This window comes from Haemaphysalis longicornis, unplaced genomic scaffold (genome assembly GCF_048455015.1).
Source record: "Haemaphysalis longicornis isolate Haplotype H1 unplaced genomic scaffold, Haemaphysalis longicornis Haplotype H1 scaffold_1, whole genome shotgun sequence".
NCBI lineage: Eukaryota > Metazoa > Arthropoda > Arachnida > Ixodida > Ixodidae > Haemaphysalis > Haemaphysalis longicornis.
The window spans coordinates 132,205,852-132,782,567 of NW_027526203.1; the positions used below are offsets into that span (position 1 = coordinate 132,205,852).

At 47.3% G+C, this 576,716-nt stretch overlaps 4 protein-coding genes, 2 long non-coding RNA genes, 1 other non-coding gene and 3 pseudogenes across 26 annotated transcripts; 7 read left to right on the plus strand and 3 right to left on the minus strand.

Annotated features, from left to right (window-relative positions):
• The first annotated feature begins 15,758 nt into the window (after positions 1-15,758).
• LOC144180205 (NEDD8-conjugating enzyme Ubc12 pseudogene) lies at positions 15,759-17,205 on the plus strand (annotated as a pseudogene).
• Positions 17,206-40,044: 22,839 nt separating this feature from the next.
• LOC144180212 (uncharacterized) lies at positions 40,045-48,281 on the plus strand. 5 transcript variants are annotated; one of them, XR_013324350.1, is made up of 6 exons: positions 40,045-40,431; positions 46,380-46,463; positions 47,174-47,281; positions 47,382-47,516; positions 47,647-47,742; positions 48,166-48,281. It is a non-coding gene; the product is annotated as an uncharacterized LOC144180212 (long non-coding RNA). The 5 variants fall into 5 exon arrangements; XR_013324348.1 differs by having other exon boundaries at positions 47,218-47,281; positions 47,842-48,281; XR_013324347.1 differs by having other exon boundaries at positions 47,218-47,281.
• A 2,277-nt stretch (positions 48,282-50,558) lies between these two features.
• On the plus strand, positions 50,559-62,872 carry LOC144165975 (uncharacterized). 2 transcript variants are annotated; one of them, XR_013321543.1, is made up of 3 exons: positions 50,559-50,884; positions 62,512-62,605; positions 62,689-62,872. It is a non-coding gene; the product is annotated as an uncharacterized LOC144165975 (long non-coding RNA). The 2 variants fall into 2 exon arrangements; XR_013321541.1 differs by lacking the exon at positions 50,559-50,884 and adding an exon at positions 62,185-62,305 and having other exon boundaries at positions 62,689-62,865.
• Positions 62,873-66,465: 3,593 nt separating this feature from the next.
• Positions 66,466-138,068, plus strand: LOC144180230 (mitoguardin-like). 10 transcript variants are annotated; one of them, XM_077708642.1, is made up of 14 exons: positions 66,466-66,734; positions 71,784-71,898; positions 72,485-72,534; positions 83,476-83,604; positions 87,801-87,877; positions 88,858-89,064; positions 92,954-93,045; positions 102,604-102,676; positions 106,437-106,580; positions 112,391-112,489; positions 116,647-116,815; positions 120,569-120,622; positions 129,306-129,422; positions 137,764-138,068. In XM_077708642.1, exons 2-14 carry the CDS (start codon positions 71,792-71,794, stop codon positions 137,796-137,798), a joined length of 1,353 nt encoding a protein of 450 aa, XP_077564768.1. In that variant the 5' UTR covers positions 66,466-66,734; positions 71,784-71,791; the 3' UTR covers positions 137,799-138,068. The 10 variants fall into 10 exon arrangements, with proteins under 10 accessions (XP_077564768.1, XP_077564774.1, XP_077564762.1 ...); XM_077708648.1 differs by having other exon boundaries at positions 116,647-116,785; XM_077708616.1 differs by having other exon boundaries at positions 66,470-66,734; positions 71,801-71,898; positions 116,647-116,781.
• An 18,320-nt stretch (positions 138,069-156,388) lies between these two features.
• On the minus strand, positions 156,389-320,390 carry Ctl2 (Choline transporter-like 2). Of its 6 annotated transcripts, none has more exons than XM_077708666.1 (20): positions 320,106-320,390; positions 235,819-235,867; positions 223,670-223,743; positions 223,345-223,423; positions 222,148-222,247; positions 217,059-217,236; positions 211,386-211,476; positions 200,745-200,759; positions 193,610-193,693; positions 191,247-191,359; positions 189,065-189,214; positions 186,332-186,431; positions 181,537-181,629; positions 175,128-175,469; positions 174,069-174,197; positions 170,708-170,777; positions 165,018-165,162; positions 164,861-164,949; positions 161,377-161,461; positions 156,389-157,818 (listed from the first exon to the last, which is right to left on the minus strand). In XM_077708666.1, exons 1-20 carry the CDS (start codon positions 320,197-320,199, stop codon positions 157,694-157,696), a joined length of 2,205 nt encoding a protein of 734 aa, XP_077564792.1. In that variant the 5' UTR covers positions 320,200-320,390; the 3' UTR covers positions 156,389-157,693. The 6 variants fall into 6 exon arrangements, with proteins under 6 accessions (XP_077564792.1, XP_077564827.1, XP_077564820.1 ...); XM_077708701.1 differs by lacking the exon at positions 320,106-320,390 and adding an exon at positions 298,784-298,954; XM_077708694.1 differs by lacking the exon at positions 320,106-320,390 and adding an exon at positions 282,046-282,161.
• LOC144174265 (uncharacterized) lies at positions 301,313-303,798 on the plus strand (annotated as a pseudogene).
• Positions 320,391-326,238: 5,848 nt separating the features above from the next.
• Positions 326,239-370,229, plus strand: Mcad (Medium-chain acyl-CoA dehydrogenase). Its single transcript, XM_077708709.1, has 12 exons — positions 326,239-326,601; positions 333,184-333,283; positions 338,799-338,896; positions 344,390-344,459; positions 346,981-347,081; positions 347,655-347,735; positions 348,003-348,133; positions 353,253-353,361; positions 354,874-354,945; positions 358,615-358,779; positions 363,496-363,744; positions 370,079-370,229. The coding sequence occupies exons 1-12, from the start codon at positions 326,578-326,580 to the stop codon at positions 370,145-370,147; spliced, it is 1,269 nt and encodes a 422-aa protein (XP_077564835.1). The 5' UTR covers positions 326,239-326,577; the 3' UTR covers positions 370,148-370,229.
• LOC144180348 (protein obstructor-E-like) lies at positions 370,218-411,131 on the minus strand. Its single transcript, XM_077708716.1, has 5 exons — positions 411,021-411,131; positions 382,644-382,871; positions 382,159-382,510; positions 381,960-382,083; positions 370,218-370,785 (listed from the first exon to the last, which is right to left on the minus strand). The coding sequence occupies exons 1-5, from the start codon at positions 411,070-411,072 to the stop codon at positions 370,606-370,608; spliced, it is 936 nt and encodes a 311-aa protein (XP_077564842.1). The 5' UTR covers positions 411,073-411,131; the 3' UTR covers positions 370,218-370,605.
• A 57,964-nt stretch (positions 411,132-469,095) lies between these two features.
• Positions 469,096-469,226, minus strand: LOC144156391 (U1 spliceosomal RNA; annotated as a pseudogene).
• An 87,511-nt stretch (positions 469,227-556,737) lies between these two features.
• Trnaa-ggc (transfer RNA alanine (anticodon GGC)) lies at positions 556,738-556,810 on the plus strand. Its single transcript has one exon. It is a non-coding gene; the product is annotated as a tRNA-Ala (tRNA).
• The last annotated feature ends 19,906 nt before the right edge of the window (positions 556,811-576,716 follow it).

The following is a 576,716-nucleotide window of genomic DNA, read 5'->3' on the forward strand; positions in this document are numbered from 1 at the left end:
GAAATTTTCCTTTCTGATGTCCAATTTCTCAGCCCTGTACATCTCTAACGACGTTTTAGCTTCCATTTTTGCTTTCAATTTATTCGTTTCTGTGTGCCTTCCCTCTTTTTTGATTACCTTGACTTAGTGTCACTAGATAGTGACACTACCTTGACTGTCTCTGGCTACCGTTCTTTCCGCATTTCATCGTTAGCCTTCTAGTCTTCATAAGCCACTGCGTGTCCATGCTTTTCTATCCCCAGTGGTTACCCACGCTTGGCCTGTCCGATATCACGCCCCGTTCACTAACATCTGCCCCTTTTGTGTGACTCCTGCGTCAGAGGCTGGCGTTGAACACTTGTTCTGTTGTGGACTTGCTCAAGTCTCAGAACCGCCCGAACACAACTCCTCCGAGGAACAGAGCTCCATCTTGGGAGACCCCTGTAGTCGACGCGCACTTCTCGGCTCGCTGAAAGTACCTTTCCCACGCTGTGCTCGGGTGGTTGGCGGTTCGCGTTACCTGAGCCGCCGGATGTATGACGCGTGATTTATCGTGTTCCACGCCTGCGCCGCCACGCCCCAGCGAAGGGGGGGGGGGGGGGGAGGGGGGTCGCCATTTTTCCTCGCTTAATAAAGGAAGTTGAGCACCAACCAGCAACCGATCGGTGTACGGTGCAGAAATGTGGAGGCTCACTGAAAGGGTTCACCTTAAACTGAGGACGACTCAGCAAGAAATAGAACGGAAGATGACAGGTGTAACATTAAGGGACAAGAACAGAGCGGAGTGGGTCAGGGAACAAACTGCTGTTAAGGACATACTAGCAGAAATTGAAAAGAATAAATGCGCATGGGCAGGGCATGTAATGCGAATGCAATTGCTAACCGTTGGTCATTAAGGGTAACAGAGTGGATTCCTAGAGAAGACAAGCGAGACAGGGGGCGGCAGAAAGTTAGATGGGCAGATGAGATCAAGAAGTTTGTGCGGATAAGTTGGTCGCGGTTAGCACGGGACCGGGATAATTGGAGATCCATTGGAGAGGCCTTTGCCCTGCAGTGGGCGTAGATAGGCTGATGAGAATGAACCGATCGGTGTGTACGCTTTTATCGTCGCTCGTCAACCGACGAGACAACGTTGTCTCGTCGGTTTACCAATTAAGGGATTACCAATTAACTTTTCACTAAAGGAAGTCGGGGCGGTGAGGGGGGAGGGTACAATAACACCATACCTTAAGAGGGACCCTAGCACCGGTATCTTGTATTTTTACGTGAAACTGGTGCAATGTTCTACCTTTAAAAAACTTCCTGTTATGACATAGGACAATCTCTCGCAATTGAAAAAAAAAAGTAGGTACCTAAAAACTTTAGCTGTCCACCTACGTGGATCCATTGCTCTCAACCTCCCCTCAAAAAATATTTTGCTCTGAGCTTCTCTAACTTGAAACGACGCCCTTCCCATATCTCCCTGCACTGTTTCGTTTAGTTGTTTTACCACGCGCTCCTATAGTGCCAAACGGCCTACCATTCTTTGGTTAACTTCAAGGCATGATTGATTTTATGCAGAGTACTGCATTCGCAAATGTGAGGTCCGGAACCATTTCTTTTTTTACATATTCATCTCACAGTCACAACTTATATCTGTTAAACCCCCACAGTGATCTATGTTTCATTATAGCTGCGTTTCGCTTTCCTTTATTCATAAGTTGCTCCTCGTGAGCTCTTAGGTAGTTGTCCCCTTCGTTTTTATTCACACTCCAAAATATCAATATTCGTTGACTCTGGGTAATTCGCCATGCTGGATTGACACTGTGCCAGTGCTAGTGAAAACCATTATTCCCGATATTTCAGGCTAAAATTTAACCCGAGGTCTGTGGCTTCCTAGCCACTAGCCGTTGCATATCGCTCTGGTTATCAGCTAAAAGAACAATGTCGTCAATACGCTGTTGTACCACTTCGCCTTGCCTGCGTTAGGTTGAACCCTAATTGACTTTCTTCCAGTTTCTTTGTGGCAGCCCTACCATGTAAAGCATAAACAGTATTGGGCTCAAAGGACATCCCTGTTTCAGTCTTCGATGGGTGTTGACTGACCTGCTGTGCACAATTCTTCCATTCCCTGTCAGGTGCACTCTATCTTCATAGACTGCTATAATGAACTCTATTAACTCGTTATCTAAGCCCCGGAGTTTCAGCACCCTCCACAGCAATTCTCTCCCGAGCAACCACGGACGTCCGCGGTACGTCGGAAAAATAACCATACATCCAATGCCCAGTTTGGACGGCCACTGTATGGATGTACATTTGGATGTAATCTGGATGTACATTTTCGGATCCATACAGTGGACATCAAACAACGGATGTTTACCATGGATATACATTTCCGTATGCCCTATGGACATCGACCCGTGGACGTACAAAGCTACTGCGATGCATCAAATAATGGCCTAATGTGAATATAAAAGCAAAAACAAAAAAGCTACTCTGCTGTTCAATTAAAAAGATTTTGTACATCGACACCCTGACTTGTATTTTTGCAAGTTTCATATATATGACTAAAATTAGGCCTAATTTTTAATTTTTCTGAAGCACGTCATTGACTCCGACGATGATCTATGTGGGAAAGGATATACAAGAATTCAGAACTGCTAACAAAACATGTGAAGCGCGTTTACCATGTACATGTATGCTTGTCTGCCGGGTAGTGCATTGGTGTTGTGCGGTGAAGTTGGGTTCTAAAGATGTAAGTGTACGACGCGATAGCGCTACATCAACTCTGCAGGGAACGTCGTCAAGCAGATTGCTGCATTTACGATCTATGATTTATTAGCACTGAATTTAAGCGAAGAGAGAAAGACTAGCAGCAAAGGCCGACGAGAGGCAGTCTCTCTATGCTTCTGTAGCTTAAGATGTGAGCGTGAAAAGTTGCAACTGCGGGGTGTTGCTGAATTCGAGCGAGAAAGTTACAGTGTGTTTCAAAGTGTTTATATATCCAAGCTCTATAGGTGTATGCAGACTGACTGCTTTTGCTTTTTTGCTGAGAGAGAGTGTGTGTGTGTGTGTGAATAGGGCTTTGCGTGGCCTGCGGAAAAGAAACAGAAACTATGCGGCACATAATGTTAGAATGCCAGGGTATCCATCCAAATCTACATGAGGGAAATATTCGGCTTCCAGAAGATATAGGATTTAAGGATAGCACAGAGGGAGTTAACTTCAAGGCTGTCGAGGCGACGAAAAGTAGATTAGAATGCTCGTGGACGAAAAGCAGAGAGGGGAATATTGTAGTACAGTTACCACCCGTAACAGGAAAAAATAAAGTATTTTGTGCCTAATAAGTTTTTTGTGCCTGCCCTAAGCAGTATTAAGCCCAGTATTAAACCAAGTATTAGTATTAAACCAAGAGTATAAAACATAGGTATATTAGTCCTTTTTGGTAAGATGACACGGCACCACCCCGCTACAAAGGGGAAACCATTAGCAATCATCATCATCATCGTCGTCGTGGTTTAGAAATTTAGCCCATCTCCCCGCGAGGGGGACTCGAGTAAATGCGTCGCATAGGGGGTGGGTGTATTGCGTTAACGTTTAGTGTTTGGGGAGTTGGTGGTAGTGAATGCGTTGTATCAGCAGCTTCTTGACGTAGTTTGAATGAGTCAAGGATATAAGGCGCGTTCGTAGCCTCCCATTCTGTGTCGGCTTTGTGGCGCAGTTGGTAGAGCACCATGTACATTGCGTTCCGCCCGCAGGGTCGAGGGATCGAAACCAGGCGCCGGATAGTATTTTTATATATATAGTGTGAATGAGTCAAGGATATAAGGCGCGTTCGTAGCCTCCCATTCTGTGTCGGCTTTGTGGCGCAGTGGGTAGAGCACCATGTACATTGTGTTCCGCCCGCAGGGTCGAGGGATCGAAACCAGGCGCCGGATAGTATTTTTTTTTATATAGTGTAGGGGGAGGGGTGCGGACAACGACGGTGCGGACTACGACTACGGACGTCAACGCGGGTGACATCGTGAGTTACTGAAATGCTCTGCATTTAAAATGGGCCTAACATCTGTAGACGAACCTGTAGGCAGACCGACCGGCTGCTCAGCGCGTCTCCCCACCCACTGCCTCGCGCGTCGTTCTCTAACCGCGGAAGCAGTTAGCACTCGCAGGGCCTTCACGCGTTTACGCGTCCACGGCCGCTTTTTGGGCGGCTGACGAGATCAGTACGTAGGGGATTTAGCAGAAACTGCCGCCGATGCGGAATCGACAGTGCTACGGCAGCTCTGCTCTTCGGTAGAGATTGACGACTACAAGCAGTGATATCCGTCCGACAGTCACATCCTCCGAGTGAAGGAGCTGGCCGAGCGGAAGTCCGCCTGCGGTGACGTCACGATCTCCCCGGATTTCTCCTCTGAAATGCTCCCTAGCTCGTGTGAATACCGCTTAAGGGGCCCTGAAAGGCATTTTGAAGGCACTAAATGAACTTGCGCAATCGTTAGGTTGGGTGGTCAGCGTCATCTGTGCCCCGTATAAAGTTTTTTTTACGCGCAGCGGAAAGCTCCCACTTTCGTTGCAAAGTTTTTTTGCCGCGTTCCCACTTTTTCCTGCGTGTTTTTGGGCTCCGCCATCTTTCTCCATGTATGCCGTCGATTCTCCCATGTGCGTCACAAAGCAGAAATCTTGCAATTGGACGGCTTTTCTCTCACTTCCGGCGAAGAGGAGCGCCGTCTGCACAGAGTACGTCGACGGTTGGTGGCGGCGCCTTTTGTTAATTAGTGCTTCCTGCAGCACGCTTAACGCTATCGTCTTCGCCCATTATTATCTTTTTTACTCTATTAACACGGCTCGCGTTAAGGCGCGTTGGCTAGGCCGGCAGGACGATAACACGACGGCGACGCCGGCTTCCGACTTGGCAGACCGCCTTTTGTCACACGACGCCGACGGCGACACGAACACGTCAGCCGATCGAAAGTCCGCATGGTGTGACTGGCTCGTATACTATAGACCGAATTAAGACGCCGACGATACCGGACGGCCGAACGGTCGACCGAGAAGCGGAAACTGCGCCCCGACAACATTCGTGCCGTAATGAAAATTCGGCTCTGTTCTGTTAGTTCCTAGAGTGTAATAAACATAGTAAGGTACATGAAGTTCATACAGCTCAACACATGCAATCCGTATTTCAGCTTACGAAGCTTCGCCCGTTCCTTTTGCCGACAATTCGCTTCCCGGAGTTGCAAACTGCGTGTGCGACCAGCAACGCGTGTAGATAATATAAGCTCAGTTAAGAGCAGAAGAGGAGTTACGGAAGGTTTATTGCGCAATAAGGCATCAATATCGACCTAAGTTTTTAGCGTAAGGCCAAAAACAAAAGCACGGCGAGCACTCTATTCCCGCAGGGCGAAATCGCAGTCTGAGCGGAAACAGTCTAGCTGATGCTGGAGATCAGCTATGAGGGGCTTTATGGAACCTTACTGCGCAACTAGCTGTTATTCAAAAATGTTCAGTAACTTCAGTTAACCAGTCAGGAATCCTTAAAATCCGATAGAGAGCATTGATGTGGCAGAAAGGGCGGGCCTCAATGTTTTAAGCAGGTTATTTCCGTGCAATATGCAGTTATACTTTGTGGGGCAGTGGACTATTATATAATGTCTCGCGCCCCACTCAAAGCGCGGGCTTAAATCCCGGGACGGTGTTGCTTTTTGGCATGGTTTGCGAATCGTATTTGCTAATTCAAAACAAAACTTCGTGGTTTAACTGTGGAACTACCCTATGAAACGGCTATGCATCGCTTAAGTCATAGGCACACTTTGCTCAATTTTAAACTGGAGCTTTGTACATAAAAAAAGCAATTTTATTTTCAGATGACGAAAAACTGATGTGTGTGTTTTGCAAAATTGTATGTATTTGTATAGAGCAAACATCTTCTCCACCCATCCACTTCGACATGGCACAAGGTAAACTTGGGTGGGAGGGGGGAATATAGGGCCACAGCCGGCCACCAAACCCTCCATATCAAATCAATCAAATCAAATCATTTATTTGCCATCATACATAGTAGATGGGAGGGCGGCGAGAAAAAAGCTGCTCACAGGCAGCTTGACCAGCCCACAGCTCCTGATTTATATATCGCAACTGGCAGCACTGAGCACGTAAAAAATGAACGAACTGCCTTTATACAGTGAAAAGGGGCCCCAGGCCATCAGGATAAAAAGCGAGGGTGGAATAATTGTTATGTACAAGCATATGTCCAGTCGAACGAAGAGGCAGGCACGCACGGCCCCGAAACTCGCACTACTCCTCTGAGACCGCTCCTAATATCTGTATACGGTGTACGTGCCTAGCAGTTGATAAACACAGCGTCGCGTAGAAGTTTCCGGGAAACTGAGGGGAGGGGGGGGATGGAATGCACGTCGAACTAAGAGCTTTGTGGGGAAGTATTCGCAAAATGATGGGGTATGCGTGGTCTGCGGGAAAGAAACAGAAACTATGCGGCACATAGTGTTAGAATGCCAGGGTATCCATCCAACTCTACATGAGGGAAATACTCGGCTTCCAGAAGCCCTAGGATTAAGGGTATCACAGAGGAAGTTAACTTCAAGGCTGTCGAGGCGATGAGAAGAAGATTAGAAAGCTGGTGGATGAAAGGCAGAGAGGGGAATGTTGCCTAGGACAGCTACTACCTGTAACCGAAAAAAATAAGTATTTTGTGCGTAATAAGTTTTTTGTGCCTGCCCTACGAGCAGCGCTAGTATTAAACGAAGAGTGTAAAACATAGGTATATTTGCTTTTTTTTGTAAAATGACACGTCATCACCCCGCTACAAAGGGGATACCAATAGCAATCATCAGCAGCAGCAGCAGCACTCTAAAATAAGTCCCTGTGCCGTACCGCGCAACCCTTCCGCCCCTTTTTGTTGCGCTTATAAATGTTTACAACCGGTGGGAATAACAGAATGGAAATATACTACAACTGCCTGTGCACGCGCGTGCATGGCGTCCCCACAACACGACCAAGCTCGACATTAACGCGAACGAGTGGCCCATTAAGCAGTATATAAACCGACGTCGGTTCGGAACGCATGTACGTGAGTGAGGGGATGAGATAAGGAGAAAAAAAAAAACATGCAAAAACAATGGCATGGGCTCGCCTTTTTTTGTTCTTCTGGAAAGCCCTGTGAAGAGTTCATCTGATGGGAGAATTAGACACTCAGGCGCAAGCAAGTACAAATGAAAAGAATAAAGAGTAAAAACACACCGATATAGTGTATTATGGCAAAAACGTGTACTAAAACAGAACAAAAAAACGCCATTTATAGGATACTACGCATACATAAGATAGAGCGTATACGAGAACAAACAAATATAAAACTTTCCATACCTTAATTAAAACAACGATAACGTTGTACTCTCACGATTGTGGTATACATACTTCATGCCATAGCACATTCAAAAACATCATAGATATAAATATAATTATGAATAATAATTACGATAACAAAGTTTAACACATATATAAAACTCAACGCACAAAATCAAAAATGCAAAATCTTACATTGCCCCCCCCCCCCCAAAAAAAAAAGACGAAAGCGAAATTATAAAATCTCTTGAAAATAATAACGAGTGAAACGTGAATAAAAATAGAACTAGTCGACCGTGCAACGCTTTGCATTTGCACTAATATGCATACCTGGCAGATTTAACAAATTTTATCCTTATAATAGCACACGTGAAGATAATTACTGGTCGAATGGCATTTTGAAAAACCAGAAAATATTCAAAAATACACACATTAAAACAATTATAATAGTGAGCTGAATAAATAAAAGATGTGGCTCTTATAGATCTACCCTCAAAAAACGAAGACGAAAATAAAAATCCCGGGAAATAACGGCTGAAACACGGATTAAAAATCATAAGAAACGAACCCCCGTCTGATGCCCCGCATTTACTTTTTTTGCACAAAAATGCTTAATCGGTGGTATTAACACACTTAATGGCAGTAATAACGCAAACGGAGATAATCGGTCGAACGGAACTAAAACACTTCACAACACAAATATACAGCAAAAAATTATGAAAGTTAATCAAGAAATTGATCTTATGTCCATGACCATGGCGGCTAATAAGAACATATATAAACTTTAGGTAAGCTAAAATAAAGACTTCCAGCCAACGCCGCCGTTCGCCTTTCTCACGCTGCAGGCTGCATGCCGACGAGCGCTCGAAGATCGGTTTGCAAGCGGCGCAGCCAGCATCCGGTGAAACATATGAATCACGTGCTTGAGGGGCTGGGATTCTGGGCTTTGTGGGCGACATATTATACGCCTCCCTAAAAAAAAAAAGGCTAAAATTAAAAAAAAAACAGCACAAAACGTTGGAAACGAGAATAAAAATCGTGAAAACAGACCAAGCGCGTACCGTCCTGCATTTGCACAACAATACTTTATTGTTATATTTGCTATTATTGCTAAATTGTTATGATCACGTGAACGAAGATACTTGATCGCGCTCAATTTCAAGAAACCAATAACAGCATTGCAAAAATATAATAACCAAAAAATTACAAAAGTTAACTTAATTACCAAATCGAACATATGCATCTTATACATCTCCCCACAGAAAGCAGGCAAAACAATTCCCGAAGGCACTTAGCTCTGCTCACGTGCTTTGAAAGCGAAAGCTTTGCGGCACTCAGCAATATCGCATTTGCAGCGTTTCTTCGCTTTCGTTTCTTTGCCGTTTGGCACGACAACCCATGGAATCCGTTTTCTGCCAGCACGAAATGATGAGGGTTCATCGCTCCCTGCTTGAGTTTCTTCGCGAAACGGGGGTTAATCTATACCTGTGACGCAGTATTTATGCCAACGGGCATACTATCGCAAAAAAAAAGAATGATGAGGGTGACCGTATGACAAGCTAATGGTTGAAATTTAGCCTCCATAGGATGTGCGTCTCTTTCTCTGCTATCGCTTCTTCGTCTAGTTCACACCTGCGACAAAGCGACGCGACGAAGAGAGAGAGAGAGACTCTTTATTACAGAGAAAGCAGAGAGGTTTGCCAGCATGAATTCGCCAACATGCTACTCTGCGGGGAAGGGAGGATGGAACAAGAAGAGTAGGAGACAAGAAGAAAAGAATAAAAATTGAAAAGAAAGGAATGAAAATTAAAAATGAAGAGTCCTGTTTAAGGGCGCTGAGTAAAAACTTGACTGTACACGCTAGGGAGATGGCTACAATGTTGTGACGAAAGCGAAAGCGAAAGCGATCGCCACCCTTGCTGTACGCGACATGCAGCGACGGCGACGACGATTTTTTGCTTTTCGTGTTATGTGTCTCGCGCTCAGAGCGAGACTATGGTCTTTAGAAATCTTTCTAGGGACCATAGCGAGACCTTGCGGGAGTTTCGGCACAACATCCGGGTGCTTTGGCAGGATATGACGTCAGGAAGTCTTGCCTCCTGCTTCCGCTTCAAAAGCGACGGCGCGACGGCGGCGAAAAAAATTGGTCGAAATCCATCGCTCTCGTCGCGCGACAAAAGCGATGGATCTCGACCAATTTTTTTCGCCGCCGTCGCGCCGTCGCTTTTGAAGCGGAAGCAGGAGGCGAGATCCATCGCTCTCGTCGCGCGACGAAAGCGATGTCAGGCGACGAAAGCGACAGAAATTTTCGTCACTTTCGCTCGCTTTCGTCGCAAGTGTGAACGGGCAAGCACACTGGGACTAGGGTTACCAATTAACTTTTCACTAAAGGAAGTCGGGCGGTGAGGGGGGAGGGTACAATAACATAGGGATCGAGCAAAATCAGTTTTCGTTATTGCCGTTTCTCTAAACAAATCCATTGTTTCGTTATTGTGGCGGCCTCTTGAAGTGGTACTTCAGCTGTCTACGTGCTGCTCGCAACACTTTCTCTTGCTGGAGAATATTACTCTTGAAAGTTGCCGCACTTCACGCGGAAGTTAAAGGAGCCATTAAGAGAAAATACAAGTTCATGTAATTTGAAAGAACTAGGATTCAGTATCTCACTCAGCTTCATTACAGCCCCGAAAGATGTTTTTTAATGAAAAAAAAAGCAAGAAGTATTTAAAAACTTTCAAATTTTGCGCAACAATGACGTGTTATGAGCAAGAATGACGTCACACGGGCCAACAATAAAACATAATTTTCAGTGCGTTAACTGCACGTTAGCATTCAAGTGATGCGGTCAAATGGAACTAGAGGCCCCATTACAGACGTCCAGTCATGTGTCGTCGCGACAGGTCAGTTAGGCGGCCGCCAATCGCACAAACAAGGTTCCGTGACGTCATAGAAAAGTTGCGGGAAATCGCCTAGGGGGTCGCTACTGCTTCACATGTTTTCTTTAACATCTCCGTTATTTGTTCGAAGATTGCGATGATATTGGTATCATTGTTATCGGGACAAAGCAGTCTTTCTAATAAACCCAACTGTATTTTGTCTTCATGGCTCCTTTAAGCTTTACCTGCAGCTCTGCCCGGACAAGCCCATGGGCTAACTTATTGTTCCGTAACATGGCGCGCCTTGTTGGGCGTGCGTTGTATCACATAAAAAAAATTCAACTGGACGGTCCGGGACGTATATTTGTCCCGACAGGGACGGCGCGGAACTCGGGGTGTTGTATGACAGTCCCGCAAAATCCGGGACGGTTGGTAACCCTAACTGGGACACGCCAGTTTAGCCCAGGCTTAGACACGTTTAGCACAGCGTTGCGGGAAAATAAAGCTGTGCTAAACAATATGAAATGGAGTCATGCGGTGCTTAAAAGTTATTTTTCGTTTATCCCTCTATCTCCGCCCGTGTCTTTTTGCGCATTTTCAAAGGCGCATGTGGCAGAATTATTATTATTACACACCTTTCCCATTGAAATGCAACTTAGAATCTTCAACTGGTTTTCAACGGGTTTTAACTGGGCACAACTTGTCCAGTTTGAAAGGCAACTGGTTCAAACTGGAAAGCAAGAAGAGGACCCCAGTGGAGACACATTATATGTGTGGTACTTCGTGGAAGCTATGCGAGAACGCCTTGAGTGAGCTCCGAATTTAATGCTGTCCGTAGGTATCAATACTCAAGGTAGCGGGAGCATTTATTTGTATGACGTATATACGTGTTCACTATTGATTGAATAAAAAATATGGTGCCGAACTACGACCAGTTTGAATGATTGATATAGCTTCAAATGTGCACATATGTATTTCGGTGCAACTTACCACATGCACTGATGGACAAATGAAACGCGAACACGAAAATATGAACCAGAACCCAGAAATAGCGCGGTTTATTTCTGTGCAAGTGAAATTGTCGTGTGGCTTTATTAGTAACAAAAACTGAAAATGTTCCTTTCCAAATATACTATCAGCGAGCCTTCGATCTCCACAATCCATATTCTTTGATTTTGCGTGTTCTGGTTCATATTCCAACTTGTTCAACTTGCAACTGAGTTATATTGAACAAATGCGCGAATTTCAAACACTGAGGCGGGACGTTATCGTAAACAAAGAAAGAAAGAAAAGAACAGGACCGAAGCAAGGCATCACGAACTTTGCACAAAATGTTTTTCACACAACGATGTGACGTCGACAAAAGGCAGCACGAGGCATTGACTATAGGTGGCACCCACCCCCTTAGATAGCCAATCTCCTTACCAGACAAGGCCACGTACGGTGCGGGCACGCAACGGTCCCCCAGGCGTGCTATTTCGCCCGCCCCAATTATTTCCTTATGGTCTTCTGGTTACCGTGTCGAGCAATGACGGCACAGCTCTCAAAGACGGGAGTGCAACCGCAATCGCGGCAATGAATGCCCAAGTGGCCCTTGGTAACCTTATGAACGTTGTAGTCGTGCTCACGCGGTCGGTCGTTCAGGCAACGGCCTGTTTGCCCGACATCCCCGCTTGGCGAAGGCGCTCCACCTTCTGCAAGAAGCTTTCTTGAATCTTGTGGGACAAGACCTTTGCAGCGCATTAGTCAAACACAGCTGTCACCCCCGGTTTTACCAAGTGAGAGTGTTCCGACGAGAAGGGTAGCGATTAGTAGCAATGGCTTACTGGCGCGTGGCTCGTAGCTCCAACTTACATGCTCACCCGTCAAAAAGAGCTTCATGTCTAAAAACCTCGATGCTACCTTCAGGCAGTTCGTGCGTCAGCTCAAAAGGTTGAAGGCAGCTCTTAAAAGTCGTTAGTACGCGTGACAGGGAAAACTTGGTTCGTCACACGCGATGCACACAATGAAATCATCCACATAGTCCAAACCTAAACTCTGATAACTTATCTGGTTTATAAAAATCTACCATCCCTTCCTGAAGAAAGCTGAGAGAAGCGCGAAAGCGATCGTGCACTAAGTAAACGCATGTACGAGCTATAGAGGTATATTATTGTACTCTTTCTTCGTGATGGATGCATGATTTGTCTTATCCAGAACCGTTCCTTTATCGCGATTTTCAATTGACCATTTTAACACAATACAACCCTGGTTTCACGCATGTAGAGTCGCCTTCGCGGGTAATTGTGATGCAATTTGTTTCGGGATACTTTTGGTAACCCAAGTGTTAGAGCCGTTTTCTGTAATCATACGCCCTCCGTAGGTGGGCAGTCTTCACTGCAGTACAAGCAATGTGGGAAAGCTAGCTTACAAGGACCAAGCTTACACCGATACCCTGAAATTCGGCTTCACCTCTAAACACAAATACATTGCTTGGAAAACTTTTTTTCCAGTAGCAATTTAAGCCGTCTTACATAAAAATATCAAGGCCCTATAGGACCTTTATATATTTTTTATGATAGCTTTTCGGCCAGCCCCACTAAAAAAGCGTATACGCTTTAATAATACCAGAGTCCTTCAATGCTTTGAAGGACTCTGATAATACTAATGCTTTTGTGAGTGGATGAAGCCAGCTAGCACCAGCAGCACGTACTGGGTTCCGAACTAATACAAGATACGTTCCAAACGGTCAACACGCCGTCGCAAAGTTTTCCGCCATCATTCGCAACACCACACAGTTCAGCACACATACACACGGCATTCCACTCGGGCCGTGACCTGGCAAATTAACATCAGGTCATGGTTCTGATTAACGAGCTCGGAAGAAAGTAAACTTATCACTAATGCAGAACACACGGCTACTAGTACTAGAGTGTACTTGAAGTACACTCTACTAGTACGAAGAATTACCCGCCGCGGTGGCTCAGTGGCTAAGGCGTTGCGCTGCTGAGCACGAGGTCGCGGGTTCGATTCCCGGCCGCGGCGGCCGCTTTTCTGATGTAGGCGAAAAGCGAAAGCGCCCGTGTACGAGGTGGTCAAAATTAATCCGGAGCCCTCCACTACGGCGCGCCTCATCGCCTGCGTTGCGTCGGCGCGTTAAACCCTACAATCACGAAGAAAAATAGCTACGTTTATGAGCCATTACGGCGATAACAGGAACACTTTAAATTTTTCCCCTGAGCGAACCGCTGCTCGGTTCGCGCTCAAACTTTACACGAATGTTGCATTTTGTGGTATAATTTTTTTTGACACCGGAAACAACGACGGTACTTACCTGTTTGTTCTGAAAATAAATAAAAACGATTTTCGCCTATGGGAAAATGGCGGCCAGTGCAAGCTGATGATGATGATCATTGTGGCCAGAAACCCTTTGTATCGGGCGGACACCGAAATGTCCAAGCCAGGTGAAAAAGTTAACAAAATACATATAAAAAGAAAAAAAACGGCTGAATGACCTTGGAACGACGGCGCCTCCTGGGATATGCAGAGCGAAACGGACGATGGGGACCGTGGCCTCCGCGATCGGCTACCGGCGGCGCGCCGCCGGCAGCCGATCTCGGAGGCCACGTGCGTGGGGATTCACGCTCCTACCAAGTTCCACGGCAGGAAGGAGCCAAATGGGGCAGCAGACTATTAGAAAATGGGAAAAGAAGGAACCAAATATGAGGTAGCAGACGATCAGAAAATAAGCAGGTGAACAAATTCAACGTTTCCTGGCAACGACGAACCGTATGAATTAGTTTGTTTTGATTGTTATCAGATATGCAATTAACTGTTTTTGATCATCGTAATTACACTAGAGACGGAGGAGATTTTTTGATCGTCCGCTACCTCGTTTGGCTCCTTCCTACCGTGAATCCCCATCGTCCGTTTCGATCTGCATACCGCAAGCATACAAATCGTTTTTATTTATGTTCAGAATAAACAGGTAAGTATGTATACCGTCAATACCGTCGTTGTTCCCGGTGTCAAACAAAATAGACCATAAAATGCGACCTTCGTGAGAAGTTTGAGCGTGAACCGAGCAGCGGTTCGCTCACGAATTTTTTTTTTAAGGGTCGTCGTAACACCCTGTACATTGGCCACTGCGCGTACTTTGCCCCTTCCCAAGCCCCCTCTGCACACTCCACTCCGTTCAAACCAACGCCGCCTGTATAAACAGTGCCTAACGCGTGAGCGAAAAATGGCCAAACAGCCACTCTCCTGTTGCTCTCTCCTACCCTTCCCCGCTCCGTAGCCTTCCAGCGTGCTTTCGTGTCCGCCAGCCAGCGCCGCTTCTCGGAAACTATGCAAAATAGTGGAAAGTTTGTTTAGCGTTCCCGAGGCGGCGCTCCTACGCCTTCTTGTTTTTCACCATGCCTGTCTGTCTTGGTCTGTCACTGATAAAACTTCCTTTGTCACGAAGCAAAATCCCTTGCGCTGCCGCAGGCTGGTGCCGGCTTTGCGCGCTTATCTACTCGGATCACAGGCCCTGAAATTTTCTGAGTGGGGCATCCCCCCTCTATCCCCTCCGCATTTAGGTATTGTTTTGACCCCCCTGTTCGCACTCCGCATCGGTACGCACTTCTAAAATTGAGGACTGTACTGTAGAAGCGCCCGGACAGCGTGGCAGGATCGCAGCTGCTTATCCTTTTGTTTCCTATAATTTTCTGAAGTTTACAAGCACGTGATATTATTGGAAAGTAATCGCAGAAGTGAGCGCCTGAACAAAAAACGTGCACGCAATTTTTTCTTCTCCAAATACTCCAGAAATAAAAATATCAGTAAAATAATGGCTGCCCCATCCGAAAATATCGTTTTCTGTTAGCTATATGTCTACCCGACAATCAGTATGTTCTTAGACTATTTCAGTCCGCCTCCGTCTTTATCTTTGGAAAAATGCAGCAAGTATGAAGCGAGCGACACGTTGAACGAGATCCCCAGTGCGCCACAGAACTAGCGCCCCGTCGCGGCTAAGATGTAAGCGAAACGGCCCTTGAAGCCCAACAGGCAAGCTGACAGACACACGTCGTAGAAGTGGGTGCAGCGTTCGCGACTCGCGAGCAGTGACGTAAGGCGAGATGTCCGCCGGCACGCGCCACATAGCGGATCAGTGCCTGAACTAAGCGTCCCTACCCTTCCCATTGAAAAGCGCGCGACGCGTCAGGCAATGTTAATACAGGCGGCGTTGTTCAAACTTCCAAGTTCAACTAGAGTGTACTAGTTCAACTAGCACACGCGGAGGCAGACAGCGACGCATGCGAGACACGCACACTACTTCGACAACTTCGACCACGCTTTGCAGACTCCAAAACCGCAACAAACAGCGCAACGCAAAAAAAAAAAAAAAAAAAAAAAAAACAGAAACTGGGCACACGACCCGGCGCTGCAATCGGGCTCGAAGTAGGGTGCCTCGATGCGCGTCCGCTCCGCTACTAGCTCGAAGAGTGCGAACAAGTTATTCGCGCTAGGAGTGCGGATAGGAACAGCCGAACGCGCGAAAGTGGCGATGACAGCGCTTTGGCGCGAACGGCAGCGGGCCGAATGAGGCGAAGAGCCGGCGGGCAGCCTCGACTCCTGTCCTAGGCGTCGTTCGCGCTGCATTGTGGGATCGGCGCTAGGCTTGTCTGCGTGGTGGTGCCTCCTTGTGCGTGCGGCGTAGCGGACCAGTGTGAGAATGATCAAGCTCTTTTCGCTCAAGCAGCAGCAGAAGGATGGCGAAGCGGCCGGCAACAAACCTACGAACCAGAAGCGTGCCTCGGCCGCCCAACTGCGTATCACGAAGGACATCAACGAGCTGAACCTGCCCAAGACCTGTCAGATGGAGTTCCCCGACCCGGACGACCTGCTCAGCTTCAAGCTGGTCATCTGCCCCGACGAGGGCTTCTACCGCAACGGACGCTTCGTGTTCAGCTTCCGCGTCAGCCCAAACTACCCGCACGAGCCGCCCAAGGTCAAGTGCGACACCATGGTGTACCACCCGAACATCGACCTGGACGGCAACGTGTGCCTGAACATTCTGCGCGAGGACTGGAAGCCCGTGCTGACGGTCAACTCTATCGTGTACGGCCTCCAGTACCTCTTCCTCGAGCCCAACCCCGAGGACCCGCTCAACAAGGAGGCCGCCGAGGTTCTGCAGAGCAACCGGCGGCTCTTCGAGCAGAACGTCAAGAAGGCGATGCTGGGCGGCTACGTCGGCTCGACGTACTTTGAACGCTGCGTGAAGTAGTTCTTCCATTTCTCCTCCCTTCGAGGGGTCTGCGGGGGGGGGGGGGGGGGGGTTGTAAAGGAAATAAATTGCGCGCGATGCTGGTGCTGACGCTGCTGCTGTCGCCGCCGCTGCTAGGTCCCGTTCGACGTGCCTCATGTTGCCCTTTCGCTGTGGATTCCTTTGTGTCGCTTGCCCCCCTGCCCCCGAGCGCCGCTTCGCGTGAGTGTGCACACGTTCGATGCCTCTCCAAGTGCCAGCGCGCATTCTCAGCCGGAGCAGCGGTCAGAATGCAGACAGTGAGACCTGGCCCCAGCCGACGGCCCCGCACGTGCCGTCGCACCCACTGACGACGCCCGCTGAAGCGGGAACAAGAGCCTACAACTGGCCCCGCTGCCCCCTTTCGGGCCCGCCGCGCCATGGGCAGGCGCGGGCCACGCTTTCCCCGTCTGGGCACGGACGACCAGAAGCGCACACCGAAGGACTGCACGAAGAGAAATTCTGCTTGACAGGGCCCCCAACAGCCGCCAAATCGCGCACTCTGCTCTGGGTTGTTCGTACTGTCGTGGCCCTTCAGAAAGCGTCGTTTGCCGTGCACAGCCTTTTGCTGTAGTTTGTGTGTTTGGCCTTCGCGTACTACGGTGCATGTCACCTTGGCAGACAAACCTTTATTTACCCTTGTCTTTTTAATAGGTTGCAGTGTTAGGAGAAAAAATGCTTTTACTTATAGCACATGTCCGTGTTTAACCCTGGGTCGAGTGAATAAAAAGAACACTGGTTGCAATTGCAGGCCTGTGTTGTTTTTCGAAACGGCCACAGCTGTAATTGTGCTACAGGGATCAGCTGTTACGGGGCGCAAAGGGTGTTTACGTTAGTCACCTTTCAAAGAACAAGAGGTTTTTCATTTGCACAACTTGGGCAGCGCAAAAGCTGTGAAGCTGCTTCACCAGCAAATGTCTGCGACTGGCCACTCCACAATGCCTTCCGGTGCAAGCCAGAAATATAACTTCCCACTGTTCACTGAAGGAGTTACCGTTAGCAAAGTCCTCGAATAGTTTGCTAATCATGAAGTGATTTGTAAACTTGATACCAGTTGTTCTGGCCAGTGCCTGCTTGTGCACGGTTTCCATTTTGCCAGGTGTAATGATGCATTTCTTAAGCTTCGTGTGGTTACGTGGAACAATTTCCACTTTACAGTGCACTGAAAAACTCTGGTGCCCAGGGCCGACCTATATAGTGGAGTGCATGGTATCTGTGTCGACTGAGCCTGGAAAAATTATTTCGGTACATACCTTCTCAAGTCACCCTATGGCTGCACCTGACATCAATGTTTCTTTTCGGCTTCTGTTGTGCCAATATGCTTTGAAGCGACTGCAAAGCAACCGAACAAAGTTGACAACGGCCAGTCATCAAACATTGCCCAAGTCCCTGCCGAGAAGATGCTTTGCTTGTACTTGAAAATGCCCACCCAGCTGGTTCAGTCTGCTGGCTTGGCTGAGGAAATGGTGGCTACAAAACGGGTCTGCGCTTGCCGCACACTGGTATCTTCTTGCAGTCTGTGAAAGATTATCCGGAAAAAAGGCCAGAGAGAAGGGTGGATGTAGCCTCTTCTTCAGTCGGTACTCAAGCTTGTCCTCCCAGCAGTGGTTGCGAGTGCCTCGGGGCTGGCGGGCTGCCGCCCAAGTGAGCAGTGGTGATGCCGTCTGAAGGATTAAACGAGTTCTCCATGCGACAAGAAGGCTCAACCTTGTTACAATCGAAGGAACGCTGAATATGACAACAGGCATATTCATGCATGCTCAGTTGTGGCCGACTGTTCACAGGAATTTCCAGCGGTTTAGCTATGCATTGCAACTCCTGTCACATGAGCTCCTTCTCGATTCACCTTCCCTGAAACATGCATCAGAGTCCTCCACCAGTAACCATGGTTTTGGGGGGCGGCTTTTCCATGCAAAAGCACCACTAGCCCACCTTTGATGGTATCGTGGAATGCATCATTTGCGAAGCCTCCTTTATTTTTCCGGTTTGTACGTCGCTGACTCAACGGTCGATATGCAACACAGAAAGGGGGCGACCCTGGTATGTGGCGGCTCCATGTTAGGTCTGACGTGCTTTTGGGCTCTCACGTCGGCACCTCTAGCTCAACGTACAATGGCATTGCTTGACGTGTTATGTGGAGCCTAATCATGAGACGCTACAAACGATGTCGCACATTTCGTCGACTGGTCAATGGGATCGTCAACTGGTGCTCACAGGAAGAAGTACTGCGACACGAGGCCTGAGCTTCAGCACAGTTGCTGCTTTTATGCCCGCCGGTTGCTCCATTTATTCATTTATTCCAGCAAAAGGTTATGGCACAGCACATACCAGCAGTGGTGTGGTGGTCTGCAGAAGACCTCGAAGTGAAGCGACGTTCCATGCCCAGATAGGTACAAGCCCGGCAATTCCTGTGCGCGCCCAGCACCATCTACTGGTTCATTAGGAACACTCCTCTTATTCTTTTGAGCAACTACAGAGAATGAGGATAAATCTTTATTTGTCGGTCATGGTGAAACGAAGTGCGAATAAGCGACGATAACCAAGAGGAACAAATACAACGGGGTGAAGCGATTCTTGGGATTCTACTCCCGTTGTATTTGTTCCTCCTGGTTGTCATCGTTTCTTCGAGCTTCGTTTCACCATGAACCCTTACCAACTCGCCCAGCTTTCTTTGTTACTTCTGTATTAGTCGCCCCACGAGAGGCATCCCTAGTGTGGGATTCCTGGGCTTCGACTGGCTGTCCTCGCTCGTGTCACCAGGTTGAGCCCAAACCCAGAAACTGCTGAAAAAGCTCCACTGTTCCGCCTCGGCAGCCTAGGGGTAGAATCGTGGGTATTGGAACAAACGCCCTGGGTTCAAGCCCCAGCAGCACAAAATTTTTTTTGGTGTAAAATATTTTTTTGGCTCAATTCTACACATTCTTTCCACACACAAGCTAGGTTGGTTGGGCATCTTTTAGGTCGCTTTAGAGGTTGAATGCGGCATATTAACATGTTTCACGAAACTTCTGCATCGTGCTGGAAGTGCCTGGCTTGTAACGGAACATCACAAAACAAAACGTGTGCGTGCCTGACAGTTGCTGCTATTAGTCCGACAAAGTAGCCACAGAAAAGCACATTTGTGTACTGGAGTGTGTTGTACAACACTTTATAAGGAGGCTGGGGCCATCAATATTTTCTCCAGAGCTGAGTAGGTTATCCAATGTCAACCACCCTTTGGAAGCCTGTGAAGGATGAGGAGGAGAAAAAACTTTATTCGACTGAAGAGCTGGTAGGTGGGTGGGGTTCTTAGTCCAGGTCTCTGTCGGTTCTACCCGCCGCCTTCGCCCTTTCGGTAAGCCATAACTGCCTATTCGAGTCACAGCTGGTAAGCTCACTCTCCCACTGCTCGTAAGTAGGACTGGAAATTGGTTTCAAGCCTGGGTTATTCTGGCACTACCAGACCATGAATGGCGTGCAGTCTCGTGGGGTGTGGGAACGTGTTTGTTTGTAGACGGCAGAAGGTCACTTCTTGTTCTTTAGACAGTGAGTCAGCTCCTGACGGGTAAGTGTGTCGGGATAGCCTGTAGTGTTGTGTTATGTTGCTGAAAGTAGTGAGAGAGTGATCTGCCCGGTCATCATCCTGTGTAGCGACTCCCGTTTTAATCCAATACCCAAAGCATCCATGTTGGCTTCTCTGGGAGTGACAGTCACAACCAGCATGCTCTGCACAAACTTGCGTGGAAATCTGATGAGGCTGAGGCTCAGATACGAGCTGCCTGCGAAGTATGCCTCCCAGCCCCTTCACTGCTACCCAGGAGGGAGCCCCACTAGCAAGCCTACACGTCTAAGCACATCTACTGCCTGAAAGGGTTTTTACTGCAGCCAAGAAAGGGCAGCGGGTGCCACACAATTTCAGCTGGAAAATTTGGTGCGCCCATTAGAAGAAAAATGATTGAAAATTCATTAAAATGGTGCCTTTAACGTGCTTCCAAGGATGAACCAAGGAGTTCTTATGGTCCTTCCAGGGTCACTAAACAATGATTGACTTTTTAGTTTAAATGCAAGATCTTGTCTTTCAGTACTTCCAAATTCTGTTTTATGAAAAAACTGTGCTTTGTCTATTTAAAAATAAATACGGCTAGCACCGTTTCCCTTCTTTATGACGCATCACATATAGTGATGAGAGACCACCTACAACGTGATTCAAGTCTGGAAGGAGCAGGAAATATAGTATGCGTGATTCCTCTGCACGATGGCAGCTTACACCAGAAATTGTCATGCAGTTGATCCTCATTAGGCATGGATGCAAGAGACACTGTTCACCCACATGGATGGCTGCCCTATCTTTCCCATTAAATTGAGCTCTTTTATAAAAGACATCGGATGTAGAAGATAGCTGGTTATAAAGGACAAGTTATCCTTAAATTTTGATAAACAATCTTGCTTGTAACAGACATTTTAACTTTAGATGTGGTGCCATTAGTAACTAACTGCAGTTGTGGAATCAAAGGGGACGACAGACACCCGCAGTCACTGTTTATTATAACTTCAGTAAACACAAAGTGGTTCAGTCAGCTGTGAAACAACGACAAAAAGCTCTGCCAATGAAAATGCAAGTTGCAGAAGTGGTAAAGCTTACCGACATGCATACAAGCACTCCCACGCGTACGGGCTTCTGTGCAAGCCAAGAATACCGGGAGCGCGCAGTGGGCTCTCGCAATCGCGTAGCTCCAATCAAGAAGCATTGCAGATGTTGAGTCCTGCAAGTGTGACGAATAGCCAGAGCACACAGTGGAAGACGCTGTGCGCTCTGGCTACTCATCAGGCTTGCGAACTCGACATACACTATTCATCTTCGCAAACAGTGAAAGAAGAGAAAGCTTGTCCTTGAATTTTGGTCAACAATCTTGCTTGTAACGGACATTTTACCTTTAGATGCAGTGCCTTTGTAAAAAACAGTGTAAAAGCTATTGTAAAAAACAATGTAAACACAGCCATGAAGCAAACAAAAATTCAGAACTATTTCATAAATTCTGGGGGCCAAACATAAATTAGAATGAATCTCTTGCAACACGCTGTAGCGTTCTTTTGAGCTCATTTTAGTCGCATGGTGCCCACACTGAACTAGGGGTTGATCAGTTAGTGAAAACACGGTTCCCTGCTGATGAGAGACCTATCATATAAGAGCCAGAAACTGCTCTCCGGTACGTGTCTCTTATAAGGGGTTCAACTGTATACTGACAGGGGGACAACAAAGGCAATCAATTCCCCACAGTGCCATGGCCCACCACCATGCAGACTGTGCGGGCTCGGTCATGGCCACCTTGTAAATATTGTAAACAGGTCGTTCATCATCCTTAACCATGGCTTGTCTCCTGCCACCTGGTAACAATATAAATAGACACTGGCATTAACAAGAGGAAACACCTTCGCATTCACCCGCATAAATATGTGGTGTGCAGTTGTACAACGCAAAACATTTGAACAAGATCGAAACTGAAACACATCTTATTACCAGTTAATACCACCAGCATTATTGAGCATAATCTTACCCCCATCTGTTGCAAGCCTCCAATTCTCGGACAGTCTGTGATTTTATGCAAGCCTTTCTTACACAGCTAACATCAATGGTACCAATGTTGGCTACATGACACCGGTTCGCAGCATGTCACCCCTTCCTTTTAAGGCAATTGCTTTATGTAGCTAGGCGAAAGAAAAATCCAGCAGTCCTGTGCACCCAGAAACCTCCCCAGGTGCAACCCTATGTGCATGTGTGAAGAAACCAGGTTGGAGAGCAGTTAGAAGAAAGGGGAGAGAGACTGGCTGGGTCTATCTCTTTCGCAGCGGAGCGCGCGTGCAGTGAGCTAGCTCTAGAGACAATGGCCGGCAGGGGCAGTGCGGGCGGCTAAGCGTCAATGCGGCAATGGCAACCACCAGCCGCACGTTACTTCCCAATGGGTAGGCCATTGTCGTATGTACGCCCGGGGAGCAGGCAGCTTGCGGTCAGCGAGCTTTTCTCCACCATGCCAATGGCCAGGCACAAGAGCACGTAGCCGAGTGCAAGCAGCAACAGTGTACCGAGGATCCTGCAGCACATTACAGCTTCGGTGCAGATTAACCATCTCCACATTACCGAGTGCGTGGGGAGCACATTTTATTTAACATGGTCCTGGCCCCTTTCCTCTCTCCCACAGACCTGTCACCCGAGATCCAGACCTGTCGCGATCGTCTCCAGCAAGCACTGACAGACTGCCAGAAATGGCCCCATGGTCAATGCTTGGGACCGCTGCTGGCTTGTGGTGTCCCCCATCGCATTGCAGCAGAATGGCAAGGCCCATCGCTGGCCATCTTCGGGGCCTAGGTTTTGAGATGTTGGAATCACAGTACTGGCTCCAATCTGCTCGGTAGAAAGCTGGACGCGTCATTCACTGCATCTCGCAGAAGTCTGGTGGGGCCTGCTGAAGGATTGACCACCTTTAGTGCACTTCGTACTGCAACCATGGCTCGGGCATCACGCTCAGCTCTAACACAGTCTGTAAGGGTTTGGCTTGTGGCAATCAACAGGGCTGCCATGCACACCATGACTGGCCTCCCTTAGATAATGCCAATACCACCGCTACACGCAGAAGTCAAATTAAACACGCTCATTCACCAACGCTAGCCTGTTGAAGTGTGTTCCAGAGGCAGCAGCTCTTGCCGTGTACATGGGCAAGCCTTCTTTCCCGCTACTAGACCCGATGGTCTAACAGCGGGTCATGACATGACAGCGGTACATGACGCATCAGAGGTTTTGACATGTCGCCTTTGAAAAAAGGCAACATGTCAAAACCTCTGACCTTCACCAGCCTCCATACTCAGAACTTGGTGTCCTTGACTGCGCTTTCGTGGATGCCAGGGCTTCACAATGGCCGCCCTAAGGCAGAGTTGCACCTACGAGCCCTCGACCAAGCGCTGCCATTCAGGACGGTCTCCAGGTGCTTGCATCGACACTGACTGCTGGAGCAACAGCAAGTGGTGTACGCCAGCCTGACTCAACTCACGTCCTGTCTGTATGTTTGCCGGGTGTGCTTCCTGCCCAGAACTTCTTACGGTGTCCACCCAGCTGGCGGACAAAGAATTTCCGCAGTGGGCTGGGAGGAGTGCACATTTTTCTCTTCCACCTCCACCCAAAAGGCAACCACGTACTGCAGCTGGGAACCTTATGCGTGTCCGCACCAAAGCCACTGAAGCGCTCGCGTAAGTCTGTTTTAACATATTGTGCTAGAATTTGCTTGGTGTAAGGAACAACCCAATAAGTTACAACGATAATTTCATTTCACCTGCTTTTGTGCTTGTGCTGCAATTGACAAAAAGATGCCGAGTCCCAAGTTTGGCCTTACAACAAGGCCATTGCTTAATAAAACTTGCTGTTGGGCGACTTGGTTCATGATTCTTTGTAAAAGAGTGCAACAAATAGACAGGACGAGTGCTCCTCGTCCTGTCCATTCTTCGTTTTCGTGTGTCTTTTTTTTATTTTTTGCACTCCTTTACAATAAAAGACCACTATTAGACTCGTGGTTTCGCAAAACCGCACACAAAATTTCGAAGCAGGGCTGAATCCCTGGGGAAGGAGACGAACGGTGATGAGGATCGAAGAAATAAGGATCCGCACCGCTAACTTCGAACGACACACGCAGGAAGTGCGTGACCGACAGTGGCTGGAGCGGTATTATATGGACGTCCCCTTAGCCTTCAACACAGCTTCCGGGCTAATTCCGGCCGGCCCTTCTCCCCTGATGAGCCTGGGGAAACATTAGTGCGTAGTAATTGATAGAACTAGTTAACGCCCCCGCCATATCGGCCTTGCAAGCGTTATAATTGTCATGACAACCACGCGAGGAGGCGCAGCGGATGGGGTCTCCGCCCAGCCACCGCCGCCTCCATTGGTCTCGCTCTCGACCGGCGCGCGCAGAAGCAGCCAGGCCAAGCCAGCGCGCCGCTTGGGCAGCAAGCAAGACGCCACTCAAATCGCTCTTGAACCCTTTATACGCGCTATGTACGCGAACACGGCGTGCGGCGAGAAACACTAATGCGCAATACAAAATAGAGTTAATTGTCATCAAGCACAGCGCACGCACGACACAAGTCCTATTCTTTGAACTGAAGTCCTGAAGTTGCTCACCTTTCGCTACCACGATGCAAAAAAACTTCTTGTTGCGATTCGCCCCTGTGTTCTTGGCGTCTCTTTTTCTACACCGTACGTAATGTCCGAGAAAGTGCACACGACAAATCTCCCTCAACATGAGACGCGCGCGTTGGCCCTGCACCAGCGGTGGCAGCGGTCGTTATCGCCTTGGAGCATCGCGCATGCGCGCCCCCGGTCGCGCCGCGCAGATAAGTTGGGTGGCGGGCGAAGACAGAAAAAGTGAGAGGAGGCCTAGCTGTTTCCCCAGGGCTGTTAAGTTTAGGCGTTTAGGAGCACAATAATAGGACCGAAATTAGCAAAGTATCGGACAGCAGCCGTGTCTGCTAGGGTAAAGCTGCAGCCCCAGACAACGCACATACATCCTAGGTAAGTGCCAGGGATGTCCCACCTGGGAGTTCGGGAACTCCCAAGGACATCCCACTTAAGTTCCAAAAACATCCCAAGTGATACAAAAAAAGACCTCGCTGGGATGTCCCAGACTAGGACTTTGCTGGGAGGTCTGACATCCCATTTAGAACAAAGAAAGGAAATTTTTGGGATGTTCCAAAAAGGTGCTCGTAGGTCCTTTTCAGTACACGTTTGATTAATGCTTGTGGTTGTAGCTCAACATTCCATTGCAATGGAGCTTTTCCTCCACTCAAGTGCACAATTAGAACTCTGCAAAACCTTGCAAAACCATTTTATTGGACGAATTTCGTACATAACAGAGATCAGTGGCAAAATCAAGCAGCACTTAAGTCTTAATGGTACACCATACACTTTTAATACCACAAACAAAAGTTCTTTATAACTTGATGCATGACTTTACTTCTGTTTCTGACAATAAATTCGACTAGCTGAAGCAGAAGTGAAATTTCACACGAAAAATTTCTAAAGGTAGCATGCTTTGCTAACTTCCACTGTTTGTACCACCATTCTTACCGATATAAAAAGAATGTGCCCTAAATTTAAATGAAAATAACTCTTTGGGCATGCTTATGAACTCTGCCTAATTTGCGTTTGCCGGCTGCGTTTGTCTCTTCTCTTTTACATCAGAAATGTGCCATGCACCTGAATAATTCATTTACAAAATAGAGTGAGCCTAATTTCTAAACAATTTATGGCATAAAAAATAAGGTCTGAAAGTGCTGTACTTTATGAAATACCAAAAGGTGAAACATGTTTCACGACACAGGAAAAGCACATTAGTGCACAGAAAGTTACTGAAAACCATTAAAAGGGCCATGCAGACAAAACACAAGTTTGGTTCATTAGAAAGATTGCCTCGATAGAAACATTTTGACACGACTTTAAAGGGGCCATGAAGACAAAATACAAGTTTGTTTTATTCGAAAGATTTTGTGTTCAATAGTGCCCCCAGTGCTTGTCCAGAAGCAAACGATGCTTTGTTCACTGCGAAATTAATCAATTTAAGCTAAAATTTTGATTTTCACGCCAAAACGTGTTCGAATGACGTTTGCAGAGATATAAGAGCAGGTCTTTCAGCTAAAGTTGGTGTACAGCGGAGACTTGTTTACTGTTAGCTGACCTAGATGGCGCCACCACACCACGGAAAGCAGTCTTATGTTTTTGGTTTGTTTGTGACCGCATTTAAACATGGCTTGTTTTTATTCATGGAGAAAATAATTTTGTGAAACATGGTGCTCACTCGACAAATATGGTCACGTAAGACACTGTCGCTTGCGTCAGTTGGCCAGTGTTGTCTGAGACAATTCCAAAGCCCCGCAGTGCTATGCATCTAAACTAAGCATAGTGCGTGCAGTACCAACAGCAGTACGCAGAGGTACTTCAACGTTTACGTGTGCTTTCCTAACTTCCACTGTTTGTCCCACCATTCTTACCGATATAAAAAGAATGTGCCCTAAATTTAAATGAAAATAGCTCTTTGGGCATGCTTATGAACTCTGCCTAATTTGCGTTTGCCGGTCTCAGCCAATCGCACAGCTCGACATATGACATCATAGGTTCTGCTGCGGTAAATGAGCTAGTGGGTCGCATGGCCATTCCCTTTTTTCCTAATTATGTAGCTTATTTGAGTGAAGTTTACGTTAAAAGTGGTGTCAACCTGATTCTACGGAGGCAATCTTTTGAAGGAACCAAACTTGACCTGTCTCCATGGCCCCTTTAAATGTAAACGTTGCTCAAATAAGCTACATAATTAGGAAAAACGGGAATTGCCATGCGACCCACTAGCTCACTTCCCACACTAGGACAAATGACACCATACGCACAGCCGTGCGATTGGCTGAGGCCAGCAAAAGCAAACGCAAGTTAGGCAGGGCTATAAGCCCTGCTTGCAGAATAAGCTATTTTCGCTTAAGTGTAATGCATATTCATTTTATAGCAGTAAGAATGGTGGGGTGAAACAATGGAAGTTACAAAAGAAGAACCAGTGCGTATTGCTGTTAACTACTGCGCACACTATGCTTGTTATAGCAGCACAGCACTGTGGCGCTTTGGGGTTGTCTCAGACGACACTGGCCGAGCGGTGTAAGTGACATTGTCTTACGTGACCCTAATTGTAGACGTACCCCATGTTTCACGAAGCAATTAGTACCTACCGTAATAAAACCAAGCCAGGTGCAAATACAGTCAAAAACAAACCAAATGTGAAGACAGCATGGTGGCGATATTTAAGAGGATTGATGGTAAGCAAGGCTCCGCAGTCCGCTGCAGGCAGGACGGCACACTTGAAATTAGCTTGAAGACCCTTCCTTGTGATGTCATGGCAGACGTCACAAAACACACGATTTGGCGGGAGAATCAAAATTTTAACTTGAACTGATTAATTTCTTGGCGAATAAAGCATCATTTGCTGCCCGACACGTGCAAAGGGCACTACAAAACCCCAAATCTTTCGAAGAAAACAAGCTTGTATTTTGTCTGCATGACCCTTTAATGTGGCAGTCACACTCTCTCAGGCCGCGCGGCCACTTTTGAACAATACGGGGCTACCGTAAGGCATCGCTTTGCACCACACACACATAAAAATCACTCAAAAGGCCAGCTGATCTAGTTCTGATTGATATAAAATACTAGTTCTAAAACCTACTGCAAATGAAAAAAAAACTTATAAAATTTTGGATCACATGTACCTACATTCGAAAAGAATTATGTAGAACTATTCAACGTAAAGGGAGGACTTCTAAGCTGTGTACTTAGAAGACATGCCAATTGGCCACATGACAAATTTGTTCTCAGCCAAATAGGTTTTCACCTGTCTGCTAAAAGGCAAATAAAAGCTAACAGAAGAAAATTGATGAACAGGTAACATTACACGGCTTAGAGCAGAAGAATAACACTTTGCACGTGTTGGCTGTATGCATATTTTCCTACCTTTAAAATGTGGCTGCATTTTTGTTACCATTTTACGCACTGAGGTCTAAATGTGGAAATATATGTGCATGCATACTTATGAGTTAGCGTTGAAAATGTGGGACCGTGTAAGGATGTATATTGCGACATTTTAACTTTGGCAATTAAAAAATTCCAAATAAATGCAGCCAAATTTTGACGGCAAAAAAATCGGTCTACAGCCAACATGTACAAAAACTATCACTGCTCTGCACTGAGTCATGTAAATATCAATTAAAAAAATTCCCTTTTTAGACTTTTTAGCAGAAATATGAAGAAATTTTAAAACCAATTGAATTCCATCATGCAGCCACTAATTGGTATGTATTATGAATGCACAGCAATCTATCCAACTTCTGTTGAATTGTTTTCTATAACTTCGAAAATACAGAGGCAAGTGAAGCAAAATAAGATTTCTCGAGTTTTAAATTTAAATTTGTCTCTCATACACTAAGATAAATAATATTGATATCACTCAAAACTAGACAGGCTGCACTTTGTAATAGTACATTAGCCATGTATGTGGTGTTGACGCACAGCAGAGACCATACAAACGTCCAAATGGAGAACCACACCCTGAAGGAGTACTGGTGCCATGCACCTTATTCTGGCATGATGCCCTGAATCCGTAGTTTTTTTACCACGTAGTAGCTTAGCACACACACACAAAAAAAACAGTTTAGATTAGTGTTAGGAAAATATACATGAGCAATCAAGAAAAAGAAAATCAGATTAAACGACTTTCATGTCATTCCTTGGCAGTCACTGCATTGGAGCTCCAAGGGTTTTCTAGTGTGCTGCAGCTCTTTCTGCAGCACGTCAGAACTGTGTTGCTGTCTTCTTATCCTTTGGAGTTCCTTGTGGCTGGGGAGGCTTTCCATGGCCCATGAAGCTGCCTGCACATAATTTATAAAACAACTTGTAATGAATTCAACAAACAGTGCAGACACCGGCTAGCTTGAACACTGCCAGTAAGTAAACACAACTCGAGCATTACCGAAGTGTACAGATAAACATTTAGCCATGGTGATTTCACACCATGGGTAAAACGGCATGCTTACGAGTACAAGCTGAGCTTCGCTGATCTGTCACAATGCCCTTCCTGATACATGCTCTCGTGATTGCGCTACAGTCAAAATAAACCTCGCGGTTAGAACTCACAACACTAAAGCAGCCCGCTGCCACGCGAAACCTTGAGGAGCTTGCGGGTTGTTTTGCGCAGAAATTTGATGTGTGATAGAAATTTTGCTATTTAGTTCTGTTTCATGGACATCACCTTTACATTCCATGATTGCCCAAACATTTCACCTGCTTCAGATGTAAATGAAACAGTTTTTCTAAATAATTTTCAGTCAAGAGATTTTGAACTGGCTCTTACAATCATGCTTGTTGGCACAACGCATCACACACATGCAAGCTACTGTAGCCATTTACCATTAAACGTTTGTCAAATGCGCCATCACATTAGTCTTCCCTGGGATCCAATGGTGCAAAGCACAATGAAAGATAACAGAGTAACAATAACAAGGACGACACTAGACACGGGAGTCGCAGTTTTCTGGTAATACCCACCAGGTTTAAAGCTGCCTGTAAAAACTGCTAACTGCATCTCTGAGTGTCTGCTTTCCGACAAGTGACTACAGGAAACTGGCAAAAAAATATATAGCTGCTTGGCAGAGCATATCGTGCAATTTGAGAAAGATTACAAAAAAATGAGTGAAAGGTTGTGTTTACCGCTCATGAAAAATTGTTAAGGCTTTTTAAGAGTAACCGCACTGTGAAGTCAGTCTTCGCAGCCCTTTAAACATGATGCACAACTACCCGCACAGTGCCCTTCTTTAAAACAGTCGTCAAAGCGGCCCAGATCTGAGTATTCAAAGCGGCCCAGATCACGTTGCCATTTGTTGCATAGTTTGCCGGAATTCTCTTTGCTGTGGAGGTTGTGTAGTCGCCAACATGCCCATCTACAAACGGCCGCAAAGTTTCAGCAGCAAGCCACATTTAGATTGCAGCACAGTCATTAGCACATACAAGGGCAGGTGATCACGCGAGCTGAGTAAATTGAGCACATCACACACTGACATGCTACTCAGTGAAAAACGTTAAACGCGTAAATTATAACGCATAAAGCCTGCGCTATGCCGCTCTATCATTTCTGAAAAAAAAAAGAAAAAAACGCAGTCAGTACCGAAGGCTGTCACTGGTCTGTCTCACGCGTTGACAAAACCCGAGACGTGGTTTTATCTAAATACATGCGAGAAATGAGTGATTTCGTTCCGGGTAGCGCGGGACTGATGATTGAGGCCTAGAACCAGGAACTAAGCTACGCGAAAAGTTTTAGTTAGTCAAACAATTGAGGCCCAACAATGTCTCTTTGTCTAGAGTTGTTCTTGCTCGGCTTTCCGGCATCTCCGGCGTTTTTTTTTATCTGTTGCAGTGATGCCCTTCTACACTAGTTGTATAATAAATTCATGTAAAATAATCAACAGCTAGAGGTACAAAACAAGCTGAGCGACGCGAAACAGTGCAGCAAGCGTTGCAACTTCTCCCGCCACCCCGGGAGAAGCCTTTCGACCGTTTCCGCATTGAGCACCCACCTTCGACCACAGAGCAAGAAATCATGCATAAAACACAAGAGGGGCATTGGAAGGGTTTAAACACTGAGTGGTACATATAAACGACTTGCAATAGTTACCTTGTGAAATGACGTTCCAGCAGCACGGGAGCACGGCGCACATTTCCATCCGCGGGTGGCCATTTTTATAAAAACTGCGATGGCTGAATCGGCTGAATCAGTTTCGTAAAAAGCTCACAGACGTCTCTAATGGTGTAGAATAACAACGAAGCTTTAAAAATGTATTGAGATATAATAAAAATAAAATAGAAATTTTAGTTTTTAACTTATAGTTTGAAATATTGTACATAAATACGAAATAAAATGGCAACAAGGCAGACCCAGAACCAAGCAGCAGGCCATCTGAGCGGGACGGTTCGACGGTTCTTTCCTTCCTTAGGAAGTTGCCGTGCTCAAAAGCAGCGTTTTCAGTTGGTTTAATCAGTGTACTAGCCTTTCTCTGAAGCACTTCCTGTAACAATCACGCGCTACCTGCGGGTACGCGAGGCATTTGCTCATGGAGGAAAGAAAAGTTTGTCTTCCTCCACGCATTTGCTTTACGGCTGTACCTCCTTCACGCGCATTACACGCGCCTATGCGTTTTATTCATCTATGCATAAAAACAAAACATTGGGCTGACCGAATCAACAAAAAGCACGCATGCGCTTCCGCATACATCCCAATCACAGCCATTCGTGGACATTTTTAGGACACTCCCAGTGCGGAAGTCCCAGGGATGCCCATAGGCTGTGCTGTTTGGGACATGGGATTTAGGGCCTTTTTTGGGATGTCCTTAGGATGTTTGGTGTTGTCTGGGGCCCTCAAATTTGCCATGGAGTTAATTGGGATCTAGATCTCAGGAAGAGCTGTCCGGTCAGCCCGCGTATTTAAACGTATTTTTGCAATGTCAAACGCCCCGAGCGGCGGTCCAAGCCGTTTCCTTCAATCTAGAGGGCGACGCGTGAAAAGCAGTTACGTTGGCATGCGTGCTCCGCCGCGGTACTGAGTTTTTACTTTGACAATCTAAAACATCGGTTGTCTTGGCAACTGCAGGCACAATAATTAAGCCGATCCATGCATCTTTCAGTTCCGGTCGGGTGATCACGCGGTCTTAATCTCGGGGCCTCACCTGGGCACTGCAGGCGTACCACTCACTCCCACTGGGAAGCGGGCAATGCGTGTGGCATTGCGAAATACAGGTGACGATAGTATAGTGAACTAGAATATATTCTAGTTCACTGTACGTAGCGATGCATGGCTAAACCTGAGCGAAGCCTGGCAGCGTTTGCCCCATGCTATTTCATCATGGCACCTCCGTTGCGCAGGGAGAACTTTCATGTGCCAAAACGCTGTGTGAAGTTTTTCCTGGGGTGTACCATGTTAACGCGTTCGATAGGGTCATATTCCACGCCAAACGTCCCAGGGAGTTCACCCTTCCATCTCCGATTACACTATAAAAATTGATGGTTCATCGCTTTCCCACACTAGTACTATTCATTCTCCCTGTTGATTTTTGTCGAGAAAATTTTTTTCTGTCTCTTCCCAAGTAGCACAGAACATTAGAATAACGTTATCTGGAAGTTGCGAAAGTTTAAATAACGTTAAATGTTACGAGGCAATGTTTATGTAACGTTTAAAAAAAACATTCAATGTTTATGTTATGTTAGAAACGTTATTTTTACGTTGAAAACAAACATGTATGTTAACGTTTTGTTCCCAACATTTATTTAACGTTTAGGAAACAACTTAAAACCAATGTTAGAAATACTAATGTTATTACAATGCTCATACTCAACATTAAAGTAATGTAAATATACAAACATTATAATAACGTTCAGGACATGTTCAGGAAACAACTTATCACCAATGTTAGAAATGGTAACGTTAATAAAATGCTCAGGACTCAACATTAAAGTAATGTACAAATCGAAACATTATAATAACGTTCAGGGCATGTTCACGGAAGAACATTAATGGGATGTAAAAATGTAAACATTATTATAATGTTAAGAAGTACCCGCAAAGCAACGTTATAGGTAACATCTTTATTGCAACATTATTACAATGTTCAAGGCATAACGTTGAAGTAATTTTAGAAATTTAACGTTATTAAAATGCTCGAGGTAATACTGTCAGGTAACATAATAAATCTGAACATAAGCATAACATTTAAGTTACAACGGCAGGGTGATGTTATGCTTGAAGCATTAGCGAAATGTTCAAACTAATTGCACAATACAACTGGCTTTTACCAAAGTCTTCAGGGGTACAGGGGGTCAAAACAAGTCCTCCCCCCGAAATTTCTCGTGAGGGAAGTGGGGAGGGGGGGGGGGGGGGTCATCCAGGACGGGTGATTCGCGCGAACGTGAATCGCACGCGCCAGATAACGCTTCCAGGCTCCAGCACGTCCCAAGAGAAAATATTTGAACTGGTTTTAGCTGGTCTCTGCTGGTTTCTGCTGGTCCCAGCTGGGCCGCTGCTGGTTTCTGCTGGTCCCAGCTGGGCCGCTGCTGGTCCCAGATTGGGTGCTGCTGGTCCCAGCTAGGCCACTGTTGGTCCCAACAGGGCTTCAGTTGGGACCAGCAAGGCTCCAGTTGGTCCCAACTGGGCTGCTATTGGGACCAGCAAGGCTTCAGTTGGGACCAGCTGGGCTGCTGTTGGGACCATAATGGCTGCATTTGGGACCAACAGTTGCTCCCAGGACTTCTTTGTACCCAGACGGTCTCTGCTAAAGGACCTACTGGAATCAGCAAATCATTAGCCGAAGGTCGTCTAGGACGTCTACAGCTCAACTTTGTGCTCTTAAAACGAATAAATATAAGCCTGGTCCCGAAACAATTGGAGAGCTGCAGTGTATGTGCCCACTTCGGTCCTTGAGTCCTGGTTTTATAGCTATTTCTAGGCATATACTCGCCGAATATTCTATTTTCTAACCAAAGAGAAAGAGAAAGAAAAACGGACCCTCGCCCACCAACAATGCAAAAATCGGCCATGCCCCAACCCACACTTATGCCCTTCATAAAGCAGCCAAGTCGGAGCGGACCTAAAAGCTGACAATTGTACAAGGAACCTGAATTTGCCGCTTCAAGGTATAAATGTGTTTTTGCCGCTGATTGTTCGTTAACGTACCGGCAGCGTTTTTTTAACAAGCCGGCCGCGAAGCCAACTTGGCCAACTGAAGCCATGCCAAGCTAGTTGTTTTCTAGCCAACATGGCGACGATTACAAAGTGCGGTGTGTGATCGTGTGTTTGCGCGGGACGAATACGGCGCCAACTGAGCATCTTGTAGCGAAATTCGACATCAAAACAGTCGGCGTCATGTCATCGAGTGTTGCCGAAGACGTTTTTTTTTGCCCACCGAACTTTTGTGAGCGTGAACACGGCCGCATGTCGCGGCGTCATGGTGTGGTACGTAGGACTCGCCGCTTCGTGTGTCTTTGTTAGAGGTCGTGTGTCCTGTGTACTAAATTCCTGATGACGACGAAAAGACGCTACCTGCATCGCTTGCTGTGCAAAGGTGAATGCCGTTCTGATATAAATTCATAATGGGAATGCTGTTCAATATCGATTGTATAAGTTGTCCAGAGGAGTTCAAGACGCCAGGAAATTAATTCGCTGTAAAAACGACAAGGGAAGTGTGCATGGCAGTTGCAACATTTGCTGGTAAATAAAATGCATCTGAATGCATCATGTGTAATGTGTACATCATGCTGTTCTAGCTGGAGGCACATGCCACTGGCGATATATATTTTGCCCACCAAGTGACTAATTCTAACTGGCAGCAGCAAGCCTGTGGGTCCCAACGGGGACCAACAGCCTGCTGGGACCAACAGCTTGCTGGTCCCAACGGGGACCAACAGCCTGCTGGTCCCAGCTGCTTGCTGGTCCCAACTGGGACCAGCAGCCTGCTGGTCCCAGCTGGGAATTTGGCCATAAACCACCTCAACGGGGACCAGCAGAAACCAGCAGAATATTTTCTCTTGGGGTACCGGTCGGTTCTTCTGGCTCCCTCTTCACCATTTTGACATATTAAAGGGGGGGGGGGGGGAGGATATTTCGGGTTATTTCCTTATTTCACATATATAGAACTTTGCATCTCGTGCCGTCGGCGTGTCGCCACCGATTCTGCTATCTTTGGCGTGTCTTCCGCGGCCAACTTCCAGCTCGTTTGAGCAGCTCTGGCGGCTCAAACCCCCTCATCCGATATAAAATCCTGGCTATGCCAATGCTTTTAAAAATCGCAGCCACATTATTTCAGTGCTTGACTGCATTTTGACGCCGCCGGAGATGTGCTGAGACAAATGTTGTAAGTGTGTATGCGTGCGTGTTTATTTTGTGTTATGAGCCCAGCCCAGCCCAGGACATGGGCAAGCCAATGTGTTGAGGAGGATAAATTACAGCGCCAATCGTGTCATCAGTTGTGGTTTTGGCCGCTGCGAGTCCGCGCGAAACATTTCTCAGGCAAGGCGGCTTTCCCCTCAGTTGCCTTTTGTTCCCTCAGAGGAATAGCTCCGTCAACAACCGGTCCCATTTATGACCAGTCCTATTGTTGCCCACCGCCGCTCCCCTCGTTTTGCAAGGCGTGTATCATGCGGGTGCGCGGTGGCGGGTGGGGGCTTGCTCTATACAACCTCCTTGGCTTGCTCCCCCTCTCAAGACCTGCAGGGGAAGTGCGTCAAAAGCCTGTTTTTTTTTCTTTTCTGTCATCTGCACCGAGCGCAAGAAAGAGCGACAGCACAGAGCAGCAGAAGGTGTTTTGCGTTATCGAGAAATACACTTGTTGCCGGGAAACAACGATTTGCAAGTCAAATGCAGGTTACTTCAAATATACACGAAAGCACGCTTTTAACTATTTTCAGTAAGCATCATATGAAGTTAAATTTATTTTAGGAATTGACTAGGAATGATTAGGAATGAATGACTAGGATGAATGAATGAATGAATGAAATATTGAATGAATGACTAGGAATGAATAGGAATAGAAAAAAATGATGAATAGGAATTGACAGTGTTATGTGTAATTTTTACATTCCTGTCACGTTTGCACCGGAAATTCTGCGCCATTGAAGCAGAAAAATTCCCCGCATTTCCCCGAGGGGAAGAATGTGAAAGTGCGAATGCACGAGTTGAATTTGCGCGGTTCGGTAATGTTCGCGAAAGAGAGATCACACACACACACACAACTACAAAGAAAGAAAGATGCATTTATTCACAGACACCTATTCGTGTTGTCGTTGTACTTGATTGCTAGAGCGGATCTCAGCTTTGAAATTTCGTGTCAGTACTCCTTTAAGCGGGTGCATTAGCCCTTCTCACGCCAGATTCCTGGCCAATCCCCCACGTGGGTATGTGCCATGTCAGCGGCCAGGCAGCGCGCGCCCATCTCCCCCCGTTGCCAAGGAAGACGAGGAGATTCCTGGCCAATCCCCCACGTGGGTATGCTATGCGGACATCGCCAATTGATTGCTAGAGCGGATCTCAGCTTTGAAATTTCGTGTCAGTACTCCTTTAAGCGGGTGCATTAGCCCTTCTCACGCCCGATTCCTGGCCAATCCCCCACGTGGGTATGTGCCATGTCAGCGGCCAGGCAGCGCGCGCCCATCTCCCCCCGTTGCCAAGGAAGACGAGGAGATTCCTGGCCAATCCCCATCTCCCCCCGTTGCCAAGGAAGACGAGGAGATTCCTGGCCAATCCCCCACGTGGGTATGCTATGCGGACATCGCCGGTGGACGCAGGTTCAGGGTCGCTTAAGAAGTGCATCGCACTTAAAACAAAAATGCGAGAGCTGCTTCTTATCAATGCGGCGATCGAATTAACACCCATTGGATGATTTGGTAGATCTGTAACGAACTCACACCTACAGTGAAAGCCAGAGTTGCCCTGCGCATGCAACGCGAGACTGCGACACCGCAGTTTCGCGTTATTTTGTTTCGCATTAGCCATATAAAGTACAACAGCATTGTTATGGTGCATCAGCCACAGAGGAAGAAGACACGAACGCCAGTGCCTAGCCTGCTCGCACGTGTGCTAAATTGTAGCCAAAACAACACGCTGGGCGCGCTCAGATCGACTCTGAGGTGTACATGTATTGAAAAGGAAGAAGCCGAAGCTCTGGCGTTCTTGATCTGCGCGGGGCCTTCTGTTCTGTAAATACGCCTTGTTGGTTGATGGATTGTAGGGTTTAACGCGCCGATGCAACGCAGGCGATGAGGCGCGCCGTAGTGAAGGGCTCCGGATTAATTTTGACCACCTGGGGATCTGTAACGTGCGCCTAAATCTCGTACGCACGGGCGTTTTTGCTTTTCGCCTCCATCGGAAAAGCGGCCGCAGCGGCCGGGAATCGAACCAGCGTCCTCGTGCCCAGCAGCACAACGCCTTAGCCACTACTGAGCCACCAAGGCGGGTGTAAATACGCCTTGTAAATACATCTTCGTTTCACGTCTTCCTCTCTGTAACATTTTGGTGGCGGTTGCTAACCATATATCCATGCTCCTGCCTTGAGCCTATCCGAGCGCGTAAGTGCTCACTATCGATGATACCCTACGCTCACGCTCGCGCTACAAACGGCTAGCCTCCTGGTTATAAGTTTAGTTGGGAAATCGACTTCATGATGTCGATGGGCGGTGGACCCTAGGTGAAATCAAGCACCGGGACCCTTGCGAAGTATCTAATCAAGCTGTACAGCCTTCCTTTGTAGCCGCATAACTGTATTTCTAGAGTGGATTTCAACTTTTAACATCTACGTATATAAACTGCACTCCGCTGTCGCTCCAATTCCTCCCCATAGCGCTGCGCTGGCGGCACGATTGCTGCCTAAATATTTTGATGTCTGCTGCTGCGGTGTTGTTAATTCACTGCAAAAGCTATAATGTTTGACAACTGTATTACCTTTGATGAAACTTCATAAAAATATTTAGGCGACGAAATTGAAACTTTGAAAACTTCCCTTTGCGGCAGACGTAATCAATTCGTCAATTTTGATGCAAGCCTAGGTTTATCCGCCGTGTAAAAGCACGCACCACGTCGAAATATAGAGTTACGCGTACAGTTAAACCTGTATGTAAAGAAGTTGATAAAAATTCAAAATTTTCGTTACATGCAGGTTTTCATTATATGCAAGTTTCGATTTAAGGCACCCGTAAATGAAGCCGAAACTAAATCAGAATACTTGACACCAGGGACAGTGAACTCTCCCTTCAAGAATTTATTTCAGAGTGAAAAAAATGCTCTATTTGCGGCTTCTGCTTTTCCACGAAGTTTTTCAGTACACGGCAGTCCAAAGAATCAAGGTCACTTATACCCCTGTATTCGCAAGCGTAACGTAACTATCAATTTTGCCTTTTGACACTCTTCGCTGCTTTAACCAGTTTCAAGGAGCAAACGTGTGCTGAAAGGGCGCCTTTTCGCGAACTTGATGCTATTTAATTGTGCACTCAAACTTTTTGAGAAGGTGCTAGCTGGGATGCTGTACCGAACGACAACGTTGATCCTACTTGCCTGCGGAGACGGCACCTGAAATTGCGAGCTTGTCTTGAAAAGACAAATCTTTTTGTTTTCTAGTAGCAGAACTCATCACCAACGAACCTACACCTCAGAAATCAGTGGAGACGCGCGAATATACTCACCGACAGTTGGGCCTAGCACCTAAGCGACACCACACTCACATTGGAAACACACGGTAGTTTGCAGCGCAGGCAATGTTCGCTAAATTAGTGCATATCTCCAGCCAATTTTTCAGAAAAAGTGCAAAAAACGATGGCTCATCAGCGTAGCGAATTCGTTATATGAAGGTGTAACTGTTGCCATGCCTTCGTTATATAGAGGTCAGGTCGAAAACGCATCGTTTTCAATGAGGCTGGCAATGGGGATTTGAAAAACTTTGTTAAATCCAGGAATTCGTCACATGGAAGTTAGTTACATCCTGGTTCAAGTGTAATTGAAATGACTCCTTTTTTCCCATTTTGTGCCTTGCAGACATTGTGCTAACTCAAAGCCCGAATTCTTCTCACAGGCAAGGGCAAGACGATTAGGAAGTATTCGAGTCCTTATAATCAGCCGAAGCGCAATGTTTAGCCTCCAATTACGCGAACTTCGTTTAAAACCTTGAGTTGCGTTTGTTGTTGAAAAGCTGCGTACCCATATTTTTCCCATCATCGTGTGCGGCGTAAGGACACGAAGCCCTCGAAAAATGGGGAGGGTGAGGGAAGAGGGGGGGGGGGGGATCGATCCTTTCAGCGCCCACTTTGTTGGCGCCTATGCCATCGAGCTAATTTGAAACGAATCATCCGATCTCAGTGTCTCCCTGTTACTGTTATGACGGGGTCTGGGACATTTCGGTGAAGCACGTTTCGGCGCACGGGCTTTCCGATGCACGGACTTCTCGGTTCAAAGGCATTTCGATGCGAAAACATTTTGAAGAACAGATATGGTTACTCGTAGTGTGCTCCTAACGTGCCACGATGGAAGAAGACAACGACGGTAGAAAACGACGACGAAGCGTTTGAGTACGCAAGCAGTGCACGTGCAGTTTTCTGGAAACAGCGGTAATAAGACAACGCCAGCGGTGCGCTAGCTGTCTCGAGCAGGTCATGTAAAATATATTTGTTGGTACTAGCCACCTACTTCGGTCTGGTTCTTGTATGCCTTATTTGCTTTGAACGTATTGTTGTATTTTGATTTTGGTAAATCATATGTCGTGAATGACTATTTACTGCACTTACTGAATTTTTTTATTATATTAATGCCGCGTTTCAAAAGTTTATCTTACGATTTGTGTCCATTGTTAGGTTTTTCTTTAACACACTTCAAGCAACACCTATTATAAAGCAGATTTATTTTACTCGTTGCGGCTTATTTCCTATTAAGTTGTGGTTCTTTGGGCAGGGTAGAGATTGCTCTAGATTCACTCAGAAAACATTTTAGGAAACATTAGAAAGAGCAGTTTCTAGCCGTAATATCCCGTAATTTGCGTAATATCCCGTGATTTACTGTGAAATGATATCCTATTATTTCTAGTCGTGAGACTATGTAATTTTCGGAGCCGTTTAACGGGGGAGGAAGAAGGGGGGAGATGGACTCCATGTGCGAAGGCATTCCTGGCGAAGGCATGCTTTATCGGCGATCAGGCGAGAAATTACGTAACCGTGTTCGCTAATAGTGCTCAAGGCTGCAGGGGTAACTCGCTTGTTTAAAGCATACATATACGAAAAAAAACAACCCTTTTTTGTAGTTATGTGACCACACAGTTATTCCGTACGCACCAGCCGGACTGGTTAAGTTGCCCACAATTCTTTTTTCATCGAAGCATGATATTTCTGACTAGTGAATCAAAACGTTTAAGTTCTAGTTTACAAAAAAAAAAATGCCACTGGTGTTTTTTACAAATTTTCTCCCTGCACCACTCGTATTTCATGTTTGGTTATGAAGCGTTAATTCCTTGATCCGGGCATCACGATCAGTCTCGTTCAAAGTCAATCTTGTTCGCGAGTCCTCTTCATTCTGTTCGTTGAGACGAGCAGGTAAGGCTGTCTTCACTTTGCGATGTAAAAGGCGAACTTCGCGGCGCTGTCCCCAAGGGCGGGTGGAGAAGTTTCCCGTCGCATTGTGCGACGTTCCTTTGTGTAGCATCCCCCCACGGCTTTTTGTTCATTCAGACAGGTTTCAGCCGCAGACTGCGGCTGCGGAAAGTTGCTTGGAGATCCACTGCCTTCTCGCCCCATATGAGAGGGAAAGAAAAAAGGGCAAGGGCTCAAGGGGTCTTTTCTCGCCACTGCCGACCCCGTGCGCACCCAGCTCCAGTCGTTACACCGGATCGTTTACCTGGAACACTGCAGTTGTAGACGTAAGTATATGCGCAAGCGCATGCTTGTTCAGTCGTAGACCTGTGCGCCGGTCAGAAATCGCCGGCGGCGGCGCGCCGGTGTTCCCACCTCCGGCGGCGGCGTGAAACGGCGCGGGGCTCCCCGGATCGGCGGCGGCGCGGCGCGGAATAGCGGGTGGTGGTGGTGGTGGTGGTGGAGGAGAGAGAGAGAGAGAGAGAGAGAGAGAGAGAGAGAGAGAGAGAGAGAGAGAGAGAGAGAGAGAGAGAGAGAGAGAGAGAGAGAGAGAGAGAGAGAGAGAGAGAGAGAGAGAGAGGATTTTGGGGAAAAGAAAATATGCAAAAACCGTGGGGGATCCGGACATGTGTAGGACAATTCGGTGCAGCACGTCTCGCTGCGGACATTTCGGTGCACGGGATGTCCCGGGCATTTCTTTAAACATTTTAGCTTTAATACTTTCGTTTCGTCAGACGATATAATTTTACGTTCGAGAGCATTAGCGCCTAAAACCCAATTTCGAAATTAAATGTTAAAAATTAACGTTGTTAATTTACTTCCCTTCTACCATTTTTATTTCAGCATTCATGTGAACAATTCTAATATTTTAATTCAAGTGTTACCGAAAGGCTTCGATTTCACTTCACCCACCGCTGCAAGATGCTGCTGCTTTTAGTCACTTCCTACCTCCCCCCTTCCCCGTCCGCCAAACCACCGCGAAAAGAAAGAAAGAAAGGAAACGAGCTAGCTTAAGCACGCGTGCATCCATTTTCATAATTCATAATTTTCTCTATCGATTTATTCCTGCAGTCGGTGTTGGTTCTACTCGAAAACTAGCCATTGATCGCACGGTGGAGTGGCTAAACGGGTGGGGGTGGGGAGGGCTAAGTGCTTAGACCAGCCCCCTTGGTAGATAGAGGGGGGTGTCACTTGTGTTTCTTCAAAGTGTAAACTGGGCATCGAAAACGTGAATACGACTGTCGCGGCTCTCGCAAAACCAGCCTATTCAAAATTTTCCCCTCTTACAATGGAAGAAAAGGAGGAATGTCTGCGGTGTCCATGATATGCGCGACTTGAAGAGTTAATTGTAGATGGGGCGACTGAAAGTAAAGAGCGATTCCTGGAGAGGGGCGCCTTCCGTGTGGCCGCGACGCGCGGAAGAATGCAGCCAACGAGCTTGTTCCTCGATGGGGGCGACAGGCGCCAACGATCCTGGTCATTGTGTCCTCAGCGGCTTTTCGGGTGGCTTTTTGTTGTGCACTACAGAGGTCGTGTGAGCTCACGCCGAATGTATCGCTTTTTCTTGCATCAATGCGGTGACTCTTTGGAGAATGTGATGGCCGCTTTGCCTGTAAGATTTCCACGGGAAATTGAACATAATAACCATAATATTATTGAAAAAGAAATCTGGGAAGGCTAAAACTTACAAACAGACGGAGGGGGAGGGGGGGGGGGCTGGGAGAATTAAAAGGAAATGAAAGTAAGCATGTAAAGCTAAAACTGAGGTTGGTTTGACCGAACAGAATTGGTGGTATTTGTACGCACAACCTGTACGCGCTTGATCAGCATTGATGAGATATAGAACCTGCAGCTGTTTTCAAAAGGCCCGTTCTTCCTCCGCGACAATATCCTAAACTTGTCCGTAAAAAAAAAAAGCTGGCGAGAACAGTGTCTCCAAATTCATTTAAACATGACAACGCAGCCTAAATAAACTTTTCATAAGATTGTCTGCATTTTTAGGGGCAACCGAATGTTTGGAAAGTTGAGGATTGTGAGAGTGTGCGTTTTATTTAGAAAAAAATACATAAAGAATGCGTTAGCCATCGAAAACATCGGCTAAATTGTCTTTGCTGATTAGCATGCCCCCCAAAAGAGCGAATATAAATAACGTCTTGTCTTAAATTAAAAAAAAAAACATGTGCAGAAGAATTTAATCAGCTGGCTGCAAAACAGGTGTTCCCTGAACTAGGTATTAAAGAAAAATACAAAAATGTTCAGTTTCTACAAATACCTGGCAAAAAATCGCGAACACGACATCAATAGTAAAAGGCAATCGCTGCCCTAGATTGTTGTCCAAAACCCATGTTAAGCGAAAATAAAAATATAACGGCTGTTTCAAGCAAACCAGCACCCGATAATACGGTCGCCGAAATGTTCGCGCAAGGAAATGCCGGGCACCGAAACGTCCGTACACCGATATGTCCGTACACCGAAATGGCCTAGACCTGGGACGACGCTGTGCGCTTCTTTGGTGGAGCTCCCACGGCTTCTAGTTCAATTTTCACCGATACTGATTAAACCTCGCAGCGTAGAGCTTCTATGACATTCCAGACACTGAGAGGCTAGCTGTGTCCGACTAAGCTACTAAACCGACGGTTCCAGGCTTCCTGCCTTCGCAATTGTTGTTTGTGTGGTTTTAATCCAACTACTTGCATTAAATTTTTTTATCGATGCTCAGCCCTACCATCCATCCATCCATCCATCCATCCATCCATCCATCCATCCATCCATCCATCCACCCACCCATCCATTCATCCATCCATCCATCAAACCGTCCGTCTGTCGACCCAATTTGGTTTGTTAGGTTTTAGCCTCCATGGCGTTAATTTCTGCCCCTATAGGAACATTAAAGCATTCCATCTCTTCCTCAACCCTTTGGCTAAAACGCAAAGGGATAAAATCAAAAGCGCAAAAAAGTTCAAATCTAACTTGAAGGGAAACACGTCGACTGGAGTATGGGACCATTTTTTCCGTTTCCGGGGTTCACCCATCACAGCCATGGTGGCTGCTTTTCAGATTGAGTGGAAAAGCGAAAATCCCATTGTGTTGAGATGTTGGCGCACGGTAAAAATCCACAGGGGATCAAAATTAATCCGAAGCCCCCCACTACAGCGCGCCTCTATAGCCCATGGGGGTTTTTTTATTACAGGTGTCAAAAAACACATGGGCTATGAGGCGCTTCGGATTAATTTTGATCCAGTGCGGACGACCAGCTTCGGTTGGTGGAAATGGCCGTCGCAGCTGGCACCACGAATGGGGTCTTGAAATGAGGACACTACTCCGCAATTTTTGTGCTGACGAAATTTATTCTCTCTCTCTCTCTCTCTCTCTCTCTCTCTCTCTCTCTCTCTCTCTCTCTCTCTCTCTCTCTCTCTCTCTCTCTCTCTCTCTCTCTCTCTCTCTCTCTCTCTCTCTCTCTTTCTCTCGTAGCTCATGTGTAGCTTCGGTGCGCTAAACCCCACAATCAATCACGTTCACGTCACGCAGCACGCGCTATTAATATACAACTTTTACGATTCAAAATCATAGCTTTCTTGCGGAGCGTGGACATTGCTCGTCGAAGCTCTGCTTGGGATAGCCTAATTCGTCTGTAAAGAACTCGCAATGAAGACAAGAGGAGTAAGAATGCATTCGTAGACAACCCTCTGAATTTCTGTAGATTTTCTTATGGTACCTTTCACCATTATTTCTGAATTCTTTTTCTCCAAATCGTCTAGTTAACTGGCCTCCAGCGAGAAAGGGCAGCATGACGTACGCTCCTCTGCCCTCTGGGACGATATTTTATCACAGTGCTCAAATACGACATTGGTTGTCTGAAGTTGTGCGGGTATTAGAATTTCCTTCCAATTTTGTGTTTCACATTCGTTTAAGTAATGCATTGCTGACGTTAATGAGTTGTGAATGCTTGTGCCAGGCTCACAGTTCCGGAGATCCTAGCTGCGCTTTCATTGACCCTTCCTGCGTACCTGGACAGTTCATTTATTGACCCACTTCCCGTGCACTCTTCCCGTAATGACGCTGCCCATTCAAGCTTGCGCGCTACTGCGGCGGTTTCTTGTGCACTGTTCCCGTGCTGATTATGGGGTTTCATATATTCTTCGATGTTAGCCGCTTGTCCCCTTGAGAGAATCGACGAGTGGTGGGAGGAGCTGGCGCACTGATTTTGGAGACTTGTGTACTTCGGTCGTTCTCTTTCATCCGCATTTATTCTTATCAGTCGCTCTGAGACCGCATCTGTTGTGTTAGTGTTTTATTTTCCTTGCAGTGTATACTTTTATCCCCGTTGGATGACGATGTTATTAATGCGCCAAGGGACGGGCCTTTATTAAGAAGGAAGGTGTTCAAACACTTTTGGTCATGTTTGTACAGTAGAAATAATAATATGGCTTGAGGGGCTGAAGTTTGCGTTCGCTCCTGTCCTCCATCCTGCTTCCCTTTGGAGAAGAAAGAAAGAGGGATATTGACACAGAGAGAGTCGGTTGGGCCTATTTAACCATGGGGGCCTGGAGTAACATGGGTGCCTGGTCATTTTAGAGTTTCTGAGAAAGCGGATAAAACAAGAAAGATGTCGTGCTTGCGTGGCAGAGGGAAAAGCTGGGGTGCTTCAAGAGGATTCCGAGTCAAGCGCGTCGAGACGGTAGGCAATCACGCATTTATCCTTTGTTAACAAGGTCGCGAGACGCATTCAAGGGGCTTGGTATGGGGCGGACGGGCCGGGAAGAAAAGGTATTCGGAGAAGGAGGAGAAGGAAAGGGACTAGAAGTCTCCCCACAAGAGCAGCAGAATGACTGATTCCAGGCTGAATGTACAAATCATCCGTTTATGCATGGTGGATCGCGATTATTTCCCGACGAACAGCACCGCTGAGAGAAGCATTTCTTGCAGAGGGAGAAAGGACAACTTCCAGCGAAGCGACGTATTTTCCTTTCATACTCCTTCGTTCTTCAGAAGAGTCGCATAATAGGCGGGGCGCGGGGCCGGCGGCGCGCCGAAAATTTTGCCCGGCGGCGGCGGCGGCGTACTCATTCCCGCGACTTCGGCGGCGGCGCAGACGGCGCGACCAAAATAGGCGGCGGCGGCGGCGTGGCGCGGCGGCGCACAGGTCTATTCAGTCGTAGCCTGTTCGATATCTTTCTCCGTGGTCTGTCCAACCGAGACTCGTTTATCGCTGGATATTCAAAACGAAGCGCCAGAGGCGGCGTTTGGGCAATGTAAGCGACATACAAGGAAGGTGTGCAGGAGCAATTCGTGAGTATTTTCTTGCTTATAGGCCCGTGCACACTTGTGACGAACAACGCGATTTCTGTCGCGGCGACAAATTGGCCGAGACCGAACGACAAAACGGATCGGCGGGCGGCAAAAGTTTCCGAAATCGCGTCTCATCGTCGCAAGTGTGAACGGGCCTTTGAACTATATAGTAGGCAGTATTGATGGAAGAATCGATGTTACGGGTACGTTGCATGGAAACGATTTTTGTTCGTTGCATGGAAACGATTTTTGCGCGCTTTGTGCAAAGCAAAGTGAATTCGGATAACTAACCTCGCCCACACTCGAATGATCTTCACTTCAGCCGGGCAAGTGAGGTAGCGGCTTGGGCACGCGAAACAAAATAATGCGCGTGTCACGTTAGTTCGCTGTGCGAAATTTTGAAAAAAAAAAAAAAGCATTACATTTGCCCCTAATTGCCTGGCGATGCGATAATTATGTTGGGAACGCCGGGGTTCCTTAACGTGAAAAAAAAAAAAAAAGGGGGGGGGGGTGCAGCCAGTGCAGCTACTTCGGAATGTAGTCGATACAAATGCAAACGAACAGGTCAGAATGCACCCCTTGGTAGCCTATTTTGCCGCTGGTTAACTTAGACGGTATGACGGTGTACCTATCGCAAAAAGTTCGTCAGACTTGTGGGATATATTGTTAAAAGCTGCAAACCTGAGCCTTTTGTCGCAGCTTTCTTCGCTGGCGAGTAAGCAACCAGACAACCTGCGTGACTATATAGCCAACTTTGTTAGAAAGGGGCACTTTGAGTGTCACAGAGGGTGGGAAAAAGTGCGCTGTTCGAGTACATGCGTTCGTTTGCGACTTACATTTTTGAAATGCATTAAAGCAGCATAGCGCGTTCTTGAGTTGTGAGAAATGCACCCCAAAAGGCTGGTAAATAGCAGCTGGTAAAGAGTCGAAGTCACTTTCATTGCAGGCTATGGTTTTCAAGATACCCTCAAACCGGGAAAGCCGCGGAGTTCATCGACGATGAGTGCCAATCCCGAGACCATAGAAACTGGTAAGTAAATATTGTGTAAATGGCTAGCGGGTTTAGCGAATCAAAATGGAAAAGCGAATTCAATCGATAACGCACAGCACAACAGGAGCTGGAATGACCAGGGCAGGTGCCACTTTCAACTAAGCCGATAAATATCCGAAGGGGGGAATTGGGGTTAATAGGTGTGAAAGGTACTTGGTCATGCTAGCGATCACCCACTCCCTCTAAAGGGAACCGTTCCGCCCAAAAGAGGTCACTCTGGATACAGAATTTTGCCTACTGCGCGTACTTTATCAGAAGTTTGGAACCAACACGCTTTCATTGGGGCCGCATTGATCATGCACAGCCGTCGTTCGCCGAAATAAAACCGACATGCTTCGAGCAAAAAGGCTAGCTCTAGTACTGTTCATCGGTGGTGCGGTTTCGAACAGCTTGAATCAAAGGCTTTTACAGCCGTGGTTCCAGGCGCTCTTCCCAACTTTTGAAAAATCCTGTAAATGCTCAGCAGTGATGAATAACAGGGTGCGTTTTATATGACGAGGTAACAACGCCGAGCGTGAAAAAACAAAAACCATGGTTAAAGTGAACGCTAACAAATTTAGTGGCTGCAATGATACGCATGGCTTTGACTGAAAAACAGAACCTTCCTGCATTCGTGCAAATAAAAAAAAAAAAGAAGAATGCCCGGGTTGTTGTAAAATGCTCAAATTCTTCCTCCTTTCTTCCCCTAGCCTGTTCCAAGCATGTATTAAACATGTCACACAACTCTTTTCAGTGCTGAGAAAGACTAGGATCGAAGTTGTTCGTTTATGAGTTCCCACTTTGGTTCCCTTTATTACGTAAGTAAACTTGCACCATTATACACATTCGTGTTTAATGGGTGTTTCTTTTGTGTGAACCATTTGTAATACCTCTGTAGCACTTTGTGTTCTTTTTTAGGTGAAAGATCTGCCGGACTGGAGGAGCAAACGTCGCTTCTACAACCAAGCGAATTTTCAGATGGGTTGTTTCGATTGAGGTAGCGGTCATCTATATACAGTTGGACAGGAAGAAAAGAAGAAAAAGGTCCGAGAGGTTAGTATCCGTTCCCGAATAGTATTTGGTGAGTGTAGAAAATTTCTGAGAGCGTATTTTGATTTGTTTTAGTAGTTCAATTTATGAACTGCTAAGCAGCCCATAACTAGTCGCGCCCTATGCTTTCCAGCTGCTGCTGGTGTGACGCAGGTCACAGTCGATAGCGGGCCACATCATTGGTGACTGGATCCACTTTGCGAATATTGGGCTTACAGGAACCCACAAGGTAAGCAATAAACTAATATTCTCAAAATTTATTAGTGCATTTATATTTAAATTATTTTCATCCTAATCTCTGCCTAATAAAAATACATGAACCATGCAGAAGACACAACACTCCGCTAGCGAGCGACTTTGACGAATAGTCACTAACCTGCATAGGTTACTGACTCAGGAGATTCAAGTTGGGAGTCAGGTGACCCAAAATTTTGTGCGCTTGCTTTCTTCTGGTCATATGGTTAGCACGAGTTGCTGCGTAGCTGCTTGTTCAGTTACTCTCCTTTTAGTGCGTGCGTGTGTGCATGTGCGTGTGTGTGCGTGTGTGCGCTCGTTAACTAAACAAATCCTTAGGCGGCGACTACTTTTTCGCGCAAAAACCGCCTACTGCCGCAGCGTACTGAAGTAGGAATTGTTTGCTTTTTCCACACAGACGCAGCCAGCCCCTGGATGGAGCCTCCTCTCCTGCACAGCAGCAGCAATGGAATGTAAATAAAAAAAATGTTGTAACCATGCAAAAATAAAATAAAATTTTATTTGAAATTTCAATTTTCCTTGTTATTTTGAAAATGCTTTAAAATATATCGTAACCGGCAAACGTGGATAACAGAAACAATGCTCCACGATACACATTCCACACGTTTGGCAAAACGTCACTGTGACATTCCTGGTCCACATTCTGAAAAGGTTTTGCAACGTTAAAAGATTGTTTCAAGCGTGTTTTCTGCAACGTTAAGTAAATGTAAATCCAACATAATTACTATGTTGTCGAAATGCTTCCTCACAGTTCCAATAACGTTTGACGAAACGTTACTGTAATGTTTTTTAGTTGTTCTTAAAATGTTTTTGTAGGGTGCTTCTGCAACGTTAGGTAAACGTAACTCCAAAAGTATTTATATGTTGTAGAAATGCTTTCTTACTGTTCGCATAACGTTTGGCGAAATGTGATGTAACGTTTTACATTGTTTTTAAACGTTTTTTGAACGTTATTAGCTTGTTCGCTGCAACGTTAGGGAAATGTAACACTAACATTAATAATATGTTGTAAAAATGTTTTGTGGACGTTTAAATAATGTTTGACAAAACATTACTGTAACGTTTTTGATAACATTAGTTAAACATTTCAAAAAAATGACATTAAGAACATTGCTCTAACGTTAGCACCAAACAAAAAAAATACGTTCTTCTAATGTTTTCGTGCTACTTGGGTTAAAGCAATTCGAAAATCGCGGCGGTGACAAAAACATATATGTATACGTTGAGAAAGGAAATTTGCAAAATGAAAATTATATACGGCGCGCAATGAAACAATTCCAGGTGATAGAAAATAAAATAAGCGCGCTTTGACAGTTCGGCTTTACAGTGAAGCAATTAAAGTGGCGTTTCTGAGCAAGTTTTTACAGCTATTGAACCTAGCTTTTCTAGAGATAATGCAGCTGCATACATTGTTTATATTGTTGACGGTATAAGTGCGTAAAAAAATATAGTAGCTGGGAAGCGGGTAGTTTTAGCGCGGTGAAGATATGAGCTTTGAAAAATCTGCTAAATTGCACGCTTATCGCGCTGTGTGGCGGATGCATGTAAAAATACAGGCTTAGGCTCATTTGAAAGGGTGTACAAAGGGCATTTATTTTAAAAAGTTTAATCGGAGTAATTTTTGTTTTAAGCGAGAAAATAATTTTTATGTTGAGAACCCACCACGGCCTCATCGGCGGGCTGTAAGTCCGCTTCACTGCAACGACGGTGCGCGGCAGCGGAGAGGTGGCCACCTCTCCGCCCACCTTTAAAGGAGCCATGAAGAGAAAATGCAAGTTGGTTTTATTCGAAAGATTTCGTGTTTTATAGTGCCCCCAGCGCTTGTCCGGATACAAACCATGCTTTATTCACTGAGAAATTAAACAATTTAAGTTAAAATTTTGATTTTCCCGCTAAATCGTTTGTCTTCGGGATCTGCAATGACATCACAGGAACCGACCGCTCAGCAGCCTAGAATACCTTCATTCACGCATCCGCCGTACAGGGTAGAGACACATATACGCTGGCGCCGCCATTTTGGGTTGCTCGCTCGCCGCCGAAGCAAGTCATTGTGTCAAAAACGCGCTAAAATTATCGCCGCAACGCGGTTTACTGAAGAAGTTTGAATCATATTGTCTGTTTCGCGTTGCTAGGTCTCGTGGGAAACGAAAAGAATAACGCGTTGAGCCCGTTGGCCCAATTGCGGCGGCACGGGACCGTTCAAAGGTTGTCTCCACCCTGTACAGCGGTGTTGGTTTGTTCCCACGTTTCTTTACGCTACCCGAACCTAGATGGCGCCACCATACCGTGGCAAGCGTTTGGTTTGTTTTTGCCCGCATTTAAACTTGGCTTGTTTTTGTTCTGGGAGAAAATATTCGTTCCCTGAAACAGTGCTCGCTCGACAAATGGGGTCACGTAAGACAGCGTTGCCTGCGTCAATCGGCCAGTGTCGTCTGAGACAACCCCAAGCCCCGTAGTGCTGTGCAGCTAAACCAAGCATGCTGTGCACAGTACGAACAGCAGAACGCATCAGTACTTCTATGTTTACATGTGCTTTCGTAACTTCCACTGTTTGTCCCATCATTCTTAGAATGGGCCCTAAATTCGCTCGTTCGTCTAGTTTGTAAGCTCTACCTAATTTGCGTCTGCTTCTGCCAGCCTCCGCCAATCGCAGAGCTTAGCTCATGTGACATCATATCCCAGGTAGCACAGAATGTCTAGAAAACGTCGTATTTATGGAGGAAACGTCAGAAAGGGATTTCAGACAGGAAAAGATGGCTTCTAGAAGTCAATCATTGCAAGGATAATATCCCTCAGACAATGACGTCTTTAAAACGTATTTCTGATGACTGCTGTTAGCAGTTCTTCCTCTAGCCTTCTTGTAGCCGGCCGTACAGTCCCGCGCTTGGGCACGCGCTGGTTTGAGAGTAATCAGGTTTGGCGCCAACGGTATGGCCTGATGTGACTCCATGGACTGGGAAAACAGTGGTTTTCCTCTCTGCCTCTACCTCCTCCGCAGCGTTCGCATGAGCTTGGGCGCGCGCTGGGTTGAAGAGTAATCATTTTGGCGCCAACCCCAACGGTCAGTTTGCGGCTGGGCGCCGATCTTCGAGCTTCTTTGTGTAGCCCTCATTTTTGTAAGTATTTGCTATTCGTGCCGTTTTCATTGGTCAGTGGTCACATATTGTTCCGCCCGTTGATACCGCCGCGCTGTGACATGATTCTGATGTATTTGTGACAGTGATTCTGAAAAAAAGCTTTATTTCCAGCCACAACCCAGACAACACACAATGTCCCCAGGACGTCCTCAAAAGGTCCAAGCGTCCTCGCTGCTTTTCAATGTCCTCAGGACATCCCCAGTACGTCAGTGCGCTTGGTGTCCTAGAAACGTTTATTTGAGGACTTTCTCAGGATTTGCTAATTTTGGTCTCTAGAAGACAATGGGAACGCTCGCTAATATAGTTTTCACGAGCAGGTACTTCACACAGATAGTGATTTGCATTCTCGTCCACATTGTACGTTTGTAACACAGGTAACAAAATAGCGCTTCTAATTTACTAGCTGGGTACAATTTCAACATTCAGAAGAATACAAACATCTTCTGCAAATTTTAAAATTAAAAATGATGCAAAAGAGAAAATGCATGCATGCGTTTTGTGCGAAACAATTTTCAGCACTTCTATTTTGCTACTGGCCACCATGCGCAAGTACTTATTTTAGTCAAGCCAAGTTGAAAGTTTGAAGACGAGCCAGTCGGCCCTGAGAAAAAAAATTCCCCGCATTTCCCCGAGGGGAAGAATGTGAAAGTGCGAATGCACGAGTTGAATTTGCGCGGTTCGGTAATGTTCGCGAAAGAGAGATCACACAAGCACACAACTACAAAGAAAGAAAGATGCATTTATTCACAGACACCTATTTGTGTTGTCGTTGTACTTGATTGCTAGAGCGCATCTCAGCTTTGAAATTTCGTGTCAGTACTCCTTTAAGCGGGTGCATTAGCCCTTCTCACGCCCGATTCTTGGCCAATCCCCCACGTGGGTATGTGCCATATCAGCGGCCAGGCAGCGCGCGCACATCTCCCCCCGTTGCCAAGGAAGACGAGGACATTCCTGGCCAATCCCCCACGTGGGTATGTACGATGTCAGCGGCCAGGCAGCGCGCGCCCATCTCCACCCCGTTGCCAAGGAAGACGAGGAGCGCGCGCACCCGCAGCTGTTGCTATGCGGACGGCGGCGGACGCTTCAGGCTCGCTTAAGAAGTGCATTCGCACTTAAAATGGCAGCCACCGTCCACGCAGCCACACACAGAGGTAAGTCACCTGTCGTGGGTGCAAATAACAAATGTGAGCGCTGTGTATAATTTTACTGGATTCGAAATGTCAGAAAGCAGTGAGCGGCAGCTCAGGCGGGTACGGAAGTGCCGCATCGATGCATTTTCTGCGTTAATTGGCAGCGCGCAAATCGACTTTGTGCCCAAGCCGTCGACATCGCAACAACGCGGGCTTTGTTTAGAAGCAACTGAATTAGATGCTAGCACACGCTCGAGTTGTAGGCGTAATCCCAGTCCGAGCAACCACCAGCAGCAAAGTTCATGACATACTGCTGTGTCTGTAATAAAGCGTCGCCACATTGAGAGTCGCATTGCGCGGCCCCTGTCCAGCGGAGATTACGAGTTGTCAAGACCACAGTTGTGTTGACGAAGAGACCACGTTGGCGTTTCGGCACAAACTGCAGGAGTGGGCGGTAAACTCTAAATCGACCCTTGCCGCGGTTACATCACTGCTTGGTGTGTTGCGCAGCCACGCGTGTTTTTCTTCACTGCCATCGTCTGCAAGAGCCCTGCTGCACACACCAAGGTCCAGTGGTACTTCGCAGCGTTCAGGGGGGAAAGTACACTCGAAAGCTTTATACAGAGTATTTCGACGATAATTGGAACACTTTAAATTTTTTTCCTGAGCGAACAACCGCTCTGTTCGCGGTCAAACTTCACACGAAGGTCGCATTTTGTGGTCTATTTTGTTTGACACCGGGAACAACGACGGTACTTACCTGTTTATCCTGAAAATAAAAACGATTTTCACCTATGGAAAAATGGCGCTGATTTGGACGTGCGAGCCCGAAAACCGGGTTTTCTGATTGTCTGCTAGCTCATTCCTAGGTGCATTTTCTGATCGTCTGCTCCACCGTTTGGCTCCTTCCTACCGTGAATCCCAAACGTGCGTTTCGCTCTGCATACTCCAGGTGGTTCCGTCGTTCCAACATCAACTTGCGCTGGCTCGCATGTCCAAATCAGCCGCCAATTTTCCATTGGCGAAAATCGTTTGTATTTATTTTCAGAATACAAAGTAAAGTTCAATAAAATTGACAGTTGGGCTAGTTGGTTTTGATTCATCGTAAGTAGCGCTAGAGATGGGACACAGAAGAGGAGAAGAGGAGGAGTAGCGCCGTCGTGTGTGTCTCCTCTTCTGTGTCCCGTCTCTAGCGCTACTTATAAAGTTAAGTACCGTCGTTTGTTCCCGGTACCAAACAAAATAGACCACAAAATGCGACCTTCGTGGCAAGTTTCAGCGCGAGCAGAGCGGCGGTTCGCTCAGGAAAAAATTTTAAAGTGTTCCAATAATCGTGGCAACACACTGTACAGTAAACACGGGAGCGCACGTCACTCAGTACACGCAGAGAAATATAGTGATGGTATGGCGAACTGTCGCAGTTCGTACATTTGGCGGATCCACCCCCTGACAACGGTTGATTGCGCTGCTGTGGTAGCTATGTTAGATACCTGGAGATGATTACAGAGAATACATGTTCCAATGAAGGGCTTTTTATCAAACGCGAGACGGCGCAAACAGATTAAAGCGTTTTCTTTTCGCTTCCTTATTGGGTGATAAAAAAATGTTATCCTCCGTGACTAACTGATGCAGCAGGCAGGCGCGCGATAAAGCGCTTTCAGGGAGTGCGTCCGCCAACCGCACAAACTGTTAGAGCACGCCATCCTCTCACCAGAGCGCTCTGCATGTATTGAGCGGCACGCGCTCCCGTGTTTACTGTAATAAAGCTTTCGACTGTACCACCACTTCGGTGTAGAAGATGTGCAAAATACTTCAGGATTGTCCAGAGCTCCCTGCAGAACTCGGCCTTTCCCCACCTGTGAATTGCGAGTATGTTGATAGACAATGACTTCATCTAACTGGCATGGAGGATGGTGTGAGGGAAAGGGCACTGTCAACACTTTAGGAAGAAATAAATAGCTTAAAATTTTAGAGAAACATTTGGAGCGTGGTCCATACATTCTGCATTGTAAGCTAATTGGGTAAAGGTAATTAAACAATGGCTACTACTCATTCAGCACACCTTGGAAGGCACTGCACCATACCCGGCAATACGTCCCCTTTAGAACTTTGAAAATATAGGCCTCCTGCGCTGCCCAGGGGGCGCTGCGAAAGCGGCTTCCAAGCAGTACTTCCGGGTAGTACAAAGCCGCGCGGGTCCCATAGGATCCCGTGTTGACAAAGCAAAATGAGCTCGACGATCCCGATTATTTTGCGACGTGGTCACCAGCTCATCCCCGACGTGTCCGGTCTATTTCAGCGATCAACTTGGCATTAGGGGAAAAAGCTTTGAAGTGCTAAACCCGTTTACAGCGCCGACGAAAGTGCCGGGACCGTGACGGCGTCTGCTACTCGCAGGTTCACCGATCCATGGTCGTACGAAGTGAAATTTTAAGTGAAATTTCTAGTTTAAACTAATACTCTAGGTGACAAAGACTTCTAAAAAACAGCCGATCAAAAAAGAAGAGTGACGCAATCGGCGATGATCACGCTTTAAAAAGCAGTGAGTCCGGCGGACCGCAGGCTCGCCTGCTGCGGTGCGCCGCTCTTTTGCGTACCTGCACACTATGCGTGCACTTTTATTAAACAGTGCTCGTTTGCGTCGCCGTTACGAATACATGGTGCAGCGTTAACTTGCCGTTTTGTTGCGTGTCTCAGTGACAAAATGCCGCGGCTGTCGGAAGCGTGAAATCTGTTTTGCGATTCCGAAATTAGTGGCCGTAAAACAAAGTGGTCGGGCGAACTAAGAGGCCGCTCGCTTTCCTTGTTTGCTCTCACTTTACTTAATTATGCTCTTGCATTATATATTCCCAGTTCGCACTTAATAGGCTAGAATGAGGGTCAGCAACGTTTTGAATTGTAGGGCCGAGTCGCATGCAGCCGACACGGCGGAGGGCTGGACGGCAAATCGGGTGGGAGGAGGAGGGGGGCTTTGAATGCAAAAAGAAAAAAAAATCAGCGAATTTCTAATAATATTTGACAATAATCTGGCGAAGTGTGAAGAAGGGGGGGGGGGGGGGCAATTCAACTGGAGGATGCCAATTCTCTGTTCTTGTCTCGCTGTCTAACTCCATTTGAAGCCATTTGAAGATTCGACGACCCCTGCACTAGAAAACCAACACAGTCAGTGATGATCGTATGTAAATATTCGGGGCCCCGCGCCGTGTATGTGGCTACATGTGTTATGTGATGTTATAGAAGTACACATCTCTGCAGGCAGCGGGCGTGGGATTTGGTGCATGTTTTGCGTCCTTTAATAGCGCTTAATTTGTTTATTTGGCGCTATTGCCCCACCTACTCGCTAGTATACATGTGCCCTGCCGTTCGTAAATCGTACGGCCTAAAACGTTACGCAAGAATCATTTAGTTTGCGAAAATACGAAACAAAATTTCCACTCGTTTCAAAGGCGGTGCCAGGCCAGCAGTGTCAGCTGAATCGGCTGCGCAATTCTTGCGCTCGCTTGCATGCTCCCGCTGAAGCAACCTTTTGCAGTTACCTCAGGATATAGGATGAGCAGCGTTCCGTGTTTATGCTACTCGTGAACTTTCCTTTGTCGACCGCACGCAAGAAGAAAAAACTGTAACTGTCGTCAAACAGTTAAACCACCCGACCTGGCGATACTGTCCCACGCCGCGACCACCGCGAAATGTCGCTCAAAAGAAAGCCGACAAATCGGCTTCTTTTAGCGGATATTATTTTGTTTGGCCTCTGCAACAACTTTAAGGGCTATTTCATACAGTATTCAGTCATTTAAACACGCCACAAAGCGCCACAACCAACTTTCACTCTGGCTTGTAATTGAAAACACATGGAGGGCGGCGAGGGTCGTCTGCTTTTGTACTACCCAGAGGCGTCGGCCGCTAGGGGCGCTGCATGTCGCCAAAACTCAACGTTTTTAGATTAGGTCAGTTGGCAAAGAGCGCGGCCTTCCAAGCACCGCGGCGCGGGCCGGTGCTGTCGCCGACCAGGCGGTGGCGCTGCGGTAGCGTTGAGATCGGTCTCGGCGCGTCGTCTGCTACTCCTTGCTTGGAAAGGCGCCGGTGAACGACCACCGCACACCGTTAATGTTCTTCTTTGACATGCGAAATCCAACTTCGCTCTACTCTTACGCTTTAGTGACAAGAGCTTTACATTTTTATCGACATTATAACGAGAAACAAGCTGTACTTAAGAAAAAAAAAAAAAGGCAAGGCAAACACTGCACAGTCCGCTTGTCTTCGGCTGCTTCCCGTTCCATTTATTTATTTTTCCATTTATTTTTCCCCAGTACGGGATCATTTCTAGCTCAATAATGTTTAAAGCATACCCGAACACGTCTTACACTTCTGAAACTGCGGGAAAGCCTACAATAGTCAGCCATCTACTTGGAATCAAGAAAAGACGCCTCGACATTTTTATTTATGCTGTGGAAGCAAATGCAGTAGGTACGTTTTGACAAGAACATATTTACAACCCCAACAAAACTGATCAAGTGAGCCGATTGGAAACCAAGTGCTGACGTGCGCGCTCACGTTCCCGCGCTCAGCAAATTCTTGGTATTTTAACTGCGGACACGAAAAATACGATTTTTTTAAACAGCTTCGCTGTTAACAAAAAAAAAATTGAACCAATTTAAAATCAATTTTTTTTATTTCTCTGACAGGCATAAATGTGGTTTCTTAAAAGAAATAAACGTTTTTTCTCGCATGAGAATGTTTGTCGTACTGCTATTCTTTTTTGTTGGTTCGTAAATCTGATGGACTATCTGTTAGGGTCACAGAAACTTTCATTTATCTTCTTGTAGTCCTCATATGCCAATTTTTTAAAGCGTTTAGTCTTCATTTATCTTCTTGTAGCCCTGATATGCCGATTTTTTTAAAGCGTTTAGCCTGGTAGCTTTTCCGCTGAGCCATCGCTTATGCTGTCTTCTGCGTTGATTTTTCCTGCACGTTTTTTTTTTTTTTTTTGCAATCTACAGATAGGCAACACTTCTCAGTTTTGACTAGTCAGATTGATTTATAAGAGGTTTAACGCGCCGACGCTTCACAGGCGATGAGGCGTGCCGTAGTGGAGGGCTCCGGATTAATTTTGACCACGTAGGGGATCTTTGACATATGCTGAAATCTCGAACACACGGGTGTTTTCGCTTTCCGCCTCTATCAGAATAGCGGCCGCCGAGGCCGGGAATCGAACCCGAGTCCTTGCGCCCAGCAGCACGGCGCCTTGGCCACCGCGCCGGGTAGGGATCTGATCTGACAGCACCGGGAATATGTTGTGCCACACACACTTCATGCCCTTTCATGGCAGTTGTTGCGGATGAAACGTCTGGAAACAGGTAACATATTTGTTCCAAGGGCTGACCTTTAAGGCAACAATGTAGCGAACAAATGTTGCTACATTCTTCTGCCTTGTCAGCTGAGGGTGAATATTCCCATTTTTATCGCTGTAGCTACACGGCGGGACCAGCAAACCTCTTGAATTAACTTCAACCGACAAGTTTTGCCCCACTACTGCACCCTTCTCAATCAGCACAATTGCACCCAGAATCTTCGAGCTTGTAGAAGCTTGTAGAAGCCTTCACACTCTACGATTGAAATGTCGGACATTTGCTGAATTCCTGCATAACTGCGAACCACAGCTCAGTTCCCAACAAGTACGTGCTGACATCGGCGCTTTCCACACCACTCGCGCCACTTACGCCAGTTTCCACGCAAAGACCCATCATTTTGGCAGGACGCAACATAGGTGGGAACCACTGTCATCCATTTATGTGGTTTTCGGCATGACTTTGACGTCTTTGGTGGCGACAGATGCTCAGGTATGTCAGGGAAAATACGCGGCGCCGCGCCGTCCCTCAGAGTCCGCCTGCCTTACGGTATCCTTACAGTTTGACAGTTCACGGCGTGTTCGTAACAGTTGACGATATCTGAAGACTCACAATGAATGTCACAAACGTATGTTTGTGGCGTAACCTTGAAGTTTTTCCGCGGAATCGCGCTTTCCCACTCCTTCAATCCGTCAGGACCCTTCGGCGATTTGAACAAATGCCGCTGCACGGACTTGGCCGCTTCCGAAGCATACCCCGAACGGCAGCCCGGCGCGCAGCACGTCATCAAACCGCACCGACACTTCAGAGATCCACTAAAATATGTATGCACGATGACAACACAGAGCTAATACGTTAATACAAACGTGACGAACAGGCGAGCGCCAACAGCACAGCGAAAACACATGGCCGGGGCGAGCTTTGCTCCCCAAACTAGATCTCAACGCAACGCCAGCGCCACCTCTCGGAATGGCGACAAAATGGTGCCGCCTCTCGAGGCGCAGTTTGCAAACTGACCTAATCTAAAAACGTTGCCAAAACTCCAGCGCAGGAGGCCTATAGCCGTGCAGCTGGGTGAGCAAATTTTTTAGCATTTTAGTCAGGTTGTCAAAGCCTGTAATAATGCAACGAAGTTGCAATGCACTCTTTTTTTTGTAGACAAGACTTTTGCCAGGTTGGCCATTTTCTGGCGACCGATGCGCCACCTGGCGAGCATTTCTGGGGGACTGCGGGGCCAACAGACGACACCGCAGTCACACTGTTGGGCCGTGCCGTGCGTGGTTATCAGACGTCCCAGCAGCATGGAAAATCGGTAAGTGTCACTCATTTGGTATGTTATCAGCGTGAGGTTTAACAGTGCTTAAAAGGGGACGTTTGAAGCGTTGGAGGGCTGTCCCCTTTGCCAATTAATTCCGTTCTCAACCCACTAAGGTGGCGTGCCCCCCTACGCGCGCTTTGTCCTGACGGGGTTGTCTGTGAGGCTACATTTCGCCGCGCCAGCAGGTCGTACACCCGACCTTTTATCACCAATTGATATTTATTTTCTTCATTCAGGGCAGGTTGCAGTCATTGCCTTTATACTTGGCAATGTACAGAGGCTATCCGTCCGGGCGTCATTATGCTGTTGTTGTCTGCACCAAGAATCCGCGTAAGTGCAAAGTGCTCATACAAGAAACGTGTGAAGTGCACCACAGCAAAAGAAGTGTCCGCATGTGGGGAGTCTATTCGCTGCACAAATTTCCTGCATCCCTCTAGTCCCACCGCGAATGGGTCGTCGTGCTGAATCGGAAAGTCTTCGAAAGTAGCAAATTTGCAAGAGTAAGTACCGTCGTACGCTGCCTTGGAAGCACTGTTTATTCACCCTCATGCTAAATACTTATGGCGCGTTTAAAGAGGTTTTGCGTTTAGCGATTTACCGAAACGACTGGGCATGCTCCGCTACCGCGACACTCCTATTTCGCTTTCGCTCGCCGTTTTGGCGTACCCGAGCTGGCAGCATAGGTGTAGGGTTGATTTTTACCACCTTTCCGTCGATGAAATGAACAGAGAATACCTCCAGAGCACAGACACGTGCGATAAGAATTTAGCATGACAGTGAATAAACAGTCCTTCCAAAGCAGCGTAGGACCGTACTTACTCTCGCAAATTTGCTAGGTTCGAACACTTTCCAATTCAGCACGACGACCCATTCACCGTGGCTCTCGAGGGATGCAGGAAATTTGTAAAGTGAATAGACTCCACACATGCAGACACTTTTATTGTGGTGCACTTAACTTGTTTTTTGTATGAGCACTTTGCGCTTATGCTGATAGTTGGTTCAGCTAACGACAGCGTAGTGACGCCCGGACAGGTAGCTGTTGTGCATTGCCAAGTGAAGGCAATGACGGCAACCTGCCCACATGAAGAAAGTAAATGTCAATTGGTGATAAAGCGTTGGGCGTTCGTCCTGCTGGCACAACGAAAGATATCCTCACAGGCAACCCCCATCAGGACAGCACGCGTAGGGTGCCTACTTGCCGCCTTAGCGGGTTGAGAACGGAATTAATGGGCAAAGCTGGCTGCTCCCCGACGCTTTGAACATTCCCCTTAAAGCACTGTTAAAGTTCACACTGTTGACATACCGAATAAGTGACACCGAGTTTCGATGTCGCTGGGACGTCTAATAACCAAGCACGGCACGGCGCAACAGCGTGACTGTGCTATTATCGTCTGCTCGCCCCGTAGTCCCCAAGAAATTCCCGGAAGCTGGCACATCGTTAGTTAAAAAAAGGCGGGGCCCAGTGCACAGAGAAAATTCTTGTGTAAATGCTTTGCTAATTTGTTGTGCTTGTATCATTTTTCTAGGTCGTTGGGGCAGTCGGACTCCAGTGACTACTAGGCTCTCCAGTGGACTCCGGTGACGATTCACAGCATGTGTCGCCTCATATTGCGCTGCGATGCATTTACTTGTGCAATAAATCACCATCACCAGCATATTTTGCATACTTGTGTCATCACGAGGAGGCTTGTGCAGTACTGGCTTTAGATTAATGCTACACATGAAGGCTGTACCCAGTGGAGATTCTGGGGGTACACAGTGACATACCTTTGCAAAGAGTCAACTGCACAAATACCTCGGGGATGGCAGTGCCAAGCCCAGGCCCCTCCTTTCTCAAACTCCCTGTGCATAACACCTAGCAACAAAAAAGCATGGCTAGAAAGTAGTCCTCAAAATGTCCTGACGTCATACAGTAGTCCTGCGAATGTACTGTAATCATCCGTGGCTTCCTTTTAAGGATGTTCTGAGGATGTGCTGAGGCCGGACAATAGCACCTTTTCAGTACCAATTGAGTATCAGAAGATGACATACTGAGGACATCATAATGTCCTCAATAGAACGTCCTCGGGACGTGCTCAGGATGTGTTTGTGTTGTCTGGGAAACGCCCGTTAAGTTGTCTTGATGTGTACAGTTTCGCGATGTTGTCAAACACGAGTGTTGTATACGTAATACCGTGGTTAGTTTTAAGCGAGAAGTATTTGGTTAAGCAGCTGCTCCTGGAATATATCGTTGGCATTGTAACATTTATTAAATGTTTTGGTTTACTTGCGCGACAACTTGTGCTGCATCTTGGCATCCTTGGTCGGAAACGCTGAGCTGCGCTTTCACCGTAATTTTTAAGAAAGCCGGCGTCAAAATTTTGCGGCATCTTTTTTGCACTAACCCAGGAGGGCCGTAAGCGAACAAGTGGGTTTGTTTCACTCCTTATGAGAGAATTCTGTCGTCCCATGCCATGACGCAGTGCCTGCCTGACAGGGCGTCGTGGGTGAACGTTTAGCCAGCCGCAGCGCCTGATATATCCGTGTTTTGATGCCGATAAAGCTCTGCAAACTGCCTCCAACACGGGTGCCTCTGCTCGAAGCGGCACTGCGATTTTACTGGCGCCTGTTTATTTATTTTTTCGCAGCAATTAATATCAACGTATTGCCGCAATTAAAATCTACGTAGGTTCAAATCGCGATCTGTTTCGGAACCGACCCGACTGTTGCCATCGCAACCTGCCGCCCCAACCAGATGATGGACGTGGTAAGCGTCGCAAGATGTTAAATCCTGGTTAGAGATAAGGCTCTTTCGGCAATGTTAAATTAAAGTAGTGCAAAAATGTCGCGCGATGGTTAGTTTTGCATATTTTAAGCAAATTTTAATATATATCAGCTTGAAACATCAATTCTTGGGAGTGGATATTCGGCCGGCAGCCGGCCTACCCGCGCGAGCGGAAGTTTGCCGGCAGTCTCCCCTTATTGGCTTGCTGCGGTCACATGATTAGTGCCGGCATGCTGTATGAGAACGTGCTTTGCCGGCAGACAGCTGGAGAGTTTTCTTTCGCAAGCTGCCGTGAAGCGAAGAGTGCCGGTCTTCCGCGCTGTAAGCTGTTTTCTGTCGGAGCTGCCTAATTATTTGCCGGCTCCTTGCCTTAGCCGCGACACATCGATGATCCGTTAGGTGAAGGGTGCATGCCTTTTGCGCTAGGATAATTATTTGCCGGCAGCTTGGTTTAACTAAAGGTCATATTCTAGGCCCTATTTTAACGCACTGTGGCGGCGCAAATAACCGAAATAAGCCACTCGGCCATGCTCTCACGGCAAATAATTATTCTGACACGAAATGCCGGCACTCCTTGCTCGCGAAGGACAACTTCCGTGACAGTACGACCACGTTGGTTATTTCGGTCATTTGCGCCGTCACAGCGCTTTTAAAATGGACCTAGAATAGGACCTTTACTTAAACCAAGCTGCCGGCAAATAATTTCCTAGCCCGAAAGGCCTGCACCCTTCACCTGACGGAAGATCGCTGTGCCGTGGCTCAGCGAAGCAGCTGGCAAATAATTAGGCAGCTCGCGACAGAAAACTCGGGCCAGAAAAACAAGCTTGTGCCACCTCGTCAGAGGTTAGTCAATAGGTAGTCAACTCCTTTTTGGGCTGTGAAGCCTGCAGTGTTGAATGAAATATGCTTGCTGCTTCAGCTTGCCCTGGTTCAACTTTTTATTATCTTATTGCAACTGCTCAGTTTAGTTAAATTTATGTAGTACGTACAATAGGCCGTAAAAAAGGGATGTTCTCTGAAATATGCGTGCGTGTACAACTCTTTTTAAGAGGCTGTGAGAGCGAATATGCAAACACGAGGAGCCACGGACGCAGAAATGAAGACAGTCATCATGATCCAGCTCAAGAATGCAAAGGCGCGAACGTAAGACCCACATTGACTAACACATAACAGGGTATTTTAAACGGATTACACACCTAGGGTTTTTATTGGGTTTTTTTATGCAGTTCATCCAGACAACCTGAACAGCTGGAGGTACGACCAGTACAGCACAGCTAATTAAGGAAAGTGCAAGAAATGGGAAAGGCGTCGTCGACAGAAAGGTCACAGAGGATTTGCCCCTCATCAGTGCAGACAAGAGGACCATTATCTGTTGTGGTTGCTGAGGGTATTTTTTTTTTCAAGCATGTATGAACCATGACTATTGATGAAATGTTTTGGCATTTAGGACAGGTTTACTACTACTGGTGATATTTACTAGTCGTGCTGCACATGGCTTTTTATTTGTTTAGAAAAATTGTGCATTGTTTTCTTTTTTTTTTCAACCATGTATGAACCATGTGTATTGAAGAAAAGCTTTGCATTTAAGATATGTTCACTCCCGCTGGTGATGCTCTGTTAGTCATGCTGCACGTGGCTTTTTATTTGGAAGAAAGTATTTAACACATTTTGTGGTACATTTTTACAATGTGATCTTTCAGATAAACGCAGTTCAATTGTTTCACTTTGCTAAGTGACTATCATTTTTTGTAGAACAAGTTGTCCTTGCATCTTATGGTTTAAGTTTAAAAACAAATGTACAAAGTTGTGGACCTGATGGTACAATTTTCTTCTATTTATATTTTTTCGTGAAAGTTTTATTTGTGCTGCATACTTGCTTTCAAATAATCATACACAACTGTACAAGTTGTGGACGTGATGGTGAGAGTTTCTTGCGTGTGCCTTTTTTGTAGTGTTTTATTTGTGCTGCATTCGTACCTCCAATATCCATAAGCAAGTTCACAGAGTTATGGACCTGATTTTACAAGTTCCTTGCATTGATTTATTTTGTTTTTGTTTTCAGAGTTCTGTTTGCCCTCCATCCTTTGTTTAAAAATAAGAAAGTGTAGAGTTCTGGACTTGTTGATACAAGTTTGTTGCATTGCTCTTATCTTGTTAAGTGTTTTATTTGGACGTTTTTATATAAGATGCTTCTGGCAGGTGGAAAGGACGCTTTCACCGCAATGTTTTCTGAATTGTAACGGTATTTTTCTCCTCAGCACATTACCCCCATTGCTTGGTCTCAATAAAATGTTTGCTCGAGCCAAATGGCTTTTAATGGCGAATGCATGCAGCAAAGCCGCTGCATTCACCCCCAGCATCACCTCCGGGGGAGGGGGGTATGGCAGGGGGGTTCATAAAGCCGTATTTCATACGTCTAAAAAGCGGCTCTAAATATCCCAAGAAAGGGATTCTTAGCATCTTTCTAAAGCCCTTTGCTAGACCAGAATTATCAGAACGTCTTCTAACCATCTAAAATGCGGATTGAAAAGTCGCATTGACAGACTTATACAGCTCTTGTAAAATCCAACTTCTAAACCGATTTTTGAGGATGTTTTAAAGATAGTAAATAAATCGTCTAGAAATAGTAATACCCGCTGGACATTAGACGCGATTTAAGACCTTTCGAAAACGTCGCGAATGCGTGATCGGATTGTCTGGGATGTTTGCAAGCCGTTTCTTTCGTCCTAAAAAATCGCGGTAGTAGAAGTATTTAAGCTCTTTTGTGCTACCTGGGATATAGGTTCTGTTGCGGGAAATGAGCTGGTGGGTCGCACGACCATTCCCCTTTTTCCTAATTATGTAGCTTATTTGAGCGAAGTTTACGTTAAATGTGGTGTCAGTATGATTCTAACGAGACAATCTTTTGAATGAACCAAACTTGTGTTTTCTCTTCATGGCTCCTTTAAAGCAGCTATCCTCAAAACGCGCGCGAACTGCGCTGCCGCCCGCGGCAGCGCAGTTTTCTGCGACTTTTTTTTCGCGGCCGACCTCCTAAGTTTTCGTCAACGCCGCAGTTTTCAAATAGCTGCAAGAATTTTCCCTCACCAAAAGTCGGCTAGGAGAATGAGTAGTGTATGAAAGCTATCATAGTGTAATCGGAGATGGTCGAGTGAACTCTGTGGGACGTTTGGCGTGGAATGAGATCTAGTGTTGAATTCTCCGCAACATAAGAAAACTGTGGTTAATATATCCTCTGTCATGGGAATCAGTAAAACACGAAATTAAAATATGCAGCGAAATGTGCAGCTGAGCATGATTGCGGGTCGGCGGCTGTCTGGTGGGTATGCTTGGCGAGCGACGTCCTGCTGGCGGGTCATTTCGGTAAAGGTGTACTGGAGTCATTTCCGTGACGGATATAACGTCAGTGCAATTCTTGGGGTATGACGGCGTAAAACACTTCCGTGTTAAAATATAAAACCTGAAAACGAACAACATGTATAACGTACTCTTTAGTACAGGTTGCTTCCCCGCAAGAAGACCCTGTGTGCAGGGGTGCACACTTTACAGGCCGCTTGCTTCGCTGTACTGGCGTCACTTCCGTGACGGGTATGACGTCAGCGAAATCTTCATGTATCCGGGAATAAAACACTTTCGTGTTAAAAGGTAGCGCGTAGAGTAGCGCGTAAAGGTAGCGCGTAGAGTAGCTTTACCCGCCGAAACAGCTTTGAGAAATGTTTCTTTCCTTCATGGCTTTGAGGACCAATTTACCCGCCTGCGTCGGAGTGGAGTGCGGAACGGCCATGGAGGAAAGAACCTTTTCTTCTTTCCTCCATGGTAACGGCTACGGTGTAACGGCTCATGTGTTTCGGGATGGTCTAGTGCTGTCCGACGTCCACCGGCGTTTCGCCCTTCGCTCTCCAGCAACGTAACCTAGTGTAACGTAAACTAACCTAACATAACGTACTTAAAAAATATGCAAAACTAAGACGTGAAAAACAAATTACGCACATCTTCACGCGAGGGAACCCTGCATGGTGTGATGCGACGCATCGGGGGGTTCAACGAAGTAGTCAAACCAAGCTTGGTCACGTCAGTGCGAGAGCGAGCGCTTGACTGAACCGCCGCGGCGCGATACCCGCTTTATATTCACAGCGATTGAAGGAGAGGAGACAACGGAGGAGAGTCGCGCATGCACGCACTTGCGCGGTACCGGAGCAGTTGTTAACGCAGCGAAGCGCGCGCCAAACAAGCGCGCCAACTGTGGTATGCTAATGAGCCGGAGTGAGAGTGTTGCACACAGCTGTTGGAGAGAAGAACGGAGGAGGGATGCGGACGGACGCCGCGACGACGACGCAGGAGGGACAAGCCCGAGAGCAAGAGATGCGTCGCATCTAAAAATAAATAAATAAAGGAGGCAAGAGCCGGGACCCCGATCTCGGTAAACGAAGACGGAACCTCGATCTACACCACACAGACACCCTGGCTTAGTCAGCCTCGTCTTCAACGTATTCGGACGGAACTCTATGGCTATGGCTGTAACTCTGAGCTGGAGTGCCGTCGGACGGTACTCTAGGCCCTGCGTTTGAATAAACAAGGATTAAAGCTGTTTTCTGCAACCATTCCATCAGCATTGTTCTGAGTCGTGCACGTGAAGCCTGCCTGCGCGTGCGGGCCCCACCCCACGTGCGTGCATAAATGGGCGACCGGTGATGTGCGCGTGCTTAGACGGGAAAGACACCGGCCAAAACGTAACTCCCGGAAGCCCTCATTAATGCAACATGAAACAACATTTCTGGAAACGAAAAATTCCCGTTCTGCTCTGATATGTCCGCGCATGCTTTATTGTGAAACCGAAACATATACGTCTGCTGTAAAAGCATCACAAAAATAAAAAAAATAAAATTACAATTGACTAAAATAAACACAAATAAAAAACAATTATTTGACATACATGTCCCAAAATAATAATATTTTAGTGTCGCGCGGAGTGTGGGGCTTCCACCAATGCGACATAAAGTTTCTTCTGTACGTAGGGCACTTTTTCAGGCGCGGTTGGCAACACTGGTTCATGGCGGCAATGCCGGCGGCGCCGGCAGAAACAGCAACGATGCCGTCTTGGACTGTGCAAGGTGACGAACCTCGCTTGCGGCCGTGCGGTCCCCGGTGACTAGCGGGGAGCCGCCAAGTTGCTGCTAATACGCACATGTCGTCGGCGGCGACCCGCACCTCGCAGAAACTTCAGCAGCCAGTGTAGCGTATCCCGCCAAAGGACTCGACGACGACCCGAAATGTGAGTGTCCTCCCCGTCGACACGGCTACCTTCTTCAGATTGTGGCTGTCTGGCTGGTGGACATCGCCGCAAACGACCCGAGAGGGTTTTGCGTGCTCATTTCCGCCGCCACAGGATACAGTGCAGGGACAAGGTCTATTTGTTGCTTCGAACCTGCCACCGGGTAGAGTTCGTTCGTTGGCTGTTGCGTACTTGGGGAACACGTTGGCCACGCTTCGTTAGCCTTTGCGCCAGCCGTACTCCAATCGACAGGCCTCCGAGTTGCGCTTGAGTGGCCTAAGAAGGGTGGTGGTGATCGTGGCCGTAACGGCCGGCCGGCCGGCCAGCTTTGGTAGTGTAGTGAAAGGCTGTGTAGTGAAAGCAAGGAGGATATCCTCCTTGGTCTAGAGTCCTAGAGTGCCGTTCGACGGTACTATAAGCAGTCCACTGTATCGACGGCCACCGGCGTTTTGTAAAGAAAAATTCCACGTCTGGCACTACATCGCTCTACCTAACGTAAAGCAAGGTAACCTAATCTAAACTACCATAAAATGACCTAAGGGACAGAAATCAATAATTTAAAACACCAAAAACCAGCCTAAGCCACAAAAATTATAGTTGAATTTAAAAGTAAAAAAACAAAAAAAAGAGACAAATGTCGGTCTCGAAACACCGACCTCGACAACTAGAAGCTATGACCCAACCTCTACACCACACCGACAGACGCCTTGGGCGGCGTTAGTGTAATCCTAAATATTCCATTGTCGTCGGACGGCCCTCTAGCCATGCCTGCAGCGCTGAGCTAGAGTGCCGTCGGACAGCACTCGAGACACTGGGGTAAGGAAAAGCAGAGGACCTGGCCTGAGCCCGCCATCCTCTTGGCCTGATCCATCACGGCCTGTAAAACAGCCAATGAACTCGCTATGCCATAAGGCAATCGGTACTGCATAAGGTACTGCACTGCTATATCTACGATACTTTTTATCGGGACTTCTTCGATACTTTTTATGAGGCACCTAATATGGTTAGGTGCCTCATGGTGCACTGGCAGATGGCTAGCCAGGGCCACGAGCCTTTGGGCAAACAGGGGAAACCAGAGGGGAGAAGCCGAGTTGGGTTGCACTTGGCTTGCAGTCTCGGACAGGCGCGAATGAAAGCAGGGCACACTGGAGCGTGTATTCCAGGGGTGTTTGCATGTCTGGCCTCATGAAAAAAACACCCTGGATAACCTCTCCAGCACTTGTGAATGAGTGCTTATGTTGTCCGCACAGGCTAGGGCTTGTGAATGAGCAAAAAATAGTGATGTCGAGGTTCTATCAAGGCCTGTGGGCTGTGCAGAGGTAGTGCGAGCACAGTTTGCTGCTCATCCGTGGACGAGAGATGTCAAGGTGTGTATGGGAAAGCTGAACACCTGAGACGCCTTGTCGAAAGGCTTTGCAATCTTGCTGCTGGAGACGCTTTCCAGTGGCTTTGATCTGTGTCCTGCGTGCTGCGCTGTTGCTCAATCATGCTGCCGTGTAGCGGGAGAGGGTGGTGAGTTCCGCTTTCTTCACCTGCAGTCCATATGCTAACGGGGACAAGCACACCTCACTGTTGCCAAGTTTAAGCTCACCCTGTGAAGGGGCCATTTTTCTGCAAGGGACGCCGGCTGTCTTGCTCAAGTTTGTTCTGTGGAATGCCTCATTCATTGGGGCGCCTCTGATAGAGCCATTTTTCTGTTCCGGACGGCGGACATCGGCATTTTTTTGCTCAGTGGGCCGTTTAAGATCTTTGCCCTAATAAGGCAGAATAGGATAACGTAGATTGACCTCATACAACTCCTCTTTAGCCAAGCACAGGGGCCTTGAGGGCGCACTGGGCTGCAATAAGCTGTGAAACGTGCCCACTCTGGCTGCAGGTCGCTCAGCTTAGGCTAAGTTGTTCATGCGGGGCTAATTTTCAAGAAAAGTTAAAGTATGTGCATTTTGTGGTCCAAAGGAGCGTCTGTGCATGTGGGGCCATGCTACTGAGGTGCAGGTTATTGAAACTGGTGTTCGGACAAGCTCATCTTGAATGACAATTACTGGCTGCAATTTTGTCTTGCTGCACGTCACTTCAACACAAAACTTTAGTGGCTGGTACATGCATGGTGAGTATTGATGCTGTCTGTAGGCTTGTGTTGAATAATTATTCGCGGCACTGTGATGAAAATGTTATGGAAGGGAATTTATGATCATAGTGAATGCACTTATTTAGATGTGGATGTTTCTGGCAATACTACGAATGCTTTATTAACACTGTAGAATCAGATGCATAAGCATGTGGGTAGCAGTGCAGCCCAGCAAATCACAGCCAGTGGTTGAATGGGAAGTACGTCGCTGAAAAGCTGAAACGACAAGGTCTAAAAATTGTACGGTTGAAGCAGGGGCAGGGCACAAATTGCAAACAGCGCAACAGATTCTAGTACGAGTGTTGGAAATCAAAGGATGACAACAAAAGCCTATAGTAGTGCGATATTTAGGCTGAGCTTCAGCTATACATACAGTAATTCATATGAAAAACTCTCTTGCACATATTTTTCTTACATATTTCTAGTCGTATACCTTGAAATTAGTCGTCCAATTTCTTATTTCTTTCTTTCTGCATCATACTTGAGCAGCACAGAAGACTGGACAAAGAACAGGGGAACACAGGATGAGTGCCGACTACTAACGGAATGTTTTATTCACACAAAAAGAACACAAAAACGCACAGGCATTGTCATGTGTTCTCCAGATAGCCGACCCCGCAACGAAGCAGCGCTATCGATGGTGGGCTCATACAAGCATGCGTGGAGATGTTTGTGAATGGCAGAGGCTTCAGCAGCTACTTCCCCTGTGTAAGAATTGTTGTGCGGCCAAATGCAGGGCTGCAGCCACACATGGAGCAGGGGGCCGACAAGTGCGAGCGAGGCGTTCCCTTAGGAAAGGGGCTCGCACAGATGGATATTGAAGTAGCACCCCATCTTCCCCACATACCGTTTACTGCACAACGGAATTAAGCTCACCGCGTTGCTTTTGCATGGAACAAACAGGTGGTGGCGCTTCCACTTACACGCACGACCCATGGATGCACCCAATACTCCTGACTTGTTATCGATTCTGTCACAAAGGTTTTGCAGCTTATTCTTAGTCAAAAAAAAAAAGAATGACAGCATTGGATTTACTCGCAATTTTCTTATTATGACGGGAGATTCCATGAACATATGGAATCACCGCCAGTCTCTTACACTTCCCTGTTTTTCATTCCACATTTTTTTCCTGATGTTTCAGGTTGCTTAAAATAAAACCCTTTGTGAGGCAGAAACGAGGGTGTCATTAGCATCCTTGAGACGTTTAACTTGACAGGCAAAGCTGGAAGCCATCACATGTTTTCATGACTATGTCAGTGCGGAGAGAAGGATGTTAACGCAATGCTGTACTTGACAATTTTAAAATGCCTCGGAAGAAAAACTGAGCACATGCTTCTTGGAGCGGCGGAGGGGCAAACTCCCAGCACACGTGCCTCTTTTGGAACGACAGGGACACGTCCAAGTTCCCGTCCACAGGCCCTTCACGAGTGAAATTAAACCCCTGTCCTCGTTCTGTGAAACATTTAAGGGTATTTATAATATTTCGTGTGAAATCACTCTTTCCTGCTGAAACAAAATAACGATCAATGTAACGGAATACCCCCATAACCATTCCTTCCTAGTCAGCTCTCAAAACCCTGTCCGTACTGCTCGGGAAAATGCCGCTGAATACCGGGGCCATACAGGACTTTATGCAAATTCCATAGCACTCTATTTCATATACCTTTCCATCTCATCTAACAGATGTCGACGACAAATAAAAACTGAGCAACTCTAGTCCACACCGATACCACACACCTGTTAACAAATGCGAATTCATCATTTTGTTCTGTTAAGCAGGTTTTAACAGGTGTCAGAAAATGAGCATGGAAAATGGAATAGAGCAAATCAACGCCAATGTTGAATGCAGTGTACTGGCTGGGTTTCTCTTTGTTGTGTTCTTTTTTTGGAATTGTATGTGGGGCAGATGGGGTGCAAGCATCAAAGCTTTTTAAAGGGAACGCCTTGATCGCAGTTGCTGGCCCACTGCTGAACGGGTGGCTGCATCTCTGAATTTGGCCACACGACCACCAAGTTTGCACACAGAGGAAATAGCTGAAGCCATTTCCATTCGCAAACATCTGCATGCACGCGTCATTGGGAGGTTGGTTACCTGAAGAACACGCTATGATGCCCATGCGCCCTTTCTTGGTGTTATTTTCTGTCTAAATTAAACATTCAGCCATCGCTCATCCTGTGTTCTTGGTCTTGTCTTGGCGCTCGACCCGCCGCGGTGGCTCAGTGGCTAAGGAGTTGTGCTACTGAGCACGAGGATGCGGGTTCGATTCCTGCCCACCGTGGCCGTTTTTCTGATGGAGGCAAAAGGCAAAAATGCCCGTGTGTTCAAGACTTCCGCACACGTTAAAAATCCCCAGGTGGTCAAGATTAATCCGGAGCCCTCCACTACAGCGCACCTCATCGCCTGCGCCGCGCCTGCGTCGTGTCGGCGCGTTTAACCCTACAATCAATCGTCTTTGGCGCTGCTCAAGTATGATTCTGACCCAAGTGGCCCAATTGTCGTATGATGTCACTTTGCTTAGTTTCAAGCTGCCGCACGTGTCAGCTATCCCCGTGCACATTTGCCGCCCGAGCAAGTGGGCTGGTAAACAGCTGGCCTCCGGGTGTTCAGTCACCTAATGATGCGGGAATGGCCGGCCACCATGCATGTGCCTGCTGGCGAGACTCTCTCCTCCGGTGCTCGGAGAGGGAGTGGATGGAAAGTGTGTGGTGCTTGGTGTTTGTATACGACACATTGTGGTGTATACTGGAGCCGAGGAGAGTGTCTCGGGAGCCAGTTAGGTGTGCGGGCAGGAAGCCAGGAGAACCTGTGCCCACGGGGTCGTCCCAGGGAGGTGAGCCGTCGTAACTCAGGGTGGGGCTGTTGGGGGTATGGGGCCTGCGGGGCTGGGGCAGCACGTGAGTGCATCTTCCCGATGTTTCAGTGCCGGTCATGCTGCAGGTGAGGCTCCGCTTCCCCATGAACCATGTGCCACGCCGGAGCAAAATTATCATCGCATCTGCGGGCATTGGCATTCTTCTTCTCGGTCTGCTCACCAGGTGAGTCCACCGCACTGCCCTTTGTTTCACCTCGCTTTTTCACCACTGCTTTGGCGTTTTGGGATGCCTTCGATGGCTCTGATCCAGATAGGCCTGGTTTGTAAGCTCTGGTGCATTTTCCTCTGCCATTGAACAGTTCTGATCCGTTGCTAACTCTGTCCGAGCTGGAAATGCCATGCCTGTTTTGCCAAATGTACGAGGGGTTACAGTAAATCATTCCAGTGGGCGGAAAGAAACATGGAAAGGGGCTGATTTTTCTCTGGACATTTGTATTTGTCTAACCTTTCACATAGCTAGACACGAAGGTACTGCGCCCTACGGTGTGTGGTACAATCATTGGCTTGCCAGGGCGCAAAGAGCACTGAAGGACCCAAATGATAGTATGTGTAGAGCAAAAAACAGTCATTGCATAGACCACAGTTTTGCTCCTTTTGAAAGAACCGCAAGGGCTTGCGTGGCTACCTATTTTGTGTGCAGAGGATGGGCAACTTTAACGTTGACGGAGCATGCAGACAGTAGTCGGATGTGCTGCTTATCCGTCCAGCAGTTTTGATGCAGCCTTTGTTTTTTGCTTATCCTTTTTCAGGTGTTTCAGGAGGCGCTTTCTTGATTTGAGAACAGCTTTTGCCAATGGCGGTGAGTCGTGCGCTGGCTCTTCCGTCTGCCTGGGGAGAGAGGGCCGAGCGACAAATGGGACTGTGTATTGCCACATGTAATTGACAGTGTAGAAGAGCATCGAGGTTCTTGTGGGTTAGGCTACAGGGCCAGGCAGGCAGTCACTTGTGAGGAGTAGCGCACAAGTTTGAATAGATTATTACCAAAAGTAATTACCTTTTTAGGGGTGCATAACGATTTTTGAAATATTTTGGCAGGTACGGAAAAGGAGTCCTCGATTTGAGTTGTGGTTACAGGTGTGTCTTGACAGCTCTCAAATACAGTGTTGGCCTTGTCAGAGGGTAGCATTGAAAGAACTCATTGCGTGTGTGCGGTATGGTCTAAAAACCTGGCCATTAGTGCAGGCACAACAGGTGCACGAATCGGTGTTACTTTGCTAACTGAAATTTGCTAAACGTGTACGACTCAGTAAAATTTGTATTTCAAGTGAGAAAACACTGAGTGAGGCAATGTTTGTGAGGCATTTTCTCTATGGCTAGCGGCAAAAGCCGCTAACAGCCATTCTGCAACTCCGTAAACTATGGTGGAACTGCTCCAGGCAGGCACACTGGAACAGCAGCAGCCTGGGACAGAGAGAAGGACGTCTCCTGCAGGCTTCTCATTTTGCTGGGTATATCCAGCAGGCATGTGCTGTTAAAAAGTGGGTGCCTTTTAATTGAAATGTACCATAGATGACATGCGAGTGTCGCACAGCCTCAGTGCACAGGGGAAACAGTTTATAAAAAATCGCCTGCCTTTCATGGAAAATCCCACATCGGCCAGGCTGCAAGATGCATGAACCACTATCTCAGGACACATGTGCCAAAATTGAACACATCTGGCTACAGTCAGAACTTAATTTAACGAAACCTGATTTAATGGAAGCCCCAATTTAGCAACGATATCCCCTCTCATATGCCCAGGGGTGAGACAGCTGCGCATATTGCGCAGTTTTGATACAGATCGGTTTTCTTGCGCCAGGCTGCTCCAAAAGCTTGAAAATTGCGTCAAACTGCTTCAAAACAGTCTGAGAGCCAAGGATTTTAATGCTCCCGTCAGTTCCAGTGGTGGAAAATGCCTACTGGCAGCATAATTTTTCACCACCCTCAAGGTGATGCTGTTTGTAAAAGTTCAATTGATTGATCATTCAATAAAAAGCCCCCTATACTGAAATAGTTTTTTCGAAAGCCACAATGTCGGGTTGCACATGTTATATTCTGTAAGTTTTTAAAGCTTTCCCATCGAAAACCATTGCAAAGTCCTGTATAAAAATATTTTTATTTACTGAGGTGACAAAACTTGTTCAAAGTTGATTAAAAAACTGCAATTTTTGGAGTGCCGTATCTCCCGAACCTATGTCCCGAACGACATTACTGGGCGCCGCCATCTTGGTGGGGTGAAGATAAACATGGCCGGCGGGTGAAGCAGTTGCTCATGGTTCACGCTAGTTCACTCTAGTTCAGGCAGAGCTATCTTCGCAGATTTCTACCGTGGTTTTGGTTATGGGGGGGGGGCTAGGTTTACATTTAGTTTCTTGATCTGTAACGGGAAGTTGCGCCACTCAAAAGACAGAGTTCATCAATAACAACGCGGTGCCCACGAATTTGCCGTGTTTCGGCCTTGAGTGTAAGGCCTTGAGTGTAAGTAAAATTTCGGACTCATTGCGGTGTTATAAAAACACTGAGTTATTGCTGCCTTTGACAGCGAGCTTGCGAGCGGCGGGAATGGGACGGTCGACACTGCAGAAGGGCGGCGCAGGCTGCATCGCCGCAAAATGTTCAAGCAGTCTCCGATAGCTTAGAGTTTTAGTATACCGGTAAGCACCACTTTAGCGCGCCCATAGCGTTAGCGGGCACGCTAACCGTTGCGTAACGACGCGCTACCCGTTTGCGATAGCGGCGCGCAAACCTTAATGCCACAGCTAAAACGCTATACTAAACTCTCTAATATGCTCGCTGGTAATAATGGTTCATCTGTCTGAAGTGTAATTTAATGCCAAAGGGAGGTGGCTAAACATACCAATGTTACTCAAATTACGATCGTAGTGAATGTGCACCTTAGGGATTGAAGTGGGAAAGCTGGTGGAGTGCGACGACTGTAATTTTGCTTTGCGCAACTTTTGCCGTGGCTCTACATTTATGCCTAAAGCCGAGTCTGGGATTACAAAATAATAATTTCGGCATTCGTATGATAATAAAAATGCCTTACGATTGCTTAGTTTTTCAATTCGATATTTTCCACGGAACTTCACGCTATCTATGCATCACAGAGCCTAAGAATTTAAAAATGCTCTGCATTTGACCGTGCCCCTCGCGAGGGGGATGTTTCATAAAATTTTATCTTTCGGCGCGAGTGTTTCTGGAACCGTCAATTCACATCCAGAACATTGTAGATCACAGAAGATTATTCTGGGCTAGCGACGTTAAGGCGAAACAGTCTGCTTATCTGAATGTGATAGCCCGTACGGCATAAAAATAAAGAACGCATGACGCGCTTTGCTTGGAACGCAGATAACACAAGCAATGGAAGTGTTTGGGCTCGTTGGTTCATACTTCAACCATTATTATTATTATTATTAGTTGGTGGTTGTTTTATCTCTGACTCAAGTAACAATGTAGACACAAAGAGTTAACGCTGGAAGAGCTCGAGCGGCATTCCTAGTACGACACCAGGTTCAGTCACGCCATGGACGAAAGCCAAGGCCAGGACGGCGCTCTTTCCTCACCTCGGCCTGGTGCGTCGGACTCGGCGGCCTCCCCGCCGGCCGTTCCCCTATCACAGCAGTCCAGCAGCACCCTTGGCACGCGAAGCAAGAGCGCTCGCCTTAAACATAATCCCGGGACGCTCGCCGCCGAGTCTGTACACAAAGCAGCCGCGTTGGCGGATTGCCTCGAAAGCGCGTCATCCCTATTTCATATTTGCCGCGCTTTCGAGGCGCTTTTTCAAAGAAAGTGCTACGAGTTGTGCTGCGCCTCTGCCAGATGGCGCCACGGGTCCCGCGACCGAGAGAAGACGCAGTGAAACATCCCCCTCGCGAGGGGCATGATCAAATGCAGAGCATTTCCGGTGGCGCACGACGTTAAGTAGTTTGCGTTACGTTAATGTTGTTGCACTTGTGGCAACTGCTGACGAGAGAGCGCTCGTCAGCAGTAATTTGAATGAGTCAACGATATAAGGCGCGTTCGTAGCGTCCAGATCTGTGTCGGCTTTGTGGCGCAGTGGGTAGAGCACCATGTACATTGCGTTCCGCCCGTAGGGTCGAGGGATAGAAACTGGGCGCCGGATAGTATTTTTTTTTATATAGTAGGGAGGGGTGCGGTGCGGACTACGGACGTCAACGCGGGTGACATCGTGAGTTACTGAAATGCTCTGCATTTAAAATGGTTTGTAAAATGTAGTGCAGTTCGTACCTTGTGATACTCTGGTAGAAAACACTTTATTGAAAGGCTGTTTCAGCGTTATGTACGTTCAAAACTGATGAAAAAGTGCACCCCCCCCCCAGAGTTGCCAAAAATTTGATTTTTTAGGCACCTAAGGTGACAATAAATGTCGTTAACTGCTCCAAATCAAGATTCTTCTGCTCCAAAATCGAGATTTCGCTGCTCCAAAAACTGCTCCCAAATCTGCTTCAGCTGTCTCACCCCTGTATGCCTATAGGGTCCGATGCTTTGACTAACTCAAAATAACAAACTTGATTTTGTGATGTATCCCGATTTAACTAACCTTTTTTTAAGAAAAGTTAAGGTGAAGAGGGTGTAATTTATGGGCTGTTATGTTGAGAATGGCCTGAAATCTATTGATTGATCGCATTGAGGCAGCTGACACTTCTCAGTTGCTTCAGGTCTGCTGACTTGGGTACGCTAGGCCCTGAAACTGCCGAAACTGCACTGGACTGCCGTGCACCATCACCAAGGTGCTGTACCTGTGATCGGGGGACGAAGTGCCCATAGGGTGTGACCACAGCAGTGCAGAAGCGAATGCAGTCACGACGAGAGTTTTGCATGCCGGAGGTATCTTGCGTGTTGTCAGAAGGAGGTAGCTGTAAAAGACGCCACTGAAGGTACCGAAGCCCTGTGGCTGAAGTGATGGATGCCCCTACAATTTGGCACAAGCTGCTTCAGCGTGGCTCTGTGCATGCGAGATTCCAAAGTTTTGTGCATTGCGGGGAAGTTCCGTGTGTGACGGTGAAGCTAACTTGTCAAACAAGTTTCAACACGTCGGAGCCTCTCCATTGTGCAGGCTCTCGGGCCGGTGAATCATGCTCGCAGTGCCTATGGGAGCCAGCAGAATGTGGCTCTAGTAAATCATGTTCCAACAAGCCTTCTACAATCGGCGGCCTTCGCCCTCCCACTGTCCGGCACACCATGCACTGGCTGACTTCTATCGCGGGAAGGAACACAGCGCACCTTTTATCGCGTAATGATCGCACTTTTTTTTTTTTAAATTGATGTAAATTTAGGGGTGCGTTTATTACATGGGGTAAATGTTTTGCAAAACATTTTTGAGGCCAGAAAACGCAAGCAAGTTGTGGGTAAAAACGTTTACGATAGTTCTCATGAACGCACTAAAAATAATCAATAAAAACAATAAAAACTCCGCACACCACTGCCAGCCGCTTTCCAAAGTGATGCAAAATGCCGTGTTTTCATGAATTACCAAACGCACGTAGTGAGGGGACAACAGTTCAACTATAGTGCCCAGAATATACCGGATATTCTAGGCACTATAGTCCAAGCAATAAGTGTCTGCCACCGTTACAGTGCGGGACATCAAAGCAGACATGGCGGCCAACTCGGCAACCTGAGCGCGTTTTTTCTTAGTATTACGGGTGTATTATCTGCATTTAGTGAGTTTCTTCCTCATCAATATTGAACGCATGCTTGCCGATATCGCTAATATCGGCAAGTCTGCCACAATAACATATCCATGTCCTCTTCGAAAGGGAAGGAAACCGAGGTACGCACGACCATCACATATTGCTGCAGCTAGTTCAGGGTGCGTTTGATGTGCGGGAAATGAAAAAAAATCAAACTTCGATGGCATACTTAAGGGGTGCGATCATTATGCGAGTAAATGCGGTGATCTCAGAGTAGTTTTAGCGGCTAATTGTCATGTATTTTGATTCCAGATGGTTTCAATAAAACAGCAGTTACAGCCGTTTTCTGTAACCGTACTTCCTGGCGGTCATGTATGGACAGCAGACGTGAAATTCGTAATGTTCACAGCTCCATTGTAATCAACTATGGCAAGTAAATGAAGTGCGGCATAATGTTAGTCATTCTTGTGGCTGTTTCTGTAAAATTTTTTTCCCCCAATGCGCCTAGATTAGGTTAGGAGCTACAGAGCATTCATCAGAATGTTGTTTTTGCTGCAAGATTCAATTTTGTCAGTGCAACTTTCTTCTGCACACTCTGATAGCCCACACAATTTTGTTGGGAACCTAGCCTGTAACTGTTCTGCTGCAGAAACATTCGCAGAGGCACTTCAGACTGTTTACATTCGGGAATGCATTTTATTTCCAGCTATGCGATCCTCAGTGTCTAATATGGTAGGTCCATCAGTTTACGTCACTTTCTATTTTGGCAATGGCCCCGTCATCAGAGGGATATGTCTGGCATATAATCTACGCGCCGTAACTGTTGCGGAGGTTTTGATTGGGGGTGGTTCTAGCTGCAGTGAGTGCTTGCCTCTTTGTACGCCTTGCAACATTTTTTTTTTTTTTTTACTAACTTCCAAGTCCCACTTTTGTAGGGGACCACAATTCACAGCTCCCGCTGAGAACTGCGCTTTGCTACTTTTCTAATTATCACACTGAAATGGCTCTTGTGCGCCTGAGTACCAGTCTATAACACAGGTGTCTAAGTTGAAGGCCACAACGCATTCTTTGGCTAGGATCAGCTGCGTTGCAGGGGATGCATGTTTGACTTGCTACGATAGGCTGCAAATTCCATTTCCCAGTACAAATGTGGCGTTTTTTTTTTTCAATTTTAGTTTCTTTGTGCCGTCTGCCATTTTTGGAACCATATCTCAGTCATGCCAACACTGGAAGCCTGATTTTTGTGCAATGGGGCATTTAATGCTTCTGCAATGATAATTTATATAAGACATGCAGCTCCTGGACTCTTCTGTGCACACGTGGTTGGTGACTTTTCAGTGCGAACAGGAGTGGCTAATGCTCAAGCAAAACATGACACTAACCCGCCGCGGTGGCTCAGTGGCTAAGGCGTTGCGCTGCTGAGCACGAGGTCGCGGGTTCGATTCCCGGCCGCGGCGGCCGCTTTTCTGATGGAGGCGAAAAGCAAAAACGCCCGTGTGTACGAGATTTCGGCGCACGATAAAGATCCCCAGGTGGTCAAAATTAATCCGGAGCCCTCCACTACGGCGCGCCTCATCGCCTGCGTTGCGTCGGCGCGTTAAACCCCACAATCAATCAATCAATCAATCAAAACATGACACTATATAAAAACTTAGAAAACTCCATAAAGTGGTGCCCCCAACAGAATTTTTCTGAAAAGCTTTTCAGCAGCCCTTTAATGCGAAAGTCTTAAATGTCTGAAATGTTCCATCGAGTGAAAAAACTTGGCGCAGCTTGCACTAGTGGTGCAAGGCTGGAGAAAGAGCAGAGCTGGCGGCCCCTCTGCCTTCGTCGGAGACCCCGCTGTTGCCCCTTCACATGGAATTCCGAACTTGCCGCTAATGGTTCCCCGGGACTGGCAGGCCCGGATCGTTTTGTCCGCAGGCTTTCACATCTCTCCCAAAGTGGAACCCGCGGCAACTGGCTTCGCAAACTCGGCGTCTGTGCTCCCCACAGGTGCAAATGCACTTGAGCTGGTGAGGAGAACAGCTTGCGAGAGATGATGTTACGAACGCTGGGCAGAGTGTTCTCGAAGGGTGAGCTGGTCGACAGCGGGCGCTTCTCACGAGGCGCACGCTCATGTGCGCTCGGGCTGAGTTTTCTGGTAACGCTCGACAGCGCAGCTAAAAGTTTAAACAGCTCTGCTGTTAAAAAGCGGCATCCTGCATTGGCAACAGAAAGATGGCTTCTTCAGAGGTGTTTCATTGCACTGGGTGTTCTGTGTCACGAGGTATTCCACAACGTGAGCTTGAACTGAAAGGCCGGCGACCAGCTTCGGTGGCCCTAATACAATAACAGCTTCTTCACAAGGCGTTCCACAACGCGAGCTTTTACGCCCACCTCTCGCTGCTATCAGAGTACCGAAAATAGAGGGAGGGTAATTCACCAATGTCGCCAATTCTCCCGCAACACGGCGGCATGATCGAGCAGCAGGGCAGCGAGTAGGACACAAATCAAAGCCACTGGAAAGTGTTGAGGCAGGTCACAAAGGGTCTCCAGTGGCAAGATTGCAAAGCCTCTCGACAATGCGAGGCGAAACAGGCATTCATGCTTTGGCACTCGCAACCCAAGAAGTGCTTGGGTGTCCTCGGATTCTTTTTAGTGAAGTTTGCGTTAAATGTAGTGAGAGCGTTGTCCCAAAGGGACGACCTTCCTTGTGTACCACACGCGTACTCTGCCTTCATAGCCCTTTTAAAGCGTAACAGACAAAGGACGTGACATGAAAGGACAAGTGAACTGTTATTGTCAAGACCTAAAAGATAGAAAAGTTCATCATGTCACTGGGCAGCATGCCCCGTTCATAGTCGCCCAGGAAGGCCAGCTCTTTTGTCCAAGCTAATGCATTCACCGCCACTGCGCTGAATCTCTGACGTGATCGCAGAGCAACGCAGTACGTGCATCAAGCAGAGGCTGGCACCTGAACTCGGGGCTTTGAATGGCCAGGTTGCCATCTGTGTCTTTCTCCACCTTGTTATCAGTTCGCAGAGACGATGGTTAAGGGGGGACGCGGCTTTCAACTTCGGAAAAATGACCAAAACATCGTTTTTTTGAAACCCACATATTCGGCTTCTATGTTTCCTATTCTGTGCGTCTGCAAAGTTTTTACGCTGAAAAGCGTCGCAAAGTGGCATAAAAAAATACTTTTGTCAGGCGCGGTGACAAACTATCAGCGCAAAAGGGCGAAAAAACGGCAATTTTCGGAGCGCTCTATCTCCGCAACGGTGCTACCGGGCGCGGCCATTTTGATATGGTTAGATCGGCCGAGCGATCGTCTTTCCGGTTCTGCTCGTCTCTTTTATCTTCGTTCATTCACAAACGCACAAACGGCAGAAAAGAAACGACGCACAAACGAAGCTAGAAATAGATGCTGAAGCGCTATTGGTCCCCGGTCGGGGCGCAGAACGACGACCCTCGTGATTGGATGTTGCGGGCGCAACGCAAAATGGCGGCCGCCTGAGCTGCGTAGCGAGTGGATTGAGTTCATTTTCGCCGCTGCGCTCGGACGAGTTTCTGTTCAATCTGTGGTGTTCAACTCGGACGTTATCGCGATGGGAATGCCAGAGGTAACGAGCCGGATTACGGGAAGTTGTGTGGCTCGAAAGGCGGAGGTCATCGAACGCTTCGTGGGGCGCGTGACTCTACCGTCGCCAGACCCCGGAGGGTGACGCGGTGTGCGCGCTTGCGATAGCGGTTCGTGAAGTGAACTTTTAGTTGGATTTGCGATGTTTACACGCTTAGTTATTGCTGTGATTTGATTGTGGGCTTGCTAGCCTTGGGAAAGAAACAGTCGACGCGTCAAACGCTGCGGCGCGCACGGCATAGCCGACGCGCATTGGAGCATCACATGACTGGGCAACCGGTTACGATTGAACGCCAGTAGTTGTAATTAATGCCTGCGACGTTAGATTTAATCTTAAAAGCGACCTGACCAGCCATATCAGGTATAATCAAAGTTCGATATGTCGCGGTAAGCGTGCGCTGCGATGCGCGCGAGCCATATCGCCTTTCTTGCGCAACGTTTCCCGTGCACTTGTAATTTTCATGCAAACTGGTTTGAGTTAGTAGTATAGGAATAAAAATATGCTCTCTGCGTTAAAAATGTACGTTACTGTGGCAGCATTTAACAGTGATTTTTTTTAGGGAAATTATTGATACCATTGCTCAGGGCATACTGGCTGTGCTGCGAGAAATATTGGATGCCTTGAATGTCAAAAGTAGTAAAAAAATATGCTCTTGCATTGAAGTTGGGAGTTATGCAGAATACTCTACCAAGCTTCAAAGTAGCTCATTTTCATCCTTGTGGTATGCAAACTTTTGGCAATGAACACCTGCACATAGTACTAAGTTGCTGTGCCAGGCAAGATAAAACATAAAAAAAGCCAAAAATGGTCAAATTTAAGTAAAAAAAATGCTTAACTTGTTGCCATGGTGACAACACTGCAAAAGGAGGTTGTCCAGTGCGATACAGCCAACCAACTAACCATACTTTGCATTGAAAGCCCATTGAAACCCATCTCCCCTCCGTTTGGTTTGCAAAGGGGGGTATGTACTCTTCACGGAGGAGCTGAAAATGATGTTTTCTGGAAAGAGAAAGGCTGTAAAAGGCACTCCAATTTCAAGGCAAGGCCTTCCAGAAGCCCCATGTTCAAAAGGACATGAAAGGCTACAACCGTGACGACTTCTGATATGTGAAACCTATGTTGCAACTTCGGAAGCCGTTTTCTCAAAACGTTTTTTTTTGCCACCTGTGTCGCTTGTACCAGGGATTTCTTCATGACCGCTGGGTCTATTTTGATTCCGTTTCTTGCATTACATTCCTTGATGAACTGTTCAGGTCGTGACACTTTTGGTTTTCCAGATTTGTTTTTTGTGATTTTTTTATTCAAATAATCGTTCACAGTTGACATGCCTGTTGCACATTAACCTCTAAAAAAATGAAAACTAAAAAACATTGTGTTGTAAAAAAAAAATTCTAAAACTGTCACGACCTCGTCCATTCATTTGGGAATGCAAAGCACTTCGAACAAGTTTTCTATCGTGTTTTATAAGCCGCTCAAGCTCGGTACAAGCGGAACAGAAAGAATATTTCATACATAAAAAAGTTTTCAAAATATTACTTTGAAATTTTTATAGTGTTATCACAGAAGCATTTCCAGTTGCTGTGCCAATTTTCATCAAAATCCACAAAGAAATAAAAAAGTTGATTTTGAAAGCCACGTCCCCCCTTAAAGCACCCACCAGCAAGGGTGTGTCGCAGGAAAGTAGACGACTCCGTCTGTACAATGGGCGCACTTGCTCGGGAAGAGCTAAAAGCAGCAATTGAGAGGGAAATTTATTCTTGTTGAATAGTGCACTCCTTTGCAAATGATTGTTCTCTGGTCTATAGCCTACCTGAACGAGACTGTTCGAGTGTTTCCAGGGATATGGATCATCCTCTTAAATGCATAGCAGTAAGCTCCTCAGATGTTGCTGGTACAAGGCTCCTTTCGACGTGCGATTTCTGTCCACAGCTGGTTTGGGAAAGGGTGGACTCTTTGCTGTCCACCGTGATGCTGGCCCTGGCTGAAAGCGTTTCATTTTTGTGCGGCGATTGTCTCGGTGGAGCCACACAAACGGGCTGGAGGGACCTTTGCAATCTAGCTAACCCTCAAGAGGCATCTTGTGGAGGAGAGAGTTACATGCGTGATGGTGGGAATGTTTTTGTTGCAGGCAATCTCGTGGATAGTTGGAAAAATAATTTATTTGCACAATTGCCAAGATGAGGATTCACGTTATCAGTGCCGTGCTACTGTTGCGTGAACTTGGCTGGAACTGTGCCAAGGCCAGCAAGCGCTGCACTTGTGGCTGCTTGGGGGGGCAAATGGTGGCAAATGGTGCAGCAAGGCACTCCTGACTGGCAGGAAGTAACAGTTGAGCTGCCAGCGTTCAGGGCTTTGGAGGTGGGGCACGAATGCTGCCAGGGTGCGGTGATGTGGCCCGGCGCACTGTCACTGGTGCTTTTGAGATGTTGCCCCATTTTCGATTGCATACACTCCGGGGTCCCTGCCTGAATGGGTGTGGGCTTGCAGAGGTGGGCCATGCGCTGCGGTGTAGCCGGTGTGGCGGTCCCCGGTGGCGAGCTCTCCAGGGTCCCACGTCCAGCCCGGTGGATGGAGTGTCGGCGGCCAATCTGGGACCACATCAGCTGGCCACCATGGGTCTGTGATGCTGCTGGACTCCTCCTCCCTGCTTGCCAGAGGCCCCCCCCCCCCGAAGGGCCCCAAAGGGCGGCAGTCTATCGAGCCTCCAAGGCCAGACGCGTATGAGGAAGGGATGTTGTGCTAATAATAAACCACTCTGGCGCTCGTGCAGTTGGGACGTTACAGCAGTCAGTCAAAGCGAGGGCCCTTGATTTGACCACCTAAATCACTCTACTATTGCATCCCACCATGTATCACAGCAGGCAGATAGTGTACTGAGCTAATTTTATAACGCTCGGTGGGCGGTGTGAGCAGTGGCGTATCAACACCACTCGGATCTTCTCATCCACAGAGAGGTCAATGGCAGTTCAGCACAATTAGTGCGCATGGGGCTGAATGTTTTTTCTCATAGTGCCTCGTCTCTTGGCGCAGTCAATGTGCCCAACAGGCCGAGGGTAGGCCCAGTGGGGGCAGGCGCATCAAGCCCTGTGATGGCACTACAAATAAAATGGGCTTCCGTGTCCAGGCTGGCGGCTCGAGCCTTAGCGGCCACTGCGGCAGGGCTTGGGTGAGGCGCTGCCCCATGCTTGTGTGTCACGCCACCAGCATGCTGTGGAACACACGGACCAACACTGGCCAAATGGTTGCCGAAAAACTGCCCGAGGAAGGAGCTAGGCCTCGTGTGCCTTCTTTTGGTGTCATCGTTTGAGTGCTTACTAGCACTGGTGCATCTGCTCACCGAGTGCCCGCTTCTCAAGTCAACTGTAGCATAATCTCAAATCAGTGGAGTAGCTATAATTTCTCTTTTGGTGTGGAGGGAATTGACAGCCCCACAATGTGCAGCATACAAAACTATGGGGGAGATGCTATTTGTGGAAAATTCCAAGAACAAACGTCGCAACTGATGCCGCATGTCTGTCCAGACCTCTGGAAGAAATACAAATCGTTCGTGGAATGCAATCGTTGGAATGCAATGAGGCCCACCAAGAATGAAGCTTGAGTTTTCTGAAGGTGCCCAACATCCTTTCAATGTGCACGAGCTTAAGGCCAGGTGATTCAACATGTTCCGTAAGTGATCAGCTGGGGAAAGTATTATTAAAGTGCTATATCAGGTTTTGAAAAGCACCAGTGGTCTCCAAAGTTGTAACATGCACACTGCCGCAGCCAGATGGGCCCATTACAGCGCAGTTCAACAAAAACTTCACGGCATGTCAATCTCCGAGAAAACTGTACGCTTGCCCTTTCCCTCTGAGGAACAGTGGGAGCTAACAGCACTGCGTGGGAAAAGACAGAATTATCATCCGTGAAGGTGCACTTGAAACAGCAATATCATTTGTTCTGGGGGACGTTCGAAGGGCAGCCCTTGTTTAGGAAAAGGGACTGTGGAGGAATGTGACTGGTTATTTCTTTTACGGCTGATCCCTGAAGGAATCCAACCTTGTGAAACCTTTTGTTTATTTAAACAGGGATGGCTTGGCAGTAAAGTTGAGTTGTCAGCAGCCTTGTTTTGCTGTCCCCTCATGGTGCCCATCAATATACAATACCAACTTGCCCAGCCTTGTATGTGTAGTTGGTGACGTTAACTTCACCACTCGTGGGTGTGCTGCATTCCGTACTTTTGTCTCTCCAGCGGGGAAGCGTGCAGGAATTCGTGTGCTGCACAGGAACTTTCTTTGAGAAGCAACTGAGAAAGGCGTTTTCTCTTGTATGGTATGTAAAGGCTTCTCTTGTAAAGGCGTGTGGTATGTTTTTGGCTGTGGAACACAAGTGAATGTACAAAATTCAGGTGTTTATTCAGACTTACATCTGAGCAAGCTTTCTACATACCTGAGTCCCAAAGAGACATGAAGACAACTTACAACGTTGCTGCATGTTCAAAGATTGCCTCGTGGAAATAGCACTCGTGCCAGGGTATAACGGGAATATCAAACCAATAAGTCACTCGTCGAGCAAAACGCGAGTGGTGACTCGGGACACAAAACCATAACTTAAAAAGTGTGCCCACTGCTGACGGCGACCACATTATCCAACTGCTGGGATAAATTTGTGGGATTGTAGCTGGAGCTCATGGTGTTGTTATTTTGCAACGGCTAACAAACAGCTACAGGGAAATCACTGAGGCAAGTCAACGTAAGGGAAAGATGAATGCTGCGAACAGGTTTATGAGCGATATTGAGACTGTGCCTTGTCTTGAGCGGTTTTTGCTAGTGCACGATATTTTTTCGAGTCAGAAGAATTACGAACAGATCGAGTTGGCTGTTCTGTTACAAGGCGCTAAAGGTTCAGCTGAGCTCAGGTAGCTCAATTCTAGTAAATTTCGTTGCTCGAAGCAAGGACAAAGTCTAGCTATGCTGTTACGCAGCATAGGGCTATAGCATGCCGAGACGCCCTGCTGTGCTCAGCCAGGACTGATGTTTCTTCGTGACAGCGCCGAATCGGTGTTCTGGCTTCCGCCCTGGGACCTTTGCCACGTAGCATGATGGTGCAGTACAAGAGGGGCGACTTTTGGGTGCCCCTATTTGAGCACGCCATTCCCAAGTGATGACGGAAACGTTTCGTGTTGAAGAAAGCTGTTGTGAGGTGTGTGTCTTTTGTATAAGGCAGAGTTCTCCTCGCGGTCTCTTTAAATATGTTTCTGATGATGAAAATGAGGTGCCATACATAGTTCTGGGGGTTAACGTTGAATGTGGACTTTGTTTTCATGGAAAGCACGTGTTTGTGGCATTTCCTGTTGAAACATTGGAAGCGAATAAGAGTAACATTCTGCCAGATTTGAAAGCCTCCTGGTTTTCCTCTCCCAGCAGAGTGCGCATGTTACAATGCAGCACAGGCGCTGCAGAGAGCTTTGTGCATGTTCCACAGTGTGAAGTGGGATCAGATCCTCTTTGAGAGATCAGATTCGTGCATGGCCTTTTTTGTGGGACATAATCCTAGGGCTGACAGAAGTAGGGCTGGCCAGATGCTCGTTCAAAGAGAGCTGCACGTCTAGGTGCCATGATTGTGCACGCATGCTAGGAAAGGCTGCTTGCTCTGAAAGGGCTGCTGGCACCAATTTTTGGGCACCGCTTCCTGTACCCCACCGCATACCGTGGCCTGTGATGTGTGGAACATACTGTAATGTGATCTTGTAATGTGATCTTGTAACATACTGTAATGTGATCTTGTAACATACTGTAATGTGATCTTCATACGTGCATGCTGGTGAGAAGCTGATAATATAGCATGGAATCGTAATAGAAGTTGCCATCAGGACTTTATTGGAAAGCGGCCATTAAAGGCCAACTGCACTCAAATTTTACCTCGGCCAAATTTACTTTGAACGTACTGCACCTACTACCAAACCAACGGGGATATGACTGGCAGCCCCGAGAAATGCCTCGTTAATTAGTTAAGGTAGCTTAAAATAACTCTGTCGCAGGCGACGATGCGCCTGGTGGCAGATTACGCTAACAGCCATGGAGCGGAAGTGACATTGCTGCCGACCTAGTGGTTTTTCCTACGGCCAGCCAGGAGAACTGGTGTAGCTCCGCTGGGCATGTGCTGGACGCGCTTCTAGGACTGCAGCGAGGGCGATGCGTTGTGCACGGGTTTGTCCCGGCTGGCCGGCCACGTGCCGCCGCTCGCTCGCCTGCTGGGCCGGCTGGAACGTCACTTCAGCCGGGCCGTAATGGCCGCGCTCTCCTCAGTTTTGCTTTCAAAATCTCTGATTTTTGATGATCGTTTGCGGTGTGGATACGCGTATTTCAGTTGTCATATTTTGCATCTTGCAGTATTTTTAGGCAGACTAAATGCAAAAAACGTTTTCGGGAAGTTGAATTTTTGAGTGCAGTTGGCCTATAAATGCCCACCGCGATAATAGGCCTAAATGCCTTCAGGTAGCCCAGCTACTCCACCCCAGCGTTTGGGCGGTTGAAGCACTGCCTTCACCAGCCTCTGCAGTGTTTTGATGTCCACACAAAACGTTGAGGTCGTGGCAAGGTTCTGTCGTGCGTGTCCTCCGGGCTGGAAGAGATGGAAATTGAAACTGATGGTTTTCATGCCGTTCTGTGTAATTATCATCCACTCGAATATTTAAATTGTTGTTTCGGGTTTGCCAGGCCATTACGCATCGATAAAAGCAGTAAAGAGGGAACATAAAAATTTGTTGTGTTGGCCAGAGCCTTTTGTGGTGGGCGAAAGGACACGAGGTCCTCATTAGCTGCTTCCCCTCGCAGGTCTGGATGCCCTGGACCAAGCGCTGAACTACTGGGAACAAGCGGTGCAACGGCTGCACGCAGGTGATACGTTGCCCGTGAGTGTCTTCCTTATCTTCTGACCCCCCAAACGTCTACTCCCTCCTGTTCTTCCGTCTGTGCAAGTTCCTTTCCCCATTCATCAAGCCTTCCATGGAGCTGTCTTATGAGTGCCTAGCAAGGCACCAAGTTTCTGCCCCATCATTGGTGCGCATCAATGCCTACCTGCTGGCACACCAAGCACGCATTGGTCGTCTCTCTAGTAGCTAAGGTTATTACTGGAGAGTGCTTCCCATGCCGCCCGTGCTGTCCCATCGTTGTCAATATAGCCAGAAGGGTGGCTTGTTGGGTGGAAAAAGCCAGCGTTGCCTCTAGCAGCGCAAAGTGGCACCTAAATTTCTATTGGTTGCAATGTTTCGCGTGGCTGTTTGCTTGCTTTATTTAGGCAGGGTACAAGTGCATCACACAAAACGTTTCAATTTTGGAGCTTCTGCCGAGGTAAACGGGGCAAAAGACTCTCGAGCTGCCTGACAAGGCCCCATCCCTGAAGTAGCACAGCGGCACCAGCACCAGCTCAGCAAAGCAGATTCAGCAACCGGTGAATGAAATTGTAACATATTGGCAATATAAACAGCAACATGGGCGAAATATATCAGCATAATTGTTGGTCATATAAGACATTGACGAGGCCCAAAAGAGGGATAGTATAACAACAGATATATATATATATAGTTCGGAAAAGGTTGACACTGCGAAATATAAGTAAAAACTGTTTTAGCAAACACAAAATTATCATTAACCGTTTTTCTGCACGTGATTGGCCGCTAAAATCAGTGTCACTCCACATTCACGGGCTGGCACGATGTTGTGTTGCTCACTGAATTTGTTGACTCGTGCAACAACGTACACCAGGCTGACGGGTGCACTCCAGCCGGAGTTGCTCTTACTGGCACACTTGAAAGATGGCTCAAGTGTCGTAACTGGAAGGTGAAAAGGGAGGAGAAAGCGGGATGACACTCTCTTGCCCCCCCCTGGGCAGGGTGGTGGCGGCCGGCTGTGCACTGACTTGGAGCTGCTGGTGTGCGAGGGGCAGTGGTTGCGGGGCCGCTGGCGCCAGCTGCTCGAGGGGGGCCCCCTCGCGCTGCCGCCCAGCAACGAGGAGGAGGCCCGCCCGCCCCGGCCCGCCTCGGCCGCGGACACCGACAGCTTCGTCTCTGCCCAGGGAAGCTCCGCCGGCGGCGACGACGTGAGTCTCCTTTGGGCTGCCCCCTGGCCCTACTGGGCTCCCAGCCTGGCTTAGCTCGAATCCCGGCCGCACTGGCTGCTTTTTCTGGTGGAGGCAGAAAGTGCCAATGCCCGAGTGCCGTTTTCGGCACACACTAAAAATCTCCTGCAGGTGGGCAAAATTAATCCCCTGGGCCCTACACTACAGTGCGCCTTACAGTAGCTTTGGCACCCCCAAAATATGACTCTTTTAGGTTAGCGCAAATCTGGGTTGTAACAGGGGTGAGACAGCTGCGCATATTGCGCAGATTTGATACAAATTTGTTTTCCTGCGCCAGGCTGCTCCAAAAGCTTGAAAATTGTAAAAATTGCGCCAAACTGCTCCAAAACACTCTGAGTGCCAATGATTTTAACGCTCCCGTCAGTTTCAATGGGGGAAAATGCTTACTGACGGCATAATTTTCCAGCATACCCAAGGTGATGCTGTTTTCAAAGGTTTAAGTGATTGATCATTCAATAAAAAAACTGCATAAAAGTGTCCCCGATATAATTTTTTCGAAAGTCACAATGTCGGGTCGCACATGTTATATTCTGTGCGTTTTTAAAGTTTTCCCATCGAAAACCATTGCAAAGTCTTGTAGAAAAAATACTCATGTGTACTGAGGCGTCAAACTACGTGTGCAAGTTGATGAAAAAACGGCAATTTTCGGAGCGCCGTATCTCAGGAACGACATTACTGGGCGCCGCCATCTTGGTGTGGTGAAGATATGAAAACGTGGCCACCGGGCGAAGCAGTTGCTTGTGGATGAGGCAGAGTGCTTTTCGCCGATTTCTACTGTGGTTTTTGTTATGGGGGTGGCTGGGTTTACATTTAGACCTTTGATCTGTTGCGGGAGTTGCGGGACTCCAAGGACGGGAGTTCATCAAAAACAACATGGCGCCCGCGAATTCGCCGTGTTTCGGCTTTGAATGTGAGGCCGATGCGTGCTTGAAGTGAAATTTGGGATCCATTGCGGTGTTATAAAACGCTGGGTTATTGCTGCCTTTGACAGTGAGCTTGTGAGCGGGGGGAATGGGACGATCGACGCTGCAGAAGTAGCGGCGCAGGCTACATCGCCGCAAAATGTTCAAGCAGTGTCCGATAGCGGGACGGGCTATTATTTAACGCTAGTAATAATGGTTCATTTATCTGAAGTGAAATTTAATGCCAAGAGGGAGACGGCTAAACATACGAACGTTACTCAAATTACGATCGTAGTGAACGTGCACCTTGGGGATTAAAATGGGAGGGCTGGTGGGGTGCGACGACTGTCACCTTGCTTTGTGCAACTTTTGCCGTGGTTCTACACTTGTGCGTAAAGCCGAGGATGGGATTACAAAAATAACAATTTCGGCATTCACATGATAATAAAAATGCCTTAGGATTACTTCGTTTTTCAATTAGATATTTTCAACGGCCCTCCATGCTATCTATGCATACAGCTTAAAAATTTAAAAATGGTTTGTAAAAAGGTAGTGCAGTTCATATCTTGTGATACTCTGGTAGAAAAAACTTTATTGAAAGGCTGTTTCAGTGTTATGTATGTTCAAAACCGATTAAAAAAGTGCACTTTTCCTCCTGCATTGCCAAAAATGTGATTTCTTTAGACTCCTAAGGTGACTATTTATTAAATGTCGTTCTTCTGCTCCAAATCAAGGTTCTTCTGCTCCAAAATCGAGATTTCGCTGCTCCAAAAACTGCTCCAAAATCTGATTCAGCTGTCTCACCCCTGTTGTAAGGAACCGTAGTTACTCGGCAGGAGAGGAAAATCATACTGCTTGCCTGAAATTAGTTTTTTTTTTGTATGGACAATGGCGTCGTTTGGACACTATTGTATGGACAATAGTGGCGGGCTCACATAAACATACATTTCATCATTTATCCAGTTGCTAAAGCAGTATTTAATTTATCAAGCCTGAAAGAAGAAAAAATACCATGTATTGTCTGCGGCAGCGGCAACAACTTCAGCAGTGACGCGACGTGATTTGACAATGTTCAAGATTTCAGTGTTGTTGTATAATGCATTTGTGTGTGTGTGTCAGTATTATTTTTTTCTTTAGACAGTTGTTCAGTACTATTGGCGATAAGCATTTGCGTCAGAATGTAGTTCTTGTGGTTTAGCCTTGGCAAGTTGCTCAAACCAGTTTTGGTTTCAGTTCTGTGCAACACGTCCATGACTTCTGCTGTTATTTGGGATCGCGCATTAGCGATACTATAGGGATCACCATGACCAGCTGTAGCCATGTTGGTTTTAGGAGCAGGCCAGGTTAACCTTTTAGCACTGCTTCTAGCGAGCAGGTATTGTTCCATGCAGCGCCAGTTGAGGAAGAGTTGAGGCATGTGGAGTGGCCAAATGCCCTCCGCACTATTGGAGATGCTCACCTGGGAGGCGCTGCTCGGGTGCCTTCGGAGTGTGCCTGCCTCCGCTTTGCAGCGCATATTTAGTCTTAAAAGGAGCGGTAGTTGGCCAATCCCCCGCTTGGGATTGGAACCAGTGCAGTGTAGTGCGCCAGACAACCTTCGGGGCTGCCTGGAATAAATATGCATAGCATGCTGTGGCCTACCTCGTCGTGTCGTACACTGCTGCTTGTTGTATCGCAGTCTTCCGAGCTGCTAATCTGCGCATTTCTTATAGGATGCTTGTGGAGTAAGCTTCCCCTTAGCCGTCACCAAGATCTGATTACCAGTGACTGCATTCCTTCAGGTGGGGAAAGCGATTGCAAGTGTGTGGTCGGACTGCAGGCCTGTGTGCTAGTTCAAAAAGTGCTTCTCGTACCTTGGTTTGACGCTTTACGATAAACGCTTCAGTTGATTTTACTTTCTTGCAACCTTAATTAACTTTGCCGACTGCTTACGTGTTGGCTTTAGATATTTTGGAAGCGTACCAGTCGCACAAGCAGATATAGCTTTCAACACCAGTGAAACAAAGTCAGCGAAGCGTCGTAATCCAATGCTATGCAGTTTGCACAAATGGTAGTCTGGAGTTATTTTAACTTCATCGACTTGACTAGGCTCAATCGCTCTGCAAAACAACAAAACGGTGCCACATTCTTCAGGCCGGAGATCTTTCCATGGATCAGTTTTCACTTCGCGATCAAATTCTGATGGCCTGTTGGCAGTTCGCTGACCTGCACAGTCAAGCCAATCTGCAAGAGTAAGTGTCATAGGAAGTTTCACAGGAAATCGGCAAGGAGGATTTAGAATGGAGAACCGCACTTTTGAGTAGAGTTTTGTACTAAATAAATTAATGTAAACGCAGCCAGTGTGGTCAAAACATGGCCAGGGGCTCCAGATTTTAATCTGCACAAGTAATCTCACAATGGTTACTAATCACTTCAGTGTCCTTTTAATATCTTCATGATTGGTTTGATGTTTGCAATAAAAGTGGTGTCATTGTATACTTGCATTTTGTCTTCATGGCTCCTTTAACTACAAAAGGGGCCAAAGTTTATTTTAGGTTCTCAAATAGCAGTGGAAGGCCTAGATTACCATCAAAAAGCAAGCTAAAATGTGTCCTAATTAGAAATAATACCAAGTAAATGGTGTCTAATTACGTGCATTATCAAATTGCTTTTCCAATCTCCCATGGCCCGGTCACTGCCGGAAGCTCCATCTTGGAACTGGAACCATCGCAGCCTTCCTCAGATAAAAAAAAGAAAAACAGAGTTCCTGTCTTTTTTTCTTGGTTTTGAATCTCTGGAAAGCAAACAAAGCATTAGACGCCAGGGACACTGCAGTGAGCATGCGAAAATGGTTCAGGGTCGATGCATGACCATAGGCGCTTGAAGTGCGTCCTTGCGCATGCATTTCCAGAGCAGCGTTTTAGGTGGGGTTGGCCGTGTCGAAGTGTGCGAATCAATGAAATTTCCAGGTGGCCGTTTTGTCCGACCTGGAAATGGATGCCCTGTACAAGGAGGCCCTGCTGCTGGTCCAGAAGGGTGGTGTCCCATGCCGGACGTACAGGTGAGCCCACTTGACGTGCCCCCACTGTGGAGAACACCGAAGTTTATGTATTTCTCACACACTGCATATGCTCCACGCAGGAGAGGGCAGTACAGTCCAAAAATCTCGTTTACATATACTGCGGTACAAAATATATTCATATTTCACAAGACGCTTGTTGTGGAAAAATACGCGACAAAAGTACAGACCAAGAACATTGGTCAAGCAATGTATACAGTTTCACCTTGGCATGTCAAGCATAGGGGAATCAGTGCATTCCAGTCGGTGAGAGAGAGAGAAATCAATTTAGTGAGCCCCAGGCTGGTTTAGGGGAGCGCTGTGGCTGCCGTTGGGAGGCCGGCAGTGATGTTGGCAGCGCGGGTGGCCAGAAGTGTCTGGACCTCTGGATCCGAGTGGCCCAGCGCTCCCTCCCAGTGTTCTTCACTAACTATGGATCTTGTGGGCAGGCCCAGATCGAGCAGATCCGCGTGGCCAGGTCCCCTCAGTGTGGGCAATTCGGTGAGGGGAATTGCGGGGGGGGGGGAATTCGGTGCAAAAGTACACGGCAGGCCGAGGAGTTTGTTTGCAGGAGTCGCCATAAGCGCTCCTGATTGTTGGTTAGCTCAGGGTGGGCAGGAGGCTATGGACAGTGAGCGAGGCACTTATGCAAAGTTATATCGTGGTACATGATTACCTGATCGCTGGCTGACCTAGCACCGCGGTAAGGGGCGAGGCTGGCACCAGCACAGATAGTAAGTCCTCGTGCTGCATTGTGTGCTGCCTCATTGCCGTCCAAACCGTTGTGTGCCAGGGTCTAGATGATGTGTACCAGGGAGGTCGGGGGATTTTGAACGACAATTTTTGATGCCACGGGCCAAGTTTTTTGGATGGCGGTTTTCGAATCCATGGTTATAATTGTGGGTGACGGCTGAGTCGTTAGTGCGAGCGCTATTGCTGCCTCCCCTGCTGCTGCTGCGTGGTGGTGCGGGTGGTTAGGGAGTTAAAGGGACACTGAAGTGAATTTGTCAAGCTCCCGTTTTTGCTTACACTGTGTAGACTGGCTCAAATTAACACACTTTCCATCGTTTATCCGGTCGATAAGGCAGTATTTATTTTATAAAGTTCGAAAGAAGAAAAACTACCATGGGCGGTCTGCGGCGGCCGCACCAACTAAAGGCTGTGACATCGGGAGGAGGTGCACCATGATTGGACCATGTCCAAGATTAGCATTCAAACAAGTTTTGGTTTCGGTTCTGTAAAACAACATGCTTGACATCCGACATTGTCATTGGATGGGCATTCTTGATATCTCAATAATCGTGATACCGCGCTTCTGCCATGTCGTCGGCGGTAAAATGCCTAGGATAAGCCTCCCAGGACGGCTTGGAATCGTAGCAATCACTAGCCGAGGCCTACTCAGTGGATGAACGCCCTCCGTACCACCGCAGACACTCAAATGCCATGCGCTTTTCCCCCATATTCGGAGCTTGCCTCACTGATGCCTGTATCTTAAAAAGTGCGTTCGCACCAGGACAAGGGTCTGCTGATTCTGTCCTGTGCCCACTGCCCGCAAGCAGTCGGTGCTTATGGCAACAGCACGCCAACAAGAACTCGCTAGCGCGTCAGTGTCAGTCTGCGCACGTTTTGCAAACTCGCCCGTGGAGCAGTGAACGTTACGGCCCAAAAAGGGGGAACTCAGTATAGAGTATCAAAAACATCGGCCGAAAATGAAAAAATCAACTTACAAAAAAAAGGAGAATGTTTCCTCGGGGATTCGAACGTGCGATTTGCAAAAGCAACATAAATTAAAGCTCCAGACCACTAGACCGCGAGCCAGCGCTGCTGGCGTGGGAAATAGGAGGTATAACCAGTTTACACTTTTATTTAGTTTTAGTATTTCAAGCAGCTTAGGTGACTATTTGTTGTATAGTGCTCGTGCAGTAAGCGTCCCCCAAATTTCCACAGTATCTCACGTCTAGCAATTGCATTTCTTAGACGGAAAAGCGTTTGCAGATGTGTGGTCGTGCTGCTGACCGCTGTGCTTGTTCACCCAGCGCAAAAAGGTGCTTTCTGCTCCCTAGTTTTGCACTGTACGGTAAAAGTTTCAGTATATTGACTTCGCTGATTCTTCTCCCACCTTCAAGTGGCCTTAGATTTTCCTACTAGCATACCAGTCAGCGAAGCGTCGCATGTGCGCAGCGATTGTGTGGAGCGGCCTGTACTTGGAGCTTGATACAGTGTACAAACTAACAAAGTAAAGAAAGGCACATTCTACCATCCACCAACGTGTCGTGGCCTAGTTTCAACTGAGCGAACGAACTGCAACGACCCGTTGGCAGCAGGTGGACTAAACGCTGTGCCGACTGACTCGATCGGAAGGTCGACGAGCCGTGCAGTAGCGCAGCCAAGGTCAAGCCAAGTCATCTCCTCCTGACGTCACACGAAAACGCCACAGAAAATGGGCGAGGATGCAGAGAGGAGGACAGCATTTTTGAATTGATTTTTCTACTAAATAAATTCGCGTAAACACACTCGGAGTGGTCGAAACATGGCCTATGGACTCGGGACTACAATTTGCGCTAGTAATCCCGGAATGTGTACAAATCACTTCAGTGTCCCTTTAACAGGGGTAGTCATTTGGGCTATTAACGACTGCAAAGGCAAAAGCGTCGAGGTCAGAGGACAGTGATGTCGACGAAGACGATGACGACGCGGGAGAATTTAACGTGCTACGACAAGCGCGCAGGTGTAACAAAGTGCATGTTCTAGTCCCAGTCCAATGCCTCTTTTTCATTCGGCTTATATTCGAAGCAAGCTTTTTTTATTTTCTTACGTTGCAATTTTTGGGGTTCGGCCTAGAATTGAGGCCTGCCTCGATTCGAGTAAATACGGTATTCGCCAGAATTCGTGTGCTGGAATGCAGTTTGTGGTGCAGGGCTTCGATTTTAGCACGCAAGTTTGTTGTGCAGGTTTGAATTGCGTCAGGAAGACTGAAGTGTTCTGCTTTCTGTTCAATTAATGCATGCTGGCAGGAAGCCTCAACCTGAGAGATTTGCTGTCTAACTGATTCCTCAAGTGAGGGCAGGACTGTTTCAGGAAGAGAATTGTCCGACAGTGCCTTATGTCTGGGAGTAGGGGGACAGTGTCCTCACACGCTTTGAGGGCTTGGTTCTCCTGGAGGAGAGCCGAATTTTCTATTCTGAGGAGGGAGATTTCAGCCCGAATCGTGTTGAGTTTGTCGAGTATGTTTGGAGAAGAGACCAGGGGAGGAGTTGGAGAGTTAGATGAGCAGTGGGCGGGAGCGACGGGGCAGCTCACCTGTGAGTAGAGATGGAAGCTTTCATGAAACGTTGAGGGGCGTGAAAGAAACAGGTTTTCTTCGTTTTTTCAGAGAAATATGAAAAATTGAAAAAAGAAGATTTCGCGCAGATCTATAAAAGGCTAGACGTAGATGCCTCATCAAACACGAAAAGTGGCCGTAGTTTCTGGCAACTACACGAATGAAAATGGCCACTGTAAAAAGAAAGCAAGAAAATAGAGTATACATAGGAACTTGTTTGGGTTGGAATTGGATCTGAACCCGAGCAGCCAGAGCCGCAGCCAAGTGTGGTACTTACAGCACTAACCCAGTACCATGCCAGGGTGGAACATGAATTATCCGGATGCATGCCACATGACAGGTGAACGTGACTGCACCGCAAACATGATGCAGTAGTGAAGAAGTCTTTGATAATTGCTGGCTTTTGTCTCTAAATCACTTATTAAGTGCCCGATAAATTTTTCCGTCAATACTGAAGAGAATATAATTGTTGCATGCTGCATCACAAAATTCTGGGAATAAGCACGAAAAAGACTACACGTAGAAAAGAACACACAGGACGGCGTGCTTTTCTAGTGTCAGCGCGCTTTTCTACATGCCGTCTTTTTCGCGTTTATTCCTAGAATATATCACCAACTCGCCCGGCTTTCTATTGTGTTAGATCGCAAAATTCCCAGCAGAGCTTCCTCTCAAAATCTGCTCACGATTTCACATTAAGGCATTGACTTCTCAAGCGCTTCCCTCACTGCAGACCGGTCGCATCGCAACGAATTTCTTCGGAGCGGCTCTATTTGTTCTTTTCAGTGTTGTCCTGGTTGAAAAAAGAGAGAGAGAGAGAGAGAGAAAACGGTGTTTCTTTATGCAGTTTTTTATTATTTATTTATTTATTCATCACAGTACCCACAGCGCCCACAATCTGAATGGCGTTATAGTGGGGTAGAAGAAGTACATGTATCATTGACGAATAAAAGCAGTAATACAGAACAAATGAAAAGAACAATTACAGCTCAGGGGACATCGCTGATGCAAACCAGTGGTAAGAACTGTTATTTTATATGAGACAACAACAACAAAAAAAGATGAGCAAAGCATAATTGTACATGCGCGAATTGAAACAAATCGGTTCTGGTGACTCAAGTAGCAAAGTAAAGAAAGGAAATGCAAATGCAGTTACACGGCTGAGGCAAAGGCATCACTCGAAGATAGCAATACACATCACGAGGCAACCTGTTCCTTCATTGATCGTCTTAGGAAAAAAAGACATCTTTAAAAGTTCAGTTCTAAATCTATACTCTTTAATCTTATGTGGGTGGTCGCGCCTTGCAGAAGTGTAATCTGGTGCTTTTATGTAGCTATCGTGATTGAGGCCAGTCTTAGAATATAGGGCGAAAATTTTAACCTGAATGTCTTTCTACGATTTTGAAGTGTATTCCAGCCTGAGTTTTTCTTTTCAACCGCTCACCTGTGGGTCTTTTATGCCTGGGAGGGGGTTCCAATGGTACGCCCGCGTGTGCACGGGTTCGCAGGTCCTGCCGATTTATCGGGCCATCGTGAAAATCCAGCCGCATTTCTAGTCTTGAGTGGTATTCAAGGGCTGTCCGGCAGAGGCAATCTGAGCGCAGGTGAAAGCTCTTTGCCACAGTTGGTATCGGCGTGGGCCAAAACTGTGTTTGGGAAGACAGAATACAGTCCAACCCACTTATAACGATACCGGTTATAACAATATATTGAATATAACAGTGAACAGTCTCGGCATCATCTACTTTGCTATATGTTATATGGTAAAATAAACTGCTTATTGCTATTGTCATTTTCCTTATTATTGGTTATAACAATTGAGCCTGACAGTATGAGCCTACATAGCATATAGTATTTGGATGTCTGTGAGAGATAATGGGTGCGTTGTGTGTGACCAGCCATGACTTTAAGCATAAAATAAGTTGCGGCATCTTAAATCTTTCCAACACTCAGAAAAAGTTGGTGCCTTCTACGTCGCCATGCCTGCTATCAGCTATCAGCTATCAGCTGGCTATCTCCTGCTATCAGCTGGCCCAGGAAATAAGTGAGGCAGGGGCACCTCTTCAACACTGTCTAGGTTAAAATAAAGCAACAGCAGGGTAAGGGCCACCATTGATTACCAATGTTAAAAAAGCAGAAAACAACGCCACTTAACTCTTTCGTTACGGCGGAAAAACGGCCGATTTTGAGTGCTTCCACGAAACTATTTCTTTCTCTTGAGCTAGTGGACACATTTAGCATTACTATGCATGGAATTGTAGCTTATAGATTGCTCTTACAAACACATAACAGCAGTTTTGTGAAAGGTACAATTACTTACAGTTTATTAGTCAAATGATCAGAAAAAAATGCACAAAAAAGTACAGTCAAAACCCGCGATAACGAAATCTCGCTGGTACGAAATTCCCGCGGCAACGAAATATTTTCGCATCCCCGGCGAACGTCCATAGACGCCCATGTATTTTATATCTCGCGGCAACGAAACGTTTTCGGAAACTGATCCCGCGTTAACGAAATTCGGTGCAAGTTTGGTCGGCATTTTACCGACCCGTTGGAGGGTAACTGTATCCAAAAAGTGCTCAAGTGCATTTTTTTTTGGACTCAAAGTGCGTAAACTTCAGCCACAGCACGTTTGCATGGCCGCCGCCATATTTGTTTACAAAAGACCGCGCAGCCGGCGGCCGTGGAGGCAGCCTCGCAGCTGCACCACCAGGGGGCGACACATGGTGACTCAAGTCGCGGCTTTGGCTTGGGCTACGCTAGCCCACTACCGCTGAACAGAGCGCGTGCGTTTGTTGTTTGTGTGTGGCGATTGGCATGTTTGCTCTCAGTAAGATGCCTTCGCCAGCTCAAAAGTGGAGGTTTTTATCGCTACGAGATAAGGCAGCCATCATCACCCAAGTCAGTGGCCCAAGGGAGGATAGCGCCGACGAGTTTGGAAACGCCCTGCGCGTGTTTCGCAACGCCTGCAACTAGCTCAACCATTTTGAAAAGCAAGGATCCCACCAGTTTTCAATGGCGCACGTGCGCAAAACAAAACAGTTACAGCTGTGACCTTTCTGGACGTCTAGAAAGCGGTGCTCACTAAGTTTTGTAAACAGTATTGGCGCAACGAGGTGCCACTCTGTCTGGCAAAGTTCGTAAACAGAAGCTGGACTCCACTTGCATGATCGAACGTACTCGGTGCCGAGGGCCACGGCGGAAAAAGTGCAGAGAAGGTGAACCCACGGAATGTTTTGGATGCGTTTGACACGATCTCGTTCTTGGGCGCGCACGACGACTAGCAATGAACCACTTGTACAGTGATAGCTGAACTGTGACGTTTTCTGCGAGGTAAGGCTCACGAAGTAATATAACCGACTTTAGGAAATAAATTTTTGGTTTGTGGCCAATTTTTCGGTCGTTTATGTTTCATTCTCGCGGCAACGAAATTCCCGCAAAAGCGAATTTTCTTGCTTTCCCCGGCGGTTTCGTTATTGCGGGTTTCGACTGTATACACGCAACGTATATAGGCGATTGTAATGAGCCTAAAAATTATTTTAGGAATTTTAAGATATACAAATTGATCCTACATTTCTTGGCTATGATTCAATATATATACCAATGCTGTACACCAAGTTTTGTATTTTTGTGGGCCTGTCAACCTAGCGGAACTGACGGCTGTGCCACTCCTCGAAGCCACTCTAGTGTAAGTCGGTCATGCATCCGAGCGCACTTTTTTGTGTTCTGACACAAAATCCTTTTCACTTTAGTGGTAAAAAAAAAAAAAAAAAAAATCCAGCGCTCTTGAGAAGTGTTGCACATCGCTCTGTAGCTGTAATCTGACACGAGTGCCAGGCTATCATGAAGGTGATAACGCGATATGACGGGGTGCATTTGGCAAGATATCCCTACCGTACGTTGTCCAGACCCTACACATCAATGTAAAGCTGCAGTCGTCAGATAGGAAGCCCGTTTTGTTTATAAATACAGCGGACGCCGTTTTCACACAACTCGCCACTACCGCGGGTTCAAATTTCACTCTTGGCGCGGTCTCTGCACGCGAAATATCAACAAAACATAATAAAATGGAAAAATGAGTTGTCAATAAATACGCCAGATGGCGTTAGTTGTCCACCAGGCGCCGTTTTTAGCTTTTGCGGGATGTTTGAAATCATCGGAACTCCGTGTCCGATGGCGTATGGCGCCGTAAGGAAAGAGTTAAGTAACATGCAATCTGCCAATCGTTAAAAAAGAAAGAAAAAGTCAAGGATTTGATGTGGGGACCTCCTCCTATGTGAAAGACTGGTCTTTCCTAGGGGCCCTGGGGAGTCGGTTGGCACACACATGGCTAAGTCTGGGTGGTCGGCCATGCAGTTACATTTCCGTTTTGCAAATATTTGGTGAAAACCACTAATTGCTTACAATAGTAACTTGTTCTGCCCAACCCTGTTGAACACTGGTTATAACCGACTTTTTTGTGGCACTTCAATATTGTTACAAGTGGGTCGGATATACAGTTAAACCTCGATATAACGAAGTCGTACTTGCGGGTGAAAATTTCGTTAAATCGAAAATTTCGTAAAATCGAGGTTTCGATTTTACAGTTACTTTAACTGAGGTTTCAAAACCTTGCCCATCGCACAGAAACAACTGCTATGTAGTTACCTCTCAACTTAAGGCGAAATTTGTACTAAAACTGGCCGCGAAAATTGTGTGAATTAAGTAAGAGCTGCAACACTTAGGCAATGGAATTCAGATAGCTGACAGTAGTTCGTGTCATCGTAAAACCGGTGCTTTTTCCGCAACACCTCATTAAATATGATAGCAGACTAGGTTTCCACTTTTTCTTTTTTTTTCATTTCGGTCACTACTAAACACCGCTGTTAGTCAATTGAACCCGTGTCCATGCCCCGTGAACTTCACCCCGGCGAGGTGCTGGTTCGTTACGACTCTTTTGGTCCGTTCAGTGGTAGGCTTAGGCACGGCGTTGAGGGGTACGGCGGGCCAACAACGGAAGGGTGCTATAAAACTTTCGAAAGACCTTTTTCATGCACAAAGGCTCTGCAGTATGGGCGCGTGATGCAACCACGACACTCGAGATAAAGCCATGATTGAGAGTTGAGCGGAGTACACGCGGACGGCTTCACTTAGTGGAGCAGCGCTTACGTGCTCCCGCTAAAGCGGAAAGCTTACATTAAATACCTTCTGGCCAAATTCGATTAAGTAATTACTTTTATGCCGGCTGAGACCTAAAGAAACCAATTTCTCCACATCGCAGATGTCTAATGAACACTTTTTGACCACGTTCGGAGAGCAATTTATTGCCACCAGCACTCGATGTTCAAGCCGTAGTGAAGAAGTCCGTAAGCAGTGCTTGGCGTTTCTTGAGCAGGGTGGGCTTTACGTGACGCTCGTATGCTGACAGCGCTAACAAGGCTTGCTCTTAAACATTCGCATGCGCCTGCGTGCCTCCGCAGAACGTCGATGGCATCCATCACTTCGGTGGCCTTTGGTTTCACTGACACTTCCTCAGGCTCTTGTTCGGAACACTTTTCTTTCTCTTGGAGTGCTCATGCTGCATATAAGACCCACCTAATGATGCACGAACAAGATATTAATGTGGCTATTAGCGAGCACAACCCAGAGCAGCAGCACCGTGAGCAAGGACTTGTAGAAAAATCACTTGAAGTAGGCTTCGGCAGCCTAAGCATAGAGGGCGCTGGCGTAGGCAACGATGGAGACGTCAAAATGGTGGCCGCACTATTAGACCGTCCATGACCACTAGCGGTTTTTGAGCAGCTTCTTTTATTGCTTTTAGCTGTTGTCAACCGCATAATTCACCGCTTTTCTTTCATTTTAGCCTTTTAAGAGTTAATGTGAGTACTGAATGTTTTCAATGTAGGCTCTGAGAGGCAAAATAAAACGTGCCTCGACCGGAATTTCATTCTTCCTTTCTCGCCATGACTTCGTTAAATCGGAAGTGCCGCACGAAATTACTTCGTAAAATCGAGATAAAAATACATGGATTTAGCAAAATTTTGATAGAAAACTTGAAAAAATTCGTTATATCGCTAATTTCGTTAAATCGAGGTTCGTTATATCGAGGTTCAACTGTATATGGTTTTGCATATGTTAAACATGTTGCGTCTTCCAAGTGACATATGGGCCGCAAACCTCGTTTAACGTTCCCCTACCTGATGCTGTTCAAGTGACAGCGTGTGGGTGCTCTAACTTGGGCCTCCTCTGTGGCCTCTTTCCAGGGTGGAGGTTGTCAGGTGCAGTTCTCGTCAAGACTATCTCGCCAAGATTCACTGCATACGGCTCGCCTTCAAGGTGGGCAAAACTTCACTTTCCCGTAACCCGTGCAGACAACTCTTCAACACATCGCACGCATCAGTGGTCATTACGGGGAATTCTAGGTCTACTTTTGTGTCTCCGCATAGTCTTCGAGTGATTAACTGCTTTTTTTCTTTTGTGCTAAGTTCACGAAGGCACATCATAGACTGAGGAACACCCTGTTCGTTCTGCAAAGGTAGTGAGTCTTCCATTGCACGATGGGCTACAGCATGCACCGCACCGTTCACGATATCGCTGCTTCGTGTCACCTGTCACCAGAAAGAATGATTGTGGGTGGTGAGGTGCCGTCGTCGAGCTTTTTTTGTCTATTGCGTCAGTTGGCTTTCGGCAGCACCACCGTAGATTTTTCCTCAAATGTGAAAGACGAAGCAGCTTGAGCTAGAGGGGCTCACGTGATGACTGGCACCGATGATGATAATCTCCACGGTGCCGCGATGATGATTATATAAAGTTTCTACAGTATCGCCTTCTCGGCAAATAAACTTCTTCAGGAGGGTTGCAAGCTGGGCTAGTTGTTACTGTTTCATAATGGCTAAAAGTGCAAAAACTGGACAAAGACACCAAAAGGGAGTGCATAAACAAGCGTAGCGCTTGTTTGTGTCCTCCCCTTTCGTGTCTTCATCCAGTTTTTGCGATGGTAGCCATCATAGAACTTCTCAACCAGTAGTTGGCGTTTGGAAACGACAGGTCACTCATCTGGCAGTGTAGCAATCGTTCAAGCTGCCGAGTGGCCTTGAAGCAGTTGCGGGGCGGGCAACTCTGTTCCACAGGCTCGCCTTACATTCTGCTTCTCCCACGATTACCACTTACCAAACTCAGAATTTGGGTCCCCAGTAGGCACGCTTCGGGAGCCTTTCAGTGTGGTGGGCAACCCCAAAGCGCTAACGAACTGGCCATCTGCATGCCAGGGGTCGTCTCATTGAAAGGTGCCTTGCGTCGTCTGGAGTACACGTATCTAATAAAAAGCAACAATTGTATTCCAGTGTCACACAGATCACGCAATCGCGCATCAATTTTTCCGCTGGCGGTGTCGATTCTCTTTCCGTCCGTTGAGCTGGGAGTGGATGTTAACCCTCATGGAAGTGGCCACGCCCCAGTCATTGCTACAATCTTGGCTGAATGCCCCAACAGTTTCATGACGTGAAAAAGGTTTAGAGAAACTGGTGCGAATTGGGTGCGGTTGAAATAAGAGTCACAGCTTTCAGACGTCTCCATAAAGCACGTAGGTATTGACGAAGCTTGTAGCATTATCACTGCTGTTACGTGGGTGAAGGCATATAAGAATAAACTTCCATCATGTCATAGTAACGTGGTAGGCTAGCGGCTTGCAGGGGAGATGCCTCCGTTCCCACGACGCAGAGCCCAGAGCTAAAGTTAACTGGTTGGCGAGCAGAGAGCAGCGATGATACAGGTAGCAGCACGCTGTCATGCTTACAACATGACTAATGGTCAGAGAAACATTCTCCGCAGAGGCCCAGGATGCACTCCCCGCTCTTCGGAAAAGAGGGCCTATTTATAGTCTCAAACGCAGCGGTCAAAATAGGCGTCGACACGTTCGAGTCAAACACACACAAGCGAAAGCACTCTCGCAGGAGCCAGAGAGGCGATGACTCAGACGCCGCCGTCGTCAACAGCCGCTGTGGCAAGCCGAAGAGGGTTCTGGCCGCACAGCATTCTCAGTGTCGCAGCTGCGTGCACAGACTTGCACGGTTCAGCGCTAAGTGGCTTTTACCTCACATCTCCAATGCTATGTGGGAAACTACTGAGGTGCGTCGTCTGCGCTGTTGAAGCCTGCATGCTGCGTCAACACACACACCATTGTTGATTCGTAACACTGCACATACCGTCGCTGCTGCTGAAAGCGCAGTTCCACAGACCTGCAATACCACACGTAATCCCAGGAGGCCGTGGTGGAATGAGGACTGTAGACCCGGCTGAGAACAATGCCTGCCTTCATTGGCTTTGAGCGTGCTAAAGCGCTGGGAGAGCACATTGGGCATGCAGCTGGACCCTTTCGGCTGGAAGTCTTTGGTAAGAGATGCACACAGGGTTCGGAACAGGATCAGAGAACTTGGAAGGGCGTCACCCCTGGGGACAACTGTCACAGAAACACCCTGAACACTTATCTGGCGCCTATAACTGCACGGAAGGTCCGCCGAAAGAGACCCGGTTAGTGACCACATTCAGGTTTTCCCTCTACGAGCTGTGCCATCCCCTGGAGTGGACCCAATGGTGGGGCAAGGAGTTGATCATGGTGTTGATACTAGAACATAAAGGGGGCCCTTTATCAGCTGATTGCTCTCACCTGAGCAAGCTGTTTGAAAAAATTAATAGAATGTTAGTTTTCTTACTAGGGTGTAGGGATATTTTTGGCAGCTGCCAGGGGACCAGGCCATGGAATCTTGTGTCAAAGATGTCTTCAAGATGCACATAGTCGAGAAAATGTTTAGATACGCGTTGAAGTTTCGCTGCACTTTCCTACTTTTGACACCAGGATAGCCAAGAAAATGTTTAGATACGTGTTGAAGTTTCGCTGCACTTTCCTACTTTTGACACCAGGGGTGGAGTTCTCAGTTGTGTACATTTCGAGTGATCCCTGACTGGCTGGTAGCTGGCGACTTAAATGTGACGCGCAACAAGCATCATTATTTTCTGTGGCGTCTCATTGGTCAGAGGCCTCGCAAGTGCAACTACGTCGTGATGGGAATCCATTTGAAATGGACAAAACTCGTAATTCTGCCCCAGTGCTAAACAGAGTGCAGATGGTTCCAAGATGGCATGCATCGTGTGAGCTAGTAAACCGTGGTAAATGACACCATCATCCGCGTACAGATGCACGTTGCAGGTTTGATCAGTTACAGTGCTGTCGGTGATTGCAAGGGAAAGGAAGGGCTGTAGAAAACACGGAGAGGCACTCCTGGTTCCAGATTGGCAGCTCTTGAGCAGAATGCACTGTGTGCATTTTCAAATAAAACCCTTTATCCCAAAAATTGCCTGGTGGTGCGAGCCAGGGGGAGCACAATATTTAAAAGTTTCCCTGAAATTTAAAAATATGCAGTCTGTTCATTTCAGTGAAGTGAGGAGACATCACATCACCACGAGATTAAACTGTGTTGTTCAAAAAGAGCCCGCCCAGATACCATGCTGACAAATGGAAAAGCAATTATTACCTTCCAAATGCCTAAATATTGCACCACAAATTTTATGCTGAACAATTTTCCCCCCACATGTCCGTACAGGATGTGGGCCTATTTGGACCCACTTTTGTGCATGGGGACCGTGTGGTGTAAGGTATAGTTGTGTGTGCTGTGTATTGGTCATTGTTCGGCCATTTTTGGCCTCTGAGGAAGTGGATGTAGGCCACCTGTGGGCCAGTGAGCAAAAGGCGGTCAGGGCATTGGCATTGATGGGATTGGGGGGAGGGGTACGTCGTGTCCACAGTGTGGGCACAAATTTGGCTTGCTAAGCTCAGCATTGGGGGGGAGGGGGGGAGGGTGCATGTTGTTGTGAACATTTGCCATTATAAATGGTAACGAACCGAGTGACAAAAGATACAGAGAACTGCCCTTTTCTAATTCACTTGAGCTGTGCCAGTGCGTGGATGCATTCGTGCTGGGCTCTGCTCGTTGCTGCTTATGATTTCTTTGCACGGTTGGGGTGCAAAGCATTGAACAGAGAGTGCGCACATTGCGGCTGTGTATCGACAAATGAAATGGTGACTTCCTCTTTGTGTGAGGCTGCTCCTGCAAGAGCGCCAGCACCGAGCCTGCTCCTGCCCTCTTGCCCCTCCCAGAGGCTGACCATGCAGCCTGCCATCCTCCAGTGGCTCATCGAGGCGGCCAACCACGTCCTGGGGGCATTTCTGCTCTGCGCGGGCAAGGTGAGTGCGTTGGCCACTTCCTTCGAGGCTGTGCGAGCGATTCTCTAGGCTTGCTTCTTGTACTGCAGCAGCAACGCCAGAAATAGTGGTTTCGCTTATGTTGATCACACCAAAATGTAGCTGATTGAATGATACTGGTGTTTGCACACACTTGCAGCTCGGGCCGGGTAAAGTGGAATAAGTCAAGTCAGAAAAAAAATGCATAGGCATGTGCAAGTACTTCTTTTCCCTTAGTAGAGAATGCTGGGCCCACTTGCTCAAACAAACTGCTTATTGGCAGTCTTATGAACAGTGTAGTGTAGGTCACGGCCTACAATAGGTCTGAAAGTTGGATTCAGGCTTCAGTTGAACCTCACAATAACAAAACTGCGGGGGAAAGCCAAAAAGTTCGCTTTTGCGAGAATTCCGTTGCCCCGAGAATAAAACAATAATAATCATCATCATCAGTCTGTCTACGCCCACTGCAGGGAAAAGGCCTCTCTCTCATAAATCTCAAGTAACTGCGACCAATTTACTTATCCCTGCAAACTTCTTGATCTCATCTGCCCACTTTCTTAGGCCCCCTGCCACGCTTGCGTTCTCTTGGGATCCACTCTGTTGCCCTAAATGACCAGCGATTATCTTGCCTTCACATTACATGCCCTGCCCACTTACATAAACGGCATGAAACATAATGCATAGGGGCTTGTACTCTTCCATTTGCGTTCTATCTTCGTTCCCCTTTTCCATCAATCCCCCAGCGGCTGGTGTAAACGTGTCGTTAAATTTATTGCACAACTCATGGATGTTTTCTTTCGGAAAGTTCTTTCTTCAGTCATCTATGCTCGCTTGTTTACAGTGTAGATATAGGTCGAGATGGAACATAGGTCAACCCCTTTACCTGGCGGCCGAGAAATTGGAAAGAAAAAAAAAAAAAAAACAGGCACATGCTATCGTTTTATTGAGGCTATAGCACTCATTTTGTCGAAGGTTACTCATTACAGCTGTCTGAAATCTTGTAAGACGACTGCCTCTGTCTGGCTGTCTCCCACCAGTAAGTCATCCTCGGTGCAGTTGGGGCACTTGCTTATGGAGCACTTCTTTGGAGCAGACCATTGAGCAGACCGTCGCGAGAGCCAGTTTGCGCGGGCAGCCAGCACCCGTCTTGGGGTTGTCGCCGGCCACAATGCTCGCGGACAAAAGTGGCCACCTTGTCCTTCAGTTACAGGTGCACAGCTCAGTGCCCACGAAATGAGGGCTTTGCGGTGTTGCACACCGAGAGCTTACACCAGTAGCATGCGCTCTTTTGGATGACATTGAACTGATGCTAGTCAGACAAGTTGCTGTTGGCTTGGGCATACTATATGACCCGGCCTTTGAAATGCTGGGGTAAACTGGCGCTAATTGCCTGAACTTTTCTTGAGTAAGAAAAAAATAGCACGCACATGCTCACTGATGGTGAGAGAAGGAACAAAAAAGAGATGGCTTGATGCAGTGGCGATGGTGACCGTGATTTGAATGGGCCCAATGGGCTGCCTGGTTGCCAGAGGACAACTAACATTACGCCAGTGACCGGTATATAGGTTGAGGAGTAACTTTTTGGCTAATTTTTTGGTAAAAAACCTCGACCTATATTCGGACTTATACGGTAACTCTTCCCATTATTAAAGTGAAGCTTTAGTGACCTCACTGATGCCATTGTGTGCCAATATGCCCTGCAGGAAAGCCAACTCTCTCTCTGACGATGATGATGATGAATGATCGTGGGTGAAGTGAAAGAAAAAAACTGGGCCATCTCCACTAACGTGAAACCTGGGGAGGGGTGAAGCATGTAGTGTATAAGTGTATGATGTGGTTTCGATGATGCGGTTTTGATGTTATGATGAAGTGTATAATGCGGTTTCGATGCCGAGTGCTCGTTGGGGGGTAGAGGTATGCAGCTTTGCTGTAAAAGTCTCGTGTCTTTGAAGCACGGAGCGTTCTAGCGTGAGGCTTTGGAAAACGAGTGTCCTGGTGTTTTAGTACCGTGACTACATGAGGCGCCGACAGCCCGAGCCCGTAAGGTGCTTTGCCCCTAAGAAACGCTTCCCGTGGCCGGAATCGAACCTGAGTCCCTCATGTTACGAAGCCGACGTCTGTCCGATTGCTGCATTTCGACATGGTTGAAGCGAACGCCAAGCAGCAGGTACCAATTCGCACTGTACACCGCAAACCCAAATGTTAGTCCTACGTAGTGCACACCCGAGAGTTGGTGTGGGTATTCTGGAAAAGTGGTGTGAACCTCCAGAAAACACATACTCGCAACGTGGGGTTAGCCAGCCAAAGAATCTATCACGAGAAAGGTCCGTGTTCAACCATCGGCGTCGTTAGATGGAGGGATGCATGTTTTTTTTTTCGTCGGCCATTTTCCGTGCTTTTTTATGGTAATTCTTATGTTTGGGAAATTCGAACAAGTTTATCTGCTTTTAGCGCGGCGTATTTTGGCTGTTACCAAATTCTGCAAAGCCTGAAACTTTTGCCTCTTTAACGTTCCTTTCCGACATCTTTGCCGTGCTTTATCGTTCAAATGGCAAAGTTACATTATTTCAATGAAATGGCTTACGATGAAATGGCTGAACAAGTCAGCATAAGTCTGTGGACTAGACTGCTCGGGGCAAGCTAGTTTGCAGTCCTAATGCAATCCCATTGAGAGCCTTATGCACCGTGTTTCTTGAAAGCGTATAGCCTAGGAAAGTCTAGACCCCAAAATAGTCTGCCAACAAGTCAATCTTCTTGGGCCTCAAACGTGCGGGCCCTGATTTTTTAGAATAATTTGGAGGCAAATAGTTTGAATAGTCGGGGGAAAAGGTAACCAGCAATGGCCACGAACACTGCAGGGAGTATTCCATTAGAGACGCACATGCAGCTGTCAATGGACTTCAGATGCCCAGGAGCCAGAGGAATGCTTTGCATCCCATGTCCTGAACAGCGGCAGGATTGCTTTAGCAGCAGCATGGTGATAGTGCTGAAGCACAGTGCCTGTTCTACATGGTGCAAATTTACCTGAGAATTTGCTGATGTGTCGCTGCTCATGTGGCAAAACAGTGTATTTTTGTTGTTGCGGCTAATTGCCGCATGGTTCAGCTACAGCGCAATGAAAACACACAAGGACAAGTAAGGGACATACGCAGCGCTGACCTCCAACAGATAGTTTATTGACACGGGAAACATTTATATACATGCAAGATATAGTGACACAACATAATAAAAGCAGACAAAATATAAATATAAGAATATAAAATATAAAGATAAACAAGATATAAAATGCAGTACACTTTATCCGCCCGCCGTTACCGTCCAGTGCCAACACATGCTTTATTTAAATTAAGTAAGCTATTTCCTTTGCGGTTTGTGAGATTGAAGGGATTGAAGTGAGAATGAAGTGATTGAGATATCTTGTTTATCTGCTGTTATCTTTGTCACCATGAAGGCATGCAGAGGATGGTTGATGAATCAAGCTAATTTTTCATTCCTTATGCTGCCCCATACAGCTGGGACCTTTTTTAGTGCTGTCGTGAAGGTCCAAGAAAATGCCATTATTTCTTGTGCATGTGGGGATAATGCAAATCATACAGCTTGTCAAAACATATATTCACACCCCCTAATTGCACATGTGGGTGAAGTCGCCACAAGCGGTGAAAGCTGCCCCCATCTAGTATCAATATGGCTAAGAGCAGCAGGATAGCTTCTTTGTGCTTGTTTTATGTCACATGAAAAGCTTGTGCAACTATTTAGGTGAACCTTTTATTTTTATCTTCAGACTAGTTACTGAAGCATGCTTCAGGAAGTGTCGGTTTCAGTTTTCCTATAAGGTTCAATGTTGGGCTAGTTGGTCGAGCATAGTTAAGGGGATGCACAGCGCAACATAAGATGAGGGATGATAAGGATGCCCAAGCACAAACTTATCAGAAATAGCTCAGGATTCACTTCGTCAAGAACTGTTTGAACAAAATCATTATTTGCTCTGCATTTGCTTCAAGAGAAAAACTCAGTCCTTGCACATGCCCATAATTTGCAGCAGCAACGACAATGCCTTGTTTGACCAAATTCGCAGGTAAATTTGCACCTTGTAGAGCGTGCAGACCTTACTGCAGTTTGTTTTTGTTAGGCTTAGATGCTTGTTGGGAGGGGGCACTGAATCTGAAATGATGGCACTTCTCTTTTGTTGTGGCCGGTTGTTTTGTTGCCTGGGCCGCTTAACACACGCCCAGTGTGGGGCACTAATAAACCTTTGTGTTTGCCCTTGTAGCAATTGCTCAGATAAGACTGACTGCAGTAGGACATCTTTGCTTAAAACAATGCACTCCTCAGTCCGGTCACCGAAGTTTTTGCCTTTCTGCACCATGAACCCTCTTTGACAAGAACGATGCCTCTCAGGCATGTGTAGGTTATGAGGAAAAGGGGTGGTATGCTGACATCCTGGCAACAAAGGATCAAGGGAAGAAGTGAACAGTACGAGTGCTGGCTCACAACTGGTTTGTTTGTTGATTGCACAAGACGTTGGCCTCTGCAAAAAAAAAAAAAAAAAAGGAGAAAGAAGCACATCATGAATCTTCTGAAAATGCTCTTACTGCTGTTTGGGCAAAGTTCATTCCACTCCCATGCCTGACCTGCACTGTAGCTGTACACAGCAGCAGCAAGGGACTGCGTTTCCAGCACCGCAGGGGTGTCATGATGGTGTGTCTCGACCAGCTCAGAGAGATGGACGTGGGAGGGCGTTGGTGGGTTTAACAAGACGCGTTTATTCTACGCACTCGAAAACGCTAACGCAAACCACACAAGAAATAAGCAGCACAAAACTGATCCAAATAAATCCCTTAATTGGTTACAACAAAAGACAATCCAAACCAATACCAAAAATCAATCACACTGTCAAAATCCAAGAGCCCCTACACTAACTAATCATCCTGTCCTAAGCACTGTCTCTACAACTAGTCCCTAGTTGTGTCCTATACGAACGTGTCCCTAATAGACTGGCCTACGCCGGTCGTTAGCGCTGACGTGTCGCACTCAGTGCGTCGCCACGACGCAGTGGTAGCCGTAGCCGTCTCGTGTTGGTGCCAGCGTTGCTGTGCGCGGTCGTTGTGTGGACGGCGTTGGAACTGTGCTTCCCGAAGTGGTTCCTCGGTGGCTACCCTCATGGTAGCCGCTGCCGCCAGAGGTACCCAGGAGGATCCCAAACGTAGCCTTGCGGGGGCCGTCCAAGCGAAGGTCGACGGGTCGTGGACGCTGGCAACAGGTGCCCGACCGTCGCCGCTGGGGCCACAGGTTGGTGGTGTCACTAGGATGCTGCAGCCAATGCGAGGGCGGTCGGCTCCAGCCCAGGCTTGGTAGGCATAGTCGGTGTCCTGGCCACATCCCTCTGGCTCGTTTCTCGAAGTTCACATGCTCCTTCCGTGTTTTGGTTCCTTGCCTCCCCTCCTTCTTCTTGTTTACATACCCTGTTGGCTGCATCGCGGCACACTCTGATCGGCTCTCTCCCTTTTCACTTCCATATTTGGTCACGATGCCGCTTGGCTGCTTCGCGGCGTTGTCGGATTGGCTCCCCATTTCACTACCATATTTGGCCATGATGACGTGGGGCTCTGTCGCAGCGTTCGTGGATTGGTCCGTTTTTGGCGTGCACTTCAAATTTCCGGTCTTTGTTCTCTTTTCGGGGGGTTTTGGTGCATCCCCTCTCAGGGGATTGGCCTTCACACATGACAAGGGGTGTGGCAGTTTTTCTCCGCCTGTTTGTTGGGGGGCCGTGGACAGGCCGCCCGTCACCTGTCCCTCCCCCTTGCTGCTTGCAGGACCCCAAGGACACGCTGCAGGCGTATCGAGAGCTGGTGGCCTACCTGCTGGACTCCAGCCACCACGAGCAGATCGCCAAGGAGCTGCGCTACAAGGGGGTCAGTGGCCGGGGGGGCACTGGCTGCAGTGCAGCTGCGGGAGGGCTCCACAAGTGGGGACTTTTGGTTCCAGTGGCTGCCGATGGAAATGAATATTGAGCCATTTCCAACGAGGTAGCTTAAGTTTGCCATCTCTGAAACACACTCCCATATGTAGCCTGAAGATAAAGAGGAAAGGCTCGTCTAAAAGGGCAGGCAAAATTTTTCTGTGGCGTGAAACACATACGGAGGCTAATCTGCTGCTCTTAGCGTTATTGATACCTAGTATCAAATTTTTACACGGAGGCAACTTGCATCTCATGTGGTGACTAACCCCAAGTGCTTCAGTTGTAGTAGTATTAGTGTGATGAGGGTATGTATTCAGACATGCTGAGGTGGACACATTTATTGTTAAAAAAGAAAAAGCATACACGGCAGTTCCATGAACGCTCACATCAGTTCTAGGGAGCAGGCTTGGGGTGTATGGAAAGCCTGAATGTTGAACCCTCACAGGCCAGTCTGATCTGCACTTGCCCGTGGGTCCCTTTTCCGGTACTGATTTTGGCACGGGAATATCCTTGCATGCGTGCATACACAAGAATTTAAAATACTGGTTCCAGCCGTAGTCATGTAACAGGAGTTCAGGCCAAAAGTGGCAAAAAAGAAGCACCACCATCCACGTGTGCCGTGATTCCGGTGTCTAGGAGTACAAAGCTGGACAAGTTTGTTCTCCCTGTGTCCTATGTAGAAGAATAAAAGGAACATTACCAGTTTGAAAAGAAGATTAGCTGTACGCATCATCTAGAGAGTGTTGATCGGGGCAGCTTGAGCAGCGCAGAAGCGTGAGGGCGGAGTTGGTCCATCGCCAAGGAGACAAAAGGCGCTCCTTGAAAACACCTTCGTGGTGAGTTTTGGCCACTTGTGCCGCACTTGACTGGTGCCTTGCCAGAGAGCCTGTCACCACTTGCAAAGAGGATGACGGGGCGCGTTAGCGGCGGTGATTGCAGGTGCTCAAACACGTGCGATGCATCTGGTACCCAACTAGTTCAAACTAATTGTCATTTCTTATTTTCAACAAAGCATAATTTCATGTATCCCAGTTCCTTCAAACAACTGTGCCTTTGCATTTCTAAACTTTGAAATCTTCGAAAATATATTTGGAAATTTTCTAATACAGTAGAATCTCGATGATACGATTCTGGGTGATACGAATTTCGGGATGATACGAATTTCTGAAAAGTCCCGGCAAAATTGCATTGTTTGCAATGGCAAAAATTTCGGCTGTTACGAACGGACCTGGGCGGCCCGGCGGATGATACGAACGAGCTGGCGAGGCGCCCGACTGCCGAACAAGCAAGTGACGGCTCTCTCTCCCCATTTGTCACTCTTCTTTCTCCAGAAACGGCCGGGCTGTTGTTTTCTGCTCGCGAAAACGCGCCCCGCACGCCCCATGCGCGCCGCGAAACCTCTCGCACGCTGCGCGCGCCGCGGCCGGCGGCGGCAACATGGCGGCGGCTTCGGCCGCGAAGTGGCACGGCCGCTTGAGCGACTGCTTCTAGCCGCTCTTTAAAATGCCGCTCAAGGCAGACACGAAGTTTCTTGTGCAGTAAAGGAGCTGATAACGTTGGCGAAAACGGTACTATAAAACACCATCGACGCCGCTAGTGAAAGCGCCCATAAAATATCTGCCGGAGTGCTAAGCCTAAACATCTCGGGCGGAGCCAGCGGGCTGTCTCGAGCGTTTCGCAAGTCGTCAGAGTCTTTTTCTGAATGAGGTAGGAGATACCGCGGGTGCGAAGTCGTCAATGCGGCCTTGAAAATACAGCGCGCGCAAAGCCAAGGCGTGCGAATCGCGTTCAAAAACGCACCATGCGGTTCACGCTTGACTGTTGCGGCGTGTAGCGAGCTTGGACACCGGGAGTGAGGAGACAAGCTCGAAGCTAGGCGAAGCGTTACGCGCTCCAGAAAGGACTGCTTTGTGACGTGGGAGTTTAAAAAAAGTAGAAAAAATCATGGATTTGTTCACGTGAAAGAAAGAAAAGAAATAAACGAAAACTTTTTTCAGCGCTCAATTTTTTGGTCTATGTTGGTTCATACGAATTTCGGATGATACGAATATTTTTCGCGGTCCCGCGAGATTCGTATCATCGAGATTCTACTGTAACGCTATTCAATTTGGAGCCGAATCGAAGATTGCATTGTTCACTTTGATATCCAAATGCTTCGAATATACGTGCTTTGTTCGAACTTGTTTTGATTCAAGATGATGAACTGTGATCATCCTTTAATGATTCTGTTCTTTGCATGGATGACATTTGTCTCCACTTGCTGCGTTCAGGCCACAATATATTGTGCATGTTTAGATTCAGACTTTTCTTCGCAGCAGCCGAGGCCAGGCTGCAGGGATGCATGTGTGAGACCCTGGCTTGTTTGTGTCGATGGAGACAGCCATGCTGCGCCCCCCTTGTGTTTGGGCAGCAGGAGAATGTTCGGTTCTTATTACATGGTCCCAAGTGCAAGTGTCTTGCTGCTGCTGCTGAGAGTTTACCAAACATCCGGTTTCGTATTCTCCTCTGACAGAGGGGTAATCCTGGGCCCCATTCGCTCCACGCTGGCGCCCTCACATCCTGTCCTAGTTTCGGTGTCCTGGTATCCTCAGCATCCTGTCTTAGTTTTGACGTACGTGTCCAATGCCCCATGGCCCACCATTAGCAGCGACGAGGAAGCATGCTCAGTCAGGCCCGCTTGTACACAGATCGTCCGTCATCCTTAACTACAATTTGTGTCCTCCCACTGCGCAACAATATCAAGCAGGGGTGGAAGTGTTGCACCATTCCGCTTTTCCTACGCCATCCTGCTCCGAAAGACAGTATTGCGCCAAAACTGCTTCAAAGCGGTGCTGCGAAATGTGCGGCAACTGTGAGGTGACGATCAACACCAGTCACATTGCGCCAGGAGCAGTAGGGACTCATTTGTTCGGCTGTCATTCATGACGGGGCACGCTCCGGAGGACTCCCTAAAGAACAGACGCTCTGAGTCACTTCTCACAATTTATCCCGGTCTCCAAGTGGCGGCGTGGTGGTATGGCCAGAGGCCTTCTTTCTTTGGCCGAAGTGTCATTCGTTACGGGCGGCTGGGAAGAATCTGGGCTGTCGCTGCCACTTTGAGCACTCTGCCGAGTCCAGCCAACCACCACAACCCTGGAAAAGCACAATTGCGCACTCCCTCAGAGGACTTACAAGGGAGGCTGGCACAGGCAATGCACGCGTTTGCAAAGTTCTTTAGGAAAGTCGAGCAGACGGGACGAGGGCTTTCTCTGCTGGGCCGCAGCAGAGAAACTCTGGCACACAATCTTGAGTAACATGTGCTATTTGATTCAGTTCTTGAATTCAAAACTCACCAACAAGTGAAGTTGATTAGGCACTCTTGGGGCTTCCCGACACGCACTTGTGTTTCGGCTTCTTCGGTGTTGAGGCTTGGCAAAAAAAAACGTGTGGGGGAACTCTGAGTGACACGAGTGGAGCGGTGCAGTCTCTTGCCTTGCAGTTTTCCTCCCAGTGGTGTCTCGCTATCATCAGTTCTTCGTATTTGTTGTTCAAGGGCTTGAAGAAAAGTGCAGTAGTGGGTGGAGGGTGGGCTTGTCTGTTGGCATCATTTGTGGTGCAGTGTCAGTGAATGGGGTTCTTGTTGAAACGCTTTGTATTGGTTCAAAATGGTCAGGGAACATACTGAAGACGAGTTAGTGCTGAACGACGGGACGCAGGATAGGAACACGGGAGACAGACACTAGGCGTCTGCTGATCTTCACTGGATGTGCGTTATGGGGTACAACAACAGCGCATGCACCAAAGAAAGACAAAAGACTCATTTTCTTTTTCTTTGGCTCCCTGTGATGTGTGCCTAGGGAAGATCAGCTGGGCATTGCCGTCTTTCAGCACCAACCACACGTCTTGAGTGTCACGCAACCAACTACTATCCCAGATTTCCGGCCTGAAGTCAAAGTTTGGGCACTTGGCAATCGCGCGGGAATTGCATGGGTCAGTGGGCGCATGCCCGGCTCAGCTCCGGCTGTGGGTGCTCAGCCTGGCATGTAAGGCCGGGCAATGTCCGGGCATTGTCCGGGCAGAGTGTTTTCTCCTGTGGCTGCCTGTGCAAGTGGGGGCTTGGCACGCTTGCAGGTGGTGTGCCCCACTCTGTACGACGTGGTGATCGACTACGTCCTCCTGGACGCGTTTGATGACCTGAGCAGCCCTCCGCAGTCTGTGGTGGCAGTCATCCAGAACCGCTGGCTCACTTCAGGCTTCAAGGAGACCGTGGGTGATGCTCCCTGTTTCGTGCACCTAGCCAGTAGGCGTGCTTGTCGTCTTCTGCCAGCTGTCACCAAGCGCAACCCGAATGTGATGCGTGGGGCTCCCAACAGCAGTGCGCCTATAGCAAAGCCTTGACCTATGCTGCGCAGGTGACAGCAATTGTTGGTGGTGCAGGGGCTGAGCCTAAGTTGCGCTGCTGCAGTTTTTAAATCGCTGACCTGTTGCTATACTCCTCTTTCGACTAATGAAAGCGTGAGCACATGGGATTTCTTTAAACGATGCTTACAGAACTCCCATCAGTGACTGCACTGCTCCATGGGATTGGTCCTTTGTTGCTTGCGACACTTCCTTCAGAGAGAGTGCCAAAAGAAAGGCACCAAGAGAGCATATTTTGCAGCATTATCTACACCTACAACACAGGTACAGTCTCAACGGAAAAAGATTGACACAAGTGATTCATGACTAGAGCGGAATGATCGTGGCAGGCGGCGCGATTGTCATTTAGCGCTCCTACAGCAACAGCGCAAGGCACATTCCATTTTCTTAAGAAGGGGTGGTCGGCGCTAAGCACTCCCACAAACTGCTTGCAACTTATGTCGTGTGTCGTTCTGATAAAAATTATTCGAACCACACCTGGTTTTAAACTCTTGCTTTCCTGTGACGTAAGCACTGCCACCCACTGCTTTTGACAGTGCGTCGTCCAGAAAATATTTGCCGGTAAGGTAGCTGGCAGCTCTGGAAAAAAAAAAAAAGAAATCATGTGCATAGGCATGTCTGTCGATAAGGAATGCACAAGCGTTTATGCAAGATGTGGGCTTTCGAATGGGCCGACAGCAGGATGGGCTGCTTTCTGCCAGCCACCCCTTCTTGGAAAATGGAACGTGCTTGCCACTCTCGCTATCGGCGCGCTTGGCAACGATTGCGCCACGTGTCGAGATTTTTCGGCTCCAGTCATGAATCACTTGTGCCAATCTTTTTCCGTTGAGACTGTACCTGTAAACAAATTTTTGCACAGATAACTCGCAGACTGCCTGCACCGTATCATGCTCTACATACGGCCCAGACTTCAACAGGGCAAAGACAGTGAACAGAAATACCAGTATATTTACTGCAGAAGCACAAGGTATTTTAATTGCAGTTCATCGCATCACACACACCAAGGAAGAACAATATTTGCAGATTCATGGGGTGTAATGAAGACTTTACAATCAAGAGAGCCAGATGAAAACATTGCCTTAAACCACCCCATGAAACTGCTATTGTTGACCCTAGACGCCCATGTGCCATGAAAACACACACACGACGACCGCTTGAGCAAATTCATTTTGGCAAGTGCTACTCCCATTCACCACCACTAGTTTTGACCGTACTGGATATACCCCAATCTTTGCTTTCAGTACAGTGGTCCCATGCACAATGTTTGCTTAATAAGCAGTTGCACACAATTACATACACTGAAATAACAAACACCAAGGAACCAAAGACACCCTGCCCTTTGGCCAAGCAGCCCGTTCACCAATAAACCACGGAGCAGCAAAAACAACAGCTCATTGCGTGGTTTAATTACATGCTTGTGTGCCAGTTTGCATTCAAGTCCCAACACTGTCTTTTGGCAAACCTGATGCCATTCAAAGCAATTGGCGTTAGCTTTTAATGACATTAGGTTTTGGTTGTTTGGGTCTACACGGTGAAATAAGTCATTTAATAATGGTTGCTGTGACAACACCAAACTCGCAGAATTGCAAGATGATATTGTAACCTAGTTCATGAAGTTCTTTTACCTTTTTAATTCAAAACAAATCAGCTGTTTAAATTAAAGGAAAGTGTGCCACGTTCCGGGAGGCATAGGCATACATCACAAGCAACAAGTAAGCAACAAATCTGTACCTTGGTAGCAGCAACCATGGGGGAGCTCATGAAGATGTTTGCCTTCTTTTCTATATAAAAACAGCAAATTGACGTACTGATAGTTTTTAAACACTAGTTTAATAAATTTTAATAATTGACGGGCCACTGCTGTTGAGGCCACTCATTTGGTTTGAAAGACAATGTGAATGTGTTCCCTGAACTCGTTCAATCACTAAATGGTGTTTGGCTTGTCGAATGTCATTTGGTACTCATGTAGCACCAAATTAATGGCATTAGCAGCTAATGTCATGCCGTTAAATTTGCCACGTCAGAGGGGTAGTATAATTTGGGAAGGCTGTAAGAAACATAGTGGCAGTTCCCCACATTCTTGAAAAATCGGAAAATTTGCCCAAAACCTTGGAATTTTCACAACTGTTGTTGCACCACCTTGGTGCCCATTACTTTTTTTTTTTTCTTTTTGTCACGTGAGCGCAGTGTCTCTCAGTGTCAACCGAGTGCAGCAGATGGAGTGCAGCGTCTGTGACCAGGGTGTCGGAACGAAATGTTTTTCGTACCATAAATAAAAGTTCTGTTTTGGCTCAGCTCCGGAACAAATAAAATAATGCTTTGTATCGGTTCATACCGGTTTGTGTCTGCGCGCAAGAAAAATAACTATCAAAAGTTAAAAAAAAATCATGAAAAAGAAGTGGTGCTCATTGATTTCTTGTAAAAAATGTCCATTAATAGCTCAACTACGCACACAAAAAATCTGCGAACACGTAAGCACTCTTTGTACTAGTAAATCACTTGGTGGCACAGCTGCAAGTGATGCTCTTAGGTTTCCACCCTGGCACCCAGAAACAATATGCCGGCAGTCCTTAACCTGGCACCCAGGTTTGATTGAGGTGGTATCATAGATTTGTGTGAAAAGCAGGACACTCTCCAGTGTTGCAACCATATTGACGTTTCGGTATTCGTACGGATCCCTTGTTCACAATGGATTGATGGCTTAGCAGCAGGCTTCTAAGTAGCGTTGAGCGCATGACGTAATATTCGTGAGTACACGTGGTTTAGAGTGCTAGATGATCTGTTGACTGTGTTGCTTGCTGTCTGATTTATAAGTGATTCGAGATTGAGCCTCGTTGCGAAATTCTTTTCCGTGGCTATGATGGGCGCGTGGTCCCAGTTTATCTTGTGGTCCATCTTCTCGGCGTGCTCTGCAAGTGTATTCGTCACGGTGTGGCCCTTGGTGACGTTGTTTTTGTGCTATTTAAGATGCCTGCAGAAATTTCCGCTTTCGCCAATGTATACCGATTCGCAGTCGGCGCATGGGATTTTGTAGACCACGCCAGGAAACGTTTCCGAGGGAGAGGATCCTTCACATTAAGCAAGTCACCCTTGAGCTTGCTTGCTGGCACATGCACGATCTGCACACCACACTTTCTGAAGACACGAGCAAGGGCTTCACTTACACCTCGAATGTACAGAACCGCAGCGTGCTTCTGTATATTTCTGCTTCTGCTTCTATATATTTTTTCCCGTTTCCAGTTTTTGTTCTGTTCCTACACGCTGTCCGTGACCTTGTATGTATGCAGGGTGGTGTAGCAGTAAGGTAGTGTCTGGAAGATTTTTTTTTTTCTGAGCTCTTTTGTTTGTGTTTGTAAAAATAGTGTATTTTTATAGTGTATCTTGAATAGTGTATTTTGTTTGATGCAAGAATGGCAGCAGCACTGACCTGCTTATTTGAAATGAAAACAATTTGGAAAATTCGGAGGTCATGATGTCAGTTTGCAAGAAGGCCGGTCATTTTGGTCTGGCCAGTCTATTTGTGAGCACCGTAAATGGGTGAGGACGTCCTCTCACAAACCGCTTCATTCAGGATTATGGGGTCATTTTGTTTCCCAGTTTCTGGTTGTCAGTGGGTGTGCCTTCTTCTGTGCAGGCCTTATCTGCAGCCATCTGGTCTCTGTTCAAGGCCAAGAGGAGCCTGCTTCCAGTGAGTGGGATTGTCGTCCTCCGATTGGAGCAGCCCTCATCGGCCCCTAGGGAGGGCTGCTCAGCTTGCAGTGGCTTTAAGGGGGGCTCTTTTCTGGCGCCCATTGAGCCGGTCACCATTCTACTTCTTGGGATCAGAAAGTTCTGCAAAAGCTGGCACATTGCATGGAGAGCTATAGGCGGTTCTTCAGCTAGGTGTAGGACGAATTCATCAAGCAGAATGGGTTCCCTTGTGTGTGCTACTTGGAAAAGAAATATGAACCCAACAACATGTTCCTGATACTGCGGTGGCTTAAAAAACAAAACAAAAGAAAAAAAAAAACACTCGTGAAGGGGTGGGAATTTGTCGGGATTTCGCTCCTGCATTCCTGACTGCATAATACAAAAATTGCGTAGTGCATTTTCATAAGCGGTGTCAGGCCACCTTTGATGTTCATGAAAAAGGACCTTGTTTTATAGGGGCCCAAAATAAAGTTCCAAAGGTTGCGATTTCATGTGCGCAATCGCTAGAGTACGTGTGCACGACGACATATACCAATGTATTACACCTCTGTGTAATGCAGGGGTCACACATACATGCAAAAAGATCATTCTTTCTTTCTTTCTTCACCTGTGAATCCTTCTTGCCATTCAAACTAGCACTGACGAAGCTGTATGGCTGTTATGCAGCCAGCACCAAAGACTGTGGTGCTGCTATTGGCGGCTTCCATCAAATGTTGCTGCCAATCACCGAGTGCGGCTTTGGGAGAAGCCGCTGGTGGTTCGAGCCGTTTGGGCAGCTCGCACAGACGGTCGCCATCTGCGTCGTTGTCTGTTCGAGCGACTGTCCGGCGAGGCGTATCTTTGTTGCACAAGCTTAGCTGAATTTGTAGATTCAGCGCTTCGTGCACAAGAAATGGGTAACGCCGAAAAACATGAAGCATTTTCTGCAGGCGAAGTGCTCCGCGTGTGATGTCTGCAGGTGTCTGCTTGCACGGTAGGTGACGTGCGCGCCTGAATCAACGATGTCGCAACAGCTAAAACTTGTCGCCACACTCCAGAACACAATTGCAAAAACAAACTTCGACATGTGGGGAAGGGGGTGATAGTGTGGTCAAAAATTGCACTAGGGATTGTTGTCCATGCAGCTTGTTATTATAAGCGTCGACCAAATAACTGCAGTGAGTCTAAACCTTTTCTTTGCGAACAATTTACTGGCCCCAGAGGGCCCTGCTTGCCGATGCAAGAAACGCCTGCGGGCCACTAGTTGTTTTGTGGAAATCTTCAAAAATTGTCATGAGCAAGCGCATTGTGCTTGGGGCCCCCCTATCTGGCCCCCAAACACTTGGTTCCTGTATTCTAAAACGAATGTGCGGACGCAAGAAGCAATGCGTAAACAGTAGTCAGCAGAGCACGCGTGTCAGCTGCCTAAAAATAAGGAAAAGGCCTGGCATATGGCCGAGTGGAGCCAGTGACTAGATGTATCTTGAACATAAGGGTTCTCTGGGTGGTCTTGCTCCCAGCTGGTGAGCTGGTAGCATTTGTAGTGCTTTGAGGTGCGAGAAAAAGGCCTTATAGCTGGCACTTTTTAGGGAACCATAACTCTGCTAACTCTCATACAGTGTTTGTGAGAGTACGCTCCTTAGATAGTACTCCAGTGATTGCACTTGTAAAATTGCAGCATTCGGAACTCTACTTGGGGCCCCTTTAATAAAAATGGAATAAGTTACATTTTAAAACGATTTTTTTCTAAAAGATAGACTTAATTGGCATGGTGGAAGCATGACAGTGTCAACTACTAATCAAGGTGTAATAGCTGCAGATGCTTTAATGGTTGCGTTTCATTATGGGCTAGGCAGTGAATCTTAATGTATGCTACCTTAATACTTCAGAATTTAGTGAGAACGAATGTTTTGTGAGCTCATCAGAATATAGCTTGCCGAGCCTTAAAGAAAACAATATTCAGAACCTTATTGTGAATGAAAACAGAGCTGCCTAATTTGGTTACTCTCATCTTGAGAAAGGGAAGAAATGCAAACCTAGGTTTTGGGAGAACGTGGAGCACCCTGTTTGGTTGTTTTGGCCTTTTTTGCGCCTTTTCAAAGACGATTCAGAAACCTAATTCTGAATTTTTGTACGCTCTATTTGTGCAAGTTCATTGGGTCTTGATGCATAGCATGCTCCCAGTGGCATTGAGAGTATTGTCGCGTAGTGAGCAACTCTGTGCTCTTGAACTGAAGTTTATTGGAGCAGACTTCTGCTCTGCAATGGACTCACTGTCTAAGCATCAAACCGTGAAGGTAGTGGTCGAACAAAGTGACGTCCACTTTCAAGAGTTGGCAAATCGAAGGCCGCCGTGTTTGGTCTGTGGGCCATTATCTTGGAGCAAAGTCCATTCTAGAAGCGCCCACTCGGGTCGAAACATTGTTTATCAAACCGAAACAGTCTTCGACATGTTTCATTCATTCCCCACGTAACGCCAGGAGGGAGAAGCCCTGCAGCATAACGCTCGTGTGTCCTGGCACTGTCAACAAAACATAAACAGTCTGTTACAGGCCAACTGCACTCAAATTTTACCTCGGCCAAATTTGCTTTGAACGTACAGTACGTACCACCTAACCGACTCGGACATGACTGGTAGCCCATGAAAAGCATTGTTAATTAGTTAGAAACGTTTAAAACAGCTCCGTCGCAGGTGACACCGCACTTGCCGGCGGATCGTGCAAACAGCCACGAAGTGGAAGTGACATTGCGGCTGGCCCTGTGCTTTTTTCTACGGCCAGCCAGGACAACCGGTCGAGCTCGGCCGGGCTGGAGGCTGGACGTGCTCTCCTAGGGCTGCGGGCCACGGCGAAGGCGAGGTGTTGCGCGCAGGTTTCCTTTGGCTGGCCGCCTGCGTGCGGCCTCTCGCTTGCCGACTGGGCCAGCTGGGATGTCGCTTCAGCTTTTCCATAATGGCCGCGCTCTTATCAATTTCGGTTTCAAAATCGAGTTTCGATGCTCGTTTGCACTACGGATGCGCATATCTCAGCTGTCATATTTTGTATCTTGCAGTCTTTTTAGGCAGTCTATACTGAAATGATGTTTTCAAGAGGTTGAAATTTTGAGTGCAGTTGGCCTTTAACAGTGTTGGGTTCGAGGCAACATTTATCAAGCAAAAATTTTCAGCGCTTTATCTGCTGTGTGGGAGTATAAGATGGGCTGTGCTCTGGTGGACGCCAAATCACAACTGAGCATGGCAGGGAGGCTGGTGGACTGCTGTCATTGGGGCTGATTCTGTGAAGGGTTCACAAGCCGTGTGTGTCTTTCTTTTTCTTTTTCTTCCCTTTCTTCCTTTCCCTTTCAGTTTTCCGTAAGTGGAAAGCTTGCCTTATTTGCATGGTCAGCACATAAGTGTTGTCCCTATGCAGCGGTGACCTCTCAAAGAGGATTTCTAAGTAAGAGTGCAGGACCATTTAAAACGTTCGACATTGAAACAAAATGCGATATCCACTTCGGTAGCATATTTTATATCTTTGAGTATTTTCCGAGTACAGTCGAGCCCACTTATAGTTATACCGTTTGTAGCAATATATCGGATGTAACGATGAACAACTATGGCACTGTCCACTTTTGCATGCGTTCAATGGTAAAATAAACTGCTTATTACAATGCTGCAGGGCCTTAATATTGGATAGAACGATTGAATCCGGTTTCAGCGTGCACCGAAAGTGCGAGGTGGTGCTGGCTTGCCTGCGCCAACGGCATGCTACGTTAACGTTCTGCATGGCTGCATGCTGCGCCTTGCATCCCTTCCGCCCCTCAAAAGACGAGTTGATTGTTGTCGATGTTGTGTGCACACCGCTTTGGGTTGGACTGAGTGCCTTCTGAACTGTCTTCGTTATTCCGCGGAAGGGGCGTCATGGCCGATGGAAACGTCGGAGTACCTTACTAAAGAGGCGATTGTTGTGTGGATACGTGCTGCGGACAGCAGTGACAGTGATGACTGACGACAGTGTTGAGCAGCCCACTCCAGTAGTGCCTTCGCAGAAGGCCAAATGCATGATACACAGGGTTCGCACAGGTCCTTGAAAACCTTGAAAACCCTTGAATTTAGAAGTGTCAATTTCAAGGCCTGGAAAGTCCTGGAATTTTTAAATGGTCCTTGAAAACCCCTGCTTTTTCCGGAGAGAATCAATGGCCCTGTCTTTTACCAAGAATTTAAAGTGTTTGTCGTGGATTTTAGGTGTTAACAAATGTAAAAAAACATTGTAACAATCAAGTTTCAGTGTATTGCGTGAAATTACAAGTTTGGTAGATTTTCATTATTACGAAGCAACATTAGGAGCAGGCACTTGTCAATCCAATCTAATCACGATACAATCCAGTGAAAGCCAGCTTCTGTTCTCTATCTTGCATCTTCCATCTAGTCTATGGACGGTTGCTCATTGCATGTTTGCTGTTCCTCATACGCTCCATCGACGTTTGCTTTTACGTGAAAATGGTGGACGTGTACATAGTTCATCCTGCCTTGAAGCAACATTTGCTCAATTTAATTTCAGCTGATACTCTTGCTGACAAAGCAGGAGATGCACGCAGCATTAACTAAGTTTTGAAAGCAATCAGTCTCAGCAAAACACCAAGAAAAAAGAAAAACCTCTAAATACCAGCCATGAAATAAAAAAATGAAGCTGGGGGAGCATTTACAAACCCGTTAGCACCTATCTAAATGTGCACTAATGTGCTTAGATATTGTGCAATAAAAAACTTTTGCATTGTGTTGGAAAAGTTATAAATAATCCCAGAAAAAACATTAGACGGGGACCTTTAAAATGTGTTTTGTGGTCCTTGAAAGTCCTTGAAAACCCTTGAATTTTTGCTTTTGAAGCCTGTACGAACCCTGGATACAGTCCCTCAGGGGTTTTGTTTTCGCCAAGGACCTTTAGCGCAGCTATGTGGAGTACCTAGGTGCTGTCAAAGAAGATGTGCGCCAGCTTCGCATGAAGCAAGCAAAGCTGACCAACTGTGGCTTCTTTTTATTTATTTTATTTTATTCGTACATACTGCATCTCTTTAAGTTCTATAGCAGGAGTGGTTGTAATACAGAGCAGCGATTAGAAGTCAACACTTCTAATAAGTCAGGATAAGTTGTAGTACGACCTTGCTATCATGCAAATGCGAGCAAGGTCTTTTTTTTTTCGCAGCCTGCTTTTAACGGTTATCGGTTATATAACAATGGAATTCCCTTGGCACTAGAATGTTGTTATAAGTGGACTAGACTACTTCGAAGTTAGAAACATGAAACCTTGAAGTTAAAGCCTTGTGTTGACAAACATAGATATGACTGCTCCATTAAGAACATGACCAAAAGGCTGTGAACTAGACTTCAAACTCTTACCCGCCGCGGTGGCTCAGTGGCTAAGGCGTTGCGCTACTGAGCGCGAGGTCGCGGGTTCGATTCCCGGCCGCGGCGGCCACTTTTCTGATGGAGGCGAAAAGCAAAAACGCCCGTGTGTACGAGATTTCGGCGCACGATAAAGATCCCCAGGTGGTCAAAATTAATCCGGAGCCCTCCACTACGGCACGCCTCATCGCCTGCGTTGCGTCGGCGCGTTAAACCCCCACAATCAATCAATCAATCGACTTCAAACTCTTACAATCACCAGAAAAACGTGCCGGTTGCCTTCCGTAATGCGCCTGCACTGACCGCTGCAAATCCAGTCCTGCTCGCATGTATATAAAATATGATGGGATGGGGTTGTGCCCTGCAGCCTTTTAGTATTTGTCAAGCTGCGAAGCATATCGAGCTTCTATAAAAGATCGATAAGCTTGTCAGATTTTGTACTTCTGTGATGCTGCGATATGTAACTGCTGACGCTGCAGTGAAGGTTGCCAACGTTGACTATGCAGTGGCCTTGGTACTGTCTTTCAGCATTACACACCCTTAGCGGAACCCATATTCAAATTTAAGAAGAAAATCCTCTCGACTGAACCTGTGATGGAATTTTTAGGCCTGCAACGTTATGGAATATTCGGAACGAAATATTAAGAATGAAATTGTTAGGAATGAAATACAGGCTTGAATGAGTGCCCTTGCGTGTCCCAATCTCAGGTTTCGTGCAGCGTTCGTGCGTGTCTGGACATTTGTAGCCAAGATGTCTACAATATTAAGCTTGTGCAGACCGAAACCTATGCACAAATTGGAAGTTGTACCACCACATCAGTAGGTGCGATTTGAGGGGGTGCTGGCAGGGTTTGTAAAGCCTGGCCTAATTTTTTTTGTGCCTTGCATGTGTGTCTCGTATGGGGTGGTGTCAAAACAGCATGCGGCAAAAGAGCACAGGGACAAAACAGCCCGTTTTGATGGAATGCTTTAAGGGGCAATTATTTGCATTTTTAATGCTCGTACCATCAAGGATTTGCAGTGACTCTGGCTAGTCAGTGAGCGAACCAGGTGAAATCAAGATAGACTGCTCCCTTTCAGATGCGGAACGATGCCAGCGACTGATTGATTGATTAATTATGAAGTTTAACGTACCGACGCTAATCAGGCGATGAGGCGCGCAGTAGTGGAGGCCTCCGGATTAATTTTGACTACTTGGGGATCCTCAACGTGCGCCGAAATTTCGAGCACGCGGCCGTTTTCGCTTTGCGCCTCCATCAGAAAAGCGGCCGCCGTGGCCGGGAATCGAACCCGCGTCCTTGGGTTTAGCAGCAGGACGCCTTAGCCACTGAGCCACCGCGGCGGATCAACGATGCCAGTGAAGACAGCCATCCTGCATAGGATCATTCTGTCTTGATCTTTACCCCTAGAGTCACTGTTAATCATTTATAGTAACCCTGCATAGTCCATGAGCAAAAGTGGTTTGGCCAGTGGGTAAAAATCAAGACAGAATGCTCTCATACAAGTCAGATGCCATGATCCAACTCTATTTAGACCGTTACCCTTGCAGCACGCTATTCTGTCGCATGCTGTTTTTACACTACTGTTTTGCCGGACGCCGTGCTATATTGTTGGTGCCATTTTGTCGCATCCTGTCTTGTCATAATACCATCCCATACACCTCGTTTCCTTCCTACAAATTAAATAAATATTTATGATTGTGACACTTGTGACTTATTGTTGTTGCTTCTTAATTAAGTGTGATGAAAATAGGATAGTAGCAAGAAGAGGATGCTGATAAAAGCAAACCTTGACTCAATTTTTGCAGTTCTCTTGTTCAGAGATACAAGTTGCAAGAAATTTAAAATCTCTAATTTTCCTCTTGGCAGTCACAAAGTGCTGTATTTACTCACGTAATGAACCCACTTTTTTTCCAGAAAATTCGGCATGAATTTGGGGGGAGGGTTCATTATGCGGGAAAAAATTGCAACAGATTTTTTAAAAGTTGAAATTCCACACAATAAAGTTGCTAAGAGAAGCGCGGCAAAGCCTTACTATTTCCGTAAAAACACCAGGGTGATTATGTAATGGAATTTTTTTTATTCTGAATATGCCAGTGGCCCCCTGCTCGCCATCTTCCTCACTGAAGTCGCTTGCGGCTTCACATCCGTAGTCGGCCCACAGCGCACAGTCTTCCGTGCCGTCAAGGCACTCCAAAACTTCTTTTCTCACACCCGAAACTTCCCTTTTTTGGGCCCAAGAAACACACGACGATCTTTGTTCACTGATCAAAAACCTTTTTTTCGACCGTAGCGTACACGCAGTGGGTCAACACTGAAATGCCGCCCAGCCGCGCGGTTTCCATGTGCATCAACGCATGCTCCACCACCTTCAGTTTAAAACCGTCTGTGCAGCTCACGTACTGGCCCATCGTACGGCGCGCACCAGGAGCACAAAAAAAGGTCTGAACACAGCTGAACAACACCACCACAGATCCTCATGGCAAAGTCACGAAACAGCAAGAGCAGGGGAGTGCGGAGTACGTTTAGTGCTTTGTTTCCACGCCGCCAAAACCAGCCGGAACGGCAAAGAGCAGGGAAGGAGTGTGGTGTGCGTTTTGCGCTTTGTTCGCACGCCACAATGTTTTTATGGCGCAAGGTTTTTGTGTTCAGCAGGTGGCGCACCGCAAGCGCGAAATTTTTAAATTGTGAGCCACACCATCACCACTCACGTCTCCGGCTAGTGTTGAGATTTCTTTTTGTTGGAATGCATTTTTAGCATTTCTGCATGTACTGTGGCGTGATATCAAGTTACTGCGATCGTCTACAGCATCAGCAACCATGCTGAGATAAAAACATATCTCCGCTGCATTTTTTATTCAAAGTGTCAAAAAAGTAAATTCTCAAGAATAAAAGTGGGGGGAGGGTTCATTATGCGAGTGGGTTCATTTTGCGAGTAAATACGGTATTTGCTGAAATAGAAACTATTTGAACGGAGTCATTATTTACCTCAAAAGTGAAAGTCGCTGTAGTACAGTTTGCTTCTGGCCATGTCATATTTGGGTCATCTTCCCTACCTAGACATTCGGCCAGCAGGAGGCACTCGCATCAATCTTGGTGTGTCAACTTATAGGGTGGCCAGAAATGCCTGCTGAGTGCAGAGTCATGTAGCCAGGGTGTGCCGCTCTTCTTGTGTACCAAGTGCCAGGGTAACACCCAGGTTGGGAAGCCGAGTAATGCTCAAGATGTTCCATAACCTAGGCTGCTGGTGGATGCTCTATCCGAAACGAAATCTTACGCCTCTGTGTGTGCACCTGTGGTTCTTACTGCACGACTCATTGCAGTTCTCACGCGGCTTCTTCACGCACTACTATGCTGTCATGGAGCAAATTGTTCCCGTCCTGGCCTGGGGCTTTCTCGGCACGGATGCAGAACTCAAGAGCATGTGCAACTACTTCAAGGTGGGTGCAGTTTGGTATCACACGAATAAAAAGCTACCGCTGTTTGGTAAATTATCTTGCTCTCTTTTATTCTCGCCTGTGGATGAAGACAAGTACCTGGCCCTTGCTTTAACTCAGTGAGCTGGCCTGTTGATGTAATAAATCACAGATTACTCTTTACCCAGCGAGTGAACGAACCTAGAAGCAGGCATCTTCTGTTCCTTCACTGAGCTTTTCTGTTCATGTTACAAACCACTGATTACCCTTTCGGTTCTTGGCTTGTGAGTGAACTTAAGAACCTTTGGCCCCTTGCTTTTTGACTATGAGCTGGTCTGTTCATGTAACAAATCACAGATTACTCTATTGCATCCCAGCTGGTGAACAAACAAGTTGACCGCTTTTGTTCCTTCTCTGAACTTTTGTGTTCATGTTACAAACCACTGATTACCCCTTTCGTTCTTGGCTTGTGAGTGAACACGAGAAGCATGCCCCTTGCTTGTTAGCTATGAGCTGGCCTGTTCATGTAAAAAATCACAGATTACTCTATTGCGTCCCAGCTAGTGAGCAAACATAAGAAGCTGGCCTCTTTTGTTCCTTCACTGAACTTTTGTGTTCATGTTATAAACCACTGATTACCCCTTTCGTTCTTGGCTTGTGAGTGAACACGAGAAGCATGCCCCTTGCTTGTTGGCTATGAGCTGGCCTGTTTATGTAACAAATCACAGATTACTCTATTGCATCCCAGCTGGTGAACAAACATAAGAAGCTGACCACTTTTGTTCCTTCACTGAACTTTTTTGTTCATGTTACAAACCACTGATTACCCCTTTCGTTCTTGGCTTGTGAGTGAACACAAGAAGCTTGCCCCTTCCTTTTTGGCTATGAGCTGGCCTGTTCATGTAACAAATCACAGATTACTCTATTGCATCCCAGCTGGTGAACAAACATAAGAAGCTGGCCGCTTTTGTTCCTTCACTGAACTTTTGTGTTCATGTTATAAACCACTGATTACCCCTTTCTCTCGGCTTGTGAGTGAACACAAGACGCTTGACCCTTGCTTTTTGACTATAAGCTGGCCTATTAACCCTTTCGCTGTCACTGACGTACCGGTACGTTTTTGCATTTCACCTCCGCAGTGTCACTGACGTACTGGTACGTTCTCTATTGTGTGTTCAAAAATTCGCACCATAGCGCAAAGGTGGTGCGCCTGGACTGTTCGCGCCATCTGTCCAATCTTTCTAGCAGCTTGTATTTTCACTCGCTAGCTCTCTGACGGTGTATTGAAGAGTACGAAGCGACCGTGCCTATCCTTCGTTGCTGGGAGGCATGGTCGCTCCGCACGCTGTACTTTGTCGGGATGAGTGACCATGCCGCACGCGTGCGATTACAGGTGCAATGGTTGATGTGCCATCCGCAACGGGTTTCTAGGTTTTTTTTTCTGTTCCTGCGCATGCTACGGCATGCCAGGTTAGCACAGCGTGCCGTCGCCTCTCCAATATACCGAAACATCACTCAATCGTGTCTTTCGCTTGCTCTGCGCACCCTCACTTGCCGCTGCCAGCAGCAAATGAGGTTGTTATATCAATGTTGTATGCCCTTTGTATCGCTATCTGCCATCATGATTTCAACGCATCACTTATGTGCGTTGTGCGGGCTGCTAAACGTGCTCCCACCATGCGTGCGGTTACTTTCGGGTGGCTGACCGCGCGGGGCCTTCGACTTCGGACAGGAGCGCTGGTTCTCCCTATTCCGATCCGAATACGAGGCTAGCTCGGATTCACATTCTGAGAGTTTCTCAGCTGAGGAAGGGGTGCCAGTTCCAGAGCGTCAGATTCTGATGTTGAAATGGTGGGGTCGTTGTCCTGGAAATGTGCATGGAAAACTGAATATGTCTGGAAGAAAGACGGTTATGTTCGGATGCTGTCATAGTCAAATAAATAACTACGCTCCTTCCTGATATACTGGAAAACAAGCCCACACTGGTTGCGTCATGGCAGGAAACGCCTGACAGTGAAAGGGTTGATAACAAATCACAGATTGCTCTACTCCATCCCAGCTACTGAATGGACATAAGAAGCTGGCCTCTTTTGTTTTGTTCTCGGCTTGTGAGTGAACACATGCTGACCCCCTTGTTTTTTGACTATGAGATGACCTGTTCATCTAACAGTTCAGATTATTCCGTCCCAGCTAGTGAATGAACACAAGAAGCTGGCCTCTTTTGTTCTTTCACTGAACTTTTGTGTTCATGTTACGAACCACTAATTACCCTTTCCGTTCTTGGCGTGTGAGTGAACACAAGAAGCTGGCCCCTTGCTTTCTGACTGGGCTGGCGTGTTCATGTAATAAATCACAGATTACTCTATTGCGCCCCAGCTAGTGAACAAACATAAGAAGCTGGCCGCTTTTGTTCCTTCACTGAACGTTTTTGTTCATGTTATATACCACTGATTACCCTTTCCGTTCTTGGCTTGTGAGTGAACACAAGAAGCTTGCCCCTTGCTTTTTGACTATGAGCTGGCCTGTTCATGTAACAAATCACAGATTACTCTATTCCTTCCCAGATAGTGAACGAACACAAGAAGCTAACCACTTTTATTCCTTCACTGAACTTTTATGTTCATGTTACAAACCACTGAATACCCCTTTTGTTCTTGGCTTGTGAGTGAACACAAGAACCTTGCTCCTTGCTTTTTGGCTATGAGCTGACCTGTTCATATAACAAATCGTGGATCACCCTATTTCGTGCCAGCTAGTGAACGAACATAAGAAGCTGGCCACTTTTGTTCCTTCACTGAACTTTTATGTTCATGTTACAAACCACTGAATACCCCTTTTGTTCTTGGTTTGTGAGTGAACACAAGAACCTTGCTCCTTGCTTTTTGGCTATGAGCTGACCTGTTCATATAACAAATCATAGATCACTCTATTTCGTGCCAGCTAGTGAACGAACATAAGAAGCTGGCCACTTTTGTTCCTTCACTGAACTTCTTTGTTCATGTTACAGGCCACTGATAACCCCTTTTGTTCTTGGCTTGTGAGCGAACACAAGAAGCTGGCCCCTTGCTTTTTGACTATGAGCTGACCTGTTCATGTAACAATACAAATTATTCCATCCCAGCTAGTGAATGAACATAAACTGGCCTCTTTTGTTCTCGGCTTGTGAGTGAACACATGCTGGCCCCTTTTTGACTGAGCTTGCTTGTAAATGTAACAAGTCACGGATTATTCTGTCCCAGCTAGCAAACGAACACAAGAAGCTGCCCTCTTTTGTTCCTTCACTGAGCTTTTGTGTTCATGTTACAAACCACTGGTTACCCTTTCCGTTCTTGGCTTGTGAGGAAACACAAGAAGCTGGCCCCTTGCTTTCTGACTGTGGGCTGGCGTGTTCATGTAATAAATCACAGTTTACTCTATTGCGTCCCAACTTTTTGTTCATGTTATATAACACTGATTACCCCTTTCTTTCTTGGATTGTGAGTGAACACAGGAACCTTGCTCCTTGCTTTTTGACTATGAGCTGACCTGTTCATATAACAAATAGATTACTCTATTCCGTTCCAGCTAGTGAACGAACATAAGCTGGCCACTTTTGTTCCTTCACTGAACTTCTGTGTTCATGTTACAAGCCACTAATACCCTTTTCGTTATTGGCTTGTGAGCGAACACAAGAAGCTGGCCCTTGACTATGAGCTGACCTGTTCATCTAACAATTCAGGTTATTCCGTCCCAGCTAGTGAATGAATAAGAAGCTGGCCTCTTGTTCCTTCACTGAACTTTTGTGTTCATGTTACAAACCACTGATTACCCCATTTGTTCTTTGCTTGTGAGTGAACACAAGCTGGCCCCTTGCTTTTTGACTATGAGCTGACCTGTTCATGTAACAATACAAATTATTCCATCCCGGCTAGTGAATGAACATAAGCTGGCCTCTTTTGTTCTCGGCTTGTGAGTGAACACATGTGTTAGATGTGTAGAAGTACGGATGGCCGAGCGGTAGGAAGTGACTACCGTGAACAGTAGGCCATCAGGCCCGTGAAAGACGTGAGAACATGCCGAGCTGTTTGCCCAGAACGAACTGTGTTTATTTTTCCCAAACCGGCCACTCGCCGCTGTGCCAGGCTTGCACGGCTGAATATAAAACTATCAGCGCCGCATGAGCTAACATTGTAACACTCCTCCCCTCTTAAGAGGGGGGTACCTATGGGGAGTGCCTATTCACTGGTTTCCTAGTCCTCGTGCCACGTCGCAACTTCGGTGTGCTAGGCTTAGGCACGACAGAGTCACTGTTCACGTGCACACCACTGTTGAGTGCAGTCCCGTCGCTGTTACTCCCAGAGAAACTATTTCCAGGTGGCTGTTCCTGATGAGGCACTTCCGGAACAGCTGGTGCATGGAGAGGTGGCGGCTCCAGCTGTGGTGGAGCTGCAGCGATAGCAGTTTCAGGAGAGGTCAGAAGTGTTGCTGTCGGCACAAGGCGCAAGTGGTCGCTGTGTCGGTTTCCCAAGGTGCCATCTTCAAAATGGACACTGGCTGATGACGGAGTGACGTCCACAACACTGGCAGGCACCCAAGGTGTACCCCTGCGGAAGTTTCGCGCATACACGTCATCACCTGGCTGCAGTGATGGGGCCTGCCAGGACCGGCATACAGCTTCTGCTTGAGTTGTTTTAGAAGTACAGATGCCTGCAGGCTTGGCCTCAGGACATCCAACGGAGTCTTGAACATTCTTCCCGTCAAAAGTTCACACGGTGGCCGACCTGTAACTTCATGTGGTGTGGTCCTGTAGTGGAATAGGAACCTGGAGATCTGTGTTTGGAAGTTCCCAGAACCAGACTTCTTGAGTTTGTTCTTTACAGTTTGTACAACTCGTTCAGCTGCACCGTTTGAGGCAGGGTGATACGGCGGTACGAGCATGCGGCGTATTCCATTTCGAGCACGGGTGAAGGCAGGACCGTTGTCGGGAACTATGACATCAGGCAGGCCATGCTGAGCGAATGCAATTCTCAAGGCAGAAATGGTAGCTTCTGCAGATGTGGAAGATACAGGAAAGACTTCTATCCACTTTGAGAACGCATCCACAATAACCAAGAACGTGTGACCTAGGAATGGTCCCCCAAAGTCAATGTGAAGTCTTGACCAGGGTCTCTGTGGAAAAGGCCATGGCATCTGCTGAACCGGCTGTGCAGCTCGATGTTGGGTCTGGCACGTGGAGCAGCTCTTCACACTGTTGGCAATGTCATTGTCAATGCCTGGCCACCAAACATGGCTCCTGGCAATCATCTTGCTCTTCTTGATACCCGGGTGGCTGGCATGAAGAATGCCAAGAACTTGGGCCTGCAATGATTTTGGAATCACGACTCTTGATCCCCAGAGTAGGCAACCCTCATGGAGACTGAGTTCTGAGCTTCTGGTATTGAAGGGGTTCCACTCTGGTCCCACTGGGAGGCTTTCTCCTTTCAGAACAGCAAGAACAACATGACCCAGAACTGGATCATTTCTTGTGGCTTGGGCCACAACACCAGGTGAAAGCAGTCGCGGATATGCCTCCTCCAGCAAGATGATGTCAGCAGGTCGTGGTAATGCAGTGGTGTCAGTTGGCAGAGGCAGTGTACTAAGAGCATCAGCGTGGCCGAGCTCTTTGCAAGGCTTGTATACAAGTTCGTACTTGTACGCAGAAAGCTTGAGAGTAGGGATGGGCGAATATTCGGTATTGTCGAATATTCGATCGAATAGCTCTCTATTCGTTATTCGCTTCGATCCGAATGCGGGTATTCGATATTTTCGAATTATTCGATGCTCCCGAATAGGCAGCTAAAAGCCAAGCTTTTCGGTCAAGCTTTCCGAGAGTTACCCCAGGCTTGGCTCAAGACCCACCGACGCGGACATTTCTATTATCAGTGCCGGCACTGCCGAGTTGTTGCCTTGCCTAGAGGTTCGACGAAGCTCTCAGCCGCCAGCACACTTAAGTTAAAAAAAAAAAGGCGGCACTGAAACGGCACCGCTCCGAACATAGCGGCACCAAGCCAGCAGACTTGTACAGGCCGCCATTTTGAATAGGCTCGCACAGCGCGGCAGTACGCCGCACCAACACCTCCTGGAGGCGTTGGCCGCACTAAGCGAGCCTATTCAAAATGGCGGCCAGCCACTTGCGCTTTGCTTGGCTACGGCCGAGGATACTAGTGGCTACAATACTTTTTTTTAGCGGAGCTTCTAGGCGGCGCTTAACTCTGCGAGTTTCTAGGCGGCGCTTAAACTTGTGAATGAGCAGCCGGCGGAAACTGCTGCACCTAGAGCATGTGGCGCAACAGTCATTTCTTCATGAAAACTTGTGAATACAGCAAAGGAAAGCTGTGTTTTAGATTTTGCAATAAATGTTCAACTGGTAATAGTTTTACACAATGCTGTGCCTACGTGAGTTCTAATTATTAGAAAAAAATGTGTACATTAGTCAGGTCACAAGTTGCTCATTTGTCTTTGTGATTTGCAATGTGTACTATTCGAACTATTCGATTCGAAATTATTCGACCAAATCACTGTTCGCTTCGAATTCGCTTCGAACCTCGAAATCTATATTCGCCCATCCCTACTTGAGAGCCCACCTGACCATGGTAATGGGCTTGTTGGCACCCAGCAGTCCAAGAAGTGGCTTGTGGTCAGTGTGTGCTTCGAATGAGATGCCCCACAAGTACTGGTGGAACCGATCCACGCCAAACACTAAAGCCAATGCCTCCTTGTCGAGTTGACTGTAGTTTTGTTCTGCTTTTGACAAGCTCCTTGAGGCAAAAGCAATGGGATGTTCCCGGCCATCAGCATCTTTATGTGCCAGGACTGCACCTATACCATAAGGCGATGCGTCGCAGCTGAGACAAACAGGCCTGGCAGGGTTGAAATGCACAAGAACTGGAGCTGATGTCACCAAGTGCTTGCAGGCAGTAAATGCATCTTGTTGTTCTTGTCCCCACTCCCACTTCTTCCCTTCGCCAAGAAGCAAGTGCAGTGGACGAAGGAGTGATGAAAGATTGGGTAAGAAGCGCCTGTAGAAGTTGACAAGTCCCAAGAAACTCTGAAGTTCCTTGACATCTTGAGGCACAGGAGCATGCAGAATGGCTGCTGCCTGCCAAGACGACAAGAAGCATTTCATACCCTGCCCCATCAGCAGTTGCTGTTTTACTACGGCCTCACTGGACATCTACTTTCGCGGAACAGGATGGCTACCATTTTCAGTCAATGGGCCCTGTATACCTGGCATTAACATTTACGTTTGCAGACACTGTTTGCTTTGTTTAATGTTAGCTGTTCCCACTGTTCTGGCTGAATATTTGCTCGTTTTGTGCAAACATAAGAGAAATGACTCAAAGTTCTGAAAACCTTCTTGAAAGTAACCAGCTCCCATTATACAACCCCTTATCACAAAAATGCGCAAAATTGTCTTCTGTGTAAGTGTAAATTTTTTGTTTTTTCATTCTAAGTGTACAACTTACAGCAAAGCTGTAGTATAGGCTGAGCATTGTACTCATTACCACTGTACCTTCGTAAGCATGGTTCATCAACAGTAGACGTTAGAGATCTTCAGGTAGTCAAAATTAATCCGGAGCCCTCCACTACGGCGCGCCTGTGTAGCGTTGGCGCGTTAAACCTCATGATCACTCAATCAATCTCTGGCAATGACGAGAGGTTGAGATCACTGTGATCTCTATGTAGCAATGTGGTGCTCACCGGCCGGGCGGCATGTTCATGCTGCCGACCACGTGATCGTACCACTTCTGTGACACAGTGAGGGTGCCAACATGGCTCTGGCTGTGATCACAAGCTGGCATGGGTAGCTGCAACTACAGCTCATTATTGTCCTGTTGGCGAAAGTAATGTTGCATGTGATGGAAAGCAGGCGATGTTGCAGGTGTAATTGCTCGAGAACTGGTTGCCCGCTGGCCCCTTCTGTATTAAATAACTTCTTGCGAAAGCTAACCGTTGGTCACAAGTATGGCGTCACTGGAACACAAAAATGGTCCCTAGTGGTCAACAGCTTGAAGAATAAACCCACATTTCTCAGGGAGGCTCCTATAAACAAAGCAAGTTGAAAAGAACCTCGGTTAACTTTCGCTTTTGGTGGGATTTGAAGCGGCAGCCTGCGGAACGCGAGACAAGCGACAAGCAGACCCGTGCGGCGAGATTGTTGGCAAAGGCTGTCGATTTGGTGGTAGCAGTCTGGCGTGCCGCGGAGCACAGTTGAGCGTGCTCTATAAACGGTGCATGGACAGCATCGATGTGAACCCAGTGTGATGTCATTGTGGTAGTCTGTGGGGTGTTTGCGAACAGCAAATGTGGCGCAAAAGGGTTGAGAACTGGGCTCCTCGTGGTGCAGGACGAGGTGGAGGCGCTGGTGTGCGACATGTTTGATGCCAGCCGCAGCCGCTACACGAGCGTGGATGACTTGGCACAGGACATCCTCCACAACAGCCAGCTGCACTACGACCGGCTGTGCCAGGCCCTCGAGGGGGCTCTGCTGCCCGACCCCCCACCCTGCTCCTGACCCACACCCATTGAAATTGCCCCCTAGCGAACAGTTAGCATATCGTGTAGGCGTTCCCAGTGGAGCACCAGGGCCCCACTGCTGTGTACGCAGTAAGTGTACAATTATGACGTAATAAAAAACTAAGAAGCTGCTTCTGATGCGTGAAGGTCTGCGCTGGACCATGCAACCTTCTTTATCTTCAGCGCCCTGCTTTAGCCTGGGTTTACTTGGAAAGGGAAAAAAATGGAACGAAATAAAAACCGCTCATTTCTTTTATTGCTGGGTGGAGAAACTTCAACAAGATGTGGCTGAAGTACACAAGATGTGGCCACGAATACTTTGCCGCTTAGCCTCAGATGACCACAATAAATAAGCTCGTATAGCCTGTCAAAACTTTGTGGGAATAAAACAAGCTGTTCAGTCGAAATGCATGCCACATGAGCTATACTACTGGCATTGTACCACTCGAGGTATGGGTTTTCTTTTAAATATCCTTCCACTGGGGTCTTGTATTGAGGCAGAGTGCGAGAGAGAATGTGGCAGCTCGGTGCCCCACTTTACAGTCAGAAAACATTTTCCTTGCACTAGGCCAGATATATGCAAGATGCCTGTCACTTTGAAACTGCAGGGGAATCGCAAATGAAAATCATGATAGTTCAGAAGGCACTATTTCACATCCTCTTGATATTGTAGACCTTGTCCAAAGTGGTGAAACGTTGATTGCAAGGAGTTTTCCATGAACCAAAAAATTGTGAATGCTCCTGACAAGCTGCTCTCATTGTGAGCCCTGAGGGGGCTCTGTACACATAGGGCTTCGAGGACTTCGAGGAATGACGCGTCTGTCAGGAAAAGGGGGAAGGGGAGAACTCTGAATAGTGGAGTGTAGGCTATAGGGGGAAAGAGCATTGCTGCGGGAGGTTCACCTCAAAATCTGCGTGCGTAAAACGATAGACCCACTGCAACACTTAGTGCTTGACTTTGCATTCTCGACAAGCTCCATCGAAAGTCCATATGGAATGTAATCAGTGGTGCCTCAAATACACGGCACTACCTTATGGCACAAAGGTGACACGCAAGACAGATCACCCAGGGTGATTTCAGGTAAGATCGAACAAAGGTCGGCTGGTCGACCTGTTCAACTTTCTTGAAAATTTTTTATGTCCTGATAATTCTGTTGCCCAGAATGACAAGGTGGGCCACTGCCGCCATCTGTCCGTCAGCGTTGACCAACTTTAGCGACATCTGTTTACTAAAGTATTTATAAGGGAGACATCTGTTTACTAAAGTATTTATAAGGGAGACTTAGTAAATTTTATGCTCAATTTATGCCTATTGTACATTTCTCTAAAGTTTTGTTGCTGATAAGGATATAAATTTTTCACAATAAAATGTCGAATTCGGCTCGGAACCCAATTTTTTTCGAACTTTGAGCCTAAATTTTACAAAAAGTACTTAAGTTACAACCTTCAAATTTTACTCGCAGGTCATTCTGAGGAGATGTGGTATCAAAAACACTGCTAATTTTGCGATAAATTATGCAGTCGTCTGCAAACATACGGATGTTAGAAGATGCATGCATTGGTAGGTCAGGAACAAAATCAAACAAAAGTGGACCTAGGATGGACCCTTAGGGACACCCGAGGTTACGGGGGTAGGGTTGGATATTTGATCATTGACAAAGGCTGATTGTGAATGGTTACTTTAAAATTCTTCAATCCATGCTAAGATATCGCAATTTAGATGTAATGCAGCTAGTTTTAGTAGTAGACATTGATGAGGGACATTGTCAAAAGCTTTTGGCCAATTTAGGAAAGTGGTGTCAGTCTGGAAGTTCAGAGTCAAGGTTTACATGCAGGTCATGAACAAACATAGCTAACTGCCTTTTACAGGGAAAACCTTTCCTGAAGCTACGCTGCACGGGATGAAAAAAATGGTTAGAATCAAGAAAGTCCATGATGGGTGTGCAGTAGGGGTGGGCGATTGATCGATTAACCTTCTGATTAATTGAGTAATGTTTGTCATTATTTTTTTAACTAGTTAATCTCATGTGAACAAACTGAAACAAGAATGCAGTGTTGAAATTGTGTGCAAGCATGACCATGTTCAAATAGCCCTCCTGACGTCACAACGGAAAAGATGCAAGTATGCTCAGAGATAGTAACCGAAAGCTTATAGCCAACACGGACAAGAAAGTGGCTACCCTTAATACAAATTTACATGATACAAACAACGGCAAAGGGCCCCTTTTGGCCGTTGTATAAACTAACTCTGTCGTAAGTAAACCACACTTAACTGCCTTGTCCTGCAATTACAGCGAATGCAGGTGTTCCCGGTTCTAGAAAAGTGAGTGACGAATGCGGTGATAAGTGTCTTGCCAGCACCAGCACCATGATGATGACCTGCTTACCTCATCTGGGATGAACAGGCCGACGAGCGCACTGATATTAATATTATAAATATTCTTACAATAATATTTTTGGTCATTTTTCTTTCTTAAACCAATGCAACCGATTAATCGATCAATTAACCGATTAATTGGATTAAAATTTTTAACTGACACCCAGTCATAGTGTGTAGACGATATGTTCAAGGATTTTGCATGATACGCCGGTTAATGAAATGGGGCGATTATTTAATGGGGAGTGTTTGTTACCCGATTTATGAACTGCAACGATTTTCCATGTTTCCAATCTGGAAGCAGCATGCCTGCTGAAACTGACTGTGAAAATAGACACAGATATGCTGCACAAATATGTTCAGTGTTTTTAGAAGCTTTGACGTAATGTCATCCACAGCAGCTGAAGACGAAAGTTCAATATTGTCTATTAGGGATAAAATGCTGGATGGAAAAAATGTAATTGCTCACATCGTACTGCCAGAGTTGGCATGAGGAATCGAAAATGAGTTCTGTTTCTAGAATAAAAACCGATACAAATGCGGCATTTAACACGTGGGCACATTGACCATTGGTTGGGTCATCACCTGAGTAATAGTGCTCATGTCCTGTGGGTTTAAGACTTTTCAGAATTTTTGGGGTTTTTTTTTAAGCATGTTTGACATGTCAGAATAAAAGAGTGAGTGTTCAGCTTCCAGATAAGCAGTTTCATTGGTTTTGTACTTATTCCATGCATCAGGAGTGTTACGGGACTTAGCTGCACGGACGAGACATTTTTTCTTGTTTTCTAATCATTTCAGTGCTTTACTGAACCAGGGTTGTCTGTTTGCCAACCAGTTGGTTTAGTATGAGTGAGTGAGAGGCAGAGAGAGAGAGAGAGAGAGAGAGTAAACATTTATTGATGAGTGTAAGTGCTGATGGGCAGGGCACTCGCCTCATAGAAGGCATCCTTATTTTGGGATACTCAGGCTGTGAATTGCCATCCAGGCCCTCTTTACCAAATCTTGCTGGTGTCCAAGGTTCGGATTGGCCAAACAAGCCCTCCTTGGAGTTAGTTTGGCACTCCCACACCTGGTGGTACAAGGTGCCGAGTGTGGGACAAATTGCAAAGGGAGGGAGGGCGGTTTGGGGATAGGAATTTGTCTGCAATCGCCGTAGAGCCTATAATGTGCCAGGACGTCTGAATACTGGAGAAGTGGGTCCGTTTTGATGGCAGCGGAGAATGTTCAGTTGCGGGTAATGGCCCGGTGTATGTACGCACACGCAGCGGCGTGAGCCACCTCATTATCGTCGATGGATTCATGCCCAGGAACCCAGATGATGCACACCTCAGGTAGCCAGCTCTGCAATTGTTTTCAGAATGTTCAGTGCTTTTGTAGTGATGTGCCCCCACTGATAACTTCTGACGTGCCGCTTGCGAGTCAGTTAGTACTGTGAAGTCCTTGCTGCTCATGGCAGCCAGAACAATCGCAACTTCCTCTGCAGCTTTGGTTGAGGTTGTGCGTACTGTCAGAGCTGTCATTTCCAGGTCACTGGCTGGTTTTCTTGGTTCATAGGTGTGCGGGGGTCTGTTAGGATGGCCGGTCGTGGGAGGAATGTGTAAGCGGTGGCCTCCTCGAATTCCTCTGGTGTCGGGTCCAAGGCCATTTGCATGTTGGGTGCAGTGTTTTGTGTCTTGTGCTTGCCAGACATGGCTCGGTGGATTTTCCATGACTTGTGAGTGCTGGTGTGCTTGTCGAAAGTTTCGCAGTATTCAAAGCACCTCAAGCGGGCGAGCTGCTTGGTGTATCGGTGGGCCCGGACAGTTTTTTTGTGCACTCGGAGGAGATCACTGCATTGCCAGCCGTTGGCCAGATAGGCCTTGTGAAGGCTCTCCTGTACAGTCCATAGGTTCAGTAAGTGCTTATCCGGGGTAAAAGATGACTCGTCTACCATCAGATGTGTAATTTCCTGTGCTGATCTAACGTGCCGTCGGGTTAGTGGGACGGTGTCATGTTCTGCAACTGCTTTCTGGAATGCATCCTAGTCTATCGAATCGGCGAGGGCATCCTGCGCAGCGTCCTGACAGACAGCTCTAGTCAGAGTGGGTAGTGATCCGAGCCCATTGGGTCCGCCCCACCTCTCCATTCAGTCTATAAGGCCCTTGTCAGCCCAGGTGAGGTCTGGGGTGGTGCCCCGTTGGTCCGCTCAGGGGCTGCAGCGTGTCGGGTAATCTGTCACTGGCCAGCGCTACTGCCTCGGTTGGTTGCTTGATCTGCAGGCCCCTGGCGTTTATTTTCTGATAACCCCGTTCCTCGTGTTGCACACTGAAGTCGCCTGCAATGAGGATGTAGTCCTCTGGGTAGTGCTGTCAGAGTTCTGTCATCCACTGGAAATTCACTCTACCCCGCAGGCCACGTCTAGAACAGCTGGGCTCAGTTTGGCCATTGTAGCTGGGATACTATGAACAGTCTGCATTTGCCAAAAGTGCAGAGGACAGCCACAACTTCCTGTATTGAGTTGCAGTAGGCTGCAGTGTCGATCTGTGCCTGTGCGATGTTCAGTCGTACGAACACTGCTGCCTGAGCCTTGATAAGCTTGTTTGGCTGCCCCGTTATGCCTAGTGTACTCAATGGTAGGCTGAAAGCACCCATTGTAGCCGGTCACGCCTGGCTCAGTCCCCCTGGTCTCCTGCAGCAGAAGTGAAGCTGGCCACCCCGTGAGGCCAAAAGCTCTGTCGCGCTCTGTCGTAGCGCGCGGCAGTTCCAGTGCCAGACGTCAGGTGGTCGCTCAGGTGGAGAGGGCAGTGGGGAATCAGTGCTGCTGTTCTTGGGCATGTTCGCTGCGACGAGGAGGAGGTCTCTCTGAAGTAGGCTGCATGGCCATCTGCATGAGTTGCTGCATTAGTCGTTCTTGGCCTTGGTGCTGTTCTAGTAGCTGGTCTTGAAAGGATTTCAGCCACGCCGGTTGTTTGGTGGTGCTCTGCCATGTTTGTGGGCTTTGGGGTTCAGGGGGATTCTGTGCTGCTGGGGTTTGGTCGGGCCGTTTGCCGGGCTGTTCTGTTGAGTCGGAGGGGTGAAAGCTGCTCAGCGCAGGTTGTTTATCCTTCCCACCGGGAGAAGGCTGTTGTCCCTCAGTCTGCGCAGGCAACTTGTGCCTGCTTTGTTTCTCACTAGTGATGCTAGCAATGAGCTTCCTCTTCCTGGCGTGCTTTTCGCTTCTGAGCATATTTTTTCTGGGTTTCCTCAACTGCTTTCTGCAGGTCGTTAATCTGCTGTTCGAGGCGCTGCATGTCTTGTTTGTAAGCCTTGCTCTCCTGCTCCATTCCACTCTGTATGCAGGTTAACTCTTCCTCGGGTGTTATGGCACTACGTGTCACCGTGCTCGCATATGTCACATCAAGTTTGGCAATGCTTGTTGGGCTGGGAGCATGGCTTGCATGGGTTTTATGGGTGTTCCTGTAGTCGTCCCCGCCTGCGTCGGGTGTCAAGGCTCCTGTGGACAGATGGATGGAATACCTTTGGGGTCATCTTCGATTATCAAATTGGAGCTGGTGTGTAGTACTGTCACATTTGTTGCCACCTTGCCTGCAACAGATGCAGTATTTGCACTCCCCGTTGGGGGAAATCACCAGGCGGGTGAGCAGATCGGCCGCAAGTACTGCACGGGATTCTCAGCCGGGCACACGCACGCCTTATGTTCAGGGTTGTGGCAGGAAGGACACAATAGCGAGCATTGTTCGCAGCACTCCACCCTTCGCGGAAAGTCCCAGTAGAATACGCTCCTAGGCGGGTGTGACAATGCAAAGCATATTAGCACCACCGTGCCCCAGGAGCCAATGGGACGGGCCGCCAGCATTTCCACACTGTCGGCGTAGAGGGCCCCCAGGAGTTTTTGCCCCTGCTCGTTTGGCCTGAAACAGTAGACGACGTCTCGCAACATTCCCTCGTTAGGTACTTTATGTGCCCGTACTAGAATTGGGCTTCTTGTTTTATGTCTTTAAATTTTACATTTTTAGCATACTATTGTGGAAATGTTGGTTAATTGTACTTTCAGTGACCCCGTTTCTCTTACTTTATGTAAATGTTTCAACCCTTTCTTTACACATTTATACTATTGTGGAAATGTTGGTTAATTGTACTTTCAGTGACCCCGTTTCTCTTACTTTATGTAAATGTTTCAACCCTTTCTTTACACATTCATACTATTGTGGAAACGTTGGTTAATTGTACTTTCAGTGACCCCGTTTCTCTTACTTTATGTAAATGTTTCAACCCTTTCTTTACACATTCATACTATTGTGGAAATGTTGGTTAATTGTACTTTCAGTGACTCCGTTTCTCTTACTTTATGTAAATGTTTCAACCCTTTCTTTACACATTCATACTATTGTGGAAATGTTGGTTAATTGTACTTTCAGTGACCCCGTTTCTCTTACTTTATGTAAATGTTTCAACCCTTTCTTTACACATTCATACTATTGTGGAAATGTTGGTTAATTGTACTTTCAGTGACCCCGTTTCTCTTACTTTATGTAAATGTGTCAACCCTTTCTTTACACATTCATACTATTGTGGAAATGTTGGTTAATTGTACTTTCAGTGACCCCGTTTCTCTTACTTTATGTAAATGTTTCAACCCTTTCTTTACACATTCATACTATTGTGGAAATGTTGGTTAATTGTACTTTCAGTGACCCCGTTTCTCTTACTTTATGTAAATGTTTCAACCCTTTCTTTACACATTCATACAGTGATTTCCCTACACCCCCCCTAGGGGGTGTGTAGACCCCCCTAGTTTTTCTGGACACCCCCCCCCCCCTTGAATCCCCAAATTTCACTCTTGTCAGTCCTATGGACCTTTTTCAGTATCGATCTGCGCATGCGCGGGCTGCCCGTCTGCTATTCTTGGCAATAGCATCGGGCAAGTGCCCGAGGTACTCGAACTAAGTGCAGTAAACACACATATAATTTACTTTCTTCATTGATTCGATGCCATTCTTTGTTTACAACCGTAATCTTTGCAGAAGCTCTTTCAGCATGTACATTTAAAATGGGCAATTTGGCGAGGCGAAGTGCTACGGAAGCTAATCCTGGCGTTTTAATAAATCGGGAGCGTACAATCGGTGCCTGATTTATAAGTGCTGCATAATTCCTGTACTACCTAAACATTGTTTCAAGAACTCAAATTTTGTCACTGGCCCTGGTAACAAGTTCGAAAATGTCCTTATACGTTGAAAAATGGCGAGAAATTAAAAAAAAAAAACTGAATACGGACCTTTCATGGTAAAAAATGAATTTCTCTAAATTTGTTTTTTTCTTAGATTGAATAGAAAGCACCGCCTCTCAGGTGTATATATATATATAGAAAATGAAAAAAAGTACGTCACGGGGATGAGCGTTTGGTTAACAGACGTCTATTATTTAACTAGCGGGATAAAAAAACAGCTTTTCTAGTTTATGAACCCCCCCCCCCCAGAGCCATTGAGACACCCCCCCTTGATTCGATGCCTGGGGAAACCCCTCCATTCATACTATTGTGGAAATGTTGGTTAATTGTACTTTCAGTGACCCCGTTTCTTTTACTTTATGTAAATGTTTCAACCCTTTCTTTACACATTCATACTATTGTGGAAATGTTGGTTAATTGTACTTTCAGTGACCCCGTTTCTCTTTATGTAAATGTTTCAACCCTTTCTTTACACATTCATACTATTGTGGAAATGTTGGTTAATTGTACTTTCAGTGACCCCGTTTTTCTTACTTTATGTAAATGTTTCAACCCTTTCTTTACACATTCATACTATTGTGGAAATGTTGGTTAATTGTACTTTCAGTGACCCCGTTTCTCTTTATGTAAATGTTTCAACCCTTTCTTTACACATTCATACTATTGTGGAAATGTTGGTTAATTGTACTTTCAGTGACCCCGTTTCTCTTACTTTATGTAAATGTTTCAACCCTTTCTTTACACATTCATACTATTGTGGAAATGTTGGTTAATTGTACTTTCAGTGACCCCGTTTCTCTTACTTTATGTGAATGTTTCAACCCTTTCTTTACACATTCATACTATTGTGGAAATGTTGGTTAATTGTACTTTCAGTGACCCCGTTTCTCTTTATGTAAATGTTTCAACCCTTTCTTTACACATTCATACTATTGTGGAAATGTTGGTTAATTGTACTTTCAGTGACCCCGTTTCTCTTACTTTATGTAAATGTTTCAACCCTTTCTTTACACATTCATACTATTGTGGAAATGTTGGTTAATTGTACTTTCAGTGACCCCGTTTCTCTTACTTTATGTAAATGTTTCAACCCTTTCTTTACACATTCATACTATTGTGGAAATGTTGGTTAATTGTACTTTCAGTGACCCCATTTCTCTTTATGTAAATGTTTCAACCCTTTCTTTACACATTCATACTATTGTGGAAATGTTTCTCTTACTTTATGTAAATGTTTCAACCCTTTCTTTACACATTCATACTATTGTGGAAATGGTTAATTGTACTTTCAGTGACCCCGTTTCTCTTACTTTATGTAAATGTTTCAACCCTTTCTTTACACATTCATACTATTGTGGAAATGTTGGTTAATTGTACTTTCAGTGACCACATTTCTCTTTATGTAAATGTTTCAACCCTTTCTTTACACATTCATACTATTGTGGAAATGTTGGTTAATTGTACTTTCAGTGAATCCGTTTCTCTTACTTTATTTAAATGTTTCAACCCTTTCTTTACACATTCATACTATTGTGGAAATGTTGGTTAATTGTACTTTCAGTGACCCCATTTCTCTTACTTTATGTAAATGTTTCAACCCTTTCTTTACACATTCATACTATTGTGGAAATGTTGGTTAATTGTACTTTCAGTGACCCCGTTTCTCTTTATGTAAATGTTTCAACCCTTCCTTTACGCATTCATACTATTGTGGAAATGTTGGTTAATTGTACTTTCAGTGACCCCGTTTCTCTTACTTTATGTAAATGTTTCAACCCTTTCTTTACACATTCATACTATTGTGGAAATGTTGGTTAATTGTACTTTCAGTGACCCCGTTTCTCTTACTTTATGTAAATGTTTCAACCCTTTCTTTACACATTCATACTATTGTGGAAATGTTGGTTAATTGTACTTTCAGTGACCCCGTTTCTCTTACTTTATGTGAATGTTTCAACCCTTTCTTTACACATTCATACTATTGTGGAAATGTTGGTTAATTGTACTTTCAGTGACCCCGTTTCTCTTTATGTAAATGTTTCAACCCTTTCTTTACACATTCATACTATTGTGGAAATGTTGGTTAATTGTACTTTCAGTGACCCCGTTTCTCTTACTTTATGTAAATGTTTCAACCCTTTCTTTACACATTCACACTATTGTGGAAATGTTGGTTAATTGTACTTTCAGTGACCCCGTTTCTCTTTATGTAAATGTTTCAACCCTTTTTTTACACATTCATACTATTGTGGAAATGTTGGTTAATTGTACTTTCAGTGACCCCATTTCTCTTACTTTATTTAAATGTTTCAACCCTTTCTTTACACATTCATACTATTGTGGAAATGTTGGTTAATTGTACTTTCAGTGACCCCATTTCTTTTACTTTATGTAAATGTTTCAACCCTTTCTTTACACATTCATACTATTGTGGAAATGTTGGTTAATTGTACTTTCAGTGACCCCGTTTCTCTTTATGTAAATGTTTCAACCCTTCCTTTACGCATTCATACTATTGTGGAAATGTTGGTTAATTGTACTTTCAGTGACCCCGTTTCTCTTACTTTATGTAAATGTTTCAACCTTTTCTTTACACATTCATACTATTGTGGAAATGTTGGTTAATTGTACTTTCAGTGACCCCGTTTCTCTTACTTTATGTAAATGTTTCAACCCTTTCTTTACACATTCATACTATTGTGGAAATGTTGGTTAATTGTACTTTCAGTGACCCCGTTTCTCTTACTTTATGTGAATGTTTCAACCCTTTCTTTACACATTCATACTATTGTGGAAATGTTGGTTAATTGTACTTTCAGTGACCCCGTTTCTCTTACTTTATGTAAATGTTTCAACCCTTTCTTTACACATTCATACTATTGTGGAAATGTTGGTTAATTGTACTTTCAGTGACCCCGTTTCTCTTTATGTAAATGTTTCAACCCTTTCTTTACACATTCATACTATTGTGGAAATGTTGGTTAATTGTACTTTCAGTGACCCCGTTTCTCTTACTTTATGTAAATGTTTCAACCCTTTCTTTACACATTCATACTATTGTGGAAATGTTGGTTAATTGTACTTTCAGTGACCCCGTTTCTCTTACTTTATTTAAATGTTTCAACCCTTTCTTTACACATTCATACTATTGTGGAAATGTTGGTTAATTGTACTTTCAGTGACCCCGTTTCTCGTTATGTAAATGTTTCAACCCTTTCTTTACACATTCATACTATTGTGGAAATGTTGGTTAATTGTACTTTCAGTGACCCCGTTTCTCTTACTTTATGTAAATGTTTCAACCCTTTCTTTACACATTCATACTATTGTGGAAACGTTGGTTAATTGTACTTTCAGTGACCCCGTTTCTCTTACTTTATGTAAATGTTTCAACCCTTTCTTTACACATTCATACTATTGTGGAAATGTTGGTTAATTGTACTTTCAGTGACTCCGTTTCTCTTACTTTATTTAAATGTTTCAACCCTTTCTTTACACATTCATACTATTGTGGAAATGTTGGTTAATTGTACTTTCAGTGACCCCGTTTCTCTTTATGTAAATGTTTCAACCCTTTCTTTACACATTCATACTATTGTGGAAATGTTGGTTAATTGTACTTTCAGTGACCCCGTTTCTCTTTATGTAAATGTTTCAACCCTTCCTTTACGCATTCATACTATTGTGGAAATGTTGGTTAATTGTACTTTCAGTGACCCCGTTTCTCTTACTTTATGTAAATGTTTCAACCCTTTCTTTACACATTCATACTATTGTGGAAATGTTGGTTAATTGTACTTTCAGTGACCCCGTTTCTCTTACTTTATGTAAATGTTTCAACCCTTTCTTTACACATTCATACTATTGTGGAAATGTTGGTTAATTGTACTTTAAATTCAGTGACCCCGTTTCTCTTACTTTATGTGAATGTTTCAACCCTTTCTTTACACATTCATACTATTGTGGAAATGTTGGTTAATTGTACTTTCAGTGACCCCGTTTCTCTTACTTTATGTAAATGTTTCAACCCTTTCTTTACACATTCATACTATTGTGGAAATGTTGGTTAATTGTACTTTCAGTGACCCCGTTTCTCTTTATGTAAATGTTTCAACCCTTTCTTTACACATTCATACTATTGTGGAAATGTTGGTTAATTGTACTTTCAGTGACCCCGTTTCTCTTACTTTATGTAAATGTTTCAACCCTTTCTTTACACATTCATACTATTGTGGAAATGTTGGTTAATTGTACTTTCAGTGACCCCGTTTCTCTTACTTTATTTAAATGTTTCAACCCTTTCTTTACACATTCATACTATTGTGGAAATGTTGGTTAATTGTACTTTCAGTGACCCCGTTTCTCTTTATGTAAATGTTTCAACCCTTTCTTTACACATTCATACTATTGTGGAAATGTTGGTTAATTGTACTTTCAGTGACCCCGTTTCTCTTACTTTATGTAAATGTTTCAACCCTTTCTTTACACATTCATACTATTGTGGAAATGTTGGTTAATTGTACTTTCAGTGACCCCGTTTCTCTTACTTTATGTGAATGTTTCAACCCTTTCTTTACACATTCATACTATTGTGGAAATGTTGGTTAATTGTACTTTCAGTGACCCCGTTTCTCTTTATGTAAATGTTTCAACCCTTTCTTTACACATTCATACTATTGTGGAAATGTTGGTTAATTGTACTTTCAGTGACCCCGTTTCTCTTACTTTATGTAAATGTTTCAACCCTTTCTTTACACATTCATACTATTGTGGAAATGTTGGTTAATTGTACTTTCAGTGACCCCGTTTCTCTTACTTTATGTAAATGTTTCAACCCTTTCTTTACACATTCATACTATTGTGGAAATGTTGGTTAATTGTACTTTCAGTGACCCCGTTTCTCTTTATGTAAATGTTTCAACCCTTTCTTTACACATTCATACTATTGTGGAAATGTTGGTTAATTGTACTTTCAGTGACCCCGTTTCTCTTACTTTATGTAAATGTTTCAACCCTTTCTTTACACATTCATACTATTGTGGAAATGGTTAATTGTACTTTCAGTGACCCCGTTTCTCTTACTTTATGTAAATGTTTCAACCCTTTCTTTACACATTCATACTATTGTGGAAATGTTGGTTAATTGTACTTTCAGTGACCCCGTTTCTCTTTATGTAAATGTTTCAACCCTTTCTTTACACATTCATACTATTGTGGAAATGTTGGTTAATTGTACTTTCAGTGACCCCGTTTCTCTTACTTTATGTGAATGTTTCAACCCTTTCTTTACACATTCATACTATTGTGGAAATGTTGGTTAATTGTACTTTCAGTGACCCCGTTTCTCTTACTTTATGTAAATGTTTCAACCCTTTCTTTACACATTCATACTATTGTGGAAATGTTGGTTAATTGTACTTTCAGTGACCCCATTTCTCTTTATGTAAATGTTTCAACCCTTTCTTTACACATTCATACTATTGTGGAAATGTTGGTTAATTGTACTTTCAGTGACCCCGTTTCTCTTACTTTATGTAAATGTTTCAACCCTTTCTTTACACATTCATACTATTGTGGAAATGTTGGTTAATTGTACTTTCAGTGACCCCGTTTCTCTTACTTTATGTGAATGTTTCAACCCTTTCTTTACACATTCATACTATTGTGGAAATGTTGGTTAATTGTACTTTCAGTGACCCCGTTTCTCTTTATGTAAATGTTTCAACCCTTTCTTTACACATTCATACTATTGTGGAAATGTTGGTTAATTGTACTTTCAGTGACCCCGTTTCTCTTACTTTATGTAAATGTTTCAACCCTTTCTTTACACATTCATACTATTGTGGAAATGTTGGTTAATTGTACTTTCAGTGACCCCGTTTCTCTTTATGTAAATGTTTCAACCCTTTCTTTACACATTCATACTATTGTGGAAATGTTGGTTAATTGTACTTTCAGTGACCCCGTTTCTCTTACTTTATGTAAATGTTTCAACCCTTTCTTTACACATTCATACTATTGTGGAAATGGTTAATTGTACTTTCAGTGACCCCGTTTCTCTTACTTTATGTAAATGTTTCAACCCTTTCTTTACACATTCATACTATTGTGGAAATGTTGGTTAATTGTACTTTCAGTGACCCCGTTTCTCTTTATGTAAATGTTTCAACCCTTTCTTTACACATTCATACTATTGTGGAAATGTTGGTTAATTGTACTTTCAGTGACCCCGTTACTCTTACTTTATTTAAATGTTTCAACCCTTTCTTTACACATTCATACTATTGTGGAAATGTTGGTTAATTGTACTTTCAGTGACCCCATTTCTCTTACTTTATGTAAATGTTTCAACCCTTTCTTTACACATTCATACTATTGTGGAAATGTTGGTTAATTGTACTTTCAGTGACTCCGTTTCTTACTTTATTGAAATGTTTCAACCCTTTCTTTACACATTCATACTATTGTGGAAATGTTGGTTAATTGTACTTTCAGTGACCCCGTTTCTCTTACTTTATGTAAATGTTTCAACCCTTTCTTTACACATTCATACTATTGTGGAAATGTTGGTTAATTGTACTTTCAGTGATTCCGTTTCTCTTACTTTATGTAAATGTTTCAACCCTTTCTTTACACATTCATACTATTGTGGAAATGTTGGTTAATTGTACTTCCAGTGACCCCGTTTCTCTTACTTTATGTAAATGTTTCAACCCTTTCTTTACACATTCATATTATTGTGGAAATGTTGGTTAATTGTACTTTCAGTGACCCCGTTTCTCTTACTTTATGTAAATGTTTCAACCCTTTCTTTACACATTCATACTATTGTGGAAATGTTGGTTAATTGTACTTTCAGTGACCCCGTTTCTCTTGATGTAAATGTTTCAACCCTTTCTTTACACATTCATACTATTGTGGAAATGTTGGTTAATTGTACTTTCACTGACCCCGTTTCTCTTACTTTATGTAAATGTTACAACCCTTTCTTTACACATTCATACTATTGTGGAAATGTTGGTTAATTGTACTTTCAGTGACCCCGTTTCTCTTACTTTATGTGAATGTTTGAACCCTTTCTTTACACATTCATACTATTGTGGAAATGTTGGTTAATTGTACTTTCAGTGACCCCGTTTCTCTTTATGTAAATGTTTCAACCCTTTCTTTACACATTCATACTATTGTGGAAATGTTGGTTAATTGTACTTTCAGTGACCCCGTTTCTCTTACTTTATGTAAATGTTTCAACCCTTTCTTTACACATTCATACTATTGTGGAAATGTTGGTTAATTGTACTTTCAGTGACCCCGTTTCTCTTACTTTATGTAAATGTTTCAACCCTTTCTTTACACATTCATACTATTGTGGAAATGTTGGTTAATTGTACTTTCAGTGACCCCATTTCTCTTTATGTAAATGTTTCAACCCTTTCTTTACACATTCATACTATTGTGGAAATGTTGGTTACCGTATTTTCCGGTGTATAAGTCGCGGTTTTTTTCTGACATTTTCGTTGGTGCGTCTTATCCACCGGTGCGACTTATGTATTGAATAAATCCGGTTCGCGGCGGCCACGCCTGGCCAGCGCACGTTGAGACACAGCTCTATGGTCTAAATGAATACGAAGCCCACCGCTATGGCGTTTCTCATAGCCCATATGTCGCTTCAGAACGTTAAACCAGAGAATTTGCAACTTTTCTGGTCAAAAACAATCATAATGGCCTGCAACAACTGCACGTCACTTTCTGCCATGCGCAGTAACTACATTTCAGAATAAATTGAAAGTAACATCAAACTGGGTTGCAAAAACAACATGCAGCTTATAAATTATTACAAAGTTACTCTGAAGGAGGTAAACGTGCTGCTAATTTTTAAAATGACAGCTTGCTGATAAGTTTCGAATTTCGGGCTGCTTCCGTTCGCGTCACTTCTGTTCGCCATGACACCTTTATTGCGCGGATTTACGACAGCACGCAAGACCCGCGCGACGTTTGGAGAGGTGGCCAAGTGGGTCTCCAACTCTAGGGACTCCATTTCTACAAAAACAGTTGTAGCCGGGTTGATAAAGGCCAGAGCAACCCGGTCCGCGAGTGGTGACGATGTTGGCGAAGAAGACATCAGTGAGTCGGAGGGCGATAGCGATACGCTGGCGGAATTCCCACTTGAAGTTGCTGAATTATTTGTTAGCGAGTCTGCGGAAGAAGGCTTCGATGGTTTTGTCTAAACACCGTCTAAGTACACGCCATCTGTGTGTATCAATAAACCATTTTTGAGAAGTTAGTTCTGGCTAGACTTTGGACGGTATATGCATGTCTAGCCCTCCTTACCGAGGGGTGCATTCACAGGCGGCGGCTGCAGCAACCTTGTACTTTCGCCGCACTTTCTAACGATCTGATTCACTATGAGTTTACCTAATTAACAAGTGCGTCTTGTATACCGGTGCGTCTTATACACCGGTGCGACTTATATACGTTTTTTTCGGAAAAACTATCATTTTGAGGGGGGTGCGACTTATACAAAGGTGCGACTTATAGACCGGAAAATACGGTAATTGTACTTTCAGTGACCCCGTTTCTCTTACTTTATGTAAATGTTTCAACCCTTTCTTTACACATTCATACTATTGTGGAAATGTTGGTTAATTGTACTTTCAGTGACCACATTTCTCTTTATGTAAATGTTTCAACCCTTTCTTTACACATTCATACTATTGTGGAAATGTTGGTTAATTGTACTTTCAGTGACCCCGTTTCTCTTACTTTATTTAAATGTTTCAACCCTTTCTTTACACATTCATACTATTGTGAAAATGTTGGTTAATTGTACTTTCAGTGACCCCATTTCTCTTACTTTATGTAAATGTTTCAACCCTTTCTTTACACATTCATACTATTGTGGAAATGTTGGTTAATTGTACTTTCAGTGACCCCGTTTCTCTTTATGTAAATGTTTCAACCCTTCCTTTACGCATTCATACTATTGTGGAAATGTTGGTTAATTGTACTTTCAGTGACCCCGTTTCTCTTACTTTATGTAAATGTTTCAACCCTTTCTTTACACATTCATACTATTGTGGAAATGTTGGTTAATTGTACTTTCAGTGACCCCGTTTCTCTTACTTTATGTAAATGTTTCAACCCTTTCTTTACACATTCATACTATTGTGGAAATGTTGGTTAATTGTACTTTCAGTGACCCCGTTTCTCTTACTTTATGTGAATGTTTCAACCCTTTCTTTACACATTCATACTATTGTGGAAATGTTGGTTAATTGTACTTTCAGTGACCCCGTTTCTCTTTATGTAAATGTTTCAACCCTTTCTTTACACATTCATACTATTGTGGAAATGTTGGTTAATTGTACTTTCAGTGACCCCGTTTCTCTTACTTTATGTAAATGTTTCAACCCTTTCTTTACACATTCATACTATTGTGGAAATGTTGGTTAATTGTACTTTCAGTGACCCCGTTTCTCTTTATGTAAATGTTTCAACCCTTTCTTTACACATTCATACTATTGTGGAAATGTTGGTTAATTGTACTTTCAGTGACCCCGTTTCTCTTACTTTATTTAAATGTTTCAACCCTTTCTTTACACATTCATACTATTGTGGAAATGTTGGTTAATTGTACTTTCAGTGACCCCATTTCTCTTACTTTATGTAAATGTTTCAACCCTTTCTTTACACATTCATACTATTGTGGAAATGTTGGTTAATTGTACTTTCAGTGACCCCGTTTCTCTTTATGTAAATGTTTCAACCCTTCCTTTACGCATTCATACTATTGTGGAAATGTTGGTTAATTGTACTTTCAGTGACCCCGTTTCTCTTACTTTATGTAAATGTTTCAACCCTTTCTTTACACATTCATACTATTGTGGAAATGTTGGTTAATTGTACTTTCAGTGACCCCGTTTCTCTTACTTTATGTAAATGTTTCAACCCTTTCTTTACACATTCATACTATTGTGGAAATGTTGGTTAATTGTACTTTCAGTGACCCCGTTTCTCTTACTTTATGTGAATGTTTCAACCCTTTCTTTACACATTCATACTATTGTGGAAATGTTGGTTAATTGTACTTTCAGTGACCCCGTTTCTCTTACTTTATGTAAATGTTTCAACCCTTTCTTTACACATTCATACTATTGTGGAAATGTTGGTTAATTGTACTTTCAGTGACCCCGTTTCTCTTTATGTAAATGTTTCAACCCTTTCTTTACACATTCATACTATTGTGGAAATGTTGGTTAATTGTACTTTCAGTGACCCCGTTTCTCTTACTTTATGTAAATGTTTCAGCCCTTTCTTTACACATTCATACTATTGTGGAAATGTTGGTTAATTGTACTTTCAGTGACCCCGTTTCTCTTACTTTATGTAAATGTTTCAACCCTTTCTTTACACATTCATACTATTGTGGAAATGTTGGTTAATTGTACTTTCAGTGACCCCGTTTCTCTTTATGTAAATGTTTCAACCCTTTCTTTACACATTCATACTATTGTGGAAATGTTGGTTAATTGTACTTTCAGTGACCCCGTTTCTCTTACTTTATGTAAATGTTTCAACCCTTTCTTTACACATTCATTGCTATCCCTTGCACATAAAAAATTCTTGGTTTACTCGTATCAGAATAAAGAGTTGGTGTTCAGTGCCCACACTGTTTTTTTGCCGATACAAACCTCCTGCTGGTTCCCACTAAAGCACCTTTGACCAACTTGTATACTGGGGAGCATGTTGAAATCAAGCACCTCATAGCCAAAAGGCACCAGGTGGCAGCTCCACTGCCCAGAGGGAGCTCTGAGAGCTGTGGACGAGGTAGCAGCCTTTGCCTTTCCTATGCAGACCATCACAGGGAGGAAGTGGGGTACCATTGGCAAACATTTATTATGCTGTGCTTCGGCAGGCACTGGCATCAGGCAGCATAGATACAATGCCACACGGAACTTGCGTCCAGAACTGGACACATGAGCGGACCAAATCGGAGCAGCTCTTGGCAAAGAAATCACAAGTTACAGCACACAGCTCACATTCCACAAGATCATACATTCACTTCCTGCAAGAACATCTGCCACCAAACCCTCGAAGGCTGCTATGGTGTGGCATTGTTTCACTGTGAAATGCTTCTCATTGGCACAAGGTTGCTTGCGAAAGAAGAACAGAGCCACTATTGCGACAACCCCCTCTGTGTCAGTGGCCACAACTTTAAATGCACTTGGCAATAAATTGCTGCACCCGAAGTAGTCCATAGTTGTAAAGCTTATTTGTGAACAGAAGGCAGTCTGTTTTTACACCAGAATTCTTTAGCTAACATGCCTTGATAGTTGCCTTAGACCCAAGGAAAGAATAACTCAAATTATGCACTAAATAATGCAGGCCAATAAATTCAGGTTTTGAAGAGTAACTTTGCCTTAAGCAGCAAGTACACCACTGACAAAAGCTCTTGTTTGAGGCTCTGGGCATGCGCAAAATCAAGTTGACCTCTGCACATTGAAAATGTGGTCTAAAAATGCAGACAAATGCAACATATTGACCACTGAAAGAACTTGAGCTTTTGAACCCTCCCAGCGGGGCTCTGTGAGGGTTTGTAAAAACGGGAGGCTTCCGTGGTTTCTATGCAATCAATTGTCGAATACTTGTCTCGTCCTCTGCTTCCCCGAGTTCAACAAGAGGTCCATTTTCCGTACAGGTTGTTCGATGGCCACATAGCACTTTGCTGCTGCTCATCACAAGAGAAGCACACTGATTCAAGACAAATGCTTCACAGTGATCCAGGTGAAAGTCACAGAAGAAGGTAAAAAAAGTACACGAATAAAAATTGTGAACGTCGCAATGTGCAAGGGGAGTCCACCAAAATCCCGAAAACACACACAACCATGCAGCACAAGACCAGCCCCAGTGCAACAGTGAAGCTTTGATCCAACCTAGTGCACTCGCCAAACATGAACAAGCGATGCAAGTACGCCGATTATTTGTTCTTCACTCGCTCACAGCTTGGTCCCAACGGAGCACACCAACCAAGTACTGAGCCGCAAAGAACGCACTCTCAAGAAGCTTGTCTTAGCGTAGATTTGCAGACGGCAAGCAATGCGGTTCCTGCAAACGGTGCCCTGATCTGACGGCATGCAGAGGCAGGCAATGTGCACTGGGTTGACACGCGAGGGGGGATCACTTGTCACTCGCTGCCCGCCCCGCGTCCTGCAGCTTGTTGTGCTTGCCCAGGATCTTCATGAGCTCCTTGGACATGTAGTACGGCTTCTCTTCCGACCCGTCGTGCCTCTCGCAGTCCTCCACTGCACACAGGGAGCCCCGAGTGAGCACAGTTTCCCCCTGGTGCACCAGGTAACCAGAACTGACTTGACAAATTTAAAGCACTGACTAGCCGGACAACCACTGAAGAGCCTCATGGGATACATCACAGAATTACGGAATACAAACACTGAGGCTGATTCGTCCACGTCTTTTTTCGCGCTGTTGCCCAGAATGACGCCATACCAACTTGCCCAGCTCACTACTCTGTTACTGAGGCTGATTTTCCTTTTGGGCCCATATGCTGCTAATACCTAGTGTGAGCACGTCAGGGATTGTTTATGTGCCAGCAAAGAACAGTGTACGAACCCAGTGTCTGCAACACAGAGATGAAAATGAACAAGCTCCTGAAATATTTATGGGTTTTGACAGCTCTCCTATTCTTTTACGGCTGTCTTGGTCACGCCAAGTTTGTTTCGGACTGCCTGATCCCATGGCCGTATGTAATTTTGGCAGCGAAGTAGCTGAGGGCCCAGAGTAAGTTCCTAGGAACATGGGTGTTTTGCAGGCTCTCCTTGGGGCTTCCACAAATTCCCCCCTCAATGCACCTCGTTGTCTAGGTTCACTGTCCTAGGGCCGGGTTATGAGGAAGTTTCGTGTCTCAATGCAGAAACCTCGACACGGGGACTAGCTGAATCTGTGACCAGCCCTAGGCGAGACAAAGCAATCGATCGGGGCACAGGCAGGCAAAGTGCACCCACCTGCCTGACAGTCCTGCATTTTGCTGTACTAGCCACAGACTTCACAATTCTAGCCCCTTTAGTTGGCCGTGCGTCAGTGACTTGTAGGCACAGCCCCTGTTGAGCCCTCCACAAGCAGTTGGGCCATGCCACGATTGCCTGCGGTGGCCTGACCTCGCTGATGCACAGCCACGAGAGCACTGTTAAAAAAAAACTTTTCCCACAGCGGCTCTTCGCAGCAGCACTTCTCACACCACCAACCCTAAGTGCCTGCTTCTGTTCGCTTCCATGCTGAAGACACTCGTTTGCTGGTGGCCTCCGACTGTTGTGCGAGTCCTAACCCAGATAGAATAGCCGTTAAAAAAAAAAAAAATACGAAGGTTTTCTCAGCTTAGGAATGCAAATAGATACTGTATCTTCGCACATTTACCTCGCCACCCCATGCAACTCCCATGCTGCCTTTAGTGAAAAAATGAAATCCCCACATATTGCCGGTGCCATTCACAGTGTAATGCAACCTTTCAATCGTCATAAAAGAGTATTGCTCAATTACATCATGTTTATTCAGACAGCGAACGTATGCGATTCAAGCTTTTTTGCACATAAAGGTACATTGTGGCAGAAAAAAATGCAGTAAAAAAACCATATTGCTGTGCCACAAGGCGACTAGCAGGTAGCTGCTAGGCTGCCAGAAACTCCCCTCTCATTTGTGCAAGCATTCCGGGGGGGGGGGCATCTGCTATCTCATCCTCTTCGACACTGCACACCAACATCCAACCTTGAAAAGGCAAACGTCTCGTGATAAAGATTGTTTGACATCACCAACTAGCTAGCAAAAAGTTCTTAAAAGACCATAAATACATCCTACCTAACCAAGCGGTGCATTGAAATTTACAATTTCTCCCCAAGAGGCGTGCTAGGCCTTCTGTTTCTGATACTATAGTACCCATAAATGAGATTGATGCTGGGCTGTCAGTCAATAACTGTGTGCTGGTTATTGCATGCTGTACAACAAAAGTGCGTGAGCTGAGGATCAAATGAGGTAAAATGATGACTTTGAAGAACTACTGGATTGGTGTAGGCACTGGTTAATGAACATTAGTTCTGACAAAACAGTTTTTATGAAAACAACAGACACGACAGCCCCTCTTATATTGCGAGAGAAATTCCTCCAAGAGAAGGGGCATAACAACTACCTGGCCATGTGGATTACTCACAGTCTTAGCTGGATAAAGTGCATCGATACTGCCCCGGCAAATGCACTCCGAAAACTCTTTTTAAGACATAGCCAAAGTCACGTAACCACCAAGAATGACACAAGGTTTTCATAGTAATACCTACTTCTTGGAGCACACTTGTGCTCCACAATAAACTACTTAAACGACAAATAATGAAGCAGTATTCAAATAAAGTGACGTGCACAGCCAAGAATTGAAAAATCAAATGCATATGGTCTCTGAACTGCAAGCGGTTTCATCTTGAAGCCAAATACCGTATTTACTCGTGCAATGACCCTTTTCTTCTTGAGAATTTACATTCTTGTCACCTTGCATGAAAAATGCAGCACGAATAGGTTTTTATTGCCATTGATGATCGCAGTAGCTTGATATCACGCCACAGTACGCGCATAAAGACTAAAAATGCATTCTAACAAAAAAAATCTCAAGAGTAGCTGGAGACGTGAGCGCGAATGCCATGGCTCACAATTTAAACATTGCACACTTGCAGAGTGCCGTCTGCTGAACCCAAAACAAACCTTCTTGTGTATAGCGCCATGAAAGCGCTGCGGCATGCAAACAAAGCACCAAACATACTCTGCACTCCTTCCCTGCTCTGTGCTGTTCCGCAACTTCGCCATTACACTCCATGGTTTTGTTCAGCTGTGTTGCGACCTTTTTATGTGCTCCTGGTGCACTCCGTACGATGGGCCAGTACATAAGCTACACAGCCGGTTTTAAACTGAAGGTGGTGGAGCATGCGCTGAAGCACATGGAAACTGCGCGGCTGGGCGGCACTTCAGTGTTGACCCAGTGTGTGTCCGCTACTGGTGAAAACAAGAGGTTTGGGCAATGAAGAGGGATCGATCGCCGTTGGTTTCGTAGGCCCAAAAAAGGGAAGTTTTCCGATGTGGGAAAAGAAGTTTTGGAGTGGCTTGACAGCACAGAAGACGCTGCGCTGTTGGCTGATGACAAATGTAACGCCGCAAACGACTTCAGTGAGGAGGACAGCTCCATGGCGAGTAGGGGGCCACTAGCATGTTGTAAATAAAAAAGATATTCCATTGCATAACTACCTACATGTTTTTAGTAGAAAGATAACGTTTCGACACCGCTTCTATTAGCACCTTCATTATATAAAATTTCAACTTTCAAAAATCAGTTGCAACCTTGAACCCTCCCGCCGAATCCATGCTGAATTTGCCGAAAAAGAAAAGGGTTCATTACGCGAGTAAATACCTACGGTACATTCCAGCAACACCCAATCGGATTGAGGACACTGTCAATGAAACCAGAACCTAGACCAGATAACATTTCCTTGAGAATTCCTGGTTTTCCCGCTCGCTAGACAGTCTGGTTGATATCTAAACACGGGAGGAAACTTCCTGCAGTGAAGTACTGCCGTATCAGTGCTACAGGACAGCAGCGAACAGCTCTCGTCATTTCTTGAAAATGTGCAATAAGGTGTGTCAGGATAGCTGGCGATGCGCAACTACGGAAAGAAACAGAGCAGTGAGCACAAAGGATGAGAAGGACACGTGTGTATCCTCTTTTCTTTCATCTCAGACTGTGCTGTTGCTTTTAATAGCTTCGCCTAGAAAAGCGTCGCCCCCTCAACAAAAGTTTGTGCCGGGAAAGGACTTACAGAAGCAGAGGAACAGGGTGTCGACCGCCATGCTGTACACGCTGAAGAAGCTGGACGCTATGATGTACGCACCCACCGAGATGGTCTGCACGGGAAAAAGGCAGGGATGTCACTCAGCAAGAACAACTCCTGCCAGCCCCATTCTCGGTGCGCTTTTACACTGGCCTCAAGCCGCTTCTCACCAAATACCTTCCAGAACGGGCCCAATAAAACTGCTACAAGGCTTAAGAAAAGAACAATCACAAAAAGACCAATAAGCAACAAGACAAAACCAGTGCCAACTTCCAACTACTAGCTTTTATTTTCTATATTCCTTTTCTCCAAATACAGCCAAAGAATGCCACCTAATATGTAAACACATCCGCGAAGAAGTTTATTTCATGCTTTGGAGAGCAGCAGCAGCAAATTGTTGTAATTACAAACCCGCCGCGGTGGCTCAGTGGCTAAGGCGTTGCGCTGCTGAGCACGAGGTCGCGGGTTCGATTCCCGGCCGCGGCGGCCGCTTTTCTGATGGAGGCGAAAAGCAAAAACGCCCGTGTGTACGAGATTTCGGCGCACGTTAAAGATCCCCAGGTGGTCAAAATTAATCCGGAGCCCTCCACTACGGCGCGCCTCATCGCCTGCGTTGCGTCGGCGCGTTAAATCCCCACAATAAATCAAATTGTAATTTCATAACAACCAGAAATGCTTACAAACATCAAAATGTCACAGCTTTTATCGGTGAATTGTTTCAGGTGTTCTGGTACTTTTGCCGTTTCAGTGTTTCTTGCTGTAAAACATTCAATATGAATGACAGCAGATGCTTTCAAAAAAACTTAAGAAAAATGAACGTCGCTCACAACAAAGGGATGCCAAAAGTCACACGGTAGTTTTATAACTTGTGCGCTAAGTCCCAAAACCTGGGCTTGCAGCTACCGGAAGTCAGAGCTAACTCCTGGAACAAAATTGTAAGACTGCGCAAATATTGAGAACTTTTAAATATCGAAGCGAATAACACAATCATTCCAAATTTCAAAAACATGCATAGCGCTCTCTGCTATTGGGATTTACCGCACTGCTCTGGTGATGTGCGGCTAAAACAGCAAGAAAGAAAGAAAGAGAGAGAGAGAGTGAGATCACAATCGTGAACTGTGCTGTTACCTCATTCCTTGCAGACTCAATGTCTTCGTAAAAACTATCTAAGTTCTCATCACTGTAGCTAGCGTTGGCACATAGGCTTGTGCTATCTTTAAAGGCTTGTGCTATCTTTAAAGGAGCCATGAAGAAGAAACAAAAGTTTGGTTCATTCAAAAGATTGCCTCGTTAGAATCATACTGACACCACTTTTAACGTAAACTTCGCTCAAATAAGCTACATAATTAGGAAAAAAGGGAATGGCCATGCGACCCACCAGCTCATTTTCCGCAACAGAACCTATGGTGTCATTCGAGCCAGCTCTGCGATTGGCGGAGGCCGGCACAAGCAGACGCAAATTAGGCAGAGCTTAGAAGCTAGCCGAATGAGCGATTTGCGCTTAAATTTAGGGCACATTCTTTAAAAAGCAATAAGAATGGTGGGACAAACAGTGGAAGTTACGAAAGCACATGTAAACATAGAAGTACTGATGCGTACTGCTGTTCGTACTGCGCGCACTATGCTTGGTTTAGCTGCACAGCACTACGGGGCTTGGGGTTGCCTTAGACGACACTGGCCAATTGACGCAAGCAACGGTGTCTTACGTGACCATATTTGTCGAGCGAGCACTGTTTCAGGGAACGATTATTTTCTCCCAGAACAAAAACAAGCCAGGTTTAAATACGGTCAAAAACAAACCAAAGGCTTGCCACGGTATGGTGGCGCCATCTAGATTCGGGTAACGTAAAGAAACACAGGAACGCAGCAGCACTGCTGTACAGGGTGGAGACACCCTTTAAACGGTCCCGTGCCGCTGCAATTGGGCCAACGTGCTCAACGCATCGTTCTTTTCGTTTCCAATGAGACCTAGCAACGCGAAACAGATAATATGATTCAAACTTCGTCAGTAAACCGCGTTGCGGCGATAATTTTAGCGCGGTTTTGACACAATGACTTGCTTTGGCGGCGAGCGAGCGACCCAAAATGGTGGCGCCAGCATATACGTGTCTCTACCCTGTACCGCAGATGCGTGAATGAAGGTACTCTCGGCTGCAGAGCGGTCGGTTCCTGTGATGTCATTGCAGACCCTGAAAACAAACAATTTAGCGGGAAAATAAAAATTTTAACTTAAATTGATTAATTTCTCAGTGAATAAAGCCGTATTTGTATCCAGACAAGCGTTGGGGGCACTATAAAACACGAAATCTTTCGAATAAAACAAACTTGCATTTTCTCTTCATGGCTCCTTTAACCAGTATCGCTCGTTTAGCTTTATCACAACGACTGCGACTCTTTGGATAATACTGAAGAACTCCTCCACGTTCCCTGCTATCTCCCTGTGGATCAAGTATCCCACCCTGCACTCTCTTTTTTTCGCGGTCCTCGGAAGCACAGAATACTCAACCCCACGAAGCCTTCTCCTGTTCTTCTAAACTCGCATAGCCTTACGGTATCCCACATAATGTCCAAGAGCTGCCCTAATGGCACAGCTAAGCTTCCCTCGCTAGACAGGGTTTTTGCGTTGAATGTTGCCAAGTTCAAGTTGCAGAGGCATGTGTGGACCCAGCTTCATCGCCGGCCCCTGCAGCCCAGTACCACACCAGGGTGGTGAGACCCTTCCCTGCCTGTGTCCCATATCCGGGATGACGTTTCCTGCTGGCAACAGCAGAGGTTAAGAAGACACGCATGCCCCCGTCCTTTGCATGCCAAGAGCCTCTCATAGTGCAACTGGACATGCTGTCCCCATCTGTTGCCAGGTGAGGAACATGTAATGTGAGAAATGGCTGCTCCTAACTGTTGCTCCGTTACCCACAAGCAACAGGTGGGCAACACACTGTTGCCAGTGAAACATATTGTATGCAAGCCCCATGTCATCAATGCTAAACAAAAACGGCCCAGTCAATGACCTCAGCTTGTGATCCGGAGGGGCTCTGTTTGGCATTTGTGGTCGTCTTCAAGGAGTTGACATTTTACTTCAATCCAGAGTGAGAAGGTTTCCCCCTCCCCCAGAAGAATGCCCAGTCTGCAGCCTTTGTTTGATGCAAGCCCATTTTCAATTTTCGGTTAGCTTTCATGACCATCAACCACGGGGAAATTCCCCTCCCTTGAAGTGGTCCTGTGCATCAAAAGACTATCTAAAGGGGGCGGTTTGGTCCCAATAGGGTGTGAAGCACTTGTTTAGAATTGCATCCTAGTTGGAAGAAACAAAATAAGTATCTCATGAGACAATAAAGACAGAGTGAATAGCACATTTATGGGAGGATTGGGGAAGCACCCCTGCAGCATCCCAAGAGAGAACGTAATCTGGGTAAGCACTGTGAACAGGTAAGGCTTCACGCGGCTGCTGAGCATGTGTTGATGGGGCACTCACCAGGACTGGTAGCATGTAGTAGTTGAGCTCTGGAAGGTGGTGGTTGAGGGCATCCACCTTCCGCGAGAACACCCAAAAGGTGGGCACGGCTGCGAGGCAACACAGTCCGTCAGGCACCACCAGGCAGGGGTGTGCCCACCCCCAGCCCTTGCCTTACCCACGAGGCCCACGATGACCAGCTTCCCGACGAAGAGCAGCAGGTCCGTGACCTTGTCCAGCACGACCACCCGCACCACATTCCGCATGAGCAACTTGAAGGCCTCCTTCGCCGAGCTACAGAAGTTCTTGCCATAAATGGCTATCTGCACGACAAAAAGACACGGTAAGAAAAGAGCTGTCCAAAATAACAAAGGTACGCTCAAACCCGACTATATTGCATCGAATTATTCTGTACAGTTAAACCTGGATATAACGAAGTTGACATGCAGGTTTTTGTTACATGCAGGTTTCGAGTTTAAGGCTCGCGTGAATGAAGCAGGAACGAAGCCAAAATGCTAGACAACAGTGAAGGTGAACTCGCCCTTCAAGGACTTATTTCGCGGTGAAAAGCTGCGTGATTTCAGCCTGCTGCTTTCCCGCGAGCTTAGACACTACATGGCACTCCGAACAAGCAAGGTCACTTACACCCATATTCACAAATGTAACTTAAGTATAAATTTTGCTTTTGACACTTTTCAGTGCCTTAACGTGTTTCAAGGACCAAACTTATTCTGAAAGGACACCTTTATCGCGAACATGATGCTCTTTTCCGCACTCAAAATTGGTGAAAGTGTGCTAGCTGGGGTACTGTACCGGCGGGTGGCAGCGTTCTTCTTTCTCGCCGGCGGAGACGGCATTTAAAATTGCGAGCATGTCTTGGAAAGTTGGAAAGGCAAAGCTTTTCATTTTGTGGCAGCAGAAATCATCACTGACAAACCAACACCACAGATAGCAGTGGAGATGCGCAACTATGTACATGCCAACAGGCAGGCCTAGCACCTAACCGGCACCGCACTCATGTGGAAACGCACGGTAGTTTGCGGTGCAGGCGAAATTCGCTAAATTAGTGCATTTTTCCAGCCGATTTTTCAGAAAAAGTGTAAAAAAAAACAATGGCTGATCAGCATAGCAAAGTCATTACACCAAGGTTTACTGCCGCAGCGCCTTTGTTAATAGAGGTTTCTTACATCCAGGTTTAACTGTATATCAAACTGGTTCTGAACACGGTATATTTACAATGAGGACATATAGAAAAAATGTAGCTTACACCAGACAAAAATAGCAGTGATTCCCGATATAACCAATGTCAGTTGCAGCATAAGTGGCCCTTTAAGGTGGCTTTCCCTTACAGCAGAAGAGAAACCCGCCAGCACACCCCAACAGTCGTTTAGCCCGGCCGCTCATGGGCGGCTCTTTCCCCTCACTCTCTCCATCGTGACCGTGCCACTGCCCCATGTATGGCAAGCCGTCAAAACACCCATACCACAAATTATCCTGGCCCGCCCGCCGTGCTTGCTCAGGCAGCCAATCACAAACAAGTTGCCTCCGTGCTTTTCCCGTTCATTGTGTTTGCACCGTTCTCACCTTGCGGCCTTTTTTCCACAGTGTAGCCCTGATGGCTAGCACTATAGTGTCACTAAATGAAGGCTTATTTAGAGGCTCTAGCTGGCATGAAGTGGCAAAATTTGCCTTTCGCCATGAAACTGACCATCACAAATGGGTAAGACAGACATCCCCACGGCACATCAGATTCCCAAGAGAACCCTCAGCATGATCTTGAAGAATAAAGCCGAAATTGTGTGTCTGCAGGGAGCTCAAAAATGACCTTCTCACAGTGGTTCCTGGGCTCGTGTTAGCATCCCAGTGGTAAACACAATGGAGATTTTCTGAATTCAATTCACTTTCCCTGCAGTCGCACTGCTGGCTCATCTGTTGGGGTATTTTTGTTATGGTTGGGCTTGGCGCTCCAGCCACAAGTACGAGGCTTTGGCGTCAGCCTTTTTGTATCTGCTATCGCAAAAACTACGCCCACGTTTATTTACAATTAAAAGAAAACTGCTAGTATCAGTTGTGTATTTACACTTTGCCACAAATAGTATGCCCATTTTCGTTTTGCGGAACAGTGTTGGCAAAGTACGGAGTGTGTTACCATATTTAGTAGTTTGGAAAATATTTCGGCCATACAAAAGTCTTGTTCAAGAATTCCTTGAACTTATGGCATGGCAGCTGAATCAAGGGCCAGACTGACAAACATACAGGCCAAAATTTTTGCCTTTGAGCAGCCCAGGAAAGACTGACTAAATATTTTGGATAAAAATGATAAAACTATTTCAAATTGAGTAAAAAAATTTTTATGTTTAGTGGGTATAGTGGGGATATTGTGGGGTTCTTGGGGGGCGATCTCTCCGCAGTAGGCCACTGCACTGGCTCCCGGCACATGGGCCGCCGTGCACCACAGAAGCCCAGCAGGATTCGTTGATATGAGGGCAATGAGAACGGTAACGTTTTCTTATTGCGGTCGATGAGCCAGTGCACAACACGGCACGACATGGCAACAAAGACGAGGGGCATGCGAATGCGGGAAGGGCGGCGAGTGAATATGGAACCGGAGCCAGCGGTGAATGCTATGATTGGTCGGTAGCGTTGCTCATAGCAACCCATGGAGTGCCATGGAGCAACGCTTGGAGCGTGTCTTGCAGTGAAGCATTCCGCTTCTCCACAGTGCAACATGCAACTGACACGCTTTTTCCGTTGTACACGCTCCCGCAAGGCGCTGTCTGTGTGCTGTGGTTTAGCTGCTCTGTTTCACTTTGTTTAGTTTAGCTCTGTCCAACTTTGAACTGCCATTTTGCACAGAATTTGCTGCGTTTTGGGTGAGGTTCATTCGCTATATCTGTGACGGCCCTTCCAAATTTCTTTGTTGAATTGGGCTTAAATTGCATTGCAAGTATACAAATTGTCACAAGAAATCAAGCAGTGTTCGTTACAGCCGGGATTTTGTTAAAGCCGGGTTCGCTATCAGTAGGCCGTACTTTATCATTCTTTCCTGAATTTGACGACTGGTCTCTGCTATAGATGCTTTTCATAGTGCTCTCTACGCTGCTGCACCATTCTACGGTTTGTTTTTCTGTTTTTTCCTCAACCTTCCTTTCTGTCGCTGTTTTATGCTGTCCTTTGTTTCTGTTCAGCCGCCAGCCGGTTCGTGTTCGTTGCTGTCTCCTCTCACTTTTCCTTTTCTATTTTTTTTTAATCCCCTGACAACACGCGCCTGCATTTGTTTTATTTTGCTAGTTTACAGAAGAGGGCACGAAGTTCATTTTTATTGCTCCTCGCTGCACATGATGTCTTGAAAACGAGTGCCACTAGCCTTTGTGATCATAGCCCTTGGTGATCAGATCAAAACAGCTGGAAGGAGGAAAACACGTGCATCTGTTTCCACCAATGACAGACGCACATTTCCTTGCTCTGGTGCCCGCTGCTTCGAGTGATGCCCTTTGCATCCTTCTCGCGCTCTTGCCACGCCTTCTTCCCGGTTGGCCCTCTCAAGCTGATACCATGCTTGCAGAACACGGCTTCTAGGCTAGCCCACAACGGCTCGGGACAATATGCAAGCAACTTTTTCTTTCGGTGATTAGGGATTTAAAAGTTAGGTGTTTGCAAATTAAGGGAGACGCAATTTAAGGTTGGCGCTCGGAAATTGCACGAGGGTGCAAGTTGCTGGGTAAGTATGGTAGTTTAAACAGGTTCTTAGCAAACATTTCGTGCCAGGCTATGTACTAGGCAATCTGTACTCACACTCTGATCATACGACACCCCGGTCATACAACGTTCTCACACAGCTCCAACAAAGTCGAACAAATCGGGGTGCTGCAAGTGAACACAATCCTGGAACTGTGTAGCCCCATCCGAAGGCCTTGGGTAAGACGTAGCCAGTGCAGCATTTCCTGGGATTTTCACAGTTATTAACTGAATAACTTTCTTATTTCTGCCCTTTTTTTTTTTAAATCTGTTTCTGCATGACATGAAGAACAGACTTAGTGCCTGAAAAGTACCCGAAAAAAATGAAAGAATAGCACAATTTTCCAATTTTCTCAAAATGTAGTAGGGATCATTCAATAACTTTGTGAATGACTAAGTTTTTGCAGCAAGGTTAACAGTGTTGTTGCTCGATGCCTCATCTTCGCCAGCTGTGCAAATACACGGCTACAAGAAAGAAAAGAAACTCCGCCTCAAAACCTCACCCCGCCCGGGTACATCGCTGCTCTACCTGAACTCTCAAGAGCTGCTGAGGCGTTCCTAAACAAGTACCCAGCCGATGCCAGTCATGCACCCACAACCGTACGCAAGTGAGATGCGCCTACCACCACACCACACTGCCCAGAATGCCGTTCCCCTACCAAAGCTGACCTGCACCATCCCATTTGGTTTTGCCCCAAATTATCTCGATATAGAAATTTCTCTCCCACCAGCAACGATCCCATGATACCCATACCGTATTTTCGTGCGTATAACCCTAATCAAAAATGTGAAAATTTCAGAGGCAAAGTAGGGGTGCGGATAATGCGCGGGGTTTATCCTTCAGTGCAGCTTCATGGCAATGTGCGTTGTGCCGTGATGCTTCCTGGCAGTAACACTGACTAAGCCTTCCATGGCAGTGATTGTGCAAAACATACAAGGACAAGGAAGAAAAAACAAGGACGAGCACACACTAACAACTGAATTTTATTGGTGAATTTTGACTTTCGCCTTGCAGTCAGTGTATTCTACTTGCTAAATATACGCTTTTTCTGTCTGCATAGTATGTGATGTGTTGTGTCAGCAGTAGCTTTGGTGCAGCCTTTCCTGTATCAAATGTGCGAGCAATACGCGAGGATTTTTTCCTTTTCCGGCGGGCTGAAAGTGGGGGTGCTGATTATATGCAGGGGCAGATTATATGCGCGAAAATACGGTAAGCCCTCATTCATGCACACCCCCACACTTCACCTAAACGCACTATCAAGTGGTGTTGCTCAAACAGTATAGGTCTGCTCCCCTCTTTCTATAGCAACAGCCCATCTTTTAATACAAGGACCCGGGTTCAATTCATCGGGTTCAATTCCTCGGGTTCAAAGGACCCGGGTTCAATTTTAGCGCGGTTTTGACACAATGACTTGCTTCAGCGGCGAGCGAGCAACCGAAAATGGCGGCGCCAGCGTATACGTGTCTCTACCCTGTACGGCGGATGCGTGAATGAAGGTACTCTAGGCTGCAGAGCGGTCGGTTCCTGTGATGTCACTTGGAACTACGAAAACGCACGATTGAGCGGGAAAATCAAAATTTTAACCTAAAGTGTTTAATTTCTCAGTGAATAAAGCACCGTTTGTATCCGGACAAGCGCTGGGGGCACTATAAAACACGAAATCTTTCGAATAAAACCAACTTGCATTTTCTCTTCATGGCTCCTTTAAACCCTATAATCAATCAATCAAGCCCATCCCTTAATCCCCTTCCCCCAACAGGCCTAGAGCCCTCCTTGGCAATACAGGCGGACCTAGGTGCGATATGACAAGCAGAACGCGAGGGACAAGGCTGCCACGAGACACCGGGGCAACCTCGCACCACCCTCTGCTTTTGCGGGAATACAGAACGATCGCTCAGCCACTATCACTCATCCCTTGGTGGTGCCAGACAGCCGTTTGGAGGCGTGCAACGTGACTGATATGCAACCATTTCGAACCGGCAGCACTGTGCGTGGCAAAAGGCCCAAAACAACAAACGTGCTCCCCTTCCAGTGCATCAAAACAGACTGGACGTCAGTGAGCACGCAGTGCACCAATTATCTGGGCCACCCCGGCACCACTGGGCGGCAGCGAAAAAGGACCAGCATACCATGATGTAGGCATTCTTGTTCAAAAACTTGAGGAACTTCTCCAGGCACCAAAAGCAGCACTTGCAGCACCTGCACAGCAAACCCAGGGGGTGTTGGATACACACACAAGCTACAATGCAGGCCCAGGTACTGACTCTGCTCATCCCTGTGTGGGAAAGTTGGTGTACATTGGGCATGACAGAAGGGACGGGAAGAGCTGACAGGGCTCTTCAATAGGCAAGCCCTCCCCGAGAGAAAACGGTAGTTGGTCCCAGCTGGTTTATGGTTAAATTCCCAGCTAGGAATTTAACCATAAACTAGCTGGGATCAGCTACCGTTTTCTTTTGGGAGACGTTAGCTGTATATCGTTTACAGGCGCCGACGTGAAAAGGCAATTTTTAGCCACCCAGAAAGGCACAAAACAATTGTGCAAACAAAAGAGAGAGCCAGTTCATCACCGGTATTTACTAATGATTCAAGTGTGTCTCCATCGTGCACGCTGGGCTAGCAGCCATGGCCACTTTAGTGCATTTCCCAACAGGCAAGCTCTGCATCCGTTAGCCACAACGACAGATAGCTGATGCAATTTTCAGCTCCAAACGAGCCTCGCAAGCCATGCGCAGCGGTTGAAAAGAGGGCCAATTCGTCGTAACGAAGTAAGAGTGGCTGACTGCGTCCCACTGTCCCACTGTTTTTTTTTTTTTTTTTTTGCATGGGCCATCACTTTCAAAGGTGAAGCAATGTTTCATGACATGTCAAGTCCTTTTCACCCACAGCGACACAACCATACGTGAAGTTGTGGAACCATTCCACATCATCAGAGGAGGTGAAGAATGTCACTGGGGCTAATGGCTACTGGGGATAACGGATACTGAGATTGCCTGTTATGGCCACGGCTGGTAGCCCAGCGTGTACAATGGAGACACTTGAATCGTCAGTAAATACCTGTGATGAACTGGCTCTCTCTTTTTGTTCCCCGATTGTTTTGTGCCTTTCTGGGCCGTTGAAAATTGCCTTTTTACGACGGTACCTGTGAGCGATATAAAGTCTGTGAGCGATATAAAGTCAACCTGTGCTTGCCTAATAGAGCCCACCTGCCCTGTAAGCTCTTCTCGTGTTTTGTCCTTTACACAGTTACCCCTGCATGGTCAGAAAGGTCGCCTGGTGTTTGTGAAGACGCCAGCAAGGCTCAGAGGTGGCACACCAGTATCAATGAGCAAAAATGTTCCCCAAGCGGGTCCTCACTTTCTCCCGTCACGAGGAGCATAGTATGTATAGACAAGCAATGCACCTTGAATGAAAGTGCCTAGCGTCACTAAATAAGCTACACTTAAAAGTACAGCCACTTCGTGCACCCAGAAACGTCTGGGGGCCATTTTGTTTCTGGCTTGCAGTGTTGCCATCTCTCCCAATGAAACTGCCGCCAGTTGGGACGGGCAGAGTGTAACCAGCCGCTCTAGCGTCCGCGCAGCGGGGGGAAAGGGAGGGGGGGAGGGAGGGAGGGAGAGAGAGAGAGAGAGAGAGAGAGAGAGAGAGAGAGAGAGAGAGAGAGAGAGAGAGAGAGAGAGAGAGAGAGAGAGAGAGAGAGAGAGAGAGAGAGAGAGAGAGAGAGAGAGAGAGAGAGAGAGAGAGAGAGAGAGAGAGAGAGAGAGAGAGAGAGAGAGAGGGGTGCCCGAAACAAAATGGCTGTGCCCATATGTAAACAAATTTCACGTGGTGCCGACCGACCAATGGAAATCCTGGCGGCACATAACAATGAGAGAAAAGAGTGCTGATACTTTAAAAGCGTTTATTTAGTGACGCTAACAGTGCCCTACTGGGCTACCATGTTGAAGAACATGTATTTCTTCATATATCCATGTATGCCACATTTTTGTTCCACTACTGTGCCATTTTAATAGTACTATTTCACTGCTCTTACCAAGCCAGCATAGTACAGTCGAGTCCACCTATAACGATACCGTTTATAACAATATATCGAATATAACGATGAACAACTATGGCACAGCCAACTTTTGTATGGATTTTATGGTAAAATAAACTGCTTATTACAATGCTCCAGCACTGTGATATCGGATATAACTCCTCATTCCGTCACAGCGTGCACCGAACAAGCGAGCTGCCGCCGACTTTCCGCACCGATCGTGCCAATAGCATGCGTCGCGATGTGCCTAGCATCCCGTCCACCCCTCAGAAAGCTAGTTGACTGTGCCACTTACGCGGAAGTGAGGGAAGGAGGGGAGCAATTTTCCTTCCAAACCCCCTCCAGGCGCTGCCGCTTTGGCCTCGTCCCCACACTTGCTCGTTCGTTCGTGTGTTCGCTTGTTACACATCATGTGCACGCCGCTTGAATTTGACTGGGTGCCTCTTTAATTAACTGCCTCCGTTTTTCCATAGACGTGGGACGTCAGGGCCGACGTTTTGGAAACGTCCGAGTGCCTCACTGAAGAGGCGATCATTGCGCGGATACGTGCTGCGGACAGCGGGGATGACGACGCGGTTGTTGCAGCCTACTCGGGTAGCGTCCTCGCAGGAGGCCCAATGCATGACACAGTCCCTCAGGGACTTCGTTTCTGCCAAGGACCCTTCACTCAGCTAGGTGAAGACACTTACAGATTCTCTTGAAAAATATGTACACAAGCTTCGCGTGCAGCAAACAAAGCTGATTGAATGTGGCATCTTTTCTGCAAATAAGTAGTAGCACAACCTTGCTTGCATGCAAATAAAATGTTTTGATACCTGTTTTTTTTTTTCCCCGCGTCCCGCTCCCAACAATTATTTGTTATAATGATGGCATTTCGTTGGCACTTGGATATTGTTATAAGTGGACTAGACTGTACAGTCATTGAAATCTTTAACTAGCTTTTGGGAGCGGCGACTTTTCATGCGTCAGTGGCATATGACGGAAGCCAAGTTGCACACAGTTGAGTTCCAAACAGGTCGGAGGCCAAGTTGCAAACAGGCCCATCATCTGCTAGGCTGTTCTTTCCTAAGAGCGTCATAAGACTGAAAATTCGCAGCTCGCGCACGCTTGGCCAACTGTACATGCACACTTAGATGTGTTAAGTACTGACCGTAAGAATTTTTTTCACAGCTATGTTTTCGAAGCTTGAAAATATGCGATTTTTACTATTCGCATACAAATTTACCAAGACACGGCTGACGAATGCCTCATCAGATGGTTGCAATTGCCCCACAGACATCTACGGTTGCTTGAGAAGTCGAAATTATTTAGTGATAGACAAAACGATGGTAACAGTCGTTACCGAAGACTTGACTTTGGTAAAGACATTTCCTTGGTGCAAAAGCAAAATGGCGAAATCCAAAGAAGCCTGCAAGCGCAGCAACTATGCCAGCAGACAAAAGCAGTGTGGCCCTCACCGCATAAGGCATCGGGTGAACTCGTTGTCGTACTTCTTGAGCTTCTCATCAATGTACTCGAGGACAATGCGGATCACACGCACAATGGTCAGGATCAGCGAGCCAAACGCCACAGAGCCCAGGTGGTAGCTGAAATGAACAAGCACACACCCAGTTGCCCATGCAGACAGACAATGGCTGCTCCCACAGGGCGTCCCAGGTGTCCAGGTGCAGGAAAACCGCTTCCCCTACCTCTCACCACTTATGCACAGACTGCTGAAATTTTACTTGTAGGCACCGCTGCAATCAACATGCTTAGTTAACCAGATGCCGTGGTCTAAGCAGGGGTCAGTTACTGTCTTAAAATGATCTTGAAATGCAGGAACTGGTGAAAGCTGCACACACCAGAACCAGCAGCACCTCCTCACTACGCTGCTGAGCACAGTGTGTGAGACAGCTGGAAGGCCTCGACACTGGTCCCCCTTGCCCCACTGGCCGCAGGACATTGCAGGAAGATTTGACACAGAAGCCCCCAGATTACGACAGAGTCCATCTGGCCAGATTCTCCCGAGCCTTTGGTGCGACATGAATGTTGTTGGGAAACTCAAGAGCTCCCTCCAGCCCACGCAAGACTGCACCGTTGAAAAGTTACGACCACAAACAAAACATGGATGACTTGATTGATTGATTGATTGATTGTAGGGTTTAACGCGCCGACGCAACGCAGGCGATGAGGCGTGCCGTAGTGGAGGGCTCTGGATTAATTTCGACCACCTGGGGATCTTTAACGTGCGCCGAAATCTTGTAAACACGGGCATTTTTGCTTTTCGCCTCCATCAGAAAAGCAGCCGCTGCGGCCGGGAATCGAACCCGCGTCCTCGTGCTCAGCAGCACAACGCCTTAGCCACTAAGCCACCGTGGCGGGTATAGATGACTTGTGGAGAGAGGCTGCAGTGTATGCCAACAAAGCTTCGATTGGGCTCTGCTTCAGCCACTCGTCCCCCAGTCACCCCACGGTGCCTGGCCCCAACGTGCTGAGCTGCACTGATCGCAGAGAAGCAGGAGGGCGGGTGCACCCACCGGACGGTGATCCAGAGGCCGTTGAGGACGGCGAAGAAGGGCACGTCCTGGGGCTTGCGGAAGGCCCAGTAGTAGGAGGCAAAGGCGGCGGCCAGGGCCACCTGGCCCAGGCCCACGATGAAGAAGGTGCCCCAGATGAGGCCGATGAAGTTGTAGATCTGCAGCCGCGACAGGTGCTGGTTGGCCACGTACTGCGTGAACTGGCACCGCAGGCCACTGATGCCCGACGCTATCGCCTGCGCGCTCCCGTTGCCGCCCTCCATGCTGCAGCTCTGCTCCATCATGGCGCTGCCCGTGACGTTCATGTACCGGAAGTCGGCCCTGCCGCTTGAGGCCAGGTAGCTGGGCACGCTTGCGTCAGGGGGCGTAACAGCGACTCAGGGGCCTCCCTCCACTCCCCACTCTCTTCCTCAGCGTGCACTATCGTTGCTCCTGTATTCCGCACCCTCTTCCCCTCCTGCTACTGTTGGTGGCACAAACGTTTGTAACAAGCTGTAACAAGCGTTTTGTTTTGTGCAGTGGCCATTGGGCAGGCGGCTCATGACTCCGGTGGAGAACGGAAAACACCAGATAGCTCCTGGAATAAGGCTTCCCATTCAGGAAAGCATGCGCTGTTTCCTGCCACAAGCACGGGTGAAAATGGCTGCCTAGCTACTCGGGAGGTCCAGCACAGCAGGTGCATGATTAGGCACATCTCGAAACTTCTGCCTTGTGTGACAAACGTAGACATCCCTCAGTCTGCGGCAAAGCGTGTGTGGGACACACCTCAGGAAACACAAGTTCACTGTAAAAGGTGCACCTGTCTTTGGGCCCCACAAGGAAGGCCCTCCAAACCTGAACTGGTAGGCGCGAGCGAGTTCTCCGCAATGCTTTCCCAGAACTTCCTTGATTTGACTGGGAGCAGCATGCACTGGATTATTAGAAGCCTTTTACACCTGCACGCACTCATGTCGCAGTCCGCTTCTGTTTGTGACACAAAATGCTCTTTGGGGAGTTTTCTCTGTGTGTTGTCCCTGTTTTTGGTTCTTGGAGGGCATGTAATCTGTAGGGATATGCGAACTTTTGAATATTTAAGCAAGTAACACGCTATTCAGTTCGGCTAGCACTATTTCAAAATTTCAAACTAATTTTCAAAGTATTTCCAAGTTAAAAAAAAAAAAAAAAACTGGCCGCGTATCTGCTCTTTTCGTTGCAAATGTCGACAAAAGGCGATCATCTTTGTTGACATTTGCCAAGTAAATGCCTCCCTTTGCTTTCCAGCTCACCTCTCATGTTGTCCCTCTTGCGTCACGGTAAACATACTAACGGTTTCTGAAAGTCAACTTCAATTTACCGCGTACCACTACTTCAGGCCGGGTGCCTCGATGCCAGCGCTGCTGTATGGCGGAGACGCGCATGAATCGAGGCGCCCTACATCAACGTTTATAGAACCACGTTTCCCTAGTCCACAAGCGTTGCAAGCAGAACGTGGAACCTATCTAGTGGAACCTTTCGCAACTATTGCCGCTTGAATTCTTAAAATGCCGCCAGAAGCTATAGTAGTGCGGGCAGGCGACAGAGTGAATTTTTTTTTTCTGCAGTAGATGCAGTATTTCATTTCGCAAAAATCAAGCATCTATGACTTTTTTTAATAAAGGAACACTGCAAATATCCCTTATGTATTGATTTGCTGCCTTATATTTGCGTAATGTCTTGTTCTTGATCAACAATGTTGACAAGTATGAACATTAACACCGGACTTCGACTTTTAGATTTGGGTGTGAGTATATAACACTATTGCGCAGCGTCCATTTCACTTTGGCCGGGTAGCTGAATCGAGCCACAGACAGACAGACAGACCAAAATTTCGGGGTTTAAGTAGCCCAAGAAAGACTATCGTCTTTAAAACATGCGCTGGCGCTCACCACTGCAGGTGACGGGCTTCCCCGCACTGCTCTGGTGACATGCGGCTAAACGGCAAGAGCAAGGAGCTGCTGGGAAGTGCCTCTCATCTCCTCAGCATTGGCCCAGCCAACACGATGCTGGGGATGGAGAAGCTTGGTGTTCCTCTTTTTGCATCCTCAATCTTCCCCAAGTTGCCGCAGTCGTGCCTCAAGCTCCCCACGTCAACATTCTCTAGATAAGAAGGCCCAGCTTTGTACTGTCATAAGCGCTAACCACATGGAGTGATTTTGCAAGCGATTTGGGAAGCGACGGGACTATCAACGAACTCCTTTTCGCCGCGGACGAAATCGCTTATCGAATCTTTCAGTTCTGGGTTGCCAGAAAAAGTCGCTCACCTCCCGGAAGTAGAGTGAACTAGAACACAGAGCGGTTCAAATGCCTATACTTTCAATACATCAAAAGTGAAGCAAAAAACGGGTAAAATCCGTTAGGGGCGCTGCGACCGCAAGACTTCCAAATGTGGCGCAGTGGTAGAATACTCGCTTGACACGCACAAGGCCGGGGTTCAATTCCCACCAGCACCATGGTGTTATACCTTTCTTTTTTTTAATTTTTTTTCTTTTATTGTCTACGAAACCTTGGGTAAATACGCTTAAGGGTCACTATATAGGCATTTAGTACTTACTTTCTGTTCGGCACGACATGCTATAGTCATACTTTGACAGTGAAATAAATGTTCATGCTTCCTTGGAACAGACAATCACGGGCAAATTTGTAGTTTGTGATTAAAGAAAAGGCAGCACCACAATTTTCTTAGCACCAAATTCATCTTATACATATTTACGCCTACCTATACACATAGAGTTTCATACAAATATTATTGTATGAAACTCGATGCATATACATGCTTTTGTTCTATGCAACGTCACATTTGCTGAATCTCCGCCTCATAAGTGCGTGTTCATGCAGCGAGTTGCTTGTCACAACCCGGCAGCGCTTTTCACCAAACGGTAAAAACCGAGGGTAGATTAGGCGAAGAAACATATATTTGGCGAACTGATGCGCTACCGATTCATATTTTAGACGAGAGGACTACTCGCTTCACGCCGGTTTTTAACATGTATGCGCTGTCTTCAAGCCACGAGGTGCAGTATCATCCATGCGATGGCTCCGCGACGCAGAAGTTCATGTAGCAGACGACGCAAGAGTTGTGGGTGGCCGCCGCATGACGGCATCGCAAGAATACAGTGATTTTCTCTTCACTTTCGCAGTATTGATAATAAAGTGCAAATATTTATGTAAATAATTATTTGCCTGCTTATATTTCTATATAAATTTATAAATATTGATTTGTTTGTTCGTTTGTTTTTAAATTATCCATGCAGAAGCTGACGTTGCCACTGACCCCCGTGTGGCGGCGAGACGATCACAAGACTTCAGGGGATTCGCCTTCCGATGCCCTGTTTTTGCTTCATTTTTGGCAGCTTGATTGAACCACTCTGTGTTCTAGTTCACTCTACCGGAAGTGGCCTCAGCGACTAGCCAATAGGAGAGCCGTAAGGGGCGCAACTTCCGGCTTTGGGAGAGATCGAGGGGAGGGGCCAACGGAGGCACAGTGCATCCTAGAAGAGTACAATGCTCTGCTTGCTGAAATACGCGTTTATTTTCCGTTTTCGTGGCAAATCCGCACATAAAAAAAACCTAGCAGCCCTGTGTACTTCGATAATCGTATTGAGCGATGTGCGGCAATATTGGGATCGCTCGTCGCGTTGCTCGCGCGATCGCTCTCATGTGTTTGCCTCGGCAAGCGATTGAGACGCGAGATTGCGGATCCCCGCCGCATCGCTCGTCGCGTCGCTCGCAAACATTGCTCCATGTGGTTACTGCTATAGTCTCCAAGTCACCACGTCTTCTAATCAAAAGATGCGCAAATTTATTTTATTATACAGTTGAACCCCTTTATAAGAGACACGTACTGGGGAGCAGTTCCAGTCTCTTATACGAGAGGTTCTCTTATTAGCAGGGAACCTTGTTTTCACTAACTGATCAACCCCTAGTTCAATGTGGGCACCATACGACTAAATTAAGCTTGAAAGAATGCTACAGCATGTTGCAAAAGGTTTATTCTAATTTATGTTTTGCCCGCAGAATTTATGAAATAGTTCTGAACCCTTGTTTGCTTCATGACTGTATTTGCACTGTTTTTATCAACAGCTTCTACCAGCTTTCTCTTTTTTCACTGTTTGCAGAAGATGAATCGTACATGTCAAGTTGACAAGGCTGATGAACAGCCAGTTTCCACAGTTTCTTGCGCTGTGTGCTCTGGCTATTCATCAGGCTTGTGAACCTGACATCTGTGATGCGTCTTGATTGGGAGCTACGCGATTGGGAAAACCCGAGCCCTTTGGCTAAACAGCACAACGCCGTAGCTTTTGAGCCACCGCGGCAGGTCAAGCACATGTTGTTGAAGTCCCCACAAGATATGAAAGCTGCCCCCATGTAAAATCTAGTATCAATACAGCTAAGAGCAGCAGGATAGCTTATGTGTACTTGTTTTAATTAAGCCACATGAAAAGTTTGCAATACCTTTTACACGAGCCTTTTATTTTTTTTTTCAGGCTAGTAACTGAAGCATGCTTCAGAAATTGTAAATATCAGTTTTCTTAATAATTAATTTTACGCCTCTTCCACCTCAGCTTCGTTATACTAATAACTGCTCAATATTCACTTCGATTCGAAAATATTCACTTCTATTTGCACTTACCTGAACGAAATCATTATTTGCTTCGAAAGCAAAAGTTTCTATTCGCACACTCCTAATAATCTGTGTTGTCATCTCGAAGGATTCAGTGTCGTTTTCATTAATTTTCACTGTGCAATTGATACTGACATCCTTTGCAGAACGCTGAGAGGACGCTCCAAGAAACAGATCTCCAGAAACAAAAGGATGTAAAGTGGAGGAACAGATTCATTATAAACGGCCACACTCTCAGTAAGAGTGCATTTTAATAGTACAAATATTATTACTATTACATATAATGAATGATAATAAATTTAAGCATTATTAATACTATCCCCACTAATTACTAAATTAGATGAAACTACAGGCGCGAGAAAATGTCACCAACCAGCCACCAAGAAACTGTGATTGAATAGGACACCAAGAAAGCAATAAAAAGCTGACATCACTAGCGCTGCAGAGCATAAGCCCGCCAGCTTGCAGCGCCCAGCAAAACTTTCATGATGACCAGAGATTTCTCAAGCATGACGATGCTTGAGAAGAGAACATGATGCACATGAAGAGAACAACTCTTAAAGGAGCACTGACACGAAAATTTTATGTTACACTTTTATTGCTTTTATCGATGCTTAATGGTCTGGCGAACCTGAAACCGCACTTCAAATACTTCAGCGCGCGATAGTTAATTACATTGAACGGCCTGAAAATCGTTTGTTTCAAATTCCCGCGCTTTCATCCCGAACGGCGCATATGGCAGCCTCCCGGTTTGACCTCACCGCTTTGTGCGGACGTCACAGGTGCCCGCTTGAGAGGGTGTTGCGCCCGCTCGCCGCTCGTGGGGCCGCGCGCGTGAAGTGACGTAACGAGTTTTTGGCGAGCGCTGCGCGTCACTTCTTTTTCCTCTCCTGGAGTGATGTCACGCTGATGTCCATTTGCTGAGTGCCGCTCCGCGCGCTGCTCCGTCGGCGCGATAAATGCGATCCAATTGAACTATGTTCTTCGCGTCGCAGGCCGCTCATATTTCAGCCAGGGTATTCTGTTGAGTGAAGGAAGCGAAGTGTGCAATAATATTAACGCCGAAAATTGGTGTCAGTGCTCCTTTAAATGCCAACTGCACTCAAAATTTTGACCTCTTGAAAACCTTATTTTCATATAGTCTGCCTAAAAATACTCCAGGATACAAAATATGACAGCTCAAATACGCGTATCTGCGGTGTAAACAGCCGTCAAACATTAGCGATTTTGAAACAGAAACTGACAAGAGCGTGGCCATTACAAGTGACATTGCAGCTGGCCCAGCCAGCGATGAAGCGGCTGCAAACGGCCGACCTGCTGGAGGCTATCCATACGCAACGTTTCCCCACGCAGCAACCCTAGGAGAAAAGCGCCCATCAGAGCTCGACCGGTTCTCGTGGCTGGCCGAAGGAAAACACACCTGGCCGGCCACATTGCCACTTCCATTTTATAGCTCTCTGCATGGTACGCTGGCGACGGCGCTATTTGAACGTTTATAACTTATTAGCAACGCATTTTATGGGGCTATCAGTTATGCCCCAGTCGATTTGGTGGCACGTACTGTTCGTTCATAGTAAATTTGGCCGGGGTGAAATCTGAGTGCAGTTGGCCTTTAACCAATCCCGCCTCTGGTGAAGTCGTGGACTTAATGTCCCACGCTTTTTCTCCAGAAAGCATGAGTGGAGGTTTTGGAGGGGGCACAGCGGCTGAAGTGCCCCCTTTGAATGTGCGTCCCCCCATGGTTCCCGGCGGGGTCTGTGCGAAGGATACACGGCCACGGAGCCCCAGAAGGCAAAGAGCAGCAGGTGCAGCAGGTACGGCAGCAGGGGGAAGAACAGCGCCGAGGGCATCAGGGCCACCGCTCTGCACACACAGGAAGGAACATGCTCTGGGCACCCTTCTCGCTCTTATGCTCCCCCCGGCCCCGCCACAGGGCTTCTCAGAATGAAAAGACACGCTCTTTGCAAGACAAAAATGAGCCTGTCAATGATGTTAGAAACTCCCGACAAGATTTGCAATTTTTCACATCACATTCCATTGACACAAGAGACGGCAGCATTTTGGCTGGTGTACCCGCAAATTTTCCTGCCGTTTTTTCGCGGGGCTACCATGGTTGCCAGACCAGGAGTGCCCTCTGTTGATTAGCTCGCATCATACATTCGCGGGTACTACAAAACGTTTTGGGGCCCGTAAAGGCCTCGGATCTGTCAGTCTGCTCTGGTCACAAACCTCTGCGCGCTCTCGCTGCGGGCTCGGGCGCAAGCCCGGGTTTGTTATTTTTTCGCTTCGTCCCCACGGGAGGTACTACAAACGTATTGGGGCCCGTAAAGGCCGCGGATCTGTCAGCCCGCTCTGGTTCAAAACCCCTGCGCGCTTGCGACTCGGGCCCGGGTTCGTTCTTTTTTTTTTTTTTTTTCGCTTCACCCCTATGGGAGGTACTACAAACGTATGGGACCCGTAAAGGCAGTCCGTAAAGGGGAGGACAGTCCTGGTCTGGCAACCATGGTAGTCCCGCGAAAAAACGGCGGGAAAATTTGCGGGTACGCCAGCCGAAATGCTACCCAAAAGACATCTATTACTCACTACCTCCGGACACTTGAGGTGTCGGCATCACGCCAGACAGTTACTGGCCTCTATCTCCCCTTCCCCCACACCCCCAACAATCACTTTCTTCTTCTTCTACTACTCACTACCTTATACTTGTGTTGAAAATGCAATAGACAGCCGCACCGTGACCGCCTTCCAAAACACAGCCGGACTAACTTGCACTCATTTTTTAGAGCTGTTAGTCTTAGAACTTTATCATGTGAAATGACCAAGCTGGGCCCCTTCACAAGTTGGGCATTTGCCTCACAGGGTCCTGTTCTCACTTAGCACCCGTGTGCGTCCACTCGCGACCAAACCTGCGGCGGTCCCCCGAGGTGCACTGGGCACTGCCATGCAACATGCACAAGGAGCAGGAACAGTTCTCATGCTGTGACCAGCGCTATCGGCACTAGTGTATGGAGAGGACCTGCCCGCTTGTTCTGCACAGATGCTTAGTGCCGTGCTCTTCGGTTATTGCTTGGCTGACAGCCACACTGCATGCAGTGCACGTGCCATGCCTCCATAAACAATGGACCCAATGCTATCTTGCTGAGCTGAGGGACGGTGCGGGGAATTTCGGTGGCGCAGGATCCTGCAGGGGCCGATGATGATTTTCCCCCACTGCTATTCTCCTGTAAAATGAGTCTTGCTTTCCAAATTTTGAATAAAATTGAGTGCGCCATTCTTTTTACTTTTATTTATGCACTCGTTGAAAAATCACCGTGGCGGGTTAATTTTGCGTATATTTTAATTTTCCATAGATAAGCCACCTTTTAGAGATGTGTTGGGAATACCCGGCTGACATTACCCCTCACTTACAAGTTAATCACCACTGCAGATTGAGGGCATCAAAGTGAGCAACAGTCCAGCGTCTGGTCTTGAACACACGTCACCAGCAGCAGAATCGGGGAAAAGGGCACACAGGATGGTCGCACACAAGGCATTTGTTTTTTCTTTGTTGACTGGTGCAAAGCTCAAGGTTTGCTTTGCGCTTACAACTATTCTGATGTAATCGGAAGAGCAGCGCACGGAGCAGGAATCATGCTGTTTTGTAGCAGCTTTGTAGCAATAAAACAAGGGTTCTGGAGCAGTGAAAAGCTATTCGGGAGAAGATTTCCAGAGCGAAACATCATTTATTTGCAATTTTTTATTTCCTGTTAAGACAAAAAACAAAAGTTCAAACAGCTCTTACTCAACTTTTGATCATACTGAACTGACCACTTTTCCAATGAGTTAGAAAATATATAATCCCATAATTAAAACATAAAAACTGACAGAGAAATAACTAAAAGAAAACTAGAGTTGATGCTCTGTGATGCTTCAAATAGCTACATTTAAATAGACTTCAGACAAATAAAAAATAAATGTTCGTGATATTACAACACCATCACAGTACTGAGAAACAACCCAGAGAAGACCAGAGATAGGCGACATGGTCCCTTTCGCACCCCAGCTGTTAAAAGTTTAACTTCATTCCACACAAAACAAGACTCTATAGACGTACAAAAAACTAAGGGAAACTTAACAAAGAAAGTGAGAAAAAAATATGCTAAGAGGAACCAATTGATAATTCGGTGCATCACATAACTAAACCTAAATAGACCCCCCGAGAAATTAAAAATAAATGTTGACGTTCTCAAAACACAAGAGAAAAACTAGCCTAGGATATGTATTACCCATTCTATTGACTAAGTAATGAGTGCTTTCATCTGTTAAAAATATCGTGCAAAATTGGAAAAATCTGCAGCCACCGAAAACAGCACAACACTTACAGCATATAAACTTTTTTTCAAAGTATGCATGATAGGGGAAAAGGGAGTTAATTTCCAGGCTATTATCTGGCATGCACACATAACTCATAAAATACAAACTCATAAAAAATTGGCATAAAAGCAAAAAAAAAATTCAAAAAAAAAATTGGCGCAGCTTGCACTTCTGGTGCAAGGCTCAAGAAACAGCGGAGCTCGGGGTAGGCCTAGCTTCTTCTGGTTTCACTAGGTTTCGCTAGGCTTTGGCGCGATACTTGGGGTTGGATCGTAGTTGTCTCGTATGTTCTCGAGCCGCGAGACAATGGTGCTTGTGCTGCGCCCAGGGGTGAGACAGCTGAATCCGATTTGGGAGCAGTTTTTGGAGCAGCGAAATCTCGATTTTGGAGCAGAAGAACCTTGATTTGGAGCAGTGAACGACATTTATTATGTCAGCTTATGTGCCTAAAAAATCAAATTTTTGGCAAATCGAGGGGGGGGGGAGTGCACTTTTTCATCGGTTTTGAACGTAAATAACACTGAAATAGCCTTTCGATAAAGTATGTTCTACCAGAGTCCTTGTATTCCTTGTACCAGAGGAAGCTCGCTGTCAAAGGCAGCAATAACAGCGTTTCATAACACCGCAATAAGTCCGAAATTTCACTTCAGGCACGCACCGCGCCTCACACTCAAGGCCGAAACATGGCAAATTCGCGGGCACCGCGTTGTTTTTGATGAACTCAGTCTTCCGAGCGGCGCAACTTCCCGTAACAGATCAAACAACTAAATGTACCCACCCCCATAACCGAAACCACGGTAGAAATCTTCAAATAGCACTCTGCCTGACCTAGAGTGAACTAGCCTGAACCACGAGTAACTGCTTCGCCCGCCGATCATGTTTTCCAATGCGGCGCCCAGTGATGTCGTTCCGGAGATATGGCGCTCCAAAAATTGCCGTTTTTTCATCAGCTTGAACAAGTTTTGTCGCCTCAGTAAACATTAGTATTTTTATATAGGACTTTGCGATGGTTTTCGATGGAAAAGCTTTAAAAATGTACAGAATATAACATGTGCACCACGACATTGTCGCTTTCGAAAAAACTTTCAGGGACAATTTTATGCGTTTTTTATTGATTGATCAATAAATTAAACTTTTACAAACACCATCACCTTAGGGGTGCTGAAAAATTATGCCGTCAGAAAGCATTTTCGCCCACTGAAACTGACGGGAGCGTTCAAATCCTTGGCTCTCATACTGTTTTGGAGCAGTTTGGCGCAATTTTTCCGATTTTCAAGCTTTTGGAGCAGCCTGGCGCAGGAAAACAACTTTGTATCAAAACTGCGCAATATGCGCAGCTGTCTCACCCCTGGCTGCGCCTCTTCTTCCTTGGGAATGACATGCTTCTTCGACCGACCTATGTTTTGCGAGAGTGTAAACGATGTGCTTGGCGCGGAGTCACGAGGCGATGTGTGTCGCCCTGTCAATGCAGTGACGTCACAGCTAGGTGAGGTTTGGCTTCACCTACGCCGCTGCATGATTGTCATGCTGGGTGCCTCGCAATAGAGGACGTTTTTTTTTTTTTTTTTTGTAGCGCCACCGGACTATGCTTGAGCTTAAGCGTCGTTGGGAGGAAGTACACGTCTTTGCTCTTCACAACAAAGAGGTCAGTTTAAAGCATTTGGTAATCAGCAAACTCTTCGGAAAGCCCATGGTGAGGCAAGTGAAAATGCTTCAAAAGCTTGTGGGCCCTTCCCGCGGACTCGGCTCCACAATAACAATGCCAAGGGACAGTTGATGTTGTTAGACATAAAGTTCGATGCGTGTCTAAGGGCCTTTGCCAGGAGCATCTTGCACTACTAAACTGAAGTGTTTAATAAATTGTTTCCATTCTGAAAAAAGATAAAAAAAGAAACTTTTTTGGCGGGGAATCGAACCCAACACCGTAGCCCCCACACTGTCTACACCCAGCGGGACGGCTGTGTTAAACAGCTCCGCTGTTAAAACAAAAACTGCCAGTGCATGCGCGTTTGATCTCTCGTGGAATAGTCCTGCAGTTCATTCCAAGCCCCTGCAAGATCTTTCCCTTAGGCTGTTGGTATTACACCCAAACTGCACACAGAACGTTTTTGTCCCGCTCCGAATCTGCGCCCCTTCTTTTGTTTCCCCGGCTGCTGCGTCCAGACCACAGGCACCCCCCATCCTTCTCCAGTGCGAAGAGGGTGAAGGCACTCACTTGCTGGCTTCCTTGATGAGGGCAATGGCAATGACGATGCGCTTGCGGAGGAACACCAGCAGCAGCAGCACGACCAGCAGGACAACGGCCGAGGCAATGCCTGCAACGGTGGCCCCCCCGCTGAGCAGCTTGCCCCCCGGGGTCCACAGGGCCCTTCTGCCCAAACTAGCAGAACAAAGAAACACAGCGCGCAGCAAAAGAGGAAAACAAAGGGGACACACGTGCAGGGGCCATCTGACACCCATGTGGCATGATTTCCCTGGAGCCTCCCGGACAAGCTGATCCCCATGCTTGACAAGCACCTCAGTGCCGGCCAAGTGTGGGACGCCCCACTTTCTCAGCATTACCTCGAGTGGAAAATGGCACTGCAATCGTGGGTAATCGGATTGGTGCTGCTGCTAGGGATTTCACTTGTCGGCTTGGAGGCATTTCTAGTCCAGCCTGCATGCGTGCTGCATTGGCAGATGGATCTGGAATGCGCGCTCAAAAGGCCTTTGCATTGGCAGCGGCAGAGCTTACTGCCCAGCAGAGCGACAGGCAGGGTCAAGGCACCGTCGTAACATACTTGCATGTCGCAAAACTACCAACCTGTGTACCCCTGAACCCGAGCAGTAGGTGGTAATGCGTCATTCGGCAGCATATACACTGTGCCAGCTGCTCAACCTTCAGCGAGTATTAAATCATGCGAGAAATGTGAGTAATTTTCGGGATAAGACACATACTTCGCTTGCTGGCTTGTGGCCACCAACAAAACATTGCCTCTGCCAACCCATGGCATAAAGCTGCAGGGTGGCAGCAACCAACAGATGGAAACAAATTGCATTATGCTCGAACGGCTGCTAAGCTGAACCCATCATTCGACAAGTTCAGTTTCATGCTAAATTTTTCAAGAAGCTCAATGCAAGCCACCGAGGCAGACATCTTCAACAAGTATTAATCAGCAGAATTGTGTAGCACTGCATTAGCCTACAGTTGCTGTTTTTTTTATCAAAAATTACATCATTTAATTGATTTATTTTTGTCAATATTCTAAAAGCAAGAAAATACTCCACTCAGAGTAGTAATAATTTCCAAATATGATATGTCTACTGAATATGGGGGGCATAAGGCATGCACGAGGCCTCAAAGTTTTTTTTTTTCCTTTTGACAGACATCACTTACTCTGAATCTTAAGAGGATTAGAGAAACATTTCCTTGTGCAGAGTGACATTGGGTAATGGCAACACTTTCCACCGCAATTTTTTGAAGAAAAGCCTCAGTCTGTGCAGCTGCAAGGCTGGCCACGACAACGTTCCACCATCTGCACACCACAAATGTTTTGGCTCCCCTCAACTATCCCACACACACGCCAGCTACCCCTTTGCCTTGTTACTGGCGAGGAAGACGTTTATTGAGGGCTTAAAAAAACAGAAGGAACCACATTTCTCAAATGTGGAGACAAAGGGTGCACATAAGAAAACGAAAACTGCGCGTACATATAACGAGGACACAAGAGACGACGACCAGACACACAGGGCGCGGTGTGTGTCTAGTCGTTTTCTCTTGTGTCCTCATTATATGCACAGTTTTCGTCTTTGTAATGTACCAACTAGCCCAAGTTTGCATTATACTGAAGTGCACATAACAAATCACTGCCAACTTTTTTCTGCTTCCACTGGTTCCTCATTCTGCTTCACCCATTTGTCTTCCTTGCGGACAGCCAGGCAACAGCCACAACTGCTCTACTTCCCCCTGTCCAGTTTTGGCAAACTTACAGTGCCCACGGCTGAAGTCGAGGCAAGGAGGTCCAGTAGGCATGCGAAGTTTTGAATCCAAGCAGTGTATTTTCCCACTCACTGACACCTCAGATGTGATGAACAGATCCCAGCCATTCTTCTCAAAGAATTGCAAGCTCTATGCCCGCTTCCGTCAGAGCCATGCCTCCTGGTAAAAGTGAGGTAATCATGGAACGCCCAACCCTGTCCAAGGAACTGCAAAATATTCCACTTAGCACCAGTGACACAACTGCCTGAACAAACCACTGCCCTTCCTAGCCAAGGTACACAGAACTTGCATAGGAGGCAAGCCATCCGCGACGCAGCTTTGCCACAACTCTACAGGCCCACCATGAGAAAGGGGAAGCTGTGCCAACGCTAAAGGCCGCTGTCCACCGGTTCTTGGCGTAATCTACACCGAATGTGGAACAGGGCTAGGCAGCAGCAGCTTGCTCGGCTGCAGGCAACCATGGGCTGGGAAACTTGCACATGGGGGGCTTTGGCACCTTTCAGCATTCCTTAACTTTTTGCACACTTTTTGCGCATCACTCACTCAACGAAGCCTTTTCCCTGACCCGCACCGATGCTTGTCTAAACATACTTTTCCAGCAGGGCCTTCTCACAAAACAAGCTCTGTGGAGTCGGACAAGGCAAGGCGCACGTCATGAGTGTGAAACCAATTCACAAGTGGGCCAAAAGTGTCAAACCCAAAGTCCCACACTTGCCGACACTAGGTGAATTTTGTGGGGCTGCCCATATGGACATTGCCTGTGCTGGAGGCTCAGGAAACCCATTTTTACATCTGGTTGGTGAAGGCCAGCAGCGCGACAGAGGGATGCCTCTCACATCAGCCCTTGATCAAGAGGATCCCACAAAAACGTGATTCGGAAAACGGAAAAATGGAATAGAGTCCACAGCGCGAGATTCCTTGCACTGGCCAGTAATGGAACGAGTGGCCCACTGAGCAAGCACCACTCACCCAGGACGAGCCAGGTGTTCTTGTTGGCCGTGTAGGCACGCAGGTTCTGGGTGAACGAGAGGGACACGTCGAATGTCTTCACCAGGTTCTCGCTGCCGCTGTCAGAGCTGCTGCGCAGCTCCACGTACTTGCTGAAGCTGTAGTACGAGCCTGCAATGGACATGGATGGGGCTCAGCCGAGGACGCTGCTCTTCAGCGCTCAGCAATGGGTGCAACAGCACATATTTTTAAAGAGCCTGCTCAAGTCGTGGGCAGTGCTTGGTGGTTTCCCCACTCTAGGAGAAGAAATGCGGCAGAGACAGGATGCAATGGCTGTTTTTGTGACTCTCCCTTTGTATTTTACTTTTGTGAGAATATATAAAAGAATGGGAAATGGTAATGAATTTCGAGATACTGCCTACTTATGTCTCTGTAACAGAACCCGAAAATTCGGATTTACTTACAATGTAGGCGGTTACAATATCAGGCAAGTAGACAAATACAAGAACTTGGGTGTAACAATCACATCGAAACTTAGCTGGACAGCACATATCGATGACATATATTCTGCTGCCTGGAGCAAATTAGGCTTTTTAAAAAACAAATTGGTTCGTCCTTCTAGTTGACTAAAACTTGGAGCGTATAAAGCAATAAAACAATAGTCCGTCCTCTTGATTACGCCAACACTGCGTGGGACCCCCATACAGTTAAAAAAAATAGAAAAAATACAACAATTGGCTGCCCGATTTTGTATGCAAAGGATTCGCCGTTGGCCTTGCGAATCTCGCACTTCTGGTTGATTGAAGGAAAACTGCACGCTTAAACTTTTTCCGCCTCTAATACTTTTCCAGATTGCACGCTCAAGATTACATAACAAAGGACACGACCAGGGCTTCACATCATAAACATGGCCGCAGCATTACACCTATATTTGCACGTACTAACATTTACAAGTATTCTGTTTTTCCAAAAACAGTTTCTGATTGGAATGCTCTGCCCCATGATTACCCTACACTTGACATGCAGAGGTAAAACTGTATACGTAACTTGTTCTTGTCACTTGGACTGAGTCTGTACTTTTGTCGCGTGTTTCTCACAAGTGTATCAGGAAATATGAATATATTTTGAACCGCAGTGCATGCAAACGGTGGTTTTTGAACTGCATTGCTTTCTCCTGCATAGACTATACTTGGTCTGCAGTATGTGAGAGAAAAATAATAACTTTATTTCACTTTGGGACACTGGCCCCCCCACGGTGACAACAGAGGTGCTTTTCCTGCCATAATACAACGGTTGAAGCAGGATGTCGACGCACAGCTGTACGTCCGTGTCACAAAACTGTCAAAATCAGCAAGCCACATTGTTATACCAAGATTCCACCCAAAAATTTCACGAGGTTGCTAGTGTGGGTGTGTTGGCTGGATGTGGCAAAGATTGGAAGCGCTAACACAACAAGGACAAGCAAGTAGGCACACACAAGGCGCTCGTGTGCGTCTGTTCACTTGCCCTTGTTGTGTTAGCGCTTCCAATCTTTGAAAAACTTCCTACCCACATGCACACACATTAACCTGTTTAAGTAGGAAAGCGAGGAGTTTGTGACGAGCAAGGGGACATTGTCCAGCACTATGCCAGGACTGGCCCCGCCTACATAGCAAAAGGTCACGTAGAGCAAGCCATGCCACGTGACTCGGGGTGGCCGAGGGTAGGGAGAGAGTCTGCACCTCCTGGGTTTCTGCATGGCTTGGCTGCAGTGTGCACGTATGCTGGCCACCCACTAAGAAGAACTGCTTGCCCTGTTCCCACACATTTCTCCTCTGAGCTCGTCACTTGTTACTTATAACAAAAAGCCCACCAAGCGGCACAGCAAACCAGCTAGCTGGGCAGGTATGAATCGACTCACAGCGTACCCTTCCAAGCTGATGCCACTTCTGTAGCCTTGCATGCCCGAAAAAGGGCACTTGGTTTTACTCACAGTTGCAGGGCAGAAAAAAGCAACTTGACTGGCAGGAAAAGAACAGCGGCAACGTCATGCGACGACTGGCTTAGTGGGCAGCAAGGCTTGCTAAACACTGCCCGCCACAGTGCGCAGCATGGCCCACCCTGTGGGCAGCTACTGGCTGGGCCTGGCCGGCCATCCACACATCTGTAGTGCTGCCACGGATAACGGGACATTTGAGCGAGGCAGCAGAAGGGAGCCACCTACCGAAGGAGAAGAGCACCAGCAGGCCGATGATGCTGAGCCAGACCATGACCGCCGCCAGCCAGCGCATCAGGGCGATCCACAGGAAGGCCACCAGCATGGCACACAGCAGGCCCCTGCCCCCAAGAGAGTGCCCTGTAGCATTCCCAGCCGCACCATGGGCCACCCCTGCGCTTGTGCTACTTGTGCACTGAATGCCTGCGGTGCCTGGATGTTACCCGGGGATGCTGAAAAGTGGAGCCCAGCACGAGTCCCAGCAAAGCCAGCTGTTTCCAGCGTGCGCCCCGCTTGGGGCCACTCCACCAGCCTGCCCCTTCCTCCCTGGATCAAGCATTGCGGGGTGGCTGATGGTCTCGCTGCCTGCTCCTCGGCTTAAGGAGCGTGTGCAGACCTGGTGTCCTGCCCAAGCTTTGTACACAGTGGACATTTGGGACCGCGGATCAAAGCTCACGTTGTCCACTCCGCCTGCCTCCGAGTGCATTCCCGGCACCTTCCGGTGAGTCAACCACACCCCCAGCGGTAGATTGCATTCTCGTGCTCTAGCTTGCTAGCCTTTCTGTAGAGCTGCAACCTCCATAAGATCAGTGCACGAGAAGCAGGAAACAAGCCCAACCCCTCAGAAAGTGCCCACCATAAATACATTTCCGCATGATACTACAGTTGAACCTGAATCTATCAAAGGCACACAAATAACTTTGTTAAATCAGGAGCTTCGTAAAATGGAGGCTTAAGGGTATTTAAATTCAATGTAGTACAGTGTAGACCACTTATAACGCAACCACTTATAACGTGGGACCAGATATAACATAAAATGCATAAGCATGCCGTTTACAACGCGGTTGCCCAAAGCACAATACCATTTATGGTGTAAATTTTTGGAGAGTCGACCAACCGGTGCAGCTTTGGCATCGCTTTAGGGTCGCAAAAAAAAAAAAAAAAAAGGAATCAGCTATTGCATGCAGCGGCGCGCCCACCCTGCTTTCCTCAAACTTAGACAAACAAAAACAAATAGGCATCCTTTAGTTTGCGTGTTCTCTTGGCACTCGCGTGATAACCACAACTGCCCTGACTCTTGGCGCACCTATGAAGATAGCAAGCACCGGAGTGCACAGTAAGTTGTTTCTATGGTAACTTGGAACGTTGTGCAGATAAGCAACCACCCTTTCTCTTTTCAAAATCTGAAGATAGTGAGCTGTGATGCCAGAGGTTTCCACTACTACCTTTTACCTTGTGCTGATAAACAACTGCCTTCAGCATCGCAAACACAAGGCTGGGTTTAAAAAAAAAGAAAATAAAGAAAAAAAAAAAAATCGGCTTGTGTTTTATTACATCTTGCCACCAGCATAAGCCGGGCTTTCCGCTCCCTGTGGCAACCGTTCTGTTAGACACTACAAAACACAGGCATGCTCCTGCGAAACACAAACATAAAGTAAGTTAACGCCACCCTCCTGTTTTGTAAGACGAAGACCGTTCAGCAGTGGCTGATGTTGAATAAAAAAAAAAAAAAAAAGGCCGTGCCTCTGTTTTAAAGAGTCCTTCGTTTGAGTGATGATAAACATAGAATGACTGAAAGGTAGGTTGTGATGTTGTAGGGCGTATGTTACGCATGTTTCATTTATAGTTCGGTACCACTTTTAGTGCCGATTTCTGCAGCCCCCGCGACATACATTATAAGCGGTCTGCACTGTAGTATGATCAATAACAAAATCTTGCAATGACCACCAAATCGGGGTGTGTGAATATCTGAAAGTGAACAATACGATATTCAATTTCCCAAGTATCAGCTGGGACCTTCCATCTGTAGTGGCCGCTAAACGCTATCGCCAAATTAGCTGTGCAAAAGTAGGGCTGGACAGCCCAAGTGCTCGGGCCCCTTCACCGAAGACGGAAGTTCCAACATACCGTATTATCGCACGTATAACCCGCATCAAAAATGCGAAAATTTCAGACGTGAAGTAGAGGTGCGGATTATATGCGAGGTATTTCCTTTGGCGCAGCTTCACCGCAATGCGCGTTGGGCCGTGACGCCCGTACAGCAGTAATAGCGACTAAGCCACTGTCAGCCCATTGACAGTGCTTATTTTTCATGGACAGCTCAACAATATACCAACCTGAAAAAATGTACGCGGCAAGTGATCTAGTTACGTAGTCAGCTAGGTAAGTTCTTTTGCATAAACAAATGTGTAATGTTGCTTGAGTAGTAAATTTGGTCCATCCTCTTATGTATAAAATATGTGGGCAATACGTGGGGATATATATTTTTTTTATTTCTCGACGGAAAGTGGGGGTGTGGGTTATATGCACGGCGGGTTATACGTGCGAAAATACGGTACGCACGACAGTGGGCCACCAGAGACAACACTCACACGAGCATGTGCGGCCATGCCGTCTTGAAGTCCTGGAAGGCCAGCTCCCCAACATCCTTGGCACTCGCGAGCCCTGCAAGAATCCTGAACACACACCGCACGCACGTCAGCCGACTGCTTGAGGCCAGCAGGTGACGCTTCCAGGCCAGCAAATGGGCAACACTCCCGGCGCACTATTTAAAAAGTCGCAGAGCACTACGTTTGTCCGCAGTACAGTTTAGTAATGTAACATTGCTGCAACATCATACAGCAATACAGTTTACACGCATTCCATTTGATCACACTCTCTTTTTGTGCAAGGATGTCACAATCCCACAATTCCCTAATGGGTGCACAATGTCTGCTTCCTTGAGCTGTGTGGGTATTAAAAATTCGAAAAAAAAAAAAAAAAGATTACGTAGACCAACACAATTTAATTGTACTTCGAAGGAAGCTCTTACACTAAAAAATTTCTGCTGACAACTGAAACATTTTTCGCAAAACATCTAGCAAGGCTTGTACAGACATTGGTATGCCTGAAAAGAGGAAAACCACAAAACAGTATTATAGAAATGCTGCTCTATGAATTCGACAGCACATGAATCCAAAAGGTAATCACAAATATTTTTTTTTTTTGCATAGCTGAACTCCCTCCTTGGGCACAGCCCAGATGCCAACTGCCCAAATAGGGTAAAAGACATCAATGAGGCACTGCCAACTAATCACAGGGTCGGAAAAAGGCAATACTATGCTGTGTAAACCCGCGTCAGGCCTATTCAGCTCATCGGTGTGGGGATCCTGGAATGCAGGCTAATGCAGAGTGAATGAGCCAAGCCCCGCTGCTTCCACGGTTGGTTCAGAAATCCTTGCCACACGAAAAATACCAGGCCGAACCCTGAAGATGACATGCACTCTGCTTCTGTCAAAGGATCATTACGACAGGAAAACAGATACGCCAATGCAAGCTACATTTAACAAGGCATGACACTGATTAGCAAAGAAGGTACCTGCCAAATTTTGACGCCACTGGGCAGCCTGTAGTACAGATTAAAATGAAATGCACCTTTCGTTTTAATCCATATAGGTTGTTGAAGTGGACTGCCAGATGATTACAGGCTCCCAACTCAACCAGCAAGTGGCTGTTTCGTCCTTTGTCCTTGTTTTCCCAAGTGCTTTGAGCACCAAGACGAACACCTACAAAGTAGCCCAACTGTCACTTTGGCCATCGTACCTAACCTTGCTGCCTACCTAGGTCAGGAATCTGCCACTCTTTTCTGTTTTATGCCAATGTACTCCTCCAAAAGTGTCAAATGACTAGAGGGCGCTGGACCCTGGATTGAGTGTTTTGCTTGCAAGGGAAAAAATAAGCGTTTGCCATAAGAAATGACTCGCAGGTTTTTTAAAGGCCCACTTGCTGTAAGAAATGACTCTCAGGTTATAAAAAAAAATGAACATTCTTCCGCACTTACTGTCGCGTCACGTTTTCTTGGTAGAGCACAACCCTAGGGGATCCCCATTTCCCTTGTAAACAAAATTGGGGCGTTTGACCCAACCCAGAACTGCACTGCTAACAACCTTGTGCAGCCATGCATGCTCCAACCCAGTGTGCAGTACAACTAAAAGGCAAACAAAACTAGGCAGTTTACTAGTGTTTGCGGGCAATGTGGAAAGTCTGGCGGGCTGAGCTTGTGTCATCATACCCTCGTGCAAAAGGACCGATAATGGGGCAACAGACTTTCGCAGACGGCGAAGTAGCTGATGCATTGATCGAGGCCTGACAGAGATCTCATGGCCGCAAGTGCAGCATGTGGCAATACGCTGGTGGGGTCGCCTCGTAAGTTGGGGTGCAGCCCTTGCTGCCCTTGCAGCCCTCGCACATGGTCGCACTTGAGAGCCAATATGTGCGGGCTCATTATGAGGTGCTCCGAGGCCTTCCCCGGGGCTCCCACTGGCAATGTGGATGTCCCGAACAAAATGTAGGGGCGCGGAGTAGTGCCAAGCAAATGAAACTGCACTCGGTCCTGATAGGCGAAACTACGGTAGCTGAAAAATGCATCATGCTCCACCATCGGTTGCAGCCTACCAGAGTGCCTAGGTGGGCGTTGTGTGGGCCACTGCGACTACTACTAGATGCCACGGCTACTCGCAACTGCGGCCGCCTCCCTGCTTTTCCCCCGCAGAGGAATCCCTGCGATCCCCTTCCTTGCTCCCGCCACACACTCGGCTCCTCAGGCATCAGCATGCATTCACCAAGTGAAGTAGCATGCTCAGGTGGCCCAAGGCAGCAGCAGCAGCAGCAGCAGCAGAGGTGCTGAAGAAGAGCGCTGCGTCGGCGCTTTCACACGGGAGTGAGCCAAAATAAAGCCGCAGCAGCAGCCTGCCACTTGGTTTCCCCCCAACCGATGTCCACCAGGTGGCTGCTGCACCGTGCAGATGCCGAAGGGCCGACACGGTAATGCTGCAGAGGTGACTGCCCCACCAGCAACTTCCACCAGGGAGGAGGAACTGCCTTTCATCATTCAATTTGTTTGCGCATCGTGAAGGCGGGAAACGCATCTTGGTCCACAAGCCCGGTACGGCGATGCATGTGCGTCACAGTAGCAGCTCTACACCTGTTCTGACGAGGTGGTGCCCCAGTGCCTATGGGAATTCAGGCACTTTGCAAGTGCCGACAGGCCTGCACAGAGCATAGCAGCGAGCACACTATGCCCACCAGTAACGCAGCCTTGTGCCGCGTGTGCACTACAACTCCTTTCAAACGAATACACGTATGGTTTTCCTTTGACTCACCCTCCCAATTTAGGATGACCCCCTCTAGATGACGTCCAGATAAGCACTTGGAAGCGTGGGCCCCCCAAGCATTTCCCTCTTAAAGCAAAGCCCTGTTAAGCAGCAGCAAAGCATGCGCGCAAGCCCCAACTGGTATACTTGCGTGTTCATTTACGCACTTCCTGAAAGGGGGAACAGGGAACACAATGCTCACACAAGGCTCCGAACGGACACATTTTTGCAAAAACTTCAAATGGCAAAACACTTGCACTGCCCGTATTAGTTGAGTCGCGCAAAGGGCGTAAATTCGAGAGATCCCTGTATAGCACCGAGCACAAAAGAATTCCCAGGAGGGGTGGCCCCAAAACCCTGGTTCTCAGGCCACAATGCCAGCACTCGTGTCAGCTCCAGTTGATGCTTGCCTGCTCACCCGCCGGTTAGCGAGGAAAAAAAGTACAGCTGAGCCGAGCTAATTCATAAGTAACCTAGTTTGTCTGCTCTACCACGGTTTGCAGTAAGTGTACTAGGTGTTTTCTGCACGCGAAAACGCAGTGTGCATACTGCGGGCACACTGAATGCGGTTGCAGACATGACCTTCATGGCGCACAGTGCAGCCAGAGGCAACAACAGGGCGCTGGCTGCAGCCGTGAAGTGATACCGGTAAGTACACCACTAGCCCGCCAGAAAAAACTCCTGGGCCTAACAGAGTTACACATGCGGGAAAATGGCTCATAATGTGGGTAACAGTTGTGCTGCAAAGTGTTATTCACACCGCTACTGAAAGCGGCTATCAGCAGCAATGGTGACCGGTGCAAGTAGCCGGGCCCTGCCCACACGATGTACTCGATTGGGGCATTGTGCTTCATAATCTACTCAAGACAGAAACCACTGCAGAGACAAAGTCACAGTTTTTCACTCCTTGGCTACACTTGTTGCACTGCTGCTACACTTGTTGCTGCTATGCTGAAAGCTTTCCTCTTCGAAACAGATGAACTGAACCTGGAGCACAGCTCAGTGTGGTTAGAGCGCCAAAAGCTCGAAAGCAAATGTGTAATGACACACTTCCCATGCCAACTCAAAAAAGGGCGTAGCGGTGTTAAAAAAGCATGACTCACAACCCCGTAGTGGAACACGACACACTTTAGGTTCATGCCACGTGTCTCTGATTTTGGGGGGAATTTTTGTCCTCTTTCCTATTCTCTCTTCCCTCTCAGCTGAACAAGAGGAGAACGCGCTTCGAACATGAACGAAAACTCAAGCACGGCTAATTTAGTGGCTCCAGCAAAAGCATTCTGCCACTGTCTGCCCACGGCCGGGCTAGTGTTGGCAAGTGTTGGCAGCGCCAACACCAACTTTTTGCAAGTCCTCTCAATCGTCTCCCCTATCTAGTGTCTACCCTCTCCCGACGCTAAGTGCTCCTTGACATGCGGCAGCACAGAAAGCCGTGGAACCCACACTGAAGGTGCGTCTTTCTTTTGCTTACGTTTTATATCAGCACTGTTGTTTTCTTTTGCTGGCTGCTATCAGTTCTGTTGAAAAGAGGACGAGGCATTACACCCAACACTTTGCATGCACATTTCTGACTCGATGGAACTGGTGGAGCCTGTCGCGGTTGGGTGATGGGCAGTTGCTCGCTGTGCCTAAGCTGCGCCCCTTAGCTCGTTCGCTACACCTGACACACAGTAGCATAGTGCTTCAATGCATGCTGCGACAGTCATGCCGCTACCGCTCATTGAAACCAACAATTCCTAATTGCAGCCATTACAAGTGGGCTCAACGGCACCTCAATTGTTTAGGGCTCACACTGGATTCAGGGGCCTCCTGCAAAAGGGTAGCAGCTACAGGGACTAGTACTGAGCAGGTCAGGGCCACTGGTTTGAAACGCGTCCCGTTATAAGCAGTGGTTTCTGCTAGGATAAGCCCACAGTGAAGTGCACAAGACAAGCACTTTTTCCCATTCACGTTCCTTGTCTCGAGCCCGTGGCCAGCTTTAACCTGACTGGGGCTCACCAGGTCATGTCTGGTGGGCCCAGGAGACCGTTCTTCCCAGGAGTTTTGTTGCATACTTGCAGTCCCTAGTTCCCTGCACTCCAAAATGCATATGGGGGCCCGGCACACTGATCACTGGTTCGTACGTGGACCAGTATGTCTGCCCGAGTATGCAGGGATACTCGTGCAGACATCAACGCCTTCTCAAAAGAGGAACTGCTGAAAAAAATCACAAATGGTTGGGCTCACGGAGAACACGTGCCACACCTGCCAAGAGCCGCACTTCCACAAATAGTGCTCTCTTTACTGGCCTCACAAGCGCATCCACATACCCCTCTGGGCTTAACTCTTTCGTTACAATGCCATAGGCCATCAGACACAGAGTTCCAATGACTGCAAACCTCGCACGAAAACTCAAAATAGCACTTTGCAGACAACTATCGCCATCTGGCGTATTTATCGGCAACTCCTCTTTCAGTTTCAGTTTCGTTTGTTACATTTCGAGAGCGGAGGCCGCGTTGAAAGCAAAATTTGCACCCAGGGTAGCTCCAAGTTGGGCGGAAGTGATGTCCACTTCAAGGCTTGCGCTTCGCAAAAGCTGTATACCGTCGCTGGGACTTTGGCAGCTGCTGCTGCAGATTTTTCTGACCCCAGCAGCAGTGATGACTCTAGCAACGACGTGGGATCATCAGATTTTAGTTCCGATTCGGCAGTTATTTGAGTAAAATGAAGTGTCACAAGGACACGCCCCCTGTTCGCCCCTAGATCCTGTACAACACCAGCCGAAAAGTATAGAGGAGAGAAGAAATGGCAAGATCTGCTACTAAAAACAAATGCACAAAGCAGAACGAACGTCTCTTGCTCTACTTGCAGTGTTTACCTTTGATTTCTGCTGGCATGCGACTGTTTCGCTGAGTGGCACAGCCGTCAAGGCCACTAGATTGACGGCCCTTCAAAAATTTAGAACATGATGTATAGGACTGATGTATATATGGAATGATAGCTGAGGAACATAGGAACAACTTGTATATTTCAGATTGCTTAAAATAATTTTCTGGTTTACTACAATCACCTATTTCGATTGTGTTTATACTTTGATTTTTTTTTCTGTTTATTTGACACCTAAACTCCGAATAATTGTATATCTCACAAAACTGCTGCCATGCATTTGAACGGGCAAACTATAAGCTATGATTTCATGTATAACACTGCTAAATGTGTCCAGTTGCTCAAGAGAAAAACTTTTTTTTTGTTGGTAGAACCCAAAATCTGTCATTTTTCCGTTGTAATGAAAGTGTCAAGAAATAAGCTGAAAAATTGCTATTCTCAAATCCAGACGAATGCCATCACCAAACACACATTTAACACCCACAGTGTTGAAGAAAAAAAAATTATCGACAGAAGCTGCTCACATCACTTGAATTGATCTCACCCAAATGACCAACCAAGATCAAATAAAGCTTCTTCTGCCCTAAATTTTGCGCATTGCTTCTCTGCGTCTGTGTGTGTGTGTGCGCGCGCATGCCGAGTGAACAAAAAGCAACTCGCCTAAAAGCAAGCATTATATTCTATTTTATTGCATTATTATTGTTATGTTATTTTATTTAGAAATACCATGCAGGCCCTCGTCTAGGGCATTGATAAGGGGCGCTAAAAAGGAGAAATACGTGCAAGTTTTACCGTGGCACACACACAAGTACTAACAGTAAGCAAAAACGGAGGGGACATGCTTACAAGTAAAGGAGAAGATCGCTTTACATATACAGATTGCTTTAGTACCATTTTTCATTAATAACTGCACTATTAATTAATCTTGCACCATTCAATAATTAGGTCAAAGTTTTTCTGCAGGGCATAATGATCATAGCATTTTTCATAGGTTGGTAGATTGTGCAGTCATGTCATCCATAGACATAAGAAAGAGCAGCGGGCTGAGGACGCTGCCTTGTGGCACCCTGTATTATTACTGTTATTACACTCTAGAATTCCATTCGGTTATATTATACAGTCGGCTGCCTACCCAGGCAGCTAACTTTGTCGCTATGTCTGCTTCCACACTTTGGGGCCGCTGTGCAAAGCTGCCTCCCACACAGTTTCCCTGCACACTGCATTCCTTAACCTACGTAGGCTCGACAAGACGGCCCAGTGGCACACACGTAAGTTGCAAGTCCACGGCAGCCACCAGAAAAATGGTTTCCACGAAACCTTTCTGCATCTACCCGAGACGAGGAACATGCAACCCTTCATGCTTGCAGCTTCACTAGGCACGCAGTTAAACATCAAAAGGAACTAACTAATCAAGTGCAGTGCAAATTACAGAGGACAAGTGCTGCTACACCCCCCCACTGGAGGGCCCTTTTTTTAGTATTTGTTTTTTGAAATAAACAAAATGACTTACAGTTCTACCGAGTTCCTGAAAACAGAAATGATTGAGAGTTAGAGTGAATCAGGGTACGTGAGCACCAAAGACTAATTACTGTCAGTTTAACACCCCCACCACCTCCCAACGAGCGAACATTGCCCTCCTTTTTACTGCTTAGACAAGTCAAAGATTCGGCGCCAAAAACTGTCATACACATATATATATATATATATCACGTGGACAAGCACTGTTTGGGAACACTGGGTGAAAAAGTGCAACAACAGCAGCCTCCTATAGTACTAGTATCAGGACATGGGAGGGGCCTTCGCACTGTACAGGCTGGACAGGATGATGGTGGTGACGATGACAACGCAACAGCGGCGAACAAAGCAAGCTTCACTGCTTGGAGCCAACATGGAGAGGCAGTCAAGCACACTGCCAGGCCCGAACGGAGTGGGATGTGCAACGGACCGAGCAGAAGTGCCCTGCTCCCAGAGGCACCACCCGGCCTCAAAACATTGGCATTGCCGAACTTCCTGCCTGCCCACTGCACCGCCTGTACACTGCAGCCTGGCCATGTCGTGCTCCACACGAGGCCAAGTGGGGCACTGGGCAAATGCAGACGCTGCTATGCTTGACAGTTGCGCTACCGAGGCGCCGGCAGGCAGAGCACAGAATGTGGACAACCCGTGTGCCTCCAGAGGCAGCCGAGAGAGCCATCGTTCCACTCGGCATGCTTGTCTGCAATGCCTCACTCCAACCTCATACGAGCAATCTCATTCCCATGCGAGTAATGGCTATGGCAAACAAATGCATCTCGTTGGAACGATACTGTCCGTCAGGTTGCTACTTTGGGCGCTGGGTTGCTCTCTTTTCCCTGTTGTAGCCACAATTGTCCCCAACTTTGTTTCTGCTAATGTGAACTCTATTTGATTTTGCCCTCAGTCTCCTGCAATCATTTCCCTTTTTTCCTCCCACTGCTAATTAAGTGTGAATCACAAGGCACATTTTTGCACACGAATTCAACGCATCAATGTGGCACACATGTTTTTGTGATGCCCACGCCGGTGATACTGCGCCACTGGCTGCGCTAGAAAAAAGACATGTGGCCTGGCTGCTTGCAACCTCTGGCAACAACTTGAGACAGGTTTCTGAGCATTCGGAACACACCTAGCAGTAGCGGTCCCAGAGATTGGTTTTGGGGGGGGGCGATTTTTTTTTTTTGGGGGGGGGGGGGGGGGGGTGAGGCGAATAAAGAATCGCTCCCCTCCTTGCGCCAATTCTGCTGAAGTGGTGATAACCATGGAGGCGTGTGCGCGTATGCGATGCAACCCGCTGGGATTTAACTTCGCGCAAGTGGAATGCTTAAAAAAACTGAAAATAATGAACTGAGGACCTCTTTGGGGGGGGGCGACCGCCCCCTTCGCCCCCCCCCCCCCCCTTGGGACCGCCACTGACACCTAGAGACATATATGCCTACCACATGGGTCCCCCTTCTCAGGGGCACTGGTCCCCAAGTGGCCTGCTCCTCCACTCTCCTCCCCCTCAGGATACCCTTCTCTCCCAACCGATGCAACATTGGGAGAGAAGGGTCTCCTCCTTAGGACTCTCCTTAGGGCTTTTCTGCTAAGGTAGGGAGCCGTGCGGGTTGGACAAAGAACTCATGTTCCCCCACTACAGGACGGACTGAATCAGTGGTCACGGACAGCTTAACGAGCTTGGGACAGCCTTTACAGTGCACATTCCACATTTTTTTTCGAACAATAAGGTGTGGTTTGTTGACATTGCCAGCCCACGGCGAGCGCATTCTTGGTACCTCCCGGTGAGTTGATCATTCTTGGTACCTCCCGGTGAGTAGATCAAACCTTCAGTGGTGTCCTTGCAATGCTGTAGTGAGAATTCCAGCTTTGGTTCTCGTGTTCTAGCTTGCTTTGGTTCTCGTGTTCTAGCTTGCTAGCCGGGTAATATAGCCTATTTATAGCCGCCACCCATACGCACCACGGCGGACATTTCACAGCCGCTTCCATAAAATGTGTGGATGACGATTGAGCAGTGCCATTTGCAGCCACATTGTCAGCTCCCTTCCCGCGTGTGTAATTTGTTTGTGCCTCGAGTTGCACTTTGGCGAGTGGTAACAAGCGGTCGCTACCTGCACCACTTCATGGCCACAGCCAACACCATGTTCTCGCCGTCGGTATCCTTGGTGCATCAGGGCACTTGTCGTGTGCGCTGCCTGTTTCCACATACAGAAAACGCTTTGTGTGGTTCGTGCTTCAGTTCAGTGCACTAGTCCACTCATCATGCATTTATGCTATCCCGTTCTGCGCCCCTTACTGACTGGAAGTTTCCTTTTGAGTCGTTCTGCCGCATATAGTTCAACTACTGCTCGCTACCCCAGATGGAGCTGAAAAGTGGGAAAAGAAGGCCCAATCCTCTTCTTCCTCAATGTCCTTGGGGTGATGCCAATTTCAACCACATCCTTTTTTTTCTCTTTCTGCTCACGCAAGAAGGCCTATCCTCAGGCTATTTAGTTCCAAAAATGAGTGCACTGCCTTAGCTGCTCTAAATACATACATATTCTCCTCGGGTTCCCCACTGTACGTTCTTTTTCTCCGCCCCCCCCCCCCCCCCCTGCAATGGCACCCCCATTTCAACAAGAACTTTCCTACTGTAGTCAGGAATGCTTCAAAAAAGTATTTCCAGGCTACCTTTACTCACAGCTGAAACAAATCAAACTGCAACTCGAATCCAATGTCAGTGCCAAAACAAGATTAAAAAAAAAAAAAAAAACTAGAGAAACACACAGACTGAATTTAACCGCCAAATATTTGCTTCAAAGGAACTTCCCGAGAAATGAATGCGAACTAAAAATGCCTCCTCATATTTTCACCTTCCATCCAGAGTTTTACGAGAAATGAAACACATAAAAAGTAACTTTCCATCAAGGCCCAAAGGCAGAGCAGCCTTTGATATTTTTAGTCAACAATAGCCATCAAATCGAATTTTAAAAATTTTCTAAATCATCCAGCACAACCATAACCTCGACATCCAAGTGCCTGGCCACAGCAGTAACCCTGGGAATGAGGAGGCCCATAGGCTCGCAAGGGAGAGAATACTCAACCACCCCTCGGAATCTTCAGCGCCTTCTTTTCCACATAACCCTTCACCTGAAGACCGCAGGAAGATACTTCAACTACAAAGCACTCAGATCAACAATTCCTGAACTTCTGCACCCGATGCCCCACAACATCCTATGAGCTGCACAAGTAATTCTTACCAAAGCAGCCCGTGCTGGCTATGCCAGGTCACAGAGGACATCTTAGCTCGCTGGGAACACTACCAACAACACAGGAACACACAACTTTTGCCATACCAGCTTCTGTTCCATCAAGATTGACCGACAATCAGCCACTTACTGTGGTCGTGTAGGGTCCTCGAAGGGATTCGCATAAGACACAAGCCCCCTAGCGTCACATCTCTACAGGACTGACCAGACCCAGAGAACGATGCTGCTTGTATGGTGGTCCTTCGTGAAGGAGACTCACCTCACCAGTAGGACATGAACATTACCGACTCCTTCCCCTCCAACAGGCCAGAGTGACATCCTTGCATATTCATTCATTCAAACTACGGTTAGGCGGAGACAGGTGCGGACGAACGAATACCCCTTGCAGTATTTTGCTGTGGTACCCGACAATCAGGGAAGCCACCCCCACCCCTCCTACCACAGGCACAAAGGAATGCATCACCAGAAGGCGGCGACTCTGAAACGGCTACTGGTGACATCATGGGCCCATGGCGTCAAGGGCCCCTCCTTATCCACAGGACCCAGCACTCGACTTGCACCTCCTTGCCGGGCCATTCTTCACTGTGCGATGGCCGGTGACATCATCGGGCTGGTGACCCGACATACCTAAGCTTACACGGGACGTCAAAGCTAAATTAGCGTTTTTTCATCACCAGCGCAGCGAGAAGTTTGGATAGTGCCGCAGACGACGCCTTATTCAAGAGAGAAGGCGCGTTATCGAAGAGAGATCGTCTACAATGTGTCAATCCCACACCTGCAACAATCTCAATGAAAGACAACGGCAGCGCAACAAAGGAGGCAACTTCCCCAGAGCAGTAATCGGAGAGCTATGCGACTTAAGCTCTCCAGTGTGCCCCGTGCTCAGACAAAAGGTTTCCCCGTTTGAGTGGTGCCAATGCCTTCTCGCCCTCGTGGTCACGTGGGCAAGCATCCGGAACGGCTTAGAGCGTAGGCGGGGCATACCGTATTTGCACCCCTGATTGCAACGTGCAGACAAGTTTAAGTAGGAAATTTCGAAAAAATAATTCGACGCTGATTCCACCGCGCAGACAGCGCATGACGTACCTGGCAGACGACATTTTATTTGACGCACGAAACTGTTGCAGCAAAAGTTTCTTGTACTTCATAAACTTGCTTACCCAAACTCCTGCTGGCATCAAAACTGGAGAAGAGAGCATTGAAAGCGTTCACCTTTTCAAGCGCCTTGATCTTCATAATTTCAGACGCGATGGGCCGTTGGTTCATTCGCAGCCCCTGTTACTAATTCCGGATGGAAGCCTTCAAGTTCTTGAAAGCATCCGTGCTCAGGGCCAGTGAGGCCTTGCACGAAAACAAGGCTCTGCTTTGTTTATGCCCTGTCCATCGAAAGATCTGTCTACTTTGCTGACAGGTAAGTAATTTAACTGCCTTCCTTAACCCTTTGAGGGTCGAATTTTTTTGAAAAAAACTTTCCCTGGTGGTCAAATTAGTTTATTGCGGATTTGGAATGTACAAAATGTCTAAAGTCTAGATTAAATGGTAAAAAAATATCAGGAACAGTATTTTAGGGTCAGCATCACTTAGAACTGAAAAATGTTCAATAGTATTTCAGAGTGTGGTATTCCTTGAAACACGGGTCTACGCACAGTGCCTTATCGCAGTCTGCACGCATAAAGTGCGTGTCCGAAAATGAGCTGCCTTCTTCCGAAGAAAGACTGTCATCCGATTCAGACTCGGTGAAAGGAGCAAACTCAGAGTTAGAAGAGTCATCGCGGTCGGTGTCATCAGAACGGGCAGTTCGTTGGGCCATATTGCCGCTTTGCCGTGCATCTGAAGAACTCGAAGGCAACTCAGTAAACGAGGAGAGCGAGAATAACTCGTGCGCGCAGGTGATAAACAAGCTAATAGCAGCGCCAATATAGATAGAAATCAACTTCCGCCGCCCCCGCAACGGAGTCTCCGAGTAGGTTACTTCTGTTCCAAGCAAGAAGGGCAAGAATACCCAGTGAGCGTGGGTAATAAACAAGATAAGTGCAGCGCCAATATAGATCGAAATCAACTTCCGCCGCTCCTGATAGCGAGCGCCGATCAAGTTTCGCGCGCCCCCGATGCGATCACGTGGCGAAACTGAAACCACGAAACGCGTTGACACGTACAGCCGCCGTAACGCGCCGAAGCCAGAGAGTTCTGTTTTTCACCGCAAGAAGGTAGCACAATCAAATTTCAAACACTTCTGGTAAGTCCCAGGAGGTGGCAGCACCTCCCAGGGAGCATGCATCGTTAATATGGCGCGAAATTTCAAACGGATGCTCGAAAACATACCCGTACGGCAAAGACCTTGCGGGACGGAAAACCGCCGCAGTACACGTACGGCAAAAACCCTTAAAGGGTTAATTCGTCTCTTTGGCCTTATATTGGTAGGGATATATTTCTTTTTCTTTTTTTGGCTCTCCAAACTGCGCCCCTGCCTTATAATCGTGACAGTTGTATAATTGAATAAATATGGCAGAACTGTGCACCCTTGATATACAAACTACGTATAGCTGTTTCGTTGCATGATATCGGCAAATGGGTAAAAAAAAAAAATGCAGTTACAGTTTCACTTGTAAACTGTTTATGCTGCCTCGTGAACTGTCACTCTTGCCAGTATTCTTGTTCAAGCTGGCTGACGTCTGCCTCACATATCCTGCAATGTGAATGACGCAAACGTGAACTTCCCGACTTGACGAGATAAAAGAGTAAAAGCTTAAATAGGAGTTCACAGCATGAACACGTTTATCGAAGAAACATTGAGTAGTCTGAAATACAAACCAACCCGTCTTTTACTCTCCAAGCGCAAAAAAAAAAGAGCGAGAAACGGTGATAAAGCACGTCGCCGAGTTCCACCATCACGCAGTTCGACTGCTTTCCTACAATAAACATTGCTGCTAAAGTTGTTTCGTCAACTGGGCACGCTCACCTATGGCTTACTGCACAAGCGTTCAACAGTAAGTTGGCAGTTAAAGCTCTGAGTAGATTACAATTTACGAAAACAAAACTGGAGTGCAGGACTACACATACAGAGCAGCGGTTTTTATGCTGATTTTTTCAGCCACGCACACTCTTTGCTTCTGTGGTCGAGTGGGCAGTAGCATCCTTGATAAACTGCACTGGTACACACCATGGCACACCGGTGCACCCTTTCATTGTCAATAAATTGCATCAGTGCACACTGTCTACCCTGAATAAACAGGGGCACACTGTCGCGAAGCAATTTTTGGTTGCCCCATCACACTGAAGTGTAATCCCAAGATGCATCGCGAATGACGTCGGGGAAGTGGCTTCCTCCGCCGTCTGCTGCAGCGACGGTGCATTGGTGCATTCGTGTGAAGACAGAAATGGCTGAATATTGCTGCTTACAGGGATGAGTTGCTCGCGAATTCATCAGGCCGCGATGCGACGGGCTCAGAACGGGCGCTAATAATGGCCAGAGATGGAAAATCAGCACATAAACATTATGTGCGATCCAGGAATATAGCTTATTAAAACAAAGGCTGCATGGCCAGCCAGCAGGAGTAATTATTGGAGCTTTGCATTCATTTTGTTTCATTGAATTACCACGCACACTCACTGCAGTGCCTAGACCTTGAAGGGCTGACATGCTTTGCCGCAGCAGAAGGGCGGAAGCACTCGCATTGTTATCCATGCTCTCGGAAGATGACAAGCAGCTCGTAGGTGGCTGTTAAGTAGAAGAGTAGAAGCGCATTGCGGCGCATGTGAGAGGGATATAGCTTGTGTGTACATATAGTATATCTTCATTGGCTTTTAACAAATGGTTCACAGTAGCACTGTCTCGTATTACGCTGTTTTATTAGCACTTGCCAACGTTTTCATGAGTTGCTCTCATAGCCCAAGAGATGGCGCTTGGGTAGAGCCGTTCAATTCATCCTCGATCAACGCTCCGTGCCGGTGCGCACCGTCGTGGAGCACTGTGCACACGCCGGTTTTTTTGGGGCAACCCCGGGGAATGTTTATCCAGGACACTATAATGTAACGGACTCCAATGCATTGCATGTGGTCCCGGTGGCCGCAAGTTCGAACCACCGGCAGGGCAACTTCAACTTTTCTTTCTTTTTTTTCTTTCTTCGTTTCTTTTTTTTTTTTTTTTTCGGCTTTGGTTTTTCTGATACGACAAGAATAAGATTCAGAAGAGAATTCGGCAAGAGCACATTAACCTTCAGAAGGAAACCAGCGTGCAAAGGGTCAGTGGGTCCGAGTTCTGCTACAATAGCTTTCAGAATTGCCCATAATGGGGATAGAAAACTGTTTATGGCAACCAATATAGTATATTCAAAACATCGGGTTTACCGCTGTACAAAATATTAATATACACGAAAAGGGTTTTACTCCCGAATTTTTTCAACATGACATCACTGCTAGCTGTGCTGCTGACCAATGGTGTCGCATGGTCACTTGAGAAGCACCTCAAAACGAGCATTTCAAAGGCGTCTCCTAAATTCCATAAGCAATGACCCCATTAGAAGCACCTCCTTTGTGCTTTCCCTTAGCTACGTCAGTCGCGCCCAACCGGTGCCACGTGGGAAAGCCTGACCTCGCTGGGGACGAAGTGGTGGTCAATCACAGGTGCTCAAAAGCAAACAGTACATCCATGCCAAACTAGTTTGAACTTGTTGTAAAGAATACATTTTCTCAGGTGCTTTTAATGGGGTATTTCTCGCTTTCAACAAGGCATAATTTCATAATGCTCAGTTCACTGAAACGACTGCGTCTTCGCATTTACGGACTTCATAATACTTTGAAAACATATTTCGAATAATGCCATTTAATTTGAAGCCGAATCGAAGTTTGCATTATTCACTCCGATATTCGGAAGTTTCAAATATTGGCACACCCCTACCTAATACAATCATCACGAATAAATACTTTTTGTGGACAATTGCTTTTCTGCCTGTATTTTCTTTTTTGCTGGAAAATGCAATTTTAAGTGCGAATGCACTTTATAAGCGACCCCAAACCTGCCACCGCCGGCGGCGCCGTCCGTCCGCAGTCCTCCTCTCTATATAAAAAAAAAAACAGCATCCGGCGCCAGGTTTCGATCCGAGGACTTTGCGGCCGCAGCGCAACGCTCTACCGACTAAGCCACGGACGCTTCGCTGATATCAGTGTTAGTAACGCGCCTTATATCTTTAACGCATTCAAACTACGTCGTCAGCGGCGTGCGTTGGCGACTCAGCGGCGTTATAGCGGCTTGATAACTGCGTGGTGTACACGTGATACTACAAACCCGATGGAAGAGATGGAAGAGAAGGCGGCGAGGCGGTGGGCTGCGGGGGCCGAGCGCAAGCGGGCCGACAACCGTGCATTCGCACTTTCACATTCTCCCCCTCGGGGAAATGCGGGGGAATTTTTTTTCTTTATCTTCACATGTATTCAGATAACGAGTGTGAGCGGTTATCAAATTTCTTTTTAATCATGGGTGAGGAGCACTGTGCCAGAGAAGATGCAATAAAACCACACTGCTGTACAGCAAGGCACGTGTGGTGAGCTGAGTAGTACTTGCTATCTCATCCCCTTCAAGGCAGCATCTGACCTCAATGACAGGACAGTGGGAGTTCAAGACTGAACCCCCAAACTCGTCTATATTTGTTCTTTTGGCAATAAGCCGGCTAGTAGGCAGGAGGTTGCAATGATGGCTATGGCAAAAGCTCGCATTGCGGTGAAGCTGCATTTCAGGGCAAGTTTTTGCACTTTGCCTGCCACCCAACTCTACTCCTAAAGGGGCCCTGAAATACCCTTCGCTGATATTCATACTATAACCAAATAAAGCAATGCATTGGCAATCACCTCCTTCACAAATTTTGTTAAAGCAATGAGTACCTGCCCAGATATTGTCAATCGAAAACTGCGCACTGTCGCCGTGGCGCATTTCCTGCTCTTTTAACCATTCTCCCCGCTGTTGACGGCACACAAGCGTTCACCCCCATGACTCTTCGCTCCTCAGAGCTGACCATTTCTCAGAGCTGACCAACCATTTCCGGTTTTGCACTCTGCTGTGACTGCACGTTGCGGTGGCACGTCAAAACGACCGTTTAAAGCGTTTAGGAATGCTTTATCAGCCGCACGGGGAGGATCATAAGCGTCTTGTTCTCTTTCATGCAGTGCACACACTGTTTCTGAAAGCTCTGTGTCACGTGTCGCCCCACCGGTGCGGAGACTTGTTCTAAGGTGTTGTGGTAATTCCTGCCAGCGGCATGACAAAAAGGCATTCTAAAGTGGCAGAGAACCCGCGTACGGAACGTGCCGGCTTGGACCACTTCATCAGTCATAGTGAACAGCCTTCGTGGGCAGGCACAGAGCAAACCAGCCGCACACAAGCAGGGTGCACGCGTGTTTTCACAAGCTGCCCCCATGTCTCATAATGGGAAGCGTGGTAATAGAGTAAAAAAGGGAAACAGACAAACAAGATAGCACGTAAGCGTGCTGCAGGAAGCGCTGATTAATCAAAGGTGCCACTGCAACTCGGTAAGCAGACGACACTTCTCTTCACCGGAAGTGCGAGAAAAAAGCCGTACAATAGCAGGACGTCTGCTTTGTGACACATATGGGACAATCGATGCAGTACATGTGTTAAAATGGCGGTGTCCAAAAACACGCAGGAAAGGGTGGGAGAGGGGTAACAAACCTTGCAACGAAAGTGTGAGCTTTTTGCTGCACGTAAAAAAGTTATACTTGGCCACCCAATCCAACAAATGAGCTTGTTCATTTAGTGTTTTTTTTTTTGGGAACCCTTTAAAGGAGCCATGAAGACAAAATAAAAGTTGGGCTTATTATAAAGACTGCTTAGTCCCCATAACAATGATATGAATATCATCCCAATCTTCGAACAAATAACGGAGATATTAAAGAAAACGTGTGAAGCAGTAGCGACCCCCTAGCCAATTTCCTGCAAGTTTTCTATGACGTCACGGAACCTTGTTTGCGCGATTGGCGGCTGCCTAAGTGACCTGTCGCGATGACACATGACTCGACGTCTGTAATGGGGCCTCTACTTTCATTTGACCGCATCACTTGAATGCTAACGTGCAGTTAACGCACTGAAAATGATGTTTTATTGTTGGGCCATATGACGTCACGCTTGCTCATAACACGTCACTGTGGCGCAAAATTTGAAAGTTGTTAAATACTTCTTGCTTTTTTTCGTTAAAAAAACATCTTTTGGGGCTGTACTGGAGCTGAGTGAGATACTGAATCCTAGTTCTTTCAAATTAAACGAAGTTGTATTTTCTCTTCATGGCTCCTTTAAGATTCGCAAGAATGCCCAAACACACTGCGATGAATTGAAGTGAGAGACACGAGGGATAAAAACACCTGCCCAGTGGCAGTACACTCACTTTGTCTTGCTGGCGAGTTTTTCAACAGAAACGTTGTTGAAGGCTGTCAAGCTTTGCTGATCTAGTTTTCCGGGAAGGCACCGTCGGGCAACTGAAATGGTGCAACAGGGAAGTTGGCCAGGGCTCTTTGGTGCACAAACCTCCCGGACTGGCATCGATTGAGGGGAGGAATTCAAGGGTATACGTGACAAGCAAGCTGGCAGAGATCAGTTGGCAGGGCATGCACCAGACCCTTGTCATGTTCCATGCTGGACGTTGCAATAGACCCCAACCCCAGTGACAGCTACCCTAAAGAATTTGGACAATGGCAGGTCAGAATGGCCCTAGAAGGTACCTTCCCACATGAACCCTTGCAAGATGCCAGCTCTCCTGGCTGCTTAAAGGGGCCATGCAGACAAAACACAACTTTGGTTCATTCGAAAAATTGCCTCGTTAGAATCATACCGACACCACTTTTAACGTAAACTTCGCTCAACTAAACTACATAATTTGGAGAAAAGGGAATGGCCATGTGACCCACTAGATCATTTCCTGCAACAGAACCTATGATGTCATACACGCCAGCTCTGCGATTGGCTGAGGCCAGCAAAAGCACATGCAAATTAGGAAGGGCTTATAAGCTTGCTGAACGAACAATTTGCGCTTACATTTCGGGAACATTCTTTTTATAGCAGTAAGAATGGTGGGGTAAACAGTGGAAGTTACGAAAGTACATGACGTACCCATGCGTACAGCTGTTGGTACTGCGCGCACTATGCTTGTTTTAGCTCCACCGCACTGCGGTGCTATGGGATTGTCTCAGAAGACACTGGCCGAATTGCGTAAGCGACGGTGTCTTACGTGACCATATTTGTAGAGCGAACACCATGCTTCACGAAAAAATTATTTTCTACCTCAACAAAAACAAGACAGGTACAAATACGCTCAAAAACCAAGCAGAGGCAGAAAATGGCCCTTTGCGGTATGGTGGTGCCATCTAGGTTGACTAACGGTAAACAAGGCTCCGCAATCAGCTGCAGAGCGGTTCCTGTGATGTCATTGCAGACGTCACAAAAACACACAATCTGGCGGGAGAATCAAAATTTTAACTTAAACTGATTAATTTCTCAGTGAATAAAGCACCGTTTACTTCCGGACAAGCACTGGGAGCACTATAAAACACGAAATCTGTTGAATAAAACAAACTTTTATTTTGTCTTCATGACTCCAAACTGAACTGAAACTGAAAAAACTGAACTTTGTCTTCATGACTCCAGTAACCCAAGGTGCTCCCCACAGTTCCTGCACGTTTCCACCCTTCTCTAGCGCTAACCCTTGTCCCACGCAGGGTGTCCAGAAGCAAGCTATTATTTTCTAGGCATGCAGAAGGCACAGATAGTACATGAGTGCCACCTATCTGAGCTGTTGGATGGCAGCTTCAACCCTCAAGGGCCTTCTGGGATATGGCTTAGCCCAACATCACCTTGGCATGTTCTGTTCTTTTCGTGAAACAAAAACTATAAATGATTGTGCGTAAACACTGACTACCGTATTTACTCGCGTAATCCTCGCACTCGCGTAATCCTCGCACCCCTAATGTGAGCCACCAAAACTTGGATTTTTTGGTTCCTCGCATAATCCTCGCACCCCCAACTTTGCAGCGGCGAAAGTTGCCCGCTCGCGAAACCCGCATGGTGCACGCGCTCTTCAACGCGCGCCCTCCCCCGCCGCCTATCCGTTCGGCGGAGAGCGCTGTGTATCCAAGGCCATCCAGGCGCCCTAACAGCCTGCATGGCTACTCCCTAACCACACGCTACTCACACTGTCCTTAAGCCGGTTTCGCGCATGTTTCGCGTGCGCGCAACTAGATGGTGTTCGCGCAGCCCGCTGTCGTGTCGTCGTGTCGCCGTCGTGGTCCCGTCGTTGAGCGGCAGCAGTCAGTGAGTCACTCGTGTCAGTGGTGGATAGCTCGCTGCCATTTTGAGAACTTTTTGATCTTTGTTTTGTGCTTGGTGCCGCTTCGCCATGGGGAAGAACGCCAGCTACATTGCCGCTTTCAAATTGAAAGCGATAGAGTACGCGATCGAACACGGCAGCCGCGCTGCAGGCAGGCACTTCGGCGTCACCGCCTTCAACGTGCGTTACTGGAGTAGGGCACGCACGTGACGCCGACGAGATAGTGCGCGCGCCAGAAAGCAAAGGCGGCAATTTCATGAACGCTGATCAACGGGAGACTGTTTACGTTGTAAATAATAAAATAAAAAGAAATAGCTGCTGTTGGCAACACTGAGCTTACATATACAAAAAACGACCGCTACATTTAGCGGGACTGGCAGAAGGCAAATTGGCAACATTGTGCACCGGATTTTTTTTTCCCCGCATAATTCTCGCACCCCTATCTTCGCATTGACTTTTCCGAAAAAAAAGTGCGAGGATTATGCGAGTAAATACGGTATTTATGATAACTTCATACAAAGGTTCAGGTGCATGGTTTCCAGTAGAAAGGATGTCATTTGCGAACTGCATGCACAGCTCAGTTTGGCCAAGCCAGCCCAGTGGCAGGGGCAGAGGCGACAGTGTCATCATTGCACGGCCACAAGACGGGCGAGCAGGGAGGCAGTGCACCACTACCATCTGCTTCCGTCCACACCCAACACGCTGGCTTACACCAAATGATAGCCGGCTGTTAACGTTGGTGCCTCGAAAAATCAAACGTATGTACCAGCGCAGTTTGTCCCTAACACACCGACAATGTGTTCACGAAATGATGGTGCACCTAGTATTTTTCTTGTGTGCAAACTTGTATTTTCTGAGGGCCGTTTCTCCGTTTGGCCGTTTCTCCAAGAAAACACTGAGCTAATGTTGATGAGAACGATAATTGTAGGGGGAGGAACACTTCAAAAGGTCGCAGGGGAAAAACAAAGAAGTGCGGAGCACCTAAGCTAACTGTTATGATGCGAGAATGTGCGAGCATCCCACTCATGCTGCTGAGGCAGTGGCATGAGTGCGAAACTCGTGCTGAAACCGCATGTTCCCTCATCCCCATCATCATTTTCCTCTTCTCCGTTATGGTCAAAGTTCCTCAATATAAACCAGTTTTGAAACTCCGCTTCAGAAGCTGAGGGGCTAGTGTATATGGCCTGGCACCTAGGAGGACAAAAACTGAACTTTGCTAAACATTTACTTAATAAATGACACTTGCTTTTCAAACCAGGAAACCTTAAATTTGGTAATGTTTACTTATGTTTTCAGTTTTCCCTTTTATGACTTACAGCAGCAGTCGCAAGCACTTGGGTGCTACTTCAGCTATCTGCCGACAGGCTGGTCAACTTGCCCTTGTTTTACCTCCAGGGGGACCAACCGGAAACCGGCCCTTTGGGAGTTTCGCAGCTGGTGTATATGGAGTAACTCTGGTTACGATGGCTCGAGAAAACCTTGTTACGCCTACATTTAGGCCCATCATCAGGTAGCCGTAACGTTGAGCCGATTGACGTGCCAATTGCAAAGCTTGTCAAGCTGCAAGTGCTGGTTGACAACGCAGGCCTCAAAGCTCGTGGCGCAAGGCCTGACACCAGGCCTGCACACGCCTCCCGCTCTGGTGCCGGCCAAATGACGCCCCATGAGAATGCCGGTCTCGCACCTCAGGGTCGCCAGTTTTGGGGCAGCCGGTTGCTTAACCTTGCGTTTCACATGGCTAAACTTCACCGCTCATGAGAAATAAGCAGACAACCCTGCCAATCACGTGGCATCCTGTGGTCATGTGCACTCAATAGCCAACCGCACATTTCTAGCCTTCAATATTGCATAGTCACGTGTAACTATAATTAGCCAAACAAATCACTCATAGAGGGAAACCGATAATGGAAAGGCAGTCTTTTTCATAAAGCAAAATTGCAGTGATCATGCACGTAGAACAAGCGCTACAGTCGTCAAAAAAAAATGTCATTTCCTAAACTTCCGATCAATTCAGATACTCAGGCGGAAATGCCTTACTGGTTTCTTATGGGTTTCACCTAGACCCAATTAGTATCTGGCCTGATCTGCATATGGTTTCATTTGGTCCCAGTTACAGGGTAACTGGTTTCAAGATTGGTCCCTGTTGCAATATGTCCTCAGGTCTGCTAGTGGTTTCATGTCGTCCCAGTGACTGCACGGATAATTGCTTTCAACTGGTCCCAGATGCCAGGTTATTGTTTTAAATTAAATTTTTAAGTCACATATGCCATGTAGCTGATTTGTACATGGGATAAAATTGTTCTAGTTGCAGCTACTGGTTCACTGTGAAATAGCCTCTCACATATTTACGCTATCCTTAATGACTGGGTTCTATCTTGCGAACTCTCCTCATATGAATAAGCAATTACATAGTTCTTGAGGAGTTCTTGGGCCCTCATTCTCAACCAACTCTAAATTTGATTGGGTAGTACTATGTCAATTAACAGACATGCTTTTTAACAAGGACAGAGAGTTTCAGTAGCGTTATACAATGATCATGCAACTTTAGCAAGCTTAAATAGTTGCATGTGAAACAAGCATTTTATGTAAGAAAAAAGCTGTTTGATTACATATTTCAATTTTAAGAGCATTGGGAAAATACTAATTAAGCCTGCTTTGTCCTGAGCAGCTCAAAATGATAATTTAAATAAAGTTCATGCAGCTAATAAAATATTTGGGTATATTATTTTGGTACCGCAGTTATATAACTTTAAGTTATTCTGGTAACTAGTTAATACTTGGCCAACGTAATAGTGCAAATTAGCACAGATGTAGGATTATCATCTTTATGAGTGTCTAGATATCGCAGGGCAGATGCCAGGGAGAAAGAAATGTTTCAATAATCTCATAACGCCACTGGCAACATTGTCCTAACGAAGTTGTTTTTGAAGTCAAGCCAAGCCAGGCTAAGCCAATTTTATAGTTAAAATGGCGGCAAAGCAAAGCACAACCATCACAACTGCGCCAAACGTCAGGCTAACTGGTAAAAAATGAGTGCAAGTTGATCCGTACCTCAGACAAGTGATTTGCATCTATAGCAATAATTCATTCATGGTCTTGCTGCATTGTGTAGTCTAGTGATAGTGGCGCTGGCTTGTTTGTAATTTTATTTTCTATGAAGACACATGAGGCTTCTTTAATGTGTTGCAAGTAGATATCGCAGATCACGTACACACTTCTCGTACGACAGGCTTGGAAGGAAACCACAAAAACTGACAATTTAAAAAACTGCAATAATGCAGCTTCTGGGAATAAGCGCGAAAAAGATGACACAGAGAAAAGAACACATAGGACGGCATGCTCCTCACCGTCCTGTGTGTTCTTTTCTATGTGTCGTCTTTCTCGCGCTTATTCCCAGAATGTATCACTTAACTTGTCCAACTTTCAATTGTGTTAAATGCAGCTTCAATGACCTGAGTGCCCTTGCACTATTCTTCTCACCACTATGGTGATGGCACACTGGCAAATGGACATGGTTGGCTGGGCTGCAAACATGTGGAACCAGTATCATCTGTGTGTCACTCAAAATGTGAGTATCGGCCAGTAGTACTGGGCGAAAGCCACAATTTCAAAGCATGATGAGGTAGCACCAAACAACGTTACACGCCCTGAAGCCTCAAGATACATAAAATGGTCGTGCGGGCTGAGCAATCAAGTAGAGCGTGTCATAAGAAGGTGCAGTTCCCCGCACGCACTGACCGCTGCTGCTCTTGAGGTAGTAGCTGGCACACTTCTGGTCAGGCCCGGTCAGATCAGCAACGGTCACCGTCTTGTTTAACGGGTCCACATGGTACTGGCAGATGAGCTTCTGCCGCACTTCCTCCTCGTTTTTGCCACTCGCCACAAAGGTCTCGTTGGGGCACTGCGACACGCACACCTGCCCGGGGGAGCAGCAACGAGCTCATGAACTGGCAGCAAAACTGGCAGAAACACTGGCGGAAGGGCACCACCCTCCCGCATGAGGCTCCAACAGTAACGGTGCCAACAGTGTGGCAGAGGAGGAGCCGTGTTGGCACTAGCTCAGGCAGAAACGGGAAGCGCCACCAGAATGAAAATGAATTGACATTACAAAACTGTTTGTCTGCCTGAGGCAACGGGAACAAACAACGGGTGAAGGGAAAATAAGACGCACCACATGAACATATAGAACTAGACTGTCCTGACTTGGCTCGTGCACTCGTGTGCATTTAGCCAATACCGGGCAGTGGTGATGGATTCTATCCAATGACAGATGGTACACAAGACAGAAGAGACAAACACAAACAGTGCAGGTGCTTGTCTCTCCTTGCTTGTGCCCCATCAGTCGCGCTGTTTTCTTCCCTCCGATCGTGTACCAAGCAGCCCAAGTTTCAAAACTTTCGAAACTCGGTTTCTTCTTTTGACAACCTGACACGCAGCACACTCGCACATTGATGATCAGGCACTGTCATCATGGTGCATACTTCCAAAATTGGTCTTTATATTTGATTTCTGTGCTCTGCTAATAATGCCTTTGTGTTTCCAAACAAAGGGGAGAAATTGCATATCTTGCAATGATAAGTTGCCTCGGGCTTGTAACAAGTCAGAGTAATTCTAGTCTATTCCCTTGCCATGCAACAGACCATACATTAGGCAGACAGAGTGGTGCCAGAATGTAACCCCAAGAGAAAATATTTGAACTGGTCTTTGCTGATTTCTCCTGGTCCCAGCTGGGATGCTGCTGGTCCCAACTGGGCTGCTATGGGTCCAAACTGGGCTTCAGTTGGGACCAGCAAGGCTTAGTGGGGACCACCAGGGCTACTGCTGGGAGTTGGTCCCAGGGTGTCTTGGTACTCAGCTGGTCTCTGCTATAATGGCCTGCTGGAACAAGCAAGTCATTAGCAGAACCCAGCTGGGACCAACTACCAACTTCCCTACACTGGCAAAAAGCATGACCCAGGAAGAGGGCACAAAAACTTGGCAGCCTCTTGTGCCATGTTTTTGCACCATTTCTAGACATACCGTTCTTGTTGCTCATATGCCAAGTAAGAGCGGGCTTTATTCGTATTGCTATAGGTGTAAAGTTGAGGTGTAGTTTATGCCGATAGCAACGCGAATAAAGCCCAGCTCTAGCTTGGCGATATGAGCAACAAGAACGGTATGCCGAAAAATAGCACAAAAACATGACACAACAGACTGCTGTATTTGTGCCCTCTTCTTGGGTCATGCTTTTTGTGCTATGCCTTATGTACTAACTCGCCCAATCGTCTGTTCTAACCAAAACAGACATTTCACCCCAACTGAAAAAATCAGCCATGCTGCAATCTACACTTTTGACTTTCATAACGCCGCCAAGTAGGAGTGCACCTAAAAGCTGTCACTTGTATAATGAACCTGAATTGCAGCTTCAAGCTATGAACCAGGTAATCTACTTTGGACCCAGTTTACATTACTATATTTAGTTTTATGTTGCTAGCAATGCTGGCAGCATCTTTTTAACAAGCCTGCCACAAAGTCAACTGAAGCCATGCCAAGCTAGTTGTTCCATTGCCAATATGGCGGGAATTAGAAAGTGTGGTGAAATATTTTCTTTCTTCCATGGGAGAAACCAAGTGTTTCCGCAAGACAAACACTGTGGAAAGTGTGCATCATGTAGCCCAACTCGACATCAAATGGGTCTGCATCATGTCATCAAGAGTTGTTGAACACTTTTTCTGCGCCCGTCTAACTTTTGAGAACGTACGGTAACTCGGCCGCATTTCGTCCGATTGTGGCGTGGCAGGACTCACCACTTCGGATGTCTTCGTTAGAGAACGTGTGTTCTCTTACGCTGTGTACTGAACGCCTGACAACAAAAGACGCTACTTTCATCGCTTGCTGTACAAAGGTAAATTCCATTTTAATGTAAATTCATAATGATAATGATATTCGATGGCCATTGTATAAGAATTTTTTCTAGGGAGTTCAAGATGCCGGAGAATTACGTCGCTGTAAAAATGTCAGGTGAAGAGTGCCATGGCTGCAACATTTGCTGGCCAATAAAATGTATTCGAGTATATCTGTGTATGACATGCTGTTGTGCTGAAGGCACTGGAAATATTGGTTTTACCCACAAAGGGCCTAATTCTAGCTGGGACCAACACAACATTCCCAGCTGGGCCTTTGGCCATAAACCAGCACAATATTTTCTCTTGGGACATTCAGGTGAGCACCACTATAACTGCAATTGGTTAACAATTGAGTGATTGATTGATTGCAGGGTTTAAAGGAGTACTGACACGAAAATTTTACGTTCCACTTTTATTGCTTTTATCGATGCTGAATGGTCTGGTGAACCCGAAACAGTACTTAAATACTTCAGCGCGCGATAATTACATTGAACGTCCTGAAAATTGTTTGTTTCAAATTCCCACGCTCTCATCCCAAAAGGCACACATGACAGAATCCCGGCATGACCTCACCGCTTTGTACGGACGTCAAAACACTGCGAAGGTCGGTGGGGCGTTGTTTCGACCGCACCGCCACCGGAGCTGAACGGCTGAGCTACCTGAAGGTGCTAGGCCTACCACTGCGGTGGAAATCCGATGACCGCTTTCAATAAAAGTCCTGATGGCGACTTCTATTGCAATTCCGGGCTATATTATCACTTCCTTTCCCGTGTGTGGAACTTTATTTTTGCCAACAGTGCCTTTCTGGACAGCGGTTATGCCTGTAGCTCAGGCTACGTGCACCCGTTCATGAATGCGCCGGCGCCCGCTCGCGTGAAGTGACGCACGAGTTTTTGACGAGCGCTGGCCGCGTCACTTCTTTTGGCTACCACGGGGTGATGTCACGCTGATGTCCATTTACTGAGTGCCGCTACACGTGCTGCTCTGTCGGCGCGATAAACGAGATCCAATTAAAGTATGTTCTTCGCATCGCAGGCCGTTCATATTTCAGCCAGGGTATTCTGTTGAGTAAAGGAAGCGAACTGGGCAAAAATATTAACGCCGAAAATTGGTGTCAGTACTCCTTTAATGCGCCGACGCAACGCAGGTGATGAGGCACGCCGTAGTTGAGGGGTCTGAATTAATTCTGACAACCTGGGGATATTTAAAGTGCGCCAAAATCTCATACACACGGGCGTTTCTGCTTTTCGCCTCCATCAGAAAAGCGGCTGCCGAGGCCGGGAATCAAACCCGCATCCTCGTGCTCAGCAGCACAACACCTCAGCCACTGAGCCACTGTGGCGGGTGCGATTGGATAACACAAATTTTCTTTCATTTACCAAAATAACTAAGCAAACTTATTTATGAAAAGGGTGAGCATTTTTTAACAATGAACTGAAAAAGAATTTATAAAATTCACTGGCTTGATTTGCAATAGGCTAAATGGTAAAATGTTCTGTTGTGAAGAACGATATTTTGTTTAGCCACTTCAATGTCTTGAATATAAGTGGGATTGCTGATTTTAAATTCCCATTCAGGGCGAGTGGGCACGGTGGTAGAGTTGGTAGCACGTGGTGCTGGTAACAGAACAGGTACATATGGTGCTGGGGCAAAGTAAATATGTGTGCAATGAAGTTATCAGGTTTTGCTACACCCGGTGGGCAGCAGTGAACCTAGTGAAGTGCTGAGGTCCTAAAATTTCCCAACCATAAAATATATGCGCACATTTCTTTACGTGTACAGGTATCTTATGCGCAACACTGCTGAGGCTATTCAATGGCTATCAATCTCAGTCCATATAAATTACTACAACTCCACATCTGATCAGTAAAGGAATTTTTTTTTTTATATCAGTAAAGGAATCCATTGGAGCCAACATGTATCCGACCAACACAACAAATACGTGGGTACTTGGCTACAAGACCAATACATACAAGTCTAGAGGAGCAATGTATATTTTTGTGGGTTTTACACACATCCAAATGGAACTTACAGATGTAGCAAAACAACAAAGTTTAAACGGAAACAAAAACAAGGAAGACAAACGCAGGACGAGCAATGAAGTTTTATAGCAAACACAAACCCTTCAAAAACAAATAATTTACACTGTCTTGCCATCACATGATCCAGAACTCGCCCAACTGTCCATCCTTCTGAAACCGATAGGTGAACTACAGAACCAATACCTATTTCCCATACAAACAATACAAACTTACCTTTGAATCTTTGCGAAGGAAGCTATCCCACATTACTCTCGAATATTCAGCTAGTACTCTATAGAAAAGCCCTCAAGTAGCTAGGGTTGCCACCTGCCCGGTTTTGGACCGGCCCGCCCGGTTTTTTAAATAGCAGGCTGGTTGCTGGTCCATACTTAAAACCGGCCGTCATTGGCCGGTTTTTTGGCCCTCGTGCCGTGATTATGTCCGTTTTGGCGTTTTATAAGCGTCAATTCAACAACTAAGACGATAAATATGTGTCGACAAGCTGTGCAAAGACACGCGAGCAGAGAAAATACGCGGGCGAGCACGCTGCCTGAGATGGAGGGGGACAAAAGGGGGGAACAACGAAATGCTGCCGCCGCAGTCAGCAATTGCGGTCACTTTTCAGTAAAGCACATACAGAGCAATAACTAAGCTCTCAATCCCTTTCAGTAGAAAGGTTTTGTTGATTCCTCTCTAAGAAAGCGCTACAATAAATGTCACTGCATATCAAAAACATGGAGTCTTTTTTTCAACACAAATTAAACATTTTATATACCACTCCCCCCCCCCAAAGTGCCGGTTTTTTTTTTCTGGGAAAGGTGGCAACCCTACAAGTAGCATGCTCCATACAAAAGTAGTTTGTGTGCAAGTATGCAAGTACATGCCAGTCACTGCCTGTAAAGCCCACTGCCACCAGCCTACCTGTGGTGTGTGGCAGATGAGTGAAGGCAGCAGGTCCCCAGGCTTGTAGGCCCTCTTGAGGCACTTGGTGATGTCAAAGAAGAACAGGAACTGCTTGTCCCTGCACAAGAGAAGGGCTGGCACAAGGGTTGCCCCTCCACAGCACAAGAAAAACAGTGCTCCCTTCCGGAGATGACAACCGAGCATCCTTAGGCATCGTCACGGTTGCTGCCTGCCCTTCTTCACAGCCGCTCACCATTACAGCTCGGCAACTGTGCCTTGCTTCAGTAGTTTCTCACGCTGGCTTTGTTCAGCAGAGCGTGACAAGAAGGTCATCGGATGAAAGGCCTCGTTCTCTTCCCTTCCCACATTTGATTGATTGATTGATTGTAGGGTTTAGGGCACCAACGCAATGCAGGCGATGAGGCACACCGTAGTGGAGGGCTCCGGATCTATTTTGACCACCTGGGGATCTTTAACGTGTGCTGAAATCTTGAACACACGGGCGTTTTTGCTTCCTGCCCCCATCATAAAAGCTGCCACCGCAGCTGGGAATCGAACCCGCGACCTCGTGCTCAGCAGCGCAACGCCTTAGCCACTGAGCCACCACAGCGGGTTTCTCTTCACAGATTTCTCGAGTGTGTCCTTATTGGTTGAGTGAACTGAATGAACAATCTGTGCTAGGCTTCTCGATTTGAAAGGCAGTCCGTCTTGGGAGGCCAATGATGTGGGAGAGTTCAGACATATAACGCCAAGAGAAAGAAAAGGTGTTTTGAAAGGTTTCAACACTCAGCAAGATATCTCTGACTGCTAGACAGACGCCACCCTTTCCTTTTGACCCACCACGGTGGCTACATCACTGTGATGCTAAGCCCAAGGACATTGTGGGTTTGATCCCGGCCACGGTGGCTGCTTTTCTGATCGAGGCGAAAAGTGAAAACACCCGTGTGCCCAGGTTTTGGCACACAGTAAAGATCCCCGGCAGGTAGTCAAAATTCATCCGGAGCCCACCACTACGGCGTGTCTCATAGCCCGGGTGTAGCTGCAGCGCATTAAACCCCGCACTCAATCAACCCTTTCCTCTTGACCAAGGTGTCGACAGACACCATCTCGTCCTTCCTTCACCCCTGGTCCCAGCTGGTCCCAAGTAAGCACAGGAGGGGCTCGAGATACGCGGGTCCCCAGGACTATCCCGCACGGTCAAAACGTGGGACTCACTCAAAAGGCGGCCGGCCACAGATGTTCCCCTCGCTGTCAGTCGGGTAGACGAGCCGCTCAGGATTGCCATACCGGTACGCTGCAGAAAAGAAAGGCACATTTCACTGGAACCCCAACTGCTTGAGGGAGAATAACACCTCCACTGCTAGGGCAGCCAGACAGTGCATGCCCGAGGGCGCTGAATACAGTGTGTCCACGGCCTCGCCATGACACAGCTTCGCAACAGTGCAAAAGGTGCCAGACTGATTATCCCCGTCTCCTGACCTGTGCGTCATGCCCCACTTAGAAGCCACGTGATGAAGCGGGAAATGGTGAGAGGGCTCACCAAAGAAGGCGACGACAGCCCATCCGGCAAGGAAGAAGATGAAGATGAACAGGCACAGGATATCTGTGCAGCTCCTGCAAAGACAGACATACTTGCACTCAGCACATGTGAACGCGCCAAGTTCACCAATTATGTGCCTCTAGAAAGAAAGAAGAAAGAAACTTTGTACTTTTTCTCAGCTAAGCTGGCTGAATGCCCCACGAAAGGACATGCAGCCTGGACGCACAAGTGGAGCGGCCGGGTGCTGCCAGCCTGTTGCCTGCACACCTTGATGTCAAACAGACCCAACAACTCTGACGAACACAACAAATACATGCTTGGGCAACAATGGTAACAACACTTTCCTTGCATCAGGGGTCACGAAGAAGCATGGACCAAGTTTTCTCACACTCACTTGAATTGAACTAAAATTCATTTCAAAAGAATGTACATGAGTGAGTACGAACACAGTAGGGGGAGCAAAGGTTAAAACCGCAGGAGAGAGATTGATGCTCATCACAGCGAGGGGTAGCACAGCTAGTGGATCAACTTCCTGTGGATCGACTACGACACAACTGCATAACAGATGCTGGTGTGAACTCAAAAAGGGCACCTAACAAAAATGTCTCAGAAGCACAGACATCACCGTTAGAGAGGTTTTGTTTGGGGAAGCACTACAACTTCCAAGGTCACTGCAGGCGTGTAGCAGACATGACGTTGAGCTCAATGACAATGCCACAGTCCCTTAAGCCACGCCCATCTGTGAAAGGGCCAAAATGCTACACGCAGTCAAGCAAGGGTGCACCGACAAGGAAACCATGCAGACTGAGCTGCTTCTAGGCACGACTGCAGCAAATGTGGCCGGCTTCTCCACACTGGCAGCCCAGCAGGCGCCCTCACGTGCGACAGCAAAACCTCTTGGAAATGAGCGAAGAAGTGCTTGGTGCCCTCCTGGTGGAGGCATCAGATAAGGCTGCAACTGGAGTTGTACTGCTGTCGTGGGGAAAAGTATCCTCAGCTGTTCAATTATGCCACTCACTGCGTCACATAATGGGGCTTTGATTTACAGTCTTGGACTCCCAGCAAGGATGTAGTCCGAGGATTTCCCATGCCATAGGGTGTGGGCTAACAAGCAAGATAACAGAGGACCCCGCCTAGCTTCGCTAGAGAAAGTTCTACCCACCGTACACTAGCCCCAGCAGAATCCGAAAACTTGCGCACGAGTTCGGGTACTCACATGCAGTAGACAGACTCCCGCCATCCAAAGTAAGGCAATTTTATTGCCTGGCTAATACAGGTTACATACCAAACAACATTAATACAGGTTACATACCAAAACTTACGCCAGTGCAATATGTGACGCAAAAAAAAAAAGTACTACTCTAGCGACTTGCCCTCTCTTCTTCAGCACAATCCTAAAAAGTTTTGGCGGACTATTGCACCTGAGCAGGATTATCATCACATTACATTACACGATGATAACCAAGCACCAGTGTCTGCTGGCGAGTGTGCAGCTCTGTTTAATAACTTTTTTTCTTCTGTGTTTACGCGTGAAGACTACTACAATGTACCATTTGTACCGGAACTGGACTGGAGCTATATGGAACCCATTACCATTACTGTTGATGGCATTTCACGTCTCATTGCTAACCTAAAGGTCTCTACATCTGCCGGTATTGATAACATCAATTCAAAAATACTGCAAAACACTTCATCAATTTCTAGTCAGATATTATGCTATTATTTGTTTAATCAATCCTTAGAGTCAGGGAACCTACCGGCCGATTGGAAGGTTGCTAAAGTCGTCCCCGTTTTTAAAAGCGGAAACAAGCACTCACCAGATAATTATCGTCCAATAGCCCTCACATGCATTTGTTGTAAGATGCTTGAACACATCATTGCGTCGCATGTTTTCAGTGATCTAGAAAGTAATAACTTTTTCTTCCCCAACAAGCATGGATTCCGGAAATACTTTTCTTGTGACACGCAATTGCTAGAATTTACTACCGACTTACACTTTAACATGGACACAAATCAGCAAACCGACTGCATTTTCCTGGACTTCTAAAAAAGCCTTCGATCGCGTAGCCCATTGTCGACTAATATCAAAATTATCAGCCCTTAAACTAGACTCACTATATTTAACTTGGATACGTAACTTCCTGTCTCTCCGTCAACAATTTACAGTAGTTAATAATTTTTCCTCCTCCCGTTGCCATGTAACTTCCGGTGTTCCTCAGGGTAGTGTTCTCGGACCCCTTATATTTTTTTATTTATATTAATGACTTACCAGGTAATATATCATCCAGAATGCGTTTATTTGCAGATGACTGTATTGTATACCGCGCCATCACTAACGCCGCTGACCACATAGCTCTTCAAAACGACCTTAACGTTATTTCCCATTGGTGTGAAATCTGGCTTATGTCCCTTAACCTGTCCAAATGCAAGTTTGTATCATTCAGTCGCAAGTGTAACACTTCCACCTTTAAATATGTCCTAAACAACTTACCTGTCTCCCAAGCTTCCTCATACAAGTATCTGGGCGTGAATCTAACTCACAATCTTTCCTGGTACCTGCATATAACTACTGTTTGTGCCAAAGCCTCCAGAACCTTGGGATACTTACGTCGTAATTTAAAACACTGCCCTACGAATGTCCGTAAACTGGCCTATTTAACGTACGTCCGTCCTCAACTTGAGTTCGCTTCATCTGTTTGGTCCCCTTATCAAAAATACCTAATCTCTATGATCAAAGCAATTCAAAACCGTGCTGCACGTTTCATCTCTCAGAAATATAGCCGTTATTTTAGTGCAACTCAAATAAAGATTGATAACTCTCTCGAACCCTTGGAAACACGTCGTGCTGTTGCCATCATTTGCTTACTTCACAAATATGTAAACTGCTCTTATCTACCCCGCCTTCCCCTAGAAGCTCCCGTGCGCATGTCTAATAGACTAAACAACCAGCGAAGTTTCAAACGCATTTACGGCCACACCCAAGCATTTAACTTATCAGCCCTGCCCACAGCCGTAACATTATGGAACGATCTTCCTAACACAATAGTTTCAATCACTGACCATACATTATTCCGCAACCAAGTATACCGGCATTACTTACCATAAAAATGTAGCTCTGTATATCTGTACATATCTGTATATGTGTACTGACTTTGTACCTAGTGCTCATGTTTTTGGCACCATTTGTTTGTTTGAGTACCTGTCGTATCCTACACCTTTGTATTAGACACCATCATTGTAACTACACTATGTTTTTCCATGCCCTTCCTCTTTAAGTTATGTTATATTACCACATTGTAATGTTTTGTACTCTGTTTGCTTCTGTTATATTTTGTGTTTTTGCTTTTCTCGCCCCCCTTACTCAATGTTCCTACGGGAACCTGTAAGGTAACGTGAATAAATAAATAAATAAATAAATGTTGTTTGCAGGGAGGCAATGGCTCCGTTCACTCGCTCAAGACTCCGATATCCGCCATCGGTAGAGAGGGGCCTCCCTTACGACTGGTCCCGACGAAATCTCCGAGAAGGTTCCCGCGGAGTCATCATTGGAGCATTGGGAGTAGCCACTCCCAAACCAGCCGATTCCTGCCGATTCACCCAGTCAGCTCCCCGGTGGAACACTTGCGCATCCCGCAGGTCAGCTCGGAGGGAAGGAGGTTTCCCCCAAGTCGGGGAGAGGGTGGCGTGAAGGAAGGCGACAAGCTAGTACTCCTTCCCTCGCACCCTCGCGCACACATTCATGGCGAGCCAGTTCGGTGCGTTACACGAGGTCACAAGAGGTCACGACTAACGTGACGCACCGGCTGCCCAAAATGGCGGCTCCCAGCTCGCCAAAACATGTGCAGACAAGGCCTAGGGAAACAAGGGATGCACGTGAAAAACGAATGCCGGATTGCTCCTTGGGGAGTGCGAGACTGATAATCGAAGAACCCCACTACATCTGCTGCCACTCAAACAGCATCCACAGGGCTGGCAGGAAATACGCTGACTTGCCAGTCATACTTCCTTCAGCCCATGTGTCCATCACGGCAGCTTCAGGCAGCTTCAACAGCCTGCAAGGGGGTGGGGGGTTCTGTGGGCGAGGCCAGCAAAATATTTTTGCCTCACTCCCCTTTTAACTCTTACCCTGGTATTCTGAGTCCTTCCTTTACCTGACCCTCCAGTGGAGGGGATCCTTGAAATCGATTTTCCCATGCATTAGCATTGCGGAAGCCTCTCCTCATCCGAGTGAAGGAAGCAAATGTAGTGGAGGAGGGACTCAGAATACGGCCCTTAGTCTCACCAACAAGCATAGCACCATCATTGGGGTGTTGCATGCGCATCTGCATCAAGAGCTTAACTCAATTGCTCCTCACAACTCGAGAGAACTCTTTCGAGAAGTTGGCCTTGAATAGAAGACTCTAGGTCACTTTCATGGTTCGCGAGTTGTTCCAGCCATTTGGAAATCTTCCGAAGGCGGTGACCCACGCAGCAGTGGTGGCTCCCGTGACAACGAATGGACTACGAGTAATCCTTATGTACCGCACACCACATGGAAGACGTGCAACAGATCAAGTACAAAAGGCAGTACAATTAATGCCACAATATGGCAGAGACGAAACCTCCTTTGGTTTTCCGGGTTGCCACCTGCCCGGTTTTGAACCGGCCCGTCCGTTTTTTTTATACAGCGGGCCGGTTGCCGGTCCACACTTAAAACAGGCCGGTATTGGTGTGTTTTTTTTTGTTTTTTTTGCCACCGTGCCGCAACTTTTTTTTTTTTGCATTTTATAAGGGGTCCGGACAGTTTATCGAACGCCGTTATATCGAACGCCATTTTATAGAAGCCGTTTTATCGAACGCTGTTTTATCGAATGCCGTTTTATCAACGGTCGTTTTATCGAAGCCGTTTTATCGAAAGTGTTTTTCCCGGCATTTTCGTGTAACAAAACTTGCAGCAGGTTTTTTTAGTTTCCTCTTCGCTATGTAATTTGCAAATCTTTCCACAGCGAGTCTATTTAACAGAATTCGTAGTCGTTATAGTTGTCTTCTTATTTCCTTCGTGCATTTTGTTTTTGTGATGAGCGAAATTTGTCTCCACAAATTTTGGTCTCCACAAATTTTGTTCGGTTCATTGCGCTGGTGGTACTACCATAACGAATCCCCTTGTATTTCTATTCCACCCTCTGATCCGAAGCATATAACGGCATTGTGGCGTACATGGACTAGAATGCCTCAATATTCTTTGTACTTTTTTGTATACACCGCTTTTGTATCTAATTTAATCTAATTATTTTGCCGCGTATGTTCTACCTAGGTAACGCACTTCTTGTGCTTGTGAGTCCAATGTCAAAAACCTAAATGGAACGCTAGGAAAAGTCTCTCCCGATTTCTGAATTACTAAATCTTAATGGGCATTGAGTTCTATTACTAAGAGGTTACCAAGCCTCGTCCTACTGTTCTTGATGCCCTGGTTAGAACTGACGAGAAAAAAGATAGTTACAAAATTAGTCGCCATACAACAGGTTGGTTCGCTTTCATCTCTCCCCCCACCCTCGTTGCACCCCAGCATGTCTGGGGTTTTTAGCCTGTACTCTTTTACCTATTTATCATAAGGCATAAAAAAACAGTTAAGAAAAAGTAGTAAACACCAAAAATAGAGAAATTGTGAAGGTCTACACAATACAGCCCCGTCGCCCGATTACCTAAAAATAAAAATGTAAAATTGAAACAATTTGAGAACGAGCAAACAAGATCTAATATTGCCCGTGCGATTATCTGAACAAAGCACACAAAAAACCAACAAAATGCACTGTCTGGTCTGGTGTGTTCCTTCAAGGTCACTAAGGAAACGTAAGGTTGGTGAATCGAAGCAGGGGTGTAAGAGCGTTGACGCAGAAGTATGGAATTATACGAAATCTTGTATTTTTATGTGAGCATGATTAACAAAACACGTAAATCGTGAAGGGATGGGCAAGATGTCCTAGGTTACGAGATTCCCTAGTGCGAAATGACCTATAACAACTTGTCCTATACTTGATGAATTCACCTATGACGAGTTGGCTGTGACGGGTTCACTTGTGACGCGTTCTGCTAGACTCCACCACCTCAGTTGGGGCCTCACTTTCACTGTCGGAACCCCCCTGGCCCTGTTCCATTCATATAGCACTCGTCTTTCCGAAGTTCTTGGCACAATATTTCTCCAGATGCAAACAATGTGATCACATGGTCCGAGTAGGAGTTGCGTGCCAACCCCGTGACTAGAAAAATCGGGGGAGGACAAGACTTTGGATCACGTAATGATGAACCATGGCACAAGGAATATATTTGGCAACACCAAACTAAATACACCGATACACATTTAGGAACATTGCGCACGGGGTTAGGGTTCCCACTATAGTGGATAATTCTGTAGTATTAACAAGGAGGACATACATGCTTGAGTATAATCAATGAAGATGCAAAAAATAAAAAAAATTCTCGTAAAGCAAAGGGGGTCCAAAACACGCGAAGGACGCGTCAACATAAATAGGCACGTTTTTGTATGTAATGTATGGCAGAGACAATGTATAATGAAGCTAACTGCAGGTTAGGTTAATGCGATGGCCAGTTAAACAAAATAAAACCCGAAAATTTTAATGAAAGCTGCAAAGCCGCCCCACTTTCGATAAAACGGACGTGGGTGGTTCGATAAAACGGCATTCAATAAAACGGCGTTCGATAAAACGGACATTTTTTCGATAAAACGGAGCTCGATAAACTGTCTGCGAACCGTTTTATAAGCGTCAATTCACCAACTACGGCGATAAATATGTGTCTACAAGCTGAGCGTGCACAGACGCGCGAGCTTAGAAAATACGCGGGAGAGCGCGCTCTGCGATGTAGGAAGACCAAGGGAAAAAACAACACAACGAAATGCCGCCACCGCGGCCACGTGGCGCCGTGGCGGTCCGGACAGTTTATTGAACACCGTTTTATCCAACGCCGTTTTATCCAACGCCGTTTTATCCAACGCCATTTTATCCAACGCCATTTTATCCAACGCCGTTTTATCGACGGACGTTTTATCGAAGCCGTTTTATCGAAAGTGTTTAACGAAAGTGTTTTCCCGGCCTTTTCGTGTAACAAAGTTTGCAGTACGTTTTTAGTTCCCTCCTCGCTATGTCATTTGCCAATCTTGTCTCCCCAGCGAGCTTATTTAACAGAATTTGTAGTCTTTGTACTAGTTGTCCTTTACAGTAAAGCCCACTTATATCGAACACGGATATATCGAATTATTGCCTATATCGAACCCTTGTATAATTCTGGTAAAAATTACACGCATATAAAACTTTTTATATCGAACGCGATTTTGCTCACAATGTATATATCGAACTCTCCCGCGCGGGATTTTTCGCTCTCCTTAGGCATGCGGCAGGCTTTCCCGCAATACATCGGCGCGCAGCGGTGGCGCGGATGTCGCTTGCGACTCCCGCGCGAGCTCGTTCGCGTCCAAACTAGAGAGGCTCTATATCCAAACCGTCCAAACCTGGTCCAAACCGGCCGTGGCAGAGTGGACCAGCTCCACGCATGCATTCCGTTGGAGCCGAAAGCGCCACATTGAGCGCTGCGGGCTGCGGTGTCACCGAACTTTCGGTGAGGTTGTGTTGACGCCAGTCTGAGTTCACTCCCTTATTGTCTTGAACGTGTTAAGTCCGCGCAACTCGCTGCGCGCACTTGCTCGGTTCGCTGGGTTCGCCTTTTTGCTTCCTCCATGGGGTTCGCTGTTATTCGCTTGTATCCATGCTTGACTCCGCTCTGTCGAAGACGCCGATGACTCCGTACCGCTCCCGAGCACCAGCGAAGCCGTCGCTGCCGTGGCCCTGCTACGGCGATACTGCAGTGTCATTGAGGGCAGCGGTCTTGTGCTTGTCGACTGTTTAGATACCGTGGAGCAAGCAGTCACCAGCAACGCGTTGCGCTCCAAGAAGCAGGCTACACTCACGCAGTTCTTCCGCCCAAATAAATTAGTTTTTTTTTTCCCCCGAGAAAGTGTCGCATCAATAGTGAACTGCAGGGTGGTAAGAGCTCAGCGTTAGCTCGTTACTTCGTCGGCAAGACTGCTCTCATATAAGTTTTTTTTAAGTGCGAATGCACATTATAAGCGACCCCAAACCATCCACCGCCGCCGGCGGCGGCGGCGGCGGCGTCCGCAGTGCTCCTCTATATTTAAAAAAGAAACAGCATCCGGCGCCAGGTTTCGATCCGAGGACTTTGCGGCCGCAGCGCGACGCTCTACCGACCAAGCCACGGACGCGACGCTGATATCAGTGTTAGTGACGCGCCTTATATCTTTAACGCATTCAAACTACGTCGTCAGCGGCGTGCGTTGGCGACTCAGCGGCGTTATAGCGGCTTGATAACTGCGTGGTGTACACGTGATACTACAAACCCGATGGAAGAGATGGAAGAGAAGGCGGCGAGGCGGTGGGCTGCGGGGGCCGAGCGCAAGCGCCGCAAGCGGGCCGACAACCGTGCATTCGCACTTTCACATTCTCCCCCTCGGGGAAATGCGGGGGAATTTTCTTTTTTCTTCACTTTCGAATTTTTGCTATATCGAGCTACTTTACAATCCTCGCGCTGTTCGATATAAGCGGACTTTACTGTATTTTCTGCGTGCTTTTCTCTGATCCGCGAATTGTGTCTCCAGAATTTTTTTTATTGTTCATTGCGCAGGTGGTACTGCCACAACGAGTGTCTTTGTGTCTCTAGTCCCCCCTCTGATCCGAAGCATATCACGGCATAGTGGCGTATAGACTGGAATGCCTCGATATGCTTCGTGCTTCTTTTGTATAAACCGCTTTTGTATCGACACACAATCTAATTATTTCACCACGTATGTTCTACATAAAGGCACTTCTTGGCGCTTGTGGGTCCAATGTCAAAAACCTAACTGGAACGCTAGCAAAAGTCTCCCGATTTCTGCATCCGTAATTCTTAATGGGCACTGAGTTGTTTCTAAGAGGTTACCAAGCCTTGTCCTACTGCTCTCGATGCCTTGTTCAGAACTAACTATAAAAAAGTTAGTTACAAAATTAGTCGCCATACAACAGGCTGGTTCGTTTTCATCTCTCCCCCCTCGTTGCACCCCAGCATATCTGGGGTTTTTCGCACATACTCTTTTGCCTTTTAATTATAAGGCATAAAAAACTGTAAGATCAAAATAGTAAACACCAAAAATAAAGAAATAGTGAAGGTCTACTCAATGCAGCGCCGTCACCCGATTATCTGGAAATAAAAATGTAAAATTGAAAAAAATGGAGAACGAGCAAACAAAATCTAATATGGCCCGTGCAATTAGTTGAATAAAATACACAAAATGCTGTCTGGTCAGGCGTCTTCCTCCAAGGCCACCAAGAAGCGTAGGGTTGGTGAATCGAAGGAGGGGAGCAAGAGTGTTGACGCATTAGTAATGTTGTATTTTTTTTATTTCAGCATGATTAACGAAAAAATAAATTGTGACTAGATGGGCAATTGTCCAGTTGTCTTAGGTTACGAGTTTCAATACTGCGAGATGACCTATGACGACTTGTCCTACCTGACGAGTTCACCTATGACGAGTTGGCTGTGACAGGTTCCCTTGTGACGAGTTCTCCTAGACTCCAACACCTCTGTTACGGCCTCACTTTCACTGTCGGAACCCCGCCTGTTCCATTCATATAGCACTAATCTTTCCGAAGTTCTTGTCACGATATTTCTCCAGGTGCAAACAATGTGAACATATCGTCCGAGTAGGAGTCGCATGCAAACCCCGTGACTAGAAAAATTGGGGGAGGACAAGTCTTAGGATCACGTAATTATGAACCATGGTGCAAGGGATATATTCGGGTTGCCACCTGACCGGTTTTGGACCGGCCCGGCCGGTTTTTGAGACAGCGGGCCGGTTGCCGGTCTGTACCGAAAACCGGCCGACGTTGGCCGGTTTTTTGGCCATCGTGCCGCGGTCATTTCTTTTCGGCCTTTTGTAAGCGTAAATACAGCAACTCCGACAACAAATATATGTGTCGACAAGCTGTGCGAAGACACGCTAGCAGAGGAAATGCGCGGCCCAGCGCGATTCCCGAGATGGAAAGGGACCAAAGGGAAGAAACTAAGATACTGAAGAGGTTCCGCGACACTCGCGCACGTGAAATCTACGAGGCGTGGCAGATCGCCCAGCGTGGCGAAGACTGCGTGAGCACCCCTTCCGTAGCTCTGTATCAGAAAGAACTTGTGTACTTGAACATGTAATTTCGAGTTATCTTGGCATAGCAGATGCGCCTGTAGTTTGTTTGTGTTTTTCTTTTTCTTTTTCACGCATGCGACGTCATTGTATTCTTCCTTTATATTTCCGCAAGCAATAAAATATTGCTCAGTTGATAGTCAGCGCTGTGTCTGTGTCTTCTTCTTCGCTGTCCTCGTTTAAAGCGCTGTTTCCCCAGTTTAAATATGAACCAACTAGCCCAAACGCAAACTTTAGTTTCATTCAACGATCCTCACCCGCGAAAAAAGTCGGCTTGAGCCGACAGAACTTCACAATGTCATGACTAAGCTCAGGAAGCAGCTGACTGACAGGAAAGATGATATGTTCTTCGGTGCCAAAGCTACTCGGGGACTCGAAATCCTTCCGGGCGGATATGTTGCAAAGCTAGACTTTGTGAATGTCCATGACAGGGCCCTTGCGTACCTTGAGAAGTGGTTTGACTTCGAGAACTCCGCGTTTAAGACGCTCGCCGAATTGAATCTGCGCAAAGGTGCGCCCGCATATATCGGTCGTGATGCACGCGGGAAAGATTTTGGATATGAACTTTGAAGGGTCAGATGACGAACTGTATAGAGCTCTGTCTTTTGAGGGATACTCTCCCCGGGCTTCTAGGATGTGATGAGAAATCAAGCTTGATCTGGCTCAAATTCTTCAAAGAGGTTAAGTGCCCCCATTTACAAAACCTGATGGAGCATGTTTTCTCTATTCCCTGGAGGAACGCGTATTTAGCGTGATGGGGAACTTGTGGACGGATGAGAGAAATCAGCCAAGCGTCCCAATGGAGCTCTGTGCGCAGCTGTGAAGACTTCATAAAGATGGCGAAAGAAAACAAGCAACTCATCCGAGCCGCTAAGTCGAATTCTAAATATACATTCAAGTTCCGCAAGTAGGAAAAGGCGAGCATATAGAATTTTACTTTTTGTCGTTCTGCGTTGTTGGCGTATTGCATAGTATTGAGCGTGTATGTATATATTGTAAGTTCTTTTGACCACGCTGTCAGTGTTTTGAACCTTAAAGAATTTCCTCATCACCTGTACATTATCATCAGTGCTAACTCTTATGACTCCTGTCATCATCATCATCCCCTGTACATAATCACCATCACCGTTTGGGGCTGTTCCTTCGGCCGAGCGCCTGTATAAACGGTCGTCCCAACCGCTCTCTCTCAATATCAATATCAAGTACATTACGTCATATGTATTGCATACTTTTTAACGTTCGTGTGGTGGTTTCAGATGCAAAAAAGAACTGTTAATAGACGAAGAACACGCAGTTACTTTCCGTGCAGAACATTCCGAACAATAACCAAAATCTGTCACGTTCAGTAAAAATGTTATGTTTATTCCTCTCTGGGAAAACGATGCCATAAATGACATGGCATGTCAAAAAACATGGCGTCTTGACTCAGGCCCACTGCAGGGCGAAGGCCTCCCCCATTGTCTTCCAACCGCTCCTGTATTGCGCCACGCGGGTCCACAGTTCTTTTCAACATTCAACTGATTCTTTTTCTTTAATTTTTTAACGCAAATTCCAATTCAAAGGCTTCTAACCCCCCCCCCCCCCCCCCCGGGCCGTTTTTTTTTTTTTTTTTTTTTTTTTTTGTCGGGGAAAGGTGGCAACCCTAGTTTTCCCTGGCACTGCTCTGGCACCAGTCGCACCTTTTTTTCCACTGGCACAGGTGTGGGCCTAGTTTTAGCATGAAATAGTGATCTTAAGACCCAGGCCAACAGTTCTTTTTTATTCACTGGGCTTTGAAAGCTTATCGAAATTTGCTGAAAGTAATCTGGCAAAAAAAAAAGAAGAAGAATGCATTCAAAGGCAGACTTCTTGAGAGCGCTGCGAAAAGGCTTCGCCAACATTCGGCACAAGCAATAAAATCGGCGCCTCTCACCTGTTCTTCAGTGGCCCTTTGAACTCGGGGTCAAACTTCCGAGGCTCCCCTGCACAAGACGAGAGCTTCTTCAAGCACGCCGCCACAGTGTACGCACAAACCACTCACAAACAGCATGGTAATGCTAAAACGCAAACACAAAGCAAAAATGCACACAGAAACCACTCATGAGCCCCAGGCGTTAACGGCGCATACCTTGCAGCTACCAAGCGGTGCTCCAACTGAATCAGAATCCTGATTTTCTAAAATCTATTTTCGTACAAACTACCGACATGGCGCTTGTTGCACAATGCACGGATTTCAGTGCTCATGTGATAAAGGTGAAAGAAACATTAAGTAGTCATGACACCTTCAGTACTTGTCCGCGATTTGTTTATCTGATAGTTAAAGATACACCAAATGTATATAAATTGCAGAACTTACGCGCAGGTGTCCTATCGCGAGTTTCTAACTGACATACAGATGAAAGAAAGGTGGATCGCAGCAATCAAGAGGGATGAGGAACAATATTTTACTGACTGCAAGGTAACGAAAGTTGGAACAATTCGTGGAGACAAGTTCAGTGTCTGCTACTGTCGTTTCCACGAATGGTTTAGAAAGTTTGAACAGTGGCAAAGTGAGCGCTTAGCAAAGCGCTCACTTTACTGCGCGCTCATAGTCCGTTCACAGCGGCCAGCCGCCGCTGCCACGGGGCAAGGGCGCATCGAATAAACACAATTACAACTCGGCGACCTAACAAGTAGGCAGTGGTAAGCCTCTCTCTAGATGGCAGCTAAGTAACCATGCACTGGCACTTTTTGCAGCTCGCGGTGCCACGTTCGCGTCGACTCAAACACGCCTGATAACCTACATACATGGAAATCCAATAACGTCCATGTCATATTTTTATAACACCAAGTAAACGTACAATTAACGCTTCTTTAATACTGCAGCGACGATTTGTAGCAATAAAAGCAGCGCAGTGTCATGAAGCGCCATTCCAGTAGCAAATTTTTGAAGCTTTTTTTTTTTTTTTTTGAAGTTCCCGGTTTCCGCTAAGAGCTCGCGCGGCCGAACGTGTTTTTTTTTTCTTTTAACACGAAAGTGTTTTCTTCCCGGATACACCAAGATTTCGCCGACGTCATATCCGTCACGGAAGTGACGCCTGTACAACGAAACAAGCGGTCTGTAAAGGGTGCGCCCCTGCACAAAGGGTCTTCTTGCAGGGAAGCAACCATTAATACGAAAGAGTACGCTATACTTAGGGTTGTTCGTTTTCTGGTTTTATATTTCAACACGAACGCGTTTTATGCCGGAGTACACCAAAAATTCACTGAAGTCATATCCGTAACGGAAATGACGCCAGCACACTAACCGAATCGACCCGCCAGCAGGACGTCGCTCGCCAAGCACACCCACAAGACAGCCGCCGACCCGCAAATTATGCTCAGCTGCAGATTTCGCTGCACATTCCACCTTCGTGTTTTACCGATTTGTATGACAGAGGAATCAACCAAAGATTTTTTTAAAGAATGGGCAACGCTTGAGAGTGGTAGGAAGAACCAACGTTGGAACCACTCACACACCCGAGGGTGCGAAGCAGCAGTATACGCCACAGCTCTTTTCACATCCTTGAAATCCGTCAGCCTCGACAGGGTGCGTCGTGATGGGGCCAAGCTTCTATTCAGAGGGGCTTGCTTGAGGAAGAGAGAGGGAGGGAATGGAGGGGGTATCGTGCATTGGAGAGATGGCTGGAGGAATCGGCTACGGCATTGCGGAAGGGAGGGCAGTGTTTGTAGCCTTGGAAGCTTCATCTGTTTTTTATTTTATCAGTACATTCCGCCAGAAGTCGGCCCATGTATAGCGGGAATTCCCTTTTTTTTCTGAAGCGAAAGAAAACACGCTCGCGCTCTCCTACATGTGCTGGTAGCAATCCTATTTTTCAACGCACACTCCAACTCAAGTTCATGTGGTTGACCACGCACGAGCTCAGAACGAACACAAGGACGAGCACCGGCTCGAAACACGAGCTTATGGTAGTTATAATTATCATCACATCTGACAAGAGGCAAATTCTGTTCACTGTCACCGCTAATGCGTCAGTGTTTTGCCACACGACTAAAGGGGCTACATAGTGCAAGCAGGTCAAACAAACACAAAAAAGGTCTTAGGTAATGGTGTCGTGTGTTTCAATCTTTATTATTATTATCATTATTCTGGGCGGCGTGTTGTGGTGTTGATACAAAAGCTAACATTGCCGCCGTCGAGGGTGTTGTGGATGAACGAGCAAGTGGCAAACAGCCGTGGAACTTGTGCTAGGCAAGGTAGTGTAGGGTATTAAGTAATTGCTACGACATATTTTACTCATTTCTTGCCTAGCCGTGGAACTTGTGCTAGGCAAGGTAGTGTAGGGTATTAAGTAATTGCTACGACATATTTTACTCCTTTCTTGCCTAAATAATTAGCGCGGGGGCAAATTCTATTTCACCTTGATTCTAGCTCTCCTCAGTAGATGGCGCCCCCAACACGTTTTCTTTCTAAAGTTCTACAGGTGATGGCTACACTATTCTCAAAACAACTACAGTGAATGCTTCAGCTTAAAAGTGACGTATTCAAGTTACTTTAAACGAATGCAAATAGATATGAGCAAGAAAATTATGAGTGATTTGCTTTGAGACTAATTCATCAGATGTCGCTACCTGCGCCTCGGCATTCAGCCGTTTTTTTTTCTTTTTATATGTATTTTGTTAACTTTTTCACCTGACTTGGACACTTCGGTGTCCGCCCGATACAAAGGGTTTCTGGCCCCAACGATCATCATCATCATCATCGGCCGGAATACGCAAACCGCAAACGGTGCGCTAAAACGTGCCCTACCGTTTTCAGCGGTAAACGGAAACTCAGGCTTCCGGTAACACGGTAAACGGTAACGCAAACACAGTAACGATATGCTAAAACTGCCTAATATGTAGCGCACAGCCTTCTTTTGTACGTTTTCGAGTCTGCTGACGTTTGCCTTGGTGTAAGGATCCCAAATAACAACGCAATATTCTAATGCTGGTCGAACTACTGATTTGTACGCAAGTAAACGAACATTAGGAGTGGAAAGTTTCAGCGCTAGTCTAAGAAAGAAAAGCTTTTTGTTCGCGGCAGCAATTACGGAATCAATGTGCTCACTGGTTATCCATAAACTGAGGTATTGAGTTACTTCCGTCAGGGTGATTGTGTTCACCCAGTAATTAAAGACAAAAGGATTTTTTTCTGGGTAATTCTCATAACTACGGTTTTCTCGAAGTTTACAGCCATCTGCCATTGTTCACACCACGTTATAACTTTTTGAAGGGCATTGTTTAGAAGAAATTCATCTGACGTGCTGCTTATTTCAGAGTAAATTACACAATCATCCGCGAAAAGTTTCATCATCAGAGGAACATTGTCAACTATATCATTAATATATACCAGAAAGAGGATGGGGCCAAGCAGTGAGCCCTGGGGAACGCCAGAGTTCACCGTTACCCTACAGGAGCTGCTGTTTTTAAAATTAACAAACTGTTCCCGGTGTGAAAGGTATGCCAAGATCCATTTATTAAGCAATTGGGTGTTCCAGAAAATTGTATCTAGTTTGAAAAGCAATTTTTTGTGTGAGACTTTATCAAAGGCTTTTGAGAAATCCATAAAAATGGCGTCTGTTTGATTGCCGTTATTAATAGATGTAGCAAAGTCATGCACTGTCCGTACCAGCTGGGTACAGGTAGAGTATCCCTTCCGGAACGTCTGTTGACAGTAGGTTAGTACACTGTGTTTCCAGAAATTCAGATATGTGGATCGTGTATGATGTGTTCTCGTAATTTGCAGCAAGTTGAGGTTGAAGAAATCGGACGGTAGTTGCTAATCATATGCTTGGATCCTGTATTATGCAGTGGCTTCACTCTGGCGGTTCTCCAGTCACTCGGCAATTGTCCCTCCTGTAGGGATCTCGAAAACAAAACATGTAACTATTTCGAAGTCCATTCTGCGTAACGCTGTAAGAACATGTTCGGGATATTGTCCTGTCCAGGCGACTTTTTTACATCAAGCTTTAAAAGCATATGAAAAAAAAAAAAAACCTTCACTTATTACCGCGTCTGACATGGGAGGAAAATTCGCTTCAAATATCTGCAGCGAACCATTGTCTTGTATAAAGACAGGTTTAAAATGTCTGTTAAATGCATTGGAAATAATAGATTCGTCGTTTACTCGTACACCTTCAATATCGAACACGTCACACACTGAAGATGTGGGACTGATTGTCTTCCAAAGCTTGTCAGGTGTTGTGGCTATAAATCTTGGGAGACTCACTATAATAGCGATTTTTATCTTCAGTCAGCTGAATTTTGAGTCTGCAGCTAATTTCAGATATTCTTTTGGCTTCTACAAGAAGTGCATTTGCGTGACTGTTGCTTTTTTAGCCTTTTTAATTGCCTCTTCAAGCGTAATGTGTCCCGAGTGGCCCAGGGATTTTTCTTTGGCTTTTTTTTTGTGATACGTGGAACAAATCGCTAAGCACATTCATTGACAATATCTTGAAATAAATTCCAAAGGCTCTGAATGTCAAGATTGTTGTGCGAAAAGTACCGTAAAAACCCGCGTATAATACGAGGTTTTTTTTCCAAATTTTACTGTGTAAAATTTGTGCCTCGTATTATATGTGGATACCAAAGTTTTCAGCCGAAAATTTGCACTTTCGGTATCAGTTTCAGCGGAGGGTGCGCCATCTTGCGGTGGCGTTAGCTGGCTGCTGCCATAGAGTTTATACTGTAAGAAACTCGATCTATGGCTGCTGCTTCTCTCAGCCGGCGCCATTTTGATTGTTTTGACCACGCGAAGGATCGGCACGTTCACCACAAGTCTATCACTGTGTCGGGTGCAGGAAGGCAGTATTCGGCTGCAATTAAAAAAGTTATTTTATGTGCCGAGACCATCAGGAATTGCGCCGCAGGACGGCAGTTCGGCGTCACCGAAGGCAGCATTCGCGGGTGGAGAAAGCAACTGGTGCTTGACTGGATAAAGTCTGTGTGGTGTCGGCGGCCTGGAGCACTGTTGGGGGTTCCCGTCTGTGCTCGTGTCGGACGCCTTTCGCTGCCACCTGGCCGACTCCGTGAAGAAGTTGTTGCGCGAACCCCGCACCGAACTCATTGTCGTTCCAGGAGGAATGACATCCCAGCTGCAACCACTAGGCGTTAGCATCAACAAGCCTTTCAAAGATTGCCCCAGGTCCTGCTACCAAGAGTGGATGAGGTCAGGAGACCCGTAAGTGACAGCTACCGGATGGCTGACGCGGGCTTCTCCAGCGGTGCTATGTGGCTGGATCGCGGATGCGTGGGCCAGCATCCCAGAGGAGCTCGTCAGTCGCTCTTTTAAAAAATGGCCATCTCGAACGCCCTTGATGGTGAGGACCACTTTCTGTGGGAAGACATTTCCGACAAGGCGACTTCAGGAGGCAGCGGCAGCGAACCTGACGATGACTGAACGGACGTGGGGAGACAGTGCCAGCGAGAACTGAGAATGACTGAACGGTAACTGCAGTGCAAATAAATGTTTTCTGTGCTCTTTACCTCGCATTATATGCGGATGAAAACTTTTTTTTCTGATTTTACTGTCCCCGATTTACAGCTCGTATTATACGCGGGTCCGTATTATACGCGGGTTTTTACGGTAATCAAAGGTAAAAGACAGCAGATCTCTGATTAATTTGTTGTCTGCACGAGAGAGTTCCGTTGTTTAGGAAAACACCTGATAGTTCCAGGAGCACAGCCTTATGATCCGATATACCCGGAACAACACTGCAAGCCGTCTTGGGAGAAATTGACCCGCTAACAAAAAAAAAAGATCAAGGATTGCCGAAGATAGAGCTACCTTGTACCCTGGTAAAGTCATCGACAATTTGCAATAAATCAAAAGTGAAGGCAATATCTAACATTTCTTCGCCAAATGAATTATTACGGGTTTTAAGCGAAAGCCTTTCCATTCAACATCAGGCAAATTGAAATCCCCTGTAAAAATAATGCGATCACCGAGCTGTACATGTTTGTCAAGGTATGTCAGCAGCTCTTCCAATACTGTCATAGTGGAGCTGGGGGATGTGTAGATACCTCCTATGATGACTTTTTTGTGCTCCCATGATACCTAGGCCTTGCAAAAAACACCTTCACCATTCGGTATATCCTGCATTCTTATGATTTTCAAGGAATTTTTATAAATCAGAGCCACCCCTCCCCCTTTACTACCCCGATCTTTCGGATATACGCTGTAGCCAGTTGGTACAAAGTCGCTATCGTACATGTCATTGTGCAACCAGGTTTCAGTTAGAACAGCGATATGTGGATCATGCGTGAGCAACAAGACCTCCAATTCAGTTATCTTACTTACAACACTTCTGCAGTTCACATTAAGAAATTTCAAGCCTTGAGGGTCGGCTTTGTACCGTCAGTTCTGCTTGTTTGCAATTCTAAACCGTGAACCGTTAAGATAATCCTAACCAAGCAATACGCTGTCGCTACTCAGTTTGTCATAGATAAGCTTTACCTTTGCACCATTCTCTTGGTCTTTTACAGCACTATTCCACAATTTCTTTCGAATTTCGCGAACTCGGAAGGAAAAGTCATCTGACAGCGATAACGGGGTGCCTTTTAGCTTGTGCGCCGTAATTAGTATTGACTCTTTCTCGGCAATCCATGAACCTTGTAATTACTGGGCGAGGCTCATTCTCTTGTTTCTTGCCTAGCCTATGGCACTGCTCAATAGTTTCGGCAGTTAACTCTAGTTTTTCTTGGAATACCTTGTCCTTTATTCTTGTTGCCATCCCTTCCCCTGTCTCTTCTTTAACTTCGCCTAAGCCATGTAAAATGAGGTTGTTTCTACGGCTCCCATTTTCCAGGTCATCTACTTTTCGAGATAGGAAAGATAATCCTTGTTCAAACACAGGTACTGACGTTTCTATTTCGCAGACTTGGTTCCCCCAACGTGTTCAACGCCAATAGCTGCTGATCAATCCGTGTACCCTTCCGGTTAAGGTAGAAATCTTACTTTTCGATTACTACTGGTTGCTGCGTATAGCTTGTACAATTTCATTTGTTTTGGCTTGACCAGCGAGGAGCGCTTCCAACATCCCCTTTTCCGTGGGACCAGGATTTGATTCAATATCGCCTCAAACTTATAACAAGCCGAATAAAATCCCGGAGAAGAAGGTACATTTCTCGGTAAAAAAAATTCAACTATTAGAAAGCGATTACAGCAGCCTCACTACGCACGTTGTAGAAATAACAGCGCAACTAATAAGATACGCAAACCAACAATGCCGAATAAAATCCCGCAGAATAAGAAGGAACATTTCAAAAAAATTAAACAATTACAAAACGATTACAACAGCCCCAAAACGCACGGTGTAGAAATAAGAGCTGTTCCTGCAATTGCACAAACCCACACACCGATGCGCGCGCACACGCGCACGTCCGGACGCACTCGCACGTAAGTGAGCCCGCGCTTCTCGCATCGTTGATAGAACAGACGAATATTAAGCACGCCGGTCAGTGCAGCAAACCTGGGCAAATCAACGCCAGGTGGAAGTGTGATGTCCGGCATAGCACACGATGAACAATGCAGGAAGGGCAGCCGACGCAGTGGCGGATCCAAATAAATGGGATAGCGGAAGCGGAACGTCCCAAGCGCCCACAAAACTAGCCCCTTCGACTGTCCTTTTGGTAACGTTCCTGCACAACGGCCTCCTAATCACCCTACCCTTCGTGTGCTTTTTACGTTCAAGTTGAACGTTTGCGGCGAAATACCGATTTTTGCGGTAGCATGCTAGATTGTTATCCCACCCAACTATATATGTTCGCCGAGTTATCTCTGCAGCGCCTGTGATGCAGTTCAACAATATTTTTTCACGTTAGCACTGTTAGCGTTTCGCGTGTGAACGTGGAAGTTGCTACGGCAGAATTCAGAATTTCTTTTTTGAAAAAATTCCCCCGCATTTCCCCGAAGGGGAGTATGAGGAAGTGCGAAGCACGGGGTGATGCTATGAGGGGGAGTTTGTTGAAGTTTGGTGGCATTTTGCCCGTTAGTTACATTAACACCCCCTCGTGATCACGTTCGGCTTAACACGCCTCGTTTGTCCCTCTGCGGAAATCTTGGTGAATTAACGTGTATGTTCGAGAGGAGGAGCGCACCGCACCGCAGCGCACCGCAGCTGCGAAGCGCCGACCGGAGTGAGAATGCAGAACTAGCGGGTTTGTAGTATCACGTGTACACCACGCAGTTATCAAGCCGCTATAACGCCGCTGAGTCGCCAACGCACGCCGCTGACGACGTAGTTTGAATGCGTTAAAGATATAAGGCGCGTTACTAACACTGATATCAACGTCGCGTCCGTGGCTTAGTCGGTAGAGCGTCGCGCTGCGGCCGCAAAGTCCGCAGATCGAAAACTGGCGCCGGATGCTGTTTTTTTTTATATAGTGTAGTGGCCTGGCTGGCGCGCCGAGAGAGGGTGTTGCGAGCTGGAGAGTAGTAAAGGGGCTTTAGGAGAGTAGGCGAGGGGGGAGGGGAGGCGCTATGCGAGCGCGACGATTCAGGCTCGCTTAAGAAGTGCATTCGCACTTATTCCTGGCCAATCTCCCACGTGGGTATGTGCCATGTCAGCGGCCAGGCAGCGCGCGCTCATCTCCCCCCGTTGCTAAGGAAGACGAAAAGCGTGCGCACCCGCAGCTGTTGCTATGCGGACGGCGGAAGGTTCGGGGTCGCTTATAAAGTGCATTCGCACTTAAAACGTGATGAGAAATCAACAAACAGAGAAGGGCACACATTCCTAAGATGCCTGATTAATTCCCTTCGATGGCATTATTAGTAAAAAAATCCATTTCTCACAACAACATGAAACGAGAAGTGGTATAAATACGTGTAACGTCTGTCACTGCCACTAGAGAATACGTGATAAGGTGCATTTGGCTGCGGGTATTACAGCTGCCACATCTCGATATGTGTGTGCTTGAGACGACAAACAAGAGACTATACCCGGTTACAACTCAAGAACGGCACCACCTCATGTAGTGTATCACTCCGCCAAAGCGCCGGACCCGTGACGTCAGTGCGCGCGCGTTTCAAAGGGGTTTGCTATGAATGCGTGATATCGTCTGCCTTGTCTCACGCAGTTGTTTGTCGTCACTGGAGTCGTTTATAAGCATATTTATTAAGTCCAAAAAATCACGGGAACGGCTTACGCCATGTTCAAAATATTCCCAGTAACGCTCTACTTGCGCCGCGCGGAGAAACATCCGGCTACGGTGATAAGGCACAGCGGCAACTTCCGGTTCTTTTAGCTGATAACATTGTTCTTTTAGCTGATAACCAAACCGATATGCAGCGGCTCACAAATATTTGCGGCCAGGAAGCCACTGACCTCGGATTAAATTTCAGTGCAGAAAAATCAGGAATAATGGTTTTCAATGACGCTACCACCGACGTAGTGTCTATCCAGCAAGGCGAATTACCTAAAGTGAAGGAATATAAATATTTGGGAGTGTGGATAAACGAAGGGGATAACTACTTAAGTACTCACGAGGAGCAACTTAAGGTTAAGGGAAAGCGAAACGCAGCTATAATGAAGCATAGAGCTCTGTGGGGGTATAACAAATATGAAGTAGTAAGAGGAATGTGGAAAGGAGTAATGGTTCCGGGTCTCACGTTTGCGAATGCTGTACTCTGCTTAAAATCAGACGTTCTATCAGGCCTTGAAGTAAACCAGAGAACGGTAGGACGTTTGGCCTTAGGCGCGCATGGAAAAACAACTAACGAAGCAGTTCAGGGGGATATGGGCTGGGCGTCGTTTGAAGTTAGAGAAGCTCAGAGTAAAATATGCTTTGAGATGAGGTTGAGGGCAATGGATCAACGAAGGTGGGCAGCTAAGGTATTTAGGTACCTATACTTGAAAAGCGTGGACACGCAGTGGTTAAGAAAGACTAGAAGGCTAACGATGAAATACGGAAAGAACAGTGGGGAATCCAAAACAGCCAAGGTAACCAAAAAAGAGGCAAGGCAGATTGAAACGAATAAATGGAGGGAAAAAATGGAAGCTAAAACGTCGTTAGAGATGTACAGGGCTGAGAAGGTGAACATCAGAAAGGAAAATTTCTACGATAATTCCCAGGGCAGTGCTTTGCTTTTTGAGGCTAGAGCAGGTTGCCTGCGAACTAAGAGTTTTGTGGGGAAGTATTCACAAAATGATGGGGTATGCGTGGTCTGCGGAAAAGAAACAGAAACTATGCGGCACATCGTGTTAGAATGTGAGGGTATCCATCCAAATCTACATGAGGGGAATATTGGGCTTTCAGAAGCCCTAGGATTTAAGGGTATCACAGAGGAAGTTAACTTCAAGGCTGTCGAGGGGACGAAAAGAAGATTAGAATGCTGGTGGACGAAAAGCAGAGAGGGGAATATTGCCTAGGACAGTTACCACCCGTAACAGGAAAAAAAAAAGTATTTTGTGCCTAATAAGCTTTTTGTGCCTGCCCTAAGCAGCGCTAGTATTGAACCAAAAGTGTAAAACATAGGTATTAGTCCTTTTTGGTCAGATGACATGTCGTCACCCCGATACAAAGGGGAAACCAATAGAAATCATCATCATCATCATCATCGGTGCCGTTCTTAAGTTGTCACCGAGTATAGAACATGAAAATGAGCTGACTGACTGATTGATTGATTGATGATTGATCGTGGGGTTTAACGCGCCGACGCAACGCAGGCGATGAGGCGCGCCGTAGTGGAGGGCTCCGGATTAATTTTGACCACCTGGGGATCTTTAACGTGCGCCGAAATCTCGTACACACGGGCGTTTTTGCTTTTCGCCTTCGCCTCCATCAGAAAAGCGGCCGCCGCGGCTGGGAATCGAACTCGCGTCCTCGTTCTCAACAGCGCAACGCCTTAGCCACTGAGCCACCACGGCGGATGAAAATGAGTTAATGCATACGGAGAAAACACTGCTACCTGAAAAATATGTAGATGTTCAAACGTTGAAAGCAAACCGTTTGCTTTTTATCGCTGAATTGGAATTCGTGGTTCGTTTCTTTTTGTTCATTTACGAAAACTCGCTGCCCTTGGTTACAGACGAATTGTCGCGCAAACATAAGCCGTTCGATTTTTCAATTCCTTCTCAAAGCAGGTAGGAATACGCGGACGCCGATTTCTTTACCGTTTGCACATTCGCAAGAGACATAAACCACAAGAAAGAAAAAAAAAACAATACAAACGCGACAAGTCATTTTTTTTTCTTGCTTCATTGATTTATTTGAACGCAATGAGAAAGGCAACTTCGGTCGATTGTATGCGCTGGCAGCCGTCACTTTCGATTTCTCTTTCAGGGGCTCAGTCTGCCTCTTGGAAAAAAATGTCAGCTGCTGGTAATCGCTCTTCCCATAGCGTTTGATGTCTTCACCCGTTCATCTATGGAGTGCGTTTTGCTAACACTACGCCGCGCCCCGACAACGGCACCAAAAGCAAAGCCAGAAGCGCAAAAATTGGGGAGGAAAAGCGGGAAGAGGTCTCTTCTGAGATCTGCTTATGGGAGAAGGGAGAGGGGAGGAAGGAGACAGGTGGGGACGAAGGCGATAGATGGACTGCTCTCAACCTAGAATCGGTGCCCGTCCTGTGCACTGTATATCCGTCACCGCTGTGGGAAGTTTTACGCCGAAATTGATCGCTAACAAGCTCGTCCAACTCTCAACTTTGTTGCACCTCTAAAACCGTCCGGGCGGGGCAGCAGGTGTCCTCCAGCAGGCTGGGGGAAAAGGGTGCACAATCTCCAGCACGGCTCATCTCGTGTCAAGCGTGTACAACGCCGGTTGCTCGACCCACGAAGGGAAAAGGCAGCCTCAAGTTCCGATGCGCATTTCGTGCCTGCCACTGTTTTATTTTCCGCTGTCACAGTGGCAGTTCCGGAGTGGCCCTTGATGGCGAATCGCGTGTTTCATGAACGGCGTTTTTTTCCCCCAAAATGAGCCAGATCCACCTAACGCAAAAATGAAAAACAAGCGGAAGCTTGTTACCGTACCTAAACGCAGCACCGTCAGAACTATTGTATATATTTTACATGTGGCAAATAAACGTTTATACTGCTACTACTACTACATGACAGCTAGGGGAAGTTTATGGCCACAAGTATAATAAAAAATTATGCCGTGAATTTGAGCAATATCAGGGTGACAAGTTTGTATTTGGCTCATATTGAATTGAAACACTCAAGTTGATGATACTGCATTCTTGTGAAAACTTTATTTAAATTTACTTTCAAGCATTGTGCGGTTGAGTTTTGGTGGAGTAGGCAAGAACAGTAGAACTATACATGGAGAGCAGGTGAGTCCTCTTGGCACTATAAGCTGCTCTTTTCGGATTATTTCCTAGGATAATTATCTTGCACGCCGCAAGGCACTAACGAGGTAAGCAAGCTATTCATTGCTCTGCCATGACTTTCCAAAACGATTCACAAGAAGGCTGCTCATATCATATTATTCCCCTTGATGAAGTGGTTCGTACTCTCAGAGCGGGGGGGGGATTCGCCAGGGCGCGTAACCGGTGGCTATTTAGTTAAGTACTAAAATGGTAAATACGGGGGTAAACAGATAAATACAACCGGAGTTATTTCTTACGAACGTTATTTTTTCACATCTGTTTCACCCCGGCGATCAGCTTCGGCTGGTTGAAAGGGCCCGCCTGGCAGCGACCGCCCAGGGACTTCAGACCCCCCAAGGAACTTCAGGACTTCAGACCCAGACCCCCCATTGCCACTACTCCAGGACGAATATAGAAATAAAGTTTATTCCTCCTCCTCCTACTCAATCTGTTCCATTTCGTTCACTTTTTTCGTTGATTTCGCCATTGACATCTGGGGACAGATCTTTCACCGATCTCATAATTACCGTCTTAAATTCATAAGCCAGCTCCGAAACAAAAAAAAAAAAAAAAAAAAAAAAAAACTTCCGGAAACACCCGCGAAACAGTCTGAACACTCAAGCCAAAAGCAAACACCCTGTTGGGCAAATGCATTTGGCTCATTTTGATCCGTGAAACAGCAGGATCTGGCTCATTCTCGATACGAACTACGATCTGCGTACGCGTTTTCAGGGCGAACTGTTTTCTAGCCACCCCTTCTTTAGTGCAACGTTGCCGTTTTTTTTTTTTGTTTTTTTTTTTTTGTCACTGCAGCTTTATCCGACTCAGTTTCGGTTTCTGGATTTGGTCATTTCGAAAAAAAAAAAAAACACCTCATATGTCCACGACTGGCTCTCACCACGCGCTTTCTTTGTCTTTTTTTTTTCTTTTTTTTTCTTTTTTTTTACTTTCCGGGTGGCGCGCGTCTAACCCTTCTCCCCTAGCATACAAGCGTGACATGTTTAGCTCACCATCGTGAACTGCGATCCCCTGCGCGTACTCGTGAGAGCTACAGCCGTTGTGCGACGTATGTTGCAGCTTATAGGGAGAGTCTTCGTACTCCACTTTTCTCGGGCCAGCAGCTGTGATGATTATGTTGGTAGCTAAATAAAAAAAAAATATCAAATCTAACGGCTCCCGCTTAGCAACCGAGCGTGGTACGCTGTTTCACCCGTCGTAAAGGCGGCACTGCGTTCTGCAAAAAAAAGTACTACAAAATGTTGACTGGCGCATGCGCCGGTTTTATTTTCCAACCAACTACACAGTGTCCGGCGAGTTATTTTTTCCGTCGTTCTTTCTGTGGTCTAAACGCTACGCCCACAATTTGGCAATGTTAGCGCGTTTGGTGCGACTGTGGAAGTTGCAACTATTTCTTTTTTAGCCTCACAGGAAAAAAAAAGTGTTCAGTTTGCGATGACAAATTCAAGGGGTCTGAGAGGAGGGCACAGAAACATATAATGTCAGAAAAAATATTCCAGACAGCAGCTCCAGGACAAATTGAATACATATTTGCAGCACATGCCACTGCTCTTGTAAAGACAAAATGTTTTCGGATTCTCTTGACTTCTATCTTGAACGTGCATGATGAGTTACGTTTGCTGCCAGGAAATAAACAAGGAAGACAAACCATCTGATACTTGCACATGTGGCATATTTTGTTGTATTTGCAGTATCATTTATGAAATAGGATTTAAAAAAAATAAATTTTGTTTTGTGCCAGAGCTTGGTTACAGCGCTGATTTTGATTCCGTGTTTTGATTTCGACTAAAATTTCCATGGCATCAATAGAGACGACAGGATTGAACAGCGCGAAAGACGAGGAAAGAAGGAATGACGCAAGGCACGTGCCGACAGCTTCAACCGCGGTTCATTGAACTACGAAACCACCTGAAATATATACACCAGACGCAGATAATTTGCACGATATCACTCTTTTCACTCATTGCGCTGGAAGTCTTGACATACGTATCTTGGAATATGTCCAACCTTCCACCCTTATAACAACGGTGAAAAACGGGAAAGTCTAGTTGATCATCAACGTCCTGTTTTATTTGTGCTAAGCGGGTGTCGAAGGCTGGCGCACTTCAGCGGGGTTTGGGAGATCGTTCTCCCAAACCGCGCTGAGGTTTGGGCAGGGAAGGCAGTGCCAAACCACATCATCAACGCACCCCCCCGTGCACGACAGCAAAGAAAATCGGTTTGCCATGGTTCAGGCAGCAACAAAAGAAGCGCCCTCGGGCATCGCAGGTGGAAGGGAGGGGACCCGGCACTTCTCTCGCGGAACCCATCTCTGTCGCTTTCTCGATGATGATGATGATGCTTAGTGGCTTCCCCTTTGTAACGGGTGGCGTTGCAGAGCGGCCTTAAGGCGCAACCACATCCAACGTTTTGGCCGCGTCTTGCAACCGTCTGCGGCGCCTGGCGCCGACGCGGAACGGGCGTTGGAGAGGGCGAGCAACCACATGAGACGCGCGAAGAGCGCTTCTCCGATCCAAGTTGCCAGACTTACTTTGGTAAAGGCAGCATCGTTCTGTTTAAGTCATTCTTAATAAACTGAAGAATAATCAAAACTTCAACAAACAGAACACGTTAAATTGATGTTCTATTAAATAAAGTGCTAAAGAGCCGCCAAATAAAGAGCCGCCATGTTGCGTGCGGAGGGGGACCGGAAATTGAGGACAGCAACATCCGGCGCAGACGCCGAAAACGGACCGAAAATCTGGGATGCGCAGACACCGGCGCTCCGAGCGCGCTGCTGTGTATTTGGTGGCGCGCGCTGAACGCGCGTCGCCGCGGACGGTCTCCAAACGCGACCAAAACGTCGCATGTGGTTGCGCCTTTAGTCGCAACGCCACTGTACAACCATCTCGCCAAAAAATACAAACAAAAAAATTAAAAAAAAATATGTCAAAATAAAAAGAAAATACTTTTACGAAATTTTTGTGCTAGTCTGACTTCTTTGTTCGCATGTCTTCCCAGATTGTTCTCTGCTCTTTTCCCACCAACATTCTAACCTTCTTTTACTAACCTCTACTGCTGTCCAATTCACTTAAACGCTAACCTTAAAGCCAACGGCCTCCGGAAGCTGGACGGCTCCCTCACTGAGGACTGGACGAGTACTTTTCCCCTCCGTTACAATATGTCGCATGGTTTCTGGCTCCTTGCCACGGTCTGTGCATAGTTCTTCCTGTACCGGCTCGCGGATAAGCGTTTTTGTCCGCAAGCGACCCGCCCGGGCTTCAAAAAGCAATGCACTCCCTTTGGTATTATCGAATAATTCTTCCCTTGTAATCTCCTGCTTCCCGTTCCTGGAGATATCTAAAGACTTCTTCGCATCAATCCTCTTTTTCCAGGTCGCTGTCTCTCAATCTTTCCCTTCATGTTTTATTGCCTTGGTTGTTTCCCCTGCACTTCCAGGTTTCATATACTTTGTCCTGAGCCTTCTGGTTCTTTTCCTCCACTGTGTGTCCACGCTTTTCATGTAAAGATACCGTAACACTTTGGCCGCCCATCTCTGATCATCCACATTTCTAAGTCGTTCTTGAAAACATTATTTGCTCTGTGCTTCTCTCACTTCGAAGGATGCCCATCCCATGTCTCCCTGCACTGCCTCATTTGTTGTTTTGCTGTGTGCTCCTAATGCCAATCGACCTACGGCCCTCTGATTTACTTCTAGCCCTGATTGAATCTCTGATTTGACACACACTACTGCGTTTGAAAAGGCGAGTGCTGGTACCATTACTCCCTTCCAGATTCCCCTCACTACTTCATATCTGTTATATCCCCACAGTGCTCTGCGCTTCATGATAGAGGCGTTTCTTCTGCCTTTCATTCTTAAATGCTCCTCACGAGTTTTTAGATACGCTTGACCTTCGTTTAACCATATTGTTACGAACAAGTGGACAATTCCCGATGTCCCACCATCGAGGACGACGAGGAAGTGGCTGACGCGCAGCCGGTGCGAGCTCGGCGATAGCCGCAATGTAAATAGTGTAGAATACATCGTCCGCATCTCATTGTTCATGTCCTTCGCCACGTAACATGTTTGGTGGAGTGCGCGGGTTTCTCCCCGTCCTGGCCGCACCATCGCCACGTCTAGGCACCGGCGGAAACATCGAGGGTACGCGGGCCGTGTCGGGCAGCCCCAGCCCCGCCGCCTTCAGCCCATGACGATGCCCCCGCCCCGTGTCCCCAGTCCATGAGAAGCCGATCAAGAACCGAGACCCGACGAGACGTGACCAGCCAAGACGTGCCACCCATACCGTGTCCCCAGCCTTCTCGTCCGGCGCGGTTCCCAGCACCCTCATCGGTTCGTCGTGGCCTTGTGGGCGTCGATGTTCGGGGACCAGTCGACATCGGAGGCCGCCATCGTCATTGGCCGTGGAAGAGACTTCAGTGTTTATACGCATCGCATCTCATCCTCACCGCACCCATCCATTCACGGTGACCGAGCACGACCGGGACGGTCTTCTTTGGCCTGGGGGTGATGTTACGAACAAGTGGACAATTCCCGATGTCCCACCATCGACGACGACGAGGAAGTGGCTGACGCGCAGCCGGTGCGAGTTCTGCGATAGCGGCAATGTAAATAGTGTAGAATACATCGTCCGCAATGTCCTTCGCCACGTAACAATTGCCCAAATATTTGTATTCCATTACCCACGGTATTGCTGCTTTTTGAACGAATACCGATTCGTTACGGGCGTTGTCATTAAAAACTAGAACTCCCGCCTTTGCTGTACTAAGCTCTAACCCCAGTTCGGTGGCTTCTTCCCCGCAGATATCTGTGAGCTGTTGCAGACACTCAGTCGTGGGTCGGTGGCGTAGCCTGCTGGCAAAATTTGAACTACTCGCAAGATGGCGGCCTTGGAACCGCAACCTTAAAGGGGCCCTGAAAGGCGTTTTGAGCACACTAAATGAAGTAGCACAATCGTTAGATTGGGTCGTCAAGGTCATCTGGGCCAAGTATTACTCTTTTACGCGCAGCGTAAAGCTCACACTTTTGTTGCAAAGTTTGTCGCTTTTTTCTCACCCTTTCCTTCGTGTTTTTGGACGCCGCCATCTTCACATGTCTACATCATCGATTCCCAGATGTTCGTCATGAGCTAGACATCCTGCTATTGGGCGGCTTTTTCACGCACTTCCGGCAAAGAGATGAGTCGTCTGCTCAGCGTCGGCTCGCCGGCTGATCTTCCAGCGGAGTGTCGGAGTGCTCGGACATTTTACGACAAACGAAACAAGTGTAAACAAACGCTTAACCGTTCGTATTGAATGCAACACGGCCATAACACGACATGGATATTCTCTTACTTGAGTACGTTCCGTAAAGAAAGCGTTGAAGCCCCGTGGCACTTCTTTCGTGCAATCGCAGAGAACGCCCTGAGCCGAATGCCCGGGTTTGACGGATACATTTTATTCCACTTCAAAACAATCCAGAGATTTCGAACGAACACAACGTCACAACATGCGTTGCAAGTCTGAACCGCTATTGACAGACGATAAGTTGCCTCCTCCTGCCCGTCGTAAATTCGGCACTCACCTCGCGCGCGGTTTGCGGGGACGAACAGCAAGACACTTAACTCTGGCGCGCAAGCCGAGAAGGCTTTTAGCCACGAACACTGCACATACCGCATGCGAGGTTGAGTCGTACGTCGCTCGAGAAAGATAATCCAGACCATGGGAAGCACTCTCCACGCGCAGAAGCACAACGTCGCATTTCATCGCGAAACAAAGGCGTCCACAACACACACACCATCGCATCCTGTAATGCCAAACGCATCTCGCACTTCCCAATGGGAGTGAGTGGTACGCCTGCAGTGCCCACATGTCGCGAGGTGGGGCCCCGAGCTGAACCGGGATCACGCAACCGTAACTGACTTCTGGGGCGGTTTGTGCCTTGTTGCCAAGGCAACCGATGTTTGAGATTGTCAAAGAAATGGCGCTCGCTCCAGCGCTAGAAAGCTCAGAGCCGCGCCGGAGCATGTTTTGCCAACGTTGCCGCTCTCCACCACGCGTCGCCCCATGCTGAACTGGTCACATGATTGAAGCGTTTTGTGCACGGGTTCTGTATCGGTTTAAAATGTCTTTTTCATACGCCGCCGGCAGGAATTACCACCACCGCAAAATAAGACCCGGCACCAGTGGGGCCACATCTGATACGCCGCTTTTTGGATAAACAGTGCGCGGTGCATGAAAGGGAACGAGCCAACGATCCTCCCCGTGCGGCTGCGAGTTCGCCGCCGATTAAAAGTCACGTGCTGCCCTGCAGCAACGCACACCGCGAAAGGACAAGGCCAGGCCGCCGCACAAATGCGGCCAGATTTTTCGTTCGCTTTTCCAGCCTTGAGCGGAGTGCGGGATTCATGGTGTCAAGAAAGCTTTCCCGTAGCAGACGGCAGTATGAGGAGCGCCATAGCGGAAGTACGTCACCGCTGAAGCGCGCAGAATCATGGGAGGGAAGGCTCTCGCGCTGTCAACAGCGAAAGGAGGAGGAAACGCGGAGCGACGATAAGGCGCGGTTTTTGATTTACGATTTCTCAGCTAATACTCATCGCTTTAACAAAATTCTTGCGGGAGGAGATTGCTAATACATTGTCTTATTTGGTTACATGTACATCCATGCATCGGCGGAAGGAAGTTCAGGACCCCTTTAAGCGGAGGGCTGTGGTGTTTTTTTTTTGTTCAAGGATTTTTAACACAGTGGTTTGTGCTATGGCGATAGCAAATTTGGTGTAACGTTATCTTTTCTTTTGTCGTGAATGCGTATTGAAGTACGTGCCGTTTCCATTAAAGCCAGTTGGAAGTCAGCGCTTGTGTGTGTCTCTTTTCTTCTGTCTGTTGTCAGTTTGCGCGCTGTGTAGCGGCAAGTACGGGTAAGCAAATTTCGAATGAGCGACAAAACCCAGCAATGCTTGCTTTACAAATCCCGTTCATCAGCAGTTCAAGCAACGTCACGAAGCGGAATAAAATGTCTAGGCCAAATTTAGGCGCTAGAATTTCAGTGGTATATGCGATGCCTTCATATCCCCGCTCTGCGCCCCCCCCCCCCCCCCTGAACTCACAGCGGCACTTCCCAAGGCCATACTTCTCCACAGGGTTCCGTTTCCCTTCCCCAGACTGGGCACCGGTGCGTCAAATGACTTTCTTGAAATGATCGACCAAGCATGCGTACGCATCCAGTAATTTGGCCAGACGCCAATACTGGGCCTCTTCGATTTTCCACTTCTGGCGCCCCACGGGCTGCCGGAGGCGTTGTTTTTCTGGGGCAGCTTCCATGGCGTCCCTTCCGGCGCGTTGCCAGATCGCCTTCGATTTCCTCGGGCCGAATAGTCCCGAGCTCCCTGCGGTCTGCCACAACCACCGGGAGCTTTTAGAGCTAAGCTGTATATGGCGAGGACCCTGGCTTCTCTTCGGAGGCGACGATTTACTCGACTCCGCCCTTTACCGCCGACGCCTCTTTCACAAGCGGTACACGCCTCTCCCCACCACAAAATGCGCAATCGGCTGACAATTATCAGCAGTTGCACTTTTATCTCGCTGAGACGGCCAGGTGTCGTTCGCTCGGAGGAGGAAGAGCGGGAGTCGAAGGAGCGTCGGTGCGCACAGAAGCGCGAAAACAAGGGAAAGCCGCTGCCGCAGATGTGCAGCCGCCGCGAGTCCCACCTCGTCAAGTAGCTCAAATCCCTCCAGGACGAAGAGAAACTTGCCCGCTTGGATCGCCGACGTGAGCCAATAACGCTAATAGATAATCTCCCTATAGCAAAACACCACCACAGCAAAACCCACCATAGCTCCCGGCTTCTTTAAAGGGACCCTGCAGCACTTACCATCGACTATTCAGAATGATTTTTAGGGTAAAGTCTATTGCCCCAGCAATCTCCTCCCGCAAGAATTATGAAAACCCGTTCACTATCACCGAAACTGCGCGCGATGAGAAATCGCGAATAACTGTTCCCTCTAAACTGCGCGCGATGAGAAATCGCGAATAATTGTTCCCTTTCAACTCGACCGCCGACAACCACGACGAAAGCTGCGCGCTCTCTCCCGCGGCGTTCTCTTCGGCGGCCTTCGATTATCACCGGTCGGGGAGTTTTCTCCTTTCCTCCGCAACGTGGAGAAGTCTATTTCCGGTCTGGCGCCACAAAACAGCAGGCATGGTTGTCTGCTCGCAAGCAAGCGCTAAGGCTGGTAGGGCGTTTTTGACGCAATCAACGTTTGCGTCAAACGTTGATTGACGCAAACTATATAAAAAAAAATACTATCCGGCGCCTGGTTTCGATCCCTCGACCCTGCGGGCGGAACGCAATGTACATGGTGCTCTACCCACTGCGCCACAAAGCCGACACATAATGGGAGGCTACGAACGCGCCTTATATCCTTGACTCATTCAAACTACGTCAAGAAGCTGCTGATACAACGCATTCACTACCACCAACTCCCCAAACACTAAACGTTAACGCAATACACCCACCCCCTAGCGACGCATTTACTCGAGTCCCCCTGGCGGGGAGATGTTTTTTTTATTGGCCGCAGGTCCGGCCCCTCTACGCCGCCCGAGCGGCGTTCGCGGGGGATGCTCGACCGTTCCAAACATTTGGCACTTTGCCGCAGCAACGAAAAAAGGTCGTTTTGCCGCACGAGCGACGCCGCATCGCGAATTCGCAGTGAAAAATCGCACCATGTAGAACGGGCTTTAGCCTGTAACGCGGGTCTGGATGCACGTTTATTTGAAGAAGTCGGTGATCTTTGCCTGATGTGTGCCACTCAACTGCTGCAAGACAACGATTCGAAGCTGTCCACGTTCTTGTGCACTGCCTCGGTGGCATTGGTGCACCTACTAAGAAAAGTGCGCATTTTAGCTACGCACTGTAAAACACCGGCGTTATGAGGAAGTTGGGACCCTCGGTGCAGCTCGGTGATGTTTTTCCGGTCCTTCACAATTGTTGGAACCGTTGATAGTGCCATCCCTACTCCTTCGCGATGTCGATATGTTTCTTCCCAGCGTCCACTTGACGAAGAATGTCGACTGTTTCTTGCAAAGAAAACTGCCTCCGTTTCTTCTGCTGCTTCTGGAGCTCATCGCACACGTAGAAACAAAAACAGCGGTATGACTAGCGTGGCGACGTAGCTGTGTAGCTGGACGATGGAACAAAGGCGGCGACAGAGGCTAGCATGGCGGCGAGACTCCCCAAGCGCAGGAGATGGCGATAGTATATTAAGGGTCCCGATTGTATAAGTCACCCGTCGCTGAGTATTTTAGATAGAGAAGTGCAACTTCTCAAGGAGAGGGGGCAGAGGATGAGGGAAAGGAGAAGAGAAACGAGAAGGGAATGGGGCGGTTCTCTTGTACATGTGCGAAGGGCACACGTGCTGGGTTGTTCAGTCTGGGGGTGGTATAAATGTGTATCCGTTTTCATAAAAACTTTCAGTTGATAGTAAGCGCCTGTGTCGTTCCCTTTCTCGTCCCTGTGATAAACTTTTGCGCTTAAGTTTCACTCATGGAGATAGTATATGTCTAGAATATACTGGCAGTATATTCTAGGCACTGTAGCGATAGAGCTAACCCGCATTTAGTGTGCTGATGATGATAGTTGTACATGCCCACCATTAGTCGTCGTTCACACCAACACGAGTAATTTCGTACACTCGGAACTGGTTATTTTGAAGTATTGTTTTATATCAGGATGATAAAATTCGATACCTTATTCTGAAATAATCGGTGTTCTGAAATTCGTAGCAGTGAAATATTTTTACATAGAAATTAATGGGGATTTGGCAGGGGGATGTTCAAAATGTTCGTTAATCTCGAAAAATCGTTAATCTGAGGTTCGTAATAACGGGATTTGACTGTAGTCGGTTCAAGTATTCCTGAAAGTGTAATCTAAGCGTCGCGCAGGTTTACTTGCACTGCTCAAACAGTGTTGCTGGGTCCCTTTAATGTTGAAGGCCCCACCACATGCACGCGCAAAATCGACGTACTCGCGTAATAACGTACGCCTGCGGCGACTTCCGCCGCTGCCTTTACGCCGAACGAGGACACCGTAGAGGGCGAGTACCCACATAGGCACCGCAACGCGCGCGTAAAGGCCCAACCACATGCAGCGTACTTTCCGCGTTTTCACGCGTCGAAGTCGTCCCGTGTCGACGCGCGTCAGCGCGCGTCGCCAAAAATGCATGGCGACGCCAGCTGACGCGCGAGCAACGCCGATGTCAACGGAAAGTGGGCGACAGCGTCCGAGTTTTTTGTCAGTCTCATGGTTTGGGGTCATTCCTTTCAGCAGAAAGCATTAATTTCTTTTTAATCTGCGGTAATCGGCTGCCTTGACCACATGGCCCTAACCAGATGGACGCGAAATCATGGACGCGAAAACGCTGTTGACGCCGTACTATAGTGCCTAGAACAGTGCCTTCTAGGCAATATAGCCGTACTCCGCCACGCAGTGTGGCTAGACGGGCTAGACTACCGCGGACTCGGCTTTGTGGCGACCAGTTCAATTACAGTTTAACTGAAATAAATCCAATAATGCTTATTCTTACAATAGTACGCATATTTAATACGGAAACAACTGAAACAGTTCTGGAGCGTTAAGAATTTAAAAGTGTTAAGAATTAGTAATTATACCCGTGCCACACGTACATGAAAAATGACATTAAGTGTTTAAGACATTAAGATAACAAATGTCATTAATTGGGCGGGCCGTGCTACACGCGAAAATGCAAAGGCATTAAATGTGTTAGGCATGATGGTGATCATGACCAAAAAGATAAATTCAATCATATTTTAGAAATCTTTAACGTAGAGAAAAACGCCTTACAAGGGTTAAAACTTTTTTTTTTTCGAAAAAAAAAATTATGAGAAATATTGTGTGTACCCGCCGCGGTGGCTTATGGCTAAGGCGTTGCGCTGCTGAGCACGAGGTCGCGGGTTCGATTCCCGGCCGCGGCGGTCGCTTTTCTGACGGAGGCGAAAAGCAAAAACACCTGTGTGCACGAGATTTCGGCGCACGTTAAAGATCCCCAGGTGGTCAAAATTAATCCGGAGCCCTCCACTACAGCGCGCCTCACCGCCTGCGTTGCGTCGGCGCGTTAAACCCTACAATCAATCAATCAGAAATATTGTTTTCTTAAAAATGGTGTGAGCCGTTCCTAAAAGTGGTTTCAGCATGGCGTCGCCGGCCAGCGGTAGCCAAATTCGAAAAATTGAACTTGAAGAGTAACGCGATGTTCTTACTTTTGCCTCTGTTCTAGTGAACTTCGTCTTCTTCAAAACTTCGCCACCAATTGTGCACAAAAAATCGTCTTATTTCGAAGTACAGCTACATTTCCGCGTCAACACTGGTGCTGAGAGTTTCGTTGGCTTCATTTGGTGCTCATCGCGTTCGAGAGTAGGCAGATTTAAGGCGTTCGCGAAGGTAAATGAGTTGTGCGGAACTCCTTAAACCTAAAATGACATTAGAGCGAATGGCATTAGATTTTTGCGTGTAGCAGCGAATTAATGGCATTAAAACTTAACGCATTAAGCATTAATGCCATTTTTCGTGTACGTGAAAATGCCCGAAGTCGATTATCGGCGGGCCCGGGCCGGGCTCGGGCTTCAATTCATAGGCACGGCCGTTAATAGGTCCGACGTGAAGTGTAGAAAACAGCATCAAAATGAATATTCTTGGTTCATTTTTGTGCGCTTCTTGCTGTTGGTTGTACGCATTGTTTTGAAAACGTGTTTTGCCAGGTCTGATGGTCACTATACTGCAATTTTAATGACATTTCTTGTACTACATCAAGATTAGATGTTGCACCAATTAAAATGTGGCTGCCGTGGCCGGGAATCAAACTCGCGTGCCAGAGAAACACCACCGCTTAGCGACCACTGCAGGTGAAGCATTTCAACGCGCGTACATACTCGTTGATTCAAATGCAGATACAAAAATTGCAACAATACCAACTTGTGGCCGAGACAAACACGTGAAGTTGCCAAGAGTCTAGCTAGCAGGTCATCAAAGGTGATGGTGTCTCTCGTAAGAATACGAGCTAATATTACGCCGATGTGGCGTGAACTGCAGACGGTGACGTGCACTTTTAAATCCTTATTTTTTGCGTTTCAGTTCATGACGTCCTTGTACAGACTAGATGCTCCGTCTGATCGCTCGGAATATAATAAACAAACTTTCTTCAGCGTCAAAGACCGGTCCTGGTCACACACGCGCGGGCCCTCCCTAGGCCAAAAATAAATTACCGGGCCGGGCCGGGCCTGGGCTTGAGATGGCAGGCCCGGGCCGGGCTCGGGCCAGGCTTACTTATGAATGCCCGGGCCCGGACCAGGCTCGGGCTCGGGCTTCGCGAAGCGGGCTCGGGCCTTAAAATCAGGCCCGTGCAGGGCCCTAGTTTAGACGCCATGGTTTCAACTGCGCAAGAAAATACACTGTATGGACGAAAGCGAAGAACGGACGAGACCACAACTGCTTTATTTCTGATTGTTTTCTTAGCCTACTATGTAGCCTGCAGGGCAATTTACCGCTCTTCGTGGGCGTCTGATATGAATGCCAGCTCCTTGGTGGACGACAGCAGCGACGGCATACGGATGCATTTTTTTCCTTCGTGTTTTGTTCGTTTCTTTTGCGTCCAAAATTTCCCCCGCCGTCTTTTTGTGGCTCCTGCACTAACACCACAATGATTCAACAAAACTAACTTGCAGCCACTTGGGTATTCACTGTCGCGACTGTGGTTGCGCACCGAAATTTGGCGACACGATAGCGCAGGTACTCCGCGTTTTTCTTCATACCTTGTAAACGACGACGCGCTATTGGCGGAGAGCGCGACCACGGGCGGCGCACCGAAGCGCGTCTCCATGACGTTGGCTTAGGGATTCTTGCATTTGTCGTCTGCTTCACTCGGGCTCGCTCCCCCTGCTGCTTCTTTGCGCTCGGTTGACTTTTCACGTACGAACCAGATCTTGCGTGTGCGTTACTTTTTGTCATAATAAAAGACTTAAAATCGCATGCACCAGCTCGAGGCGTTATTTATACCACTCCGGAAGAAACATTGCCGGCGTCGCCCCATTCCTTGCGAAGCCGGTCCTGTGCGGTGCGCGAAGAGTCTGAGCTAGGTGTCAGCTTCTGTATTCAGCAATCTTTCGAACAAAGGAAACAGCCAGCTGCTACTAACCGATAACAGCGAAAATGCAAGACGAAAACAAATTCCAGACCTTCGGGGCTGTCGACTTTGGAAGAAGGCATTACGATACGCAATAATCCTACCTAAGGAGATGGTAAAGCAGTTTGTGCAATGTTGCCGAACGCTCGAAAGTATCACATCACTCTACGTTGTCCGCATGAAAGTACGCCGAACTGCACTATGGGCCGCAAAAAATGTAGGTCAAGTTCCAAATAACCTACTGTGTGTAGAGGCGCGTTATGAGGAAAACTTTATCAATTGAGCACAATACCGATAACGTCGGTTCATACCCGCAGAGGCTGTGCTCGTATACAGGGTAGGGCAGCTTAATTAACCGCTTCATCCACAAGTAATCGCTATTTCAACCTCGTCTGATATTTGTAGGTGTAAACCAAATCGTAGAGACTTAGCAGTGACACACCCATTTTTCATTACTGCTTTTCTGTCCTTATAAACGTCAGTACGGAGAGGAGCTAGTGCTAGTCGGTTTTAATCATTTCTGCAAATGCGCCGCCACAACATGTTGCCGCCGCATATCTCTCTTTCTCTCTCTCTCTCTCACGCTAGTCACGTGTACGGTAAAAATACAGTAACGCTATGTTTGTGCTATGCTACATTTCCCACTGCCATATTCTCCCAATAATCAGGTATGCCTTATAGTAAAACTGCACTCAAGAAAAGGAGGAGAAAACAACAGTAACACCGAGCTGTTTAGTGAGCCCAGGTCATCAGTCCACGACAAGAGAGCAACAGTAATTTTCTTCAACTCATGAAACGCCATCCTGAGTATAGGCCAGGGTTTGTTCTGTACGCCTGAAGGGGTTCGAAAACAATGAAGAGCTGCTTGGACATATTCGTCGGTTTAAATTCTTGTTATACTGGAAACCGGCACGCATACTATTTATTGCGTTCGTTAGCGAGTACATCAAGCCTTCATCACCGTAGTCATGACATAACCGTTCGGGTTCAGAGTCAGCTCGTTATGATAACGATGGTTACGATAGAAATTCGGGGCACAAAAGCCGCAAGCTTCGAGTACTCTGGACAACGTTGTCTGCGCCGTTTCGCGGCAGCGTAGCACAAACCCTCTCATTGTATTTGCATGTGATGTGATCCAATGGGTGCACAGCTACCATCGTCCTACATGAGGAGAGCAGTAAAATACCAATAAGGAAGGTCGTCAGACAAGGAGACACAATCTCTCCAATGTTATTCACAGCGTGTTTACAAGAGGTATTCAGAACAATGGATTGGGAAGAGGTGGGCGCAAGGGTTAGTGGAGAACATATCAGTAACCTCAGATATGCTGATGACGCTGCCTTGCTATATAACTCGGGGGACGAATTGCAAAGCATGCTTACCGCACTGGACAAACAGAGTAGAACCGTGGGCATGAAAATTAATATGCAGAAAACCAAAGTAATGCTTCAATAGCCTTGGAAGAGCACAGCGGTTCGAGATAGGTGGCGAGGCAGTGGAAGTGGTAAGCGAATATGTATATAAGCCAAGTACTGACCCCGGATCCCAACAATAGGGCAGAGATAATTAGAAGGATAAGAATGGGCTGGAGTGCATACGGCAGGCATTCTCAGACAATGAATGGCAGCCTACCATTGTCCCTGCATAAGAAAGTGTATAACAGCTGCATCTTACGGCTACTCACCTACGGGGCAGAAACGTGGAGGCCCACTAAAAGAGTTCAACTTTAAATTCAGGATGACTCAGCGCGCAATGGAACGGAAGATGATAGGTGCGACGATAAGGGACAAGGCGAGAGCGGCGTGGGTCAGGGAACAAACGCGTGTTGAGGACATATTAGTCGTAATTGAGAATAAGAAATGGGCGTGGGCAGGGCATGTAATGCGAAGGCAAGATAACCGTTGGTCATTAAGGGTAACGGTGTGGATCCCCAGAGAAGGCAAGCGTGGCAGGGGGCGGCAAAAAGTTTGCGGGGATAAATTGGCCGCAGTTAGCACAGGACCGGGATAATTGGAGATCCATGGCAAAGGCCTTTGCCCAAAGCTGGGCGTAGAGAAGCTGATGATGATGAAACAGCACATGCTGCGGATATGCACCTTCTTGCACGCGGCCATAACGAAAGACAATTTACCGCCTCATAAGACTTTTGTGATGGTGCAGAAAAAATTAGTTCGTTGGGCACAGAAAAAACAGTATTCTGATACAAGTCAACAACAACGAAAGAAATAGAAGACATCCGTTTTAACAGCCATAACAGCGAAGCTGTTTAGCAAATCGTAATGTCCGCAGTTAAAAATACCAAGAAACTGCCGAGCGCGCGCACGTGAGCGCGGGCCTCGCGGCGAACGCACGGCAGTTAACGAAACCAAGAAAATGCTTAGCGATCGTGTGTGCGTGCCTCGCGACGGCCGGCCAGCGTCCCCTGCGCAAATTTGTCAAGGCAAGAATACCCACTTCGGGAGGTTGGCAAAGATTCGTGCGACGAGTGTGTGGCGCATCCCTGACCCTAATCTTCGTTGGCCGCTAAGTTCAGTGGCCCCACCGGGTTCGGTGGACAACATTGTGTGTGGCTGGCGAATAAACACCGCCGAGCACAGCAGCTCGCGGTCAGTCACCGTCACCACCAGCACGCTGCAGGTCGTCACTCGGCTGGAGGGTACCCCGTCCCTCCCACGTTCACGAATGCGGGCCAAATCGTGACAATTGGCAAAAAAAAAAAGAAAAACGTCTAGCGTTACAATAAAGTTCATTGTCTGTCTGTCTGTCTGTCCAGCGTTCGCCGTAATCGTGGCCACACTTGCTCGTAACGAGAAAGACACGTCATAGCGCACGCTCCTCGAAGGTGATGTCCAATGATTTTCACTTACAAAAAAAAAAAAAAATGAAGGAAACTCACACGCATAGCAACAATGATGGAGTAAAGGTCGCTGCAGCAGCGAATTAGAAGCATATCGGCTGAAATCGTGGACTTAAAGGAGTAGTGACACGAAATTTCAAAGCTGAGATAACTACGTAAAATGCTTCCTTTTTATCAGGAGATATCTCCCAGCAAGTTTCAACAGTAGCCGTTCAGATAACATATTTTAAATACATTTTAATCTCTGCCCGCACGAGAAGGCCCAGAGCGGGCCAGCATGACATCATCTGCTACTTGCCCCAAACTGCCGACGTCGCGGCTCCCGTGACGTAGCCGACGCGCTGGCTGCGGTTGGCGCGCGCCTTGCTGCTACACCGTGTGTACACGTCATGCTGCCCAGGCACGCGAGGATGAAGACCTCGGCCGGTCTGGGCGAGCGCGTGCGCTCGCTCGCGCGCGCGTCCTGACCGGCAGCAGTGCGACAAGAATGGTGACGTCGGGTGATACCTCCTGTCATGGCGGCCGCTCGGCGTTCGTTTTGTCCGAACCGAAACTGACACGAATAAACGACGCCGCAAATGATTGTTTCCGCTGCGATCGCCCGCATGTGCCATTCTATGATCAGAGGGCTGGTAGGCACCCATAGCAGCGAAAAAAACGTAACAGGAAAATTTCTTGTCAGTACTCCTTTGAACTGTCGTGATGGTCGCGAAGGTTGCGTACAGCTTCGCTACCTTCAAGTCTTACGCGTTAGTGCGAGTTTCCTTCATTTTTTCTTTATTTCCTGCTGCGAGTTCCTCATCGGCGGCTTGAATGGAGAACAACTTGTTCATCATCATCCTGCTGTGCGATACGTTCGCACGGGCCCGTTGCTTGGTGCGGATGCTGAGGAGGCGGAGAAGCAGTGAAACTTTATTTCATGATAATAATAAAAGAGAGTCGGGGACTGTGGCCCTGTTGAGTCCTTATAACACTATTGAGTTTCACAAGAGCATCTTAAAAATACTTGGGAAAGCCTACGCATATTGAATACTTATCGAGGAGCTCTGAGCGCTGAACCTCGCAAATAAGCTAGAAAGGACGAGTTACACACGATATTCTGACCGATGCTCTGAAGAAAGTTGTTCTCTCTGTCCTCGTGTGTTGCGAACTTGTGCGGTATACAGCTAGAAATTATTCGGAGGTGTGAGAAGCTGGCAAAGTACCTGGATAACTGGAAATACGATTTTTAACGCACTAAGGCACGTAAGATTGTGTACCAACACACCCAGTTTTTCACGTTAATCACTAAGGCACTTGCTTTAAGCATAGGTGTAATATTTGGTATACGTTGTCGTGAAGGAGTACTCTAGGGATTGCGCGATTGAAATGACGACCTTCGGAAGCCTGTTTAGGGCCCCTTTAAGCAGAATGGTTAACTGCCACCTGCTGTGCAGTATTCCTGAAGGGATGCCGCGGCATATTAGTCCGTAAAAGTGCGACACCGGAAACATGCCTTTGTTTGCCTCGTACCTTTCGCTACCTATGTCCATGGCCAACGCTCGTAGGTGGCCGGCTAGTAAGAATTCACGCATCTCCACGAAGTGAATCATGACGAGTGGGCGAAGCACGGGGGTCGTTCTTACCGTAAATCACCCGTGGCATTGCCCACTCGCGCATGTAATTGAGTGATAACGCGTGTGTACAGTATATACAATTCCAATTCAATCCAATTTAATTTAATCCAATCCATTTCAATCCAATCTAATCCAGTGCTTCTCGCGCATGCGCAACACTGTGTACACGGACGCCAAGGGACAAGCCACGGACAAAGCGATGTCCTAAGGTGCTTCGCCCCTAATAACGTTTTTGGTTAAATTTAGCCCTCAAAACACTATTCTGCACACCGTGCGTAAAAGACTATCCTTTCTTTCGTATGCACTTAGCTAATCCGTCATTTAAATACAATTCAAAAAGCGCGCCAGCTTTAGATATGATTGGAACGGAAACACCTTTCCCGGTGCACAGCAAACTACATATAATAGATATCGGCTGCCGCTAGTTGTAGCGGCAGCCGGTATCTATTATATGCATATAATAGATACCGGCTGCCGCTACCGGAGAATGGCAGACTACATGTAGTCTGCCATTCCAGCGGTTCTGAAATGGGTCCCAGCCCTTGGGAGTCCAGCCCGGTCGACACATTCACAGTTCTGCAGCAACCCGCCCCATGTTGTTTCGGTCGACCGTTTTCCCCGCAACCAGAGGGGTGCTTTGTACCAAGCTTCAAAGTTGGGCGAGCAGGGACAACTCTGACAGAATCAAATGGGCGCTAAAGAGGCGAAGACGAAGTAGGCACAAAATAGCTTACTTCGTCTTCGTCTCTTTAGCACCCATTTGATTATCTCCAGTAAGCATGAACCAACTAGCTCAACAAGTTTTGTTAACGACGCTGCCGCTTCCTAGTGGCCTTGCATGCAGGCCGCGGGGCAGTAAGTGCGAGTGACCGAGCCACATTCAAGGACTACACTTCCCAGAATATGCCCCAGACGCGTGAGTTGCGGTCTCTTCAGAAGCTAGCGTAAATTTCATTGCACGTAAGCATGTCGAAGCTTAAAATGAGCTGATGGAGCTCCAGGAAATCCGTTTGTAGGATTGCGCTCGGTATAACACAAAACGGACTGGAAAGAACACACACACTTGACGTAAAGGCTGCGCACTGACAACTCTCTTTTATAAATGAAGTGACACCATACAAACACGAAAGCACAGAGATGAAGGCAAAGGTTGCCGCAGTGAGCCTTTTCGGTTAGAATTGATAAATGTTCCCATTTCTCCACGAGACGCCTGCAAAGCTTCTGTTACAGTTGTCTGCAACGCGTGTGAGCATGCGTTTCTTGGGTTGCATACTCGAAAAGCAAATACCGAAAGAGCTGGAATATATGTGGCCCACCGACCGTATGCAACTGTGCTAAAGTCGCGCCTCACACTGATGAACTGCTTAAACTGAAGTGGTGTGGCACATTTTTAAGTAAAGCGACCTCCAGTCGGGGTATTTTACACATTGCAATACTTAATCAACACCCCCTCCCTGGTCCCACAGGGGTCCCCGCAACATTCACGGCTGAGCACCGTGTGTACTAGATTTCGGCGCACGCGAAAGACCCCCAGGTGGTCCAAATTATCCGGAGCCCTCCAATACGGCGCGCCTCATCGCCTGTGTAGCGTAGGCGCGTTAAACCCTACAATCAATAAATCAATGGCTGAGAACCACTGTCCTGTGCCATAAGTTGTGAAGCCATCGATCAGCGAGCGTGCCAGTGGTCCTTTCATCACCACTTCCATTGACCGATCGCCCCTAGGGTCACGTGGAACCTTAACTGCTGCAGAAAACGAAAATGCGGAACACAGACACGAATTGCAGCAACACCCGGGGCACCGCTGTACGTTGCCGATAATAGTCACAAAAAGTGGCGCCGAATTTGTGCTTCGAAGATTCATGGTTTTTCTCAGCGACTTGTTCAATTATAAAGTGTCTGAAAAGGTGGGAAGAGGGGGGGTGCAAGCGACCGCCCGTTGGAGTTGTCCTGTTCTTGCACTGTTTTTTTTTTTTTTCTTTAAGAAAGTGTTTCCCGCTCCAGGCGTTCCCTGGGTACGAACAGGCCTAGCAATTTTCTAGCAGCGACATAATAGCGCGCGAGCCTCAAAACAACACTGGAGCAAGTTCAGAAAAAAGGCATTCAGGAAACTGACTCCACCGCTATCGAACGGCGTTCGACCAAAGGGTGTTCGATTACTTGTCCTGTACCCTCACCGGCATGCCCTCGTTGCACACGCACACACACTCACACAAAAAAAACAAGAGACATTTACTTCATCACATTCCTGAAAGGCCGCAATCTGAGTGCTTCCGGCACTTGAGCGCATTCAAGAGAGAACAGCGCCCCTTCCTCCGACGAAGTACCCACTGAGAGCTCCCCACGAAGGTGGCTTTCAAGGATGAACACGAGAGATACTGCGAACGACGAAACGCGCAAACGGTGCGCGAATGCCGGCGGGAATCAACGCTCAAGCTCAATGCACAGACAGAGTCTTGGCATCGTGGGCGAACGAGCCCTGACTGGGGCATCCGCGACAGGAGCAAACCAACGTTAACGCAGACTCAGCAACTAAGCGCAGCCACCACGCGTGGAATAAGGAGCCCGTGCTGCCACCTGTGGGCAGCACGCATACTGGTCCTCCCCCGTAGCACAGCTTCTTGGCGCACAGCTGCGGCGGCTTGCACGCATCGCCGATGGACACAGCGAGCCGAGCACTGGCCCAAGTGGCCTTCACTCGCGAAGACACCACGGGGGAAGGTGCAAGTGCAGAGGACATGCTGCTCACCACCACCACGCACTACTGACCTTCGTTGAGCGGGGTGCTGGAGTCAGCTGGGGGACCGTCGCCACGCGAGTGCCCCATCTCCTTCGCCTGTCACGGCTTCTGAGACGCAGCTGGCGCCGCCGACGACGCCGCACGAACGCTCCCCGCGGCCACGCGCGCATCTGTCTTGGGCGCGCGTTCTTTTTTTACTGCCTTTGGGAGAAGATGGGGCCTGGCTGCTAACAGTGCCCGCTCCTCGAATGGAGCGAGAAAAAAAAAAAAAAAAAACTGCCATTTTTGGTCATCCGTTTCTTCCATTGCAGCCGTTCTGCCCTTGTACGCGGAGGTGGAAGGGATTTTTTTTTTTCCAATAGGCGTCCGCTACACATTATTCGACGGCCTCGGAAAGTGTTCACGTACCAAGAGGTGACTACAATCCAATAATACAGGCTTCCGGAGGAGTGCTTTCAAGTTTCAAGTGATCGCCCAATTAGGGCGGGACTCGCCTGCGAACATATCTATGGGACTCACCACTTCCATGACCCACGGGCTTAAAAACCATCGTGCACCCATGCGAAAAGTTTTACGAATACATGACAATTCTCCAAACGGCCTAGTTTGCTTATTTAGAAAAATATGTCACTTCTGCACTGAAATAAAGAAATGTAACTCCCGCTTGCTAGACAGCTACCGCCATCTCGTGAAATCTAGATAAAGAAAAATGCATTTCTTGATTACTTTCTATTTCAGTAAAGAAATGATACATTTCTAAACGAAGTAAACTAGGTCGTTGGGAACATTTTCATGGATCTGTCAAACTTTTCGTATCGGCGCACGATGCTTTTTAAGCCCGTAAGTCAAGAATTAGTAAGTCCCATAGGAATATGATCAGGTGAGTCCCCCTTAAGCCTCGAATACAACGTTGAACAACTGTGAAAATGTTTTCAGGATAAGTTACTTGACCTCATTGATCCTCATCTCCCATACAAAACAATTCCTAGTACACCCCCCACCCCACCCCCCTCGTTGCGCTGCTGAGCACGAGGACCCGGGTTCGATTCCCGGCCGCGGGGGCCGCTTTTTTGATGGAGGCGAAAAGCAAAAACGCCCCCCGTGTGTACGAGATTTCGGCGCACGTTAAAGATCCCCAGGTGGTCGAAATTAATCCGGAGCCCTCCACTACGGCGCGCCTCATCGCCTGCGTTGCGTCGGCGCGTTAAACCCCACGATCAATCAAAATCAATCAATCAGTACACCCCCCCCCCCCAAAAAAAAAAAAAACACGTGGTTCACCAGAGCTATTAAAACTCTACTGAACAAAAGAACGTCTTTTTTGCAGGTATAAATAAAGCTGACACGAATGAAATGTTCTCTGCACTCATGATGCCTTGGGAAAAGAAAAAAAGGCTGAAGATTGAAGACGCAAAAGATGCGTTTTTTTTTTAAAAGAGCATTAAATCAAATGGCAAAGAGGAATGTTCAATACTTCCAATATGAGGTCCCCGAGAAGACATCGCAAATGATATTCAGAAGGCTAATAATCATTTCAATCACTATTTTAAGTCGGTATTTTCTGCACCTATCACAGACGTCCATGTTTTGCCCGATCCCAACTACATGAAATCTCAGTGTCCTATGAAGGCGTGCGTAAACTTCTGTACAACCAAAAGCCAAACTCTGCTACTGGACCCGACCCCATCCCGTGCCAAGTCCTCAAGACATGTGCATCAGTTATTTCTGGATACCTCGTTGTTTTGTTTCCATTATCCAATAGTTCCGGTGAACTTCGTTGGAACTGGAAGACTGCCAATGTCACACCATTTCATAAAGCGGGCACCCGTAAGCATGCCCAAAATTACGGACCGATATCTCTTCCTAGTGTGCGCTGCTAAACACTGGAACGCCTGTTATACTCAACCATTTTTTACTACGTAGACAACAAACAGCATGGATTCCGTGCGGGCTTTTCTCGTGTCACCCAGCTGCTTGAATTTTCCCGATATCTTTTGTTCATTTATTGCCGGAAAACATTGCATATTAGACTAAAAAAGGGTTCGGTCTTACTTGGTTGATTGATTGATTGCAAGGTTTAACGCGCCAACGCAACGCAGGCGATGAGGCGCGCCGTAGTGGAGGGCTCCGGATTAATTTCGACCACCTGGGGATCTTTAACGTGCGCCGGAATCTCGAACGCACTGGCGTTTTTGCTTTTCGCCTCCATCAGAAAAGCGGCCGCCGCGGCAGGGAATCGAACCCGCGACCTCGTGCTCAGCAGCGGAACGCCTTAGCCACTGAGCCACCGCGGCGGGTAAGATGTCTTACTTTGGCCTTCCCGATTCCGTGCTTAACTGAACTGGGCACATAAATATTTGGGGCCTTTTTTCACCCCGATATGGGCCAAATCTACGAACCTCGAATTCGAGAGAAAAAAAAAAACGAAAGTTTGTAACCGGACCTAAATGCAAGGCTGTCAAAGCTATAAGATATGTTTTACACGTCAGCTAGGGGACGTTTATGGCCCCGAGTAATTAAAAAAAAATGTGCGATTAATTTGAGCAATTAAACTAATTCGGATTCGGTTCGTACTGAATTGAAACATTCAAGCTGGTGCGGCATTCATATGAAAACTTCATTGCAATTGACTTTCAACTATGGTACGATGGAGTTTTCAAGGAAAAGCCATTAAACATACGCAACAGCACTTCAAGAACAGTAGAGCTGTACATGAAGAACCGGTGAGCCCTCTTGGCAGCATTAGCAGCTCTTTTCGAATTCTTTCGTAGGGTAATTTTCTTGGGCGCGCCTGAAGACACTCGGGAAGTAAGCAAGCTCTTCATTGTGTGCCGTTCGGACGGTGCCAGCGGTGCCACCGCTCGTACCACCATCCCGCGTGCGTGCAATCCTTCCTTCGCGGGAACGGCCCAAGTCGACCTTGAAGCGCCCGTAACGCTGCTGGAGGCGACACGTACACGCGGGGAGCCAACAATGACCGGCCGGACCCCCCTTTGTTCCCCAACGCGCCATCCCTTCTCTCCACGCAACCCGTGGAAGGCGTCGAAACAAGCCCCCGGGGTCGCCTTCTCCACCGGGCGCCAAGCGATCCCGCCGGAGGAGGCCGCGCGCTCCTGCATACCTCTCATGTATTTTCATTAACATACATAATAAATGTTTTTACCACCACCCCCGGCATTCCGGCCCCAGAACGAAACGGGGAAGAACGCCGCACCCTGCATATTTTCCCAACACGGACCAACGAGCCCGCAACTGCAATCCAGGCTGTTTATAGCAAAAACCCCACTGTTGCTGTTTATAGCAAACAAACCCCCAACAAACAAATTCAAACCCCCGTACTATGAAAGTCTTCGCTTCCCTTTGAAGTTACTGACGTGAACACGAAAATATCAAGCAGAACACGCAAAATTGAAAAATGGTGCTCGTTGAGGTCCAATAATGGCGCGCTATTGGCATATTTCCAAAGCCACATTTCCAAACTTTGTTTTTTTATAACTAAGCAACGCGGCATTTTGACTTGCAAGTAAAGAAATCGCGCTATTTGTGTGTTTTGGTTCACATGTTCGTGTTCGCCGCGTTTCATTTGTCCCCGAGTGTACGCGCGATGAGAGCCGTCTTTGCCATACGGCTTGCAAGGCTCGCTCGAAGCCGTCGTGGGCAGTATATCTGCAGTTCAGTGCTGTGCGAGAGTGGCGAGATTGATGGCGCGTTATTCTATTCCTAATGCTACTACTACTGTCTGAAATGTGTGTGCAGGTTAGCAGAAAGCTAGGATAGGCCCACATACCTGTTTAATGCAGCGCAGGCTGCCAAGATGCCCAGCACGGGTTCGGGCGAGCCCAGCCGTAAGGCAGGGTCGGCCCTCGCCACGCGTGTGCGATCACTCCGAGAGGACGAAGCAGCACCTCAGAACTGATTTTAATGCGTGGGTTTCGGCGATACAACAGACAGTCCTGGTATAACAGTCCTAGCCTTGCGGCAGGGAGGGGTACGTACCTGCCGGCCGTACGCGTCAAGCCCCAAAGCCCGACCGCGCGGGGCAGGGGGAATCAGCAGCTGAGGGACTACGGGTGATGGATTCCGGAGATCACCGGAACACACCACCAGACTGACCGAGCAGCCTATAACAACTCAAATCACCTCCAACTGGACGCCGTGAATATGATCCCGACACAAACGTACCGTGACATCCATTAGACAGCACCGGGAAGGCCTCCACAGTCAATCACACTCCAACGTCGTACCCTCGCTCCCGACAAGACGACCCCGGAAAAAGACAAAAGATTTTTTTTTTGCATTCTTCGCCTGATCACATGACAGCAGTGAGCACATCATTCGGGGACACCCACGGTTTCGAAGCGGAAGAGACATTTTCCTCCTAGGAGCAAATTCCTTAAATGATCCTACCCTACCTCCCTAATCTCATATTCCAACCAAATATCACCCCTGTTTCAGGGTCTGACGAACTGCCCCGGGCTTTTAATTACGATAAGGGTAATAGAAAATCCGGACAGGGCACAAGAAATTGTTTCTTCCGCCAACCGAATGAGGAGGAAGACGTCCGACCCCTTGAGTAGTTTTTACGCATCCGCTGCAGCAACAGGCCGTTTGGCATCTCGCCTGTTCCGTCATTGTGACCTTACACGTACCACGTAAATCGAGATACATAGCCCGACTTGGAGGCGCGAAAGACAGCTAACATTAAGCTCGATTCCAAGATGGCGGACATGGCCCGTCTGCACCCGCAGACCACGGCGAGCCTGTGTCCGGTAACGGAGAAGGGCTGACTGCGCAGCTGATTATCCAACAAGACGAAATGGCGCCTGAATGTCAAACGCGACGAAAAGAGCCGAGATGAAAGACGATTTAAAAAAATTCGCTGTTGTATTCGGATACCCTTTTTTATTCATATGTATTTTTCTACATTCTTTTTCTCAAAATGGGTTCAACACAAAATTAAATCAAGGCGGATGGTAATTTAGCGAGCGGTATGCAGGCCTCTCTTCTGCATCAAACTCGTATAGTTCATAGAAGAGATCATGTACGAGAACAACCCAAGGCAACGCTCTCCACATGAGTGGCCCGTAGCGGAAGACACCGGTCAATTTCGGTAAAACTGTTTACCACAAACACAAACAGTGTGATATTAAAACACAAGCGCATCCTTGCAGACCGCATGATATTAAAACACAAGCACATCCTTGCAGACCGCAGAGAATCGGCGTCAAAATCTTATCACCGGCAGGCTTGGAAACCAGAAACAGCGTTGCGGGAACTTCAAGGTTACTGGAGCATTGCAGTAAGCTGCACAAGGCTGAGGTGGATGGGTGCCTGGCCGAGGAGTCTAAGTACCAGCTTGATTTGCATGTGCCCCTGCCCGAGACGAGAATTGCGCGCCGATTGCTCTACGCCGCGACAACACCTGGCACGACCGCGATACTTTGCCCCGCCACGCGATAATGGCTATTGTGCTGGATATCGCCGTCCAGGTTATACGGCCTCTCACAGTGCCACGCCCCTCTGAGAGGAACGCGCGACGTGCAATCGGAAAAAAGAACCGACAAGCTGCGCGACTCCGCCGCCGATCTTGTGCACACCTCGGAGCCCCGGACACGCCGAGTTGGGATAAGTAACGGCTTTTGCCAGGCGGCGGCGGGCAAAATGGTCCGCGTGGTACAGAATAGAGCACTGTACGGGCCCAGGCTCGAAGCCGTGGGCCTGGCCGTAAATATTTCCGACGTGAAGTGTAGGAAAGAGCATTAGAAATAATGTTCAGAGTTCCTTTCCACGCGCTTCTTGATGTAAGTTCTGCGCATTGTTTTAAACATGTTTTGCTATAGGTCTCATCGTCAATGTACTGTATTTTTTATGGCAGTTCATGTACTGCATCAACATTTTATATTTTGGGGTATAACATACCAAAGATAACGATAACAAGGAATGCCGTTGCGGAGAAGGGATTGTTTCGGACAACCTGGAGCTGTGCACCATTATCTAGGTACACGTCTGTTTTATAGATTGATTGTGAGGTTTAACGCGTCGACGCTACAGAAGCGTTGAGGCGCGCCGTAGTGGAGGGCTCCGGATTAATTCTAACCACCTGGGGATCTTTAACGTGCGCCGAAATCACGAACACACGGGCGTTTTCACTTTTCGCCTTCATAAGAAAAGCGGCCGCCGCGGGCCGGGAATCGGACCCGTGTCCTCGGGTACACGTCTGTTTTACATGTCGCCCCCGTCGAAATACTGCTGCCATGGTAGGGAATCGAACTCGCGCGTTAGACAAACAAGACCACTAAGCAACCACGGCAGGTTCAATGCACGTACATATTCGCGGACTGAAACGCGGCATAAAAATTTTCAGCATACCAACTAGTGCCCAAGACTATACAACGTGACAGCGCCAAGAATCTCGTAAAAAAGTGATGGTGTCTCTGATGCAAGCATACGAGCAATTGTTACGCCGATGTGCCGTGAACTGACGACGGTGGAAGTTTAACCATATTTTTTGCATTTCAATCCATTCAATCAATCCAGGTGCTCCGTCTGATTGCCCGCTACGAGGGCACTCGGCCAAGTATAATAAACAAATTTCCTTCAGCGTCCAAGCCCGGGCCTGGTCACGCACACACGGGCAAATGACCGGGCCCGGGCCGGACCTGGGCTTGAGACAAAGGGCCCGGCTCCGCCTCACTTATGGACACCCGGGCCGGTCCCGGGCTTCACAAAGCGGGCTCGGGCCGGGCCTTAGCATCAGGCCCGTGCAGTGCTCTAGTACAGACTCACCGGCGCGCATCTCGTGCTCTTCACGCTTGGCCATCTCTGCTTCGTAGAGGCCGCCGCCGATGCTCCCGCAATCTATCAAGTGCGAGGTCGCCGGGAACGGGCGCACGACGCGGGGGTGCGGCGGTCGCCTCTTTATCCGCCTATCTTTCGTCGGCTTTCATCGGCGGAGCGCAACTCTCGGGGCGTGCCAGATCCTACCAGCCCGCGCTGCTGCTTCCGCGTCACATTACCTTCCACACAGGAGGCCCAGAAGCGCCGAAGCAGTCTTTTTTTTTATTTATTATTATTATTTGGGAGGGGAGGGGGGGGGGGTTCAATCGCGTCTAATGACACTGTTTCAAGACCACTCTTCAAGACGTCTTCAGGAATAGTGGCATCTCGCAGGAGCCCCAAAAATCGATCAATGTGACTTTTCATTCGGCATTTTAATACAAATTGCGTTCTACCAGTGCACTCGGTTAAGGCGCTATACATGGCTAGCCCGTGAAACCATCGCAGTCCCCCTTCTTGTGACCCACTTACAGCTTTTTTAGTGCTCCCGAAGATAAGAAAATCCGATAAGTGTGCAGCCTGTGGCCGTGCTTGCGGGTCACATACAGGGCAGCTAGCCTGACGTCAGTGCAAGCCAACTATAGCACAACTGCGACCTTCTGCAGAGCTGCATTCCTCGTCTGCAAAAGACGGCTCCCTCGGTGGGCCCTCGCCGTTTTCCCACGGAAGCTAAAGGGCGCGAATCTTGCCGAATGCATTCTCAATAAAGAACGCCTTTGGAGCCAGCAAACAATGCATTCGAGATGAAATAACGTGGGCAAGTTCTCGCGCACTCGCGAACGCGAAAAGGCTTGGAAAGCAGGAAGGAACATTGCCCTTGCATTCGCATCCCATTATTGGGATGCGAATGCATCCCAACTTCCTAGTTCAATTATACCTTGTTTTTGTTGTTGTTCCTGGTGTTGATAAGTCATGCATCAATTACTGTGGTTTCCTTTGAATAAACAGTTGGAAGTTGGCGCTTGAATCTGTCATTTCTTGTCTTCGTCCACGTCTAGTTGGCGCCACGTTTTCTTTCTGAGAAAGCCGTACGGCATTCCTTTGTAGCCGTACGGATTCCGCAAGAAGGCTCCGCCAAGGAAAAGGACAAAGAAAAACAGCCCACAAAACATGCAGGCATTCCCTACATGCATAAGTTGGCGCATGGGTTAAAGAATGTTGCCAATAGGTATGATGTCAGAGCGGTTTTCTCGGCTCCGAATAAACTGAATAGTGTGTGTGGCCAAATAGATAGGTTGTTATCAAATAGTAAAAAATGCCCAAGAAAACAAAACTGCGGAGTAGAGCACAACCCCCCCTTTGTTCGTTGTGCAACGTGTGTTGTTTATTGCTTACCGTTGAATTGTGGCCACATCTACGTGGGCCAGACTGGCCGATGTTTGAATATACGCCTACAAGAGCATCGAAGTTCATTAAAGTCGAAGGATAGCTCTAACCTGGCGAAACATTGTTCTGCGTGTGGTTGTTCACCAATTTTTTGCGAGGTTTCAGTTTTGTCAAAATATCGAGACAAAACCACCAGAGAAGTTATAGAATCATTCCACATTAAAAGGTGTGGCGAAAGATGTGTCAGCGCCTCCTCCCTCACCTTGACCGACAAGGAATACTCCTATCTGTGTCACACGTTGCGGAACTAATGCTTCGGTTTACGTAGGGTTGTGGCGCTTTTATCAGGTTTTTGGGTACTATATGTTTGCAGTGTGTTTTATCTTTTCCTGCCGCATGTGCCTCGGCCGCTCTTAAGTCTTGTAATGGTTTGTATAATGGGGGAGGGGAACCCGACCACGTGTACTCTGGATGGTATATATGTGTATGTTTTTCAATAAAATAGTAGTTGCGAGTAAGCGCCGTGCTGTCTACGTCTTCTTTCGTCCCTGTTTTTGAGCGCTTTTGTTTCCACCAAGATGAGCTTTATCCAGAAATTCGATATTGGGGGGTGTCGAATTCCTCCTGGGGGGGTGCATAAATCCCTGCACAGGGTGCTCATGGTTGCGGAGTATTTATTGGGGGGTGTTAGCGCGGGTGTATAAATCTCTGGGATCCGCAAGCTGTAAAAGAACTGTTATATGGCATAAATATACGTTGTATTCTCGAATACGGTTGCAACCCGCCGCGGTGGCTCAGTGGCTAAGGCGTTCCGCTGCTGAGCACGAGGTCGCGGGTTCGATTCCCGGCCGCGGCGGCCGCTTTTCTGATGGAGGCGAAAAGCAAAAACGCCCGTGTGTACGAGATTTCGGCGCACGTTAAAGGGACCCTGCAACACTCTTTGAGCAGTGCAAGTAAACCTGCGCGACGTTTAGATTACACTGCCAGGAATACCTGAGCCAAATATTACACGTGCACGTGAAGCGGTGAGCGCGCAAATCGATGTGAAAGACGCGGAAAAACCAACCGCTCTCTCTTCAGTTGTCCTCATTATGCATGGCCTAAGGGACGTCACATAGGCCATGGCTGCCCGATCGGCTGTCACTGGTCAACTTCGCGGCTAGATGGCTAGATTCTCCCATTTCCGTCGTCGTCATCACTGTGTACGAACCTCTTCTATGCCTGAACCTGTAGGCACAGTTTTGCCGTTTCTTTTGTGTTTTGAGTGCGCGCGGAGTTCGAGTGATGAGCTCAATACTTCCCTTTCAACGGGACCACTCGACTACAAACGTTTATTGCTTCAAAAACGCCCTACCAGCCCGAGCGCACACTTGCGAGCAGGCACCCATGCCTGCTTTTTTGTGGCACCAGACCGGAAATAGGCCCCTCCGCGTTGCGGAGAAAAGGAGAAAACTACCCGGCATGCGATATATCGAAGGCCGCCGAAAAGAACGCCGCGAGCCGCCCCCCTCTCCTGGAGAGAGCGCGCAGCTTTCGTGGCGTTGTGCGAGGTCGAGTTGAGAGGGAACGATTATGCGCGATTTCTCGTCGCGCGTAGTTTCGTTAATTGTGAACGGATTTTCATAATTCTTGCGGCGGGAGATTTCTGGGACAATAGACTTTATCCCAAAATACATTACTAGTAGTCGATGGCAAGTGTTGCAGGGTCCCTTTAAAGATCCCCAGGTGGTCAAAATTAATCCGGAGCCCTCCACTACGGCGCGCCTCATCGCCTGCGTTGCGTCGGCGCGTTAAACCCTACAGTCAATCAATCGAATACGGTTGCACGGTATGGAACCTCTTCACGCAAAATCTGATAAGGTTACGAAGATATGTATTTCCAAGCAGCAATAATCGGATAAAAGATTCTCTTGGCCATGGCCTGTGCACGCATCGCGACGCGCCTTTTTTCGCGCGGCTTTTTTAGGAGACATATACTTCAACCGATCACCACTGAACAAAGGTGCTTATCTGGCGTTGCCCACGAACATTTCCCATCGGCTTGACCACACGCTCAAGATTAGAGAAATGCCCACTCGTACAACTGCTTTTATGAATTCATTTTTCCCCGCGCTATAAAAGCCTGGAACCAGCTTCCCTGGGGTATCATCCAAGTTGCGAGCGACAACGAATCCCTCGCGGCTTTGCGCAACCATCTTCAAGGATAAAATTTGTACGCTGCTCTTCCTAGCGCGCATGTCTGTTTATTTCATACTTTTTTTTTTCCTTTACACCCGAGTTTCGGCATATGATTCTGCATACGTCTGTTTTTGAATGCTGGGCGGTGTTACCTTTTTGTGCAGGCATCTGTTGTACATTTTTGTCAGTCGTTTGTTTTCCCTGCCTCTGGTTATTCCTCATTCCTCTCATTTCTTTTTTTGTTGGCGTATTTCACGTGCGAAAATGCGTTTTTACCCGCCTCCTGTAATGCCCTTTGGGCAAAATGTAGGTATATGCATAAATAAATAAATAAATAAATACTGGCGCTTTATTATTGACCAAATGTCAATACAGCAAGAAGTAATTTATGAGCATCCAGTTTACGAATTTTCAGGTTGATGATATCGGTTGAGAACTTCGAACCGGTGGTTCCACTGAAATGGCCAGCAGGTTCCTTTGCATTGTCCCGCGGGGGCTTTCCACAGATTACGTTATCCCCGTAGGATATTTTTTTACCAGGAACCTGAAATGTGACCGGCACCGCAACCGACGCCAGTGTCCTGAAAACTAGCTGTGGCGGTTCGCGGACCATCCGGTGTTTTGTGCTGAATACGCGAGTTGGCGCCACGTTACAAGTGCGCTCAAAATTGCCAAAATGGCGCCCAGGTTTCTCCCAAAGGAGAAAATCGTTTTTATTTGTTTTCTAAATAGACAGGTAAGTGCCGTTCTTGTTCTTGGTGTAAAGCAAAATGGACCACAAAATGCGACCTTCGCGTAAAGTTTGCGCGCGAACGGAGCAGAGGTTCTATGAGGGATCTTTTTTTTAAACAGTCCATTATTTATCGATATACCGCCCTGTATTCTTTACACCGAGAAAGATTATGACCTGCAGTGCATCGATGTCATCTCAGTTGCAGTGCTTCAGCACAGTGTGGCGTACTACTAGTGTGATACTAGTGTGACAACTTTGCGCAAGCTATATTTACTGCAGAGAATAGCTACATTGCCATATTACTGTTCTACATTACACTTTTACAAAACCTGTTTTCTTAAGTACAAACTTCTTCCAGTGTTCTGTTTTGGCGGTTATAACAACGTCTTATGATGAACAATACTAACATTTCCAGGGAAGATAGCCTCCCGTTCACCGTCCTTGTCTTTGATAGCTGTCCGTTCGCCGTCCTCGTCTCTGCTGCGCTAAATCTTATTTCCGTATTAAGAAGCCACTCGCTCAGCAACACGTCTAACTGAACTCCCTTCCCTGGTAAACTTATTAAAGCGCAGAGATTGTGACCAATACTCAACAATGTACACCCGGGGCCAACACACCTGCAGCGAAGCTCCGACGGCCACCTCGGCCCTCCGCTCTACGACACATCGCCACAGTTGGTCACTTCGGGGGGGGGGGGGGGAGGGGAATGGGTCGAACCTCCTGCGCGCAAATGTTGATTGCCGGTGCAGTTTATATGGAAGTGGCCTGCAAGTGGCCAACCGAAGCAGTAAAGAAAGTGCAACGTGCTTTCAACTGTCCATTTGCACCGTGAATACAAAGGGGGAAAATATAACGTGAAAAGGTGCCGCACATCAGGTACAGAGCTTGCATACGGTAGTAGCTTCCATCAGACGTGCAAGCTTTCTAATATGACGCACTCTTTGGCGCTGTGCTTCGCAATTTCTATGTGTCTTAAAACAGGGCTGCAAACTGAACCATGCGTTTGCCGCACAGGAAGAAGCCATACACACGGTGACAGCCTGAGTTCACGTGGTGAAAGTAGCGACTGGGTTTCTTCTTCGAAAGCAACTCAATTGCACGTTTATTATACAATGATAAGGACCTGCGTACCCAATTTAGATAAAATAGACGCAATATAAATAATGACACACGGCCGCACGTACAAAAGTATATAGACAAGCGTATGAGTCGACTCTTATAAGAGGAGGTCGAATTTCCGTGCACCGTGCAGGATCATGTGCGGCCAAGGTGTTACTTACAAAAGTGCCACAGCGATAAGTGGCGCTGCACGCTGCCGTACCGACAAAACGGGTGTTTTGATGCTCTGTGTTTCCAAGTAACGCATAGCTGTAGCCTTGATTTATGTGGGCATGGCTCGTAGTATTAAAAGCTGGAAAGAGAACATTTAAGCCAGTCATTTGAAGTGCCGCATCCGAAGTGCCATAAGCCCATATAAGAACAAGCTGGAATGTACTGGAAGTTCAGTTTGTCTGAGCATTTATGGCACAAGGGGAAAAAAATCCGCTTCGAACAACTCCTGTTATCCCGCGGGAAGACGGGAGGAAGTAAACTTGATTGGGCAGCTCGTTTCTAGGTGGGTGCGCCCCTTGTTAAGGTCGGCTTAATCCCGTGCGCACGAAGATGAATGATGGGTCACAGATTGGCCGGAGGTCTGAACACGGAGCGCAAGGCATGGGAAAAGAAGCCAGGTAGACGGCGCTTCTTTGTAGCTCAACAGGGCACGACGAGTGCTTTCATTCGCCCACGAGAAAGGAACTGCTCTGGTCAGGCAAAGAAGAGAGACCGCTACAGGTTAGGCAAGAAAGACTTATGCAAAACTCTGTGGTGCGAAGTTCACGCCAAAAGAAGCGACCGCCAGTCAATGCAAGCGAGCATGGAGCGCCAAGCACGCTCGCCACGCTGCACGTGCGAGAAACGAGAGTACTGCCACGAAATTGTGCTTCGCTGCTATGGGTGCCTACCGGCACACTATAATCATATAGAATGGCACATCGGACGGTCTATGGCAGCGTAAATAATTATTGACAGCCTCGTTTCTCGGTGTCACTGTGTCACTTTCGGTTTCGACAAAACGAACTCCGACAGGACAGCGCTCGTGACGGCACCGTTCTTGTCGCACCACTGCAGGTGTGGACGTGAGGGCCAGACCGGCCGTGGTATCGATCTCCACGCGCCCGGACAGTATGACGTCAGCCCCCAAAACCGTGACGTGATACACACGGCAAAGCGGCGCGCTCCAACAGAAGCTGGCGCTGTCGTTGGCCGGTTCCCCGCGCCTAAGCATACCCGAAGATGAAACACAGGGCATATTCACCGGGGTTTGCCTCGTAGACTCGCCGCATCCCTCGAGAATTTCGGCTGCCAACTCGACGAGCGTGCAAGCTGCACACAGTGGGCGTCAGAGCAGCCCCGCAGAGCAGCCCCGCAGAGCACTGCGCAGACAAGCAGCGCACGAACTGCGGCGGCTGCAAGTCGGCCAATACAGAACTTCCGCTCACGCACTTCCGCCGCGGCGGGACGTGACTTTCTCCACTTGACGACGTGACTATAGAGGCGCAGTGTTCGCTGACGCCCACACACTCGGTCGTGCCCTCCCCGGCCCGACAGCAGAGTCATCACCCTGCAGGTCATGCCGGGACAGCAGTCTGATTACATTCTCCAAGCCAGGATTTCCTGCACGCCCGCAAGACGCTCACGTACCCATGATTTGAAGCGCAACGAAAGGACAGGACGGGACTGCGGTTGTGAACCATGGCTTATCAATGAAATCAAAATACTCAACAGAAGCAGGAACAGGGATCGCTACTTTCCAGTGGTGATCTGCGCATGCGCGGGCTGCCGATCTGCCATTTTTGGCAGACGCCTCAGGCAAAATAAACAAAAGGGCGCCCCTCAGGATTCTGCTTGGGGAGCGGCTATGCTGTCTAGCGCTCGCTTGGGACCAACACATCCATCGTGCCATTACATCCAACGAGCAGAAACATCCAATTTCGTGCCGTTACATCCAACGTGCCAGCACATCCACCGTGCCATTACATCCAACGAGCAGAAACATCCAATTTTGGCCACTGCATCCAACGTGTCATTACATCCAGCGTGCCATCACATACATCGAGCAACTTCGTCCAAAGCTGTGTCATTACATCCAATTTCGGCCAGTACATCCAACGCGCCGCCACATCCAACGTTTCATTACTTCCAGCGCGTAATGCCCTGTTGCCTAACATAACTACATTTCTAGGCTTAATTCAACGTAGTCTGACTGAACTCCGCGAATGGAGTGTTTTAGCGTCGCGGGCAGCGAGCGCTACGCTACGCCTTCTCTTCCACGTGTAAGCGTTGATTGGTACGAGGAATAATTACACCCACCACTACGTTTAATCAGTCCTAATTTGGGTGCTGCCGTGAAAACGGCACGTGCTGCAGACGGTTGCTTGAGAGACTCGGGGTTTTGTAACAAACAAAACACTGAGTTTTGTTTATTACATTGAATTACAAAGCATTGGGTTTTGTAACACTTTATAGCTACAGTTCCGAACGATAATTTTTTTCTACCTGCAGTATTAAGCCATCTCATTCTCATTTATAAGTTAGGTGCTTACTTTGTTAAACCGCACGGAAGAGCGATTAGTGCGTAAGAAATGTTTTACGCAGCAATCATGTACGTCAAAGCAGTGTCCCCTAATATGAGCAACGTTGGATCGCGGCTCATTGATATATCTGAATCTCACAGTCCGTACCTTTGTGAAATAGAACTTCGCTACTCAGAAAAAATTTAAAAGAACGTCTTTGAGTAATTGAATAATCAATTCACATAACATTTACGAGAAACGCAAGCAAATGAAACATGATCGACGAACTGATTGATTAATTGTAGGGTTTAGCGCGCCGACGCAACGCAGGCGATGAGGCGCGCCGTAGTGGACGGCTCCGGATTAATTTTGACCACCTGGGGATCTTTAACGTGCGCCTAAATCTCGTACACACGGGCGTTTTTGCTTTTTGCCTCCATCAGAAAAGCAGCCGCCGCGGCCGGGAATCAAACCCGCGACCTCGTGCTCAGCAGCGCGACGCCTTAGCCACTGAGCCACCGCGGCGGGTATGATCGAGGAACTATCCTCAACAAATATTTATAGGAGAAATCGCTTGAAAAGTATGCGGATTCATAAGTAGGCGTTAAATAATCCCAAGAGCACAGATGCCGTCTTTTAAAAAATAGATCCTGGAGATCCTGTCCAAAAACAAATCAAAACAAAAGCAAAATGAAAAGACAAATTTATATGTTAATGCGCCGAAAGCTCCTTAAAACCCGTAATGTTTTTATTATGGACCGAGATTTTGGACGAAAGGGCTGCGGAATTCCGTTGGACATTCACCGTGGGGGTCAGCCACCTGTCTTCCCCGAATTCCTCTCGACGCATAGGAAGTGGGGAACGAGCGTGCATGGCGCCTGCTTGCGCGGGAGCCCGCCTAAAACTATCGCCCTTGGATCGGGCCACCGATGCCCTTTGTGTCGCTAATTACGCGCTGACGCTTCGGCTAGCCAAGGCAAAGGGGTGCCAAGGCAAAGGGGTGCCAAGGCAAAGGGGTGCCAAGGCAAAGGGGTGCCAAGGCAAAGGGGTGCCAAGGAACTACGTATTTTTTTTTTTTTTTTCCACAGAACGCGCGGAAGGGTTCAAGGGATGGTTAATGCGAGGGTGTGGATTAAAAAAAATCCTCAGAAGGATCGTTAAAAATCCTCAGGCGCCCGGAAACCGCCATGGGAGCACGTCTTGATGCGACCGGTCTTGGTAACAGCTCCATACGAACTCGTTAAAGGATGCGCGAACCGTCGTAAGCGAAGCCGCCTCCCCGCCGCAGCGCACATACCAATTAGTTTTGCCCTCCGCTCCCCCCTGTTCGTCCCCGAAGGTCAGGAGGAGGACAGGAAAGCCTTCCCCGACGCCGCGTAGAAAGCCGCCGGCTAAGCCTAAACAAAGGGTTGCGAGTCGCTAGCGTCGGCGGAGGTTACACCCCGCTCCCGCCGACGAAGGGGGACACAACAAAGCCACGAGAAGGGAAGTGGGCCATCGTCCCGACAGGGTCTATTGACGCTGCCATCATTACACCTTCCCTCTTCAGAAGGGTGAGCAACTACATCCAACGCGCCACCACATCCAGCGAGCAACTACATCCAACGAGCACCTACATCCAAAAGCATGTCAATACATCCATCGTTTTTATTTTAAATGCAGAGCATTTCAGTAACTCACGATGTCACCCGCGTTGACATCCGTAGTCCGCACCGTCGTTGTCCCTACTATAAAAAAAAATACTATCAGGCGCCCGGTTTCGATCCCTCGACCCTGCGGGCGGAACGCAATGTACATGGTGCTCTACCCACTGCGCCACAAAGCCGGCACAGAATGGGACGCTACGAACGCGCCTTATATCGTTGACTCATTCAAATTACTGCTGACGAGCGCTCTCTCGTCAGCAGTTGCCACAAGTGCAACAACATTAACGTAACGCAAACTACTTAACGTCGTGCGCCCCCGGAAATTCTCTGCATTTGATCGTGCCCCTCGCGAGGGGGATGTTTCACTGCGTCTTCTCTCGGTCGCGAGACCCGTGGCGCCATCTGGCGGAGGCGCGGCACAACTCGTAGCACTTTAAAAAGATGCGGCGCCAGCCAGCTGTGTGTGCGCGTTTCTTCGTACACGTGTGGACGCCTCCTTATCAAACTGTCCCTCTTCCGCACTTCAGCCATAGGCCGTCCTTGCCTTTTTTCTCTTTCGCCATCTCGTGGTGGGTTCGTTCGTACGGGCTCGCAAAAAAGGATTTCTAAGAAAAGGGGCAAAAACTTTGAGGCTGTCCATTCTGCGAGCACTTGCCTGCCAGTGAGGGAATAACGAAAACGAAAAAAAAAAAGAAGGGAAAGGGGGGGGGGGGGGGGGGCTTGGACCACCGCAGATGAGTCACGGTAACGTGGTACGGGTGACGGGTCGGTGTGGGAGGGACTGCAGGACCAGGTTATTTTGTTTACGAGTTCTCCGAAAGCACGACTTTCTTGGGGGCGTGCCTTACTGCCATTTTTAGTTCGCCGTGGCGGCCGCGAAGAGGACCGGTACTGGAAAAAGGTCCATTTATATCAGAAAGAGGGCAAGTGTTGGCGAGCGATTCCTCTATTGCACTGCACAATAGCGAAATGAGCTTTCTTGAAGACATGCTGCGAGCATCCCGATCGCTTTCATCACGTGCGCATTTGTTGCAGCCTTTCTTTCTCGTCCAGTCTCGATTTCTAGAGGAGTATAAGCGCACGTCTAGAGCAACAAGTTAATCGGAAGTTAGCGCCTGTCCTGTCCACTCAGTGTTCGCCGTCCGCGTTTTTCGTTGCGCTTCAAACCACGGGAACTACTCACCAACCAGCCCAGCAGGAAGTTCGACTCACGTCACGTGGCGTCTCTGCAGTCACCAAATGCCCTTAGGGGGAAACCGCTGTCAGGCTGTCCAATAGGCGGACGAATCTTGACCGGTGCTCACCGTGCTCTGCGAGTCAAATTGGCGTCTGGGGTCCGGCAACGTCACACGAGCCACCCACCCAATAAGCACTTCTCAGCTTCTCCTATGCACACGCGGCATGAGCGTTCTTGCAGAAATGCATGCTCCCCTCACTGCATCTCTCAACGTTGGCACAGTGCAAATTCGTGACACAAACCTTGTCACACTCCGATTCACATCGACCATTTCAGACGTGGAGACAACAGTCCCCCGAACGATCTGCACGGGTGAAATTAAGTTAAGTGCATTCAGCCGCTCCACGCCCTTCGTTCACAGAAATAAAGAATGAATATGAATGAATGAGTGAATGAATGAACACAGGAAAGAAACAAGCCCCCCCCCCCCGACATAGGAAGAAGAGAGGCGAGAGTAAAAGCAATTAACAAACTGTTGGAAGAAAAGAGACATGAGGGAATACTCTACACTGATGCTGACCTACCCAAATTCTCCAACTAAGCAACTATAGTAGTGACCACCAGAAACGAAATAGTGAACTGTGCATCATTGTACACCACGGAGCAAGAGGAAGCGGAAGAGGCCGCCATAGCACTGGCGCTAACGCAACCTGGTACAGCGACAATTCTCACGGACTCAATGAAAGCCTACAACAGATACAGAACAGGACGGATCTCAAACTGCAGCCAAAATCTTGACAAGAGGGAAACCCCCGGAAACAAGAATTGAACTCATTTGGGTCCCCGCGCATTCCTCGATCGAGGGCAACGAATGCGCCCATCGACAGGCCCGAGACTTAAACCTCCGGGCCACAGAGGAAACGGAAGAAGGGATGCACCCAGTAACGAAATATGCAGAAAGCCTGAAACATTACAGGGAGAACAGAAGGAGCCTTCCGCGCCCTCATCCTAAACTATTCAGGGAAGAACAATCAATATATCGACAGATACAGGCAGCCTCTTTTCCACACCCTTTACTTCTCAACCGCATGTTCCCAGTTAGATACGCAAAAGAATGTCCCCTATGCTCAAAACCAGGCACCCTAAAACACACCATCGGAGAATGCACAAAACTCAAGTCCCCTCCAATTCTTTTTGACTCCGTCAGCATAGAGTATGAGCGATGGGAGATCTTGTTGACCAGCCCTGCCCAGGAAGACCAAATTCGGCTGATCCACAGGGGCCAGGAGGCTCGGGAAGCATATGGAAACCTGTGAATAAGGAACCACTCCGACTGAGCCAAAATAGCTCCATCGCAACCCTTTTTCTAACAATAAAGCTCTCTGGCCCGAGGCCAGGGTCAAGAGTCGGAGATGGGAGTGGTGAGAACAGGGAAAGAAATGCGGTAAAATCAGTGCCGGCGTCTCTGGTGAGTGTCACAGGAAGCACCTGCTTGACACTGCTGATTTTCACAATAATTAAGAAGGACGTCGACAACACCCGAGCCAAGCAAGTCCACCAGGACTCTGGGCAATCTCATCAACCAGGCGGACGGCACGAACAACGAAAGTGTACCACTCGCAAAGGCCACCGAGCAAGTCACGCATGCCGTGCGCAGGGTCACGAAAGAGGGCGACACGGTCAGGCTTACCCAAGCGTTCGTCATTTCGCGCATAACCTTACGCTAGCTGCCGCTTGGGCAAAACGGAACTGCTCATACGCAGGTCATTGAAGGCTGATTCCACGAGAGATCGAACATGCGTGGACACGGGCACTTTTTGTTTTTGGTCATATTTTTACGAGTTACGCGCAAACAAGGAACAGCCCAAAAGTGCAATCCGTTTTTCTCGTGCGTACTTCGTGAGAAAAAAAAAACTGCAAACGTGGCGCGGATAACCTCCGGAGGCTGCAGTTTTGTTTTTTGTTTTTTTCAACTTTGGGGCTTGGCGCATGGCAAGGTGCACCGGTTCTAGCTAAAATCTGTTTGAAAACAAAGCCACAAACGAAAAACAGCTCAAAACAAATGAGGACGAAGTTCGTCCTCATCATGATTCCTGACCAGACGAACTTGCGTCGAACTCTTGACTGCAGTTCAAAGCAAACTTTGCGTTCCGTCATAAACAAACAAAAAAAAACGGAAAAAAATCGCGAAATCGGACCAAACGCTAGATTGTCGTTCACTTTGACTCCCATCTCCGTATCTGCAATAGTGACCAGCTTGTAAGTGGTATAATGTGGGCGAGACATTTCTAAACATAGTATCTGTAAAATATCGCTTGTCTACAAAACATAAGTATACGTCGAGCTTCTCAAAATTTCACAAAGAGCCACACGGTGATACCTACAGCCCCAAAGTTGTAAGCCAAAATTCTGTTGACCCACAGCTGTGGCAGCAGCCTTAGATATCGCCAAACGCGTCCGCTGAACGAGCTTCCCAGCACTCCAAACTGAAACTGTGTGAAGTGACTGCAAATTCCAGATGGCCGCCGGCCCGACTACTGCCATTAAATGACTTATTTAGTGGCTCTACGCCTTTGATTCAGTTTTTCATGATGCCATTCTGACAGCCCTGGCTGCTCTTGGTTTGGCGGAAAACTACGCTTGCATTTCAAGTTACCTACAGGGCGACAACTTTTCATGCGCAAACCGGAAGGCCCTACTTCCTACCATACAAAGGAGTACCTCAAGGAGCCGCACTGAGCCCTCTGCTATTTAACATCACTCTTATCCACCTAAAACGAGTGTACCCGCCTGGCGTACACGTCACACCCTATGCGGACATCCGCATTCGGAGTGCGACGCGATCGCGTTGCACGCAGGAGCAAAAACTAGAGAAAGTTCTCGCAAAAATATCTGCGTGCCTTTCATCCCAAGGACTCCACCTATCTTCCGAGAAAAGTGTTGCGATAACTTTTACTCGAAAGCACATGAAGCGATATATAGTTCTCGGAGGCCGTACCCTGCAGTGTGTACGAACCAAAAGATTTCTCGGAATCTTAATAGACCGAAACCTTTCCCGGGTTCCTGAAATCAAAAATGTCAGTACGAGAATAGCCGCAATGTCAAAAATCGTCGGATATTTCACTGGCAGTTGGTGGTGCAGTGACTGTAGATCCTGCAGGGTCATTCCACACCAAACGTCCGAGACAGCGGCTCGACTATACCGATTTGACTATTAAAAAAAAATCATTGTCGATCACTTCACAACACTAGTCGCTTTTGTAACCAATTTTCTGAGGAAAAAAAAAAAACTCAATGTTTTATCACCACCACATCTCACAGCAATTTGAATATCGTGTGGCTGTGACGGAAACCAAGGTTGCGAAAAAATTCGCAGAAATATTACACGCAGCGCGGTAAAAAAAAATCCAGCTGGTAGAAAAAGAAGCGCGCTTCCCTGCTACAAAACCTGCTTTGCGGGGAAGCAATGCCGCGTTTTGGGGCCATATTTAGGCATATTTTTACAGCTGTTTACAGAGACAATGCAGCTACATAGCTTGTTTGTATGCGGGGAGAAATGTGGGAGTCGGGAAAGAAGCAGTTTCGGAACACTGAGCACATTAAAGGGACACTAAAGGCGGAACGAAATTTTGTTTTAACCGAAAGATCCTACGTTTCGTAGCACTCTCAGCTTTTGTTCGACAAGCAACGATGCGTTACTTACTGGGAAATCCGTAAAGAAAGCTGGCAGTTCTCTCTCCCGCTACCGTCCCAATTTTTCGTCACGTAGACATCGCGTCACAAAGTAGGCGAGGCACCGGGGCGGTCTAGAGCGCAAACGGTTGTCGCTGGGCAACGGACCAACGGTAGCTTTGACGACACCAAGCCATGGCCGACCGTCGAGAACGTTCGCTGGCTTTCACTTTTATCATTTGTCACCGAATGAACGAGAAATGCTTTCCAGCGCTCCAGCGGTCAGTGTGCCCGGGTGTAGGTAAAAATTCTCCCGGAAAAACAGGTCCCGGAAAAAACGGTTCCAAAGCCAAGGTAGGAAAAAATGGTCCCGGAAAAATTGGTCCGGAAAAATCAGTAGCGCAAAACACTTTCGGAGACAGGACCGTCGTACGCTTTCTCGCTGGCACGAACAACCAACGCACGATCAAGTTTGCGTTCTACCTTTATGTTATATTTTTAAACTCTGGTAGCTCGTGCCTGTTGTTCGAGCTACTATCTATGCCACCCATCCTTAGGGGTACGGGATTGATAGATTATCCTACCGATTATTCGATTAGCGCATTGTTCGCGAATAAATTCTTTAACCAGATAGTCGGTAGAACTCACGTGAATCGAGTAGACCATGCATGATACCAAGTCCCCCCTAACATTGCGTAAGCATGTTTGAGGGCATGGCCTTACATAGCAACAACCCGTTCTTATAATACCACGGTTATAACCGCAACCGCATGTAGTCGAAGACAAGAGCGCCGACCTCTCTTCTTCGGGAAATGTCAACAGTTAAAGGTGCGTTCGCGCCACGTCTGAACCACGCGAGGGTCTGTTTAGCCCGCATGGACACACCCACATACGATATTGCTTTAAAATGCGGGATTGTACACGATTTTAACACATCCGTGTTGATTACGTGATAGCAACAAAACAGACTTGGAACTCGACATCTGGTATTTTTTATTCTTTCTGTAATCCACACCAACTGATAAACCAATCAATTCATCGAAAATTGCCTGCCGATTAACCTAATCAAAATTTTTAATCGAATCTCAGCCTTACAATCCGTCCATCCACCCATCCATCCATAAAACCGTAAGTCCGTCCGTCCGTCCGTCTGTCTGTCTACCCAATTTTCTTTGTTAGACGTAAGCTTCCAGAAGCGTTCATTTCTTGTCCATATATGAATATCAAAGCATCCCATCTATTTCTTAACCCTTGCGCTAAAACATCAAGGGAGAAAATCAAAACCGCAAAAAAAGTTAAGATCTTACTAACTTAAAAGGAAACACTTCGACCCGACCATTTTTTCCGGGACCATTTTTTTTTTCGGAAACATTTTTTTGTGTGTGTGTGTTTCCCGTGTTCCCGCCTACACCTGACACCCGGTCGCATCATGCCAACCACCGAAGCAGCGGAAAGCGCCGTATCAACTATCGTCTAGCCGCGGCTGCCGCCTAGGCATCGCTCAAGCGGGAGCCTTCATCTCGCGTCGCCCGGCGATCACGTCCATCTCATATTCTCTTTTCTCACGCGACGCGCCAACTTGGCGTGAAATGCACACTCGCTTCCCGCACCCGTCTCGAGAGTTTGTGGCCGAGACTCCGCGCGGCCCAAGCAACGCGGGTAGAGCCAGTAGAGCTACGCGCGCACGATTTACGGATTATTCATCAACAGCGGCTCGGAGTGAACGGAAAAGCACAATGCCCGATCGTTCGGATAACCGCCGCCGGTAAGTGCCCCAACCTTTCGTGGGCGATAAGGTTCGAACAGGGCGCGGGGACGCTTCCTGCCGGGGACACTGCTTGCAGAAGCGCGGCCGTTCATCGTGGCAAGTTACTGACTTCACTGCTTTTTTTTCCAAAACGAAAGTGAAAGCATGATGTGTGGCCTACCCTGAAACGTGAGGGAAGCAACCTGTCTTGTAATGTATAGGAGCTGTAGTCTATGTTTTTTTTTTTTTTTAAATTAGCTCAGCTCACGGAAAGGTTTGATTTACATCTATTTCACGTTCTCAACCACTTAGAAACTGTTTATTTGATGAAAACATTTTGTAGATGCTCCTCCAATGAGCTCTCGCCCGGCAGAATTATTGTGACGTCGCAAACCCGTAGTACCCAAAAACGTACGAAACGTCGTCGCCTGTTTTCACGCTTCTGGCATTTTTCTGCCTTATTTAACGTTTCCTGGTTGCGAAAATGGAGTTTTTAGATTCTGGACAACGTAATCGATAGGCACGGGCCAACTTGTTTCCACCCTTTAGTGTCCCTTTAACTTCGAAAACTTTGCAATGTTGCTCATATGTTCAAGCGCTCACTGCAGTGTGCGGCGGTCCATGTAAAAATACAGACTTGGGCTCATTTTAATGGGTGCAGAAAGGACATTCGTTTCTGAGGGCGAGAAAATCATTTTTTTTTTATTATTGAGCGGCCACCACGGCCTCAGACGGCGAGCCGCAAGTCTGCTTCACTGCACTGACAGTTTCCCCTCGGCAGGCCAAAGAGGCGGCGGCCGCGCATTTCGAGAGAAATCATATTTCGTTTGGTTTCAAGGACTTGGTTAGGGTGATTCCACGTGCATCTTCCGGCCTTCCGCGGTGCCGCAGACGAAGTGAGTCCGTCAAACCGGAAGCGACAAGGACCAAGGACAGCGCCACCTGCCAATTAGCGAGGATTGGGCATGGGACAGGGAACTGGTTACTCGCTGGGTCGCAGGTGTTGGCTGCAGACAAGAAAGAGTGATTTCAAGTTCTGCCGATTTTTCGGAAAGACAATGGAGGAGCTCACGCTGCACCACTTCATAAGCAAACAGCAAGCAGCGTATCTGAGAGACATGAAAAGCAGTCTGGACGATGATGATCTTATTCTACTTTTAGACTCCGTGGAGAAATACAGTTTCCTCATTCGAGATGCTACCTACCCTACCACTGGGTAAATGCGCGAGCTACAATACAACCGCGTTACACCCATTCGTTCAGAAGGTACGGGTCCCTCAATTCAAAATCTTACGCCGAGATTTCAGACTCTCTTGACCACGCGACAGTGGCCACGGTTCTGCAATACGCATTTTCCGCTTTCCGGGAAATTCACCCTTTTTGCGCGGTGCATCATCACTAGAGGCCGGATTTTTAGGAATTAAAGAAGACCTTTTTAGGCGCCCGAAATAGGCTGGCAAAACAACGTTTCAGGTCTCCATCGTCGCAAATAAGCGCCGCAAATCTTTTCACAAATGCAAATATTTCAAACGAAAACATGCGCGACCTGTATCTACGACAGGAAAACCAAAAAGGTTCGTAAAGCGAAGTTGTTTTTATCTCACTGATGGCGCCGTCGTAACCAAAACTCACTGCAGGGAAGCCAACTATACACAATGGGAGGGCACGTGATGATGATGATAATGATGATGAAAAACTCTTTCCGTGGTCGGATTCGAACCTGGGTCCCCCGCGTTGTGAAGCCGACGTATTTGACTTTCCCCCAGCTACTCAAACTTGTAAATGAATCGAACTCAAACTAATCAATTGCAAACGTCCACTTAATATCGCGAATGGCGTTTCAACCATCTCCTCGTTAGTTGAAAGGGGCATTGATTCCTCGACGCGTGATCTCCGGCGAGGCATTATTGGCCAGTGAGGGGGCGCAAAAGATGAACTTGAGTTCTGCAATTTTGTTCACGATGGCCCAATAACGACGCCAACAGTTGAACCGAGCCATTCCCATAAGCTGACTGCTGCACTTAATGGCGGTCCGCTGGCTGAATTCAAGAGGCGCGCACTGCTCGCATTTGCGCTCAATGGCTGCCGCTTGCTCCTGCGTATAGTATACATGCGCGAAGAAAAAAAATAACACTTGCGAGCTAGTAATAATGATGAAAAAAGCGGCTCTTTATGTCTGCCTCGAGCAATTTAATTACAACTAATAAACGATTTATAAAGAAACTAACAATCTCTTACACGGCACAACTCCAGGAATTTTCTCATGTGCAATGATATTATCCGATTTGTTCAGGCAAGACGTCCCAGCACTGCCACACATTTGAAGAGCGTTTTTCGAAATGTGTTTTAGCAGCCGAACAGATTTTTGATAGAAAAGCGTGTCCATGTCGGCAGTGCGAATTTTAAGGCGTAAGGAAATTCAGACGTGCAGTGATGTTTCCCCGTCGGCTCTGCAATATGGGAGTGATCTGCTAGCAAAGGCGTGTTCGATGCTCAACCACTGCGTTGAAAATAGAGTTCGATGTGAGTATGCTTCTAGAAACGAGGATGCGACTGCGCTTGTTTGAAGAAATCTCTTTTGAGAGCACGCGCTATCGTAGTCTAAGTATCACTGTGAAAACCCTGGAAACAACAGCAAACTACCACAATCTCCAGATTTTTCATTCAAAATTCTGCCTCTTCTCGGTGACTATGAGCGTCCCATTCCACTGCTGCTAGCGGTTGTTTTTCGGGGGGTTGGTTGAACTAGAGGACTTGGTTTAGAGTTCCGAACAGTGAATGCTAGTTGCCTGGCAGCATGAATAATTACCTCAAACTGCACTCGAAAGCGAAAGTTCAGGTTAAACAGTGCGCATATAGTGCCGATTTTAAGAATTTAGGTATCTACAGGCATTTATAGGCGTCTACCACATCAAGGCGCGGCCACACTAGCCCGAACATCGGCCAATTTGGTCGGCCAACACCGTGTCGGCGAGCTGTCGGGTCGGCGGCCATGTCACACCGCGACGACGCCGACCGTGGGCCAACCGTCTGCGTCGGCGAGAAATCGGCAGGGCGTCGGTGTCTGCGCGCTGTCGGCCGACGCGCTTGTCACACCACGCCGACGACCGCGCGACGACCCACTCTGCCGCCTGGCTTCTCCGCCGGGAATCTTTCTTTCTTTCTCTAGTCAAACTTGGAGCATCGTGCCACCGCTGCCGCGACTGAAGCCGTTCGTGCGTATTAGCGTGCGCGCTGCTTGGACAGTGTGTACTCCTCAATTTCTAGTTGGATCACGGACAAAGAAGAAAAAAGAGCCGTGCTCGCTGCTGCCGCGGCAGTAATAATACGGATGTTATGGATGAACCCCCGGCGGAAAGACCTCTGTAGCACGTAGAATATTCACATAAATTATTGCGTACGTCAGCGGAAATTTCAACTCCTCAAAAAAGAGAAGGCCTTACAGTGCAGCATCGTACCGCATTTTCGAGAAACGCGGTGCAAGAAAAGTAAAACTCATTTTTGTGGCTCCTAGAAGCCACTCGCTGTTTCGAAGGAAATTTTCCGTGACAAAGGTAGTTGCTTCTTAAAGGGACCCTGCAACACTCTTTGTGCAGTGCAAGTAAACCTGCGCGACGTTTAGATTACACTGCCAAGAACACTTGAGCCAAATATTACACGTGCACGTGAAGCGGTAAGCGCGCAAATCGCTGTGAAAGACGCGGAAAAACCAACCGCGCTCTCTTCAATTCTCCTCATTATGCACCCCTGGCATGGCCTAAACGACGTCATTTGGGCCTTGGCTGTCCTATTGGCTGTCACTGGTCAACTTCGCGGCTTATTTCTCGCATTTCCTGTGACGATCTGCCGCCGTCGGCCCTGTGTACCAACCTCTTCTATGCCCGAACCTGTACACACAGTTTTGGTGTTTATTTTGTGTTTTGAGTGCACGCGGAGTTTGAGTGACGGACTCATAGTCCCCTTTCAACGGGACCACTCGACAACAAACATTTATTGCTTCAAAAACGCCCTACCAGCCTGAGCGCGCGCTTGCGAGCAGGCAGCCATGCCTGCCTTTTTGTGGCACCGGACCGGAAATAGACCCCTCCACGTTGCTAAGAAAAGGAGAAAACTCCCCGGCCTGCGATATATCGAAGGCCACGGAAAAGAACGCCGAGAGCCGCCCCTCTCTCCGGGAGAGAGCGCGCAGTTTTTGTCGCGTTGTCCGCGGTCGAGTTGAGAGGGAATAATTCTGCCCGATTTCTCATCACGTAGTGCCGGTGATAGTGAACGGATTTTAATAATTCTTGCGGGAGGAGATTACTGGGACAATAAACTTTACCCCAAAATACAATCTCAGTAGTGGATGGTAAGTGTAGCAAGGTTCCTTTAAGATCACGCAGAAAATGATTCGCGAATCGGATACGCCAACCATGCCCCTTAAAGGGACACTGAAGTGAATTTGTCAAGCTCCCGGATTTGCTTGCACTGCGAACACCGGCCAAATTAACACACTTTTCATCGTTTATCCGGTTGATAAGTCGGTAATTATTTTATAAAGCGGGAAACTAGAAAAACTACCATGCGCAGTTTGTGGCGGCCGCACCAACTAAAGGCTGTGACGCCAGGAGGAGATGAACCTTGATTGGACGATGTCCAAGGTTACCATTCAAACAAGTTTCGGTTTCGGTTCTGCAAAACAACATGCTTGAAATCCGACGACATCGTTGGATGGGCATTCTCTGTCTCAGTAATCGTCGTACCGCGCTTCGGCCATGTTGTCGGCGGTAAAATGCCTAAGATAAGCCTCCCAGGACGGCTTGGAATCGTAGCAATCACTGGCCGAGGCCTACACAGTGGGTGATGAACGCCCTCCGCGTCACCGCAGACGCTCAAATGCCATGCGCTTTTCCCCCATATTTGCAGCTTGCCTCACTCATGCCTGTATCGTAAAAAGCGTGTTTGCACCAGGCCAAGGGTCTGCTGATTCCGGCCTGTGCCCACTGCCCGCAAACAGTCGGTGCTTATGGCAGCAGCACGCTAATGAGAACTCGCTACAGCCTGCACGTGTTCTGTGAACTAGTTCGTGGAGCAATTTGCGTTACGGCCCAAAAATGGTGAACTCAGTATAGAAAACATCGGCCGAAAAAGAAAAAGTCAACTTAAAAAAAAAGTAGCCTCGGGGATTCGAACTTATGACTTGCAAAATAACTTTCCTAGCGCTCCAGACCACTCGGCCACGGGCCAGCACCACCAGCGTTGGAAATATGATATATAATGTATAACCAGTTTACAGTTTTATTTAGTTCTAACATTTTAAGCAGCTTAGGTGACTATTTGTTGTATAGCGCTCGTGCAGTAAACGTCCCCCAAATTTCTACAATATCTCACAACTAGCAATTGCATTTCTTAGACGGAAAAGCGTTCACAGATGTGTGGTCGTGCTGCTGACCGCTGTGCTTGTTCTCCCAGCGCAAAAAAAAAAGTACTTCGTGCTCCCTAGTTTTACGCTGTGTGGTAAAAGTATCAGTTGATTTTAATTTCCTTTGTACCTATACTGACTTCGCTGACTCTTCTCCCGCCTTGAAGATTTTCCTACTAGCGTACCAGTCAGCGAAGCGTCGCATGTGCGCTTGTGCAGCGCTTGTGTGGAGCGACCTTGACTTGGAGCTAGATACAGTGTACAAACTAACAAAGTAAAGAAAGGCACATTCTTCCATTCACAAACGTGTCGTGGCTTCGTTTCAACTGAGCGAACGAACTGCGACGATCCGTCGGCGGCTGGCGGACTAAACGCGGGGCCGACTGACTCTGCCGGAAGGTCGGCGAGCCGTGCAGTAGTAGCTCAGTCAATGGTCAAGCCAAGTCATCTCCTCCTGACGTCACACGAAAACGCCACAGAAAATGAGCGAGGATACAGAGAGGAGGACAGCATTTTCGAATTGATTTTTATACTAAATAAATTCGTGTAAACGCGCTCAGAATGGTCGAAACATGGCCTATGGACTCCGGACTACAATTTGCGCTAGTAATCCCGCAATGTTTACAAACCACTTCAATGGCCCTTTAAAAAACGCTAAAAAAACTGACCCCAAGGGAATTGAACCCGCAACGTCGACCGAGTGCGCGCGACACTCTAACCCACTGCGCCACCGCACAAGTGCTACGCCGCCGCCAAAAAAACTCCCCTCCCCTCGCGGGAACCCCTGTGTAGATGCGACGCATAGGGGGTTCACGTTGCAGCGTTGGACAGCGGAGGAACGGCGCTGGAACGATGGAGCGGAGCGGCGCAGGCACCGCGTTTTATAGCGCGCATAACGGTGAGGGGACGCGCCGGCGCCAGTGCGTCTGCCGCGGCTATGACGCAACACAATCCACTTTAATTCAATCCAATCCAGCTCGCGCGGCGAGGAGAATGGGGGAGGGGCGGAAGCCGACAACAACGCCGACGACGCCGGATGCAGGGACAAGGCGAGTGAATGAGATGCAGTCCCATCTAATAGCCTGTATACTAGATGGAGGCTCATCCTTCGTGTCATACGTGTTTACTAGCTGGTTTACAGAATTCCTGGCTGGTGAATTGAAATTTCTTAAATAGCGCTTGCGCAGGAAGGTCCCCCCCCCCCTTTTTTTTTCTTCCAATAGCTTATCGCCATCAACTCCGCCGCTTCGCGAAAGCGCTCGCATAAATTGTGTGCCCGGCTGCGACTGCGATGTCGCACTGCGGGGAGAGTGCTTGCCGTACTTTGGTTGTAAGTTTTACGCTACGCTACGTAACTCTTCTTCTGCACGAAATTGACCTCATATTTTCTACAGGCGATCCGATCGCACACGCACATGCAGTTTGCAACTTCGGGGTAGCGGCGTCGCTGAAGACACGGCCGAAGCGTCGAAAGCCAAAATACGGATCGCATTAGCGCTAGTGTTGAGTTGTATGGGCTTCACTGACCTTACTGCGTTTATTACACTGCAGCAACTAACGAAATAGAGCCGCATTCATTACGGCACGAATGTTGTCGGGGCGCAGTTTTCGCTTCTCGGTTGACTTTAACCTGGCCTTCCTCGAGGAGACCAACCTCATCCAACGGCTGTAGCCCAATTACGCACTCCTTATCTCTTTCTCTGTCCCCATTTGTTCTCACCCATCCCCTTTCACTACCCTTCCCCCGGACTGGGTTGTATGCTGGTGAACTCCGGAATGAGTTCAAAATATCCCCAGTCCACTTCTTTTCCACTTTCTATATCAATAAAGCACTCACGTTTCTCGGTCGATTCCCGACGACACATCGGACGACAGGACGGGCGACCGGTTTTGTTGGCGTCTTCGGTGGGCGAGCCAGTCACACTACGCGGACTTTTCACCGGCCGACGTGTTTGTGTCGCCGTCGGCGTAGTACGCAACGCGGTCTGGCAAACTCGGCAGTTGGCCGATGGTGCGGCGACTCGTCGGTGTCGACCTAGTGTGACCACGCCTTTTGCAGCGAAAAAGGAGAGGGACCAACAAAAACCCCGACAAACCTTTACCTCCGACACATGATAACTGTAGTGTTGGCAGCGCCGATGGGCTCCCTCCCTCTCCTCATGCGTGTTTTGTTCCGTGTCCCCTCCGGCGGCAGGAGAGAAAAGAATGCTCGCCGCCAGTGGAGGTGTTTTGTTCCCTGATCGACGTCAGGAATATGCCTCCTCCCCTGACCGTCAGAAGGACGGAGCGGGGCGGAGGTCAAAGCTCCCAGGCATAGTTAGCGCATTCCGTTTGGGGAGGACGGCGACGGAATTTGCCCGGAGCAGCGGCCGAGAGCGGACGCTGGCTGACCTGCTCCCGTGGTAGCCTCTGGGCGCCAGGGCTCCACGATATTTTTCAGCCAACCGTGCGGCGGTGTGGCACCTGTTGCGTCTACGGTCCTCGACAGGTACCGTGCGGCGATACCCTTGTGACGCCCAGCGTGGTTCATTTTAATGCAGTTTTCATTGTCTTGTGCCGTCTTCAGTGCCTTCTGTGAAGTTCTAAATCGACTTTTCTCATCCTCTACCTCCTGCGTCACGGTCATCGGGTACTTTACACCCTACCCCGACTGCGAACGTAACTTTACTATAACACTAACGGACGAGGCAAATATTGAAAGATATAAAGGCAACGTACAGTCATAGTAGCGTGCCCAGCCAAGATAGGCCTCGCGCAACCTTGCCTCTTTTTCTCACTGACGACTGGGCACATACATCCGCATCAGCTTCCCTGTTCTTTGCAGTGTGCGGGGCTGCAATACCGTATGAATAGCATTCTCTAGTATGGTGTGTGCAGTGTGCGGGGCTGCCGAATGTGATTTAAGCACATTGTGGTAGCTACCGTATCCTGATTCGATGTGCGGGACTGGAGTTCTCTCGTACAAGCGCAACATGCACTGACTGTTGTCTGTCTTTTTCTTGTGCAGTGTGAAGGATGTAGTGGCATGCTGTTTCTCTCCGCTTTTGAAACTTTGCAAGATATGCTTCGACAAGCTATCCACAGGTGCCACTTTTCTGTTGACTGGTGTCAGAGTTCGTAGAGCGTTTTTCTGGACTGTGCGAAGCCACATAGTATGTGCGCTGTTTACCTTTTCTTTTCGCAGTGTGCGGAGCTGCCTTAGATGTGTCTTTTATTTGTACTGATTCTGATTTACTTTCGTCATTGATGCTTCACCAGTTCGCTATTAGCTTGCTGCCTGCGATTTCGGTAAGCGTGGAGAGTGGTTTTGTGCTGTCACTGTTTTTTTTTTTTTTCTCATCTACGAATTGGTTTGATAAAAAAATACCTTTGGGCTTTCGCTCCTTCTTATTTATTTTTTATTGGCTGTTAACCTGCCATAGTTTGGCAGGAGCGGGTTTCGTTCCCCATATTTTTTCTTGTTTTTTTTATTACGGGGAACACGGAATCAATAAAGGAATAAAGGTGCAGAGGCCAGCACATTGGCGCCGTATTTTTTCGCCCACTTTTGTCAAGCGGTGCATCAGCTGGTGTGCGTACACTCTTAGGCAGAAAGGACCAAGAGGTCGTCTTCTGGGGGGACGACTTTGCTACAATCATGCAACCCTTTGGGGACTAAATGTGGGCGGCCGGATGGTTAGTCCGCGCCCCAGTTGGTCCGTTCTGATACTCCCCAAGGACGAACTGCTGGAACGGAGCCGAACGAGAGAGAGAGAGAGAGAGAGAGAGAGAGAGAGAGAGAGAGAGAGAGAGAGAGAGAGAGAGAGAGAGAGAGAGAGAGAGAGAGAGAGAGAGAGAGAGAGAGAGAGAGAGAAACAGCCCCCGGCAGGGTACGAATCTCCGACGCCCGCAACCCAAACCCGATACACCGCCACTAGGCCGCGCGGCCAAACAGGAATTCCTGTAGGAAATATATATTAAAGTGTAAATCGTGAAGTACTTTGCACAACGCGACGTTTCATACAAGTGATCGTGCCCTCGCTTTTGCGCCTTGCTTACGCTAGCGAATATTGCTCAGCTCGAACCAAAGTACAGCCCCACAACCATGTTTTTTTTTTTTTTATCACTCCAAAGAACAAGCAACTCGTCGCGTAGATGCGACGGGAGGTTGTGAGATCGAACGACTCATTTGTGTCGGCACAAATCAGCGCCAATTAAGTATATTCTTAGAGTTCGCTACATATGGCAAGTACCCTCGGTATCGTATGTGAGAGCGGTCGTGTGCGTGTCAGAATAAGGAAATAGACTTTATCTTTCTGCATAGCGAAACCAAATTAGGCTTTGCTTAGACCGGATTCTTAAAGTTACCTTCGGAAGACGATCAGGAATGGGTAATTCAGCCGAGTCTTACAGCAGTTGCAGCATTGCCGTAGCTTTTGTACGCAAGGAATTCATGTACCCGGAGTAAAAGCTCACTTCAAGACGCTTAGGCATTTTTTTTTTAATTTGTCGTTGTTGTCATCAGCAACTGTAATGCATTTTTTCTCGTCTGCTAAACATATACATATTCATTACCCATAAGGAGCAACGTTTGCTGTTTGCACCAACACCTGCCTCATTGTTGACGCGCTTGAAATCTTCACTTTGCCTTTATTAGCTCGCGCGTAGTCTATGCAACGCAGCTTATTAACATAACGTCACAGAGAAGCGTTCGTCCACCGCGCTTTGCCGCTCGTTGCTATTACCCGCAGCTTGATTTACCCTAGGCGCTTTTCTTTGATATTTTCTCCCATGGCACCATGTAAAAGACGCACTGACCGTCATGACTTGTGCTCTGCAAATCTAAAACTGCCCCAGACATACGCGCCAAATCACAACGACGACGCCATTACAAGGGATTAACGACGCACCAAAAAGACAATGTTGCGTTTCGGCTTCCCGCTGCTCTTACTAGATCGTCAGGGACGAACATTTAGTCCGCATTTGTGCACACGGCACACACTCGGCCACAGTTACTCCACTCGAACATGAGCGGTTGCCCGCGGAAGCTAACGGCTGTATTTGCTCCCAATTTTGCTCCATTTTTGCGTGAGAGTGTACGGTACTGCTACCAGCCGCAGCCTGAGTTTGCTGGCGCCGTCTTCTGTTGGAGAACGGGTCCACACCTTAAACGCCTTAATAAGGCTTTCAGCAACGGACGCAACAAGGTCCCTTACCGATACGGTTAAGGCGGGTACCCGTGTAGAACCGGGTGTCGATCAGGGTATCGAACCCAACCGAAAACCGGAACCGACCCGGTATTTTTTGTCGGAACTGAATCCGAACCCGAACTGAAACGGAAAAAAAATAAACGTGTTCACCACGAAACGGTTCGGTTATTCGCAGTTGATACAGCCGGTTCGGCTATAAAAGGCACTCCAGAGGACTGGGCTGGCACTGGGCAGAGGCGGCATCACCACCATGTGGGTCGCATCTAATCCCTTCCTGTATTTTGTACAGGTAAGCAAACGATACGGAAAGTGCTTTCGTTCTAGCGATCCATTCTTGGTGGTGTTGCCGTGCCCACGGTTGTTCAGTTGCGGAATATGTTGCATATTGTTTGATGTGGCGTCATCTGTTAGGAGGATCCTTTTGCTAAGTGGCGATATTGAGACTAACCCCGGCCCTACTCTAGAACAAATAGCAAAGCAACTTAGTGAAATCGCAATTGACACCAAGGAGATTAAGGAAAAACGCTTGACGGATATAGACAAAAAATTATTCATTAGCCAGCTTAGAAATAAAGGTCACGTCATGCCAGCAACAGATTGCGAATCTTGAAGCAAGGATTGATGATCTTGAAAACCGAAGCAGAAGGTCCAATATCATTGTTTACGGACTACCTGAATCAGAAGAAGAGAAAAACGAGTCGCTAGAGTCCACTGTGAACAATGAGATAATAAAGGGCATTCTTGAGCTAGATCCGGTGGCTATTGAACGTATTCATAGACTGGGGCGGCCATCACCCGGCAAGGTCAGGCCCGTGATTCTCAAACTACTAGATTCAAGAGACAAGATAGATTCAAGAGACAAGACAAAAATTTTGAAACAGTGTATCAAATTAAAAGACACTGATTTTTCTATTGGGGAGGATTTCTCTGTAAGAGTTCGAAATAAGAAGAAAACTATGGCAGAGCTGTAAAACGAATCGAGATAACGGCGATAAAGCCTCGCTGGTGTACAAGCTATATATCAACAAGAAGGAATACGTTTGGGACGAAGACAAAAATGATATAGTGCCCGTTCAAAAAAACGATGCCAGAAAGCGATATACCGTAGAAACCGAACGCCGGCGGCCAAATACGCTAAGCCAAACGCCGCGACAAACATAACTGAGGAATGTAATATAGACCAGATGCCTTCTGTCACCCCTCCCTATAAAAACACAGCTAGGTTGCGTAAAAATAGCGGGAACACAAACAAACGAAAAGAACTTAGACTAGTTAACATAAACATGCGCAGTGTCACTAATAAAATAGATTCCTTGGAAAGCGTGCTCATGCAGTATGATCCCCATATTGCGGTGATAACGGAGACGTGGCTGCGAGAGGAAATTAGTGATGACGAGGTATTTCCCCCGTTACAACGTGTATCGAGAAGACCGATCTGCCAGAGGTGGGGGAGTAGCCATCCTTGTCAAACCAGAAATAGAAGCTACGATTGCAGCTGATGTTGGCATTCTTGAATGCTTGTGCGTACAGTTGTCCTGCTGGGGACATAGCTTTATCCTGTACGCATGCTACAGGCCTCCAGATGCGAACCCGGAGTACCTAACTGTGCTGAAAGAACATATGTCAAGGTTTTTTAATAGGCAAATCTTTTTGGTTGGAGACCTAAATTTGCCAAGTCTAGACTGGAAGGGGCTGACCTGTTCCCAGTTCTGTAAAAATGCTAACACTATTTTTGACATTATGCTCGCTCACGATCTAACTCAAATAGTCAGGCAACCAACACGCGTGCAAGGACATGCAAGCTCTATCCTAGATTTGGTATTCGTAAAACGTGCTTTTTCAGACATACTGTAGTCGTGGAACAGGGGCTTTCAGATCATGAACTTGTAAGCGTGTTAATTCCTCTATTTTAATGCAGTAGCCACCAAAAATCACCCATCCAGTATTTTAAAGATTATTCGAGAGCTGACGATGACCGTGTAATAGCTGTACTTGGAAGCTGTACTTGCAGAATTTAATGATGACGCTTTAAGCACGCGCGCTCTTTGGGCAAAATTCGTTGAGGCATGCCAATACTGTATGAACAACTTTATCCCTAACAAACCCAAACGAACGCACAAACGTACGTCATGGATGACTCATGAAATTGTTAAACCAAAAAGAAAAGTTAAACGGCTAAGAAAGCAGCATGCGCAGCGCACAACTTATCAAGGAGCACCAACGAATCCTTGCTGAAAAAATGCATCGCTCAAAAGAATACTCCTTTAAAACCTTAATGCCCAATTTTATAAAGAATGATCCTAGCAAGTTCTGGAATTATCTTAAATATAGGAAGAAACCCGTTTCAAAGATTGTACTTGACGGCCACATAGTTTCAAATTCTGGCGACATTGCAAATCATTTCAACACATACTTTCACAGCGTGTTTAATGTTTCCGGAGCATCTACGTCTTCTGTAGCGTCATCTCAACCATGCGAAGTCAATTTCATGTCATATGCTGGTTTGGTTTCCATGCTTGTAAACCTAAATACGAAAAAGAGTTGCGGTCCTGACAAACTACCCAATGTCTTTCTCCGACGTTATGCTGAATGCGTTGGCAAATTCCTGTTTGTAATCTTCCATACTTCCCTGTCAACAGCAACATTGCCGCGTGACTGGAAAATGGCCCGAGTGGCGCCTATCTTCAAAAAAGGCGACAGATTATCAGTACCTAAATACAGGCCAATATCTCCAACTTCCTCATGTTGTAAACTAATAGCACATTATAGCGAACCAGATTACAGAATTTCTTGAAACACACTCCATACTAACACATTTCCAGCACGGCTTTAGAAGAAAGTATTCCACCGTGACGCAGCTTGTTACCGTTACGCGTGCGTTTGCCGGCGCCCTCGATAATAACATTCAGATAGACACCATTTGTCTATACTTTTGTAAGGCCTTCGATAAAGTTCCTCATGAGAAATTAATCTACAAATTAAATAAAATAGGTCTTCCGAAGGTATTGGTCGCATGGGTAGCTGAATACCTGAGCAATCGGGTGCAGTACGTCGCCACCGAGGGTCAAAATTCGAGTATTTTGCCAGTCACGTCGGGTGTACCCCAAGGTAGTGTATTGGGGCCCTTGCTATTTTTGTGTTACATAAATGATATTGTAGATGTAACTGAGCCAGCCGTCCAGATTCGGTTGTTCGCAGACGACTGCGTTTTATTTCGTGAAATTCATAACACACATGATCAAATAGAGCTAAACAAAAATCTAGACTACATATACAAATGGTGCAACAAATGGGGTCTGATTGTAAATACAGAAAAAACAGTTTCCATGTGTATAACTCGAAAAAAATACCCCCTTCACTATGCTTATTCCCTTGGTTCATCTACAGTTAAACAGGTCAATAACTACAAATATCTAGGTGTTACGTTCACTGCTAACCTGTCTTGGAATTCACACATTGATAACATTTGTGCATCTGCTTTCAGAAAATTATGCTTCTTGAGACAAAAGCTTCGCAATTCACCACCAAATGTAAAACTTCTGTGTTATCAGTCCTACATTCGACCAAAATTAGAATACGCATGCATAGTGTGGGATCCCTACACAAAATGAAACATAGATAATTGGAAAGAATTCAGAGAAAAGCAGTTCACTTTATATATTCTAAATTTCGTCGCACGGATTCTCCATCGGAACTAATGTCAGCTAACAACATTCCACTACTTCAATCTAGAAGAAGGCAACTCCGCTTAGACTTCCTGAGTTCCTTGCTTAACCATAGATTTGCGATTGACCCTTCATTGTATTTAACGCCTTTGTCAACCAGAAATACACGACATGACCAACCAAACTCTTTAACACCATATTTTGCCAAAACAGATATATAAATTTTCCTTTTTTCCGCACACAGTGTCTGAGTGGAACTCCTTGTCAGAGCGTGACCGCCTTGCATAGTATGTATGTTTGTCGCATTGTGTATATTTGTTTATGTAGCACTGTATATATTTCCTCATTTTACTCGCTTTGTTATTTTTTGCGTTCGTGATCAATCTTAGTTCACTGTTTTGCTCGTTGTGATTCGTGATTGCCCGTCCTGCTTGGACCACGTGTTGTGGTCTGCAGTATGAAATAAATAATAAATAATGCGCGGTCAAGGCCATTCGGGGCTTTTGTCTTGCACAAACCATGAGCCTCTCAACCTCTCACGTATACCTTCCCCTTGAGATCAGTCACAACACGAGGAAAGGTACGCGCCCCAATGTTTATTTTTTTTTTTTTAGTTTTAATTCGCCAACTTTCCGAACCAACGAAGCTAGGAAAAAAAAAAGACAACTCCAGAGTTGCAGAGCGCATTGCAAAACGTCCGAATAAACAGTTTCTGTCCTCCTATACAATAGGTATTAGTGTTTTTCAGCTTGCTGATCCGCGAAATACAAAAAGAAACGCCCCGTGATATGAGGCTCGCGCGTCTTGATTGCAGTGGTGACAAACGCTTCCCTGCCGCGTGTCGCTCAGAAGGCGACAGGGAAGCAACGTACGCGTTGGCTGTGCCATTTACGCCAGCGGTGACCTTTTCTCGCTACAGTTCGTCATGGCGATAAGCAGACGCAGCGGTTATAGCTCGGGTTGCCGGAAGCAACAGGTTCGTCATCTGCCCTGTCGCTTTTTAAGCGGATGCGCACGTACGATTTTGTACGCGTCATGTTTGGGAGCACTGCAATCACGGCGCGCAAGCGGGCATGTCACGTGGTGTTTTTTTAGATGCGACGCATCTCTTGCTCTCGGGTATGTCCCTCCGTTGTCGTCGTCGTCGTCGTCGCGGCCTTGTCCGCACGCTCACTGCACATGTGCAACTCTCCTCCGTTCTTCTCTCCGACAGCTGTGCGCAACACTCTCACTCCGTCTCATTACCATAACAGTTGTGAGTGTGCGCTTCGCTGCTCTGGGTGCGTGCATGTGTGCGCACTCTCACTCCGTCTCATTATCATAACAACAGCTGCGCGTGTGCGCTCCCCTCTGGAACGAGTAGCAGTAAAAGTAATGTACATTGTTGGGCAGTCAGTACAAGTGCACCTTCGAAAAACAGCAGATCTGAAGGAGGCAAAACTGCAGAACAAGCAGAAAAGATGATCGCTGGGCGAATAAGACAGTGCGAGGTACCGGCCTGCCTTTCTGCACGTGTCATCTGCTTTATTACTGTTTCTGCTTCCAAGACAAGGTCGAGGGCTGCAGTTGCTTGCCAAGGGATTAAGTGCGCACCTTAACAGTTTTCCCTGACATATCTGTTATTTGTACCTGTAAAAAACGGAACTTGTTCACTGTACTGTCCTCAAAAACTGACCACGGAACTCACTTCCTTCGCATTGATGACGTTTGGTTGTGAAAGGCAGGGCAAAGAAAAGTATAGAGCAACATCCACGTTTTTGTGCTTCTTTTTTACTTATTCGGTTTTATTTACTTTTTGCGTAATATGTTAAAACAACGTGATTCGCCTTTTCTTTTGTGTTGTTTTCCGTGTAAACACATTTAAAAAAAACTGGCGCATTTGATGCCCCGTGTTATATCTCTGCTCAGAGGCGCAGCTTATGTTGTAGGCCGGCAGACTTATTTTAACCAGCTGGTGATATTAAACGTGGATCAGAATCTCGATACACGGACGTTCTCGATTTCCATCTACTTCAGAAAAACGGTCGTAGGGAAGGGAGATCGCGGCCACTTGTGGTCAGCAGCAAACGGTTTAGCCACTGAGCAGCTCCTGCGGTCACACTTGTCAAGTATTAACAATTTGCGGGTGTCGGACCTTTTAAACAAATTATGAAATGCAAAAAGTTTGCACACATCCGGTGTGGGCTTTCGCTGTTGCACAGTGGAGCACTCCTGCAGCCTGATCGCTCCAATAAAGTCGCAGCTAGGGAAGGGCAAAGTCGTTTTATATCCCCTGCAAGCTGCCGAGAATGACATTTCGTTTGGTCAGCTTGCACTACGCTCGCGCTTCCAGCAGCAACAGACCATTGCTACATTGGTGCTCATTCATTTCCCCAGTTGTTACATAGAGCGTGATAGTGTTCAATTGTCTGGAGGGGAAAGTGCGCGAGCGGCTACGAAGTTGATGGTACGTGACAGAAAAAAAGGCCTAAATTGCATTGTCTGTGCAATATCAACAACGAGGGTCGAACCGTTTCGGCATGAACCGGTAACAGTTATTTCTTTTTTCGATTCAGTTCCGGTTCGGGTTCAGCGTGCTCAAAAAATACCGGTTCGGGTACAGTTCCGGCAAAATATCGGTTCAGTTCCGGTTTTCGGTTCGGTTCCGGTTGGACACCCTGATATATATACACACATGCAGTGAAACCTCGTTAAACCGTACCTGACGGGGACGCGAAGTACGTACTAATCGGCACTACGGTTTATCCGAATGCATTAGGTTAAAGGGAAACCGAGTCGGGAATTCAACTTAACTCCGTATAAAAACAAACTACTGCTCATGCGGGTACGGTTTAACGAGATTGCACTGTACATACATACATACATACATACATACATACATACATACATACATACATACATACATACATACATACATACATACATACATACATACATACATACATACATACATACCCCGACGGTAGCGTAGTGGTCATCGCACCAGACGCGTATTCTGGAGGTCGTGGGTTCGGATCCTACCCAGCGGGCATTTTTTCTCCACTTTCTATCTTTCCAAATTCCTTATCTGTTTGAATGGCCTACCACATCCTCCCCTTTGCTTTCCGAGGTTTTCTTGATTGCCAACCCTTATTTCGGTCTTAATTCAACGAGCCCCTCATTTCCCATTCTGATTCGCTACACGCATAGCGAGGGCCTCTGTTTTATTGCTTTTATCGATGCTTAATGGTCTGGCGAACCTGAAACAGCACTTCAAATACTTCAGCGCGCGATAGTTAATTACGCGGCCTGAAAATCGTTTGTTTCAAATTCCCGCGCTTTCATCCCGAACGGCGCATATGACCTCACCGCTTTGTGCGGACGTCACCCGTGCCCGCATGAGAGGGTGTTGCGCCCGCTCGCCGCTCGTGGGGCCGCGCGCGTGAAGTGACGTCCCAAGTTTTTGACGAGCGCTGTCGCGTCACTTCTTTTGGCTTCACGGGGTGATGTCACGCTGATGTCCATTTGCTGAGTGCCGCTTCGTGCGCTGCTCCTTCGGCGCGATAAATGAGATCCAATCGAACTATGTTCTTCGCGTCGCAGGCAGCTCATATTTCAGCCAGGGTATTCTGTTGAGTGAAGGAAGCGAACTGTGCAATAATATTAACGCTGAAAATAGGGTCCGTGAGAGAGAGAGAGAGAGAGAGAGAGAGAGAGAGAGAGAGAGAGAGAGAGAGAGAGAGAGAGAGAGAGAGAGAGAGAGAAACTTTTATTCACTCGAGTAACGGCCCGAGGGTTTACAAGGTGAGCCACCGGGTTCTTTATAAGTGCCACCGACACAGAATACACTAATAAAGATCGAGAAACGGAGACTCCTGACAAGACCACGGGAGCTGGTCAGGACGGACGAAAAGCAGCAGCGCGTCAAGTCCCCATGACTCGCGGTCAGAGAGTCTCGTTGGGACTTCGAAGAAATCCCAACGAGATCAGATAGCAATTTGCAAATTGCCCACTGCCGAAGGCCATCACAGATAAAGGTGCGGTGTTGCCCGTGCGAATAGTTAGTGCGAAACTAAAACAAACGAAAAGCGTGATTCTCACAGCAAGTATGCAATGTCTGCACACAGCGCAGTCGACAGGCTTCTCAAACGTGTCACGAAGACGTAGACATGCCCGAAACATTTCGTGACCATGTCGTCGCAGCGAAATGTCCGTGCACAGAAACGTTCTGCACCGAAATGCCCGGAACTCCCTACGGTGCACAGAGGAAGTGGAATGCGGCCGCGAGCTGCACGCGGCAGCCAACCTAGCACGTGCCAAGCGCTTATCCGCGTCTTTTCTCCTGCGGTGGAAATACAACCACGGAATACAAACTAGCCCGAACCCACGCCCTTTTCTACGACAACCCCTCCCGGAGCTTCCCAGACGTTGGTTCGGCAGCGAAAGGCAGGCGAAAACCGGTTCCGAGGGGAACTTTGTTTCAGGTGAAAAAGCTGGCGCTACAAAGGCGATGCCGTCGAAGACGCAAGCCGCGTTTGCCCTCGTCTGCCATATTTCTGGGTGACGCCTACAATCTACATGTGCCGCACAGGCAAAACACACAGAAGCGCTTGTCCTGTCCACGCCTCGTCATCTGTTTTTTACTGCGCTTGTTTTCTGTGTGGCTATGAACCAACACGCCCAAACATTTTCCCTTCTGAAAGCAATAAACGTCTTGGTTCAACGCCTCGCCAGAGCTGAAGTTTCATCCTATACTCGGTTACAACTTAAGAACGGCACCGAAGTTGCCGCTGTGCCTCATCACCGCAGCCGGATGTCACTCCGCGCAGCACAAGTAGCGCGTTACTGGGAATATTTTGAACATGGCACGAGCCGTTTTTTGTATCTTTTTGGACCTAAAATGCTTATAAACTACTGCACCGACGGGAAACAAACTACGCGAGATAAGGCAGACGATATCACGCATTCGTGGCAGTCTCCTTTCAAAACGCGCGCGCCCGTTGACATCCGGGTACGTCGCTTAGGCGGAGTGATACCGTACCTGAGTTGGTGCCGTTCTTAACTTGTTCCCGAGTATAGCGTCAATGCGACGCAAAAAAAAAAAAAGAAAGAACGAGCTGACCAGTCCAAGTACCAGCCCCACGAGCGGAAGAACTCCCACTTGTTCTTTCGCGGTGGAATCCGTTTCAACGCCCCTGCACAAATGGCTGGTGGCGAATGCCATTCCATTTGTGGCCTGCTGCAGCTTTTGGCGAGTGGAATACTAAACCAGCGAGCGCTGGTTACGCTGCTCGCAGTGGGGCTCGTTGTCACGGCCAGAATTTCCTGAAAGCGCCAAACACACGCGACTTGCTGACTTGGCACGCTGCATTTGCTGCGGCAGTGCGGCTTCACGCGCTTCGTGCGGGCGTGTTTTCGAGGAACGCTTCGGTGCCACGCGATCCAAAGGGAGCACGGCCGCTCTTAGGGCACCTCAGTACGTACCCGCGGGGGCAAGACACCACGCGCCAGACAGTGTCGGGCCCTTTTCATCCATCTTCCCCCCCCCCCCCCCTCCCCTTAAAACCTTATAACATCCGTCCACTGTGACGGCCCGGTACGTCTACAGTGAGGGACAATTAAGGGTGGTCGGTACGGCTCTATGCTGTGTGCTACACGGGAAATCTGAGCCGAACGTTACAGTTGGCAGCGGGCTCGCTCAAACTATAGTGTACTAGAATCTCAAACGGAAGATACTCGAATACACGGTTAAAAAAAATCTTACTCAGGACCATCTCTTCGTCACGCGCGCATGCGCTGTCGGCTCGTTTTTCTTGCATCTTTCGCTGCTACGTACGGCGCTAAGGTATGCAGTTCGGCGACCGCTTCCGCCGGCGCTAATGCCCGTACGCAGACATTTCGCCGCACGCGCCGTTTGATGCCATCACTTGCTTAGGGACATAGCAAAACGTTGGATCAAATTGCACTGGCTATAATGATACATTTTTCAGTTCCGAGTTTGTTTTTTTATGCGTCGCATTCTTTGCCGAGTACCCCCACAGCCAGGACAGTAACGCCCTGCATTTCCATAAAAATGCAGATTTGGCGGAAGTAACACCTGTAATCGTTTAATAGCGTAAATGGAGATAGTTGGCCGGACAGAATTTTTAAAAACACAAAAAGGAAGAAAAATAGAATAACAAAATTTGCACACAAACGGTCTGACAAAATCAAAATTATGCATCTCATACATCTCTCCAAAAAATCGAAGAGTAAACATAAAAAGCCCGCAAAGAACGTTCGAAATTCGTATAAAAAATAGCGCAAACGGAACAACCCTGCAGTACGCTTCGGATCTTGAAAAAAAAAACATAATTAGCGAAGCAAAGGCACTTCGTCGCTATAGTGGTATAAATTTGCATTATCGGTGAAAAGAAACAAAACTTGCGAAGAATAAAGTAATCCAACGTCTTTCGTTACTCATGGCTATATTTGGCTGTAAAGAACTCTCACTCAGACAAGCGGCATAAGAAAGCTATACGCTACGCATTAGTAGACTTACTTTCTGCCGATATTTTCTTCAGCTCCTCGGCTCAACTGACTACCGGGGTTAACAAAACGTTGAAAGGCCGCCGTTCTACAAAACGCATCCAACAGTGTCACGAAATTAAGTTATTTTCACGTGTTTGCACACACAAAAAAGGCCAGTACGCTGAAGTCCCGTGAATAGAAAAAAAAAGGTAGGACGAGAAGATTGGGCACCCCGGACGCACTTGCTGTGCAGTCTGCGACGATGCTTTAAAACTGCAGGGTTGTGGTTTTGTTGCTTGCACTGTCATTTGTAGTCCTCATTTTGTTTAGGACCTTGGTGCGGCGGTCACCGGTCAGGTAATCTGCACATTCGACGATGAATGTAGCTTTCATATTGCTGCCGCTTTTAAAAATCCCTCAGCTGTGCATGCAGTGCACTTAGCAGGGACGGAGCGGTGTGAAGACACCCTGGGAATTTTCTGTGCGCTGCATCCCCCCGTGGTACTTATTCCCCACCCCTAACGATCACGGAATACGTGTAGCCCAGCTTTCCCAGTCCCGGAAGTCTGTACGCGATGCCCACACTGACCGCGAGGTCGCACTGTTTGAATTTTGAAGAAATTTCGCGCCAAGTATTATGAAAAGATTAGTGCTATGCGAACTTGACGCCTGGGTCCCCGACAGTGGATCTCCATTACCGGGCGATATTCCGCCGACGCTTTTGTGCGGTACACCCGCATCCATCGTTGTTTTCCCCTGCAGAGCAAAAAAAAAATATATTCAAAGTGGTGGGATAATCTTCCACAGGTGGAACAGAAAAAAAATTGGTCGCCATTCCGCCCTGCGAAAGTGGATGCATGGAGGACGGTATGAAATGCTTCTCGTCGTCTCGGCGGCTTTTTTTTTTTTTTTTTTTCGGTTGCACTCGGCTAGTGTCACTCGATAAGGGTACAGAGTATCGGCACTGTTTTCTCCTATTGTTCAGTGCCGCCGACATGATCATTGGTCAGTTCGCATTACGTGCCATGTTTGCACTGCGACGGTTCACGTGCGTCGCCATTTTGTTGTTCATGCGTTTTAGACGACCAACTATGATAGGCTTAGCTTGTCCTCCCTGCTCTGCGGCTGCGCGTGACTGACGTCGTTCCGAATGCGAATCAAAGATAACACGTGTAACAGCAATTCAGCAGCAGAAGTGTTTCCGAAGATCCCGTTTTTCTGCATCTTCGGTAGTGTCGCTAACAAACGGCCCGGTCGCAGTTAACGGCGACGCCGTAGATGCGGCAGTCTCGCAGCACCGATGAACGACAAAATGGCCGCCGTTGCTGACTTGCGTGCCCCAGTGGCGGTACTCTTATCTACTGACACCGCGTCCGGCTTCTCTGGCGGCCAATGCTGGGCCCTGCCTATAGGCTGACGCATGCGCTCGGCGTACTGGCCAAGAACTGCTCTATTTAGTGACACTAGTCCTGTCTAGCGTTCAAACATAATGTTTACCAGGAACACATGGCGCCCTCCTTGCAGCCTAGCGTAGCGCGGCAAGGAGGACGCAAAGCGACGGGGGTCAGAGCGCGTCGCTTTGCGCATAGCGCTACTCCTGGCACTCCCTCTGTGCTTATCAGGAACTTCCAAAGTATAGCTCCTGAAGTCGTTTCTGTTTCGATTCCGGCGTCACAGATACGCATTTGCTACTACAGTTCATTTCAACGCACAAGCTCCGTGGTTGAGTGCGTAGAGCCACGTTCACCGAGCATGCACGCATATTGGCGTCTCGCTTCATTGTTTTTAAACACAAACCAACGCTTTGACCGGAGAAGCCGGACCAGCTTAAATTATACCGTGGGCGACACCAGCTCGTTGCGATGAAGTACTGGGGCGGAATTCTCAGTTCTGTCCACTTCGTGTCCATTTCAAAGTGTCCGTTTCGAGCGAGTTCTGGGGCCGAATTCTCTAAAACGACGGGGCGTCGCTTTGAAGCGACGGGGTAGCGCTGTCGCTTCGGGCTCTTGCCCCAGTGCTTTTCTAAAGGGCTGCTCCGTCCCGAAACAGCTCAAAAGCGATGGCCCGTCGCTTCAAAGCGACGCCCGTTTTTTAGAGAATTTGGCCCCTGGTTGGCTGAAAGCAGACGACCAAATGTGACGCAGCACATCCATTGGTCAAAAGCCTCGCAAGTGCATTACGGCACGACTGAAGCGAACGCGAAATGGACATTTGCGAAGCGGACACAGAATTTACTGAGGTACTCGAACTTAAAGGAACAGTGAAGTGAACCTGACAAGTTTTTGTTTTTGTTAGCATTGCATAGTCTGGCTCAAATAAACACACTGTTCATCGTTTGTTTATCCAGTCGATAAAGCAGTAGTTTATTTATCGAGACAGACGAAACAATACCACGCGACATTTGTGGCGGCCGCAACAACTAACAGCATGTCTTGCAAGGTGATGGGACGATGTCCAAGATTGGAATTCCAACCAGTTTCGGGTTCGGCTCCGTGCAACTGTACACGCTTGGCATCCGACGTTATCGTTGGTTGGGCATTCTCGATACCTCGGGAGTCGACGGCATACCGCGCTTCCGCCACGTTAATGATGTCGGCTGTAGAACGGGTCAGATGAGCCTAGCAGCACCGCTTAGAATCGTACAGCGTTCCCTAGCCGAAGCGCACGCAGTGACCGAATTCGCCCTCCGCGCTTCGCCCTCACCTTCGGAGCTTCCCCGGCTCGTCCCTGCGTCGCAAGAGGCGTATTCGCACCATGCCGACAGTCGGCTGATTCGGCACTGCTCGCAAGCTGTCGGTGCCTATGTCAACACCACGCCAACGAGGTCTGGCCAGCGTGTCAGTGTCGGTCTGCACGCAGTCTGCCCACTCGCACGTGGAGCAATGAACGTTGCAGCGCGAAATGGTGAACCTAAATAAACAGAAATCAACTAAAAAACGCGCTATCGGGGATTCGAACTTGCTCATTGTTACGCACTACATCGAGTGTTCTGATCAGAACGCTCGCTCATAACCGCAGGGTTGTCGGGGGGTGGAAATACGAAGTGTATACCGTATAAGCTGCAGTTTATGCTTGCAAGCATTCCCAGCACCTTAGATGAGTATTTCTGGAATAAAGCTTGTGCGGCAAGTGTCCTCTAAATTCCCACGAATATCTCATCACTACCTAGCGGCTGCGTCCCTTGGGCAAGAAAAGCGACCGCAAATGTGTGGTCGTGCTGCATGCAGACTGCCGTGCCAGTTCACCCTGCGCAGAAAGTGCCTTCCATACCTTGGTTTTACGACTTGCAATTAAAGCATCGGTTGACGGCAATTCCTTATTACCTATATTAACTTTGCCGACTATGCCCGCCTTTAATTGGCCCTGGATTTTTTTACTAGCGGTCCAGCCGGACAGGCATATGCAGCTTACAGCTCCATTTAAGCGAAGTCAGCGAGGCATCGCATGTGCGCTTGTCTGGAGCTACATTGACTTGTCGGCTTTATTAATTAAGCTTGATACAGTCTGCTAACTAACATTCTTGCGAGCACAAACCTTGTCGAGGCTTAGTTTCAACTGAGCGAACAAATTGCGGCGACCCGCCGGCGGCCGGCCGAGTGACTGCCGGAGGGTCGACGAGTCGCGCAGTCAAGTCAAACCTTGCCAGAGTAAGCGTCACAGGAAATCGGTAAGAAGGATGCAGAGTACCTTGGAAACTAATTTTCTACTCGCCCAGAATGGCGGACAGTACATGGCCTAGCGACTGCAGACTTCAATTTGCGCAAGTAATCGCACAAGATGCGGGTTCGTTTCCCGGCCGCGGCGGCCGCTTTTCTGAAGGAGGCGAAAAGCAAAAACACCCGTGTGTTCGAGATTTCGGTGCACGTTAAAGATCCCCAGGTGGTCAAAATTAACCTGCAGCCCTCCACTACGGCGCGCCTCTCATCGCCTGTGTAGCGTCGGCGCGTTAAACCCTACAATCATAATCACACATACAACTCTGGCGTCTCTCTATGGGCCTATCTCCTGTCCTTGCCGAGCCGTTTTCAAACAAACATAACATGCCTTTCTCGCAAACTGGATATATATAGTACACTGAACGAGGACTTCGCGATAACATCACGACAGCCCAGCGTATACACTGGAATGCCGTGATATGCTCCGTTTATTATAGACGATTAAGGTGTTTCCTGGGTTACTTAAACGCAAAAATGTTGATCTGTCTGTCTGTTCCTCGATTCAGCCGCCCAGCCAAAACTTACAAAAATTCTTGAATTAGACGTTGATATAGGAAAAACATTTCCAAACTACTGGATCCGGTGGCAAAGTTTTGCCATTTACATTGTTTTGGCATTGTTTTGCAAACAGAAAACAGCCATATTTGAGGCAAAACATAAATACATAAGTGATATTTGGAGTGTCCTTTAAATTAAAAATACGCCTTGAAAAAAATTTCAGGACCCAAAACAAAAAACGCTCGCGCGCGACACTATCCCTCCTGGCGGAGTTCTAAGAAGTCAACTTCAATAAAGCACGGCCTCCGCGATCGGCTGCCGACGGCGCGCCGCCGGCAGCCGATCGCGGAGGCCGTGAATAAAGCTTGGTGTTGGGCTAGCTGATATCTAGACATAATGGAACAAGTAGCGCTGAACTTGACACGACGACCACAGCATTTCTTCCGTTTCGTGCGTCCTTTTTTCCTTTCATGCTGTGGTCGTCGTGTTAAGTTCGGCGCAATTGGTTCCATAATGTCTAAGAAGTCCCACAGTAACGAAAGGTTCCAGTACAGTGGAACGCGCTGAAATTGAATTCACTGGCGCCAACCCCCGCTGTGTTTATCGTGGAATGAGCGAGACGGGAGAGGAGAAGCGGTCACAGCCGCAGCACAAGCCTGGCGTCCTAGACATTTGCAGCGAAGTAAGCAGATACGAGGCCATTGTTTTTAATTACTCCACTTTAGCTTCGCTGGAATGCCGCGATACGCCCCGGTTTAGAGGGTGGACGACAGGGAGAAAGATTCGCCATAACAGTCCCAACTGCGCCATGGACAGAAGAAATAATGCGTGGAGACAATCAGAGAAACATTAAGGGCCCCGAGAAATTAAAAAAAAATACGTACTAATAATTTTGTTTATTACGAACACTCGCTGTGGAGAAACTCTGCTCATTACAGACAAATGCCGAGCACGAGGTTAACAAAGCAAAAAAAAAAAAAGAACCATTGCAAATTTTGGAACGTAAAAATCCTTGGAGAGGAGCTTTCGATAAAACGGCGTTCGATAAAACCGCGTTCTATAAAACGGCCTCCGATTCCGTTCGCTTCGGCTATAGGAAGCAGTATTCGATAAACGGGCTTCCACGAACCATTTTAAAAAATGTCACCTCATAAAACAGCTTCAGTGGAACACGTCTACAAAAAATGGTTTCCGATAAACTGCCCGGTAACAAAATTGCACCAGCATCAACGACGATTGAAAGAAGCGCGATCTTTAAAATGGTGTTCCGGGCAGTTTATTGAACACAGTTTCATCGAACGCTGTTTTATCGGCGGACATTTTATCGAAGCCCTTTTATCAAATGAGCTGCTCCCAAGCTTTTTATTTGGCCAAATTTTTAGAAGTTGTATTTTTTTTATTTAATCCGCGGTTTTATGTTTCTCGGATGAGCAAAGTTTGTTCTCCGCATTGTTTTTGCCTTTTTCATTGCGCGAATGGGACAGTTAGTGAATCTCCCAGGACGGCATTCCGGGTTATAATCTATTTATTCTTCATTATCATTGCTGATTATGTTGTCGTTTCTGTTCTACATACGTACGGCACTGCTTGACACTGGAGTTAGCAGTGTCAAAAACCCAGCTCGTCCGTTTCCTTCTACGTCCTTCAATCTTTAACGGCACGACGTTTAGTTTAGTTGCTAGGTGCAGCGTACGTAAAATTTAATTTCGGGGGCGAGCAGACGGAAAACATGATGAGTAGAAAGAAGAAAGGTGCAAAGAACGAAAGCTCTGGTTCGTCAGGGTATACTGTCTGCCATCGGAGCCGCTAAAGCTGCGTCGTAGCTTATTGCGACGGAAAAGAAATTCCGCTATTTGATGACGGACAGAGTTCGGAACCCCAATATCCACCCCCCTCCCGCGCATGCTAGCAGCCACCAAGCCTTTCCTACAACCCAAGATAACAGAGTTGGTCGCAAAGTTTGTCACCCTCGACAGACGCGAATCACGTATTTCTGGGCTTTTATTTGTTGCGAGACCACCTGTACGATTTTTTTTTTCTCCGTCATTGTGCTGTCGCCACCGTTTTCCTGAAACAACTGCGCTTCCATAGACGTAGTCAGAGGCGAAACGCCAAGTCCGGGATAACAATGGTCTCACGTCCTCGCGTCCTTTGGTTTTCTAAACTCTCCAATCTGCTCAGAGGAATCTCCAAGGCTTATCCTACCACTTTCCACAGAATGTTTTGGCGCTGAACGGGCAAAGAAATGGTTCGAGATGTACCGCACAATAGCGCCAGCTGAATAGAGTTCTGCCAGGACGCTAGCTTTGGTCATGCAGTAATGCCTAGAGCAATTCGAGACAGAGGGGAGGGCGGCTACACAACACCAGGATGTTCGTGACCTCACCATCTCTTTCGGGGCCTCATTTTCGCCGTCGGGAACTCCCGTCAATTCGCATACCACTAACCTTTTCAAGGGTGCAAACAATTTCACCACATGGTCAGGGTGGTAATCGCGTACGAACAGCGGAACAAGAAAAATTGGGGCAAGAAAAGGGTAGATGTGATCAGGAACTGCAACCAACCAAAGTACACAGATACGCACCTAAGAGACATCACGCATGGGAAAAGGGTGCTAATATAGCGGAAAATTTGGTAATATAAAGAAAACGTACATGATTGGGAGCTTGAACGTACATGCTTCCGGATTGAACACGCCAAAAATTCCGAACAAAGGGAGAACGCAACAAAAAGAATGAAAAGATATAAAGTTTTTGACATGCGCTATTAGGTTAGTGGAGCGGCCAGTTAAACAAAATAAATGACGTGACAATGAAAGCAATAACAACACAATTCCCATACGGACATTTCTTCGGTAAAACGGCGTTCGATAAACTGTTCGGGTACCTTTTTTTTTAAAACGACACTACAGTCAACGCACCGAAATGTGAACCGTTTGTGCTGCATGTTCAACAGTCAAAAACTTGCACACGGCGATTTAGGTCCTTAGTCCAAAGGAATGCTTGTAAGCTGGAGCAAATTGTCCGAAACTTATGTTGACAGGATAACACGATCGTACTAAATCAAAATTGAACAAAGAAACAGCACAGTCGTAGGTTCCGCATCGTACTTGCATTGCTAGATAACAAAAGAACGACTGCTGAAAGCAGTGGGTGTGACCGGAAGCAAAAGCAAAAGGAGAGGAGTCTGTCGACTTGGTTGCATTCCAGGGTGGTCGAAGGAAAACCGGGAGCCGTTGATGATTAGCCTGAATCGTGCTTCCCCCAAGATGACAGTGCTCGCGGAACGGCAGCGGCAACGTTTCGAGAGAAAAGCGAATTTCTTGAGGCTCCACTCAATTCAGGAGCGCCTAGAAAGCAGCCTGCTAGAAAGAAAAACAGACGCGCGGTACACAAGGCTGTCAAACGGACGAGTGATTCACTACTCGACTATTGTTCGTCTTCCCTCTCACCCACCCCGGACTGCAGTACAAGGCTTTAAAAGAGAGTCCAAGCTCGTCCGCACGCTGTCCGCAGCAACCGCACGAGCCGCATCGCCTAGCTGAGCTCGGCTCAGCGTGGTTTCACGGCACGCTTTGAAGGCAGGGGTTTGGCGCCACTCACCGTAGTCGGTCACGTCCCGGGGTGTTGGTGTTTCTCCAACTTTGGACATCTCCAAGAGCGCAGCCTGAGGGTACCCGGCACTGGTAGATGACATGCCGCGCGCGAAACGCACAACCACACTCTTTGTACGGGTCCGGTAGTTACGGCGCGCTGCGAGCGCGTTAGTTACTCCAGACCCACGCTTCCAAAACTACCCAGCAAGCGCCGCACAGCAACAACCACAGAAGCAACAACTAACAAAACCGCCCCTCAAATACCTGTATACCCGCCCAGACAAACCGACGCCAGTGAGCGTTCCTAGTGCGCATTTTCGCCGCTACTCGTGCCGCAGCGGTAGTGGTGGTACAAGCGCTGCCCGCCGTAGAGGTGCTGTCAGTACGTTTTTCCGTGTCCTAAACGCTGCAGTTGCAAAAGTTCCGGTGACTTTCCAAAAAAATAAAGTAAGAAAGAGAAGGTTAATACACAAGAGTCGTTTATTTATTAAGTATAAATTTTCAGGGGCCACAACAATGAAAAATATTTGTGTTTATAAACGTTTGCGTTCAACTATTGCATAAATACATGCATGCCGCTTGCGCTATCTGGTGCTAGGGGCGGCCTTTTTTCCTCAGCACCATGACAATTACCGATTTTTCAAAAGTTCAATATTTAAAAAATAAAGTAGGGCGCATACGCCAGGAACATTTCCTAGTGGTAGCAACGGTTGACTGCGTCAAAAAAAAAAAAAGTAAACAGTGGCAGGTAGAGCGCGGTGTGTTTATTTTCTTGAGTGACAGCGGTAGCGGTAGAGTTGGGTAGAGTCGTAGAGTGTACTAGAAGTTTTCAGAGGGGCCCGAACTGCCCTAACAGTCAGTAGTATTAACTCTATAGCCCCAACCACATGGAGCGATTTTGCGAGCGACTTGGGGCGCGACGCGACTAGCGACGAACTACTTTTCGCCGCGCACCAAGTCGCTCATCGAATCGCTCGGTTCTGGGTCGCCAGAAACAGTCGCTCGCCTCCCGGAAGTGGCCTCAGCGACTAGCCAATAGGAGAGCCCCTGCGTAAGCACGCAACCTCCGGTTTTGAAAGAGAACGGGGGGAAGATCGGAAGATTTTGCAAATCCACGCAGACGACGTTTGCGGTGCAGCGGCAAAGAAAGCTTTGCGTGGCAAAGCTTGTGTACACGCTGAAGCAGAAGCAAGAAGGCTCCCGCTCACACTGGGTGAGACCCGTGTGGGAAAAACGACGTCAAGAAAGCGAATTCTTCACAGCGTTCATGTTGGAGCCGAGAAACGAGGCGCAGAAGGAAAAGCGTGCGCTATCGCTAACCCAAACCAGTTTTAGAGATGCAACGAAGTGCAAAAAGCAAGGTAGAAAGGCGTAATACTTTTTAGTCATGTTTTTTATGACAAATGAACAAAAAAAATGTTTGCAAACATCCAGCGTACCAAGCGCGTTACTATTCGCAGTGCGGAAACATTAAAATCGCCATCCTCAGTCGCATGCTCAGTCGCTCGAGCCGTCGCTGTCATGTGGTTGCCTCGGCGAGCGACTTCGGTTCGGCGACTGCGGATCCTAGTCGCGTCGCTCGTCGCGTCGCTGGAAAAATCGCTCCATGTGGTTAGCGCTTATGGCCCGAACAAACGCTGGCCCGAACGGCGGCCCGGAGCGGTGCTCCTTTCACGCAGAAAATAGCGGCGGCGCTGTAGTCAACGACTACTGAAACCGGCGGCTGGACGCGCGCACGTCCGCGGCCAGGAAACGCTGCTGCTGTACCCGCGGAGCGCTTGAAGCTTGTTCTGAGGGACGTCCGACTGCTTAAATATACTGTAGGTGCAGTGGACAGTGGGTAGCGAAATGAGAAATAAACGCTGCGGCGCATTTTCCGTTAATTTTGCGCTTTCCGGTCACAACAACGAAAAAATTACGGTTTTTTCTTTGGTGCAGCATTCGTAGCGGATTGTAAATGAAGTAATTGCAGCGAAATTTTCGCTATTACGACCTCCCCACTAAAAATATTTTGCGTGAAATGGCCTAATATGAACGAGTTCATGATTGCTTTATGATCCTGTCCTTATTATGCTGCTAGATGGACATAATTCGTTCACAGAAATGAAATTTAAAAAATATGAGGCATGGAATGATGGCTTTTCAGAAGCATTTTGTATTGTGGTGTAATTTACGTGAGCTGTTATTATAGCTGTGAGCAGTGGCCCACTTGTGATAATTAAGGATCAGCGTGGTGTTAATGCATGCTGTCGCTTGACCCAGCTGAAAATGACACGCAAGCGAAAAATTGTTTTACCTAAAAAAGGGTTAGCTTAGCTGTTAGCCCAGTTGTACCCAAAACCTTGTTTTATTGCAACTATTCCCCCAACATTCTATTTTTCGTACAATCTTTAACCTGGTTCAGTGATTGATTGATTGATTGATTGATTGATTGATTGATTGATTCATTGATTGATTGATTGATTGATTGATTGATTGATTGATTGATTGATTGATTGATTGATTGATTGTGGGGTTTAACGCGCCGACGCTACACAGGTGATGAGCGGCGCTGTAGTGGAGGGCTCCAGGTTAATTTTTTTCGACCACCTGGGGATCTTTAAAGGAGCCATGAAGACAAAATACAAGTTGGGTTTATTAGAAAGACTGCTTAGTCCCGATAACAATGATACCAATATCAGCGCAATCTTCGAACAAATAACGGAGATATTAAAGAAAACGTGTGAAGCAGTTGCGACCCCATAGCCAATTTCCCGCAACTTTTCTATGACGTCACGGAACCTTGTTTGTGCGATTGGCGGCCGCCTAACTGACCTGTCGCGACGACACATGACTGGACGTCTGTAATGGGGCCTCTAGTTCCATTTTACCGCATCACTTGAATGCTAACGTGCAGAAATTATGTTTTATTGTTGGCCCATATGACGTCATTCTTGCTCATAACACGTCACTGTGGCGCAAAATTTGAAAGTTTTTAAATACTTCGTGCTTTTTTTCGTTAAAAAAACATCTTTTGGGGCTGTAATGAAGCTGAGTGAGATACTGAATCTTAGTTCTTTTAAATTACACGAAGTTGTATTTTCTTTTCATGGCTCCCTTAACTTGCGCCTGAAATCTCGAGCAATGGAGTTCCGCTTTTTTCCTCTATCAGAAAAGCGGTCACCGCAGCCGGGAATCTTGTGCTGACTACTATACGCGTTCTGGGGAAATTAGAATTTCGGTAAATGCGCGAGCAGGGCTTTTGTAAAAATGGTCCCGACATCAGATAATGCAGTATTATTCCAAGATTATTTCTGCGAATATATCGCCGTTTTGCTTGCTGAGAAAGAATTAGTACATAATAGTACAGGACATGCGTACAATGTACTTTGCGCCCGTATAGTTTAGAAATACAATACACAGAACTACAGTTTCTTCGGAGGCTGTGTTTTTATTCCCGCACATAAATTGATTAAAATAGTTACCGCAGGTGCAGGATGGGCTGCCTACCAAACGTAAGGGTGGTGCGGCGATAATTGGAACGCTTTAAACTGCTCTGTTCGCGCTCAAACTTCACACGGAGGTCGCATTTTGTGGTCTACTTTGTTTGACACCGGGAACAACGACGGTATTTACCTCTTTATTCTGGAAATAAATAAAAATGATTTTCGCCTATGGGAAAATGGCTTATTTGGACGTGCGACATCGCATCGCATGTATCGCATCGCATGCCGCACATCGCATGCGATGTGCGGCATCCAACATCGCATGTATACAGCAGGAGACACAGCGAGACGAAAAAGTTACGCCAGTGCAGCAGCTCATGAAGCGTCGAACTAGCGTAATTTGAATCATGCACGTGGCAATATGTAAGGAGCTGAATGCATGACGGACACTACCCAGCCGCGTTCTGGGCCACTGCCACCGGTCTCACTCTCTCGGCATCCTTTTTTTATGTATTTTTGTCACATTTTATTGTAGTTACACGGCTCGCCACTACAGCTGCAATGGAAATTCTTCTGGGAAATCTTTTCGAGCGCTAAATATCATGCATTTAGGATGCTAGATAGGCGCATGCTCACAATACTTATCTGGGCGCAAAACGCATCCTGGCCGGATGTAAAACAAATGTTAAGTTAAAATTTAGTCTACCGAAACTGCCCGATTTTACATGGTCTTCCTTGCTATTCTTTCTGAATGGGAGATCTATAGTGTAGTGGTTCGTACGCGGTACATGTGTGGGGACACCAAAGATTACTTCTCTTTTGTTTGTTTGTAATTGTAATGCGCCCAGTGCACGTGACCAGTAAATATTCCATTGCCGCGTCTAGCCTTCGTCCTGAGCACTGTGCGCTCCGTCGATCTTTTTGGCGCTGCTAAGACGTCTTCATTTCGAGAACACACACTGCGATTTTAGGCCCCCCATTTAAGCATTAATTCTGGACTCAATTGCCGTGGTGCAAAATGTTGATAGCAGAATCTATGCCGCCGCGCCGACATGCCTCAGCCGGTTCGCATAATTATGCTCGGGCTGTGCCTTCTCTGGCGTGGGACGTGGGTAGTTCGAAAGGCCACAGTCGACTGCGCGATCTCGTCTCACGCACGCTTAATTTGTACGCAGCTAGGTATCATCGGCGTACATCAGGCGGCCACAGGTCAACAATTACTCGAGAGCGATTACTTTTCTACCGCGGGTGGAAAGGCTGACTTGGTTCCCACATAATCCAAGCAACATGCTCACGTTTTCAGATAGTGCTTCTAACATTATAAACTATGCTTTATCTACGTTGTCAACCCGAGAAAATCGGGGCTTCGTCAGCTCCGTCCCACTCCCACTCATGGTCCCTGGTCCCTATGCCTGGTCCCACTTTCGGATACACGGTACGGCTGCAGCAGCAGCAGCGCCGGCTGCCCCCGCAAGAACAACAATGGTTTGTTTAGAAAACTTCTAGCATTTGAACAGCTTTGTAATTTTTAATAAAAATGAAAAAAAGGGTATTCCCTATTATATTACGCAAAATAATCACAACAGTTATTACTTATGACGTCTCGCGGAGCAGGAGCCACTGCGAGAGCTAGGAATTTGGCGCATGCCCCACGTGGGGCACGAGACGCAGTTGAAAATTTTTACCACAAGGCGAATGTCGAAAAATGGCAGCCGCAGCCCGCTGTTTGTAGAGTTCCTCGATTAGCTCCCTTGCCGAGTGCGTGTGAAATTTTGGTCGTCTGCTCGGCAGCTATCAAGCTCGCAGGCGATCGTTTATTTCGCTGTGTGATTGCGGTGGCGTAGATACACATGATCACGGAAGGCTGCGACAGCGATATCGTTTCTTCGTTACCGACCACTGACTCAAAGCCACCGGTAGCGTAGAAACGAAGGGCGAATGTCATTTCGTCCTCGACACTGAGCTCACGGTGCCGCCGGCCAAGTTCGTCTCGCAGCTCGTCGCACAGCCACCGCACAGTCCTCTTCCAGAGGCGGAATGCTCCTGCAGGCATTTCGGACGGGTCAACACTACTTATTTCCGTCCTGTTCCGCCAGCGAGCCAACAACACGGCGATGAGAAATCGTCTGCTCGGAGAAGGCGCGGCGCAGTAGCTCCGCCTTCATATCCGCTTTGCGTTGCGTCACATCCGGGTGTTTTTTTTAGCCAATCAGGGCGCGCTTGATACGGAGACTTTTGAAACTGACACAAAACGGGCAAATAAAATATGGGCTGCTTTGAGCCAGGAATTTATACACCCCTCCCCCTCCTCCCAAACACCCCGACACCTCCCTAAAAAAATCCCGCAGCCATGAGCTCCCTGTGCAGAAATTTATACCCATGTTTATACCTTTATACACCCCCACCCCAACAACCCCCCAACGCCCCTGGAGAATTTCTACGCCCCCCTCCCAAATCGAAATTCTGAGTAAACCCCTGCTTTAAGCTGCTCAGAGCAGACAAAAAAAAAAAGAAACCTTCTGCATACCGTTTCAATTGTTTTAATTCACAGCAGTGCAAGAAAGCACGGTTCCGCCATCGGCGGAACCACTTTTTTCGTCTGCTTCTGTACCTCCGCGGCGGGCAAGGAGTGCAGACAGCACCACCGGTGTATCGAATGGCGCAGTTCGCCTCACCACTGTAACGAATGGCGAAGGGCTGCACCGCCTGAAGTGGCTCACCTGGTGCAGGTGAACCGAACGGACCCCTTGAGATTTTTGTGTTGTGTGACGGAACGGCGGCCAGCGCGTGCAGCGCGCGTCTTACTACCCCTTTGCCTCTCTGATAACTTCCTGCACGGGTGAGAGCGCGCGGCGGCGTTGGGAGCTCGCCAGCTCGGCGGCGGGCGCTGTGAGGAGGCTGTGCACTGCGTAGTATCGCAGCCGCAAGTTGTCGTCGTCCTTGCGCCGCGGCCGGCGTAGCGCCAAGGACTCAGCAGCATCGCAGCCGTGACTTCCTCGTAGATCATTCCTGCAGCTGGGCGCGACGACGCTCGGGTCGGCTACTGTGACGAAGATGGCTGCTGCGAGACTTGCTAAGGTGACCATTTCACGCTCTTTGTTGCACAGGTAGAAGGTGCTCTTAGAGCTGAGCGGCATCTCGACAACGTCTGGCTAGCGTATTTGTACAGCGTCGGGTTGCCGCCGCGCTGTCCCCTGTCGTGACAAACGGGTTGCGATTGTCATGCGACTATTTGGGAAGAAAATTCTCGGCCTTGAGTGGGGGTGCGTACTACACTCCGCTCCCCTGACCCGGATGCTCGCTTTATCAACACCTGTTGATCTCATATCAGTGGTGGCACAGTTTTTCCTTTCTGTTCCGCGTTGCTAGCTCGAGAGCCGCTCGATTAGAGCCGTCACCACGAGCTTCGACCTCAAATCAGTTCTTCTCGGCCTGATCAGTGAGGTTGAAGTTCGGGTAGGCACCTCGTGACAGGTTAACCTCTGTAGGGTGAGCTGTCCCCGCTAAAGGGACTTGAAGACAACCACTTTATTCGAAAGGTTGGCCAGCTGGAAACAGCTCTTGAAGGGGTGGATTTTTAAGTAACTGGTTGCTGTGCCATAAAATCGTGTGACGTACTTCGAGGGGCAGCCGGAAACGGGCCAAAAGTACGGGTCCGCGCAGATGTAAACGGAGAAAGGGAGCGGTTAAAGTTCCTCCATATGGCCCCCGCAGGTAGAACTCTAGGAGCGTTGACTGAACTGTCGTAGCAGCTCAAATGTGGCGTTTGAGTCAAATGACATTCAGTTCAAAGGCCTTCGAGACGACCGTGTAGTGGTACACGAGCGTTTCGAAGGCCTTTGAATCGAATGTCATTTGACTCAGATGACACCTTCGAAGCTGCTACACGACGATTTTCAAAGACATTTGGTTGAAGTGACATTTGAGCCAAAGGAGCGCGACAACTGATCTTTGAAAATCTCAAAGGCCTTTGAAACGCGAATGCTTGCCCTCCCGCTTGCAGCACCGGCAGTGAAAAAAAAAAACAAAAAAACAAGCAGCCAATTTTGTGCCTGTCGTGCTCGTGTGTATAGGTTATAATCAATTTTATCGTTCACAAAGGTGTTTTTTCGTCTTATATTAAAATTTTTTTTCCAAGTTATGTGAACGAAACTGGACAACAGCGGTGACACTAAAACATGGTGTGTGAAGAATGCGTAAACTTTCAACTGCCTTTGAGAATTGTCATGTAGATTGGCAGAACTCCTGCCTGTTCAAATGACATTTTGAATTTCAAAGGTTATTTGACTCAAATGTCCTTTCAAACGCTCATGTAGCATGGGTATTATGTGGTCGATAGAAGCGATATGGTCTGCTATAGAAAACAGGTTGTTAGCAAAGAGCAGAAGTTGCATTTCACATGAGTAATGTGTGAAAAAATGAACGCAGGCCACTGACCAAATCAAAGTGAAAAATTGGTGTTTCGGGAGCACTATGGCTGCCTTGTTTGCAGGCCTGCGTTTCATCTTTTCTATTATGCTACCTGACCAGACGGTATGCAGTCCAATCATTGTATCAATGAGTAATGTTTCCAAAAGTCTAGCATATATAATTCATCTCAAGGAAAACAATTAGGTTTGAGTAAATGACGTCCTCGAGAAGCTTGCAGTAAATGCTGGTTAATGCTATTGGTCTGCAATTAAATGGCTCAGCAGATTTACCTTGCTTGGTCATAGGCACCACTTTCCCAGCATTGCGATCATCGGGTGGTACTGAGCATTCGAATGACTGTGTGAATATTTTGGGCAGAATTGTTGACAAGTAAACTCTAGTGTTTTAAAAAGAGGGGAAGTAATGCTATCAGTCCCAGGAATGGTGATACTTTCAAGTTTTGAATTAATTTCGCCATACCAACCTAATCAGTCAACATATCCACAGATGCTAATTAAAAACAGCAATGTTGCCAGGGGCATCATCAGTATACGAGGGAATAAAAACATTTCTCAAAGGCTCGGAACAATTGCAAGCTGGGGTCACATGACCTTGACTGTCACACAAGTTACCGTATTTTTGCGATTCTGAGCACCCTCCCCTGTCTTTGCGGAAGAAAAATGGAAAAACTGTTTGCGTGCGAATCTAAGCATCCATTTTTCTAAGCAACCATTGCAAGGAGGATTTCAGACGCGTGGAAGCGGGCCCGGTTTGACGTTGTGGCCAAGTCATTTTGAAGTTTTCAATTACAAACCATTTCAGTGGAACAGAAGACGACCTGCATGGGGATACTGAGAGTGGCACAACAGATTCGAATGGTAGTGAGGGTGACTGAGTGTGATACGTAAGCAGTGGGTTCACTGTTGGTACCGATTTTCCTTTTAAATCTGTGAGAAATGAAACGTTATTCGTTGAGCCCATCTTGTCGATATATGGCTGCAAAAAAAAAAAAAAAAAAAAAGGCGGGAGGTGGAGGTGGTAATTTAGGTTTTTCAAATCTAAGCACCACTTTGGGTATCGCGATCGTGGAAAGAAGGGGAAGGGGGTACTTAGAATCAAGTAAATATGGTATTACCATTGCCTGTAGAACCGTTGACCCAAAATTTATTCGGGTTAGTTTGAAAGGAACAAGGAAGGGTATTAAAAAAAGAAATGGGTGCTTTGCCTCTTTTGGGGCTTGTTTGGGCTGGAATGTACGGACCACCTTCGGGCAGTACCGTGGAAAACATGGGGCTGAAATGAGCAGATCTTGCCAGCAGTTGTAGTCAGAGGACCCGCTTAGTAGTGTGCATGTCTTTAAAGCACGGGCTCAGCAGGAGTTCCCGCGTGCATTTCCGTGTGGTACAAAGACATGGGAACAACGGAGTGCACTGCCTCCCTTATTCCCATTTCTTGTATGCGCCCTCGTCTGGCTGCCAGGTTCGGAAGCTTTGTTCGTGGGCTGGTCTTCCACAGTAGGGCTGCCATTGGATCGCATGCCTGCTCAGTGAAAGGGACGCTAAACATGTGCATGGCACAGCTGAGCAAGAGGCATCCATTGTGCTCGAGGTGCTAGATAGGATTGTCTCATTGTTATCAATGACAGCCGGCCGTGCATGCTGCCTTGCTGACGCATGTTTATTCCTGAGTGGGATGTGAAGTGGAGCATGCGGACTTTTTCCGCCCTCATGTACCTATAAAACTTGCATGAATAAAAAGCAAAGGTCTGACGTGATGGGCTTGGCAGTGCAAAACTGAATAAACATGAGGCATCACTTCGTTGAGCAGGCATTTGGTTTGGCTCATAAATCCAAATTTAGCAGCCAGATGGCGCAGTGCATGTACACGGCTTCGTTGTTCGTATTTATTCTCGACCCCCCTACACTTGCTCTCATGTTTGTTTCAGGAAACTGCTCAGATTTAAAGCAGTACGAGTCTAGGTTCAGCATTCGTGATTTGCAACACCATAAACTGTAGTGGGGGGGAAGTTAGGTGCCGCTATACATATTTCCGGGCTTTTGATGGATGCTGAAGTGTAAAAGCAAGTTGGCCTGTATCAGTCATTGAGTGTGTCATGAATACAAATCTATCACTCGCAGCAGCTGTGCGAGCGATATATCGACGCAGGGATTGCCAAGAGCGTGAAAACAGGTGTTGCTACCCTCACTCCCCAGATGGAAACGATTTGCAATCCCGGAACTGGAAATCTTTTCCAGGCAGGGCTGGAATGCAGTAGCAGCCGGGACCAGTGGCGCTGGAAACCAAAATTTCCAGGCTTATTTCCATTTGGAACTGGCACGTCTTCTGGCTGGAAAACACACCATTCCCAGCTGGAAAAATGGCCACTTCTATATGGAAATCACATTATTTCCAGCCAGAACGGTGCAGCTTTTCAGCGGGAAATTGCTTTATTCTTGCTGGTGTTACATCACTTTCTAGCCGGAAATTGCTCGTTTTCTTGCTGGATTCTGCACCACTTTCCACCCAAAAATCACTTTTTTTTAATGCTGGATTATCTGTCACTTCCCATCCAGAAATCACTTTTTTCTTTTCTAAATTTCTGCTACCAGCTGCAGTAGCGTGCATTACCGAATAGAACTTTTATGTCCACCATTCTGACCTGATTTATGAAGGAAGGACTCGTTATTTGCAGCAGATGCCAAAACACATCAGCATTTCTGAATACAAGTGTTGTTTTGTGTTTGCTTTTAAAAGGGCCCTAAAGCAGATGATGAATTTAAAACTGTATTGTCGTGGCATATAGTACAGATTTTCAGCTTTGGCACTTGTGCACCCAGCACATCAGCAGGAGAATCTCCTTCGCTGGGTCCCCGTGATCCAGGTAGCTTTTAAAAATTAAGGCATGATGACTCAAGTGATATTGTGAGCTTTACAAAAATAATCTTAAAAACAATTTCAGTTTATTTAGGTGCTTACCAGAGTTCTCAGTGCCACTTTTTTGGCATTCCATCGGCAATCTTGTGGCTTGCAAGTTTCTTGTGCCATATTCTATCACGTAGGTGTTGGCTCACAGGTACTAGAAAAAAACAGAAGTGAGAGCAAGTCCTTATAGATCGGTCCACCTGGTGAAATAATATCACGTACGACTGTCTGCTGCACTTCAATAGTTCAAGGCGGCGCACTGTTGAGGCATTAATTACGCCGCGTTTATTCACATAGATGCCTAGCCCTGGAACGTACTAAGGCCCCCCGAGAGCCACTCTCTCACTGTGCACAGGCCACCTGAATACGATACCAAATGACCCTGTCCAACTTTTGCGAGGCCCAATTCTCTATGTTTTTATGAGAGCACCACACACGGTCCTGTTTCAGTTATTCTGACTTTGTTACAAAGAGCAAGACTGCGCTAGGGGGAAGGCGTGTACATATTTCGACCCCGCCTCCCATTGCAGCAAAGCATCGCAAAAAGCGGCAGGCTCATAGATATGATCAAATCAATGCGGATGTACGCTTATCTGCTAGCAGTATCAGTGCATTTGAGGAGCACACAGTCCATTGTTGTCTTTGTTGGAGCCACATCTTTTTCTGAGTATTTCACCCTGTTATCTACGAGTGACGTGAATAATGCGGAAGTGACCCTGTCCACGACCCCTACAAACAGCACAAGCAACTCGCAAGAGCATTGCAGTGAAAAAAAATTGATCAAAAGTTTAGTGCAAAACAGGAGAACAAACACGTAACAACCACGTGCGGACCTCTGCACGTATGCCAACGGGAGTGGCAGAACGCAATTTAAGTGTGAGAAATGGTGCCGGGTAGTGTCACTAGATAAGGTAGATAGTGGCACTAGCTAGTGATACTAGGCACTAGATAGTGACACTAGCGCCTTGAACAGGTGCATGAAAATGTAGTCCGTGCACATTTAATGCAATTTTGATGAGGTTGTTGCTTCTTAGTTTGGCATCGGTGAGTTTTTAATTGTTTTACTTTCAATTCACGGATCTTTTATTTTGCTATGCATTTTAAAAACTCAAAGGGCTAGAACAGTCATTTCCAGAAAGACCTCTGCAGCCGCCTACCTTGGCTCGAAATCTTTTCCACCTGCAGCTGGAAATATTTCCAGCCTGTTCACAAACTTTCCTGTGAGAAAAAAAAATGGTGTTATGGCTGGAATTCAGTATTTCCAGCGGGAAACTGACATTCGCAGCTGGCGCTGGAAATGTGGCTGGAAATTCTCATTTACTGCTGGAATAGGCAGCCCATTTTTATCTGGGTCACTGACGGTTAGTGCTGCCATTCCACTAGAAAGAAACACATGGCCTAGCATGCAGTGCAAAAAAGTAATGGTAAACTCTGTAGACACTGCAACAGGAAAGTTTGGGCGAGTTGGGGATGCATTGGACACGACAGCACAAGCAATCACAATAAGGCAAAAGATAGAAGGACAGACAGAGCACTGTTCATCCTTCTATTTTTACCCAGATATACACATAATGCTTGGGACACGATGAGAGAGGACAAAACACGCACCATTATCCCTCGTTAGCACCCACTGGTGACACCTAAGAGGTCCAGCAAAAGGCCTTGTTAGCACAGCATTTTCAACGTCTTGAGCTCTTCAAAGACACTGACGCTACAAAAAGTCTGCAGAGTGGAAGTCTGTGTGATATCACGTGAGCAGCGTAGTGTCCCCTTGAACGCTCCATGTTCTCTTTAGGAGGTTCTGGTTGCCCTGGGCGGCTGCGAGAGTTGTGTGTGAGGTGGAGACCAAATTGTGTACGCCACGATCAGACGTGCCGGTGCACCCTGTTTATTTAACAAATGATGGTGTGCTGGTCGCTTTACTGAGACGTAGGAACAGGCCTTGGTAGTGTCAGGTAGGAAGTGGGGCTGATCTACTCGTTAGCATACCAAGGCCTGTCCGGAGGAGGACTGCTGCGGAAAGGGTGGCCTAATAAAAGGGTACTCAAGCCCGCTGCCATTGCGGATCAGCCGCTCGAGGGGGCACACTTTCACAGAGGGCTAGGCAAGACGACAGTAGGGGTCTCCCGGAAGTGGCACCCCATGGGTGTGCGCCACCTGGGTGTTTGGGCCCTCTCTGGGCCAGGGCACAGGAGGAGGAGGAGGAGGAGGGGCTCCGCTTCAGACAGGGCACGAGATTCCAGTGTTTCTCATTTGGAGGGCCCAGCTGGTGTTGTGGGGCCTCTGCCGTGGTGCCTGTTGCCATCCCCTTGCGATCGGTGCTCCCAGGCCCTGCGTGCGCTCCGGTGCGTCCAGCAGTCCTCCCGGCCCCTGTCGGCAGAGGCTGCGGCGACGGTGGCCAGGCCAAGCTCTACTGGATACTGCTTCGGTGAGCCCTTTGCTTGCGCTGCTTACGGGACTGTCCTCACCACCGATGCTTCCTCGAGCTGCGTACGGCCTTCTTGCGCCGAGGCCACGCTTGTTGTCTGCTCCTGTGGTTTTGTCAACCACAATCCCGCGACAGTCCCGTCGGTGCGGCAGCCGGTGGGTGAGAACTGTACCATGAGCTTTGCTGTGTCTCGGAATGCCCTGTTCAAGGTCAAACTTCTTCATTCAGAGCTCGCTCTAGGTCGGCAAAGGTTGCCCGCTGCAGAGATGGTCTTTGGGAATACTCTGGGTGTTGGGGCCTTTCTCGGATGAGAAATCGAAAGGGCAGGCTGCAGTTGCGACCCATTTGCCTTCATGGGGCTCCGTACAGCAGTGGCTTCCTTTCCTTGAGCCGTGGCCAGGTGTCTGGCACTCTGCGGTTTGCAAACACCTCAAGCAGGGTTCGCACAGGTCCTTGAAAACCTTGAAAACCCTTGAATTTAGAAGTGTCAATTTCAAGGCCTGGAAAATCCTGGAATTTTAAATGGTCCTTGAAAACCCTTGATTTTTCTGGAGAGAGCCAATGACCCTGTCTTTTCACAAGAATTTAAAGTGTTTGTCGTGAATTTTCGGTGTTAAAAATGTGAAGAAACATTGTAACAATCAACTTTCAGTGTATTGCATGAAATTACGAGTTTGGTGGATTGTCATTCTTACGAGGCAACATTGGGAGCAGCATTCCTCAACAGAATCCATGTCACAATACAATCCAGTGAAAGCCGGCTTCTCTTCTCTATCTTGCATATTCCATTTAGTCGGCGGACGGCCGCTAATTGCGTGTTTGCTGTGCTTCATACGCTCCATCTGCGTTTGCTTTTATGTGCAAATGGTAGACGTGTACATAGTTCATCCTGCCTTGCAGCAACACTTGCTGATTTAATTTCAGCTCATACTCTTGCTGACAAAGCAGAAGATGCAGGCAACATTATGAAGTTTTGAAATCAAACAGCCTCAGCAAAACATGAAGAAAAAAAAAAGACCTCTAAATGCCAACTGTGCAATAAAAAATAAAGCTGGGGGAGCATTCACGAACCCGTTAGCGCCTATCTAAATGTGCACTAATGTGCTTAGGAATTGGGCAATAACGAAAATTTGCATTGTGTTGAAAAAGTTATAAATAATCCCAGATAAAACATTAGATGGGGGCCTTGAAAATGTGATTTCTGGTCCTTGAAAGTCCTTGATAACCCTTGAATTTTTTGCTTATGAAGCCTGTACGAACCCTGTCAAGGACGAGAAGGCGCTGTGTCCGTTGGGAAGACCTTTTGCTGTAGGGCTCCGGGGGGTCATCTTGTCCTCTTGGTCTGTGCCCTCTTTTGAGTGTGGAAATGTGGAGGCAATCCCCCTTGAATGGCAGGTCTCACACAGCACGGCCGATTGGGCTGGTGGTGGTGTAAATACACAAATTATAAGGGTCGGCGCTTGACTTGTGCTCGTCGGTACAATAGCCCGATCGTTGCAGTGTTTGTCTGTTTGAATGGCATTTGAAATCCCAAACAGACATTTGGGATTTCAAATGCCATTTCCAGCACTCTCGCATGCAGCGTCTTTGATTGGCAATAAAAAATATAATACTTCTGTACGTAAAACAAACAAAATATTTTTGTTTGTGGAACTTTGTTCACTTTTCATTTACTTAAAATATGAAATCAACATATTTAATTTTCGTACTCTCAAAACCGGTGGGTCAGTTGCAAAAAAAAAAAATGTAAAACTATGCAAACAGCCACCACATTAGAGTCAAAACTCTTCTAATTTGATATCAATTTACTGCCTTAGACTGCTCCTAAATTTGATTGTTGTATTATTGTACGAAAACGGAATGGGGCGACTACAGCACGGAAGTGCCACTACGGAAGTGCCACTACAACACGGCGAGCAATTGTGAAAGCTTTCAAATGCCATCTAAATCGTAGTGTAGCACAGCGGATTATGAATGGCATTCGAAGCACCCCATTTGAGTCAATGACATTTGGCTCAAATGACATTCGGACCCTAGTGTAGCCGGGGTATTACACGCATTATCACGGAGTGTGCAGTAGAAGTCGGGGGCACGATGGCTAGACAGGATATTGGCAAACTTTCCCAGGACACGAAAGATCTAATTATGAAATGGCAAAGCATGACGATCTCCACCCCAGCTGACAGAATAGAACTAGCGGAGCTTTCGAAGATAATCAGGAAGCGTAAGACAGCTGACATATGGACGTATAATATGGAGAGGATCGAATATGCTGTAAAAACGGAGGCAGCCTGAAAGCAGTGAGGAGGCGTCTTGGCGTGGGGAGAAATCAGATGTATACACTTAAAGATAAGCAAGGCAATGTCATCACAAACAGGGATAAAATGGTCAAAGTAGCCGAGGAGTTCTATAGAGATCTGTACAGTAGCTGGGACATCCAGGATAATCCAGGATAATGCCGAACGAGAACTTAGTTCATAGGACAGAGACATCCGAAAAGTAACGACAGGAGATCTAAGGAAGGCTTTGAAAGAAATGAAAGGGGGCAAAGCACCTCGTGAAGATCAGATAACAGCAGACCTCTTGAAGGACGGCGGAGAAATTGTACTAGTAAAACTGGCAAACCTGTACACGCAATGATTAATGACTGTGAGTGTACCGGAAGCGTGGTAGAACGCAAACGTCGTACTGATCCATAAGAAAGGTGACATGAGGGACTTGAAAAATTACAGGCCAATCACCTTACTGTCAGTCGTCTACAAGGTACTTACCAAGGTAATCGTTAACAGAATTTCTGCAACCTTAGATTTTAGTCAACCTAAAGAACAAGCAGGGTTTCGTAGAGGCTGTTCAACAATGGACCATATTCACACGATCAATCAGGTGATAGAGAAGTGCGCGGAGTATACTGAACCCCTATATATAGCCTTCATAGGTTGATGATGGTTGACGATGGTTGACGATGAAAGCCTTTTCGGTTTTCGACAGTGGGATTGGGCCCCAACGGCCATCGGCTCGATTGTGCGCTTTTTAAATGAAGCCATTGAAAAGTGTGTTAGGTGAGAACCAGTCGACCCAATCCGCTCATTTATCGGCATGAAAACTGTTCATTTTTGTTCCTGTAACTGTATCAAGCCAAGACATTGCATTTCAGCAACATTGTAGCACTCTATCATTTATTTAAACGCTCCCTTGGAAAGCAAACAGCCCAGTACCAATGTTAAGTGAGCATGCCTCCTGCATAGAGCCCCTGGTTCAGGGGCTGAGGCTGCTGAGCCCCGGGACAGTGCGGGTTCAATCCTGGCTGCTACAGTGGCCGCTTTTCAGATGAAGGAGGCGAAAAGGCTTGTGTCGAGATTTCCGGACACATTAAAGGTCTCCTGCAGGTGGTTGAAAGTAATTCAAGGGAGCCTTTGACTACAGCACGCCTCATTGCCCTGGTGGTGCAGCTTTGGCACGTGAAACCCCCAAGTTTTCAACAAGCCATTCCCCTTCCCACCACTTTGTAAAAGGAGAGAAACAGCTGGTTCGTGCGAATGCCACATCATGAAAACAGTGAAAATTGGGGCCAATGAATATTTTTATTGAGGAATTTTGTGCGAGCCAATATGTCCTTTCTTTTTTTATTTTAGTTGGTTCAGTGACAGCATAGTGCCACAGTTATTTTTCGCCGTTGTGTATACGGAGCATGAGGCTATCGGAGGACATGCGCATCTGTATTGAAATTTTGTGTGTAGGTTTTCTTGCAGTGGTTAACCCTGAGAAGAACAAAAAACAAATGGAGGGAGACTAAGACACACCTTATTCCAAAGAGGAAGCTTTCTCATTGTACCACAAAGGTCATGTAGTGTCAATAACATGGGTTTGGATTGTTTGGGGTCAGAGTAATGTTGAGGCCACATGTTTTATGCTGCAGATATGGCGGGGAATGAAGAACTTGGTACACTTGCAGTATCTTCGCAGTCGTTGGAATCGGATCATAGTCTACAAATAAAAAGGCTAAGAAGGCGAGGAGCATAGATTCAGGTGGTTGGGCTATGCCTTCAAAGAAGTTCATTATATATTTTCTGCCACTAAAAAATAGTCTTGAATGCAATTTGAGCCCTTTGTTGTCTTAGGGGTACGGCACTCTCCAAGCCCATTTCTGAGTTAGTTTTTGGTTGCAGCACAGAAGAAAGCCACCACTTGACATTCCTGGCCACAATGAGTGCAGCAAAACCACCGGCTGTGTTGAGCAGCTCCATGAGACACAAATATCATCGCAAGAAGAGACTCTACTGGGCATCATCTTTGTTCCCTTCCCTTAAAGTAGCTGCTCACTTGTCCGTCCGCAGAAACATCGCTGTGGAACCCCGGCAGAAGTTGCACTGTGTGCACATGGCTTGCTTGGGGGAGTTTTTTTGTGTACATGTAGACTCTGCGAGAAATCTCCGTTATAGTGCAGAAGCCTACTGCTCGAACAATGGAGCCAGCAATATTCGTGCCAGTGTTGCGGCATTTGCCCAAGGGTCTTTTCACTACACTGACACTGAAAAGTGTGGTGGATTTCGCTGTGATGGAGGAAGCATTCGGGCCAGTGCTGTGAACAGAATTTCTGTACGCGAGTGATTTGTCCTTTGCAACAGCTTTACCCTAACAGATGTAAAGGGGCCCCCCTGCTCCCTCACCACTTGCTGCTGCAGCATCTGCAGTGCCCTAGTAAAGGCCGAGCTAGTGTGCAAACAGGCCCTGGCTGACAAAGCTGTGGAAGCGCCCCACTGCTTGGCAGGCTGCACATGTGCAGTGTGCCATGTGCAGCCAGCCAGGGCGCTAGCATGCATGCTGGCTAAACTGGGTGGGGTGCCCGATTAGGGCACTCCGCCAACACTCGAGGGCTGGACAATTCGGTAATTGCGGAACAGCACAAACCTGGTGGGACAAATACCACAGTACTGCATGCCAACTGGCCCAGTTCTCAACCCTTCTGTATTTTGAAGGAAGGCTGCAGAGCAAGTGGAGGAGCAGGTCTGTCAGAAATTTCGCTGCATAGTGCTCCCCAGGGAAGGTCATTGCACTGATGACCTGGTCAGCCAGGCGTGCAAGGGGTATCTCGATGCTGTTTTTTTCCGCTTAACTGATCACCACCTGGAGAGTTGCAGTTGCCAAGGCAGTCTAATCGAGAGGGTAGAGCAAAAAGAGACCCATTGCTCTTGTGCAAATGAGCTGCCTTCGCCATGCCAAGTGTGTGGAGTGAAACCGAGCCGAAAGTGGCCTGGAAGAAGCACTTCCCCACTGCGAGCCTTTGTGTGCCCCCCTGTTGGGGTGTGAGGGCTGTGCCGGCTCAGGCTGCTCTGCTGGTGTCCTGTGTAGGGACTAACCGAGAGGCACAGCAGGTGTCGCCACCATGTTAAAGAGGTGTCCTTCTGGATGTGGGAGGGTATGTGTTTGGCAAGAGAACGGGAAATAAGTACCGTCACTGTAGTGTGGCTCCTTTTCTCGTCCCCGTCTTGATTTCCCCCCTGCTGGTGTTGTGCAGAGCTGTCGGAGGAGCAGAAGGAGTACCAGAACCTGGCACGCAAGTTTGCCCGCGAGGAGGTGCTGCCCAAGGCTGCTCACCACGACCGCACGGGGGAGGTACGTTCCTGGGGGCCTGGTGGGGGCGGCAGGCAGAGGTGTCAGCTGCCTGCGGGGCTTGCCGTGTGCACACTTGGTGGGGGCTGCAAGTAGCTACAGGTAAACACTGAAGCAGGAAAAGCAGGGAGCAGGCTGCAACAGATTTTGTGGAACAAAATGCAGGTGCCAGTTTTCCCCTAAATGTCCCCAGGTGGCAAGGAACTGGGAAAAAGTCTAAATGTTCTGTCGCGGCATCACCATCCTCACCGTGGCGCTATAGTGCCTAGAATAGTGGCACCATCACTGGCTGTGCTTCATTATCATCATTATTTACCATGCTAGGGCTCGAGGCGAAAGCAGGGGGCCCCGCTGTGGCAAGACATCTGGTCCCATCTGTCTTGCCTAATGTGCACGCTCTACAGTTCGTTGTGATCAAAAGGCAAAGCAAAGAAGGATAAACTGCAGGTGTTCTTTTCTAACCACAAAATTGACTGCCCCCTCAGGGCTATTGTCACGGCCGATGGATCTTGGCTCAAGAACCTCCACATGCCCTTTCAGCCCTGAATTTTTTCTCTCTACCCAAATTTTTTTTTTCTGTATGTTTTCTTTAACAGTTGGACCGTGTAAGCTTATAAACGAAAAATTGAGCTTGTGATGCAAGTCATGAGCAATTTACAAGCATGACATCTAATGAGGTCATCAGGCAGTTCAAATTTAAAATTACAGTGGAAAAATTTTTTGCTTCCTTTTCTGCAATTTAGAAAGCACTGAGCCCACCACATACAAAAAAATAAGCTGCAAGTATTTTAATTTTTTTACAGCCATTTACAGACTTGGGTCTTTGGGGTCACCCTGACGTCAGTTTGGTCTTCACTGCAATGCCTTTTTATTTCTAGCGAAAGATGCACTGACGTATGCTGTACTTCCCAATGCAGAATTTGAGGTGGCGGTGGCAGCGAAGGCGAAGGCGATGTCCGCATAATTGAGCGAGCAAATGGGACACCCCAGGCAGAAAGCAAATGGAGGAGCAGCGTGATTCAAACGAGCAGCATAAAGGAATGGGAAAGACTTCACTTTATTATTGTTTCAGTTTTTGAATGCCTCTTCCATCTCGCGAGCAGTTAAAATTATGTCATGGCTTGGGTTTTGGCAGCATGATTAAGGTTGGTAGATGTAAAAATTCCGCATTCAAACATTCCAGGGCCCTATCAGGAAAACCGGTTTGGTTCAAGGTGTTCTAAGTGGTGCCCTTTCATTTGGGATAGAAAGCTCTCCAAAAAATTGGCTGTCTGTCCCTTTCAGTGGACACTGAAGATCCACGTGGCGCTTGTGTGGGCAGGAAAGTCCGGGAGGGGGTCCATTTCCCTGTCCACAGTATGGCTGGTGCTCATCGACAATCAAGGCCCCGCATTGTGCCCATTCGCTTTCAGTGCTTTATTTTTTTAATCTACCTTTGGGCATTGTGCTTAAATTGTCTCTGAATTTTCTCTCTAAAATTCTGCACCAATTTCTCTTGTTAGGTTGCATACACACCCTGGCGGGGGGGGGGGGGGGGGGGGGGGGAACTGTTGTGCTTTGGCATTGGCACAAAGCTGTGGAGCAGTAGAGGAAACATTCGTGTAAACGGCCTAGTGCGTACCGCGACCTGAAATGTTGAGACAAAGCTGTGCCTGTTGTGGATCGCGCCAAATAGCTTTTCCCACATTATGCGGAAACAAGTGGTCATTTTGTTTTCTCGAGGTCCATCGTGCAGTTATGCCCCACAACATTTCGAGTGGCGAGAAACGTTGAATAACGTCTGCGGAGCCCTTTAAACAGGCCCACCAAGAGGTAAACAAGGTAAATACGGGCCCTGTGCCCCTCCTGTGCTCCTCCTACTCTGTGTGGTACCCGCAGTGTGCGAGACGATGTGGGAGGGAAAGCGCCACAGACGGAGTCTTTGCTGGCGTTGTGCCCCTTTTGGACGGTCGTGGGGGCAGAGTCCTGGGTGTGCGCCCCAGGGCGGAGGGGGACGTTCCCAGAGGGGCCACGAATGCACGTGGAAGACTGCAGCGACACTCGCACCACATTTAGCACAAACTTCACTCCAGTAAGCTGTGTGTCAGAGCACGCTGATGACCACAGAGTCGGATGCAAGTTAACAGGGATGGCCATCCTGCACAACGGGCTATTTTCACTGGAAATCTAGTGCTTATTAATTTTAGAAGGAAGGGAGGCGGACACGACTAGCTCCAAACAAACGAATAAACATATACGCACTGCAAGTGGCCTCAGTGCCAGTTAACGCTGTGACACACTGCTGTTGTGCAGGGCACTGTAGGCATGTCTGAGACGACAGGCCGACGGTAACAAAGTGCACTTTGGCATTTTGGCACGGCCTCCTGGCTGCCTCAGTTCCGGTTCCTGTTGGACTGCAGCGTATGGACGCCATGTGGAGTCGGCACGTTAACTGTCCGTTTTAGGTACCTGCCTCTATTACATCATCACCATTGCTGATGTGATGAAGCATGCGCTGAAGCGGGAGAATTGACATTTCGTATGTAATAGTTCTTTAGGGACAATGGTAGGCTGCCATTCATTATCTGCCATTCATTGTCCCTAAAGGAGAAAGCGTATGATAGCTGCATCTTACCGGTACTCACCTACGGGGCAGGAACTTGGAGGCTCACAAGGGGGTTCAACTTAAATTTAGGACGACTCAGCGGGCAATGGAGTGGAAGATGATAGGTGTAACATTAAGGGACAAGAAAAGAGCGGAGTGGGTCAGGGAACAAACGCGTGTTAAGGACACATCAGTAGAAATTAAGGAGAAGAAATGGGTGTGGGCGGGGCCCGTAATGCGAAGGCAAGATAACCGTTGGTCATTAAAGGAGCCATGAAGAGAAAATGCAAGTTGGTTTTATTCGAAAGATTTCGTGTTTTATAGTGCCCCCAGCGCTTGTCCGGATACAAACGGTGCTTTATTCACTGAGAAATTAAACAATATAGGTTATAATTTTGATTTTCCCGCTCAATCGTGCGTTTTCGTGGTCCCAAATGACATCACAGGAACCGACCGCTCTGCAACCTAGAGTACCTTCATTCACGCATCCGCCGTACAGGGTAGACACACGTATACGCTGGCGCCGCCATTTTCGGTTGCTCGCTCGCCGCCGAAGCAAGTCATTGTGTCAAAACCGCGCTAAAATTATCGCCGCAACGCGGTTTACTGAAAAAGTTTGAATCATATTGTCTGTTTCGCGTTGCTAGGTCTCGTGGGAAACGAAAAGAATTACGCGTTGAGCCCGTTGGCCCAATTGCGGCGGCACGGGACCGTTCAAAGGTTGTCTCCACCCTGTACAGCGGTGTTGGTTTGTTCCCGCATTTCTTTACGTTCCGTAACCTAGATGGCGCCACCATACCGTGGCAAGCGTTTGGTTTGATTTTGCCCGCATTTAAACCTGGCTTGTTTTTGTTCTGGGAGAAAATATTCGTTCCCTGAAACAGTGTTCGCTCGACAAATGGGGTTACGTAAGACACCGTTGCTTGCGTCAATCGGCCAGTGTCGTCTGAGACAACCCCAAGCCCCGTAGTGCTGTGCAGCTAAACCAAGCATGCTGTGCGCAGTACGAACAGCAGAACGCATCAGTACTTCTATGTTTACATGTGCTTTCGTAACTTCCACTGTTTGTCCCATCATTCTTATTGCTTTGTAAAGAATGTGTCCTAAATTTAAGCGCAAATCGCTCGTTCGTCTAGTTTGTAAGCTCTACCTAATTTGCGTCTGCTTCTGCCAGCCTCCGCCAATCGCAGAGCTTAGCTCATGTGACATCATAGGTTCTGTTGCGGGAAATGAGCTGGTGGGTCGCATGACCATTCCCGTTTTTCCTAATTATGTAGCTTATTTGAGCGAAGTTTACATTAAAAGTGGTGTCAGTATGATTCTAACGAGACAATCTTTTGAATGAACCAAACTTGTGTTTTCTCTTCATGGCTCCTTTAAGGGTAACAGAGTGGATCCCTAGAGAAGGCAATCGTAGCAAGGGGCGGCAGAAAGTTAGATGGGCAGATGAGATCAAGAAGTTTGCGGGGATAAATTGGTTGCAGTTAGCACAGTACCGTGATAATGGGTGACCCATGGGAGATGCCTTTGCCCTGCAGTGGGTGTAGATAGGCTGGTGATGATGATTATGATGTAGTAGTTAAATTTCTCCCTGAACAGAGCATAGCTTGCTGCTGGACAAGCGCTGAGGGTTCTATGAAAACCCAATCTTTTGGATGAAACGAAGTTGTACCGTATTCCTGCACGTATGACCCGCATTCAAAATGCAAACATTTCTGGGGTAAAGTGGAGGTGCGGATTATTTGCGAGGTGTTTCCTTCAGCGCAGCTTCACGACAACGCGCGTTGTGCCGTGAGGCCCCTACATCAGCAGTAGCAACTAGGCCACTCTTATCCCACTGATAGTGCTCATTTTTTACACACAGCTCAACAATATAACAACCTGAGAAAAAATGTTGAGAAGTCAGCTAGAGTTTTCCACAAAGGAAAAGCACCGTTTAGGAGTAAAGTGTGTGAGTGCCACTACTCAAAAACACTGCTCCATACTATGATGATGATAGGTATGAGTGGGATCTTGCTTGAAATGGAGCGGTGACTTCCACACTGGTCCATTTTTAGATGCTTAATTTAATGTAAACTGTTTCGAACTTTTGCATTTTTGCGGTATAATAATTGTATTCTGCATTCATACAAGAATGGCAGGTGGCGACGCCTCGTGATGTTTCATTGAATAGGCCATTCAACCTCATGATGTTTTATTGAAGAGGCCATTCAAAGCACACGTCAAGTGTCTTTAGGCTGAATGCATGGCTGAAGGTCTCTATGACTTAATGCCGGCAGGCTGCATCCGTATACGCCTGATGTTGCGCTGTTTTGTAAGTGGATCGTCAAGGCATGGAAGGCGATTTCAGGTGAGGTGGTTCGCAAGAGCTTTAACAAATGCCGCTTTGCAAACAGCATGGACGGAACTGTAGATGATGCTGTGTGTGGCAGTGAGGACTGCGGCCCAAGCGATAACTCTAGCGAGAGCAGTGACAATGACTGACTGGGGCTTAGGCCGCGCAGGAAATGTAATCAGTATGCAAAATCTAGGTAAGTTTTTTTGCGTCATCAAATGTGCCATGTTGCTTTAGTAGCTTTGGTCCAGCCTTTCCTGTATAAGATATGTGGGCAAAACGCGGAGATATTTATTTTTGTTTATTTGTTTACTGAAAGTGGGAGTGCGGGTTATATGCAGGGGTGGCTTATGCGCGCGAAAATACGGTATGTTGTCTTCATGGCTGGCCCGTTAAACATCTGCAACTCTCAGTACAGGTGCGTCTTTTTCTGCGAGGCCACACCATCGCGCAGAAAGGCCCAACAGTCAGGCCGCAAGCTCTGAGACATAGCCCAGATTAGTGTGCGAAACAGTGCAGCGCAAGTGCAGTTGCGTAGCCCTGTGTGGCATGCTCTCTGTGTTTTTCCCCTGACCAGTTTCCGTGGGACATTGTGAAGAAGGCCTTTGACGTGGGCCTGATGAACCTGGGCATTCCGGTGCAGTATGGTGAGTACCCCGTTTCCCTCTCTGCTCGCTCACTGCTGGCCCTGGTGAGCCCCGGGGTCGCTTCGGAGACTGGTGGTGTCAACAGTGCCACCAGGTCTGGCATTGCACTGCAGGGAATAACTGCGCAGCTTATCACGAAGCGATCGTGATGTGCCGGATGTTGGCCAGTCTCCCTAAGTGGGTATGCTGGGCTTGACAAACGTGCGCCGGGGACGCTGGGTGATCGCCGCAAGGCACGCGCACACGAGCGCTGGGCATTTTCTTGGTTTTTTAACTGCCAGGCGGTCGCCGCGAGGCACGCGCTTACGTCGTGTGCTTGGTATTCTGTTGGTATTTTTAACTGCGGACACAAAAAATTACAATTTACTAAACAGGTTCGCTGTTAAAAACCAAATTCGCCTTTATACCATACATTCACCAAGTCTCACACAATGTGAAAGAGTGGCGCAAAAAGTGGGGGTGAAGGTGCTTTTTCAGCCCCAGGCAAACTTGCTGGCCATGTAATCCTAATGGCAGATCGCATAGTGGAACGGTAGGAGGCTCAAAAAATGTAGTTGATCTGCAGCCATACCTTGATAATAACACAGCCTAAAACATTGTTAAACTGGCACTTTCATGCAAAGGTTTGTACATTTAAGCAGTGAAAGTAATTTTACAGGTGCTTGTAGAGCGCTTGCTATTAGTTGTTGGTAACATATGAATGAAATTCCCCAAGAAAGTGCAGCTATTTGGGCAAGTAATCAGGCCCCACCTCTGCAAGGCACATGATTAACACTTTGTGTTCAGCAGATGCTAACTACACTGTGAAGATGCTAATGCACGTTCCCTTAGGTCCTCGCCCAAGTTCTGGTAGGCCTGTCTGCCTATCTCGAGTTGGCACTTGCCCCTTCACTCATGGAAACAATGAAAGGGGTGCGCTGAGCCTGGTTTTCCCACGCGTTGATAGAAATACAGTCTGCCATTTGCTGTCATTGTTTTTCACATAGAAGGACGTGTGCAAATGATGGTCTGCCAGGGCTCCTGTGTATATTTACTGTATTTTAGTTCACAAAGCCTACACAGATATGAACAGTGTTAAGGTCAAAGTTTGTATGTGGGTAACATTGGACTTTTGCCCTGAAGTGCTGAAGTTCCAACACATGCACCCAAACAGGTGCATGTGTTGGAACTCTGCTCGGTGGGAAGGCAGGTTCCTCCGTGAGAGAAGGGGACCCGTTCCCTGCTGGCAACCCTCCTGTTCGCAGGGATGACGCGCCCTGCATACGGGGGCCGAGTGGCGAGGCGCATAGAAACACAACTGGAGGAGCAGCTTGCAAGTGTGAATCTGTACGTCGCGATAGAACCGTCAGAGTAATGTGGGCGCACGGAAAGTGGAAAGGACGCGGCCAGATAACGTCGCAAGCGCTTGTCCTAGGTGAAGCTAGCAGCATCTGTCACCCCAGAATGAATTGTGGCCGCTATCGTTTCGACCATCAGGTGCCGCTACCCTCTCCTTTGCCATTGCCGCCACAAAGTATTGGTTTCTATTGTGACATCATCTGGATGCCCGCCCGGACCCGCCGCAGTAGGCCGTCTCGCCTCCTATATATGTACTCTTGCTCCGTGTGGGGGGGGTCTTGGGTGGCGCCCATTGCATTGGCCTATGGGAGTGGCCTTGGATGGTACTGGGGCTTTGCCCTAGAGTGTGCTGGCAATGCTCGAGAAGCGTTTCGCCGGCATGCGCTGTTAGGTGGACACAGCTTGGGCATGTCAAATGGAGGGCCGTCAACTGCGCCAGTCTGGTTGCGCATATTTTTCAGCTGATCATCTTGCAGTTCAAATTTCTGCTACATCTAGGGGTTTTCTGATTCTCCATTGATGCACCCTTCGGCACAACTTTCTCTGTACTGCCTGGACAAAACTTTTGTGAAGGAGAACGTTTGTTTCGCAGCTAAGGCTGAATGTGAGCGCAGAGTCTTTTCCCGTGAAACAGCTCCCAGTGTCACTGCCAGTCCTGTGGCCATTGTTTGGCGGCTATGCCGATGTGGCTCAGTGGACTTGGAGGAGCTCATTTGCGGTCAAGCCACAGCCAAGCCTGGCCAGATTGAAACCAAACTCTATGACAGTGTGTTGAGCGATGCTGTCAAGGTTTTGTGCAAGAGCAGTTTGGCATGTAAACATGGTGCTGTCAAGTGAAAAGTAGCAGCAAAAGTTTCCAGAAGATGGCAAAAGTGCTGTGGACCGTGGTGTACCTTTAGCAGATGGCGGCAATCAGGGCACGCCTGCTCCAGCAGCTGCCATGAAGTATAAGCACCCGGCAAGGACACCTGATATGCCACTGAGCGTGCGGCCACATGGCAGCAGTTTTGCTGGGCAGTGAAGCTGCACCAAGCTGGAATGAGGAGCCCAGCTCGTGGCATTTGTGGTGGCAGCAGGACGTGTGTGTGTGTGTGTGTGTGCGTGTGGGCGTTTCTTGCCCCTGGCCGGCCCCGTACGTGTGCCCCAGTGGGCGGTGCTGACGGTTCTCTTTCTCGCGGCACAGGTGGTCCCGACCTGAAAGTCTTTGAGTCGTGCCTTGTCATCGAAGAGCTAGCGCACGCCTGCTCGGGCATCTGCCTGGCCCTGACGGGCACCGAACTGGGGGTAGGTCGCTCTGCCTGCCACTGCCGCTGCTGCTGCTGCCTTGCGCCACACGGCATGCTATGGGGAGCCAATACTCGCGGGCGTCTGGGCCTCGGAAAAGGGGGGTGCATAAGTGGCATCCTGGGGACATTCCCCCTTTTTTCCATTTGTGGCTACAAAATTGGGAGCAATCCTTCACTTGTACGGCCGCTTCCGTTGAGGCACTTTCTCTGCCTGCAAGCAGCGCATGGGCACACTTGCTGACCGGGGATGCCTTTGGGTCACAGCTGTCTCGATATGACCTGCTTGGAACGGCTTGTTTGTTCACGTGCCCCTTCCAAAGGAAACAGGGCCCGCACCTTATGGGAAGCACTTCTGCTTGTGGCGTCACTGTAGCTGTCGGGATGAGATGCCCGATTCCCACTGTGCAGTGCGAAAGGTGCACTCGCCGTGCTTGGCATTCCACGGGGAGTGCGAGAAGCGGCAATTGTCCCCTGCCGACTGCTGCGCCCAGCATGGCCAGCATGGCTTGACCGCATGTGGGGGCATGCACGGAGAGAAGGGGATGCTCGAGGTGTGCCCTGGTCCTTTCAGCAAACGCCGGTCATCCTGGCGGGCAATGAGGAGCAGAAGAAGAAGTACCTCGGCCGCCTCACCGAAGAGCCGCTGCTGGCGGTGAGTGCCCCCTTCCTCTCCAAGAAGCACGCCTCTTTTCTACCACTTCCACGAGTTTTTCCTCTTTGTCTCCGCCCGAGAAGGCAGACCTGATGCCAAGTAAACTCAGCACGGCAGATGTAGCGACACTGGTTGTACATAAAATGTGCGCGGCTAGTTTTGTGCACAGCTTGCACTAAGTGTCACCTGCATTGCTGTAAGGGCTGCCTTGGTAGCCCCGCGTAGAAGTGCTGCACGTTGGCAAGCCCGTTCCCTGCTCTCGCCCAGGCGTACTGTGTCACTGAGCCCAGTGCCGGTTCGGATGTGGCCAGCATCAAGATGAAGGCCGAGAAGAAAGGTGACCAGTGGGTCCTCAACGGCCAAAAGATGTGGATCACCAACGGGGGCGTGGCCAACTGGTAGGCTCACTCTGCTTGCCTTTGCAATTGGGACGGGGGAGTGCCTTCAGTGCAGTGACCATTGGTGGCAAAGGGGGCTTGCTCGCGCTTGGCCGTCGGGAAATGTAGAACAAACAACTGGTGGGGTTTATTACCATTAAAGGGGGCCTTGCATGCAGCACGTAAAATAGAAAAGTTCATAAAAACACAGTGGGACGTGCACCCTACACCTGGTGGTGGAAGCTAACTTTGTGCCAAAATGAAGAGGTGCTGACGCACTCTCCTTCCACCCCTGGTGCCATTGGAAATGCTTCAAATACATTCAAATTGTGGCAAACATCCACATCCTAGGCCCATTTGTCACCATCTTCGCACGAGCGTTGTAACGCTGCTGTAATCTGCCATTGAGACAGCCCCACATAAGACGTGCAGCATGTGAGCGAAATCTTGTACACTATGCCCCCCTCTTGTTCTATAGGCCCTACGTGCATAGAATTTATCTTCCTCCTTGAAAGACGAGCTTTTTGTGTGTGAACTGTAGGCCCACGTGCACACCACTGACCCACTCCAAACTGGCCGCAGTAGAAATCTCGAGGTCTGCTTGGTTTGGTCCGCTAGGCTGCTCTTGGAAATGACCCAGGCGGAAATGAGGGGCACGAGGGCCATTTGGCTGCCAAGTGAAAACAGTGCGTTTCCTGATGTCACGTTGACAACTGACCAGACAACATAAATTGGGCGCTCAGTCCTTGTTTTTATCGCTTCAAAAACCAGCGAGAATGCTGAATGAGTGCTTGGGGTTGGTTGGTCACGTTCTTGCCCCCAGCACACACGTGGCCATGAAGTGGTGGTTTGGCTTTTTTGAAGATTGTGTGAAAGGAGCTCTCGGCCCTTCGACATTGTGTGCTGCAAGAATAGAGGCAGCACAAGGAGGTCACCTGTTATGTGCGCTTCCAGAAGTTGCTGTGGCTTGCAAGAAAGGCCCAATTGGCTGGACTCGTTCGTTGGGTGCCGTGGCTTCAGTGGTTCAGGTTCAACAGCCAGTCGCACTTCAGCAAATAAGCCTGCAGACGGTTGTAAAAGTGGTAGGGCAGAGAGCAGCTCTCTTGTGGGCATATTTTACCAGATGACCAACTGTTAACTTGTGGAGTCGCAAACTCGGTCAATCCACATTTGCTTTTGTACGGCTAGCATGGGGCCGCCATCAGCTCTGAGGGTCAACCAGCGGGCAGCAGATGCCAGGGGATTCCTGATCTGCAGTGCTCTTTCTACAGCAGTGCTGCCATAGAAAGAGCCTTCTGAGTGAACAAAGAATGCTTGATTGATTTGATTATAGGGTTTAACGTGTCGATGCAACGCAGGCGATGAGGCACGCCGTAGTGGAGGGCTCCGGATTAATTTTAACCACCTGGGGAACTTTTAACAAGCGCCGAAATCTCATTTACAGTGAACAAAGAATGCCTCGTTGAATACTTGAAAGAGGACTCGCTCATAGCACGACTGGTGCACGATGCTGTGTTGGCAGCAATTGGTGTGGACAAAGTAGAAATTACTGACAAGGTGGTGCAGATGGTTCAAAATTCCTACAGGCTCTTTAGAGAGGAATTGCAGAAAAAGAAACTTGAAAGTCAGGTGGAGCCAGATGTTCAGAAGAACAAGAAAAGAGTGGCCGCTGTTGTCGAAGAACTAGAAGAAAAGAAGCGAAGGCGACTTAGTAAATCGCTAACAGAAAAAAAAAAAGAATGGAATAGAAGTAGAATAGAATAGAAATAAATGGGAAAAAAAAGCAAATAGACCTGCAAAAAATATAAAACAGATGCTCTTAAAAAGTAAGAGATCTGTTCGTCGAGAATCCTTGTGCTGTGGTGAGCTCGCTTAGGGTGAACACGGGAGCGCGTGGCCGCCGGTGCTGTCGGAGCAGCATGCCGTGGGCCGCGCAAAGCATCACGCATGTGCCGTGCGTGTCGAGCCGAAATTTGCATAGAACGCGCGCGTCGCGTCACCGGAGCGTCGGCTCGTCTTCTGCAGTGTTGTGCGTCGTCTGCTCATGGTGCCTCGCTTTGAACATCGAATCCTCGATCCTTGTACGAACATGCCTAATAAAAATCACAAAGGTGCTTTTCCACCGCAAATTGAATCGAGGTTGTAGTGCCCGAGCTCACTTCAAGCTCTCAATTTATTTCTGATAAACATTAAGCGCATGCGTTCCTTTGGTTTCAGCGGCGACCTTTTAAACTGCTGTTAAAATTAGCGTCATCTTTTTAACGAGTATGCTTGAAGCGATTTTGCATTCAAGCTAATGAACGAATAACCGCTCACTCGAAAACATATCAGACGACGTTCAGACGCTCCGATGATGCGATGCGTGTGCTGAAAGCATAGCCTCGCTCGACACACACAGCGCATTCGTGAGGCTTCGCGCATCCGACGGTAGGCTGCTCTGATAGTACCGGCGGCCATGCACTCCCGTGTTCACCCTAAGTGAGCTCACCACTGTACAATGGCTGACACTCTTAACCAGCAAGAGCAGACTTGTGTTTGCATAGACTTTGTGCAATATACACACTCTAGTCAGCAACTCTAATTTGTGGTAAACGATTTATGCTCGCGCTCGGTAAATAAAACAATGCTTTATGTTCTACGCTAATGGTCTTGCATAGTATATTGCGCCACGGTGCCAAGGCCCACCATTATGGCTGCTTTGTAAATGATGTAAATAAATCACTCATCACCTTCAATCATGGTTCGTGCAATCTACTCTGCCGCTGCGTAGCAATATTGCCACCTCTGCAGTGGTCAGGGAATTTCGCCTGTAACTGTCTCAGAATTTTAAAGCAGTAATTTGCTAGGCACCCTGATCAGATTGTGTGGTGCGTTTATTTTAGCTATCGTCGGCTGGATTTATCTCGTTTACCAACTGAATAAACGCTACTGTGTATTCTGCACAGCCTGGTAGGGCCGTCTACCGTAGTGAAATGTAAGTCCGTGAAGCCGAGGGAAAAAATGTTGCACACAGAAATGTCGTTTAATAGATCACTTGTCACTGTTTTAGTTTGAATCGTGTGTCAAACAGTATTTTTTTTTCTTGTGCTCAAATAAACGCAACTCTCATTTCGGTTTGTGTCATGGTTGCCAGAATCTTTTTGGCAGTGTACTTAACTCTGGTGAGACTTTTAGATTTGTAGTGAAAGTGCTAATTTTCAAATCCAGAATTTTTGATAATTTTTTAAGAGAATTGTTCAAAAGTTGCTTATATTACTGAAAAAAAAATGTGTTAAAACATTTTGAAATATACAAAAGTTTTGTACGTTCATTAGCAATACTTTGAGAAAAAATCAAAGCCATAGCTTGATTATTTGTTTAGCTTCACGAATTTACTTGATAACGCTCCTAAACGTTGGCGAGAAAAGTTTTGTTAGATTGTTTGAGTAAACGTTTTTATTGAAAAAAAACGGTTGGGTGCAAAAATACACCAGGCACACCAAAATAAAGTTAGAAATAAGTGCTTGTGCTTTTTTAGGATGTAGTTTGTCATTCAAAGCAGTGAATCGCAAAATAACTTCGTGCAAGACAAAATGTTTGCAAGCTCCAGAAAAAATTGTCAAAGATAGAGATATACCTGAACAAAAAGAGCCTTTACTTAAGTCTTGGTTGGAGTACTTTTCTAGGTAAGAAAATTATTTCCCTTGTAGCTTGGCATTTCGTTAGGTAAAGCAGTTCCGCTGGGTGAAGCACTAAAAGACATCGTCCTTATTGTCAGCTCTGGGGTCCGAGATGTGCAGGAACACCAAGGAACAAGGTGTCCCAGGAACACCTTCCTGGCATAATTTTTGGAGGAGAAAAACCAGAAAACAAGTGTGAGCCACTTCAGTACAGTACATGCTACGTGGTACGTAGTTGTGGTATGTCTATAATTCATATGTAGAGAAGAAGGGTGGTGAACTTCAGCATCTCTATCACTTAGCTTCCTTCCATCATCCGTCAGCTTCATACTGTAGGCCAGTTTTTCTAGTGTCATGGTCTACATGTATTTATTGGCATTCAGACACCATTTCAATCACTCATTCGCGGCCGCAGCGGCTGCTTTTCTGATGGAGGCGAAAAGCAAAAACGCCCGTGTGTACGAGATTTTGGTGCACATTAAAGATCTCCAGGTGGTGAAAATTAATCCGGAGCCCTCCACTGCAGCGCGCCTCATCGCCTGCGCTGCGTCGGCACGTTAAACCCTGCAATCAATCATTTCAATCACTTGGGTAGTGAACAAAAGCTGGAGTGCATTGGTAGCTCTCGAAGCGACGCACGCCGCTTGCTAAGCTCAAGGCTGGATTGTATGCCTGGCTGCTGCCTCAGGCAAACTCCAATCTTCTTTGGCAAGACAGCAGCAAGTCTTGTTTTAAGATGTGGGAACCTATAGATTAAATGGGAATGTGTACGACATTGATACGCTGCCCAAACCAGCTACGGAGCACACAAAGCAAACCGGAAGGTGAAACTTTGCGATTAGTGGCTGGTGATGATCCAGGCTGGTTTTCATCATCATCACTCTCGTAACTTAGGTACTGATAGCTATACATTACCCACAGACTCACTGCTGCTACTAATGTCATGAAAATCTGTTGAGGATTGTGCAGAATTGCAAAATTTACTGTTCTGGAAGCCCACGTGGAGTGAGTGAGCGAGCGAGGCCACCCCCCTCGGCAACTGTGCCATCTTGCTAAAAAATGCCAACTGTACACCAAACAAAAGCGTGTTCGTGCCGCAAAGCGGCAGATGGCACCAGAAGTTTACCTATGCCCAAAGAAAATTTCAAAACGGCACTCAAAAATTTAATGAGCGGGCTTCCAATTTTCAATATGTGGTACGTAAAAAGTGAACAAAACAAACCCAGTGTGTTGCAACACCACATGTGCTCTGCAGTTGGCCTGGCCCACAGGCAGAGGTGTGTGTAGAGTGGAGCTGGCCAGGTTCTCTGATTGCCTCGCTGGCTTGGGGAGGGTCAGTTGTTCTTCATGGCTGTGTCACCTGCAGCTGTGGAGGTGTTTTAGCTCATAATGGGTTAGCTAGGCACGTTCATAGTAAATTTGACCATGGAGACTTGTTGTTGCGACCAAGTAATGCGGAAGGCCTCTCTGTGACCGTGCAGGTACTTTGTGCTGGCGCGTTCCAACCCGGACCCCAAGTGCCCCGCCTCCAAGGCCTTCACAGCGTTCATCGTGGAGCGCGACTCGCCTGGACTCACGCCGGGACGCAAGGCACGTCCATTTTCTCTAGGGTCGTCTCTTGCAGCCCAGCCTGCGTAGAGTGGCCAGAATGGCTTGGGGTGCCAAATGGCGGCTGCATTCACTTGGCCATTGCAGACTTGCCCTGGACAAATCAAGGTCTTTTTGCGCTGACAGTGTGGCACAGGTAACTCGGATTGCTCATGGGCAGCACATGGTCTCCCATGGAAGGCCCCCTATCTCTGACTACAGCATTGCTTTGCAGCCTCGCAGAAGTGTTGCGGAGATTTACGGGGCGCTGCCTGCTATCTGCATTTATGGACAAGTGGCGAAATGCAGTGCCGCACAGGTGCAGTTGTGGCTAGTCTGTGGGCAAAAAAAGTGAGCGGTTGCATTTGGTGAGGAGGCACATTTTTTTTTTTTTTATCTTCTTGGGAAGTCCCGCTGGAGTATGTTGGGGTGAACAATGCCAATAGCAATTCGCTGCTTCCTCCCATCTTTAATTTTTCTTAAACCTTTGCTATGTTGGAAGCATAGATTTGTGTGAATAAATTTTGACAACCCTGAGAAGTTTATTTGCTCGCTTGTTCCGGGCACTTTTATATTACTTTGTTTTCTGAGACTTGTCTTTTGGGTTCTCTGTCTTGTGTCTGCTTCCGGTGCTGCAATCAATTGCCACAGTTACTCTGCTGTTCTCATCCTCTTCAGTTAAGGCCACAAATGTGCTGTGAAGTGTCATTCTGTTTCTCCTCTTCGTTGCCACGTTTAGTTTCCCTTTTTTTTACTAGCTCCATTCTTTCTCCTCTCAGATGATCCTTAGTTCTGCCTGTCGCCGTTCCGGGATCACTGCTCTTGACCTTACCCAGCATCTTGCTCACTAGTGAAAAGTGGAGTTTTTTTTTTTTGGGGGGGGGGGGGGGGGTGGTTACTGTGGGGTTGTCCCATGTCCTGTTCCTCCTCTGGAGCTCTGCTGGTTACTTCTGTCCGCAAATCCCACCAGTGCTGTTCTCATCGCCCTTTATTTCTGCCCCATCAAAACCGTGTTCACCCCGCCAACAACTGGTTGAAGCAGCCAGCAGCTTCTGTCTCAAGGCTGGGCATTGCCTGGTGGCACTGCCAAGTGTGCACGCAGTTTGCCCAGACTTTTCGTAAAGATTCTTGCCCCCATTGGCCATGAAGGCCCATCATCATCATCATAATCATCATCATCACCACCACCGCCACCACCACCGCCTCGTTTGTCAACCATGCTGCCTCGGATCACCCAAGGTTGGGAAGGCCAGGCAACACAGACAAAGGGCTGAGTGTTGCGCCCTTTGTCTGTGCTGCTTCCTGTCGTGTGCTGATGTGTGGGGCCACAGACGCACACGGGGTGAAGCTGGGTGCCTTCTTGCTGGAGGAAGGAGCCTTTGGTGGTCCTGGATGAATAACATGCGAGGTCTGGTTTCGAGGGGTCCAGCGACCTTTTCCTGGCTGTGTGGCCTGCCGCCAACTGTCTTCCTCTTGTTTCCCCACATGTCCTGCACACGGTGATGGTGCCCGCAGGAGTGGAACATGGGTCAGCGAGCCTCGGACACCCGGGGCGTCACCTTTGAAGACGTCCTTGTTCCCCAAGAGGTAGCCCCACCCCCTTTCTCTTGGGCAGGCACCTTCCGACGAGGGGCGCCGATTTCTTTGCTGCCACTGATGCCTCCAACCTGTGGGAGCCTGCAGCACGGCTATGCTGGCCACTAGGGGGCCAAGCCAGCGGCTTTTATTACGGTCGGCCCGTGTTGATAATGTGTGGACCCCTTTACCTCCGGTCGTGGCTTCTTAGTGACTGGGTATCGGGCTGAGTATGGTTAGTGCATTAGTTTGGGGGCACTAATTTTTGCAAAATGCACGCGTGAAAAAAACAAACAACCCAGAGTTCCAATTCATGTCTGTTTTTAAAAGCTGGCTATATAGGACTGTTGAGCACGGTATAGCCACATGGTGATACTGAATCGTACCTAACAGTTGCCTACTGGAAGGGCTGAATGCTTCGCGTTGCGGCAGCTGAGACAGGAAATTGCATTCAGTTAATTCCTCCATACTTCATACATGTTCAAAAAACAAATAATGAGATATCGAAGCAAGCAGCACGGATATTGAGGCACAGAGGGCCGAACGTTGATGTGGGCTTTCGCAAATGTGCACCAAGATGGAACTGGCCCCGCCACAGCCAGTGGGAGGGTGAGTACTGGGGAAAAACTTCCCTGACAGGGCTCAACCAACATCCTACATGTTGCGCGTTGCGAAAGGCCGAGTACAAAACGAGCATGGTCTTGTGCAAGTTCTGTGGCTTGCTCAGGATGGGCCTTCTGTGTGCAGAGCGTTGCTTCGAAAAAGCGCCACAAATGCCAGGCCGGAGGCAAAGACGCAGCCGAGCTGCGTCTTGCCCCGAGTTTTGGAGCAGCGCCGAGAACCAGGGGGTTGCGAATACCGAATAGTAACTTTCGAATCATGTCAAATTAGAAACAAAAGCCGAATGTCGATTATCAAGTTTCTTTTACAGGCCTTGATTTTTCGTTTCTGTGCAAAAGCAGAAGCAGCTTCACATGTTGGGGCGTCGTGACGTTCTTTTTACAGCCCAAAGAACACACTTTTCAACCCACATTCACCGCAGTTCAGTCGCAGAACCACTAAGAGACGGCACTTCAGGAATCCGGAGTAGGGTTGATGCGAATTTGAAAGACGACTTGCACTCAAGCTGCTGTAGTGCAACCATAGACAACGAATACACAGCACCTCGTAACTCCGAAGCGAGCACTTTTCAGGCATGAACAGTATGATGGGAAAGCACGGCACAACCAGTCACGGACCACGATAAGGAACTTCTGTGGAAGTGCATGGGGGAGGGTGTAGCGTGAACGATACGTTGCAGAAGAAAAGCTTGCACTACAGTTGCTGTTTGTGAGCCTGCAGTTCGCTGTGTAAGGGCAGCTGGCTACGGTACCACAATCGGGGAACGCAGTGATGCACTCCTTCGGAAATCCGTGGCAAACATCAAGGATAAGTGACCGGGGGACGGCTTTCACTGACCGCTCATCGGTTCAACAAAGGGGTAATAGAATCGTAGAACTATCGTCCCATGTGGTCTGGAAAATAGACAAAAATCATGTAATAAGCATACACCAACTGCATGCAAAAAAGCCACAACCTCTTTTGTTTTTAAATTAATGGGATGCACTGTCGAAAACGAAACAAAAGCAGAGGCGATTGCTTTACCTGGAAGCTGCCCTAACTTGTAAACATCCCCGGCCGCAGAATTCAAAATGGCGGCCAGAGTCGACAGCATGCCATAACCTCCTATATAGGAGGCTACGGGCATGGAGGAAAGGTCTTATCGACGCAGTCGCAAATTACTCTGTGCTGCACCGTAAAATTTATGGCCTCTGCATGGCACGCTTGTAGAAAGCGCAATTTGGATTAAGCTTGCGGAGTATACGGGAAATGAGCAGACGGTGTAGCAGCAGTGCGTTATCTTGTGCCGACATCTCACCTTTGCAGAGCCGGGCACATCAGAAGAATCTACTACAGTCAAACCCCGCGATAACGAAATCCCACGAGTACGAAATTCCTGCGGCGATGAAGTATTTTCGGATGCCCGGCGAATCTCCATAGAAACCCATGTATTTCATGCGGCCACGAAATGTTTTTGGATCCCGCATTAACGAAGTTCACTGCAAGTCCGGTCGGCATTTTATCTACCCATTTGAGGCTAACAGTGTCAGAAAAGTGCTCAGATGCTTTTGGGGGGGGGGACTCAAATTGCGTAAACTTCTGCCTCAGCGTGCTTGTATGGCTGTGGCCATATTTGTTTACAAAAAAGATCGTGCAGCAGGCGGCCGTGGAGGCAGCCTTGCAGCGATACCACCAGGGGGCAACACAGTTTTGGTCAGGGTGGGGACTCGTGGCACGGCTTTGGCTTGGGCTACGCTAGCCAGCTACCGCTGACCAGTGCGCATGCGTTCGTTGTGTGTGTGGCGATTGCGTGTTTGCTCGCAATAATATGCCTCCACCAGCCCAAAAGCGGAAGTTTTTATCGCTACAAGATAGGGCAGCCATCATTGCCCAAACAGTGGCCCAAGTGCAGGAAGGGAGGATAGTACCAATGAGTTTGGAACCGCCTGAAGCTCGCTCTACCATTTTTAAAAGCAAGTACACGCACGTGCGCAAAACAAAACAGGGATGGCTGCAGCCTTTTTGGACATCAACAATGCAGTGCTCACTTAGTTTTGTCATGGCCGTGGTTTTGTGAACAGCATTGGAAGAACGGGGTGCCTCTCTCTAGCAGAGTTCATCAACACAAGAAGCTGGACCTCGCTTGCATGCTCGAACATGCTCGGTGCCCAGGACCGAGGAGAAAAAAAGGTGCAGAGAAAGTGAACCTGTGGGATGTTTTAGATGCATTTGACACGATTCGGTCGTTCTTAGGCACGCACGACAACTAGCAATGAACCACTTCTTGTAGTGCGAGAGCTGAGCTGGGAAGTTGCTGCAAGGTAGGGCCCGCAAAGCAACATAGCCGACTTTTGGGAATAAATTTTTGGTTTGGGGGCGATTTTCCTGTTTGTTTCATTCTCGCGGAAACTATATTCCCGCAGAAGCGAATTTTTTGGCTCTCCCCGGTGGTTTTGTTATTGCGGGGTTTGACTGTATTCAAAGAATAGTAGATGCTCGATTCGTAACTCGAAATATTCACAAAAATACTATTTGATTTGTATTCGAATGTTCGAGTACTTGCACACCCCTACCTATAACCCACTGGCGCACCCCTGCCCTTTTGCATGTTCATAACTGGCTGCAGAAAATGTGCTTAGATACGTTGTCAAGTTCCCAGGTCTTGCATGCTAGTGCTCACAGGCTGGCCTAGTTCAGTGCAGGGCAAGGCAAAAAGGGGCTTGTGGCAGACGGGGCAAGGGGCCGCAGTGCATTTTCAGTGGGAAGCCCAGCTCGCCTGCCTCATGTGCACACTGCAGCTGCTTGCTGGCCATTAACTCCCTTAACTGTAGCACCATTTTTCTGTTGAGTAGGGATGCTTCGCTTCCCCTACTTAGCGGACTTGTATTCCGAGGGAAAGTTGCCACTGGCTTCTCCGTGTTCCCCTTGTGTTGTGCTTGAGAGGAGGAAAGCTTTGCAATGCTGAGTGTGTGGACCTTTTCTGTTGGGAGGGAAAGGCAGAGTTGTTGAGGGTCGTTTGTCACGAGGTCCTTGTTGTTTTGGTGCCGAGTAGCAGGCCCTTGTCCCGGCCCGTGTTTGCAGAACGTGCTGCTGAAGGAGGGAGACGGCTTCAAGGTGGCCATGGGCACCTTTGACCGGACCCGGGCCCCCGTGGCAGCCGGGGCAACTGGGGTGGCGCAGCGGTGCCTCGATGAAGCCACCAAGTACAGCCTGGAGCGGAAGACCTTTGGTGCACCCATCTGCACGGTACGCTCTTGTCCTGGCGTCGAGTTGGCTGCCCCGAGGTGTATCACCATTATTTGCTGCAGCCATCCAAGCAGTCAAAGCATGAAACGACGAGCCCTCCCCCTTGGTGCGTTAAACATTTTAGACGGGGCTGCTGACCGAATAAACAATTGAGCATCGAAATTTGAACTGCCAAATACAGTATAGCCCACTTATAGTGAACCTGGTTATAATGAAATCCAGGCTACAACGAGCAAATCTTCGTTTTCCATTATCATTGCATACTTGCAAAGCAATTTCGGTGCACTTTTAAACAAACATTTTGAAGGGCCAGCTCGTATGTAGCAAATAAACCTCGCCCAAAATGCGCCGTGGCTGTTAAAAGTTGGGCAGAGCTAAAATAAAGAGGAAGGGAAACAGAGCTGCTCACCCACAGCACGCAGACAGTGCCTTGCGCGAGTGTGTGCAGTCATGGACAAATGAAATGCGAACCGTGGAACGCACCGCCCAAGATACTGGTGGGGCCAGTGGCCCTGGGGAACACGTGGACGTGCGCAGTTGAGATGTCGGGAGTGAGGGTGCGTGTCCCACTGCGATGTGCTGCCTCTCCCTCCTTGCATGCGTGCTTTGTCGCCACGCTGCAAGGGCGCTGAAAGCTGAACTGTTAGCGAGGCAGCACGAGATGGTAGGCAACTGCGGCCCCTGAGCGCCCGCCTCACACGAGCGCCCGCTCCCCGTCTGTGCTGGCGTCACAGCTTTGCATGCGTGGCGCAGTGACTCGAGCAAGTAACGATGACCACCAGGAGCCATGTTTAGGACAGTTGGGAGTTGATCCTGAGGCATCCCATGTGTGCCAAAAAATGAAAAAAGAAATAGAGTAGCCTGTTTGCAACAACATTATAACCCACTTTATTTAACCCTTACCGGTACGTTTTCGCATTTTCCCTCCGCAGTGTCACTGATGTACCGGTATGTTCTCCATTGTACGTTCGAAAACTCATGCCATAGCGCAAAGCGGGCGCGCTGGACTGTTCGTGCCATCTGTTGAAGATTTCTAGTAGGTCGATTTTCACTCGCTAGCTCCCTCATCAGTATATTGAAGAGTACGGAGCAACCGCGCCCACCTTTAATTGCTGGGGGGCTTGGTCGCTCCCTGCACTGTACTCTGTCGGGATGAGTGACCATGCGGCACGTGTGCGATTACGGGTGCAAGGGTTGTTGTGCCAACTGCATCGGGTTTATATGTTTTTGTTTTATTCTGTTCCCGCGTCTGCTACGGCACGCCAGGTTAGCCGAGCGTGCCGTTGCCTTTCCAATAGGCTGAAACATGGCTCAATCATGGCTTTCACTCGCTCATTTCTGTGTGTTGTGCGGGCTGCTGAAAGTGCTCCCTCCATGCGCGTGGTTACTTTTGGATGGCTGACCACGCAGGGCCTTCGGCTGCAGACAGGAGTGATGGTTCTTCGATTCCGATTCGAACACAAACCGAGCTTGGATTCGCATTCTGAGAGTTTCTCATCCGAGGAAGGGGTGTGAGTTCCACGGCGTCAGATTCTGATGTTGAATGGTGGGGCCGTCGTCTTGGAAGCATGCACGGCAAACGGAAAATATCTCGAAGAAAGGCGACCCACGCTCTTTCCTTTCGACGTGTTACGTTCCAGCCGCCATCATAGTCAAATAAATCACTATGTTCCTTCCCACATATTTCGGAAATCAAGTCGACACGGGGTGCGTCACGACCAGAAACACCCGACAGTGAATGGGTTAAGCCAGGTAGCAGCAGAGTGCCGAGGCGTACAGAAGCAATTCACATGCTTTGTGCGAACAACCACCACAACAAAAAAAGATGCGCGTTTACGACAAAACCAGAAACTGCCAATTGGCCGTAGCATTCTTGAAAACAAAATGGTACCAATTCAAATGTCATGGCAAACAGAGTTGCCCGAAAGGACGGCAGCTCTTGGACAACAAAGGCAGTGGTGTAGAGGAATGCTCTCGAAAAGGGGCACCGTAAAGTCGGTAGTCCGGAGGTGCGGCCACTGCGCTTCGATAGCTAGCCACAACGAATTGCACGAGCCACCCTGTTGCTGTCAGCAGCTTAGGACATCTTCATTGCCCCCCCCCGCACGCTTTCAATGATATTCATTTCCGCCCTCTGCGGTGGCTAGCACCATCATGCCTCGCTCGTCTAGTAGCTGTTTCACTGACTGAGCCATTTGTACGGGGCTTTTGTCATGCTGCAAATAATACAGTCCATCCGCGAATGGTCCATCGAGGGTGTAGGTATCACCACGCTTTCAATGATGCCCTGGTAAGCAGCCGTGTTGAATGGGCCCTCGATACGAACTAGCGGACCGAGGCCCTGCTTTCAAATTGTGCCCCACACGCTAACAGTGGTCTGGCCGCTACTTGAAATGTGCTGCAGGTTGCATGGCTCGATTCTGAGGAAGAAAGAAATCATAGTAGCTTAGTGCCGAAATCGTTCGAATGTTTGTTTATCTCTAGGCCATTGTTGACATGTACCAGACGCGAAAGTTCGCTGTGGGGAAGGAACTGCATTAGGCAGCTCAGTGACTGTAAATGCTTCCCCGTTATTGTTCCTATCACAATTGAGAAAAGAAACTTGGCATCTAATGTGAGTGGCAACAAAACTTCACAAACGAACATGCAAGCAGCACGCAAGTTTGTCCTGAGCTCGTTTGCCTTGTCGACCTTTTAATTCTAGTCGTAATAACCCGCCGCGGTGGCTCAGTGGCTAAGGCGTTGCGCTGCTGAGCACGAGGTCGCGGGTTCGATTCCCGGCCGCGGCGGCCGCTTTTCTGATGGAGGCGAAAAGCGAAAACGCCCGTGTGTACGAGATTTCGGCGCACGATAAAGATCCCCAGGTGGTCAAAATTAATCCGGAGCCCTCCACTACGGCGCGCCTCATCGCCTGCGTTGCGTCGGCGCGTTAAACCCCACAACCAATCAACCAAATTCTAGTCGTAATAGCGCTGTGCATTAATATTAAGTTATCTTTTTGCAAGAAAAGGAAAAAAACTTGCGTTCTTGTTGTCAAGAATGCCACGGTCAATTTGCAGTTTCTGGTTTTGTCGTTAATGCACATCTTTTTTGTTGTTGGGGTTTTTGCACGAAGCACGTGAATTGCTTCTGTACGCCTTGGCACTCAGCTGTTACCTGACATTTAAGTAAAGTGGGTTACGCTGTCGTTGCAAATGCGCTACTCTATTTCTTTTCTCGTTTTTTGGCACACATGGGATGCCTCAGGATCAACTCCCAACTGTCCTAAACATGGCTTTGTGCCTGCCCCTGGTGGTCATCGTTACTTGCTCGAGTCACTGCGCCACGCATGCAAAGCTGTGACGCCAAGCACAGACGGGGAGCGGGCGCTCGTGTGAGGCGGGCGCTCAGGGGCCGCAGTTGCCTACCATCTCGTGCTGCCTCGCTAACAGTTCAGCTTTCAGCGCCCTTGCAACGTGGCGACAAAGCAAGCATGCAAGCAGGGAGAGGCAGCATATCGCAGTGGGACACGCATCTTCGGTGGTGCGTTCCGCAGTTCGTATTTTATTTGTCTATGACTGTACAGCGGAGAAAAGCGTGCCAGTTGCCATGTTCGCACTGCGGAGAAGTGGGATGCTTCGCTGCAGGACACGCTCCAAGCATTGCTCCATGGTCCTTTATGGGTTGCTATGAGCAATGCCGTGGATCATCCACCGCGTTCACCGCTAGTTCTGGCTATAGTCACTATTCACGGCGCTCGCCACCTTTCCTGTGTTCGTGTGCCCCTCGTCTCTGTTGTTGTGTCGAGTGCTGGCTCATCGACCGCGATGAGAAAATGTTACCATTTCACTGAAGCCGTGCCCCACCCCACCATTGTGGAACGTACAAAATGTTCGAAAATAAAAAGGGGGGGGTGGGGGGCTACGTATGCAGCGCACCCATTCCAGCTGAGGCGCGCCGGAAGAAAGGGGGGCATGAAACCTAGCGTTTTAGGGGCGAAGCCCCTCATGGGCTCGGGCTGTCGGCGTCTCATGTCGTCATAGCATCATGGAGTCATCGTACTAAAACATCGGGACATTCGTTTTCCAACGCCTCGTGCTAGAACATAATGCGTACTAAAAGAATATGTCGGCACACTCGTTTTCCAACTCCTTTCTTTAGAATGTTCCATCTCCGTGGGAAAAACGTGTACTAAAAGAACACACCGGGACAATCATTTTCCAATGCCTCATGCTTCAGAGACACGAGACTTACAGCAAAGCTGTATGGAGATCGTATTTCTAGATTCACAATGCGAACGCTCTCGTGATAAGTGGAGAAAAGGAGGCGCAGTAAGTGGTGGGGAGGACGAGGTGGGGTGTCCCAGCAACGACCCATTACGAAATGCGTACGACTACAAAAGTAGTTTAATACTGAAACTGGGCATATACTTTTTATTCCTGGGAAAAATGTTTAAATTGTTACGATGGTACAAAATCTATGGGTAGCGAGCCTCTTTTTAACGTTTTTATTTTGTCTTCATTTTAACGTCCAGATAAAGCAACAAATGGGTATAATGAACTGATTTCTGTTTCTCAATGTGTTCGTTATGAGTGGGCTGGGCTGAATCGAATGGAATATCAAGTATTCACAAACGTGTGTACCACAAGTCGAAACCTTTCAGTTCCATGTGTGCACACGAAGCAGCCTTTGAGTGGGATTTCCCGCACTAATAGATGACAATGTTGCCACTTGCAGCACCAGGCAGTGCAGTTCCTGCTAGCCGACATGGCCATCGGGGTGGAGGTGTCCCGGCTGGCCTGGATGCGGGCAGCCTTCGAGTGCGACCAGGGGCGCCGCAACAGCTATTATGCCTCTATCGCCAAGGCCCTCGCCTCGGATGTCGCCAACAAGTGCGCCACCGACGCCGTCCAGATCTTTGGTGGCAATGGCTTCAATTGCGAGTACCCCGTCGAGAAGCTGATGCGAGACGCCAAGATCTACCAGGTATGCAGCATGCACGCATTTTGTGAACAGTTGGGCATCAGCTATACCTCGCCAAACTGCACCGGTCCTTTTTTCGTTGAAGTGAAAGGCTGGCCAACCTTGTACTGTCGGCTTGCTGCTGGAGGGACTTTGGAGTGTCTCTTACCTCCTTAGGTCACCATTCACTGTGCCCTTCGTAACTTGACTGCCTGCAATGGCCTTTTTTGTTCAAAGTGAAAGCTTTCGTAGTGGGTAGTGGGACCGATGACATTCTGTCAAAAAACTAATGCATTTTCCCATAGACCGGTTGGTCGACCGAAGAACTCTGATAAGATCTCCTCACACACGGCGCGTGCGTGAAACCGGGTTTCCATTGGGTCAAGACAGTGACTTGAAAACCTCGAAAAAGGAATGGTTCTAGACAAGACAATACACGCATCGATCGTGAAGAACGAGCACGATAGTATACCTTTTTCTCATAAACCACGAATCGGGGTATGCATTTAGATCGTTTGTAGGCACGTTTACTTAGTGTGCGAAGAATCGTTGCATGGGTTTATTCTTCGCTTGCGATCTGGTTCTTTGAATGTTTGACGACTGATTGGACGCACTTTTAGATTTTGTGCTTCTCTTTACTTTCTTTTTCTTCTGTATCCACGAAATAAGAATGATACAGTTTTCTAGCTCTATGCTCCTGTGGCTCCAGCAGATATAGCTTTGTCTACTGAGGGCCTTGAAACCGCTGCATGCGAGGGGAAGCTAGAGTAGAAACTTGGTGATCTGAATTTCTCGGTACCGAAAAATATTTTTATATATAAAAAAAAACTAAACAAGCCAAAATACACAAAAAAAATGCACGTGTTTCTCCTTATCGCACCTAGGAAAGCTGCTGCGTCTTTTTATTTACCTTGACATCGCTGGAGGGCTTCAAAAACACACACCAATTTCTTCCCTTGTGCCAGCTGCACAATGAACACACCTTGCAATCAGAAACAAGTCAACAAGTCTTTCTTTACACAATTTTTTCTTTTTCCTCCAGTATACCGAATATGTGCAGCTTTTTTTTCGCTGGACCTGTTCTGACAGCTAGCAGCTCACTGTGCGGCAAGTGGGGCTGACACTTCCAATCCACAAACACAACTTTTTGGTTTATGATGCTCAGAGTTACGCTGTCTTTATTGCACGCCACTCGAAGGAGCTGCGCAAAGGTGTGGTAGGCAAAATGTGTGAGCAAGCAAACAAAACGGAGGGGTTATGCTAAGAAGACTGTTGGAATTGTGGAAACCCATGATCACAACTCGGTGTTTGGTATCGGCAAGCCATTCCCAGATTGCAGACGTTGCACCTGAGGCGACAACAAGGCTTAGCTAGGGCCGATGAGGTGGCACCACAGGGGAGAGAGCGCGACCGCTTTGTGCGCGTGTGGGCAGATAGCTCCGGAGCTTGGCGGGGCTGGCTGCTGTGAGCGGAGCTCTGCCCTCCCAGCCTGGAGGTCAAATGGTAGTGCAAGCATCACGGCAACCGTCCAAAACAGAAAACAGGAGCACTAGATTGGTTCCGGGAGTAAACCCCCATGGAGGTCTTCATCGGTGTCTTGCCTGGCGCCCACTTCAGCGCCGGAGACCCGGCTGCCGCATGTGGAGGACTGTCGGAGTTATGACTCTCGCCACGAGTCTTTTGGCTATGCCTTTTGAATCAAAAGCAGTCCCAATAGGGCTACAAACATGGGGCCCAATTTCTGTACTTCGTGAATTTTCCTTCGCAGGCCAAGCTATTTACAGTAGCAGTCGGCGACATGCATGTAAAGGTCTGACGAAACACTGTGTGCCGTGTATTGTTAACGTTGTGCGTCTCCTAAAAGATCGAGGCAGCTGCATGATGGCAGGAACAAGAATGCAAGGAACGTTTAAGAATAAAGAAGTACAACAGGAATAAGGAATAAAGAAGTACAGAAGGAATAAAGAAGTACAACAGTTCAGGTTACTTCATTAAAGTCCTCATTGTAATGAAAACGCTGCGGTGGCTTGACTGCTCGACCCAACCTCCTCGGGATCAATGTCGGCCTTGGAAGAGTTGCCAGCAGAGGCTGCGCTGTTGTTGTAGGGTCCGTGCCCTCGGCAGACGGCGGTTGTTGATGCGACTGTGCAGGCCAGCGCCCTGTAACACCAACGGCGCTGCTGGATGCAGGTGCTCTAGAGTCAATGGGTGCACTGTCAAGCGAACTGCAGTCGTCATCATCACTTGCGCCTGCTGCACGCTGTTCGCGAGTCTGAAGGAGGTGCTGTCTGTTATGTTTAAACACCTGACCATCTCCTGTTTCCATCTCGTAGGACCTCGGAGAAGTTCTTCTAACCACAGTTGCCTTTGGTGACCATGCTACGTACCTAAGCGTTCAAGCGACCCTTTATCCATGGGTAATGAAGGGTTTCTGCCGCCGTTCTGAAGATGCTTCTTGGCCACCATAGATTGCACGTCACCAAAGTCTGGAACATTACATCTGCGACGCCTGCTTTGAAGAAGTTCTCCTAGGGATCTGTCGTCCTCAAGCGGTGTAGAATGGTAGGCCAAGAGGCCTAGCGAAAAGTCTTCGCCCGAGTCTTCACTTTTCTTCAGGAGGCGCCTCACTATCTGTACTCACTTTTCTGCCAGGCCATTGGACTGTGGAAAATGTGGACTTGACGTGACATGAGGGAAGTCATATTTTGTTGCGAATTAAGGGGGGACGCGGCCTTTGAAAACCGAAAAATCGCTAAATAAGCAATTTTTGAAAAACCATGTATTTGGGTTGTATATGTCATAAACTAGCTTTTCTGAAATTATCAGCTCCTAATTCGTCGTAAAAATGTCAAAAAACGATTATATCACCAGCCGCGGCATCTCCCGAGGAGCGAGCAAACGCGAAACGGACCCAAATTTCGCGCGAACGTAGCCGCCATGCCGCTTTCCGTAGAGCTGCCATTTTTATCTTGTTTTGTTTGTGAATTCTTGCGCTTTTTTTCCCCGCCATTACTGCTGGCGGCCAAGGCGTGGCCGAGGCGTGATACGCTCGAGATTGGGGGACTTGCAGCGCTTTCGAGTTTCCCACGTCCAGTGTGTGAAGCTACGATTGGACCGTGCGCGCGCTACCTGGGCAAGCAAGCTGACGCACGAATGCTATTGGCTACTGCGCGTGATGACGCGTGCTTCTCCCCGGCCGGCGGCCTGCGCCGCTCACATTCACCAGATACCCTGCGCCATCGTCTGCTTTTCGCTGCTCCTTTGTTGGTTGTTCTGCCTCACTGTTTACCACCTTTTCGTTCGCTTGTCCGCTAATTCTGCTTAGTTTTTTGCCGTGCTTACGATCGCTGACGTACTTCAATAGTTCGGAGTAGCCTGCCAGATCGTGTACGTGATCGGACACGATGCGCGGAGTGAAGTTCAGGACGCTACACGCGTTCGGTACGCGGAAGCGTTCCATGAAGCTCGTTTGCATGGCCAAGAAGAAGGTGGCGCAGAGCATCGCTAACAATGGTGTCCACGCTTCAAACGACGTATCTCCTGCCCTGTCTGTGCAAGACTTCGATGCTACGAGTGTGTCCGGCGTCTCGAGCGCATCGACCTCGGCGACTGCAGCCTCCGTCTCCGGTCTCTCATCAACCTCGACAAGCGGGAACGTGTCGCGTACAGTTCACTTGGAGACACATTTCCTGACACGCGAGGAGGTCAAGGCAGCGAACAGACAACGTGCTGCTGTTCAAAACGAACTTGGTGCTATGCCGGCGACCCAGAGGAAGTTCCAAGCCACGGAGCCCTACCCTGTGCCTGCCATCGTTACAGGTGAAGGTGGGAAGTTTCGCTTAGCGCAAATGCAAATAGTCCTGTGGTCCCTGATGCCTATGGAGCAGCATGTTTCATTGATTGCTGTCGAGACAGCACTGCATGAAGCCATGCTGAGGTAAAATGCGGGCTGCTACAGGGCTACTTGAGAAATATCCGCGTCTGTGGGGCTCGTCACACCAGGCCATCTAGCCCTCCAGCGAGCTGCTGAAAATGACACCCTGTGCATGAAGAAGGCCAGCAAACGAAAGCAGGAGAAGATGGAAAAGCAACAGAGGAGAAAGACAGTGCGCCAAGACCCCTCTAGCTATGCTGCGGGGTCTTTTTAGAAGTGAAAATAAGTACACAAACTTTGAAGGCCGTTTTCTCAAAATGAACTTTTTCCCTTTTGTGACTGCTTATCCCAGTGATATCTCAAGAAGTTCTTGTCAGATTTGCATCCCGTTTTTTTTATTCTGTTTCTTAATAAATTTCCGAGGGCAAGACAAGCCTGTTTTCTGAAAATTTTTGTCTCTTGATTTTGTAAAAAATGAAAACAAAATCATGTTTGCATGTTTGATCAGCAACACTAATTTTAGTGCTGTGCTAAAATATTTACGGTGAAAAATTTAGAAAAAGGGCTCTGTCTTGCCATGAGGTACATATTCAGGAATAACCATAATGAATTTCATAGTCGCAGCACGCTTGGCTAATTCTCCAGGACTGGGATAAGAAACCCATACAAACCACCGTGGTATACCCTCATAACTTGAGAACTAACCTCCGCAGCTCGATGAAACTTCGCACTTTTTCTAATGTTGATGCTATAACAATACCCTGAAAATTTCATTCAAATATCTCAAGAAACAAAAAACTGAGCCTTCAAGGGTAGCCTCCCCCCTTGAGCAAATTCGCAGCTTGAAAACTGCATCCCGTTGTCGATGCACACCTCTTGAGGTATGCCATACCTGGTGAACATTGCGCTTAGTTGCCACAATCACTGTGCTTGCAGTGGTGTCCTGGAGTTTCTGGGCTTCCGGGAAGTTTGAAACCGTGTCACAGGCTATGTACGAACCTCCCCCAAACGAAAAAATGTCCACACCAGTGCGAAACCATGCACAGAATGGGACTGGGCGTATCATTGAGGGTTCTTTCGGCTACTTTAGGGAAACTTCTGTCGAGTAGAGCAACTCTGAATCGGCAGGGAGATGTTGCTGAGCCCAGGCCAGAAAACCATACGTCCATCTTCACTAGGCACTAAAAGGCATGGATGAACGACAGAGGTTTACCTTTGTCGTTCGTCCGTGTCTTTTTGCGCCTAGTGAAGATGAATCTAAACCAACTCGCCCAGTTATCTGTTTTTATGCAAACCATATGTCGGGCTCTTTCTTTGCATTTCTCCAATCCAGGTGCCCATGTATTCAGCGTAGGTTTCCGTGGCGCATGCTTTGGCAGGGGTCGGCAACCTGCGGCCCATAGGGCAGTATTATGGGGCCCCCAGCCCACCCCTCTCCCTGTCACTTCCTATCTGAAGGCCGACACGCCTGTTTTGAGATGGGAGACAAGAACAGACCATTGATCAGTTCCACAGTTGGCACTGTCTCCAATCTTCAAGCTTAGCTAGATTATTGTCAATTATTGTCAAATAATGTTGTCATTTCGCAAATTTTTTTTCTCTTTGTTTGCACCTGAAATGCCGCCCAGCCCTCCACTGGTTTAAAATCGTGCCAGCACACGCATATCTCTCTCTGTTGAGGTCCTCAGCCTTTCTTGTTGTGCGCAGCACCGGTAGAGCAGTCTGTGTGGTGGATTCATCAGGCTTCGATTTTAACAGTTAGTCTCAAACATCACGGCAACCCATGTCGTACGCTCCACTTGGCGACCAAAGTTGCAATTCCAAAAGAAATCAAGACTAATGACGAGGCTCTTCTTGTGCTTTTTGTTTAATTGGAAGTTCAGCTAAATCGAAATGCTTTGCGGTCAGCATAGACTTCGTAATAATGAGAGTCGACTGTAATTAAATTGCAGCAGCACTTGTATCGCTATATCAAGATTAAATATACATTGTTTCCATCGGGCATTGGTTACTTATTTGTTGTAAATTCTTTACATTGTAGTTTGTCACTTTGAGGTTTTGATGAATTCTGATGGCAGTAATTGTCACAGGTGAGCCTCCTGGTTCACTTGAATAATTGAATATTGTTTAACTCAAGCTGCTCACATAAGTTGGGGAAATTTTGGACTTGTTTGCCTCTATTTTGGCTCAAGAAGACAAGATTGTGCATGGGTAAAAGAATGAGCGAGATTCATTTGAGAAATAGGATCTTGCGCATTTAGCCTCGGCATGGACTTCTTTTTCTTTAGCCCGGAGATTGGCCCCGCATTTCATTGCAGTCTCTGTGCCTTCACTTCACGGCCAGATCACTCACCTTTGAAGTCATTGGGTCTTGGGCAGCACCTGCGTTTGTGTGCTCGGCTGTTGAAAGGGCTGCAGAGGGGTCCATTGCACTGCTGGGCAAGCGGCACCCTCGTGTGATGAGCCTCGTGTGTGTCTTTGCAGATATACGAGGGCACCTCCCAGATCCAGCGACTCATCATTGGCAGGGAGCTGCTCGGGCGGTACCAGTAGTGGCCACTGCAATCCCCTCTGCTGGGAGGGATGCTTTTACTGCGGGCCGGTCAGTCAATAAAAGAGACGATCGGATGGGGAAGCGTTTATTTCACTGTGTGCTTCACATGCCACGTACAGGAGAACAGTGTGGACACTTGCAGGTGTTTATTTACACAGTGGCGGTAAGGGCAGATTGGAGCACACTTGAATGGGGCGGCCACTTGTGGTTGAACCCTTAGCTATGGGTGTGGCTTTTGAAGGCTTTGTTCACAGTAACCGCAATGCCTTAGTGCCGAGGCGAATTGCCACTCTAGAGCGTAACTGGCGTCCCAGCATGTGCGGGCACCGTGCATGCCAATCTGCACCCACTGCCAAGAGGTTCATACACCAATCAATTCAAGTTTGACACACTTGGGCTGTCCCGGCTTGGGTGGGTAGCGTATCTTATTGGTAGGGCACGATGCGCGAGATGGGGCCTACTTGCCGGGCGTGGCGACTGGGGCGGCAGCCTGCTGCCTGAAGGCTGGCCTGCGTACCCCTTGCGCCCGATTGGGAGCGTCGGCATAGTCGTCCTCCTGGTCGGCAACAGCCTGGGCTAGGGCGGGCACCGACTGCGGGGGAGGGCTGAACCGCCGCTGGCTGGCTGGAGGAGGCCCCTGCGTTTGGCAAGGTAGAGCACTCTTTCAGAAGGCCTGCATAATCTGAGCCGAGGTTGGCAAGAGAGGTGGGTGTGACCCCCAAAAGGATGGAGTGGGCCTTACAGACTTGACCTCACACTTGACCTCACAGACTTGCGTAACAGTGCACAAGCTTGAAAGAACATGCCACTGTTCTATTACCATGAGGCTTCACCAATGATAGCTATGAGCCGTTTCGAAAAAAAATTCCCCCGCATTTCCCCGAGGGGGAGAATGTGAAAGTGCGAATGCACGGTTGTCGGCCCGCTTGCGGCGCTTGCGCTCGGCCCCCGCAGCCCACCGCCTCGCCGCCTTCTCTTCCATCGGGTTTGTAGTATCACGTGTACACCACGCAGTTATCAAGCCGCTATAACGCCGCTGAGTCGCCAACGCACGCCGCTGACGACGTAGTTTGAATGCGTTAAAGATATAAGGCGCGTCACTAACACTGATATCACCGTCGCGTCCGTGGCTTGGTTGGTAGAGCGTCGCGCTGCGGCCGCAAAGTCCTCGGATCGAAACCTGGCGCCGGATGCTGTTTCTTTTTTAAATATAGAGGAGCACTTCGGACGCCGACGCCGCCGCCGGCGGTGGATGGTTTGGGGTCGCTTATAAAGTGCATTCGCACTTAAAATTAGGGGGGGCTTGCAGTGGCATCACTCCGATATCACACTTGTACCGAAACTGAACAAACTAGTGGATGGAGACAATCTCCGTCTCATTGCCCTTGTGTCCAGCCTCGGCAAACTCTTAGTGGGCAAGGTGCACCACTGCCTCACTGCATACATGGAAGGCAACGACATGTACTCCATACCATATTGGGTTTCCATGCCCACCTGTTCACTTGGTACATGCTCCTACAATTGAAGGAGGAATTAATGGACAACCTCAGAAAAACGCAGCCAAGCTCAGTCCTAGAACATGACGTGCAGGATGCCTTCAACATCACATATGAAGCCATCATATGGGGCATGCAAGAGACCAACTCCGGCAAAGCCACATACAGCTTTGTTCAAGCTTTCTTGTTGGGTTGCACAACAACCATTTGCCTAGGACTAATACAATGCAACCTCCTTTGCCTTTTCAGCTCCCCCCAAGGCTTAGTCATTTCTCCTCAGCTTTTCAAGATTGTCCTCCCAGCCTCCCCGACCTCCCTCATGCTTTTGATGCCTACCACTTAACAATGTCGAAGAATCTGGGCCAGCTGAGCGCCAACAAGACCACATTCAGTGAGCAATCGACTACTGCGGATTACCTGGAACAAAGAGTCTCCTCATGCACCCACTACAGTCAGTGTTACTCGTCCTCCATGCATGCACCTGTGGTCGACCCCCCAACCTGCACCTGACCCATCCATCACTATACCACCCTCCAAATCCCCAGCGTCCCCTTTCGCGTCAACATGTATGGTCCAGTACTCCTACCGCAACTCCGCATTACTGTCATTCAGCTTGTACTCCATATCAGCCACGTAGGCACCCAGAGCAGCAGGCTAAGAGATGATGACACCTGCTGCATCATCCAGGCACTCCAGATGAGCCACTTAGTGTATGGCACATCATTGGTTCAGCTGAAGCCACTCGAACAATCCAAAACGACACTTTCATCCGAAAAGCACATAGACTTCTACAGACCACCTACTAAAACTCTGTCCCTACAGCACACTTCCAGAACTCCTATAAGTGCAGAGCGCCAACCAGATTGCACAGTCAACTCCCTTCCCTGGGTGTGCGGTCCCTACCAAACTAGGCCGCACTGCATCGACAGCACTGGACGCCCTAACCTGCAACCCATCCGCCATTCCAGAATTACACTGCCGCAGCACCCACCATGGCACATGCACCCGGTTTGCAATACCGGTTGGCGATGAGAAGTAGATGCATGTTCAAAACAATCAAGTCCATTCCACTGTGTGATTGTGGATGACCAGTGGAGCTGCATAAGCACGCTTGGGGGGAAGGGGGGGGGGGGGGGGGGTGTACACGTATCCATTCGCACAGTAAGGAATCCTTGCATACACTTTCACCATTGCCATGACAGTGTTTAGGGGTAGATAAGAGTAGGTTAGCTTTAGATAGAAAGGGCCATGCAGACACAAGTTCGATGTTTTATTCGAAAGATTCAGTGTTTTATAGTGCCCCCAGCGCTTTTCTGGAAGCAAATGGTGCTTTATTCACCGAGAAATTAATTTAAGTTAAAACCTTGGTTCTCCCACCAAATTGTGTTTCGCGGCATCAGCGATGACGCAAGGACAGGCCTTCAAGCGAACATTGGTACGCCGTTTATCCTGCAGCGGACTCCGGAACCATAGAGTTTCGTACAATATAATTATTTGTATGAAACTCTATGTCCGGAACGCCTTGGTTACCGTCAATCGTTCTCCCAGATGGAGCCACCATACCAGTCGGAAGCGCTGTCCACACTCGCTTTGTTTCTGACCGTATTTGCACCTGGCTTGTTTTTGTTGCAGTTGAAGTAATCGTTTCGTGAAACATTGGGCATGCTCGACAAACGTGGTCACGTAAGGCAATGTCACTTGCGCCAATTAGCTAGCGTTGTGTGAGGCAACCCCACAGCGCCGACCTGCTGCGCAGCAGAGTGCACTCAGTACCAACAGCAGTACGCAGTGAGGCTTTTATGTTTGCGTGCACTTTCGTAACTGCCATTGTTTGCCCCACCATTCTTACTGCTATAGAATGAATATGAATTACATTTAAGCAAATAGCTCATTCTACAAGCTTATAAGCCCTGACTAACTTGCGTTTGCTTTTGCTGGCCTTGGCCAAACGCACAACCGTGCATATTACGTCATAAATTCTAGTGTGGAAAATGAGCTAGTGAGTTCCATGGGCATTCCCTTTTATTTGAGTGAAGTTTACGTTAAAAGTGGTGTCAGTATGATTCTAACGAAGCAATCTGTCGAATGAACCAAGCTTGTGTTTTGTCTGGATAGGGTAAGGGGTAAGGGTTGGTTAGCTTGGGTTTAAAGGGACAGACAACCGATTTTTGTCGAGCATATGTTCTCAATCGAAAATGAAAGGGCATCGCTTAAAATACCTTAACCCGAAACGGTTTTGCTGATAGCGCCTTAGAACTTTTTAAATCGGAGTTTTTAGATCTACGAGCCGAACGTGTCCTGTGAAAACTAATGCTGGCAACCATGACATAGAACAGCGCGGCATCATACTTTTGTATGCAACCATGTTTTGTATGTATGCGAGATGAAAAGCGGTACTTCAAAACTTTTATCCAGCTAAAACAATTAATTGCCGGCTTTCTTATTCTTTTATGCATGCTTTTTTTCAATAACGCATTGCAACTTCTTTTTTCGCGTTATAAAACAGCCGCGACGCTAACAGCCAATCCAGGTTTCCGAAACCGAAACTGAGGTGTTCGTTGCACGCAATTACAGTTTTGCGGCACTCTTCGAAACGGCAAACAAAAGATAACAGTCTGTACTTATGCAAATCCTTGTGCTAAAAGGTTTTCAATGAGTGAATAAACGTTTAATGAACTGAAAGGTTTGCACGTCATGCGACCGGGTTACACCACTGCATAAACGCTTGCGTTCATATGAGCCACAAGTCATGCCTTCCACAAAAATCGGTTGTCTGTCCCTTTAAGGTTAAAATAAATTAAGGGTTGGTTAGATTTTTAACAGGCGCTATTTAAGCTGGTGGTTAGGCCGTCTAACGTGCGCAGGCCGGCGAACGGTGCAGCAAAACCTCGCCGAGCGATTACGTCATCGCGCTCGCCGGCACCGCTTGGCCGTAGCCAGCGTCCTTCAATGCATGAAGGACACTGCCGTAGTTATGCCTCGCTGCCCGTACGGAGGCTGCGCATGCGCAGATGTGGAGCTAAGCCGTGACGTCTCCACGGTGGTATGAAAGGAGCTCCGCTCTGCCGACGCGAACAGAATAGCCGCGGGTATCCGGCGAATAGAGAGAGAGAGAGAGGGCGACGGAAGAACAGCGTCACTCCCGAAGAGTCTCCCAGCAATTGCGCAGAAAACTTGGCCGAGTCTCCATAACATAACATATCCGAACCAAGAATAAGCTGGGTGGGGCCGCCAGCTTCGCTGTTTGCCCAACCTTTGCGCCACTAGTGCGAGGCTGCCCAAATTTTTTTTCGTAATCGACCTTAACCCACCTACATCTACCTTTTTCCGTCTTATAATATGATGTATTTCGCATTAATCTGTCTTAATTTATCTTAATCTACCTTTATCGAACTTAAACCATCTTAATCCACCTTGATTAATCAATCTAAATTCAACTCCTATTCCACTCTAAACCATCGTAATCCATCTTATATACCTTAATTCATCCCGATTCACCTTAGACTACCTTAATTCCCTTTAATCTGGCTTCAGCCACCTAAGTCAGTCTTATTCTATGTTAATCAATTTTAATCCACTCTACACTATTTTCTTTTTATATTTATCAGCTTTACTTTATCTCAATCCACCGTAAATACCCTATAACCCGGCCGTGGCGGCTATTTTTCTGGTAGAGGCAAAAAACGAAAACTCCCATTTGTCAAGATTTCGGGCACGTTAAAAAAAGCGGTTGAAATTAATCCAGGGCTGTCAATACGGCGCGTCTCAGCCTAGCTGTATATACCTATATCCTATTTTTGACACCCTTCTGCTCACTGTTCCCAGCCTGTCTCGCTGTACTAAATAGTATGGGCATGCCTGAAGACTCCAGGTTTTCCCTTCCTCCCCAACCCATCCTTCGAGCAGTGGACGGGTCCCCTGCCCTGCCGGGACCCGGATACCTAGCTCAACCTAGTGACCCGAGCGAGGACCAGTCAAAGCCAAAGCATTGCGGATTATTCCCCGTGGGGAGGCGGCCCATAACATCAGCCTCTGCTCGATAAATAAATGTTTGTTCGCTCTCTGTTTCCATTGATTACATGGAACTAAAACATTGCATCTCCCCCCAGAACGCATTTACACTGCGGGGCCTAGATGCCACGGTGGCTGGATGGTTCTAGTTGACTACTACACGAGTAATCTGTAACCACCACCTGGTGGTTACATAAATCTACGGCGCAGGCCGTAGATTTCTTTTAAAAATGGCTGGTCAATACGATATTTCCTAAAACGAAATTTGAGCGCAGCGCAAACTGCAGTAGACCCGGATGCCCAGCTCAAACTTGGGACCCGAGCCAAAACAGCCAGCTGAAGTCAAGGCGTCCCGGACTAGGGATGCCCCTTCCACGGGGCACGGCTCATATATCAGCCTCTGCTGGATAAATAAACATATTTATTCTTCTCTCTCTCTCTCTCTCTCTCTCTCTCTCTCTCTCTCTCTCTCTCTCTCTCTCTCTCTCTCTCTCTCTCTCTCTCGGAGACGGCACATGGCTGCTGCGTCTCGGGAAGTGATGGCGTCATCAGCGAACGCACGACGGTGGGCGCTACTCTGGCGGTATCTCGTATCGCGTCGCCGCCGGGGAGCACGTCTCGCAAGGCACCCTCGGCATACCGTTCTGCCCTTCACACTTTCATACACCGCTTTCCTGCTCGCTCTGCCTCCGGTAGCCTCTTCGTTCTCTCCGTTACAAGGCCAACGCTGAAGGACAGCGCGAAACCAGAGGAGCGGGAGCTTAAGAGCTGCGCTCTAAAATACAAAAACCTAAAATATGGCGGATTCTAAGATTTACGACGATCTTTTGATCGCGGTAACCCTGCAGCTTTTATGAGGGTGCATATATGTGATGTACAATAGAGCGTAATGGTAATTAATAGTGATATCGCATCAGATACCGCTTTTAGTGGTCATAATTAACACTAATACATATGCCACCCGACGGGTTGTCGATTATTTCTAATTCTACAATGACATATGAGCGTTGCTTAGCGCGTGCGTAAAAAAAAAAAAAAAAAAAAAAAACGAAGGCCTGCGCCCATCAGCCGAGGTGTGTTCCATAGCGCGCGCACCGGAAATAAAACTTCACGAGTACGTTAAGCTGAGCTTGTTGGTCTACATTCTTGCTTCACAAACCATGGGTATTAGTCACCCGATATATCAGTTAAAATGATATAATAATCCAATGTATATCATTTTGATAGCAATCATTCATTTCGATATCAAAGTGAATGCCATCATCGCTGTCAATGATATCGCAACCATAGTTGAATGTCGCACTTTGTTTTAATGCACGTGAGTGTGCCAACCACCTTGTGTGAACGCGACAGCTGATTCGTACGCAGATAAGAAATTTGTCGACAAAGCTTGGAGGACGCACTTGTTGAATGCGAAAGCACGTATTAATGTGCCATTCAAAGGTCTGACGGAGGCGCGCTTTGCTTCCGCCGCGCGTTCTCGAAGGGCTTGCCGCTTGAGACGCGTCGCTTCGCTTCCGCCTTCAAATGGACCCGATCTGTCTCCTGGTGGTTTAAAGTGGCCGTGAAGACAAAATACGACCTGCATGCATGGTTCAATTGGAAACTCGTAACTTGCCTTTGGTAACTTAATAAGCTCTGTTCCGACGACGAGGGCGTTTTTTTTAATGTAGAAAAAAAAAACGACATAAATATTGAAAAACCGCCAAATGTTACGCTACATCTAGTCAGTGGGTTAACTGCGCGTTCCCATGTGGCACAATCAAGCGAATTTAGAGGCCCCTCCCTCTACAATCGCGCAATCATGTTGCTTGGCTGTGGCTCAGGCTGGCGGCCGCCAATAGCACGAAGAAGATTTTGTGACGTCATACAGACCTCACCAGAGAGTGGCTGGGGAGTCGCCACTGCTTTATCTGCTTTCTTCAATATTTTGCGATAAAATTAATATCATTGTTACCGGGACAAAGCAGTCATATTCTAATGAACCAAAAATGGACCCTTTGTGAATTTCACTGCCCGTCTGTTGGCTCGTTCACCCGCCGCGGTGGCTCAGTGGCTAAGGCGTTGCGCTGCTGAGCACGAGGTCGCGGGTTCGATTCCCGGCCGCGGCGGCCGCTTTTCTGATGGAGGCGAAAAGCAAAAACGCCCGTGTGAACGAGATTTCGGCGCACGTTAAAGATCCCCAGGTGGTCAAAATTAATCCGGAGCCCTCCACTACGGCGCGCCTCATCGCCTGCGTTGCGTGGGCGCGTTAAACCCTACAATCAATCAATGTTGGCTGTTCGGCTGCGGTCTTGCGCTCCCTTGCGCAACCTGCGTTGCGCAAGCACCTTTTGCTGCAGTCTTAGCTGGGGCTGTGGAACGCCTCGCGTTATGGATTTCCAGACACGTAAACGCTCATACGACACCAACTTCATTTGCCCAGCAAGCGCTTGTATGCTTTCGTATTAATGATAAAACCAGGAGACACGTCCGTAGCGTGGCACGGCAGCCAGTGGAGATAAGAAAGCGGTTCCCGCAGGTTCCTGAACGATTGTCGGTGGCGCATGCTTCACGCATGCATATGTGCGCCGGCAAGAACCGCATATGAGACCTGGTTATTTTTAGGGCGCAGCCCTCTGGCAGCCGTTACCTGGGCTTCGCGGCGTAGACGTCCTCGTAACCGAGTGACCGAACGCAGCAGCGACAAAAGAAAGAAAACGGAGAGGAGCGTCTGGCACGGCGGCACGCCTGGCAATGGCGTCATCTCTCTCACTGCCTCCCCCTCACTCTGGTTTCACGCGCCGCCGCACAAGGAGTGCCCTCCCCGTCCACCCGCCCCAAACGCTGTTTTGTTCACTGCTAATCCAAACCACGTGACATTTGCGCGGGAGGTTGAAACCCGACTTGCAATAACGTGCTCTCTGCTTTTCTTGCGGGGATAATACGAAGCACGTGACATTTGCGCGGGAGGTTCAAAGATGATTTGCAACAACACGCTGGCCGGCGGCGGCGACGGGCTGCGAGATAACAGCAGAGTGGCTCGCGCCGCCGTGCGTTCGCTGATCACGCGATCGCTTCCTGGGACGCAGCATGATATGCACCGTGACTGCAGCGCGTGCGCTGCGCCCAAATTTTGCATTAAGGAGTATCGTAATCGCCAGCGCATCCCCCCCCCCCTTCCCCCGAAATTAGCTGTTTACTGAAGAAGTGCCCGTTCGCCGTACTTCTGTGTGTTTTTGTCTTTTTCGCCGTGAGCAATGAGGCCACCAACGTAACAAGGAGCGCCCGAAGTCTCAGCTGGCCTTCGGCTTTTGTGCGGGCAGTACGTGTTTCAACAGCATGAGCAGCGATTCTGCAAAAAGAAGCTGCAGTGAGTTCGACGTCAAGTTTGTAAGACATCGGCAGAAGACTCGTCGACGAACCTAGCCGGAAGAAGCGCTTTTGCGAGTAACTTTAGAGCGAGAGCTCAATTACTTCGGGTACAAGACCAGAAAACGGCTCGTAGCGTCCATCTGACCTTCAAGCTCGACCATATATGTCACGCCAGCGCCTCGTGCGCGGGGTGACGAGCGTGTGTAAACGCTCGTTAGGTCCTACGAGAGGATGCGGGTAAACAGCAAGGGCGCGTGCTATCAGAATGTGATACGAAGCGCCATGGCTGGAGCGGCGACTGTGCCGAGCGGCGTCGGTGTTTTGTCTTGTGGTGCAACTGTGTTCGCGCTCACTACGCGCACTCGGCGCGACAACCGAGCTTTCGCTCGAGAATCTTGGTTTAACCGCGTTCATTCACGCAGAGAGAGAGAGAGAGAGAGAGAGAGAGAGAGAGAGAGAGAGAGAGAGAGAGAGAGAGAGAGAGAACTGACCTCATTTGCACCCCTGAATTTCCTTAGCGACTTCGCACTGCGTGATGGTCGCGCGTACGAACCCGTGACCACATTGCTCTAGAGAGCACACTGAGATAACGCCAGGCAGTGAGGCATTGGGCAGTGTGGCGCAGCGTCCATTCTAAGGTGCGACGTTGGAGAAACCGACCTTTGCACCACGGTAGCCAGATGCAGCCGATCAAATAAGCAAATGACCGTTTCAAAAGAAGCCCAGAAAACGCTGCGCGAGGAAGCCCAAAACAAGCAGCATTTAGGCGCATGCGCATACTAATGAAAAAGGTTTAATAATTATAATATTACAAAAATGCTAGTTCAAGTATGATTCGAAATTAAATGTTTACCAATAAATATTTTGTACCGCGAGAGTATATAGATCTATGAACGAAAGTATTCCATTTATATCGTATCCTCCTTCGTAGTCTTCACACTGTTCAATGCATGTTCGTCAGCAAAAAAATCACGCCAGTGCATTTGTTTTGTTCTTCTCATCCCCTCTCGCTCCTCTCGAGATGAATTGAATGGAGGTTTGTTCAATGCAATTTAATTTTCATACCTTCGCACTGCTCGCGCGCCAGCTGTTGGCTCAGCGCGCATCTTTTTCTTGAACTGTTTATTTCTGTTCTTACTAGGTGGAACATCACGAGCTAGAGTTCTGTTCTTCTGAAGACGACAGTCTTTCTTGGGCTACTTAACCGCGAAATTTCCTGCTCTGTATGCATATTTGTCTGCCTGTCTGTCGATTCAGCCGCCCTCCCAAAAGTTAAAAAAAAATTCTTGAACGAGACCTTTATATAGGCAAAACATTTACAAACGGCTAAATTTGGTGGCAATGTTCTTACTTCTCAACATTGTTGAGCAAAAAGAAAACATTAGGCATATTTGAGGCAAGACATCAATACATAAGTGACATTTGCATTGTTCTTTTAAATAAAAATGCACGGCTGCTTGATTCCTTGCGTTAGCAATTAAAGTACGCGCTGAAAAAAATGTTTTGACCCAAAACTATTGAAATCGCTTTCGCGCGATGCTGGTTTCCTGGCGGCATTTCAGAAATCCAACAGAAGATGTCGCGTGAGCGGTGGAACGCGCTAAAATGGAATTGACTGGAACAAACCTCCACCGTATTTATCGTGGAAACAGTAAGACGGGGGGAGAAGCGTGATAGGTGAGCGGGAGAGTGAAGAGGGGCATTTGCGTGGCAGCGGCGGAAACCATAGTCTTTCGACGACATTTGCACCGAAGTGAGCAGATACGCGGCCAATTTTTTTTTTAATGCTTTCATCACTCACGTGATGGAGCGTTTTTACGCCTCGTTTTCTTTCACTCACTATAGTAAAAACCAACCCAACGTGTATTAGTCACTAAAAGATCGTGGGGAGTGTGTTGTAGACTGAACGCCAAACGTGTCGGTTGTACGTCTCTCGCGCTCCGCGAACACTACGGGGACTACCGGTTAGGTGCTCACATTGTGCCTAAAATGTGCCTGAAGTTTTCTTCGCGCTAAATATTAGGAACATGAATGACCAGTTACAGCAGTTTCAGGAATTTCGAACAGTTCTGCGTACACACTTAGTTTTAACGAATTGTACCAACGTTTGGCTGGAAGGCTAAATCGAGGGACAGGCGGACAAAAATTCTCTCGTTTGAGTAGCTCAAGGAAGGGTATTGTCTTTAGAATTCTGTAATAACTAACACTTGTCGCAGACTGGAAACTTACAGACGATTTTAGGGCAATGTAAAGTCCTCATTTGGGATGGGATTAAATGATAGTATTATTAGGGTGATTTGACGTTGAAGTCGTCTCCAGAAAATACGTGAAAGCTGTACGAGCGCTCTGGTGTTCTGTGCTTCACTACTCACACTGAACGTGCTTCGCACGGGGCTCGCCCAGAAAGGCCCTAAGCCTAAAGTTTTCGATTCAGCTTTGGGAAGGACTCAGTTACGCACTGCCGTAGTTGGTTGTTTCCAATTTTGTGTGTCTAGCAGTTTCGCATCCGAACGAACTAACAAAAACTTGTGTTTCCTTTCCACGGGTGGTGTTCACTGGACGCTGAATTCCGGCCGGGGGTATACATCGCTTACGAAACAAAGCACACGCACTCTATCAAGGATTGATCTCGAAACTGTTCTCGCCTGCCAACTTGTAAGCGGCCCCTAACTGCATTTGCTGTTTGCCCACTGAGGATCGTCCACGCGGACGGAGTGAGAAAATGCGAGTGGCAATGCCTTTGCAAGTGCATGCAGCCAAAAGGGAGCCACGTTTTCAGCACATGTTCTCCCCGACCCTCAGCCACCGGCTGGGGCGTGGCCCGGACGACAGTCTCGCCGTGTCGCTCGAGGCTGCTCCGAGCACTTTAAATTTGCGATCCCTGTCTGGCTTTCCCTTCAGGGCGCTCGCAGCTTCTTTTCCATTTTTCATGCAAGGTCGCAGCGCGTACCTGCTGCTGCTGCGGAGCTGGTCGCGCGGCGGGCGCCTGTGGCCGGGGCCTCTGCTGCTGCTGCGGCCGGCCTCCGCTGCTCTCCTCCTGCTCTTCCGGCGGCTGAGTGGTGGGCGGGGGCTCACTGCGGCGCATCAAGCATGCAAGCAGAGGTCAGACGTGGGCGCTGCGGCGGCAGGCGCGCGCAGTCGGCGCTCACCATCCGGGTATGTTGTCGGCCAGCTCGCAGCGCAGCGCGGTCGGGTTGAAGGCGAGGCCGGCGGGGCACCGCTGCAGCCTCGGGTAGCCGCCCACGCAGAGCCAGTAGCGCACGCAGCTCTTGTCGATGGGGATGTGTCCGTTGGGGTTGTCCTTGCAGATGGGGTGCTTCTGGCAGTCGGGCACGTTGTCGGGCCAGTCGCACGCGTGCATCACGTCGTTGTACAGCAGCGAGAAGGGGCACTGCTGGATGGTGGCCGTGCCGTTCCAGCACTGCCAGTAGCGGGTGCAGCTGGTCTGGTGCGCGAACACGCCGTACTGCCAGTGGCAGTTCTCGCTGCTCTGCGGCGTCTCTGCGGCGGGGAAGAGAGAGGCGACAAGGCTGTTCAATAAGCGTCAAGCATGGCTGAGGTAGACCAAGGGCGTCCGAAACAGCTTTTCTCTAAGGACATTTATCGAATAGAGGGCGGGGGAAGCGGCACGTACGGCCCATGATGCGTCCGTCGTCATCGGGGCAGCCTACGCGGTGCGGGTAGTCGCAGTTGTTGAGCAGGCCCCGGTTCTTGCCGGAGAAGGCGAGCCCATTGGGGCACAGCTGCAGCGTGGGCACGCCGTCCTCGCACTCGTAGTAGTAGTCGCAGTACTGCTCGTGCTCGAACAGCCCATTGTCCTTGCGGCACACGTTCTGCTCCTTGCGCGTGCTCTGGCCCCGTGCTGCGAGAGGGATACCGTTGCAATATTGGCACCACGCTCACTGGCCGCAACTCGACGGTGCGAAAGTCAAGAGTTTGGCAACAGTGTACAAATGCAGGAATTCGTGACCCTCACCATAACCAGCACCAAGACGACACTTTTTGCTTCTTACCTAGACACATCGTCCGACACTACATATACTGAACCTATAAACATGATCAAAGAAGGTATTCTTCACGGTTCCTTGCTTCACACACACATACAGTATGTATATATATATATATATATATATATATATATATATATATATATATATATATATATATATATATATATATACCGTATGTACTCGCGTAATGTTCGCACTTTCTTCCCAAAAATATGATGCAAATTTAGGGGTGCGTTCATTACGCGAGGTAAATTTTTCGCCAAAAAAGTTTCAGCGCAGAAAACGCAAGCAAGTTGCAGTTCAGAATTTTTACGATAGGTCTCATGAACTTAATAAAAACTCCACGGACCACCGCCAGCCGCGCTGCAAAGTGACGCAAAATGCGGTTACTGAACGGGCCGGAACGAGTTTACTGTCAGGTGAGAAAAGGTCGCCCAATAGCCGCTGCTGCTGTCACAGTGCGGGACATCAAAACAAGACACGGCTGCCGACGCAGCAAGCTGAGCGCGTTTTTTTTCTTTGTCTCGTTAGTACATTATGTGCGCACAAGGTCGCGGGTTCGATTCCCGACCGCGGCGGCCGCTTTTCTGATGGAGGCGAAAAGCAAAAACGCCCGTGTGTACGAGATTTCGGCGCACGTTAAAGATCGCCAGGTGGTCAAAATTAATCCGGAGCCCTCCACTACGGCGCGCCTCATCGCCTGCGTTGCGTCGGCGCGTTAAACTCTTCAATCAATCAAATCAGTACATTATGTGCACTTAGTGAGAGTTTCTTCCGCACCAATGATGAACTCATATCGGCATGTCTGCGGCAATAACGTAGCCATGTCCGCGTTGAAAGAGGAGGGAACATAAGCACGACCATCGTCAGCTAGATGTGGCACACATACAACATATGGCCGCGGCAAGTTCAAGGTGCGATCATTGCGCGGGAAATAAAAAAAGTCGTATTTTGACGACGAACTACATGTGTGCGATCATTACGCGAGTGCGATCATTATGCGAGCAAATACGCTGAAACCACTGCAACCTGGTTAACTTCCGTATCGGGTCAGGCAGCGACCACTTCCCATTTACATCCGGATGCGATATGTAAAGTAAGATTAATATCACGCAGTATGCTCTATGACCTTTTTATTTCTGTGTTCTCGATGCCACATGTGAGGCAGTGCTTCGTGCTGAGACAGCTTTACAGGGACACTGACAAGTAAAGATAAGTTGGCCGCTGTTCGTTCCATTGAGAGCGCACCACATCGAGATAACGAGAAACTGCGATTAATATCATTCATGACAATCCCAATTTAACATATTGACATCTAAGCGTGCTGTAAGTCGTATCCACCAGTCTGCCCCACGCGTACATTTTAGTGAAATAAGCGTTAATGGGACACTGCATGATATTGATCATAGCGGGATTGGCCAGCGGGCGATCGGGTTCCTCTTTTGCCTCCCTTCCGAGCAACCTCCTCGGCTCCTTCGCATCAAATAAAGCGCCCAATTCTCTCCCCTCCCCCTCCCCCCCTTTCCCATTCCGCACAGACCCTCTGAAAACTCGCTTCCACCCCAGCAGATACAGATAACAATGAGCGGACGTGGGTTTGATATACCCCGTGGCGAGGCGGAATAAGCGTGCGAGCTGCTCGTTTGCCGCAAAAGTGGCCTTCCTCGAGAAGGCGTGGCGGCGGCGGCCCGAGAGTTCAACGTCCTCCGTTGCCGGAAGGTTAGCTCGCTGCTGACACCAATAGCTGTCAACAATGCGCGCTCGGCCGAGGGACTTTCCCCTCCCGGCATTGGCGGTCATTTCCCGCCGTTTCCTCGTGGCGGCGGAACTCGGCGACGGGCGGATTTCACTGCACATTCAAAGGTGGCCAGGCTGGTGGGTGAACGTGCGCCGGGTGTGCGGCCCCATCTCGCCTGGCGCCACTTCCTGGCTCGCCCCCCGCTGCTTTTGTCAGGCCGGCTCTGTGACGAACGCCGAGACATTCCGCGCTTCCTGCAGGTGGCACGGACACCAGATCCAACGGCGTGGTTCTTTCCATAAGCGCTGACCAGATCAGCGCTCCAGGACAGACAGGGCCGAAGTGCGCTGTAAATGCTGCCACTGGAACTTGAGTGTTGGCGAAAGGGGCGTGGCGGCAGAACAGGCGAGACGAGCCGTGGCTCAAAACGACGCACGCTGGCCCGTCTTGTGACAACATTACGGCGAGGGAAGACGGCCGCAGCAGCAGCACAGTGATCGAGGGGCGGCGCGTCCCACTGTGCATGCATCAATGGCAAAGCATTGGCTCGTACGAGGAGGGAGCCTGCTTCGATATGAATGTCGTCGCCTTTGTTGCCGCGTTTTGCGCTCAGCGTCCATGTTTCCGCCTCGTTCGCACTGCTCGCGAGCCATTTGCTGGAGAGCCTTATTCTGTTTTGTTTCGATCAGCGCAAGATGTGCTCGTAAAGGCCGATCCGACGTGTATAAAGCTGCTACTATGTAGGTTATCCACACGCCGGAGGTTTTTTCCTTCGCGGTGTACGAGCGTGGTGCGTTCACTGTGCCGCGCGGGCGAACAGAGTGACAGACGTCTCGGCAGGGTTGAGGCAGGGTGCGCTTCCTTTAGACAGCGCCGTTTCCGGCCCTCTGTGGCCACAGGGGCCGAAATGTGGAGCGACGGCTGGTCGTCGCCCCCGCAGCTCCAGGAATGGGGTCAAGAACGGACGGTGCGTTCAACCCGGCGTCTCTTCCCTTCCTCTGGCGCGGAAAGAAAGAAACAACAGGTTTGCCGGCCCTTCTCTGCACTGCGAAGGAACGAGGTCTCTGGGGTCGGCGCTTGCTCGTCGGCCCCGATGGCCAAGAAGCCGCGTGCCGGTGTCGCCGCATAAACACTGCGGGGGACACTGTGTTGCCCACGCGCACAGCACATTGTGACGCACACGGGGCGAATCGGAACGCAGGCTACGGGCGCGGGTCGGTTCTGTCCGCCTGTTTAGCATTGCACACGGGGGCTTAGGCCTTGGGGTCACCGCTCGAGGCACCGTGCGCTCCACTTTGCGACCGTCGGAAAACGCGGTCGCCAGCCCCGTTGATCGGAGCGCGGATACGGGCAGCTGCATCGGCGCCGAAACTCGCGCGATGCCTTCGCAAGCAGGATTTCAGCATGACCAAGGTTCTCCGCTCCTTCGAGCATGTCTTTCCGCTGCAACGCATGTCTGAAGCGCTTTACTGGGCGCGTGCTGAGCTGATGGCGAAACACCCGCGCCGAATATAACTGCTCTATGCATGTCGGATAGTGGCCTTTCAACAGCCAAGCTGTTTAGAAATTCGATGATTACCCAGACCGGCACCACCCCGGCACCGCACCGGCAGGATTCGAACCTATGTCTGGTAAATCGACGGAGTTGGAGTCAGTCATCTTGCCCACTCGGCTACGACCGTGAGTTTTACCCGAAAGCCAGGCGGCTCGCTCGCTCGGCTGTGACTGTTGAGAGAGGAATCACGCCAATTGCTCGACACAGAACACGTGATAGGGTACACGTTGCATGTGCGGGCGCCTAGTTTAAGTGTGCGCGTTCCGCCCGTTCGTTCTGCGTCTTCGGCGTTATAGCAACAAAGATGGAGTAAAGGTCGTTGCAGCAGCGAAGAAGAAGCAAATCGGCTGCAATCGGGGACTTAAACCGCCGGTCGTGAAGGTTGCGTACAGCTTCGCTACCCTCAAGTCTTGCGCGTTAGTGTGCGCTTCCTTCATTAAAAAAAAAAAAAAAAATCGCAAGCTTTATTAGGAGAACCTGGCGGTCCCGCGCCCGCAGAAAACTCCTCTGGCGCAAACCATGCTCAAGCGCGAAAAAAAAAAAGTTGGATAAGAGTGAGGGGAGAGAGAGATTGACGGGACAGTGGTAAGTGGGCGCATCGGAGGAAGTCTCTCGCAGCCGAGCGCCAATGGCAAACACCGGGCGTGGGCTTACTTAAAAATGGGTAGGCCGCGCGTCACACGCGCTCTTGAGAAGCAGACGGCTTGCGATCAGCTACACACCGCCAGCAGGAATGGGAACGAAAGAAAATACCGCAAACATGCAACGTATAACGAGAAAAGGCTTTAAAGGATCATAATGAGTGACCAACGGGTAAACCCCGGCCGCACGTTGGAGCTTCGCTGGTTTATCCGGTCTGCACGGGCGCAGTATTTTTTTTTTTTCTTTTCCGCCACTGTTCAGAGCCACGGCATTCGCTGTGTGTTAGCGTGACGTCACACAAAGTATCCCGCCGGTACTGACCTTTCAGTTTCAGGAATGAGAGCATTTCATAGCCGCTTTAAGGAAAACTCCAACAAGAACAAGCAGAGGCTAAAGAAGGTATTTGCTCCAGAGCGCAAGTCACGGAGCTTTCATCAGGTTCAGCAAAGCCGTCGTGACATATATGTGGCTTTGTAACACATTCGAATTTCGTGGAGCTCTAACTCAGAAGAGCGCTAATGAGAAACTATGCCGTGTTGTTTCTCGCACTTTTTCGGTCTCACACCCGCTGTGAATGCGACAAAAATCTCGTAATCTTACCTCAGTTACGCGTCGTAATAAGAATCAGCGTAACCCTTCAGCCTTGCCGCTCCTCAACGCCACGTTTATTCCCCCGTTCTACTTCACTTCCGAAGAAAGAGCAACGCCGCACTTGATTTCCTCATACTGCGGGACACAGCAAGAATGCCGCGGTTTCCTTGTTTTAGCCAGTGGACGGTCATCGCCCCTGGCGTTCACAGTTTTCTCAATTGACGCATTCTGAAGCTACCAGGTAGCCGTGCCTTCTTGAGTCTCACCGTATGCTTTCTCCTGGACTCAACTTAGTTACAGGTGGCTGGGACGTACGTCAAGAGGCAACGCAAAAGGTTGCCTTTCGAGGACGAGGCTTGCGAGCCATGTGGCACCGAAATAACCGAGTAAGGCGCCAAAGTATATCAAGTAACCAACAGGGGAAACCTCTCTGAAGCCCTTATAAGCTTTGTAGCTGACGGAAGCGCTAATTGTCTGCAGTGGAGATTAGAAAGAGGCGGTTTATTTATACGTTTATTTGTTGAAAATACAGTACTTCCTCGTTAACTCGAACTCGGTATCTCGAAATAACGGTTAAGTCGAAACTTTTTTCGCTGTGCATTTACCTCCAATAGGCCCCATGTGTTTCCCACCTTTTATCTCGAAACGTTTTTTTTTTTTTTTTTTCTGGGGGACCGCGGATATCTCGAAATGTTGACAGAGAGGACACAGAGCGAAGTCCGCTATATACAGACAGCTGACAATGCCTCCATTCTAACGCTCAGCTATCGGCTACACGCCGAACGCGGTCGTGAACGGCAAATTTACGCTGCACAAGGCCGATGTTCCCGTTACCGGAATGCTGTCCGATGCCCACATAGTTGAAAGAGCTGTCAAAGATGCAGATGATCATGACGACGAAGAGGAGCCTGGAGAAGTGCGTCCTACGACAGAAACAACAAAGACGTTGCGCCTGCTTCGCAACGAGGTAGAATGTATAGAGGTGGTGACCAACAATTGATGCGATGCATTGAGCAGCTGCAGAAAGCTTTTCTGGCACCAGATGCGAACGCGAAACAGGTGAGCATCATGCAGTTCTTTCTTCCGCAATAATAAAATTTGTTTTCACTGCGAACTTTTTTGTCTGTGTTCCGAAAGCTCTTCTGTGCAGTGGAGCTTTTGTTATTAGCATTAGCTATTATTTCAGTGACCTGGCCACACATTTTCGTCATTTCGCTTAACTCGAAACTCCGCTTATCTCGAAATATTCCGCGGATTTTACGAGTTCGAGTTAACGAGGGGTTACCGTACTTTCAAGACCTATATGATATAACAGAAAGGGGTGGTGGAGAACATGCATAAAGTAGAGTTGTTTTTGCATAACAGCATTCAGACAGATGAGGAGAACACATTACAAAATATTCGTACAAAAAAGAGCGTTATGAATGGCTGCTCCAAAGTGATTGGAATCAGTGATGGCAGCGATGGCGGGAGGGAGATGGTTCCATTCTACACTGGTTTTTGGGTAAAAAAATTCGTTATACACGACAACACGGCACGCCAACCTTGCGGCAATGGTCAATTCGAGATGACGAGGAGGGGGAGTTGCTCTTTTAAAGCAGGGTTATGATGATAAATTTTGTGAAACAAACGAAGACGAGGGAATTTGAGGCGGTATGAAAGGTTGGGCGTATTTTGCACGGAGGCGACACTGGTAAGGCGTGAATAGGATGGTAATATGTAACGGTTCTGGCTCAAGAGTAAGGGTGAGCGTACGATCCCATATGAAGCATGCGTATTCTGATTTGGAACTTTTGTACAGTGTACAGTTTAAGGACTAATGTACAGAAGAAAAGCTGCGGTGAAAAGGTTAGCGTTGTTGATTACGTAATCAATGGGAGTATTCCATGACAGGTTATCAGATATTTACTTATATTTACAGACATTTATATTTATTTATAACGATAGGACTATCCCGCAGAAAGTACGCATGCGTATGTTTTGTTGGGCTCCCGGAATATTATCATATCTTTGCACTTTGTAATATAAAGTTTCACGAGTCATTTATTACAGCAGTTAGTTACACTATTAAGGTCATTTTGCAAATTTTGGACATCAGCCGGGTTAGTAATATTAAGGTAAATTACACAGTAGTCTGCGATAGCTTAATTGTTTAGAATCGAACACAGTCTGGAAGGCCATTGATATACTAGGGGGATCAAAATTAAGTCGAAAGGTTTTTTTTTTTAAATTAGGCGCTTAGGTATACGTGAAGACCATCTCTACGGTGAAGTTATGCGCCCAGGGGGAGACAGAATTAGATGGTAAATAATGATATCGGTGGCTTAATGAACTGAAATTGAATAATTAACTTTTAGTGGCTGCAGTAAGCAGGCATGTTTGTATTGAAAAGTTAGAGGCAATCGTGTTTCTACGCAGTTTCATTTGGCAGAATTCTTCTAGTGCATTCGTACTCCGAGATACCGAACTCCGAAGTTTAATTGGCGTTCGCATGATTACACATGCAAGACAGTCAGGACCGGCGCAAAGCCCCTCCCTTTTTTTCTGTGTTTCGATAACGGTTCCGAGTACTGCAGTATGCGATAACGCCAGCCAAGAATGAATGGGTGCCAGTTATCACTTTTGCCTATGCCTCCACTCCGTCGTCGAACTAAACACCGTACAAAGCAGGTACGTCACAAAAGGGAGGAGCTTTGCGTCGTTTCTCGCTGCCTTACGTGCGTAATCATGTGAAAGGCAGTTAAACTTCGCAGTTCGATATCTCGGAGTACAGATGCGCTAGAAGAATTCGGAACTGGGAACCATTGGAACTGGGATACCATCCTCCCATTCGTGACCTACGCATACACAACCGCCATGCAGGCCACCACAGGCTTCCCTCTCCGTTGTTTCTCGTGTACGGACGCGAACCGTCGCGTCTACTCGACACCATCTTCCCTACGGCCCCGGCGCGTCGGAATGCGCATCGGTTTCCGACGTCGCTCGACGTGCTGAAGGGTGTATGCAACTGGCTCGTTCATTCACGTCACACGAACAAGGGCGCAAAAGTTGCCTTGAGGAGTGCTTCTATTACGTCAGAGAGAAAGGCACGCCCCCTGCCACTGAGCAGCTCACGTGGGGCGTGGCGTAGGATGACACGATTGAGGAGAAACGTTGCTACGGCGTCTGCAGCATCTGCAGTATGTTTCGGCGTACCGCGTCAAATGGTAGACGGCTACGATGACCCACCGATTGTCAGCCGCTGTGTAAGGGAGGGGTCCGTAAAGGTCGATTCCTACGCGATTGAAAGGCCGAATCGGGCACGGCAACGGCTGCGCCGGACCATAATCACGGTGGTGAGGCGGTTTGCGGCGTTGACAGTCCGCACATGAGTGAACATAACGGCGAACGAGGCCGTACATGCATTTCCAGTAATTGCGCAGTCGAAGGGGTTGTACGTCTTCAGCACGCCGGCGTGAGCTCACTGCTTTCACGATGAAAATGGTCCATTTCGGCGCGCAGATGGCAGGCAATGACGAGTAGCAAGTTTCGACCATCGGGACGGTAATTGCGCTATACAGCAGGCCATCATGAATAACGAAGTGGGACGCCTGCCGCCGTAGTGCCCGAGATGCCGAAGTGTTTGACGGGTACAAAAGGTAGCCGCACAAAGGCATAATCCACGGGTCTTTTCGCTGCTCAGATGGCATCGAATCGACGTCAAGGAGCGATACAGAGCAGTCCGAGTTAGATTTATTTGGCGAACATACAAAATAAGAACAAATACAGGCCGTGAACCCACCGCTTACACATGATACCCAGTCGCCTTCACTACCATTGTGGCACTTGCGCCGCCGCTTTCAGTATCCCCCAGCATGCCGTCTTCTGAAGGGGTTTGTAACTGAAAACTTCATAAACGGCTTCGCCACAACGTCAACTCGGACAGGCTTCCACGCGTCTGAAATCCACCTTGCGATGGTTGCTTAGAAAAGGGGGTGCTCAGATTCGCATGCAAACCATTTTTTTAAATTTTTCCCCGAAAGTAGGGCAGGGTGCTTAATACGGTGTATATATATATATATATATATATATACATATCGTGTGTGTGTGTGTGTGCGTGCGCGCCCATCGAACCGAAAAACATACCGGACCGGTTCAGTTCCGATTCGACTAAATTCGGTCAGTCAAATTATTACCGCAGTGCGAGAAAAAGTTTAGTTCAAAGTGACCATTAAAACTAAATACAATTTTGGTGCATTGAAAATGCAGCCTTTTCCGAATCAAAGTTGTACAATTTTAAAGGCAACAGTAAGCGAAAAGGCCATATATTAAGGAACAGAACAATTAAGGAACAGAACAATGACGAGTTAGCAACAACTTTCCCGCCAAACCTTGATGTTGTCCTAGAGACTATACTTAAAGCAACCACCAAGGGTCATGCTGTCTGTGAAATATACTTTCCCCGCTTCCTTTTTTGTTGTTGTTGACATCGCAATCTTCTCTCTGGGATCGCCCATCACACTGAACGTTAAACCCTTATAGAGAAGGCCTGCGTACCGGAGAGTTATCTCTGCGCATTAGAAGGGGACGCACTTTAATACCAGCGGTGTACTCTTTTTTTTAATCATTTTTAGCATAAAATAAATCCTACAGCGGCCATGTAAATACCACCTGTGACATCGATTGTTCGGCCACCTATAATCTGTGTGGGAATCGTGGAAAACCGCGACCCACATCTGTTAGCTGTCACCTTCTCCAGGGTGTGAGCCAAAATATTGTTAAAAGGGAGCTTGAGTTAACGCTAAGTCACTGTATATTGCTCTGATCACTGGGCGGCATTTCGAGATAGCTGCTATTACGGATGTGTGCGTCACCATGAAAACGTCCCCGTTCCGCCTGACCACCGCCATCGATCGTATGTAGAGTTGGGCAATCTTATAACAGATTATGCGATTGCAAACTGGAGGGGTGATTGGACGCGTGCATCACGAGATCGAACTCTTTGTGAAGGCGCTATTTAACCCCCTCCTTCGGAACGAGTAGCAGGAGCAGCAGAGTACAGCAACCTAGACTAGTCAGTGAAAGTGTATCCTCCAAAGACGAAACAGCAGAAGAAGCAGAAAGGATGAGCGCTGGGCAAACGGGACAGCACGGGACGGGCCTGTTGTTCCGCATGTGTCATCTACTCTAGCGCTGCTTTTTCTTCCAAGACAAAACACGCAGTGCCGCTGCTAGTTTGGGGGCACTATTGCTTGTCGAACAATGAAGTGCCCACGATAATCCAACAGTTTTCTCTGGTATGCCTATTATCCTTATTTGGATACGTTAAAAAACGGGGAACTTGTCCGGTGTACGGGTCCTGAAACACTGACGACTATACCTGGCACTGCAGCGCTCGCTGGCTTCGCAGTGATGACACGTTTGGTTGCGAAAGGTCAGACAAAGGAAGGAACGCCTAGAGCGAAATCTAAATTTCGGTGTTATGCGTATACTCAATGACCGAAGGCAGCAAAAAAGAGCAGAAATTAAGAAACCCACTTCCCAAAAAATATTGGTGCGTTACATTTGATGCACCGAAGATACTTAGGACTATGCTATGAGGCAAACCGTTTAGTGCCGGGCGGCGAAACAATTAAACCACCTGGGGATCTTTAACGTGCGTCGAAATCTCGACACCTGGAAGTTTTTGTTTTTCGTCTACATCAGAAAAACGGCAGCCGGGTGCGGTGACCGAACCCGCATCCTTGTGGCCAGCAGCCAGCTCACACTTCTCAAGTACTTACACTTTCCAGGTGTGTGACCTTTTAAAAGGAAATTAAGTATGAACGCAACAAGTATGCCCATTTCGGGTGTTGGCCTTTGCCGTTGCACAGTGCAGCAATCATGCGGTCCGACTGCCCTTACACGGTCGCAGCTTGGGAGCGGCAAAGTCGATGTTTCATATCACCTGCAGGCTGCCGAGAGTGTGACACTTAGTTTGCTTTGCCTTGCACTCTGTTCGCGCGACCAGCAGCAGCATTGCGACTTTGGTGCGCATACCTCATGCATGTTGTAACGACGAAGAGAGCGTTGATAGTGTTGCGAATATCTGAAGGGAAAAGCGCGAGAAGTTACGAAGTTGACCGCGCGTGAAAGAGAAAAGCCCCGAATGGCGTTGACCGCACAGCGGGTGGTCGAACCGTTTTGTCGGGAACCGGTAACCGTTATTTCTTTTTTCGCCTCTCAAAATATACGGATGACGCAACCGCCGCTGGTGCTTCTAGTGCGCTTGTTCTCCAAAGTGAGGATTTGAAGAAGCAAATGAAATGTATGAATTAAAAGCCGTGCACGTCCACGCCGACAATGTTGCAGCAAGGACGAGACAACTTAAAAGAAGCCTCAAATGCTGTAGGTAACAGAACTCCGGCACAATACACTTTAGTGAGTAGGGGGGAGGGGCAGGCGTCAGCATCGGCGGGCTGTGGCCCCTCCGGGAAAATTCGGAGGGGGCACGAGACTTCCTCTCAAGCCCTCTGCCACTTACCCCCCCCGCCCCCCCCCCCCCCCCCACCCTCCTGCCGTAACAACAAAACCAACCAACTGAATAACTCCAGCATCTTAATCCGACGGCAGGAGAGCGAGGGAGCGCCTTACGGGAGGTGAAAAATCAAAGCCGCTTTAAGAGAAGGACGGTCAAAACGCGAAGTCCCAAAATCCAAACTGCTTCGACCATGCCGAGCTAGGTGGCACAATCGGATAGACGTCGGCTTCATAACGCGAGGGACCAGCAGTTTCGATTGCGACCGCGGGAAGCGTTTTCTTTTTTTTGCTTGAGGCGCTTGATATGCTTGCGCTTATCATCATCATCGTTTCGTGAATGCCATTGTGTAAAGTTGGCTTTCCTGCAGTGCGTTTTGCGCGACGGGACGGTCGCCATCAGTGCGGCATAAAAAGCTTCGCTTTAAAAAGGCCAGATACATTTGAAACTACGGGCGAATTTATTTTCGCGCTTGATGATGGCTGCAAGCTAACGCCTTTCGCTGCGAAGTGAACGGCGCATTGAGTGGAAACGCCGGCGTCTGCGGCAGAAAAATGGCTCCTCGATCACGTAAGCGTTCAATGTACGAGGTGTTCCGTAGCACGCTGCAGCCGATGGAGTGAAGGAGCGGAAGAAGGCAGCCTATTGGACGCATGCATCCTCGTCGACTCTTGCAACAAATACATGGTGCTGCAGGAGCGAGCAGCGGCGCTACGCGCAGCAGGATGGAAGACACGGGAAAGGGTAAGGCGGAAGCGGCCGATCTCGAACAAATCGTCTCCAGCAGCGACAGGACGAAGCCCTTCGAGGACGCAGTCCCTTGAGGGGGGCTTCTCGGACTTTTTGCTTTTTCAATCGCTGTACCTTATCCAATCTTAAAATGCCCGCAACAAGCTCGCGTTGAAGTCATCCCCTTCCCGAAATGCATGGAGTTGAGCGTGTTCGAACTTCGGGGGAAAAGTGAACAGGAATTTCGAGTTCTGTGCCGTTACTGAATTGCGCTCAGCTCAGCTGTGGCACTCCTCCCTTCCTCTTTAGCGCGATTTTCTGAAGCCATGCGTTGTCGAGCACGATGCCTCGTCCAAATCGTCCAATAGTGTATGTATGGTTGAACGAGCTCTGCGATAACAAAAGAAAACATTTGGCGCCATGGAAAAGGAGCCGTGAGCAGGAAATACATAAGAGCAGTTTTCACGCTTAAGAAAGCTCTGGCGGCAGATTCAAACGATCGTGCCGTATGCACCGTACAGGGAACGCACAATAAACGAGGCCTGCATGGTAGTAGCGCTTTCTGGTCGATGACTCTCCCGCTGAACCTTGGCGAAGCATGCGACATGTCGCGTGGAGTGAACCGAGTCGTCGTTCCTGCCAGTCGACACGCGATGCAGTGCTGCTTGTAATGAAAGTGGGGGAACAACACTGCTTTCGGGACTGGCCGGCTGCATATCAAGCGACGCAAAACGTCCGTCACGAGTCACTTTGCTGCTATGGTGGCTTGTGAATGGAGCGGCAATTCGCAACGGCGGTCAAAGGACACAAGGGCGTCTTGTCGTTAGCGCGGTTTCTTCAGATTGTCGCGATGCAGCAACCGTTCGCTTCCTTTCCACGGACGTTTCTTTTCCGTGGAACGGGTCACGCTTCGCCTTTCTCGAATTGTTCCATAGTTGCTCGTTTCGAACGTTAGTCAGTCGTTTGAGCTTGATATTTGAATAGAATATTTAAAAATCTTGCAAATATTGAAAATGCACTGTTTGGGCTTAACCTTCAACGAAATTATATTTTTGTCATAAAGGCAAGGTAAAATAAATGTATTCGTGGGTAATTGCCCTAGATATTATACATAATAGTGGGATGACGCAGCTACTTTTGCGAAGAACTCGCAACTACGGAATTGGATCCCGGGTGCTGCAGTGGTTGGGGAGATACTGCGGCAACCGCGGAGTGCGATCTGGAAAGCCAGACCTAGTAGAAATACGCGGTGACTCACCATCGGTGAGGCAGATCTTTCTCGAAAAAATTCGGCCTCGGTAAGATTCAATTTTGCAGATTAAAAAATGCGTTTCTTTGATGAGGTGAGTGATTTGTGAACTTTCGTCAATACCTTAGGCCCACGTCATGTTCATATGATATATAGGTGCGATGAAACAGATGAAACAGTGGGGTCGTTTGTGGAGAACGTTTGCCAGCAAGATGCACGTGCGCCTTGTCCGGTCAGGCCAGTATTGCAAGGGCCTCTCATAACGCTGCCCCGCAGAGAGAAGGCGCAAAAAAAAACTAAATAAATAAAGTATACGCTTTCTCTTTCCGCTCTTTCCAGTCTGTACCGGCCCAAACAGTGTTTGCACACATCTCACGTTCTATTGCATAAAGTTTCCCGTTAGAAAAGCGCGGAGTTGCCGACACACTTCAGCGCCTACCTGCAACGAGGTGACTCTAAATTAGAATGCGCCTGCGTTGACCCGCCGGCCGGCGTAGCAGGTCTTACGCACAACCGAATGAACCGTTGTTCCCTCTCACCGGCCGGTTGCGAATTGAGCCCCACAGCAGCTATGAAACGACACGCATAGGCCCTTCCTTTAGCAGAAGCCTCGAACGTTCTGAACGAATGTAATGTTACTCGCTAAAGAAAAAGCGAAATCGTATAAAAAGAGCACGCAACCTGTTACAAGGGTGGACGAGTTAGATACTGCAGTGCGAAAAGGCTGGGAATAAAGATGGTAGAAGATGGTCGTTTCCGCACGCTTTAGTACCAGCCTTCGCCCTACCATGTTATGTTACCAAAACTATTCATGCAGAAATTGGAGACGAAATGCAAATTATTTTCATTACCAGAGGCGTACGTATCAATGAATGGTTTAAGTGATATCATTTATCTAGTTGAGCAGTGTAATTAACTGGTTACTGGTCAAGTAATCACAGCTACTAAATTGTCAACCAGATGTTAATGCGTTTTTCAGAAGTTTGCTACTTTCAGTTTGAATGTCGCGAAATTATTCGAGAAAATAGCGCAGGTGGTAAGCGATTTTTCGACCTCGTAATGGGCGCTTCTTATTAGTGCGCCTCATTTGAAATGTCTAAAGGTGCAGCATACATTTCTGTGCGCACCAATATGTTAATTGTACGCACCATTTGCAGCATTTTCTTACAGTTAAGTTCGCCTAACTTTAACCTGCTGTATGGCACTGGGATGCGTCCGGGATAGTCGTTGCTGTAATATGTCATTGCAATTTGGGGCATGCCACAAGGCACCGTATTAAACCTCATTCTGTTTCTCTTGTTTATAAACGACATCGCAAATAAAATACGCGCAGCAGTATGATTAATCGCAGACGATTGCGCTATTTGTAGGGAAATCAACACTCAAAACGACCAAATATTTCCAAATAGCGCGCTAATAAATGTTTCAAAATGGGGCCAGGCTTGGCAAACGTCACTTAAAGTAAAACACTGTTTTGCATGACCATCACTAGAAAAGACAAGTACCACCAATGAACTTGTGTGTTATTGTTGGAAATGTTAAAAAAAGTTGATGAATATAAATACTTGGGAGTTATTACTTCTTCGAGACTAATATTGAATGAACCCATTTCATATACTACGGTTAAGCCCCTCTCCGCGCTCTACTCCCTCAAACGCTCCCTAAAATCTGCCTGCCTTATACTGAACTGGCTCCCTACAATCCCCTTAGTTCGCTCAGTACTAGATAATGGAACATTTTTGGAATTTGGAATAACGGAGTAATACGTTGGTAACTAACTCTCCATGCACTAAACAATGTGTAGCAAGGCTATAAGGTTTAGTTTTAAAAGGCCACGCTTCTCCCACGGGGCTTCTTGCCAGTGCTGACCTTCCCAGCAGCAGCAGCAGCCGTGCTGGATTTGTGTCTTCTTGTAAATGTGCCCTGAACATTGACAAAACGAATTCCTTAATATCCTGTACCTATAGTAGAAGAACGAAACAGCTGGCTCCTAACCGAATACGAATTTTACAGTTACCGTGACATTCAGGGACTCATTTTCCCACAAGCTATCACAGATTAGTATGAGCTACCCCATACGCTTGAAACTTTTGTATCGGACTTCCTGAGCATGGACCATGACTAAACACCGTCAGTAACAATCGTCTGTTATGCTTATCAGCCTGTAGTATTTTTGCACATTTTTTTGGCCGACTTCTTTTTATCTCCCATTATGAATTTTGTTCGTAAAATGCTATATGCACCCAATCCTGAAGTTTTTATTGTACTAAAATACCTACATCATCGTCGCCATTGTATTTCGGGAAATGTATTCTTGTACGTTTGTTGGCTGCCTTCAACTTTTTCTGGCTTACACATTACTAGAACCGCTAAGTGTGTTATGTCATTGAGTCAACATTGCGGTTTCATGTATTAGTACACGTATCCTGCAGCAGCCATACAGTAAAAGGGTACCAGAATGTTCGAGATAAATCAGTAAATAATAAATATGTGTTAATTTACTTGAAATAAAGTCATGCTTGGACGTGGGTCATTCCCGGAAAGTGTGTGTGTGTGTGGGGGGGGGGGGGGGGTGAACGAGGGCCTGTATGCCATATTCTTATACATGAAAGAGAACAGAGTCGATCTGTGGTCTGCAGACCCTTTGGCTCTGGAATCGTTGGTGGCGCAAGGTTCCACGTCAATGGTGGTTCACATGGTGCGCACATGCCGTCGTCGGGCGGGCGGTAGTCGTGAGGCGGAGGAGCAGTGTTCAGAGTATGACCGCACCAGTGGTAACCCGCGGACGGGACAAGCTCATCCTCTCCGAGCAGTCGAAGAGGTTGCGTTGCACGTTGCTCAGCACGTCCTCGCAGTGTTCGCGTCTCCTTCGAACTCGTCAGGTAGATACGCAAAAGATGGGGGCGCCGACGCTCGTTGCCCAGTGTCCCGTAGTGACAAGGGACCCAATGTGTAGTCGCTGTGCTGCCGATCTGCCCAAGATCTTTTGCAGCTACAAGAATTCTTGCGACCATTCGGTCGCGTGTGCCACATTGTCTAACCACTTCCCTGCAGCTTCCCTGCGGGACTTCTGTGGAAAGGTTTGTGGATATTTTGTCTTCTACGGTGATTGAGTTGAGAAATTATCTGTTTGTACAAAAGTTTGTGTAGGTCCTGCAATGGCACCGGCGTTTAGTAGCCTCTTTCTTGGCATGGTGGATTGTAAGGTGGACTCTGCTCTTGAGGGGCGCGCAAAAAAAAAAAAAAAAAGGACGGTACGTGGATGACTTTCTCATCCTTGTAGAAACCACAAATTGCGACGATGAACCTCATGAAGTGATGGAGGCCTTCAGGGAGAATGGTTGTGGGCTTTAATTTACTGTAGAAGTTCCTGAACACAATAAGGTGCGTTTTTTGGACTTCGGACTTGCATTTTCCTATGATCACGCGTGTTGGGCGTACGAACCCCGAACGTTGCCCTCTGTTAAATTACGAGTCAGGCCACTCCAAGATTATTAAGGATGGTATTGTGTCGTTCATTAAGGCAGTAGTTACAAAATCTTGCCACCATATATGTCGTGGAGTCTTTGTGAGCAGGACGGCAGGTTAAAAAATGCTAGGTCTATCAGGTACATGTGCTGTCCCGAGGGTGTGAAAAAGTGCTGCGGTGTGTAAAAGAAGGTAATAATCCCAGCGATCGTGAAGTCTCCAAACGGTACAGGCCAGTGGCTGTGCCCTGTGTCCACAAATTGTCGCACGGGATATGGAAAATGGCATCACGGTACGATGTCAAGGTTGTTTTCAGCGCTCCGATGTGGCTCAAGAGCATTTGCCCGCCGCAGTACAGAAGGCGACTGAGTTATCGACAAAGAAGCGGCCGCAAAAAGGCTGTGGCGTCAACCATGGGTCGAAGTTTGTGCCTTGCGCCAAAAATGTGGTGTATAATTTGCCTTTGCCCTGTGACAGGATGTACGTGGGCCTGACAGGGAGGTGCGTGAATGTTCGATATAAGAGAGCATGAACGGTCCATGGGGAAGGACACCTCGACGCACTTGGCCGCGCATACCCGCACCTGTGGTTGTGTCCCGTGTTTCGATGGCACAACAATTCTAGCCAAGCACCGAGATAAAGTCACGCGGGAAATTATTGAGGCGCATGCAATGGCCAGGCAGCTCGAAAAATGCATTATTTGTCCCTCTCTCGCCCCATCAAAAGCAGAACTTGCATATCTGGATCGCGCATGACCGCCGTGTGTCTCGGTTAACGTATATAGTACAGTTAAAACCTGATATAACGAAGTCACCGTGACCCGCGAATTATTTCGTTAAATCGAGGACTTCGTAAAATCTGGACTGCCGTTTTACTGCACATTCTAAACCATTGGACTGCCATTGGACAGCACATTCTAAACAAACTGGGCGTCACCTATGAATCCCAACAAAAGCCAAAAAAACCCGCCCGCATCTTCCCACTGGGGGAACTCGAGTAAATGCGTCGCATCTACTCCAGTCAAGCAAAGCGTCACGTCAAGCGAAAGCCAAGCAAAGACGCCCTTGACTGAATTCCGAACGCGCGCTCCGCCGCTTATATACGTTGAGGGGACTGCGTAAGCCGGTCCCAGTCGATGACGACGTTGGCGTACTTGTAAAGCGGCGTGGACTCTAAATGTTTGAGCCAAGCGCGGATGTTGCTTCGCCGGAGAACGGCACACCGGTTATATGCGCAGCGCGCCCGTAGGAGAGGAAACCGCGGAAGAGAGAGTACTGCACATGCGCCGGCCCCAGCGCGTCTGCCGCGGCTATGACGCAACGTGCCGCGGCTATGACGCAACACAATCCACTTTAATCCAATCGAATTCAAATCCAATCCAATCCAATCCAATCCAAGCCAATCCAATCGAATCCAATCCAATGCCCCTCGCGAGAGAGTGTTCGCTATCGCCTCGACGCGACGCGCATGCGCAGTGAGCGTGTGGACGGCGCCGACGCCGACGCCGGACATCGTGCGACTAACAAATGCTCTGCATTTAAAAGAGACATCCCGCTATAACATGCACAGCGACGTGCACGCCGTCCACAATGAGGACCGACGCATGGAGAGGGACAGGGTTTTACATGAGCGTTTCGAGCGCTCAGGTGACGTGGTGTATGTGGACGCGGCCGAGTACCATGACGGCCATAGCGGTAGTAAAAAAAAATTCCCCCGCATTTCCCCGAGGGGGAGAATGTGAAAGTGCGAATGCACGGTTGTCGGCCCGCTTGCGGCGCTTGCGCTCGGCCCCCGCAGCCCACCGCCTCGCCGCCTTCTCTTCCATCTCTTCCATCGGGTTTGTAGTATCACGTGTACACCACGCAGTTATCAAGCCGCTATAACGCCGCTGAGTCGCCAACGCACGCCGCTGACGACGTAGTTTGAATGCGTTAAAGATATAAGGCGCGTCTAACACTGATATCACCGTCGCGTCCAGCACCATGGGCCACTTCTGCTCACTAACGACTTTTCTCCATAACTTCTACGCCCAACCCCTTGCCCCTACTTCATTACCGTATACTGTAAACAAATGACACCATCGCCCATTTGTAAGTGTTTCTAACAGGAACCACGCCGGCACTACGTGGCTTTGCTGGCACTGCCTACTAATGGTTTTCACTTCCATGACGAAACACGCTGAATTTCGTCTTGGCTTGTACGTTCCCGAACGCGATCATTTGTCTGTGTGAGCATAGCATGTTACACTGTTCTCTGAAACCTCAGTAACCACTTCATCTGGCCCTGTTTGTATATTTGTAAATAAAGTTACTGTTACAAAAAAAAAAAAAGCGTCCGTGGCTTGGTCGGTAGCGCGTCGCGCTGCGGCCGCAAAGTCCTCGGATCGAAACCTGGCGCCGGATGCTGTTTCTTTTTCAAATATAGAGGAGCACTGCGGACGCCAACGCCGCCGGCGGTGGATGGTTTGGGGTCGCTTATAAAGTGCATTCGCACTTAATAGAGTGGGCAATGTCCGCGCGGGGATTGCCGCACGGGGATTGGAAGAGGAAATTATCGCACTGGCTCTTGCCCCAACTCACGCAAAAATCACCATCAGCGATTGCAAATCTGTAGCCGTATTTCTTGCAGTTGGATGTATTTGGTGTTCCTCTTTCCTTCTTTAGAATGAAAGGGTTATCTTGCATGCGCTCGTAGTTGTAGCGGTGGTTAGTGTTAGGTTTCAGTTGTCTTTTACACCCTTCGTGAGGTTGAGGGGGAAGTGTTTCTCACGTGTCCTGATCATAAAGCGAGAGCGCTTTAGTGTTTGAATTGGCTGAAAGCTTTCGCTTTTTTTGAGGCTAGAGGGAGTTGATTGATGTTTTCTTTTTAACAGGGAAGCTGCTGTTGCTGGCCGTAATGTGTGTGGTGTGCGGCGTCATAAAAAAAACTTTGTCATAGTTACTCCCACAATTTACCACGCATGTAAGCACGCGTCTCACGAGGAGCGCCCTGCGGCGTCCAGGCTTGCGCGTGCGCTCGCAAGAAAGACCAAGTAAACAGTTTACCTGCGTCTGCGCCTCAAGGGGGGAGCACAAGACAGCTCGCGCTACAGACGCCTAGTTCGCGATGCCGGTTGCCTCCGGTTCTAGCGCGTCCTGACGCGTTCCAAATGTGAAAGCCTGCGGAAAAGACGATCCGGGCCCGCCACTCAAGCACGAGGAAGACGATGATATAGATGGATTTGACGGTGGCTACTATTACCACAATGAAAAGCGACGACGGAACATGTTATACAAACAACTTCAAACCTAATGCAATGCGTGGTGGTGTGTCCGTCAGTGCTTACATGGAAAGAAATCCTCCACGTTCGCTATGGTTCAACCCTTGCGCGACGTAGTGCAAGCTTCGCCAATTTTTGGGGGTAACTAGTGTACTCTGGGACAGTTTAAAGTTTGCGTTGTTTGCTGTAGCGTTTAATGCTACCGTACGTCTCGATATATTAGATATTGCTAGTGTTATCCTTGATTTTCTTTGTTGTTTTGTGTATTGGGATTTTTATAACCGACAGCCAGAGGTTATGTTTACACACAGCTAGTGTACGGTGGGGAGGTGTTAAGTTCGGGCACCTCACTTCATTAATTAAAACTGCCCGGCAAGTAGATACTGTTCGTTGGGTTTGGCGGGTTCCCCTTTATTGTGTTTGTTTTCGCGCCGGCCGGGCTGACTTGGGCACGAGGGGCGCGAGGAAATTCCGCGGCATGCAGCCTTTTTTTCGTTCGCCACGCGTTTGTGCTTTATCGGCGAGCAGGCCCGGAGAGGACAAATACAGAAGCGTCGGTCACCCAAGCGTCACTAAATAAGCTATGCTTAAGAGTACCGCCACTTTGTGCACCCGGAAGCATCTGGCGGCCATTTTGTTTCTGTCTTGCAGTGTTGCCATCTCTACCTACGAAACCACCACCGGCTGTGACGGGCAGGGTGTGACCGGCCGCTCTGGCGTCCACGCAGCAGAGAGAGAGAGAGAGAGAGAGTGGGTAAGTGCCCAAAAACAAAATGGCTGCACCCATATGTAAACAAATATCACGCGGTGCCGATCGACCAATGAAAATCCTGGCGGCACATAACAATGAGAGAAAAGAGTGCCGGTACTCTAAAAGCCTTTATTTAGTGACGCTAGGTCACCCCAAAGTCGCCAGAAGCGATGCTAGCTTTTGAAGGAAGACCCCTCTCGTTCGTTTTGTGAAACCTGCGTAGTGGGACCATTGACTGTAGCGACCGCGATCACCGCCATTGGAATGGACGCGCGGCGGACGGAAGATGTGAGGTCGTTCGAGGGATCAAAGGAATGAAGGAGACACGAGACGTTCTGTCTACCGCAGCTATACTGCTCAAGGCTGCTGGGCAAAATTCCCATTCGTCCTACGTCTGACCCTGGCGACTCGGTGGCTGCGATACGTACGTCAATGGGTAGGCGGCGAGGCTTTGTAATGCGGGCGACGTGTTTACACAGCAAGACATTTCGGCGGCGCGGAGCACAATCTAATATTAGAGTTCACGGTATGGGCAATACTTTATTTAAGACGGGCCGCCCGAGAGCAGCGTCGAGAGCGACGGCGGGCGTTCGAACTGGTTTTTATTTGTGTTTTATTTGTGTTTTCTGGAACACCTTCGAGTTTCCCCATGAGAGTGAGAGGTGAGTCACGTGATCATTTTGTACCCAACTAACTTTGTTTGTCACTGTGACTATTCAGTGGCTATAGTGTGGGGGTTTTGGATGGACTGAAATCACGTGGACTGAAATCACGTGAAAAACTGAAAAATAATGGACTGAAATCACGTTTTCAGTCCATTATTTTAACCCAAAGTTTCGCGCCAGTTGGTTTGCTCGCGACAACCAGCATTGGTCTTGGCAAATGTGCTCCAATGTGCGCTGCTGAAGCGCATTTTCTCCTCAACAGCATATTCCACATTACTGAACACGCCGCCATCAATGCGAAAGCATTAAATGCCCCATTACGTGCGACCAAGGGATGTTTGTAAGCATGGCCGATGACGCAACGAGAATCAATCAATCAATCAATCAATCAATCAATCAATCAATCAATCAATCAATCAATCAATCAATCAATCAATCAATCAATCAATCAATCAATCAATCAATCAATCAATCAATCAATCAATCAATGAGTTTTGTTTTCGCTCCAAAAAGTACAGCGAAAAAGGGTGGCCGGAGAAATAGCTGCTCATTTGCGGCTAACGGGACTCCGGTGAAGGAATGTGAAGATATGAAAATTGAGTGAATTTGCGTCTGTCATTTGAACCGGGGCCAGCACGCGCCCCCTACACTCTGTAGTAGAACTGGGCCTAGTGAGGACCTGCGATTCAGACTGGTGCGTCATAGACGCAGAGACCAGGCTAACAGGGGCGACGAGCCTCTCGGTCGCAGCATGTAGCAGGGAGAGGAGACTGCAGGGCATACACTATACAGCGGTAGCTGCACACCGCGCTGTCCCTAAGCCGCAATATCTACGGCTTCACTCTCAGCCGCGTAGTCAGGAAACGTAGATTACACTTGGCGTATTATCTTAGCGGCTACTCATATTATTTGTTTTGGGATAGTTTCGATAGAACAAGAGCCGTTTTGGCCAATAAGGCTCCCTCCGTAACCGGCTATGTACTGGTAGCAGAAGGGGATTCTGTAGCGTTTACCGTGAACTAATTGTGACATGTAAATGCTACTTGGCGTAATGACAGAGTCGTCGCAGCGGCCAGTTTCAGTATGATTCTTTCCAAGATACCTGGGTTATACTGAGACGTGCCAAGCATTCGCGCGAAACTGGAGACTAAATAAATGTTTTTCGTGTCGACGCGACAGACATGGAGCACCGCCAGCGGGTAGCTGTACACAAAATCCTCGTAAAATTCCTCGCTGCGAGAAAAGGGGCAGCTAGAGCGCCCACCGTCCGGCACTATCGCTTCAACTGTTCCCACGCCAAGATTAAACGCTGGAGTTTTTTTTTTTTTTTTTTTTCAAGTGAGTCAAACCCACCCAAACACAATTTGAGAAAACGGCGAGAATTCGTTACCGGACCTAACTGCAACGCTGCCAAAGTAACGGCCACAAGTACTTAAGGGTTATGCCGCAGATTTGACCAATATTAGGATGATGATTTTGGATTTGGCTCGTATTGAATTGAAACACTTAACATGACGCGTTATTCTTATGAACACGTTATTGAAATTGACTTTCAAGAATGGCTCGATGGAGTTGTGGCGGAAAAGCCATTAAACGTATACGCAACAGGGCTTCAAGGGCAAGATAACTATTCATGAAGAGCAGGCGAGTCTTCTTGGCTGCATAACCAGCTCCCGTCGAATCCTCCCCCAGGATCATTTTCTTGGGCACGCCTGAAGACACTCACGAAGTAAGCAAGCTCTTCATTAAACACAGCTGTTGGGCAAGTCGGGCAAGCTCTTCATTGTCTTGCAATGAATTTCCGAAACGCTTCGCAAGAAGGCTGATCACATCTCGTTCTTCACCTTAAGGAAGTAGCTAGTACCCACAGAGAGGTAAAATGGCCAGGCCTTCTAAGCGGCGGCTATTTATTTAGGTAATAAAGTGATATAGGAGTAAAGCAAGATAAAAAAAAAAACAGATTCACTCGGTAGGGGCGGGGGAGACTGGCTGAAATGATTGCTTCACGCTTCTCAATTTCATTCCGTTCACTTCTTCTGTTCACTTTGTCGTCGACGTCTGGAAAAAGATCTTTCGCCGATCTCTGCGCCATCCGAATCCATAATGGGTCATCTCCGAAAAGCAAAACTTGCACCGACGACACAGTCCGAGCTGTCAGGCTGGAACTCACAAGAAGGCTGCCATGTTGCTTATGCGACAAGCGCCAAACAAAGGCAACGAAAGAGAGGACGCATCTTGCACGCTGCTGTTCCGCCAAAAGCACACTCCCACAGAGCAAATGGATTTGGTTCATTTGGATCCGTGCCACAACAGGATGTGGCTCATTTTCGATGCGAAATGCGATCTGCGTACACGTTCGCCAGTCTGACCTATTTAGTTGCAACTGCTTTTCTAAAGGAAAGTTGCCGAGTTTTTCTCGTCACTACAGTTTTATCTTAGTTCCGGTTTGTGGATTTGACTCATTTCGAAAAAAAAAAAAAAAAACAACTCCTCATATATGCCACTCGTTACGAAGGCATTGTCGCAACAGCAGATGACATTGCCATTGGAAACGGAAGATCGGCCAGTTTAAACTAAAATGCAATGCTTTCGCATTACCACAGGCCTAAGTGTGTGTCTGCTTTTTGTTCTGTTTAGACTCGTGTTTGACAAGAGGCATGAAATGTAGCTGACGGACAAAGTTCGAGCGCTAATGGAAGAGCCGTCAACAACTTTCTACGCTCGTATAACAAGTTATCTGCTGCCGTGTTACGCGGCTTACGCCTGAATGACAAAGTTTTTGGATCACAGCTATTTGATCGTCCGGGATTCGAGGAGTTTTCGAATCATCATCATCAGGCTATATAAGTTCTGTGCAGGACGAATGCCTCTCCCACTGACCTCCGAACGCTCCTCTCTCGCGCTGCCTGAGTCAGTTATTAGCGAAGTTGCAATCACTTGCCCGGAACTTGGACAATTGTAGAGGCGCCAATTCAATATCGCTATTCGCCAGCCAGGTTGCCGCCTAACTGTGGCGCAAGAGCTGTGAATCGAATCACAAGAAAGGACTGTGAATCGAACCACAAAATTTTGGCATTCTGTTGTTTATGTACTGGTGCTTGCATAAATATCACGTAACCTATGCAGATTAGCACATATCTCCCAGCGCTTCAGTAAAGAGAGGGTGGACAAACTCTTTGTGCAAATAAAACTATGGCTATGAGAAATGAACTGTTAAAAACCACACAATAATACGGCATTTGATTGATTGATTGTGGAGTTTAACGCGCCTACGCTTCACAGGCGATCAGGTGCGCCGTAGTGGTGGACTCAGGATTAATTTTGACCACTTGGGGATCTTTCACGTGCGCCGAAATCTCGAACACACGGGCGTTTTTGCTCTTCGCCTCCATAAGAAAAGTAATAATACGGAATTATTCGTCAACTGCTGCTTGCACCTTGCCAATTACTACACGAGACGCGAGCTCGATTGTAAATCGCCCCGCATATCTGCCGCGACTGGAAGCGACGGTTCCAGCAGAGCACGGCGCGTTCGCAGCGACGCGTCACGTTAGTTAGGCTGTGTCACCGAAACAAAAATGACGTCAGGCGCACGCCCTCTGGCAGCCTGCGCACCGCGTGCCTCCCCGCGTCCGGTTTTTCCCGTTGCTGTGACGATTAAGAGGGTCATTTTTAGAAGCCGCATTGAGGAAGATGGCCGGAATCGGTTGCGCGACGCCAGGCAAAGGCAGTAACGGGCACGCCGCGGAGTGGCAGCGGCCGCCGTGATGCCGGACCAGGAAAATCTATTCGCGGCTGGCGCGCTTGTGGCGGCTCACAGGGCCGAGCAGTTTTCGCAGAGGACATCGTTTACGAGCCGTGCCCCGAGCTACCTGACCTGCGATAAAAGCAAAAACTGGATCAGAGGCCACTCAGACGGCGACGTTCTTCTCGGAATTCCGCGGGCGGAGAGAGGCGCGTGTAGCCTCCTCTGCAAAGCCGATTGTGATGCGACCCACGCGCGACGAGGAGGAAAAAACGGACGCAGTGATAGTTCGCCCTTCGGCATGCCGGCCCGGCCGGATGGCTGCATCGCCAAGTATCTCATGGAGATAAGAGCAGCGCTTTCTGTTTCAGCACAGGCAGGCGACCTGTCCTTACTGACCTAGACGCCCCGCGAGAAACTCGCGATTTCATCACGCCGGCCGTACCACTTGCCACGACGATGGGGAAAAATGGCCGCGTATCTGCTCGCATCGCTGCAGATGTCGTCCAGAGTCTTTCCGCCCCCGTCACGTAACTGCCTCTTCTCTCTCCCCCTCATTGTCTCGTTCCTTCCATGACAAACGTAATGGAAATTGCTCATTTCAATTCAATTTTCCCGCGTTTGCACTGCTCACGCGCCATCTGCTGGGACCTTTTGTTACTGTTAGGCTTAGCGCACCACCTGCGAGCCTTGTATTTTTTGGTTAAAACGGTGTTTTTACCATGCTTTTTTGCTACCGCAAAAGTAAAGCCCACGTCAATTGTTAATTAAGGGAAGACTGCATGTACAAGTTATCTATACAGGTTCTACCTCAAGTGCGCCTAATGTTTTGTGTTTTGTTGAAGAATATTAACGAGTACGAAGTGTGCTACAAGGTTGAGTAGTCTGGAAATGTTTTGCCTTATGTGGTGGTGGTTGTTGTGGAATCAGGCGGCGTTAGCCTGGCTGGATATGCCGGCAATTGCTCCGCTTATATATACCTGCTGTTCCAGAATTCATTCAACTTTTGGCCTGGCGGCCAAATATAGACAGACCGAAACTGTCACGTTCAGGTAACCCAGAAAAAACTGCATTGTCTTGAAGAAAACAAAAAGGAGCACAGGCGTGGCCGTCGTATGCTCGCTTTCACCGTGCACGAGCAACGCCCGTCTCAGCACAGGGAGGAGAACGCTCAGCCGACGATTGTAAGCGTCCTGCCTCCGCTTTGTACGCTTCGTTTGTTTAGATCACTCACGTGCACAGTGCCCGGGTAGGAAGCAAGCAATACGTACGAAATGCGATTCCAGCCGGAAAGTGCGGTATGGTTAACAGACTGTAAGTATGCGTCAAGTAAGCTTGCTACGTATACGCTCAACAATGGACACACCCATTTGTTAAAATAAGGAATGTTTGCAGTTCCTACGTTTGCTCGAAACTCGCACTGGAACACCGGTGGTCCTGGCAGGTAAGAAACGCTTCTAGCACCAAGTGAAGCTATCCTACGTGGTGCTTCAGGGACATCGGGTACGTAGCCGAGCACGTGCAGAAAGCATTCTGCACACCAACTGACGGCGCCGCTTGCACCCGATATGCATATCGCCTGGCTTTGAGCTGGACTCTTAGCGCTGCTCCTTTCGGCGCGCGACTTGCAAAACACACGCTGCTTGGCTTCAGCCAATGACAGCTGCTTCCGGAGCCTTTCCAAAGACTCTAAACATTTAAGCCAGTTCAGCCCGGAATGACTCCAGTGGACGGCACGGAAAAATAAAGGTTGAAAGTGCTGGCATGCGACACGTCGTTAATGGTTAACTGGACTGCGGCAACCAATCGTGGCCCTGCCTCCGGTGGACATCATTCTTTACGGCAAAATAGACGACTGGCTTGCGGAGGCGGCCTGAGGGCCGAAGTGTGCGATGCGCTTCGTTAATGTCTAGTTTCGTGAGATGAGCCACCCGCTGGACGGCCTTAACACGGCCGCACTTTTTTCACGTCGCTCTCATGCACGTGTGGAGTGAAAGTAGGGGCACCAGACGGTTTCGTGCCGTATCGCCCACTCAGAGGGGTGCGGGGGAGGATGCCTTGGACACGCGGAGATCACGTCGAAAGAAGCAAGAAACGCGACTGCGCACCGAAAAGGCAGAGAGCACCACAGAAAGAGCACTCTGCCTGCAGGCTCGCGGCGCTCAAAAGGGCTTGCGAAATCAGCAGGCAGTAAAAAGCGCCATCTCGAGGACTCGCGACAAAAGTGACGCGCTGTCAGTGCCTCAATCGGCAGGGATCCAGTTTTGAACGTTGAAAACGTCCGACTCACACCAGTGACTGCTTAAATTCCAATTCTTGCTCTCCAAGTTCTTTTTTTTCGGGTGAGAGATCGACGCAGAGACAAGTCAACGTCTGAGCGTTCGGAGAACAATGTTTAAAACCAAGGAGGCTTTCATTTACAGCCGGCATATCCTGCACATGCATAGTGATTCTCCAGCAATAACTGTCGGTGCCGCCGAAACCAATCAAGTTTCACGGCCGAGCCACCCTGCTTTGTTGGAATGGGACCGGAATTTTATGCAGTTTCCACGTTATCTGAAAGCTGAAATTTGTTCAGAATAATTTACGCTGTAGAATAGCATAGAAGTGCACGTATGAAGAAATGCAGCACCGAAACACGACAAGATTCATTTAGTGGCCGATCACAAGTTTCTCTCCTTGGCTCGCGAGTGCCACTTGCGGGTTACTGCGCTGCTGACCTGAGATCAGTTTTCTTGCGTGAAAAGCACGCTCCAAGCCCACTTTGGTCATTTTTTTTCTCTGTCTCCAGGAACGCCGCTCGCGGCACCGGTGGGATAACGAACGTTTGCGGACCCTACGATTAGTTGAACGGTTGTTTTGCCTGGGAAGTCCGTAACTGACGCTTAGTGGACACAATCCGGTGCGCCTTGAGTACAAAAGGGACAAAAAAGAACGCAGAATTCCGCTTTGTCCCTTTCGTGCGTCCAATACCGGGGAGAGTTGAAAACCAATTGCTCGAAGCGCGGGAGATGAGCGAAGCTCCGCTTGCGAACGAGTCGTGTCTCGGCCACAAGAGAGAAGACGCCACGTAGACCCTGAGGAGGGAAGAATGTGGGTCGCCGGCTACTCACCGGTGCAGAAGACGAGCGCGGCGGCAAGCAGCAGTAACGCCGGTGATCCCATGCTGGCAGCGAGTGGAGTGATCGCGCAAAGACTTTCCTTTTGAGTAGGGGCCGCGTTACTCCGCGCGCGCTCATTGGTCTGTGCGCGCGACGCGCATGCGCGCACCGGGGCTCCCCCTCGCTGCTCTCGCTCGCCTCAAATATGCAGAAAACGGTGCGCCATTTTCAGGAGGTCTCGAAGCGAGTTCTCGGCGCCAAAAATACCGATTGTGCAATTCCCATTCGGGGTCGCCTGGGCAAAGGAAGACCCGTTACTTAATGCAATGAAGGCGAGGCAGGATTAGAATTCGCAATGCCTCTGGACACGATGCGGGCGGGCAGTGACAAAGCACGCATAATAATACGCGCCTGCGGGCTCTCCAATGGCACTGCTGGGGTTAGAGTGCTGGAACTTTGCAAAACACGGAGCAGGAATCTCGCTCGACCACTTTCTCTCTCTCACGCGTGTTTTCGGCTCGTGTGCCTGCGCAGCTTGACTCTGAAAATGCTCACCAGCAGTTGTGCACGGTGGGGCCAAGATACCTGTGCGCTACGACAATTGTCTGGAGCTTTTAAAGGCACCCTGAAGAACAAATACAAGTTTGTTTAACGTAAAAAAAAACTAGCCTCTGGTAGCTCACTCGACCTCATTCAAGCCCAAATTAACGACGTTTTTTAGGAGAAAAAAGATAAGAAATACTGAGAACTTTCCGACTTCACGCTTTAAGATGCAATAGCGGTGCACTATAGATGCAATAGTGGCGCAATAAGTGCAATAGTGTTGCAATAACCTCGGGAGAGCACAGTGGTTTGAGATAGGTGGCGAGGCAGTGGAAGTGGTAAGCGAATAAATCTACTTAGGCCAAGTTGTGACCCCGGATCCCAATCATAAGGTAGAGATAATTAGAAGGATAAGAACGGGGTGGAAGGCATTCAGCAGGCATTCTCAGATAATGAACGGCAGCCTACCAGTGTCCCTGAAGAAGAAAGTGTACGACAGCTGCATCTTACTGTACTCACCTGCGGGGCAGAAACTTGGAGGCTCACTAAGAGGGTTCAACTTAAATTGAGGACGACTCAGCGAGGAAGGGAACGGAAGATGATAGGTGTAACATTAAGGGACAAGAATAGAGCGGAGTGGGTCAGGGAACAAACGCGCGTTAAGGACATATTAGTAGAAATTAATAAGAAGAAATGGGTGAGGGGCAGGGCATGTAATTCGAAGGCAAGATAACCGTTGGTCATTAAGGGTAACAGAGTGGATCCCTAGAGGAGGCAAGCGTGGCAGGGGGCGGCAGAAAGTTAGAGGGGCAGATGAGATCAAGAAGTTTGCGGGGATAAATTGGTCGCAGTTACCAAAGGACAGGGATAATTGGAGATCTAATGGGAGAAGCGTTTGCCCTGCAGTGGGCGTAGATAGGCTGATGATGATGATGATGAGTGGTGCACTATTGATGCAATTGTGGGCAGACCAAAACAGAGTCACCAGTGTATTAAGTGCAGGGTAGCATTCAAAGTAGACGATCAAACGAAACTAGAGGCGCCACTACAACTGCACAGTTATATTTCTTGGCGGTAGCTTTCGTCGATGGCCACCAATCAAGCAGACAAGTCGGTGTGACGTCATAAGGACTCGGTGAGGGAGTGTCTGATGAGTCGCCACTTCTTCATCCGTTTTCATTAATACACAGCTTAGATGTTGGTAGTTCGCGTCAGAATTATCATCATTTTTATTGGGTAAATGCGGTCTTTGGAACGAACCAAACTTGCCTTTTCCCCTAATGCCCCAAATGCTTCACGTGTCGGTTAGCCTTATTACCGACTTTTGTTCCCTGCTCATGCTGCTGGACTAAGTTTTGAGCTGTGAAAAGGCAACAAGGCACGTACATCCTGTTTTTGTACTTCAGTCAATTCTACAAATGACCACATGCGCCATGTGCATGAGCTCAGAGCCAGAGAGAGCCCCCTTCCGTTGAACAGCGTCCACTCCACACTACTCAGAAGGGGAGTGCCTTTTCGCTGATGAAATCCTGCCAGTATAACCTTGACACAAGCTTTGACAAGCTTACTTGATTAGTAAGAAGCTGGCGGTAAAATAGGTCTCAGTGAAGGCACAAGCGTGCATCCTTTTCCGCTCACTGCGGGTAGAAAATACCCTTTGTGTTTCCGGGGTCGCATACGAAAGCCAGAATAGACCGCTATTTCCGCGACGTGAATCCTCTTAAAGCGGTAAATGCCTCTCTCCTCTTTCCCGCTAACCTCTCACACTCTTGTCCTCCCGTCACGCTCCTCCCACGATAAACACGGTGGAGGTTTGCGCAAGTCAGTTTAATTTTACCGCGTCCGACTGCCGCGCGCCATCTATAGAACGTATCGTTACTGTTGGACTTCTTGGGATGCCGCCACGAGGGCAGTCTCGCGCGCAAGCGCTTTTTTCTTATTTTTCAGTCAAAGCATTTTTTTTCAAGGCATATTCTTTTATTTGCTATTGCAAAAATCAAGCAGCCATATATTTAATTAATATAACACTGTAAATATCACTTACGTATTGATGTTTTGATGCAAATATGCCTAATGTTGTATTTTTGCCCTACAATATTGACAAGTATAAACAGGGTTGACATGCTTCCAGCTGAAAAAAAGGGTATGTGTGCTTTCGTCATTTTGACGTTCCGTGACGTTTAGCGAACCATTTTAGGTTCACCTTTTTCTCGCAATTGAATTGCAAAACTCTTAGCCGGCATTGAAAAACTAGACGAAATGCAACATCATGACAACGAAGGGCTGTTTTTGCTATTCAACAAGGATATGGCTCGTAGGCCACGTCCTCCCTGTGATTGGGTGAGAAGACGTATATAATAAAACAGTTGACGAGAACGTTTATGTCACACATTGGCAACTTCAGCCTGCGTGAAAGTCACGTACTTTTACTTAACAGCTTGCAAATGGCGGCTGCCATCGCCTTGAAATATGGCAAAAACTTTCATCGGCTTCACCGACCTTCAGCGCTACGAAATCCCCTTGGATTTTGCAGCAGGCAGTCACGCAGGAGGCGCAGCTTAAAACTGTTTGGTAGTGCAAGGAGTAGGAGGTATAAACATGTATTTCAGCAAGGGGGTATTGGGACGGGGAACACTAACTATAAAAATATATTTTTACTCAGACAATCATGCTCACCCTTCACACTCACTCGCGCTCATGCTTACCTTGCCGTAGCACTAGCGCTCATGCTCACCTTGCTGTCACCACTCGCACTCACTCGCGCACACGCTCACGCTCACGCTCACCACTCGCACTCGCACTCACGTTCACACTCTCCCTTACCACTCGCACGTCGCGTTCACGCTCACCCCTCGCCGTAATCACTCCCACTCATTCTCGCTCACGTTCACCACTCGCCCTCAACACATGCACACACGCTCACGCTCACCACTAAACCTCACCGCTCGCGCTCACGCTAACCCTCGCTATCAGCACTCACACTCACTCGTGCTCACCACTCGCCCTCATGGTGACCACTTAACTTCGCCACTTTCACTCACGTTCTCACCACTCGCCGTCACGTTCACCGCTCGCCTCAACACTCGCACCCTCACTCACCACTTGACCTCACCACTCGCACTCACTCGCGCTCGTGTTCACCAACCTTCCTCACCACTCACTCGCGTTCACGTTCACCCCTCGCAGTCACCACTCGCACTCACTCGCTCTCACGCTCACTACTCGTCCTCATCACTCGCAACCGCGCTCACGCTCAGCATTTAACCTCGCACTCCTCGCACTCCTCGCCACTCGCACTCCATCGCGCCAATGCTTACCCCTCGTCCTCACCCTCGCACTCACTCGCGCTCGCGCTCACCATTCGCACTCGCAACTCGCATTCATTTGCGCTCACGTTCACCACTCTCCCTCACCAATTGCACTCGCTCGCGCTCATGTTCACACTCACCAATACTCGCACTGATTCGCGCTCACGCTCACCCATCGCCATCAACACTCGCACTCACTCGCTCTCACGCTCACCACTCGCCCTCACCCCTCGCACTCACTCGCGCTCATGCTTACCACTCATCCTCACCACTCGCATTCATTCGTGCTCACGTTCGCCACCCTCTCTCACCACTCGCACTCACTCGAGCTCACATTCACCACTCATCCTCAATACTCACACTCACTCGCGCTCGCGCTCACCGCTCGTCCTCACCACTCGCACTCATGCTCACCACTCGCCTCAACACTCACTGTCGCTCACCACTTAACCTCACCAATCGCACTCACTCGTGGTCATGTTCACCAGTCTACCTCATCTTTCAGTCACCACTCGCACTCACTCACCCTCACGCTCACCACTCGTTTTCACCATTCGCGCTCACGTTCGTCACTCTCCCTCACCGCTCGCACTCACTCGCGCTCACGTTCTCACTCGCCCTCAACACTCGCACTGATTCGCTCTCACGTTCACCCCTCACCATCACCACTAACACATATTCGCGCTCACCGCTCATCCTCACCACTCGCGCTCACGCTCATCCCTCGTCCTCACCCCTCGCAATCGCACTCACGCTCACGACTCACCCTCACCACTCGCGTTCATTCGCGCTCACGTTCGCCACTCTCCCTCACCAGTAGCGCTCACTCGCGCTCGCGCTCACCACTCGCCCTCACCACTTGCATTCATTCGCGCTCACGTTCGCTGCCCTGCCTCGCTACTCGCACTCACTGGCACTCACGCTCACCACTTAACTTTACCACTTGCACTCACTCGCTCTCACGTTCACCCCTTGCCCTCACCACTCGCACTCACGAGTCCAGGATTCCTGCCCAAGCGCCCCTAGTTCTCAAAGCTGCCACCACGTGCCGTCGTCGAACGGAATTTTGCCTACACTTCTAGGCACTGTACCTACACGGCTGTTTTCCCTCATTCTTCTCGGGGCGGTCGCGGCGTTCGACCGGTTTGACTGTCAAGTGCGACGGCGCGGTCAACTCCTTCTCCTCAAGTTAATTGTTCGTCTGTGAGCGGGGAGTCACTTCAATAGAGTTCCCCCGCGACTATTGTGGGATGCCAAGCGGATGCCTCAGAATAGTTGAAGCTTGAGCCGGTTGGTGCAAAAGTTGGGACGAAGCGAAGACGAGTCACACACAAGCGCTTTGTGCTTGTCTCGTCTTCGCTTCGTCCCGTTCATTGTGCTGCCCTGTACTCTGAAAGCGGATGCCCTCTGCGTTAGGATTTTGGTGGAGCTTGGAAAGGTTGTCCGCTGCGAAGTAATTCACGACAACTACTAGATATACGGCTTATGTCTATCTACGACGCTATTTTCCTGTTTCTCGCATATTTCATACCACGAGGAAAAAAAAAAGCACTGGATAATAATTACTTATTTCGGACAGCTACAACTGCGGAACGATATTTTCGAGTAAAAAAATGCTACGGCAGCAGCCGCCGTTTCTTTCTTCCGAAATTTGGTATTCTTGAATGGCTTTTGAGAAAATTCAAATTGCAGGGACGCATCTAATTACGTGAGCAGAAAGCATGAAATTTCAAAACGCGTTCAAAACAGTACCTGCGAGCGATGTTCCCGGTGCGTCACCTTAGCTACTTCAATGAAGTTCTGTAATTGATTCATTTTATGACATCGTGACGTATCAATAATTAGTTTCAGAATTCCTCTGTCACTGCTCATTATTACCTTTCCGCACGGTGCGAACTCACGGACACACCACTAGAGATAAAGATTTGTAACTAGTGCTTCAACTAAGGGCTTAGCTTCCATATGAGTAATATTCTACATATATTTATTTATTTATTTATAACTATCTCTCAGTTTCCTCGATAAGGCATTGAGTAAGGTAAGCTAAAAAAGACACAAGTACAAGTTTTAACATCTGTGACAAGTAATGCGTGAACGGGGTATATAAAAATGAACGCTAAACATAAGAAACGCATAAAACAAACCTACACATATATGAGGATCTCACCTCATGGCAGAACAAAAACTGCAATTCACTGCACGGATATCGCGTCTGATGAATATTAAATTTTACTGCATTTCCTGCAAACGATGTCGATCGCACCTTAGGTGGCTTCATTAATTTATGTTGTCGGTCGCCCTCCAAGCCCGTGGTATTCGCGAGAATTATTAGTTTTAAAAGTATTCACATATACTGTTTTTTTTTCGTTTTTCTTGTTTTTCTAGAAATAAGAATTCCCGTTGCCAACGCGCCATTTACCACAGCAGAACGCCTTTGAGGCGATATAAGATTAACAAGGACACTGCGCTAACATGAGTGCTCACTGTATATGAACTCCGAAACGTATTGTAGAAAAATTCTGAATTTAAATCACCCCGAATATGTGTACTCCAGTTACAAGGCCGAATACAATCCGCGAATTGGAGTGAATTGGTAAACATTCATGTTGGATACACATAAAGAAGTGCGGGGGTCACGAGCAATAGCTTTAGGTCAAAAGGGGGAAATCCCCGCTTCACGTTTTATGAGGCGCACCACAGTGGATTCCTCCGGATTAATTTTGAACACCTGGGGATCTTTAAAGTGCGCCGAAATCCCGGACACACGGTCGTTTTTGCTTTTCGCCTCCACCAGAAAAGCGGCCGCCGCAGCAGGGAATCGAACCCGCGTCCTTGTGCTTAGCAGCGCAACGCCTAAGCCCCGCTTTACCCACACCCTCTCTTTTCGGAACCGGCTTCCGAAACAACGACAGCGTGCCGCCTCATGACAAATACATTTTTTAGGCGAAGCTCATTTGAATACATAGTGTTTTTTGTATTTTGCATGTATGCAAACAAAAAGTTACGTATCTGAAGAGTGAGGCGTTCTTTACCGTGGGGCGTTCGAAAAAAAATGTCCCGGTGTAGGCATTGTCAGTACGCGGTCACCACCAATGTCACTCGCCATTCTTGACCTCAAGCTTATGCGTCTCAACACTCGATCCGCACCATCAGGAGACTAGTTAATATGATGCACCGTCTGCTCGTTCGCTAGAGTCAAAATAAAAGTGCGTGGATAAATGTATATGTCTTCCTTGAGGATGCCCATCGTCAACTTTCAACAGAAATTAAATTTGTTTACACCTTTCCGGTAAATTTGGCGCCACCTGCGTGTCACGTACCAAGACAAGATTCGCTGGTAATCCACATTCACCTGGAATGTCTCGTGATTTTTCTTTTCGATTATTCCTCACAAAATTGGGAGCTATCAATCTACATTTAATCTACTATAACACTTACATGTTCCAGCGTGACCAATTCGACACTTAATGTTGCTGCGGGCATACATTCTTACGCAGTAATATTACCACTCCAGGCACATCGGATAATCTCAAAAAAAAAAAAAAACGCGCAAGAAAACGGGGACAAGAACACACGAAGACAGCAGAGAACCCCGTTAATTTCCGCGCAGTTTTTTTTTTAGATGCATTATTACCAACTCGCCCAAATCTCAACCCTTTTACATCGGATAACTTGGAAACCCGCTCAAAACATTTTAAAAGTGTAGCTTTTCTGTGTGGACTCAACACGCAAACCCTTCTGTCCGTCTGGGGTGCAGGATGTGCCAGACTTTCCTGCATGCGAAAATTGTAAGAATAAAAGGCCCTGAACCTTGGTGTTTTAATACAATAGCACTCATATCGGCCTTCCCAGGGAAATCGAGAAAACGGCCGCAACAGCACTCAATTGTCGTCGTCATGATTCCACAGCTCAGACGACAAGGACAGAAAGAAAAACGCAAGACAGGCGCTATGTACCACCGGCGCATGCGATTCGCATGCGACTGATCCGCCAAAACCCGTCCTAACAATCAGTCGTAACGATCAGTCGCATGCGAATCGCATGCGCCGGTCGTTCATGTGTCTAGCGCTTTAAACAAGTCCTCGCCAAAAACCAGCATCTGCAGTATCTGCGAGCTTCCAAAAAAAAGTGAAAGGTATGACATCATGAAAAGTATGTCATATATGTGGGCTTTTGTTTCCGTTCCATGGACGTATTATATATACATGGTGGTTTCGTCAATAAACTTTCAGCGCCTGTTTGGTGTCCTTTCTTTTATCTTTTTACTGGCCTAAAATAACGTAAAATTACGAGCAACAACAGTTGTAATAAACACGTTCGATATGCGTGCTTGCAACTCCCATGTTAACAATGGGCGCGGATTTTGCTGCCTCAAACGCTCGCTCGAATTCGTTTTCGTACCGAAACGACCTGTACTGAACCGCCCTGTACCGAAATTTCCTGTACCGAAACGTCCGTGTACCGAAAAGACCGTACCGAAACGCCCTGTACCGAAAAGTCCAGGACCCCCGAAATGTCCGTGCACCGAAATGTCTGCGCCGAAATGTCCTACACTTAAATGTCCGGATCCCCATTTGACTAAAATGCCACCTTTGAGCTGACACAACGTTTTTCAAAACCATTTGATTGAAATGCCGTTTGAGACAAAAGAGCACGACTATCGACCTCTAAAAATCTCCAAGGCCTTTGAAACGCGAAAGCTTGTACTCTCGCACCCAGTTTGTTCGTGCCGATTTGCAATTATTTGCGAGTAAAACTTTGTTATTAAAGAGCTCGCTCATCATCACTTTTCTTTTGTTTTTGTTTACTATCACTTGGTCGACTACTAGAAAGTAGCTTAGACTCCCAACACCGGTGGTACGAAAAAAGAAAAAAAAAACTGCCTATGTTGTGCAAGTTTTGTGAGCCGCGGGATGACGTGCCTTCGAATATCTCTAAAAGTTCGTATGCACACGTGCTTGTGGGGTCGCAAATGATTGTCATTCAGCGGAATCAATGGGAAATTGGGTAGGCCCATTACCAGTTGGTTCCTCTGTAGGACCCACACAACATGCAGTGAAGGTAAACTTTTGGCTGCGAACTTTTGGCTGCGACCTGTCTGGTTGGGAGGCTACAAATGAAAAGCTATAATTACACTGCAAACAATGGTACAATAAATGGAGAAGCCGACGTTTCACAACCCGCTTTCTTTCTCAGGGGTGACTGGGGTCAGCCTGCTGCCGCGTCCGATAGCCTTTCAACACGTTAGGTATCTCACAAAGCCCCTCTCTCTGTCTAGCGCAGGCCATGCGTATACACAAAAGTGAGAGTCCCAAGGTAGCGATTAAGGTATTGTGACGCTGTGCCACCAAGTTTTCCTTCTCGACGATGGCCGTCCCGACGAAGTCGATTCTGTGGCCGGGTGCATGGCAGTGCTATAGCTATACATGCACCATGAGCTGACATAATCTCTTTACTGCACAACAAAGAGCCACCGAAGAAGCCCCCGAGGACACAATGACCAGTCTCATTCGCCCCAGTGTCGCCCATCTCAAGGAACAGGCTTGCTCCCTGCACCCTTCCGCGCCTCGCCGTCATACCTGCCTTAGTCATACCAGAGTCCTTCAATGCTTTTCTGGTCACGAAACTTCTCCGTAACGCTATGGGAGAGCTTCATATGGGGACCAACGCTCCCGCGCGGTGGCGCTACGAGTCTGGTGAAGGCGGCTTGGACGGCGGCGGCCGTATTTGCCGTGCGTTGGAGCGCGAGCTTGCTGGTGTTTGTTGTGTGATATAGCTTTCTAAGCTCATCACGATGGGCAAACTATGTGAACTACCATGCCTCTGACGTGCTGTGTACCTGGTTGCCGCTCTGGCTATCGGAATACAACGGAAAAGGCTTCGTTGTTCTGCCTCCCAAGCGACCGCGAACAACGCGACAGGTGGAAGCGAGCCATTCCACGACAGGAGACGGACGCTTTCAGCTTCGAGTGGAAGGCCGTTCGTCTGTTCGGGAAATATTTCGACCCCACGGACATTATTCGAGCCGATGAGTTCAAAATAAGTGGACAACCTGTGCTTCTGCAGCGAGAAGCTCAAGCTCCGCGTTGCCCCTGATATTTGAAAACCTGCCGGCGTATCTTACGAAGCCCAAGCCACGATCGCGCTCACAACGAGAAAATCCAGCTGCTAAACGTTGCCGCGTTTCGTCGCCGCACAAAGATCGGACTGCAGCTACTGTTATTTTGGTTATCCAACCAGATATTTTGAATTTGGAAAGCGGAGCATGGCTATCTTTGCCTGCATATATTTTTTTTACTTGCCTGCCGCGCTTGCCCAGGGGCTAAGGCGTTGTGCTGATAAGTCCAAGGACGCGGGTTCCCAGCCGCTTTTCTGATGGAGGCGAAAAGAGAAAACGCTTGTGTGTTCGAGATTTCGGCGCAAGTTAAAGATACCTGAGTGGTTAAAATTAATCCGGAGCGCTACACTACGGCGCGCGCCCCATTGTCTGTGTAGCGTCGGCACGTTAAACATCATAATCAATGTTTTTTAACTTGCCGTTTGGGTGGGAGGGGTGTGACAGGCACTGAGCGGGCGAATTTTTATCTGTTGACACCCTATGCCTATGAGAACAGCCGAGAAAGTAGCTCAAAACTGTAGCATTTACTCCTACCCTGGCCCCTCCCCGCGCCTATTATTCTGCTTCCATTTCGTGAGCGTTTTTTAAAGACGATAGTCTTTCTTGGGCTCCTTAAACCCAGAAATTTTGGTCTGTCTGTATGTCTGTATGTCTGTCCGTCTGTCTGTCTGTGACTCGATTCAGCCACCCGGCCAAAGCAAAACAATGCCTGCCCATTAGTCTTATATAGTCACAGCTAAATCTACCCGTCTATGTCCGGTGTAAGGTTCATACTTGTCAACATTGTTGAAGAAGAACAAGACATTACGCAAATATGAGACAGCAAATCAATACAGAAGTGATATTTGCAGTGTTCCTTTATAAAAAAATCAAACATGCTTGCTTTTGCGAAATTAAATACTTCATCAACTGCAGAAAAAGAATTCACTTCGCCGTCGCCTACTGTCGCCCGCGCCACTATAGCTTCTTGCGCCATTTTAAGAAATCAACCGGCAACAGTTACGCAAAGTTCCACTAGAACCGTTCCACGTTCTGCTTGCAACGCACGTGGAGTGGGGAAACGCGGTTCTATAAACGTTGAAGTAGGGCGCCTCGATTAACGCGCGTCTCCGCCGTACAGCAGCGTTCGCATCGAGACACCCGGTTTGGAGCAGTGGAACGCGGGAAATTTAAAATGATTTAAGCAAACCTTTGGCGTCTTTACCTTGGGAGGAGCGCGACGCAAGAGGAACAACATGAGAGGTGAGCGGCAAAGCGAAGGGAGGCATTTACTTCGAAATAGCCGATAAAGACTATCGTCTTTTGACGACATTTGCAACGAAAGGAGCAGATACGCGGCCAATTTTTTTTCCTGCTGTCCACGCTAACTTTCCGAATCTCGATTATAGTTTTACATTATTAGTGCGCTATAAAATAGCGCAAACACAGCGCTAACCCAACGTGCTGTACGTTTGCACACCTATTTGCTCAGCGCAGCATGTCGCGCCCAGGGCTGAATACAGATTTAATTCTGACGCTAGTGCACTCAAATCATACAGGCGGCTGCAAAGGCTAGTCAAAAATTGAAAACGCCAGATGACCGCCTTTTCGAGGCGAGAATGTAGCGGTGCTTGCCGGAATGAACGAACACTGCAACATATGCGCCTCAGTAACACCCGGGGTCTTGCCTCAGTTTCACAGCTGAGCTACGGGACAACAAATGACTAAAAAACAACTGACTGACTAAAAAACAACTGATCTGACTCAAAAGCTAATTAAAAAACTTCGCTCGCATTTTTACTGGTGGAAATGAAGAGCAGATGAAAGTAGGCGCGTGCCGGCGGAGAAACAGCCGGCCAGGAAGCGTCGTCGACCGCCGGCGAAGCCTTCACGTTAACAGGGGCGATCCTAGCGGCAGCTTTTGTCCCTGAATGAAACTTCGGCCGGAGTTTCGTGACCAGAAAAGCATTGAAGGACTCTGGTCATACCGATGGCGCCCCTTTCCAGGAATCGCTCCTTTTTCGCCCCGTTGGCCTCCACGGCTTCAAGCCGGGTATAATAACACTTCCGACATTGTTGGATGCAGACGTCTCCTCGCCTGCTCCCATTATAATAGGAAGGAACTTTAAATCGGCTGGTGTGGCGAGAGCTGCAACAGTTGTCTATAAGCTTTCGGCGCCCACTTTGCTCAGTGGAAAAGCACAAATGGCACCCCCGACATAGGAGACTGGTTCTCCAGCAACAACCCCCCCCCCCCCCCCCTCCCTGGTCAATTCCCTTAGCAACGCCACTGTAAGTGCGATAGCTGATTATTTTTGAGTAGAACCAGAGTCCTTCAATACACCGAATGCAACGACGACGGGGTGATAGAGAATATCAGGAAAGGCGAATGCACACGTGATTTAATTAAAAGGCACTTTGGTTTCTTTCCTTTCTATTTTTTTCGTGACGGTTGAGGGGCTCATTAAACGCGGAAAGTTTGGTCTCTCTCTTGGTCTGTTTGTCAGCCTGTCTTTCTGTTCTTCGATTCAGCCGCCCGGCCAAAGTTAATGCAGAGGAGAGTTCTAAACAATTAAGTCCGCTGGCAATGTCAATACTTGTGATTATTGTTGAGCCGAAACAAAACATTAAGCATATTTGTAATAAAACACCAATACATAACAGATATTTGCATTGTTCCTTAGAAAATTTCCAAATGAGTAGTCCTTGATAAGTTAATTATCTGTACGTATGATGCAGAAAACATTATTACAAAGCATTTCCAACTTCTGATAAAACAAACACTGCAAACCTGCCGCAGCCCCTGCTAACAACGAAGCCGGGACGGAAGCGTGCGGCGATAAAAAGAGAGAGAGAGAGTAATTTATTGCATGGAAAGAAAACACAGAGAGGTCGGCCTGATCGTATAGTCTCTGACCTGCTACTTTGTGTGGGGGTGGGCAAGGGGGAAAGAGCATAGATGGAGAGGGTGACAGGTATGACGAATATAATAGGTGCCTTCCGTAATGCATTTCTAAAAACGCCTTATTAAGCACTTGAGTTATCAAAAAAAATAAACCAACGCATACAAATGCGGAATGCCGAGAAATTGCCCTACATCATTTAGCGGTCTAAAAAGGCACAGGTTCCTTTTCCCGCGCAGTGGCCCTCATTTCCGCAGCCTTTGTCGTAGGGGATCCGCAAAGTGTGAAAATAAAATAGTTACTCTCACTGATTTTTGAAAAAAAAAGCGATAATAAGTCGTCAAAACACGACCGAGGAAATACGGTGATACTGTCACTGATTTGTTATATAAAATACTTAATAAGTCGCTACAAAAAGAATAATGAACAATTAGGTTTTATAAATGCTACAAATATCCCAGCTAATATTCAACAAATAAACAGAAGTTTTTTTTTGGCAAGGCCGCATAACCAACTGCTGGCCTAAAATAACGCAGAACTGCGAACAAGAACATCTGTAATAATTAGGTACGAATTGCGTGCTCGCAACCACCACGTAAACAACGCGCGCAGCCTACAGCGCATGCCGAATTCGCCTTTGTACCGAAACACCCGTGTCCCGAAAGGTCCGTGTCCCGAAACGCCCGTGTCCCGAAAGGTCTGTGCGCCGGAAAGACCGTACCGAAACGCACTGTACCGAAACGTCCTGCACCGAAAAGACCGGAGCCGAGCGGGGCTGCCGACGGCCCGCCGCCGGCAGCCGACCGCGGAGGCTATGGGGGCTGTAGAGGATGCCGGCCACTACGAGAGAGGGCACCACACGTTCCCACTCTCTAACCTGGCATCAGACTCCAGACAAAAAGTGCCCAGTAACATTTTTCTGTGAACCAATCACATGGAATTTTATGGCGTCTTGAAGTTAACATACTGTAGTACTCAAATCCGGGAGAGCAATTGGATATCTGATCTTGCAGCGACACAGTGCTCGATTTAGGAGAGCCATGTGGTCCATTTTTCAGAGACTGCCCATAGACGCCATTGACAAAAAGTTATATGCCCAGGTAACACGCATCGTTCGAGTTACATGATTGAAAATATACAGTAATGGAGAGTGAAAGCTGTTCTGCATACAACCGGGAGAGCAATTAGCTCACTGGTTTGGGTGAGGAGCTATTGATTTTTCATTTTTCGCTCCCTTCAGTTACGGAGCGTCGCGCCGCCACATGCCGACAGAAGGCGCTGCTCTCCGCGGAGGCGCTTGGGCAGGAATCCTGGGTTCGTATTCACCACTCGCCCAACAGTCGCACTCTTGCTCACTGCTTAAAGGGACCCAGAAAAGCTTTGTGAAGGTGGCAATCAAATGCATTCAGGTGGTAGAACACATAACGGGGGATTTTTGAGCCAAGTGTGAGCCCCATATACGTTGTACGAATAATTTGTAAACAATTTTTGAAGATCGCCTTTCTCAGCCGATGAGCGCGCCGCCGCAGCGAGCCGACCGCGGCTGACGCAACGGCGATCGTGGCTGACGTAACGGCGAGGCGCCCCCCTGATTCGGCCGATCGTCGGTCGCCGGAACGTCACTGCCATTGGCTTCCAGTTGCTCTTCCTCCTTCCTGCGCGATCCCGAGGCAAAGGTAGGTCTGCAGCGATTGACGCGTGCCTAGGCGCAGGAATGCTAGCGGAGAACGGAAGTCGAGCGTCGCGATGTCACATGGCTGTTCCCAGTGTTTCCAGCTGCTTTGAAAGAAGCAGAGAGGGAGGAGGAATCGATCGGCAAGGGGGGAGAGGTGCACTTAATTGCTTCTGGCGCTGCTAATACTGAATGTAGATCAATAATTCCAACGGCATTGCATCGCTATATTGGTACTACGCGACAATAAAGGCCTTTTGTAACTTTTACAAAAGGCTTTTCTGGGTCCCTTTAACCTCGCCACTCGCACTGATTCGCGCTCACGCTCTCCTCTCGCTGTAACCACTCCTAGTCACTCGCTCTCGCGCTCACCACTCGTCCTCACCACTTAACCTCACCACTCGCACTCACTTGCTCTCACGCTCACCCCTCGCACTCACTCGCGCTCGCGCTCACGACTCACCCTTACCACTCGCATTCATTCGCACTCACGTTCGCCATCCTCTGTCCCAACTCGCACTCACTCGCGCTCACGTTCACAACTCGCCCTCAACACTCACTCACTTCCGCTTATGCTCATCCCTCGCCGTGACCACTCGCGCTTGCGCTCACAACTCATCCTCACCACAAGCACTCGCGCTCACAATCACCACTGAACCTTACCACTCGAAGTCACTCGCGCCCACACACCCTCTGCCGTCACTACTCACTAGCACTCGCGCTCACCACTCGCCATCGCCACTGGCAGTGCCAGTAGCGATGGCGAGTGGTGAGTGCCAGTCTGGCACTCACTGGCATTCGCGATCACCACTCCATTCGCCACTCACACTCACCACTCGCATTGGTCACACTCACACTCACTCGCAGTTGCACTCATCACTCTCATCCTCTACTCACACTCACTCACAACTCACAACCGTCTCTAATCCTTATTCGAATTCCTGCTCATTTTGCTTTTTTCTTTGTTGACAGAATTGGAATTTCAACTTCTCTTTATGTTTGTAAACCACAGGAATCATTCCATTTTGTGGAAATGTTCAATGCAGCCCCATTGACACTGATACCAAAATGACACTGATAAGTGAAGCGAGGAAAATAATTTTGTTGTTTTACGAGCGAAGCTCCACATTGGCTGTGAGGCATGCCGTAGTGAAGGGCTGAGGAATAATTTCGGGTCCTTTGGGATTTGTAGCATGAGCCTAAATCTCCACTCATGCGATTTCGTTTTTCGCGCATGGGATTTCTTTTTTCGCTTCCATTCCAAAAATGGCCGCCGCAAGCGAAGCTGAACCCACGTTTTCGTGTTCAGTAGTTCACCGCCTTAGCTACTGCAGTACAGCGGCAGGTAGAAGTGAGGAATTTATTCATCGATGCATTACCCAGAGCTGTCGGGCGCTACTTACGGAGGAAGCGATCATACCGCATTGTCGGAGCATTATAACAATCCACGGAACTGCCTCTGATAGAACTACACAACCAAACACGCCGCTGTACGAGCAATACATGGACACCTTGCCAAAGCTGCACGGCAACAGACGCCAGAAACTATTTATAAACTGCTGACGCATCAGCGCGGTTTATGAGCCAAGGTCATCGTTGCCGCAAAAAATTAAATGCTGCTCGTTAGAGCGGCGTATTGGCAAGGCAAGCCTACGTTGCTTTACGGGTGAGGCTGCCGTATCGCTACTCGAAAATGCCAAATTAGCAAGAACTGTGGGAATCTCTGGCCAAAACATCGTATAAAGTCTCATGACGTCAAACTAACTTCCTAATTAAGAGATGGAGGTTCTCGGCGAGTGTCTCTCATATCCACTCTCGGTGAGCGGCGCTCATGATGGCGGGTGCACGCTGGTGAACGAAGCTCATATTGTCGAGTGGACAATCGGTGAGCGGCGTTAACGCTCACGAGTGGCCGCTCTCGTTGAGCGGCGCTCGTGACAGTGATTGGCCACTCTCAGTGAGTGGCACTCGTGGTGCCGAGTGCGCATCTCGGTGAACGGCGCTCATGCTCGTAAGTGACCACGCCCGGTGGGCGGCGCTCGTGATGGCGAGTGGCCACTCTCGGTGAGCAGGGCGCCATGATGGCGAGTGGCCACTCGTTGAGCGGCGCTCATGATGGCGAGTGGCCATGCGCGGTGACAGACGTTCATGATGGCGAGTAGACACTCAGTGAGCGGCGCTCGCGTACGCGAGTGGCCACTATTGGTTAGCGACGCTTATGACGGAGAGTGGTCACTTTCGGTGAGCGCCACTCTTGATGGCAAGCGGACACTCGGCGAGCGGTGATGTGCACGCTGGCGAGCGGCCACTCTTGTTAAGCTTCGCTCAGACTCAAGAGTGATGGGCGGCGCTCATGATGGCGAGGCCACTCTCGGTGAGCGGCGCCCAGGATTGCGAGTGGCCACTGGTGGGAGGGCAGTAGTCCAATTGGGAGGGCGACACGCTCATGCATAAAACGGGGTCTGTATGGTTCCTGTATCAGACCGATCTTCAGTGACTTGTTTTTTGATAGTCGGGACAGATAACTTGAAAACCGCTTATTGGTTCTAGCGTGGCAAAAGTATTCCGTTTAGTTGACGATTATTTTGTGTTATTTGATTGTGACAAGGCAGGTGTCCCGCATTTTTGATGCATGCCTATATCCACTGGTCTTGACTCAGGAAGCGTCATCAAATGGCTCTATCAAGTTTCTTGATTTGAGACTCCAGCTTCTAGACAACCATGTCTGCTGGCAGTATGGCCCGCGTGGCCACAAGCCACTCTTACCTTACGAGTCAGCTCCCACGAAACTCGTGAAAAGAGCAATCATTAATACTTGTCTTGGCAACGCGGTAAGGAAGTCTTGCCCCCAGCCACCCAGAAGAACGAAATCGCTTTTTTATCATTATTCTTAGCGGACAAACACCTTTGTTCTGCATGGCTCCTATGAAGTTGGCCCGTTAGTCTGCGTTGTACATGCTTACTGCCTAAAATTATTTAGCGGGCTCGTTCTTACCCTTCGCTCGGTAAAACATATTTAGGCTAACTTCACTGAAAGCTGCATTTTTAGTTTTAATTTTGCGTAATGGAAGGCCCTGGTCGGCTAGTACTGGTAAGCAAGGTGTTCTACATGGGAATAATACAGTAGTAAAAAATGCAGCATGCCCCATTTCGGTTTATTCTGTTTTGCGCATTTTGTAAAAGTGCGAATTTTAAAAGGACACAAACAGTTCAAAGGTGCAGCAGAATATGCGTCTCCTTATTGAAGCAAGTTAGCGAGCACAGGACAAAAGGAGGAAGAAGTTTTACCTATATTCAGGGAACGAAGAGGCAGCACGAAAGGCAGCTTGGCACAGAAGTCAGTGCGTCGCTAAGCACTAAACGCCAAACGCCCCTGAAAACACTCCGGAACTCTGGAAGAATATTCGTACAATCTTCATTCCTTACTTAGACTCTCTGCTACGAGCACGGGAAGCAAAATTTACACACCCCGGCATTTGCTTTACTTTTATTGCATTACCGAAAGGCGTTGAGGGAACGAGTAAGATTTCAAGACGAAGCTCTGCGAGCCAGTTAAAAAAATACTGCCACTTCGAAGACTCGCGCCGAGTGTGAACATGAACTTCAATGGATGCCCAATAGATATTCTGGCATTACCAGAGGCGATCTATTCCACTATCAGTGACGCTCTGAAAACGGCCATTATATTCCCTGTGACGACCTGCTCACACGCCTAATCGTGCTAAACGAGCGCTTAATTGATTGAGCGTTCGCTTAGAGCGATTCAGAATATGGGAACATGACGTCATATGAAGATGTACGATAACCGTCTGTCCGGAGTCTGTATGCTTTCGCTGCCCGGGAAGAAAGTGAAAAGGAGAAGCAGAAAGCGTTCGCAGAGAGAACCACTTTGCAATGGGGATGCATGTACAGGCGGGGACTTAATTTTGCAGACCATGCGAGCGCGTGGCAAAAGCCACCGATGCGCGCTCTGGAGGCCCGGCGCCTGTTGTCGAGACCGGCGCGGCGCGCATGCGCGTCCTGTTTTACTCGCAGGCATGCCGATTTCCTCGCTCCCTGCAGCGGTGCTGAGTTGGTCACCGAAGCACCGCAGAGTGACGCCTTTGTAGCATTCCTTTCATCCCGATGGCACATTTGGGGCCTAATATGACGATTGCGCCGCCTTTGGCGCAAGTGCTCCTCTCGTCCTGATAAACACTTGCGTGGAATGTTTCATTTGTGTGTTTTGTGCTTTACCGTTTATAGACGATGAGACTAGCGGCTTGCGAACGGCGTAGCCAAATCAAGCGCGTTCGAAGCACAGTCTCACGGTACCGCGTAACCAACAATGAAATGCCAGTAATATGAATAGCGAACCTTTATTCACCTTGTTTATCTTTTTATTTGGCTACTGAACATATATTTCAGCTCGCTCTCCGCTGCCCATAAAGTAGGCGATTTGCAAGTTTTATACAAGAAATTATTTTGATTTTTTTGCTGCCTACTTCCTTGCTTAAAAACGATCGAAATGCGTACTCACATAAATTGTCTGTTCGCTCTGCCCGTCGCATTCCTAAAAATGGCACCTCGGGTTCCCATTGAACACCGTAAAATTATTGGCTACTTTTGAGAACCCGTTTTTCAAAGGGACATTTGCCAGTTTACTAATAGGCCACTAGATGCTGTTAGCCGAAAAAGTCTTGCCTACGGGGATGAATTGCTCCAAGGCCGGAGCAATTTTTCAAAATCGGCTTGCATTGATTGATTATGAGGTTTTAACGCACCGACGCTACACAGGCAATTAAGTGCGCCGCAGTTGAAAGCTCCGGATCAATTTTGATTACCTGGGGATGTTTAGCATACGCCGAAATCCCGAACACGCTTGAGCATTTTCGCTTTTCGCCGCCATCAGAAATGGGCCACCTTGCATATGCCCAACGGAGCGGAAGGACAAGGTCAACAACAAAACAGGAGGACAAGCTGATTGTTTCTCATTCGTTGAGCACCCGTTCATTAGTGACAAAAACATTCGGAAGGCCCGAAGTCGCGATTAATATTGCGGCGAAAAGTATCGAATAATGTTATGGCGTTCTTCCATGGGAACCCGAGGTGCCGTTTTGAATAATGCCGACGCGCATAACGAACAGACAATTTATATGGGCATGTCTTTCAATCATTTTTAAGTAAGGAAGTAGACATTAAAAATAAAACAGGATTTCTCTAATGAAACGTGCAAATCGCCTACTTTATCGGCAGCGGAGAGCGAGGTGAAAGATAAGTCCAATGGGCAAATAGTTTCCAAAATAAACAACATTAATAAGGGTTCGTTATTCATATCGCTGGCATTCTGTCGTACGTAGCGCGGCCCCGTGTGATTGTGCTTCGTACACGCGTCATTCGGGGACGCCGTTCGCAAGCCGCGAGCCTCATCGTCCATAAAAGATAAAGATCAGAACAAACAAATAAAAAATTCCACGCAAGTGTTTATCAGGGCGCGAGGAGCACTTGCGCCAAAGCCCGCGCAATCGTCACATTAGGCCCCAATGTGCCATCGGGATGAAAGGAATGCTACAAAGGCGTCGCTCTACGGTGCTTCGGTGACCATCTCAGCAACGCTGCAGGAAGCAAGAAAATCGGCGTGCCTGCGAGTAAAACAGGACGCGCATGCGCGCCGCGCCGGTCTCGACAACAGGCGCCGGGCCTCCAGAGCGCGCATCGGTGGTTTTTGCCACGCGCTCGCATGGTCTGCAAAATTAAGTCCCCGCCTGTACAGCCTCCCAAATTTTTAATAATATATCAGGAGCGACGACCGATCGGTATGTCAGCGCCTTATCACGGTGTTCACCGGCAAAATAGGCGAGGGTACGCGCACGCGCATGGACCTATCTGTTGTGGGAGCGTCGTCTGCCCTGCTGTTCTTCTCAGCCAAACACACCCCCAGTTTTTCTTATCTTGCAAGGCCGTTTCGCTACCGCCAAAGGTAGCTAAGCAGCGTGGGGCACAAAGTCATTCAGATGCAGTGGCAGGGGGTGTGCCACTCTCAAGGAAACAGCGCAGCAGATGACACTCGTACAGCAGATGTCCCTATGCGCGTGCGCGTACTCTCGCCTATTTCGCTGCTGAACACCGTGATAAGGCGCTGACATGTCGGTCGGTCGTCGCTCCCGCCATATTATTAAAAATTTGGGAGGCTGTACACCAGCGTTCCTTTTACGGCTCAGTGACTAAAAATGGGCTTGCACAAAGTGCATGCGCAGTTTCCGGGCTTTTTCCTCGCAACATCAATAAGTTTGCATGGTTATTTGGTCGGCGCAACACAACTGTTTCAAAAACCTGCGCCTTCGATCCTTCTACATACCACCTCGTGTAGTAATCTCCCTACCATCCTTCCCCATACCCGAAGCATGGAAGTGCGGGCTGAACAGCTCCATCACGAGCCATTAACCTTTCTTTTTTTATTTTCTCAGCTGGAATACACATTTTCTTAACTCACTGACGTGGACTGCCTCAAAACGAGGGGTGCAGGTGTGCACGAAGATCCACAGGAGAGCGTCATGAAAGAATTTTTATAAGATTTGATGAAAGTTGGCAAAAACTGGACAGATTTTCCACCTTCCGACCAAGATCTTCAGGATTTTGCGAGAAAACTGTAAAATGCATAGAATCAACGTTTTACTGAGCCGTTAAATAATCACGTACAAGTCCGGAGACAGTAAATACATCACTTTATCAATCACCAGACCGCTGCGAACCTATGTATACGACAAATGTGAAATCGCAAGAAAGCGTATTCTTACCATTGTCGCTTATCAGATGCAGTGCATAAGCATTCAAGAATTCTGAGGCAGACGGCTTGAGAACACATCACACACCACGGTGTATGTCGCGCGCCCCAAATTTCGGAAGTTTAAACCGCATCTTTACCTATGAGGCCGGTTTCCTGTATTCCTGCTCACGGTGTGGTGGTAATCTTGGGCAAAATAAATATTTTCTACGGGGAATCCTGAATTAGGTCAGTTTTATGTCTCGATTACACACACACACACACACACACACAAAACAAGTTGCGCATTGTCGCTTTTTCTGATCGTTGTGAAGACGTCGCATGGATACCTGACCTTTGGCCATTTTGTCACATAGTTTGAGACAGGAATCTGCATACCTGAAGCCCTTAAAGTGTTCAAGAAATGGAATACTGACTTTAGCCATATAAATACTCGATGGTCGACAACAGTCAAGCTGGAAAAAATGCTTTGAACGGGTGCTTTCCGGATTGAAAGTTACGCTATGCGACTTCCTGAGGGCGCAAGCTTCGGACCGATGGCTCAAAAGGACAAACAGCTATGTGCACTTCAGTAGAACACACTGTTGGGCAAGCTGGTGCAGATTGGTGAAAAATTAGAGCGCGGCTGGGACAACGACAAGAGAAAGACGACGGGACAAGCGCTCACTCGCAGCTGGTTCTATTAGAAGCATCGTCTAATATATATATATATATATATATAGGTGTCGATTCAGCTGGCGCATGCGCAAAAGAAAAACCACATAAACCACCTGCAAGATATAGCAACAAAGTGAAGCTTCAAAAAAATCAAATTCACTGGCACAAGAAGCCCCTATTTCTTGCTGACGCACTGGTCCCCTTTTTTGCTTAATATAAAAATCCTCTAAGAACTCCCTGGCGGTTGTGTTATCACTCCTGCAAGGAATTTCAATCTTCTCAAAGAAAGGTCTGCATTTGGACTGCAAAGGTCTGAATGGCCTCTACTATTTACAGGGCGCTGGTAAATGCGCGCCCGTATTCTTGTGTAGCGACGAATTGAGCTCGCATGCCCTATTTATTTATTTGTTTATTTATTTAAAGAAATACTGCAGGTCATTAGCCCGAGCCGGAGGGGTACAAATATCACACGCGAAAAAAGACAAAATCATCTTGTGTACATACTGCAAAATATACAAGATGAGCCAAGACATGGATAGTATCAGTAACTAAATGGAAATACAAGAGGAACAACAATGTGTCAGAACAGTAAAGAAAAAAAAAATGCAACAAAACGGTCAGCAAAATGATACACAGAAAAGCGGCTATGGTGTTTAAAGCACGAAAGGTATCCATTTTAAACATTGGGTTCAAGGCGCTCGACTGATAGTAGGTCCTCTACATAAGTGTTATTCCAATCGTTGACTGTTCGTGGGAAGAAGGAAAATTTAAACAATTCGGTCCGAGCAAAAAACGGCGTGAGAGATAAAAGTGTGTGAATGACGAGTTCGCCGCGTTGATAGAGAGGTTACGAAGTTTTTAGAGGGGTTAACGAAGATTTACACATCTGCCTGTCTGGCCGATATAGGCCTCCCCGCACATAGAGTTTCATACTAATATATGCTAGAGGGGACACTGGCGCTAGTGTCTATGCGAGCCGTCGAATGGATGCCTCAACCACCATGGAGGGGGACCATGCCTGTAGGGGCCCTATTCCCGACTGCATAAATTAACGGTGAATTCGACATGTTTTTAAAGCAAAGCTTTTTACCTCTACCCCCAAAGGGTTCTTTCGCGACCGTCGGTGTCACCAGAAAACTCCAGCGAACTAATAAAAGAATTTACTGGCACCGCCGGGAATCCAACCTGGAACTTATATGCTAATAAAGCGAGAGCCCGTTGTCTTACCGATTTAGCTACGAGCCCACGCGAAGACGGATTAGACAGGTGGTGTACTCACCAAGCACATCTAAGGGTTTACACCCTGCGTTCTCGCTGAATGCCACGTGAAAGCGTCACGTGACCACTCACGCCCGTCTAGCGGCCCTGTGCACACCTTGCTCATGTGCTAAAAGTTACAAAAATTAAAGGAAGCTCACACCAATGCATGGCATCTCACTTCTAGTACGCAAATATGCTAAAGCCTGTGGCCTCCAGTGTTCACGTAAAAAATTACAGGTCCTTGTCGTCCGCCCTCACGCCAAATCAAGGAATGCATTCAAATACTCCTTGATGAACAGGCCATCACTCCAAGCACCAGCATCAAGACCCTGGGCCTACATCTTCAGGCCAACACCAAGAGTGACGTATCCTTCTAGCGCCCCAAACACAGCATCAACAAAATCATACACATGATCAGGCGAGTTGCCACCAAGAAGCAAGGCCTAAAGGAATCCGACGATACCTTTAGATTAGTTGAAGCTTTTGTCCTCTCGAGAATGACATACGTCAACCCCCCTGTCTTCTTCTCGACAAGGAAGAAATAGAGATGCTTTATATAATGATTAGAAAGGCGGTCGAGCAGGCCAATGGTCTTCTCATGAGTGCGTCCACACAGAGGCTGCTTAGCACGGGGCTCCACAACACGGTGGAAGAGTTGATACAAGGCCATCTTTCTAACCAGAAGGTCCGACTCAGAACTGCGGTGGGTAACCGCATGCTTCACCAGATTGGCTGGGCAGCCCAGAATGTCACTCCGCTTGACGTACTCCCAGACTCTTGGCGACTAAAACTAAAGATGCTCCCTTTGCTTAGAAATATGAACCCCTCACATGACGAGGGTCACCGAAAAGCACGGGCTCAAGCACTGAACACCACCCTCGGTGGGGATGATGCAGTTATCTACACAGACGCCTCCAAACATCGAGGGCAGCAATACGACATCATCGTGGCTACCTCCAGAACCAACTTCCTTGCGTGTACCTCGCTTAGGACCCAAGAAATGATGGCAGCAGAAGAGGCAGCCATTACCTTGGCTCTCACTCAACCAGGGATTCGGAGGGTAGTGACCGATTCCCAGCAAGCCTACTGGAATTACCAGTCGAATTGGGTGTCCTGACCTGCAGTGCGCGTACTAAAAAACCACTCCCCAAATGGTTCCATTCAGCTCATCTGGACACCCTCTCACGCTTCAATGGAGGGCAACAAATACGCCCACCCAAAAAGCCTGCGCTTTTACCTCCCGTGCTATGGAGCTGCACGAGGACAGTCACCCGCTTGTGACGTTCAGGGAGATAACCCAGCATTATCGCCTTCTGAGACAGACCGTACCTTCGCCTTACCCTGACCTTTCCAGAGAACAAACTACCCTACGGCTCATACAATCCGGGCTCCTTCCCACAGCCTACGCGTCTTCACTTAATGCATCCGAATCGCTACGACGCTGAATGTAAATTTTGCTCAGAAGTAGGAACACTCCGCCCCGTAATCGGGGTGTGCGACTTTAGTCCTGAGCACCCTTCTCTCTTTCCACCAACTACCCAACAAGAGGAATGGGAGATGCTGCTGTCCAGGCCCTTACTACCTACACAGCTTCAGCGGGTGGACAGAACACAGGCCGCGCGGACTGCATATGGGCCCCACAGAAGAAGGAATCACTCCCCAGAGCTGCACTCTGGGCCGTTCAAAAATCTGAACAGAAGTATTTATTCCTCCTCCTTCTCTGCCGCAAATCTCGTCGCCTCCGTCCGCGGCGCAGAGACGGAGAAGTCAGTTCGTCTAACACGGGGTTGGAGCTTACTTTAATTTTATAAAAAAAGTTCCACTCTTGTGCTACACCAATACAACTCAACGAAACACCGTTCATGCATCATGAATTGATTTAACCTTACCAAGAATATCTCTTTGAAGTAATAAATGGGATGGTTAAGTGCATTTTACTTCTCTCTGGTTTTACTATTTGTAGAGCGATGTGAGTGAATTTAAGTGACGTCGCATGGGTAATCGGTATGGGTGCCGTTTACAGCTTTGCTTTCCAACCACATTCACGGGGTGGATTGGCGCGATATTTTTTGCGCAAGCAAAACGTAAGCGATCAGTGACATGTGCACGTATACCTATGACGACAAGCTGTGTCATTTGGCACTTAGCTTATAAAGATAAAAACCAAGCTATCAATTATTGCGGAAGAAATATATAAAAAACACTTTGCATCGATTATAAAAAATTAAGGACCGTATCTATTTATTTCTTCCAATCGCTTTTAGTAACATAGTTGAGCTCTCTGCTTCAGTACAAGCATTGTTGCGTTATCACCTTCCCGGCCGTCGCCGCCGACACGCTATCGTCTCCTGATATGTTAAAATTTTCTGGCGTGATCACAGAAAAAAACAGCATGACCATCGGTTGTATGACGCGGTGAGGACAGCGAAACGTTACGCCTGATAACGGCGCCAGAGCGTGCCTATGCCACCAATTCACTCGTTCGTCAAACTCGAACTCGATCAGCGTAATAATGAATAAAACAGTCAGTTCTCTTTGTTATTTTTCTTTTGAGTTCGATCATGTGACCCAGCAGCTTACTAGGAGGAGTGTGGACATATTCCGTACGTTGGGTTCTTTGTAATGGAGAGGCTTGTACTGCCCTCTTATGTTACTCTTACGACAAACAAATAATTGCTAGTTTATTGCCAAACATAAAATCTCTTACTTGGAAGCAGCTAAAACTATCATTTCTTTCGCTAGAAAACAGTTAAACCGCGCGTCGTGTGAAACTGTGCCTCCTGCAAATTCACAGAGATTTCACGGCGCCGAAGGTGTGTGAAATTATTTGGTCGGCTATTTGAAACTATTTGAAACGGCGATGGCAGTTGCCATTTGCAAGCTGTTTACGTAACATCACGTCTCTTCTGCGCAGGCTGACGTTGCCAATGTGTGACATAAACGTTGCCTCCAACTGTTTATATTACGTCGCGTATTTTCAGCCAATCGCAGAGAGGGCATGACCTGCAAGCCATATTGTTAATGAATAGCAAAGAAAGGCCTACGTTGTCATGTCTGCTGCATTTTGTCTAGCTTTTCATTGTCCGCCAAGAATTACCCGCTTTCAGTAGACAGAAATAAGGAAACATGAAAAGTGGGGCTAGTAAACGTCATTACGTCAAAAGGACGAAAGCATACTCAGCCGTTTGTCAACCGGAAGCACGTGACCAAAATTTAAAGCCAATCAGAAAAGCCATCACGCTGTGCGGGTCGCGCATACTCACATTCTATCGGTCTCAAACCAGGCGTTATCACTAGATGTCTCCCGCGCAGTCCGGAGCATGCCGTTCGAGCTTATACACAAGCGTTTTACCGTCTGTAGTGGCAGGTGCTCGTTGAAACACTTTCACTCTACAGCTCTAAACTTTTTCAGGGTTATTTTTGTGTAATCTATTTACCGTATCCTAGCATACACGGGTTCACCACTTACAGTAACCATTTTTTTTGGTTTCTGCATGACGCACCGTATGCTACTATTAGTATACTCCGGTTTCAAAAATGGCGATTAAGGTAGGCAGCCACATACTAAATCCTGGTTTTAATATCGACAGTTACTCTTACATGCAACTATAGATACACTCATGCGACTGCTGATGCCTGCCCACATTATCACTGCAGAGTACGCATATTTCCTGGCCACCAGCCTTAAAACTTTCTAAAATCTTCGTCACGGTAAGTTAGCACTCTTGCTTTTGTTTTGAATTTGAATTGAAAATAAGTTTTATTAAACAAACATGACATGGGTACACAGTATATACAGGAGGAGGTCCCATGGTTATAAAAACCGCAAGCGGGACCTCCTATACAAATTAACAAAATGACTATAAAATTACAATGACAACACTAGTAAACATAATAGAAAAGAGTACTGAACAAATATTCAAAAAATCAGCTGTGACAATAGGAAGAAAACTACAATAAGACGCGTCACATCACTGTAATGAAGACAATAGGTAGAGTTTCAGTTTTTTTTGAAGGTTATGACAGAATGAGAAGATTTAATGTCCTGGTTTAAGGTATTCCACAAGCGCAAGCAAGAGAACTGAATAGTTTGTTTACCGAAGTTAGTTCTTACTTTGGGAAGTAGAAAGTTGTTGCGAGAGGAGAACCGAGTGGAGTTTGGGTTACAGATAGTGCTAGGAGGGAAAATAGATATCAGGAGTCCCCAACACAATACTTTGAAGAACAAAGTGCCAATATTTAGCTGGTAAAGACAGGGGAGGGGCAAAATCGCAAGTTCATTGAATAGAGGAGTAGAAGAGGATAGACGGGAAGAAAAAGTAATGATTCTTAAATCTTGTTTTTCGAGTTTTTGAAGAGGCCAGAGGTGATTACAATATGCGCTGCCCCAAGACGATATACAATAATTCAAATGGCTATGAATAAATGCATAATACAAAGTTACTAATGTTTTTATATCAAAGTAGGATCGAGCCCTGAGCAGGGCACGTATTCCATATGAAACCTTTGTACAAATTGAATTTACATGGTAATGAAATTTGAGATGGCTATCCACAATAATTCCAAGAAAACACACGCGATCAGTAGACGGAATCCAATCTCCGTTGATGTATAAATTAGGGACGGGAAATAGGTGTTTTTTAGGGGAGTGAAACGGAAAAAAAGAGTTTTTCTTAACATTGATAACGAGCCGGTTACAAAAGCACCATTGTTGGATGTCTAACAGGTCATTCTGCAAATTGCACATCAAAGTATGCTGATTACGATGGGATGACAGAATAGTGGTATCATCTGCATAGAGAAAGCAACTGGAGTGATGAAGGCAAGAAGGGAGATCATTAATAAAAACTAAGAATAACAAGGGGCCTAAGATGGAGCCTTGGGGTACACCTTTATTAACAATAAAAGGGTCATAATTGGAGTCATTGACATTGATGGCGGAGAAATTGTACTTGAAAAACTGGCAAACCTGTATACGCAATGCCTAATGACCGCAATGGTACCGGAATCTTGGAAGAACGCGAACATCATCCTAATCCATAAGAAAGGCGACATGAAGGACTTGAAAAATTACAGGCCGATCAGCTTACTGTCAGTCGTCTACAAGGTATTTACCAAGGTAATCGCTAACCGAATATCTGCAACCTTAGATTTCAGTCAGCCTAAAGAACAAGCAGGGTTCCGTAAAGGTTATTCAACAATGGACCATATTCACACGATCAATCAGGTGATAGAGAAGTGCGCCGAGTATACTGAACCCCTATATATAGCCTTCATAGATTATGAGAAAGCATTTGACTCGGTCGAAACCCTAGCAGTCATTCAGGCATTACGGAACCAGGTGGTAGATGAGCATTATATAAGAATACTAGAGGATATCTACAATGGGTCTACAGCTACCATCATCCTCCATAGGGAGAGCAGTAAAATACCTATAAGGAAGGGTGTCAGACAAGGAGACACAATCTCTCCAATGTTATTCACAGCATGCTTACAAGAAGTATTCAGAACGTTGGATTGGGAACAGGTGGGAGTAAGGGTTAATGGAGAATACCTCAGTAACCTCAGATTTGCTGATGACGTTGCCTTGCTAAGTAACTCGGGGGACGAATTGCAAATCATGCTTTCCGCACTGGGCGAACAGAGTAGAACCGTGGGCCTGAAAATTAATATGCAGAAAACTAAAGTAATGATCAATAACCTCGGGACAGCACAGCAGTTTGAGATAGGTGGCGAGGCAGTGGAAGTGGTAAGCGAATATATCTACTTAGGCCAAGTTGTGACCCCAGATCCCAACCATGAGGCAGAGATAATTAGAAGGATCAGAATGGGGTGGGGTGCATATGGCAGACATTCTCAGATAATGAATAGCAGCCTACCATTGTCGCTGAAGAAGAAAGTGTATGACAGCTGCATCTTACCGGTACTCACCTACGGGGCAGAAACTTGGAGGCTCACTAAGAGGGTTCAACTTAAATTGAGAACGACTCAGCGGGCAATGGAGCGGAAAATGATAGGTGTAACATTAAGGAACAAGAAGAGAGCGGAGTGGGTCAGGGAGCAAACTGGTGTTAAAGACATATTAGTAGAAATTAAGAAGAAGAAATGGACGTGGGCAGGGCATGTAATGCGAAGGCAAGATAACCGCTGGTCATTAAGGGCAACAGAGTGGATCCCTAGAGAAGGCAAGCGTTGCAGGGGGCGGCAGAAAGTTAGATGGGCAGATGAGATCAAGAAATTTGCGGGGATAAATTGGTCACAGTTGGCACAGGACCGAGGTAATTGGAGAATAATGGGAGAGGCCTTTGCCCTGCAGTGGGCGTATATATGCTGGTGATGATGATGATGATGATGAATTGGAGTCATTGACATATACGACTTGGGATCTATTACTCAAGAAACTCTTTAGGAGTGATAAAGGGGATCCCGAAATACCATAAGATTCTAATTTCAAGAACAAAATGTTATGATCAATGGTGTCGAAGGCTTTGCTAAAGTCGATGAAAACAGCCCCAGCTATGTCCCCGCGATCGACCACAGACTTTACCATATCAGTGAAGCAAGCGATGGCAATGTCAGTAGACAGTCCTTGCCTGAAGCCAAATTGACAAGGGGACAAGATACTAAATTTGTTAGAATAATTCGTCAGTCGAACTTCAATTAATTTTTCTAAAATTTTATCAAAAAACGGTAGAATTGCAATGGGTCTGTAATTTTCGGGGAGTGAAGGGTCACCTTTTTTAAATATAGGGATAACCTTAGTAATGTTTAATTGCGAAGGAAAAATGGAAGTTTAAAGACTAGGTTGAAAATATGACTGAGGACTGGTGACAAAATCGCGCTAACCAACTTAATGTGCTTGCAATAAATGCCATCAAGGCCAGGACCTGTAGTTTTTAACGAGGAAATGGTCGATTCGATTTCTCTGGCGCAGGTGGGACGAAGAAAGAACGATTGTGCGCATCTCTCATAACGCGGGATACCATGAGATGGATCAGAGTTGCAGGAAATTCTGTTAGCAAGGCGATGATTATGTTATTAGTAAGGACCGGAACTTCCGGCATGAAAAATCACGGTTTTAGGCGCCTATAATGGGCACTGAAAAGTGCCATTTAGGCATATATAGGCACCAAATACTGTCTTGTTGGCACGTGTATATGCTCAATTCGTATGTACTAACAGCGTATTTTACGACAAATTTTTGACTCCCAGAATAAACAGCGGACACTTACGTCTTGTGCTGTGGGAATGCAATTTTATTTTCTTCATAAAAATTAGCCCCACAAGAGTTTCTATTTTAACATATTTACGTGAAATGCAGGGTGATTCGACAACAAAAAAGCTTCAAAGACATGACAAGTCAGACCCATCTCAATGATTTGCTGCTTGAGGTTGTACCTCATCTCAGTCGATAATTGTGCATGAAAAAACAACAGTCAACGTTTACTTAAGCTGGGAGAGCGTGCTTGTACTTCAGGACGCTCATGACCTGATTCCATCTGGAATATGATAATGTTTGGTGCTCAGAACCTTCGGCAGTTCTTTGAGCACAGGGAAACCAGAAACTTTATCTCAGACAGAATGGCAGTTTGTCAGAGTGGAATGGCTCTATCAGCAACCGGTCCTTTGTGTCTGGCGGAAGATCTGTCCTGAACCTTCGAAATGAGCTCAGCATTCTCAGAGTGGTGCCAAAGCTCTCCGCTGCGGAAATGCTTTCTGCTAAGAGTGTGAACTAGGCACACGATTGTGCCAAGTCACGTTCAAGTGTAGGGTGATGTAAATAATTTGGGCTGCGACGCTTTGTCGACTGCAAAAATATTAGTAATACCCCCGGTGGGTGTTTTTGTAGTGGTCTTCCGCCCTCAGTCGAGTTTTTGAAGTGGTAATAACGGGCTCTGGTGGAAGAGGCACAATCAGTAACTAGTGCTTGAAGGCACAACGGCGGACCGAAGAAAGATCTTAACTGCAGGTATTTATTCGTTGACAGAGCAGAACGACCTCCCTAGCCCTTCACAACACCGGTGAATCCCCTAGATAGCATGGGGAAGGAAGTGCAAATTACTGAGCTATTCTACTCTGCAGAAGCAGGTGAAGCTGCGGGAAACTATGCACTATATACCGATTAGCATTATTAGACAGCACACGACATTTTTTGCAACCCTTATTGCTAGTTTTCCAAATGCCTTTGAAGGTTACCCGGCGCGGCAAATGACGGCTGTCACAAGAGTGTAGTTCAAAAGTGCCGAGATGCTAATTCCTATAAACTCCGTTTCTAGTTTCTTCTTCGTCCTACACGTGCTGCATCTTGCCGGCCGGCGGTGTACCCGTGATCGGCGGATGACTGTGCCAGTGTTCCGGGCGTCACCTTGAAACTTTGGAGTGTCAGATTTGCACGTGGTTTCCCCCAAGGAGGCGCCTTTGACCTCGAGTGGCATTTGCGCGGCTGTGTCGCGTTCATTTTCTTCATATTTTTTTTTGTTTTTGCTTTAGCAACGCGCAGGGCACAGCGTGTCAGAAGGGCGTAAAACAAAACAGCTCGTGTGGACGGGGTGACGTCGGCGAGGTTGGCTGTGGTGTCGCTGCGTACGGTCCTCTCGCCGGCGGCTCGGCCGATGTGACGAGGTCGCGGTGGCGGTGGCTCGTGCACGGTTTGCGTTTCTCGGCGTGTGTGGCACGGCTGGAGGATTTTTCTTGCAAGCGGCATGCAACAAACACACCGCTGCGGTATTCTGAAGGGAGAGCAGTTTTTGAAGACCATCCACTAGAAAAATGAAAAAGAGGCACATATATAACACAAAAATGGCATTTTTAGGCGCCAAAAAGCCCATACAGGCCCGTATGGTAAAATCGGCTCTAAAAAGCCCATATATTCAAAATAGGCACTGATAGGTATAATAAATTATTGCTTTAGATGCTTCCCTCCCCTTAGTTCATGTTTATATGTTGAATAGGAATAGGAATTTTGCCTAAAGTTTCCGTCTCCAGTCATCAGCGTTACAACGCATGACGGCGGCGAGTGTATTTTTTATGGATGAGTGAAACTGAATTGTGCACTTTTCTGTTGGCCCAATAAATTACTTTTGCTCTCACCAACTCTTTCTCTGTCTACGTAACCTGCCTGCCTTCAGACTCCCAGCCATGGCTCCATGATTGGAAACGGTTGCTGCAGCAGCACCTGGATCTGGATGAGACAACACTATGACCAATGTAGACTGACGACGAGTTCATTGATTGGCAAGCATACTAGTGATCACCTCGTAGAGGCATATACCTTAATCAGTACACAGCTATGTAAGCCATTGTTTATGACCAAAAAGGACTGTCAAGTCCCCGAGAAATCATTTTTAATTTCTGTTTCCACAGGTAGAACCTTTCTTCCTTGCATATTGTCACGAAGACAAGGATGACGCTGTTGGCTTAAAGGAAAAACAGGTTTACTGGAGTGAACTTGTGCTCCCCTAACAACTTAAAAATACACAGGCGGCGAAACAGCAGTCAACAAAGTGATGTGCGCAGACTGGTGTCGGCAATTCGAATACCGCGGCGTCTGCTCTGCAGGCTTTTATCTTTCGGCGCGAGTGTTTCTCGAACCGTCGATTTACATCCAGAACATTGCAGATCAAAGAAGATTATTCTAGGCTGGTGACGTTAGTTCGATACACTTAGTGACCTTAGTTCGATACAAAGAAACAAACCACAATAACGATAAAGACTGCTAGCCAATATCTTGCTAGCCGAAAGCGGTTAAATCACTTGAGGTCCGTTAGCGTCTCCATCACGGACAGCCGCTCTGGAGGGCCAAGTTGAGCCCTCCACACTTCAATCAACATTCGCATAGAATCACCAAATTCTCTTTCGAGCGTTTAGCATAAACGTCACGATGACGAATCGCCATACGTGACTTCCAAATGCCGTGTAGGGCCAGGACCATGACGAGGTCGTATGGTACCCCGTTGTCACTCTCAATGGGTAGGAACCTGATCCCATGTGTGTCCAGAGGGAAGTCCTTTTCCAAGGTCCGCTGAAGCACGTCACAGAGGAAAACTCCGTCCCAACACTCGAGGAACACACGTGTTCTACTGTCTCGGGTTTCTTACACGGATAGCAGTCAACCTTCCATGGGAGGTACAAACCGTTCTCTTTCTACCACGTTAAAGACTTAACCCATGGCGGCACTGCCATTCCTTTTACATGTTTTAGCACGTCCTGACCAGGCCCTGCACGGTACATTGTCCTGTACAACGGCACATGTAATACGTACCAACGTCATATACCAATGTAATACGTACTAATGTAATACGTAATACGTCAGCCAAATTACGTACGGTACAACTTTTTTCGCGTAACGCTTGATAAGTACTTAAACTGAAACGTGCACGCGAAAACTTGGTCGCTTGAACCACTTCATGGAAACAGCCCTTAATTACTTGACAGAAATGTGTGCAGACGTAGCAACAAACTAAGGCAATGCCCTGGATAACTTTAGCTGACACACAGTGCGCAGAAAAGGGTCGTTCCAATCACGAATGAACAAAAAGCGATTGGCGATTTGCCGCAAAAACAAATGGGAGAATGAAAGGCCCCTCTGACGCACGGACCGAAAGAGGTTCGTGTGGCCTGTTTTTTCCCAGGCCGATTCCCTGTTGAGTATTGCGAACATCCGGTGCAAGGCCTGTACATTAGCCCGCGAACAGTGCACCACCTGAAGCACATACCACATTTTGCTTATTAGAAAGACGTTGCCCACTGATGCCCTTGCGAACATGGGCAGGTCGCCGCCTTTCCATTTGTCCGGTTGTTCGCGCAGTTCAGTAGTCTGTCTGCGCCAATAGGGGTCTGTATCTTCATAGTATTCTAGGGCCACTCCCAAGTACTTGGTCGGCATCGTCTGCCAGCGGATACATTTAACCACACTTGGCGTACATTCGCAGTCCTCGCGCCAGAACCCAAAACATTTTTTTCCAATATACTCCACTGGCACTATATTTACAAAACCTTTTCAAGATATTTACAGCAACACTTATGCTGCTCCTGTCGACGCAAAAAATGGCTATGTCGTCAGCGTAGGCCACCACGCGAACTTCAGAGGACTCTAACCGAAAACCGTTGATTCTCTCGATTCTTATGATACTCAAAGAAACAGTTTCAATGTACAAACAAAAAAGCAACGGTGACAATGCACAACCCTGACGCATGGTTCGCTGAACTAGAACGGGTTTCTTTACCGTTTTGTTTACAACAAGGTGAGTGCAACACCCACCCCAGACAACACCAAACATCCTAAGGACGTCCCAAAAAAGGACCTAAATCCCATGTCCCAAACAGCTCAGCCTATGGACATCCCTGGGACTTCCGCGCTGGGAGAGTCCTAAAAATGTCCAAGAATGGCTGTGATTAGGATGTACGCTGAAGCGCATGCGTGCTTTTATGTTGATTAGGTCAGCCCAATGTTTTATTTTTGGGTATAGAATAATAAAACGCATAGGCGCGCATAATGCGCGTGAAGGAGGTACAGCCGTACAGCAAATGTCTCGCGCGTCGACCTATAAAATAAAGCACACCCGTAGGTAGCGCGTGATTGTTACAGGAAGTGCTTCAGAGAAAGGCCATTGCACTGATTAAACCAACTGAAAACGCTGCTTTTGAGCACCGCAACTTCCTAAGGGAAGAAAGAACCGTCCCGCTGGGATGGCCTGCTGCTTGGTTGGCTTGGTTCTCGGTCTGCCTTGTTGCTATTTTATTTCGTATTTATGTACAATATTTAAAACTATAAGTTAAAAATAAATTTTTTATTTTATTTTAATTATATCTCAATAAATTTTTAAGCTTCATTGTTATTCTACACCATTAGAGACGTCTGTGTATTTTTTACGAAACTTATTCAGCCGATTCAGCCATCGCAGTTTTATAAACATGGCCGCCTGCAGATGGCGAATGTCTCGCCGTCGCGCCGTGCTGCTGGAACGACATTTCACAAGGTAACTATTGCAAGTAGTTTATATGTACCACTCAGTGTGTAAACCTTTCCAATGCCCTTCTTGTGTTTTATGCATGATTTCTTGCTCTGTGGTCGAAAGTGGGTACGCACTGCGGAAACGGTCGAAAGGTTTCTCCCGGGCTGGCGGGAATAGTTGCAACGTTTGATGCACTTTTTCGCGTCGCTCAACTTGTTTTGTAGCTCTAGCTGTTGATTATTTTACATGACTTTATAATACAAGTAGTGTAGAAGGGGCATCACTGCAACAGATTAAAAAAAAATGCCGCAGGTTCCGGAAAGCTGAGCAAGGACAACTCTAGACAAAGAGACACTAACTAAAACTTCTAGCGTAGCTTAGTTCTTGGTTCTAGGCCTCAATCATCAGTCCCGTGCTACCCGGAATGAAATCATTCATTTCTCGCATGTATTTAGATGGAACCCCGTCTCGGGTTTTGTCAACACGTGTGACAGTCCTCGGTACTGACTGCGTTTTTCTTTTTTTCTTTTTTGCAGCAATGGTAGAGCGGCATAGCGCAGGCATTACGCGTTTAACAGTTTTCACTGAGTAGCATGTCAGTGTGTGATGTGCTCAATTTACTCAGCTCGCGTGATCGCCTGCCCGTGTATGTGCTAATGACTGTGCTGCAATCTAATACCCATGCTACACTAGCGTCCGAATGTCATTCGAACCAAATACCATTTGACTCACATGCCAAGTTGTGCTGCTACACTAGGTTTTGAAATGCCATCGGCTCAAATGACATTCGAGCCAAATGAGCACCGAGAGAGACATTTGGGATTTCAAATGCCATTTCTAGCAGTCTCGCACGCAGCGTGTTCGATCGGCAATAAAAAAAATATAATACTTCCGTACGTAAAACAAACAAAATATTTTTGTTTGTGGAACTTTGTTTACTGTTCATTTACGTAAAATATGACATCAACATATTTAATTTTCGTACTCTCAAAACCAGTGGGTCAGTTGCAGAAAAAAAAAACTAAAACTTCGCAAACAGCCACCGCATTAGAGTCAGAATTGGCGTCTCTTCTAATTTGATATCATTTTACTGCATTAGACTGCTCCTAAATTTGATTGTTGTGTTATTGAACGAAAATGGAACGGGGCGACAACAGTGCCTTTACAGCACGGCGAGCAATTGTGAAAGCTTTCAAATGCCATCGGGATTGTAGTGTAGCATGGCGGATTCTGAATGGCATTCGAAGCACCCCGTTTGAGTCAAATGACATTCGGACCCTATTGTAGCCGGGGTATAAATGTGGCTTGCTGCTGCAATTTTGCGGCCGTTTGTGGACGGGCATGTTGGTGACTACACAACCTCCTCAGCAAAGAGAATTCTGGCAAACTATGCAACAAATAGCAACGCGATCTGGGCCGCTTTGAATACCCAGATCTGGGCTGCTTTGACGACTGTTTTAAGGAATTGGGCACTGTTAGGGTAGTTGTGCATCATGTTTAAAGGGCTGCGAAGACTGGCTTTACGGTGCGGTTACTCTTAAAAAGCCATAACAATTTTTCATGAGCATTAAAAACAACCTTTCACTCATTCTGTTTGTAATCTTTCTCAAATTGCACGATATGGTCTGAATATAGGTATTGCAGTCAATCTTTAACTGCCAAGCAGTTTTTTTTTGCCAGTTTCCTGTAGTCTCTTGTCGGCAAGCAGAGACTCAGAGATGCAGTTAGCAGTTTTAACAGGTAGCTTTAAACCTGGTGGGCATTACCGGAAAACTGCAACTCCCATGTCTAGTGTCGCCCTTGTTACTGTTACTCTGTTATATTCCATTGTGCTTTGCACCATTGGATCCCAGGGAAGACTAATGTAATGGCGCATTTGACAAATATTTAATGGTAAATGGCTGCAGTAGCTTGCGTGTGTCTGATGCGGAGTGCCAACAAGCGTCATTGTAAGAGCCAGTTCAAAATCTCTCGACTGAAAATTATATAGGAAAACGTTCATTTCCATTTCAAGCAGGTGAAATGTTTGAGCAATCACGGAATGTAAAGGTCATGTCGATGAAACAGAACTAAAGTGATCGTTCACAAATCCAAATAGCAAAATTTCTATCACACATCAAATTTCTGCGCAAAATAACCCGCAAGCTCCTCAAGGTTTCACGTGGCAGCGGTCTGCTGGAGTATTGTGAGAGGTCTGGCTGCGAGGTTTATTTTGACTAGTGCAATCACGAGAGCATGAATAAGGACGGGCATTGTGAGAGATCAGCGAAGCTCAGCTTGTACTTGTAGGCATGCCGTTTTACCCATGGTGTGAAATCACCACATTAACATTGTGTTTGTTGTTGCTGTGCCTGCTACATGTTCTTAACATTATGGTAAGTAAAGCCTTGCTAAGCGAGCCTTGTTATCTGTACACTTCGGTTATGCTCGAGTTGTGTTTCCTTACTGGCAGTGTTCAAGCTAGCCGGTGTCTGCACTGTTCATTGAATTCATTAAAAGTTGTTTTCTAAATTGTGTGCAGGCAGCTTCATAGACCATGGAAAGCCTCCCCAGACACACGGAACTCCAAAGGATAAGACAGCAACACGGTTCTGACGTGCTGCGGAAAGAGCGGCGGCACACTAGAAAACCCTTGGAGCTGCAATGCTGTCACTGCCGAGGGATGATATGAAAGTCGTTTAATCTCATTTTCTTGATTGCTCATGTATATTTTCCTGACATTAATCTAAACTATGTTTTTTGTGTGTGGGGAAAAAATGGAATTCAGGGCATCATCCCAGAATAAGGTGCATGGCACCAGTACTGCCTCAGGGTGTGGTTGTCCATTTGGACGTTTGTATGGTCTCTGCTGTGCGTCAGTTAGCACCACATATATGGCTAATGTACTATTACAAAGTGCAGCCTGTCTAGTTTTGAGTTATATCAATATTATTTATCTTATTGCATGAGAGACAAATTCTAATTTCAAACTCTAGAAATCTTATTTTGCTTCACTTGCCTCTGTATTTTCGAAGAGTTATAGAAAACAATTCAACAGAAATTGGATAGTTTGCTGTGCATTCATAATACATACCGATTAGTGGCTGCATGATGGAATTCAATTGGTTTCAAAAATTTCTTCATATTTCTGCTAAAAAGGGGAATTCTCTACCTGATATTCACATGACTAAGTGCAGAGCAGTGATAGATTTTGTACACGTTGGCTGTAGACTGAATTTTTAGCCATCAAACTTTGGCTGCATTTATTTCGATTTTTTTTAATTGCGAAGGTTAAAATATCGCAATATACATCCTTACACGGTCCCACATTTTCAGCGCTAACTTTTCAATGCACATAAATTTCCACACTAAGACCTCAGTACGGAAAATGGTAACAAAATGCAGCCAAATTTTAAAGGTAGGAAAATATGCGTACAGCCAACACGTGCATCCTGTTATTCTTCTGCTCTAAGTCATGTAATGTTACCTGTTCATCGATTTTCTTCTGTTAGCTTTTATTTGCCTTTTAGCAGTCAGGTGAAAACCTATTTGGCTGAGAACAATTTTATCATCATGTGGCCAATTGGCATGTCTTCTAAGCACACAGCAAATGGCCTCCGTTTACGTTGAATAGTTTTACATAATTCTTTTCAAATGTAGGTACACGTGATCCAAAATTTGATTTTACAAGTTTAAAATTATGAGCTTTTTTTTAATTTGCAGCAAATTTTAAAAATAGTATTTTATGTCAATCAGAACTAGATCAGCTGGCCTTTCAAATCGTTTCTATGTGTGTGGTGCAAAGCGATGCCTCACGGTAGCCCCATATTGTTCAAAAGTGGCCGCACAGCCTGAGGGAGTGTGACTGCCACATTAAAAGGGGCCATGCAGACAAAATACAAGTTTGTTTTATTCGAAAAAATTGGGGTTTTGTAGTGCCCTTAGCGCGTGTCGGGCAGCAAATGATGCTTCATTCGCCAAGAAATTATTCAATTCAAGTTAAAATTTCGATTCTCCCACCAAATCGTGTGTTTTGTGCCGTCTGCCATGACAACACAAGGAAGGGTCTTCAAGCGAATTTCAAGTGCGCCGTCCCGTCTGCAGCGGACTGCGGAGCCTTGTTTACCATCAATCCTAAGTGTCCGCACCGTACTGCTCCTCAATGCTCTTCACCTGTGCTTTGTTTTTGACTGTATTTGCACCTGACTTGGTTTATTATGGTAGGTACTAATTGTTTCGTGAAACATGAGGTACGTTGACTATTAGTCACATAAGACAATGTCGCTTACACCGATCGGTCAGCGTCGTCTGAGACAATCCCACAGTGCTGCACTGCTGTGCTGCTATAACAAGCATAGTGCGTGCAGTACCAAAAACAGTATGCACTGGTTCTTCTTTCGTAACTTCCATTGTTTTACCCCACCATTCTTACTGCTATAAAATGAATATACGTTAAACTTAAGCGAAAATAGCTCGTATTGCATCCCTGCCTAACCTGCGTCTGCTTTTGCTGGCCTCAGTCAATCGCACGGCTGTGCGTATGGTGTCATATGTCCTAGTGCGGGAAGTGAGCTAGTGAGTTGCACGGCAATTCCCTTTTTTCCTAATTATGTAGCTTATTGAGCGAAGTTTACATTTTCAAAAGATTGCCTCGTTAGAATCATGCAGACACCACTTTTAACGTAAACTTCACTCAAATGTGCTATATAATTGGGGAAAAAAAGAATGGCCATGCGACCCAATAGCTCATTTCCCGCAACAGAACCGATGATTTCATACGAGCCAGCTGTGCAATTGGCAGAGGCCGGCAAAAGCAAACTCAAATTAGGCAGAACTTATAAGCTTGCCGAACGAGCTATTCGAGCTTAAATTTAGGGCACATTCTTTTTATATCAGTAAGAATGGTGGGACAAACAACTTCAACGAAAGCACATGTATACATAGAAGTACCGATGCGCATTGCTGTCAGTACTGCTCGCAGTATGCTTGGTTTAGATGCGCAGCACTGCGGGGCTTTGGCGTTGTCTCAGACTATACTGGCCGATTGACGCGAGCGATGCGTCTTGCGTGACCATATTTGTCGAGCGAGCACGATGTTTCATGAAACGATTATTTTCTCCATGAACAAAAACAAGCCAGGTTTTAATACGGTTACAAACAAACCAAAAACAGAAAACTGCTTGCCGCGGTGTGGTGGTTCCATCTGGGTTGACTAACAGTAAACACGTCTCCGCTCCACACCAAGTTTAGTTGAAAGACCTGTTCTTATATCACTCTAAACGTCATTCAAACACGTTTTGGCATGAGAATCAAAATTTCAGCCTAAATTAATTTCACAGTGAATAAAGCATCGTTTGCTTCTGGACTAGAACTGGGGCACTAAAGAACACGAAATCTTTCGAATAAAACAAATTTGTATTTTGTCTTCATGGCCCCTTTAAAGTCGTGTCAGTATGATTCCATCGAGGCAATCTTTCTAATGAACCAAACGTGTTTTGTCTGCATGGCCCTTTTAATGGTTTTCAGTAACTTTCTGTGCACTAATGTGCTTTTCCTGTGTCGTGTAACATGTTTCACATTTTCGTACTTCAGAAAGTACAGCACTTTCAGACCTCATTCTTTATGCCATAAATTGCTTAGAGATTGGGCTGACCCTATTTTGTAAATGAATTATTCAGGTGCATGGCGCATTTGTGATGTAGAAGAGAAGGGACGATTCTTATCTTTCTGTACATAACTCGTGCTACCTTTAGAAATTGTTCATGTGAAATTTCACTTCTGCTTCAGCTAGTCGAATTTATTGTCAGAAACAGAAGCAAAGTCAAGCATGAAGCTATAAAGAACTTTTATTTGTGGTATTAGAAGAGTATAGTCTACCTTTAAGACTTGAATGCTGCTTGATTTTGCCACTGATCGCTGTTATGTACGAAATTCGTCCAATAAAATGGTTTTGCAAGGTTTTGCAGAGTTCTAATTGTGTACCTGAGTGGAGGAAAAGCTCCATTGCAATGGAATGTTGAGCTATAACCACAAGCATTAATCAAACGTGTCCTGAAAAGGACGTACGAGCACCTTTTAAAGCAAAGCTTTTTACCTCTACCCCCCAGGGGTTCCTTCGCGACCGTTGGTGTCACCAGAAAACTCTAGCGAACAAATAAAAGAATTTACTGGGACCGCCGGGAATCGAACCTGGAACTAACAGACTAACAAAGCGAGAGCCCGTTGTCTTACCGATTTAGCTACGAGCCCACGCGAAGACTGGGAAGACAGGTGGTGTACTCACCAAGCACGTCTACGGGCCTACCCCCTGCGTTATCGCTGAATGCCACGTGAAAGCGTCACGCGACCACTCACGCCCGTCTAGCGGCCCTGTGCGCACCTTGCTCATGTGCTAAGAGTTCAGAAATAAAAGGAAGCTCACACCAATGCATGGCATCTCACTTCTAGTACACCAATGTGCTAAAGCTTTGGCCTCCACTGTTCACGTAAACAATCGCAGCTCCTTGTCGTCCGCCCTCACGCCAAACCAAAGAATACATTCAAATACTCCTTGATGGCCAGGCCATCAATCCAAGCCCCAGCATCAATATCATGGGCCAACATCTCGAGGCTAACACCAAGAGTGACGTCTCCTTGCAGCGCCTCAAAAACAGCAATAATCAAATAATACACATGATCAGGTGAGTAGCCACCAAGAAGTGAGGCCTAAAGTAATCCGGTACCTTTCGATTAATTGAAGCGTTTGTCCTCTCGAGAGTTACTTACGTCAACCCCCTGTCTTCTTCTCGACAAGGAAGACATAGAGATGCTTTATATAATGATTAGAAACGCGGTCGAGCAGGCCATTGGTCTTCTCATGAGTGCATCCAAACAGAGGCTGCTTAGCACAGGGCTCCACAACACGGTGGAAGAGCTGATAGAAGGCCATCTTTCTAACCAGAAGGTCCGGCTCAGAACTGCGGTTGGTAAACGCATGCTTCACCAAATTGGCTGGGCAGCCCAGAATGTCACTCCGCTTGACGTACTCCCAGACTCTTGGCGACTAACACTAAAGATGCTCCCTTTGCTTAGATATATGAACCCCTCACATGACGAGGGTCACCGAAAAGCACGGGCTCAAGCGCAAAACACCCCCCTCGATGGGGATGATGCAGTTATCTACACAGACGCCTACAAACATCGAGGGCAGCAATACGCCATCATCGTGGCTACCTCCAGAACCAACCTCCTTGCGTGTACCTCGCTTAGGACCCAAGAAATGACGGCAGCAGAAGAGGCAGCCATCACCTTGGCTCTCACTCAACCAGGCGTTCGGAGGGTAGTCACCGATTCCCAGCAAGCCTACTGGAATTACCAGTAGGGTTGGGTGTCCTGACCTGCACTGCGCGTGCTAAAAACCACTCCCCAAACGGTTCCATTCAGCTCATCTGGACACCCCCTCACGCTTCAATGGAGGGCAACAAATACGCCCACCCAACAAGTCTGCGCTTTTACCTCCCGTGCTATGGAGCTGCACGAGGACAGTCACCCGCTTGTCACGTTCAGGGAGATAACCCAGCATTATCGCCTTCTGAGACAGACCGTACCTTCGCCTTACCCTGACCTCTCTAGAGAACAACAAACTACCCTACGGCTCATACAATCCAGGCTCCTTCCCACGTCCTACGCGTCTTCAATTAATGCATCCGAATCGCTACGACGCTGAATGTAAATTTTGCTCAGAAGTAGGAACACTCCGCCCCGTAATCGGGGTGTGCAACTTTAGCCCTGAGCACCCTCCTCTCTTTCCGTCAACTACCCAACAAGAGCAATGAAAGATGCTGCTGTCCAGGCCCTCTCTACCTACCCATCTTCAGCGGGTGGACAGAACACAGGTCGCGCGGACTGCATATGAGTCCCACAGAAGAAGGAATCACTCCCCAGGGCTGCACTCTGGGCCGTTCAGAAATCTGAACAGAAGTATTTCTTCTTCCTCCTCCTTCTTCTCTGCCGCAAATCTCGTCGCCTCCGTCCGCGGCGCCGAGACGGAGAAGTCAGATCGTCTAACACCGGGTTGGAGCTTACTTTAATTTTATAAAAAAATTTCCACTCTTGTGCTACACCAATACAAGTCAACCAAACCGTTCATGCATGATGCATTGATTTAACCTTACCAAGAATATCTCTTTGAAGTAATAAATGATGTGGTTAAGTGCATTTCACTTCTCTCTGGTTTTGCTATTTGTAGAGCGATGTGAGTGAATTTAAGTGACGTCGCATGGGTAATCGTTATGGGTGCCGTTTACAGCTTTGCTTTCCAACCACATCCACGGGGTGGATTGGCGCGATTTTTTTGGAACATCCCAAAAATTTCCTTTCTTTGTTCTACATGGGATGTCAGACCTCCCAGCAAAGTCCTAGTCTGGGACATCCCAGCGAGGTCTTTTTTTGTATCACTTGGGATGTTTTTGGAACTTAAGTGGGATGTCCCTGGAAGTTCCCAAACTCCCATGTGGGACATCCCTAGCACTTACCTAGGATTTATGTGCGTTGTCTGGGACTGTACGCCATGCGTACTCTCTCCAAAACAACAAAACTTACGTTTACGTGTTGTAGCATATCTAAAAGAAGTTCATGGGATATCTGGTCAAAAGCTTTTTGCCAGGTCTATCTGTACCACGGCCAAAACACCCTGCATGCTGTCACAACCTTCGAAAACGCTTCTGGCAGTGTGAATATTTGTGACTATTGACCACCCCTTTATTCCGCTCGTTTGGTGCGCTCCCACAATTTCTTTTATTACAGCCTGCAAACTAATAGCTAACATTTTAATGAACACCTTATAATCGACATTTGTCAAACTGATTGGGCGATACGCAGAGATGTCCCTCAGTTTATTTTTTGTCTTCTGATTTGGGTATAAACAATGTAGTTGCCACAAGAAAGGAAAGTGGTAACATTCCTCTTTTGTACGACTCGACGTAGACCACGGTGTAGGACGTAGACGTTCCGTAGAACAGGGCTAATGCCATCCTTAAACCATTTATAAAAAGCTGCGCTCAGTCCATAGGGACTCGGCGTCTTCCCTGGGCTCACCTGGGCTCACCAGCCCTCCTTACTTCATCGACTGTAATCTGTTTTTTTCTTCGCTCAGTCATGGGAAGAAACACATAAACTCGTTTTTAAACCGTACTGCATCAATAGACTTACGAGTAAACAACTTCTTATAGTATTCACAGGAGCAACGTTCGATGCTTGCCTGGTCGTTACACAGTGCGCCGTCATGTTCCATTTATGCAATTGTGTTTTCATGTGCATATCTTTTCTCAGAGCTGAGCGCCCTTTTAGTCGTCGCTTCACCAAGCAGGAACCGTTCAGCTCTCGCGCGTACATGCGCACCTTGATACTTTTTATCTAATTCCTCGAGCTGCGCCTGCAGTGTTCGAATGTCATCCTTGAACGTTCCGGGCGACTCGCATTCTTCCTTGACACAGACATCAAGGCTACTTCGTAGCACAGCTTCTTTGCCTTTATCGTCCCAGTTAAGTGCGCCCGATCTTTCCAGTGCTTTCGTTTTACTTTTTGTTTGAAAAGTTTCCATTGAATGGTAAAGTTCGTGTCGCCTTCGCCGCTAAAAATCTTTGTCCGCACGTGTTAAGTGTTTCCGCGAATATTTCGTCTTCGAGTAAGTGAGTGAGTGAAAAGTAACTTATTCATTTTACACAAGCTCCAAACAAAGTCATTTCGCCGCTTTACGATCCTACCAAGCGTTAACGATGCCAGGCAGTGATCGCCGAACGAGACAGAAGTCACTTTATATTCTTAACACGGCGGCAGAAGATCAAGGGATAAGTACACCCTATCTAGACGTGCATGGCTATTGCCTTGGAAGTGTGTGTTGCAAACGGCGCCAGCATTACTCATGGTATCACCTATGTCTCCTAGTGCTAAGTCGGCGACAATATCGTTTAGTACCACCGTACTTCCATCTCTAGAAGTGGACGGGCTACTTTTGTCGCGTACGAAACACAGAGTTAAATTCGCCCATTAAAATGACTCCAAATTACACCATTTACGAATTTCCTCAAAAATCAGTTTCGTTTCGGTGACTTTGGTGGGGGCATTCGTTTAAACCCAAATCTAAGACACACACCACAAACTGTCCTGAATCTGACGCGGTGACGTTCATTGGTGTCGCCCCTATACTTCATTAATCCGGAGCCCTCCACTGACGTGTTTGAATGCGGGAACGGAAATGGCAGACTTTGTTTGGCAGAAATAGAAAACACAGGAGTCGTTGGCGATGATACCAAGTAATGCATGGCGTTCATCAGAACGGGGCGATTTGTCGATAATGGCAAGCAGTTGTGATTCTGGGAGGGCAGGAGCGTCGTGATCATCTAAAGTACCGGACAAAGCCGAAATCTTGAGTGAGTTATATTCCTTGAAAAAGGCGAGCTTGAGGCATTTTTGAATCACAGCAGGTCCATTCGAATATTTCATTGAAACGAGGTGGCTTAAAGGTACCATACATTACTGAGAAATGTGGATTTTGACATTGTGGAATGTTCTTTAATGTTGTATCTTGTGACCTGCATCGGGTGACGTTGGTATGACTGGTAACGTACTCAAGGTGAAATACAGAATCAGGCTTGAAACCGCGCTTGTTATAAAGGCTGTAATAATGTTTGATCCATCAAGGGCGTGTGTTTGTAGTGGACGCAAGGCTCATTTGTCTTGATCCTGAGGCTCAGTGGTAATTGTTATTTTATTCCATTAATGTGGTTCTACTCTCCCAAGTCGAAAATTGTGGTGTCAAGGGCACCAGATATATCGATAGGTTTGTCGACAACCATATTAGCTTATATGCGTTGTGCCCCTATGAAATTGTTTGAACAAGGCTTGCAGTCCTCGATTTGCTCGGTTACGTTCAGTGCTGTTATTGAGTTTGTCCTTAACTAAGGCAAGGTCTATACAGCTTCCTTGTTTAAGAATATCGGGAGCTTCTCGGAAAATATTGCAGTAAAAATTCAGCATCATTTTCTGAGTAATCTTCACTTATTTTATTTTGAAGGTTTGCTGGTTTATTGAAAAATGTAGTTGGTACATTGAAATACAATACAATTACATACATACAGGAGGAGGTCCTAGAGTGAAACACTGTCGGGGCGACCTCCTGTAGCAACGTTATATGGTACAAAAATTCCCAGAGGTGCAGCAGCAGCATTCGATTGCGGTGGAGTAGTATAAATTATACAATAAAAAGCGAAAACATGGCACAGAAAGAAAAAGCATGGTACCGGGTAGGTTGTGGGAGTTGTTCAGGAGACGTATAATGAATACAACACACTGACTTGTTAAGTGCCGTGATCCGAATAGCTCTCAAAGAAAAAGCTGTTTAATCTACAGTGAAAAGAACTTAAGGAACGAGACAGTTTAATTTCAACCGGTATTGTGTTCCAGAATGCAATGCCTGAAAAACAGAACTGTTTGTTTGCCGTAATTGGTGCGTGCTTTTGGAAGGAGGGGGTTATGGTGCTCAGAAAATCTGGTGATGTTAGAGTTCGGGAGGTGATCATGGGGAAAGCCATCAGTGACGACGACATGAGAGCGAAGGCGGTAGATCAGTGCTCCTGACTTGAGTAGCACTGAGCGTCTGAGTGGAAGGATTTTCGAACTGTTGTAAATTGAATATGTAGGTGCCGTGTATGTGCTGAAGCTGATTATGCGAATAGCTTGGTTTTGTAAATTTTCAATCCCAGATAGATGCGCTAGGTAAGTTTTTCCCCATTATGAAATGCAACATGAAATGTGGCTGTGAACAAAGGGAAAGTAAAACAAACGAAGTATGTGAACAGGGAAATTCAAACGTGATCGCAACAAGATACGGATGCCAAATCATAACTTCTTAGTGAGTGATTTAGCATGCAGATTAAATTTTAAATTGGGGTCTAAAGTAATTCCCAGAAATACAGCCGATCTTGATGCGGCTATGCTGTGAGTACGAAGAAAAAACGGACGGAGTTGAAGGAAGCTGCCTTTAACGTGAGTGAAAGACCATAAAGCTGGCTTTAGCGGGGTTTATGAAGCTGTTTTTTTTCCCGCGAGAGACAAAATTTTTTTAATCGTTATTGAGTCGCTCCGTTACTCAAAATTTCGTCCCCAACAAATAGTGTGATGTCATCGGCATAGAGGATGCAATTAGCGTATTTAAGGCAAGCATGTAAATCATTAATGTACAAAAGGAAAATGAGAGGGCCTAACTGGGAACCCTGTGGTACACCTGTGTTAATAGTTGCTGGTTGTGGTAAGGAATCTTTAATTGCACGACTTGATTCCGGTTAGCCAAATAATTGCGTAAACGGTTTAAGACGGGCCCTTATATTCAGAGCGATTCCCATTTACAAAAAGTATAGTGTGATTAATCATGTCAAATGCCTTTGTAAAATCCATGAACAAGGCGCCGGCCCAGAATCCCTTGTCAATAAATGTTTTGATGGCGTCAGTAACTGTTATCAGAGTCAATTCTGTGGGGTAGTTAGGACGAAAACGGGATTGTTTAGATGTGTGCAAATAATATTTGTTAAGGTTAACAATAAGTTTTTCTATTAGTTTGCTAAAAAACGGCAGGATAAGTGATTGGGCGATAAGTAGACATCATATTACGCCCTGCCTTCTTAAACAAAGGAACTATTTTGCCCTGTTTCAGCGGGGTGGGAAAAATACCCCTCTTAAATATTTTGTTTACGACGTTAGCGAGTACGCCACTTAGCTCACGGGATACAAGTTTAATTTTGGATGGCATGATTGCGTCCAGCCCAGCTCCGGTGTTTTTCAAGCTACTCAGTACGAGGTAAACTTCATTCGGTGATGTGGGGCGTAAGAAGAAACTGTGGGGGCAGCGGGGAAGGTGAACTTCATCAGCGTCCTTAATCGGAATACCCGTTGAGAAAAAAAGCATTGAACGCATTTGCTATATCGTCGGGATTAGTCAAGCACCGACTACCACTCGTTTTTTCGTTGATTCGAGGGTCGGCTTAGCCAAGTTTATAAATTCCTTAATTAGTTTTCAATGATTGTAAACATTTTTACCGTTTTTCAGCATTTGAATTTTGACAGTTGGTATGTTTGGCTTCTTTTATCAACTTGGTGAGTGTGCGAGAGGATTTCTTTAGGCGGGATCGGAGAGCTAGGTTAAAGGGCGCAGTTGCATTTTTATGCAGGTTATCTCGTTTGCGTATGGAATGCAATAAGCCGCGTGTAATACAATGATTTCTTGGGGCCTTAGAAGGCTCGTAGGTCTCTGACCTTAACATTCATGATGTAATAGCTGTTTTTAGTTTACCAGAAAACATGTCATATGCCTTGTCAACATTTTTTCCTGAATTATGTACTCCCAATCAGTAGTAAAATGGTTTGAATAAACTGAGCCGGGTTTAATGAAGCTGCATGCCGAATAATACGTTTTGTATGTTTCTGATTTTCGATAAGTAAAAAAACGGGGTACTGATCCGTAATGTTGAAATGGACAACCCCAGCAATATGAGATGAGATGAGGTTTGATAGGACGTGATCGATCAGGGTACACGGGCCAAGTGCATACATCTTGTGGGCGAGGTAATCATAGAAGCCAGACCATCATCGTGAAAGCAGTTTACGTAATCTGAGCACGTGGTATCGTTTATGTCGCTTATATTGATGTTTATATCACAAACGGTAATGACATTTTTGTTTTCCCGGTGAAGGCGATGGAGTATGTTGTCGAGTTGGTGAGGACGGCAACCGGAAAATTGATGCAACGACAGTGTTTTTGTGAACAGAAAACGAGGTACGGTCACATTCTAACCAGGCGGACTTTATCTGTACGGAAAGAAAGAGTGACGCGGCGTTTGTAGGGCATTGCGTGGGAGATAAACATGGCTGAACTGCCGTGGCGATCATTCAGTCTGTGGTCAAATTCACAGTTTTAGCTTGGTAATGAAAACAGCGTGTCATCGCATGGCGACAATCAAAGTTCAGAAAGGCAGAAGATCTAAAAATTATGGCTTAAGAGTGTCTGGAAATAGGTTAGGTCATCATAATGTTTGGACAAGCTTCGAATGTTGAAATAAATTATGGAAGTTTGGCATGGCCACTGTTCACTGAGTAATTTTTTAAACTGGTCAACAGAGTAACTCATGACTGGATTGGTCAATCCGAGGTGATAAAGGCCAGATAAACTAGTTGATAAAGGCCAGACTAGTTGCTAAAGGCCAGATAGGCAGCCCCCGAGATACGAATATTTTGCGTGCTTTAATGCGACAGTTGTCGGCCTAGAGAATCTTCCATTATTTTTCTTTTTTCAAGTGTAAGGCCTGCGACAAGAGGCATTTATTTTCCGGGGTTCAAGTGGTCATTGATGTGCACTGGTTTGTTCGCATCTGTTAGCGCAGTGAAACCGATTTCGGAGCCCGTGAGGCGCGCTTTCCTGGCCACCGCTGGAAATTCAGCCTTTTTTGTTCGTGAGCAGAACCGGGCAACTCTGTTCTGTCCCTCTTGTGAGGGGACACGATGGACGACATCGAAATCGGCTTCACACACAGGGCAGCCTACTTTTTCAGCAATCGTTTTGACTATTTCCACAGAGCTCTCGCCCTTCGTCCCTGGCACGCCTTTGATTTCTAGTGACTTGAAAACTGCTCATTCGCAAGACTGAGATCGTTATTCTCTTTTGTGAGAGTGGCCTGCTGGGTTATCATTTTTTCGTATAGGTCATTGAACATGCTTAGGCTTTTTTAAAGTTCCGCTACTCCAAACTGCAAAGCATCGACAGGCTTTGCTAGCTCAGCGTTCGTCGGCATCATAAGGACACAAAACCGTATCGATGGCACCAAGAAAGGCAGCAATAGGTGCGGCAGTATGTGATGAACAGAACAAGCTGCGAACAGAGCGCAACAAACCTGCGCAGCAAACGGCGATTAGTTGTAGTCCAGCCGCAACCCCCCCTGCTAAGTGCTGGAGCCAGGCGGATGAAACTTCGCAATTTTTTTTGTCCCGTGAACGCAGCGATCCTAACGTTTGGGGGCTGCACTACATACGAGAATAAATGAACGCTAATGCTGTATTTCATATGTATCACCAAGTTACTTAGTAACTCCGGAGTTTTCAATATGCAAGTTAGGCCGGGTTCAGTCTGTTGCCGCAACTGTCGTAATAACTTTAAAACATGACGTCATTTCACGTCTCAGCCAACCAAACTGCGTGACACACCATGTTTGCTACGTCCATAGATCACAATATGGCTTTTGCGTCTGTAGTGTGAAGATAGCCTTAGACTAAAAGTTGCAGTTTGAGATTGCGATAATACGAGCGCCACCCGGAGTGGAAAACGGGAACCGCGCTTTCCTTCCTCGCACAGCTGAAAAGGGGCGTTTATTGTCGCGCCTACAGGTATGCTACGTCTACGCTGTTGCAAAGGCCGCTTTTACCACCTTAAAGTTTGTTTCATCGAAATAGACGCACAAATGGATTCGCCCCGTCATCACAAATCTTGCTGTGCTGAGTCGCGTCAAAATTCTTCATGCCACTCCGGCACGAAATTATTTCGGATCCCAGCCGACAAAAGGTACGTTCTGCATGCTGATCGTTTTGTTTTTCTACGCTTGCACATCATATCAGGATGTGGTTGCAGCAGTAGCTATATAATTTAATTCAGCATACACGTGCACTATTTATTTATTTATTACACTCCGATTGCCTTGAATTATACGTGACATGCGCGGCAGACCATCTGGCAATTAATCCAATGACTACATTAGCTGCGCACGTTTGTTTATGGCGGGTATTCAATGGCGTGGAATGCATGCAGGCAACCATGCGAGTGCGCCGCCATTTCTGTGGCCAAGCGTCTGTTGCTAGGCGACGTTGTGCACACGGCCCCCAGGGCAGTCACCCCTCTTCTCCTCCATGCAACCGTGTGAGTGCGCCGTCACTCGTTACGTCGGGCTCCGCGGGATGGCGGTACTTCTCCATGTCCGTGGCGCATCGGCCATGTCTGTGGCCGTTTCCAGTGTTACCAAGCGAAGAAATTGACCGCTAAACTTTTCAACGAATACCATCTATACGTGCGTCTTTAATTTAATGCGTTTCGATCGTGCGTTTCGCATTTCGGCTCTAGTGAATGCACGGTATGCAGCAAAATGCATTTGTAGCAACATATGCAATAACTAATAGAACAGGGGGAGCACCAGATCAGCGCTCTTTTTGTTACCTTTTGATTGGCTGCGTTGAAGTTGTTTTCGTAGGATGCGTTGTTGTTGTTATTATTAGCAGTATTATTATTGTCGTTATTATTATCAGCCTATGTCCACAGCTGGAGGAAGGCATCTCCCATAGACTTCTGGCTCAAAGGGAGGGTCCGTACTTTCATAGCATGTGTTGTTAGCACCATGTTAATCAAGTAGCGACCGCATAAATTATTTACACATGTGAGTGTAGACGGGCGCTATTTAATTTATTGCGTTTCAATTGTGTTTGCGTTTTGGCTTCACGTGAACCCACGGCATATAGCAGAAGGAATTTGTAGCAATAAACATGGAAACTAAGCAAAAACTGTATATGTTTAAAATAACTATCATAATTAAAGTAATTGCAATACTTATAATTTATAAGTTACGCCTCAATTCCATGTTTTGAGTTCCAGCTTTAAGTAAAATTACAATATATTCACAAGAACGCAGTTACAGCTATATATGCCGATAAACAATTAGATAATGCAGGCTGAACCTGTGCTGATAATTTTGTTGCAAGTTTTTCAATAAGGTTTTTATTACATATTTACTGCAGGGCCCGAGAAATACCCTAGGAATCCGCAGTGTGTGAGTATATGTGCATATATAATTGTTTAGAGATTCTGGTGTGGGAGGGCTGCTTTTTGTCTCTGGAAATATATTTTGGATTAGGAGGAAAGGTGGGTCGTTGCCACCGAACATTATGATCGCACAAATAGAAGCATGTATCCGCATCTCTTAATAATGAAAGTAGATTTCAATTTAAAATTTGCCTTCCAGATTGGTGTTATCACAAGTCGTCTTTGTAGCAAAAATCAAATTAAGAAGGATTTGAAATGTATCAGATAAGGTTTATTTCGAACACAGATGCCATTTATCACTCAAAACTATCTTATGTGCAGCTGAAAGCATAAATAAAGCTAGTATTCATTCTAACCCAAATACTACATCCGTGCACGTTGATGTTCCAGATCTCTCGTTTGGCTGCAGTATGCGAGAAGGCAAGACTTAGCTCATTTACCACCTCATCAGATCTACAGCAGCTGCCGGCTGTGCTTTGCCCATTTGACCAACAGAGGCTACGCAGGCAGACTATGCACTGGGCATATATGCACTGGCTTGATACCTAGTTATTAGCATGCGGCCATGGGCCCTGCACCTTTCATCATCACCAGCCTATCTACGCCCACTTTTATATGCGACTAAAAGCGTAAAATATCCAAGTTGTGTTTTTACTGTAAAAATGGTACATTTAGGCAATAAAGCGTTAAAAAACTCTACCCTGTATTATTTTTAGTCTGTGTGCACTAGTAAACGAAAACAATGCCGTACTCAGAATAAGTGGTGCAAAAATAAGTGGATGCGCAAAAATTCATCAATCAGAACGCAACAATTGCCCTTTTAATCATGTGGCGGGTTGCGCAACAGGAAGTAGGTCACGCGCTCGCCCCATGAATATCATCCACTCTCTCAATTTACCTTGCTTGTGCATCCCAATTGAATTTGGAGCTATATAGCTCCCCCCGCAAACGCTTGGCTTTTCAGTCCTTATCAAGATGGAGTCTCCCGGTGCGTGTCTGCAACGCGCCACCATGTTTTTAGTACCGCCTCAAAACGCCAGGGGTTTGTACGGCGTTGCGAGCGAATATCGCGTCCCATGCATGGTATAGGAAGTTTCACTCCCATGGCGAAGCCTAGGTAACCGCTGCGTCAGGTTCTCCGTTGTCGCACGTCGGTAGCAGCGATTGATGAGGTCCCACGCAAACCCTGCGCAGCAAACGGCGATTAGTTGTGGTCCAGCCGCAACCCCTGCTGACAAGTCCAGCCTTGTCGAAGTCCAGCGATTTCCAGCCTTGCCGTCGTCGATCTGTAAGCTTTCAGATTGGTTGGAGTCATGATTGTTGCAATTAATGTCGCATGGGGTATGGGCCTCTGGACCGACTATTGAACAGAGCTCACCAGTCGCAGCAGCTAGCATGCTCCGCATCCTTGCCTACAGTATTAGTGTATCTGTTGGTTGAACTCTGCGGGCTTCACAGAGCCAATTCTGCAGTGCTGCCTAAGCGTGAAATCGCGGTTCCTGTGTTGTTTACATCCTAAGTATATGTCGCCATGTTCATAGCTCTACAACGCGTATCCTGGCTTAGGCAACTCGTCGCTATGATTGTTATGCATGCACAGTGCCCTTCAAGGGGGCTCTCGAGCAGTCCACTTTGAGTGTGTTAACAGCAGGTTAACAATAATATTTTGTAAGTGTACTTATTTGGCCAAAACGTGTGTAAGTAGACTTTTAAAAGCCAAGTTCATGGGTACAGATTGGTGAAGGTGCTTTTTGTGAGAGAGACAGGTGTAACAGATGACTTGGTAACCGGTGAAAAAAAGGGAAAGAGAGATATTCATGGTCCTTATTAGATTATTAGAGACATTACTCAGAGCCCTCCATTAAGATGCCCCTCATAGCTCCGCTCAGATGTCGCTCATGCACAAAATAAATGCTCTCCATTCCCCTAAGAAGAGAGACAGGAGGGTGGGATCTGGTCTTTACCTCCCAGCCACCACGAAAACGGCATCCATTAACCTTGCGAGGATACAAAGGAACCTGCGTCACCAGATATTTCATGCGCTTTTGTTAAGAGGTTCTTTCTATCTTCTCAACATTCCAATTTCAGCCAATGCTGGTGGTAGTCGCTTTCACTATTCCTTGCGTTCCCAGAGACTACATCCATTTCTTTTCAGAGCGTTTGGGTGTTTTTTTTTGCTAGATGCATTTTATTGCGCACACCCCTCTTCTATGCGAAGAAACACATGGTACTGGTGGTTCAAAACAAAAAACCTCAAAATCAAAACCCCTATTTTGTATCAATCTCTTTTTATTACAATGAATAAAATGTAGGCACTTGGAAATTCAAATTTGTAAGTCGTGTCGTGATGCTTAGCAAATTCTGTTCACGCGATAGAAATAGTGTCAGCAGGTCAAGCGTTCAGGTCTTTGTCACTATAGTCTTCCAGGAGTACAGAAACCTCATTAAAACTCTCCCCAGGGAATAATTTATTCACGTTTAGTTATTTATGCTTAACCGATAACCTTAGAATTATTCAGTTGCTATTTCTCATTGCAAGATACTATCCATAATCAAAGTCTAGCAGTAAATGAGCATCAGTAGGCTGTCCCTTGCTCTCGTCTACGGACTCGACAAGTGTTTCCAACCTTGAACAAATGTTCAAAAAAGGTAGAGGGGGGCTTCATTGCTCTGTTGAACTGATTTTAACCCAAAGTTATGTATTTGAGAAAAACGTAGTCTTAAATAGGACGTCAAATTTGTTAGCCGGATTAAACTCAAAATGCTTGAAGAGGATCAGAACGTCTGCAAGTATGTTTCGCTGCCAACTATGACTGCTTGATTCGTAAACTTGCCACGGACGTTGGCATGGAATCAGACCGGAATTTTTAATGCGTGAATGCTAAAATATTTTTCAAGCCTTGTGGTACCAAAGTGGATGGTGTCACACCTAAAGAGTAATAGAAAATGAAGGCTCGTCCCGTGACTTCCTACAAAAATTTGTTTATCCCAGCTTAAGTAAACGGTAAGCTCAGAATGGAAGGGGCGGCTAGACCTCCCATGCCTGTTCATATTTAAATGTCAGTAGTTGGCTGTTGCTTATATTTTTTCCTCCACTTCGTTGGTACCGGCGCAAAAAACACCTTTAATAAAGGGAAACATCTTCATACTGGCCAGTCTCCTGAGTAAACGATGACTGCAATGATCATTGCAACAGTTAGCATTTAGCTTCTTTGGCAACCTTCTGTATTGGTGAAGACGACAGGTAGGAGGATGGTTGCACTACACCTACAGACTCACTGAGTTGGCTGCACTGTGCCCTCTGCACTGCATAGGGTAGATGGCTGCGCTGCAAGACACTTTCGTGCACATGAATACATGCAGGCAGGGAGGTGTGTGAGCATGGAATCTGCTGTTGATGCAAGGCAGGACCTACTTGACCTTGCCTTGCAGGGATCAACTCGATTGTTTTCATGTTCATATTTTATTTGCCAGAGAGTGGTAATAAAACTTTTTAGTGGTGTGAAAAAGTCATTTTCATTAAAGCTTTTCTAACTTTTTGACGTCGGGTACCTGGTGCAAACTCGCAGGGAAAATTTGTTTTCCCAGGTGGCGAACGAAGAAAGTTTTGCTTTTATGTAATTTTGTATGCATTTGTTTATTTGCTAGTTTTATTTTATACTGATGTAGGAGCACCTTTGCACATCTGTAGATGCATGAAAATAAAAAAAAAAAACTTGCTAAAGTCACAAGTTTTATGCTTTCTACCCTTTATGCAACTTGCTTAAGCAAAACGAACTTTTTGTTCTTTGACATAAACTTACAGGGCAAAAAATGTAGGTAACTTGATGCCTCACTAATAGTAGAAGTACTACGTGTCTACACAAGTTTACCCTTGGGTACTATTTTTGGCGAAAATTACACACCTGTATGTTGTGGTGTATGGCTGACAATCGACAAACTATTCAGGCTGATGGCTTGTGTTAAACACTCTATTGGCAAATCAGTTCAATTCAAAAGCTGTTTTACTTTATTGCTGTACATAAGCGTAGCTGTTTTCAAGTCTGCGCATCTCTGGCAGTGCCTCTTATGATGAAAAAGTTTGGCAATTAGCTTAGTTGTGGTAGGTGAAGCTATTTGAATGACGTCGGCATTCAGTATAGGGAGGGAGTTTTGTGTTTGTTTTTTTCGCACAGTTCTGTAAACAGTGTAAGCGTTGCACATCATGTTTTACTCACAGGGGAGTCGGATTGGTATGTGTAGTATAAATTGGAGGCAAACCTGGAATATTTTTCTGCTAGTGCTACGTTTTTGTATGCTTCATTTTCCTCACCAGATATAATCTCTTCTGCGCAATGATCTAAGCAAGCCAAAAAAGTATGCAGTGGAACAGCAGATTGGTGGTTTTGTTCTGTACTATAATTCTACAGCATAATTTAAGAAATGGGGGCCACAACAACAATAAAATTAGACTGTCCTTGATTACGTAAAGCAAGAATATATATGGCTATTCAAAGTCTTCATTCGGCTTCATCTTATTGCCCTTGGAAAGCTTGAAACTTGGTCAAATGTGATGCTTAATCCTGGTATCTTCGAAAAAGTATGGCTAGCACTGCAACTCGGCTGATTTGGCTGACAGTTTCCTATAATACAAGCCTCATCTTTGTTTAATCCTCGACCAATCGTGTTAAAAGCAAGGGGTCGAGCAGGTAAAAATATGGGTTCAGTTCTGGTTTGGGCTCCATAATTTTGTTCCAGTTCAGTTTGGAATAAACCAAACCCCACCCCCAACTGGTTCGGTAAGTGAGAACTTGGTGCGAAAAAAATTAAACTGCGTACTTCAAAATGACCATAACTAAAGAACGCGATGTTGGTTCATTCAAAAACGCCTTTGAAATTTTGGTGCAAGCTAGTAGGCTGGATAATATGGAAAAATGATTATGTAGTTGCGGCGTACAAGGATACTTTCTTGCCCAGCCCTGGTAACGTCACAGGGACTTATTTATGCGATTAACCACTACCGACCAAAGCCACCACTAAGAACGAGGACTTCGCGATATTCAGTGGCGTAGCGGGGGGGGGGGGGGGGGTTGGAGGGTTTAACCCCCACCCCCCGAAATTTTTATTGAAGGCAGGCTGAAAGCAGCCGTATCCGCATTAGACAAAAACAAAGCCCTTCGATTTGACTTTGTCAGCTTCAAATGCAAACACACGTTACCTAGTTTGCCTCCTTGAGAGCGCCTGCTTACTTTGCACACATTTCCCCGTCATTTAGCTAAGTAAGTTTGGTGTTTCCTTTACTTTGCTATTTCGAAGGGTGTGACTCTGAGGGTGCACTGTAGTAGGTGCACTGGTTTTTTCATTATGCTGTCGCTTGCAGAGGAACATGAGCGTGGTGTTGGTCCACTTTTGGTTTGACGCTTATTTGAGTAGGGGTCCGTGACTCCCACCGTCTTTCATTGCTTTCCCTGCTTGATCTTTTAATGCGTAGCATCCTTTGCCGAGTACCCATACAACCAGGACCGTGTAACGCCTTGAATTGGAACAAAAATGCAGATTTTGCGGAAGTAACAAATATAATTTTTATAATGACAAAAATGTCGATAACTGGTCGCACAGAATTTTGAAAAACCAAAATATAGGAAAAATAGAAAAAAATAGCGAGAATGTTGAACCGTGTGACGTCCTGCATTTACAGAAAAATGCTGATTTGGCAAATAACATATATAATTGTTATAATAGCGTAAATGGGGATAATTGGTCCCATAAAATTTAAGAAAACCCAAAAATAAGAAAAATTGAAAAAATTGCGAAAATGGCGAACTGTGAAACGCCCTGTATTCCCACAAAAATGCAGAGTCCACGAAAGTAACACTTACTATCGTTATAATGCCGTAAGTGGAGATAATTGGTCGAACAGAATTTTGACAAACCAGAAAATAAAAAAAAATTAGAAAAAAACAGGCCATTTCCACAACGCGACACCTAAGGAGGACGCTTGCAGTGTATAACTGTATTCAAAGATTGTAAGTCTCTCTTGCCACACGGCGCGCGCTGATTGGGCGCCGGAGAAGCGCCGGTGGGAGGAGCAACCGCGTGCTTGCTGGGGCGTTGGCGTCTTCTCTTGCGTTAAACTGGATTTATGCAATTTGCATGCCCAATCTGCCCCAGTTTGGGGTCGTGGCAGGGGTCAACGCAAGCGCAGTGCAATGCCCGCGCCTCACCCTGGGAGCTCGTCCTTGGTGATCAACGAGGCCCTGGAACCAGATAAGTGTGCCCTTTCTTACGGACCACCCAACCCGATCAGGCCTAGCGCCGAGAGCCCGTGGGTATTTGAGTGTAACACAAATTATAACCCGTGTACAATCAGCTTCTGCTTGTGATTGACGATTGCTGAGGCGGGCAGGGAGCATTCTACAGCTCTTTAAATAATGTTAGTTTATTTTGAACCTTATTCATTGTACACTTTTTTTTAGTACGCGTTACGATCTAACGCGAGGCGTTGGAGAACGATTGTCCCGGTGCTTTAGTACCGCGACTACAGGAGGCGCTGACGGCCAGAACGCCTAAAATGCTTCGCCCCTAAACGATGGCGAACCGTGTAACACCCTTCCTTTACACGAAAATGCAGATTTAGCGGAAGTAACACCTGTAATCGTTATAATAGCGTTAATGGAGATAATTGGTCGGACAGAATTTAGAAATACCAGGACATTTGTCTGTAAAGAACTTATACTCTATAGACAAGCGTCATAAGAATGCTACGCATTAGTAGACAATTGTGAATCTCTGCAGATTTTTTTTTCAAGTGGCACATGTTGGGCGGCACGCGAGCGGAGAAGCGATTAGCTAGGGTGCCTCCATGCGCTATTGCGACTGGGATTGTATTGTGAATGCATTTAGGCGGAGATTGCTGGCGCCCTCCCCCCAATCTTTTTCTTTCAAGAATATACACAGGACTATTGCTTGTGTATGTCTGGTAGTGCGTACTGTTCGGCTTCCTTGCTTTTTTTGAGAAAACGTGAATAAAATGTGCTGATGACTTTATAGCAATACATATAACCACTATAGACCCGAAGTTCAGGCAAAATGCCTATTTTTTCCTTATTTTTTTCCTTGAGTCCGCATCAAGCATATTTAACATATCTGTGTAAAGTAAGATAAGGGGGGCATTCTAAGCGACACTTCATTGTGCCTATAAGTGATTACTTTGACTCTATGGGCTTTTTAGCGCCTATTTTGACTGTAGGAATTGGCTTTCTAGGGCCTAAAAAGGCCTTTTTGTGTTATATATGCCTTTTTTATTTGGTTTTTCGAGTCGATATTCTGCTAGGACTATGTTCACTTAAGAAACCCACAACAGGGTGTTGGTCGTGCGCCGTTTGCGAGAAGAATCGGCACGTGGGGCCAAACACGCCGAGAAGCCCAAACCGTGCTCGAGCCGTCGCCACCTCGGCCGAGCTGCCAGGGCCCGTTCGCAGCGACACCGCAGACGACTTCACCGGCGCCACCGCTGTCCACACGAGCACTTTTGTTCTATATACTTCTGACGCGCTGTGTCCGCGGATCGACGGCGAAAACCTTTGCCGACGTGCCCTATCCATTGCCAACGCAATAGAATCAAGCAAAGAAAAAAAAAAAAAGAACACTACACAGCCGCGCACATGCCTTTCAAGGTCAATAACACCGACTGAGGGAAAACCACGTCCAAATAGGACACACCAAAATTTTAAGATGTCGCCACGAAAACATGCCCTGTCAGCTGCCGATCACGAGTACACCGCTGCCCGGCAAGATGCAGCACGTGTAGCACAGCGACGTAACGCGAAGCGGAGCTTATATGAATGAGCATTTAGACATTTTTCAACCAGTTTAGTCGTGACAGCCGTCCTCCGCCATGCCGGGAATCCTTCAAGGGCATTTGGTAACCTAGCAATAAGGGAATTAGTTGCAAATAATCTTGCGTGGTGTTTAATGTTGAGAATCAGTATATAGCGCATAGTTACTGAATGGTGTTATTTCCCTAGGCACGCTGTAGTCACCTGCTTCTGGAGGGCAGAATGGCTCAGTAATTCGCACGGCATTATTGCACTTCACTGTACCCTCCATGGGACTCACCGGTGTTGTGAAGAGCTGAGTCGTCCTGCTCTGTCAGCGAATAAGTAGTTGCAGTTAAGATCGTTATCCGAGGTGGAGTTTTTTCTTGAAGGAGCAGTTGCCGATGGGGTCACAGCCCGCTGTTACCCCTTACGGAACTCGGCTAAGGGCGGGAAACTATTACAAAAACCCTTGGCTGTTATTAACAGATTTGCAGCCGACAGAAAGCGTTGCAGACGCGATTATTTACACCGGCCCCGCCACACTTGAACGTGACTTGGCACATTCGTATGCTTATTTCGCACTACTGGCAGAAAGCATTCAGCCACTGAGAGCTTGGGCGCCATTCTGACTAAGAATGCTGAGCTCATTTCGAAGGTCCAGGACATATCCGCCACCACACTGATTCTCTGTGCTAAAAGAACTGCCGAAGGTTCTGAGCAGCCAGACATTATGATATTCCAGATGGAATTAGATCATTGAGCGTCCCGAAGTACAAGCATGCTGCCGCAATCTTGTTATCGAATTAAAGGAGGTGCAACTTTAAGCATCCAATCATTGAGATGGGTCTGGTTTGTCAAGATATTAAAGCCTTTGTATTGGTGTCGAATCACCCTGCATTGCACGCAAATCTGTTAGAATAGCAAGCCTTGTGTGGCTTATTTTCAGGAATAAAATAAACCTACTCTCCCACAGCACAAAATTTATCCGCTGTTTTCACTGCAAGTGAAAATTTTGTCTTAAAATACGCTGCTGAAGTAAATGCGAATTGAGCTCATATTTGCCTTAACGACAGTAATTTTGTGCCTATATATGGCCAAAGGGCACTTTTCAGTGCCTATTATAGGCGCCTAAAACCTCGATTTTTTGGCCCAAAGTTTCGATCTCTAATAACCACAGTAAGGCGGAGGCATTGTTGCATATGCACCGCCCCCCCCCCCCCCCCAAAAAAAAAAAAAAGAAAAATATTTCGGGCTGCGCCACTGGAGATAGTGGTGCCTAAATTCTTGTTTTACATACCACTTGAATACTAAGGTAAAGTTCAGACACTGATAACTTTGTTTCCCCTATTATTTAACTTCGTTTGCCAAGTAGCATGAAATTTAAAGCATTTCAGTGTTCTTAACTTTTTTTTTTTGGTAAACCCACATCCTTTCGGGAATGGAATAGATTTGAGGAAGTTACCAAAGGCAAGTCCTTTCAAATAGAAAAATATTACGGATGAAATACAAACAGGCACTCGCCTTGTCAAAAACAAATACACAAATAAAGACGTTTCGGGGCCCCTACGGGTCCCTTGTTCACAATGAAGAGGGGTGTGAAAGGGCGCGACCACGGCGCGACTATTTATACGTTAGGTGGTGCAGAGTGCGCCTGTATATCTCGGGGAGATTACACCTCGACCGGTTAATCGTGTTTTAGTTGTTTGAATTTGTACTGATTCTAAAAGTAGTCGTGTCGACAGGCGCTTCTCTGATGCGATAACGCTTGCAGAATCCCAGTCGATGACGTGGTTAGTAGCCAGGTGATGATCCGCAAGGCATTCGAGTTTGCAATGCGTTTTTCGACATCGTTCTGGTGCTGTTGAATTCTTCTTATAAAATTTTCAGTTTTACCTACGCAGGATGTGTCGCAATCCTTGCGCAGAATTTTGCAGACAACTCTGGGGAATCTTGATTTTTCTAAAGGATCCTTCACGCGTACCAGATTCTGCTTAAGCCTGTTCGTTGACACATGGGCAATTTTAAGACATCAGTGAAGCTCTTGCAAGTGTGTTTGGTACATATGGCGTTAAAATTGTACATGTGCCAACGAACAGGCTTAAGCAGAAGCTGGTACGCGTGAAGGATCCTTTAGAAAAAAATTGGCCGCGTATCTGCTCCTTTCGTTGCAAATGACGTCAAAAGACGACAGTCTTTATCGGCTTTTGCGAAGTAAATGCCTCCCTTCGCTTTACCGCTCACCTCTCATGTTGTTCCTCTTGCGTCGCGCTCCTCCGAAGGTAAAGACGCCAAATGTTTGCTTACATCATTTTAAATTTTGCGCGTTCCACTGCTCCAAACCGGGTGTCTCGATGCGAACGCTGCTGTACGGCGAAGTCGCGCGTTAATCGAGGCACCCTACTTCAACGTTTATAGAACCGCGTTTCCCTACTCCACGTGCGTTGCAAGCAGAACGTGGAAACTAGTGGAACCTTGCGTAACTGTTGCCGGTTGATTTCTTAAAATGGCGCCAGAAGCTATAGTGGCGCGGGCGACAGCAGGCGATGGCGGAGTGAATTCTTTTTCTGCAGTTGATGAAGTATTTAATTTCTCAAAAGTCAAGCATGTTTGAATTTTTATAAAGGAACACTGCAAATATCACTTCTGTATTTATTTGTTGTCTCATAATTGCGTAATGTCTTGTTCTTCTTCAACAATGTTGACAAGTATGAACATTACACCGGACCAAGACGGGTAGATTTACCTGTGACTATATAAGACTATTGCGCAGGCATTCTTTTGCTTTGGCCGGGTGGCTGAATCGAGTCACAGACCGACAGACGGACAGACAGACAGACATACAGACAGACCAAAATTTATGGGTTTAAGTAGCCCAAGAAAGACTATCGTCTTTAAAATCAAGATTCTCCAGAGTTGTCTACAAAATTCTGTGCAAGGGTTGCGACGCATCCTACATAAGTGAAACTGGAAATTTTAAAAGAATTCTACCGCACCAGAACGATGTCAGAAAAGGCCATTAAAGCTAGAATGCCTTGGCGGGTCATAACCTGGCTACTAACCACGTCATCGATTGGGATTCTGCAAGCATAATCGCATCAGAGAAGCACCTGACGACACCACTACTTTTAGAATCAGTTCATATTCAAACAACTAAAAACACGATTAACCGGTCGCGGGGCGATCTCTCCGAGATATACAGGCGCACTCTGCGCCACCGAACTTATAAATAGTCGCGCCCTTTCATACCCCGCTTAATTGTGAACAAGGGACCCGTAGGGGCCCCGAAACGTCGTTTTGTTTATTTGTTTCTGACAAAGCGAGTGCCTGTTTGTATTTCATCTATGAATAACCCTCGCCTGACGAGTTTTCGTCAAGCCTTGGACTATAAAACAATATTGTACTTGGTCTTCACGATCTCTTTGATGACCCGAGCCGAGCGTGTATGGAGATGCAGCAGAGGCAAAGCACTGGACAACGAATTTCGTAGTCTTTGGTATCGAGCATCATTTTACACCTAACAACAGAAAATCTACCTGCGTTCCTGTACCACTCATATTCAGCAAAAAATGGTGCTGAAATATTAAGAAATGCGTACTAATGCGTAAACATTCTTTCTAGCCAATCGGCTAGGCACCATGCTGCTTTAACGTTGGCTTCAGTATTGTACATAAATGCATTGCTATGAAGGCACCTTATCTGGAGCCGTATGAGCAGTCTACATCAATGTATGAAGGCCCTATGTATCCTTATGAATTATAAAATCTAACAAGTAGTGTGGGTTTTCGATGCGCGGTGAGTCACTCTTGCAGCCTGTAATTTTTTGCTAGGTGAAAGTTATAGGGCAAACAAAATAATTATGAAAAATACATTGTTATTTCGTTAGTTCAGTGCCCATTTTATGTTGATGTGAAATGCCACGTTAGTCCCAGCGAGACGTAAGTCTGGAAGCGCAAAGATATTTGATATCGGCTGCAGGCTGCCGAGAGTGGGATACTTCGTCTGCGCAGCCTTTTCATCTGTGTGCAACCAGCAGTAACATACCTTTCCAATATTGTTGCGCATTCCTTTCCCCATGTAGTGACCATAAATAGAGTGCTTGTAGTGCTGCGACTGATCTGAGGGTGAAAAGTGCATGGGCAATTAGGAAATTGAGGGCACGTACAAGAGAAATGCCACCAATAACACTAACTGCGGATTATCAACAACAAATGGGGAAATTGCTTTGTCGTGAACCAGTAACCGTTATTCTCTGTTTTTGGTCAGTTCGAGTTCGCGTTCACCATGCTGGAAAAATAACTTGGGTTTGAGTCCAGTTGAAGCAACAATATTGATACTGGTGTGCGTTCAGCAGAGGTTCGACATCTTGATTATAAGTAGGTAAAAATGCAAAAAAACAACTCAACGGACTTCACTTTCTTCTGTAAAAAAGCCTCATTTTTCTTTAATCCTCAAGCAAATATATAATAAGTAGTTAAAATGCTTTGAGTAGGGTCAGATGCAAAGACTTCAGTCCTGGAGTATTCATTGTATGCAGAGGCGCATTGATGCTTCCTCTTTGCGGGTGAAGCAAATTTTCTCACATCAAAGCAACGGGTATTAAACGCACATTGCTTTGCGCTATAGCCGGTATTCATTGAGAAGTTTAGCTGTCAATTTCTTCATTTGACAACACTGAAATGGCCACGGACATGGCCGAAGCGCCACGGACATGGCGAGGCTTCTGTCACTGCTAGAGTGTACTGGAAGTTTTAGAGTGGCCCGACCAGGTGCTCGTACCGCGCAGAAAATAGCGGCGGCTCTGTAGTCAACGACCACTGAAAGCGGCGGCTGGCCGCGCGCACGGCCGCGCACCTCGCCTGGCAAAGAAACGCTGCTGATTTACGCGCGGAGCGCTCGAAATTTGTTCTGCGGGACGTCCAACTGCTTAAATATACTGTAGGTACAGTGGACTGCGGGTAACGAAGTGAGAAATAAACGCCGCGGCGAATTTTGCGTTAATTTTGCCTTTTCCGCTCGACAAAAAAGAAAAAAGTACGGATTTTCTTGGTGCAGCATTCGCAACCGATTGTAAATAAAGTAATTGCAGCGACAGTTTCGCTATTCCAACTTCCCATCAAAAATATTTTGCGTGAAATTGCCTGATATGAACCAGTTCATGGCTGCTTTATGCTCGTGTCCTTATTGTGCTGCTTGATGGACATAATTGGTCGACACAAATGACATGAAAAAATATAAGGACTCGTTAAAGACTCCACAGCTATCTCATTGATGTACACGCCAGACAGCATTCAGTGTAAATTGCACTTCCCGACTGCGTTCGGAGCGTAGTGGGAGTTATAGCATTTGAACAGTGACCTTATCAGCCGCCTGTAGCAGACTTTGCCTTGTGTCCTCTCTGCCGGTATTTCGAGATATTTGTGGTCCTCCGAAAGGAACGTTTCAAGACGTAGTGGGCAAATGCGTAGCGCCTATGCATAAATACACGGTGAGATAAAGTTTCGACTTCAGATATTTTGAGATAGCAGAGTTCGAGTTAACGAGGGATTAATTTGACGGACAGGCACCAGGAATGTTTTCCCTTTCCCTTCTTGACTCTTCGCATGAACCAAAAGCGGCGGGGAGCACATTCTATAGACTGCAAAAAGTTTACTTTTTTTTTACGTTCCTATTTGGGACGAAAATACCAGGAGCCTTCTTCTGGAATACCCCTACCGCTGATGCTTGTTTTGTCGTTAGTGGGGTTTCTTATTTTATTAACCTCCTTTGTCGCAGGCACTTGGTAAGAAAGTGTGTACTGAAAACGAAGTGCCAAGTCTGCAGGACCAACTACTGCTTCCTGCACGCCAGGGGAAGATGCCGCTGTGTTTACTACCTCTTGTAATTTGGGGGACTTCTGAATCATCCCGTGAGTTTTAAAGTTTATTAGCGATCTGTAGGACGTTTTCACTGATTGCTTCAGCGACAAGGAGCTCCACCATGAACGCGTTATGAATGTGTTGCAGCCCTTGTTCACTTTTGACTGGCAGTAGCGCCAGTGGCAGCAGTTCGTCATAGCTAACCCGCTCACTTCGCGTGTCGCAGGTCCCTTCAAGAAGCACCGCTGCGTCACGGAACTATCCGACGGCTGCTGATAGTCTTTCGTCAGACACACGGCGGAGCCTGTTCAACACTCAGCGGCGCCACTGCAAGTTATCGACATCGTTCATTGGACCGGGCGGTCAACGACATTTCAAGCACCGCTATAAAGCCTGCGCACCAGGAAAGGACCATCACTGGCAGTAGCGGCAGTGGCAGCAGTTCGTCAAAGCTAACCCGCTCACTTCGCGTGTCGCAGGTCAGTAACGAATTCCCGCAAATGGCCTCTGTAGTTGTTTTGTGAGCTGCTTCTGTCGCTGCTGCTTTTCATCGCATTTTATCGTATCTTGTGGGTGTGGTTAGCTGATTGAGCCATTCACTGTGACGTTGGCCAAACCAGACTCAGACGATGACGAAAACAATCATGCCGATGTTAAGTGTGAGCTGGAAGATGAGATAAAAAATTGTAGGAAGGAATTAGAGGCCCAAATTGAAGAACTTCGAAACACTATGAAATTCATCAGTGATGAGTTTGACAAGAACAAAGCTGAACTCGGCGCTGTAAAGGCAGAAAATAAGAAATTGCGGGACGAGAACCAATCCCTTAAGTCTAAGTGTGAAGTTCTCACCGCTCAGTTGACAGGTACCGAGCACCGCGTAAGAGAATGTGAGCAGTACTCTCGTAATGCAAACGTGGAAATCAAAGGTGTGCCGATTTGTAAGGAAGAAAGCCTTCCGGAGCTGATGGCTAAAATTGGTGACAAGATCGGAGAGCCGATTTCCACGTCGGACATTGAAATGTGCCATCGCGTGCCTGTCCCTAAAACAGCGAACCAGCAGAACATCGTTGTCCAGTTTGCTCGGCGCACAAAGCGCGACGCAATCCTCGATAAGGCCCGCAAGGCGAAAATTGTCGGCACTGATCTTGGTCTTACCGGAGCTAATCCGGTGTTCATTAATGAACACCTATGCCCGGAACTAAAGAGGCTTCTCGGTCAGGCAATATCTCGGAAACGCGAAGTTGGGTGGCGGTTTGTGTGGGTGCGCAACGGCCGTATACTCGCACGACGATCTGAGAACACGGCTGTGCTCAGAATCACTCATGCGTCAGATGTTGCGAGGATGACATAAGGGTCCTGTACGCAAGTTAACTACAGTCTCAAGGTCTTTTTTTTTCAGTATATTTGGTTGTAGTGTTAGTTTGGTTGAAAGTTTCCACATAGCAATTGCACTACCACTCAGAGTTAACAATTTTATGTTGATGAAAGCAGGAAAAATGTTAATCAGAACCTGTAAGTGTACAACAATAAGCTATTGGTCAGCTATAACGATGTTCCATCAACACAGATATAGTATGTTGGTTTGTCGACTTCGGCATCGTGTAATATCTGATCTTCAATGCAGGCGTCGGCCTATTGAACAGGCTGAGTGTGCGCAGTGTGTTAGGTATTTCAATGCTTCACTTCGCCTTGTAGTTGTTTGTTTCTTCTTTTGTATCGCTGCTCCACTTGAACGGCTCTATCTGAAGTGATAGCTCCACACGACCTTGCCTGCCCTAAAGACGGCAGACACCTCAGTTTTTTTCATTGCAACGTCCAATCCGCCAGGAACAAACATGAGTGTATAACTGCGCTTCTCAATGATTTTTTGTTTAATTTTCATGTCATCATGATAACCGAAACGTAGTATACTTGTGACGATGAAGTTCTTGTACTACCGGGTTATAGATCTTTTTTTCTTAAATAGGCAAGGAAAGCGAGGTGGAGGAGTGCTTCAGCTAATAAAAAGTGAACTTTCTGTGAATTTGCTGCCTACCTTTACAGTATCTTCAGTAAACTACGAAGTGCTATCTGTACCGTGCGGTGACTACATCTTTACAGTTATATATAGGCCACCATCTGGTAATTTGACTTGCTTTTTTTCTTTTTTGGAAACTTTATTGTGTTTTGCTAACGATAATAAACTCAGAATGGTCATTGGTGGTGACCTCAACTGTAACTTGTTAGAAGTGAACACAACGACTAATGAACTTTTATTACTGCTAGAATCAAATAATTTTAAGAATGTAATTTCTGAACCTACGCGCATTACGCTGGAAGCTGAAACTCTTTTAGATCTCTTTATTACACAGGCTGAGGTACAAAATATAAAAGCCGGAGTTATCGAAAATACCGTTAGTGACCATCTTCCGATTTATATGTTTCTAAAGGTTAATCCCCAATGCAATAAGATTTATTCATCCTCTACAGTTCTGATTGAGGACATCACTGATACTACCCTGAATACTTTCAGGGAACGAATTACTTTATTAAACTGGCATGATGTATTAACCTCGCACAATGCAAATGAAGCCTACAATATTTTTATTGACAAATTTACTTGTGTCTATAAAGAGTGCTTTAAATTAAAAAAACGTGTGAAATCTCAGAAAATACGTAAACCTTGGGTCACCACAGAATGCCTCGAGATGATCCGCAAAGAACTTCTTGTATGCTCAATTTATAAAACTCCGGAAGCCAGCAGATTTTAAATGTTTTAAAAAATACAGAAACCTTGTAACTAAAGCGTTGCGAAATGCAAAGCGGGACTACTTCACGAACCTACTGATTGAGGTCACTGTGAGACATCCCGATAAAACATGGCGTTCACTAAACACACTTTTAAACCGGTCGCGAACGTGCAACGAGATAACCCAAATCGAACACAACGGTGCTGTTCTTAGTGGCGTACACCTGGCAGATGAGTTTAACTCTTATTTTACTAACCTAGTTAAAATCAACCACGACGAATCTATCAGGCAGTTTCTGACAACACCTAATGAAAATAGCGTATTTTTGAGACCAACGACGCAACAGGAAATTTTCTCAGTTTTTATTTCGCTGAGCAACTCGAGGTCCCGGGATGTTGATGGCATTTGCATAAGACCAATAAAGTATGTTCTTGACTGTATTTTACCAGCATTGGAGCATATTTATAACCTATGCTTGCACTCTGGGGTGTTTCCAGACAAAATGAAATGGGCTAAAGTGGTAGTTATATACAAATCTGGAGATAAAAACAATTTTTCAAAGTACCGTCCGATTTCTATACTTCCTGCATTTTCAAAAGCTCTAGAAAAGATTATATCAATACGAATCAATTCTTTCTGTGACAAGAATAATATATTATCAACTCAGCAGTTTGGCTTTAGGAAGGGTAGATCGACAGAGCTAGCACTACTAACCCAAAAAGACATTATCCTACAATCATTCGAAGATAAGAAACTAACCATGGGTATTTTCGTTGATTTCTCAAAAGCATTTGATTCTCTTAATCACCATTCACTATTATTAAAACTTGAACACTATGGTTTCCGCGGTGTTGCCTTGGCATTATTCAGATCATACCTTGACAATAGAGAACAGTGTGTTTTGATCAATGAATGTATGTCTAAATTTATGAAACTAACCGCTGGCGTTCCTCAGGGTAGTACACTCGGGCCACTACTTTTTAATCTATATGTCAATGATGTCGTAAACATAACTACTGAAGCTACATTTATTATCTATGCCGATGATACGAGCATCTTTATACAATCTAAAGATCCGCATGAACTTTGCCAAATGGCGAACGCTACATTGAACAATCTAAATATATGGAGTGCGGCTAATTCACTTAAAATAAATACCACGAAAACCAAAGCAGTTGTGTTTACCCCCTCCCAGAAGCGTTTATATTATCAGTTTTGCGTTCGAATTGGCTTAAACAACATCGAAGTAGTGTCTGAAATTAAAACACTTGGGGTAATCTTTAATCAGAATATGTCTTGGACTTCGCATGTGAACCGAGTGCTCAGTTCTCTGGCTAAGATTTCAGGCTCTCTTTGCAGAGTCCGTTATGTTTTACCTGAGAAATTTAAGTTATTAGTTTTCAAAGCTCTTTTTTGCTCCCAGATAAATTATTGTACCTTGGTCTGGGGAACTACCTCAAAACAAAATATAAATAGGATTTACTCAGCCCAAAGAAAGTCCCTCCGACACACAGCAAACCTAAGCTATCATTCACCCGTTGACCATCTTTTCCATTCCTATAAGGTTTTACCGTTTACTTCTTTATACAATTTCAATTTACTCACCAGGTACAAAAACATCCTCAAGCATAATAACACGACATTTTTATCTCTATCCAGTTTGCAGAGTGTCCCTGAAACTGGGTATTCTTTTCGAAATAATGATAATTGGGTGATTCCGTTTTGTAGGACCAACCACGGCCTGGATATGGTTAACAACCGTGTACCACGAATTCTAAATGAATTCGCCTCCAAAGGAATTAATTTACTTAGTATTACACCTACTCAACTGAAACTTTATTACCTTCACAATCATTTGTAAACACCGCTTTTTTTTCTTCCTTTCTTTGAATTGCTATGCATTGTTTCATTTGTATTTGCCATTGTGCGTTTGTAACGTGATCCCAATGTGTTGCAGTTTTTTTTCCCTATATTCTTTGTGCTGTAGAATCCTGCACTTTTTGTAACCATGTAACTTTTTGTAACTGCACAGTTGTAACTATGTACTAGATGAGTCTTTCTTTTTCTTTTATCCTGCTTTACATTGCACTGCAAATGTCCAGTGTCATGATTTTGTTTGTGAACGTGAAAAGCATGATAAAAAAACTTTTTTTTTCCAGTCCATTTTTTTTGCCTGGTGTTGTATTTTATACCTGCAAATAAGAAACTCCGGAATTGTTCGCTATGTGCCCTACTGCTTTGTAAAGGGAGTTGGGTCCCTGTCAAGCTGGCTGCGTCCAGCTTTTTGCCCTCCTTCCTGCATTTTCTGTTGTTGTTACGAAAATGCAAAATAAACGAATGAATGAATGAATGAAGAAACATCTTAAACGGCGTTGGTTGCGAACAGCACAATGAGACCTTGACAGCAAATTTGGTTGGGTTCTGTATACATTGCGGCACGGATTCATTTCTGTATACCGTATTTACTCGGATAATAGTCGCAACCGCGTTATAATCGCACCCCAGAAGTTTTTTGTCAAAGATCGATTTTTTTTCAACGCACCCTGAACTAGCCGCAGCAATATGTCGTATGTTTGCCAAGTCAAGCTGATGATGGTCGTGTGTACCTGTTTCCTTCCCTTTCAAGGAAGACATGGCTACGTTATTGTGGCACACTTGCCGAAATTAGCGATATCGGCAAGCATGCGTTTAATATTGATGAGGACGAAACTCTGACTAAATGCACATGATGTACTCACAAGACACAAAAAGGCGGTCAGGTTGCTGCGTCGGCAGCCTGTCTGTTTTGATGTTACGCACTGTGACATTGGCAGCCACTTTTTGGTGAACTGTTGCCACATCGCAGCAAACTCCTTCTGGCGCGTTCCTTAATTCGTGAAAACTCTGCATTTTGCGTCACTTTGCAAAGCGGCTGGCGGCTGTGTGTAGTTTTTATTATGTTTTTGTTTATTATTTTTGTTATGTTCATGAGACCTATCGTAAAAATTTGGACCCACAGCTTGCTTGGGTTTTCTGTGCACAAAACGTTGTCGCAAAAAAATTTTCCCTGCATAATACCCGCACCCTTAAATTTGCATCAAATTTTTGGAAAAAAGTGCGATCATTACTGGAGTAAATACAGTAAAAGGATTAAACAGGTTCCGTGATTACATGCGAAGGCGGGACCAACAACTCAATAGTTAGTCGTCGCTAATTATTGAGTACGAGGTATGAAAATTCGTTGGCCGAAAATGTCAATTTAAATCTCCATGTTTAACCGCTCCAGCTTAACCGCTGTAGACTTTGTGCATGATTTCCCGAGTTAGTTTCATTTGCTGGGCTATCGAAAATGAAAACAAAACGTGTGTTTTGTTAGAGTTCAGTTATTTAAACCTCCATGTTAGCGTTCTTGAACCTTTGCCTCCATAGTACACTTTGTGATTGATTTCCTGTGTTATATTTTGTTTTTGTCACAGTAAATATACTTTAAAATCTGTGTTTTGCATTGGTATCATGTGCGTGTAATTGTACTCTCAGCATAGTCGGGAATGAAATTTGTGTTTGTTGGATTCGACTCCTTTCTTGACCGAATCAGGTGAAAGGGGGTCAGATTAATATTGAAGGATTAGTTCTATGAAAGATCGTCATTGGGACAACTGAGCTAACCTCTGGGCTAACCCCTTTTTAGTTAAAAAAACTCTTGCTTACGCGTGTCATTTTCTGTTCGGCCAGGCGATAGCATTAACACCACGGGGATCCCTATTTATCACAATCCGGCCACTGCTTACTGCTATAACAACAATTCTCGCAATAAAAAACAAACGCATCTTTTGATATTAATCACATAACTGCAGTCCGAAGGTAAATTTCAAAACAATAAAAAATTCTTCTGAGAGGCCATCGAATGCAGATGCGAATGCAGATGCAGATCGAATGCAGATGCGAATGCAAATCAGGCGAGCACAACACAGTTTTTTTTCTGCAATAATAAATGTTTCTTTTTCCTGCGAAATATTTTGCCTTTACTAGGAGAGCTCCCCTGTTCAACAGTGCTTTTGTTAGCAGCACTAGCTGTTATTATTTCAGGGACATGGCCACAAAATGTCGCCATTTGATTTTACTCGAAACTCCGCGCTTATCTTAAAATTTTCAGCTAATTTTACGACTTTGAGTTAACGAGAGAATACTGCATATGAACAACATTTTCAGAATACGCATCAAAAAATGAGAAAGTATTGTTGGGGGGGGGGTCGATAATTTTTATCGGGTCGTACTAGTTTAAAGTTTGCTCAAGCGGAGTCATAACGTTCTGTGTCTGATTTCCAAATCAGCTGACCAAAGGCGCGGGTTCGATTCCCGGCCGCGACGGCCGCTTTTGTGATGGAGGAGAAAAGCGAAAAACGCCTGTGTGTCCGAGATTGCGGCACACGTTAAAGATCCCCAAGTGGTCAAGATTAATCCGGAGTCCTCCACTACCGTTTGCCTCATCGCCTGTGTAGCGTATGTGCGTTAAACATCATAATCCAAAATAAATTAGCTGAGCAAGCGCAAAACACCACAGCGAGCAGCACAAATATTGCCGCGCGCATTCTGGGAGCTGGTGCCGACGAGCGGCGGCTGTTCAGTGGTCGGCGACAGCAGCGCCGCCCCTATACCGGTTTTATTTTCTGCGCGAAAGTCGACCCGGCGGACCAACGGGAGAGGCCGTGGCTAGGACCACTCTAAAACTTCTAGTACACTCTACCACTGCGGCCGCACGCCGAAGAAAAAAAAAACACCGGCGTGCGTCTGCTCCGTTTCAACCCGATTCTCAACGGTGGTGTGAACAGAATTGTTATTAATCGCACTCACATTGGAGTCGAGTCATTACTTTGCGTCCGACGGGCTAGAGCTTGGAATGTTCACCCCATATAACGCGCTTAGCATGGACAAGTACTGCCATCCCACGGAGCCCGACGTAACCAGTGACGGCGCACTCTCATGGTTGCCTGCATGCGTGCCTCGCTATTTAATACAGGCTATAGTGGCGCTGTTTGTCTTCAGATGAGGTTTCCTTGCTCAAAATGTGCATACTTCAAACAACACATTATGAACTACGAATATAATGGCAACTAAAGTGACTTTTACAGGCAAGAATTATGTGAGGTCTTTACAGCGGGAAGAGGATTTGTACCTGCTCTCCATATTGCTACATGCTTTGATGTGTTCCAGCGTGCACACCTATACGTTGGATGTAAGAGGAGAAAAAGTTTCAGGACACCTAAGCACTTTGTATGAGATGCTAATCAAAAGAACATTAGTATCCAATTGAATGCCACAGACGGCTCGTTTGAGTGGGTATGTTGACATCACAGCCAATAGGAATTGGTGAATTGGCTGTGAACTTTAACGGAACCGGTGATCGTCACTGGCCAATCCCCTCTATGGGTAAGTAAAAATATTGGTTTGTTATGCTGACATTGCAGGCAAATGAGAGTGAGTGGATTGGCCATTATCTCCTCATGAAAGCTGTCATCGTCATTAGCCCACCCTTTGAGTGGGTACGTGAGAATTGGGGATGGGTATGTGACATCGCAGCCAAATGGGATTTCGTGAAACCGCCGCGTGCTTGTGATGCCAGCTGTAAATATCATTGGCTGATCCAGCTGGGATGGTATGTCGTTATGCCACTATTCATTTTTACCTTGTGGTTACCTTAATGTTGACCCTTGTTACGTGCCAAGCGATGTCAACATCACGGTCCATTAAGCTGCATGTACCACTTCACCACGTTTTCTAAGTCAAAAGCCACAACGAATCCACTAGGCCCCCTTTCACCTAAAACTATAAAGCACGGTGGTGTCAGAGATGTGTACTGTACTCACATTACAGACACCTGTGTATGATTCTCTTCCCATATAAATTTTCATATTTTTCTTTTCAACACAATTACTTTACCCCGAATGTATGTAGGCAGTCAGCCATTCTAGGATTCGTTTTGCTTCTACAGATGCCGGAGGATGTTTATCTGCTCGATGGGTCACTTAATGTTTTCGCATTAAAACGTTTAATATATATCCATATTTTAAGCTTTTTTTTCTCCTCCAAAAATGTAGTGTTAGACTGCTGCCACTATCGCTGATTAGTGATCGCAGTGTTATAGTCCTGGATGACAGATGTAAGTCAATCTGCACAAAACATGTATACAGACCTGTAGGTATGCATTTAATGCCGACTTTAAGTGCAAGCAAATCAGCATTTTTCAACCTGCTACATTCAGTTTTTGAAATTCTGGAAAATGTGAAAGCCTGTAAAGCAGCAAAACTTACATGAATTGGTGTCTTGAAAGGTGATTTTGCTCATCCTGCTGGCTTCTACGATTGCCTTTCATTTTTTGCGTGGTGAACGATATTGCATAAAGAGTGTATTTTATTAGCCAACACGCCATTCGCCATAGTGTAATCATGTCCTTAGTTCGTGCAGTATTGCATTCTTGGCCAATTTTCCTCCTTGGAGCTTCTGAATATGCTGAGTGTAAAAATGAAGGTGATGACTTTAGGGTTTCGGTCTGGGTGCCCAGGAGTTTTTACGAGCGTGTAAAGGGTTGGCAGGTGAATGGGCGTTTTAAAGGCTTTACATATTAAGATATCAAGTTTTCTGCATTCAGGCGCTCGAGTCCAACATAAGTCCCGTAAGATATGCGACTAACCGGTAGAACGTGTTTGAGCTTGCAAGATTCATCCTCTCTGAGTGCTGCGTGTTGGTGGCTTACATGTTGAATTATACGCGTAAGTTGGGAACGTGCTTTGGGGAGTCTGGCTATAAGGGCAGCACTGGCGCCATCATGATGCAAATGAACACCGAGGATCAGGGTGTCGAAGCGGAATTGTTTCGGGTTCGGTTTCGGTTCATGTTCAAGCCTGTCGGGTTCGGTTCCGGGTTCGGTTCCCGAGCACCATTCCGTTCTGGTTCGAACAGGTTCGAACCGGTTGAAATGGGTTTAAACGGGTTCGGAGAAAAAAAGCAGGAGTGTTACTTTCTTTTACTTTTTTCTTCATATCTCTGTCAGGTCGGTATAAAAATAAATTCATAATGTAAGATTTTTTTTTGTAAATGTTGACTCGGCCAATTTGACTGTACAATCCACTACAAAATGTTTTCTATGGGAGGCCAGCAATTACAACACTAACTGATGCGAAATAAAAGGTTCGCACATACACTTAATGCTGCTCACGTGCACTGTGTGTGTGCGAGTGGGAACGTAATACAGTCAAATCTCGGTACAACGAACACCACATTAACGAACTTTTCAGATTAACGAGCATTTAGAAATCTCACGCCGACTGCTTATAGTTTCAATGTAAAATTATTTCACTACTGAGTACTTCAGATGAGCGAACTTTTCAAAATAACGATCGTTTTATTTAGTTCCGTGCCAAGTTAACAACGCCTCAGTACTACGAACTCATATTTTCAAGGTCGGAGATTCTTAGATTTCCGTTAAACAATCGCGGCAACCGGAACCGTATGCTAGCAGATGAGCGCAGAAGAGGACGTCTTGCAACTTGCTCCGCGGAATGCGCGAGCCGAATGCGCGAGCCGAAGGGAAAAAATGAAGCATGAGTGGCCTTTTCCGTCCAGAAAGCTGCGACCGCACTATTCGAGCCTCACCTCAAGTTTTTCTACGTTCCGCCGCTGCTCGGGTTGCTTGCTGTATGTTCACGGACATCAGCGGAGCTGAACACAGACGTCAATCTTTAGAGCATGAGCGTTCAGGATGAAGAAGGCAGCGAGGACGGCATGAACGACGATGCCTCTGAGGGTGCCGCGGCAGCACTCGAAGACTGCGACCAGAACGTGACGACTGCGAATGTGCTGGACAGCGTACTAAAATGGCACATTTCCGGGGGAAACCGCGCGACCACGGAGTCAGTCCACAGGAATATGCAAGAGTTGGAGTCCTTCGTGCCAGGAAGCTGTGCTGCACGCACCAAAATAAAATTGCCAACTACTTTAAATAAACGTACATTATTTCATGATCACTTGTGCATTTTTCTGAAAAATGACTTCAAGGATGCACAGCTCTACAGGTAGGTCGTTTTAGGCATTGAAGTGTTATTTGTTGTCTTAAATTTCCAGATTTTCGCAACAACAACTTTTTGGAATTAACGAGCAATTTTCCGCGGTCCCCTGAAGTTCGTTATATCGAGATTTCACTGTACTCTTTATGGGCCGCAGGTGTATATTTATTAATTTATTTTAGTTCTTTATTACAATTAAGTTTAATTTTATTCGTGGCTCATGAACCCGCAGTTTCATAGACCGGAGTTGCTTTCTTGAGGAAAGCAACAATGTTTCTACGTAGCCGCTGCTATGTCACCTTGTGCTCCACTCCCACTGCCGACCAGGCACGGACCGCACCTAGTCTTCAAATAATGCATCCTTTGGCAGCCTCTTTGGCGAGGAGGCAACTTTTCAGGACAGCACAGAGATGTCCGTCTGCCTTCTTTTTTGGTAGCATGAAATGTCGCCACACACGCTCGCACACACGTACGCACACGCAAGCATGTACACACACACACACGCACGCGCGCACGCATCCGCACACGCACACAAGCACAGACACGTACGCACACACACCTACGCGCGCACGCACACGAGCGCGCGCACACACACCCGCACCCGTCTCACAGACACGTACACAAACACCTACGCGCGCACACGCACACACCCAGGCGTTCGCACGCACGTATTTTCGCCCTATAAGGCAAGTAATGCTTCCGCATTGAAAAGAAAATTGGTTGGTCTGCTAATTTTTTCATGTACCTATAGTTTCAAGAGCGTTTTATCTTGAACGCGGGAGCGTTGGCAGTGCTAGAAGTCGAAAACTGTCTGGCGTCGGCGTCAGCCTTCCCCCGTCAAGCGTGGACGATGGAAGGCGGCGTTTAGAGGGATTTAATTCTTCCCACCTTTCACCTGCTAGCAGACGGACTAGAAGGAAGGAATGGAATGATTATAGGGTGTAGCAGCATCGCTGAAGACGACGCAGCACCTCGGTCAGTGCTCCCACGGACTCCGTGCGCTCGGCCAGGCATCGCCGTCCCGCCAGCTGCAGCATTCTGTCTGAAATATGTGTTGTTGTGTGGCTCGGCGTTTTCATGGCCTCATGCTGCCTCAAGGGAAACACCGGCGATAGCAACTTGCTAATGACACTTCAGTGGCGGGCGACAGCGATTGGGTTCTAGTAAATATATTACTTAGGGAATACACAAGCTCTGGTCGCTGGTACTTCAAGTCTGCAGGATGGTAGCACAAGGAGAGCGAAGCTGTTGAAGAACGCTATCGGATTTCCTTCGCATCAAACCAATTGATCGCTTTTTTTGTAGCGAAAGCCACAGCACGCTACGTCGGGCAGTCTTCGCGGGGTGACCAGTTTTGACCTTGAGAGTTAGAGGTCAAACCACACCCCCTTCCGCAAGTGCCCGGATTGAAGCAGCCGCCCGATGGCGGGGAGAGATAGGCGAGGAGGGAACGAAGCGCACGGGACCCGTGCCGCCACCTGGAGGAGGAAGGCGAGGAATCTGGCGCTAGCGTTTATGCGGCTCACGTCAAGGCCGTCTGTGTCGTCATGGGCCGCCATTATACATCGCGCTCGCCTTAGTTTCATCATTGGCTTGGATTGAAACGTTTTAGTGGCTGAAAATTTAAGCAAACTGCCACAAAAACGCGAAGAATAGTGCGCAATTATGTATGTGGAAAATAAAAACAGGCTGTTTTACACTAAGTAAAAAGGAAGTAAAGCGTATTTTTGCCGGAACGGTTGTGCCTGCTATTCCGCGGGCCAAGGCTGTAGTTACGAACAATGTTAACACCTTGGGGGGGGGGGAACTCATTAGAGACACTGATTTTATTAATTTTACCATTATTTAAAATAATAAGTTGTTTGAAAAGTTTGGAAAGTTTTTTGAGCGTGCCTACGAAAACTTTACCTTCGTGGTGAACCGGTGCACCGACCGTCAGCTAGTTTAGCAAGAAAAAAGAAAACGTGGCGTTAAACAGTCGTGGACGATGACAAGATAGGACGCATACAAGCGCCCGTATCTGTCGTATCTTGTCTTCGCCGAAGTACGCTTTGTTTCTTCTTTTCGTCGGGTACAAATTTCGCGGCGGCATATTACCCGCTCAGTCATACGTCCTTCGACTGCGGCATGAGCAACGTCAGGTGCGATCACGTACTGCCTGCTGTTTCACCGAACACGGCTGCCGCAGTACAGGCAGGATTTCGGCTTCCTTGTAGCTCGTAAACGTGTTAATGCATAGTGAAGAAAGCAAATCAGAAAAACCACTTAAGAATCCAATTGTCGTGCCAAGCTCAAGCCAAAAAAGGGGGTCTTCCCATGAACCCCCACGACGACATGGCTTACCAGGCGCAATTTCCTCTCTAGTATACTTACTAAGAAACTCTATGCGCACGACGGAAGGAAGGCGACGTGTCCGGAGAGCCGTGTGCGATGGAGTGGGACGAACATCCAGCTGTGGTCGCTCGTACAGCGGCTACGCTTAAACATCGCCGTGAGGCGAAAAAGAGGAAACACGCCACTGTTGCGTCCAGCTTCGCCACCTTCAAGTCTTACGCGTTAGTGTGAGCTTCCTTGATTTTTGTAACAGCGGAGCTGTTCGAGCTTTTAGTTCCGCCGTGGAGCGGTATCAGAAACTATCATCACTGGCGAGTGGAGAGGATGAGAATGCTAGGCCAAGAAGAGTGAGGGAAAGTGGCGAGGAGGCAAGGAGCCCCCGAGCAGGTGTTGGTAGTGCGCGCCTCAAGGAAAAATGTGTTTAGGGGGTCCCTGGAATCGAACTCGCGAGACCTTCACGCCGTAAAGCCGGCAACTTAACCACTGGGCCATCCCAAAGGCCCGACGGGTACAGGGTTAGCAGCGGCGGGGAACAATAACATGTGCAGTCGATTGAAAAGGAAAAAAGATTGTGTTGGCATGCAGTGCGCAACACCTACAAGGAAAAACGGCCAGATAGTAATTTTCGCAAGTTTTATAGCCGAATGAGCTAATTTTGAAGCGGAAAAAGTAACTTAACCTAACAATGAATTTAGACGGCCATAAAGCGCAAATAGCATTCCATCTCGCCTTCCCAGGCCACTTCATTACGAGACGGGGTGGAAATTACAGACACGGATTTGGGAGGTTGGAAATAAATAATAAAAGAACGGAAAACGCGATAACCGAACCCCCCAAGTTAAGGACAACAGAAAACAATTAAAAGACGACCGCAGCATGAAACGTAAAGAGACGAAGCACGCGGAGAAAGTTAAATCAGTTCCCTTCAACGTGTAAGCTATCGAGTGCGAAGCAGTGATTCTGATGGCGCTCTCTCTGGACTAGTTTCAGTATCAGCCTGGTGATGATAGAAAAAGTAGTCAAGCGAGGGCGCTGCAGATCCTGAAACGCCTATAAAAGGACAGTGGATTAAATTTACAATTATTTCGGGTAACTGATCCGTGAATCCATGATTTTAAAGCGAAGCTTTACTGTCGGCACTGATGCCGTTGTATGCCAATACGCCCTGCGTCGAAGCCAGCTTTCTCTTACGATGATGATAAATGATCGCGGGTGAAGTGAAAAAACAGCGCTTCTCGTGGCAGGAATCGAACCTGGGTGCCTCGCGTTTTAAAGCTGGCGTCAATCCGGTTGTTTAATTTCGACTTTGCTGCGAAATAGAATGACGTGCGTGTTGTTCTGTACGGATATTTAAACGTGGAAGTCTCGCGGCTCAATGCAACCTGTCAGCTGTCTTCAATTGTCGAGCGCTTTGGGTTTGGGTTGGTGTGTTACACTGACAGGGACACCCCTACGACGCGGGAGGGAAATGGGCCGCCATATGTCAGTCCACTAGAATAAAGCTCGATTCCTTCCAGGTATTAACTTTTTATGGGATCGACGCGTGTCGTGCGCTCGGACGAAGAACAGCGGGAATCGGAGAAGCGTCTACAGGAACAGGATCGAGTGGGCAGGGAGTGCGTTTGAATTTGTCACTCGATCCATCCTCACCCACATATCCCCCCCTCTTTCCCACCACTGCTTGTCCACAGGACAGGAGACTACGAAGGTACCCCCCCCCACGCCATCTTGCACTGACACGTCCGCCTTCCCCTTCCTTTACTTCCACCACCGACTCCTGGTTGTGCCCTCGCGCACTCGGGAAGCACAGTCCCAGTCCGCTTTGGTCGACACGGCTAGGGCCCACAGCGCTGCGCTTCCGCGGCTCACCCGTATCTACTAAGCCTGGCCAGGAATGCAGTTAAACCTGGATGTAACGAACCTCTGTGTAACGAATTACTGGATTTAACAAAGTTTTCAATTCCCCATTGGTAGCCCCATTGAAACTCATGTGTTTGCGACCTCTATATAACGAAGGCGTTGCGGCGGTTAAACTTGATGTAACGAATTCACTAGGCTGATGATCTATTGTTTTTTGCACTTTTTCTGAAAAATCGGCTGGATAAATGCACTAATTTAGGGAACCTTGCCCTCAGCGCAAACTATAGCGTGTGTTTCCAGTGTCAGTGCGGTGTCGGTTAGGTGCTAGGCCCGTTTGTAAGCGTGTATTCGGGGTCTCCACTGCTATCTGTGATGTAGGTTCGTCGGTGATGAGTTTTGCTTTTTGAAAACGAAAAGTTTTGTCTTTTCAAGACAAGCTCGCCATTTTAAATGCCATCTCCACCGGCGAGAAAGAAGAACGTCGCCGCCCGGTACGGTAACCCAGCTATCACCCTCTCAACAATTTTCAGTGCGGCAAAGAGCATCAAGATCGCGAAAAGGCGCCCTTTAATCCTAAATTTGGTCCTTCAAATGGGTTAAGGCACCGAAAAGCGTCAAAAGGCAATAGTGATACTAAGGTTGCATTTGTCAATACGGGGGTAAATGACCTTGCTTCTTTGGAGTCCCGTGTATCGACTGAGTTCGTGGGAAAGCAGAAGGCGCAAATTACCCAGTTTTTCACTGTGTAATAAATCCTTTAAGGGTGAGTTCGCCATCACTGATGTCTAGCAGTTTGCTGTCGTCTCTGCTTCATTCACGCGAGCCTTAAAAACCCCCATGTAACGAAAACCTGCATGCAACGAAAAATTGCGAATTTTTGTCAACTTCGTTATATCCAGGTTTAACTGTTAAACGTTTGATCTCTCTCCGTAACTCTCCCTTTCTCTCGGTGCTGAAACAGAAGCGCGAATGGGTGCAAAAACAGCAGAACGCCGCTGCCGCCGCCATTGCCACCGCAAGTTCCAGCTGGGAATCTCTCCCGGATGAACAGCAACTTCGACGTAAGAAGGGCTTTGAGAGCGACAATTTTGGCGGTGCCTTTCAGCTCCGACCCGGCCACCCAAGAGCTCTTGGTTGAACGAGCTGCTTTAGTCGCCACCAGCCCCACCTTAATAAAGTTTCCTCTCTCTTCTCTTTCTCTCTCTCTCTGTCACACACACACGCACGCACGCACGCACGCACGCACGCACGCGCGCACGCGCACACGCGCACGCACGCACGCACGCACGCACGCGCGCACGCACGCACGCACGCACACACACACACACACACACACACACACACACACACACACACACACACACACACACACACACACACACACACACACTCACACTCACACACACACACACACACACACACACACACACACACACACACACACACACACACACACACACACACACACACACACACACACACACACACACACACACCTTCTAAGCACGCGCATATAACCGGTTGCCGGTTTATGCAGGTACGGGTTCAAAGTGGAGGGAAGGGGGTGGCGGGCTTGCACGCGCAGATATAGGTTTGCTGCCTTCACTGATGACATGTCCGTTGTACTGGTGGGAGGTTTAAACGTGCACGTCCAGCGCCCCATTGCGAACTGTACTGTCCTCAGTTGTCGAGCGGTTGGGTTGGTGTGTTACGCAGACAGTAAGATGCCTTTGACGAAGGAGGGAAACAGACAGCTCCATTTTTGTCCGGTAGAATAAAGTTCGAGTCTATTCAAATTTCATTGGGGTAAGTGCTAATTGCTAAATCGCAAATTACAAACAAGCGTGCTTTGTTTCGTGCATTTTGTGGACTGCGTCCAGCTTCACAGGTAATCCTTCTTGACAGAGTGGAGGGGCAGTAATCTTTTCTTCATTACCTTTTTTAACACAAGCCACGTCACGGATAGATTAAAACCGAACTTCGGCTGACGGAAAAACTTAACATAAACATCAAACGTACACACTTCTTCTAGAACAGGTAACCATTCCAGATCAGGTGTCTGCAACTTATGCACTTCAATAAACAAATTATTATTTTGTGCAAAGTATTTGCTCACAGTGAGGGCGTGAGGGCCAGCGTGGCGCACCGCCATCCCCGATCTCCAAATTTCATGCAAGCCTACAACCATGATGCGGTCATATGGCACAATGTTGTCGCCAGTTACATAAAGAAATCATATGCCGCGTGGCGAAACGAGTAGGTCTAACTTCAACGTTCTCTGTAACACGTCCCAGAAAAAGATGGCGTTCCAGCACTCCGTGAAAACATTCTCAACAGTTTCCGGCTTGTAAAAAAAGTGCATGTTGTAGGACCAACAGCAAACAAGCCAACGGGCAGGGTACCGGTGTGTGGCTTTAAGGAAAGGTTTTCACGGATAATGGGGCGGCCATCTTTTTAGTCGTGATAACACGTCCTGCCAGGAAAACATCTATTCAATGAGCGATAACGTGGCATGGGGAACGATATAGCCTTAAAGTCTTTAGTAATTACCCTCCTGGACACAGTTGCTAGATAATCCAATGAAAACCCTACTGCAAGAAAGCGGAACTAGTCTGTTAGAATCTGTCCTTTGCCAATCTCTTCAGTTGCGCACTGGCTTAGAAGCGGTTGCTGTTCGGGCAATTCTTTTCAACAGGTTAACAACAATTTGCTCACTATACATTCCCCGTGAATATCGTTTGTCCCTTATAGATTGGAGTCCCTTATAGATTAGCTGTCAGAACCGTTTTTACTAGTTGGTGACCTGGATGCGCACAGCCCACTATGGGGATCGGAATGCACAGATGCCCGGGGCCGCTTGATAGAAAAAATTCTCTTGTCATCCGGAGCTTCTCTCTTTAACAAAAAAACAGCTCACATACTACAATACAACACACCACACATATTCACACATTGATTTGGCCATAGGCTCCCCTGTTCTTTTTCCGTCCATCGAATGGAAAGTGGATACGAATCCCTACGGAAGCGACCACTTCCCAGTCACCCTCAGATGCTTAGAAAAATACCCTGACAGTTTTAGTTCACATGAAAAGTTTAAGGAAGCTGGTGCCGACTGGGCAACGTTTAAAGAGAATTCGAAACTTACCTGCACATCAATAACACAATTGGGTATTGATGAAGCATGCACTTTCATCACAGCACATATACTTGGTGCTGCTAGAGTTTCTATTCCCCAGACCTCCGGTACCACACCCAATCTACAGAGGCCCTGGTGGAATGACGATTACAAGAAGGCCAGAAATGCCCAGAATAAGGCCTGGGGGGTCCTCCGCAGGTATCCTACAACAAAAAACCTCATTTCCTTCAAGCGCGCAAAAGCTATGGGACGGCGAATCCGGCGTCAAGCAAAAACACAGTTGGAGGTCTTTTCTATCGTCAATTAATTCCTATACAGATACATGCAAAATTTGGAACAGGATACGGAAACTGCAAAGCCAAAAACATATGTCGCACCTCTTGTCAGCACCACTGGCGATACACTCGAAGACCAAGAAAACACCCTGGCCCAACACTTTGAACATATTTCCAGCTCCTTTTACTACACCCAGACATTCTTGCAATACAATGAGTCTGTTGAAAGAAAGCCTATCCGTAACAACAAAAAATCTAATGATGGGTATAACTCTCCTTTTTCTTTGCAAGGACTTATGGTAGCCCTGAGCACATGCCGTGCTTCAGCGCAAGGGGCCGATAGAATAACATACACAATGATTCCGCACCTGCACGTAGATACCCTCAATACTCTTCTCTTCCTGTACAACAAGATATGGTGCGCTGGGTACTTTTCTTGTGCTTGGAAAGAGGCAATTGTGTTAGAAATACTGAAAGAGGGAAAAGATGCTTCTTCTGCTACAAGCTATCGCGCCATTGCTTTGACAAGTTGCACGAGGAAGCCCTTTGAAAAGATTATCAATAGACGGCTTATCTACTTTTTAGAATATCATGGTGTCCGCGATAGCTGCCAGGCAGGCTTTCGGTTGGGCATATAGCTGTTGAATCTTATGTTAGGGATGCTTTTGCTCATAAACAACACTGCATGTCTGTATTCTTTGGCATTGAAAAGGCCTGACACCGCTTGGCGCTATGGCATCCTGCATGACCTGAAATCTGTCGACATTTGTGGAAACATGTTAAACACACTGGAAAGCTACTTGTCAGGTAGAACATTCCGGGTACGAGTTGTTGCGGCGTTATCCAGGACATATACACAAGAAAATGGCGTGCCCCAGGGTGAAGTGCTTAGCTGCACACTGTTTATTGAAAAAATGAATTCGTTAGGGAGAGCACTGCGACCCACTATTTTTTATTCAATCTACGTAGACGACATTCACTCAGCTTCAGGTCATGCAACTTCTCTGTCTGTGAACGGCAAATCCAAGTTGCTGTGAACAGAATAGCCAAGTGGGCAGACAAAAATGGTTTTAACCTTAATCCGTAGAAAATCACTTGCGTTTTCTTCTCAAGTTTGAAGTTTGAAGTTTATTCACTTTCCAACAGTGGAAAGTGAAGCAAGAGCTAAAGGCTACAGCCTGACAGAGGCTCTTGCTTCACAGGGCAATCCAGCAGTACAGAATCAGTACAATAATATTCAATTTCACACACACAAAAATATACTCGAAACGTGAGTAGGGTGAGGAGAGTGGGGATCAATACATATATTCACAGGCTCTCTCGTTCAGATGTAGAATACTTAAATACAAAAAAGTTAGTCTGTAGCTTGCAAACACACAAATTATTGTTTAAACTACATCTTGTATACATACAGTAAACATATAATAAATGAAATAATACATTTACAGACACCAAAAAATAGCGCTAACAGGCATATTCAGTATACATACAGTATACTACAGTAAACATACAGTATACTACAGTAAAGTATACACACAGTAAACATATAATAAATGAAATAATACATTTACAGACACCAAAAAATAGCACTAACAGGACTATTAAGTATACATACAGTATACTACAGTAAACATTCAGTATACTACAGTAAAGTATACATACAGTAAACATATAATAAATGAAATAATACATTTACAGACACCAAAATATAGCACTGACAGGCATATTAAGAGTATTCAGTACAAAGTTCTAGAAGCATTTTTTTAATGAATTTGTTAGACAACAGTCTGCTACAATCATAGTTTTCCTCAATTTTATTTAAGAGCCATGGTATCTGGAAATCAGTATGTTGTTTGCCATAATTCGTAGGAATCTGTGGTGTTTTTCTAAGTTTACCACGCAGGCAGTACCGACTCGCTGGCTGAGGTGTATAGTGGTTATAAAGATTATTGTTTCTGATGTACTGTAGCAATTTGTAATAATACACTTGACTAGCTTTAAAGGTGTTGTGCCACCAAATTTGTTGCTTGTGCATTCTTTGTTGCAAACGTTTTATATTTCATTAGAAAGCATGATACATGCTCTCACATGCACATATTCTGAGTAAAAAAATTATTATCGCACGATTCATGTGAACAGGATTCGGTTTCGGTTTCTGGGCGCCGATTCAAGCAGTGACGTCACAGTGTTGCGCCATAGCCTCCTTTAGTAGGTTATATAGGAGGCTATGGTTGCGCGGACGCTCTGCCACGCGTGTCTACCATGCGGCGCTGCGGTACGTTGCGACTTTACTGCGGCGTCTGCTCCCCCACATACGTGCTTCACCACGGAAGTAAACACGCCGACTCGTCACGTCAAGCCGCGACAGCTCCGACACGGATTCTTTGTCTGCATCCTCGGATGCAGACAAATGAAAATTATGGATATGCAAACCATAAAAATGCTAAAAAAAAACGCTAAAAAAAAAAGTTACCCTCCCCGCGAATCGAACTCGCAATGTTGACCGGGCGGGCGCGACGCGCGAAACCACTGAGCCACCGAACAACCGGTTTGCCGTTTCGATATAGCAGGTGTACTAGATGAAGGCCCATCCTTGGAGTCGCACGTCGGTGTTTACTAGCTAGTTTACAGAATTCCTGACTTGTAAACTCAAATTTCTTCAATAGCGCTTGCGCAGCAAGGTTTTGCGAAGCCCCCGCAACAGCTTATCGCCATCAACTCTGCTATTTTGCGAAAGCGCTCGCAAAAATAAGTGTGCCCGGCTGCGACTGCGATTTTGCACTAAAGGGATAGTGCTTGCCGTACTTTGGTTTTACGTTTTACGTTAAAAACCTTTGCCGATACTGATCTCTTATTACCCAAATTACCCTACGTAACTCTTCTTCTGCACGAAACTATTTTCTACAGGCGAGCAGATCGCACACGCATTCCGGGGTAGCGGCGTCGCCGAAGAGCACGGCCGAAGCGTCGAACGCCAAAATACGGATCGCATTAGCGCTAGTGTTGAGTTGTATGGGCTTCATTGAACTTACTGAGTTTATTACACTCCTGAAACTAACAAAATAAAGCCGCGTTCATTGCGGCACGAATGTTGTCGGGGCGCAGTTTCTCTCGGTCGATTCCCGACGACGCGTCGGGCGACCAGTCAGGCGACCGGTTTTGTTGGCGTCTTCGGTCGGCGAGTCAGTCACACTACGGCGACTTTCCATCGGCCGACGTGTTTCTGTCGCCGTCGGCGTAGTGTGACCACGCGGTCTGGATATTCGGCAGTTGGCCGATGGTTTGGCGACTCGTCGGCGTCGCGTCGTCGTCGCCGTCGTGTCGGCATAGTGTGTCTGATACGACCAAGCGACCAAACAAACTGTGGTAACTGGAGTTCACGTTGACGTCGCTCGAGTCGCTAACGTTGTATGACGTCACAAACTTTGTTACGCTGGCAATTCCCTGACGTCATGGTTAGTGGCGCTAGCGATGGGTCCCGATTTCCAGAAGAGCATTTAGGTAATTTTTAGAAGCGAATTAAAATATATATTAAGCGCTTGCTGTACCCAGCACTTCGTGTTGAGGGTCGTTGGATGCAGAGGAAGCCTACAGCAGGCTTTTTACAGAGTTAAAATTTGGTGGCACAACACCTTTAAGCAAACCGTGTTTGGAAAATAAATCATGGGTTTTTAAATCCTGGATTCTTCCGTGATAATTTTCAAAAATTCTGAGTACCTTTTTTTGCAATATAATAAGTTTATTATAATTATGAGCGGTCGTGGTGCCCCATACCAAAGAACAGTATGACAGCTTAGAGTAAAATAGGGTATAGTACAACAATTTTTTCAACCAAAGGGGGATAAGAGATGCGATTTTAAAGAGGCAACCAACAGTTTTACTTAGCTCAGAACACAGTTTTTCTACGTGTGTATTCCAGGATAGGTCATTTCTAAACCAAATACCTAAGAATTTCTGGGTTTCTACTTGGTCTATTTTACAGTTTCGGAACAGTATCGTTAAATTAGTATTTGTTGGTTTATTAACTGGCGCAAATATTATATATTTACTTTTACTGACATTTAATTGAAGTTTATTCATGTGCAGCCAATTTGACAGAATATCCATGTATTTGTTAACTTTTATTTCCAGGTCAGGAAGTGATTTTGAGAAGAACATATTAGTATCATCGGCATACATGACTAACCGTGAGGAGTTAGGTATTGCCGACAAATCATTAACGTATAAGTTAAAAAGCAATGGGCCAAGTATTGAACTTTGGGGAACGCCGCTTTCTATCTTACGTTTAGTGGATGCTGCGGTATGTATCGACACATACTGGTATCTATTACTTAGTTTCTTAAAAGTTCTAATGCAATTCCGCGTATTCCATAGTCGTGTAGTTTTTGTAGCAGGACTTCATGATTTACTGATTCGAATGCTTTTCGCAGGTCTAAAAAGATACCAAGTCATATCAAGGAAGCATGTAATCTATCTGCAACTGACCATACAACTTAAGGGTGATGATGATGGTTGGGTTTTTTTGGCGCAAGGCCAGCTGGGGCAAAGAGCGCCAAACAAAATTATACAACAGAAAACAGTGGCTACTAAAATGTGTAAGCCAGAATAACAGCAAAATCAAATAAAACCAATGGAGATGGCTGGTGTATAGGGCCAGTGTTGATTACGCCTGATAGGATATGAGGTTTAAAGGAGCCATGAAGAGAAAACACAAGTTTGGTTCATTCAAAAGATTGTCTCGTTAGAATCATACTGACACCACTTTTAACGTAAACTTCGCTCAAATAAGCTACATAATTAGGAAAAACGGGAATGGTCATGCGACCCACCAGCTCATTTCCCGCAACAGAACCTGTGATGTCACATGAGCTAAGCTCTGCGATTGGCGGAGGCTGGCAGAAGCAGACGCAAATTTGGTAGAGCTTACAAACTAGACGAACGAGCGATTTGCGCTTAAATTTAGGGCACATTCTTTACAAAGCAATAAGAATGATGGGACAAACAGTGGAAGTTACGAAAGCACATGTAAACATAGAAGTACTGATGCGTTCTGCTGTTCGTACTGCGCACAGCATGCTTGGTTTAGCTGCACAGCACTACGGGGCTTGGGGTTGTCTCAGACGACACTGGCCGATTGACGCAAGCAACGGTGTCTTACGTGACGCCATTTGTCGAGCGAGCGCTGTTTCAGGGAACGAATATTTTCTCCCAGAACAAAAACAAGCCAGGTTTAAATGCGGGCAAAAACAAACCAAACGCTTGCCACGGTATGGTGGCGCCATCTAGGTTACGGAACGTAAAGAAACGCGGGAACAAACCAACACCGCTGTACAGGGTGGAGACAACCTTTGAACGGTCCCGTGCCGCCGCAATTGGGCCAACGGGCTCAACGCGTTATTCTTTTCGTTTCCCACGAGACCTAGCAATGCGAAACAGACAATATGATTCAAACTTCTTCAGTAAACCGCGTTGCGGCGATAATTTTAGCGCGGTTTTGACACAATGACTTGCTTCGGCGGCGAGCGAGCAACCGGAAATGGCGGCGCCAGCGTATACGTGCCTCTACCCTGTACGGCGGATGCGTGAATGAAGGTATTCTAGGCTGCAGAGCGGTCGGTTCCTGTGATGTCATTTGGGACCACGAAAACGCACAATTGAGCGGGAAAATCAAAATTTTAACCTAAATTGTTTAATTTCTCAGTGAATAAAGCACCGTTTGTATCCGGACAAGCGCTGGGGCACTATAAAACACGAAATCTTTCGAATAAAACCAACTTGCATTCTCTCTTCATGGCTCCTTTAAAAAGTTAACATCAGACAAATATTGAAAAACGCGTCGCAGAGAGACGATGGCATTGTCACCCAAAAACAAGGAAGGGTGTAGCGGAATGTCTAGTCTGTATAGTTCCTTGAAGTGTCTGTGTCTTGTTGTGTCGAGTGCCTTGCATGTAATTAACATCTGGACTACGGATAGGCCCTCCCCACACCTGCTACACATCGGTCTTGGAGAGCCAGTGAGCAGGTGTGAGTGTGTTACATGTGTATGGCCTATCCGCAACCTAGCTAAGGTAACTTCAATGTGTCTGTTGTGTGAGTCAATAGTGTATGCTCCCAAGTGTGGTTTTATTACGTGTAACTTGTTATCTGTCTGTTCACTCCAGTGTGTTTGCCATGCGTTGCGAAGTTGGTGTCTAATGTGCGGCTTCATGTCTGTGTACGGCACTGTTGCTATGTCCACTGTATTCAAGAGTGTACCAGCAGTGGCCATTTGATCTGCGGTTTCATTCCCGGCTATTACACAGTGGCCAGGAACCCATGTTGTTATTCCAAGACTTGAGGCGTATGCCGACAAAAGGGCCTTAAAAACAAGATTGATTACATAATTTTTTGAGCGTTTTTTTGACAAAAGTACACGTACAACTCTAAGAGAATCTGTAAACACTATGGACTTTGAAATTTGATGTTGAACGATGTGATGCAAAACAAGTAAAATGCCGTGTGCTTCAGCCGTAAAAATACTGTTGTGGGAGTTCATTGTTTTACACACGTTGAGGTTCGGCCCATGCGCAGCACAAGACACAGCCGTAGCTGTCTTTGATGCGTCGCAGTAATACTCTGCGCATTGATACTTCTCCTTCAGGAAGAGGAAATGCTGAATAATGGCTACCCTTGGTGCCCTGTTTTTGTCAAATTGCAGAAAGGACAAGTCACAACAAACTGCCCGGAGTTGCCACGGCGCAATAAAATCAGTAATGGGTGTGTTGTGGATGTGTGAAAATGACACAGCCAGCTCAGAAGCTTCTGCTCTCACTCTGAGAGGGAACGGCATGGAAATAGATGGACGATTTGCAAAGAGCTGCTCTGATGATGCATCATGAATGGTTGAATTAAAAGGATGATTTGTCGTAGACATGATTTTAGAGGCATACAATAAGTTAATGTATGTCCTCTGGTAATACAGGGACCATTTGTGACACTCTGCATAGAGGCTTTCAACGGGGCTAGTGTGAAAGGCGCCATAGGCAAGACGAAGCCCCAAATGAAGCACCGGGTCAAGCATTTTTAGCGCCGTCTTCGTCGCGGACCCATAAACAACACTGCCATAATCTAAGCGAGATCCTACCACTGCAGTGTAAAGCCGCAGGAGGAGCTGCTTGTCAGCACCATAAGATTGGTGTGACAGGACTTTAAGAATGTTCATTGTTTTTAGGCATTTGTGTTTGAGGTGTTTCAAGTGAGGGATAAATGTGAGTTTACTGTCGAATATTAATCCCAAAAACTTCTGTTTCCCTCTGACAGGGATTACTACACCATTAATAGATATCAGGGTCCGCATGAATTCCGCGATTCCGCGCTTCCGGGAGAACACAACACAAGTACTTTTTACAGGGTTCAGTTTAAAACCGTTTGTGTCCGCCCAGCCAGCAAGTTTGTTCACCCCAAGCTGGACTTGGCGTTCACAAATTGAGAAGTTACACGACTTAAAAGATATTTGGACGTCATCTACATATACAGAACAGGAAATGGTTGGTGGCAATGCCTTCGGGAGCGAGTTCATCTTAACAATGAATAGTGTGCAGCTCAGGACACCGCCTTGAGGAACGCCATTTTCCTGGATATATACATTGGGAAAGTGCACCGTCAACCCTCACTCGAAAGGTCCTTTCCGACATGTAGCTAGCGAGGGTGTTGAGCATGTTGCCGGAGACACCAAACGACTTGAGGTCACTCAAGATGCCATACCGCCAGGCAGTGTCATAGGCCTTTTCCATATCAAAGAAGACTGTTATGCTAAACTGATTATGGATAAAGGCATCTTTTACATACGCTTCCAAAGCAACCAGTTGATCGTTGGTGGATCTCCCAGCCCTGAAGCCAGCCTGGCAGCTGTCGAGAAGACCATTGTACTCTAAGAAGCACATGAGCCTCCTATTGATCATCTTCGCGAACAGCTTACACAGGCAGCTTGTGAGGACGATGGGACGATAACTTGCGGGAGAGGAAGGGTCCTTCCCCTTTTTCAGAAAGGCCACTACGATGGCCTCCCTCCATGATCCTGGGAGGTGCCCCGAAAGAAATATTTTGTTGTAGAGGTGAAGGAGGGTTTCAAGTGTGTCTGTGTGTAAGTGATGAATCATAGTGTATGTAATGTTGTCTGCGCTTGGAGCTGAAGGTTTACAAGTACTAAGTGCGATCTTCAGCTCATGCAGTGAGAAGGGGGTGTTATAAGATGAGGTCGACCTATTACTGTCTCGCAAGGACTTCTTCTCACAGGATGTTTTGTGTTTTATGAAAGTGTTGGTGTAGTGCGCTAAACTGGACAGATGTTGGAAGTGTTGTGCGAGTGTGTTAGCCTGGTCTTCCAGTGTGTCCCCTGTTGTACTAACCAGGGGCAGGCTGTGTGTCTGTTGTCCTTTTAGTTTACCTATTCGTGTCCATACTTTTCGCGTGTCAGTGTATGAGTTGATGGAAGTGAGGAAGGTGCGCCAACTCTCCCTTTTCGCCTCACGACGCACTCGCTTCCCGAAAGCCTTTGCGCGTTTAAAAGAAATGACGTTATCTGACGTGGGGTACCGGCGAAGGACACCCCACGCCTTGTTCTGGGCTTCTCACGCCCGCCTACAGTCCTCATTCCACCACGGCCTCCTTTGGTTGCGCGGAGCGCTGGTGGCGTGGGGAATGGACTTTTCGGCAGCGTCGAGGATGTGCGCCGTGATGAGTTGGGATGCTTCCTCCACGTCTATGTGTTCTGTGGTTTTGTGGTGTAGTTTAGATGTTTCTGTGAATATACTCCTGTTTGCTTTTGATTCTTTAAATCTGTTATGGGAAGATGGACTGCATGGGCCTTTACCTATATATGTTAGGGAAGTGGGGAAGTGGTCACTACCATATGGGTCAGTCCCCACGCCCCACTCAAGACATGGAAAGAGAATTGCAGAACCAATATCCAAGTCGAGATGTGAGTATGTATTATGTCCTAAGTTATGGTATGTAGGCTGCTTTTTGTTGAAAAGGCATGCTCCTGAAGATGTAAGAAATTTCTCTATCAGGCGACGTCGGGCATCCGTTCTGGAGGAGCCCCAAAGAGAGTTGTGTGCATTAAGGTCGCCTGTTAGGATGTACGGTTCGGGCAGCTGGTCGACCAGCGCCTCGAAGTCAAAGCTCGAAAGTGCATAATCAGGACGAATGTAAATGGAGCATACCGTTATCAACCTATTAAAAATTATTGTGCGTATTGCTATAGCCTCAAGGACGGTGTTGAGAGCGATAGGGTGGCATGCTAAGGATTTCCGGGCTATTATGGCTACACCGCCCGAAGAGTGTGTGCAGCCAACCTTATCCTTTGTGAATACCATGTACCTATTTAAGAAATTTGTGTGATTGGGATTCAAATGCGTCTCCTGAAGACACATCACACTTGGCTGGTTCGAATGCAATATCTCATGGACATCATGAAGATTTTAAATGAGGCCTCTACAGTTCCACTGAGTAATATTTTCTCTTCCCATTATGGAGATTTAGAAGCTACTGAAGTCTGTGTGTATGTGTGTTCATGTGTCTTTCGGGGCTGTTACTCTAGGATTTGGCTTTTTGGGCCTTTCTGCTGGCTTGGGCGTCGGAGGCCGCTCCTTGCGCTGCGTTGCAGGCAAGAACGGCGCGACGTCCATTACATCCTCAGATGTCCGGGGGGTGCCAGTCGAACCGGCCCCCCCGGACTTGGCCCCCTTTCGGGAGCCCTTCGTTTGAGCCGCCACCGTCGGGGGCGCCAGAGGTGGCACTGGCGGTGCGGTGGCGGTGGGAGCCGGTGCGGGGCCCGTGGTGTCCATCACCTCGGCACCCTCCAACGCACTGGAGGACGGAGAGGTAGAGGCGGGAGCGGCACCGGTCCCAACAGAAGTGGTTTGCACCACAACCGCTGCTGCCTCAGCAAGCGGTGCTGGGCCGGGTTGGGCTGCGTGAGGCAACCCAGCGGGGGGCGGGGGCGGGACCAGGTCAGACTCGCTGAACTGGGTCCCTGTGGACACCAGACTCCGCTGCGCCTCCCGGCGAGCCGCGTAAGCGTACCTCCCCAGGGGGAAAGAGACGAACCTCTTTCGCGCCTCCGGGAAGGCGATGTTCTCAGTTACCTTGATGTTGATTATCTTTTTTTCCATTTGGAACTTTTCACACTTGCGGGAGCACGCTGCATGCGGCCCGCCGCAGTTCACACAAGACAGGGTATCGGATGGACAATTGTCGCTCGGATGATCATGCGTCCCGCATTTCGCACACGTCGTTCGGCCACGGCAAGAGTTTGTACCATGCCCGAACCGCTGGCACTTAAAACAGCACCGCGGGTTCGGGATGAACGGACGGATGGAGCAACGGATAAAACCTGCATTTATGTGTTGTGGGAGAACTGCGCGGTTAAAAGTCAAGATAATGTGCTTGGTGGGAATATCCTCGTCGTCTCTGCGGATAGTGATGCGTCTCACGGCAGTGACGCCCTGATCCTTCAAGCCGGCAAGGAGATCCGCATCCGTTTCGTTCAGGAAATCTGTCTCGGATATCACACCCTGCGAGCTGTTGAGGCTCCGATGGGGTGTGACCCCGATGTCGAGATCAGCCAGTCTAGTCTGAGCTAGAAGCTTTGCAGACTGCTGCTTGTCATTTATTTCGATTAGGAGTTCACGAGACCTTTGTTGTTTGCACTTATACGATTTTCTTATTATGGCTTCAAGATACTTGGCGATCAAGAAGACTGACTGAGATTCAAGAGGGTGGGTTGGATTGAGGGACTCCATGACAAGAAATCTAGAGTAATGATCTGGTTCAGGAAATGTCAAAGATGGCAATGGGGGCAACGATACTTCGGTGCGGCCCCTCTTAGGGGGCCGATCACGGTTGGGGGGGGTTTGAAAATACCATACGGCATAGTATAAAAGCAGGGAGACGGGGGTACTTTCTCCTTTGACCTTACCCTGGTAGTCAAAGAGGTCCCGGAGCTCCTTGCCTGGTAGACAGGCAGGGAGCCCATCGGCCGGAGCTTGACCAAGGCTCCGACGGCCACCGTTTACGGCTTCTACCCTTCACCTTTCAACACCTCGCCACAGTTGGACACGGCTTATGTATGGGAGCTCGGGGTCCGCGGTGTCGCTGCTCACCGTCACCATGAATACTCAAGGTGCCCCGTGCGGGGCATACAACTTAAGGGAGTTGACATACCCGTGAAAAGAGAACACAAGTTTCTTGGAGTAGTTTCAGATGATAAGCTTACATTCATCAGACATATTAAGCAACTTAAAAAGAAATGCATGAAGACTATGAACATCTTAAAAGACTTTTCCCGCCAGTCATATGGTGCAGATAACCCATGCCTTTTACGTGTTTTTAACAGTCTTGTGAGGTCCCGTATGAACTTCGGAAGTGTAGTGTATGGGTCTGCCTCAAAAACGGCTCTAAAAATGCTGGACGCAGTGCTGCACCTGGGGCTCCGCCTGGCATCCGGGGCTTTCCAGACGAGTCCTATTGAAAGCCTCTATGTCGAAACTGATCAGTGGTGCTTAGAGCATCAGCGTACATACATGAAAATTTTGTACTGTGTAAGGGCGACATCCTTAAAAAGTCATCCGTTCAATACTATTATGGAAAACACATCCTCCGAAAGGCTGTTTTTGAGCCGTCCTTCGCTTCCCCTGCCTTTCCCTATCCGAGTGAGAGTGGAGGCGGAGGAACTTGGGGTAATATTATCTGAATCCTACAAAACAGATTTCGCTGAATTCATGCCGTCTTGGCATCTGCGCCCTGTCACCTGTGACATGTCGTTCAAAGAAATTTACAAAAGACATTCACCCAAAGAACTCAACCGACAACACTTTCTGTACTTGCAACACAAATTCCCACACACTGCTTTTTATACGGATGCCTCCAAAACTGCCACTGCTGTGGCATGTGCTGCACATGGTCCCAACTTTGCCAGCACGAAGACACTAAATAGAAACACAAGTGTATTTACAGCTGAGGCACATGCTATATTAATTACTAGAGCACATAATACGGACAAAGACACAACAATCCATTATATACACAGACTCCTTGAGTGTTGTGACAATATTGCATGCTGGGAAACCAAGTAGGAACATTGTGCTGAACAGGTTACTTAAAGAGATAATGGCAGCCTACGCATTAAAACAGGTCATAGTCGTGTGTTGGGTGCCTGGACACAGTGGCATTCCTGGTAATGAACTTGCAGACCAGAGCGCCGCTGAGGTAGCACTTCGTTGTAACGTCGACGTTCAGCAGCTTTTTACCATTCATTCGAAAGGCCATCCGACAACGCTGGCAGCAACACTGGGACACACAGACAGACAACAGACTCCATACTATAAAACCCCAATAAGGGAGATATTACACAGAAAAACACAACAGAACAACAGAAGTATACATGTGCAGATACGAATAGGCCATACACACGCTACTCACTCGCACCTTCTACAGGGAACACCACCGCCACGATGCGACAGGTGCGGACATCACCTATCAGTCACACATCTCTTAGTTGAGTGTGGGTACTTCCACAAGGCAAGGAAGAAGCACTTCTGGGAACTGCACACTCTGACGATTTCACTTCATCCCTCGATGTTTTTAGCTGATCAACCATTAATTCCAAGTAAACGCCTTTTCGCTTACCTAGAAGACATTGGCTTTTTAAACCGCATATTTATTTATTTATACATACTGCAGCCCAATTGGCTATCGCAGAAGTGGGTGGGTACATAGAATGCAAAACACTTTTCTGCACCCGCCGCGGTGGCTCAGTGGCTAAGGCGTTGCGCTGCTGAGCACGAGGTCGCGGGTTCGATTCCCGGCCGCGGCGGCCGCTTTTCTGATGGAGGCGAAAAGCAAAAACGCCCGTGTGTACGAGATTTCGGCGCACGTTAAAGATCCCCAGGTGGTCAAAATTAATCCGGAGCCCTCCACTACGGCGCGCCTCATCGCCTGCGTTGCGTCGGCGCGTTAAACCGTACAATCAATCAACACTTTTCTGCACAGAATAACACAGATAAAAACACAACACATTTAAATTCACTTATTCATAAAGTTTAGACATAATAGATATGTGGGATTCTTTAGCCACTGAGGACGAGAGAGGCCTTCAGACAAGGGAGGGAGCGACCGAGCGGTCGGAAGGTTTAATGGCGACTTAAAAGAAGATGTAGCGCGAGCACACGCCGATCGTGCAATGACGACAGGCTTCGATGATGGTGATGTCTTCGGTGCAACGCTGATGATGATAGATTCTACATCTTCCCCGGCCACGGATGCCAGGTGTCAGCCTGCTTCAAGCAAATATAAGCGCTGCACCGGTCTTTTCGTCACTAGTCCATTTGGGAGTCGTAGTGTGCAAGCGCGAACTTTGTTGTCACGACCTGGGTGAAGTTGCTCGATGCGGGCGAGAGTCCAAAACAACCTTGGTGTGTCGTTTTCTTCGACTAGCACAACTGCCCCGGGCTGTAGCTTCTCGGTTGAAGGTTGACGTCTCTGGCCTTGAGAGCGCAGTTCGTGGAGGTATTCTTTCCTCCAACACGTCCAAAATTCCTCTAAAGTGTCTTCTCTTTTCTGCCACATCCATCGGAGGTTTGTGGACGTCGATCCATGGGTAAGGTCCTCTGTGTAAAAAGACGGGGGCAACGCTGTCAACCTTCTGCCGACGAGGAAGCACGCTGGTGTTAGAGGGCTAGGTTCCGCTACGTCGTTGTATACAAACGTCAGCGGGCGAGAGTTGATGATCGCCTCAACTTCCGTGAGAACTGTAGGTAGCTCCACAACATTCACTTGTAGCGTGTTCTTGACGGAGCGGACGATCCTTTCATAAAATCCACCCCACCAAGGAGCCCTTCCGACAATGAACTTCCAGGAAATTGCGGAAGCGGAAAAATAGGCTTGCACGTCCGGGTGTTGAAGCGTCCTCTAAAGGTCGGCGAGCTCCCTGCAGGTTCTTTTGAATGCGCGCGCGTTGTCACTGTAGATGGTCTTGCACAATCCACGCCGTGAGACAAAGCGACGCATCGCGCATATGAAACTATCTGCAGTCATATTTTCCACCAACTCGAGATGAAGAGCTCTAGTTGAAGCACACGAGAAAAGAGCGATGTAGCAACGGTTGTCCTGGGATGTATCTCTTGTGTACAGTGGTCCCGCGAAGTCTACACCACAGACGAGAAAGGGGGACGTTGCTGTTGCGCGGTCTTGAGGAAGTGGCGCTTCATCTTGAACAAGTGGTCTTGAGTGGAAGCGTTTGCAAATTACGCAGGTGTTCAGGAGCTTCTTTATCAAGTGACGTCCTCGAACAATCCAGTAACGTTCACGAAGCTGGACAAGCGTGTCGCGATGTCCGGCGTGTCCAAGCTTTGCGTGTGCGTCGAGACAAGAAGCCTTGCGTAATGAGACTGGTTGGGTATCAAAATAGGGTGTCTCGAGTCGTAATTCTCGAAACTGGCCTGTAGCCTCCCTACAACCCGAAGACGATTGTTCTCATCAAGAAACAAACGAGCGGTCTTCAGCGATGAGGTTGTAGGCAAGGGGAGGTTTTCTTTTACGCACTGTATCTCTTCTTTGAAGAAGCAGGCTTGTGTGTGTCGGATACAGTAGCTCTGGGCGTTCTCAACTTCGTCGGCAGTCAATGGTCCGGAAACTTTCTCTTGGTTTCGAAGATTGTTGGCGCATCTGATTACCCACGCCATCACCCTGTGAAGGCGGAGAAGGGAGCTGAAGCGAGTGAAATCCGTTCCTTCCGAAGTGGGTACTGGAAGTGCCAGTGACAACGGGTTCATCTCCGCATCAGCATAGCAAGCCTGTACATTAGGTGTTTCCGGTTCGGTGGGCCAAATGGTTGGGTCGGGTAGCCAAGAAGGTCCTTGCAACCATGACGTCGACTGCAGAAGTTCCCGCGCTGTACTTCCTCGTGTCAGGAGGTCGGCGGGATTCTCGCTACCTGGGCAGAATCGCCATTGATCGGGTGCCGTAATACTCCTTATCTCGTGGACTCCGTTCTTCACGTAAGTCTTCCACGTATCGGCTTCTTTGCGTATCCAGCACAACGCGATCGAGGAGTTGGACCACAGATGCGTCTCGACGATCTTCAGGTCGGTATTGTCCTTGATGTATGTACTCATTCGTGCAGCAAGAGACGTTAGTTCCAGTTTGGCTAACGTGACAGCCTTCACGGGTGCGACTCTACCCTTGGCTAATAACAGGTGCGTCGTCCTGTTTCCCTCTGTATCTTGGATACAGGCGTAAGCAACGACACCGTACGCTCGAGGACTAGCATCGGTGAAAATGTGCAAAATTGTCGTCGTTATGCGTCCCTGTAGTTTTTCACCCAAGAACCTCGGAACGGAAAGTTCGCTTAGAGCCTGGAGTCCCTCGCACCATTCCAACCACTTGTGCAGTAAGTCATCGGGAAGTTCGTCGTCCCAGTCGAGGTTTTGCTTCCACAAATCCTGTAGGAGTATCTTCGCAGTAACCACGAAAGGACTCAGAAAACCAAGCGGGTCGTACACCTTTGCAATGGAGTGCAGAACAAGTCTTTTTGTTACGGCACGCCCGGTTGAGGTCTTCGGTACAGACTCTAGTTTGAAGCCAAAAGTGTCAGTCAATATATTCCACCGCAATCCAAGTACCTTAGAATTCCATGTAGAGGTAAGCGAAACTTCTTTGTTGTCAGCCGCGGAATCAGAAAAGGCAGTAGCCACTTCCCGGTCGTTGGTAATCCACTTCCTTATGTTCATCGATGCACTATTGAAGATCTTCCTTGTTTGATGATACATTTCGATTGCTTCTTGCGTTGAGTGAGCGCCAATAATCAGATCGTCCATGTACATTGACTTCATCAAACGCTGAACTGTGGTCGGATGTTCTTCTTGGAGGGATCGAAAATGGTGTCGTAAAGTTGCCATCAGCAGGAACGGGCTGGAAGTTGCACCGAATGGCACCCTTGACATTCTCCACACTTCTTGAAGAGGCAGTGGTTGACCTGGCTGTGGGCATGTTTTAAACCAGAGGAAGCGGAGAGCATCTCGGTCTTGTTCACGCAGACTGATCTGAAGGAATGCCTTTTCCACGTCTGCTGTCATGCCAACCTTGTATTCCCGAAATCTAAGCAGCAGGGCAACGATGTCTGAATTTAGGTTTGGTCCAACCTCCAGGTTGTCGTTGAGTGATTTAACTCCGCTGGCATGAGACGATGCATCAAACACGATTCGAACTTTCGTCGTCTGTCGGTCCTCTCGAATTACGGCTCTGTGTGGGAGGTAGTAGATGTACCGTCCATATGTTGGTTCCGGTCGGGGAGCTCGTTCAGCAGTTCCGTCTAGAATGTACTGACGAATCGCGTCGTCGTAGGCTTGCAGAGATGAAGCATTGGCAGACAGCTTCTTTAGCAACTGGTGAAGCCTCTTTTCAGCCACCGCGAAGTTGTCAGGAAGGTCTACGTCTGACTTCCAAGGTAAGCTCACTTCGTACCGCCCTCCTTTAAGTCGAATGCTGTTCTGGAAATCGCTTTCGACGTGATCTATCGGTGAAGCTTGTTCTGTTATACCGATGCTCTCTAGCTCCCAGAACTGTCTCAAAGCGGCTGTAATTTCCGACGTATTTGCTTTCAGAACAACGATGTTGGAGCAGTGGACTACTTCAGCGGGTGTCTGCGTCAGTCCTTGTAGAGTCCAGCCCAGCCGCGTTTCGATCGCTCTCATCCTGTGGCGTACTGTCAATACTTTTCCCGTCACAATTTCCCAGTAAAAGTCTGACCCTATAAGTAGGCTGATTGAATCTTCAGCATTACTTTCGTTTGAGATGCTTTTAGTGTCGATGCCTCTACTTCGAAGTTCCCTTAGCATCTCTTCGTTTGGGTTGGGTATAGGCTGATTGCAGATAGACTCAATCTCCAGCGCTTCTATGGGAATTGTAGTCTGCTTCGATGAGCAATGGAGAAAGACGCGAACCCTTCTTAACGTCTCTTGCGTTTCCTTTCCTCCGAACACTCCTAGCGTTAGTGTTTCTTCCCCAAGGAGTTCGAAGCTTAGTTTCCTAGAGACGTCACTTCGGATGAAACTTCGCTGACTGCCTCCATCGAGCAACATTCTGCAGCTTTCTTCCTTGTATCTTCCCGAAACCTTTGGTCTCAGTGTTTGGAGTAGTACCACTTGTCCTCGTTGTGGAGATAGTAGGTGGACAGGTGCGGTTGTCACGTGACCATTCAGTCGATTTGGAACATCAGGATTACACATCGACGAAACGTGTCGTCTTGAACAGTGTCCGCAAACGACTGTTTTCTTGCACTGTCTCGAGACATGTCCTGGAGTTAGGCATCGGTAACAACGGCCAGATTTTGTTAGCAGGGCTCTCTTTTGGTCAATGCTGATTTCTTTCGATGAGCAAGAAGCTGCATCGTGTGGAGCCGAACAGAACAAACATTTCTTCAAGTTATTAGTTCCTCCATGTAGAGCTGCCGCAGTTGGTAAGTGATCGGCGTTTGATGTGCGACGCAGATCATGCTGTTTCGCGGCTCTCGGGGGGTCCGATCCCTTCGATAATGCTGGCATTACCGCTTCGAGACATTCGAGCTCTTGGCCGAAAAAGGTCATTAGGTCTTCAAACTTCTTTTCGTGCTTGTCCGCTGGCTGCGACGAAGGTTCTGTGGTACCTGAATCCGTTTTATCTTCCCGTTTTATCTTCGATCGCTGGTGATAACGCAGAACGATATCTCGAGGCAGCGACTGAAGCACGATTTCGTGGAGCATGGAGCAGTACGTCAGGGGATGCGTCCCCAGCGCTTTCATGCTTCTACAGTGTACCTGTACTTTGTCGTACAGCCTGTGTAACTCTGCTACGTCTGACGATGACGAGACAGGTTTCAGGTTAATCAAAGCGTGCAAGTGATCTTGTACGATGACTTCACTGTCTCCAAATCGTTTTTTAAGAATTTCAACAGCGTCAGCGTAGCAGGCATCCGTAATCGGTAATCCTGATATAGCAGAAGCCGCCGCTCCTGTTAGTAGGTTTGTCATGTAGTGGAATTTGTCTGTGTCCTTTAACTCAGGATTCCAATGAATAGAGCTCTCAAACTGGCTCCAAAACTTGTGCCAGTTTCTACGATGGCCGTCAAACTTCGTTAGCTCTATTCTCGGTAATTTCGTCCGTATCGGTACAGTCTCAGCAGCGTTGGCTCTAGTCGATGAATTTGAAGGGTGAGACTCACCGGTCGGATGGTTTTGGGAGCGGTAACGAAGCTCTGCCATGATCTTGACGACGCTGTCGTTGAACATTGTCACGTCGGAGGTCTCTTCCGCGTCGAGTTCCTGTGGGTGTTCGCGGTAGATGTCCTCATCCAGCTTTTGGATTGGCTTGAACATGAATTCGATTCTTTCGAGGGAAATAGCAAAATCCATCGGTGTGGTCAAGCGTCCATCACGTAGGCCGTCTTCGATTTCCTTTAAGACGCCGTTGAGCTTGGCTCGCAGAGTGATTCGGCGCCTCATCATGCGCTCCAGGGAGGTCATCTCGGGTCATCAGTGGCTGGTTCGTGGAAAGTCAAGCAGGCCCTGTCGTTGAGGGTGGTCAGGCCCTGCCTGTCGCTGTCGTTGTATCCCGGGTTTCCGGCACCAGATTGTGGGATTCTTTACCCACTGAGGACGAGAGAGGCCTTCAGACAAGGGAGGGAGCGACCGAGCGGTCGGAAGGTTTAATGGCGACTTAAAAGAAGATGTAGCGCGAGCGCACGCCGATCGTGCAATGACGACAGGCTTCGATGATGGTGATGTCTTCGGTGCAACGCTGATGATGATAGATTCTACAAATAGATAAGTACAGCAAAACATTGAAATTATGCAAAACTGACACAACACAATCAATTTTAAGTTATGCAAAAAATTTTCGAAAGGCAATGACCTAATTTCACCTGGTAGTAGATTCCATTTTTCAATTGTTCGCGGGAAGAAGCTGTATTTAAATAGATGAGTTCGTGGATGAAAAGTTGCAAGGTTGAGTTTGTGGCTATTTCTAGTAGATTTAAATTCATCAGACAACAAATGGCTGTTTTGTAATGAGTAGCGTGGAGTAATCGTAATATGCAAAAGTTTAAGACATTCGCGTTCACGGCGCTCCGACAGGGGTTGTAATTCTAGTGTAGCAAGCTGGGATGACGGCGAAAAGCTCCAATCGAATGGCAGAAAATAAAACGAATTGATTTTTTTGAACAGATTCAAGTGTGTTAATTTCTGATACTTTATAAGGGTTCCAGATGGTACAAGCGTATTCTAAGATGGGTCGGATGACCGTTTTATATGTTAGCAATTTCGTTTCGAGTGGAGCTTCCCGCAATGTACAATTTAGGTAGCCTAACATTTTTAGGGCTTTGTTGCATGTATATTCAATGTGCCTTGACCACGGCAAGGTAGGTGTGAAGATCACGCCCAGGTACTTATATTCGTTCACCCGCTGTAGGGAAGAGACGTTGAAAGAATAATTAAACAAAGAAACGGAACTGCGTGTACTGAAAGATACAGCGACTGTTTTTCTAAAGTTAATATTCATTTGCCATGTCTGGCACCACCTGCAAAATTGAGCAAAAGAAGCATTGAGTAAAATATGATCATCATTCGTGTTAATTACATTGTATAACGCGCAATCGTTAGCATAGAGGCGGATGTTTGCGGATATATATATTAGACAGATCATTTACATGTAATAAGAACAAAAGTGGCCCCAAGACCGAACCGTGGGGAACTCCGGATGACACATGTACTACCGACGATTTTCAGGAATTAAACGAAACATACTGGGAGCGATCATGTAAAAAGCTAGCAATCCAGTCAAGTAAGGCCGAGTTTTTAAGTATAACGCCAAGTTTATGAATAAGTTTATGTAACGTGTAACCTCAGGGCCCCTTAGTGTGTGGGAAAGCTATGAGTGTCCATTTATTCTTTACATTCTTACTTTGCCATCCCCATTTACACAATTTTAATGCTGTTTTAAATGAGGGGCTGTATACACCCCCCGCACTAACCTCTTTTAATCTCATCACATTTACAGCACCATTTTACTAAAAGATCATTCAAAATGATCAACCATTGCATTGACGCTCTTTGGCCATCGTCGCCCTTGCGCCATAAAACAAACAGGTACTACAACATCGAGTGATCACTTATTCCTGCCGCTTAAGTACACATATCTTGTTTTAAATGTACCTGCAGTTTTCTTTGCGCCAAAAATAGTGACACGTGTTACCAGTACCAGCAGCTCCAGGAGTTTCGAACGGGTCTGCTAATATAAGGGAACTAAGAGAAGTAACCAAGTCTGGCGCGTTTGTTAAGGTCAAGTATAATTTTGGGTAATTATTTGCTGCCTAGCAACGTCAGCCTCCGTGGCAACGGCGCAGCGCAAAGATCCTCGCAACAGTTTACCTATACCCGTGCCACACGTACACGAAAATGACAGTAAATGCTTAAGGCCTTAAAAAACCGAATGACATTATTTGGGTGGTCCGTGCTACACGCCAAAATGCGAAAGCATTTAATGTGTTGGGTATGATGGTGATAATGACCAAAAAGAGAAATGCGCTTATATTTCAGAAGTTTTTATGCAAAGAAAAACGTCTTATAAGGGTTAAAAATGTTTTTCTGTGAAAGAAAACGCTCTGAGAAATAGCTGTTTTAACGAATGGCGTTAGCTGCTTCTAGTAACGACTTGAGCGGCTGCCATCGCCTGCCACCCGTAGCCAAATCCAACGCGGTTGTTTTCCACATGGTTTTTCACATGGAGTTTACCGTTCTTCGTCTTTCTCTGATCGTTGTCGTGGTGGGATCTTCGCGCTAGGCGACAAACAGAAAAAGTGAAGAAAAGACGCAGAAATGGCGCCCGTGTGTAGTCGGCCGCTGGCATCGAGAAGGTCGTCTGCTGACGTTCCCGGCGCGCAGCTTGTAGCTGCACTTCTATGCTTGCGCGTGCGTCATCAGGCCGATGAGCGACGCTTTCAACAACGTGGTGAAGCCGCCAAACGGCGTGTGCGAAGCATCGAACAACTCTTGCTCGCCAATTCTTTCGTGATGACCGCTGTGGCCGTGCACTCACTGGGGACGGTGGAGAGGTCGCGCTGGCGCTTCACGCGGAACGAGAGGTGGTTTGAGGAGACACTGCCTCACTTGGGTGAAGCCCATTTTAAGCGTTGCTTTAGGGTGGCGCCGTTCCGCTACATTGTGGATGCATGCCGCGCCGACCTCACCCGCCAAGACACCGAAATGACGGAAGCGGTGTCCGTCGAGAAGAGAGTGGCCGTTGGCCTTTACAGACTCTGCTCCACCGCGGAAGAACGAACCGTCGCGGAGCTGTTCGCTTTGGGATGGTCGACGGTGAACATGATTTATAAAGAATTCTGCGTCGCCGTTTTGGACAACTTGGAAGACGAGTGGGTGAAGGCTGTCTCGCCCTCCAACATTTCCCAGCACATGAGGGAGTTCGCCGCGGTGACTGGATTTCCACAAGGCATTGGAGATCTGGACGGGTGCCACTTCGCGGTGTCACCACCTCAAGAAGACGCCACGGATTATTATAACTATAAAGGCTGGTAGGCAAAGCTTCCCTTCTAATTACGGCAATAAATGTATACTTCTAGTGCTCAAGCTGGCTGCTTGGTGAAAGTGTTTATGTTCGTACAAGTAATGAAAATGCTTGCAGCTGTTCGTTCACCTTTAGAAGAAAAAAAAACATTACAGACACTTTCATGCGCATGGATGATTTACATTTCTTCCTTTTCATGCAGGTACAGCATTATCCTTCTGGCATTGGTGGACCACAGGTACCGGTTTCGGTACACGAACATTGGATCGCCCGGGCGCTGCCATGATGCATACGTGTACGGGAGGTCGAAGCTGCGCCAGTTCGTGGAGAGCGAGGCATTTCGAGGGCCAACGGCTGAGATTGAGGGAATGGTAGTGCCACCGATCATCCTGTGCGATCAGGCTTTTCCCCTCTCCGAGAACATGCAGAAGCCATGTGCAAGTGCTTCCCCAGGAACGCCTGAAGCAGCTTTCAATTATAACCTGTCAAAAACGAGAAGGATAGTTGAGAACGCGTTTGGGCGCCTCAAGGCAAGGTTTCGCTTCATCATGAAGCGTATGGAGTGTGACCTTGACACTTCAGTGCTAGCAATTAAAGCCTGCTGTGTCCTCAACAATATCTGTGAGCACTTCAGGGATGGCATTGACCCACGATGGGAAGAGGCAGTAGCCATGTACAACGCTATGTACACCCAGCCAGCCCGCACCACTGATTGTGAGAGAGGCAATGGCAAGGAAGTGCGTGCTGCACTGGCGAACTACTTCTATAAACAAAGTGGTTAGGGACTTTGAAGTGCCTGTCAAAACACAACACCCAGTTTGCATACTTTAGTATGTGTGTATTGAATTTTACGTGTTTTTTATTTCTATCTTCAAGTTTTATGTGTTTTTTAAAGTTTGTTGTATATTGCATTTTACACGTTAGTTATTTCTATCTTCAGGTGTTTCATGTTTTTCAAAAAGCCTATTTGTACTATATTTCATTGTGTTACGTTTTATAAAAAGCCTATTTGTACTGTATCGCATTTTACACGTTAGTTATTTCCATCTTCAAGTGTTGCATGTTTTTCAAAAAGCCTATTTGTAGTATATTTCATTGTGTTGTAGTTTCTGCCCCACCTTTGTTTTTCTCGGTTTCATGGTCTTTGTGTCACTTGTGAATTTCCTTTCTCGATTGAGTATGGGTTTTAATGCGGATACGCTACACAGGCGATGAGGTGTGCTGTAGTGGAGGGCTCTGGATAAATTTCCACCACCTAAGGATGTTTAACGTGCGCCAAAATCTCGAACACATGGGGGTGTTTTTGCCTCAATCAGAAAAACAGCCAGCGCGGCCAGGAATGGAACCCATGATCTTGGGCTCAGCTGCGTAACACCCTAGCCACTGAGCCGCCGCAGCGGGTCCTTTCTCTTAATGTTTATTAATTAGATATTAATTATTTAGGTACTCTGTGAAGAATGCCTTGCAGGCATATTTTCATGGTTTCTTCACTTGACTGTCTTGATTGAGCTTATGTGCTGGGGCGGTGCAGTCAGTATACATGCTACTGTCTGCTGTAGTCGTACAGTATTTGTTTTCTGCAATGTAATAATTCTTTCGTTGCCTGTACCTCATCTACATTGTGGGTACCAAATAAACATCATTTCCTGCTCTCGTACTTCTGTTTGTAGAATCGTGGTACCCAAAACATGTCTATAAAATTTCAAGACGAGGTGTTCTTTCGGTTCAATTTATTTGCTGCCCAGCCGAATGACAGGTGGGTTTTGGTAGGCAAGCAAAACAAAACATGAGTGGACCGCATGCAAAGAAAGGGTAAAAAGGTACAAATTGTGTGCTGCATATCACAAGGGCTTACAACCTTTTTAAATGAAGTGTAAAGCAAAACCTATTCAAAATGTGACAGACATCATATAGCATAAACTTGTACAATCACGACAGTACCATACCACAAGACTGGAGCCCACATCAGAAGACCACAAGTTGCCTGAGTTTCAACAGCCCACTACAACATGACTCGCAGGGCACAAGCTTTGGCAAATGAAACAACTAATTTGTACTTCTGGAAAACCGAAATTCAGTGCAAAATACTTCGCAAGACAACTGGTTCTTACTGCAGACTAGTGAAATACAAAAACATACATGCTATAAAACAGACTAGTGAAATAAAAAAACATACATGCTATAAAACAGAGGAGTGAAGGCAATGATTCATATCACAAGGCGGCATAGCTTCTCGGTATTGCAACTGTAGCAGACTCGTATAAAAATACATGACTCGTATCACAAAGCCCCAAGGCAAAAAAGACAATTCAATATATACAATTTGTACCACAAAGCCGCAAACTGTTGACATGAGGGCTGCAGCCAAGAGGGGTGAAGAGAGAGAAAAGACGTTCATATCACAATGGTACATAAGCTCTTGGTATTGCACGTGTGACGAAAAAGATTCTAACTGCACAGCTTGTACCACAAGTACGTTCAGCTCAATATGCCAAGTGCAGGATAAAAACAAAACTAGTGTGTGCACACACACAAAATCACTCATTCATACAAATGCTTTTTGTTGAGGGGGCACACTGGTCTTAGAAACTTTTTTTTTGCTTTCCAACCAATTTTGACAAAACTTCACGGGCTTGTTCAGTTTTTTTAGCTGATTTAAAATATCTAATTAGTTTTGATGTGAGGTAAGTTTCCAAGATTTTTAAAACTTTTTCCTTGATTGTTCTTGAGAACAATAGGAAAAAAACTATTCAACAAAAGATTACCAGCAAGGCATGGATAGATACCAGAAGTTCTGGAGAATAAAATGTGGGAAGCAGTTTTTTGTTTTGCAATCACATACACGTGTACATCAACTCTAACTTCTAGGTTTGAACTACTACTGCTAACAAATTGAAAATAATGCTAATTAAACAACACTGCAACACAAAATGCAAAATATGCTTCCCATGTCGCATGGTTTAGACGTTCAGTTTCACAGTGCAAAAAGAAATGATGGTCCTAGCTGCACTACATGCTGGGATGTACCTCTCGAGAATTTTGTATCACTGCGATAGCACTCGTGGTGAAAAAGGGAATTATAGGAAAATAATTATACCTTTATTGAAATCGGGCCTCTATGGCTTTTCTAAGTACCTGGGACTGCGCCATGTACGGAATTTTCGGAGGAAAAACATTGGAGATCAAGAGAAAAGTGGTAGCTAAAAAAATGCTTTTTTGGGCAATTTTTTGGTCCCAAACACCCATGTGCCCCCTTAATTACACAATGCAGCCCCAAATAGGGTTTCAAAAAACTAACTTTAGTGCTGCATTAAAGCAAATCTTTGATTTCGACTAGCCGGGAAGCTGCTGTGTACTGCTTTCATTAATTGACTGTATATTTTAGTGGGGCTGATTGAAAAAACCTTTAAGCACATCAATTAGCTCTTGTTCCCTTTTGGCCGATTCCTTCTGGAAGTTTAAATGCTCACGTTGCAACTACAGCTCTTCCTTACGAGCCTCTTCGAAGCTGACACGGAGGGCCCTCTGCTCTTGCAGAATGTTGTCCAGCAAGCCGTCCCGTTTTGAGGTCCTCTTCCTGTTTTGCCCCTCAGCAGCCAGCCAGTGGGGTGGGCACGCTGGTGATGCAGCTGACTGGCTCGTGCTGGCCACCGGCACCTGTGAGCACGCCAGACCTTGTTCAGTGGTGGTGCTTAGAGGCACTGGCGCTGGCATGCATGGTGCACTTGACGTTTCCAGCTCGCTCTCTGCAGGCTCAGCCGGGTCGTCGTCAAAGACCCAATCTTGGAAATCTGCCTCATTCGGCTCGGGGGATCCGTGTTCCATACGGTTGACGAGCTGCGTAAAGCCACATAACAAATTGTTACAAGATTCCAAAGAACTTATTGGTTATGACTAGGGCTAGGCATCGACTGATTAAAAATTATGGCCCAATTAATTGGCAGGCCTCAATCGATTAATTAATTGTCATCCCTGCTGTTTACTGAATCAGGATCATATGCACTCACCCTAATTGCAGGGGGCACAAATTAATCGTGGCTTACTTACACCGACTTAGTGTATGCAATGCTAAAGCGCGGTGAGCGCCCGCTAAGTTTTTTGTACCGTGTATATTTGTATTGGGAGTAGTCATTTATTCAGTCTGTGCTGGCTATCACCTTATGGTTTCAATCACTATAATCTCGGATCATGCTTGCATCGTTTCCTGTTGTGACTTAAGGCAGGTTATTTGAACATGAGTATGATCGTCGACATGCTTCCGCAGAATTTTAGCGTGGCACTTTTGGTTCATTCTGCTCGCATGACTTCAGCCGATCAACCAGTTAAAAGAATTAATCGCAACTAAAGCATTTATCGATTAATCAGAATATTAATTGATCAAGTGCTAATTTCTAGTTATGACTACACCCCTCATACACACATTAAATGAACAGTTATGCAATCGCAATTACCAGTAATCAGGCACTTGCTCTACAATTTTTTTGGCTGTGGAAGTGATGCCGGCATAAAATGTGCTATTTACCTCATCGACAGTCACGTTGCTTTCCACAACTCGGGTAGGGTCGTTCGCGGGTAACTTGCCCAGAAGTTGGGCCACTGCCCAGTAGTGTGGCCATTTAATAGCAGGACACCCTGTTGCCCTGTTTTTGTTTATTTTGCTGTAAACAAGAAAACCCACTGGTGAGAATTCGTATGGCGAGGTAACAAAAAAGAAGCAATGATGAAACCGCGTGCCAGTGGCCATTCTCGACCAGTGTTCCAGTCTGCTTCACTATTAGGCGAGGGTACACAATCTGATCATGGTGCAAGCTAGGCTTGGTCAGCACGCAACAACCATGCTTGTGTGCATATCCAGCACCTACTTCTGTCAGAAAGTAGATTGCGTGCCACTATGACCAGGATTTTATCAAGGAACAGTGGTCATACAACGCTAGCAATAGTTTGATTGATTATAGGGTTTAACAGGCCGACGCAACGCAGACGATGAGGTGCGCCGTAGTGGAGGGCTCCGCATTAATTTTGACCACCTGGGGGTCTTTAACATGCGCCAAAATCTCGTACACACGGGCGTTTTTGCTTTTCGCCTCCATCAGAAAAGCGGCCGCCGCGGCCGGGAACGCTAGCAATAGTTACCTCCAGAGCACGTCAGTACACTGTTTAAGAAAGAAACGAATGTCTCGTGCGCTTGCTGAAGGCAGCCTCAAGCACTATCAAGCCCAAATGTGTCAACAATTGTACAGGACGTGCACAACGACGGCAGTCATTTCAAATACAGCGTGAGGAATGGATCGTGCCCTTGGTTCAAGATTATTTTAATAAACGCTAGGCAAAACCTATCGTTTACCCTGGCCGGGAAGCGTAGATTCTAGCGCAATTTAAAGCTACGCTGACGCGATCCGGCATGTCATTTCAAGTGGGGCTCAAACCTGAAGCTTCGTGGCCAGGGTAAGCATCATCTGTAGAGGAATCTGGGACAATGGTCATGACCCATTTATCGCGATGTTAACTTCAAAACAACGTCCACAGTATCGCCTGACTGTAAAACGCTAATAAAAAGAACTTACCGGAACTTGTTGCCGAGGTTTTCAATCTTGGAGTGCACTTGGTGTCTCGTTTTGATTATGCCGAAATCTGCGAGGGCGGCGGTCATTTCGGCGTACACTTTCCCGTTACGTTTCACGCCGCGCAAATCGCTGATTCGCTCTTTCCAAATCTGAATCAACACGGACTCTTCGGTGGTCGTCCAATGCGCCCGGCCCGATGCTTTATCTTCCCGTTGCGACATTGCGCGTTTCATACACAACCACACAACAGGGAGACTGAACGAAAAACCCGCGTACGCAAACGAAGCGCGGGTTGCCAACGCGCTAGATAAAATCGGCTTGTTTCGGCCACTTTTCCACGTCAACGCCCTGCTGCTGAGAGTTGTTTCATTTGGGTTTGGTTCGAGAGCACGCAGATTTAATGCGTTCGTGAAGGCGAATGAGTTGTGCGGAACTCCTTAAACCAAAATGACATTAAAGCGAATGGCATTAGATTTTTGCATGTAGCAGCGAATTAATGGCATTAAAAGTTAAGGCATTAAGCACTTAATGTCATTTTTCGTGTACGTGTGGCACGGGTAAGAACGTGTACCTCTGCGGCGCAATGGAATTCACCCCAGCTTCGTAACACGAGAGAGACAGGTTCGGTCCCGACCAGGGGAAACGTTGATCTTATCAAAGCATCTGTTGGTCGCGTATTTGCTTGCTTCACTCTAAATCTCGTCAAAACCAGATAGTCATCGTTCGCCACTGGCACGTAACCAGTTCTCCTATCTGCGCTACCAACCTTCAGTCCCTTCTCTTCCCTCTATCACTCCGCTCTTGATGGATTTAACCGAGGTTCGTTCAATGACATTCAATTTTCCGGCATTCGCAGTGCTCGCGCGCACGCTTTTCTTTGTCTTTTGTTTCCCTGTTCTGCCTGGAACAGCAGGAGCGAGAGTTCTGTCCTTTTTGTGCTTGCTTATATTTCGCACGAACTGGAGACTTTCGGCGCCATTTTGAACGCGTCGTTTTTTTTTTCTTCAGCGGCCACATTCATTTCCTTACTATGGTAAAAACCAACCCAACGAGCCTAACTGAATGGACATGAGGACTGTGCTTAAGTACATATATCTTGTCCTAAATGTACCTGCAGTTTTCTTTGCGCCAAATAATAGTGACACGTGTAACCAGTACCAGCGGCTCCAGGAGTTTCGAACGGGTCTGTTTATATAAACCTCTTGTTTAAATATTGTTTTAACTTTTGGCCGGAAGGTTGACTCGAGGGACAAGCGGGCATCCCTTCGAAGCTTCTGTTAGGGTGCACCACGTCTCGTGACTACGGTGGTTGCGCTGCTGAGCACGAGGTCGCGGGTTCGATGTCCGGCCGCGGCGGCCGCTTTTCTGATGGAGGCGAAAAGCAAAAATGCCCGTGTGTACGAGATTTCGGCGCACGTTAAAGATCACTAGGTGGTCAAAATTAATCCGGAGCCCTCCACTACGGCGCGCCTCATCACCTGCGTTGCGTCGGCGCGTTAAACCCTACAATCCCCCCTACAAACGCTTCCCCTGGTCGAAATCTAACGTGGGCCCCTCGGGTTATGAATCCGGCTTCTATGGTATTGCATTCGTGGCGTGATCTCTCGCGTGCTGTTCTCGCCAGTGCACGTGCGTTCGTGCCTGAAGTGAAGGGCACAGACGCCGAGTTCGCGCGCGAGAGAGAGACAAAACTTTATTAAACTGAACTTGTCTTTAGCGTGAGAAGTTGGTGGTCGTTGTTATCAGCCCAACGACGAACGAGGCGGCCCTTGCGATCAGGGAGGTCTGTACCTCCCGGTCGTGGGATGCCAGTGCTTCTCTCCACTGCTCAGCTGTGGTGATTCGGGGATAGGGGTTTTGGGGGCAGGCCCACAGAATGTGGGGTAGGGTGGCTGGGGCTGTGCAGAGGGTGCAGTTCGGGGATGGGACTTGTGTTGGGTGGATTAGGTGCAGGCGGGTCGGGCGTGGGTATGTGTTTGTTTGTAAGAGCCTCCAGTCTTGCTCTTGGGCTGTTGTGAGTTCCGGGTGCGGGGGTGCTAGCTTTCGGTGGCAGAGGCGGTAATGTTCCGTAATATCGGTATAGTTAAGGAGACTGTCTCTGGATGACCTTGCCCCGTGGGATGGGTCGGGCGCCACTACAGCTCGGAGGGTAAGATCTCGAGCCTGAGCGTGTGCGGTTTCGTTGCCTTCCTGTCCCGCGTGGGCCGGTGTCCAGAGTATGTCTACTGGGGTGAGGGGGGGATTCTTCTGAAGAATTTTGAGTGCCAGGGATGAAATGTTGCCCTCGGCGAAATTTTGAATAGCGGTTTGGAAGCCGAGATAATTGTGGGGAGCGTGGGGCGTTGCGTCAATGCTACGGCTATTGCTGCCTCTTCCGCCTCTGCTGGGTTTTTCGTGCGGATGGTTATTGCATGCACTGGTGGATCGTCTGTGCCTTTTGTTACGACAGTGGCGAATGCTGTTTTATGTCGGTATTCAGCGGCATCCACACAGAGGGTGTTTTGACCTGGAAGGTATCTTTTATGTAGGTATTGTGCCCTAAGTTATCGTGTGTATTGGTGATGTGTTGGGTGCATATGCTTCGGCAGTGCTGGTTTTATGATTAGGTTGTCTCTTATTTCCAATGGAATGGGCTCTTTCTCAGCTGGTATTGCCGGGGGGTTGATTCTGAGCTGTTTTAGTATATGTCGACCTGTGGGAGTTTTGGTCAGACGGACTGATTGATTAGTTAAATGCGCTTCTATTAATTCCTCGCAATTGTTGTATATGCCTAGCTCATCGAGTCTAGCGTTAGATGCACTTAAATGTATTTGTAATGCTGCTTTGTATGCTTTTCTAATTAGTGTATTTATTGTTTTCATTCCTTGGGCGCTTATATGGAGGTAGGGGATGGAGTAGGCAATTCGGCTGATTACAAATGCTTGAATCAGGCGAATGCGGTCTCGCTGCTTAAGTCCTGCTCTTCGATTGGTGGTTCTTTTCATGAGGCATATGGTTTGGTTGACGTGTGTTGAGAGATTCTTGATGTGTATTGTGTTTGAGCGATTCGCTTCTATGTGCAATCCTAGTATTCTGATTGTTTTAACTATGGGTTTCTGATGTTGTTGAATGTGGAGTGAAATGTGTGGAGGTGTTTTCTCTTTCTTACTTTTGGGCGGGAGCAGCAGTAATTCTGACTTGTAAGGTGAGCAGGTTAATCCTGCTTCGTTTGCAGCTTTTGATACTGCCTCTACTCCTTTTTGAAGGGTATGTTCTATGTGAGCGTCGCTGCCTCCATGTATCCACAATGTAATATCATCCGCGTATAAAGTGTATTTCAATGTGGGTATTTTGTTTAATTCTTTTGGGATGTTTAGTATTGCTAAGTTAAAGAGGAGTGGTGACAGCACAGCCCCTTGTGGGGTACCCTTAGCTGGTAGTGTTATGATGTCTGACTGCACATCTCCTACTGGTATTGTTGCTGTTCTATTTGAGAGGAAATTTTGGATGTATCTGTAAGTTCTTTGTCCGGGGTTTGTTGCTTGTAAGTTATTTAGAATAGCTGAGTGTTTAACGTTGTCGAACGCTTTGTGGAGGTCTAGGGCTAGGATTGCTGCTGTGTCAAAGTGATTTTCTGGGATGATTATTTCTTGTTTAAGTTGCAGTAGTATATCTTGTGTGGAGAGTCCCGCTTGAAAACCTATAATGGTCGGTGGTATGATTTGGAGTCTCCTTAAGTGCTGTGTCAATCTCGCATGTACTATGTGCTCTAATAGCTTGCCTAGGCATGACGTTAGAGATATTGGTCTTAGATTCTCGATTTTGGGGGTTTCGATATAAACGTGACCTTTGCATGTTTCCATTCTTGGGGTAGTGTTATTGTGATTCAATATCAGTTAAAAAACGCTGTGAGGGTTATTATTGGAGTACCGTCTATGTTTCTGAGGATTTTTTTCGTGATTTTGTCTGATCCTGGTGCGGACTGTGTGCGTAGTTTGTGCAAGGCTCCTCTTAGTTCCGCTTCAGTTATTTCTCTGTCTAGTTCGTGGTTCACTTCTCCTCTGTAAGGGTGGATTGGGTCCGGTGATGTTTCTGGGAAGTATGTATCTTTGATTTGGCTGATGAGAACTTCCTGTCCTCCTTTATGGCTTTGCTGTGTTATACGGTTTTTTGTTTCTGATTTAGTGTTGTTGGGGTCAATGAGGTGTCTCAATAACTGCCATGTTCTTTTCATGCCCACGTTTCCTTGCATTTGGTTGCATATGTCATCCCATTGGGTTGACATATGCTGTGTACTTTGAGTTGAGCTGTGTACTTTTGTATTGTTTCGCCCAGCTTTGCTAGTTTCCTGCGGAGGCGATGGTTGAGGTTATTTTTCCGCCATCTTTTGTGGATGCTGTGATAGGCTTCTCTAAGGTGTAGGAGATGGGGGTCCATTATTTCATCCGGGAGAGTTTCATCTGGCGTTTTCGTATGTAGCTTGACATCCTCTAGCAATTGCTGTGTCCCTTTCTCTAGAGGTGTCGTTTCTTGTGATTCCTGTTGGTTTTGTCTATGAAGTCTGAATTTTGGCCAGTCTATTATGTTTGGTGACTTGCGTAGTTGTCTTAGCTTATTACCTATGGGTATTGTTATTTGTATTATGTAGTGGTCACTATTCAGTGTGTGTTCTGTAACTTTACCACGTTGCTTGTTTTATGCGATGGGTGAAGGTGAGATCGGGTGTAGTGTCTCTCTGTACGCTGTTTCCTATTCTGGTGGGTGTCTGGGGGTCATTTTCAAGTGTGAGATGCAGTTGTTGTACCTATTCCAATAGGTTTCTCCCTTTTGCTGTGTCTGTGAGGTAACCCCAGGCTCGATGTGGTGCGTTGTAGTCACCTGTTATAATTAGAGGTTGTGACCCCGCTGCATTTTTAGCTAGTGTGAAGAGGTTCTTAAAATTTTGGTGGTGCGCTTTTGGGGGGCTGTATACGTTGAGTATGTGGAGCGTGTCTTCTTGTTTTTGGGTGGGATGAATTGTGACAAAGGCGTGTTTGACATCAGTGTTTTCGAACGGTTCCCTTACTGCTGGGATGTTGCGGTGTACCAGTATTGCTGTGAGTGGACTGTTCCTGTTTTATAATGCTCTGTACCCAGGGAGCGAGACCGTCTTGCCTGTTTCCTGTAGCGCTATAATTTGGGGAGGTGATTGCTGAGCTTGGATGAGTAACTGTAGGCTCTGCTTTTTTTAGAGTATCCTCGGCAATTCCATTGCCACAGCGTTATACTCTTTTTAGGGTTGGCCATTAAGAGCAGGGAATAACATGTGATCTTGACCCATTACAGGTTGGATTGTTTCGAGTACTCGTTTAATGCCTTCGTGTAGTTCGTTTCGGAGTGCCTCAAGGCTGGCACTAAAGTTGCTGCAGGTTGATTTAAATTCTACCTTCTGCTCGTGCAGTGTTCTGCGGATGTTGCTTAAGCTCTTCTCAACAACGGTAATTCGATGGTCAAGTTACGGTTCGGGTTCGTTAGGGAGTGGATCCGCCACTTTTCGTTTTTGCGCGGGAGGGAGATCTGTGTCCATTTGTGCGTGTGGTTGATCGTTTGTAGTTTTCAGAGTTGTTATTTCATTTCTTAGGGCTTGATTTTCTGCACGGAGTGCCTGTATTTCCTAGCGCATGGCCTTAAGTTTTTGGAGGAACTCAGTGGGTATCGCGGCTGGTGGTGGTGGTGGGGGTGGTGAGGGTGATGGGGATGTAACTTTGAGGGCTGAGCAGTGGAAAGGAGCAACTGTGTGGCTCACCTTCGGTTCGTCGTTAGGTCTGCTTGCTGTTCGTTGGGTGTTGTTTGCTTGGTTATTCATTGTCCTTTTGGCCCGATGTCATTTGAAGCTTGGCTGATACTGTTTGATGAGGGGTTTGAGGGCGAGTCCTTGAGCACTTGAGCATATGTTATGCGTCGGCGTGGTTGAAAACGTTGCGGGCAGTCCGCCGTCCCTGTCGGGTGGTTTCCTTCGCACACAATGCAGTTTGGGGTGCACGTGTGGTCTTCGGTGGGATTCGCTGTTCCGCAGATACTGCAGTGGCTTGAGGGTTTCTGATTAGGACAAACATCCTGTCTGGGACCGACTTGCCAGCAGGCGATGCATGCTTCAGTTTTACGTCGATATGGCTTACAGCGGTAGGTCGTCGATCTGTACCGCACCCAACAGGGACTCGGTTTCCATTAAATAGGATTTGTGCCATATTCGATGTTTTGAGCCTCTTCACGGCCAAAATGGGGAGTTCTGAGTTGTAACTGAAAATGCTGCTTTGGATTTCTTCATGAGTATCCGTTTCGGAGATATTGAAAATTATCCCAGCCGTGGTGTTCGAAGGAGCCACCACATGCGCAGCAATCATGAAGATGCTGCCGCCTACCTGAATGGCTTTGATGTTGGCGTAGCGTTGAGCTCGTTCTTCTGAGGCAGTACTGTCGCGAAGGCGGTTACCGCGGGCTGTGGCGCATGCTAACGCGGTCCACTTTGTGAGAGATGGGAAAGGCTGCAGACAGAACGACCCGGTCCTACCAGTCATGGAGAACTTTCAGTGGCAAGTTAGAAAGTCTATGTGAGGGAGAGAAACAGAGGGAGACAAAACTTTTATTGCGAAGGGCGAGGGTGGCAAGAGGGGAACCGTAGCGACCGTTAATGGTTGCTACTGCGTAGGCGTCGTGGTGCGTCTTGCTAGCCGCGTCAACATAAACAGTTGCTGGATGTACGAGGTATCGCTTCGCAAGAGCCCGTACACGCTGCTCCTAGTGGAATTGATTGTGTGTAGGGTGTATGTTACGGGGAATGGGGTGGACGGTGAACATATCATGGAGATTGCTAGGAATGGGAAGAGAGGATTCTGTAGCGAAAGGGAAGTTGAGTGGAAGTTGCCGCAGGGGAGACTGACCTTTTGTGGTGCTTGCAAGGCGGCCGCACTGCCTAACAAGATGAGCTTTGATGAGCTCAGATGCGGTGTTACCGACGCCGAGCGATTCCACACCAGCAGTAACAGCTCTCTGGGGAATCCCCAGCGCTGTCTTGTAGACCTTACGAATTAAACAGTGCGCCTTTTTGAGTTCCTTGGAGGAAACATGCTAGATAAGGGAAGGAGTAAGGGATACGACTTATGACGAATGACTACCGTACTTACCCAATTCTAACGCGCACCTTTTTTCCGCAAAAATAGGGCGAAAAATCGCATGCGCGTTAGAATCGAATACGAAACCGAAACTAACGAAACAGCTGAAATTTCGTTCCACCCATCACCATCTCAAGATGGCGCCAAAGCTTTTAGCAACAATTTTTTGGATCTTTGCGCCTAGGCTTTTCTTTCGGCGTTCACACAAATCGTCAAATTATTCCACTTGCGTGCTTGATAACAGCAATGGCAGCAGCGGCAACGAAGGTGCGCTGCTTCCGCGGCTTACGAGCGGCTCCCACGCGTTCACAACGAGCGGTTGGCTGAAGCGTATGCCTCTGGAGAAGCTCGCGGGATGGGCATGCGAGGCGTGGGCCACGATACCATCGAACATGGTTGAACGTTCGTTCAGATGTGTGGCATCGCGAACGCGCTTGACGGCACCAATGATGAGATGTTGCGGTCAGCGGAAGGCGACAAGAAGCTGTCGGAGAACGACGAGGAGTGAGATGAGTGAGATTACTTCGGGGAATGAATCGCCTGTTTCTCTCGCATTCGTTTTTGTTGCTCACAAAGTTCCTTGTGCGTTACAAACGGAGGTGCAAGTTTTTTCGGTTTTTTGCCTGGAAAATCGGGTGCGCGTTAGAATCGGGTGCGCGTTAGAATGGGGTAATTACGGTATCAGCCGTAATCGCTAGCCTCTTTGAGCCCTTCATGGTGTGTGGTGATGCGGCGGAGGAGGTTGATGGTCTGATTGACTCGAGATGTGACGTGCTCGAGGAATGTGGTATTGGCACGGTTGTGTTAGATATTGAGGCCTAGGACGTTAATGCATGGCACTCCGGGAACGGAGTGGTCATCCAGCCAGTGGTAATGTCCAGAGCTGCGCGGGTGCGTTTGTGGCTGTTGGGAAAGACAAAACGCAGTACTGCCTTCTAGGGTGAACAAGTTAAAGCAACGCCATGAGCATAGGCAGCGATACCATCTATCCCCTGCTGAAGGGTGGTTTTAATGTGCGCGTCGCTGCCGCCTGAAACTCATAGCATGATGTCGTCAGCAGACAAACTGTGCGAAGCGAGGCGGTATTAGGAAGAAGAGGAGGGAGGTTTATCTTAGAGATATTTAAGAGTCGTGAGTAGAGAAATGTTCTTTCTGGGGTAACTATGAAGGGGAGCGGAATGACGACGGAGCGTAGATCATTAAAGGAGCCATGAAGAGAAAACACAAGTTTGGTTCATTCAAAAGATTGTCTCGTTAGAATCATACTGACACCACTTTTAACGTAAACTTCGCTCAAATAAGCTACATAATTAGGAAAAACGGGAATGGTCTTGCGACCCACCAGCTCATTTCCCGCAGCAGAACCTATGATGTCACATGAGCTAAGCTCTGCGATTGGCGGAGGCTGGCAGAAGCAGACGCAAATTAGGTAGAGCTTACAAACTAGACGAACGAGCGATTTGCGCTTAAATTTAGGGCACATTTTTTACAAAGCAATAAGAATGATGGGACAAACAGTGGAAGTTACGAAAGCACATGTAAACATAGAAGTACTGATGCGTTCTGCTGTTCGTACTGCGCACAGCATGCTTGGTTTAGCTGCACAGCACTACGGGGCTTGGGGTTGTCTCAGACGACACTGGCCGATTGACGCAAGCAACGGTGTCTTACGTGACCCCATTTGTCGAGCGAGCACTGTTTCAGGAAACGAATATTTTCTCCCAGAGCACCTTGGGGAAGAGGACGCTACTAGGCGCTTGTCTGGATGGCTGCGACATGCACTCCGTCTTTTAAAGTGTTTATCGACGTTCCTACCGGGTGTATTGGACTTTTGAGGTGACCACGTTCTTCGTGAACATCGTCGGAACTTGTGTGTACCTTCTGATACCTGATTTACCCCCCTAGGAGGACATTCACAGACGTTTTTCGTGGCGCGCCGCGTTAAGCCTAACGCTCACCGAGCCGGGTTCCAGCGGCGTCGTCGCCGCCGGGGAACGCGGCACGAGCGACTGGAGCGCGTCGGCTGCCTCAGCATGGCGTCCGGACTTCAACCGGGCTCCCTACAGCTCAGGAACGCCTTTGAATTGCTCGCCGAGAGTGCCCACACAGCAGTCGCTCACACTCCGCACGATACGCAAGCTGGCCAACCCAATCAAGATGCTCAACTGGAGGCGCAAGACATGGAAGGAGATGAAGTTGACCAAGCCGCTGGCCCCTGGACCCCGTGGCAACGGCGTCGCCCAACCCGCAAGACGGCCATCACAAGACTGGACAGGGTGAGTAGACCCCGCTCCCTACTTTTGCTCAGGCCACTCACGAAAATCAGCGTACGAGACATTCCCAAAACTGCCCTTGCTACACTTATAGGGACTACAGCTCCTTCTGAGGAGCATGCAGAGTTATCTACTCATAGGTATGACGTAGCCGGCAACTGCATTCAGATAACCGTTTATGACGTTGAGCATGCAACGAGACTGAGCAATGCCACCAGACTCAGCTACACGTACAACGCCGGAAACGTTAGTGTTCCTATAGAGGTCAAAATGTCCCCCCATCGCCCCAACACGTCCAGAGGCGTCATCACGGTTGAACCGGACGACGACAATGCCACGATACTCCAATGGCTCCGCTGTGAGCAAGCTGAGGTCCTCGCTGCCCAGCGCATTGGCAAAACCAATCGGGCCGTAATCACTTTCGATTCGCCAACCCTTCCTCGTGTGGTCAAGTACTACATGGCTATCGTACCAGTGTCGCCGTATGCACCCAAACGCATGGTTTGCTTCAACTGCCACAGCATTGGGCATATGGCTAAATATTGCCCCAAGCAGCCAGTCTGCCGTAAATGGGGCCACATGCATGCCGATGATGACGCATGTGAGCGCACACTCTTCTGTGTTGCGTGCCAGGAAAATGGGCACCTTGCGGTCAACCCCACATGTCCTAGCAGAGTGGTTTCTGAGAAATCTAAGCAGGAACGCAAAGCAAACACACGGCAGGACAACAAAGAACCGGGTGTATCTTGGTCCGACATAATACGTGCGCACGGCTACACTTCGAACACATCCAGTCAACCCACCAAGGAGCCTCTACCTGTGTCGTCCTTAACAAACAGTGCTGTCAATCAAGCGATTCTAGCTCAGTTGGAAAGCTTACGTCATGAAATGCAACAGCTACGGGCGGAAAACCGCCGCCTCAAAGAGGAGTTGGCGGCACTTCGGCAGGGTCCGCCATCTTCGCAGACTTCGCAATTGGCGTCCTCAGCAGACACCCTCAAACAGTCTACTGCCCAGAAGTCCCGCCTAAAAAGTTCCTCGCGTCCGAGCCGCAGCAAGAGCGTTAAGCGCACACCTTCTTCCCAGATGGCGCGAAAACAAAACGTAGACACGTCTGAGGTGATGCAAGTCTTGGCACTCATTCGAGGTGACCTTCAACGGGAGCGCCTCTCTCGGCAGGAAGCAATTGAAAAAATACGCATTCGGTCGGAACAACACATCAAACAAGCCACAGCTATGATTCAGTACCTTACTGGCCGGATATCTGAGTCGGAATCTTGTGAGGAACCGCCACGAAAGGTTGCGCATCCCAAAACTGGTCCGCAATGAAGCACTCGTTGCAAATCTTACAATGGAACTGTCGGAGTTTCAATCAGTCCGCCCCTATTCTCAGCAGTCGCGTCGCTCAAATTTCACCCCTCGTTATACTCCTCCAGGAAACCCGATGCATCCCTCGCCTATCGGGGTACACCGCCTATAGCGACCCCAGTATTACCCATTCCAGCCGTGGTGCTTCGTCGACTCCTGTAGGACAGGCAGCGGTTCTTATCCGCTCGGATGTCGCCGGCCGTCAACTCAAAGTTTCAGGGCAATGTACAGAAAACCATGAAGCAGTCATTGTGCACATTAGATTATCAGATGGCAAGCCCCTCGTAGTCGCTTCAGTCTATTACCGCCCCGTCTCAGGCTCCCAGAGAGGCATCACGTATGACTGGCTGCGCCACCTCGTCTCGCAGTTTCCCCGAACCCAAATCATCGTGGGTGGGGACTTTAATGCTAAGAGCACAACGTGGGGCTATGCTTATTCTGATTTACGTGGCACACATCTCGAGTCCACTATTGAGGAATGCGGACTTACTCTGTTAAACGATCCTGGCTCATTCACCCGCATAGGCCTACATCCTCGTCAAAATAACACAACACCAGACCTCACCTTCGCTACCCCTGGCATTTCCCGTGACTGGAACCCATATAACACTACGTGGGGCAGCGACCACTTTCCAATACTTATCACCCTCCGCGGAAAGCGACTCCGAGCAAAGAAAAATATTCGTCATATAAACTGGCAAACCTTCCGAGCAATAAGCTCTCTATCCACCCCAACGACGCTGGAAGAGTTCATTGCCACCTTGCAAGACGCCAAGGCTCAGTCTGGTGAAGTTATAGAATGTGACGCAACAACGGCTTCTCTTGACGCGCATCTTGCCAACTTGTGGAAGGGTGCCCATACCCTCACTACTCGGTACCTTAAAAATGGTAAAAGGCACAAAGATCTCCTCAAAATCCGGCACCAGTACAAGCTCATACGCGAGTATCAACGCTCTCTCGCTAATGAAAGCTGGCATAATCTCTGTTCCGACCTCGGCCGGGACCGTGGCCTCAGCAAACTATGGAGGGTTTACCGAGGTCTCGCCGGTAAAGGCAAACGTCGCTCTACGCTCTTCGCCACACTCACCCTACAAAATCCGCCTGACATCGTGGAACATAACCTCATCTCCACATTCTTCCCTCACGCCTCCTTGAATCCGCACCCACCGCTTCCTGCAAATATAATTTCATCCCCTGATGAGGACCTAGACAGCCCTTTCACTCTTCCTGAACTTCAGGCCGCTCTTCACCAAGGCAAACTCCATTCTGCGCCTGGCCATGATGGTCTAACATGGCAGCACCTCCGTAACCTGGACGAGAACACCCAGCTGGTACTCCTTGAGATCATTAATGACCACTGGGCCACAGGGACGGTTCCCGACATGCTCAAGTTGACCTTGGTTAGCCCTATTCCCAAACCCAACAAGGATCCGGCTCAGCTCTCTAACCTGCGCCCCATCTCCCTCACCCCAACTCTGTGTAAACTTACCGAAAGACTAATCAACAACAGAATGCAACACTATCTCGAGTACGTACAGCCCTGGTTTCATCCATCCCAAACTGGCTTTCGTCCGAATCTCAGCACCCACGACTGCCTTTGGCTCCTTCGCAGAGTCATTAACCGTAAATCGCGTGCCGGTAACCCGGACTATGTTCTAGCCATCGACATGCGAAAGGCATTCGATAATGTGAGTCAAGCCGCCATCCTTACCGAATTGGCTGCTGCATATCCAAGCCAACGGGCTCAAAATTGGATAAAATCCTTTCTGGAAAATCGGCCTATTCAGCTTAGTGGCACGCACCCGGGATGGTGCCCCAGAACCTATTTCTTGGCTAGGGGGGTACCCCAGGGTTCCATCCTCGGGCCCGTGCTTTTTAATTTGGCAATGACGCGCATCGCTCGTCAGCTAGAGACCGATACCACATCACGTTTTGCAATCTACGCTGATGACCTCACGGTGTGGACTGAGGCAGCTGACTATCCGGACGTCGAAAGTATGATTGTTGAACTACAAGCAGCGGCTTCTAGTCTAGCCCACAGCCTCCCTTCACTTGGGTTAGAGTTGGCTCCTGATAAGACAGAGTTTCTACTCGTTCATGGGCTACATAACCCACCATCTCACTTCCATCATGTTATTTATCTGGCCGGAACGCCAATCCAAACCAAGTGCGACCAGGTTCGCATCTTGGGAATCCCATTGGGCAGCCACAACAGTGCCAGTCGTTGGATCACTCAACTTAGACGCAACTGGAAACCAATGCTGCATTTGATTTCCAGGATGTCTAATAAGTATGGTGGAGCTAGTCAGGCTGCTTGCCTCGCGCTCACTCGAGCAGTTGCCCTTGGTCGAATTCTGTACGGCGCCCCTGCATATGACCTCCGTCCAGCTCACATGAAGCAACTACAAATTCTTCACCGTGCGTCCCTGCGGACGATCACAGGCCTCCCACGGCACACTAGGGTCTGCGCCTTAGAGAAAGCTGCTCCTCTGCCTCCCCTGCCAGAAATTCTTGAAGAGACCCGGAAACACCATCAACTCCGGCGCACGCTCACTATCCAGGGTGCTGCTATTACTGCATGGGACTCTCAAACGCACCCAATCGGACCCATGCCATCTCCTCCCCCACCCCCTTGGGCTCGAAATACCGTGGTTTCTTCGCAACGGTCGGCTATCCCTCGAGCTAGCGTCGTTCCGCGTCTGCGCGCCCTCCGCCGATGCATGGCACAGAGGCTACCAAACGAGGTGGACATATTTACAGACGCCAGCCTACAAGACAACTCTATCGGTTTGGCTTGGCACTGCGAAGAACGCCCTGATCTTAGCGGCGCCACTACTATGGCTACCATCGCCCCGTCACCTCTTCAAGCCGAGCTCCATGGTCTCCTAGGAGCCCTGGATCACATGACCTACATGGCTCGTGCACCACCACCACCCAGGGTTCGTCTCCTCACTGATTCCCACGCCGCCATCAGAGAATTCAATAGGGCTTACTCTGATCACCCTACCGTTCATCACATCCAGGCCATGGTTAACCTACTGGCCCGAAACGGAACGCAAGTCCGCGTAGCCTGGATTCCGGGGCATGTGACCCAGGGGGTCGGCAATCACGCTGCTCATAATGCAGCGCGGGAGAGCCTTCAGTCAACACCTCCCTTGATTGCTCCCGATCTTGCACCGGATCCAGGTCTCCATCCGCGCCCCCAACTGGATCATGCTAAATATTCTCGCCGAAAGCGGCTCGCTGAGAAGACTCCGCAGGGCTACCTGCATGGTGTCCCCACCCTACCCCGTTCCGCAGAAATCTTTGTTAATAAGACAATCGCTAATGCGGCCCTCACACCCTCCACACTTCGGAAATGGTTCCATTTGGACTCTTCAGGCTCTCCGTACTGTCCTCACTGCCAGCAGAATGTTTTTTCAGACCTCAAGCACCTCACTTGGCACTGTGCAGCTTTCGCATCTTCTCGCGATTCTTTGCTCAGTGCTCTGCCCCCCAACTCGTCCCCTGATGATCCCCCGTACGAAGACCCCAATTTTCTGCATGCTCTAGGTGTGTTTTCTATTAAGAGTGGCCTGGCAAGGGTAGTGTGAGATGGGGTCTACAATCCCCCTAACAAAGAAATCACTGATCATCGATCTCCAACAAGTCATCTCTAACGATTAAGTGATCCCCTCCCCCTCCTCCCTTCTTCCCCTTCCCCAACTACGGCCATGTGGCCTCCCCCATCTTAATAAATGTCATTCATTCATTCATTCTCCCAGAACAAAAACAAGCCAGGTTTAAATGCGGGCAAAAACAAACCAAACGCTTGCCACGGTATGGTGGCGCCATCTAGGTTACGGAACGTAAAGAAACGCGGGAACAAACCAACACCGCTGTACAGGGTGGAGACAACCTTTGAACGGTCCCGTGCCGCCGCAATTGGGCCAACGCGCTCAACGCGTTATTCTTTTCGTTTCCCACGAGACCTAGCAACGCGAAACAGACAATATGATTCAAAATTCTTCAGTAAACCGCGTTGCGGCGATAATTTTAGCGCGGTTTTGACACAATGACTTGCTTCGGCGGCGAGCGAGCAACCGAAAATGGCGGCGCCAGCGTATACGTGTCTCTACCCTGTACGGCGGATGCGTGAATGAAGGTACTCTAGGCTGCAGAGCGGTCGGTTCCTGTGATGTCATTTGGGACCACGAAAACGCACGATTGAGCGGGAAAATCAAAATTTTAACCTAAATTGTTTAATTTCTCAGTGAATAAAGCACCGTTTGTATCCGGACAAGCGCTGGGGGCACTATAAAACACGAAATCTTTCGAATAAAACCAACTTGCATTTTCTCTTCATGGCTCCTTTAACCTGAATAACGGCCGTGCGATTAGTCAGAAAAGTCAGCACGTTGTAGGTGTGCGCTCCAGGCGATAGGGCGGCCAAGTGACTCAGAATGGCATGGTGGGAGACCCGACCAAATGGATTTTTGAGGTTAAGCGCTAGGCCAGCTAAGGAGTCGGGGCAGTAGGGGGAGCAAGGAAAATATTGAATTATTTTATTTATTTGTACATACTGCAGCCCCCCTTGGGGCTATGGCAGGAGTGGGCATTAAACAAAACAATTACCAGAGCAATAAAACATAGCCACAAATCAACAACAACAAAAAAATTGGCGCATCTTGCACTGGGGGTGCAAGGCTGGAAATATAACAGGGATACGGCCTCTCTCCCTCCGTCGCGGTCGCCCACTAGGTGAACAGCCCACTAGGTTAACTGCAGGACGGGGGCCTCTACCATCGACCTGCAACCGCTTTTGTCCCGTGCCGCCCGAGTTCATTCTTTGCCTCCGAATTTCCTAATTTCTTCCCTCCATATAGTAATCGGCCTTCCTATTTTTCTAGACTCGTCTCCCGGTGGCCACTCTGTCACCGAGGTAGTCCATGTACTGGTTGTCATTTCGCCTCTAGGTGTCCAGCCCAAGTCAATTTCTTTTTCTTTATTTGAACTCGACAAGGACATGTCGTGGAGCGCGCATGTGTCTTTCTTAACGAATAAACTCACCGCCATCGCCCACATTTTCAGATTTCTCGCTGGAAACACGTGGGGCACATCGGTCGAAGGAATGCTGCAGCTGTGCCAGGAACTTTTACTGGGAGTTTTGCGCTACTGCTTGCCATGGATATCCAGCAGAGAGAGAGAGAGAGAACAATCTTTAATGAGTCTGGCGGTGTCAGCCGAGCTAAGCCGCCTGGCTTGCTACGCCAGATGAATTCGGTGACAATGATGATTATAATGATGAAGAGGAACACACATGACTTAATTTGACTATTTACAAAGTTTGATCAAGACTTGTGGCTTTTAGATAGGTCAATAAAGCTTCTGTAGCATGACAGGCCCGTTTGGAAGAATCCAGCGACCTAATACGTCCCTCAGTTCTAGTCCTATACGGAGAGCGGCCGGCCCAGAGACACAGCAAAACACACTCTTTGCGTACTGAATCGCGCACAGTCACAGATTAAGTGTTTCAGATCTTCATGCACATCACACTGGGGCAGACTATGGCGAAACGGACTGGTTGAGTCTATCACTGTGGTATCGCGTGCAGGCGACGTTCAACCGCATGCGGTGGAGAACTAGCTCATCATGCTTGTATATTCCTGATGGCATATGCTAAAATTGCAATGCGGGTTGATACAGAAGAGGGGCGCGTAATGATGGGATGCATCTGCCGAAATCGATCGCTGCATGCTCCATGCCACACTGGATGCAAGTGCTGAAGCATCTTTCCGAGAAAATGGTACCGGTACTTGTGGTCGACGTTGGTTACGTGCTATGGATGCTGCATCGCCCGCCTTAACATTTCCAGTTATTCCGCAATGGGCAGGGAGCCACTGGAGTGTTATTTGATGATGCTCCTGCAGAGATTGAAGATGCAAAGCATGTAAGTCAAGCACAAGCTGATCTTTCGGAAAAAACGCCAAGCGCTGCAGTGCATCCCGAGAGTCCGTGAAGATGGCCCACACGTGTGCAGGCTGCTCGATGATACGAGCCAAGGCCAGCCGAAGAGCTGCAAGTTCGGTAGCCGTCGATGAGGTTGTGTGAGTTAGCATGGCACTGAGGGTGGTGTGAGGTAAAGGTACCCACACCACGACAGTGGATGGTGTGGATGATCCAGATGCGTCAGTGTACAGATGTGTGTGTTCTCCGATTGTGCGGTAGATGTATTCACGGGCAAGAAACCGTAGAGCGGCAGGCGGAATTGCTCCTTGCGTGGAAGTCCGGGCACTGTAGTGACAATTTTCACGGCCGGGCACATCCAGGGCGGATGCAGAGGGAGAGGTGGCGGCTGGTAATGCTGCGGCAGGAAGTCGCACACTTCATTGAACGAATTTGGCGCTAAAGGGTGATCACATTGCCTTGCCACAATCCGCAGTCGCACGCGAAGAAGCCCCTGCGGGCCGATAGCCAAGGGTGACAGGCGTCGACACTCCGTCAGTGTTCCCACAGTCGAGGTAGTTTTCGGGACATTAATGCAGGTCCTCAAGATCTGCGCTTGCATGGACTCTAGAGCCTTGATCGTCCTTGAGGGACCAATACGGGGACACCGTAGCGTATGAATCCAACGCAGAGCGGTTTGTAGAGCCGAAGAAGAGAGTTAAGAGAGCAACCTCCGGAATTATTGGAGAGCATACGGAATATGCGGGCGATTGATGTGAGCTTCTCCTTGAGATTGCAGGCATGCGGTGACCAGTTGAGCGACCTGTCGAATGTTACCCCAGAAACCTATGGTTGGGAACGTATGAGATGACAATTGCTTCCAACAGCGAGCCCGTAGTGCATAAGGTCCCGCTTCGTAAAAGCCAATGCAGCACATTTGCTTGCCGAGATTTCCAATCCTCGTGCTGCCAAAAACGCTGCAATGGAGTCGATTGCTCGCTGCAGTCTCGACCACAGCACACGCCTGTTACGGCCAGAGCTCCGTATGCAGATATCGTCCGCTTACAGGGAGATATCGACCGACTGCGGCAAGCATTTCTCCACGCCTATAACGGAGATGTTGAACAGCGTGGGGCTTATCACTCCGTCACTCTGTATAGTGATGAGTCGCCGCTGTCTGTTGACACGTAGACGTACCTATCGGAAAGGTAGTCTGATAACCATGCATACATCTGGCCTCCGATACCTGAATATTTCATAGCCGAGCGAATAGCTTCATGCACTACGCAGTGATAGGCTTATTTTATGTCCAGGAACACGGCAATGATAATGTTTCGCCTATACTCAGCTTGTTTGATGCTGGTTTCAAGTGCGATGGCATTATTCATGCTGCTACGACCTTTGCGGAAACCAGACATCTGTGGCGGGTATACATTTGTGACTGTCAGAGCCCAGTCCAAGCGATAAAGCACCATCTCCATCTGCTTGCCAACACAGCTCAGGAGGGCTATGGAACGGTAGGACTCGATGGCAGGTGGAATTTTCCCTGGCTTGAGATCTGGCGCAATGGAGCATGTTTCCATTTTGGCTCTAGACGCCCAGTCTCCCACGAGCGATTAAAAACGTCTAGGAGGCATCTTTTCCACTTTTTGCCTAAATGGGACAGGGTTGTATAAATGACTCCGTCCGGACCTGGGGACGTTGATTTTTTTATGGAGGCCAGTACAGCCAGAAGTTCTGTCATTGAGAATGGCACGTCGGCAGCTCTGGGGAATCCTCACTCGAGGGCGAAGAGGATGGTAGCACAGGCGTCCGCACTATGGTAATTTCCCGCGGAAGGCGTTCGCATCGTGTATATCAGTAGTGTTTGTGCTGAGTGCAATGGAGTTATATGGCTGCAGTTGAGTTGGTGGGGCCCGCAGGCTTGGAAACAGGCACCATATTCTGGTAAGGGGCTTCCTCTGGTCCAGCTTCGAGCAGAAGGACTCCCATTCGCGCTTGGCAAGCTTGGCCATATGCCTGTGTACTGCCCTCTGAGCACGCCTGGAAGCTTGGATATCCTCAGGGGCTAGCGTCCGACGGGCTCGTCTTTGCTCGTCGACGCACTGCTCGAAGCCTCTCGAACTCCGAGTCAGCAGCGCTGTATTTATGTGGTAACCTCAGCACCTTGGGACTAGACTTGCGATCTCTTGACATTGTTTCCACGAAGACCTCATATGAGCTCCCTGAGTCCGCACACTCCTCCATCACAGTTGTGAATCCTTCCCAGTTTTAGCAGCGAATTACACGCTGTTGGCGAATACCCTTAAGGCTATCCACTGAAATATAGGTCGGCATGTGGTCTCTGCCAGGCCCTTCAATATCCGCTGTCCAGCTGGTCCTAGCAATAAGTTGTGACGAGACGACCGTGACGTCAAGGGCGCTGGATATTTTGCCCTGGAAAAACCTCGGCTCTCCAGTGTTGACGACGCACATGCCGTGCCTTTTAGCAGTGTCAAAGAGGCAGCGCCCCTTGACTGTCGTTTGTATACTGGCCCAGGAGGGATGGTGAGCGTTGAAATCCCCAGCCAAAATGTTCGGACCTGGTGTGGCGCTGATGATGCTTTCTAGGCGGTTTGTATTCAGTGATACCCCAGGCGAAATGTAAGCAGCAATTATTGTGAAGGATAAACCAGCGCCCCGCATAGTTGCTGCCACGTACTCATTCGATGCCTCTGGTGGTAAACTATGCACCACTGCGGAGAGGTCGTTTCTCAGAGCCACTAAAACTCTTGATATTTCTACGCCCACTGTCGTCTGCGCAACTGTGTACCCGGAAAGGCGTATATAGCTCGACAATCGTGACATGCTTTCCTAACCTTCGGGCCATCCAGAGCATCCAAGCGCAGGCTCTCCGCACGTGTCTTGGTTTTCCGCGATGTGCGCCAAAACTGGGAACAATATACATTTCCCAAGACTATCAAGACTATCCCATAGCAACTTATGGCACCATTTACACGCTACGCCTGCAGATAAGGCTCCTCACGAGGCTACCATGTCACCACCTTGCGCAGCTTTCTCAAAGCTGACCACGCTCTTCCTTTGAAGCCATTGTCGCAGCGCACACGGCTGACGTACCGTCAAGTTACACGCCTGCGGTCACACCGTTCTCCCCGTTGTGGTGCCTAGCAACACCGGAGATTCGTCTCCATGTTCCGGGCATTGGAAAGAAGGCCGACTTGCTAGTTACTGCACGAGCAACACAATGACCGGAAGCATATATACACAGATCGTTCTGTGATGTCCTCGAGCACGGCAGGTGCGGTGGTTATACCATCAGAGTCAACCAAAATCCGATTCCGTGTTGCCCATGCCACGAGCTCGACGGCTACTGAAGTTGCAGCCATCCGTGAAGCTCTTCAATACATTATAGAAGCTCCTCCCCAAAATTGGTATATTTTTTTACCGACTACAAAGGCGCTCTGCAAAGTTACCGAGAAGCCTTGCGATGCGGTCCTTTCCACCAACTGGTGACAGAAGACAGAAATTCGATAATTATTTCACCAGGCCGTCATAAAGGGCCATAATATTTCATTTCAGTGGCTGCCAAGTCACTGTGGAATAACCGGCAATGTTTTGCCTGATGCAGCTGCCCGGACAGGTCATGACAGGGAAAGGACCCTCTTGCTTCCGCTTTCAATGACTGATGCCGCTACGGTGCTTCGGCAGTTCGCGCACAGGACCTCCATTACCCATTGGAATGCACTGAACTTTGTGCATCCACGCCTCCACAACCAGGACCCTCCACTCTAGCGTCGCCTTCCGTGTGGGCTGTCTCGATCACAGTCTACTCTGCTTTGTAGACTGTGGTTGGGGTGGCCTTCCCGAAAGCCTACTCATTCTTCATCGGGATGGCCAGTAGTGCCCACTTCGACGCCTGCGAGGTTGAAGAGACAATGGAACATGTGCTGTGTTGTTGCCCCCCAGTATCCATCGGAAAGACGCGTTTTGGCCGCCGAGCTCAGCCGATTGGAAAATCAACCGTTCAAAGTAGAGACTATTCTAGGACATCGACCCATATAATCAACTTCGCAGAAGGCAACAAAAGGTCTTCTGGGTTTCATGACGAAACACACTTGGATGAAAGACTATAGTGCCCACAAAGGTACTAAAGTGTGTGCGCGGCCCCACTCCTATCCCCTCTTTGTCGCCTGCCCTCTCTTTCATCCCCTGAACACCCCTTCCCCAGTGCCGAGTAGCAATCCGGGCTCTAAGCCTGGATAACCTCCCGGCCTTTCCGTTTGCCTTTCTCCTCCTCCTTCAATTTCAACTATGATATCTTCTACTCTAGTTTGTTCTCTGATCCAAGAAGCTCGTTTTTTCTCCCTCAAAGTTACTCCTACCGTTATTCTTTCTATGCCCCGCTGAGCCGACCTAAGTTTGCTTTCAAGATGTTTAGTAGGGCGCCAAGTTTCTGCGCCATATGTTATCATCTCACATTTATTTCCGAACTTGCCACTCAAAGTTCTCCGTGAGTGGCAAGCCCGGATTGTATCGTCCGTTTCGTCCGTATGCTTTCACACCTCTCCCAATGTGGTCTGCATTTACTCGCGCTAGATTCCGCAACACTGGTCCAAAGCCAACGCCCGCGCTGCGAATCCAAAGGAAATGCTGTTATTGTTCCCCGCCGCTGCTAACACAGCACAGCTCAACCCTCTAGGAGGGGTGGGGGACAGTGCTCAGGCTGCCGGTTGGACGGCTGGAAGGTCCAGGGTTCGATTCCCGGGACCTCCCTGACCACATTTTTTTCATGAGCCATCGAGGTTTTTGGGGACGGCGAACGGATTTGTGTCGGCCTAAACGGCTGTGCTGTTAAAACCGCAATCAGGAGCGCCATTCCAGAAGGCCCGAGTTTGAGCGAAACACGGGCAACGATGAGCTGCTGCACCTCCTCCTGACCGTATGGTGATATTTTGATGCGGGAGTAAAATGTTTTGCAATGCCATTCGTGGGATTCGCTTATAATTGGGGTGACAGGCCAAGGCTTGGGCGTGCCGCATTTTATTATCATCCTTATCGTCCTCATCATCAGCGTACTTAGGTCCACGGCAGGACTACAGTGGCTAGTGTAGCACGACGAAGGCCTCTCTTATTGACCTCCAACTGTTCCTGTCTTGCGCTGCTTGAGTCCACACTTTACCCTCGAATTTCCTTATTTCTTCACTCCATTGGTATTCCCTTCTTCTAGACCCCACTCTTGGTATCCACTCATTTACTCTAATTGTCCACCGGTTGTCGGTTCGTCTCACTACATGGCCAACCCAAGTCCATTTTTTTTTATTTGAACTATCATATCTTCTAGTATAGTTGGTTCTCTGATCGATGTTACTCGTTTCGTGTCCGTGAGGGGTTACTCCAAGGTTATTCGTTCCATTGACCGTTGAGCAGACCTAAGTTTGCTTTCTAGTTGTTTAGTAAGGCGCCAAGGTTCAGCTTCATATGTCGTAACTGGCAGTACGCACTGGTTGAAGATTTTTCTTTTGAGGGACAGAGGTAGCTTTTCATTTTTGGGTGTTGAAGAGGACTTTTTTGGCATGATTATTCTTCATTAAGTAAGATTTATTCATATTCAGAGTAGGCTGATGGGTCTGTAATTCTTGAGGTCTTTGGGATCTCCCTTCTTATGAATCAGAATAACGTTGGCGTTTCTCAAGGCTATGGGCACTTTCTGAGTCCTTAAGAATTCGAAAATAGTACAGCAAGCTTTTCCAGTACAATATCTCCTCCCTCGTTTAAAATATCCACGGTTATGCCGTCATAACCTCTTCCTCTTTTCATGCCTTTGAGAGCCTTTCATACCTAATCTTTAGTTACTAGTGGGGAATCGAAAGTTCAGCATGTACTCTGCGTAGTTGTTGAGAGCACCTGTCCACGGCGGCGGTCCGAACAGCGATGCAGCAGAGCGTGCTAAGAATCACGGGGTCCGGACAAGCCGCCATTGGAACTTGACCCTGGAAACATTCAACCACGGTGTAAGAATATATTTTGGTGTTGACACTGCGCACGACGGTGCGACCAGATCTTGTTCGCCGCTCCATACGCTTCTCTTGAACGCCGACAGACGGCGCCGCGCCACGAGCGCCTGTCTGGTCGCCAAGTTGCGGCGGCCGTAATGCAGACGCTGCGGGATCGTTCGGTGGAGGGGCGTGTGCGTGAAGTTTTTAAGGTGAAGCATGGCACAAAAATATTTAAACTGCGGTCGACAACAAAGCATTTCGAGCTACTCGCATTTTTACTCCCGGAAACTGCGGGAGTGCGGGGAACGGCCGCGAGAATGTGGCCGTGCTACCCTTCCGAGCTCGTTGTCGAAACGCTTTTGTTGCAAAGTTTTTTTTTTTCGTTTATCCGCACGACTTCCGAAAGCATAGTTATTTTACCGCCACCTTAAAATAAAAGGTCGTCCTAAACGCGCCCGCTAGCCCATTTGGTCCAAAGAGCCTACGCGTACCATAAAATGTTGTTTGAGAAGTGTCAAAGCGCCGAAGCTATGAGATGGAAATGCCCGCCGCGTAGAGATCATCGTAAAATTCGTCCGACGGGTTTTTCAATGTGCTTAAAGACGTCAATGACATTTCCGTATTTCGCCGGCATCAGAAATGCTACCTCCATAGCAAGGAACACAACCCGCACTGTTTTGCTGCGTAGCGGGACGCCTCCGCCCCTGTACGCGCGATGGCCCTGTCCGAAACGAAACCAAGACTACACTTCGTCGTTTCAATGGCTAGGGCAGTGCACTGCTAGCCACTCGACGCGGAAATGATCAGTAAAGACATCCCCGGCGTTTCTTCTATAAAGCTCGTCTTTTACGCCGATACCGACAGTGCTGAGTGGTTGTATATATATCTCACGGAATACAAAGGCATGTAAGCGCGGAGATAGAATACTTACGCGGCTCTAAACTGGGATTGGCGGATACCAGTTAAGACACTTGTGAAACACCGTCAACGGAGGTGTGGATTCAGTCCAAGCTTTCGCCATGGATCTTATACCTCGCCATCCTGTGTAACGCTTTCTTGGCCAGCTGCGTCCCAGTGCTACTTCGGGCAGGTCGTTGTGCCGTAGGACAGACCTCAGAACTCGGAGCAATGCGTCGTCGATGCCACCACTCCCGCCTTACCTGTAGTTCGCTTATAGCGCACATTTGAAGTCCCTCCCAAAGAAAACAGCCCCCGACACTCTTAAAGGGGCCATGAGACAAAATGAAAGTTTGGTTCAAACGAAAGATTGCCTCGTTAGAATAACATTGACACCACTTTTTGCGCAAAATTTGCTCAAATAAGCTATATAATGACAAAAACTAAAAATAGGCATGCGACTTCTCAGCTGCTTTCTGGCACTGAACTAACGACGTATTATGGGCAGCTCATTGCGATTGGCTGAGGCTGACAAAATTCAACTCGAATTAAACAAGTTATAAGCTTGCATAACAAGCTTTTTTGGCTTCAAATTAGTGCAAGTTATTTTTATAGCAGTTGGAAGGCTGGAGTGAACAATGTGTGAGCAACGAACGAACACGTGAACACAGAAGCAGTTAGTGTGGCTCTGGGGTGGCCAACACTGCTTAAAGGGGCCAAGAAAACAAAATACAACGTCGTTTCATTGGACAGAAGGAGCCTTCAAGACCTCACTCAAATCTATTCCAGCCGCAAAACGCCTTAGTACTACAAAATTTTCAAATTTAGCGCCTAGTGACGTGATCTGGGCACGACGGGCGTACTACAGGCCCGCACTAGAAACACAGGGACTCCTCGATTATCAGTCCCGAATCGTCCGCGGACTGCTCGAGACACTGTTCGGCTCTCGATTTTCCCATGTATTCCTATGGGACAACCGGGCCGAACGCAGTCCTCGGACTGCCCGTGGACCGTCCAGTACTGGTAAATCGAGGATGCCCATAATTCTCAGTGTAATAACTGCAAGTCATCATTCAAGTGATACGGTCAAACGCACCAGCAGGCTCCCCTACAATCACCCAGTCATGTTTCTCGGCGATGGTTCAGGTCGGCCGCCACCAGTGAAAAAAAAAGGATTTTGTGACCTCATATAAAAGTTGCAGGAAAGTGGCTGTGGAGTCGCCATTGCTTCCCATGTTTTCGTTAATGTCTTTTTTTTTAATTTTTAGTTTTTAAATTTTTCCATGAAATTGAAGCCATCGGGCGTGCTGGGATGGTCTGGCACGACACTGGCCAGCTGGTATAAATAACACCGCCATTCACAACACCCTGTTCGTAGATTCATGCCCGATGTTTCACGAAACGTTTATCAACTATAATAAAACAATTGGCGGAGCTTGCACTAGTGGTGCAAGGTTGGAGAAACAGCAGAGCCAGCAGCCCCTCTCCCTTCGTCGGAGACGATGTCAAAGTCAAAGTCAAAGTGAGTTTTATTTACATAGCCAAAAAGAATGATGTGGGTAGGCCCGGGTAAAAAGCGAAAAAAAATCACTTGAGGGACACCCGAGACCCCCATGTACAAGGGATACAGTGAAGTCGCACAGAGCGTATATGACATCAATATCTCTAATATTGCAAGAACAACACAATCCCAGATGAAGTTATCAACAAAGCATAAAAAGCATAAAAAATAAAAAAAGCATAAAAGCAAAGCAGGAGCAACACAGCATAAAACAAACAGGGAAAAGGGTGAATGCAGGTATGCTGAACGAGAGAGAAAGGAAAATATGTGAACACAACATTACAAATGAAAAGATTAGATAGAAAATGAACTTCGAAGGTCAACTGGTGAACATGTATCGGGAATCACACCCTTTGGCAACAATTTATTCAAAAGAGAGGGCAGGGTGCTACGGAGCATTTGGTGTCCGTACATTGTACGAGAGAAAGGAATGTGCCAAATTTATTTTTTATGGAAAGAATGTTCTGAGAGATTTTGTCTAAGACAGGGTATTTCAAGAAAACTAAGTTGGTTGTGTCGGATACATCGCTTATATTTTAAGGCTAAATAATATTCGTACATAGTATTAATCGGTGATATGTGGAAACGAGTAAACAGTTATGTGTGAGCAAGGTGGTGTACGTTTGCAATATAGCGTGCGGCTTTCTTCTGAAGCATGTATATTTTATTATAATTTGTTTTTGTGGTGGTACACATAACCAACAAACTAATTCAGGTGTGATACAAAAAGTGCATTATAAATTATTAATTTTATATGCACTGGCAGAAAATGCCGAAATTTCGCGAGAATTCCGGTGCACTTTGCCAAATTCCCCAGTATGAACTATATCTCAGCGTCCCAAGTCATGGTCTCATTAAAAAATACTCCCAAGATCTTGACGGTATCTACAAACAGTGCCTGTGAATTACCTATGTATATAAACATATCGGGTGGAGCGGAAAATTGTCTTGTACTGAACAGAATGGCTTTCGTCTTTCTTGGGTTTATAAGTAATGAGTTTGCTTCACTCCAAACCTTCACTTTAGCAAGAACATTGTTTATAAGAGGAGCCAAAGATTGGGTGGATCTACCTGTGAAAAACAAACTTGCATCGTCTGCATAACTTATAAACGTCGGCTTGCTATCTGTCAAAACAAGGTCATTTATATACAAAATAAAAAGAAGTGGCCCTAAAATACTACCCTGTGCCACACCAGCACTGATAGTTTGAAATGAGGATGTATGGTGCCCTATTTTAACGCATTGTAGACGATGACGTAGGTAAGATTTAAGGAGTTCAAGTGGAGTTCCTTGTATGCCATAGAGTTGTAATTTTGTAAGTAATGTGTTATGGTTAAGGTGACCGAAAGCCTTCAACAAATCTATAAAGATGCCCACACATAATTCTTTGTTTTCAAAAGCGCTAAGAATAATTTCTTTCTGAGACAATAGAGCTGATTCAGTAAATTTACCTCGCAAAAAACCATGTTGGGATGTGGATAACAACTTGAACCTGGTGCAAAATTTAACTAGCCTTTTTTCAATAATTTTCTCTAAGCCTTTTGAAAAAACTGGTAATATAGAAATCGGTCTGTAACTCGCGAAGCTATTTTTATCTCCGCCTTTATAAAATACAATTATCTTAGATTTCTGCAAATGCCTTGGAAAAGTTCCAGTTGATAAGGCAAGGTTATAAATATGCGTTAATGCAGGGACGGTGAGGACAAACTTTACAGGAGCGATTTGAATTTCATCTATATCGCAAGATCTGCTGTTCTTAAAGGAAGAAAAAAATGTTGAATACTTCGATGTCATCAGTTGGTTCAAAAAATATGCTATTGTTGTTTCATCGTATAGTATTGTAAGCAATAGCAGAAGTCAAACCGGTATTTATAGTATCGTTGAAAAACGTATTAAATTTCTCTGCAAGTTCCAGACACTCATTACGTTCACCCTCAAAAACAAAATCTGTGACTCCTGATACAGATGGGGACCGGTTTAATAATTTATTAACTTTTTTCCAGACTTGTGCGCTACCGTCGCAGAATTCCTTAGCAAACTCATTATGTAAAAAGTTTCTTTTTTCATTTTTGATAAAAGACGTTACTTTGTTGCGGTATTTTCTATAGCTTGCTATATCAGTGGGGGACTTTGTTCTCATAAATTTTTTATATAACTGTTTTTTTGTTATCATTTTAAGGCATTCTCGATTTATCCATGGCTTACGAGTTTTTGTAGACTTTACCACGGTTTTCTCGGGAAAGTGGGCATGGTATATGCGTTTAAAGCAGATAATAAATGTCTCGTACGTCTCGTCAGTATTTTCAGGACAAAAGACGTCATCCAAATGTTGATTTAAAAGAGCAGAAGAAAAGGATGCTAGAGTGTCAGGCGTTATCCTTTGGGTTGTATTCTGTGCTGGCAATTCGCGTTGTTTACCAGTGGGACATTTCGCAAGTACATAAATGGGAAAGTGATCGCTGATTGCACTGTGCAGTACACCTGAAAGTAAGTTACTGATATTTATGTTAGAGATAAATACATCAATAAGTGTGGCTGACTGCATCGTAACGCGTGTAGCCGTCTGTGTCAGAATAGAATTGCCATTCGATTCTACCGTTAATAGAAAAGCTTCCTGAGGAGGTCGATGTTGAAGTCACCCCCAATAATTAAATTGAATTTGTTGTTGTTCACATAGATGAGGAGGCGGTCCAGAAATTCAATAAATATATTTACATCGGCATCAGGGGGTCAGTACGCTACGGAATAGATACAATTATTAGATATAACGGTTAAGCATTCAACGGCGTTGGTTATGAAAAAAAAGTCTGACAGGATGTCACAATGAAACATATTTTTAAGCAAGATAGCCAGCCCGCCTCCATTTATACTAGATCGATTCACAAAAAAACTTTGATATCCGTCACGCTTGTAAATTTCATCACTGCACGTATACCATGTTTCTGTCAACATGACAGCATCAAACTCAAAAGTAAACTCGTCCAGAAATACTGATAATTCGTCTCTCTTGTCTCTGGCCGAACGAATGTTAAGGTATAGGCAAGAAAAGCGTACATGGGGGTTGGTTTCAACTATGTTGCTAACATCACGCGGTGACGCGGCCATCTTTCAAGATAAAAATAAAAACTCCCACCTCCCCTCGCGGGAACCCCTGTGTAGATGCGACGCATAGGCGGAGCGGCGAAGGGACCGCGTTTTATAACGCGCATAACTTTGAGGGGACTGCGTAAGCCGGTCCCAGTCGATGACGACGTTGGCGTACTTGTAAAGCGGCGTGGACTCTAGGTGTTTGAGCCAAGCGTGGATGTTGCTTCGCCGGAGAACGGCACACCGGTTATATGCGCAGCGCGCCCGAAGGAGAGGAAACCGCGGAAGAGAGAGTACTGCACATGAGCCGGCCCCTGCGTGTCTGCCTCGGCTATGACGCAACGTGCCGCAACGGCTATGACGCAACACAATCCAACACAATCCACTTTAATCCAATCGAATACAAATCCAATCCAATCCAATTCAATCCAAGCCAAGCCAACCCAATCGAATCCAATCCAATGCCCCTCGCGAGAGAGTGTTCGCTATCGGAGAGGAGAGGGGGTGAGCGGCGGAGAGCGCAGATCGCGCGGCGTGGAGAATGGGGGAGGGGCGGACGACAACGACGCCGACGCTGCATGGACAAGGCGAGTGAATGAGATGCAGTCGCATCTAATAGGCTGCTCAGGCAACAAAAGCCTTACGAGTTTACAGTTTACACAATCTTTTCTGCGTCATGTGCGCTTCGAATGTGCACGAGAGAAGATTTTTCATCCTTTCGCGCATAGACTTTCCCACCACGTGTTCAAACGAAACGCCAGTTTCTCGCCCTTTTTTGCGCAATAGCCATGTCCAGCAACTGTTTCATCGCAGGGCAAAGGTGCTCGTTGATGAACACAGGTTCGCTAGACTCGTGGCCACAGTCACGCGTCGAAAGTTTCATTTTTCTTGCCTTCTCCAGCACCGTGTCACGCTTTGAACGGCGTTTGAATTGCAAGACAATTTTTGGAGGGAAATTGTGGTTTTTCGCCGGGACACGGAGGTATCAATATCTGAATCTGAAATGGGCTCGTTTACAAGTCTACCGGTCTCACTGACGGTGTCAACAAGGTTTCCATCCTCAGCATACGGTAAACCCTTCACTTCAAGGTTACACTTCCTCGAATACTGGTCCGAGGCAGTAATGCGTTGCTCATGCTGAAACACTTGTTTTCGCAGAGCTTCGCAGTCCAAAAGTAGCTTTTCGTTTGTTTTCTTGAGAGTTTTGTTTTCCTTCTTTATCTCGCTTCGCTCCTGCTTTGCCTGTTCAAATTGCTCGTTGAAGAAGTCCATGCTTGACTTAAGTTCGCGGATTTCTTTGCGTAAGTCACGCTCCCACTTTTCCTTAAAGTCATTCATTTCTTTTGTTAACTCATCTTGAAACCGAGCAAGGTCAGCCATGGTATGTTACAGCAAAAATGGCATACAGACAAAAAAGCACCCAGAACTTGGCAGCAGTCAAGGCAGCAAAAAAACAAATATTTTATGTTGTGAAAGGAAGTGTAGAAAAAATGCCAACCTGCAAAGATAGCAGGTGCAGCGATTACGTTGATTGTTCGTGCTGCCTCCGCCGTGCCAAGTTGTTGCACCTCACATGGATTTCCGAACTTGCCGCTGAAAGTTCTCCATGACTGTCAGGCCCGGATCGTTTCGCCCGCAGGCTTTCACGTCTCTCCCAAAGGGGACCGCGTATTTCTGTGTCCTTGTTTGTATTCGCGCTGTAGCTATTTTTAAAAAGAATTACCAACTCACCCAGCAGTACACTTTGTTAACGGGATGGAACCCGCGGCAACCCGCTTCGCAAACTCGGCGTCTGTAGCGCGAACTAGGCTTGTTTGCTCGCCACTTTAGGCGAGAACGTGAACTGGCGAGGAGAACATGAACACGGGGCAGAGTGCTCTAGAAGGTCGAGCTGGCTGACGTCGGGCGCTACTCACGAGGCGCACGCTCACGCACGCTCGGTGATTTTAACAGCAGAGCTGCTTAAGCTTTTAGCCCCGCCGTCGAACGTTACAAGAAAAAAGTATATATATATATATATATATATATATATATATATATATATATATAGCAGAACAGAGAGATACGGGACGAGGGACTCGGTAAAGATACATATCAAGGTTGCAGTCGTCATTGCCAGTGCTATTCGGCTTTTTTCGAAATATTTAATAGGGCCGAATGACGTGTGCTTGTCACGTTTCTTTGATTCATTGATAAATAAGCGAAAATATAAGTCGAGAAAAAATCCGCCGTTTTTCCGGGAGCGGAAAAAATCCGCCGTTTTTCCGTTTTTCCGCCGTTTTCCCGCTCCCGGAAAAACGGCGGATTTTTTCTCGACTTATATTTTCGCTTATTTATCAATGAATCAAAGAAACGTGACAAGCACACGTCATTCGGCCCTATTAAATATTTCGAAAAAAGCCGAATAGCACTGGCAATGACGACTGCAACCTTGATATATATATATATATATATATATATATATATATATATATATATATATATATATATATATATATATATATATATATATATATATATATAGATACATAATTCCTCGTTATAACGAAGTCAGCGGGACGGTTAAAAGTTTCGTTACAAGCGGTATTTCGATATAAGCGACCACTCAAGAAAAGCTAAAGCAGTTGAGCTTTAAGTGCGCCACAACTGCGAGAAATCAAAACTGACTGTATTCAGTGAACCAAAACTTTATTCAGGTGCAAAAAAGGCAGCGAGCTTTGGCCGTTTCCAGTTCTTGCCGGGGCGAGCAACCCCTGCTCCATTTTGAACAAGCATTGCATGATGCTCTGGTCGCCACGAGGGTTTCGCGCTGAAAAGCGCCGCAAATGCCGTGGCCCGAGTCCGAGGTTGTGTTTGTTGAGCTCAAAAAACGATTAACTGCTCATTTTGGGTGCACAGCGGAATCATGAAAGCTGACGGGTTTCGCGCTAGGGGCTTTGCATGATCACTGGGCAATCTATTCCCGACGTGTGCAGCCGTGAAGTTTTCAAAACAAGAGTTTTTCGGCGCGCCGTTGTCGACGACACTGCCAATTCTACGGTTCGAGTGTCGGTATTCTTTACCACAAATTTTGACCTTTTCTCAAAATTTGGGTGGCGTGAATCGAGTATGATTGGCTGGAGAAAAGTGCCGGGGAAACACCACCTTGCGTTGACCCGCCATGTTGACAGCCTGACTCGCCGCTATGACCCCGCAGCTCGGCGACGTCTCCGCTCACCACTTCGCTCTAAGAAGGTCGAGCTCTTCGTGCACTTCGAGTAATGCGGCCTAAAATGCATACATTTGGGTTGGGACCAAAAGAAATTTCGAATAAAGCGATTTCGTTATAGCGAGGAATTACTGTATATATATATATATATATATATATATATATATATATATATATAGCGAATCGGAAAATGGGAAATGAGGGGCTCTGTGCTCTGTGAAATAAGACAGAAAATAAGGGTTGGCAGTCAAGAAAACCTCGGAAAGCAAAGGGGAGGTTGTGGTGGGTCATAGAAAGAGATGAAGAATTTTTTGAGTCGAAAAGAAAGTGGTGAAAAAATGCCCGCCGGGTGGGATCCGAACCCACGACCTCCAGAATACCGGTCTGGTGCGATAACCACTACGCTACCGGCGGGGCTGTTTCCCCAGCACTTTCTCGGGTATTTATGTTAAGGTATTTTTGTGTCCTGCACTTGGGGGTGGTAGCCAGCGCCACACGGACTACTCGGGGTGAAGGGGACCTTCTTTTTAACCCCCGGGCCGTGACTGGAGTGTCTACGACATGTCGAGAGTGGTCGACCGGCGTTGAACCCTCTTAAGCTCCCTTTGGCACCAAGACTGCCAGAACAGAGGCCCTCGCTAAGCATGTAGCAAATCGGAAAATGGGAAATGAGGGGCTCCGTGAAATAAGACAGAAAATAAGGGTTGGCAGTCAAGAAAACCTCGGAAAGCAAAGGGGAGGTTGTGGTGGGTCATAGAAAGAGATGAAGAATTTTTTGAGTCGAAAAGAAAGTGGTGAAAAAATGCCCGCCGGGTGGGATCCGAACCCACGACCTCCAGAATACCGGTCTGGTGCGATAACCACTACGCTACCGGCGGGGCTGTTTCCCCAGCACTTTCTCGGGTATTTATGTTAAGGTATTTTTGTTTCCTGCACTTGGGGGTGGTAGCCAGCGCCACTCGGACTACTCGGGGTGAAGGGGACCTTCTTTTTAACCCCCGGGCCGTGACTGGAGTGTCTACGACATGTCGAGAGTGGTCGACCAGCGTTGAACCCTCTTAAGCTCCCTTTGGCACCAAGACTGCCAGAACAGAGGCCCTCGCTAAGCATGTAGCGAATCGGAAAATGGGAAATGAGGGGCTCCGTGAAATAAGACAGAAAATAAGGGTTGGCAGTCAAGAAAACTTCGGAAAGCAAAGGGGAGGTTGTGGTGGGTCATACAAAGAGATGAAGAATTTTTTGAGTCGAAAAGAAAGTGGTGAAAAAATGCCCGCCGGGTGGGATCCGAGCCCACGACCTCCAGAATACCGGTCTGGTGCGATAACCACTACGCTACCGGCGGGGCTGTTTCCCCAGCACTTTCTCGGGTATTTATGTTAAGGTATTTTTGTTTCCTGCACTTGGGGGTGGTAGCCAGCGCCACTCGGACTACTCGGGGTGAAGGGGACCTTCTTTTTAACCCCCGGGCCGTTACTCGAGTGTCTACGACATGTCGAGAGTGGTCGACCACCACTTTCTTTTCGACTCAAAAAATTCTTCATCTCTTTCTATGACCGACCACAACCTCCCCTTTGGTTTCCGAGGTTTTCTTGACTGCCAACCCTTATTTTCTATATATATATATATATATATATATATATATATATATATATATATATATATATATATATATATATATATATGTATGTAGCGAATCAGAATAGGAAATGAGGGGCTCGTTGAAAATAACACAGAAATAAGAGTTGGCAGTCAAGAAAACCTCGGAAACCAAAGGGGAGGGATGTGGCAGGTCATTGAAACAGATAAAGAATTTGGAAAGAAAGAAAGAAAGTGAAAAAAAAATGCACGCCGCCAGGTGGGATCTGAACCCACGACCTCCAGAATACCGGTCTGGTGCGATAACCACTACGCTACCTGCGGGGCGATTTTCCCCTCCACTTTCTGGGGTATTTATGTTAAGGCATTTTTGTTTCCTGTGCTTGGGGGTGTTAGCCAGCGCCACTCGGACTACTCGGGGTGAAGGGGACCTGTCAAGAATGGTCGACCATCGACCACTCTTGACATGTCTACGACATGTCAAGAGTGGTCGACCAGCGTTGAACCCTCTTAAGCTTCCTATGGCACCAAGACTGCCACTTTCTTTCTTTCTTTCCCAATTCTTTATCTGTTTCAATGACTTACCACATCCTTCCCTTTGCTTTCCGAGGTTTTCTTGACTGCCAACTCTTATTTCTGTGTTATATATATATATATAGATATATATATATATATATATATATATATATATATATATATATATATATGTATATATATTTATATATATATATATATATATATTTATATATATTGTAATATTGCCTTGAAAGCGGAGAGTAGGAGGGGCACTCAGAAGTGGCAAGCGGATAAGTGTTCCAGCCGGCAGTATATCTCGAGCACTTCACGAGCTTCACGCCGATGGCGATACCGCTGCGGTGGCTCACCGTGCTGCCTCGTCGTCATCTGCACAATTCAAGTGGTCAATCTCCTTGAGTGGCGTACGCCAATCACAATGACATTGCTGACGGTTGTTGTGGCCGCGTAAATTATCAGTTGCTCGGTAGTGCTCGCATGGTGGCTGCGCGCCACTTGCTCGTCTTTCGCACTACAATATATATATATATATATATATATATATATATATATATATATATATATATATATATATATATATATATATTATATATATATATATATATATATATATATATATATATATATATACTTTCTTTCTTTCCGAATTCTTTATCTGTTTCAATGACCTACCACATCCTCCCCTTTGCTTTCCGAGGTTTTCTTGACTGCCAACTCTTATTTCTGTGTTATTTTCAACGAGCCCCTCATTTCCTATTCTGATTCGCTACATACATAGCGAGGGCCTCTGTTCTGGCAGTCTTGGTGCCATAGGAAGCTTAAGAGGGTTCAACGCTGGTGGACCACTCTGGACATGCCATAGACACTCGAGTCACGGCCAGGGGGTTAAAAAGAAGATCCCCTTCACCCCGAGTAGTCCGAGTGGCGCTGGCTACCACCCCCAAGCACAGGAAACAAAAATACCTAAACATAAATACCCCAAAAAAGTGGAGGGGAAAATCACCCCGCCGGTAGCGTAGTGGTTATCGCACCACACCGGCATTCTGGAGGTCGTGGGTTCGGATCCCACCTGGCGGGCATTTCTTCTCCAGTTTCTTTCTTTCTTTCCAAATTCTTTACCTGTTTCTATGACTTACCACATCAGTGTCAGTTCTAGTTGTCAGTTCTAGAAAGCTGTCAGTCCGGGCACATCAGTCAGTCACTGCACTCCGGGCTACAGCCGCTGCGTGAGGCCGGTCGTCTGCAGGTAATGGAGCAGATAGGCGAAGACTTCCCGTTGGGTGGCCGCAGGCCCCTTCGGGAAGAGAAGGTCCTCCATGCCGGCACTGGGAAGACCTCGACGCTGGAGCGCTCAATGGAGCTCTGCTCTCGGGCCCGCGTGGGGGGGGGGGTGGTGGGGGGTGGGGGGGGGGCAGAAGTAGAGTAGGTGCTCCAGCGGCTCTGGTTCCGGACGCGTATTCGGGTTTCGGCGATGAATCGCCCACGAAAGGGAGAAGAGGAGGAGTGCGAGAGGGAAAGGCGAAGGGTTGCGGCGCTGTTCTGCTGGTGTACACACTCCCCGAAGCGTGCGCTCTTTTCACGCACTTGCACGAGGTCGCGGGTTCGACTCCCGGCGGCGGCGGCCGCTTTCTGATGGAGGCGAAAAGCAAAAACGCCAGTGTGTACGAGATTTTGGCGCACGTCAAAGATCCCCAGGTGGTCAAAATTAATCCGGAGCCCTCCACTACGGCGCGCCTCATCGCCGGCGTTGCGTCGGCGCGTTAAACCCTACAATCAATCAGTCAATCTTTTCACGCACTTGCGCGAAGCGGCAAGTGTTTCAATTGCGCGTTGGATTAGTCTTCTGGGACGGCTGCGCTGCGATTCAACCGCACTCCTGGATCTAGATATTTTAACGAAGTTAAAAGTGCTTCAACCGTGCCTGTGTTGGATTTCGCGTCCCCTTGTCATGCCCGCCGCTGTGCATTTCGAAGTGCCTCAAACGGGTCGTTTGATTGTTTTACGGTGCAAGTGTTCTAGGTAATATTACCTAAATACTTTGTCATCCGTGCTGTTTTGCAATCGCAGTGTAGCGTTCGCAAATCGTCGCGTAGATTGAACGGTTGCTACGCAAGCGTGCATCCACCGTTCACCCTAGTGATCGGCCGCCGCTGTGAAAGTCGTCAACCTTTATTATGAATGAAGCCTCGAGTGTGACAACTAGAAATTTAGCTTAATGCCCCATAAAGTTGGGAAGTCATGCGGGGAATACGCGATAAGTATATTCGCTTGCCGCCCACCTTGAACATGTTCGTACTCCGATTTTCTGACTTGATTGTTTTCAACCTTGGCACGAAGGTTGCCCTTTGTGCCCCTGCTTTTTCTGCGGCGGTACAAACAAACGGGTTGCTTGTTTTTTTTCCTTTATCGTATCTAGCGCTCCGCCCAGACGAAACGGCAGTTGGCTCTAAAGTTTTGCGCAGACAGAATTAAAACTGGCAAATACTCCTGCTCTGAACTTCGCCTCTTAGATTTAGACACGCAGGAGTACCTTTGCACCGGCTCCTCTTCGCGATCGTGTGTTCACGGGTCTTTTTCTTTTTTGCTTGCAAGCCCCAATGGTGCTAGAACCATTTATTTGCGAGTTGGACTATGAAGCCTCCACTGAGAACGACTTGCTTTACGTTTGTCCACACACTGACCAAAACAAGCTACAAGGGGTTTTGATATCTAGCATTAATACGCTGGAGCATGCTTCAAGGAATGTTATCAAAAAAGAACTTAAGTTTACAGCAAGTACAGGTTCTCGAATTGACTGAAAAACTGAAACATAACATTAAGCCTTATCAATCTTTACCGAGTATGTTTGTGCTAGTTCCTGATCAATTGCTAAAAAAGGAACCCGCAACACATGCTAATGAACTGATCATAAAAAGTGACGTATTGAATAGTAAATCTGGCTGCTGAAAACAATTTTTTAATAAAACTACAGATTTGAATATAGATTACATGTTGCAATCTATGGGCATATGAAACAGCAGAAACCAAGTCCCAATGCTTGAAAATTCTTTACTAAATGCTTTATAACCTCAAATATACATAACAAATTTTACGTGCCCATCACGGTTTGTGCCAGGAACATCTTGGCTCAGAACTTTCCACAATTTTGCAGTCAGCACCTGCAACACCAAAAGCAACAAATAAACGCTTCCTTTTGCAACCACACCACAAACGTCAAGTGAATCTAAATTCAAAATTGATGGCGTATTTCCTTCCATATATGGCTACATTATTATGTACGCAAAAATTAGTTTAGCCTGCTTTTGAACTATTCTGACTCTTTATTCTGAATGTTTTTCTACGTGACACCAGAGATCCTTTGCTGACGCAGTCTTGTGTCTAAAACCTGCTTCAGCCCCTTCACACCAAACGGTATTTTTTACTTTCTTGAGAATTTGTACAAGGCCAAATAATGGCTTACACTAGTAGGATTTAAGTTCTTAGCTAGACTGCTTTGATCTCTGATCTCATTAACAAACTGCACTGTCTTTCCCAATAGCTAACCGGGTGCTTACAGTGTATCTGACAGAACAGCTGTCACACAATGGCCATTCTGGACATTGTTACAACTGGGTCAGCTTATCAGTAAGGAATTACATGAGGGGGCACTAGGCTGAGCCCAGGTGATCACACCACTGCTGCTAAGCCAAAGTTGAAAGAGATTCTATTTTGGGGGTTGAAGGTGCCGAAGCGACTCTCAGGCTCTGAAGTGTGACACAGAGCTAAGTTCCGGGTTAATCCTGACATTTGGGTATCTTAACTCGCAGTGAAATCTCAACACACGGGCGTTTTAGATCTTTTGCCTTCACTAAATAAAGAAAAAAGGAAAAGAAAAAGAAGTCCTTGGGCTCATCTGCACAATGCTTTAGGAACTGCGGTTGGCGCTCAGGCATAAGTTGGAGCCATTACTTGACTAGGCACAAATCCTCAAGAGTTGAAAACTGATTTCAGCGCAAAGCGGCAAAACAGCGCTTTATTAAAAACAAGAGAAGTGGGAAACACCTTATTGCAACACTCGCTAAAGAATTACCTCTTTGAATAAACACAGTGTTACTTTGTAAATCGTCAATACCTGGATAGAATATCCTTCATGCACAAGTATACTAAGTTGCTGCTTTAGACCAATAACGGTGGCCAGAAGACAGGCTGCTGCCTTGCACGCCTTGTACTTGCTGCTTCACCTTAATATTACCATAAGTTAGGAGCCAAGTATGTAAAACACCCATCTGTTTGATGCCCTGAACGTGTCATGTAGGTGTTGTAGTGTAGTAATCCTCATTGGACGACGAGAACGAATGCGAATTAAATGACTCACGAGCGAAAAATGACTGTCTGGCCTGCACGAGTGGCCAGTGTGAACCGCTGTTAAAGGAAGTTAAGGTTCTCCGCAGGTCCAGTGACACGAAGGCACGGAAAATTTTAGAGGCCTACCATATAAGAAAGAAGGGAGAAGGATGCGTGAGTGACACATCGGTGTTTATTCATAAACCAGAGATTGCATATATTGACCTGTGTCTGTAGCGTTCTGATAGAGCTGCCTTTAAAGATTGCATTAATTGTAGAAATGCGCATGTGTGACCAGATAATAGTGTACTTATATTTGTATGATCTGTCGAATAAAGTTTAGTTGAGAGTTTGAGCTCGTCCCGTCCTTCTTGTCTGTGGTGTCTTTTTCGCGCAAAGCCCGTGTTTATTCACCAAGATGCACCAACTCGCCCTACAACAAGTTCTTCTAGGCGTAACCAAAGTTGATCAGTTCGCGACTCTGGCACCGCTTTACCATTGAGCCAATGCTGTGAACTTGTTTGTAAATAACCTGTAACTCTCCGCGCCACGTAACAGCATTGATAGTGGTTGCGGACTGAAGTAGCGTAGAAAACCGGGCTAGTTGGTGCAGAATAATCTTCACAGCGCACAAATAACGGGACAAAAGGGAGGACAACACTGGGCAAGCGCTGAAGCGAAACTAAATTTTTACTGAAGGGACAAATATAAAGCTTTTGAAGGTAGAAAACAAAGATAAAAACATGACACATGAAACCACTAAATGCAACTGTACAGGCGAACACTTTTAAGTACCGCTCTCTTCAAGATACGCCAATTCTGCATCTAAAAGTGCCAAAGACCAGCGCTACACACGAGTCAAACATTTCTGGAATTTTATGCGCTTCCACTACTTCCCTCGCCTTTTGGTCATCGTGCCAGAACAGTACCATTGTATCATAAAGGAAAAGCGTACAACCACAATCTTTGCAATGGGTGGAAAGATGGCCTGAAGGCACTCCCTTAAAAGTGAACTGCCATGCTCCCACAAATGAACATTTAGGCAGCGGCCCGTTTGGCCAACATAAAAGCGACCACAATTGAAAGGAATGCAATAAACGACATTTAATCTACAAGGAACAAACTGTTTCTCATCTTTTACACCACAGCTCTTTGCTCGGCCCTTATTACTAATATTTTTTTCGATGGCGGGAAAGATGCAGTTTAACTTAATTTTGGCTGAAAATACCCCATTGATGTTATATCTGTTCCCCACTTTTTTCAAGCGGTGTGATACATTGTGCAGGTACGAGATTACAACGACCTTTTCCTTTTTTTCCTTCACAACATCACAAGCAGGAGACAAGTTTTTCTTCACCAAATCCAAACACTGAAGACAGGCTGACCCAATGACTCCGTCACCGTAGCCAGCATTTTTAGGTCTACCTAACTCTTCACCAAAGCTAGGCTTAATTTGGTGAAAACAAGACTTGATGATGGCCGACCTGAGGCAGTTGACAACAATCCCATATTTTACAATCTTAGAACGTTCTGATGAAGAGTTCAGTAAAGGCTTCTTCGATCGCGGGCTATAGAGCCAACGTACATGATTCTGCTCAAATTTTAACAACAGGTCCCAAAAATGGATTTTTTCTTTCTTTTAGAGCCTTGCCCGTTAAAGGTCAGCCCAAATGTGCGATGTTTGAGTGCTTTTAAAATGTCTTCCATTTTTCTTGTAGGGTCATAGTTTCAGCAAAATACTAGGTAATCATCAACATACCTGAAAGTTTTAATTGCCAAACCCTCCCAGTCACGTTCCAATATACGGTCAACATGAGCCAAGAAAATGTCACTAACAAGGTGAGGAACTTTCGAACCACTACAAATTCCAGATCCCTGTACATAAGACACTGTCACACCATCCTACAACAGTTGATTACAAGTAGAAACGCAGAAGCTCCTAAAAGAGTTTCACAGAAATCCCGCAACTTTGCATAAACTTAACCTTGTCGTTGTAGACACATTCTTTCACAGAGACCAAAACTTGTTCATGCGGAAGGGAGTAGAAAAAGGTTTTCAACACCAATGCCGAAAGCAGAGCACCGGCCTGGATTACTGTGCGCATGCGCCCAGTAACCTCATTTGTGCGCTGTGAAGATGGCCCTTTTGCTCGCAACATCTGCTACCGCAAACACGGAGCTGCGCAGTGGACACCAGGGCGGCACTAAAATTTTGGCACTCGACGGAGCCCTCTGGCCGGCTACGCCACTTATGGTCGTCTCCCATCCCTGCGACCGCAGCACCTTCTGCGTAACTGATGGCACTGACGTTGATGACAGGATAAGCACCTACGAGTGTGTGAGCGCTCATAACAGATGGAACGCAACCTTGGTGCTGGCCAACGTAATATTTCACCTCAAGGGCACAGTCAGACTATTGTTGGTTTGAGACACACGAAGCTGGCCTGACAAGATGGGAAACCTGCAAATAGACGTTACGTGAGCTGTTCGGAAAGCTTGTTGGCCGCCAACTAGCCGCGAAGGAACTTGCTTCCTATGCCAAAACCTCGATGGAGTCATACGTCGCCTATATTCAGGATGGTGTTGCTCTGTGTCACAAGATAAATGCCAACACGCCAGAAACTGGCAAAGTAGGCCATGTGCAGAAAGGAATTGCAGATGACGCTTTCAACCTACTTGTTTATAAGGACTGCACCACATCTTGAAAAGGGCCTCGCAGCCTCTGGAAAATTCTTTTTGGTTATCAATGTAACTAGTTGATGTATTTCTTTTTGTTATTCCCCCCCCACTCTAATGACAAAAGGCGCTGTGGGTACCAAATAAAGAAAGAAAGAAACAAGCGAAAGCTCACTGTATTGCCCAATAGCTCACTCGACTGCCTAACCCGGCTGACACATCCTATTACGAGTATACCACTCCACTGGAATGTGGCCTTTGTTCGACGACGAATTGAAAATAGTATGCCATGAGCTGGAGGCTACGGCTACGGCTGTTCTACCAACCCCGACCCAGGAAATGAAGCTCACCTTCCATCTCCCTAATCCATGCGGTATACAGCAAGAGCTCGCACGCCACACCATTCCAAGCATATGCTCTGTAGCTCACCCGAACGCTTTCACTGTTTCTCGTGTCTTAACTGGTCCCCGCCAATATGCCCCACGCTATTTTTAGACACAAAATACCGAAGAGCGGAGTACTCCTAAAAACAAGCCAATATGTATCTACTGCTGTCGCGTTGGGCATGTGGCCCACTACTGCTTTCGACATTGCCAAGCTAAGTCTTCTCCTTATCAGAAGACTAATCAATGCAGCTCAAGAAGATAATACTTCACCTGCGACCTGGACGACAAATCCTCTATTAACCAAGGTGTCTAAGCCCAATGTACTAGATGTTACTGTTGATGGTGCTGCAGCCCGGGCTCTCACCGACACAAATGCTCACATCTCTGTAATGAGCTTAACCCTACGCTGGCATCTCCACAAAGTTCCACGCCACCCATGAAAACATTTGTTCAAGTTGTCAATAAGAGAGAGAGAGAGAGAGAGAGAGAGAGAAAAAAAATCCCGCCCTCTCCACGAAGTGAATGATGATGAGAGGGGCGAAGGTAAAATGCTTATCGGTAAAACCGTGAAACATTCGCCCACACATCATATAAAGACTCGACACGTCAAGCTTTCCACCGCTCCGTTGACAAGCCCGTCGACGACGTCGATGTTTGTGGTGATTATGTAGGGCTTGTTTGGGACGATGAGAATCTGCATGGGTAAGTTGGCGAATCCGGTGTGCGACATTTCAGCCACCTTGGCCGTCGCCTTCTCCAGAGCGTCTTGTGTCGCGTACCCCCGGTACGTGTCTTCAGCTCGCAGGTGACGAACGACAACCTCTTCTTCTTCCTCTCCTCCTTGTTGGGTAGCAACGAACGCGTTGAACGTTTTGACCTCTTCGGCCAATCTTTGGTTGGCCAATCCCTAGGGGTATCCTGCCACAATCATCATCATTCCGCCGTGTAAGGCAGAGACGAGGGACGGGACAGGGCCCGAGCAAGAGTCTTGAGCTCGCAGGCGACGAACGACAACCTTTTCTTCTTCCTCTCCTCCTTGTTCGGTAGCAACGAACGCGTTGAACGTTATGACCTCTTCGGCCAATCTTTGGTTGGCCAATCCCTAGGGGTATCCTGCCACAATCATCATCATTCCGCCGTGTATGGCAGAGACGAGGGACGGGACAGGGCCCGAGCAAAAGTCTTGAGCTCGCAGGCGACGAACGACAACCTCTTCTTCTTCCTCTCCTCCTTGTTGGGTAGCAACGAACGCGTTGAACGTTATGACCTCTTCGGCCAATCTTTAGTTGCCCAATCCTTAGGGCGATCCTGCCACAATCATCATCAATGTGCCGTGTACGGCCGGGACAGGGCCCGAGCAAGAGGAGCTTCGCCCCTAAAACTTTATTAAACTGAGCTTGTCTTTAGCGTGAGAAGTTGGTGGTAGTTGTTATCACCCCAACGACGACCGAGGCGGCCCTTGCGATCAGGGAGGTCTGTACATCCTTGTCGTGGGATGCCTGTGCTTCCCTCCACTGCACAGCTGTGGTGATTCGGGGATAGGGATTTTGGGGGAGGCCCACAGAATGTGGGGTAGGGTGGCTGGGGCTGCGGAGAAGGTGCAGTTCGGGGATGAAACTTGTGTTGGGTGGATTAGGTGCAAGCGGGTTGGGTGTGGGTATGTGTTTGTCTGTATGACTCTCCAGTCTTCCTCTTGGGCTGTTGCGAGTCCCGAGTGCGGGGGTGCTAGCTTTCGGCGGCAGAGGCGGTAATGTTCCGTAATATCGGTATAGTTAAGGAGACTGTTTCCGGATGACCTTGCCCCGGGGGACAGGTCGGGCGCCACTCCAGCTCGGAGGATAAGATCTCAAGCCTCAGATCTTAGTGTGCGTTTTCGTTCCCTTCCTGTCCCGCGTGGGCCGGTGTCCAGAGTATATCTACTGGGGTGAGGGGGGATTCTGAAGAATTTTGCCAATGACAGCACACCTGCAAATGTCGGAATGTGTACCGTCTGAGTATAGATTGCTGACCACGATAGTGCCCCGCCCGGGGCACCTTGAGTAATCTTGGTGACGGTACTGGCGATACCGCGGACCCCGAGCCCCCAAACATAAGCTTGAACCAACTGTGGCGATGTGTTGTATGGTGAAGGGTAGAATAGGCAGAATCTGAGATAGTTGGATCATACTTGAATTAAACTGGTCAGCCTAAATTTTAACTGGGTACGCAGACAATGACAAGAAACGAAGCACAAGCGCTGTGCTTCGTTTCCTGTCATTGTCTGCGTACCCAGTTAAAATTTAGGCTGACCAGTTTAATTCAAGAAGGGTAGAAACCACGAACGGTGGCCGTCGGATCCCAGGTCAAGCTCCGGCGGATGGGCTCCCTGTCTGTTTACCAGGCAGGGAGCTCTGGGGCCTCTTCAGCTATCAGGGTACAGCTGACGAATAAAGTACCCCTGTCTCCCTGCTTTTATACTATGCTATATGGCATTTTCAAACCCTCCCAAACGTGATCAGTCCCTGAGAAGGGGCCGCACCGAAGTATCTTTTACCCCATTGCCATCTTTAACATTTCCTGAACCGAATCATTACTCTCGATTTCTTGTCATGAAGTCCCTCAGTCCATCCCACCCTCTTGCATCTCAGTCAGTCTTCTTGATCCCCCGCACGGGGCACCTTGAGTATTCATGGTGACGGTACTGGCGATACCGCGGACCCCGAGCCCCCAAACATAAGCTGGATCCAACCGTGGCGATGTGTTTATAGGTGGAGGGTTAGAAACCACGAACGGTGGCCGTCGGAGCCCAGGTCAAGCTCCGGCGGATGGGCTCTCTGTCTGTTCACCAGGCAGGGAGCTCCGGGACCTCTCAAGCTATTAGGGTAAGGTTTGAGACGAAAGTACCCCCGTCCCCTACTTTTTTCCAATGCCACATGGATAAATCAAAACCCCCCCGCAAACCCGATCGGTCCCTGAAAAGGGGCCGCACCGATGTTACGTACCCACCCCTTCCAACTCTCACTCTCCCGAAACCTGATAACTATCCCCGATTCTTGATTATCGAATCCCTTGAAAAAGACAAGCCAGTTGCCTCAATGTCCGTTTTTCTGACTACAAAATTCATAGAAGGAATAATAGGTAAACACTACAAAGCCAAAAAGCAAAGAACTGGAGAGTTGCTGGTAGAAGTCACCACCCAGCAACAGGCCACAAGCCTCCTGAGCCAGACCCGTATTGCCGATCTTGGCATCAAGGTTACGCCCCACCGCAGCCTCAACAGCTCACAGGGCGTGATCTCAGAGTCAGATCTGGCAAACGAGACGGAAGCCGATCTTCTAGAAGGCCTGAGAAATCAGGGTGTGACGGCAGTCAGGCGGATAAACATAAGACGAGACAATAAGGAAATACCTACCAGGCACATAATTCTCACTTTCGACCGTGCAACTCTTCCAGACCATATCAATGCAGGATTCATCCGGTGCTCTGTCCGAGCGTACATCCCGAATCCGCGGCGCTGTTACAAGTGCCAGCGGTTCGGGCATGGTACCAACTCGTGTCGGGGCCAACTAACCTGCGCCAAGTGCGCGCAACAAGGTCATCACTCTGATAATTGTCCCTCTAACCAATTGCTTTGTATGAATTGCAAAGGACCTCACGGCGCGTATTCGCGAGCCTGCGAGACATTCAAAATTGAAAAGAAAATCATCAACGTCAAAGTCACGGAAAACATCACCTTCCCGGAGGCGCGAAAGAGGTTCGCCTCTTTCCCCCTGGGGAGGTACGCCGACGCAGCTCGCCGGGGGGCGGAGCGGCGTCTAGTTTCGGCGGGGACCCAGTACCGCGAGTCGGACTTGGTCCCGCCGCCGCCCCCCCCAGGGTTGCCCCAGGCAGCCCAACCAGCCTCTGCACCGCTAGCTCACCCAGCAGCGGCTGTGGTGGCAACAACGTCTGTTGGGGATGCCGCTGCATCCACTGCTTCCTCTCCACCGGCCCAAAGCACATGCAAGGGCACGGAGATGGAGACGGAGGCAGTCGCAGCGACCCCCTCCCCCGCCTCACTGCCTGTGCCACCTGTGGTGCTCCCCACGCCTTCGGCACTGGCAGCGCAGGCAAAGAACACCAGAAAGGGTACCACGCCAAGGGGGCCCAGTCCGCTGGGCACCCCCTTGCCTTCAGATGACGACATGGACGTCGAGCCCTTCCGGCTTCCATTGCAGCGCAAGGAACGGGCTGCGACGTCCAGGTCAGTAGAGAAGGCCAGAAAACCCCTTCCAAGAGTGCAAGCCCCGAAAGACCCTACATAAATAATCACACTCCAGTAGCTCTGAACACATAATAATGGGAAGAGAAAATATTGTTCAATGGAACTGCAGAGGCCTTCTGAATAATCTTGACGACGTGTATGAGATTCTGCATGCCAATCAGCCAAGTGTAATGTGTGTTCAGGAAACACACCTGAATTCCAAGAACACAAATTTCTTGAATAGTTATTTGATATACAGAAAGGGCAGGGATGGCTGCACGCACTCTTCTGGGGGTGTGGCCATAATTGCCCAGAAATCTTTAGCATGCCACCCTGTCACTCTGAACACTGTCGTTGAGGCTGTGGCAATTCGAACAATAATATTTAATAGATTGATAACGGTATGCTCCATATACATTCCCCCTGATGTTTCACTTTTAAGCTCTGACTTCAAGGCGCTGGTTGACCAGCTGCCCGAACTATACATCCTGACAGGCGACCTTAATGCTCACAACACTCTTTGGGGCTCTTCTCGCACGGATGCCCGAGGTCGCCTTATAGAGAAATTCCTTACATCTTCAGGAGCATGCCTTTTCAACAATAAACAGCCTACATACCATAACATAGGACACAACACATACTCATGTCTTGACTTGTCGATTGGCTCCGCAGTTCTCTTTCCTCTTCTCGAGTGGGGTGTGGGCACTGACCCATACGGTAGTGACCACTCCCCCACCTCACTCACATACATAGGTATAGGCCCATGCAGTCCATCTTCCCATAATAGGTTCAATGAAGCACGAGCTAACTGGAATACATTTACAGAGACATCCAAACTACACCACACATCCATAGGACACCTACACGTCGAAGAAGCTACCCAACTCCTCACGGCGCACATCCTCGACGCCGCCGAAAAGTCCATTCCCCACGCCTCTGGTGCCCCGCGCAACCAGCGGAGGCCGTGGTGGAATGAGGACTGTAGGCGGGCGCGAGAGGCCCAGAACAAGGCGTGAGGTATCCTGCGCAGGTACCCCACGTCGGGAAACCTTTTATTGTTCAAAAGGGCTAAGGCGATGGGAAAACGTGTGCGCCGTGAGGCAAAACGAGAGAGTTGGCGCTCATTCGTAACATCCATAAACTCTTACACTGACTCTCGCAAAGTCTGGACACGAATACGCAAACTAAAAGGACAACAGACACACAGCCTGCCCCTGGTCAGTACAACAGGGGACAAACGGGAAGACCAGGCTAACACACTCGCACAACACTTCCAACACGTGTCCAGTTCAGCACACTACACTAGCACTTTCATGAAACACAAACAATTGGCTGAAAAGAAGTCTTTACGTGATAATGATAAGTCAACCTCCTCTTATAACTCGGAGTTTTCACTCCATGAGCTGAGGACCGCTCTGAGCACTTGTAAACCCTCAGCTCCAGGCCCAGACAACATCACATATACAATGATACAGCACCTACACTCAGACACTCTTCTAACATTCCTCCACCTATATAACAAGATTTGGCTTTCGGGGCACATTCCTCGCTCTTGGAGGGAGGCCATAGTAGTGGCTATCCTAAAGGAAGGGAAGGACCCTTCCTCTCCATCCAGTTACCGGCCCATTGCTTTGACAAGCTGCCTGTGCAAGCTCCTCGAGAAGATGATAAACCGTAGGCTCGTGTACTTTCTTGAGTGCAATGGTCTTCTCGAGGGCTGCCAGGCAGGCTTCCGGGCGGGGCGATGCACAAATGATCAACTGGTTTCTCTAGAGGCCTACATAAAGGATGCATTCATTCATAAGCAATACTGTATGACAGTATTTTTTGACATTGAAAAGGCATATGATACAGCATGGCGCTATGGCATTCTTAGAGACCTAAAAGCTTTTGGTATCTCGGGTAACATGCTGAACACTCTTTGTAGTTACATGTCTTCACGAACATTTCGTGTCAGGGTGGGTTCGGCACTTTCAAATGTTCACGTGCAGGAGAATGGCGTGCCTCAAGGTGGCGTATTGAGCTGCACCTTGTTTATAGCTAAGATGAACTCTCTCCGAAAGGCACTGCCGCCAACCATATCCTGCTTGATGTATGTAGATGACGTTCAAATATCTTTCAAATCATGTAACATATCCATTTGTGAACGTCAGGTCCAGCTTGGGGTAAATAAACTTTCTCGCTGGGCAGATGAAAATGGATTTAAACTTAATCCTTCTAAAAGTACCTGCGTTGTATTCTCAAAAAGGCGGGGCATCCTGCCCGATCCCGACGTAAAACTCTTTGGTGACTCGATTCCAGTAAAAAGGGAACACAAGTTTTTGGGTGTGGTGTTTGACGAGAAACTCTCATTCATACCCCACATAAAACGACTTAAACAAAAATGCCTAAAAACAATGAATATTCTAAAAGTCCTGTCTCACCAATCGTACGGTGCAGACAAACAACTCCTGCTTCGACTTTATGCCGCGTTGGTAGGGTCACGGTTGGACTACGGAAGCGTTGTGTATGGGTCAGCCACAAAAACAGCACTTAAAATGCTCGACCCAGTGCTTCACTTAGGGCTTCGCCTGTCTTGTGGGGCGTTCCGTACCAGTCCTGTCCACAGTCTTTATGCAGAGTGCGACAAATGGTGCTTAGCGTACCAGCGAACTTATGTTGACCTCCTATATGCCTCCAAAATCTCATCAATGAATAACCATCCCTTTAAACCGGTTTTTAATGATACGTCCACAACTAAACTCTTTTTAAACCGCCCATCTATTGCTGTTCCTTTCTCGCAGAGAGTGAGGGACGAGATGACTATTCATGACGTCTCCCTCTTAGACACATTCAAATCATCTCACACTGATCTTGTAGCACCATGGCATCTTCGTCCTGTGGCATGTGACTTGTCTTTCGTACAATACAACAAGAACAGGACACCAAGAAGTGGGATTTTGCAGCATTTCATGCAACTGCAGAATAAATACAGGGCTGCAGAGTTTTTCAGCGATGCATCTAAAACGTCCACTGCGGTGTCTTGTGCTGCGCATGGGCCTAATTTTGAAGCATGTAAAACAATGAATGTTAATACAAGTATTTTTACAGCAGAGGCATATGGCATATTTCTAGTTGTAAGTCACATAGTTGAACATCATATTCCTACATCCGTCATTTATACAGATTCGTTGAGCGTCGTCCGTGCATTATCATCCGGAAAGTCATCAAAAAACCATGTCATTAATCTTATCTTCAAAACGATTATGGTAGCTTATTCTTCAAACCTTGGGTTGACTGTGTGTTGGGTGCCAGGCCACTCTGGCATTGGCGGTAATGAAGTGGCCGATGAAATGGCCGCCAATGCTGCACTCCGAAACACAGTCGACATGGCAACACTACCTTACACAGACCTCAAGCCACACATTAGACAACAACTCCGTAAAACTTGGCAAGCAGACTGGAGCGAACAGACAGACAACAAACTACACGTAATAAAACCACACTTGGGACAATACATTACTGACTCACACAACAGGCACATTGAAGTTACCTTAGCTAGGTTACGGATGGGCCATACGCATGTAACGCACTCGCACCTGCTCACGGGATCTCCAAGACCCCTGTGTAGCAGGTGTGGGGAGGGCCTATCCGTAGTCCACATACTCATACAATGCAAGGCACTTGACACAACACGACACAAACACTTCAGAGAACTCTACAGACAACATATTCCCCTACACCCATCTCTGTTTCTAGGTGACGATGCCATGGTTTCTGTGAAACGCGTTTTTAAATATTTGTCAGATGTTATGTTTTTAAACCTCATTTCCTATCATGCGTAATCATATCTGGCCCTATACACCAGCCATCACCATTATCTTTATTGATCTTACTATGTCCAGTTTACACATTTTATACATAGCTTTTGTGGTAATCACTCGTTTTCATTAAATAACTTCTCTGGCGCTCTTTGCCCTCGTCGGCCTTGCGCCATTAAACACCAACCATCATCATCAGTCTTCTTGATCGCAAAATATTTTGAAGCCATATAGGGAAATCGTATAAGTCTGGTAACTGACATCGAGGTAACTGACAAGCAGCAGTCCACAAAGCTTCTAGCTCAGACTAGACTGGCTGATCTCGACATCAGGGTCACACCCCATTGGAGCCTCAACAGCTCGCAGGGTGTGATATCCGAGACAGATCTTCTAAACGAAACGGATGCGGATCTCCTTGCGGGCTGGAAGGATCAGGGCGTCACTGGCGTGAGACGCATCACCATCCGCAGAGACGACAAGGAGATACTCACGAAGCACATCTTGACTTTTGACCGCGCAGTTCTTCCACAACATATCAATGCAGGTTTTATCCGTTGCTCAATACGTCCCTATATCCCGAACCCGCGGCGCTGTTTTAAGTGCCAGCGGTTCGGGCACAGTACAAACTCTTGCCGTGGCCGAGCGACCTGTGGAAAATGCGCGGCGCATGATCATCCGAGCGACAACTGCCCACCCGACACCCTCTCTTGTGTGAACTGCTTAGGGCCGCATGCAGCGTACTCCCGCAAGTGCGAAAAATTTCAAATAGAAAAAAAGATGATCAACATCAAGGTCACTGAGAACATCAGCTTCCCAGAGGCGAGAAAGAGGTTCGCCTCTCTCCCCCTGGGGAGGTACGCCGACGCAGCTCGCTGGGGGCGGAGCGGCGTGTGGTTTCCATAGGGACCCAGTTCAGCGAGTCTGACCTAGTCCCTCCTCCGCCCCCACCCCTCTGGGTTGCTTCAGGCAGCACAACCCGTCACCAAGCCGCTTGCTGAGGCATCAGCGGTTGTGGTGTCAACCGCCTCTGTTGGGACCGGTGCCGTTCCCGCTCCTGCCTCCCCTTGCTCCATTGCGTTGGAGGGTGCCGAGGGAATGGACACCGGGAGCCCCGCATCGGCTCCCACTGCCACTGCACCGCCCGTGCCACCTCTGGCGCCTCCGACGCTCACGGCGGTGGCGAGTCAAATGAAGGGTCCTCGAAGGGGGGCCAAGTCCGGGGGGCCCGGTCCATTGGGCGCCTCTTTGACACCTGATGAGGAGATGGATGTCGGGCCGTTCCTGCCTGCAACGCAGCGCAAGAAGCGGCCTCCGACTTCCAAGCCTACAGAAAGGTTCAAAACGCGCAATCCTAGATTCACAGCCCCGAAAGACGACACATAAACATACACACTCCAGTAGCTCTCACACTAAATAATGGGAAGAGAAAACATAATTCAATGGAACTGTAGAGGCCTTCTTAAAAATGTTGACGATGTGTACGAGATACTGCACTCCAATCAGCCAAGTGTCCTATGTCTACAAGAAACACATTTAAATTCCAAACATACAAATTTTTTGAATAGTTACCTGGTATTTAGGAAGGACAGGGATGGTGGTGGTACATCTTCTGAGGGTGTGGCCATCATTGCCCGAAAGTCCTTGGCGTGTCACTGTATTTAGTAACAGACCGTCCTTCAGGCTGTTGCCATTCGTACTATAATTTTCAATAGGCTAATAACACTATGCTCCGTTTACATCCCTCCTGATTTACGGCTCTCCAGCTCAGATTTCCAGGGCCTTGTAGATCCGCTACCTGCACCTTTCGTTTTTTTAGGTGACGTCAACGCACATAACTCTCTTTGGTGCTCTGCTCGCACGGATGCCCGAGATCGCCTTATCGAAAAATATCTAACATCTTCGGGAACATGCCTATTCAATGAAAACAAGCCTACATGCCATAATATAGGACACAACACTTATTCACACCTCAACTTGGCTATTGGTTCTGCAGTACTCTTTCCATCTCTTGAATGGGTTGTTGACACTAACCCATATGGTAGTGACCACTTCCCAACCACATTAACATACATAGGTAAAGGCCCGAACAGTTCACCTTCCCATAACAGGTTCAATGAACTTAGAGCGAACTGGAGTACATTTACAGAAGCATCCAAACTACACCACACATCCATAACACACACATTGAAGAAGCCGCCCAACTCCTCACGGCGCACATCCTCGCCGCCGCCGAAAAGTCCATTCCCCAGGCCTCCGGTGCCCTGTGCAACCCAAGGAGGCCCAGGTGGAATGAGGACTTTAGGCGTGCGCGAGAGGCCCAGAACAAGGCGTGGGGTATCCTTCGCCGGCACCCCACGTCAATTATCTCATTTCCTTTAAACGGGCCAAGGCTTTTGGGAAGCGAGTGCGTCGTGAGGCGAAAAGGGACAGTTGGCGCACCTTCCTCAGTTCCATCAATTCATGCACAGACACACACAAAGTCTGGACACGAATACGAAAACTAAAAGGACAACAGACACACAGCCTGCCCCTGGTTAGTACAACAGGGGACACACTGGAAGACCAGGCTAACACACTCGCACAATACTTCCAACACGTGTCCAGCCCAGCACACTACCCCAACACTTCCATAAAACACAAAACATCCTGTTAGAAGGAGTCTTTGCGAGACAACAATAAGTCGAACTCAGCTTATAACCCCCTCTTTTCACTTCATGAGCTGGAGGTCACACTCGGTACTTGTAAACCTTCAGTTCCAGGAGCAGACATTAGACACACCATGATACAACACTTACACGCAGAGACACTTGAAACCCTCCTTCACCTCTACAACAAAATATTTCTTTCAGGACGCATTCCAGGGTCTTGGAGGGAGGCCATCGTAGTTGCCTTTCTGAAAGAGGGGAAGGACCCTTCCTCTCCCTTAAGTTACCGTCCTATCGCCCTGACAAGCTGCCTGTGTAAGCTTCTCGAGAAGATGATCAATAGGACTCATGTACTTCTTAGAGTACAATGGTCTTCTCGACAGTTGCCAGGCTGGCTTCAGGGCTGGGAGATCCACCAACGATCAACTGGTTGCGTTTCTTTGATATGGAAAAGGCCTATGACACGGCCTGGCCATACGGCATCTTGAGTGACCTCAAGTCGTTTGGTGTCTCCGGCAACAATGCTGAACACCCTCGCTAGCTACATGTCGGAAAGAACCTTTCGAGTGAGGGTTTCCAGTGCACTTTCCAATGTATATGTGCAGGAAAATGGCGTTCCTCAAGGCGGTGTCTTGTATGTATGTATGTTTGTGTTTATTGGCGCAAGGGTATCTAGGACCAAAGAGCGCCAAAACTATGTTAAGTGGTCCGTCAATAGTGAGGTTTGAACTTAAAATATGTATTAAATGAGTATGATATATCCTAAAATACTGTATATATGGGTGTAGAGGGCCCGTAGACTAAAAAAAATGGGGATGCTCATAATGGCAGATGAAAGGGATTATGCATGGAACGTGACTGTAGCTCGAACCGAAGAGCACGCTACGTCAGCGGGCCCCTATTGCGAACAATGAACGCATCACGGCATCGCTCAATGCTTGTAGGCGGTGAGGTCACGCAATGTACGAAATGAGCTTTAAAAACTTGACATCTGCAAGATAACTTAAAAGAGATTTGTTTGTGAACATAGGTTCATCTCCTAACAACAGTGACGGGTGTAGCGGAATGTTGAAGGTATAGATTTTAGGGAAATGCCGTTTTCTGGCCTCACTGCAGGATGCGCACTCAATTAACACATGGAGGACGGAGAGCCGGTCCAACACACTTGTCACAAACCGGTGAGTGTGCCATTTAATAGATATGCGTGTGTAGCGTAGGTGTGGCCGATGCGTAGTGTGCAAATCGATACTTCAATGAATCTGTTTTGTTTTTCTGTTGTGTATCTTCCTAGGTGGGGTTTTATTGAGTGGAGCTTGTTGTCTGTGTGTGTGTCCCACGTGTCCTGCCAGCATTTACGGATTCCCCTTCGGATTACTGGCTTCAAATCGAGGTAAGGGATTTCTGCGACGTCAACACCACTATGGAGGGCCGCCAAAGTGGCGTTCTGGTCGGCAATTTCATTGCCCAGAATGAATGCCACTGTGTCCAGGGATCCAGCAAACAAGTATTTTAGTTGTAATTTATGATCAGTCACAAGAGCTTTAAAAAGGTGATTGAGGACAACATTTTTTGCAGGTTTAAAGGAATCTAGTGCCGTAACGACAATTGAGGTGTATGGATATGTGTATTGTAGTTGTAAAAAATGCTGTAAGATCAATTCACGAGGTGCACGGCGTTTATCAATGCGTTTAAAGGACGTGTCGCAACGAATCGTTGACATTTCCCAAGGTGGAACTACGTCGGCGATGGAGGTCTTCATGCCCTCATCGAAAGACACCCCTATTTCCTCTGCAAGGCCTTTTACACGTAAGGATAAAGGGGCAGGGATCGAAGGGCGCGCTAAATACAAATGGGCAGATGAGACGTCATTCAGAAATGAACTGCACGGGTGATTCTTCACAGACATTGTCCTTGTAGCATAGAGCAGTGCTGTATACGCACGCTGGTGATCTAGGCACCACTGGTCACATTCTACATAGAGACTTTGAATTGGACTTGTCCTGACGGCTCCCGAGGCAAAGCGGAGGCCCAAATGTAGCACTGGGTCCAACATTTTTAGGGCAGTTTTAGATGCAGATCCGTACGTTACGCTTCCGTAGTCTATACGGGACCTACCTAAACTGACAAAGAGGCGTAGAAGGCAATCTTTATCATCGCCGTAAGACTGATGCTACAAAACTTTTAAAATGTTTATGGTGTTTAGGCATTTCTGTTTGAGTGTCTTTATGTGCCGTATGAATGTTAGCTTTTCGTCAAGTATAACACCTAAAAACTTGTGTTCTTTCTTGACGGGAATCCGTTCTCCGTTCAGCGTGATGTCGGGTTCTGGATGGATTCCACGCTGTCTTGTGAATAAAACACATGTACTTTTGTAAGGAGTAAGTTTAAAACCATTTTCCTCTGTCCATTTCGCGAGCCTGTTTACACCTAACTGTATTTGCCTTTCACATATGAACAGGTTAGAAGACCTAAAGCTAATATGAACATCGTCAACATACATTGAGTAGGAGATTGTGGGTGGCAAGGATTTCCCAAGCGAATTCATTTTAACTACAAATAGAGTGCAGCTTAATACTCCCCCTTGGGGAACACCATTTTCTTGTATGTACGCTCTGGATACAACTGTCCCTACTCTTACCCTAATGTTCGCTGTGACAAATAACTTTCAATAGTGTTTAACATGCGCCCAGACACACCGAAAGCCTTGAGATCAAGCAGTATGCCGTGGCGCCAAGTTGTGTCATATGGTTTTTCTAAGTCAAAGAAAACAGAAAGACAGTGCTGTTTGTGGATGAAGGCATCTTTTACATACGACTCGAAGGATACCAGCTGGTGAGTTGTGCTTCGACCTGATCGAAAACCCGCCTGACAACTGTCCAGGATGCCGTTATATTCAAGAAAATACATTAGCCTCTTATTTACCATTTTTTGA

Coding starts and splice junctions, on each gene's coding strand:
- LOC144180230 (XM_077708611.1), top strand. CDS start 71,792: ATGCTGCAGGTGAGGCTCCGCTTCCCCATGAACCATGTGCCACGCCGG. Junction 112,490..116,646: donor AGGAGCTGCGCTACAAGGGG/GTCAGTGGCCGG, acceptor GCACGCTTGCAG/GTGGTGTGCCCCACTCTGTA. Junction 116,782..120,568: donor CTTCAGGCTTCAAGGAGACC/GTGGGTGATGCT, acceptor TCTTCTGTGCAG/GCCTTATCTGCAGCCATCTG.
- Ctl2 (XM_077708666.1), bottom strand. CDS start 320,199: ATGTCATCTACCAGTGCCGGGTACCCTCAGGCTGCGCTCTTGGAGATG. Junction 175,470..181,536: donor TTCTGGGGCTCCGTGGCCGT/GTATCCTTCGCA, acceptor AAGCGTGCCCAG/CTACCTGGCCTCAAGCGGCA. Junction 161,462..164,860: donor ACTACATGCTACCAGTCCTG/GTGAGTGCCCCA, acceptor TTTCCCGTGCAG/ACCATCTCGGTGGGTGCGTA.
- Mcad (XM_077708709.1), top strand. CDS start 326,578: ATGGCTGCTGCGAGACTTGCTAAG. Junction 347,082..347,654: donor TGACGGGCACCGAACTGGGG/GTAGGTCGCTCT, acceptor TGGTCCTTTCAG/CAAACGCCGGTCATCCTGGC. Junction 363,745..370,078: donor GAGACGCCAAGATCTACCAG/GTATGCAGCATG, acceptor GTGTCTTTGCAG/ATATACGAGGGCACCTCCCA.
- LOC144180348 (XM_077708716.1), bottom strand. CDS start 411,072: ATGGGATCACCGGCGTTACTGCTGCTTGCCGCCGCGCTCGTCTTCTGC. Junction 382,084..382,158: donor GCCGACAACATACCCGGATG/GTGAGCGCCGAC, acceptor GATGCGCCGCAG/TGAGCCCCCGCCCACCACTC. Junction 370,786..381,959: donor CAGCTCCGCAGCAGCAGCAG/GTACGCGCTGCG, acceptor TGCCAAACGCAG/GGGCCTCCTCCAGCCAGCCA.